At 44.3% G+C, this 509,077-nt stretch overlaps 4 protein-coding genes and 1 long non-coding RNA gene across 13 annotated transcripts in view; 2 read left to right on the top strand and 3 right to left on the bottom strand.

Annotated features, from left to right (window-relative positions):
- Nucleotides 1-30,273: 30,273 nt before the first annotated feature.
- HIPK2 (homeodomain interacting protein kinase 2) lies at nucleotides 30,274-162,560 on the bottom strand. Of its 4 annotated transcripts, none has more exons than XM_074582003.1 (15): nucleotides 162,293-162,560; nucleotides 118,391-119,489; nucleotides 65,193-65,316; nucleotides 62,955-63,074; nucleotides 62,159-62,245; nucleotides 60,904-61,088; nucleotides 56,919-57,081; nucleotides 54,083-54,302; nucleotides 52,366-52,487; nucleotides 47,566-47,708; nucleotides 47,011-47,190; nucleotides 44,118-44,399; nucleotides 33,871-34,118; nucleotides 32,700-32,860; nucleotides 30,274-30,927 (listed from the first exon to the last, which is right to left on the bottom strand). In XM_074582003.1, exons 1-15 carry the CDS (start codon nucleotides 162,309-162,311, stop codon nucleotides 30,460-30,462), a joined length of 3,621 nt encoding a protein of 1,206 aa, XP_074438104.1. In that variant the 5' UTR covers nucleotides 162,312-162,560; the 3' UTR covers nucleotides 30,274-30,459. The 4 variants fall into 4 exon arrangements, with proteins under 4 accessions (XP_074438104.1, XP_074438095.1, XP_074438123.1 ...); XM_074581994.1 differs by lacking the exon at nucleotides 162,293-162,560 and adding an exon at nucleotides 155,592-155,655; XM_074582022.1 differs by having other exon boundaries at nucleotides 30,275-30,927; nucleotides 54,083-54,209.
- Nucleotides 162,561-184,546: 21,986 nt separating this feature from the next.
- Nucleotides 184,547-429,823, top strand: TBXAS1 (thromboxane A synthase 1). 4 transcript variants are annotated; one of them, XM_074581949.1, is made up of 14 exons: nucleotides 184,547-184,746; nucleotides 197,354-197,552; nucleotides 250,289-250,382; nucleotides 276,975-277,027; nucleotides 300,100-300,196; nucleotides 326,789-326,905; nucleotides 334,947-335,035; nucleotides 337,475-337,623; nucleotides 339,324-339,454; nucleotides 360,201-360,515; nucleotides 422,234-422,322; nucleotides 424,761-424,898; nucleotides 427,744-427,906; nucleotides 428,526-429,823. In XM_074581949.1, exons 2-14 carry the CDS (start codon nucleotides 197,455-197,457, stop codon nucleotides 428,598-428,600), a joined length of 1,608 nt encoding a protein of 535 aa, XP_074438050.1. In that variant the 5' UTR covers nucleotides 184,547-184,746; nucleotides 197,354-197,454; the 3' UTR covers nucleotides 428,601-429,823. The 4 variants fall into 4 exon arrangements, with proteins under 4 accessions (XP_074438050.1, XP_074438061.1, XP_074438071.1 ...); XM_074581960.1 differs by lacking the exon at nucleotides 184,547-184,746 and having other exon boundaries at nucleotides 197,281-197,552; XM_074581970.1 differs by lacking the exons at nucleotides 184,547-184,746; nucleotides 197,354-197,552 and adding an exon at nucleotides 233,135-233,323.
- A 3,443-nt stretch (nucleotides 429,824-433,266) lies between these two features.
- LOC141741362 (protein mono-ADP-ribosyltransferase PARP12-like) lies at nucleotides 433,267-449,902 on the bottom strand. 2 transcript variants are annotated; one of them, XM_074581938.1, is made up of 12 exons: nucleotides 449,491-449,902; nucleotides 448,192-448,327; nucleotides 446,760-447,054; nucleotides 445,662-445,760; nucleotides 444,080-444,203; nucleotides 442,311-442,506; nucleotides 441,581-441,701; nucleotides 439,960-440,056; nucleotides 438,905-438,983; nucleotides 437,461-437,591; nucleotides 436,630-436,781; nucleotides 433,267-435,811 (listed from the first exon to the last, which is right to left on the bottom strand). In XM_074581938.1, the coding sequence occupies exons 1-12, from the start codon at nucleotides 449,790-449,792 to the stop codon at nucleotides 435,537-435,539; spliced, it is 2,007 nt and encodes a 668-aa protein (XP_074438039.1). In that variant the 5' UTR covers nucleotides 449,793-449,902; the 3' UTR covers nucleotides 433,267-435,536. The 2 variants fall into 2 exon arrangements, with proteins under 2 accessions (XP_074438039.1, XP_074438028.1); XM_074581927.1 differs by having other exon boundaries at nucleotides 433,443-435,811; nucleotides 448,192-448,269; nucleotides 449,491-449,694.
- A 25,715-nt stretch (nucleotides 449,903-475,617) lies between these two features.
- Nucleotides 475,618-484,522, top strand: SPIC (Spi-C transcription factor). Its single transcript, XM_074572737.1, has 4 exons — nucleotides 475,618-475,768; nucleotides 477,363-477,475; nucleotides 478,754-478,862; nucleotides 482,321-484,522. The coding sequence occupies exons 1-4, from the start codon at nucleotides 475,618-475,620 to the stop codon at nucleotides 482,746-482,748; spliced, it is 801 nt and encodes a 266-aa protein (XP_074428838.1). The 3' UTR covers nucleotides 482,749-484,522.
- A 7,573-nt stretch (nucleotides 484,523-492,095) lies between these two features.
- Nucleotides 492,096-509,077, bottom strand: part of LOC141741356 (uncharacterized) — a 40,247-nt gene continuing 23,265 nt past the window's right edge. The window contains exons 2-6 of one of the 2 annotated variants that reach the window (XR_012586352.1): nucleotides 503,925-504,052; nucleotides 503,152-503,285; nucleotides 502,728-502,924; nucleotides 501,300-501,400; nucleotides 492,096-493,724 (exon numbers count right to left, since the gene is read on the bottom strand). This is a non-coding gene — a long non-coding RNA (uncharacterized LOC141741356). Of the gene's footprint in view, nucleotides 494,494-501,299; nucleotides 501,401-502,727; nucleotides 502,925-503,151; nucleotides 503,286-503,924; nucleotides 504,053-509,077 lie in introns of both variants that reach the window. The other variant, XR_012586351.1, reaches the window with a different exon arrangement.

Here is a 509,077-nt window from a genome sequence, read left to right as displayed (position 1 = left end):
GAAGACCTTCAGACAGTTTGTTATGCTATTCCCAATGCTCTCAGACATCTAGTTTTCTTACCAACACTTGTGTCTAAGGGAGCAGAGAGTGCTTTTTTTCATCATGGTTTTTCTTTTACTTTCTGAAAGCTGTGTGCTACAGAAAATCGCATGGTATGTGACATAAAAAAAAAGACTCAAGCCATTTACAGATCAATACAGGCCAGTCTTATTGTGCACTTCCATTCTATTTCTGAACTCTCATCCTTTGCTTGATCCAAACTTGTGCACTAGGTTAATTCTGCCCTGCCCCTTTTAACTAGCTTATGAAGTACAGTAGCAACAGCTGCTGGCACCAGAAGAGAAAAGAGGCAACTTCAGAAGGCCAGACTAACAAAACAGATCGGTTTTGTTCCAGAAAGTATGAGAAAGGTAATAGGAAGTATGCTTTCTAGGTTAAAACATGAAAGAAAAAAAACCAAAAAAAACCCAAACAAGCTTCTTTAGGGTATAGATTTTTGTGCTTGTGTAGCTTAATAGGACAGTCCTGTATGGTCTCATGTTGTCACGGTGTAAAATGCAATATTGGGAACTGGCACCAGGAATGCCTACATAAATACCAGATTGTTCCCATGTGAAAAAGGCAGGAGATGCACGTATGCTGTGTTTTCAATTCTGAGCTTTAAAGCTGGAGAAATATTCAGAGGTAACTCAGAGAAGTAGCCTTTTGTGAAAAGAGTAGAGGTGTCTAATAAATTGCTTTCTTCTGCATTTTCCACTGCAGATTTCATTGAGACATTAGAGAGACTGGCCAAGTGCATCTGTATTCTTCTGAAAAGGTTGTCATCTTTTTGCAAATTCCTCAGGCTCTCTGTTTAATCCAGTTCCTGGATTTCTGGCATTGGGTCTGCAACAAATGTCTGTGCTAGACAGCTTCATACTACTCTTCCTAAGAATGGTTACTCTGATTGCCTCCTCTGACTCCTTCACTTTCACCACCTGCCAAAACCTTTTACCTCAAATTCCCATCTCTTCAGTTCTTCTGAGGCGACATGACAGAATAGATAGGCTCAGTGTTGCTCCTCCAGTGTAGAGGTATGTGGCGCTCTGAACCGGCGGTCTTTTTTCCTTCGTATCTTCAACCAATCCTGACCGTAACTATCCCATTTTCTTCATAAAATATCATTTTAGAGCACATAGGCATATCATATTCAGAAATTATTGCATCACAGACATATTTTGCTCTATCAAACTATCCTTCATCCTTATACACTGAGCAACTGAAAATAATTCCATCTATACTAAGCTAACTTACCATATTAAAAATAATGTGTTTCAAGCTACTATAGCATTGATCATGACAGCAATTAGATTATTTCTGTGCGTTATGGAATAACACACAAGAAATGAGCAAGCCAGATCTTGTCTGTTGTATTTTTGGAACTTAAGAGAATTAAATTTTGAAGTACAGTGAATTTACTATAAAACATCCTTGGTAATCCCATCTTAAACAGAGTGCTCCCTGAAAAGGTCGCTTACATATACGTCCGTTAAACTCCTCCCACAAAACAGAATTAACAAACCTTCCTACCACTTTAGGCAACGTCACTAAATACTTCCAAAAAATATCCAGACCTTGCAAAATCCTCCCCCACATCTGTTTCCAATCATCACTTCATAATTCAGGGTACATCTCCCATTCCGGAAACCATTTGGATTTCATATAAAAAGATAAGGCTTCCTCCTGTCTGGCCCAGATATAGTTTATACCAAAGATTAATCAAATGCTATCCTAATTTATATAATGAACAAGGGAGATCAGTAGGTTTTGCAGACTCAAGGATCAGTGTTTTTTTGGAAAGTAAGAGTAACTAAATCAGGCAAGATTTTTTGCCAGATTTTAGTAGGAGCAGCTGGAATGAACACTTTCAAAATCTTGCCCATGACATTCACCTCTAGTGAGCTTTTGCTCCTGCTGACAGACGATAGTAGCTTGATCTTCCTGAAAGAAATGTTCTAACAGCCCTTTTGCCTTCCCTCAAATCTACTTTGGTTTCCTACTGCTAATGGTTTCTGGTCCCTCTAGAAGTTCCAACCCCAGGCTCCCTCCCATTCAATACCTGTGACAAAATACCTTTACTTCTGCTCTCTACTCTTTCTTCTTCGTTGATATTTGTCTTCCTACAGTCTTCCTGCCTTTATGTCACCACAAAGACCTTTTCTCCCCATGTTGCTTCCCCATCTCTCAGTGAAATGTTTCACAGAGATCCAGATGGTGATAAGAAACATACTTTGACTCTATGGCTAAGAAACATACTGTGACTCTACTTGAGGCCCAAATTGCATTGTCCCCCACCAAACACCCTTGTTTAGCACTGAACACTACAGTCGGGGTGATGTCCTACTTTCCTTACTTTTTTCCTTTTCAGAAAGCAGAGCTTACAAACCCTGCCTGCAAACCAGGACCCCGTTGTATCAAACTCAACAGACACAGAACAAAGCAAGCCAGAAAAGATGGTCCTTGTCTCTCTCTACTAAATAGCCAAAGTACAAATCCTGGTTTTGGAGCCGGCTCATTCAGCTTTGCCTCAGGGATGTTTGCACCATGGTGTGTCACAGTGCAGCTGTGCCCTAAGTAAACTTTAAAAGACCATTGTACAGACCTGTGACAGGCAGACATAATAAAGAGACATCAAACACTTGAAAAGCTTTAATTGTCAAGAAAAAGAAGAGTTTGTTAAGGGTAATGTTTGAAAGAGAAATAATTTAATCCAAAAAAGGCAAACCTGAGTCGGAACCTCCGAATAAAATTTCTGGCAGTGGGATACACCATCATGGAAATCGCCCTTCAAGGAGAGCAGCAAAACCCTCCTCATTCAGGATTTTAAGGCTCACGTAGACTGAGCACAGAGGGAATCCAGGGAACAGCATTAGATGCCGTGAGAAGCTTACTCCACTGCTAAATTCAGTGACAGAGAAATGAGCTGAAAGCTCTGGTGTTACTAAGGTACCTCGTATTCACAGCTCAATTGTCTTTTACGTTTACATTCATTACAGGATGCTGATGTGGTGTCTTCTTTTGTATTCTGATAGGGATTTTAATCTGAAAAACACTAGGAAAGAGATTGAATTACTGACACAGATACATTAATTGGTTATTTGATATTATCATATTCTATGTTCATCACACAAATAATTAAAATTATTTCCCTTCCTTCAAAAATGGGAAAGAAGAGACAGGCAAATTGGAAAGTGCCTCCAAACCCCACAGAGACGTTAGTGACACAGACACTCACCTCAGCAGTCCGGCCAGTCACACGGCTGGCACATGGTCCTGAGCAGCCAAGTCTTCAATAAAGATAAAAGCATGACTAATTGCAGTCTTCCTTCTCAGGTGCCACAGCAGTAGGCATTAGCCAGACTGAGCTCAAAGCACTAGAATAATTAGCCCAAGTCGGTGGTGGACCAGCATTTGTCTGCTGTGATGACTTGACCAGGCTGGAGCTGCATGGTCAAAAGCCACCTCTAAAACCGTCCCCTAGAGATGCACATTCCAAATACTGAGGTTGAGTCCCATCGGTGAATGCAGGGTAAAAAGTAAGGACCAAGAAGTTAAAGGAGGATTTGGGACATCTCTCCTGATAACCTTTTTACTGAGAACCACAGGACAGAATAATCCTATCCCATGGCAGAAGTTAAAAAGGCACAAGCTGCAGCTACTGCTGATGTTCAGTCAGGAGAGCTACTGGAGCGAGCAGCTGCAATTTGAGCCGAAACTCTTTCCTTCTCCAGTTCTTTTTGGTGATATTTTATGCAACGTTAAATTAAGGTCAGATAAAGGACACGTTAGTAATGTCCTTGCCAGCGAAAACCACAAGTTAACTATTAGATTATGTTTATTTATTTACTGTTTTATAAAAAGAATTTCGCTTTGAAAGTCCATTTGAGGAACCTGTGAGACTGAGAGCAGTATTTGGATACATCTCTGAATAGTTAATGGAAGTTCTCTGTGCTCTGTCTGAAACCAGTTGTGGTTCCCTTTTAGCACATTAGCTGAATGTATACACTGGGAATATTTTACTTTGTTTTATGTTATTGCAATTTGCAAAAATTACACTAATAGCCCAATTTCATGCAATTATCTGAATGCAAAACATTGTTCGGTTGAATTCCCATAGCCTAATCCTACTGGTTCCCTTGGCTGTCTCATGTTCAATTATGAACCAAGGTCTGCACATCAGATGAAATGCTGCTATTGTAAAAATGGATCCTTTATTTAAAAGTTATTTTCAATGGTCTTCTGCCATACAGGCTGCTTTTATTGTCTGCAACCAAAAGCACTTTAAGGAAATCTGATTTTAACATCACAGGCCTGCAATACATATACTTTAGCTAGAGCGGTTTGTTGTGTTATTGTGGTAATAACCCAGTTATGTTTGCACCATAATTGTACCTCTAAAAGTCTCTTGAGCTGCACACATGGGGCAAAGCGTGGCTTTATGAATACACAGGGGAAGGGGAAGAAAAGAGGAAGGTCATACAGAGAATTACATCCTTTTTTCCTTCCACGTGTAACACAGCTAACACAGTTTTGGAAGGCAGGCAATGGATGATGTTAACACTACATTAATGCCAACTCAGCGGTCAAGTCTCAGTATTCAGAAATCATGAGGCTGGCTAGGGGATCATACATGTCTGGTTTCATATTTGCTTTTCTTTTTTGGAGCCTTTACAGTTTGTATCTCCAAGTTTTACTCCACAATCTAGGGAAAAAAAACCTGAGCTTTTTTCTTTTTAAGTAAAGTCCAAGTTTTTATTCAATCACTTGACTCCAGGATCTAGGACTTAAATTAAAATACCAAAGAAGTTGAGACTTATAAGAGTCTGTGACAATGTGCTAAGTTCCCCAAATCGAGTTGACGAATTAGCCTAGCCAACTGATCTGCCTCTCTGGAAGGAAGCACATTTTGTACATCTTGGAAAAAAAAGTGGATAGTGTCATACTCTGGAGCATACTTCCTTGAAGCCCCAGAAGGCTTGACTCCTGCTCTAATACATCCCTCTCTCTTTCTGTTCCTCTGAAATACTGATCCTGCATTTCCTCATTTGTGCTCAGTCTACTGCATCCTTGACTGCTTATAGACCTCTTCTTTCTGGTAGGAGGAAGCCATTCTTTGGAATGGCTTTACATCCACTTTGGAAAGAACTTGCATTCCTCGACTCAACCAGGACAAATGTAATAGATCCTTTCAACTGAAGTTACATGCATACATTTCTTTGAAACTCAGTCTCTAAGCCCCATTCCTTTGTTGTGAATGGAAAGAAATAATATGCATTTCGTGATAAGATAGGGCAGACATCAGCCTCTGGCCTCGTCTGTCTCTCTCCTTTGTCCATAGGTTTAGGCTTCAATAACTAGGTCCTTTCCTGTAGATGGATAACGTTAGATTAAATGAATCCCAAACTTGATGTCACATTTTGGGTACCCGTGAATCAAAATAATAAAATTAAATTCCTTTTTCATTTTCACTACCTGAAATATCTTCCATCTCTTTTTTCCCTAAAGGAACAGCTGCCTCTCCAGGCAGGGAAATTTCTGTTCCTCATAAAAGCTACGCTTTTATCTGACATCATTATGCAGGTTTCCAAATGACCTTCATCACAGAAAAGGAACTGGAGACATGATATTTTGGATTTTAAAGGGTGAAAAATAACAGAAAAAGAGGGAAAAAAAACAAGTAAGGTTTTTAAACAGGAGACTGATAATGAACAAACGCAACATTTTTAGCTTTGCATTTCACCTTTATATGCTAATTATATAGTTACACACCCAGATACACACACATAGATACCCTATTACTAATTACCTTGAAGGAATACTTCAGACAGTAAGGCAGGATTCTCCCATCTTATTTTGGCTGGTGTGCTCTACAGTAGCCCCTTCTCATTGCACCTGCAAACACGACCATTCTGGCACTTTACTTACACGGTACTTTGTTTGCGAATATTAGTGCTAGCCCAGAAGAAAGTCTCGGGGAACACAAATTTCATTTATGCCATTGCCAGCCGTCTCCACCACAGACACCAAGGAGTGAAAAATACATATTGGCTCCCCTAAGGTTCCTTTCATTTTCTTTGCCTGCTTTGTTAGAGCTGTTACAGTCGCTCGCTCCTTGCAGAGCATCAGACAGACACGTGTAACATCCCTACTCACTTGTACAGGGAATCACTCACAAAGCTGGTTTCCTGTCATTAAGCTACTTGGAGAAGTCACCGGTAGCAATGCAGGCCTCGGCAATTATTTAACGTCATGAACAGACAGAAATAAGTGGACCGGCTGCCTTGATGCCGCTGTAGTTCTTTCTCCCATGACTCCCTGGAAATTCTGCTGCCCTGAGTCTCTGGTTTGTAGTGAGTGTGTGGTAATGCACCAGCCTTTTTCTTTCTTCCTTGGGGATACCCTTCACAGGCATGGCATGGTGTATTATGCTCTCCAGCATTTATACATTATATGCATTGCTGACACAAAAGTTTACATCAGAACTGGCAAGGTTATTAATTCCGATCTAACCTTCCTATGTCTTTTATTTCTTTGCAACACCTGTGGTTATATATAAACATACATATATATGCACGCACACATACATTTATAAATACATAAGCATTTGATGCTCTATTTTTGGAGTAGAAATCAATACTAGCTGCCCACTGCCAAGAGGCTCCCCAGAATACGTGGCCATGAAATTCTGCATTAACAAACACCGATACAAGGGATATGGAGGAGAAAAAAGAAAAATGTTCAAATGAAGGCGTATTTGCATTTCACACTTGCAAAGCACTATACAAACAGAACATTAGAAGGGATCAAAATCCACATTCTTAGTTCTCTTAAAGTTGTGTATCTCATATTGTATTTCATTATGCATTTTTTTAAAAGGCTCCACCTACTCTCTGAGACTAGAAATCTTTTAATAGCATGAAGTTAGTCAATCTTTCTTTCATTAATATTCATATATATGCCCCAGTTCTTACATTTAAATCTGCTAATGAAGATTCACTGCTGCTGCAGCCAAACACTGTGCAGGACCAGGACCCTTTTGTGCCAGCAGCCCCCGTGGAGCACTGAATTGCACAGTGGGAAAATGGCTTTCGTTAAACAGCAGCCGCTTCACCTGCTTTCTGCTCCCTTAGCCCTTCTGCTAATTCCTTAAACAGCTTCAGCGCACCCTCAATTGAGGGGGCATGTGTTCCCGTTGCAGAGATGAGAGTGATAGGCAGGGACTTGTAACGTGCCTGCCCTCTGCGTTGCATAGATGTTTTAATAAGCTTTGCCAAGTTATTCGATCTTTTCATCTCTTGCATTATAAAATGTTCCCCATTTTATGAAAGGGAGACAATAGTGCTTCTCTTCTTCCCAAGGATTTCTTACAACTATACAGCTTCTGGTTTCCATTTAGCCCTAACTCGATCTCTTTATGCAGCACCACACTGTGATGTGTAAACTTAGCCTGAAACAGAGTCTGAAGGCAGAAGAGACCATTATGATCATCTAGTCTGCCTTCCTCTAGGATTTTTCTCAGGGATTCCTGCATGAGGCTCCACGGTTTCAGTTGCCAAGGAAACAATTCTCAATCTTTTCCATCTCTCACCATCCCTATCCCTCCTTTCCATTTTGTCATTTCTTGCTACAGTAAAAAATCTTGTCAAATGTCCTAGTCCTTAGCTCTAGCATCCTCACCTCCACCCCAAAGAAGGAATGGGAAACGGTGGTGAGGATCCTTGGCTGGGAGTGCAGCCCGAAGCTTACCTCGTATCCTTGGATTCTGTGCTGCAGGTGGATGACCCTTTGAAAATGATCCTCTCAGCTGCAGATAGCTTATAAAACGCTGTATTGTTTGGCTAACACAAGACATTATTTTTTAAATTACCCAGCAGTGTACCGCTTGATATATTTTTGGTATTTCTTTCACCACAGCTTTAGCTCCGCTACAGCCTCATGCAGAAATGCTTTGGAAAAACCATGCTTTATTGTAACATGCAGCTGAGAAGCAAAAGCAATAATGAGGAAAAGAAAGATGCAAAGAGATGGAAGACTGTGTAGGAGGAAGATAGAAGGCAAAATCCCTGCATCAACTAGAGAATAAATTAGATGTAGTCAGAGCCAGAGATAAACTTTTGGGTCTCAGGAGGTTAAACTTTGGTACCTTCAGGCAAGTTACAGGAGATCTACATGGTCCCCATGGTCTAATGAGTCCCACTTGTATAATTCATAGCTTCTGACAGCTGCAGTGATTTTATGCCCTTAAATACAACTTTGATCAGGCCAACTGTTTGAAGGACAGAAGGGTGTCTCACCAATGTCATTTGAAAGGTAATCCCCTCAAATTCAGTGGAATTGTATCAAGTGTAATCAGTTCCTCAGTGTGCACAGGAGGGAGGAGGAACACACCAACTGCTGGGAGGGAAAGAAGAGCCAAGGACTCACAAAAAGCTTATGGGGAAGAGGGCTGCCATTTGGCGGGTTTTGATAATTCACCACTTAGGGCAATTATCCCCCTGTTATAAGTAACCTAACAATAGCTCGCATAAAGGAAAGCAACTTAGCTTGCAAACATCAGGAATATCAGATGATCAAAGAAAAGTCACGGATATGTAGAAACTGAAACCCCTGTAAGCCCCTAGGGAGAGAGAAATAAGGTAGACTGCATTAATATGTCAATCTCTGTTCACGGTTGGGGAGTGATGCTTCAGCCCTTCCTCTTCTGGACACTCATTTTTGGAGCTTGCTGAAGTTTTTTTGCTCTGTGTATGTGTGTGAGACATTACAGGATGGTTCTGAGGATGGCCAAATCATGTATGTATACACAGAAGATGTTATGACATACATATACCACCATGGAAACAGCACATGTCCAGTACATCTGCGACCAGAGCCACTGTGTCACTGCTGGGACCTCCGTGGGCCCACGCCTCAGGACAGGCATGGGGCATTGCTCACTATAAGCCTGGGAAATCTGGATATTTTAGACATTTGGATCCGTTTCTTTAAGATGATGCATCTAAATGTAGCCTGGCAGGACAGATAGATACTGAAATCCCTGATATATTTTCCGCAGAAATCACTTGCTGATGGTTTAGACTGGTTGTAACAGAAGCAGTGAGACAATTCTATGCGTGAAAAACAATGGAGAAAACAAGTTATTTTTATGAATGACAACAATATCTCAGTTCTCCTGTTGGTTACTTTCCTGCCAGGCAGTACAGAAGAGTGTTAGAGGGAAGCAAAGAGGAAGAAAACAGTGACAACATACCAATACCATTTCAAATATCACAGAGCTGTTAAAGAAGTGGATCAGGGAATATCTACCCACATACCTTCAGGCGGGTGAGTGTTAATTTCTCCTAAGTCCAGGGAGAATAAAGAAGACACTGAACTGCTGAGAACCACAGCTAGACAAAGAGGAGTGGATGAAGAGCAGTGTTGGGATGAGTCAGAAAAAGCCAGCCTTTAAGAGACAGTTGGTTTTGGCACTTGACCTCTAACAGGTGTGTTTATGCTCAGTGGAAGCTGTTGAAACAACTGTGTTTTCTGGTAAGATTTATGTACAAATGCTCTTTCTTTGTTTCATCTCACATTTCACCTTCTGATTTTCTTCCTTTAGCTGCAGAAACGTCTTTTGTTTCGAAAAATGTATTCCTGAGCCCCCTGGATCAGCAGCTGGCCCAAAGATTGCTGGGTCAGTGCAGTGCGGAGCAGGGGCTGCTGGCTTCCCTATTCACATGTCGAGTGCTGGACTCAGCTGCCCTGGGGAAGACTACGTGGAGGGAAAAAACCATCCCTGGTTGGCAGTGACATGAGATGACTTAGTGTACCGGCTGCCTCACGAGCCTGTGCCTCCTCCCCTTGGCAGCAGCACACAGGTGTGAGAACTCATTATTCCCAGACAACAAAAGCTACAACTCCATAACAAAAAAAACCCCAAACAACAAAACAAAACAAAACAAAAAAACCACCCAACACCAACACCACCCCCAACAAACAGGTAAACCTGAGAAGGGTACTGTCACTTGACCCTACTGTTTCTCCCACCGTGGTGTGCGCTGCATAGTTCCCAGGCAACCGCTCCCCTGCTGCTGCCTGCCCCTGCCAGGCTGGTGGCAGGGGAGACGGTATCAGTTTGCAGAACGAGAGTGATCCCACCCTGTGCAGGAAGGGCACAATCTTCCCTTGTGGCAAACCCAAGCGCATTAATGGAACAAATGGCACCAGGAGGCAGAATATGAAAGTTATCTCTTTTGCTGTCCATATGGCCTTAAACTACTCAACTCCTGTTCGCACTATAGGATGGCTGGCAGCGGGGTGCAGGCAGCTGTGTCTTCTGCACAGCCCTGGCTGGAGACATACTGGGGGGGAAAAGGCTCTCCACTGCTCAGGGAGCCTGGGAGAGAGTCAGGAAGGGCTCTGGTCACGGAGATCTTGTGTCCTGCAAAGCCTCTAATGCTTGCTTCTGAATCCAAGACAGACTCTTTATGCCCTCAGAATAGAAAACAGCTCATTTTGCCAGATCTCATCGAAGCTCTTGGATGTTTCAGACCTGTCAATGCCATCCACTAGGCTAAAAATCCCAATCTACTCCTATTCACAGCTTCTATCTTTCCAAGGCTAATAGCCCTTTGTTATCAGAGCATGCCGGATCACTCTGCATGACTGTCTTCATCACTGTCTTCTGTCCTGCTAGTCATTGCCAGCCCCTGCTGTTGTCAATAGTGATTTCATACTCATTTAGATCACAGATTAAATTGTTACATTAATGGATTAAGCAGCTTCCAGCATTGCCCTAATCTCCATGAGCCTCTCCTGGACTCCTCGCTGGCTCTTTGAGGAGCTGTCAGTTGGCCTCTTCTCGGTGCTGTTCACACAAGCTGTATTGATATTGCACGGTGTTCATTTTTAGCAAAAAATGCAGCGCTCTAATGACTCATATGCCCAACACAGTTTCACATACATTATCACTATGCAATTACCTTTGTCAACCAAGTATATAGTCTCATCAAAGCACAAAAATCATGTTTGTTTAACAAGTTTTCTTATAGTTACCATAAAACTACGTCATATTCGTTCCCTTAATTCTTTCTCAACTTACTCCCATATAAGCTTTCCTTTATTTTCCCTGGAACTGAGCTAAGGCTAGCCAGCCTGCAATTACTGGGCTCATTCTTTGGGGCAAAATTAATACTAGTCCTTTGCTCTGCAGTACAACTGCCTTTCTTGTGTCCTGACCCCACTTTTCTCTGACTGTCGCTGCCCTGCCCTCCTTCACAGAAAAGCACATCCCCTTTTGCTCCTGGAGAGGCTTAGGGGAAGGGTTGAGGCTTCGTCCCCTCCCTTGCAGAGCACTGCAGAGCTACTGCTTTTATGAAACTCGGTTCTGGGAGGGCGGAGGGCAAGAGAGAGGGCTGTGAGGATCTGCATGCCCAGGGTACCACCTCAGTACCTCCACCGTGTGTTAGCCTGTCCCATAGTGACAGCCCCTGGACACCAGATAGACCAGACTGCCTGAGAAATGAGGGACAAGTGAGGAGGGCAGAGCTGGAGGGTTCTGCTGCCCCTGCTTACAATTCTCCTAGCCTTTGTCCAACAGGTTTAACAGTACTGCCATGACTGATAATACTATAATATCATTCTTTTGGTTGCTATCAGCAGCAAGGTTCAAATGATATTATTTCTCCTTACCTGCGGGCCTACTCTAAAGCTTGCTGGAGTCTTTGCATTAGCATCAATTAGCATGAGATCAGAGTTTATGATTGCATTTCCCTGGAGGTAGAAAAGATGCGTCACACTCATTCTCTTCCTTTTTTGGATTCTCAGCATGATCAGAAGGTCTCCTCTGCAGGAGAGCAGTAGCAGTTGCATTTGCATCTCCAGAGGAGTTACTGGGCTTGTCTCCACTTGCCAGGCCCCTTTCACACAGCGAGCACTTTCAGAGCCACCAGTGGGGCTCCTGCCCACCAAGCCAGATTCTCTGATTGCAGGATTTCCCAGAGGATTAAAATAGATTTTTTTTTCCCCCCACAAATCCTTAAAGAAATCAGTGTTTACTCACCAGGAAGCAGATTCAAGATCATACGGCTGTTCTGCCAGGGCAACCTGTCATATAAGCCTGTATGAAGATGATATGCCAGGCCATGGAGAGCACAGGAAAAACACATGTTGCCCTGTACAGAGGGTTGATGCAGCAGAATCAGTTTCAGATAGAATCATAGAATCATTTAGATTGGAAGAGACCTTTAAGATCATCAAGTCCAACTGTTAACCTAATGCTGCCAAGTCCACTACTAAACCATGTCCCTCAGCGCCACATCTATACGTCTTTTAAATACCTCCAGGGATGGCGACTCAACCATTTGCCTGGGAAGCCCGTTCCAATGCTTGACAACCCTTTCAGTGAAGAAATTTTTCCTAATATCCAATCTAAAGATGATCATTACTATATTCAGCAATGTACTTCAAGTACCCTTCGCTGAGGAGGCCTGTTAATAAATGGAAACAGAGGCCTTAATAAACTCCTTCACAGTTCAGAGAGTAATTATAGTGCCCTGGGCAAGCAGGTGAGATGGCTCAGTAACCGAGAGCTCAGCACAGACCAGTTGGGACCATTGATAATTCTGCTTATCGCAAAGAGGAAAATCAGGATGATGGGACAAAATAAAGAAGGAAGAAGAAAAGTGAGAGAGAAAGCAGTTACAGAAAGCAGAGCTTTATTTTAAGTGCGTGCATTGCCCTGTGACCCTGTCTGCCTATAGTTAGAGGGCAAGGAGGCACATAACCTATTAAAAATCTCTTGTAAAACCAGATCCTTTCTCTGTAACCTCTGCTTGTAGTGAAGTAAGGTCATAAATGACAAACCTGGTTCAGGAAAATTTTCTCAAAGTTTTCATTAAACATAAGGAGTAATAAAACATTATGAAAGGAACCCAAGCATTGTTTCTGTTGTAAACTGCAGGCAGTTTACTTCTCAGAGATTGCTTATCAGTTATTCTTTTTCTGCAAAGCAGGTCATGGGCTTCTCAAGTGCCTGCACATATCTCAAAACCTTGGAATATTTCTTGGTGAAAGCCCTGTCTTCTTTGAAAACTCTGAAAGTGGTAATGAGGAAAGACAAAACAGACACCCTTCTCCGCTCAGTTTTCTTCTCATGGGGATGAAATTAGGCTGCTGCCTTTGCAGCTGAGGTGAAATACCTTGTGTGTGAAAAAAACCCAATCCTAAGAGACCCTCACCTTCCTGAGAAGTGATACTCTTCATCTTCATTACTGTAGCAAAGAGCCTCTGGAGAGCAATGGATTTAAGAAGCCAGAGGACTCCCATTTTTGCTCAAAGGAAGGGCAACTGAGATGGATGAATGGGCCCCTGTGACCTTTCACCATCCAGATTTGCATTCAAGTAGTTCCATCAATTTGGTGGGAATCTGACAATCAGTGGTTCCAGCACTGGATGTGTCAGAGCTGTTAACATTTGATATCCAACTGAGGTATTATAAAATCCTCTGTGCAGGCACAGTGCTGTTCCCTGTGATCAAAGGCAAGCCCTGTGATCAAAGGTATGTGTTTGAGGATCTTTCACTCCTTCTAGAGAAAAGCACTAGTGATATCCTTACTTAAATGCCGAATGAATATTCCGCTTACTTTTGCTTTACCTATAGTACCAATTTTTTTTTTTTTAACTGAAATCTTTGAGTACTTTTTTGTAATTGTCTCTGTGTTCTCCTAATTCTTCTGCTCCCTCTGTTTCAAAGCATCTGAAATACAATGTCTCGCACAAGGTTTCACAGCTTTACCAGGTCTGGCTGGGATGGAGTTAATTTTGTTCACAGCAGCCCATATAGTGCTGTGTTTTGGATTTGTATCCAAAACAGTGCTGATAATGGCACCGGTGTTTCAGCTATTGCTGAGCAGTGCTTGCACAGGGTCAAGGCTTTCCCTATTTCCCACTTCCCCCCCCACCGAGCAGGCTGGGGGTGGGCAGGAGGCTGGGGTGGGCCAGCTGACCCAAACTGACCAAAAGGATATTCCATACCATATAACGTCATATCCAGCAATAAAAACTGAGGGAAAAGGGGAAGATTCCAAAGCTGCTGTTGCTGTTGGACTGGCTGAGCATCGGTCTGCTGGTGAGAGGCGGTGAGCAATTACCCTTGCATCACGTGTCGGTTTTCTTCTTATTAAGCTGTCTTAATCCCAACCCAACCTTCTTCCACACCAATATATGTGAATATTCCTCCCGTGCCCAGCACTTCGAAGTGTCCCCTGGCGCCCAGCCTGCCGCATTCCATGTGGACGTACGGCACCTCGTACAACACACCGGCCACGGCTAACTTCTCAGCGCTTGCCTAAAGTGCAGTTAAATAGCCGGAAGGCGGCAGGAATTTTAAATCCCTTCACCTCTTGATCCTGACCGTACGCCCACCGGTGGGACCGAGCGCGGCCCGGCGGAGGCTGCGGGCGCCGGGTGCCCTCTGCCGGCCGGCGGGTCCCGGCGCCTCGGCAGGGCCGGGTGACACACCGCCCGTCACCGGCCTGCTACTGTTAGAGCTGCTTAGAAAAAAATATTTCCTTCCTGCACCCCAACGCACTGCCTGGTGCGCGTCCCGCTTTGGAGACCTCACTGCTCCAGCGGCTGAGTGGAAAAATCCGACTGAGAGAGGAACTGATTTTTTTCAAGGGGTTGAGCACCCCCACCCAGTCTTCTGTATTTTGACTAAAGCAACGGAAACTCATCGCTTATGAAAATCCCTTCTTTTTTCTTTCATGTCTCCACTCCTATTTTCTTCTCCTCTTCGACTCACTGCCTGTTTTCCACTCAGCTCTCTCTCGTTTCCCCTCCTGTCTGGTCTCAGAACATTTCATCCCCTTTACCCACCTTTTCCAGTAATACCAAACCCTCTCCCGTCTTGTGGTGCCCTCCCCCTGCTTCACATGGTCTTTTTTACCTCCTTTGTTTCATCTCTTCATGTTTAAACTCTCCATGCACCACCATTTCCATATTTTTGCGGGCAGCATAAAGGGCAGGGGGTGGAGGGAAAAATAGATTGGGGCAAGCGACACAGCCAGGGGGATCGCATGGATGTGGGAAAAGGATTCCCAGTTGCTCTGGTTCTTCCCTGCCAGCATTTTAATGCCAGTGGGGCACACATGAAGGGTTAAAACAAACACGCTAAGAAAGAGGGTCTTATCACAAGGCTGAATGGTGAGCCATCACCATCAGGGTTTCAAAGCCTTGCCTCCATGCAAACACAGTCATTCCTGATATTATTTTAAAGCCTTAAAACAACCCCCACCCCAACTTAATGGGATTTGCTTTTCCCGTCACCCTCCACAACACACCGTTGCCTCTCGCTGGCTGCCCCAGCCCGCCCCACTGTATTATGCACACACATGCTGGGGTCAAACCAATACTGAGAGAAAATAAAGGAGGCGCGGGGAGAGGTGAGGAAACGGGGTCATGCAGGACAAGGGTCATTACAAAAAAAAAAAAAAAGAAGAGGGGGTATTCCGAGCCTGGGGAAGGCAGGGATAAAGAGATGTGACTAGCAAAGGAACGCTAACGCACTGTCACAGGGAGAGCAGAGCTCTGACATCTGGGGACTCCATGTCACATAATGTTTTTTAAGCACAGGGTAGGCAAATGTCTGGCACGTGCAGGTGAAGTGTGGCCGAACCTTCACTGATGCCTCCTGCGGTCTCCTTCCAAACCTGCCTTTATTATTCCTATCACTCCTATTCCATAAACTCCTGGGGAGGCCTGTTGCTGTCTGAAGGAAAGAGGCAGATCAAGGATATTTGTATGTGGAAGAAACACCCTCAGAGATCTGAAGTGAGTTTTTCTTCAGCAGCGCCGTGATGGAGCTATGACCCAAACCCCCGTCTGTGGGGGGGAATTCAGTAGCAGCCTCACTCTTCATTTGTTTGTGCATGAAATCCTTTGTGGTTTTCAGATTGTCCCTGCGTGTCTGGAGGGGATGGGAATTTCTGTCTCAGTGTCCAGTCACAGTATTGTGAACTACAGTAAGTCCTTTTTAATCATACTTTCCCCTCCTTTTTTTCCCCTGTGACATTACTACAAGTTTTAATTTATTTTTTTTTATGAGCTTGGAATGAAAAAAAAAGGGGATAAAGTGACTTTTTTGCATTTAATGAGTTTACACAGCAAAGGCAGGATGGTGTCCAAGTACAAACGGGAAGTGTTCCAGATGCCTGCTGGACTTGTGGCCTCCTGCATCCCAACACCAAGTGTCTGGACACGTCCAGAAAGGCCTGTGCCCAAATGCAGTCTGGAGTGAAGTGTAATTGAGCTACCTGGTGTGCCTTTTCATTGGACCTTGTGACAGGGTTAACACAGGGGTGACAAGTCCCTGTTGGACCGAGTGCTGCTCCCTGGCCCATGCTGGATCCCAGGGCTGTCATGGTGGTGGCAGCACTGTCTGGAGAAGCCTGCTCCTGTCCCAGCCTGCTTCTGTCCCTGCCTCAGCAACTGGGTTTTAGCACGGCTCAGGGTCTGCGTGTTGAGGATGATTCCATGGCTGCCTCCCTTGGAACAAAAGCCCCAAATAGCAGAGACTTAGAATCATAGAATTGCCTTGGTTGGAAGGGACCTTTCAGATCATCTAGCCCAACCATCAACCTAACTCTGACAAAAACCATCACTCAACCATATCTCTAAGCGCTATGTCTACCCGGCTTTTAAATACCTCCAGGGATGGTGCCTCAACCACTTCGCCGGGCAGCCAGTTCCAACGTTTGATAACCCTTCCAGTGTAAAAATTTTTCCTAATATCCATCCTAAACCTCCCCTGATGCAACTTGAGGCCGCTTCCTCTTGTCCTGTCGCCTGTTACTTGGGAGAAGAGACTGACCCCCACCTCTCTACAACCTCCTTTTTGGCATACAGCACAGTGCGGGGGGCCTTAAATAACAGCCTTTATTGCTCATGATTTGCCCAGCCACCTCGCAGGAGCAAACGTAAAGGGAAAGTGCGTTGCAGAAAACGCTGAGGCAGGCGTGTGTGCCCTGGCCTGGGGGGCATAGTAAGAAAGAGAAGACAGAAGAATTTACAAGAAGCAGGTTCACAGCTGCAGCAGGGGTTTGCTGTGGAGATCTGACACACGTGCACAGGTGACGAAAGGGCAACAGTCTGCATTTCATGGAGCAGGTCCGTTCCCCTCCTTCTCCCCTCCCCCTATCCAGTTTCATTTGAAGGGAGTAGCAACCAGGAGGGCAAAAGCAGCGTTGGGAGTCAGACAAGTTCTCCTCTTACGCATAAAGACAAATTTAGGTGCCAAACTTCAGATGCCAAAGAATTAAACCATAGCCACTGCATTGGAAAGCACAAGCAGCACATGTCAGGAACAGCACGTATGCCATGTTGGTGTGTCCACCCCCCTGCTCCCAATTGTAAGTAAGAATTATACCCACCTTGAAAAAAACGGTTTTGCCAACCGAAGGCTCTCAGAGGGGCAGCAGAAATTCCTTCTGGCCCAGAAAGAAGTGGACTAGCTTTCTGGTGGTAATTCGCACTAGCTGCTCAGGCTTTCCAGGTGCCAACATTACTGAAGCTCCAGCAGGTTTGTGCCACAGGGGGAGATGCAGCTGACCTCAGCTCCACGGTGGACTGGGCTCTCCAAGCCTTCCTGGGCAGTTTAAACCTCATGCGAGTTGCATTTAGTATCTTTTGAGTGAGCTCAGAGCAACAAGGGATGAATTCCTTGCACCAGCCATGCCAGTAGAAGATGCACGGACAATCCTGGCCCCCTGCTAGTCAGTAAGAGCTCGCTTGGGTTTCGGTAAAATGCCTACCAAGTTAGACTGAACTGAACTCAGGAGTATTTACAAGGGGATATGCGGATAAATGACTGATCTGAGGAGAAACCCGGGAAATGGCTGCACCTGCAGACCATTCCTTGGTGTTGGGCAATCTGGAGGCCAGGCTGGGCCACTGATGGTGTCGGATTCTCTAAGACCATTCTCTTCCTTTCATCTGGCGGATGAAAAGCCTCACCGTTCCCTCTCGCAAGGCATCGCAGGTTCCACTAGAAGCAGCCCTGCTTAAACTGAGAAACTATTTTCCCCTCCTGGGAAAAAATGGTCAGAAGGTACATTCTCCAACTACAACGCATTTTTAATCTGTTTTGGTCTCGGACAACAGAATGACAAATATTTTTTACAGTTTCATAGATAAGGTTTACAAAACAAAGAAACAAAAAAAGACGACACTGTAACATGATACAAACATGGAGAAGCTCTACGCTGGTTAATCTAGCTCTTCTGGATATACAGCTGCTTCTGAGATTAGATCATTTGCTAACGTCTCTTCCTTATATCATGACCCAGTAAACTCCCCATTTCCAGTGGAGCACCTAACCCTGCAATTACCTGTCAGCATATGTTTAAAAAGCTTGATTTTAAATAAAACACAGATTTAATTGGTTTGCTGAACGGGCCCAGGCATTCCAGCTTTAATTGCTTTTCCTGAGTTGGGGTCTCAGCCAGTATAAGGCAGCTCGGAGAAAGGTCCCGTGACCTCGTGCTACCGAAAGTTGCTCTATCTATCTACCTCGAAATTCATAGCACCAGTTTCCCCAATGCTCGCTGCTGGTTCCGGGGATTTGTGAGACAGAAGGCTGGAAAACCAACCCTGTGGAAAGGGGCCTTTGCCTCACCGCTGTCACTCACAGCTAAAACAAGGTTCCTGCTTGACCTAAGGGTTTGTGCCCCGGTGCGAGCTCATCGCTGGGAGGTGCTGGCCAATGCCATCGGGCAGCTGGCACATGTTTGCAGATGCCATTCGTCAGACTCCAAACGCACAGTGTGGCCCTGCCCTGTAGGCAGCCTGGTACGACGCATTGAATGTCCTTCTGCCCATCCCCAGGAACGGAGATCAGCTGAACTAACGAGATGGGTCCTGCAGGCCAGGAAACCTGGTAGCTTGCACAGGAGTCACTATGCTGGGAAAGGTAACAAAACCCAGGTAGGTCTTACCCTCCCTCCGTGAAGAGGAGTTGTTGAGGAACCGTTTGCCTCCTCTAAGGTGACACCGTGGTGTAATAGGGGACCCTTTGCAGTCATGCCACCAGCTCGTTCCTGAGAGAACCTCACGGTGAAAATCAGGCACAGCCCAAACGGCAGCTACTGCTGTTGGCAACAGGTGGTGCCTTGAGCATTTTAATGTCTATATAAACCTTTCAGGGGTCACCTGGGACTTGGCAAAAAAATGAAATGCAGCAAATGAAATGAGGGCTCAGGCACAATCAAAAGAGAAACCAGCCTGATAGCTGCCTCCAATCCCCACACGTCAGTCGGCACAGCGGAACGGAGCAGGGGGCTCTCCATGGAGCTGAACACGGCAGCTCCGAGCAGCCTCCTGTGCTTCAGTGAAGCCCAGATCCCAACATCTGAACGCAGATGCTCTTCTTCCCTGGGAAAAAAATAAATACATCTCACAAATCTAAACCTGTCACCTCAAAGGGAAAACTATTTATTATTAATGGTACTATTACTGCTGTTTTTCCAACAGACTGATAAATAATAGTAACTGAACACTAACCAAATGTTCAGACCAAACTTTACCTAGCGAGAAGACATACAGACACACAAACTTTGCAGTGACTTAAAACAGTTTAATGTAATTCCAAGACAAAGTGTGATTACATTTCTACACATATACAATATGCATATGTGAGTTTACAAATTCTGATTAATAACTCGTTTCACCTCAGAGACCGAAAAAATGATCAAAAAGAAACCGTGAATAACAAGCTATAACATAGTTCACCACAACGGGACCTCCTTTCTCACCCTACAGTTAGTAATATTACAATTAAAATAACTATATTCTTCTATAATGTATTTTCTGTTAAAATCATCTCATAAATTTACAATGCTATTATTAGTTTCCAAGACTAATATAAATTCACTCCATTTTTCTACAACGAAAATGATTATTAATTAGAAGCACACAACGTCATGATGAAAAACACAAGCATTTTTTTTTAGTAGCAAGAACTTGATTGGTTAAGAATTAGTTTTCTTGTAAAACATTCTAAAGCCAAGTAAAATACCCATTCTTATAACATACCTATAATATGAGACTAAGGAATAGGTTACATATAGGTCTACAACACATCAGTTTGTTTTTGTTTTTTCTTTTAAAAGAAGAAAGACATATTTACCAAAAGAAAAAAAAAAAAAGAAAAATAGGAAGGGGAAAAAAAAAAACCAAAAAGAAAAAAGAAAGGGACAATTCACATAGGAAAAAAGCAGTACACAAGAAAATACTGTTGCACACAATAATTTTCACAAAGATTAACATGGATTAACACTCTTATTACAGAAACCGTACAGTGAAGGAACACAACGGCTCAGGGCTTTCGTGGGGTTACTGGGCTGAGATGATACTGTAGAGAAAGAACCACTCGAGATCCAGAGCTGGGGCAGGGGCATCTTTTCCCTTGCGATTGTGACAGCGTTTCACAGCTTCCCCCCCCACCTCTTCCCCTTCATAATTTTGGTGCAGTGTATATTAACTTCCACTTTCCATCCAGAGTACGCTGGGCTTATGGGCAGTCGAAAGGCATAAAACATTCCCTCCGTTTCCCCCCTCCTGTTTTTAAAAGGATTTTACGGCTCGTAAAAAAAAAATGTTTCACCCGTTGGTTCGTTTTTAACTACTCGAAGTCTAGACTCTTCACCTTCCGAGATGCCCCTCTTTCTTCTCTCTTTCTCGCTCCCTCTCTTACTCTCTCTCTCTCTCACACACACTCCTTTAATAAAGCTATTAATGACACTTCCTCTCCTTTCAGAAATTCGATTTGGTATGAAAGATACAGGCTACATTCTGGTTCTGCCCAAGTAGAACATGGTACCCAAAAACGCCTCGATTGCTCTGTTGGTGAAACATGGGATGAGGAGATCCTTTTTTACACCTGAAATGGTTGTGCCCTGGAATATCCGTGGAAGTTTCGTTTTGAGAAGAATACAGAGCAAAAAAATCTAGAAGAAAATAAAATAATCAAACACATAAGGGATAAAGGGGGGAGAGGGGGAAAGAAAAGCCAGAAGTGTTGTACGTAACCACGTGAGGTGGGAGCGTTGCAGAAGCGCTGCTGAGGGCAGAGGTGCTGCTATATGTAACCATCCAGATCCTACGGGATGTGCGTTGCCGGTGTCGGAAACCCCTTCTTGCCTAACAAGCTGCAAGCCAAAGTATTCAACAAGACTCTGGTGGCTCCTTGGTTTGAGTGTGCTGGTGTTTGCGGGACTGTTCCCCCCCCGAGAACAGAAGAGCGGGCACGCGCTGGGGGCAGCAGAGCCTGTTGGTTGGGTGGCCGTGCCCGGTGAGCAAGGGTGGACGTTTTCCAGTTGGCCTGAGTGCTGCTGACAGTCCTGGCTTTGCCGTATGATACGTTATCGCTTCGGTAATGTGGATGCTGGGATGGGTATGGCAGCCCTGCAACGGTGCTGAGGGAGGAGGAGGAGGAGGCGGGTTGCACTCCTCCGGCCCCACCGCCGCCGACTGTACTGGGAGCAGCACTGGCGCCCAACTGCAAAGCATCGCCCCATCACTCCTTTCACTACCTCTGCTCTAAGGTGGCTGATGCAGCCCCGCCAGACATGACGGAAACACGGAAGGAGCCCTCCCGGGAGTACCCGAGCTCCAGGACCGAAGCTCGGCTCTTCAGATGTACACAAACGACATATTTTTAAATGCCAATTCCCATACTTTCATGACCTAAAAGTACCATTTTCGCCCAGCAGACATTTATACCATGTTCATTCATTACCCGAGTGAAAGAACACAAGAGACGAAACCAGACAGCTAAGCGAGAGCGGGGAGGGGGGACGAATGTGACATATCAAAAATGCAAAGTACCGGGGTAACGGCAGCGGGGAAACAGCACTGACGGGAACTGGCACGGGCTGAGAAAACAGAGCTGACAAGGAGATGGTCAGTGAACTTTGTATTGCGTTTACTGGTTCAGAACATTTCTGTGGTGGTAAGCATCGTTTGTAAGAAAGGGGTGAACAGATGAACGCCAAATTACAGCATTGCCTCTGAGTGGCTGTCACACACACACACACACACACACACACACACACACACACACAACCCCCCCACCCCGTCCAAATTCCCCAAAATAAAAACAGGCATTCGCTAACTCAGGAATTAATCGTTTGGCTAATGATTTATCAACAGTACAATACAATTCTTCCTTTGAATATCCTTCATTCTCCTGATGCGGGTATCTTCATCCAGATGAGGATTCTACATAGAACAGTGAATTTAGCATCTTGCTCCCTGCTTCAACCCGAGGAGCCTGATAAGGTATGTTATTAAAACAAGCGAACAAACAAATAGCTTATCTGTTGGACTAAAATCTTCAAAGTGGGTGGAGTGTTTTTTTGACCAGACTTTGGAATACAGTGGATTACTTGATCTCTGGACTGACTTTCCAACACTATGTTATATCTCAAAACAGAATATACATATTAAAGACACACTTGTACTTTTCCATTTTTAACGGGCAAAATTAAAAAGAGGCAGCTGTATTGAGATTTTGAAGGTGTCACTTATAAACACAAGATTTCCCTTAAAAAGTACCAGTTTAAATGTAAACTATAAAACACTGTAATAACTATAAAATGTAGCCAGAAAACTGTTTAAGTAGCCACAGTCTATTATTCAGTTCATATTGGTTTAAAATGTGACTCATTAAATATCTTCTAGAAGGCCAAAGCATTTTACAGTAGCTATAAACATATATACTTACATGTGCATTTTAACATCACAATTGATTAAAATACATAAAAGAGTAATCTATTCCTTGGTTTAATTTTTTTTTTCTTTTTTAAAGATTCACTGTCTTCAGAATTCACTCAAGCAACAATGACCAGGGTGGGCATTTATCGCTATTCCGCCCCTACGGAGTTCAGAGTCTTTGAATCGAAGTTCAAGCTGGCTACATGTTTTCAAAAAGGCTAAAACCAGGATGAATGCCCACATTTGAGGTAATTATTGCCATTAGGTCACAGTTTGCGTAATATAAGTGTATCTAAATCCTTCTTTAAAAAAAACGAAGGTATCCCGCGGTACTGGGGATACCCTTTGTAGCAATCAGAATCCAGAATCCTGATCAGTGGGTTTGCTTCCAAAGGAGCCGGCGGTCCCGGAGCACCAGGTGCCCCCGGGACAGGCGCCGACCAGCCTAGAGCTCAGGCGAGCAAGCCTGCAACAAGCCATTTTTTACTTTTTTTTTTTTTTTAAGGAAAAGAAAGCAAAAGAAAAATCGGAGGTGCCATAAAGTAGATGGGTAACATTTCTGATCAGAATTCCAGACCAAAGCTTTTCTATCTGTCTTATTCCTTTCCAAACAGTTTGCTGAAAAAAAAAAAAATTATAATAAAGTCAAAACACATCGGCATTAAATATTAACTCTATGCCAGCACTGCAGAAACTCCTTGGCTATGTTCTGAAAGTGGGATAAGCTTTGCTTTTGCTCTGAGCATTGTTGCCCCATTGCTTTCTGTTTCAAAGAGGAAACCTTGTTCAAAAGAAAGAAAGAATGAAAGAAGGAAGGAAGGAAGGAAGGAAGGAAGGAAGGAAGGAAGGAAGGAAGGAAGGAAAGAAAGAAATCCCTGGCTGTCAGAAGTACACGCAAGTATTTACAAGGTTCGTGTGAATCTGCACACAGTTCCCCTCACAGCGAAAGAGTTAAGAACAGAGATGTCACAATATTTATCAGTGCAGTAAAAAATATCATTTTTGGAAAAAAATATACCTTTAGTATTGCCTTTCTTAGATTAACTATGATAAGCAAAAGATTAAAAACAAAAACTTTATCTTCAAACACACATGAATAGTCTGTTATAGCAGCACTGCTAAAACTGGAAGGACAAAGCTAACCCGTAAATGAGAAACAGGAGTTTCAAACCATAAATGCCGAACGCAAAGCCTCCTAGTACACTTCCTAAGACTTCTGAAGAACCAAGCCAATCTACCATTCGAATTTCACACTTGGACACATGCAAATACTCTAAAATGTGTCTCCCCGCTGAAGGCGTTTGACACGCGCGGAGCTCAGCCCGGTTTCCCTCCAGTCCACTTCTCGCACCTCCGCCTGCATCAGCAGCTCTCCTCCGGTAACTACTGCCTCGGGGGGCACTCCCAGCGGTTACCTTTGTCACGGGGAGGGGGGAAAAAGACACCTTCGGCGTCAGAGCCCTGGGTTAGTGGTACTCCTCTGCACGCTGCCCGGGCTCACTGCAAGGGGCCGCTCCTGCGGTGGGTCCCGCTGCGTCGCTGGGGTGGGAGGTGAGCACGGTGGCATCACGGCGTCACTCGCAGGTAGTGGCGTTCCCGGGTGGTGGGAAGGATGGACCACAGCAGTGCGGACCAGCCCCATGAGCCCAACGCCTCCTGTCCACCGCAGCACTCCAGCAAGGAGCCCGCACACAGCCATTAACAACAGGACCGCCACCACGGCATCAAGCGCCACCATAAAACATTGTACCTCGCTCAGCGTCTGCATGAGGCTTCACCAGGGTGAAGTTCTCACCATCGTCAGAGGCAGCTTTGCTGGAGTACGGCAATGGGGGAACCCCAGCAGCGCAGACCCATCTTCTCCTCCCCGAGTGCGGAGGGAGCAAAATGATTTTTAGGCACAGGAGCAGGCCACAAGAAGTAAGTCGGGGACTCCACATACTTTGGACGCGGACCCTCCTCACAGGAGCACCGGCGAGACTTGGGGAAGGAGAGGGGGTGACATGGATGAGTGCCCAGGACCGCAGATCCACTGCTCTGAAGCTCCCATGGGAAATGGGACCACAGCAGGGGCCACTTTGTCAGCAGGAAGGGGGAAATCATTCCCTTCCCACATTTTTCCCTTCTGCGTTGCCTACCCTCAACAACAAAGATTATTTCTGCAGACCTTGCGTACAGGTATCCAGGATTTGGCCCACGGGTAGCACTGCCGATGGGCTGATTGCCAGGGAAAAACACACGCATAAGTCCAACGCCCTTGCCCAGCTGTGTGGAGACCTGACCACGGCAGCACTATGTGGGGTCTGACCCACGGAACAAAACCAGCATCCTAAATCCAGAGGAGACACTACAGAAGCAAGCAGAGCACCCAGAAGCTTATCCTCACTATGCAGCTCACCGTTTCCACACCGCAGTGTCACCACTGAAACACTTTAATTGATGAGAACAATAATGAGAGAAGAATAAAGTTTTCAACATCCCCTACAGTTTAGGATAGCAGCAATATTTAGTGTGAATTTATCTGCTTGTCAAGCTAACTACTCGAAATGATGACAGAAACTTGAGAGAGAAAAAGAAAAAGAAGAGAAAGGAAAGATGGAGTTCCACAGCTTATCCCCATTGACTGGCGGTCATGACTCATGGCTTCATGTCATTTCTGGAGTGGGTGGAGGTCTCTTTCTCTCTTTCTCGGGGAAAAAAAAAAAAGTATCTTTGGTTAAAGAAAAGAACAGGTTTATCGCCCTTCAATTTGCTAATGGAATTGCCTTCAAACAAAATTACAAGACATAATCCCTTGAAAGTACAAAAAAGGAAAAATCTCACAGTGTGAGTGAGTGTCCAAGTGTCCATTTCTTGGAATGTTCTACATATTATGACAAAACTATGACAGAGAGAGAGAGAAAGAGACCTGCCAAGGCCCAATTTGTTGGGTGCAAGCAGGTACAACTCTGCCAAGGAAGATGTAATTGTATTTGCCCTCTCAAACGACTGGATTTGGCCCAGTCTGCAGTGAGAAGTGCTTCCATTTAGGTTTTCCAATCTGCTTATGTTAGCGGTTCTCTTCGCTCCCTCCTGCGTTATGGTTTCACAGCAGGAATTTGAACATCCACCACTGAGGAGAGGCAATGTCCATCCTTCCTTCTGCTTCCCACATAAGAAGCAAGACGAGATGATGGGGAAAGGGACCACTTTTTCACTGTGCCAGCCATAAGCCACCCATAAGACTTCCAGTATCTAAACATTCACCTCCTCTCTCAAGTTCCCATGCCGTTTACCCCACGCACATGAAGGCCACCAACCCAACCCCAACCATGCCAACCCCGTTTCCTCTCCAAAGGACTCTGTGAGCAAAACAAGCTGGCTGTTATCACGCATGTGGCACCGACAGCATGGAAAGCTTTTGCTTGCTCTGCTAAAACGACCGGGTTTCCCCTGTGACTAACCGTACCACATTTTTTCCATACTATGCCTTTATACAGGCGGGAGGGAGGAGGTGTTGCTGTGTTGCTCTGCTCCCCCATAACCCACCAGAAAACACGCAGTGTTGCACCATCAAAGCAATTTGATGGCTGTGCCGTGCATCTCTTGCAATCACAGCGACCCATCACCATGATCATCTGACCACCTACGGCTGGCAGGTCAGCGACTGCAGCATGGACAACGTGAAAGGTGGCTCCTCCGGCATGCACTGCACCCCTTCTCACTGCCACCATCTGCCATTCTCATAGCCCTGCTGCCAAACACCCCCCAAAATCAGATTCGAGCCCGCGTGGGAGAGCAGGTCAGATGGGTACACAGGGAAAACGCAATTAATACAAGTAAAACATTACTGTGATTGAGATTGCAACCTTCCACGCTTCACCAGTCCTAGGCCAGAAGAGCGCGTAAACAAGTAATTAACTTGAAGGGTTTCAGTCTGTTCTTTAGCAAAGCACTCAAGTGCATGATTAACTTTAAGTCTCCGCTGAAGTCCTATCATTTTTTTATGGAGTCTGAGTTCAGTTACTGCTTCGCCCCATTCTAACAGAGTAGGCGATGCAAAGGAAAACATAAATACCTCAACTCTAGCAACCAGAATAGCTTAATAAAACTCCACAACAAATAATTATAAAAGAAGGGAAAATCTACATCAGGGACAAAAAAAAATGCAAGCCAAGCATCCTGGCCATGAGGACACCTGATCAACCTCCAGTGAGAGAGGAAGACCAGGTGAGGGACCCTGCCCTGTCTGCGGCCGTGCTTTACCCAGCTAACACCGTCCGTGCGTGCGTGCCAGTGTCCTTTATCCAGTGATGGGACTGAGAGCCGCGCTCACGCCTCCGCCGTGGCTTCTCCTATAGCCCTGTTTCTGGAGAGCCATCTACCTGCTTTCTCCTTTAGGAAAACCAAACCCTTAAGGTGTAGCGTGACCTTGGGTTCATCGAAAGGGCCCAATAATCACGGCCTGGAGCACAAATAGGTCTTCATCTCATATAAATTCCTATCAAACAAAGTGGTGGTGGGCTGGATCCTAGGGCACCAAGGTCCTTACCTGCCTTTGATCCAGCTCTCCTGACAGATCATTACGTTAGCTGCTGTTCGGTTTTGGCCTCTGCATGAATGTTTCTGGACTGATTCTGAAATGCAGATGTCACCCGGAGGATAACTCCTGTCCCTCAAGGCTATAACTGCTTCTAACAGAGCAGCTCCACTCCCCCTCGGTTAGAGGCAGAGTTTTCATCCTGGGGGCAATCTAGTTTCCCCTTCCTCCTGCAGTTTTCACAAACACAGCAACCCTTCTGATGCCACTGATGAAGAGAAATAAAATTAACAACAATAACAACAATACTACAAGAAAGAAAACCCCACAAAGATTAAGGAATGCGTGTGCAATTAAAACCCAGAGTGAAATATAATAATAATAAAATAATAATCATAACAACCATACAATAAAATAACATTATCTTTCTTTTTCATGACACAAGCAGCACGACGCCCTCGCTCCCGAACTGGTGGGAGAGGAGAGGAATGCAACAGAGAGAGCTGGGCTTTATTTTCCTGCCTCGGAGGAAAGGGGACGTGTTGCCTTTCGGAGCAGAGAGGGGGTAAGGTGCATAGGCTGCTGGGAGACCGCATCCTCATCTACAGTGTATTGAGCTGGAATGAAGGACAGGCAGGAGAAGAAAACTGTGTGAGGAGAGCCCAGGAACCAGAGCTGGCAACCAGGGAGGTTATTTGGTGGTTTGCCAGAAGACAACAGCCTCGTTGAACTGTCTATGCATAACGGGATCCCACCTTCTTCCAGGCCAGCCAAGCACTTACCACCCAACAATGTATTTTTCCTTGTCTTTCTGTCAACTTTTCCCGCCTGAGAGAGCCTCCTTCCTCACTGCCACCCAGGGAACCCATCCCTCGCCACCCCGCCGACGGACCTGCTATTTTCCAGCATCTTGTGAAATACCTGAATACTCCCTGCTCTAGTTACAGGGAAACGTAGAGCGGAACCGAGCAGCCACGTAGACTTCAGCTTTCACGGAAACACGGAAACATTCTATCAAACTCTCTTCTCTCCTTCCTCCCCAGGCCATCCACAGACATGGGTACCCCAGAGACACTTCCAAATATTGGTACACTGCCGTTACCAGCAAAACTCCCCTCCGAACCACACTCAACTGTGGAAGAGGATCTCTTTAGAAACCTGTTGGAAAACAAGACGACCACGTAGCGTTCCTCAGCATGGAGGGCCCACAGGATCACCGTGCTCTCCAGTTCGGGGGTCACTCTGCCCCTGCAGGCAATCTTTCAGGGGGCGGGTGAGAAGGGAGGAGGGAAGGCGCACACGGTCACAGCTACGTTAGAGTGGGTAAGGCCCGATGTATTACAATACTCTTTTCACTTAAGAAACCTGAGTTTGACTCTCTCGACTGGATTTTCTCGTGCTTCCTTTGGGACTCCAGCCCTTTCCCATCCCTCCTCCCATCGACAGACGTAGTGAGAGATGTCGGCAACAACTAGTGTTTCCCCCTTCATGGGCTAAAGTTTTGTTCCCATTTCAGACACACAACCGGGACAACCCGACCGACAACTTGGGAGGACGCTGCCCTCCCACTCCACCGAGAACGTCAGCAAACAGCAGAATGAGAATTCAGTTTCTGGGGAAGAAACCTGCTACTTCAACAGGATAGAAACAGACCAGTCCACAGACGAATCCCCCAACCCTCTGGGAGACACCCCGGGTCTCACAACCAACCTGGTTGCTTCCAGCCCATCCAGTGCTCGACAAAACACCCAGCTATACACACCTCCAACCCCGACGAGCCTCCCCAACGCCTCGCCAAGTGAGCTAAGATTGACGACGTGGTAAAAAAAACAACGAACCAACACCACCAGCAGAAGAAGAAGATCTGCAGTAACAACCCCCCCAAAAAAAAAAGAAAAAAAAAAGAAAAAGAGGTGAGAGTAAATTCCGACTAGCCTCAGTCAGTTCCTAGGAGTACCAGTGGAAGTAAACCCTTAAACCGCGTCTGTAGTTCGGTAAGGCACTACGAGGGAATGATGTAAAACTAAGACTGTGACAGTTGTAATGGCTGTGCCGAGGAACACACCACAGAGAGAAGGCAGCATCTGCACGCACACGCACGCACGCACACGCACACACACGCACGCACATACCCGGACAATCACATTTGTTACATGCCTATGTTATATCACTTTTCTTTGTGCAATCACATTGAGGAATAGTCTATTGGTATCGTTGAAGTTCAACACAAAATAGTAAAAAGGGCGTATGACCTGTATAGTGCTACATTCTACCGGGGCTGGGGGGAAGTGGGGCAGCTAAAATGTTTCCTCCTATACTAAAACGGCTAGGGATTGAAAAGGAAAATTTACGAATAAAATAAAATGAAACGCAACTGAAATCCAACATACATTATTAGAGATCTCGTTTAGGAATAGCATTTCTCAGGGATTTATCCAGTGTGTTCAAGGAAAGGGAAAAACATCCCCATTGCTTCTCCTCTCGACCAGTGCGGCGCGGCCTGTTTTGCCCGCCTGTGTTTAAGCGTAGCAGGGCTAGATCCGAATTTAGAGCACTGGGACAACATTTTCTCCTCCTCCCTCAGCCTCCCTTACCCACTTTCTATTTCCAGAAAAAAAACCCCAAACCTCATGTATGCTTTGGGATACGGACACCACTGCAAAGATGGGGCATAAACCCTTTGAAATGCTGGATAAATCCCTAATCCATATACCTACTGGATTAAAAACCTAATGGATTTCATTTTAGGTGTTCTGGACAACAAATTTCTAAATGTAGCTCACTATTGGATGAAAATAACCTTTAAAAGTCTATTGGTGAAGTTCTCCAAAAGACAGGACCCGCTGGAGGGTCCTTCTGCTTCTCTCTCTCTCTCTAGTTTGGTGCAGAATGGTTGGTTTTTGTGGTTTTGTTTTATTTTTTTTTTCTGTTCTTTTTTTCCATTTTCTTTTTTTTTTTTTTTTAAATAAAAAGTGTAGAATTGGTTCTCCCCCTTCTTTCCTCCTTCTCGTTTCTTCCTTAAAGTCTCCTTCGTTCAAGTTTCGCGCGAGCCTCCCCATTGCATTGTTAGTTTGCCATGTTCTTCAGTACAAAAGCGGCCGCCTCACTCCCCCGGGACGGGTGCGTCTCTCGCTCCTTATTCCAGTGTTTAGATGTAAGGGTACTGGTTGACCTTGGTGGGGCTCAGTGGGTATCCAGTGTAGACTGTGGAGGCTGGAGAAGCACTGATATAGGTCTGGTGGGCAAACTGAGCCTGGTACTGACTCGGGTGGATGGTGGGTGAGGGCAGAACCCGCGGGCCCATGCTGACAGGGACCTGGTGGACGATGCTGGCGGGGTAGGTGGTGTGCTGCACGGCGTGCCGCGCCGACCCTTGGGAGGCCACCAGGTGCGCGACGGTGCCCGTGGAGCCCAGGGCGGCAGGGGCGGTGTATGTGTAGAGGTGGGGCTGGGTGGGCAGGTGAGCAGCGGCAGCCGCGGCCAAGTGAGGATGAACTGTACCATGGCTGGGACTATTGTGCGGGAAAGAGTACGGGGCCTGAGCTATCGTTGGAGTGATGTAGGCTTGCTGTCTCCGGTGACTCCCTGTGCGATCGGTCGTGATGTGCTGCTGGGCCTGGATAAAGACAGCAACAGTGATAAGCGGTTACAAGACAAGAGACGGCTCTTTACCTCCTGAGTGGCGCCTGGGAGCCTCCCTATGACACCAGGACGGCCTCAGAAAAGTCCCTTGCGCTCCTCCTGGCACCCTCAGCATCACCACAGTCCTCCCTTGGAAACAGGTGACGGCAAAGGGTCCCTCCCAAGCCCAGGAAGACCCTGCAGTTTCACACATTCACCAAAATGGCCCCCCAAAGGACAACAGAGTCCCCCACTTTGAGCCACGACCTGCTGGCACAGCTACCACGAAGACCCAACCTTGGATGCCCGGCTCCTAAGAACATCTTCCACGAGTCCAGCCGCTCACACAACAAACGCACGGCTTTTGCTAGTGAATTCTCTGCTGACAAAATGTGGTGTGCTGACAGCTCAGGGGAATGGACTTGCCCAACTACGCCTGGAACAGGCAATTTATTTTTGCTCAGTTAGGGTCTTTGCGGTTATCATTTCCTCGGTTAGTAAAATAACTACTTTATTTTTAAAAGATAAAACCCTTGGCTTGATCAGATCCTGTTGGTGCCTGGTACCCTCATGTAATCACCTATAGTTACTTGAGTACAGGCAATTTCTTGCAGTGGGGCAGGAGCAATGTAGTTTTTCAGGGATTTTTCTAAGTTTTTTTTGGCATTGTACAATAATGTCAACGAGTTTTCCCGGTCATTTGTACTCACAGTATTACATAGCCAATAAAGTAGGAATTAGAAGGCAAGAAGGGCAATGCTCCACGTTATTTCCTTCTAGTCTTCCAAGCCTTCTCATCCTCTTTGTAAGCAGTCCCTGCGCTGTCATTGTGGTCTAAAATGCGGCAGCCACACGCCTCCCCCACTTTTGGAAACAGCACCTCGCCCACTTCCTCCATTTTCACTCACTTTTATTTCAAGTTTGCTTAAATTTTTAAATTTCCACTGCATTTTGAGGGGGAGGGGACATTCTTTTTATTTTTTTTTTTTTTAAAAAAACAAACAGTTCTGCTTATATCCCGATCTGGATGCAAACCAGCGCTGTCCTCTGAACTCTCCAGGCTTTTTCCTCTTGAAATGTTGGTAACTGTGCTGTAACTTCCCTACTCCCATTACCTCACCTCAGGGTAGAGCGAGGCCCCAGGTGCAGTACGTGAAGAGGGTGTTATTTACTGAAGCTCCTGGTGAGCCCCGGGTGTTTTGATCACAGACTATGAAACATCTTGAGAACTGCATGCTGCCAGGCAACGGGATTTGCCCAGATCTCAGCCCAGGTTTATCACGGGATGGATCAAACTCATTACATGAGGTCATGTATATGCAGAGAGGCTCTGCTTTGCCTTGTCACATCTGATGGGGACTTCTCTCCCAGTCCTGCAGCCAGGCTGATGCACTCCCTTCACTTGGAAGATACTCTCCCCTTGGTTACCTCTAGCTGAGGAGAATTCAGTCCTTACAACAAGGTCCTGCGTTACTTCTTTGTGCCTGAGCCACTGCACCTTCTCTCTCGCATTATTCCCACTTACAGTTAGATCGTCTGTCTTCAAAACACACGATTAAGAGTACTGCCAGCCCACTCGGGGGCGGGATCTGCACTACCTCCACTGCCCGAGCTGGAACATCAAAGAATGCAGTGAAGTTGAAACAAGTTGACCAAACTTGACAGGGGGCCCAACTATCATTAGGTCAGAACAGGACAGCCCATGCTGGAGGAGCGGTAGGTTACAGCTGGATGACGCACCACCAAAATTTGTCTCGGTTGACTTACCTGACTTAGATTAAGAGGCTGCTGCTGCTGGAAATGTGCTCCTGGTCGCTGCTGCCTATAGGCAACGGCTCCAGACGAGCTCCCTGAAGAGTGACCGCTGGTGGAGGTCACGGTGCTGGAGGACTTGGACTTGTAGGAGGATGAGTGGTGACTGGTGGTGACTGTGCCAGGAAAGGAAACACATTTGTAGCTTACATCACATTCTTTAATTGCTCACCCTACCTTTTCCTCACTGAATCTCCTCCTGAGTGGCTTTTGGGAGGAGACATACAACAGAAGCAGGATAAGAACATGGCTTCTCTTAATTAACAGAATACCTCAGCAGTGCTTCGTATACACGACCAGCCTGTTATTCTAGAGGCAGACAAGCAGACCCGATATCTGGACCCAAACCGGGCCCGGAGAAGGCTTTATAGATCCTTCAGAAGTGTGAGAAACCGTTCTGCCAGCAGAACTGTACGATGCAGGTACAAATCCCAAGGAGAGGAAGGAAAGTATAGTGTGCACAGCACAAAAAAGGCCTGGCTTGGCTGACCTCGCGGTGAGTAGGAAGGGAGGAAGAAGGAGCTAGTGGGGAGCTCACCCTCTGAGCCTTTGTGTTCACCAGCAGTGCGTCAAAAGAAAGGACTGCCAAGTAGCTCCAAGCCAATTGCTTTGGGCCAGACTTCCACCATAAGCCCCTTTTCAACACATCGTACTACCTAGCATCGCGGAGGCTCTGGGTGAGCAAACCTCATCAGTCCATAATGAAGATCCTGGGGGAATGTTCTTCCCAGAAACGTCAACAAGTTTGGATGAAAATGCACATGTGTTTTCAATCTCTTACCCGTTTTAAAGTAAACCTATGGAAAAGCAAGGCAGCAAAGGTTCACACTTGCATTTGGGAGCCTTTCATGTCAAATGTTGAGCTAAAGGCTGCATTCTGTTCTTGGGTTTGCACAGAAGTAACTGGGAACGACAGTTGCCCCCACGACTCCTGACTGTACCAGGGCACATAAATAATGCAATATGGCTCCCAAGAACAGATGTGTCACTTGAGAGAAGGGCAGGAGCACGGTTTCTTTGGAAAACAAAACAAACAAACAAACAAAATGAAACCGAACAATGAGATTCTTCCAAGATAAATCATTTATTTCTTACTAATTTTCTTGACGGAAGAGGTGCAATTTACCTGGTGCCAGGCTATCGCACTCTACCAACACCTCACTGGCCTGGGTTTTCAGTGGTGGCACGATGATCGTTCGGGGGTTCCCACTGCAGTGAGTCTCTGGAACCCCTTTGGTGTCGTAGGTGTTCCCGTTATTCTGCCCTGCGCGATGCTGCACGGCGTACGGGCTGTTGTTGCTGGAGGAATCGGAGTAGGGGGAGTCATGCACGGTGACACAGCTGATGACGTTCTTCCTTTGCTTGGACAAGGTGCTGAAACAGAAGCACACAAGTGGAAAGAGTGAATGGGCAACGGTCGACTCAGAAGCCACCAGAAAACTCTGCCTGCGGCAGACGAGCTCCGTAAAGGCAAAGCAAACTCTTCAGTCCTCTGCCAGAGAGGGGCTGCTTAAGCCAAATCCCAGGCTTCAAAACTCACTCGTTGCTATTCCAGGAAAACCTTCATGGAGGTCAAGGAGTGAGTAAGACATTGTGGATGGATCTTATATTCACACTGCCTAGAATAGCACTGAACCAGACTGCCAGATTTATTTTCAGACTGCTTTTTATATATGTGTGCAGTAGCAGCCCAGCAGTTATACTATGCTTTGTTGCAAGTCTCACCACCCACACAAAAACGCGGTGGTTTCTCCCAGCCTTCCAGCAATGATTTAATAATAGATGCTACGACTTTTCATGATTAAATCCCATGAATCTACAAAATACACTCCATTCTATTTACTAATATGGTACAATAGGCATATATTCTCAATAAGCATTTGAAACTGAGGAACGAATGAAGAAAAAAATGAGCAAAGTATGCAAAGCTTTTGGTTTTCTTTTCTTTCTCTGAATAAGCACTGGGTCTCCTGACTCTAGCGTGCATTATCAAGGTCCTGCTGCAGCTAATCCATCTATGACATCAAAAAAGTGATTAAAAAGGAACATCAACACTTCCAAGATTAGTGCTAGAAGTTCATTAGAGTAGACTGCATGAGTACGATTGGGATTTGCTCTGCTATTGTGTCTAATTATTCCTGATGGTTTCTCCTTCCTGTTATGAGCTTGTTTAGGGAGAAAAAGAGAGAGCGAGAAAGAGGAGGGAGGAAGGGGGATGGTGAAGATTTGCTTAAATGGCTCACATCCTTGACAGTGCACAGACCTTGACTACAGAAAATAGCTGCTATGTTTCACTGATTGCATTATGTTGTTATGGCAACTGAAGTTTTTAAAATGATGAAAAGAAATGGATAGCACATAAAAAGCTAAGTAATTAGGCTTAATGGTGGAAACAGCCCCAACAGGAACAGAAATACCATGGAGAAAAAGGAATCCATCTCTTAACTTCTTGAGCGTGCACTTTAAAAAGAGAGAGAACCCTTTCCCTCCTCTCTGTTCACTCTGGCTGGTGCAGCCCAGGAAACAGCTGATTAATGCCGTCTTAATCTGGGATGGAGCCCTTTGTTCCCTAGTCTCAGCATCGCTTCTTACCCAGGGAAAGCTGGAGCAGATCCTGAGAACAGTTTCCTTCCAAGGACATTGTTTGCCGCATTTATTTTTCACAGTGCACTGGTCCACAGGAGCACTGGTGGGTTCCCTTCAACTTGTCTGTCCCAAAGCCCCTCCGCCAGCGTTCACAAGCTGCAACTCACCACCTCGCTCCCAAGACTTGTAACTGAAAAGCCATCTCCTCTCCCATCAAGAACGCCTTGGGGTGCTGCACTCACAAACAAGTTACCGTCACACAGACTTTCTCTGGGCTATCATCACAGGATCCTGGCGTGCCCCGAAGAGGACATAGGACCATGTTGTTCTACGCACAGTGAAAAATATGTCTTGAGAGGTTCCTGATATCCTAAAGCACTGACACTTGAAACAGGGCAGATGACAGAGCAGGAGGGGAAGCAATTGCATAGCAACCTGGAAGCTGAAAGCAATCCTTGCGGGGACAGGTACCTTTTCGACAGGGAAGGTGTACCACAGCGAACCCTCGTATTCCAGCTTTCTGCAAGGAGCTGGAGAGCGTTGGGTTAGAAATGGAAAGGGCAACAGCCTATCTTAGATGGACAACCACTGTATGTGAAGAAAGATGTAGCAGTTTGGATATGGTGCTAAGAAAGAAGAATATTAAGCTAATAAAAATGACGAATATTGCATCAATATTCCCCTCTCCTTCAGTAGAAATGCCTGTAATCACACATTTATGAGTATCCAAACTGCTTGCCCTTTGCAGCTACCCTTGGCTGCCAGTTGGGAAGAGATATATATTCTCTACCTCTGACAGTTATTACATTTTATAAAGAAAAATCAAGTCACTAAAGAGTTTTCTGACAACTGATAAGGTCTAGCTATTCTTTTACAGTCCCTTCCTTACATGAGTGGCTGAGCTGCTGAACTGGAAATACTTGCTCTCGCCTGACACTTGACATGGGAAGGCTGAGCAGTAGAACTGGGAAGGTATTTTTCTGTGTAATTTGTGCTATTTATTGTTTTAGAATGGGCATATTTTTCAGCAATTTGATTGAGGGCTTGTCAAAGCGGGGACCATGAGAAGTCCCCTTCCAATATTATAGCTCCTTGGTTACAATAAGAAAATCAAGCAGATCTGTTTGGTTAAACAAATAAGTGACCCAAAACCCAAACCTTTCCAGAGAAAGGGACTGCAGCAGGATATTAAACTCATCCCATGGATGGGAAACTGAAAAGGACCAGAGTTACGGTCCTGCCGGGCCTTACACAAGTGCTCAGCAATACTAGAATGTGTCATCCACCGCAGTCAGCTGGACTATTCCAGTAACAGAGCTAAAGCACATGGGTAAATATTTGCGGGATTGTGGCCCAAGTGATTAGCCTCTCGATTCATCATGTTGCATCATTTCAAGCGCGCGAGGAGCCGCATCGAAAGCAGCTGGATTTTTGTCTTTAGGAAAGGTAACGACTGCGGTTAATGTCAGAGCAGGCAGTCGGGACTATCCACACGCCCAGCGCTTGGCACCTGCTGTGCCACAGCCTGCCCGGGAGACTAAGGGTGGGAATTTCAAAAGTATGAAATGCCCAACTCACGCTGAAAATCACCTGATTCACAGGCTTAGGGATACACGTTGAGCCAAAATGGGGGCTTTTGAAAATTCAACCCAGAAGAGCGAGCGCTCTCCCTTCTCAAAGCCTTCTTGCTAGCCAGCAACTGCCCTTCCAGCTCCCTCCGAGGACTCAGCTGCTCTCCCCACCTCGCAGTAACGCAGGAGTCATCTGTGTGAGGCCCAGGCTGATGTAGTGCCTTCCCTGCTCACAAACTATTGGGACTGAGAGCTTTTACCTGTTGACGCAGCACTTGCCTACTCAGCAAGCTTACTGTATTCCCATAACTCAGCCACAGCTTTTGGGGAAGTTTGTGCTTACACAGAAAAATAGTATTGAAAGTCTTGCCCCCTTCCTACTAAGCTGACTCCGAGCCTGGTAATTGCTTTCCCTCCCGCAAGCACAGCAGCAGCAGCTTACGTGATTTAGTAGTGTTGAGAGTCGGCATGTGTTCCTGGTCAGCTTGTGTGCCTGCCTGCATTATGTGGGCAGGTGTATTTTAATTCTCCAGAGAAGGAAGGGGGGAAGATTACCAAAGTGGCATCTACGCAGACTGAAAAGCAATAAGCCAGGAAGGCTTTTTAACCCTTACCGGCTGGAGCCGCATCCTCCCTTTCAGAACAGCAGTTGGAAAAATATACATTGCTTTGTAAGTTTATTATTAGTTTATGAGTGGTAGCCCATTCCCACCTGGTCCTGAAGGGCTTGTTCTCAAACTTGAAACAATTCATGTCTGTCCAACGTGCAGACACAGAGCACGACCGTGCCTTCGAACATGCAGAAGCAGCTCTCGGAGACAGCCCTCTAACATATACCACGCTGGCGAGCGCACAGCGGAGAGACAGACGTGGGTCTCTATTCCCCACAGCAAGGAAAGATCTCCAGGAAAAGTCCGATGGAGGAAAGAGAAGATAGTCCGTGCACAGGCACAGGGCAAGAAACTAAGGTGGGCATCTCAGATACTGTCAATGGAAAGGTGCCAAAGGCAGATGTTGAGAATGAAAAGTGAGCGGAAATTAAGGAAAAGAAGATTCTGAATTAGGTGTTAACAACAACAGCGGAACCCTCTAAATAGCCAAGGACAAGGACAGGGACAGCAGCTCTTGTAATAGTGCAACTTGAGATGATTTCTACTTGCTGAAGGCCCAGCCCAAAAGCTCAGTATGTGATAGCATTGCACGAGCAGGATCTTTTTTCCCTGAATACCTCAGAATATACCAGAATACCCTGAGTACCCCAGAATCCCAGAAAAAGCAAATGGAGTCAAGCAGGGGCAATTTTTCAGCGTTTGGTTCACCCACAGAGATACAAACCTTACAGTGTGGCTGACACTCCAGCAACAGAGGCTTTCAGCTCTCAAGGTCACCAAGGTGGCCTTCTAGTTTGGGGGAAGAAGGCACCCATCCCACAACTGTGCCTTTGAACTGGTGTGCATGTATACCATGGCACGTTAGCTTTACATCACATCACAAAAATTCTGTTCCAGGTCTCTCCAAACTTAATAACACGCAACCTTTTCAGTTTGCTGCTTCGGAATAATCCACCTATTCTAGGAAAGGATAGAGTCAGCCAACAAAAACTCCCACTACAACTGCAATCGCTCTCTTCACGTTGAAATAGTATGCCATGCATAGCTCAGGGTTGAGAACATGCCCCTCTCTCTTCAGCTCAGCCTCCATCCCGACCTGTTAATCTGCTCTCACCTTCTTTGTGAATTTGTGATGGTAAAAAATATTTCCCGAGTACTACACTGAGGCCATTTTATTAGGGCCATACAGCACGTGCTGGAGCTATTTAAGTCATATATACTGAATTGCTTAGCAGGTTGTAAAGGTTCTGCTGCTGAAGGTTTGATCAGAGAGCTACTGTCTATCTCTGTTATTTTAAGTACTAGCTGCATGTCGGTGTGTCTTCTGGAGATAGAAGGCAGCAATCTTTTTACCAGATGACTGTGGTTAGTCAACGTATTGCTATGCAGAGTCAGTTCATTACTCTGCACAGCATAACGTAGCCACAATAGGCCAGATGTCAAAGGAGAATTACAAACGGTATTTTGACCCTCACACATGCACATCAGCAAGTTGGCAAAACCACCTGGTTTTCGCCTGCCAGCGATTTCTGTGCATAAGGGGAATGAAAGACCTCTGAAGTAGACTCCACCACCGCTGCACTACAATGGGAATACGGCGAACAACTTGCATCAGCTCACGCTCAGTTATAAAGGTGAGACTCACACAGGGACTTCACTGTACAGTTTACGATTTTAAGAAAAAGCAAAAAAACACCTCAACCCTGCAAGAATTTTGTGCCAGTGAAGATGGCCAATGAGGCAGTTCCTCAGTACGTCCACATGACAGCTGTGGTCAGTCTTCCTTGCCCAGAAAGACAGCGATTACTGTGAGGATCCCACGGAAAGCCAAGCTGGAGAGGTGTTACTTATGACACGAGTCGGGAAGAATGAGGGGCTCTCCTGCCTCTTTGGGGTGGAAGCACCCTCAAAACCACCCACCTCAAGGCCATTATGATATTGGTGCAAGAAAAGAGTCAGGTTTTCCTTGGGTTCTGCACTCATTGCTTGGATGGGAAGTCATCTAGGCACATCACAATGGCCACCTCCACTGCCTTTCCTTCCACTCCTTCCTCCTGCGACGTGGCCCTTGGCAGGACGTGGAAATAGCCCTTGTTGCATCACCAGCACAGCCCGGCATGTCCCTCCCGCAGGACCGTGTGTGCCCTTCCTCCCTCCCATCACAATTCAGCCATCTCAGGGTGCAGTTGCGCCTCTCTGCTCTGCCTTTAGGTTGTTACTTTATTTTTCTCCGCTTCTAAGCTTCAGAAACATTTAATCAAGGGAGGATTTACATTTAAACCACTGCACCATGTGAAGTTGCGTACTGGGGAGTACTTAACCCCTACTACTTGCTACTTGCTGAACGGGTGCCCTGATTACTGCGACTGCAGTTGCACTGTTGGGCTGTCTGTCTGTCTCCTCGACTTTCTCGCTAGAGCAAGTAGAGAAACTTAAGAGGAATAAATTTGTAAGAAAAATATCAAGTCTATGATCTGTTTTCACTCTCTTCAGTGCTTTACAGGTCATGTTGAGACCTAAATTCTTCTTTCCAGAATAAGTAACAGTCAGGATATTATCTTACAGCACAACAGTAAATACCTCTCTGGCCTATAAAGTCTCTTTGTAAAGGAGGCTCAACTGAGAAGTCTAGAAATTCACTGATGACAAATAACCAGGGTCACAAAATTGTTTCCCATTCATGTAATGCTTTTTATATGCAAATTTTTTTTTCTGCAGTTCTACAGGACAAAATGTCACATGCAAAACCTTGTGGGCACGTGTTTTTACCAGGTAAAAACAATTTCATTCAGTAAAAATGCTCCCTCTTTATTTTGAACATTTCAATTTTTTTGCTATTATTTCCTTACATTTTGAAAGAAAAAAACCCTCCTCCATTAAATCAGAAAAGAGAAGTCTCCCCCTTAATTAGTTAATCCCCTAACACTTTCTCCCCTATAAATAAAAGTTAAAACTTCTTGTAGTTTTGAAGCTTCTCCAGATTTCACTGTGTTGGAGATATTACTAGAAAAATCTCAATGTAGCCTGCAAAAAGCCTTAGTTTTGCCAAACTGACTTTTTAAATCAGGAATTTGCCCCCTGAAAATCTCTGACCATTTCTCTTGAGGACTGCCCCTGCCGAACTGTACCTGAGGTCCCTCCTCTGTGATTTCACCCCAGGCGCGGGGCCGGGGCCCAGCAGATGGCCCCCTTTGACAAGGCTCCATCCAGCAGATCCTCCAGAGCCCACCTCGCACCACCTCCCCAGCACCTTTACCCAACAGGAGCCCAACATTTTCAGATGACTATTGATTTTAAAAAGATTACACCAAGCTACACTCATCAACAGTGCAAAACACATGCGAGCAAAGGAGGATCGTGCTGGCCTGCCTGCCTGGTCAGCTGCTATTTCATAAACATCCTACTCGAACATCTGTGCTTTTCATTAGGAAAAGGAAAATTCTGCCCATATCACACCGAATTCTTCAGATTTTTCTTTCACCAATAAAAAATTTGCATCCCCTGTACAAGAAAAACACTCTCTGCTGCTCTGGTATTACAGAGAGGCTTTTCTGTCGGAGTAAATCCCAGCTGTAGGGCTCCGTTACCGCATCAGCAATATCATAATTTATCAGCATTACCAGTCCTTCTTAAACTGAGACTTACGAACTCCTACATCCTCAAAGGATCTACCACTTCTCACAGCCACAGGTAGCTCTAATCTCTCTTTGCTGAGCAATCAATAAAATAAACATTTTTAGTCTCAGGGGTCAAAAAGACATTTCTAACCCCACAGGAAATAAGAGAAGGAAGTGCTGTCTCAAATTCAGGAGTTGATCCAACGTGAGTAAAGTTAATGCAAAGATACCACTGCTATCAATAAGATGGGATCAGGCAATTAACTTGGATCTGTCAAGTGCCATATGACTTCTGTATTCTAATCTAGAAGAAGCGAATATTGTTAGGATGTGACCAACAGCATGTTGCAAGTCATTCCTTATTTTTCACCCCCACACCACAGCTCTTGCCCAATAGAGTAATATTTGCATAAATATGGGTGAGACAACACATTCTTTGCACGGTTTCATTTTTGACTCAGATCTTGAACCTTTGGGCACCAATTATACTAAAGCACATACTTCACTGTCCCTCCCATTTTTCTTGGAGGAAAAAAAATAGACAAGTAAGAAAATTTGGAGGTACTTTCCCAAATGTGATGCGCTTTCAGTGAGAAAGACCTCAACTTTGGCAGGGGGAAAGTTCATTGGCATTAAATGCTGATTCAATTTCCTTGACTGGAAGCTACGTTGTTACTCCAGCTGAGAATCTGGTCTTAGAGACGCCCAGGTTGAAAAGCATTGAACGAGTTGATTTCACTCTCCTGGAGACTTTAACCAAAAATTCTCATTCTGGACGTGCTGTTTTCCATCTGTGTGTCTGCTCCTAATTCTCCACTTGCTCTGGTTACATCCGCACCGGCAATTTAACTCACTCTGGAATTCCAAAAGGTGCCTGAGAACAGCCTGTGTCCGCGCAAAATGTCTCTACATGGCTCAGAAATTAAATCTAGTTCTTAAGCTTTGGCCTTCCAGGAATGCTGTCGCCCTGGCACTCTGCATAGATATGCCATATGGATACAAAAAGTAGCCAGGGATCTGATCCCAGGCAGGAACGTGTCCTGAATATGCTCTAGTCATATCAAAGCCAGTTTGTTTATGTAAGTCTGGCTCCTGGGACTACTTTCCTAGCCCCTCGGCAGACCTTGCCTGAATATTTAAATACCCCAAATTCCCAACTTGATTTCCAGGTATTTTCCAGAACTTTGTTCTGTCTGTCCCCCTGGAGAGACGCCAAGTGAAGAAACTGGTCGGATGGCAGCAAAGTTGAAGCAGAGGAGACAACAATTAGCTGAAGTGGCTGTAGGATCCCAGCTCTTCTCTCCACCCAGCTCTGGACCCAAGATGATATCCAGGCGGTAAGTATAAGTATTTGCATATAATTTCCCAAAGCCTGGGATCAACAGCATGGGTAAACATGCTTGCACACAGCTCCTATGGCCCTTGAGATACCTGTCCTCTTCGTGCTGCCCAACCTCACACCCTTAGTTTTTAGCATCTCTTTTATCTTGCCCTTCCTTCCCCAGAAGAGCCCTGGAAGCGGGAACTCCTTATTTATAGTCCACCTGACTTCCACCCTGACCTTCAGCTCTGTCTGGAAAGACGCTTTCTTCTCCCTGTCACACTAAGGAATACTGTAGCAATTTTTTTTATTTTTAAAAAGCGAAATATTTTACGCTGCCCTGGGATCAATTCCCCACGATAACCATTGCATTCATGGCAAGCCTGAACGTGAGAGGCACTGAGCTCCCGCTGCCCGGTGGAGTTCGCTGGTAGGGAGAAGGGGAATGGGGAGCAACTGGCAGGAGGCAGGCTGAAATTGCAGCCCTTGGTGCCTGAACCGTGTGGCTCCTCTTTGCAGATTTTTAGCTCCTTGAGGCCAAATGCATCTCATCTGCTCTGTGCACATTTGCGGTGCTCTACTTATCACCGCAGTGCAGAGATGCAGAGATACAGATAGGTATCTCCACTGATTAAAGGAAAATCTGCCATAGAGCATGTCCTAAATAAATAAAAAAACTAATTCACTCTCGACAATACGGGAGGGATAAAGTTAAAAAATTCCGAGCTCAATTACCAACATAAAGATGGTATAATTATTCAGCTGTCCGCAAGGCTACTTCTCTACAACTTATAAAGCAGAGTGATGTCTTGTGACTGGCATCAGATGGGAAACCTATACCGCTTGCATGTGATGAAAGGTGCTGAAAAGCCAGTCCTGGAAAATTAAGTTCTCTTTCATCCACAGTAGATGATCAGCAGTGGCAGCGGTCCTGGGCCGCACTGTTCACTCAGGTGAGTTAATTGTCTGAGGAGCAAACTCGGTCACCACGGTCTTTACAGCCTCATCTCTGCCTCTGCAGCGTCAGTCGAAAAGCCATCAGTTTCTGCCACTTAAGACAATAGTTCGGGGATGTGTTGGCAACACAATCAGTACTGAGCAAACCTCCTGCAATGTATTTACCATTATTGAGTGTTTATGAAACAACCACTGACTGGTTTTCAGGACCTTTTTTTGGAAAATAGCACATATGGAAGGTGTCATTTAATGCTCTTTACAGATGCCTAGATCACTCAGAAAGAGAAAAGGGAATTTTAAGCTACCTTCCTTCCAAGCCCTTCTTTTTGTCATTGTTATAAACAGCTATCTGACTTAAAGAGGCTCATCACTACAGGATCTCTACAGTTTCCTTTCAACAGTCCTGAGAGATAGACAAAACTATTATTTCCTCTAACAGATGAAAGACTACGGCACAGGGAGACTACTACACTTCTCCAAGGTCACACAGAAAATGTATAGCATGGTAGGTAGCGTCACCTAAGTCTACGGAGTCACTAGCTAGTATTTTACCCTCCCCATCATCTTTCCTCTCAAATGAAAGACGACCCAGGTGCTGAGACCCAGCTGTAGCTCCTGGGACCCTACAGCAACTCCTGGGATGCTCCAGTACTTCTCCGCCCCTGCTTCTCCCTCCTGCACACAGAGAAGTGCAGAGAGCCGCTGCTCACCTGGTGGGTGCATGTTTCTGCTCCTCCTCTTCATCTGTGTCGCTGCTGATAGTGATGACACTCACTGCGGGGCTAGGGGTGTCGGGAATGATTATCGTCTGCCGCTGCCGCTCCCGCGTGGTGCTGGTCGCCACATCGCCCCAGCCGCAGGTGACGGAGGTGCTGCAGGCAGGGCTGTTGTGCACCATGGCACAGCGGGGAGGCGTGTTTTCCTTCACTCGTTTCGACCGCTGGGGCGAGCTGATGGATTGAGAGGATGAAACTTCATAGGTGGATGCATTTCTGGAAACGGGAAAGCTTGTTAGTTGGTTAAAACTCAGTTTGCTTAAGTTGCCTGTCACCGTGGCTTTTGATTCCTGGTCTCTGATTCAGTGGCACTGATTTATGGAGTCTAGGAAAACTGCAAAATTGGCATAGTCACCTCTTCAAAGGACAGAGTGCCTCACATGAATTATTCATATAATTGGCTGAAAAGTAGTTTCTCCTAGTAAAAAAATTCAATTTTGTTTTCCCCAGAAATTTCCAAATGAGCAATGCTGCCTCCCAGGAGTTTGCGCTGGGAAGCAGAGGCTAGTCACACAGGCCAGACATACAAAACACAGGCAGGCACAGTATGGCTGTCACAGAAGAAGGAAGAATCCAAATGATAATCTCTTTCTCCTGTATCCTGCATGGATGCATCGTGACCAGATATTTTTTGTCCAGAAAAAGCTAAAGGTAAAATTAGAATTTGTTGTGGAAAACAACAATCATTTATCAGGAAAACTGCTTTTCTTAGCTGAAAAGTTAATTTTCTGTTTAAGAATCTTTTCAATGAACATTTCCTTCCCAACGCTTCATCCTCTAGGACAGTGGAGTCCCATGGATGGGAGCACGCAGATGGGAGGACAGATACTGTTTCACTTCATTCCCACGTGAGGCAGCAGATACAGCATATATAAATCAGAAAGAAAAGAACAACCTTTTTATTATGCAGTAGAAAAACATTCTCAAGTCCTGTTTTTTTTTTCCCCAGTCTTCCTACTTCAGCTTGCGGGCCTGACAGTTGGAAAGGGCCCACTTGGATCAGGGATACAAACACAGAACCTGTCCACCAAACAGCGCACCACAGGTCTGCAGATGGGAATATTTACCAAAGCACACTGGCTAAGCCCATTTCACTCATTTCCCACCTTTTCTTTCTTCCCTTTGTTTTTTTAAACTTGTATTTCTTCTGCCTATTGCAGAACATTCGCAGGTTCCGAAAGGAAACAAACAAAGTTCTGGTTTTGTTCTACAGTGAGGCCTCGGCGGCTGCATGTTCAGCTTGGCCCAGAAGCTAACAAAAGGAATAGGTGGCATCCATCAAAAGGAAGTCATTATGGACGTATCACGCTATATCAACTTACACAGGCTCTTTTGCATAACAAATGGCTGCACAGTAGCATTTGCAGTGCTTTTTGAATACCAATGAGCGGCACGGAGTACCCTCCTCTCCAGAGGAGCACGTTCCTCATTTGGCTACAACAGCATCACAATTAATGAAGCTGTAGAAACACCGTTGCTCCGAAAGTGTCCAATTCCTCCTGGACACTGCCACCCTGCCCCTGGAGAGGGAAGGGAGAGGGGAGGTCCTGCGTGGGCACACTGGTTGCAAAAGCCTCTCTTGCTGGCTTGCTGGGGACGGAGCTGCCTCTGCTCTACATTACGAATGGACTAAGACAGCTGGAGCCCACCCAAAGTAAACGCAACACTAGAGAGCAGATAAATGGGAAGGATTTAAATAGTGGCCTCTTAACTAGAGTCAAATTGGTTGTGAACTCAGAGCTCCTCTGGCCCCAGTCCAGTCACCCAGGAAAACCACAAGCTCCTCTGTTTTTGCCACTGCACAAGTGGTGACCCATTTTGGTTCTCTCCCCTGCACTGTTTTGTTTTGGTTTGTTTTTTTTTAAAGAAATGTGCTAGTTTCGCAGCCCAGAGGACTTTCCCCAGAGCAGCTGCACATACATCTTAAACAGCCTTGTCCTCTAGGCAAGATCCCAGGGCTGCGACAGGCGCTGCAATAACCCTGCCGTTTGAGTTGTGCCACACAGCATAGCACGAACCAAAACCCAGTCTCCTCCTCCCAGAGTCAAATGGTCCTACTGAGAGTTGACAGATTTAGGTGTCTAGGGACACCCTGTATGAGATAGATACCCTTATAAAGTGCTCTCTGTTTTGAGCTGCCATAATAATAGGCCAGCGTGGGTATCTGTTGCTGGTGTGTACTGTTGAAGACAGGGGCCAAAACCCCACGTTAGGGGCTAGAGAGCTTGAAGATGGCCTAAAGCCACCCCAGTCCTCCACTCTGCACGGCATTAAAGCGCAGAAGGTGGCAGGTCATCATTCCATTGCTTTTGAAAGGGCAGATGTTGCGTGCACAGGAGGCAGGTGCTCCTGAAGATGCAGCCCCCGGGAGGTGCGCCACCCTGGGGAAATGCAGGCGCTGCACTCAGGAGCGCTTCTTCGAGATGATGTGGGAAGAAAAGGCGTGGCAACTGGGCATTGCGCCACGCTGACCTGAGAATACAGTTACTTTTCTAATTACGGTGACTACAAGGCCTCAGGTAATCAGAAGGGCATAACGAGCTGAACAGGGACTGTGTCTCCCACCCTGCATCCCCTCCAGCCATTGACTCCCCCACAAAATGATGCTCACTGGGTATAAAATGCGCCTGGCTACCTCTTACAAAAGGTAGCTCACAAAAAACGTGATCTTATCACTTGTGGGCCACAGAACAAACTGATTCTTGCCCCAGAGATGTCAGAGACGACCGCCCTCGTCAGCACACCTGCACTGCAGGGACTGCGTTCAGAACCACCCGCCTCCCCGACGCCACAACCGAGGCCATCGCCGGGAGCCGGGCACACTCACCGGGGCGCCGACTGGTGCTGCTTACTCTTCCTGGAGGAGGTGGTGGCGGCGGGCGGCTGTCGCATGACGTGGGCAACACCCACGTTGACGGGCTGGGCTGCGGGGAGAGTCACATGGCTAGCTAACAGCGCGGGCTGCTGCATGATGGGGTTATAATGGCTGCCGTGAGCGTGGGTGTTTCTGCAAAGGGGGGAGACAGGCACACGTTTAAAATGCAACCGGCGGCTCCTCGGCAGGCGCTTCCATGGGCTCCCACCACCTTCACCAAGGCACCCTCCTCTGGGGCCCGTTGGGCTCCCAGTCCCCCCAGGAAGGAGCGTTTCCCTCAGGGAATTGACCAAAGGGAGCAGCGTGGGCATGGCACTCCGCTTCAAGGACCGGGAATGGAGAAGCTGCCCATAGCTCCCAGACAGGATGGCTGTAGGCTGCAGCCTCCTACCCTTATACTCCCAGTCTGCAGCCTTGCAAGACCCCATCCCTCCCACCCCGGCTCTTCTCACGCCTCCTCCAGCATCAATGGGTACTTCAGGGAGCCTGCCAGCGCCTCCAGTTTACCTCCAGTCTGCCAGTGGTTGGGTGCCCGCCATGGACTCCGGGATGACGGTGGCATGCTGGACAGAAGTGTGGGTGGCCACCCCGGTCAGCTGCTGCCAGGCAGGAGGGAGCAGGATCTGCTGAGTGCCACTGGGCCATGCTTGCTGTGGGACAGAGGAAAACCATTTCTTAACAAGAGGCATCCTACACCGAGTGTGGTGGCGGCCCATGCTCAGCTGGGGGGCTCCTAATAATGATCGCGGTCATACTACCTAGCTCTTACCACTTTTCAGTCATAGATGACAAATACTTTTAGGAAACCACAGTAAAAGCAGTAAAAGTTATCAATATAGAGAGTGCAAAGGAGGGGAGAAAAAAAACCCTGCCATCCAAAGCAGCAACTGTGTTTCAGGTTAAACTGGGAATGGGAGGGATCGAAACTGATCGGCATTTCAACCCAAACATCAAACTCTCTAGCACCTGTCAAGTTTGACTCTCCAGATCAGTTGGGCTCTATGGTGCCATTGTTATTTTCCCCCTCCTACAGCAAAGTTCCCTTCCCACCCCAACAGGACCTAAAAGACTTCAGGAACCTAAAGGAACTTAAAGAAGAACCAACTTTTCAAGGATCAGGAAAGAGAAAAGGGGGCTGCAAGACTTCAGTGAGGAGTTACAAAAAGAGGAATTTGGGCATACCAAAAAGGAGTGCGTGTCGGTCACTGAGTGCTCCTCAGGAAGAACATCTTGCTACACAGGCCAAAGAGCCCAGTCACCTGCTTCCAGCTGACCAGGAGCCCCCCGGCCAAAGCAGAGTGGAGCCGTGCATAGCTACACATCACGTGCCTCTCCTCTCCGTGTGCTCTCCAGCTGTTTCTGAGTGGGCCCCCACGCTTGCAGGGGTGGAAATCTCTGCCCTGTGAGTTGAGCCATCGTTTTGCTATGCAACCATCCCTCCAGCTGCGCTGCCACAGGCATGACTCAGGTCATCCTGCTCCTGTGACTCCACACTGCGAGTCAGATGATTGGTTTTTTGACTTGGGAAACTTTCTTTGCTATGTGCTGCCTGAAGGTAGCTCTGGCAGCTTCTCACAGCCTGGGCTGGGGAATGCCAGGGTACTGGCTACGGCTGTCCTTAGTCCCAAACAGCACCCCTATATTGGACCCATGTTGTGTTATCTCACAGCTCTAAGGAGGCTAAATTTCAGAGGAGAGGCTTCTTCCAGACATGCATTTGTCCCCATCACCATCCTTCACAAGAATCCTGTTAACTATTCCTATATTCCCCTCCTATCCCCCAGTAAAAAAAAACAACCACCACATCACACCACTCCTCAACGCCCCCCTCCCCCTTTTCCCAGTTCTGCTCCAAAGTTTGACTGTCTTGTAATTTTCCCTGTTGCTGAGTTAGATGAAAAGGCTGCTACGACGAGGCCTCTCAGCACCATCTGCAAAGGATGGACAGTCACAGGGCTCCTGAAAGCTCTTCATCTAAGGAGCCACAACCACGGACTGGTGCTGCTTGGAGGAGGTAGGAGGAGGAGGCAAAGACACAAAAAGATCAGGGAGCAAAAAAGCTTTTTTTTTTTTTCCTTTTCTTTTTTTCACTTTTTTCCCCAGCTTTGATTTAAAAGAGGAGACTAAACTACTGTTGCAGTCAGTCCCAGGGGACTACCTGGATTTACTTGCAGAGCGAACTGCTTCCTCCCTTTTCAGGAAGAGAACTGAACAAATCTAAGCTCCCTTCCCGACTGCAGTGCATAAATTTAGATGCAGTATCAGGGTCCAGGCACAAATTCCTCACTTATTAGGTAAGGACCACTGAATCATTTAATCTGCAGATAAGACTTGTCTAGGCTGATGCACTAGCAGAGTGTGCTGTGCTTACACGCGGGAGGCTTGTGCCGGCAGCCACAGCCTGGTCTCAGTTATTGCATTACTGCGAAATTGTGCCACCGTGGCGCAGCACGGCACCGGCCCCTGCGCTCGGGAGGTGGTGGGTCCCCCAGCGGGACAGAGCTCCCGCTTCAGATGTACAGCAAGGATGACTAATGGAGTAAGCATGTTTGTTCTGAAAGCCGGTGGGCAGGACCTCCGTGGGAAGAAGTGGTGCTGGGAAGGCGTTAAAAGGAGAGAAAAATCAAGAATTCGGGGCATTATTCAAGGACAGGGGACAGTTCTGGGTCACGTTATGGAAGCCTGCCAGAAAACTGTACAGCTTTGTCTCTTTCGAGATCTGAAGCTGCAGAGAGCTATTTGTAACGACAGGATCAGTCTCCTTTGACTGGTCTCTGTGCATACAGTACGTGAACCACACTTGCTTGAGAGGGTGAAAATAGACGCAGGGAAGTTACAAATAAGTTACTTTCACCACTGGCTCTGCATCTTGCAGGCTGCTTGCTCTGTCTAGCTCCACGCCACAGGCTGTGGACACACAGGTGCCAGAGATGATGCTCCAAATCCATCACTGCCTCTGCCCTGGGTCCCTCCAGCTCCTGGAGCTCCTTCCCCTGTCCCTCCTCGGGGACTGCTGTTCTCATACAAAATGCGCAGGGAGAGCTGGACACCGGCTGCACTGGGATGCAGTAAGGCTTTGCCAGCCACGGCCACCCTGATGCGGGCAAGCACAGTGACCTGCACCGTGTGCTGGGCAGGGGAGAAAGCCCATGGCTACTCCACAGCGTTGGGAGCACAAGGAGCGGCATTGTGCCGCATCAGGGGAACAAGACAGGTCCCCCTGATGAGGCACAATGCAATAAGACAGGTGGAAAGACAGAAGTGGGCTCCGGAGGTGCTACGCTCTCTGCTGGGAACAGTCCCTCTAGTAGGTGCAGCAATCGCGCGGTCCGGTCTGAAGAGCTTTAGATAAGCAGCTGTGCATGAGAGGAATAGCTCTCTGCTGAGAGAGACACACGCAGCCGCTCAGAGATCAGATGTGACTACAATGCATTACAAAGAAGCTGTGTTTTTCCACTCAGGAAACTGGAATTGGGTACAGATTTGTTTATCAGACCAGCTGCTCAGCCCGAACCGAGCGAGGCCCGCGGACACCAGATGCCACCGGCATCAATCAGAGCGCCTTGCCATCAGAGCGGCAGCTAGCATTTCTCGTTGCGTGAGACAGACAGATATATCAACAGGCAGACTGCCTCTCTTTTATTAAATCAGAAATTAAAAATCTATGCAAGCGAGGAGTGTTTCTCAGAAACAGCTTAAATTCTCTTGTGGAAGTGACAGTGAATAAAACATCAGTAGAAAGTATGAGAGGGACAGCCCGTGAAATGGGAGTTCATGTAGCAGGGGCAGCACAGAAATTGGTAATAAAGCTCCTCCTGAGCACTCCCTCCCTCCCACTGACCGCGTGGTGAACCCAACAAGACCACCTCGAGAAGAATGGAGCTGGAGGTACCAAGATCTCTCAGGATACTGCCGCCTTTGGGATGCTTCAGACCCGACCCTCACTCCTTCAGGCCCCATGTAACAGCACACCTCGGGAGGCCTGGCAGAATGGCGGGGACTTGCAAAGCTCTGTCACCTCCTTCACCCACTGCCTTGGCTGGCTTCTTGCACAAGCACTAGGTGCCTGCAACGGTGCCGGCACAGACTGCTTCTTGCTTTGCCATTGTTTTTATTCCCCCTGCCTGTCAGGCTCTCCCTTCCTACCAAACAAGAGAGGTGGCCACACAGGTTGTTAAGACAGGCTACAAGAGAGGTAGTAGCTTTGATGTTTCAGACGGCCCTCTAACAAAGACTCTGCTATAGGGAAGGGGCAGGGCACGTTAGCTAATGGAAGTCACACAGGCTGCAAGTTGTGTTTTGATCCGTCTTCACCAGACAAGCGTGGTTGGCAGCTGGCAACGAAGGGCAACTGCACCAACAGTCTTACCCCAGCAATGCAACGCACAGGCATAAACCCTGAAGTCTGCTGGTACCTGATTACGTATGAAGGCACTGGCATTAATTAAGGTACAGATTAACCAATCCTGAGTCAGAGGCATGCATTTTTGACTTGTAGGTCACCTTTTCCAGTCTGTACAACTTAAAACTAACTATACTAGGTGCCTTTTTTTTTTTTTTCCTGCCAGCAACACGCCTGATACTGGCAGAGATACCATGGCATCAGCTGAAAACCAGTAGGGGCAGATTCACTGAAGCCAGCGTAAGCAGGAATGAACTTCTCCTCCTTCTTGAGGAGCTGGAGTTCCCCTTGAGGATGTGCATGTGATTGGTGGTACCCATTCCCGTTCGGGGCTTTTCTGGGAGGAACCATGCTTTTCCTGTGAGTGCATTTTGGACAATTGTGCCAGTAAGCGCTGCTGCCAAGGAGAGCTGCTGGGCTGTGGGGCCCTTGCCTCTGCCCCCTACATCTCCCTCACAACTTAAGAGCAGAGGGCAGCTCATAATACAGAAGGGCGCAAACTTAAAGCACAAAAGATATTTATCAGCAGCGTGCAACTCCCTAGCACAACCCCTGGCCACAAACTACCACTGAAACCGCGAGTTCAGGAGGATGCAGGAAGGTTATTACTGGTTCCTCCTCAGCAGAGGCCTGACACAGCTTCCCCTGAAGCTTCCCACTGATTCCAGTGGAGAAGCAGAAGGAAAGAAGGTCTTGCCAGAGACTTTTGCAACATTGTCTTTGAGCTGAACAATGAACTGGGGGAGGTTTGGACATTTTGGAGAAAGCTGGAGACCGTTATATGGCTGCCCAAGTCTCTGAGCTGCACCGTAGAAGACTCTCAGAGAAAGCTACTCTCATGAGCCTCCAAGAGCTAAACAATACAAAAAATACCCACCAAGCTCAGTGTGTTCAGAGCTACTTACCTGTGCGAGGAGTCCTGGCTGGATCTGAAGAGGCTGGGCCCCAGGAGCCTGAGTGACAATGGGAACGGCGTTCTCCATCCGAACTGAATACCCAGCATGCTTCGAAGGGGAAGCTTGTAACCCTGTTCCACCAATACAAAAGGTACAGCATTAGCCATCAACAACACTGCTAAGAACAGGGGTCTGGTTTTCAGAGGTGCCGAAGGGCATTTGCTGATGTCCACTTGAATGTGGACTTGCAGTGCTCAGTCCCTCAAAAAAAATCAGGTTCTCAGAGCCTCACCTATTTCACCCCAGCCCAAAGATGCCCATCAAATGTTGATAAACATGACACACGCGTAAGGGTAGAGCAAAGATATTTACAAAGATATTAAGGGATTAACTGAGTTTCTATTTTTAGGGTACCTCAAATCCGTGGGAAACATCTCAATACAATGTGCACAGGGAGAAAAGGAAGAGAGGGAATGGCTTCTCTTCCCCCATGTTCTCTGGTTTGACAACAGAAAATGGTCCTTTCCAGCCAAAAACCATTGGTATGTGAGAATGCTCTCTTGTGACCCAAGTGGGACAGCAGGATGGGAATCCAGAATTGCGCACTCACTCAGCCTTGATCGGAATAGGTGATTTTCTCTTGCACAGCTTCTCAGGACTCATATTAAAAAGGCTCTGATTTGACCGCATAATCTAGCGCACCCCAAACTCCAACCGTTGCTGACTCCGCCACGCGTTAGCCTAACTGAGCTGGAGGAAACTTCCCTCTTGACCACCTTAGCATGTGGCACAGCCTATGCTACCTCCTCTGCTTTAGAGCTTTCTCAAGACAGCAAGCGGAAGACGTTAGCTTACATGTTCTAGCAATACATTTCTGAAGTCAAACCCTTGAGATGCATTTTAACTATGTAGAAGAGGTCTAGCTAAACTCTCCTAGTTCAAAAGAGCTTTGATAATCTTGCAGAACATTTAACAAGTGTCTAGAGACTGATCCACAGACAGGCTTGTAGAAATGAAGAGCAGAAGTTGCACCAGCTGAACCAAGGTCTATTTAGACCACTTCCTACAGACACCTGGCTAGTTTTTCCAAATTGCTACAGCATGTAGAGTCAAGAGAAGGACAAGTGGCTGAATCCGATCATCACACAAGTTGTCTGACAATGGTACCTGCCACCGGTATACACAGGCAGAGCTGTTTGCAGCAGGGCTGGAGCTGAAGGAATGGTAATGATAAATTGTCACGAGTGTATGTTACCGGGGCAAACTCTCATCTCCACCAGCACCACAGTCGCTGCTGCGTTAACCTCCTGAGTTCCTCTTTTAACAACTAAATCACTGAGAAGTGATGAACCCGTTACTTATGTACTGATTTATCGTTGTTGTGGGGGAAAGTTTTCAAGTTTACCAAAGTGACGTAGATGAGCCTCACACTCTGTTCAGGGCAAAGGATGAAAACTATCACATATTCTCCCCCAAGCCCTTCTCAGTGCCTGCCCCATTGTTTTAGAGCAGCCACCTCCAACTCATGATGTTGGAGGTGCCTGCAAGATCCTCTGTTGTTGCAAACGTTTCCATCTGCAGCAATCTCATTGCGCTGATTTACTAGGCCAGCATTTTTCCTACCATACGATCTGCACTAAGGAAGCTTGTTTCCAACAAGAGCTCGCTGAAACAGCAGTGGGGAGGGAGCAGCAACTGGCCAAGACCTGGTGAGGCCGTTACTTACCTTGGAAGCCTGGTGGGCAGACGATGAGAGCTTGCTGGAAGGGGTCGGGCCGGGCACAGATCTGCGCTGTTCCTGTCTGCAGGGGCATGCTCCGCTGGGCCACCGCAGCCATGGACGCCGCTGAGGGCTGGTAGAGTGCAGATTGGTAATTTAGTATGGAGACCTCGGGGTTGGCTAAGGAAATAGTGGCACTGGAGGAGGTGGGAGCCAGGTTGGTGGTCTAAAGGAATGACGGGAATTAAACAAAAACAAACAAAAAAATGAGGGAGATGGGTACGTTGGAAGAAGCAAAACCCAAAAATAAAATAAAAAAGTAAAATAGAGTAAGATAAAGTAAAAAACAAACAAACAAACAAACAAAACCAACAAACAAAAAAACCAGCAAACCAAAACCAAAGAAGGGGGTAGAACAGGACACTGAGGAGTAGAGAGGCAAGGGCAGTGATGGGGAAAGGAGCACGATCTGCCTGAGTAACTGCAGCTGTACCACGCCACGGGACCTCCAGCCACGCAGCGCTGCTGTGTACCGCTCGGAGACACAGTGCCTTCTCCAAAGCAGAACTGTAGCCCCTTTTATCGCCCAACTGGCTCTGATTTGCAGCGTACAGAAGATGGGTTCACAAAATGCTACTATCCCCAAATCATGTTGTTCTCTCATCATGCACATAACTCTAGAAGAAGCGTACATTTCTTAGGTAAAAAAAACTCAGCACCTCCATGCCCTGTGGAGCCTCATCCTGCGAGAGGAGACTCATTCCAGCCTTTCCTCTACTAGCTATCTAAGATGGCACATGCCCCTTGAAATATGTTTTGAATTTGAAGGAATCAGAAGGCATGACGGTAGGTAACACTTTCAAAGTCCAAACTCCCCTTGGCTTGACTTTAAAACCTCTCAGAGCAGAAACTCCAGCGAGGGATGTTGCAAAGCCACAAAAATCAGCCCAGTGTACTGCAAAACATCTAGAAATCTGAGGGTGATTTCCTTTTCATTTGGATTGAGTTTGTAACAGCTGCAGACACTAACAACCCCTAAACAGATCTGCCACTGCTCTATAAAAATACACCCTTAGCATTCATGTCTAGGCAACTAGGCTCTACCAGACCAGAGCCCACCTTTCCCATCCAAACGTACCAGCATCACTGCTGGAGACAGGTGAGACAACACTTTTTCATGGTGAACATATGAACCCAGGATGAGGCTTTGATCAAGGCTGCAGGAGGCAGCAAGCTCAGTGTTTCGTGCTGCCCCAGTTGCCACTGGGCCTGGGAATGGTACCCATGCTGCACTGCCACAGCCACAACCACAGCCACGAGGGATGTGATGGTGAAACATTTCTTCCTCCTTCTCCTCTCCCTGTGCAGAGGCAGAGAAGGGCAATCTGTTCCCCTGTGCAACACACCGAGTAGCAACCATGACAGGTCCCAAACTCCTGATCTCAGGAGTTGTAACTGGAAGGAGGCAATCCCCAGATATTTCGCCAAGACAGGGAGCACCAGCGAGCCAAGATGAGCGGTATGTTGAAGAGAATGGTGAAAGGTTTAGAGCTGGTTCAAATTAAAACACCCTTCCTGGAAATGTTTCTACCACTTCTAGAAACACTGGAGATACCGGTTCTGCTCACAACACACACTGTTTATGAGAACTCAGAGATTTCCACGGACCTCCCCAGCCAACAGCCAATCTTAACATCAAGGGAGTTGTGAGGAAACGAAAGCAAGTCTGCATTTCCTACTAGTGGTACAAATGGTGTCTCTGCCCTGCAGCTGGGACCTAGGCGAGCATGTAGCATGCATTTCGTTAGTCAGCATCTTAGAAACAGCCAAGAAAGGGAACTGGTGTTTGTAACTAATACCCTATCACACCAAGCCATGACCTATCTCTGTCTGCATCTGCTTAATGAATTGTTCCAGAAGACCTTCTGTGATCACATGTATCGAGAAATGAGTCATGAAGTCTGGCTTTCTGAGTGACACAGGAACACACTGTACGTTTACACAGAATCCTTTAGCTCCCTTGCTTTTCCAAGCACCATTTCCGCAACGCCACCTGCAATCTCTGGAGTGAATCTTGAGCAGCCGGTTCCCAAAAGGCTTAAAAGACAGTAGCTATTTCTTGAGCTTCAGTCTCCTAGAGTGCTGTCCCTGGAGAGTTTCCTTTCACTGCTGTAATACAGTACCGCGGTAAACAACTTAGCCTGCTAGTCACATCAAATCTGTCAGCCCAGCACCCCCCAACACTGGGGCACGTAAAACTAATACAAGAGTCCAAAGCATGATTACAAAGCCAGAGCCCACCAATGTAGAGTGCAATTTAGTCAGAGCGGGGGTACGTGCACAGGGTTTCCACGTCAACTGTGGCACCTGGAGTAAAACCAATGAGACATAAGAAGAAACATAACCACTAAACTTTTCTTTCATGTTGATCGGTTACAGTGCTGTGTCTGTTACAGAAGGGTTTAAATTCTTTTGACTTCAATGCCAATTTGAAGAAGTGCTTTAAGACCACAAATACTGCTGCCTGACCCAGGGAGCGCAGTCCTGCTTGCTGCATTAAGGGACTAATGAGCTTTTCCCCATAGCAACTTCCCAAGTAAGCAGGATTTATCACTCCCAACAACAACATAAACAATGAGGGCAACATTTCACCGTCACACAAAATGTCAGAAGATTACCGCTTGCTTGAAGAAAAGAGAATGAGGAAGAGCGGAGGAAGGAGAGTAAAAAAGTACCATCTTTTTGCAGGCACGTTAAATGGGATGCTACTTCGCTTTTCATCATCTAGACCCTACTGACATAATCATTTCAAGCACTGGCTGCTTCTGATCGATGCCCTTACCTGGTTGTGGACTGTGTTCAGCTGGTTGTTAAAAGTCATGGTCAAGTTGGTCGATGTGCTTGGGGCTACATGGGTGATGAATGGCGTCTTGCTCTGGTTCACTGTGTCATACATATTCACCCGCCGCTTGCAAATCTCCATGTTCTGGAAGCAGGACTTGACACTGTGTAAAAGGGGGACAAGGAAGAAACAGAAAATCAACCAACCGACCAACACAGGCAACAGTTCATCATAGTGGCCCTGCATTAGGTCTCCACGGCAGGCTTGGCACTTTCTAGGCTCTTAAAGCCCTTTGCTATTTTTTTGTAGGTCTCTCTTAACCAGTGAGAGTCAGGTTAACCCTGTACTGAAGAGGGCCAAATGGGTGTCAAGATGAGAGTGGCTGCTCTGGGACTCCTCGGTGCCCCCATGGGTCTGAGCACTGCGACGTAAGTCACAGATAGCAAGCAAATCTGTCGGTCTTCAGGTGATGGCAAGAAATACAAAGTGGCTATTTTAAGAGAGTGAAAGAGACTGAGAGCAAGACAGAAAAATACTGGTTTCCCTGATGATTGAGCCTAAGAGGAAAAGACAGCTCATGCTTTCTGCCTTAGTGTAAGCCTGAAGGTAATTTTACAAGTCTTTTGCAAGGAAGAATTTTACTATTCTTGGTCACCAAGATCTCTGAAAAATCTTCGTTGTTCCTTTTAAAAAGTAGTTCACTGACATCTAAGTCCAGCCAAGTGGTTAAAGCATTGCCCCTGTCTGGCTAAACACTTCCGTAGATGCTTATCTTAAAGCACATGAGCTGTCCTCTGGCAGTCAACGGGACGATTCATATCGCAAAAGGTTATGCCAAATCAGATTCATCAACATCTCGAGGGAATCAGGTTCTGAGGTTATCTCAGACTGAGAACTGGATCTCTCGGGGGGGGGGGAAGATTACAGCTTCTTCCTCTACACAGATCTTCCTTTAAATGTTATTGATATAGCAATGGAAAAATTGAGAAGTATCATATTCTGTATCCCCAGTAAAGGAGATGAAATACTCTCTGCATTGCTAGAGCACTCTAGGTGTCTGGTACATGAAACTGCTGATATTTCATTTTTATAATTGGGATACCAAAGCATACAGAGTTTTAAGAGATAACAACATAGCAATCTTGAGCAAAACTGTATTTTTTATAAAATCTCATTTTCCAAGGACTGAAAACCAAGAGAGGTTTTCCACAATTCTTCCATAATAATTATTTTTACAACTGTGACCTCAGAGTCTGAAACACAACCCAAAAAAGTATGAAGGCATTTATTTTATTTCCGTTATCCCAATCCAGAAAAACAGAAAATCCAAGCAGTGAAAATCAGCTGTAGCTGTAAAAAATCAGCTGTATGCGTAATTTCTTTTGTAACGATCTAAGCTGTTAGAGGTAAGGGAGGTAAACACATCCTCACATAACTTTTAAGAAACAAAATATCCCTTCAAAAGGAAGACCCTTATATGATCCCTAAGGTTGGTCAGGAAGAGGACCTAGATCTTTTTATCCCTGTCTTGTCTCTTACTCACATGGTCATCTTTCTTCTCTTACAGGTAATATCTTGGTAACTGGATCTGTCCCATAAACACCTGCAGACAAGACAGGCTCAGGACACTGTGCATAGCGGTGCATTATGTGCATTCATTTACAGAACTATGAAATATCTGTAGGTCGCAGAACATTCAGAAAAATCAAACACTTATCAAACAAATATGGAAGACTAAAAATGAGCTGCATTTTTCCAGTTAAGTATGAATATAATTCTCCCTCCAAAAAGCAGAGAGCATTGGAAAGAGTATATTTTCTGTACATGGTAAACTGCGTGTTACCAAACGCTTTTATGTAACAAGGTATAATCTCTACTAATGTAATACTGTGTTCTCTGTCTCTACTTTAAAGCGAAAGAAAAAAAAAAAAGAAGGCAGTGACAGAGCAAAACGGACAGAAAGACTGAGGAGTACCCAACAATTTAAGAGCCAGGCAGTTAAATATGTGAAATGGGGAGCTTAACGCGCTTTGCTGTGTGCTCGGAAGTAAGCGGAACAGCCCCTCTCGGGCTGCTCAAACTTGCAGCCTCTCTGAAGCATGCCACAGCAGAGATTCCTTCCAGAAGCTACATTTTCCAAATATTCTCACTTTCTCTGCTGCCTGATTTACTTTCAAGAGAGATTACAACTCCCTGCATCTCTCGAGGCTTTGAAGTTTCTATTCACAGAACCACAGGCAGTCACAGACAAAATTTCCATCAGCTTGCCACGCTGGTTACGGCTTATTGCTCTCTTTACCAATCACCGCTTCCAACGCGGAGGGGCTGCGCAGGGTTACGCACCCGGCTGGCACAGCATTTAGTATTCAGAGATCTGATGCTAATTTTTTTTATTCAGGTAAAATTCTCACTGCTGTTGGCCCCAGTGATATTTTCAACCTTTCTGGGGCTTTGCCTGAGCAGCCACAAGTGAGCACTTCAAAAAAGAAGATGTGATTATGGTCTGCTGCGTTAGCGGAAAGATTTCTGATGGCAATGCATTATGCCACAAATCTCTCGTATCTTGCGCAATCAGTTGTTGCACAGTAAGAAGGACTGCTGCGAATTAAAAGACTTTTGTATATGATGCTAACTAACACTGTCAGAAAATACTGTCATTTTTTTTATTTATGAATGTTCTTACGTGAAACTTACTTTCTCTCTATTTAGCACAACAATCTCCCATCTTGTTTTCATTACATTTACCACTTACTATCTACTTATAGATAACAATGCTCAAAGATGTCTGTGCAGGGTAAGCCTGGGTGTATACAGACTGTGCACCCACTACCTTCTGGTAAGCAGCTGCTCTTATCTTGTGATAAATGTAACAAAAAGGCAGCTACAGCTCCTTCACAGAAGGAAAATTACCTTAAATGAACTTGAAAAGTAAAAGCACACATACGGACAGGAGAGGTGACTGACACCCAGTAACCTGTTGCTCTGCAGCATCCACACAAACATACTCTACGGCTTTTTAAGCAGTCCCCTTCCTTTTTGTACCTGAGCTCCTCACAGCCTTTAAACACGTGGTGCCCAATGAAGTATGGTGCTGTGCCAGTAACTGTTCTCTGCTGCCTGATTTACTTTTGCACAGCCTGCAAAAGCACCTTGAACTGCAGAGCTGGATGTAGAGCAGGATGTCCAAAGCTGGGTGTCCCTTGAAGACTTCGGAAAACTCCTGCTACATGTCTGCCTTCACTTGCACCCAAGAAGCCTGGCCCTACGTGAACTGCCCAGGGGACAAGAGCAATGTGCTGGGCGCGGGTTTCCTGCATTTCAGGCTGCTGCGCTCCATGACACAGCCTTAGGAGAAGGGGGAGTCAGGCTTGAAGGCACAACACTTTTTCATATCTCCACCGGGCAGAAGAGTCCACCTCCGTTCCACAAATGTGTCAGCTGAGGTCAAAGCATGGCATTTAAGGTCACATAAGCGGGCAACAACAAAGCTGAAAACTGAACCCCTTGTCCTGTTGCCTGCACCTGTAAACCAGCCTGCTGCAGAAAAAGCTCTTCCCTTAAAAAGCAAACAGCCCCAAACTGACCCTTGCAAGATGGGAAGGTTCTGGGAAGAAGGGTCGGCTCCCCACTGCAGATAAGGCTGATTACTGCAGTAACAATCAGGACTATATTACTCTGAGATATACTGATACTTTCAGCACTAATTGCATAATTTCTTCTGCATTTTAATGCAAACATATGTAATTATTGAGTATTTACATAATGAATGTAGCACACTCTGCGGTGTTTTAAATGCCAAGCACCTACAACACAACTCTTGCAACCTTAAGAATTGGCAATCCTCTTTTTCTTTTTAACCAGAAACAATTAAAACTTAGGGGTTAAGTATCTTAATAATGCCCCTCAGATACATTTGGTCTCCACCACAACCAGCTCTGCTCTTCATCCCTCAATTCAAAACCCAAGGGAAATGAAAGCCACGTACTGTGTGCTGTGAGGGAAATCGAGCAAGTGCGTCATGGTGACAAAAGGGTGGTTCAGAGTTTCAATGGGTGTTATTCTCTTATCTGCATCTATCGTCAGCATCTTCTTTAACAGATCTATAAACTCCCGCCGGTCCGCCTTTTCCACCAACATATCGCTTCCTTCCAAATCTGTTGTCATGTTCACCTAAAGGAGAAAGGACAAGGGTGAGCGCTAAAGGGAAAGAGCAGATGGTGAGGTCTCCAGCAAACCGTGTTTACTCCTCGCTGAAGCACATGCCCTGCAAGCCTCCCTGTCTAAAGGGGTAGTTGCTGAAGTCACACGGCAGACTCCGCGGTGGCTAGTCATCTGGCTTGTGCATGTCAGATCTCTAGGCAGACTGTTAAGTGTTCAGCTCGCTTGGGTCAATGGCTAATGAAACACTTAGTCACCCTCCACTGAAGATGAACAGCTTCCATGTGGTAGCAGGCAAGCTCTGATAATCAGTATATTTATCATATACAGGACTGTGTTATCAGACACTTAACTATGTGTCCTGTGAGCAAAAAAGACATCTAAAATAAATAAAAATTGTCAGTAGGTTTAGAGGAAACATCCCATTCATGTATCAGGTGCCAGGAAAACAAAACCCCTTTATGTTATTTCATCCATTTATACAGTCCTCTGTTTCTGCATGTTCGCTTGTGTATGCTACAACACCTAGACTTTGCTAGCACAAGCTCCAGTTTTGTGCTAGTGTTGTGCCAGTTTTGCACACTAGTTTGTTTGCTAGCACGAACTCCAGTCGCAGAAGTGGTTACGCTGGAATTAACTTTCACAACCCCATGGAACCGACACAATCAATTGGTACTCCCCGTTCCCCCAGATGGCCACGTTTTACAGGCAGCACACTCCTCTGCGGCCACCGTGATTATTTCCAATGTCACTGTTTTACAAATGGAAATCTTAAAGCACACAGAAGTAAGTGACTTGCCACTGGCTGCACGGAGGAGCACTGGAGAGACAAGAGAAAACACAGGATTTTGACAGTCAGAGATTGACTTCGCTGTTTTCCAAAGCTGCTTTACTACATGGAGCCCACATGCCCCTATGTGCAGCTTTCCCTACCAACAAGCTGATTTGGTAGACCGAATTCTGGTATGTCTCAGGAGCTGGCACAAGAATAGCACATACAGAAAAATCATGTAGTTCCCCTTGGTTAGTGTTGCCTGAAAGCATGTGAAGCAGTCTGGCTGGTTACTCAGCAATGCTCTTACCTGTGCCATATCATCCAAACAGTTGAAAATATACTTTCTTGCTTCCTTCGACTTAATCCCCGTCTCTGCCTCATGATCATCCGGTGTCTGCTCAAAACAGGAGACAGGCATTGACCAGAACTGCCCTGCAATCAGCTGTGGGTTTTATGCCACTTCCAGCTTCTGCCTTATCCTGCCCTCATCAGAGACCACCACGTCTCTCTTGCCTGACCAGATAACATTTACACTATCTCTGCTATAGATATAAGACATCTTTTGTGTTACAAGGTGATTCATCTCTTCTTTTTCAGAGGATCCTCCCAAGTACGGCGTGAGTCCCAGAGGTCTCTCGTGCTCACCCCATCCTTACAGCCAGAAGCCCACTGGCCTGTCCCCTTGGGACTGAATGCAGACAAAGACGCCGGTACAAGAGACTCAGGGCTCACTTGAATTACTAGCGGGTTTGATTGTCAGAGTTAAAATGCTTTCTGTCCCCCCCCCCCGCCCCCCAATGCATTAGATACTAGAGCAAAGTCTGCCCAGGCCTTGTTTCATTTAAACTACACATCAATTCATTGACGACTTAGAGGGAGATTTCCAGGTCAAACCCAGACTTACATTTCCCACAAAGCAGTGCCAAGCAGGTGGGCTGAGCGCCGCAGATTTTGGAGATGGCAGTTTTACCTCAGGCTGTACCCACCCCAACGCCTGGGCTGCATTGCAAAAAGCAGAGACCTAAGCTTTGAGGTGACCTGAATGTCTCCTTGCTTCTGACCAACAACCGCAAGGTAAAAGAAACAAGGGAACGTCTTCTTACCTTCAGCCTCCACAAAGGATATGGTGAGTCTGTATCCCTGTTGAAAAACCTTGTAGTCTTTGTCCCTGCACTTAACAAATACTCTGCTGGTAAGCCCTGCGTCTGTGAAATATAGCGAATCTGTAAGAGAAGGATGAGAGGTCACTGTTCATCCTGTGAAGATCTCTGGAGGTCTTCCTTAAAGGAGAGCAGGAGGCATTTAAAACAATAGAACAAAGAAAGAGAAAATGTAGCGCGTAGTTAGAATTCACCCAAAAAACCCCAGTGCAAGGAATGACAGGAAAGAGAATTCCCGTACGGCATCCCTCCATTTATCATGTACATCACTGGAAACTCACCCTTACGGTACGCTACCACAAAGCCTACGGATAAAGGGAGGAAAGTCCCTACATTTTAGAGGTCATAGAGGAAGACCCACACTCAGATTTCAATGGGGCGTTTCACCGCTTTGCACCTTTTTATGTCACGCTCTCCTCTCCAGGAGGTAATTTCAACAATTTGATATTTGTGCTCTAACTCTTACTGTTTTTTCCCCCAGCTGAGAGCACAGCCATAACAAGGAGCAGTTTGAAGTTCAAAACAGAGGACTATGAAGTGACTATCTTTGAACTGAGATGAAATATACACTCAAATGAACTGACACCCTCATGGTATGTAAAGTACTTCATCTCTACTGCCAACATGACTTCATTTGTTATTTGGGTTACTTCCATGAGTATGACCTCACTGTCACTCACACAGCTAAAAGATGCTACATGTGTGTTTCCAGGATCTCAGACTTTAATTTGTTTATTCAAAGGAGAAAGGGTCTGTGATTACACAATTAGAGTCTGATCTCACACACACCTGGGGTGCCACACGAAACCTTAACTTTGGCGTCTCCTGACTCCTGAATGTTTCGCTCTGTGAAATGGCTGCAAACTCAGCAAAACTACTAAAAATAGTCATCTGCTCAGAAAATTCTAGGGAAAACAATGAAAAGGCGTTTTTGAGAAAAGAGACGAGAGGGGTAAAAAAAAATTAAATAAATAAAGGCATAAAAAGCAGCCGTGGTTTCTTCCAAGCACTCAGGATCTGGTTCACTGAGCGTGGCTTGCTTGGCTCTGCAGCTCCTTATGTCCATCAGAGCTCGTGCACCTGAGAAGCACCAGGATCTTGCCCGCAGCCCAGCGCCAGCGCTGCAGGGCCACTCGAGCTGCAGCGAGGGGCCAGCATCAGCCCTGGCCCCTCTCCCAGCTCCTCAGGAGCCCTCACCGTATTTCAATGGAGGAAACTTTCTGCTGGGCAGTTCAGCTGGGCAGGTAGGTATCATGATTTCTTTTTCAGCTGCGTGTTTTATGGCTTTTCGGGTGAGGCAGGGAGGAGAAAGAAATCTACTCTTCATGCTTGGTCTGTGATTTTCAAACGCTTGTTAGTTTTTCAGCTACTTCTGATTTCCTCTGGAATTGCTAAGGGCCCTGCTCTTCACTGCGGGTTATTTACCGTGCCAAATCTCACCTTTAAAGCTCTGACTAAAAAAATACTAGTGACCAAAAAAAGTCAAAGAAACATTTTCATATATGAAAAAATTATTTATTACCCTGCTCTTTTCTTTTAATTTTCTAAAAGAAAACAGACCCTTTCCAGGCTGCATTTACAGACAGTTACTATCAGCCTGAAGAAGACCATGGGAATGGAATGTGTTCTGCAGCCCTGGCTCTAGCAGCCGCTGTGCTTTTAGAACTACAAAGGGAGCATAAAAGCCTATAGGGAGAGAAGTACGACAGGTTATATTAACTGGAAACCTACACCGCTGTGAATGTTCTCCTTCTTGTCATTGCTTTTAATATGCACCCTCATAAAAGGGGTTATGAAAGGCAGCAGAGTTCGTGCAGTTTCTTCTAACAAATAAACCTTTATTCAACACTTGCTGTTGCAGCAGAGAAAGGGTGCCTGCTCTGCTCAGTGAGGAGAGACACGTACAGAGCTCTCCAGTCAACAGCAGCATTGACTCTTGATTGAGATTTCACTTAGTCAGTTCTTAAAAGCCAGTGTACCAAAGAGCACACGGGTTACCAAGAGTAAACACCCTGGGTGGAGAACTAAAAATTTGACTTTGCGGGGGGTAAGCATCATGTATCCCCTATTAGCAAAACAGAAAAAGTTTGCATCTGTTCACTCTGACAAAAGATGGGAAAAAAACTCCAAACCATGAACATCCGTGCTCTTACCAGCATCCAGGGCAATGTCCGTACCCACCTGATCATACTCTGAAGCTCCCGGGTACAACGGCCAGCCCAAGAACAGCTCTGCAATGACACATCCCAATGACCACATATCGATTGCTTCACAAAATGGTAAACCGAGGATGATTTCAGGGGCTCTGCAAAGGAAGAGGTTAGAAAACATCAGCAATGGGAGCGGATCCTCTCGGCTGGCACAGGGAGGCCGGCGCGGAGTGCGACGCCCATGGAGCTGCCTGCTGCCAACAAGTGCCATGGCTCCTACGGAGCTGAGGGTCCCACTGGCCACCGGCAAAGCGTCTGCTAACCAAGCACTAGCCGGTGAATATCTATCCTTGCAGAAGTCCTCTGCCAGCGTTTCACCAAGAGACAGTCCTACGTATCGCAGCAGTTTGCAAAGGAGAGAACTACCATTATTTTAATTCGGCAAATTTAATTCGGTGGGCAAATAAAACACAAAATGAACACTGTGTGTTCAAGGCCACCCAATTAAGGTCCCCACTCGAGGCTCTCAGGCCCAGCTTGTTGGCCTGTGGAGGAACCGTGCGGACTCCCTGTGGTGAAGCATCCTCCCTTCACGCAGCTCGGCGGGCTTCACAAACAGCCAGACATTAAATAATCATTACAGGACTGGTATAAAAGGATTACTGACTTTTTAAACAAATGGATGCAACCATAAAACAGAGAAATAACGTAATTAGATCTATTAGACCTAAGCCTTTTCCTCAGGAGGAAGCAGCCAAGAAGCCTCCACTTCCCAGTCTGTCCCAGGCGCCTGATTAGATTTCCTCTTCCCTTACAGCCCAAACAGCCAAAATGTGGCAGCACTCCTGCTACGCATTTACTGCTGGCTTCAGGAGATGGCCTCTGAGGCACCTCTGCTCAGTGAGTTTCGGTGTTAGCCCTGCTGAGGAAGGAGAGGACAAGGTTGAAAAGGCTTTGCTTCAGTTCTCCAGGAGGAATCCCAGCCAGGACGTGGAGGAGGTGCCCAAATAAGCAAGACCAGTCTCAGCTCAGACTTCCACAGGACCTAATGGTGCGGGTCATGTCACCTTTCAGGCAGGTAGAAGTTGGTGCCGAATCTTAGCCACGTACCATGCAGACCATGCAGTCAATGGAGAGACACACACACACACACACACCCCCAAGAGGGATTTGTCCCATTGTCTTGGGACGGTTTGAATCTTTCTTCACTGAGGCTAGACAAGCTCCCTAAACTCCAGTGGCCAAGGTGAGAGAAGATGAATCCCCCTCCTAGTGCCACAAATGCTTTGCGTTTCAAAAGCAACTTCTATGTGGAAGAATCAAAAGTATCTTACAAATACTCAAAACCTTATACAAAACCCACCTCTACGTACAAACACCTTCCTTACTTTCCCTACCTCAGCCCAGACTTCCATATGCAGTTAAGTGCCACAGTTCCTATTTTTTACACAGAGATCACCTAAGGCTTCTCTCCTGCTCTTCTTGCAGATCTTGCAACACTTTCTTCTAAAGACCCAAGTTCTGGTGCCAGGTGATATACAACAGAAAAAACCCCTTACTTTCCCATGCTCCTCTAACTATTAAAAAAAAAAAAAGGGCGAAAAAAAGAGAAAGCAGAAAACAGATAAAAGAAATGAACATGCATTGCTTTAAAACTTTCATCATTTTAAAAACAGCCTTGGGATTTCTCGGGACATGAGGCATATTTTGGGAATGCCTGGGGTTGACTATTGAGCAAATCAAGTGCCACCATCAAGAGCTGGAAATAGGGCCCATGGTTCCCAGTTTCCCATCTGTCATCAGGATAAGATCTGACACTAGTGAGATCATACTAAGGATTACCAATTGCAGTGGAAAATATTATGTTTTAATCATGCCATTACATAGTCATGTGAAGACAAATCTTTAGCCAAGAAACCAAGCAAAATGGGTAATTTTTTCCAAGGAAACAAGCAAAGGCCCTGTAGCAAGAATCCATGCCCCATCTTCAGTCCACAAACCTCCCCAATTTTGGGTTGACCAGCAATGATAAAAGCCCCAAACTATCTGTTCTCAAACCAGCAACGCAAAACATAAAAATTACGGGAAATTCTGGTATTTTAAGGTTAGGATGCTTTGTGCCATTCCCACAGAAAACATGCCAGAAACTTAAAAAGCGGCTACCCTTAGCCCTTCTAGCTTCATCTGTGCTTGTTGTTCCCATACCCCACCGTTCTTTAGCCTTTCGTGACAAACTTTTTATTCTAACACCAATCTCTCCTTAGGAACAAGGGGTTAATTTTCCTCCCTTCTCCCCCATTCCGTCATCCCTGCACGCTACTCAACACCTAGACAAAATGCAGAGAGAAAAAGACAGCTATGGTGACCTGAATCTCATTACTATGTAAATCCTGCATTCAAAGCCATCTGCCTCTCCCTGTCTGCCTTCCACATTGTGAGCGAGATGTCCCTGGTCACTAATGAGAGCTCAGCCACGCATCGCCTGAACTTCAAATCCCTCCCACTAACTTAAGCGGAGGGGTGGACTATCTGTGGGATATTCCCAACGTGATTTTGTGTAGAAACCTCCCTGTTCATAAAAATCACTTGCACTGCTGTCACATGCAGCACACACCTCCTCCCTTCTCTCTCCACACTTGTGCTGCCAACACCTCCAGACCCCTGCAAAAAGGGATGACCTAGAATTTGAGATTCCAAAATTTCTAATTTTTTTTTCTCATGAGTCTTAGGCTGTCCAGAGGGTTTTCCTTAAAGCTCCAGCTTCTGGAATGCAGCAATTAGGAGAGAATTTCTTTTTCACACACAAAAGAAGTTTCGCACCTCCACTGTTGGGAAGAAAACACAAAAGCAGTGTCTGTACCACTTAGACATATAAAAGGCAACTAAACAGAATGTCATTCATTATATTAACCCAGACCTATCATTGTAAGGAGGGGAGGTGGTGAGATAGTTTTGTTTTATTTTACCTTTTTGAAAGCTGGTATTTGCATTACTCAATCAAGCCTAAATATTAGTTACGATTTTTGCCTGGTCAGCCCCTAACAGACGGTGAGAGTCTCTGCAAGAGCGGCGCCAGATCAGAGTGATACGGTGCCCTGTGCACACCACCGCCAGCGTTCGGTGCGGCTTTCTCCCAGCCCTGCCTTTGCGTCGTGACTGCAATTTTTCCACGGGGAGGGAGTGGCCCTAAGACAAAAAGACCTTGTTAACTTCATTAAACAATCATTAAGGCATCAAAAGAACAACAGGTATCGGACACCACACAGGCTTCCAGATTTTTCAGCTAGCAGACACCTCCCGTTTGCCGTGCGAAAGAGAGCTGGAGTCACCCCAGGAGGAGCAGTGGTCTGCCTGCCTGCTGGCACTCTCTGCTAATGGCCAACAGCAAGCGTTCTGGTGGAGGATACTACAAGTTCTGTAATGAAACAACTTGTCCACTGATAAAGTGCCTTCTGAACCTCTATCGGGTGGAAATTGTTCTGTATGGACAGCTATGGATCCTTCTGCACATAGACCTTTATCTAACACATGGAATTCCTCTCTTTCTTAACACAAACATGTCAATTTTTTATGACAAGGTGAGATCTTGACTTCAGTCACACACTGTGGCACGGAGTTCCACAGGCAACCTTCTGCTTTCAATAGCATCTTAACTCAGTTGTTTAAAGACTGATTTTCCTTCATCAGGTTTAAATTTGTCATCTCTCACTTCATGTTCACATGGATTGTCCTAGAGGTGAAGACAGAAGCACTTTAATCACCTTTCTTTTAGCACAAGGTATTTTTAATTCTCTGCCCTGTTCTCCCTTGTTTGCAGCAGCTTCTGGCATCTCAGTGGTCCATCCCATGGATGTTTCAATCCACTTCCACCGCCTGGCCCTGCAACTCCTCTTCCTGACGTGACTGGCTGGAGACAGGCTGAACAGACCCAGAAACAGTTAAACACGAGGATATTCCCCAGACTTATTTTACACTATTTGCAGAATGCTTTCGCATTCCAGTCTTCCCCGAGCCTAATATTTTGTTTGCTTTTGGAGTGACACGAGGCATTTCAGCAGACGTTTTATCTGGGAGATCCTCTGAGACACACAGTCCTTTCTCCAGAGGAGCTACAGTTAATTTAGGACATAGAATTATGTAGAAATTGTTCAGTTTTCCTCTTCCAGTGTTTACTGTCTTTCAGTACTGTGCTGATCTGGCATAACGTTGTCGGTAATCTAGATCAAGACCCTTAAATGTTCCTCTTTTCTCCAGGCTAACCTAAGCAAGTCTGTGGTACCTGCACACCTAAGCACTTCGCTGCCGGTCCACCACTTTTTACAGATAATTAATATATTCAATAACTCTGATCCTAAAATGTGCATGCAGGCCACTCCATAACAGACCCTTTTATTCCTAAAAGCACTCAGATTTAGCTCAGCTGCTAAAAATGGTGTAATTCTCTTTTCCAAAGGGAAAGAAAACATTTCCATGTCTTAGCCAGTTCTTATGTGGCGTTTCTCCAGTCTGCAGCTGCTACCACTATGTAACAGGGGAAAACACCCTATTAAAGGCTGCACATCAGAGTATTGTAATTATAAATCAGAAGAACCATTCACATGGCGGCAGGTCCTCCCAGAACAGCCCTGAGATCTTCAGCAGATCTCTCTCTCCATGGCTGTACAGGGAAGTGTTTTCTGCCCCGATAATCCTGCCTGTTTTAACACAGGCTCACCAAACCTTGTGGTGGGGATCTTGCTTGAAACCGCGCAAAGGCAGGCCGCTGCCAGATACCTTGGTACACGCAGGAACGTCCCCATTTAATGCTCTCTACCAGTTTTTTGGCTGTGCATCCACAGTGCCCTCAGCACAGTAATTCCAGCCTCCGGTACGAGACACACAGAGGGAAAACAGAAAACTTGGCCCTCCCGTCCTCCCTCTTCTGTGAGCTGCCTTCGACGTCTCCCAACGAAAGGCACTCCCCTTCTGTACACGCAGCCACAACCTGCTCTACAGCTCCCAGAGATCTCGCCAGCACAGACCAAAGATTTAGAAACCACTCACCATGAATCTGGGAGAGACCGAAGAGCCCCCCCACCACCAAGAGCCTGTATCTCCAGGAAAGAAGCAGCCAGCCTATGTCCACTCTACCCCTTTCCCAGACCAAATTAATCCCCTGGCCAGCAAAGAGCGACCTGCTCCTCAGCTCAGCACTGGGTCCAGCAAGTCTCCCGTCACCTTGGAGCCCAGCTTCAACGCGCACGTGTATACCAGAGAGACGCTGGTGCTGGATGCCAGGGACCCAGGACGCGCAGGTCCCCATGCTGGCAGCACCTGCAGGTCCCCGGAGGCAGAAGTGCCATCTCATCATTTGCTTGCACCTCACATATGACCCCATCCTGCTTTCAGGCCTGCCGCTGGCAGAGTATTTACTTTAGCAACCCTGCTTTGTGGCAGGGTAATTTCATTGTCTGGTGTTTCTGTCAGGAAAATTAATTACCAGTCTAGCTCTCTGGCTTTTTCACCCACACATCACAGGACATCATTAAAAACAAATGCCAAAAAAATTCATTTCCACAGACTTGGATTCGGAGAGCTGGGCTCTTTCTGAATTTTAAAACTACCCTGCAAATGGCCCTCCTCAGGGATAATATACCACCTCTGGTAGGGTCCCGTGGCCGAGCGTGATTGTCCCAGCAGAGTCCTTCATGGACAAGTACACGTATCAGACAAAAATATAACTCAAAACTTGATACTTGCTGGCACCTTGAGCTGAGAGCGTGCCTGCTCCTTGCCTTCTAGAAGAAGGTTGTGGGCAGCTGCCAGCAGCGCAGACAGACCTACAGTGATGCTGTCTGCTGAGTCGATATACACAGCCCCCATCTTCTTCTACCTGTTAGTCTCTCCTGCCAAAGCCTGAACTTCAGGAAGCCATAGCTTTCACATCTCCATCCAGAAAGCCCTGGGCAGAGGCAGGGAGGCAGGATCTGGACCCCTGGCCTAAGCAGGCACGCTCTGACCGGGTGCATGCCCAGGGCTTCACCCCTCACAGCGCTTGTGCTTTCCCGTGCACCAAGATACGTCCAGGAGGCAGAACTACATCCTTCACGTGCCTTACAAAGAGGCTTTTATTCAAACGATGTGCCTCCATCTTCCTCCCAGCGGAAGCCTTTCTTCAGCATCTTTATGGACTCTTTCTCATACCTGCTCACTTGACCCTTTTCTATTTTGTGGAGGTATCCACTTTTTATTGCTGTATACTGTAGCATGCAGAGTACCCTTAGCTCTTAGTTAATGGAGATAGAGAGCATATAGCACCTTTTTTTGTCCCTCTGTACCTCTCAGACCCCAAATCACTTCTTAAGTGCAAGGCTGTAAAAGGAGACAGGCTCATATTCTGGGAGTAAAAGGTTATAGTTGCTATTTCCCTCACCCCTCTACCTCTCCATTAGCACAGACACCAGGAAGGGATGCAGACATCTAATATGGATGACCCCCAGACTCAAGGCCTTCCTCCACTCCCAGGCTGGGCAGTTGCAGGCTTCCCACCTGTGAAAGAGCCAGCCATCAGGGCCAGAGATTAACACCTACAACCACCAACAGCTCCTGCTCGCTCGCTCACTCCCTGTCCCATGCAGCAGGCAGGAGAGCAGCTCCAGACCCCACCTGCGCTTCTCCCACCCAGGGACGGCCAAGCTCATCCTCACTGCTGGCCTGGCTGCGGGACCTCTGCACTCCCCCTGCATCCCCAAGTGCTAGAGTTTGCTTGGACGTTCAGCTGAAGTCCATACAGAAGTGGTGCAGCCCTGCAGACTGCTCGCTAAGGCCTCAAGGGCTGCCATGATCTCTGGTCTATGTTGGGAAGCACCAATCCAACAGAACTGCAGCAAGGGACAGCCCTGGGGGTCAGGACTCATCCCAGAACACACAGGCACACCATGCCTTTCAGATTCCAGAATAAACTTCAAATCCTGGAGAGTTCCGTCAACACAGGGATATTCATGAGGGAGGGAAAGGGCCATTGAGGAATGTCACCCAATCTATCAGAGCACACTGTTTACCCACAAAGATGTTTCAGTTTGAGTTGTAAGGAGGGAGGGTGCCTCTAAAGGGCCTACTACAACACTCCCTATTTCACAGGTCAAACACAGCAACACCCAGTTTCTGGAAAGGACTGTGGGTGTAGCCAGAGCCATTTACAGGGCTGTCAGACCACCAGGACAACCACCACTAGAGGGTAGCTCCACCACTGCATTGCTCGCATTGCCCTCACCCATCCCTCAAGATTAGTTTGCAACACATCAAAAAATATCTGTATCAGCTCAGAGGACTGGAAGCTGGATCCACTCAGCCTTCGGTGATGGTTTATGTTACAGGACATAAATATAAACTGGAGGTTGGTAACAAGTGAGGTACCGCAGGGGTTTATCCCAGGACCAGTTTTGTTTGACATCTTTATCACTGACCCAGGGGAGGAGGCAGAGTGTACTCTCATCCAGTTAACGGGTGACACCAAACTGGAGAGGTCTGGTGATGAGCTTGAGGGCAGGGCTGCCACCCAGAGGGACCTGGACAGGCAGGAGGCATGGGCCGATGAAGACTTTCTGAAATGCAGCCAGGACAAATGCCAAGTCCTGCCCACGGGATGGATGAGCCATGGTGACAATACCTGGGAACCACTAGGCAGAAAAGGCCATGAGCACCTTAACCTGGGGGGTAGTGGGCTGAAACAAGGACCCTGGTAGCAGCTGGACAAACAGCCTCCCTGGACCGGGGCCAGCAGATCAAGGAACATGATGACCTACCTCCAGCCACGCTTGTGAAACCACATCTGGATACCATGTTCGGCCTGGGGCCCCCAGTGCATGGGCAAACTGAAGCAACCTCAGCAGGGGGAAAGACAGCCATGGGGGACCTGACAGCAGCCTACCCCCTTCTCCTCTGCCACGTAGAGAAGATGGTGCCAGGCTCTTTGTTCAGGTGGGCAGCAGGATGTGGAGATGATAGACATAAACTGAACCAGGCAACGTTCCCACTGGGAACAGGGAAAACACCTCCACTGTGCAGATAATGAACCACTGTCACAGGCTGCTCTGAGAGGCTGTGCAGTCACCATCCTTGGAGGCTTTCAAGACCTGACAAGACAAAGCCCCAATCTTGATCTCATGGCTGGCCCTACCTTGAGCAACAGGCTGGGCTAAATGACCTCCTGAGGCCCCCTCCCACCCGAACTACTCTGACTCCATACGGTGCGGTAACTATACGGTTGTCAATAGGAAGGTCACCATGATCCTCCTACATCCAGGCAAAACACTACTTAGCTAGGAGTGTTTCAGGGGGTACAGGTGCAGGTCCCAGGGTGTTTTTAGCAAATATACACACACAGTTCTATCTGTCTTTTAAAAACAGAGAGCAAGTTACACAAGAATTACTTCTGGACTTGATTGGCATAATTATCAAACAAGCCTCGGAAGCCTATCATTACTAAGGGTATTTAATAGCAAATAAATCACAGAAGCAGACTAAACTACCCGCCCCTTGACACCGCTCATGTTCCACCAGGGTGCTGACTGGGAAGGGTGAAAATACTTCAGAGGACGGTGTCAGAGGCTGACAGGGCTAGCCCGGACCCCGGGAAGTCACACGCTCCCTCCCTGCCCTGATACCAGGCCATCCCATGCCTGTGTCACTCCTGGCAAGTGTTTAGCCAGCTTGTCTTACAGACCTCCCATGGTGGAGAGTCCATAAAACTTTGCTGTGCCCCAAAGGACCTCACCCCTTGTAATTTTAAGGAATAATACAGCTGTGCATAGCTGAGTTTACATCATGCTTAATTACAACTTGTTGTCAATCTGGCATCTATGTAATACATATGGAAAAACATAACTTTATACATCTCACTTGACTTTGCCTATACCCAGCCTTCTGCCAGGCTGCAGCTCCTCCCTATCTTCACCCTGCCTTGGCCTCATTGCATATTCAGTACCTATAACCTTGTTTCTTTTTCTCTCCTGCTTACCTCTGTCTCCTTTTTCTGTCTCACCTTTTCTGCTCTCTTCCTGCGCTTACTGTGGATGAATGGAGAGGTGGACATCACACACAAGGAGCACTGAAATGCCCGATGCCCATGGAGGTGGCGCAAACACAGCCCTATGCTGCTCTGGGGGCAAGCTGGGCAAGCACAGATCATGTGCACCCATCTTTAAAAATGGGGTTTCATGCAAACGCTTACACACCAGGCACCCCGATGGGATCCCGACGCTCGCTGTGACCATCAGCACGAGGCTCTTAGGAAAAGCAACTTCCATGGGTTAATCCTGGAAGAGTTTCAAGCAAAGCACTCTAGCATATCCCAAGCACTTGCCATCGGTACGCACCTTTCTTGGGATTAAGAAAGCCGGATTCAGCCACGAACAAAGCCTAGGTTTAAATGGGGAGGGAGGAGTCCCTGCCAGGAGGCTGTGCACCACTCTGTTCTCCTGTATACATTGCATGCATACATTCCTTTTAGGTTGGAGCCTGAAAGAAAACCTCCTGCTCTCTTCAGCGAGAGCATGCGAGCAAATGACTGAAGCCCTGAGCTGGAGAAAGCAGCGCAGCTGTTTGTGGAAACAAGACAAAAGATTTAGAAACAGTTGCTTTTTTCCCCCCTCTTCCGTGTCAGGCTGTTTACAGAAACCAAGGGATGAAATTTTGCAGACAAAAACACTGAGAGCAGCCTGTCAGTCTCAGAGGGAGGGCGGGAGAGGGAGAGGGAGGGGAGCGTAGGCTTCTTTCGGGATTATGGATCATTGCTAAATTGCTCTATCAATTATTAAACCCATCACTCAAAGCGCAGTAACCAAAATACAGCAGATAAAGCCTTTCTCATCCACTCTCTACCAGCTGCTCTTCTCCTCCTAAAGCCAGAGGGGAATGAAAATTCCCGTAGTTTATATTTTATAAACATCATTTTCCCTGTGCCTTGAAAATAAAAGCTTTTTCGGACAAGGTACAGTAGAGCCGAGCCTGTGGCAGGAAGATATGAAAGGCGGACTCGCCTTTTCGATTACCAGACCCAAGGAATAAAACAAGGTCTCTCCAATCAATATGATTTCTTAGCGCTGACAGGTTAAACATTTATTTGTGGATAAATGAAGAGGCAGGCCCCAGCCATCAATAGCCGTTAGCTGCCATTTGCCTTTGCCGCTGGGCGGATCAGCTAGCAACGTCAGGGTGGGTATGGTCCCAGGAAAGGATGCGACATGTCCGAATGGCACGTGGCATTTGGTCTGGCCAGTGACTCTGTGGAGGGAGAAGCTGCAAACACCCATCCAGGATGAGAGAGGAAGCCCCGGAGCGGGCAGTGATGACACTCAGCCATGCTGGGAGGAGGACCAGGACCTGACAGCCGGAAAGGCTTCCACGTGGCTGCCGATGTCTGAATGGACATGAGATTTTTAGCAGCTTGCTGAAGGCTGCGGCTCCAGTTCAGCGGAACCCTTCACCATATGCATCACCTGAAACAAACGCGTGCCTGAGTCCCAGTGAGGGCACTGGATGCAGCTAAAGTTAAGCCTACGTTTAAGTGCTTTGCTGAATCTGAATCCGCTAGCAAGTCCTCGTTGCGCTTGAGCTGGAAGTCTTAAGAGGCAAGAAAAGCTGTTAAGCCCAATAATGGAAAAGAAAGCCAGGTCCTGGGTCAGCCAACAGACATACTAAGCATGTCCCAGCCAGAAGTGCATCTTTGTACATCCCTGGAGGAAGCCCTACTGGACTGATCACAATCACGCTCGTCTCTTCGGACTCAGAAAAGCAGGACTCTGTAAACTTCCGAGGAGGTGCACCAGGCTGAGCACCACGACCATCGCCCCCGGGGGTCATCAGCTCCACGCTGACCCAGAAGTGCAGAAACAGGCACGGGGAAGGGGGGGGGGTGATGCAACAACAGCTACATTCAGCACGGCGTGACCTCTGGTTGTTCTCCGAAACAAAGAGTAATGCACAGGGGGGGAGGGCTGGGGCTTTCCCAGGTTATGGAAGAAATCAGAGAATAGAAAAATCATAATTTGAAAACAAAAGGCTTATCCATGCCAGGCGGTGAATGGATGAGCCCCAACGTATTGGGTGCAGAGATCCCCTGAAGGAGGCATCTGATCAAGAAGGGAAGAATGCCAATTATGTGCTCCCATTCATGCCACTGCAATGAAAGCATAATTCTGACTCCGCTTTCTGACCCGCAGTATGCAATTTATGCAAATCCAAGCTGTTATCGCTTCCCTCAGAGCCAAATGTCCACCAATGCCAGAGCTGGCTCTAACTTTTTGTTTTCCTTTTCAAATCTATTGTTTTCACTGTTGAATATTTAAGACCTTTTGTTGTTGCTGTTGCGTTTCTTTGGAAATGAAATACTAATTTTAAAAAAATCCCAAAGCACACAGAGACAGTCAAGAGTTTACTTCTCTCCGACAGCCTCCCATTCTGCCATGCTCAGCTCCATCCCAAACCCTTATCATTCCAGCCCAGAGCCCTGCCATGTACTGGCCAAGTGAAGCTCCTCGCGTCAGGTCTGTAATGTTCCCCAAGACTTTTGTTAACAGCAAATACTGAAAGTTGCACCAAGTCGCACGGTGGTTTTATGGGATTAGCCCCAACACCGAGCCAACTGCCAATGTAAGGCTCTGAAAGGATTTCTACCCCTGGATAGGAACCAGACTCAGGCCATGATCCTAAGATTGGCTTCACAGAGCAAGTAGCAGGTCTGAGGCTAAAAATATCAAATTACTGCAGCCTCCTTTATTATTTTTTTTTTCTTTTAATCATGTCTACTGGCTGCTTGGGTTTTTTAATTAGAAAAAGACAAAGACAAAAATAAAGTACTTATCCTGCCTGCTCCTCGGAGAAAGGAGCATTGCCCTTTACTTATCTCTGAAAAGCCACGCAGATTTAATATTATTATTAGCAGCAACTATTTGTATTTCTGTAGCCCACAGAAGTCCCGGTGGAGACTAGAGCCCCATAATGCTAGACGCTAAAAGACGACGTGCTAAGGGACTGCGTCTGCTCCGGAGAATTGATGATCTAAGGCGATGTGTGGTGACAGGGGAACAGATTGGTGGAGCAGTTCGCCCAAGATCATACGGAGAGAGCACAGCAAAGCCAAGAAAAGAAGCGGGGTCCTTGCGAACAGTGTGCTGTATCTGTTGGACCACAATGTCTTCTACTTATGATATTTGGGAACAGCAGTAATAATGCAGGGATTAGCAAGCTCTTTCAGAAGAGATGGGTATTAGTGAGGCAAGGCAGATTTTGAGGGAAAATGACCTGTAGATGTCACCCAGCAAGACAGTGTGTTGGGAACAGCTCACGAAATCCAAGGCCCGCTTTAATGCCCCGCTCGGTGAGTCGCAGCATCCCACCTATACTGTGAGGATCTGCCTGGTCTACAAACAAGTTTTAGGGAAAACCTGGGAATGCCTGCCCACCTGCACACAGAGGTATGCGTGGCTGGGAACAGCAGGGACGCCCCGGAGCCGCCCCACCTGGCTATTCCTGCTGCAAATTTCCACCTTTAACTCAAGCCCTGCTCGAATGAACACAGCTCGCAGAGCGACCTGCGGAGCAGGTGACAACAGCCCCCTGTACAAGCACAGCAGAAAAACATTCCTCTTCCACAGAATTGTCGAAACTCGAGCCCACTCCGAATTTAACTTATTTTTATTGTATTTATGCTAGGGCTAAAATCGGGAAGGTTTAAGCAGGGCCCTACTACACTAGATGCTGTAAACAAGAAAACAGTCCCTTCCCTAAAAGACTCACAACCTAATCAGGGATCCCTCATCACCCTGGAAATATAAACTATAGGGCTTGCTGGGGATCTGCAACCAAGCCTGCACAAAACACGGTCCCTGACCCACCAGGGTGACCACTGACAGCCTGGGTGCTGCAGCTGACGGGGACAAGAGCAAGCCCACGGATGCGAGCAGTCCCGCTGGGAAGCCACATCAGCCTGGGCTCCTGGTGTCCTGCTGTCGGTTACGTAAAGAGTATAGTAAAGTAAGGCTTAAGCAAATCTGCAGGAAGGACAAAGGATCAGCGCTAAAATCTCAGGCTGCTGCTAACACATGCCTGCCCTCAACAAGCCAGTGCACAAACACCCTTCCAGCACGCACCGCGTCAGCGTGGACCTGTGTGGACTCCTGCAAGGAGCAAGGAGTTGGACTCGATGATCCTTACGGGTCCCTTCCAACATGAGATATTCTGTGATTCTATGGTAAGTGCCCGAGGTTCTCAAGCACAAACCTGAGCACTGAGGGGTAACTGGGTACCCCCTGCTCCTCATGGAGCCCTGGGTACAGTGATAGTCACAAACAGCATCCGGAGGGCTCAGAGGGACCAGTGCCTTGACTGCAGCGAGTGGGGCCCTGCTCCCCCCATACCATATCTCCCATGCTAGCTCCTCTAGTCTCTGCCCTAAACTCCAACTCCTCTGCCAGCCCTTGCTCCACTTCGAAACTCCACTCATCTCACCTGCGCACTCCAAACAGCAGTTTATCTCCTCCTGAGATCCCCTCCTCCTAGGTTTCACCCTTCCTGGACTAAGTGCCTAGGGAGCAAAGGGATGGACAGGACAAGCCTGAAACACCATCTCTGAAATGGTGTTTTCTGTGAAATGTCCTCTGCTCCCACACACACCTTATCTCACATGGGGATGTAGGCTACCACATTTTAGGGCCAAAGACTGCAATTCCCCAATTGTCCAGATGTGGAAGAGAGCCTTTGCAGCTGTTAGCAGAGGAACAACTCTGACTTTAACCTTTAATGCCATGCATCTTACAGGAGCTGGACAGAAAACCAGAATACAAGCAAGAATGCATGGGTGGTGTGCAAACAGTCCTGAAGGAACCATGATGCTTGCAGGAAGAAAGGGAATGCTTCAGAAGGAAGACTTTTGAAATAGTCTTCCGCAAAGCTAAGTTCATTCTTTATTTAAAACCATCACATGGAAAATTCAATTGTTCTCCAATGCATCTCTGTACCAAATCAGGAGACTAAATTCAATCATTAAAGTGTGAAGCTGATGAATTTAAATCCATAGTAAGTGCAAATTTCAACACAATTTGAAGTAAGGAGTCGCTCCCAACACCTTCATAGCATGTCAACACATAGTCATATATTTGTTTCTAGGACTCTTCAAATGTCTCCTTTTACAGTTTCATTTTTTTCTTGCCAAAACAAATTCTTAAAGCTATCCTAATGTTCTGAAAAAAATATAAACATTTCCCGCATGTTAAAATTTTAGGTGGCCATGACAGAAACTTTGGAGAGACAAAACTTGTGGAAAAAAACATCATACAAAAGAAACTTTTCCTCCTCTTTGCCGTACATGAGGGGAATTTGGAATGATTCCCGTCTGATTAATTTTAATTTCTAATTCGTCCTTGGATTGCACTGCAGTACGGATGTCATTTCTTAATTTGACTGTTTTGCAAGTAGCCAGTGCCGTCCTTGTAAAGGGCGAAGAAATCCCCATCCATCAGGAATGCTTTTGGCTGAGGGGAAGTTCAGTAATTACTCCAGAGAAATAAATACAACAATCAAAAGTACTTCCCAGGACATGAAGGCAAAGATCCACCCTTTCTTGAAAGAAGGGGCTCTCTTATGTATACATTTGTATCTTCAATTATCGTGCCTGCCTGTAACCATTTTAGCCCTCTGCCTAAGTCAACTGCAGGGTTCAAGAACATTTCCTGGCATTCTTTACATTTTTTTACATGCTGCAATTTTATCTGGTGTATATCATATGTTTCCCTGCAAAATGCTTGAAGCAAACCATCTTCCTCCTGACGGAGGAGTTCAGGGTTCTCAAACTTGGCTGCAGCTCTCAGAAACCTCGTCACTCGAGGGCTGCGTTTGAAATTACTGAAAAGCAAGTAAGCTTGGTTTTGATAGGTAAAACCGGAGTATATTCATGCAGCAGGTGATGCAAATTGAACAACATTTCCCCTTAAAGACACTTTCACCCAGGCCTGTGCCACCATTTCTAAGCCCATGAATTTATCACCCCAACGTCTTGGAGCTTGCCCATCCCTCCACCAAAAATCTTAGGGTGCACCTTTGGTTTCTTCACCTCCTTCACTGCACCCTTCCCCACCTCTGTGCCCGCAGCTCCCCCAACACCTATTTTAGTTGTGGAGGGTGGTCTTTTTGGTTTAATCGAGACCGCGACGGAGTCGGTGCCATTGCCCGCACCACGATGGGTGGGCAGCCGCCAGCTGGGCAGAGGGAGGACCGAAAGGCCCCGGCATGAGGTGCAGCTCATTACACATCGTGTGATTTACTACCAACACACGGCAATATTTAGGGTGCAATAATAAGGCGGTACATGAGCGCTTTACCAACAAACATGATGGGGAAGGGAACAACTGTATTTCCCCTGTTATTCTAAGGGGAGGTTCACCAAAAGGTTAGCGAGAAAACAATGTAGGCCATCGATCACAGGGACAGCTAACCTAGAAAGGTTACCGCATGTTCCTGCCTCATTTTTCACATCTATAATTACCCCGCCACTTCCCCTCAGGTCCCACCCATCGCCAAGCACCAAATGCAAACCACCACTGCTTTATTAATTATGTATTTTGTTTACGCTCATTGTCACCGCCCTGCAACATGCCACGGCGGCTGAAGGATTAAGTGGCACAACTTCTGTGATCCCTGCAGGATGGCATGGCTAGGGGAAGGCAACTTGAGGGCTTGCCTGCCTTTCCTTCACCCAACGTGAGAAGCTGCCACCTCTCAGTGGAGGTTGAGGTGGGATGGAGGTAGGAGGGATGTGGGTCTTTACATCCACCACGTGAGATGGAGAAGCAAGGCAGGGGCACGCAAGGGAAGACTGTTTCCATTCATGAACAGCTCAGATTTGCTTTTGGATCTTCATCCAACTGAAACAAAATGCCAATATTGCTGAACATACTTACACCTCCTAAAGCGCAATCTTTCTCCGAACGGTGCCTGTCTAAAAATGGCAACGCCAGGCTCCTTGTTTACTGCGTCTCCCTGATGCCTGATCTGAATTTCCCAGTTTAAAAGAAGAATTACATTTTTTTTTTCTTTTTCCTATCTACCAGTCCAGCAAACCTAACCAAGGCTTCAGGAGCCACTGGGGACTCATTTCTTGCACATTTATGCACGCAGACGCGGGCAGCCGAATTAGAGTTATGCAGAGATGGGCAGGGGAAGCGCAAGGCAATGATTTGAAGACAATGAATTTGTAGGCAACTTGGTATGTTTCTACTCAAAGTACAGCATCACGTTTCTGACGCAGGGAAGCCTGAGGGTCTTTTTTCATTTTTTTTACTATTTTTTTTTTTGCTTTGGGGAAACCTAAAATAGCTTCCTTTGAGAACCTGTGCTCTCTAATCACCATTTCCTCGTTCTGCAGTATTTCTGGATCCAGGCTTTTGAGTGGTAGAATAATAGTAAATATGTATAAAATAAAGAAAACTGCTGCTGCAGCAACAATAGTGAGAAATACTTTAAGCCCTCGATCTGAGAACTATTTTCTGTTCTTGCCTTTTTCTGTTCTACCAGAAATTATAATTAATTTATGCTCCAACAATACTAAAATAATTATTTTCTATTTGTAACCATATCTGCAATAGAAATCCGTACTGATGCAAAGTGGAATAGAAAAAAAAAATTGCTGACAGGAGTGAAAAGCTTGCAGGACAAAAGTCATGTAATAATATGCAGTTGTATGCATGTCCTGTTTTGGACTCCAGAAAAGTTCACACCCATTGAATGCTAATAAAGAGAGAATCACTCTGAAAAAGCCAGCGCAAGTAGTCTCAAGAAGAAATTAAATACAGAATTTCTCTTGACAAAGAAACACAGAAAGGTGAGAGTTTTTGCAGTGCCTTTGAGGCTACTGAGCTCTGAGATGCTCATCCCAGGGTCCTGATAGAAAACAAGGCACAGGTGGGATCTAGAACAACCAAGGAGGTGTAGGTCTCCTTCACACTGACAGGGAAAACCAAAAGCATGGCACCTGCTGCCCTCCGAGGCTAACTCGCTGTATCGAATGCAACCATGCTCAACCACACCATAATACTCAAATGCGTTTCCAAATGTTTGTGAAGCGTCCAAAAAAAATTAAAAAAAAATAAATCACAGCGCGTCAGCCCATCCCTAAAGCTTTATTTCTGAGTTGGATCCACAATAGACAGTGAGGAGAGGATGCTGGAAAAAAACTACAATGGACCACAATGGGTCTGGTTGTGGTTCCCATGTCCCGGAGGTGCCATGCAAAACCTCTCCTTCTCCACACACTGCGAGAGCCAAACCCTTTCTCAGCCAAACTCCCCACTCCCAATGCCAACAAGCGCATACTGCATTCAGATGAGGCTTCCCTCAGCCAAACCCTCAGGAAAGAAGCATGGGGTGGCTGTAACAGCGACCTGCCATCTTCGGCATTGACCGTGGCACAGATGTTCTGGCTATAAGCACCTCCAGTTCAGCTTTCACCCCCTGTTTATAGTTTCCCTCTCCACTCAATGGGGTATCTCATTACTGAACCCTTGTGGTGCTCCACGCCGCATCCCTGTGACTAGAGGTGATCCTGGCACCTCTGCCAGGACCACTGGCTTTTTGCACTGATGCCCATTCTGCACACAACCAAGGCAGGGGTGGCTGCTACCACCAGTATAAAACCTGGATCCAGCTCAGGAAGGGCAGCCAGAGCTCATTTGAAGTCAACAGAGTAAAATCCACCTGCTCCTACTGTGCCCTCCTCCCATCCACACCCATTGTGCCGACTTCTCCACAGTCAGGCCTGGTTTATCGTTCTCATCTCTCACCCAACAGAGAGGAACAGTGTCAGCGCAATGCTCATCCTCCCCCAAATCCACGAGGCAATGTTGACTCATCACACCAGCAGCAGGACCGACACTGTACCCAAGTGCAGTTTGCTGGACCAAGGAGGAGGAGAACTGACGAGGAGATGTCTAAAGCTTCTAGTTTTGACAATGGCCACAAGATCCTCAGGGACATCAGGAGAAGAATAGGAAGTGCCCTTACTGTGTTTTCAAGGTAACTTCTGAGAAAATGCGAAGATCTCATATGTGATCAATTTTGAAGATCTAAAACTGAATGACGTGAATTTTCTTTCCCTCCTGATTAAGCCAATTTACAGTTTTTTTCAGGTTGATGGTTTGCCCATATGCTGGGGTATATATGTTGAGGAAAATGTCTTGGTTGTTTCTTTGAATTCTATTGTTTATTTATTTGCTAAAGAAACAAAGAACAAACAACAACATGGTACAGAGCTGCATGCTGTGGAGTGGAGCAACCGCCGCAGACCCTCCAAGACTGAGATGGGCCCTCTGAGGATCCATCTCACTCACTTTTAGAAAAATCCCTGCTTTTCCACTCTTCCTTGAAGCAGCAAACTAGATGGGGGAAGGATTAATTAGCTGATGTTTGTAAAGCCCTTTGAAGATGAAAAGTGTTATATTTATTTTCAAGTCTCACCAAAGGAAAAAAAAAAAAAGAAAAAAGAAAAGAAAATTAAAAAAGAAAAGGCCAGAGAAAGACTTCTGCTGTTTCCTACAGACAGGAGTCTCAGGACTGACCTCCTGTGTGGAGACACTCCTCCAAGAGTATATATTAACTGGTGAGCTGACGCTGCAGCCCTTCCCCCGGGGCATGCATTAACACGGTCTCTGCCCAGCTGCCTATTTTCATGAAACATGTAGCACTCAATACCACTGAGACCTCTCCCCCTGCATCAAATTTGCTTGAATTTGTCCACCAGATTCAAAAGTTAAGGGGAACACAGCGGCAGTGTGATCACACACATCTCATTTCCTTAGAAAAGCAGACTAAAAGCAAATGAGGAAGGCCCTTGAATACAGATGCGGAGTGCCTGGCTACCCAGAACCCAGGTGGGCTATTTTTTCCTGAAGTGTAAATTACAGAAGTGATTTATCTTTTTAAAACACTTTACACCTACTGTGAGAATTTCTGTGTGTCCCTTTTATTTTTTGCAGGGTTTTTTTTTTGTTGTTTGGGTTGTTTTCACTCCCTGTGTCCTTGGCATCAGGAGGATGCACGCGAGGCAGGGGCCTTGTGGGGCAGGACAAGGATCCCCTGGCAGCTGGAGAGCAACAAGCAGCTTACAGGTGGGTGCTCTGCTCTAGGAAGACAAAAATAGCAAGAACACAGACAGGACTGCAATGGATTAGCAGAGCTGTGCTTAACACCTACGACAAGGACGACAACACGCTGTTACAGGTCAGGCCTGAAGTGAGCTGGCAGCCCAGAAGGGGAAGACTTGACGGCCCCTAGCCCATTACAGCTCCTTCAACTCCACACTCTCATCAAAATCTCATGACCACCAAAAATAAACAGCACGCTAGCTCTGAGTTATCCCATTGGATAACATCCGAATATTCATCTTAATGATGATGCCTAATGTCCAGCTCCAGATATGTTTGATCCCCCATGACCAGGGCTAGCAGCACCTGTCCTGAGCCTGCTTTCACCTGAGTTCCTTTCCCTGCTCTCAGCTCAGCAAGGCACAATGCGCAAGAGCTGTGAGGTCCTGCATAAAAACAGCCATCTGGTGAAGGGGCAGGCAGAACCAGTTAAAAACAGAGTAGCTCCACCATATGGAGAAAATAATTCAGTTGGGCAGTGTAGGAAGAAGCAAACCCTATTATAATAATTGTGTTGCCAAGTGATGTTGCAGACTTGTTTTTCCCCTCACGGCTTCTGCACTGATTAAGAACAGAGCTTCCCCCATAATGTGGCACCATCCCCACAGCAAGATCAAACTGTTCCCCCAAGCGACTTGTGGGATTACCAGGTTACCACCAAAATGTCTACAGCGTGAACTGAGCACAGAGACAGGAACATTGCACACACCCCCACCACCACCACCTTGCTTATTCTTCCATTGTGAGCTGAAACACCAAGACATTGGGAAAAGGTCATCCAGTTCAGCTGGACGGCACCCCAAGGAAAACGGAGACCTCAGAATTAGCACAGGAGGCAATTACACTAGTGGCAAGCCTGGGTTTGCAAGATTCTAGTCCACCATTGCCAACAACAAGCAATGTAAACCTGCTTGGGGCTAAGGCACCTCTCTTCCTCAGCACAGGAATTCTGGCGCTCCTGTACTCCCCCATAGATCTGGGACAGAGCAACCTGATCAAACTCTGATTATAAACAGGTCCTTCTGGAACAGGTCCCCTTCTTCAGACATTTCTGGGCTGTTGATAAAAAGGTACCAGGTGTGCAAGCTCCAGAAGTACTCTGTACCCTGCAAAGTGAATGCAACCCCTCCCTGGAGATCATGTTAAATGGCTGCCCCTGCAGGAGCCATTACTACTTGGGCTCTGAGGGTCCTACAATCAGACTATCATCTCTAGGAGCTGAGGCGAGTCTCCCAAGTCCCACCCAGGCTCTGCTGGTCACAATGTGCGCCTCTCTTGGGAATTCAGCAGGCAACGGATCTGTCTCTCCTGCTGCTCCCTGCCCACTCGCCACGTAGACTAACAGGTAGCCCCCCAGACAGCAGCGTAAAATAAGATGCTAGCACCACAACCTGGGTTAGCACATGCTGCTGCTGAGCCCTGCACATGAGGTGGAACAGATGCCCAGGCTGGGCTAATTCTGGGCAAGTATGGATCTGGATGTTAAGTGCAGCCACCATGCTGAATGATGGCATGTAACCCCAACTCTCCGCCTCTGAGGGACTTACCCTTCTACCAAACCATTCGCTACAGGCGTGCTCTTTCAAGTAAGAGCAGCTCAGGTCCAAGTTCAAGGCTGTAGCTTTGTCTTGGTGAAGAACTTGCTCTTTCCCACTTTTTCCTTTGTTTCCTCCCACCCCCTTCTGCCTTTCTCTCTCTCATCCATTCCCATGCTGTGGCTTTCCACTGGGCTGCATTTATTTCCAGACATGAACGGTTGTAACCAGAGAGATTTCCTTGCACGAGCAGCCTTGCAGCTCCCAGCCGAAGTTGGACAAACCCACTAATGTCTCCGGAGGCGTGGAAGACAGAGCGGGAAGCACAGCCTCTTGCTGCAGACATCATTCCCAGGCAAGCAAAATCCCAGACCGAGGCCAGTTAACGTATTAGTCATTAATTCTGGATAAAAGGAAATTTATTTGCATGGCCCTGCTTAGACAAGACTGAAATCTTAACTTGCCCCTCCCCCTTCCCCTGCTCTCCTTTAAAACCTTATTAATATTGTACACCAGCACAAGCCAACATGCAAATAGAGCTCTATGCAAATACGGCTCAATGCAAAGACAGCTGCACTTAGCTCGGTGCGTTACTGCAACTCCAGAGGAACAGCCAGGGGAAAAATAAACCATATAGATGATAGAGAAAGCATGTCCTAACTTCCAAATTTCCATGGAGAAAGCCATGTGTGCGCATCTGTCAGAGTAGAGTTTACCAAGTTTCATCAAGGAGATAAGGTAGTTAATACTCTGCTTAATTAGAGGCTGCAGTGTTCTTTTTGGGACTCTGAGGGGATTGCCCTCCTAAGTGTCTAAGGCTCTGTCTTGCAAAACCTACTTCTAAAGTGGACTTAAAAGTGCAACTCTGCTCAGTAAAAGCAGTACTGTCAACTTTCCTGTTCATTGTTTCTCTGTAATTCCACATCAGATACGCTTAGTTTCTAGACAGAAACCTTTTTATGGGTTTTCCCCGAAGCACAGTCCTGCAAACAGCCCCGAATATGAAAGTCATCACTTCCACTCCTTCCCAAGCACTGCTACCAGCATTACATTAATTGCTGCTGGCAATCAACAGGTCCCCAGGTGTAATGCTGATGAGAGCCAGAGGTATTTCAACCAAGAGTTTTGAAGAGATAGCTAACAGAATGAAAATTTTACCTTGACTCGTATGCTGTCTGCCCCCTTGGAGCAGGGTCTAGGTCAAGGATGTTCCCAAGAGCTGCTGATAACTACCATACTTGCCTGCAAGCAGAATAAACTTCCATTCGACTCTAGCTGTGAGAAGCAAGCCAGCGGGTCAGCTGTTGGAGTGTGGGTGGTATCAGAAAGACCCAAGCACTTCGTATTTCCATAAAGACAGCTGTTGGACTTTCAGAAACTTTAATATACCCAGGTAAGGCAAGCACAGTTTACTAATCCCACTTTATAGCTGGGAATTCTAAGAGAGATAGAAGAAAAATAATTTCGACAAGTTCACACAAGCAAACGAGAAAATAACTTCCTTTGTCCCAACCTTGTACGTTAGCCACAAAACCATCTTTAGATCCCATTGCCAAGTTTATTAGTAATACATATCACTGCAATTGGTGACCTTGCATTTGGAAATATTTCTCGCCTGTAAAGGACAGCTGAGAACGCATTAAGGTCACTTGGAGCACTTTTTGAGAACAAGCAGTCCAAGGAATGTCATTTTTGTTGAAGAACTATTTGGAAACAAGGTTCCCATCTGGAAAGCTCATCTGCTAGAAGTGACAAAGGAACAAGGGCATCTGCCTTGCCCAATAAATACAGAAACAACATGTCCCTGCTCTTAGCATAGGAATCATGAGTCTCCAAGGAGCTGGAGTTTAGGAAAGAATTAAAGCCCAAGACAGAGCACGAGCACCTTGCACCCCTCACCAGCGCCTCTTCCAGCTGACACCGCTTCAGCAGTGAGCCCGGAGGAAGGAATAAGGCTTCTTTCTGGATTTAGCTAGGCAAAAGGTGACATCCAGGAAGAATGCAGGCAACCTCTCTTTTTCCTCAAACAAAGCTACTGGGCCATAGTTGTGGAAGTTATCTCTGCGTGCTTCCTCCACGCATTGGGGTTTAGATGTTATGCAAATATCAGCTTCGAAATGAGGGAGAGAGGAAGGCTACAAAACAACGTAACAACTGAAATCTTTACAAAGCAATGTCCTGTCATCAGTGATCTTTGATTCAGGCCCAAGATGCATTACTTTGCTCTTAACTGTACTCTGTACTATTATCCCATATACTGCTCTTTATTACAGATAACTCTATAGATCCACGCCTGCTGCCTGGCAGTGCTTTTATTTGGAAATAACCATAGGCAGACATCTGGCATGTAGCAACACACCAGAAAGGGCCTCAACGATTTTTTTTTATTTTATTTTATTTTTTTTTTAATTTCAGCACAGCCACTCTTTCAGCGCTCTTCCTTCTTTATGTAACTGGGAAAGGGCTGAGGTGAGAAGGATCCCACACAGAAAGAGAGCTGGCTTGCAATGCAGAAGAATGAAAGCACTGCTAGGAAAATGAGAAGACAGCTGGCTTCCACAAAGGGTGCCAGACCTCCCGTCTAAAATTAAAGAATCTCATGTTCTGAGGAAAGCACCTAGTCTCACCCTTAAGTAGAAAATTAAAAAGCAAGAACTGGAGCACACCACGCGATTATTAGTGCCCTATAAAAACCTTACACAGGTTGGGAGCAGATGAAATCCTATGCATGTTGGTAGCAGCTGCTGGACTTTATTTTTCAGTGGTTTGTTTCAAGGCCTGCATGAATGGAGTTCAAAAATGGTTGGTCATCAGCCAGGAGCTGGACCCACCTTACAAAATCAGTCACTTTGGTAGCACTGTTGCGCAGCCCTGGAGAGGCCAAAGACCAAAAGAGTCATGAGGTTGGCTTAGCCCTTTACCATCTCTCCAGACCATGCAAGAGGGAAAAGAAAAAGAGGAATGGGCATTTCACCCCTGCTTCAACACCAGCCATGTTACCACACTGCTCACCTTCCTCAGCACAAGCCTAACCATTCTTGATTGAAGGGAGGCACCCTGATTAACTGAGACAAGTAACAAAGCAGGTACCAATATGGGCAACTCCTGCAGAGCTCTAGGCCAACGTCAACAGCGTGCACCATCTGCAGACCTGGAGTCCCACCTCCACGGGAGGCATGGGGAAGCACACCCCTGGCTTGTCTTGGCTGTTTGTGGAGGCTGTGGTCTCCAAGTACATCTCCTGGTGGCACTGCTGGTTTAACCAGCCTCTGCCCCAAACCCCAGGTCCCACCCCTGCACTTCCCTTGGGACAAGCTGGTACAAATGCTCACCGGGTCACGCAGCTCCGATGCACTGTGGAGGTAAGACGGGGAGAGGGAGGCAGCACTGTCACCAAAGGGGACCTATGTGAGCATGCCCTGAGAAGACAACTGCTGCCTTGGTGAGCTCAGGACCAAGCTATCACACACAGGTATGTAAAAATCAAGCCAGAGAAATGAGCAGGGTGACAGAGATCAAAGTGGGGGAACACACCACCAGCCCACGACTCATTTCTCCTACGCTCCCGGCAGCGTGGTCTTTCAGGTGGTGCTCGGTGGTTTGGACATTAATCACAGATGAAGGGTATTTTCTCTCACGTGAAAGCAGAAACCCCCCCAGAAGGCAGCCTGCCGGTGCAGTCGCTGTGACTCACTGGGTGCCTAAAGGAGGGGCTGGCAGAGGCACGCACCTCTTAAAAGATCACGGACCTTACACTGTCCCCCGTCCTTACCTGCAGAGCTGCCAGGGAAACAAGCTTTGCTTTTCATATTAACACACAGTAAATTAATTGCTTTCTTTTAAGAAGGAAGGGGGAAATTGCATCACCTCCCCAGTTTCTCGGCACTTGAATCCTGAATGTATTTCTCACCAACACCACAAGCAAAGTGTCTCACATCCAGAAGGTGGAGAACAGCACAGAAAGGGAAATGTAGAACTTGTCACTCCCCGTCAGATAACAAATATGGGGGGAAAGCATCCCTGGTAAACAGTCAGAAGGACTTGGGAGAAAATCTCTTACGCTTTACCAACCTCTTCCCAGATCGCTTCTGTTTAGGAAAAAAAAAAAGTCCACTATCATTGAAGTAATTCTGAAAAATTAGTTTTGCACCAACCCTTCTTGCATTGCTTTTGCGGTGGCTGAGGAGACCACATACTACTTCAGTCTTCGTAGATTTTCTTTTAAGACATATTTTCTCCCTGGCTTTGGGCCAAGCCCTGGTATTCTTTTTACTTGGGGAAAGTCCTCACAGACTTGGGGAAGTCTGTCACAGATTTGTCTTGAATTATGGGTCTTTGCCTGGAAAGATTCATCTCTTCCCATTACTGACTAACACGTGAAAACAATCCAGATCTGGTTGTTGGGAATTCGGTAGGATCACAGAAATTTCCTAGCCGCGGCAACCTTGGAAGCAACAGGCTGTGGAAATAACCTTCGCACCCCATGGGTCAAACTACAAGAAGCCACCTGAGAATTAATGTATGCTATTGATATTAATATGAGGATGAACACTTATTTCCCCTGCTCCTACTTTCCTGGAAGCTACACTCCTACTTTCCTGGAAGCTAACTACAGAGACGAGGCCCCAGGCGGCTTCACCCGCTCATTTGGAGGGCAACCAGCAGAAGGTGGGTGCAGACGCTCTCCCTCGCTCCCCATCCCTCCGTGCCCCCCTGCCCAGCCATCCCCCAGTTCAAAGTCACTGGAGGCCTTGGTTCTTATCATGAAATGTTCTGCCAAATCAAATGTAAACAAATGACATGCACAGTTGACATGGCAACAAAGCAGCCCTGCACGCAAGGCGGCAGCGGCAGCATTTAACTCTGCCGGGCTGGGCACAAATTTGCAGGAAAGACCAGAACCATGGGGAAACTGCAGAGGTAGACGATAGTATCTCCTCTCCTTTCCCTAGGTGCCTGGAAAAACACACTGCTCAGCACCCAGGGGTTTGCAGAGAGAACGGCCGGGCCATCTTCTGTGAGATGTCTCCAAATTTCCAGGCAGTTTTGGGTGCCATGGAAGAGCTCACACCCACTTATACATCCCAAAGCCTCTCACAAAGGAGTTCAGCATCTCAGACTAATCTTTCCTACTTGGAGACGGACAGTATATCCCTTTTCCCACGTGGCTCACCCTCGTGTAAGGGTTATTTGCAGGAGCAGAGCCTGGGCATCCACCACAGATGCAAGAATGATAAAAAGCAGCAAAAAGAATGAAAGGGCTCAGGGAAGGGATACAGCAGCACACTGGAATGATCACCTGGTATACAATAACGCGCTATTCGTCCCCTTCGCAGATCTCCCACCAAAATACAGCCCTAGGCATATACATATTTAATAAAAGGAGTCAGAACAGGAGTCACCACTGCTCTTGGGCTCCCCTTGGATTGTGCAGTTTTGTCAGCTCCCTTATAGTAAGTCAGATTCAACGAAAGCTTGGGAGCCGCAGTGGGCGTCTAACTGGAAGCACATTGGGACAGGGACTGCAAGTGTGTGATTTGACACTGCATTTCCCTACAGACCTCATCATCTTCTAATTTTAGATGCCCAGGACAGTTTTCATGCTCTGACCTAATAAAAAATACCGCACACTGTCAAAGAGCATCTCACTTTTATTGTGGTGGCAGCACCGTTCCAGGGAGAGGTGCAGGAATCCCTGCAAAGCCTGCACAGGGCACAGGTAATTTGGGAGTGTCAGCACTGGGAAACATCCTTTTTGGAGCAAACTATTTTAGTTTCGCCTCTCTGAGGAAGGCGTGCAATCTCTGAGCGCCCTTCCAGAAGAGCCTAGCACCGAACGTCAAGTCTGCAAGGCAAAGTCCCTTTAAATAAAAGCGGCTGCTGATGTTAAGATAAGCATCCAAGCAGTAAAAATAATGAAGCTGGCTCTTAAATAATGAGTGCTGATGGCCCCCTCTGCTTGCATTCCTAGCCTAATTACTTACATGGTTAGCTCAGCCCTATATGCCTTTCAAATGCTGCCATTTAAAAATGAAAGTTAAATCCACTTGGAGCAGACAGGAACTAATGGGAACTACCGTGTGTGCACACAGCTGCCAGAGGTGAGGGTCCTGCCACAGGGGCCCTTCCCCTCAGTCTCTACTTTCAAGAGGAAAACCTGATTTAAAAATCAAACAAGTAGCCAGCTTACAGACGGAAGAATAGCTCTTTAAGATGGAGGAATCTGCAGCTTGGGAGCTTGGGAATTCAAATCGCTGCCTCGCGTGAGGCATTTAGAGGTTCAGGTTATGATGCTGATGCCAGGGAAGTCAGGGGGAGGAGGTCCTGACAAAGGAGCCCCGAGGTCGGGTCACAGCTCTGCTGCTGCCCTTTGCTGGGACCTCCTTCAGCTCTGTCCAGTTCCAGGGGAGCTCCTGCAGGTGTCTTCACACCATGTGGCACGTGCCCCACCATGTCGCTGCCACGCGGACAGGCCGTCCACTGCGTACATACACGTACATGAAGTCCCACCAACAAATCCATAGGGTTCCTCACACAACTTCTGAGACTGAATTAGAGGGTTAAGGGTTGCTCAAAAAAACAAAAAAAGAAAAAAAAGGAAACAACAAAACCCCAAGAATGAGACGGGACTGCACACACTTAACTGCTTCTAGAAACGGCAGGAAGGATGAGGGACAGATGATGGTTTTGGTGAAGAGGTCAGGGCCCAGAGTATTGCACCACCCCTCGCCCCATCTCTGCAAGAGGGGGGCCCACCAGAAGAAAGGCTGCAACCCCACAGGGTAGCACTCCGAAGGGTCTCTTGCACGTGCTCTTCCCATTTAGTTTGGCACCAACATTTTGGCTCCAGAAGCTATCCTGGCAACAAATTCTTTCCTGAAAATTTATCACATGCCTTTATACAAAGCTGCCAGAATCATTTATAGCCACTTATCTAACAATATCTGCTTTCACTTCAGTCATTAAGGAAATAAACAGAGGCTGGAAAGAGTCAGTATGGAAAACGGGCCTCTACTTTGGAGAAACAACAGCCTCGGACTACTGGAGAAGAGTAGATGCTGCCCTGCCTCAGGAACAGGCTAGCGTGACAACAGTGATGGATTACGGAGAGAGATTGCTTCTCAAAATGACGTCCAATTACTCTTCATGCCCAATCAAATTGGTTTTAAGTTATCCCTCAAGTGAAAGAAGCATTTCTGACCTGGAAGAGAAGGCAAGGGCTTTCCGTGTAAATAAATAATTAGAAATAACCATAGGCTGATGGTGCAGTTGCTGGGGTCTATCAGGGAAGAAACAAGAAAACGCAGCAGTAATGCATTGCTTTCTGTCTCACATCCGTAAGGATTTTTTTCAAGATCTGTAATTTATGACAGATTGTTTTTATGAGCCAGCAAACAATGATTTATAACATTAATAAGCCATGATAGGTAAGTTCCCCAAATACGATTCCCTTGTGTACTTCTCCATGACAAGGATGGAAAAGATTTTCCTTTTGAATAAAAAGACTGCATCTCACAAAAGCATTAGCGACATCCAATAACTATGAGAGCAGGTCCTGTGCCTGTCAGGGACACGAGCCCTGGTTGCAGCCTGCCTTTGTCCCCTTCCCCAAGCGCTCGCCCTGGAGCGAGGAGGAGGGAAACGATGGCTGGGCTCACTCACGCGTACAAGTCTGCAGAACTAGGGCTCCTGGATTGCGAGGTGCTTGGGGATGTGCTATGCCTTTTGTAAATAAAGCTCCAGCTATACATCCATGTCTCTGGATAAATAATGTATTCATTGCAAGCACTGCATATCTCTGGCGCCAGTTTTCCTGCATTTAACAACTCCAGAATGCCCCTGACCATTTCAAGAAGGGATACCGAGGCAGACCTGACAATTATTTTTCTTTTACAGCCTAGATTTGGAATAAATGGCTTGGAGGAATCCAGAATAACTCCCTTAGCCCTTTTCTCGCAAGTCCTCACAAATTTCATACCTGATAAAAGCCCCTGCGACCAGCTGAGAGCTCAGACATAAAATGTGGCCTTTAATGAAGATGTGCCTCTACTTCCAGAACGCAATTCGTTAGGAGAGGAGTGAAGGGGAGGGCAAAAAGAGGGAAATCAAAGGCAGCTCCCATAATGTTCACAATTACTCTATGAACCAGGAGTCCGGTTCTGGGGAATATGAGCAGTAAATTGCTGAGTGGCTTTCTAATCTAATTATTTCACTTGCAATTCAAATTATTTTCCAATTAAAACGAAGCTAATACATTCTGAAATGTAAATCAGACTCTATTACCTTTTTTTAATTGCAATGCCTACACTATTCCCCCTTTTCCCTTTAATTGATAAAAATCAGGGGGAGATTTCCATACGTTCTCCTGCAGTCCTGTAGGGTTATTTCATGCCAGCCTTGCTGGTCTCACCATCCTTCACCTCCGCCCTTGTTTCCACCACAGCGGAGGCCGACGCTCTCTGCTTAATGAAAGCAAAAAAGCTTCGAGAAGGAGGCAGAGGAACAGCTCTTTTCTCTTCATACGACAGCAAAGCCTTCCTGTTGCAGCAGCGCAAAGGTACGGACAAAAGATGCCCGTCAGGTGCCAGCTCTTGCCCTAGAAACAGGGTGTTTGTCCCCAGTCGGTGTGGACCAGCCAGCCCTGGTGCAGTTCTCCTGCACTCGACAGCTGCCTTCTTCCGAAAAAAGAAGAGGAAATAAGTACAGAACATTTTGTCCATCGAGCCAGCCAGGTCAGATATAAATACATAAAGAACAAGCAAGGAAGCCTCTTCCGCAAAGGGAAGCTATTTTCGATTTAGGCAGGGCCCTTTCCAGACTGACAATTTCTGAATAAACTTGCAACGTCTATATTACTTCCCTTTTCTATCTGATTGACAAAACTCAAGGGCAGAGGTAGTGTGCAGGGTTAGTTTCTCTTGCATCCTTTTCCCCCGAGTTTCTAGCAAGTACCGATATTAATTTTGAGCCCAGCAGTCACTCGTGAGCCCGTCCTGCTCCAGGGTGGGCATTCCCACTCTCCTCCAGGGCCACCAGTGACCTCCGCAGGAGCTGGGCCACCAGACCCCCGTGCAGGGCTGGCCAGCAAGGGGCTGATCACAGCATGCCCACCTTCCTGTAACACTGGCGGAGGGGCACAAGGCATTCGTTGTCGCCAGTGGTTTCATCCGCCCAGGATGGGAGCAGATATAATAGCAGGTAACTAACTGCCTGTTGACTCCGCAGTCCAGGTCTGCGTAGCCCCAGCCTTCGCTCCTGACCCCCACTGATCATAACGCGATGGATGGACCTGAGCAAGCCAAGGTGCCAGGCAGGGTGGGTGCCCATTCCAAAAGCGAGAGGCAGCTCCTACTGCCCACAGGAAAAGTGAGTGAAAACCAGTGGAACCAAGCAGGGTTTCATGCCCCCATCAGTGCGGGCAGCTGCTCCAGCCTCTTAAGTTTTTCCCTTCTTGAGTCAGAAACGTGAATCAAGGAGAAAAAAGAAAAAAAGACACAAGAATAAAGAGTGGGAGATGTTCAGCCTGGCAAATGGTAACTGTACTGACAATAGTGGCATGAACACTCACCTTTGTTCCACTGTTAATGGAATGAATTAATAGAGTCTGCAGACGTGGAAAGGCTTGCCCCGAAACCAGAAGGCGCCTAATCCAAAATCAGTGTGGATCTGTACTTCCCACAGCCACGCTGCCTTCAACAGGGCTAATGGAGATATAAGTCAAAGAGAACTACCCTCCTCTCTGCTGCAAATACGCTGTTTTCTGTTGTTTAACTTTTCAGCATTACTTCTAAAATGCTGTGAGAATTTTCAAAATTCAGCTCTACTACATTCGGCAAACATCCACACTCTACCTGTGCTTTTCCTACAGTTTGATATTAATGTTTGGATTGCTTTGTAGTTTATATCACTGCAACATACTAGAAACCATTCGGAGAATACAAATTATTAATTAATTGCCCTCACACATAAGACAGAAAAATCAATGGCATATGGTTATTTTTTTCAGGTTAGTCCTCAAATGAAGAGTTTAATCTGAAAAAAAAATTAATCAATATTCTCTAAATATTTGAAGTATTTAATATATACATATAAAATAAAATAATTGAACTATATATTATGTGTTTAGATTCCTAAGGCAGAGAACTAGACAGGTAGTTCGAAGGTGGGAAGCCTTTTGAGTCTGAGTTACCAGCATCCTTTAAAAATTATACGTGGAGATACTTAAAAAGACCTGTCCATAAGATACAGTTTTCTATAAATCATTTCAGCGGGTGGGTGTTGATCTTTTATTCCTACAGAAAGCTTTTCAGACTTCTATTTTATTTTATTGTTTAAGGAAGGTACAAAACAGACCCAAATCTTAGCTGTGGAAATCCCCATTTTCAAAGTACCGGGGGGAAAAGAAGAAGGAGGGAAAAAAAAGGAAAAAAAAGACAAGCATCCAACTGGAGGAAATTTTCTTCAAGTGTCAAACCTAACATTTTCTTTACATACAGATTCATCTTATTTGGGGCAAACTCATCTCCGGCAGAGCCCTGACGATTCTAGTAACCTGTCATACTTCAGGGACTAGCGGGATTTTTTATGTGTTTATTAACTCACTGGTAATCTCTTCATCATCCAGGTGACAGCAATCCAGCCTCTCTCCCTCTCTATGATTTCCAGTGGCTAGCTGCAGCCCTCCACACAGCGAAGACAATCCTCAAAGCCACTACACCCTGTTATGTTTTTGTCTTCTTGTTTTTAAGCCATGTGTTGCCTGCCACGGCCAGCCCGCAGATGCAATAACACTGCATGCATCCGAATCCCTCCTTCCCAACCGGTTTGCCGACCGCGGGGCGGTTTCGCACTTGCCGTCCCTCCCGGGTACCGGTGCATTCTGCGTTTTATTGCTTTGATCTCTTCAACACCCTCTTACTACAAACACATTTCTGAGAGAAGCAGCAAAGCATGGGGGCGAGCGTGTGGGGAGGCGGTGGCGGGTTTGGTACTCCGCGTTTGAAAACAAGGAGGTTTGAGGGAAAGATCAGAATGGGAATGACCCCACGCTTGCCTCCAGCTTCAGGGTTTTGTTTTGCACCCGGCAGCCCATCGTGAGGAGTTTCTGGCACAGGGCACATCACTTTCACCCTCTGGTTCTTCCCAATTTCTTCCCCCATGGGATGCTGAGGATTTCAAGGAGCCAAAAGGCTCTGGGGTGACTGTGCGTGGAGACAGGATTTCCGCCTGAGCATCTCTCCGCTCTCCAAGGCCAGGGCTCACACCTAACGCCAACGACCCCTTTGTGTAGGGGATGCCCCAGGGCCTGCTCAAAGCAAGAGATATAGAAAGAGCGCTGGCCCCAGAGAGGAAAGTGCAGGCTGGGCCTATAAGAAGTAGAAAAGCGTGGAAAAAAAATAAATAACATAGCCTAGACTTCCTCGGCAGCTCCTTGTCAGAATTCGGGGAAATTTTGGAAGAAGATTTTCCAAGAGCTGTCACTGCAGTGAACCTGAACCACAAATAACTCCACAGCTGCTGCACTGGAGATGCAAGGATTTAAATCAAGAGAGAAGCAGTTCCTCTGACTTCACTATCATGGAGAATCATAGAGGTATCCTTCTCCCACCTAGGCAGTTCCTGCAGGTTTTCTCCTGAGAAAGGACAACCTAAAAAGTCACCTGCCAACCTCCAAAATCACATGAGATTTTTTTTTTTTTCTTAAAAGAATGTATTCGGTCTCTGCTAAATTTAGCTTGTCTTGAAACTCTTTCTTGCAATAACACTGAGGTCTAGAAATGCCTCTCCCCTTTTTCTAAGTTAAAAAAACCCCAGATTCTCCCAGGTAGGTAGGATGTAAAAAAAAAAAAAAAAAAAAAAAATAGCATTATAAGACTTGATGAAAACATAAGGAACTAACAATACTGGGTGCATCTACACCAGTGTTTCAGCTGAGCCCTTTTGAGACAGACGTCCCAGTCACTCCCACTTGTTCTGTGCTCACATTAGAGAGTGGTCTCAGAGCACAAGAACAGGCATTCACCCACTGAACAAGACCTAGTCCAAAACGGCCACCCCCAAAAACGCCCTAAACGTGGCTGTCAGGTCCTTGGCACCAACTGATTTACTCTACTGCCCTGTTCCCACCAGGCCACGCTGCTTGCTAGGGCACACAGAGCCACCACCTCCCGGACTTCTGCATGGGAAGCTTGTTCTCTGCTGTCACCCATCAAGAGTCATTTTATGGTTTGCATCTCAGTGCCCATGCCTGGAACAGCCCAAGTTTCATTGTGCATCCCTCCACATGGGAGGACAAAAGCACTGGCCTGATTTATCACATGACCCTTCGTTAAACCCATTAAAGCAGTAAGAAAATTAACTGAAAGGGTTAACACACATCTGTAACAGGCTATCCTGGTTATGACATTTACCTTCCCCGCCACAAGCGAGTTATCCAGTCTCTTCTCTAGAGTAAAGATAAATGTCAGCAGAGATCAACAATCATGTATTATAAATATACAATGCATAATTTTTTTTCTCCTGCTGTTTTGAAGCACTGAAACTGCTTTAGATGACAGGCATGAAATATTTAGAAACCGTTGGAATAGGATGCTCTGAATCCTCCTAAACTTTTAATAACTTGCAAATTGTGCTGTCACCCACAGGACAGCACCGGGAAGGTGCCTGTGCCAAGCAGCAACAGCCGAAAACCAGCTCCACTTGCGCTGCACCGAGCAGGTACCGCTTCCCACAAAGCGGGCGTTGCGGCCCTTGGGTGTCACTTTGCTACACCCGGACGGTGGGGTATTAAATGCAAAAGAAAATTTGCAGAATAATTCATCCGAATTCAGCAAAATCTTACAGAGAGCTCTCAGTTCAAGCGACGTTAACTTCTCCCCGTCCGGAGAAGCACACACAGCCCGCACAGGCAGGATCTGCTTTACAGTAGGCACACATGTGCTAGATGATAGCTGTTGTTTACTAGGTCATGTTGATTTTTGCTTTCAGCTATGTTTTCTTAGGCACCCACGTCTCTTCATGTAGGAGTGCCTTCGAAATTACAAAATATTACTCCCACTCAACATGCACTCGTGTATGTATACATTGGGTCTGTGTGTATATAGCTATAGAGATGCCCGCCATAAACAAACATTTGCATCCATGAGCTTTCAGAAAAACAAAGGTATTTTCCCATCACAGGGAAGTACCGCACCCGAAGCGAGGACGAGCTACAGCCTCACCGCCCTCATCCATCCCCCTCATCCCAGCAGCGCTCTGGGATCCCAACTCCGCCGTGCCTCACTTCCGAAGGGACCACGCTCAGCACAGCCCTGTTGGCCACCTCCCTCCTGGGGCAGATGGAGGAGCAAAAGGGGACCCTGCCCAGCTGAAAGCCTTTCCCTGCAGTGGAACTCGCTTGCAACTCAGCATTTCCCCACAGAGGGGCCTCCAAATGCACGGATAATTTCACTCTTCTCCTTCCCTGCCTCTGAAGCATCCCTTCTGCTAGCTGTGGAAAAGCCCAGTTTCTTGGAAAGCAGCAGATTCTTGCTTAAGATAGGAATTCCTGTTAAGGAAGCTGATCCGGATCAAGCCCTTCCCTTCTGCCCTGACCTCCACCCCAGTTTAGGAAACTTACCTTCCTGGAAATGCCTTGGCTATAAATACAGCCCTAAGAACAGCTTGTGACATTTTTTTTTTTTCCCTTTACTACAGAAACTTTCCGCTTGCCGAAACCATCCCAACGAAAGGCACCGCAGAATATAAGCCGGGGAAAGCGGCGCTTGGCCAGAGAAGCAGGGCGGGTGGCAGCAGGCGATGCGCAGGCAGCCCATCGGCACACGCCTCGGCACGGAGCTGCCTCGCGTGGGGATGTGCCAGACCGTAATATAACCTATCCTAAGGATTCATCCCCTTCCCTGCCACCCCTTCTGCTCGGTACCCTTCCCCCCTCCGCGTTCCCTCCCTCGCTGTCACCCCAGGTTTGTTTCATTTTGTACGCAATGGCTTACAGAAGCCACTCGGCGGAAGTTATTAACGCCGCTTTGGTATGGGGGAAATCTCATTAACGTCAGCAAAAGGAGGAAGAGTTCTGAAAAGCTCCCAGCTAATTTGCTTTCTTTTAATTTTCTTGCAATTACAGTAAGCAGTGTAGCGCTCTCCCAATAAATGAGTCTTTAGCATTGTGGCAGCAGGCTTCTCCCCGAATCAATTCTCGCTCAAACTTTTAACCCTTCGCTACATTGCCGGAGAGGAGAAATGACTGTGCCGTGCACCTTCCCAGAACAAATGGATTTCAGACATTTCCAGTAATTTATCCACACGGTGGAAAATCCCTGTTTTGGCTGTGCTTTTTCATTTTTTATTTTAAATTTTTGCTTTGCAGTCATCACAGCAGTACCAAGCTGGTGCTTCCCACATCCTTTACTTGGTATAAATTCAGTTTCTCTTACAGTAAACACAGTTCCTAAAGGCTGCAATCCAGTTCTTTTCTGAAAAGAGGTTCAGTGTAGCATATCCCACACACTGGCTGATTTTTAAAACTCGCTGTGTGATCTATTTTCCCTTACTGCTTTGGAAAGTTGAAGAGCAACAATTCTATTTCAGACTGCAGCTTATTATTTTTACTCCACTGCAAAAAAATAAAATTAAGAAATAAAAAAAAAAAAGGAAGAATGTTGAAGAATGTTTAAGCAGACAGTCTGAAGGGTAGTAAGAGGACAGGGTTTCGGTTTGCATTGTTTAAAAAGAAAGAAAAAAAAAAGGAAGCAAAAATTGTCCTCTATATAAACTAAAACTGGATTGATTTTTCAACGACCAAAAATGTTATAATAAAGCCCAACACTAAAATTTCATGGTGGCAGGTTTCAATTAGAATGGAAAAAAGGTTGGGTTTTTTTTTTTTTTTTTGCTAAAAAATGTGGAGAAGTGGAATTGTAGAGGGAAGTCATGTTCTGATTAGCCCTAAATTAGATCACTTATCCACATCAAAACAAGTCAGGGAAGTCCAAATACCATTATTATTTGATGGCTTTTTTTTTTTTTAAATTCTCAGCTGTAGATTCATCCAAGAATGTTAGCTTTTCATTTTAATTAAGTTTCTAATCGTTAAGGCTCCAACCCAAAACTTTACAGTATCAAGCCTAAAATCTAAAAAAAATCCCAAACAAAAATAAAGAAGAATCTGTTATTTTTTTCTCCCGCAGTTTGACCAACACTTTTCCCCCGTTCCCATGACAGCACACAGGGGAAGCGGGGACAGCAGGAGCCCCTGGGAGGGAGCAGAACTCCTGCTTGGACATTTGGAAGTCTCTGCCCAGGTCCCACCAAACACCTCGAATGTCCAGCCCTATGTCAACACGCTGCCGACACTGGAGTGGAGAGAAGGGCTGGATCAAAGCGGGATGAGAAGTTTCTTGCCTTCACAGTTAACAGAGGCCTCTCCACAAAAAAAAACGACCTGCCTGTCCTGGGGACTTCAGAAAGCAAGAAGAAAAAGCCTGTCCTGCCGCATGCTACAGTACACTGATTTTTTTGCAGAGCTCTGATCAGCACACCAGAACGTACGATGAAAACATTGTATTGTTTAAAAATTATATGTGGAAATTAGGTGGTTAAAGAACGGGTGTTTGACTGGACCCTTTGCTGAACACATTTCAGCCAAGGGAAGCTTCTTGCACTGATTTGCAAGTTGCAGAAAACCCGACTGCTGCCAACATTTGAAAATAATTAAGTCGGACCTTTGTTGTCTGTGGAAAGAAAAGAAGCCAATAAAGACACATTTTTAGCTTCTTTTAAAGGATATTTGATGATCACAAGCTTCTTGCATGGATAAGACTGTGCCTGCACAATGAAAAAGGGTGTCCACCAGTACATACATACATGTACCAAGCTCTGCGCTGTGAAACGATTCCTGCATCATTTATAGCTACTCTATGTACTTCATAATGTATGCATGGATAAGCTATACCGAATGCAGGATACTGAAACTGTCTCATTTGTCCAGGCCAGTCGCAATCACATAATTAAATGACGGCCATAAAGAAATCCTTACTCAAACCAGGGACAGCGGAGAAGGCTAGTTTTCTTGTTTGTTAGAAACGTGCCCACCCCATTTACAAGTGAAACCCAGAGGCAATGGGGACTTTCAGCACTGCGAAATCAAGAAATCTGAAGTGGGTCAGGAAGAGCAAACTCAGAGGATTTCACTGAAAAGTCACGCACCAAAACCCAGGGTTGGCACCCCTGCAGAAGTCGCTGTCGGGAACCAAATGCCAGCTCATGTTTTCCTCTTGGCTATGGAGATATGAAACCACCGTAAACACAACTCTTCCTTTCCACGCATCAGTACTCCATCCTCAGAGCTGACAGCATTTCGAAATGAACCCCATCTAGCCACGAAAACATACGGCACCAAACAAGTACATCTTCTGGTGGTGCAGTCACTGGAGGAAGGGTCCCTTCTTGCCACCCCTTCCATCTCAGGACCTAGAGCTCCTCAGGAGGCATTAGAAAACCCCTGCTGACGCACAGCCAGAAATTTCTGCTTTCACTCAAAACACCGGGCTTGCTGTGCTCCTAACAAAGCGGTGTTCAAAACAAGCATTGGCATGTGCATTTATGTGAAACGACTGAACGGCTCTGCAGGTTGATAAAAGGTTCTGGAGTCTTTCACGTACAACTAAAGTCGTCGGTTTGAACCCAACCCGTATCAGTGGTGCCTGAAACTGGCTGCAGCTGGTGACCTATCTAATAGAGTTGGTAGTATCGCTCTAACTCCTGCAAGACAAATAGAAAAGCTGTTTGGGGTACTTTGCACAGAGAGGTCAAATCTTGGAAAGGAACAAATTTTGAACCTCCTTTTAGTGTATGCTGTTTGTCCCACCAACGCAGCCTGCGGTGGTAGCTGGCAGGCTCTTCAAGCACATACAAGGCTTTTCATGGATCATGATACAACCTCCACAGCTAACTTTTAATTGAAAATATCCTCCATGTTGCCATTTCATACACTCCCACAAACCATCTACCACAGCCTCGTGAAGTGGGGCTTACGGAAGGCACTGATGTCTCCAAGAGAAAATGCTGGAAGAGTCCATTCCTCCTGCACCACGCAATAAAATCCTGCTACTGTTAAAACTGAAGATCATCCCTGAAGACGTAATAAAAAAAACCCAAACAAACTAAAAACCCAACACCACCCATCTGTAATCTGCCCTTCCCTTCATCTCCCAAGGCCATGACCAATTCTGCCAGTCAAGTTTCCCACGACAGCTCAACATTAGTAAACTCATTCCCCCACGAAAGATAAACACAGATACATAAATTCCCCATCCTGTTTGTTTGCGTACAAACGCTTAGCCTTAACAAAGCAAAACTGCATCCCTGCTGCCATAGCCCCTCTGAAACTCCCTTCTGAAACTCCCTTCTGAAACTCCCTACCAGGCCACCGTGGGACTGCCTCGCAAAATGGGGCAAACCCAGTGGTAAAGTCATATCGAACTAAAACACAGTTCAGATTAAACCTCATTTTGCTGGGATCTTCAAACCTCCTACTTGCCTGGTCCGGTTTTAGCCCATTTTTACAGCCCCACGCTGACCACCTTAAAAATCTTACTAACCTGATGAAAAGTGCTCCCTAGGCCCTACTTTCTAAACAGTACCAAGCTGCTCGTCAGCCCTTACTAAAATGACAGAGAAATAGCGATCCTCCCTGTGTGAGTTACAGGCTTCGCCCCTGCCTCGCTGGGGCGGCAAACCCTGCTGGCTCGCTCCCGTTCACACAGCCCTGCACATGCTCAATAACACCATTGATTTTGTTTGTGCAGGCAGAGAGAATCCAATTTTAAAAAGCCACATTGATTCCCACCCATTAAAAACAGAGGAAGCTGCAGTATTTGCTAAATGGATAGAAAAAGACTGAGGTCAGGGTGGAGGGGTGGGAATAATGTCATTACGCCGAGCTCGTTCTGAAGGATGGAGAATTACAAAAAACCAGACAATAAAGTAGTAACCGTTTGACTTTACATTATTTGTCGTAGTTTCTAAATTGCAAAAATAGCAATTCAACAACAAGGGAGTGCCCGGGCGCAGAGACAAGGGATGCACAACGGAAGGCATCCAAGAGCATGTAGCTGTGATTAGTTGCATTTAGAGCATGAAGACACGCACGCAGCGAGCGAGGGCACAGACACAGGAACTGAGAGAGAAGCCCTGCGAGTATCTGCGAGGGCCCTGTCTGCTTTTCAGTTCTTTGTTTTAGCACATTAAACAAACAGAGCCATCACACAGGTCACCGAGGACCTTCCTTCTGCAACTGTGGCCCCAGCTGCACTGCACACAAAAACTATTATTATTCTCTAATGGCTGCACCTTTTGGACAATGATTCAGTGTTCTTTTTTTTTTATCTCCTTTTGTGCAGTGCCACTTAGTCTTTTGCTTCATTTTATGTTTTATTTGCACACTCTTGAAATCTTCATGTAGTGACTAAAAATTCATGAGGAAGCCATAAGTAGGAGCCACCCCCCCTCCCCCCCACCTCCCCGGCCTTTTCTAAGCATAGTGAGCAGCTAAGCAGGTACTGGGCATATACTGGTGCTGCCGCAGCAGCGAGGGGGTGGGAGAAGCTGCGGTCTGGGGAGGGAGATGGTGCTGCAGCCCTGGGGGTGCTTCCTCATCCCGCATCGGGGAGCACGAGCTACAGACGATGCCCATGTAGGGCACCGTGGCTCATCAGAGCCCAGCAAACGTATCCCAGAGCGCAGACGCCCCACGCTCGACGCGGTGGCTGGGCTTCAGCTCAACGCTGTGGCACCACCCCACCACGAGCCTGCCCGTGCACAGCAGTCACTCATCTCTTCAACTTCAATCCGGCGATGCGAACAGGCAAGTGCTTGCTAGCATTAGTGAGGCTTTCATAATTGGCCCCAGCTGGTTAGTTGTAACACGCCTTGTTGTTGAGCAACTACCTACTAACACTGTCAGACATCCCCTGGTTGCATAAGGAGGGTTAGTATCATTATTAACTAGGAGCTGCCAGCAGCCTGTGCCACGCTCTGCAGATAAGAAAGCCTTTAAGCTCCTGGTCAGTCAAGGCCTCGTTGGAAAATCTCGTGCCAGCTTCAAGGAAAGCAAGCTCAGACCGAAGCCACAGCAGCCTCCTGCCCTTTCTATCACACTACGCTTCCTGCAGTGCCCTGGTCCTCTCTCCCCTCTGGCTGCCGCGGGGTCTGCTGCCAAGGCCACCTAGCTGCCAGCCCTCCTGCCACCACGCCGGCCAGCGTGCAGAGACCCTGGCTCACCGGAGAGCTGCGTGTTTGTGCACATTGGTATGTGCAATGCAAGCATGGCAGACATTTCAAAGCTTCATGAAGAAATGTACCCCAGTGCCCAGCCATGCCACTGATGAAAACTGTGATGGCAGCAAATACGATAGTGCGGCACAGCTTCAAGCATGACCTAAAAGCTAAGCAAGGCAACGCAATATCAAGCAAATGCACTGTTCCTGGTGTGGAAAGGTGTCCTGGTTTGAGGAAACGCACAACAATTTGGATCTTTCTCAGGAGGCAAAAGCATGGGGGAAATATAATGGAAGTAGCTATTTTGCAAGCTGCTTGAGCATACCAATGGCTCCGATGACTTTAAGCCAAAATTTGCAACCATGCCCACTCCCCAGCCTTCACTCGCCATTCAATTTAATCTCTGCAATACAGAGTCAGGGGCATTTTCCACAGAAAAACAAGCAGCATCCCCTTACTTCTGCCCTCTCAGGGGGCTGCTGTGACACCCCTCTTACAAAACTAAGGGCTACAGTTATATTCTGCACATAGGATTCTTACAGGACTTAAAACACCATTTTGAGGCCAGTAAACAGATCCTGTAGCCCCAGCCTAATGTAAAAGCTGTTCGTGTGTCTAGGAGCTAGAGCTCCAGAGTTACTCAAAAGCACAGACCCTGAACTGGAAATGAGTCTCTTCAAATCCCACATAAGCCCACACTGCAGAATTGGGCTGAGAGGAGTGGTCCACATGGCTGTATCGGCTGTCTAGAGCAACTCTGGCCTTTCCCCTTCACGGCTTTCATCTGAACCAACCTCCCATGCTCTGGGTTTGCTCCTGCTTCTTCTCTCTCCAGCTTCTATTTTGACTGCCTTTAGGGCCGGAGAAGGGCATCAAGGCTGCTAGGAAAATGCCCCGGCAAACTTACAGGTGGGACAGGATCTGCTGTACTTCTTGAGCTGCCGCGGAGAAGCGGCTGGCAGTTCTCCACATCTCTGATGAGGAGGTTGAAGGCTTGGGCTCGATCAAGGTCCACATGACAGGACACTCCCCACCAAAGTGGGGACTGATCCTTTTTCTAAGGTGTAAGCTATCACCTCGTGGCATGCCCAATGTCTCCAAAAACCACACACGAACAGCAAATACACTGCAATGCTTCATGCACGTTACCACCATTCCTCATTTCAGTGTAGCAGTTCAACACGTGCTTTAATGTTACCCACGTCTCTGGAAGCCAAGACAGCCATTCACATAAGCTTAAGCTTAGTTTCTTTTGCTGGATCATAGCTACTGATGCTGGAAGGTAGTTCTCTAAATCCAGTGTAAATGTTTAAAGTTTATCCCCAAAGGATTTATGTAGACATAAATATACAGATTAAAAACAAGCAAGACTTTGGGGGCTTTTTATTACCTTCTGAAGTAGCCAGGCACATGGATATTTTATCTCTCTTTTCTATCTGCTTTCTTCCAACTGCACAGTTCAGAGACTTCATACAGATCAGAGGCAAAGTTCAGACTAGCACTGACAATTTCATTAAAAAAAAAAAAAAGGAGAGAGAATTGTGTTTTCTTATGTTCTCTGCTCTTTTATTGCTATTTTCAAAATGAAGAACAGTCCCTATCAAAGTGCTAAGGGCTGAAAACATAACTCTAAACGATACAGGAAACCCAACTTTGTGCCAGTCCATTTTTATCATCTCTTTGTGGCCATAACAAAGCTGGGAAGAAGAGCTAAACAATAGAGAAAAAAGAGTAATTTCAACATAATTTTTTTTGCTGAAAGTAACATTGGTGACAATAACAAGAATCCATTCAAAGGACAGAATGTTATCTTCCAACCCAGTTAACATGCCTTTCTTTCTCTTGCTCATTATATATCTTACACATCAAGCTGTATTTTGACCTCGCTTACAAAGGAATTTGTTTGGAACCACCACATCTCTATACACATATTGGCATTGCTAAGTAAAATCCATCCCATGCTACCTTTCCCTTCCCTGGTCCCTCATGCACCTGCCAAGAAGAGACAGGTTATCAAATTGAGCCTCTAGAAAAGCGATCCCAGAAATAACAACATGGATATCTTCTCTTTTGCTTGTGCTCATGCAACCTTCCAGAATCCAGTCCACTAATTTAAGTGGCTAACAATGGCAGGAGCTGTATTTTTGACAACTGTGGGGATGAGATTGCTTAGGTAGGCTTTTATTTTTGAAACAGACCTTCGCCATGACTTCCTTTTACCTGCTGAAATCAACTGGCAGTATTTCATCATTAACTTTTTAGCATAGTAACCAGTAAATTCAGCTAGCCTCAGCTGAACCTGTTTACCTTTTAGATTTCATCTGTCCCTCTTAATATTGTTGTGAGCATCCTCCATTTTCCTCTCGGATGATTACTCTCTGTTTGCAGTCTCCCACTGGCAAGTAAAACACTCAGATAAAATAAACTGAAACTTTTTTTAAGCCATCAGATACTCCTTCCACCTCACCACCCTTTCTTCCAAGTGCACAGCTCCGCATGGAAGCAACTAGTTGAAACACGAATTCTTACCATGGTGGATCTGAAAAAGGCCATCAGCTTTCCTTCTGCACACCAGCTGTCACATTAACGTGCGTGCTAGCCCTCACGGTCACGTGTACCATTATACTCTCTACTACCCTTTTGTTTAAGGGCCTCAGCCACAAAAATCTTTGTGCGTTGGGTGCTGTAAACACAGCCCCACTTCAGAAAACACGGCATCTGAGGAGCACGGCATAAGGTAAACGGTGACAGACACCTACACCTGGACTGGAGAGGACTGGGAGAAAACATGGTATTGCTCAGCAGTATCACCACAAATCATCTAATCGTACGATCAGCACACAGTTAAAACACAACTCATTATAGTACTGCTCCTCCTGTTGTCAAGTTAACTGAAACATCGCTAACTTTTCCTTGTCTGCCTCCACATGAGCGCGAGCATCAGCTGCTGGAAAAGACAATTCTCTTCCTTCTCTAAAGGCTTCAGCTAGTGAGCTTCTTGGGCTCAGGAGCTCCACAAGTCACCAGGGTTACCTGAAAACTGTCCCAAGCCTCCCACAAAAGTTCACTGATGACACTGTGAAACTTTCGGCACTTTTCATGTCTCCCCTGGCCCAGGGTACTACAGAACTGTTTCAAACCAGCTAGGAATGGCAGTGGTTGGCAAAATGAAAAATAACAACAGAGTCAGCCCAACTCCTTGTACCATGTACTTTGTAGAAGTCTGCTACTCCCTGGCTAACGTCAACTAGTGGGGACAGAACCTGAAGGTGCACCCAAGCACTGATCCCATGCAGTCGCAGCAAAATAAAGTCAAAACCTCTCTGCACAAAATAACTTGTGTCTGTGCAAGTAAAACAACAGCTGCAATTACTTCTGTCCTTCAAGAAGGGGAAGGCAGAGGTCAAGCTGCCACTTAGGGACTCACAGTTTACTTTCCAGCCCAGTGCAGGAGAAGCACATTTTCCTGTTTGGAAATCAGCTATCTCTGGTTTTGAAGTCTCTAGATAGCAAGAGTAGTGAAATCTCATCTTCCTTCCTCCCACATCTTTCCTTATATGGGGAAGAGTGACTTCCAGGTACCCATCACCTGTAAGAGGATTTCTCCTCTGCCCTTCCCCTCTCCAAATTCCTAGAGTCACTTCCCTTTTATTTATTCCTCTTAGAAGCAAAAATTTCCCTCAGTATACACAACGCATGCCTTTCTTCTGTCTTTTTTTTTCCCCCCTTGTAAAGCACCACAGAATAACCATTGTATAACCTTGCCTAAAAGGCAAAGGATGTTTCCTTCAATCCTTCCTCCTTAAACAGGTAACAGCTGTGGCTCTAACTCCGCTTAAGTCAGGCCACAAGATTAGTGTTTTTCAAGCAAGATAACCACTCTCAACTGCTTGAGAGTTGCTCTTTTTCCCCAGCGTGACCTAGAGAAGGAAGCAGCTACTGAGCCTTCACCTGAGAATTAGGTGCCTTTACATTAGCTTAGGCTAATCTGAAGCATCAGTGCAGCAAATGGCTTGAGAAGATAGAAGCTTTGGGGACTGAAATCACAGCATTCAAGGGGTCTGAAGCTGGGAAATGTATAACCCCACACTAATTGTAGCATCTTTAGGTAATTTCTCTCTGCTGGTAATGACTCATTCGTTTATAAACCAACGTCAGTCACTTTTCTAACCCCATTGCCTATAAGCAGCAGAGCAGAAACACTTCCCAGTCACAAAATGCTCTTCAGTGTAATACAGCTTTTCAGTCTCACTGTGCTGGGGCCTGAAACTTGTGAACCAAATGAATGCACAGACACACGCAGTAAGCTTCCTCCATGTTACATTTAAATCTCTTGCCTGCAGTGAGGAAATGTACAGGGGGAGGCAAAAAAACTGATAGGATTTAAATACGTGGTACTTGAGCAAAGCATCCCTGAAATCCTGTGCAAACTCTGTTGCTAATGCTGCTTTTTCATATTCAGAAGTGTGGATGATGAATCTCACTACTTGTAATTCTTCTTATTTTCACACTTGGAGCACCGCTCTCACGCCAACAGCCCCTCACCTCCTTCTGCTTCTCAACAGCCACTGCTGCCATTAGCCAGCTACTGCCCTCACCCAAACGAGTGTCGAAATAAGCGGAGAGGGATGTGGAAAATCAGAATCCAGTGTGCGACTGCAGTGCCTTCTCCTTCACTGACCACCTATTGCCGGAGTGACATCCGTGGGTCACCACACCGCTCTTCCTATGAGCGGCTGCTGCTGCTCTGTCATCAGAGCTGAAAAAAAGAGCACCCCTTCCCCGCTCTGTTTCCTTGCGCTTGGCAAGGAAGCGACTCGAGTGGGAGGAGAGAAAGGAGAGCAAACACAAAACCACAGAAGTAAGCAACCAGGAGCAGAGACCAAACTTTATGTCTCTCATATACATGCAAGCAGTGGACTCTGATTGCCCTGCTAATTGTACCGTCACTCAGAAGTATCACTGCAGAAGCAACTCCTTGTCACCGTACTGAGCTAGGTTATTTCCCAGACCGTGCTCTGAGCACAGGCATCTTTACCAAAAGACAGTATGTCTTTTATGTACTACAGAGACGGAGTCTCAAGCGCTACAGCCAATAGCTGCAATAGGAGGGTTTTGATTTCTCTTAGGTAAATAGCTCTTTTAAAGTAAAACAAGCTAGCCATTTGTAGCTGTTTCAGACCTGCCCTGGTACGGTAAATACAAGAGCGACCTTGATTTTTCACATCAGTTCACAGGGCTGCAGCCTTAAAGGGACTTACTGTGCTTATAAAGTTTGAGAGAAGAAAAATAGACAGCAGGAAATCCTGTGACAGGCTTGTTTTGCTGATCATATAGAGATAGTAGCAAGAGAAACAAAAAAATACACCAAAAAAACTCTAAACACAAGAACACCTGTGGCCAACCTGCAGGTGGGGAGACTGGGACTTCCGAGCCTCTCGCTGATCCTGCTGGCATTACCAAAATGACTCTGGCAGCAAGTGTAGACACGGTAGGGATTAGTTTAGGATTCGGCGCTGTGTTTAAAAAAACCCAAAGGTTCATAGTTGTTTGCGTCAGGCGTACCCAGGTGACTTCAGGTAGCAGTATGTGGACAGGTAATGGAGTGTATCTGCAAGCTACCTCCTCTCTGCAAGCCCTCTTGAAAGCATGCGGGAACTCCAGCTCAGCTGCATTTGAAGACTATTTGTTTCCAAACCAGAAAGTTTTGCTTTCGGGGAGGTCAGCCCCAGCCTGGGGCTGTGTGGCACTGGGTGGTGAGAATGCCCGTGGAAGAAAGGTGTGCTTAAACAGGAAAGTTATGGGGGAGAGGGAGCGGAGGGGAAGGGGGAAGAGGAGTGCTGTGCTCTAAAACCGTGTCCCTCCAGAGCTGATGTGGAGAAGGGTGAGGTGAGCTGCCCCAGCGTGGGCAGGACACCTGTGTCAGAGCTGATGGTCAACCACTGAGCTCTGCTCCTGCTCCCTGCCCACACAGCACTGCCCGGGCTGCGGGCAGCGCTACTGCAGGTGGATGGGGCTGCCTGCATCCAGAGGGCTGCTTTTGCCTCCGTGGGGATCACTGACACGCTTGAAAGCAGCAGCAACCTTGGGAAAACGCTCTTTTTTTTAAAAGAAAATTTGCATTTACCTTCTTTTCCCTATGTTTTCCTTGCTCTTTTGCACAACTGCCGTGTTCCTAAAAGAGGGATCTGTTTAGCCATTCACCTGCTCCTGGTGCTCGTCCCCTCACTTGAGACCATCATCATCCTGTCACGTGCATTGGTTCCACTGGCAATCCTATCCCCTTCCCAAATCTCCTGCTAATGGGAGATTGTAACTTCAGGTGGGGAAGAGCAGCAGCCGGAAATTAGGAACTCTGAAGAAACACTTTTTCATGCAAGGGTCTCTAGCAGTGACGAACAAGGGAAAAGCAACGTGGGAAGACAGGGTATGGTTAACAACAGGTGGCTCAAAGCCCAGATTTCAGGGTGCTTTTAGGGTCTCTGGTTGTTCCAACAATTAACAGTGAGTGTGGCAGCCAAAATCTTTTTATTTAATTTGTTGTTGTTGTTGTTAATCTGTGCTTAGTAGGACTTTGACAACCAGTTCCCTGTGGTGTTTCACCTTACTGGACCATGGCAGAGGTTTTGCAACTTCAGCTGACTGGTGAGCACCAGAGCCCCTCACCCGTGGGGTGGCACCAGCTGATGGTGGCCAAACAGTGGTCCCAACTCTGGTACCTGCCTCTGTCTGCCTTTCACGTACTTGTCTCTGACCTACAACACCCTTAATGGATTGAGCCCTGCCTGGATTGAGCCCTGCCTGTGGACACATAGGTTCCTTCCTTTCCAGCCACCAAGACAAAACTGCAGGAGGAATAATTAGTGTCAGTCCCCCTTCTTTGCCATATAGGAGCTGTTTTGGGAGAGGGGACAGAAGGGACTGGCCCAGCACTCAGTTGAGATATTTGATCTTCCGCCACTCAGACACGGATAAGTCAAAAAGGAGCAGCATAAGACTTCTCCCCCTCCTCAGGCCAACAGCAACTTCTCTTTGCTGGGGAAAGCCTCCCTGTTGGGTTTCTTGCAACCAGCCCTTTGTTACAAATAATCTTGGGCCACGAGGCATATAACTGAGCATATTTTATACACTTGGTTAATAAATAAACAAAGCCCTCCTGTGACGGCCTTTCCGATTCCACAGAGGGACATGGGGCTCCTCTCGGAGTGAGGCCAGCATCATGTGCTGGAGCCGGGCAGGGAGATGCTGCGGCATCACAGGGAAAGGGGCAGTTATTGCTAACTTTGACAAGATAAAGGAGGAGCTGGCATCTCTGCTCAGAGCAAAATAAAAAACATCGAAGGATACTAGGGAGACTCTGGTCTGAAGATTGTTTAGGCTGAAATACAAGCTCTTCTGTTTTAAATGAGACCCCAGAAAGGGAGTTATTTTGGAATATACAGTGTGTATCTTCTGTTGGATGCACCACGGGCACAACACCAGTTTACCATCCCTGCTCTGGGGTGATTTATACACAAAGGAATTTGGCGAAGAACTATCTTTGCTTGAGTTTTGTAAAACCAAAAGCTACCCTGGCCTGACTATCACACAGATGGGACAAAGCCAAAAGTTTTCAGCTGAATGTCTGTTCCCTTCCAAGATCGGTGGTCTGGATGCAATGAAACTGAGATTCAATAAATCCTGGTGTTAGTTTTGCAAAAAAGAATTCTGCTGAATTTTGGTTATGAAAAAAACAAGTCCAAACTCCAAATGTCCTTGGGAAAGAAACAAAGAACTGCTTAAAACAGTATAGCTTGAAGTCTGCTTTCCTCCACAAAGTCTTCTACAATGTATTGCCTGTTCCCCAAGCCTGCAGTCCTACCAGGCGTGATCATCACTAAGTGAAACTGAGCTTAGACTTCATCAATGAACTTGGTGGTTTCGCTCCAGTACCCAGAAGAAACATTCCTCCTCAAACCATCTAGCCATCCTCCTCTTTACCTTGGAGAGGCAGAGTCAGTAAAGCAGCGAATGTTGCAGGTAGGACTGAAGCAGACTGGCAGAGCAGTGAGGCTCCCACAGCTGCAACAGCAGTCAAGTCTGAGATAGAGATGTTTTTGCATGTCTGGAATGGCAGAAAATTTTGAAATGTAAGTGCACTAACACTGTTATACAAGGACATTAACAGATGCCAATTCACTGAGTAAACTTACAAGCACAGCCTATCCCTGCTGCCATTACTACTGCCTCATTTAAAGGGCAGTTTTGGCCAGAATGACGCGTGCTCTGAGTCACACAATTGGGAAGAGGTCGTGACGCTGCTCGGTAATCTACCTTGCTTTGGCTCCCTGTCAGCATAGCTAGGGGATTGATACCTGTCACGGCACCATGTCCACATGTGGCAGACGGATCCAGTTTAGTCCCCTGCATCCCTCAGGACCCACACTCACCCAGCTAAGCATGTACAGCCAGTTAAAAAACACACCTGCAACACAGCCTCATATATACTCTGTATGGGCAGCTGACGATGTGCACGTAGGCCTTTATGCCTGCATATTTTCTTGCAGTGTCTGAAATTAGACTGATAAACACCTCTTCAAACTGATACTCAGCTTCATTCTCTGTTATCCAAATATTTCATCAAAGGCCACTTACCTACAAAGCAGACATCTCAACCCATGGCCAGACATGGCACATACCAAAGCCTTTTGAAAACAAGGCACCAAAACTACATTTATCCCTTTACAGAGCAGGGGTGACAGCCATTATTTTATATCTGCAATATTTTGAAAATTCTGAAACACTTAAATCTTGTAAGATGATTATGCCATTAATAAGTGAAATGCACTCATCCCTGGGGTGCAACACAGCAGCTGTTTCAGCTGAGCAGCAAAGAAAAGCCACGAGGGCAAGGCAGCTTGGTGGTAGTGCCCCAAGGAGAAGCCCTCCTGCTCCAAGCATCCCAATGCTGCCACCCCACGCTAGGGAACCGCTCTGGTGCCAGCAAGGGAGGACCAAAGCTCTACCACCACCCCAACCACACCCTTTCCCAGAGGTTGCTACCCCCTCTTTCCACCTGAGCGTGGGCTCTAATGGAGGGCGTGTCTGCTGCAGCCTCAGCCCGGCATTTCTCAGGACACGCATTTCCCTGGGAAGCTGTTCATACATGGATTATCAACCCAGAAGGCATCTCTCTGGTCATTCACTCCTCTGACTGCCTACAAAATGGAGATCACAGGGACTACCTCAATGATATCCCCTTCAAAATGCAGCAGGAAAAAATAAAATCCCATGAAGATACTTTTTCATCAGTTGCTCTGTGAAGAGAGCTTCATTTCTAGCCTAAGCGCGTCTGGCTAAACTTGCCAGCTGCAAAGCCCGGCTCCTGCCCTGTGAGCTGGGCAGAGCAGCCCTCCATCAGCAGCTTCGGTTCCTCTGACAGGCACCTCCAAGACCATGGGTGTATCACCACATACTTCCATGAAAGGTCACCGATCAGGCCCAGGCTGACTTAGCTAGTGATAAGTGACAAGATGAAGGACTACGGTGACTGGGGGGCAGGCTGGGACCACTGTCCCAAGCAAGGGGAAACGCTTGGATGGCCACATGATCCTTTTGCACCACAGGCTGGAGATGGGTGGGAGGAAGGAGGCTGATCCTCTTCAAAGCACTCCCCCTTCAAGATGACAATTCTGACCATGGTGCTGAGAAAACCCCCGAGCTGGCCGGAGCAGCAGCCCGAGGAACTGCCGATGAAATTGGGATGGGGCAGGAGAGCCCCTGGCCTGGCAGGGAGTGAGGGGAGCGATGGAGTGTGACAGCCATCGGGGCCAGGAGACATGACGACGTGCCAGTGCAGGCCTGGTGGGCAAGAGGACTCTACCCTGGTTCCCAGCCTGCTCTGGGGTCATTCCCCTTTAGGAGTGGACACAGGACTGGGAGCTTTAAGCTCTCACAACAGCCACGTTGTCAATTCGGTGTGGAGCTGGTGGCAGGGCCCACTGTCCCTAGCCCTCCCACGCTCACCCTGTGCCCTTGGCACAGGCCTGGGGCAGGCACTGGGGATGCGGCCATGCTGCCCAACCAAAGGAGGACTCTGAGCCGCGAGGGGGAGTTCCTGCAAGGCCCACCTTAGCCTGGCATGTCCTGCCTCTCTCAGGCCCCTCCACAGTCAGGAGCAAGGGAGAAAAATCTCCAGAGTATCGATTATGGCAGCAGATACAGCCTGGAGGAGGCTGTCTCCTCTGACAGGGATGGGAGCTAAGTTTTTCTAGACTAAAGATATTTTGGTGACCATTTTTGATACCTTCTGTCCCACCCTGCCACCTCAACACCATTGTGATCCTTCTGGAGAGCACTGCCTTAATGAGAAATGGCCCTCGTGGGACAGAGACGTCCTGATGTTGGGGCGCCCAGTGAGGCCCCCGATACCAAGTCTGCCCACCATTCCTGTCCCAAGAAACTGGGGTGAGGGATCCGGTTTTTCTTCAGGGCCCGTTACAAGACAGCAGTGGTATATTGCTCACGTAAAGTCTGCAGGCAGCCCTGGGACTGTCTTAGCTTATGCTGGGCTATGCAGATTCGGGTCAAGAAAGAGCATGGAGTTTGTTTAAAGACACTCCTGTGTTCCACCTCCAGGAGAAAAAGACCGGCCTATCATTTTATATGAAGAGGAAAGGCCTTACATTGCTCTGAGAATGAGCAGGATCCCACGCAACTTTCCTCACTTGAAAGGATGTGGCCATCGCATTCTTTGAGAGTAGTGTTAAACAACAAAAAAAAACAAAACCCAAAACAAAAAACAAAAGAGGGAAAAGAAAAAGCAAGTTGCTAATAAAATACAAGGACGACCTGCGAATTTGCTCCCAAAAGCCCATGATAAAAAACCTCCAGCTGAGAGCTGACCTCTATGTTATATTCCCCAGCACTCTGCCTCATCTCTCCTCAAATGCATGGGGCACAGGGCTTCTGTCACTTCTTTGGCCTGCCTGCTTACAGTCTGAGAAGTTTTACTCTGAAGAAGCTTCTCCTTCACATTCAGCTTAAATGTGCCATTTCTTGAAGTCATCCCCATGTCTTTTATACTCTAGCAAGCAAAACAAGTGTAAATTAAATGGAAGACACATGAAATCTTTATAAAGCCCTGTGTTTCCTCTAGCATGAAAGTTCCTTCTCTTTGGAGTGGAATGGGTCTTTACTCTGTGCTGTATTTTTCCCCATCAGAAAATGAAGAAGAATATAAATTTTCCTCATGACTTGAATTTAGCTTCATCAGCAGCCCCCTGCTGATGTAATTCAACCCAACCAGATTTTTCTTTTTCTTATTTTTTTTTCCCGGTGAGCTGCTGCCCCTTTTTCCCTCCTTCCATCAATTCAGACATGGAAAACAAGGGAGGAATTAGACAGACAGAACTTATTATCTAACAAGCTACAACTTCAGACTGGGCAGGAATAACATTTAAAATATAAAAAGCAAATTTTATCAAGCCTTTTCCTCCCCAGAGACTGCCACAAAAATATTCCTTGTTTGTTGCTGAGAATGAACCTTTTTTCTCTTTCATTTCTGCTTTCTGTCACATATTTCATTTTGGCTGCCCCTTCTGTCTTTCAGCTAGGGACCTAGGCTGCTAATGCAGAATCACAGATAACTCAACAACAAAATGCCTGTATTATCTTTTTTTTTTTCTTCTACTCTGCTAGGTAATTGCAAACCTAAAAGCTTTTGCATATTTACCACAGAAACATGTCTCTCCTGGAGGATGGGACTGTCATCAGGTAAAATATTTCATTTAATAAGCCTCTTCTGAGGTATAAACTCAGGTTGGGGATTTTTTTCTGGCCTCCTTCAGAGCAAAGGACAAGCAGATAAAAATCAGCTGCTGCAGTGCTACACTGTCAAAGTTCCTGTTCCTGTGAAAGTTAACTCTTCCCAAGCTCAGAGCTCAGGTGGGCTTTGCCAGTGTGATGTTTATGAAGTAGGAAAAGGGTCTGTTATCAACTCATTGTTTTTCTGTCCCCAGTCCTCCCCACGTATAAAACAGATTTCTTTCCTATTTACAAACAGAGCAACCACCCTGCTTTTCTGTAACCCATCTGATGAGTTGTGGATGCTGCCAGGACTGATTTTCATTAAATCAGTCATCAAGAAGGATCACATTTTCCCTCTTTGCCCCTGTTTCACAGTATTACAACAACAAAAACATGGCTCGAACAGTCCTAAATTCAGCTGTCATCTAAAGACAAATTCCACACACCCTCCTCCCCCACCCCTGAGGTAGCAGAAGAATTGCTTTTCTTGGTCCTTGTTATGTTGAATCTAGCTCCCTGGTACTGAGCAGAGGGAGGGTCTGAGGACAGCAACTACAGAGAGACTTTGCGTCTTGGAGTCAAGACAGAGGGAGAGCATGACTTCCAGGGATTATGGAAAGAGGCTGCTTTGCTGAAACTGTTCAACAGGCTGAAGAGGGATATAGCCGGTTCACACGTTTTGCTTTGGTCCCCCCTACACAGAGGTCAGAACTCCAGTCTAGTACATAACATACCTGTAGTTAAAAGCACTGTGAGTGGGAATTGACTGTCTACGACAGGTCCTCGGTCCAACTCTCCAACACCAAATTACTGACAATGCTCATTCATCCCTGCCAACAGATTCCCACACGAAGAAAGGTGTCTCCAGCCTGGCCAGGCTGCCTGCTCACCTGGAGCAGAGCCAACAGGAGCCAGCCAGAATACTCTCATTGATTCTAGTGAGGTCCACAGCCTGTATGAAAACAACTCCTTGACAAAGCATCTTCTACATCCATACAGTTTTCCCGTGGGCCAACCTTACTCCTGTAACGTCCCTGGTTTTACATATAAATAAAGAGTGTAAGACACAGCTGATGCATGGATTGATTGTTTACTGAAACCAAGAACCTGCTTGCATTGACTTGGAAAGGAAATATGGACTCTCCAGATCCATGCCCTCTTCTGGAAACAGTCCCAGAGAGAACGAAGTTCTGACAGAGCTGAAAGGCTTTCTAAATTGTAACTGGTAAACGCTTGGGTTTTTACAACATTTTATGGTTATTTACAAATTTACCATGGTTTTCAATGCAAGTAAACTCCAAGAGGTTAGGATAACCATTTTTTCTGTCACCAACAAGGCATTTGAAGAGCCATCCCCGTTTAGGATTAAGGGATGACTCTCCTTCATTTACAGGAACACAGGAAAATTCCCATAGGTAAAATATTTATCCTAGTAACATTTCATGAGCCCAGTCTCTTACCTGTAATATCTGGATTGAAGGTAGGTAGAACACACAGCTTTAGACACGTGGCTAGCTGAACCAAAGTCTATGACCTTGACCCTATATGGCTGTCGGGATGGGTCTACCAACATGATGTTCTCTGGTTTGAGATCAGCATGAATCAGTCCCAGGCTTTTCAGCTTCATTAGGGCAGTTGCTACCTGCTGGAGAATTGGTCGAATGTACTTAAGGGGCAAGGGGCTGAATTTGTTTTGTTTTAGGAAATCATAGAGATTCTGCTCCAACATTTCAAAGACCAAACACGTGTGATTCTTGTGCTGGAAGCACTCGTACGCACGGACAAAGTTGTAGTCATCCGCACTTTCTGTGCTCAGCCGAGCCAGGATGCTCACTTCAATTTGGCCTTGCCGGGCATAGGAAGGATGGTTCTTCAGGATCTTGATAGCCACAATTTCATTAGTGCCACGTTTCCAGCATTTGACTACTTGTCCAAAGGTTCCACGGCCAAGAAACTCTAACACTTCGTACGTGTTGGTCATGGAACAGAGCACCTCATGTTGCACCAGCTGGTAATCCCCTTCGCTATTGGAGCCACTGTTTTTGGAGGTGGCCGTGGAGGTGGTGGCAGTGGCTACAGTGGCCCCACTGGCATTGTTCTGAATCATTGGTGGATGCTCTTCGATAATCTGCACGCTGCTTGTGTTCTCGATCTCCTCACTCTTGCGCTTAAGTCCACATTTTTGGTAGGTGTCCAGAAGGCTCACAGTGCTGCGACGCATCAGGTTGTGTGGCCCGCCCAGTGTTTGCCCAGACACTGCAACCACACCAGAAGTGCTGTTGGCGGATGTCACCACGATGTGCCCCGTGCTTGCTGGGAAGATGATGGTCTGTTCGTAAGGGATGCTTGGATTGGGGATCTGGAGGGAGGCGTTGACGGCTGCTGCGGCGGCTGCTTGGGAGGACTGCACGTTCTTGCTCTGGCTGTAGACTTTGCTGTGTGTGCCGTACCCAGTCATATCCCAGTTCGAACTCGGCTCCACTTTCAGTTTCTTCACGCTACAGAAGGCACTTGACTGAAGGGTGTGAGGAGAGAAAACTTGCACATGCGAGGCCATACCTGCAATACAACATCAGAGTGAATCCACAGTGTCAAGATGCCTTCCCCAGCTTTCTTCATTTGTTCAGTGGCAGGAAGGGAAAATGGGATACAGGCTTCAGATATAGCACGCGCACACATACAGAAAACCAAAGTTCTTCCAGAAATATGTATTCAACACAAATAAAATATTATTATAAAATAAATCATTACCCCTGACTGAACTATGCTAACAACAACCAAGATTCCTGCTCTCTTGCTCTCCCCATTCTCATTTTTCATAACAGGAATGTAAATGTTATTTTTACCTCCTCTGCTTAAAGAGACTCCTATTCCCATTGTCTCCAGGAATATATCTAGCTCTCAGGAAGAACTGATGTCAAATACTGCAAAGTATTCTGCCTGTGGAGGCCAAATCTCAAATCCTCGGGCTCATCTTATACTAAACAGTTTGGTGGAGCTGACTTAAGTGCTCTGATTATTCCCATAAAACCACCGTGTATCTTCTGGCCTGTAGAGAGTCAGGATGGGACCAGGAGATGGTACACCATGACAAAATGGAGGTGCGCAAACAAAGTTGAGGAGCCAGGACAGAAGCGGCAGATGATGTTTCAGGTTGCTTGCCAAGTCTGCGTGTGGGAATCGCGCACAATGCTGGTCTGTGCTCAGGGACACTGGAGATGGGAGTTACACAACATGAGCTTCACTGTGTGCTCTCAGTTCTCCCAGATTTATAAAATTGTGTTCATCTATTCACAGTGGCAATACCATCACTGGAAAGCAGATCCCCTGGAAATGAACGGCATTGTTAATGAAGCAACGTACACACTAGCATGGGGCCGAACTAGGTCTGAATATAACTTTACTTTTTAAGAAAAGACTAAAACCTATTTTACTGCAAGCTTCTTCGGTCCTACAAGAGTTAATGATCTTCTACATCTTTATTAAAAAAAAACCCCACCAAACAAACAAAGAAAGAAACCCACAACCTCATAACCAAAGTGAAAATAAAATATCACCGAGACAGACTTACTGAAGGATTCTGAGTAATATTCCACTGAAACAGAAAACGTTCCTATTCAGAAAAAAAGTCGTGGTCCACAGAGAAGAGGGCATCTAAGTCCTGACTTGCCGCCAGCTTTCCCTGCCCAGGGTAAGGATGGTACCGCTGGGACAAAGGTATTGTGAAGGGCACAAATCTATGGGGATTCCTGGGGAAGGAGTCAGCGCCAACGGGAGTTAAAGCAGAAAGGCACAGCCTCCTTCACCCTTCTATCTGTCATCAGTGTTTCTTTTTAATAAACCAGAATGACTAGGGAAGAAAAAGACAATATGCTGAGCTGGCACCGTTGCTGAATTATTAAGCACAAACATAACCTTGACTTGTTTTCAACTTTAAAAAGTTAAAAGCTGAATGAATGCTTCAGTGACAAAACCACAACAAACTCCGCAGTGCACATGGATGACTTCTTCATGTGGAGACCTGAGAGTATCTAACACTCAGCTCCCTTTCCTAAAAGAAACCCGTTCTCCACTAGTCCGTGTTGCTCTTTGGAAGATCTTCTGTAGCTCGGGTGTGCACATACACGCTCACACAGATGATGCATAAACATATACACCCAGATAGAGAAATACAAATGTTACTCCGCATAGCCAATGCTGAGTAGCGTGGTCAAGCAAACACACACAAAAACCATTTTCCACTTAATTCCCAGCAGCCCAAAGCCCAGGAACTGCTCATGAGAGGGGCATGCTGGCGAGCCAAAAACCACTGTATGAAGCTACACAGAAGTAACCAGCAAGGCAATCGCTCTGGTTTGCTTCAACACCCCCACCTTCATCCCTGACGCAGTGATGAATTTGTGAAGACAGGGCAGACGCAGAAGAAAACCCCTATCAGGACACGTGGGGAAACCCTCACCCCTGCTGGAAAACGCAACGCAAAACCCCACTAACCCCACTCTAGCAATGAAGCCCTGGGAAAACACAGCCCTGCGTGCCCCCCTTTGCAGACATGACCCCTGACTTTAATATGATTTCTGATGCTGTTTGCTGCAACTCGTATTAACACACCCCCACCAACCTCCTTGGCAGCAACTTCCAAGGTCCCTACGACTGGGTCCATGAACCCCCGCAGCTCCCTGCCCCTCTAAGTGCCTTCTCTCCTTTCCACGGGGCGATGATGTTGCCATGAATGCCGTAGCGTGTGGCACGCAGCGAGCTCAGAGAACCGCAGCGATATTACTCAACTTGTCATCCAGACACAAATATCGTATGCGAGTGAGCCGAAACTCTGTTTGTTTTTCCACTGATTAAGAAGAGTCACGGTGTTCCCTCCAGTACAGTACCGACCTGCCTGGAGAGTGGGGTTGGTTTGATGTACGTTTTCCCCCTGGACGCGAATAATAAAGCAGATGTAATTGGTAACATATTGTGGACCTAGCAGAGGTGTAATTTATAGTTTTATGGCTTTCATTCCATGGCGTGCTTGAGCAATATCTCTTCATACAAAATAAAACGGGAAAAAAAAACACAATTGATGCAGAACAAGGAGAGAAGTTCTTCTCACACACTCCTCTAAAGATAACATCAGAAGACCCAGGCATCCCAAATTAAAGTCAGGGATGTGAAGCACGGCAGCTGCAACTTCCTCAGCGCCGCTGTAAAAATCAGGATAATTGCCACCATTAAGAGACAGACTTTCAACTGGTGCAAACTGGCAGGGCTCCAGTTGATATCAGCTGACACTAGAAACAAGGTCAGCAGTCACTCAATGTTGTCAACGTCAGATGGTCGCCTGTGCCCCTTGGTGAAACGAGCTGTTGTTAGGGACTGGTTTCCACATCAACAACCAGCCCCTTGCTGTCCCTGCCACACTGCTGGCAGCCTCAGCAGGGGGACAGGAACAGGGGACAAACACTGACCCACCCTGGTACCCCAAAAACGGAGGCGGTGGAGGAAGCAGGCTGTCTTGTGGCTAAAGGGAGGCCTCTGGGCTCCTCGGCTGCCACTTCCACCCTCCTCAGAGTTTATGTCTCATCACATGAGAAATATTTTTTTTTCCCCTAAAAGAAGAAGTATGAAATCTTCTTCCTTCCATCCAAAATAATTTTCTCACATTTAAGGTTTTAGGGGCACGTTGTAAGGAGAATAACTCGACCAGCTCTTCAGCATAGTCCAATACCAAGAAATTACAGGCTGACTGACAGCTTGGTGATGGGAAAAGAAGGCTTCTGCAGCGAAGTCATTTTTATTGCAAATTTGCCTGTGCAGCTAATGTGAGAAAAACACAACCCTAAATATCCTGAGGACACTATCAAATTGTGCTGGTGGCGTGCTCTTTGTTTTTTTTTAAAAAAGGATCTTTACTCCACGGCAATAGCAGAAATAGTAATATATGTGAATAAAAGTTGGATGGTTTGTTACAGGGATCAAATTCCTCATTACAGCCTATAATATGATTTATAATTTCAGCCTTTTGATTACATAGGCTGACAATAGCTTGCCATGACGTCCATGAAGAAACAAGCTGGCAGTAACGGGGTGATCCATGCCAGCCAAGGCCTGTGACAGCGATGCCCCCCTGAGCATCCCCCAGGGCGAGTGGGGATGTTGCTGGGGAGCATCCTCACTCTTGGGGTCCTGGAAGGATGGAGGGGCCATAAACAGTGGAGGGACTGAAAATGGCCTGTTTCGCTTGAGAAAAGTCCTCTTAAACCCCCGCTCACAGGTCTGCCAAGAAACACCCTGTGGGAGGCTGGGCCTCTTTTGCTGCCTCCCTTTGCTGCAGGATGATCCTAGCAGACACCTTGCCACATCTTGCATGGGATGGCCCGAGGCTGTCCCCTAGCTTCTTGCCTTTTTGCCCTCCGCCAGAAACAGAGGGGGTGAAGATGCTCAGGATGAGCAGCCGTGCCCACTGAGCGCTCCCGCTTGCCCAAATCCTGGCTCAGCAGCCCCACCTGCACTAGCAAAAGCTTTGGCCGGACTAAAGGCAAGTGGTGACTCGGACTGAACTCGCCTGGGCTCAGGCTTGGTCCCCGCCTTGGCAGGGGTGCAGGGCAGCCTCCCGCAGCCCAGTTAGCCAGTCAGGCTGCAGACAGGACTCCGCAACAGCTAAATACAAGCCCTAAAGAGTGCAGGTCTAATTTTTATATCACCCTTGCACATGGCAAGTCTCTGGGCTGGGAGCAGAATCAAGGTTGGGCACCATGCATTAAATAAAATTGATAGTTCCTTTCTTTAATAATGAGTTTTAGTGTAGCCATTTAAAGCTGTCACACAATTGACAGTAACTGGATTTAATGGGGCCTCCCCGTCCTTGATACGACTCATGTAACTCCCCGTAGCATCCACATGAGCTGAAGTACGTAGTGTGCAGCCAGGGAAAAGTGTTAAAACAGCCTGAATGACTTTTAGTAAAAGACTTGACTTTTTTTCTTTTTTTTCCTGAGAACTCCTCCCACGTTAGCTTTCACTTAATAATAATTTAGCAGGTGCTATTTACAATTCAGATAGTCCTCTTCTGCATGCACACACAAATCACGCAGCCGCCTCACTTGTACTTCCAACAGGTTTCAGGAAAGCAAATGAGGTAAAGTTCCCTATCCACCCACCTCACCCCAAAGGGCAAAAAATACACTTGGGAGACTAAAGAAAGAACAGTTTGAAAGTCACTGATGTTTTCTTCTGCTTTACTCCTAGCACTTACTGCTGATTTATAAATGTGGCCTTTGCGGTGGCAAGAGACCAAGCCCCTGCCCTGTATTAAGTAGGCAGTAAGACCTTTTGCAGTACCTGCAGAGCTGCCAGTGCACTGTAACCAGAGGCTGCTTGCTGACTGCCGCCAGAACGACAGTGCCTGCTTGAAAAATACCGTCGAAAGCACATGGCATGTGTTCAGCATATAAATGATGCACACAAGACGCTCCTGAAATAAATATCTTCCACTCCTCCCCAGAGAGGCACAAGCCTGCAAACTCATATCCACGCCCAGGTTCAGAAGGCAATGTAAAGGGGATCTGCCAGGTATGGTTAACCTATTGCACCTTCAAAATAGCCGTGTCTCCAGCACAGCGCTCCTCTTCACGGTGGCCTCTCTGTGGCCCCTTTTGAGGCATTGTCCCCAGTACCACTGTGCTTTTGGAACCTCCTCAAAATTTATGTCCGTGGAGGCTACACAAATTCCTTCCCTTGTGCTACTGAATGTTTGGAGACAACCTCAAAGTGGAGTTCAGACCTCAACAGCCTCAGCTCCTTCCTGTTCCTGGTGAGCAGAAGATGTCAAGGGAGCCTTTGTTCCAGGTGAAAATCTCCGTGCCTTCCTGCTGTGCTTTTCCTGTCCTGCTAGTTAAACTGTCTCATCCTAATTAGTAGTTTCCTAAACACTTACGTAGCGGGTGCAGTTCTCAAAGATGTTACAGAGCCTGTTCCCCACACTGCTCCAGACCTGGCTTCACGTGGCTCCAAGCTGCCACATTTGATCCATGCCCCATAGCCAGATGAAAAAGCAAGACTTTCCAATGCACAGAGTAGCCATAGACAAAACCAACCAAAGCAAGCTAAGCATCCTTCTACACTTCCCCGCTCCTGAAAAGCACATCTCCTACTGCAGCGTGATGGTCAGGGAACTCTCATCACCATCACCTTCACACCCTGTATCCCCCTGACTATCCTCCTACTCATCCCTCTCCTGCATTTATAGCATCAGCAACCCTGCTTACTATTTCATTCTCCACACCATGACTTTCCTTTATAGGTAGGATAAAAGTTATCAACCAGGAGCTTAGTTAGTACTGATGGGCGTGGAGGGGGTGTAGGCAATTGCTCCCTATCATGGCTTGAGCAGGTTATTTTGGCATGTGGCTCAGGATACTGCTGTCTCCCCTCCAAAACCATCTTTATTGCTTTCTTCACTTTCCTTTTTGACTCTTTAAATCCAGGGCGACTTGCCTGCTGGGTATTGAAAGCTTTCTCAGCTGACCAGGGCAAAGAGGACGCAGCTAATAAAACACTGGGGAGACCTTCCTCTGAGCCAGCCCTGTCCCTCCTGCTCCCTCCCCTGAGACTTTAGCTCCACTGCACCCACCCGCGGACACAGGAGCTGCTGGGAGAGGTGGTAAGAGCTGGCCGGGGCTGCTAGTGCCTATGTACCAATGCAGGATGAAGGCTGGTGGGACGGCACACACCGGCTTTCCCCTCCAGGACATCTCTGGTGTTGGGGGTGGTGGGAGATGGGTGCTCTCCACTGCAGAGACCCCACAGGGCAGCACTGCTTTTCCCAGGGCTATGGCATGGAGACTTTGAGATAGGCACAGCTGGCCACACTGGGTCCATATGCTCAAGGAAGAACCCCTGCCACATCAAGTGAGAGCCCTCATGAGCAGCTCAGGGGCAAATGGGCTACCCAGAGCCCTGGCGCACCTCACACAGACCAAATGAGGCAACAGTACCCTGAGCCTGACCCTGCGCTGGAGTCTGGAAACATCTAGGCTGCTCCAGCCTCATCCGCCCGCACTCCCCACAGCTGGTGCATCACTGCACAATGCTGTGTGAGCTGGATTTGGACTGTGGGCAACCACTTAAATAAGCCTGCTACACATCTGAAACACCAAACTCTCAGGAATTAGCGAATACAAGCCACCAGCAGCCACAGAACGCCCTTTGAACCACGTATGCTGTCTTTATTTTGTCTCTATAGAACAAAGTCTGTTACAGAGTCCCTGCAATATCAAGCCTTTCCTTCAGTGCTCGGTGACCACAATTTCACATCTTACCACTACAAAACTCCACTCTTCCATATCCACTGCAAGCCACAAAGCCCTAATATCTTCTTTAATCTAGAAACATCACAATTCTTATTCATCCTTTTGATGTGGGTTCAGGTGCCCACGAGCCTGAGTAACAAGCTGCAGGCTCCTCTGACATATTCCTGGTTTTAGGGACATGAAACAAAATCTCAGGGACAAATATATACACTTACATTTAAATCCTTGATTACACCTCAGTGAAGGATTCTGTCGGGGTCACCTCCATCTCCCACTTTAATGAATTGCAGTAATGACAAGAGATGTTACAGATTTCCTCAGTTAATCATGTGACTAGTTTATGTTTCACATTACAGTTAATTAACAATGCAACACCTGAGAACGCAGGTTCAAATATTCCTCACCAGAGGCTTGGCTGCCTCAGTACTTCCCTGCGGATGCTGCAGCAACTGGACCTGACACCAATTTCTAGATCTTGGTGTAAGAAGGTCCAGCAGTCAAGTCCGTGCTCCCCTGAACTGGAAGGTAACCCCTAGATACCTTCCTAGGGGAAAACCCAGCGCAGTTGGAATAGTGCAAAACTTCCTCTCTCCAGGACACCTCAATGTCACTGAGTGGAACGCAAATGAAGGCAGTAAATGAATACCTTTGATAGGCTACAGCTTTGACAAAGCAGAACCAGACCCCTGTAAGTAAACCCCCTTCAGCATACCTGTCAAAGCTGACAGGAGGACTGTCACCTCTACAGAAATCATGAAATGATGCTGCAAATGCCAAGATGTCCAAGTGCTCTCCAGACGTAATGTAAGAAACCTGGGAGTTTGCTCTGCCCATGGCAGGTCTTGGCAGCTTGAGAAGGCAGATACGTAGCCCTGCTGGATATACCTCAGTGAACAAAAGTCCTCCCAAGCCAGGGAGAGAAGCCTCCAGCTCCTGTGATGACTTCTGAAGTGCCAAGAACAAAATGAGGCAATGAACGATAAAGACAGAGGCGGCAGCAGCACACGAAAGCCTTCAAGGTCTGGATGAGCATGCAAAGGAAGTTATGCACAATCTCAGTGCAAAGACGTTTTAGGAAAGTGGGTGTCAATGAAGTCAGGACCAAGTTTTCTACCAAACACTCAGTACTCCCAAGGGCCAAGGAGGAGAAGAAAGTCTTCTCTGGTGTCGGGATGAGAAAAAAAGAAGATGAAGTCAGACAGGCAGGATCGACAGAAGCCCTGCTTTGAAGCTTTATCTTTGGAGGACACTGAAGGTTATCTAATAAAATGCTCTGCTGAAGAAATCCCTCCTTCAGTTTTCTCAGAGAGGGGCCCAGCAGAGCTGAGACATGTGGTGGGTGATAGGGGGACCACGAGGTGCACTGCATCTCCTTAAAGAGCAGGAGAGCATGGTAACACCCGCGGCACCACTCAAGATGAGGCATGACACACTGAGGGTTATATAATACCATGGTTAAATGAGCTCCTGAAATGCTGGGAATGGTCAGAGGATATGGGGAAAGCAAGCTACTGAGGAATGTTTTGTGCCTTCCCCATCCTGAAGCTGAAATGGAGCCAGATGAGCCTAAAAGCAGTTACTCAGATCAATGTGCCAGGTAGGACTGTTTAGCAACAGCACACGTGTTCTGGCCACCCTCCTCCCTCCCATCGTATGTCCTCCACGGAGGGGAAGTGGAACAAACTTTAACTACGGCATTTCTACACCACCCAAAGTTCCCTTTGGAGACCTACACAAGATAGCCTGAGCAGTAAATATGAAACTGGCCAGGGCTTGCCTTGTAGGCCAGTTTAGCATGCGTGTGGGTCCGTAAGTTTAACCTCCAAACAGATCTGTAATGCAATAGCCTCTAGTTTCTTACAGGCTCCATCTCTGATTGCTACTTGCTGAGAGAGTTGCATCCTGAAAGCAGAACTGAAAAAAAGAAGGATCTCGGCACGGCTCTTCTTTCCAGGCAGCGTGCGTCAAGTCACTCAGCTGGGTCACTTCAGTTTCCATCTTCCAAACAGGGATTGACTACAGTATCCCCATCTTACAGGGGAAACCGAAGACTTCCCCAATTCCTGACCCCAGGTCCTACACCCTTCACTGACCACCCCACCTGGCCCTCTGTGATCTTAGTTCCCGCAAAAAGGTGCCAGGGCCTCTGGAAAAGGGACCAAAATGAATCAGTGTTTCCTTTTCCTGCCCTGGCTGTGCCCCCCTCACCCACGCAGCACTGGCACACTCGTGGCTTCCCACAACTGCCCCGTGGAAAGGATATTTTGGCTTTTCCCATCTACCACAGCTGCCTCCCCACCTGGATGACTTCCCACCTGTAAATATTAGCTTTGTAATGTCAATGACTCCAACTTGCCCACAAGTGTGGCGAAACCACAGGGAATGGCTGGCACCTCGCATACCTCACTTGTTAGAAGCAACCCTACTTGTGAAGGCAGGGCATGGGCAAGGCTTGCTGGAGTCCCAGGCTGAGCCTCTCCCTCCCACAGGATTTTTTCTTAAGTGTTTAATTTGCAAAGAGGCCATTGCATGACATTCAGCCCCTGCTTTGTTTACGAAATCTGAAACTCAGATCAAGCACTAGCTGGGCTGAAAAGGTCAGTTTGCCTGTTCGCAAAGTCCCTCCCTTCATTTCATTTCCATCAGGACACAGACCTGTTGGAGAGAAACAAGTCTCTGGTGAGGTCTGGATGAAACACACGCGATCTGGGCTGCAAAGAAAGACGAAGATGCAAGGGGAAAGGTGTGGAAGCTGGGCAGAGGGATCTGCCAAAGCAGAAAATTGAGATAGACTGATTTGATGACCTCCCAACTATCCCAAAGCCAGGGTTAACTACACCTCCTCGCTTCTGCGGCAACGTCTCCCTTTCAAATAAGAATGACCAAACACAGGGTTTACAGCACTCTCATACATTGAGGGCTATGGGGTGCTTTCAGAAATTAAGACAAAGAATACTGCAGGTTAATCACCTGACCTGCAGTTTTAGTAGTTAAAAATTCTGTAAATAACCTGCCCTCACACAGGCACACAAACACACACCCGCACATAGAAGAGCCCTTCAGTTCCTCAAGGAAACACATCTTGAGCATGAATTTTTGACCCTGTCTTCCAGACTTTACCTTCCTTGTCACTTAAGACCAAGAAAACATCCCCAACATGATGGCCAAACAGTCAGAAATCTTTTTTGCTGTCACTCATGGCTTTTGGTTTGCATTCCAAAGTAAGACTATAAACCCAGAAACATATGACATGAAATGGGCTGGGGCCATGAGCTAGAACCAGAAAGGGCACAGTGGGACTGAGCCACCTGCCCCACACCAAAGACCGTTGGGGAGACACAGGGTTTAGGGTTTGGGTGTGGACTCATTTCTCCCCAAAATAACCCTCTTTAATTCACAGGCTGTGCCTGAGAAAAGTAACCCTCTAGAAAAGCGCCACTTAACTGTTTCTCTTACGATCCCTTCTCCTTTGAGAGTTGTGAGTAGCTCGTAGGAGACCATAGCGAGAGAGAGCTGTAGCAGTCTCCATGAGTCTCCCCTAACACGGAATGTTTGGGAGCGTAACCTTGGGAACACTGGTAACTGCAAGCACGTGCACAGCCAGCGGATGACCCATGAAGGCAATGAATCTCTTCTCCAAAAGAGATGAGAGATGCTGCCCCAAGTGATCCCCCAGAAGTGCCGCTGGACACCTCCCTGCCCCACTGCTGGCTGGCTGCTGGGGTTGGGGGCTGGCGGTACCTGCCTGATCTCCCACACTGCCTGATCACAGCAACTTTCTTTTTAAGCAAGGTCTAATAGGACAGAGGCCACTTCAGCATGCAGAGAAGAAACTTGTCTGGCCAAGGAAGGGCACCCCAGGCGATGCAGGAACCTCTTGCTAACACAGAAAGAAAACTTGATTTAGGCATGAAGCTAAACTACATGAAGGATTTCAGAGTGTTGAAGAGTAAACAGGAGCTCAGGAAAGGATATCTACTTGAGAAAGAAGGATATAAGGCCCTTGTGTGCGATGAAGAAGCCCAGGGACACCAGTAAGTGCCTGCTTCCCCTCAAAGCTCTAAAAGAAAAGAAATCAGAGGAAGGGAAGTCATTAAGAGAAAGAAAACAATAAAATCCTCCACCTGTATCAGCAGAACTCCCTGCCTACCAGCAGTCTCTCCCCCAGGTTTCTCTTTTGTGCAGGATATGATTATTTATCGACATACTTATTTACTGAGCTCTACAGTGCTTAATGGCATGGCTGCTGGGCTTCTCGTGCTGGCAAGACTAGATCATGACAGAAGAGGACCAAAGCCGAACCTGGAGATCACATGCCAAACGCTTTCCACAGTGCAGCCTGAGGCATCCTACCGCTGTGATGGGCTAGAAAATGGGACCAAGCTTCAAAACCAGGCTCTAGGTGGAGACAGCCCCACAGCCAGACTGGGCGTACACGCTCCTCTTTGACCAAGAAAGTGCAAGCAGGTGATAACTTTGGTGGGGTGTACGGTGAAAGACAATCCTTGGTGTAACTTTGCTGCAGACCGCTCGGTGCTTTTGAGACCCGGAGGGGCACCCTGCAGAGACAGGGGCAGCTGAGCATGCCTCACGCTGTGTGCGACTGCGCTCACTCTTTGCTACCAGTACCTGCTGTGCGGCACTCACGGGTATGGCACAATTGCTGAAGCCAAACCCACAGAATCAAAAATCCACACTAGAAAGGACAGCTGGCTACAGATGACAAGGCTAGCTAAAGAGGCTGTCAGGCCTCCTTCTCATCCATGATCCTGCATTTGTGAACTGACGTGTCGCTATGCGCTTACCCCATCTCTTCTATAAGCATCTTTTTGGCACTATTACAGCTGTTTTGCAGCCATGTCCTTTCAATCCAGAACACTCAACTCCTTCCTTTTCCTACAGCAATGAAATTAGAGGACTCATCCTAGATGCAGTGGGACAATGAGTTCAGAATCATCGATGTGCCGGTGATATCGCAGCCAAGCTGTCCACAGTCACACCTACGGGTTTCAACTAACGATGAAAAGGAAGTCTGGCCAAACTGAGTCAACGGGGAAAGCAGAGTTTCTGGGAAAGTAAGCTCTGTATGATCTTCTCAGAAGGAGCAAATACACCGCTGTTTTCGCAGGATCCAGAAAAAACAAATTAGTAACATCTTGTGGTCAATCACAAGAGCTTTCAATAGGTCTGTGAGAATCTTGGGCGTCTTAGCTTTGTCTAACATAGGAACGACTAGGGAAAAAAACGGCCTGGGGTGGGCCTATGGTTGTTAGTAAAATGATTGTGAGAATTCCAGTAAATGATGAGAAGGGGGAACTGCCAAAAAACCAAAACCAGCTAGGGGAATTTAGTACCAAAAGTCCTGTGAACTTTCATCAGACCGTATGCTCTCACTGACAGAGAGCTTTCCAATATCCATATGGATGAAGAATAAGAAGAGACTGGAAACTAGATTCCACAGAAGTACAGTAACTGGGGAAAGAATTTCAGTGGGAAGGGGTGAGTTTACACTCTGTATAAATACCCAATTCATTCGATGTTTGCAGTACTCTTTTGTGGACATACTCCTTGGGTTTGGTCGTTTTTCGTATCTGAAAATAGCCATGCTTCCCTCTTTAGTCTTTCCTGGGCTCATGGAAGACTGAAATGAGTCACCAGAGGACCAGCTGAGTCATCCAGCCAAAGCTTGGAAAGCGATGCAGAATTGGTCATCACATCCACAACTAAAACGTGGATGACAGCAGCCCTCCTAGCAACCAACCATGCATTAGGCAGGAGGGGTTGGAGACCACTGCCACTATGAGCCATTATTTTAATCCAGACAGAAAGCGGTCTTAAATGAAACTAGTACAATGCAAAACACACGCTGACCCCTGGTTCTGCATCTGACACAAAGCCCTTCTCCATTCAGCATCACCATCCCAGTCACATTAAGGAAAAGGGAGTTCCTTATCTCAGAAATGGCCATTTCCATCTTCCAGATCACAGGCAATATCTAGGCAATTTTTCCAGCTTCTACAAACCAAAGCCCTAATTCATTCCATTTCTTTAGAGAATCATCAAATCTTAACCAAACCTGTTTCGATATGCAGTCTCCCTCAGGATCAAATAACTATGACCTTTTAAGAACACAGGTCTGTATTTCATTTTTACGTCTATTATCTTCAAAACAAAAAGAACTGGGGCAATTGCTTTTGGGCACAGAAAATGTATTTACCAAACAAGTTGTTTTTACGGTGATTACAAAAGTTTAGCGAGTGAATTCAGGAGAGCGGGGGACTGTTAGACCTGTCCCGAGGAGCTGGGCACACTGTGAGCAGATTCAGTGCAAGCTGCCTTGCCCCACACATCACTTGGACAGTGACAAGTGGGACCTCAGTCCCACAAATGTTAGTCACAGGTGTGAAGTTTAAAACAGACGTATTTATACCAGCACCTACAAAATCAGCATCCTGCCAACACAGAGCTCACCTTGATCTCTGTCCCCCTTTACAGAAATCTGGTAAAAATAGAAAACAGGATGTAGCTGAGTGACAAAACCACCGAGGGCCACAGAAAGCACTGGTATTAACTATTATGGAAATATTCACAAAGGAGATAAGTAAAAGGGAGAAGGTGTAACTTTAGAGCAAGATGAACAGTCGTTAGATCTCTAGGGTAAACGCCTGTTCTCCCTGTGCTGTCATGGAAGAGCAACACTGACTTGCAAGAGCTGGGGCACACTGCACAGCTCCTCGGGGAAACCCGTCTCAGCACAGCTCGCCATTGCCCTGCGAATCTCATGCCACAAGCTACCACCAAGCCAAGCGCGGAGGGCTCCAAAGCAGCGGGCAGTTATGGGGACAGCATGTGTGGCAGGTCAATAATGCAGGTCCCTCTGTAGCTCACCCAGAAAACCTGCTGGCTTGAGGCTCCCGACCACACTCCTCTCACCTGCCCCTGGCAGCGGCGAATGGCACTGAGGGACTGCACGGGAGATGGCACCAAACAGGTTTTCATGAAACTGCTCTAAATTTCCCAACTAATGATGTCACTCCTGTTTTGTCTCGGTCTTTCCCTCCAGCTCATCCCTGGGTTTCAGCAAGACCATGATGCATCTCCCTTGCTGTGCCTCTGCTCCCAGCATGCTGCACCTTCCCTCCTTTCTCCTTTACCCTACCCCCTCCAAAAAAAAAAAAAAAAAAAAAAAAAAAAAAAGAGCTGAGAGGTTCAGATTGGCATCAGTGAATGAAGGACCCAATAAGCCAGTATAACATTCAAGCCTTAGAGAAGACGGATGTCAAACAGAAGGAAGTGTAACTGAACATCTAGTCTTTTAAAGGCTTGGTGGTAGAGAGTCCAAGCTGTTCAAATGAAATGATAACCTACTCCACACTCTGCAGGGGCAGAAAACAAATATGAAACTGGATCCTGGCAGGATTCCAAATTGACCCTCCTGCTTTCTGCTCTGCCTGCTCCAAGGAACAGGCTATTCCTGGAGCAGTTCTAAAAAATAAAGCCCAAGCAAGTGTTCTCACATCCTCTCCACTTCCCAAAGCCAACGCAAGCAGCTCGCTTGAGTGGCCCTCCTACGCACGGCACCCTCTGGGTCCTGGCACTTGCTACCAACCCAGCACCAGCACCCTGGGCTGCCCTGGTACCAGCCACGAGCAGTGCAGCAACCGCAGCGTGCAGCTCAGCACACGCGAGCTCCAATAAACTTGTCAGACTGTGCAAGACATGAATCACATGGATTGCCACAACGGCAACACACAGCGTGTGCAGCCCTGCTAAAACAAACAAACAAACAAAAAAAATTCCTAAGACATCCCAAAACACAGATGTAGGTAAACAGCCACTCTCCTGAGGCTGCCAGCACAGGGCTTGCCTGAAAAATAGATACCCTCCTGATGTGCAACACTTCAGAAATGCTTCAGCATGGCTGTAGCGGGGAGCCAGGGGAAAACAAGAGTAACACTCAGCCTCTTCTCACCGGGAACCTGGACCCTGACCAAGCAGACGGCTGGGTTGCGCGGGATGCTGGAGGTGTGAGAAAACACTTGTGGCAAAGGCTGCTCATCAGTCACTGGGGGCTGTGGATGCAGAGGTTGCGCAGGGTCTTTTGGAAAACACATCTCCAAGTGTGCTTGGTCAGCTGGAGGTGCTGCCTGTCTTACACTGTCAGGGAACTTATGTTGGAGAAACAGCAATGCCTTTTCCTGCTCCAGGTCCTCTCGGAGTCCTTGGTGCAGCCACGAGACTGAAACATGGAAATAATGCTCCAAGTGCATCTGAGGACTTTCCAGGCTGCCTTTGCCCTTTGGGGCCACCTTCAGAGTGGATCAGATGACTACTCCATGGCATGTTTGCGGGCCACCAGGACATACCATTTCAACAATGAACCTGTCGCCAATAACTAGACTTTGGAGGTACATATATTTTTCACTTGTATCACTGCGATACGGTCAATGGGGACATTGACCATTTTACTATTCTGTTTTCCCCCCTGCTCTTTAATGATCTCACTGTGTCACCTCTTAAGCCACAGTCCTTCAAACACTCTCAGGCGTGCCTCACCTTCTAACCAGCAAACGCAAGCCTGTGACCCAAGAGATGAATCAGGCAAACGAAAGCAAAGAGGAAAGGTGTAAGGCCAGTTTGTTTGCTTTTCCTGGAAGATTCAGGCCAGAGACTTCAGCTTCTCCAGGTCAAGACAGTGTCTACATTAGAAAACATTCTATAAATTCTTTATTTAACTGTTCCCCTAGGGCAGCCGGCTAGACCCTCACACTACAAGCACGTGGGCCTGTGTCTGAGTTTAAGCACATGAATTGTCTTAACTGACTTCAGCAGGACAACTCACACATTGAAAGCTAACCACATGTGTAAGCATTAGCAGGATCGGGACATTAGTCATCTTCCCTTGTTTTCTGCAAGGGGGGTTGTGTATAAAAAAAAAAAGCAAAAAAACCCCCCGCAATACTTGTGGATACACTTAAAGTATCCTAGTCATACTTGGATCTAAATTAAACCCCTCTCTCCCACTCTCTCTTTTTTAAAAGTAAGTCATTTTCTAACAGTTAAGTATTTGGTCTGCTGTCAACTGATTTCAAAAGAAATCCTGCGAAAGGCAGAGTCTCCAGCACACCCATGCCCACCCTAGAAGCTGCACACTCTCCTAAGACCTACACAGGCATTCCACGAGTTTTCTTCTCCTGGGTTTTCTTGCAGATTTTTCCTTCCCTTCTTTCTTCATGACTAGCAATGTGTATAGTCAAACATGCTCTCTGCACTTGGTAGAGCTTGTCTGCGGCTGCTGCTGCACACTCTCCACCTGGAGTGAAAACTCCTCTTTGTGACACCACGTTGTCACTGCAGCCAGCGGTGATGTCACAGACCGAGTATTGTGACTTCAGCTGGAAAAGGAGCAGCGGGAGCAGATGAACTCTGAAAACAAAGATATTGTTTTGGTGTAAACAGTCTTCACAGAAAAGAGGGAACAAAATTTAAAAAAAGAAGAATATATTAATAGATAATAAATAAAGCTTTCTCAAAGAAGCATAAATAACTATATGATAAATAGAGTTTTCTCTAGGAGATCTCTCAAAATCCCAACTAGGTACTGAAAAGTTTGTCATTTTTTTTCTGTCCTATTAAGAAACGGGGCCCTTGTTAGCTTTTGAAAGAAACATTTTCTATCCTTTTTTTAAATTTTGTTTTTAGTACCTTCATGTTTCATCATTGTCCCAGAATAAGCAAACACCATTGCTGAGTAAAGAAACAGGTCTCAGGAAATAACGTACAGTGTGTTTCCACACGCTTCATAAATCCACAGGCAGCTTGCAAATACTGCCTGCATTCCTCTGTGAGGGTGGCTGATTGTCATATAAGTCACGTATTAATGCAATTCAAAAAAAACCCAACCTTAACCCCATTCAATCACATCCCCTTCCACCTTTACGCTGAAACCCAGAGGTTATAATTACACCCAGGAGCAGGAATAAACTAAAACAAGTGCTAGCGCTGCCTTGTACTCTTTTTCGGAAAGAAAGGTGATCCCGTCCACCCTGCCTCGTGTGCTCTGTCTAACTCAGAACAGGGCTGGCTGGCAGGCAAAGGGGCAAAGAGTAGGTTTTCATGAGGTCAGAAATGAAAATGAGGTCATTTTCAGAGGTCAGAAATGGAGTTAAGCATCCGGTGTCCTAACACGTACCAGATCTTCAGAGGGGGGCGTTACCTCCACTACCTCCCCTTCTGCCGCCCAGGACATCTTCAAGCTGTGGCACCCCAGGAGCTCTGCAGAGGGGAGCGGGAGGGAGGGCACAGGCTCTTCACGGGTTAGACACTGTCCACTCCTTAGTAAGGGTTATTTAAAAAGTAGCACACCGTGACAAAGTCAACAGCCGGCAGTTTGGGTGGGAAACATGGGAGGTTGGGGCAACCGAGTGATGCATTGCAGTGGACTCCCAGCTGGGCCGTGTCTGAGCCTTTCCCTTGCGCAACTTGATGCCATCTTTCAGAGGAAAAGAGCCTCTCCCATGGTAACAGCACCTTTTTACCAAAATCCCTGCTCCAGAGCAACTCTGCTTTCCCTTGCTAGGGTTACAGGAGATGGGACACTGGTGGTGATCCACACTGAGCATAGGTACAACCTGGAGGCATCCAAAGATGCCCACACCAGTGGCTGGCCTCGACACATGGGCACACGGTGCGTGAAGCAAGACCAAGGGAGTACAGCCCCCTCAATCCTCCCTCACAGGGCCCTTGACTGGAGCAGGACCACCCGCTCTACCCCAGCTTCTTCTCCAGGGTTTGGGCAGGGCTGAGAGATCTCAGCTCAGAGTTACACACTGAAAGCTGCCAGTTAAAAGGGGGAGACAACAGTAGGGAATGTGAAAGGCATTTGCTATTAAAAGAAACAAAAAAGAAAGAAAAAGAAAGAGAAACTATCATCTTGCTAAAACACAATTGCCTAATGCTTGAACAACTGCAATAACCAGCCAGTGCTGGCAAAGCAGCGTCTGTCTTGACAGACCTTTCTGAAAATTCACATGTAGAAGAAGGGGAAATATTGGTAGGACTTCAGTTATCAGCTTCTCAGGGGACACCACAAATAATAAGCAGTTCCCTCCCCAAAGTACCCTAACGGCATCCTAGCTTTCCAAAAAATGATGCTTGAATATTTTTTCTGAAATATAAACTTGCCACGCACAGTCAAAATTAAAAAGAAATATAGGGCATTTTTAAGAGAAACTCCATGGGGAAAAGCAACTGTGAAATAGCCAAACATCAATTATGAAAACCACATCAAGAAGAGGCTCTTGTGCACGGGCTTTAGAGTTTAGGGATTTGAAGAAAATGTGCATCCTGGTTTGACTCATAATGTAGGCAGAGAATGAGCAAGTTTCCTCAACTTGTGCAGCTCGGTGAGTATGCTCCTGTGCCAAACTGTAACCCTTTCAAGTCAGCATACCTATACAACTCTCCTGCATCTCATAGCTCCTGGTTCATGGCAATCTTTCCTCTCCACTCCCACCTCCTCTGCAGCATCCGAGCAACCAGCTCACTCCCATCCTAAGCTAGTGCAGAAGCAACAGCTGATACTACCGTGACATGGACAAACTTCTGCTGAAGTGTTCATCCCAGCCATCTAGTAGCTTGCTCATTGGTGGCATCATCATGATTTTTTTACTTCAAACCCTCAGAGCCACCTCCTCCTCCCCTGCTGCTGCCCACATATAACTCTCAAGCAGTAAGGGGCTGCAGGCAGCCCTGCTTCCTTCTACCTGATGAAACACATATGGCTAGAAAAGCAAATGATAAGAAAGTGAACAAAAGCAGAGGGATTTGGGCATGATTCTGCCTGTGAGTCAGGACTGGATCATTTTCCCAAGCTTGAAGATGACGGTCTCATGCATGTACCGCTTAGGATTTCCACAGGGCAGCAGCTGGGAAAGGGGGTGACCAGAACTGTGAGTAAAGCCAGGAAACACCTTCCCACAAGACCCACAGCAAAAAGCAACGTGAGATGATCTTGTCTTTCTTTAAAATAACTTGCAGGTCTGTTGGTTTGTGGCACTGCCGTTTAATGGTACGCAGCATTATTATAGAAAAACAGCATAAACTGAACAGTTGTCATAAGGGAAAAGAAGACATCTCTGTTTGTTTGCTTTTTTCCCCCCATCCCTGACTTCTCTCTATCTCGAGGGTCACACATGCTCCTATACGCAATGCCTGGATGCAAGGCTTCACCAAGAATTTTCCTCTCTGATGATGGATGGCACCAGGCGTTTCCCTGTCTCTTCTTCCAGGAGCAATGGCTGTTTATTATTCCTCATGCCCACTCCGCGTGATAGACAACTACACAGAAAACAGAAAAAAAGTGAAAGCAGGACTATTTAAAGCTGCAAATCAAGAACGCAAGGCTTAGGAAACCTCAGCTTCATGATTGCCTGTGTAACCTTCCTTTGCCCCCCCCCCTTCTTGCCTATGCTCGGTGGCAGAGCTGTTAATCACATAATCACAGGCTATTTTTCTACAGGACCGTGGCCTCACCCAGTACAGCAGGATACATGGTGCTCGCTTAGTGAGCAACTAGTCACTATTTCGTCTTCTCCGCACTGTTCAAGGTGTGGCCCCAAGCCTTGTTTACTAGGTACCAGCCACACTCTGCTTGGCAGACGGAATTAGCAATTTACTCACAGGCTTTCCTACAGTACGCGCCATTAGAGTAACTGAATGTTTCACAAACATAAAAGAATGTATTTTCACAATGCCCTCATAAAGCCAACACACTGTATTATCCATATGTCATGGGCAGGGAATTGAGGCACAGAGAGATTAACATGAAAAGCTTCCACTAATTTTAACTGCCTATTTGAAACTCTTAGGTCCAGATTCTTCAGGGATTTGTTTTGCCTGATGAGGATGTGAGGACAACCATATTTTAAGGCTTAAACCTTGGCCAAGTTTGGGCTGATGTTCTTGAAGACTGCAGAAGTGGTGCATCTGACATACACCACGTGAATTTTATTGGGTCGTTAAGGTGGGGGGTTCTTTTCTTACTTATTTGTACATTTATTATCTTTAGCCTCCATCAAAAATTTCAAAAAAGGTATAAAAGAGCTGTTTTCTAAATACACATTCTGAGGCAGGTAGCTGGGATGGAAAATTGTAGCCCAGAGAGCTTAAGTTTGGTAAAGCTGTGAACAACCAACAAGGGGGTCTTATAACGGGGAAGCTGTTGGATGGCCTCGACAGCAGGTCATTGCCATGACATACACTTTTCTTTCTCTTGGATTATATTACCCAGCTGTTGAAGAAACCATGCATGCCAGATGTTACGCTAATAGAATCATGTCAAACTTAAATGCAAACTGTAACTAAAGCTTTATTTCATATCCTGGTTCTGTTCAGATAAACAAGATTCATTTATTTTTAATCGTAATGCACAACACAGTCTTGTTACTCGGTTCCAAACAGCAACTTTTTGCACTGAGCCCCACCTTTCCTCCTGTTGTCTTGGAAAGAGAAAGCAAGTTAAGAATCAGGTATTGTTGGCAGCAGCGGTCATAAACTGGATATAGGACAGATGGAAAGTCCTCAGAGGTAGTGACTCTTACATTGTTATAAATGCATCCTTTCCCTGTTTATACAGAAGGAGATTCACAAAATCCTAAAAAAAGACCCACCTAAAAATTCCAGACGGTGATTTTTCTGTGTTAACACCAGGAAAGAAAGACTGACAGACAAAAAGACAGATGGGGGGCGGGGGTGTGGGGGGGAAATGAAAAAAAAATCAACCAATCCATGGTGCCAGCCTTCTTCAGAGCAATAAATTATTTTTAGAGACACTTTTGTAGAAGTGTAAAATCCAACCTTGCAACTGTCCACCACGCGCACGCAGGACCCGGGTGAAACAGAGTGCAACAATACGGGAGCTGGCAGGAGAATCGGTTCCTCTGCCACCTTGTGAACACGCAAGGACAACCCTGGGATAACTCCCGATGATTCCTCTTTCCCACCCAAGCTGTATTCCTGGCGAATGATGTTATAAACTGTCCCTCCCCTAGACACATACCACACGCATGCAGAGGTGAACACAGACCCACCTCCTCTGTCCTGCACTGAAAACTCTTGCCGTATATCCCTGCTTTTCAGCTAGCAATGTCTCCTGACTGCACTCACATCGACTAATTTAGTATTTTTAATCACAGAGGGATTTACAGCACTGCACTACAGCGCTCTTTTTTATTATAGCCACTGTTTCTACTAGATCTGGGCACACTCTACATACAAAGTTGCACATTAGACAAATTACACTGCACATTAAGTAAATCTCTCTCTAGAAACAGGATTAGATGAAGAGGCAAATCTTCCTCATTCCTAGTGTATAAATTAATATCTCCAAAATCAATATGAAGTAAGAGCGCCACATCAATTTACGAAAAAAAACCCAAAAAAATAGTTTAAACGTTTTCCACAATGAATCAAATTTATGTAGGAGATGCATTCTTTTTCTCCTATTTTGCTTAATAAATAAAACAGCTGGTCTGAGGAATCAGGTCAATCAGTGTCTGGAAAAAGCCCCATTAAAGCTGCTATATAACCTAGTTTCTCAAGCTGCATGAGGCATCCTAATATTGGAGAGGCAGAAGTCCATACAGAAACAGCCCGGATGGCTCAGCTTCTGGCCCTTCAGGGTTACCGAGGATATTAATCACAAAAGGTAGCTTTAAGTGAGGTATCTTGCAATCGTTCAAGGAGCAAGGCTCTGGAGGAGCACAACAAAGACAACATGATGCATCTAGACTTATACGTTAGATATGGCTAGTGATCTTGGGGATCTAAGTTGAGGTCATCCAACACGAGGGGATGGGAAAAGACCAGGTTTTCACATATGCTCAGATCCCCTCAAAGCTAACCTAGCCCTGCTGCCACGGTGGGTGACAGCACCTCTTCTCACGGCACTCGATGGCTATGCGGTCCCATCCCTTACATGACGTGTGGCAGGGTGAATCCAGCAGTGCCCAAAGCCTATTCCAGTGCAGGCAGAAACCCCCCCGCATGAGCCTTCCTCCTCCTGTACAGTACGTTGCTGTCGTTGCGATGGCCCAGACCTGGTCGCCTTGGAAAATGTAGCCCTTCCTTTCCTCTACAGGTTTGTAACTGCATTGCAAAGGGCACCACAGACCACAGCGTATAGAGACAAAGATGGAGCCAGAAGAAAGCAAAGTGACTTGCTCAAGCTTAAAGAGCGAAGCAGCAGCAGAACTGGTAAATGAAACCTCCTGACCCACAACCCTAGGTTTTCGCTTCTTAAATAAGGATTCTGTTTCCTCATTAAAAAACTAAAAATGAGAAGAGGGGGAGGAATATTCTGTAGACACAATGAACTTGGCCCTCAGAGGGCTTATGACCTGATATAGTTTTTTTTTTTAACTTTCACCTCCATTTCCCCTGATAAAGTTACCGTTAACTTCAAGGACTATCCTTCTTTACTGGTTTACTTTAACCTAGCACATTGACTCAACATACTTTTCCCAAACATCTGAAGCCCGAGACCGTCCTTCCCAGAGCAGAGATTACCTTCTTGCTTTCAGTCTCTCTGGATGTCCTCACAACGCCCTGGACTGAGACCACTCCGCTTTCTAGATCGTGCTGAGGGACACCAAAGTCCTATCTGCTGGTCTCAGCCTGCAGCACATGGCAGCCTAAAAGGGTACCCTGGAGGTAAAACCTGGTTCTTCTCTATTAATTTTTCATTTCAAGAATGGCTCCAGGGAAAGGAGGGAGATATAGGTCAGAGACTTTGGGGGCTGATTAGTAACTCTGTACATCTTTCTTTCTTTTTTTTTTCCCCTCTCTTTTTTTTTTTCCCTTCCAAATTCAGAAACAGAGGGTTTTCCCTCTGTATTTCTCATTTACTCCTTGAACATCATCAGCATTAGTCAGCAAACTCCTGCTGTTTCCTCCGCGAGCCCCTGACACTTGCAGAGTGACTAACCCTTCTCTCCACACACTTTGGCTCCAACAGTTGCATCTGTTTCCCCCCTGCAAAGAAAAACAGGTCTCCGCGCTGCACACGTGCAGTACTCCCCTATGGTCTCTGCCACATATGCTCCTGCTGCAAAAAATACAATTTTTTTTTATACAGAGAGCTGAAGAGCCAGGAGGGGATGGCAGGGCCTGCATTTGGGTCACTTCTTAAGTCAGCATCACGGTAGCAGCGTCCCTCAACGTGGGAAGAGGTTAGCTACTGCCCCGAGCAGGGGCATGTGAGGAACACAATGGAGGAAGACTCGACCGACCTAGCTGCTCTTTGTGGCCCTGCCAGTAAGCTGGTCTGTTGGGTCACGTTGCCTCCAAGTGCCTGTATTGGCCTTTCCTTCCCGGGACCAAGACTTTCTGCCCTCATCAAGGCACCGGGTGCCTGACAGCGTAGAAGGTCTCAGCCGGGCTTCTGAGGCATGAATGCAGGGTGAGTAAAACCACAGCTCCTCGTGACTCAAGGCTCATCAGAGCATGACAGAAGGCTCCTCCTGGCCAGGTGGGCTTGCACAAGATGTCCACCCACAGCCACGCGCACAGGGGACTTCGCATGCAACTCATGCTCACGGAGGCAATCCCACAGACCTGCCCACACTTTGCTCCCGGCGCCATGGCTCGAGCAGACAGCGAAGTTGTTGCGTTCATCTTTCCAAGGCGGTGCACAGACCACTCTCCCCTACGTCCAATATGCAAAGAGGACACCTTGCCCCCAGAGCAAGGCCATGCCCTCAGGCTACGGTAGGTAACTCCTGCCACCCTTAATGGGAATGACCCAGAGCAGAGCACGTCAGTAAGGATCAGTGGAAAGGCTTGCCAGCTTGGTGATGAAGAAGTCTGTTCCCTGTTTAACCCTGACACCCTGACCCCGGCACCGACCCTGCTCCCCCCGCTGTTACCTCCATCCCCATGGTAGGAGAGCCTTCTGCATCGCTGTGGAGGGAGGCATGAAAATAAACCACCGGCTCCAGTGCCACACTCCCTCCTGGCAGATCTGTTTCTCTCTTCTTAACTGTTTCCAAGTGCCTGGCTGTTTTATAATCCCCACTGAGCATTCCCTTAACTCCTTCCTCACTGAGCCCTTCCACCCTCCCTTGCCTGCTCTCTCTTAAAAGGCAGAAAAAGCCAAGGCGAGGTAGGGGGTACGGAGAGCGAAGGAGGGGGCCTGAATCAAAGAAGGAAAAACTGAATCAAACTGCACATATAACAGAACCAGCAAATTAGTCATTTCCCCAGCCTTCTCTTACGCAGACAACTGACTTTTCTATTAAGATATTTCTTTTTTTCCCCCGTGGACATTTGTGTACCTTAGAAGCTTACTTCTTTGCTAATCTCCTCCTTTTTCATACCGTGAGGTCACATCCTTCTGCTGGCAGCACAACTTTGAATCGCATAGCAGCTTGCGCTTTGAGGTCTGAATCGAAATCGCTTTCTGAGATCACAAGTAAATATGAGTCGATGGCTTCGCGCCCAGTGTCACCACCGCCACATTTGTGCATGTTCCAAAATCCAAGAAGAACCGGATGGAAAGGACCTTGGCAATCACCGCGAGGGCTGTGAGAGGGCTGCGTGGAGGAGCTTGGTCAGAGGGACACAGCCATCCCGGTTCTGAGATGTGGGACTTCGCAATTGTCCTGAAGAGAACTGGCGAGAGCCGCACGCACTGTCGGTGCTAAAGGCTGCGCATTGCACGTGTGTGCGCATGCCTGTAAACAAGAGCAGGTGGTGGGGAAGAGGGAGATACCTGGCCTGAGACATTTTAGGAGACCCATGGGTCAGATCTACACCAGGATAACCACGACGTACTGCAGGTCGCTGTGTGCCGAGGTACGCTGGCAGCATGGTGCGGGGCAGGACAAATACAGCGACCCAGCAGCTTTGGATTTCATAACCACGATTATGTGCAAAGCAACGTCACAGAACATTCCGGTCCATACGCTGCTCCTGCGAGAGGATGAATAAAGAACATGGGGGAAAAAGCAATGGCTTTCACACATCTCCTCTCAGGTGGGAACGCGACACCTGCAGCTGGCTGCTGCTCTTTCCTCAAAGCCTACGGCTGCTTCTTCCAGCGTCTTGAGGTTACCCCTGACAGCTTACACTCAAAAGTTTGCCAAGGTATCTTTTTCCCTGACAAAATGAGCTATTCTGTCACACAAGGCTGGGCCGCAGGGCTTTTAAAAGCGGTTCTGCTGATGTTCAAAGGGAGCAGCTTGCTGTGCAGAGGAGTGGTAGAGTTAATAGTAGTAGGATCAGCACAAGCTCCTACCCTGCCATCTGCCTTCAGCTCAGCCAGGCCTTCTGCTGAACAGCCAATGCGGGCTGGGGCCACTGGAGTGAGCAGCAACTCAATGACATGAAAGACTGCCTGGGTTAGTTGATTAAGAATAAGATTAGGAGCACGGGAATCCTGTATAGCGCTGGTACTGACTCAGTCTGGGGACTTCATGGGGATATTTAAGCCCGGTTTTCGAAAGAAGCCTTTTATGTTGCGCAGGTGGGTGTTTGCGTGCCTGCTTAAACCAGCTCCATGAACCGATGATCCCAGAAACCGGGGTCACCTCTGAAACTCTTACGCTTTTCTCTTTGGTCTCCCCCGCTAGAAAGTAGGGATAAATACTACTTAACTACCTCACTCCCCTGTGATGTTTAACTCCACATTTATAAAGCTCTGCAGGAAACGCAGGAAAGCCCACTGGAACGGACAGGGATGCCCCTCATCCACAACTGTGGGTCGCACATCCCCCTTGTTTCCCCTGTGGACTTCTAAGTGCTGGCCCCTGCCAGCAGAGACCGGCAGAAGCTGCTTGGCTCTGCTCCTGCACATACAGATGGACAGCTGCCTCAAAAGCTTTCCCTCTTCTTTTTTTTTTTTTTAAATAATAGAAGAGTCACTTAAGGCTTGCAGATGACCTCAAAGTACCAAACTGCTTGACCTGCCACCGAACTCTGAGCTTGCCAGTGCAACCATGAAGAGCAGGGCTTGGTCCCCTTGAGATGTGGTGAGTGCAAAATGGCTTTGTAGACCCACAACAAAATGCTGAGGTCCCCTCTGACGTCGCATCATTCTGTGATGATATCCTGCAGCACTTTAAAAGGACTGCTGTGGCTGGTCTCCAAACCCAGGAGGGGACAGGTGGAGGGACCAGCGGAAGGGTGCTGGTCTGGAAGGGGCACGGGGGAGCTGGGATGAGCGAGGGCACAACCTGCTTCTCCAAAAGCAAAAGGAATGGAGAGGCCCCTCCTTCCACAGACAGAGGAAGGGAAAAAGACAGAGAAGCGAAAAGCCTGGATTTAATAATGAAAAACAATAGCTCATCATTTATTTTCATATCCCCTCGCTAATGCTGGAATAATGCTAACAGTGGAATTCTTATGGCATGCATGTCATGCCTGCAAATACCAAGTGAATTACTTCTCAGCTAGGCTATGGGCTATGGCACTGAGCAGCACATTCGTTACAAGCGACTGGATGATGAACAACAGTTCCCAAATTCCTCCTTCACAATGCTACTTGCATTAGTTGTAATTTAATGAGAGAGAGAAAGAGAAAGAGAGAGAGAAAGTTTTGGCACAAACCACTGCAATAATACTGCCTGCCGCTGCTTCCCACTGGGCCTTGTATTAACTCACACCACCACCACCTCCACCTCCTCCTCCTCCTCCACCTCCTTCACCTCCTTCCTTTTCACACCTATCCTCAGGTGCTAAAAGTGGTGTCATGAAACCCATCAGCATGGCATGAGAGCATGGCAGGAAGCCCCCAGGCACATGCATTCCTTCTGGCTGAAAGGCAGGGGAGGACACAAACCTCTCCCTCTCCTCTGCCAAGGCATGGAGAGGCCTCCAGCTTTTCTTTGGTCACTTCCTCCTAGAAAGCTGATGCAGGTGAAAGACACTGCATTGTCAGCTCTGGAAACAGAGCACCAAGCATGCACAGCACGGCCCACGTTGGTGCGGAGCTCCCACCACACACCCTTGCCAGCGTGTTCCTCCTGCCTCCTTGATGGAGCCACAGCGGGGTAGCCCAGACCCGTCCCTGCCCTGCAGGCTGTCTTAGCTGGTTTGTCTCTCTTTGTAATGATTTTGAGATCTGGTAAGCAGCCAGTAAATGCAAACAAAAACTTTGCTACAGGTAAGGTGGTGTGTGTGCGTGTATATATATACACACACACACACACATATATATAAATAAAAAAAAGTGGTATAAATGTGCCATCACTGATGACCCCCAGGGAACCTGGGAATCACTGCCACGGCTGCCTCCTCATGAGCGCTCGGGTAGGTCTGTACCTCCCGCACCTCCAGGGCAGAAACCAAGTCACTTTTCTCTGCTCCACAGAGCCTGCTACAAAAGGGATGGCCTTTTTGGGGAGCCAGGGGCATCTTGCAGGTTTCTGCCCTGGAAGGAGCCAAACTGGCCAGCATCGCCTCCCACTCTTGTGGCAACCTTGCCACAGAGCCGGTCCCCCTCCACATGGCAGGACATTTATCCACCAGATGACCCTACACCTAAGGTTCACACCCGAAACATGGCCCAGTGCGTGGGGTCTCATATGCTGGGGCACAAGAAAGCTAAGAGGTCTGATCTGTGCAGCAGACCCACAAGTAAGAGGCTGCAAATATCATTGCTGCTCTCCTGGTGTATCCCGCCTCTTCAGTGTTCCCCTCCGACAGCGTATAAATGACAGACATCCACAGATTCCTGCCACAAGGAGCATCCAGAATCCTCCTTATCCCCTCTGTGCCAAATATAATTTAAAAGCCCCCCACCCTTAGCCACATTTTGTGGTGTTTTGAAAAAAAAAAACAAACGAACCCAAACTAAATTTACCTGTTTCTGAAAGGAAGGTATAGGCAGGGGAAGGTAAAATACCCTCAGGATTGGAAACAAATGTTTTTGTGCAAATGAGACCTAGGATTTACAGTTACCTTCCATCCTCCAGCATTTGCTACAATCTTAGCTTTGGCTTAAAAACCACCTGTTTCCTTGTAAAGGTTGACAAACACCAGTGATCCTTTCTCCAGTGCACCGGCCGAAGTCCCATGGACCTGACCAGGGGGAGGAAGATGGGCAGGATGCTCCCAGGGACATCTGTATGGGCACAGAGATGCACGTGTGTGCCTCCCAGCAATACAGCTGGCACGATGCTGGGAACCACCTTCAGGACCTACCCGACCCCCCCCACTCCCAAGCCCAGGCGTAACACGGCACACTCTGGGGCTTTCCTAAAACTACGACTGTGTTTTACGCGGTGACAGGGCTCTGAAGTAAATGAAAGCATCCAGCGCTGAGGTGACCCCAAGTGAACGCAACGGCAATTGTTGCAAATAAATAAACAAGGATCACAGTCGCAAAGAAAAGGAAGAAATGGTGAACCTCAGGCTGCTGCGGCTACCCGTGTGCTGGGCGGCTCACCCGCTCCCATGGCATCCCCCGAGGGGCACCAGGCGAAAGGGGTCCCTGTGCGGAGACCAAGCGTGGGAAGGAGGGGACACAGGCAGGAGAGGGAAGTGGGGGGCTCCCCCGACGGAGGCCCACCACAATGGCTACGTGGCCTTTAGGAACCCAGCACAGGGGTGGTGTTACCTGCTACCACCTGCAAGCTGAGCCCGCTGCCCACAAAGAGAAGCAGTGACCAGGCTGGGGAGATGGAGAGTGGTTATAAGGGGAAGAACTACAGGCACGAACATACGTAACCAGACGTATGGAGACCAGCTGGGCTGCAGGCAGAACAGGCCCATTACTGCAGCAACTTCTTTGGGCACACAGTGAAAACCGCAGAGGTCAGAACCTCCAGCCATGATTAATCACATTTACAGTTTAAAACCCGACCAAATCCAACGCTTCTGCTGGGACCAAGAAGTTCAGCTGGAGGTTCCTGGCCCTGCCGGGAAGGCAGAGGCTGTCCTGCCCCTCGGTTCCCCTCTTGGCATGCTGTCACGGCTCAGGAAGGCTGATGCTCAGCCACAGCACTCGGTGCCACACTTCAGTTCCCTTTAAGCCTTCAAATTAGGGCTTACACGGGGCTTAAGTGCAGCCCGGCCCAACACAGGGTTGGATTTCACAGTTCTCATGTTGCCACCTCCAAGCAAAAAGGGGATGAGCGCCCCACAGGCAGCCCATCTGCCTGGACACCCCAAACAGGGGATGGGGACCGCCTGCCCCTTGCAGCCCTCCCCACGTCCCCGGTGGGCAAGGCAGGAGGGCTGAGATGAGTCCCGCTTCCCTTGCCTCGTTTAGCCAAGTAACTCCCAATATCTGCCTTTTCAGCAAGCACTTCATGGTGACCACAGACTGTTTTACCCATGCGACTATGCCAGTGCCTCTCCTCCTACACACACCCACCAGCCCCCCGGGGCTCCCCCTGAGCCCCAGGGGTGACCACAGAGCCCCTGTGCTCACAGGCCCATGGCTCAGGCCATCTGACATGCAGCATTCAGCTTCCACAGGAAGTCAGCATGTTCTTGATAGGTGGCACGCTGTATCCATGGCCATGAACACCTCAGGGAAGAGGCTGGTGGGGACAGGAGGAAGGACAGGAGGACGGACACAAAATACACAAGCAAAGTAAAAGCCCCATCCCTTTCCACAAGCCCTACCATGACAACAGGCGAGATGGACAGGAGTACCAACCATAGTGAAACCCAAATGAGAAACTATCACCTGCAACTTGCTCCAGCGATGCCAAGTGACATGAGCGTGTTTCCTAGCTCACCCCCAGTGCTGCCACAAGCATCTGTTTTATTGCACCCAATATCAAAAGCATCAGGCATTCCACCTGAAACCCTGCCTTACCCTGCCATTCACTCATGTCCCAACTTCTTCCCTCGCACATTATCTTCTACAGGCAACGTCTTTTTGGCAGGAGTCTCTGTGTCTGTTCGCGACAGGGCATGGCAAGGGAACGCAGACGTCTCCTTGTAAAGCATCCTCTTCCTGAAACTCCTTCAACCCTTCCTGGCTGAGAGGAAATGCAGGGATTCATAACGACTCAAGTGCTCCTCTGGGAAACAGCGATGATTTTGGAGGGACAAGAAATAACTTTTAAGCCAAGCTCAGTCCTAAAGAGGGGAACTCCACAGTCTGCAGGTCAAGTTCGCAGCTGAGCAAGAACAAAACCAGGGCTCGGGCACCTACCTGCAGGGATGCTGAAAAAGATACAGCTACTTTACTGAAGTGGTCTCACCTACATTAGATACGGTATGAGTGACACGGTAAACACATCTAAATGGATACAGATTCTCCAGGAGATATTGCATTTGCATACAGATGCCAGCTACACCACAGGACCAGGTCAAGACTGAGATAACTGAGGATACAGCAGAACAGACCTGAAACACATTAGCAGAGCTGCAGAGATACCAAAGAACTGGTCCAGGAGGGCCACCAAAACCTGGCACTGGGAGAGATGCGTAAAAGACGCCAGCCACGTGGCTTTCCTGGGTCAGGATGGAGACGAGCTGGTGGATGTGGATTACAGATCACTCCCAGTCAAAATGTCTTGAATGATATTTTTCTCAAGCTTGGATTTCTAGTAACCCTTTTGTTCGGCCTGAAGAGAGTCACACATTGCTTCAAAAAAAAAAAATCTCTCCCTGGCTTTTGCAGGCAGAGTGGCAGTGTTCCCTCCTGAACACCCTGTGATTTACAGCCTTCCACACTCACACCGGCGACACAACCCCTTATGCAGAGACTGCAGACAGCACTCCTGCCAACACATACGCTGTCACAGCATCGCTCCACATAAACACCCTGCATTCACCTTGTTTATATTTCCTCCCGTACAGGCTGCGACAGCTCACAAACACACAGAAGGCCTAATTTATATTTATAATAAATCTCCCTTCTTCATTCCCCACAGTGGAAAAGAGCCCTGGTAGAAATGCAATTTGCTGAGAGAATGGCGTAATAGCTCTAAGGAGAATCAGGCCCACGTTACCTTCTGTAGACAAAGGGGATGAAGCCACACGAACACATGTGCATGCTGCTACACGTGCCTGCAAACATGGAAAGAGTCCCACATACACATACATACACACATATACTCCTCCATCTGTATTCTCACACAGACGGCTCAATAACAGTATCTGCCGTCCCTTCCGACTCACCCGTGCTTTCAGGCAGCACAGGCATTTGGAAGGTGCACTTCCATTACCCAGGTGCTCACGGCCTCAGATAAGCGAGGAGAAAAATGACACTACAAGAGAAGTATTGTCACCACCAATGGGACATGCTCGTGTCTAGGTCTCACACGCCCTTGTGAGGTAGTGCAGCTATTTTAAAATGGGGTTTACAACGTGTTTCCTATCCCCACTTGCTAAATACATACGTATTCTGCTGTTGAGAGAATGCAGAGGGGGAGTTTGATGGGAAGGCAGGTTTCTGGTGGTGCAAGTGATAGTGCTAGAAGAGATGAAGGGATTTATAATTGTACTTATGACTAAATGTGATCCCCACTTGCTTTGTAGGCACATGCCTTGGAAGAGTTATGAGGTCTTGGGTTTCTCCACGGTGTCCACAAACTCACTGTGGCCAAGAGTTGTCCTTTTGTTTCCCTATGGCTTCAGAGAAAAGGTTGTGATCTCCCTTCTCTCTGCAACGGACCTCGTTCCAGCTTCCCGTGCCCCCACCACCCTGAGGCCTGGCTGTGGAAGTGCATTCCCTGCAGGACAACGTCGTCAGCCTGCTCAGAAAGTGGGGCTAGCGCGCCGTGCTGGCGCCGTGCAGGGGAAGCACACCCAACCAGTCCTCTCTGGTCTCTACTGGCTCCCAATAAGCTTCCGTGAAGGTGACCTAACTATTAATTCCTGCCGAAGTGTTCTGTGCTCACACATCTTCTGAGGAACTTTAACCCCTGATGGCACTGCAGAGTTTGAGTGACTCATGCGATTCTTCCTACATGCCAGCTTCTCTCCATCCTGGCGGCACTAAGCTGGACCAAAAACTCTTTCATTCAACATGGCCACCAAGCTCACCCACTGCCAGCCCAGATGGCAGAAAGCTCCTATGCACTGACGTATTAGGAGCTGGAGGCTGGGCATCACCTAATCACAGTGCTGCTCCTCTGCTGACCCAGGGCTTGTCCTGCAGCACGTTGACGAATTCCATAATGGAAAGAGGCCCATTATGTGCTCCCCTACGCCATCACATTGCTAAAGCTAGCTGACACGTTACCTGTTACTGCTCTACTCACATCCCTCCTCTGCACTCCTCCCTGGGGCATCACAGTGCCTAAGTGTGGGATCAAAATTGTTTGTCAGTATTAAGGTTCTCAAGAGCATCACCAGAGATTTGCCATGTTAGAGATGACCCTACTCTGGGTATTTTAAAGACTAGCAATGGCCATTTAAGTCCCCAGAAATTTTGCCACAAGAGGAAGATTAAAGATTGCACACAAACACACAGAGTTATGAGGATACCTAAGAGGGTTTTCTCAGAATTTTTTCTCCAGGTTCTGGAGTCAATCATCTAAACAGGAAAGTAGCAACGAGGGCCAGAAATTACCGCTATTTAGAGGCAAAACAGAGACCTGCTGAAAATCCATGCCAAACTATTTGGAATTTGTCAACACTAAATGCTGCCTAGGAGAAAATAAAACCCCATGCATTTTAGCTGGACGTTCTTCACCTCCAGCCTCATGCTTTAAGCAAACAGATAGCCTTCCTACCAATGTAAGCACGAAGCAACGCGGATACTCATCCTTCTGCAATCCTGCTGCTGCCAGCTCCTGTTGGAGTGACAGCCTGAAGCCATGGAAGAACTATGCAGATGGTCACAAAACAGACTCCTGACCCACTACCGGCACAGCTCTTCCAGAAACACCACTGTGAAAAGCTAACACCCGGGTGAGGCTCAGACCACCTCCACCACGACCACTCTCTGGGCAGGCTGGAGCATTGTCTAGAGATCATTCTTCTGATAACACCCTTCTTTGGGGTACTTCCCTCTTCTCCCCATGACAGCTCTGGCTGATTTAAGCACCTGTCGCATCTTTTCTCAAGTACAGGTTGTGAGCTCTCTGGGGCAATGCCACACCACATTTGTCCATCTTTTGGAAAATCTGCAGCACAGAGATCCTTGACTTGAGATCCCAGCTGCTAGTAGCTACAAATAATTTGTAATTAAAATAAAAGTGAAGCTGCAGCAGGGGATTGCTGTGCCTCCAAGTTTTTTCCAGACTAGATTACCCTCAGGAGACACAGGAGAGCCACCACTGAGATAAAAAAAATAAATCTCAGCTTACTAGGTTTACACAGAGACCATCAAAAATACGCGTCGATATTGTTCTGACCTCCAGATCTTTTTTTTTTCCCCTTCGCTTTTTCCTAACCTTTAAAAAGCATGTAAGATAAACAGAGGAGAAACCAGGCAGACAACATCCTCGAAGAGATGTAGGAATATAATCAAGCCCTCAGACACACGCACACAAACACCATAATTTATCTCTTCCTCCTCCTGTTTGATATTATCCTCTGTTCTAGTATCATAATCTGTTGCTATGGAAACAGCTATGATGTCACTACGAGAGGTTTATGGATGCCTTGAACAGGAAGGAAAGGTACATGATGATGGGAGAGAAAAAAAAAACCACCTACAAACAGCTGCTGAGCAGGAGACGTTCCAGGAACGGCAAGTGTTAACAGGGAGAAGATAAATACATTGACGGTGCTGGCGCTGCTGCAGACAAGAGCAGAATATAAACCGTGTTTTAAAAATAAAGAACGCTTACAAATTTTGCCTACAAGTAAAAATATTCTGGGAAAGCTAAAGGAGCTTCCTGAAAAACTAAACTTTCTCTGAAATGTTCTGCAAGTTTTCTGGGACTGGATATTTTCTGAGCCTTGCTGCTGGAGTCCAAGTCTCCATCAACCCACTCCATCGTCTGCTGTAACATTCCCTCCAGCAGTGTTAGCGTAACACCCCACCAATGCAGCTAATAGTTAGGGAGCTTGCTGGCTACTCGCCATCCCGTGTGCCTTTACGATCTGTAACTAGAAAAAAAAAAAAGTCATGTCTTCAAGCGAAAATAAACAGAGACACGCTGAATCCACTGGATCACATCCAGTAGCAAATAAACACCCTGACCCCAAACTATAAGCAAAAAAAGAGCTTTTCTTGATCTCTCCACCCAAGAGAAAAACCATAATCTTATAGACTCGCTGCCAAACTTACTGACATACCTGACCTGCTACTAGAGAAAACAGTATGTTGAGCCTCATATGCTCCAAACGCACCCAGCCTTCCGGCCACACACATCTGTGTGCGGCACGACACACATGTCGTTCTCACCCATGAGCTCAGTCTCCGATGATTGCGCCTCTGCGCTCGTACCCGTTTCGGTCACCTGGACTGACGGTGAGAGTAGGGCAGACAGGGGAAAGAGGGTGGGACAGTCACACATGCCCTTAAAGACAGAAAGGCTGTGGGAAAATCTAGCACGCGGGACCTGCCGGGGAGGAGGAAGGAGGATGCCAGATCAAATTCGTCCCACGTAGCTGCCTTCATTAGGGGAAGGGTAATGGCAGCAAGGCAGGAAACCACAAGGATCTCAGATCAATGAAAAGTGACGGTGTTTCGGCTAATCTCTGCCCCGTCAGAATTTCCTGAGCATGGACAGCAGAATCAGAGATCTTACAGGAATGCTATAATATCAGTTTTGCCTCTGGTCTCAGCTCCAGCTGGGGAAGGCCCAGGCAGACTCTGTGTCCCACCTATGTGCATTACGATACAGGTGGTATCTCCCATCCTCACCCACCTTCCATTCCAAAGATGTTAGAGACAACTGCAGGGAGAAACCTGTGAGAGACGGAAGTCAGTAAGGACAGCCGCAAAAACAGTCCAAGCCGGGATCTCCAGCAATTCACCCAACTTTCTGTTCCTGCCGGCCTGGGCTGCCACAGCCTCAGGCCCTGTACTTTTGAGGGATCATCTCCCTCTCTCCTGTTACAGTCACTTGCCCTCATCTTCCGTCCCCACTTGTCTCTCTCACCCTCTTCTCTCCTGTTCCTGACCTATTTCCTTACTTCTTCTCAAGCTCCAGCCCACCCTTCCCTTCCCCCAAACAAAGTCCTGTCAAAAAACGTTTAAGGAAACCCACACATTGTGATTTCCTCTCCACGAAGAGCCCAGCCGGTTTGTATAATCCACCCTCCTGTGTCTTCATCTACATAAAATGCAAATCCTTTTGGCGTGGGAACTATCTACCCCTTCCTATCGATGTCATGGCTAGCGCAGTAAGGTACTGCTTTTGTTTGGCACTGGCGCTACTATAGCAAATACTACTGTTCTTAGGAATATTTCAAAAGCACCAAAGGAGAGTAAAAGTATAGGAGGCGTCAAAACAACGCCAAGTGTTTTTGTGGGTTTTTTCAGTTTCTTTTATATTTTGGGGGCAGGGTTCTGTTCCTATTTTTTAATGAAACAGTTTCTTCTCTTCTGTGCTTTCGACTTGGGACTGCGCAGTGGAAAACAAAACTGATCTTGGTGAAGAAACAGAGATTGTGCTTTTTTAAAATGGGCAGGTGACACCAAGCAGGAAGGGACTGCAAAGTCAAGGGAAATAAATTAGAATTCAAAACAATCCTGACAAATTGAAAGGTACAGGATGAAATTCAAACAGGACAGATATACAAAAATCGTATGCTTAGGTAGGAAAGGCTAGCTCTGCACATACAGGATAGAAAATGGCTCAGGAGGCATCACACCTCTTGGACAGAATCCGGGAGTCACGGCGCATCAGAAGCTACACACAGATGAACAACGTCACGGTGCAAAAGTTAAAGCAAACAGGAGCACTGCCTGTAAGAGACATGAAGGAATACTTCTGTAGATAGGACAAGGGATCGCAGCAAGCAAAGCAGAGTGGAGTTACAGAGGAGGTAAAATCTTTTTGATGGCAAAGACAGCTAAAGGCAGCGATGACAGCCTGGGCAGGCTATGGACCCTCCATACATGGGGAATATGTTGGACAAGCACATTAGGAAACACGCTGGACAAGCATACATTTGGTATAGTACATCCTGCTTTGAAAAACTCTTTCCTATGAAAAAGTTTTTTCTATGGCCAGTTCCTATGATTTCAATGATTTTGATGAGAGCTAAGTTTCTTCTGCATTTCAGCATAGCCCACTGACCAAGATAAACCTGTCAGTGTTGAGGATGAGGAGACATTAGTCTGCAGGGTAACGCTGTGTTAACACCGTTGTTCCAGGTCTTACTAATGCTTTTAAGGATTAAAGGTTATAACGAACAGGGAAGACAGCTGCCCTTCTGAGGTTCCCAAGTATCTCTGGCAAATACCCCTGCCTTGCGGGGTGACCTTTCCCACCTTTCAGCGTAGGAGCTGTAAGCGATTGCTCTTCCTTCATCCTTCCAGAGACGGATGCCAGCAGAAACCCTGAAAGGTGAGCAGGACAGAGAAGGAGGCATGAATAAAGAGTGAGCTTCAGCTTCTCCAAGCAAACGTCCCATTCAGTGGGAAGTGCTGAAGAAAACCAAGGGAGCAAACCACGCCATCCTTCACTCAGCATAAAACTCTCTCTCCCTCCAGAACGCGACGCAGACAGGCCAAGGCTCGTCGCATGGAGAGCAATGTGTAACTCCCTGGGTCTCAGTAGCACTGTTGCTGATCTACACTATGATCACGAGCCCTGAAATCAGAATCAAGCTCAGGAGCAGCTTGAGGGGCTCACACCTCGAGGACGCTTGCCTCCCACTGCCTATTTTGTACCCCCCACTGCAAATAAGTAAAAGACTCTGTTCCTTGGAATCATTCTGCCAGACAGCTTCTCTCCCTATAGCCCCTTGAACATGCACAGCACTGTATAAACACACAATTTTAGTTTATTATTACTTCCATTCAGTAAATAAATTCTAATGGCATGGCTTTTTAATTTTTTTAGCCCTGACTCTGGAATCTCCAAGGCATTTTGAGATGTGGCAATGCCTTTGCCAGCCTGCGGAGATGGGGGCTGCTCCTCCGCTCAGATGCATGGAGAAGTCTTAGAAGAATGATTTCTACCCTAGAAATTACCCAACTCGAAAGGCTACCTGAATTCAAGAGTGGTCCCAAGATACACGCACTCGTGCTTTCCAGAGGAAGGACCTCAGTTGCTGATGTGGCCCAATGAAGGAGGACTCAGGTGCGCTCTCTGGGCTGTAAATGGGTGGAAGCAGTAATGTGCCTCTTCTCTTCCCCCATGACAAACAGACAAATTGCTAAATGCCCTATCTGGAGTGAAATTATCACCTGGGTTTATTTTCAAAACAAAAGCTGAACTTTGCACTGCTAGGGGGAATAGTTTCAAAAGAGAAGGCCTCCTGTTAAGCACCTAGGTTCATGGTAGGATATGTAAATAGCTGAAGAAACAACCTTTTCTCTAAATAGCGTTTAATTCTCACTTCTTGTTATCCACCAGTTAACCTCCCAAAAGCAAGAAAAAGCCCTATAAATAATATTTCACACTCAGAGGGCAGAGATTTCCTAGTAAGGGTGAGGAAACAACCTCATTTTTATAAATGGACTGATTAAGCTATAGAGGCCATGAGTCAGAAAGGTACTTCAGCGTGTGGCCAGCTTTAAAGACATAAACAACTCTAATGAAGTCAGCAGCACTGCCTGCGAGCTTAAATTTAGGCACAGACCTTAAAATATCTTCTTAAATTGGGATCAGAGAGGAAAAGGGTGGAACTTTCTAAAATATCCAGTCTCAGCCTACCCATCCTCTACGGACACAGGGATGGGGACACCACAGCAGCTGTCCACCCAACATGGAATGCCTTTGCAAACTCCCCTTCTCAGGAGTCTTGCCCAAAGGTACACCCTATCCCAGTTATCTCAACTCCTGCACCTAAGAGAAGTGGTTTAATCTGCCTCATACTGGTGTCTCAGCCTAGTTCGAGCAGAAGGTGGCTGAACTTGCCCCTGACCTCGCCATCCAGCAAGGACTGCTCTCACACCATCACCTGGGACCCACTTGGTGAGGCCCACAATCAGGACAGGGATTTACCTCCACGCCCAGGTCACTAATCCTTCCATGATATGACTTCCTGGAACTTTCCTCCTGACCGAACATCCACATATTTTCACATGCCATTGCTGCGATGTGGCCAAAACTGAGGCTTATTTGTTTAGCCACCCAGGTATGTTATCCAGCTCTGAATAAATGGTATAACTTCCAGGGTTAGAACAGGAGTTCAAAACCCTCACATTCATCAAAGAGGTCTCCGGGCTGTCCCCCATCAGTAGAAGACCTACACCCATCAGGGTGTACAGCCAGCCCTTACCCAATCTGATGAAATCACATTCAGTGGTTTCAAAGCACCACGTGAAAGTGGGCGGTAAATAGCAACCCCTGGGTAAGCGGGGAAACCGAGGCACGGGAAAATGAAAATGACTTCATTTTCCAGGCCAGCAGAGGTGCCCAGCTGAAGCCAAGAGGGTTTTCCCCACCTGTTACAGCCACGCAGAAGAACACGCTGCATGGAGTCCAAGGGACAACGATGGTGGCCAGTAACTGTGCTCGCCTCTTTGTCCAAGGGCGTTGTTTGTCTGCTCGCCCCGGCCCCTGGTCCCGGCAGTGCTCTTTCCGCTTCCGAAAATAAAACAGCATTTTTCACCCATTACATCTCAAAACCATTTAATTGCTAGACGCAGCAGCATGATAAGAACAATAATTATAACTGGTGGGGGCTTCCTGTTGTCCTGGCTATAGCCATATCCTGAGCTAATGAAAACTCATGCTTTTGGTCCCAGCATTGACTTCACTTAAGTTCTGGTTATTAATTCATAAACAGGAAGCGCCTCCGAGTTATCATCTCCCTGCACGAACTTTGGGGTAAAGACCTTTACTCCGCCTCACTGGTGCCGCCTCCCCAGCGAGCAAATTTTGTGCGCTTTAACGAGATTTTGAGGCTGCATTCAAAACCCAGCAGGGCTGGCCTGTTCCTGGCGTTAAATGGGATCTGATCCACGACGCGTCTGGGGTCAGAGTTTCAGGCTTCCCAGCCCCTCGTGTGACAAGGACGGTGTGCAGGCAGGTCCCTGCCTGCGCCGAGCTCCAGCAGCGGCACCGGTGGCAAGGTGCAATTTACAAATATTACCGAGATTAATTCCATAAGCCACCCACATAGAAAACTACCGACGCGGCTGCTAAAAATACACCGTGGGTTGCAACAAAGTTGTCAGGAATAAGTAAGAAAGCAAAGCAAAGAGGAACAAAACCAAAACAGAGGTAATCGCTGTTTAGAAAATAAAGGTTAAAGCATATAAACACCTCTTTTTACCCAATTCTGAAGGATGCCAGGTATGAGGCACCCAGGAAATCAGTGTGGATGCTTCCCCAGGGCAGAAAGCTACCCACCGCCCAGGCACTGGTGGTGTCTAGCAGTAAACCCTCTTAAAACGGGGTTTCTCCTAGCCCACTGAGGCTGGCTCTGTTCTCTGCCCAGGAGGAAACGTCACACGACGAGCGCGCCGATGACGAACATCAAGGGCAACACCACCTACAGGAGAGTCCAAAGAACCAGATCCTTGCCTGCCTCAAGCCATTCGCCTCCTCTGAAACCGACACAGCCACCTCCGAGGAAGCCGCATCTCTGGTGCTGAGCGGGACGGTGGCCATTAGCGTGCCCCAACTCTGGGGCCGAGGCCATACAGGAAGACACCTGACGAGGCCCACTTCAAAGCCCAACGCATTTCCCCGCGTGGCTCTCAAATTGAAACGAAAATCCAGGTCAAACATTGCGCGGCGGTATTATTTCTGTTTTATTTCACTTGGTAGGTTTTTATGTCCTTCATTGTACTGCTCAGCTCTGCAACACTCGGGGAAAAAATGAATGAGAAAAACCCAGCACAGGAGAAGACGACAGCAAAAACTCCGAATTCCTTAAAATGAATGGGAAAATTCTCCTTGCACAGTGCATGGGGGGGAAGGATTTCACACCAGATATTCAGTTATTTATCATGCCTCACCTATTAAGATCAGGTGAGGCACCGTTCTGCTTCCCAGAACCGGTACTTAAGCCAGCTGCTCTGCACAGGCACACACCGCCCTCACCTCCACGTCGAGAATCGCGGGTGACTTTGTGCATGTGCTCTGTGTTATCACTCACTTAAATTTCTACTGGAACCATTTCATAAGGCCTCTGAGGTGTCACATTTCCTCCCCAGGGCGCCTTTTCTGTCAAAGAGCCTATGTTCTGAAATCCCTATGGTGGAGATACTGTTTCACCAACCCCTCTCCCGCCTTGCGGTGGTGGCGGTGGGCGTGCAGGTGTGCCACCACGGACCCGCTCAGTCAAGGGCAGGAGCAAAGGAGCCACTGCCGGCCGCGGCATGGATACAACCCCTCGGCTCCTGCGCTCTCCTCAGTGGCCTGGCTGTACCTGATGCTCCGGAGGAGGGATACAGCCCAGCCCGGTCACACACGTAACGCGAGGCTCGTCAGGGAGGATCACAGTCCTTGCCTCCTTCCAAGGAGGAAATCGCATCCCCTGCGATAAGTTAAGTTTTTATCTATGCACTGCGATATTGCAGGGAATTCTAAGGACCTCTTATGGCAACTAGGAGGCGAAAAACATTCATTAACCCCTCCTCCGCCTCCCTCGAAGCCAGCCAGCAGCAATTTAACCCGCAAACACATACTGCAACACAAAACAGAAAACTGATAACCCCTTATCAGCCTTTATGCTATCCACTGGCTCCTGCCATTTGGGATACGCACCTACTTCAAGGCTGGAGACACGCTGTAGAGCTTGGCCGCGGACGCTTCTGTACCAACGGTGGGGGCATTTGTTTTAAGGGCATTTTTCTTTGCAGGGCATTTTTTTCCTCCGCTCCCTCTTCCCCCCCCCCCCCCCCCACCTCCATTCAGGCAGGAGCACGGGCGCCGCTGAAGTTGGGATGCTCTAAGGAACCGCTAAACTTCCACCGCACGCTTCGGTGCGGCACCGCCGCCACCTCCTCCCCGGGAGGAAGCCGGCGCCCTGCCCGCCCCGGCTGCGGCCGAGGCCTCCTCCTCCTCCTCCTCTCCCTTCCCTTCCCCTGCCCGGCTCCGGGGAGGCGGCCGTGCCGGCGCTCGGCCGCGGCGCGCCGGGAAAGGGGGATCGCGGCCGGGTTGACCGCAGGCCCCGCGCCTCACTTCGCCACCCGCCCCCCGCTCCGCCCCGGCCGCTGCGGAGCCGCCGGGCGCCGCCGCGGGGGCACCGCACCGCCCCGCACCGGGGGATGCGGGCCCGGCGAGGAGCGAACTTCAGAGAGGAACCGCCGCATTACCCGCCCTGCCGGCGGCGCCCGCTCGGGAGGGGCTGGGCAGGCGCCGCGGCCGGCGGTGCGGTGCCGGGCAGGCCTCACCGGCCCCCCGGTGGGGCCGCGCCGGGGTGGGGGGCGGGTGGAGGACGGGCCCGGCCCGGCGGGGAGCCGCGGGAGGGGGCCGGGCATGTAGGCGAGCCCCCGCCGCGGCCGGAGAACGGGGGGCGGCGGCGGCCAGGCGGCGGCCTCCGCCCGCCCGTTGCCGGACCCCGCGGCCGCCCGCTGCCGGTGGAGGCGCCGGGGGCAGCCCGGGCGCGGAGCCGGGGCGAGGGGGGTGGGGGGGGCTGCCCGGGCCCGGGGGCCGAGGCCGCTCGGCGGCGCGGCCGGCAGAGGGCGCCGGCGGCGGGCCAGCCCCGACCCGGTAGTCCGGGCCCGCCGCGGCCCCTCCGCCGGCACCGGCCCGCCGCCGCGCAGGGCCCCGCCGCCGGCACCGCCGCCGCGGCCCCTCTGCGCCCGCCATCCCGGAGGCACCGCCTCCCCCGGGCTCCGGCAGCCCGGTGCCTCGGCGGCGGCGAGGGCGGGGAGGGCCGTCCATCCTCCCTCCACTGCCGAAAACGTTCCTCTTTGTCTGCCTGCCTCTCGCCGGGTCCCAACTCCGCACCGGCGGCCAGCCCGGGGCTGCCCAGAAATCAATCACCCGGCGGGCCGGTAACTTTACACCGCCCGCCCGAGCGCCCTCCTCTCGGGCGCTGCAGCCCGGGCTCGATTTTCTCCTCAGATAAGTTTTACCGGCCTCACCATAGGGAGAAAAGTACCGTGTCCCCCTGTGTGTGTGACCCCTCTCCAACCCCCACCCCCCCCCGCCCGCCCGCCTGCCCGCCGCCGGGCGCCCGGGTCTCCGCCGCCACCGACCGAGCGGTCGGTCGGTCCCCGGGCGGGATGGGTCTCCCGGCGGGTGGATGGATGTCCCCCCGGTTTATGTAACGCTCCCCGGCCAGCGCCGAGCCGGCAGGGGTGACGGGGGAAGATAAACGCATGGCGGGGGCATTTAAATTAACCCTGATATATATATATATATTTTTAATTGCTTTTTTTAAACAGCCACCCTGAAATACGCACCGATCTAACACACGCCACCACCACCTCCCCTATATATATATATTTATTTTTTTTTTCCAACCCGAAAAAACTAAGTTGGGGCACTCGGGCTTCTCGCCGCAGCCCGGTCTGGGATGAAGGAGAAGCCGGAGGAGCTGACAGGCGGCGGCGGCCGGCAGCCCCGGTGTCCCCCGGTTCCCGGGCGGAGAGCCCCGGCGGCTGGAGGGGGGGGAACTCTTGGGAAACCGGCGAACGGAGCCGGGGTGGCCGGTCCTAGGAATAGAAACTGCAGCGAGGGGCAGGGACACACACAGACACACACACACGGAGGCGCAGGGCAAGCTCCGTCCACCTCATTGTTCTGCTCGGCACCGGCACGGACTTCACCCACCGCCCCCCGACCGCCCGGGACCGCGGGGATGGGGGGGGGGGGGGGTAGGAGAACGGGGGGCAGAACCGGGGGGGGGCGACCCGCACCGCGCCCCGCTCCCCGCCGGGCAGGGCGGGGGTGCCCCGCCGCCGCCAGCGGTCCCCCCCCCCCCCCCCGCAACAACGCCGGGAAGGGGGACACGGCGAACCGCGGGCGGCCGGGGACCCCCGGTTCCCCCCCACCCCCCGTCGGCGGGGCGAGGGGTGCCGGCAGGGCGGGCCGTGCCGTGCCGTGCCGTGCCGGGGCTTACCTTCGTACATGGGGGCCATCGGTGCAAGGACGCCTGTTATTCATGGCAACGCCGCCACGAACGACGCGAGATCGCAGCCCCCCAAACTCAACACACATCTGCCATCTTGAGCGGGTGTCTCTCGGCGGAGGCGAAGCTGCCGCCTGCCTTCTGCATCGCTGCCCGCCTCAGCGCGGGGGGAGCCGGGCACATCCAGCCCCGCTGCCGGCCCTCCGACGCGGCCAGGGCGGGCGGGCGAGCGGGCGGGGGGCGGCGGCGCCGGGCCGGGCCGGGCCGGGGCCGGGGCCGGGGCGAGGCGCGGGGCCGGGCAGGGGCGGCGGGCGGCGGGGCCCCCCCGGCTCGGGACGGCGGCGCTGGGGAGGGAGGGAAGGAGGGAGGGGAGGGAGAGAGGGAGGGAAGGAGAGAGGGAGGGAGGGAGGAAAGGAGGGAGGGAGGGAAAGGAGGGGGGGCTGGCGCGGTGCCCCCGCTCTCAGCGCGGCATGGCTGCGTGTGCCGGGGCGCCTGCAAAAGTTGCACTGGGGGGGTGAGAGAAAGGAAAGCGAGAGAGACGGAGGGAGAGAGAGGGAGACGGAGACCGAGACGGAGAGGAGGGGAGAGAAAAAAAAAAAAAAAAAAAAAGGGGGGAAAAAAAAAAGCGAAGGGAGTTTGCAAATAATCAAGCGCCGATGGCACTGATCGCGGCTTCCCAGAAGGAGAGGGAGCGAGCGAGAGAAACCCTCTGCTGAGATTATGTGGGATCTTGTTTAACAACACATTTCAATCAGGAGAAAAAAGGAACAGTCAACAGAAGTTGGTGAAACACTTCTGTCTTTCCCCCCCCCACCCCCCTTTATAGAAAAGAGAGGAAAGGAAAAAAAAAATAAAAAAGGCAGCTGATTGAAGCTTTGCAATTCACTGGCTGAGGGGATCATATAATTTGAGCTCGTGTTTTACAATAGCATGGAAAATTCCTACCTCTCCCCCTCTCCCCAAATAAATCTTCTATTCCCTCAAGGCATTTCACAATCTGGTTCACTGACAAAAGTTCCAATTTATCCTTTTTTTTTTTTTCATTTAGCTTGCTTGCAGTGTAAATATTTAGCGGATGCATTTAAAATAAACATACGTTGTTGCTTTTAGGATTCGGGTTGTGTTTTTGTTGTTTGGTTTTTTTTTAAAAGGAACCACATCAAAGAAGTGTTTACTTACTGAGATTGACAGCCACTACTTCCTCCCCCCGCCCCCCCCCTTTTTTATTTTAAAAGATCCATCTCTCCGGTTGAGCTCTTGCTGTAAGAACACCAACCTGACCAGCATCATTTTTGTCGGTGCATACGAAAAATCTGTAGGTGAAGCCACGTTATCCGGAGCCCCCTTTGCCTGACAGGGGCTTTACAAAGGAAGGTCAGTCACCAGGTACCCATTACACAGACAAGGAAGCTGAGACTCGCGCAAAGCCTCTGGCAAAAGTGGAAACGAAACCTCGGGCTGTGATCCTGCATTAACTCCCTTCTGGATCTGCCTGCCTGGAGCTCCTTACAGGCGAGCAGGCTGGGACCAGACCGGTGAAGACGTACTCTCTTCGTGCTTGCTGATACGGCTGGTCCCCAAAAAAGCTGCTTCTCGCTGCTCCTGGCACCAGCCCAGACCTCTCCCACCGCAGGATTCGATTGTGGCAGGGCTCCGCACCCAGCTGCTGCTCTTCAGAGGTCTCGAGGAGGAGGAGAAGGCAAGAGGTAACTTTTATTTGGGGATTTCAGTGAGAGCCAAACGCTCTCATCAGCCTGGCCCCTAATCTCAGGGTGCTCAGAGGATGTCTACGCTGGCGGATGAAAGCCGTCCAGGGACTGACCCGTCCTGACCGGCTGATGGAGCAGGATGGCCGTGTCCGCACTGCGAAGGAGGTGATCCCCAGGCTCCTGCGGGCCCCCTTGTTTGCAAGGTATCTTCAGTGTTTTGCATGACTTTTTTCTCCCACTGAAAAATGCCTGAAATAACAGGAGGGCTGTCTCACGGCCCATTAGCATTCTGTTTACAACATGAAGCTGAGGAGACGTGTCGGGGAGTGGCAGGCAGGGCAGGTGGAGGTGGTTGAGGGCGCAAAGTCGGCTGGGACGGCACTGGAGGACTGTGTACAGCAGAGGGAGCAAAACCTGCTGCCGTCTCGTCTCTGCTTCATTTTGAGAGTGATCCCAAGACCAACCACCACCAAATCTTAGGAAGTAATGGAGCTGCCTCCAGCTGGACCACTGGGGAAGTCCAGGCCGGAGCTGAAGGGTAAGCGGTTCAGACAGCAGCGGGTGCAGTATTCAAACGTACTCCTTGCCCCTCTTTTATTTAGCCATGGAGACCCTCAGGGTTCAGCTCTAGGCACCAGGTCGACAACCTCATGTTTTCCTGAAGCACGTTTCCAGTCATTGTCATTCTGCACTGCTCTCTTCGTGTATGATGGAGGGAATTACCTGCTTTCTGAGGCTATGGATGCTTCTGATCCCAGCCTGCCTTCTTGCCCTTGATCAGTGGCAGTCATGGAGCCCTATTTCAGAGCCATGGAGGAGACATGGAAAAGCATGGGAGAAGAGCAGAGGACAAAGCCAGCGGGGAGCAGCAGGCTGCTAAAGGAACCGGCTTCGCTTCTTGTCATTGCATTTTGCTGCAGCATAGCTCCAGGTTAACCACGTCACCCCTGCTCTCCTCAGCTGTGAAGTGGGGGCAGCGGTACCAGCCTCTGCTGTGTGAGGCTGCGCTGGTGGGTTCTTCTCCCTCTCCGTTTCACCCTGAGCTATCCCATAGCCCTCAGGTCTGCGTTAACTCCACGTCCATCGAAGCTAGCATGATGCGTGAGCTTAAAGCATAAGCCAAACTCACTCCTCACCCCTTTTGCCAGAAGAAAAGAGGAAGGGGTCAGTAGAGGGGTCTGCAGGACTCCCTCTGTGTGGCCTGGGCATGGAAGTGGTGCCTCCTGGCCCGGTGGCTGGTGGGTGGAGCACGGAGGGGGACGCAGGAGCAGCCAAACCTGTGCTGACATACTTACGCAAATGCTAAAGCTGCTTGGCTCCAAAGCATGGGTTCTCCTGCCTCTTTTAGGGGCAAGGTGCTGAACTTGATGGACTACTTGGCTGGCCCAGGACAACAATTCCTGATTGCCTTTCAGGTTCAGTACTGCCAAGGACGTGACCGATTCTCATCTGCTGTTAATACATCCGAAGATAGGAAAATTAATGGCGATGTTTTCACCAACTAGGACCATTCTGGTCTTACATATTTTTAAATATTGTTGCCAAATGAGGTCAGAACACATTTGGTAAACAAAAACCAGCCGCAACAGGTCCTGACCTCGGCCCAGCTTGGCTGCTAAAACCCGGTGCACGGAGGAAGCTCACGGTGTGTGGGCAGGCAGAGGGAGCAGGGGTTCATCACCTTCCTCCTTGGCTCACATGGGGGCCTCCCTGATGGAGGGGACTTGGGGCATGGGATTGGAGCCAGGGGGGGGGAGGGTGCGGTACAACCCCTTGCTGTGTTTTCCGGCTGCTGCGCACAGACAGGGGTGGCCCAGCTCTGAGCCTACTACCTTCTTTCCATCATCCCCAAAATCGAGCATCCATGCAATGATGCTACACCCTTGGACATCTAGGCCCCCCTCCGTAGAGTGACCATACCGGCTGGCAGCATGGACGCAGCACCCCTGAGGCAAGACTGTTCTGCAGGAGAGATTGTGGTCCACTCCGTGCACACCTGAGACCACAGGACGTGTCACTAAAATTTTGAATCACAGAGACTTTCCCACCCCAACAGGCTATTTCTTCTCTTTGGACCCTTCCCTCGGGAGGGGATGGTGAGCCAGTGCTGGAAAAGCACCTTTTAATGTCTCCTCTTACGATTTTTCATTTCTCTATTTGCATATTTGGGTCTACCATAAACACACCCGTAGTCTGTGTGCAAGTACAGGGCGCGCCCAGCCTTGTCAGGGAACGACGTGTACCACGGAGGCAGGAGCATCCTCAGCTACATCCGCCGCGGCTCCCAGGTGATGGTGGCAGAGACTAAGCCAGAGAAAGGAGGGGTGGCCTTTTCACAGCGCTGGGCTGGCACTCAGGGGGGGCTCGTTTCCATTTCTGCCTCACATACATACACAAATCTCGGTGGTCTTGGGCACCAGAAAGGCACACGGTGTTTGACTGGTGTGTCTCAGGGGGCTGCTGGTAACAAGCCCAGCCTTATACCCAACTGCAGTAGGAGTAGCGGGAGTTACTGTTTCTTGATGGAAATGGTGAGGACTTGAGGTTCTTTTTCTTTTTTTTTTTTTTTTTAAAGTTAATACAGATTTTGGAGGTCAAGGTGCAAGAAAGAAGGCAGGTGAGTTTTAAAACGTAGTTGTTGGGCACCATTCCTATTTTAGGGGGATTGCGCGAAAGGACACAAGGTGCCCTTTGGTCTCTCCGAGCCAGAAACGCTACGGTGGCATCACCTCCTCCTCTCTGCTGCCTCTGCCAGGCCCCAGCTGTGCCAAGAGCATGCGAGGGGCAACGCCAGAGGTGCCTGCTACTGACGTGCGATTTCTTCCTCCTTCTCCCAAAGAAAGCCGAGGGGGTTTGTGGCTCCCAGCTTTCTCAGCTCATTGTCCATCCACTCCATTTTCTTCTTCAGAAAGACCGAGCCTAAAAAATGTACTAATAAAAGACTGTAAGGTACTTAAAAAAAAAAAACAAACAACAAAAAAATATTAAACCCGAAAAGACAAGCTGTAAGCACGCAGGGTGAGCACGTCGCCTTCAATGACAACCTTTAACACCTGTTTGCCTTCATGGAGGAGCTGGAAGGCAGCATGTTGTTAACAAGAATCAGGCCCCAAATCTTTCCCATTAAGCAAAGCAAAATATTTTTGTAAACACCAGGGGAAGGTTTCCCAGTGAAATACACACAGATGTTTTCTTTTTAAATGTAAATCAGTGCAGGAAAGGACAGTTTAATTAAAAGCAAAATTATTAGGTAAGTGCTGAGGGAATCTGCTTTATTTATTGGGTACACTCACATATTTTTACTGGTGAGTCAATTGCAATTTTTAATTTCTTTCCTCCTAATACGATCAGCTGCAAGACTAGCCACTGTGATGTGGAATATTTGGGGGAGGATTTTTCCATGGATAGCAGGAATGTCTGCTCTGTGTGCAAGTTGCGGGCACTCGGGCAGCCTGCTATGGTACACCCAGTCCCAGCCTTACGTCTCTGCTAATCGTTAGCAAACACTCGGCATGGGCATCCCCCGTGGCATCACCTGGAGAAAATCCTGTCCCTTGCGACCGGGATTTTGGGTTGCTGCTAGTGACTGAAACACCGGGGCTTACTGCTGGCTGGGATGCGAAGGGAAGAGGGCTACAATATTAACTGACTTTACACCCTGCTGCTGCTCCATCGCTAGATTAAGCTCCCTTCGGTACCTCCAGACGCAACCATTTTCGCAGGCAAATGTTTTGCAGGAGACCCCCCTGCCCCTTCCCTCCATCCTGCATCTCCCTCTTCATCATGACAAGTGATACAGACTGGCTCCTAAGCACGTCAGAAAACAGTCAGCATACTGGACTGGGACCATGACTGCTTATTTTTTAATGTTTTGGGTAAAAGCCCTTATCTTTGAATGCACATGGAAAATACGCTGCATACTCTAGTGGGGTTGAGGACTGATGGCCCTGTCATAGCTTAAGTTCAAAATAAAACCATAAAAACCCACAGCAAAATTATCCCCTGCACCAGCGAGTGGGACTCTGTAAGGACACAGATATTTTTACTCAGTCTGAACACCAGCGGCACCCGCAGTGCAGCTCATGTGATGCAAATGCCTCTTTCAGGGGGTAAAAACTGGATTTACGGTGCGGACATACAGAGGGATGAGGCTTAATTCCCGATATGAAACCAGATGATGCTGATATAACCTCAGTGGCGTCAGTACCCCGATACGGACGGGAGCGTGGCAATGAGAGACGGGACAGATGTTGGTAAAACGCTTTAGGTACCACGGATGGAAGAAAGGTGGGATGAAAGCGCACAGTCTGATGAGTGCCCCAGGGAAGGCAGAGATCTGGGTCAGCTCATCCATGCCTACCACCACATCTGATCACATTTCTGAACCTTGCTTCCCCATCAAGGGTATCGCTGAAATAAATGCCGTGAAAATGATGTGGCCTCTCCGTTTGAGGGGTTAAACACAATTTCCCATCATCAAGCTTTTGCAGTTGGCTCAGGTATTGTTGTCAGGGTCTTGGATCCTTTTCTTCTTATTATTAAAAAAGAAACTTTGAAATATGTAAAAAAAAAAAAAAGTGCTTATCAGATAATGAAATTCTAGCTGTGGTCAAGTCTTTCAAACAACCAGGGCCATGAATTAATTGGAAGTAATTATAGTCTTTTCTGAAGTATAATTTTTAGGGTATTTTTTCCCCTGACATTTGCAGTGTGGAAATTAAAAATAAAACGATGTCAGAATCACAAGATTTCAATCTGCCTTCAAACAATAATGTGGGCTAGTGTCAGAGGTTTGTCCTTGGCTGGAAGGAGGAAAAAATCACGGGAGAAGATCCTTTTGGTGAAAACTGCCAACAGCACCTAGTCGTGCATTTGCTGTGCTCAGAAATTCCTGGGAGACCCCTGCTTCCCAGAGCTTGCTAGAAACCCTCCTGCCTCTGCTGCAGTGGGAAAGGGCGCAGCAGTACCCAGCTCCTGAGAGCACCGCGTTTGCGATGCAGGCTTTGTTAATTATTCCACCAGTAAGGCTGTATTAAGAGACACGCTCACAGCAAGGAAAAAAAACCCCACACCATTCTACACAACAAAGATTAAATGCAGTCCTTATATCCTGATGAAAATAACCCAGAGCATAACAAAGTTATTTCTATATTTCCCCGCCCACCACTCCAATATTTTCCCAATTTTTAAAGGAGAAATTTTTCAAATGATCCTCTTCTAAATTTTGCCCTGATTTCGCTTCATAATTTCTCAGCTTCCTTTGGTGAAACCACCATGCCTCCCCTAAACTCCAGCTCAAACATTCCCTCTTACCCAAACTGCCATTCCCAAGGGAGGGACAGCCTCCACCAGCATAAACTCAACCTTTTTGGTGGCCAGTGGCATCAGCAGGGCCCCGTAGGCAGAGCCTCAGCTGCTACCAGCCAGCGCAGCTCTACTGGTACCAGTGACGCTGTTATGCCCGCGACAGATACGCATCTCCAAACATGGCCACTTGGAAGGACAGTTTGGCCCAGCCTTTTACATCAGCTGCTCCAGACTCTGAATTTTTCCTGAAGGGATGCATACGCGCACGCAAGGAATCAGCTTGCACTCCGAACCCCGTGCTTCTGGATCTGAAATTTCAGATTTAACACTCATTCTAAACCCGTTCCTGAACACCAGTCAAAGGGAAAGGAGGAAACTATTTCAGATGAAAGGGCCAACATACACAAAAAAAAATGTCACTTACGGTCAGGCTGTGATTATAGCACTGCCTAAAGTGCCTGTAGAGGATTGTCTGAGGGATGCTCTGTTCTGCAAAGCGTGTTGTATTTTTGATGAGGCATTAGGTGAGGTCCCCTATCATTATAGACTCTCTGGAGTTATTCACCAGCTGAGTTACAAGCCAAATTCCCACTGGGCAATGCCTGCCTGGCCTACGCATGTACCCCACCTTGCTGCTCAGCTTTATTTATCCCATTCTCCGCATTCCATCTTAAAAAGACCCACTGCATGGCCTCACTGGCACAGAGCAGATATGTTTGACCTCAGATGTGGCTTCAGCAACAAGGGAAGGGACTTCTCTCTGCCCTTCAGCCTCTGAAACAACCATTTCAAAGAAAGGTATCAGAGAGTAATGTTAATTATTTTATTATACTGGAAGTTATGATAAGGGAAAAAAATTATGCAGACTGAGGTAGAATTTTGGTCAGGCTGTACAAGACAAACTCAGTGACTTCAAAGTAACAAAACTTTCTGTGGGGCTTTGCCAAAGCTGATCTTCCATACTTCAGGGATAAGTACAGATGTGCTGACAGGAACCTCGTGGCTTCCAACCCATGTGCTGTGAAGAGCCTCATGGGATTTTCTGGAAAGCAACCACTTTTCCTAAATTAAACATTTTTATCCCCCCTCCCCAAATGGCCAGAAGACTATCAGTGTTTGAAAGACAAGCATGAGTGTTTACTTCCATGACTTTCACGCTGTCAACAGAAAATACTTGAAACTGGAAGCAAAGTTTCCAAGAAAGCAGAGATGGAGATTTTCTTTGCTTAGATTAAATTTCCCAGTACCTTCCAGCTGTCCTTTTCCTGCCTTTGCAGGGCTCTCTCGCTCAGCTGGGAACCTGGAGATTCAAGCCCATAACCTGACCACTGATTTACTCGGGGACTTTGTGCATGTAAGTACTGGGGGCCAAGGAGCACATTTGGTACACGTGGTGCCTGCCATGACACAGCCCTGAGCTTGGCGGCAGCCTCTTGGCCAGTGATGGGAAACCCTTGTAATGTTTACACTTACTTGATTATTTAATGGAGGTCATCTCCTTTTCCAGCCCAGATCTCCGTAAAAGCCAAACCTGGCCATGAGGTCCATCACTGTTAATGCTGTACTAATATTATTAGCTAAGCGATGGGTGATGGGTTCACACAACAGCGCCGTGCCTTGCTGGTTGGCCGCAGCTTGTGACTATGGCTTTAAAAATCGTGCTGATGAGGTCTTGTCTGGAGACCCCGCCACCCACCCACCTCCATGCTGAGAGCGCCAAATAAATATTTACTACTTCTCATAATAACACCCAGCCACACTCATCCTTACTGCTGCAGAGTAGTTCATCTAATTGAAATAAGAATATAAGTAAACTGTTTGTCAAGGCAGTTTATTAGGAAAAGCATTGCTGTGTCAGGAGCTCCCTCACTGTGAGAGATGCTGTGTTGTCTCTCTTAATATTTAATGCCATTTTAATAATATTTCCCAGTTAGGGGCGCAGGCTGATGGTACAGACTAAAGGCCAAGCCTGCCAAAGTGTGGAGGAAGGAAAGCTCAGGGACTGAGGTCAGCTCAACTCCATTGACTTGGAGGCTGGGCAAAGGGCAATCCTGCTCTTCTTACAGGGGACTCAGCCACTCCCGGGTCCCCCTCTGGGCAACTTTATCTCAGATTTGTAGATATTGCCTTTCCTCACTCAGAAGGACACTTCAAAAGTTTGGGGCCACCATGAGATACCCATGCTTTTCCCTTGGCAAACCCATTTCTCATTGTGATGCCGCTCCTGTTGGGCTCATTAATCAGATAAACCATAAACTACTGAATTTCTCTCAGGCTTGCGATTGCAGCCGCAGCCACAGCGCTCTTACCTGTCTTTGGGAACTCTTGTTTTGCAGACCTCTAAACCTCTGGGTTAAAGCCAGAGGTGTTTTTGCTGAAGGACTGGGGAGCAGCAGCTTAAGTAGCAAAGGTCCCTGCTAGTAAAGTGTCCACTGACGCTGCCCCCACGTCGCCCTCCAGCCCTCACAGACCTGCCTTGGCCACAAAGCTGCCGCTTAGGTGGCACCCCAGTCCCCGTGCCACCCCCCAGGTCTTCTCCCGGCAGCTGTGCCCAGCTCAGGCTCTTCCTTGTTGTGAAAGATTCCTGGCTGAGGGACCGGGGAGTCAGAGCCTTTTGAAGCTGCTGCATAATAAGCTGTATTTCCTTTTTTTTTTTTTCCCCCCAAACATCACCAGACAGCTCAATAATAATTACATGAAGTTTATAATCAGCCAAACCAGCGTAGGCATCCACCTGGCCTACACGTAGCATTCGTGAGTAATTTTACAGAAAGGGCAGGCACTTTTGAACTAAGTGCTCAGGACTTGCGCGCAAGCAGCTACGGGAGGAGGGCCCAATTATAAATAAACCGTCCTTAGTTGTCACTTTGCTGTCTCTGACTTCCCACGCATTCAAATGGTGAGACTGATTCATTTAATCTTACTCTAAAGCAGCAAGCCACAGAGGCAGTTTCCTGACAGTTGCTTAAAAAAGTGTGGCTGAGCTCTCTTAAAAATTGTCTTGCCTTGTATTATATTTAGACGTTGTGATTAGGGTATCTGCCACGATACGCTTTGACTTTAAGGCAGAAGTTAAAGCCACCCTCTGAAAGCAAACAGAGAGGCTCCCAGGAGCCAGAGGGGCACGAGCGCCGGCGTTGGGTGTTTGTAGGTGCAGACAGAGCTCTTCAGCGCCGCTTGCGCTGCCGGCTCCCCCGGCGCAGCCAGCCTTAGGAAACCTGAGTTTTCATATAAACGCAACATTATTTGCCGTAATGAGACTACGGGGAAGGGTGGAGGCAGACAGTGAAAGGCTTAGCGGCTGTTCCCGTGAGTCTCGGCAATATCAGCTGAGCAATTCTTACGGTCTTCCCTTCTCCCCTCCTTCCCTCTTCCCTCCTCCAACCTGGCTTTCCTTGGCGAAGGCTTGGATGCAAAATCTGGACGCTCCTGTCATACAAACAAGGCTTATATATGTTTGTGTTGCTGCAAAGCTGATTATAATGACTACACTTCATGCATTTTACTCTAATTAAGTCGGTGGAGGTTTCAACACAGATACAAACTCGATGTGCAGCTCTGCCCTTGACAATTACATACTGAAGAGAGTACCTGAAAGCTCTTGTTTTGATAAATATGCCATTTAATATTTTGTAATGCTCAGGTAAATACAGCCGGTGAACGCGAAGTCTTCCGCATTTCTATATTATTATGGAGGAGGTTATTACAGTTACGCTGAATGAGGTTTCCTCATTACGTGATTTGCTTTGCCAGAGTGCTTGTCAGATACTGAACTGCAGGTTCCAGTCCTACTGACCACCACCTGTGAGGAGAAGACCACCCAAATTCCAGCAGGCTCTCCGCCGCTGCTCTGGATGCAGGAGCTCTACAGCAGGGCAGCAAACGTGACAAAAAGCTGGCAGGCAGGACACGGTGAAAGACCCTCCGGGCTCTACGGTACACGGGGAGACGGGGAGGGCTCTGCGTAGAGGGGGAAGGGTAGGGAGCAGATGCCGTACCTCCAACGCCTTTTGTTAACCTGGGATAAATACTGCTGTGGAATTTAACGCAGTCAATTGAAAGGTGAGTTTCTCCCACGTGCCAAATGATGGTTTTTTAGGTTGGTGTAGGATGTCTGTCTTCCTCCTCTAGCTGCTCTACAGAGATCTGTAAATCTGTTATTGCTTCCAGATACCCTCATAGAAACTTGTGCTTTTAGTTTAGTATGTAGAAAACTTGAGGTCCCACATCCAGATCTTAATGTTGGTCCAAATGTGATTGGATTACCATTCTTTTAAGATCTGCTGTATTCCTTTTCTCTCAGATAAAAATGTCATGCTAGAAGCTTTCCACTATCCCCGTGTCTCTAGAGAGAGTCTTGGAGACGTGAAGGTGACTTTTCTGTGAAATGGTCTCAATAGAATTCCAAAAAAACTTCATAATTTGGAGCCTGCTCCTCAACCTCCATCAGAGATCAAAGGGATCCCAGAAAAAAATTAAGCACCATGCATTCCTAGGAGCTGAGCCTTTAGCTGTAATGAATCAACCAACTACCCTTTTATCAGCCAGATATAAATTGACTTGGGGCACTTTGGAGCTTAAGGCTAGTATAAGGCTGCTGGTTTAGGCTTTATTTCCATTAAAAAGTTTGACTCCAGAGGAAGACCTTGTTTTTCAAATGGTGTTTTTTTTCCATCTTCTTGTTATTTTCACCTCCAAGCTTGCTTGGCCAGTTGGGTATGAAAAGCTTGTTCTCACTTCCTAGCGGCAAGATTATCTGTTGATGGTATTTATGGGGTGCTAATTACTATCTGTCATTGGTATTTATGAGGTTCCAATTGCTACAGTACCTAGGCGCCAGGTACAATATTGAGATAAGCATAAATGTTATTGAATGTGGACTCTGCTCTTCCCATCCTTGCGCTTGGACCCTTTGACTTGAATACTTTTCTTTGTCCTCTCCCTCCTGCTCCTTTTTATATTTGTGAGGCATCTGAGAAAAGGTGAGTTTTGTGCTCTGCTATGAAACAACCCCGGTTCGTGAACTCACCCGGGGGGTACCCAGTGCCTGTGGCTCCATCTTGGAGCATATCGTGCTTCTGGCCCTCACACTGGTGGGCAAACCAAGGCACCGGTGCTGTGACCGGCGGCACCAGCAGCAGAGCCCGCAGCAGCCTGGGTCTGCTTTGCCTGTTGCCTCCATGCCAGCTGATGCCGAATTGTTTTCTGTAGGATGTTTTCCAAAATCCATCAGACTGCGGCATCTGGGAGAGCTGAAATCAAACCAGGCGCTGCTTCCCAGCTTGTGCACAGTCACAGAAGGTGTCCCGGTCAGAGAGCACGGAAGGCTTTGAACTCTTTGGACCGGGAGCTGCCTAGAAGCAAGTAGAGAGCCACTGGAGCCTGGCTGGCATTAATGTGAAGAATTTTTTCTGGCTAGTGGTGCTAAAGAGACAGTTTCCTGCTCAGACAAACTACAGTATTTGACCAACTTGACCACCTGCTGCGGCCAGAGACTGAGTCTCAGCCTGATTCTGAGACAAACACATGCCTGGGACTCTCTTTCTACCACTACAGAGAAATTAAAATGATCCCACAAGAAAGTAGAGATGAGATGAAAAAAATGCAGGTCACTGTAGCAGCCAGTTCCTTAGTGGGGCAGGCATAAACTTCTTTAAGGACATATGTTGTTTCTATTATTACCTGATTATGGGAGGGTAGAGGGAAATGTGCTCACAACCTCAAGAAAGAAGTGTTCAAAACAAGTTTTGAAAACATCTGAATTAAAAAAAAAAAGCTAGGAAGGAAATTGAAATGAAGTATCTGTGAACATTTTTTTTCCCCTGCTTTTTTGATCAGTTCTAACTCCTGTCCAAGGAGAAAGATGGAAATGACTTCAAAATGCAGAAGAAAGAGAGTGCACCTTTGCTAAGTGCTGCATGTGGGACAGCAACCCCGGGACACGATGGAAATGCATAAATAAGGAAGGTGCCACAAACTGAGATTTATCTCCTGCTTACCCTTACAGCTATTTCCTTACCCTCAAATTTTCTGGAATGAAAAGTTGTAAGGATCAGTAATTACACTAAGGCTTTTCCTTTATGTATCACCGCTCACTCAAGACTTTCAGCCCATTACACAAATAGCAGCGACGTGCTTGGCCAGGAGCCCTTTGAAGCAGGTAGTGCCATTGCTGCCAGCTTGGCTTCCCCAGCAGAAAAGCCGCGGCGGTGGGAGGTGGAGGGACGGCGCCTGCGACACCGGGATGCCCTCACCTTCCTCACCCCCGCGAGTCACTCGTGCCTCTCCTGATTTCCCCCCGCGCAGGTTTCTGGCCTCGTAACCCATCTGAGGGTCGGCTCCGTCAGGATGAAGGTGCATCGCCAGGTGCCGTGGTGCACCAGGAGGACAGCGAGTGGGTGCCCAGCACCCAGGGCCAAGCAAGCCGTCGATCCTGCCCCTTGATCGCCGAGGGCTGCTCCATGACGCCAGGAGGTTTGCAGAGGACAAGCCGGGCCGGAGTCAGGTTACACTGACTCCAAAGGACCAGGCAGCAGCTTCCCAGGGAAAACACATGCCCGCGTAAATAAAGAGGGAAATAATTATAAACGACTAATTAACTGAGCAGAAGTAAAAACGGATAGCAGAAGCAGGACTGAAAGACAGAAGGAAAAGAAACGCGCCTGTGATTTATTTATTTTTTTTTTTTTATACAGAGGTTTGCATTTTGCGTCTAAAGAAATAGGGAGAGAAATTTAAATACATATTTAGGAAAATAAATATCAAATGGGAAATGTGAAAGGAACCATGAGCTTTTGTGAGGAAGCCACCGAAGAGGCAGAATTATAAATGCATAAATCCAAATATCAACCTTTGTTCCTTCAACAGTAAAAAAAAAAATAAAATTCATTTAGTACAGAGTGAAAGTAAGCTTCTGGGAAAGCACCTGAGGACAGTGCTGAGCATTGCTTACCCTGTTATCTTTGCTCCAGTCACTGGGCAGCATAGTGAGGTATTTATTAGAAGTGTTATTTATTCTAAGAAAAAATGCATTCCTTTCTTCTCACCACTACCTTGCTTATAATCAATCAGGTGTATTTATTGAAATGTGCTCAAAGCCCTGAGCTGCACTACCACCAGTCTCCCAGCACTGTTGGCTCAGCCGGCCAGCAGAAGGATAAATGACCCCTACCTAGTGAGATACCCTTCTTCCCCATAGAATGGTTTGGGTTGGAAGGGACCTTAAAGGCCAGCTAGTCCAACCCCTCTGTAACGAGCAGGGACACCTTCAACTAGATCAGGCTGCTTCGGAGCCCCGTCCAACCTAACCTTGAATGTTTCCAGGGATGGGGCATCTACCACCCCCCTGGGCAACCTGTTCCCGTGTTTCACCACCTTTATCGTAAAAAATTTCTATTTATATCTAATCTAAATTTACTCTCCTTTACTTTAAAACTAGTACGCCTTGTCCTGTCGCTACAGGCCCTACTAAAAAGTTTGTCCCGTCTTTCTTATAAGCCTCCTTTAAGCACTGAAAGGCCGCTATAAGGTCTCCCTGGAGCCTTCTCTTCTCCAGGGTGAACAACCCCAGCTATCTCAACCTGTCTTCATAGGAGAGGTGCTCCAGCCCTCTGATCATCTTTGTGGCCCCCCTCTGGACCCGCTCCAATGGGTCCATGTCCTTCTTGTGCTGAAGGCTCCAGAGCTGGACACAGTACTCCAGGTGGGGTCTCACCAGAGCAGAGTAGAGGAGGAGAATCCCCTCTCTCAACCTGCTGGCCACGCTTTTTTTGATGCAGCCCAGGATACAGTTGGCCTTCTGGGCTGCAAGTGCACATTGCCGTCTCTTCATTCTTCTTCTTAAGGAAAATAATAACCCCAAAAGCTAATAGCTGCCAGTGACAAATCTCCCTTGGACTCAGATACAGAAGATCGTTCCTAGTCCCTTCCTAGAGGGACGTCCTACCCTGTTAAACAGCAAAGCTGGTGGGGGGTGAAAGTGGGGCAAGGAGGTAAGTAGAAAATGGCTTGTCAGGGAAGCAGGATCTCACTTACAGAACTCCTGAACTGAGAGCCCAGCCTTTAACTTTCTTCCAAAAGGCTAGATGGAAAACAAGTCTAAATATGCTTTCTTTGCTCAACATCACAAGGTACCTTCTGTACTCTACTCTCTTATGTTTCTGGATGAAAGAAAATTGAGCAGGCCATTTATCACCAAATTAAAGTCACCGCTATCAAAATCATTCTGTATCCAAAAGAGCCGAACAAATTTGATCTTACTTGTAGAAACATATTTTGGGCAATGATAAAGAGCCTAGACCAGCTGCTTCTCGCTTAGCTCTTATGTGGGCAACACCTGCACGGATTTCAGTCGCAGACCAGCTGAGTGAGGGCTGGCCAGGGGAACTGCACTGCAATGAGCTGAGCTGGAGATGGAGGGGCTGGCGCTTGGAGATCACACTATGTTCCTCAGCCTGGGATGCTCCCTGGAGACACGGCGGCCAGGTACGTGCTGCCTTTTTTCCAGCCCGGTTAGGAGATAAAGGGAGTGACCCTGTAGGGAGAAGATTCAGGCAATGTGATTTAAAAAAAAAAAAAAAAAAAAAGAGAAATAAAGAAAAAATCCCCTCCATGATTTTGTGGCTCTTTGAGCACGCTGGGTGGTGGGGCTGGAAGTAGAGGAGCACAGGCACAGACTTTATTAGTTTAATAAACTAGAATGACCAGCATATTTTGACACTCCATCACTGTAACTAGACTTCAGTGAGACAGGGTCTTCAGCCAGTGCTATTTCTGAGGATTTTCTTGTCCTTATGCTTGCCCTGCCTACCAGGCACGTGGGGGCTGTGCTGTTCAACCCTCCTTCCCCTCCTTTGTGTTCCCCATCCCCACACAACCCACAGGCAGAACTGCCCAGCAGAATTACTCCCCTCCCCCAAACTCTCCCTCTTTCAGTTGGTGTCACCACAAAGGAATAGATTATTACTGACACTGATCCAAATTTAATCCTTTCAATAATCTGATTTTTCCAAGCCTATTTATATCCTTGAAATGACAGTGGGGTTTAAAGTGATACAAATACCTGAGCCTAAGCACTGGTACTATCCGCACTAGCCTACTCCAGTTTTGACTCTCCACAATAAAGCGTAACCCCAAAGATTATGTGACAAATTCCTTCCCAAGTGATGGTAGTGCTAGACTGGTCCTTGGTCCCTCTTTTTGGTGAGCAATACTTTTCATGTATTTCATACAAGTTTACGCTGCGTTACACTGGTAACAAGCTGAGGTCCTGAAATAAGTTTTAAAGCTCATATAAATGTAGAATTTCTTTTCCCTTTGTGGATTTTTAATAACCTTCTGGTGTCTGGAAATGATCAAGAAGGAAAGCTTTCATAGCAATGTAAGAAGTATAAACCCATTCTAGTTTGTTATTTCATCCAGCAACTTGAGAACTTTTTTTATTTTCCTGGGCTTTAAGGTGATCAGCCAATGTTTTCTCCCATCCCCAATCTCCTTAAGAAGCTTATTAATGTTTTACATTCAAAATAAAGACAAACCAATCTGAAAACAAAGCCATCCTTAGGGCTGCATATTCTAAATTTGCTTGCTGGACTATTTCCACTATTTGTAACCAATTCATTTTAATATTGCTCCTGCTTTTTGCTAGATCTGCAGAACTTCAGTTCACACGTAGCCAAGGAGTAGTTCAACCAGCAGTCAGCAGGTTTTTGTTCTCTCTCCTCCCCACCCCCTTTTTATAATTCAACGCAGTGACTTGTTTATATAACCAAATCCTTTTGTTTCTCCAGAAGGGACTTGGATATTCCACTGAGTGATGACACCCATGGTAGGTGATGGTCTGGTCTTTCCAAAGCAAAGACCTCAGTTTTCAGCAGAATTTACATTCCCATAATAAATATTTAAAGGAATTATAATGGCACTGAAACAAAGAATGTCCCTCTGAAACACACACATGCGCGCACACACACACACACAAGTGTGTGCACACACACTCAGAGTCCATTAGTCTGGGGTCGCTTTCATGCAGATGGTACCTGTGCTCAAACCCTGAAATAATTTACTTTTCTCCATTAGAAAACTTGGCCACTTTGGATTTTTAATACCCCATAAAAAACTTATAAAGTGCTATTCCTTACTGTCTATGTAGCAGATCACTCAAACATCTATGTCAAAGGCATTTGTGCAGCAGGATCCCTTTTTGCCCCTAAAAAGGTATAAGACAGAATACAAATCGTGCTGATTTCTTTTTGTCAGGTATGAGCTTTAAGATTTTCAATCAATCATCTCTATTTTTTCTGCAATGGGCTAAAATAAATGACACCAGTATGGCAGTTTTGGAACATACCGGGGCTACACAACTACCGTTTGGCTTCGAATGTGTAGACTATTATTAAGCAAATGAGATACTGATGCACTTTTCCATTTACAAAGCTTGTATTTGCCCCTGTGGGCATAACACCAGGTGATGTCTTAATTAATGATGGTAAAGATCATGTGTACGACATAAACAAAAGAGCTGCTCTTTAAAAGTAAGGAAAAAGGAAATATTCCCACTCCCTTGAGGAAGAAGAATGAACCGATTCCAAAAAGCAGAATAACGAAAACCAAAAGGGAAAACAGGGAAGAATGCGGCATAAATATGGGAGTTACCCGCAAATGTCTCCCTCTGCAAACGAGATGGTATTTATTCTGTACAGTATGTTGCATCCTGCACAGCAGTTCACATTACTCATAGCATAACCTGTCCGACTTTAGCATTGACCCATGCCCGCATTAGCAGGACCGTGCCTGTATTATCCGCTGGTTGAGTATAGTGCCCACTGAGTGCTGCCCGCTGAGGAGGAGTCAGAGCTTGCTGTCCCTCCTCGTGCCGTGGACCCCCTGATTTCACGAGCAGCTTCACCATGAGGAGGCTGCTACCTGCGGAGGAGTTACTTTTGCAGAACCGACCCACTGAGACAACACGGCTTGATGGGGTCTGACATGTCCCTCTTCAGATTGGGAGGTGAAAATGCGGTGGTCAGTACTCGCCTTCACCCACTGTGTTATCCACATCTGCAGTGCTCATGTGATGGGAACAACAGTGATGCGTGCTTATCAGGGGAAAACTATTATCTCTGACTTTCAAAGCCTGAAACCTATAGGATGGGTGGGAGCTGCAGAAGGACCCGTGTCTCACAGTCTCACCAAAAAAGCAAGTGAAAGGGATGAAGAAATGGGTGTTCGGGGGGAATCAGTCTTGGAGAGGGGCCCAAAGGTAAAAGGGCAGGAGGGAGAAGGCTTCATGTTATTTTTCCATTCATTCCTGTGTCCAGGGCTAAGGTAGAAAAGAGTACTTTGTCTCCATTTCCACCCCTATCTCAGATTTTTCACCTTGGGAATCTGGTCATTCTTAGCTCAGTAGGTTTAATTTGCTGTCTGACGTGAACGTACCCATCTTTCATGTTGATCCTGGCTTAAACTCAGAAACAGAAGTAAGAGTGGAAAATAACCTACTTGGCCACTACAGACAATAACACCAAACCAGTTTAGGAGAAATGGAAGGTGAGCACAGGTATGTGGGAGGTCTCCAGCTAAAGGTAGTGCACAGCCAAACAGCAAAAGGGTGGATGTGTGTCTGTGGACATGTGAGCATGGATACGTGTGCGCCATCAGAGAAGCAGGGATAACTTCTTACATACTCATCAACCCTCCTTGATGCGTTCAGCTTTCTGCAGGCACCAGCACAAGGAGGCAGCCCTGGAAAAGGTTTACCTTCATCTCTAGAGAGCTTTGTGATAAATCCTCCAGCCAGAGGAGAGAAGGAGAAAGACCTCCTGCAAGAAAGGTGAGATGCCTCCAGGGCAGGGCAGGAGAAGTTCCTCCTGGGAGAGGGGCAGGTGTGCATGGAGGCAGGAGGACCTCCTGCTCCTGCAGCTGGCTCTTCCCATGCCATCCCTGCTCCATCTGCTGGCAGGAACAATACGGAGCCTCCCAACATTTGCCCACCGGGATCCATCTCCTCCTGTGGCTTCCCCAGCCCAGATTCCCTCCATGGCCTCAGTTCATCTGCCGCAAGGGCCAAGGGTGGGAAGAGCAGAGGCTTCCCCAGGAACAAGGAGGGAGAACAACCCTTTCTTTTGGGTCACAGGATGAGGAACTGCCCTCCCATGAGCTTCCCTCTACTTTTGCTTCTAACATATCGAGGTTACAAAGGAGCAAATTAGGTATTGTGCATGCTGCCTATTTGCCATCTTATCTGCTGGCTGGGAACCTGATTTCGCTGCTCACTTGTGGCCAGCCAAACCCCCGTGGATCAGCTCCTGTCTCAGCAAGTGCCCAGGAAACCAGGGTGCAGCTGTGGAAGGTATTCGGGGGAAGCAGGGGCACTTCGGCTTGCTGGTTTGCTGCTCAGCACTTTGCAAGGTTATTGTTTTGGCTTTACCCACATTTTTTTCCCATGCCTACTGGGTTTTTAAGAGAATGTGCTGAGGGTAGCTCTGGTCTTTTCAAAATACGGAAGCAACACGGAAAGCTTTTACCACGTACGAGGCTGAATGGCATTGCAAACTTGACTCACTCTTCCCTGTGCGAGGAGACGCAGGCTGGTTTAAGAAAGCTCCCCTGTGCAAGGCAGTGGGATTTTTTAGCTCTGGCACTGCTGGCATTAAATGGTTTTTCCTCTTGTCCTGCCTTGTGCTATTGGGAAATCATCTGCACCTGGATTTTGCTTCTCTTTTCCATATGGGAAAAGAATCGTGTTTATCCTCCTGTGGTGCTTGCAGATGGCATCTCTTTCAGCTCTGCATTGGAGGCGGTCAGGTGAATGGGGTGGGCTGAGGTTCCCCACATCAGCCGTTCCCTCGCAGAGGGAAGAAGGGAAGCCAGTGTCAGACCAATATTTACAGAAAGTTTACTCTCCAGTGGATTTCCCTACTCCAACAAAACAATAGGAGGGTCTGGTACTATATTATCCACGCTTCCTCTTTATTCTGATTTTATCTGTGAATTCTTGCAAATAATAGATGACTGAGACCATTATTGTTCTGGGAAATAGGAAGATGAAAACACTAGAGAGACCTTAGCAATTTCAATGGACTTATTCATGGTGTATTTAGTTATGCAAGTCTTTGCAGAGTCAGGAACTAAAAAAATACCTGTTGGAATAAGTGATAATTCTGTGTGTTCACAGTTCTCTTATGGCTCATTTTTAATAAGACATACTGCCCGAGTCAACCAAATGCTATGGAGTTCAGAACAAAAAAAGAAAACAAACATCGCTCCACTCTTAATGCCACAAGATCTTGGGAAGCAATCCATTCCAGCTCTTCTATGTCTCTGCTCTAATACAGGCATTCTTGATGTAAATTGCATGCTGGTGATTAATAGATCTTCTATCAATTGAACTTGAACTGAAGTCAAAAGAACATACTCTTTCTTTTTTTTTTTTTCTTTTCTAAACCTGCATTAAAAAAGATTATTCAGAAATCTTGGAATGAAAAGTGCTAGGTCAAAACTCACATTTTTCTAGCAAGCCTATGAAAACTTACTTTTAAAAGTCATATACTGTAGAATCTCAATTATCCTGGAAGGCTTATCCGGGTTATGGCTTAAGTATGCTATTCATGTGCTGCCAGCTTGTTCTAGAAGTACAAGACGAGCTGTAGCGCCTTCCAAAGCGGCAAAACCCTTCCCTGGGCCAGGCGGAGTCGTCCAGAAACAGCTGGATGGTTTGAATGGAGCGGAGGAGTCCTGCCGCCGCCCGATGGTCCTGCACGGAGCAGCGTGGGTCCTCCACAGTTCTGGCAGGACTCTGTGTCTGCCTCCGCACCAAGTCCAAGCTCTGGGAAGTCTTCTTCAATTGTGAACATACGGCTGCCCGGAGCCGGCTGTGGTGTGGTGCTGTGCAGAAGCTAAGAAGTCTTCATGGGTACCACCTGTCTGTGCACTAGAACCTGCTGCATCACTCATGTATTATTATTTTCCATTATCTAGGACCTTTCCTTCCTCTCCTGTTCACCTCAGGTAAAGGGGAGCTGTTTGTATATCCGTGGGCTTAATACCTACTGATCTCGGAAGAACTCCTCTGCCTTGTTGTACATTAACATTGTTCACATTTTTGATGCATATGCAGTTAATAAAATTTGGGCAAAACTTTCAAGCTTTGACTATACTCTGGACAGACGATGAATTTTATGTTCTCCATGAAGTATCATTAAAAATTGCTACCCACAAGGACTGATTACTAGGAGGAGATTTTATTCTGAAAGGAGAGCTTTCCCTCCTCTGCACAGCCTTCCTCTTGGTGGTAAGATAAACAAACATTCCCCTTTAGGCAAATCGGCCCATGCTCCCAAAGGTTTTTTTGTGGGTCTCATGGCATTTAGTGTTCCTATTGATCTCCCAAATTCAGGACAGCAGCGATTGTGTGAGAAACTTCACCTCTAGTTTTCAAAAGAAATGCCTAGCTTTTGGGAAGAGATGCCGAAATAAAGGCTAAAACCACAAGGTAAAGCCAGAACGTGCAGTTTAGGCTCACCTTGCACAAGTCCATCAATTCAGGTGAAGGTAGTTTGTGAAGTGAAAGCCCGAATGGTGCAAACTAATTCAGAATACAAGCAGTTTTGGTGTGAAATACATGTCCAGCACAGGGGAGGGGAGTTACGCAAGTGAAGCTAGTCTGCAGCAACTCCCACTGTGGATAAGCCCTTAATTACTTCTAAAATCTCACCATTACTAAGCCATGCTTATAATTTCTAGAGGCCTTGAGTTTCTGGAACAACTGGAGTATGAGATTCAATTGCATTCACTTCAGTGGACGATACAGTTAAGTATGGGCACGTTCGTAGGCTTGAGGCCAGTCATTAACTAATTAGTGTATGGGAACATTTAATTTTTTCCCATCTGATTTTGCAAAGTTATTTCGCAATACTTGTTTATGAGCCTTTTTTTTTTTTCCCCAGCTTTTTCCCCCCCCTCTTCCTTCCCAGCAAACCAAACCCCCAGCAGAATCAGAAAGAGCACTGCAAGCACTTCCCGTTTTCTCCTACTGTTTGCTGAGTTTTGCTTTTTTTATAAATACATATGTATATATAGCTTTTTTAAAAAATAATTACTGGGTTTCAGAGTGTTTGCTTCCTCTGCGGCCATGCAAAGCCTCTCTTCCCAGTACGGGCCTGTCATCGGGAGCGGCGGGGGTGTCCTGCCCCGGAGGAACTACAACCCCCGGCGTGCGTGGCGAGGGGCAGCCGGGGAGGGGAAGGGCAGGGAGGCGCGGGGCCTTCTGGGAGTTGTAGTGCCGGCGGGCCCTTCCCAAGGGCGGCTCTCCAAGCACCTGTTTGGTTTTGTGGGAGGCAGCGATGACTCGGCTCCCCACCGCTCCCCTCGGGCGGCTGCAGTGCTGGCAGCCCGACCAGGAACCGGTGGAGGAGGCAGGGGAGAAACTGAGAGGTAAGGATCTCCCAGCATCTGCCGCGGAGTCGGCGGGGAGGGGGCTGTAAATCCTATTGCCCCCCTCACCCCACCCCACCCCTGGTCCTACTCGCTCCCGTCCTTTTGGGCTGGGAGGTTTTGCCCTGTCGCATCGTTGGGCAAAGTCGTCTGGCTTTGGCTTGGCTCGCGGGACCGTCTGCAGCATTAGCACGTGGGACCGGCCGTGTAGGGCTGCGGCTCTCCCTCGCAGCTGGGGCTAGAAGTGTGGCCGTTGGCTCCTTCATGTACAGGTTAGCGGGAATAAACAATCATTCCATCTTAGAAGAAGGTGGGGGAGGGAATCCCGTTCCCCATAGGGACCGGAAATCTTTCTCCAGTGAGTAAGGGTCTTATAACATCCAGCTTCTTGCTGAATTTAAGCTTGCTTTTTAACCTCTTTTAAATTTCTTTTTTTCCTGTTAAGTTGACTTTCTAGCTCTTAGTAGAGAGAAATAACCACATACAAATTCTGTGTAAGTGGCTGCAGCAGCCCCTGCCTGCGTTCTTTTCCTTGTCGCCGCGTTTCTGCTGTTTGCTGAGCTGGAGGCGACTGAAAGTCTCAGGCTGTGCAGATCGCTACAGTGAAAATCCTTGGAAACGCTTCAGTTTCATCCTGCTGCTTCATAAAACAGCGCAAGCGGTCAGGGTAGCGCGGGGAGGAGAAACAGCTTTGTGTGCTTCGTGGGTCAGGTAAAACGCTCTCTGGAACATTTCGGCTGTGATCCTCTGACAAGTGGGTGCCTGGGAAACTGTTCCAGCCTTGCTGTTCGTCCTTACGCCTGAGCGTAAATTTGCCAGAGAGTTTTGGGAAATACTTTGCACGAGGATGCTCTGCTGGCCTTCCAGGGCTGAATGTACATCAGATGGTGATCCCCGAGGCATGGGGACTGGATTCGATGACACAGTTATACCCTGATGCTCCTTTCCTACAAATAGTTCACTAATCGTGCTGAAGACTGCAGATTTGCCGTATGCACTACTTATGGCGAGTTGAGGGTGGTTCTCAGCTACTGGTTCTGGGGTGGGACAGCAAGCAGCGGGCACGCTGAAGACCGCAGGAGCTGAGTAGAAGGTTTTCAGCTAAAGCTACCGATGCAAGACCCTGTTTAAATGAAAAAAAAAAGTGGAAGCAAAGACAGGAGTTAGTCCTATTAAAGGTCTCACCCAAGAGAAGCTGGGAAAGACATTTCTCAGTTCTGCTGGGAATTGCGTTGCCCTTTTAATGGTAATAAAGTAGCTTTGCCGTTAATCTCCCCAGAGGCTGCCAAATGCTGAACAGGTCTGGACAGTGAGGCAATTCCCTTCCTGCTGGCAGACTTGCTGCCTCTGGGTCAACGTGGGGGTAACAGCTTTTGGGCGTGTTGGGTTTGTGCACCGTGGGCAGCAGGGCTGCTGTCGTATGGAAAGGCGGAAAGGCGGAAAGCTAACGAGGAGGTGTCCTTCACGAACCAAACACGCAGAAATGCTAAACACGGTGCCCTCGAACAGTCACCCACAAGGAGGGAAAATACATCTAAAATGAGGATGCTATAGCTAACGTTAGAGGTGTTGGTAAGAAGTGCTAAACTTTCTGTCAACTAATCCATTACCTTAAAAAAAACCCAGCTGCTGTAATGGGGAGGGCTCGTGGGCTCCTTTTCACATGAAGTTTTTCATACACCTCATAGACTTTGGGCATAACTGATGCTTGCCCTGTTTACAGTGTTAGAGACGCTGCTAATGTGCAGGTAATAATAGAAAAATAATTTAGGGGGGCAGTGGCACCGAATCTGTAAACATTCCCTACACATTGAAGAAACTTTCCCAAATATGAGCAGCACTAATATCAAAAATGGGGGACTGTATCTGCGTGCAGCCTTGCTGAGCTCCGGGTATTTCCCTGTACAATGACACCACATAGCCCAGTTTAACCCAGGCGATGGGAGCCACCGCAGGGCTGGCAGCTCCATCTCCAGAGCAGGGACACGGCTGGGGCTGCCACTGCAACCCTGGGGCAGGTTCCTGAGAAGGAGGATGGTGGTGGTGGGACCTCCTGTTGCACCGAGCCCTGTGTGTGGGCAGCGGCAACGGCATGTGCCTCTCCCTGCTGGCGGCGAGGGCTGTGCCAGCAAAAACGCATGGACCTTCCTCCTCCACCTTCCCCTATCTGCCAGTCAGGCTGCAATGTCAAAAACTAGCATGGCTTTTCCTGTTTACCCAACGTCAGCGTACCTCCCAAAAAGCAATTGCATGGGGTTTGTTTTCCTTTCCTCGTACATATCACAAGTCAAACAGCGTGATGTGGCTAATGGGATTATATTGACCCACCTCTGCCGTTGCTATTAATATCTGAAGATATTCCCAAATGCCACAGCCCCAATGACAGTACAGTTGCCTGCCCGTCTTTCTTTTGCCAAACAGATCGGGGTCTTTTTACGTTAGCAAGTCCAATAATTGCTAGTCCAAATTTTGGTCCTTGCTAGTGTTAAGAAGCTAGGGACCAGATTCTATATAGAAGAGAATATACAGAGAATATTCATTTTTGCAATGGATAGGAAGTTGATTTGTAATGCCATTTGAACAGTATCCAAATAGTCAATTTTTTTAAAAAAAAAACCAAAACAGGAGGCTGAAGGGGTTTGGGAGGGTGGGTCGTATCTTCTTCTTGCTGACTGTAGAAACATAACCCACCGTTTTAAAAAAAGTGCATTCAGAATCCGACCCCGGTGCACAGGCTACTAAATTTCAGTTGCTGTTTTTATGTCATTATTGCAATTGCAGTAACTCTGTGAAAGACAAGACAAAAGGTTGCTCTTTCCACTTTGAGCTCTTTCCATCCTCCACTTTTACAGCAAAGGTTACCCTGAGCAATGTGTACATCTGTCTCTTCTAAGTGTAGAAATACATATTATTCATACCTTGTCAATGTATATGCTGGAAAACAGAAGCTGAATTTATAGCTATATTTCCTCTCTGCTGGGGCTTTTAGAGTTGAGTGTTTCAGTGTTTCCATTATAAACTCCTATTTTCCGAGGTTTATAACAGTCTTCAAGAGTGTAGCGGTCTTGAACCATAATAGGAAGCATGTAATGTTGCATTTACAATACAGCTGTAACAGCACATTAAGGAGTGTAATCTTCTCAGTGTACCCACAATGCTCCAATAAGGTTAATTGGACTTACATACACTAAGAGAAAAACAATATTTTACCCTTGGAGTTGGTGTTCTCCATCCAGAGAGCTGAGAGCATCACACAGGGACAGAGTGCACCTGCCTGCACCAGATGTACAAAAATGCTGTTCCATGCTACACCGCTAAAACACACGTGTGCATCTGCAAAGGCCCCTCTCAGCACCCACTTCCCTCATTTGATGCTTCACTTCTTTACGGACTTGGCCAAGGGAAACTAAGGCAAAGGTGACTGGAAGAAGCAATTATTTTATCGACTGTAGGGTGAGGCTTTCGTCCTGTGCGATGTCGCTGCTGTTCCTGCCCTCAGCTTCTAGTCTTGCATAAGTATAGGTTCCATCTGAAGCCCATCTTCTCCATTTCCAATCAGCTTACTCCATCTGGCGTCCTGCATTCATGTGTCACTTTGCTTACAAATGTACAGTAAAGGAGTCACACTTGAGCATAACATCCCAGTGACCTCGGGCCGCCTGAAGTGGTCCCAGCTCCTTTGCCACGCACCGGGGTAGTTGCTGGCTTCTCTAATTAGCCTGAACTGCCACAGACAGAGCAGGGGCTCTTAAGGAGAAAGCCACCCCACACATTGGGGTACCTGTCTGACAGGTCTGGCTCTCTAAGCTGCATCTGTTCCAATTCACCCACTTTAAATTTTTATTGATGGCTGTAGGACTCTGTGCTGGACCAGAGATCCCATCGCGACACTTGGGTTGCCGTGTGAGTTTAACCATCGCAGTCGGGCGAGGGGGAAGTGACTGCAGGTAGTGGTGTTCTGAGTTAAAGTGAATACTTTAAAATGGATGGCGAGGAGGAAGAGCTGAAGTTAAAAGTGGACAGTTGCCAGGGCTGCTGGTCGTGCTCATGCTAGAGCTGATGTATCATTGCAGTTGCTCACTTGAGCTTGTTGGACTTAATTGGCTGAAGGTAAAGAAAGCAGCAGCACGTTCACAGTAGAAAGAAGCTTCTAAGAATTGCTAAAAAAAACACCTTCCAAGACTCTTGGAGTTTGAAGACTTTGTTAGGCTCTGTGGCGAGTACAAAGCAGTCCTCTCAGATCGTCACAGAGCCATGGTTTTCCACGAACCTTAGCTCTGAGCAGTAGCCAATAAAAAGATAAAGTATGATCGCTAAAAGTTTTGTTCCATGAATTATTCTTTTTTATTTTTTTTTGTATTTCAGTGAAACTGAGAAGGATACATATTTCATTTTTGCACTACCCCAACTAAAGTCTAAAGTTGTGCTTATCTGCCACTTGGTAGAGGCAACAGAAGGTAGGAAGGAGGTAGGAGGCTGGACGCGCTGTGAACCTTAGGCTCAGATCCCATCTACAGTCTGAGAGGGCAAGTTAACATGAGTGTCAGCAGGGTTGAAATCTTGTTGAGACTAAGTTCTTTTTACTGTTTCAACTCATATGTCACATTATTTAGTCTTCCACTTAACCTCTCTTCCCATGGCTAACAGGTCAGCTTATTGGGTTCATGGCCTTTTGCAACTATTGCTAAACTCAAGCATTCAGAAATCACAAATTTACCCTCAGATTCATGAGACCACAGGAAAAACATGCATTTTTTTTTAACTGAGCAATTAAAATAGTTTAATTAGTATTTTATCCCTGATTCTTTTGAGTTTTACAGCTTTGGAACATTTTTTTCCTTGTTTTGAGGGCTTTACTGTCTTTGCCCCCAGTAGAATCGTATTTGTCACAATTGCACGAATGAAGAACTAGTGCTTTAGAAAAAACCTGAACTAAGCCAAGACTTGCAGTAAGAAGCTGAGATTTGGAAACGCTGGTTTTTGTGATTGTGTAAGTTCGCTTTTTCACTTTTTCTTTTTTTTTTTTTTTTCCCCCTCACCAGTTATGCCTGCCTCTGTTACAGCATATCTGCTGAGAATGAGGGAGCTGAAAGGATTTCTGATTTGCTGAACTAGTGTACAACGGGTCAGCAGAAAGGGCTGCAAAAAAAAGTTATGAATGGGAGAGCACAAAAGGCTGAACTAGAGTAAAGCCGTGGGTATGTTACCTGTGCTCTTCTCAGCACGTAAAGGGCTGCAATTTGCATGCTAGTTATCTGTACTCCCTTTCATATGGGTAAGAAGGTCTTTGGAATATTGGGCATGATCTACCAAGAGTTATTCATCATGCGATGCATAAGTTTAGGCAGTGAATATCCCGTGGATAGGGGCATGCGTGAAGATAAGGCTTTTCAATATACTTTTTATTGCTCCCACATTTGCCCCATAGTGTGAAGGTGTTATATGTCTTCCTGCCACAGCTCCGTGTGTTCCAGTGCCCCATACATTTTGTGTTCCTACTGCCATCTGAAAACATCCGGCATGATTGTTCACACTGTAGTTATTGTCATTTTGAAATATTTATCACGGGGAACGGTTTTAAAGGCAAGAGAGGGCAACAGGGCACCAGCCTCCCCCTGCCTGTCTGTAGGAGTCAGAGCAGCATCACCAAACCCTGCACCTGGTGTTCGCCAGCAGAACTTCCCACATCCCATGAAGGGATGTTTCTGCAGCCAAAAAGAGAGGCTCTGTGGATGCCACTAAAGAATTGCTGAAGAACTGGGACTAGTCCTCAGTGATTACTTTGAACTGCCAGGTTGAGTCTCTGTGCAGTCATACTGCCTTTCTACATGTGGATGTAGACTAATAGCTCCTGGGCTTCTTGAATTATGAAAACCATTACTGTGGCAATGGTATTAGTCTGACTTGGTGGCTTTTGACCTTTCTTTTTCCTTTGTGCCAGTTTACTGCCTCTTCTGTGCTTAGACTAGATGGTGGCAGTACCTGAGTTGTAATGCCTGTCCTGATTTTGGCATGTTTGTATTGTCTAATACGCTGCACATTCTTTTGCCATTTCTTTTTGCTGTCTTATTCATCTCAGAGGGATAATTGCATCCAATCCCTCTGATTTTAGACAATTAGAGATAAAGCATAAAGGCAGACCTGATACTGTCCACAGTTCCCAGATGGGACCTGACTGTACTATTCTTGTCAGCCTGAAGGCCATAACCCATGGGGATGTTCTTTCACATCTGTGGGGCTTCTTCTGGAAGCATGTGCTATTTAAAAAAACAGTGGTGGGCCTCAGGTGAAGAACGCTTCTTTACCTCATCTGAGGTTCAAGGTTTTTTGAGACTTTTGGCGACTTACCCCTTTTGTCATTTTGACAGGGAATTTATAAATGTGTTATGTTACTCTTTCAAATACCCTACTCCCATGTGTCTGTCATTATCTTTTTACCTGTTCCAGGCCTTATTACTGAGCCTGTGAGGTCCCTAAGAGCAGCAATAGATCTCAATTGTCCTGATTGGCCTCACCTGAGACCTCCCCCCTACACACCCTGCCCATGGGCCCAGGAGCCCCATTGGAAGTTGATTCTGGAGCTTCAGTTGTTGATTTGACCCCTTGGTGGTCCCTGGTCCAGGCTCACCCCTTGCTGTGCTGATGGACCCTGTTACCCGCCTCCTACGGTCATCCCGGTGGGCTTGCACCCCTTGGTGAGAGCTGGTCTGTGTCGGGGGCTCCTATCCCCGCTCCTGGCCCTGAGACCACATGTGCAAGCTATTGATGGTCTGTATCAGCAACCTGATACTTTTGAAATAGGTACTAAGCAGCATGTTCGTCTAACTTTTGGCTTATCCTTTGCACAAGCGAAATACAAAGCGGATAGTCATGGCGGTCCTCCCACGACAGGGTGGTCAGACCTACCTTTCCTTGGCTGCTATTCTCTCCTTTGTCCTTTCTGTTTGTTCCTTGACTCCCCTTCTCCAGTTAGGGAAACTTGAAGGATGCAATGGCCAGGGTTTCTCCAGCTGGCAATCCAGGAGCCGTCGCACTGCTCTGTGCAATGCCGGCTGCTGTGGCTAATTGCCTCTGCAGTCACTGCCCCGCTTTTAAAGGAGGCTGCGGGTAATCTTTCTCCAAAGAAATCTCTTTGTTTCATGTTGAAAGGATTCCACAATAAAATTACTGAACCGCAAACTGGAGAGGTAAGGTGGGCAATGTAGTAGCTAGAGATAGAACATTGAGCTCTCAAAATATTTCTGTTGGTTGGGGAAAACCAGTGTTCTACATTTTCCTATTTGCAAAGTGCGGAGGAGGACTGGGCTTTATATGTTTTGGTGTCAATCCCACGAGCTAATGGATGAAAGAGAAGTTGATAAGCACAGTTTAGTTAATTAAGTTATAGAACGAAGTGCTTCTGTGAAGTTTTTCGCAGTTCTTCTGACCTGTGGTCCAGCACTGAAACATGGTTTGGAGAATTCAAGCCTGGCGTTTGCTGTCTGGAGTAGCTTTTCAATCAAAGACGGTTAGGTATTTTTCATGGTGTTTAAAATCAGAACTTCGCAGAAGAAATTTCTTACCATGATATTGTTACAAAGGCAAACATTTATATGGCTCTCTGCAACTACAAGACTAGTCTAGGCAGGGTTCTTTGGCTTTTGCTGTCAATATGGAGCTATTGATCCACGAACATAAATCCTTACTTATCTCCAGTGAAGTTTATAGGACAATGAAATTATAGGATTGCTTGAATCAATCAATGTTTCTAAAGCAAGCTGTAGAAATATAAACAAGTTACCGATTATTTAATAAAGTCAATTTGCTTAGAAATGCTTGGGCATGGGCAGCAGATGTTACATTAATTTCTGCTTTCTCTGGAATTTCACTGGGGCTGCAAGATCTTAATGTCACTATTAGCAAAGGTAACTTTATTTTAGAAACTCATTGCAAGCTCTCACAGCAAGAGGAAGAAACTGTCATTCCTTTTGACCACAAAATCTGTGCTATTTCTAAGTGCAGTTCTTTGAAATAACTAGGATATCTCACAGCTTGTTGCTTTAGAGGGGACTTAGTACAGCAGCACTACATTTAGTTAGCATAATGAGTTTTTTAGCCCCTGTGATATTGACTGAGTTTGAAGTACCGTAACTTTCAGTCATCTAAGATTAAATTTGTTAGTGAAGTACAAGCTGGCATAATATTTTAGCTTTCCTAGAATTTTAAGCTGGGTGCCTGTTTTCTGAGAAGCATTTAGGTTAATATAATCAGGTTCTGACTTGGCAAAACAATTTGAGTATAAAAGTGTGTCTTTCTGTTTCTCAGTAGGAAGCGTCATGAAAGTGTCTTCCTCAGCGTGATTTCACAGTTACCATGTTTGCCTTTCGAGATCCTGTTCGCTGGAGTGATTTTACTCAAGGTGGTTCAAGAAGCTTTCATGAGCCGATGGTGTTCTTTTGGTGCTCCCATCCATTTTGAATGCAGAGCAGTGTCCTTGTAAATGGACTTCGATGCCTCGGTGGTCTGTCTGTTGAGTAGTTTGTCATAGTTTATTATGGAAGAGTACAAAATCATCTGATTAATCTGCTTGGTCAGTCCTTGAACAGGGATAGTAATAATGAAGTCGTAGATGGCCACTGTAAATCCCTCTGTTCCAATACATTAATATTCCCAGTACTTTGTCTATTAAGGTTGTTTTAAATATAAAAAATCTCTCTGTGAAATGTGCCTTTGATCTTTTTGATTGGTCTACCTTAAAGACGTTAAGAATTCATTTTGGCTTTGGAAAGGTTTTTGTCTTTAAGATAAATTAATATCATACATACTTACATAGTTTTGTACATGGGCTTTGTTAAAGCTTATTCATAAACTAGTCTCTGATTAATCTCATGGGTTTTTTTAAGCTGTTCTGTAGTATTTCATTTGCAGTATTTTGTGGCCAAGCTGTCTATAGAACAGAATTGTCTTGATATGAAGACTATACTAAAAATTTCTATAGAGAAGGACTGCTATAAAATTAAAAATTAACACCTATCTAGGTTTCCTTCATCTATCATAAAGTTGGCGTGGCTCAACCTTAATTAGATTATTATAGACCTAAAACATACGAGGTAGAATAGGGTGAGGGGAGTTGGATTTTGTCATTAGCAGGAGTTCGTGGTTAGTCCACCTGGTTAGTCATTAGCCTCTGAAATACATGAGACTGTTTTCCATTTGATATGCTTTGAAGACAGGTCAAAATCCTTAACATGATTTAGGTCTACTGAGAAGGTCTATAATCCTGCTTTTTAATAAGCTCTATAGTGCATGTCCAAATGATACTTGTGTATGTCAAGCATTGCTGAGGCTCACTGCCCCACTTGTATTCACTCTGAAGTTGAAATGCATTGTTTTGGGAGAGCATTTACAGAAAATATTCCTGGAGTTAGAGCAGACAGGGCTTTAAGGCATGAAGGCTTCCTGGAAAACCTGGATTGTCTGTGTGCTGGGTTTTCTTTCTTTTTTTTCAGTGGAAGAACACTTCAACTTCTCACACTTTGAATGCTGCAATGTACTTCCCTTTTTTTAATATTTACTGCTGCGAATATCCGTGCAAGCTGAAGCTCTGTCAGTTCGGGATTGAACTGCTTCTGTCTTGTAGGTCTGCCATTTGCTGGGGAGCTCCAGGGCTGCAGTTACAGCAGTGCTGGGGAATGAAGGATGAGATGTGTGTCTTGAGCGTAAGTTTGTGTTGAACACGGGGTTTTTTGTTGTTGTTGGAGTTAGTGTTGAACAAGTTGGTGATCTGCGGATTTTACTTGCTATGGAGGAGAAGAGCTCGGACGGCACCGCGTCAAGGAGCTGTGAACCTTGGTAGATGCAATCTTGAGTGAAGCCGTGTGGAGGCAAACGCAGACGGTGCTGCTGACTCATAGCAGACTGACAGGAAAAGGCTCCCTTGCACTTCTGCTTGTCTCTGGCTTCCTCCAGCATGTGATTAGTGAGAACTTCATATCTGCCTCTGGTAGTTCTTTGATACCCTTATCATCAGCAGCCTGACCCGCGTGGCTGCACAAAAAGAACGGGAAGGTTGGTGAAAAATATCTGTGCAATTAACTAGTTAATTAGGATGGCATTTCTCATGTAAAGGACCTGTAGAGAGAGATACAGGAGTGATAAATAATCTGTTTTCATTGCTGTCTGTATCCCTTACTCCTTTCCCGCTGCCCACAAAGCATCATGTGGATTTTTGTGACCCTTCAGGGAGCTGAGATCCTTAAGTCTGGGATGATAACTGTGAGCAGGCGGGTCTGTGGTGAGGAGTGCTCCAGGTGGGTTTTAGGGTCAATGCTGCGTGCCACCCATCCTAATGGTTGGAGGTGCTGAGTTAAAACCCTCCAGCAAGAAACAGGTGCTGAGGCTTAAAAAACGAAACAAAAAGAAAACCCCAACATCAACAACAGAGAAGGATAGTTGTTGTTGTTGGGAGCTTGATTATGTGTTCTCTTCCAAATTGGATGCTGATGTGAAAGCCTATTTTCTTTCATAATGTGTGTGTTTAAGAACTATTCATCCCACCTACCTCCCAGCGTGACTGGGAAAAGATTCCAGTACCTCTTAAAAAAATAAGTGAGGTCTGTAGTTGACTCTGTGTTTGCTGATAGGATTTTTGCCGTTGGCTTTAATAGGATCACATCAGTTCTCTCCATGCAGAAAAATATGTCCTTTAATTAAAAAGTCAAGTCAAGGAAAGCACAGTGAAATCGGAATATTATTTTTTACCTCCTACACTTGTGGTGATCGGTTTAGTTTTTTGAGGAGACTTTAGTGCATCTGGATATTTGACTTCCCGCCCCCCCCCCCCTTAAAGTCCCACGGGATCAGTTGCTGGTTGGGATTGGCCTGTGCCCACTGATTAAGTCCTTGCATCACTGGTCTTGAATCTTGTTGCAGTTGTTCCTGGAGAACTTGGCAGCGGCAGGAGCAAACCGGCAGAGCTGTTATTGACCCAGAATAGCAATAGCATTGTTAATACAATAAGCAAGGTTTTCTGTGAACTACTGTGCTGTTCTGCGGAGCTGATGAGCTGGTTAACACCTTTTACTTATTCTGCAAGGATCTGAGGCTGGAAGGGCATTAATGCAGCTGTGAAGCACGGAGAACCAAAATAGCGGTGATTCAGTTAGAGTGGAGCCAAATCTTCTTAAAATTAAACTCCATTGTGTTAGAGACTTTACTTTTTTGATACCTATATTATTAACTTCTCTGATAAGAGCAGGAAATGTAATACAGTGATATTGGAGAAGCCTTGCACATTAAATCTAAGCTATTATCTTGGGGTTGTATGAGAAGAAACCACTCTTCATCTGGTGTGTTATGGGAATCAGATGTTGCAGAATTTCTGTTTCTGAAGGTTACCATATAATTCACAAGCCTATTTTTTGGGGTAGTTTTGATTTCCTTAACTTTCAAATAGGTTGTATGGAATAGGTGGGAAGGTTGCAGTACATCTATGGCTATTTCTAGTTTCATAATTAAAAAACGATACTGGACAGTTTGGGGAATTTTGTCCCAGGCAAGAGTGTTTACTTGCAAGCTGCTGCTGCTGCTGTTGTAGTCCTGAAGATGTTTTTGATAATAGCATTCGGTAATTTTGAGTGTAACAGGTTGATGGCCTTCTCTCACATAAATGCTTCAGGGTCTGCTTTCAGTTGACCTTTCTTACTGGGCTGAATCAGATGCTTGAAACAGGATTGAGGTTTGCACGCAGGACAATACGGAAGAAAGCTGAGGAAACCATATATGATGGACAAACCATTTCCTGAACTGCAGTCAAAGCTTGACAGCTCGTGTGGAGGTTGTTCAAGGTAGTGTGACAGCTTGACTGTGCCACGATGCAGAGATGGTAGATGTTAACCCTGATACTAGAAGTACAACGCAGGGGTAGCCAAAGTAAGTATCTCGGAGAGGCCAGTTAATGGTACCTGGCACTGCATTGAGCCAGGAAAATTTGCTGTTATACTCATGAACCTGAGATGATACAAGCGAACAGTGCTGCGTGGACTAACCAGTGTGACAGATAGTGACTTACCGGTACTACAGTTGGGTTTTCCTGCTCATAGGTTTTTCTTTCTATATATGTCTTCTAGTAGTCACATTATAAGAGTTTTCCCCTAATTCCTCCATTTAGTTGTGATAATTTAAAGTTTACTTTGTTCCATTCTTTTAAAGTATAATGAGTTTGAAGATCAAGTGCTAATGAAGTTTGATGTTGCAGCAGTGCTCTATTTTTGTTACTTCAGAGAATGCCGCTGTTCGTATTCCAAGGTACCACCAAAGGGTCTTTAGATTATTCCATGACCTCTACCACGGTCAGGCTCTCTCCCCCTTTTTTCCTCCCCACTTTCCCGTTTCCCATCCTTGACATTTAAAAACCTATTCAACAGCACTGATGTCTCAAGCGGTGGGTATGTAAATATTTACTGCCATGACAGTCAACAACAGTAGGAGGGGGGAAATTGCTACATCCTACCATTCAGGGAACCTTCAAGTTCTCTCTCAGAGCGTGCAGTCGACGAGAACAGGAAAGGTTTGCAGTTTGTGCTTGACTTGATGTGTTTTTGGTGTCTTGGTTCCTGTTTTGTTGCAGATGTCATTCATATAGCTGTGGAAGGCTTTATCAGCTCTTGAGGAGACTTTCCCCTGCACACAAACTCTCACCACTCGAGGCTGGAGCTGCAGTGGAGGAAAATGGAGCCTGGAGATCTCCTGGCATTTGTCTCCACAGAAATGAATCGTACAACGGTCACCCTGGCTTTGCTGGTGGTCTTCCTGGTCCTGCTGTATTGGTAAGTGATGGTGATATGGGCTGCATATCAGACACAAAGCCTGCTGAAGCTCCCCCAACATCTATAGAGTCTTTTATTCTTAAAGTGAAACTGGAAGATAATTACCTACACGGGACATGAAGGGAGAGTTGGTTTGGATGCAGAGGTTGGAATAAATACTCACAAAACTGATGATGCATTTTAGAGAATTCTCTCCTTGCAATATTTTCTTCTAAGTCCTTTATCAACGAACTGAAAACAAAAATTGTCTTCAAAATTAAGAACTTATTATTGTTGGTTTCTTATTAATTTCTGTAGGCAGCAGGAACATTGGTGCCGGTTAGAAAGAAACAGAGTACTTGTTGCAGGGTCTTGTTGGACTTCTCTGGACTATGCTGCACACTTGTCCCTTGCTAGGTTTCTTAGCTTAAGTGTACAGACACTTTAACTGCTGCTTGAATTTCCTCTCTTGTTCTTTCCACACTGAGTAGTGGATACAAATCAGAATAACCGCAGCCCTAATGGTAAGCACAGCAGGCATTGCGGTGAGCTGTGCTGAAATTAAAAACAACATCGCCCTGTCCAGATAATTTATTTCATAAATTCAATAAGCTGAACTGGGAGTGCTTTTCTGTTTTTACTTGACTACCTCTTCAAGTCCTGCTTTCCAGTCAACCAATGTTTTTTCTGTGTGTTCAAGAAAATGTTTCAGGGACAGCAGTAGAAAAAGAACCTCTGACAAAAACCCAAAGCTAATGTGGAAGAGAATGGTGATGGCACCATGAGTTTAGCACAATTGTTGTGATAGTGTAAAAGATGGATCATTTCTGCACATTTCTTCATTCTTTGACCCTCTTGAGCTTTGTTCAACTTCCTTGTGTGTGAAGGGAGGGTCTAGAGAGGCTAAAAAAGACTCTTTTTTTAGTCCAACCCATATTTCATGTGCATTGCCATAACAAGTAGGTGGGTGAGCCCACTTTCTTAATAAGACCTGCCTGAATCATCACAAAGGTCCAAGTCCTACTTCCTTTGAACTTTTCTGGGAAAAAGAATGGCAGGACTAGATCTTTCAGTAAAACCATGCTGTTTAGCTGCTGACCTGTGGTTCTCTGTAAGCTTAAGGGGATGAGAGGGAGGGCAGAGGTGGCACATCCACAGTTCAGAAATGCAGCAGATCAGCTGGTGAGACAGCTGCAAGAGCCTGATGCTTCCACGAAGTACATGTCAAGATGTGCTGAGGTCTCTGAAGATGCAGAACTTCTCCGTGCAAATGTAGGGTACGTTCTGGTGGAGCCTTCTCCAGAGCCTCATTATCTGGTTAAATTTAAGGAAGGCTGTTCCTCCCCTTGAAGTAAACATGGCAGCTTAGTGCAGAATTTGGTCTTGTCATAAACAAACCTAGCTCTAATTGCAGGCTTAAGTCAAAGTTAAACGAGGTTCCCGGTTGTGGACGGTCAGCTGCTGAGTTGAGTGCTTACCATATAAGTTTCCAAAAGCCCAATTTGGGAGTGAGCTGGGAAATTGCCTTACAGTAGAGATGCTGTCTTTCTGCTTTTCTGTCTGAAGGTGAGTTCTGTGAAGGCATGAAGTAAAGGAAGCTGGAGTTTTATATGGGAAAGCGTTTTATACTTTTACCCACCAATGGTTATTACTAACCAATCTTGTTGATCTACAGATACAGGTTGATTTTAAGTAGTTTATTAAATACAGGTGCCTATATGTCACACTTCCAGTGAGAATCTGGTGTTTCTTAAACTTGCGATGAAATATACCGGGCAACATAGGTAGGTTTGCCTGCTGGCTAAGCTATTCAGATCCATTTATTTCAGTAAAATGCAGAGACTGAACCTGTAAGGTTAATGGCTTGAAGCATATCTGCAGGTGTGGTGGTTTTTGTTCAAACGTGCCAACCTATTCATTTGAGAGTCGTTTTTTCTAAAGTTTTTTATACTGCATGTCTATTTAAACAAATGAGTAAAAACCAGTGCATGCTCACGGCTTGCGTCATTCATGGCTGAAACCTTGGGTTCAAGGAATAATTTAAAGAGTACAGAAAGGGTTGCTAATAGAAATGCAGGTCCCTAATTCTAGAGAATGTTTTTATTACAATTATGTTGCATACACAATTGTCTGTCTCTTCTAGAAGTCAGAAAACACAAGTGTTATGTATGGCAAAAGTAATAATAAAGTAATAACATTTCAAGTTCCTTTGACGTTTTCATTCTAAGCCTTACTCTCATTTTTTAATAACTTCTGAATTCTTTTTCTAGTTTTTTCTGCCAGTGTTGTGTCTTTTCAGAAGGGCAGTCACGGAGGACGGGAGGAATGAATATTTGCTGTTGTAAATTTTGTTATGGTACTAGCTTATGATTGATCGGGGTCATATTGTGTCAACTGTTGTGTGAGTACAAAGGATAGGCAGTTTGTCCACCGCGTTGGCTGTAAAAGGCTTACAGGCTAAACAGAAGGCAGTTGCAGGTAGAGGAGAGAGTCGATAGATCTAATGCACACTAGAATAGTAACGTGGTGAGGGCAACCGTTGTGTTATTGAGCTATTTCCTTAGCGCGATTTTTGTGGATGGGGCTACTCTGTGGTTTAAATGACAGCCTTGAGCTGCTGCCCGTCAGCTCAGCCTTAGCCGCAGTTAGCATGTGTATTGTAAGGCCAGCCGTGATTTATCACAGTTCAGCTGGCAGGTGGTATCTTGCTACGTTGTGATAAGACCAATCTCTTCACATTTTTGGGTAAGGTGAGGTCATATGAAGCAGGGAGAGAAGGAAGGGTTGATTGGGAAAGGGAGGAGAGGCTGTAGCTGCATAAGAACAAACTTCTAGAGAAGATACAGGTCTTAAGAGGAAACTTGGATGATTTGATAATTTATTTTTTTTAGACTGTTATTTATGGTACAATGCAGATCATCAATAACTCTTTACAACAAATCCTCTAGTAGCACACCTCTGATTTCTCATGCATTGTCATCAGTGTAATATGAAGGTGATGCTTGTGGTGCATTGTGTCGATTTTAAGTCAGTGGAAAATTCAGCGACTACAATGTCTTGGTGTTTATCCTCCACATGACCTTAAATAAGCTATAAGGAGAGGCTTTTTAAGGTAGTCGGTTTAATGTTGGGAGTAGAAAGAACAGAGAAGCTTTTGTGTACATAGTCTCTTTAGATTTGAAATGGGAGGAACAAACCTGAAGTTGCGTTTTTGGTAATCTGTTAATTTAACTGATGTTAATGCTCATTGCAGGAGGGGCTGGATTTGATGACCTTTAAAGGTCCCTTCCAAACCAAACTATTCTATGATTCTGTGTGCTCAAGTCTGCTTGCCATCCCCCATTCCTGAAGGACTTAGTTTTCCGCTACCCTCTCCATCCTTATTACTTGCTCTCAGTAGGTCGAAATCTCTTCTTGCAGACCTCATATCATGGATTCTTCAGTGGCTCTTGCTACCTCATTGCTATTGTGATAGACAATGAAATTACTGCTTTACTGACCACAAAAAGGCATAACATGTCTAAATATATAAAGTTCAGTAATACCAGTGGCACTACACTGAGCATCTCTTGTCCACGTCCCTCCCACCCCCTGTGATTTCTGCTAGGCAATCTGATTATCCGAGCAGTTTCTTTTAAGAGCACTTTCTTTTGCAATTGCAAGTACTGCTGTCTCTATTCGCTTAATCTCCGTGAATCTCAGGGTTTTTTTTCAGGCATGAAATAAAAACAACCACTTAAGGGAGGAATGAGGTTAACATTTACAAATCCCAGTGATATTCTCTATTGAAAAATACAGTAGTTTATCTATGCAACGTATTGTTCATTTTCATTTCAAACATATGCAGAGTTGGGTATCCCATGCTTGGCTGTAGCTGCAAACATTGCTTTGTGTCTTTCTTTTTGCTGTCTGGGAAGATGTTTGATAAAATGAAAGCAGGAGTTTATCTTGCTTTAAAGTTTAATGTACCATAAGCTTAGCATTATGAAGAAGCTGTCACATCATTCAGATACCTGTGTTCAAACTGTATTATCAACTCCTTGTCTAAACAAACCTGGGTTTTTTTAGAAACATGGAGGTTGGATGGGAGGTGTTTGTTTATGTTTGTAAGATACGCGTCTAATTGCATGCTTTCAAACATAGCAAAACATACACTAGCTGCGTTCTTGACTGCTTCTGAAAAACTAAATCATTCAGAAAGATGCCACTTTTACGTTGAGGTAATATTGACGATCACTTGTGTTACAGAAATGTATGGAGAGATTGAGAGATTTGGGTTCCATTGGATCTAGATGCTGTCCACCCATTGCATAACAAGTCAGTCCTGACCCAAAGCATTTGCAATCTCTGGTCAAAAAGAATGAAAACTAAACTTAGTATTTTTTTTTTTTTTCTGGCCTTAAGCCTAGACAGTTGCATACATTTCGATGCAGGAGATACTTAGACATGGGGAACAGTGTGTTAGACTTCATCACTTGGTACCACACCTGTACTAGACCACATCAGAAGTTAATCTCAGGACAGGTAGTATTTTGATACAGGTGACTCCAAAACCACGGATGTAAAGTAATGCCAAACAAGCAATAGTATCGTAAAGTGCTCTGAAAGAGAAAGTTTTGAGATAATCTGTCTTCAAATAAAACTTCATTCTGGTTTTGCAGAACCTTGCTATTTGGGCTTGAGTTAGGCAAAACTGAGATCAAATAGATCTCGGGTGTTATTTTTTAATTCCAGCTAGATGCCACCTAAAACTAGGTCTTGCAGCATTTTTTGCTCCTTAAAAAAATTAGTATTTACAAGAGATACTTGATTGCTAGAGCTCTAGGCTTATGGTTTGAGTGCAGGTATAGGGTGAGCAGGTTATTCTACATAACGCATCCAAATAATGGATCAGTATCCAGTATCAGGCAGTACAAAACTTGGATCCTTTCTAAAAGTAGCACCAAGTGTGGGTGGGTAGTCCCAAACTTTTCCAGCTGTCCCTGCTGCCATGAAAGGCACAGGGCTGCAAGGATGGCTATGGCTGGAAACAGGCCTGGGTACGGAGCATCAGTGTATATCCATAAAGATGTACACAGCTCTGCACTCACGTCAGGCTCGTTGACTTGAGAGGTTCAGAGAGGCATCCTAATCCTCGGATGTCAAAGCATGCTAGTTTCTCCCGCTGGCAGAAGGCACAGCTCCGGAGATGGGGAGTGCTGGGCTCTGCCTGCTGAACGCTCCTCCTCCATCTTCTACATCCCTCCCGTAGCCGTGGCTGACCTCAGAGCTGGGCTCTAAGGTTACGGTCCCTAATGAGTCTTCCCTTATTACAACCTTGTAGCTTCTCAGTTTGCAGAGAACCCCACATCACGTTTACAGGGTCAGATGGCAGGGAAGCTTTATTTTTTTCATATTCTGTTAACCCCAGCTGTTTTTTTTCCTGAAATGGCTATTATGTCAGTGGAAGTCATTCTGCTTTCCTCCCCTTCATTCAAATGGCTTATGAAAGCTAGAAGGATCTGACTCAACAGGAAACATCAGCAAACTGCTGTTGATGACAGAAAAAAACCTAACATATTCGGAATTGTCTTTGTCACGCAGCTTTACATCAAGCAAATCTGGAATTCCCACTAACGTGTCAAACATAATGTGATCCCACAGCTGCGCAATATATGGCCTCCTCTTTGAGCTAAATCAAGCATCTCTAGGTGAGCCTAAGAAGGAGCAGAGTAAGCTACTGAATTAAAATTTGGAAAAGTGCCAGGCCACAAGTGACTAAATGCTTTCTTTCTCCGAAAACAAGGTAGATTTGATCATCCAGAATGAAGTTCATTCAGTGCCCTGATTATGCTGCTTTTAGGTAAACAAAATTCCCTTATTTTTTTGGGAGGAGTAGAACAGTTCTCCACCGTAACTTTTGCAGCTCCAGAGTTAAATTCTCTGGGTTGTCCTCAGAGGCTGTTATAACGCTTTGGTTATCCTGATAAATGTAGCTCAGCCTCTAGTGCTGTGCAGCTTTGGTTTTGCTTGCTTGCACTTCACTGCAAAACTCACAGGCCTCTTACGTTCAAGTTTGGTGTTTGGTTTTTTTTTTATTTTTTTTTTAAATTCAGAGATTACATGGCCAGCCATGTTTATTTGAAGACACTCAAGTGCTTCCTGATTTTTTTTTTTTTTTTCTTTTGCAAAGGTGCATTTTACCCTAACAACTCTGTGTAAAGGAGTAAATCCTTGGCCTATGCATTCCTCATCGTCTTTGTTTTTTTACCTAAACCTTCTCATGCCTCTCCCTGTAAAATCCCTCAAGCACAATTTGGTTTTAGTGCATGGAGATTATAGTGTTAATAGTATGTTAAAGTTAGGGATGGTTAGGGATAGGCTAGCTTCCTTTCACAAAACAAGTTTATTTGCCTATCTTCTGGCATCGTCTCCAGATCTAGTGTCCAATGGAGCACGCTGTGAAGCGGGCTAATGCTCACAAATGCTTCCAGGCCAACAGGAGCTGGCTGCAGCCCTTGAGCAACCCCACTTCTCCTTTCCCTTTCTCTAGGGCTTGGAATGGACTAGGTCTGGTCTGGACTGGGTTGCACAGGCAGGAGAGACTGGCAAGGGGGGCAATTACTCTGGTTTCTCCCTCAGGCACCTTCTGCCTGAGGGTCATCTTTGGAGCTTCATTTAGCTCTCACGGACTAATGCTTTGGTTTTAACTTCTGATCTGCTGCTTGCCTTGGGGCAGGTATTTTGTTTATCTTGGGTATTCAGGCACCTCGGAAACTAATGTTAGGTGCTCTGAATCAGCTTGTAGGAACTCCTGCCTCCATCTACTGACTGCATTAGGAACCTGACGAACTTAACGCACTGCTCTTGGTGCACTAAATGGAGTTGAAATTAGATGATGAAAGAAGGCAACGTAAACAACCTCCTTAAAGAAGACTCTGCCTCTGTGAGCAGTGGGGCACTCCATCCCACTGCACGGGGGCTCTCTCCTGCTCCGTCTGTGCATTTAATTGCCAGGCTCAGAGGGGCCTCTCAGGACGGCTGCAATTCCTCCAAACAGCACCATGAACTCTGCTCTCCCTGGAACCCCAAGGGAGCATATTGGCAGTTCCTGTGACCGCCCTGCACGGGGGGTGACTAGTTTTACGTCCTCATGTGCTCCGAGGGACGTGGACTTGTCACTTCACATCTTTCAGACAGTGGACCAAGTGTCCTGCCAGCCTGGCTGTGCTCCTCCTTAAATGGAAGTTAAATCAATGGGCAGTTTTGACAGGTTAGACTTCCTCAGAGTGCTGAAAAGTAAATCTGTGTTCTCCCTTCTCCTCTTTCCTTAAACACTGCTCCCATCATTAGAATAAGGTTGCCTGTATTCTTCTTCACTCCTCTTTGTCTTTGTATCAGGCTTGGTCAATAAGGGTGTTCAGTGTGTGTTGTCCTTATTGCTGGGGCACCGGTAATTAATGCCTGTGATTGCCATCCCTTGTTATTCTGTAAGGAAGTTTTATACAGTGTTTAATGGAGCTGTCTGAAAACTTTTTAAAAATAAAATATCGACATACTATTGAGAGATTGTCTTTTATCAGTTCCCCTTGACACACCCGAAACCTTTAGATGGATTTTTCTATCTGTTATGTCCCTAGGTTTGTTTTTGGCTTTTTTCCCCCATTGAAAACAAAGTTTACTGTTCCATGAGCTCATTGTGTGCTAACTGCTGAGAAACAGCCCGCAGAAAAACCTCAAAGTATTTTCTGGTTTGGGTCTGGAAATGCATTTATTTTTTTTTCACTTTCACAGGAATACTGGAGGAGCTTGAGAAAATGATGTTCAATGTCTGTGTCTCTATTCCCTCACTTTATGTGCCACTGCTTACACTGGTGGCAATTTCTTTTAAGTTCTGCGTATCTATTTTATGTGTATTTTCTATGGCTGGAGTGACTGTGCAGGTCAATAGGGATACAAGAGTTTTAATGCCAGGGTCATCTAGCATGTGGTAGATTCTTCATATCCATTCTTCTGAGAGTTTCTTCCCTGGCCAGTTGCTTCTTCCACGGTTCAGCAGAACCTGTGGGGTTGTTGGGGGAGCAAGGAAGCAACAAAAAAGGGAAAGGGCAAAACCTGTTTTATTGGTTTGTTTCTTGGCTAGGAAAAGGAGGATACCCAGCAATGGATGGAGAAGGGCTGGAAAGAATAGGTGGGAACAGAAGGATATGATTCCATATGAGTTTGAAGTGGGTTGTTACAGACTGAGGCCAAGTAGGTTTGGGAAAGTTGAGGCTGGAGGAAAGTAGCTGAATCGAGATGTATGTTGGGAGCAGGGCATGCGGCAGTGTTCACAAAGTGAAGTCTACTGCCTTGGAAAGAATAGTTCCTTTCAGCTAGTGGAAACCTTGTGATTACATGTTGTGAGTTGAGGGGTATGGGAAGGATGAAAAGGCAGTGGACTCTAGAGGAGATGGGTAACTGGTAACTGTATGATCACAAGCTCCTGCTGTATGAATGTTCTTGGATGAGAACCATTGGCAGAGTTTTGAACCTGTAACCCTAAGTATTCTTTTAACTTATTCAGTAGCAATAAATCTGATGTAATCTGTGCATGCATGTTTGTGGTTTCTCATCCAAAAAGCTCCAAAGAGCTTTTATGTAAACACCCTCTCAGTAGAGCTATAACAAGATGAAGAGGTCATGGAGGCACGTGGTTTGAAATGTGGGAAAGACGTGAAATATAGCTACTCTGGGAGAGGAAGGAGCAACTAAAGGATCTTCAATGTGTCACATGCTATTATGAGGGACAGAAAAGGATGGTGGTCAAGACTGCAAGGGCCTCCTTCTAACTCTCAAAATATCAATGTGATCTGTTTGCTCTCTGAAGACTTTAAAAAGATGGTGGAAGGACTGTAAGAATCTGTGCCTTCGCATGAATCTTGTAAGGATTGGTGTATTTACAGTCTAAGGATGTTCATCCTGCCAAGACTCAGGCTGGGATTTGAGACTTGGGAGTTGAGTAGTTTGTCCCTACCTGGTGCCTCAGCTTTAGTAGAAACTAGCTATTAACAAGCATGGGAAGGAGACCCTAATTTCTGTGATAGATGGTGGCTCAGTTCCTCTTTCAAGCCCTGACTGTATCGCTGATGGACATTTTTCTATTTAATTTTTGACACTGCTAGGGATTCTGTGCAGTAAAGCCTTTTTTCCCTCCTTCCCCCCCTTTTTATTTACGTTCCTGAGTGAGAGCATAGCCAAGCAGTGAGCTCAGTGCCATGGAAGCATTTTATATTTTGAGCAGAGATAAAAATCTCATTCCTTCTATAAACAAAACAAATCAACAGATGATGCCCAGGAGAACCATTTCTCTATAGCCATTTTCCTCCAGCTGCTTTCTATTCCGTGCAGCTTGCAATGCACCATATGAAATACGTGTGTGCTTTTCTGTGTGTGCAAAACACAGGTTTCCTCCAGACAGTGGCAGCTCCATCATAAAAAAAAAAACATAAACCAAAACCAACAAAAAACTCCACATTTTTTCTTTTACAATGCCGTAATAATAAGTTTGCTAATAAGGTTGAGATGTTTGGTTATTTAATAGTGTATATCTTAGCAAAGCACCAGGATATGTGGAGGAGCTCTGCAGTCACAGATGCTGTGTCTTCACTCTGAATAGGTTTGGACTATTGTCGTGGGAGGATGCGGGCCACATGAGTTTGAGTGCATCACAAGCATGGGGACATGAGGGTACAGCCAAAACGCCTTCTCGGAGTTTGCTGCCCTGTGTGTGCTTGCGTGTATCCCTGCGTCGGTGAGGAGTTCCTCTCTGGTGCTGCCACAGCTTTGTGGCCGGGAACAAGCCTGTCGCAGGAACGAGCCTGGTGGAAGGCAATGAGAAATGGCCCCTCCAGCCTGTTGGAGGCCCTTGGCTGATGCCACCTCTTGCTTTCCTGCTTTCATTTGGCCGTGGTGAACAGTTGAGAGGCTCAGGTGAATGGCCGAAAGCTGCAGAGGGTGAGACCCAGCAGGACCATGGAAGGAGATTGCACGTGGGAAAGAGCAGAGGGTGCTGGATGAGGAGCCGGTAGATAAAGTGCACGGTGAGGTCTCACGTGCTTGGGAACAGTTGCAGGTCAGGCCCTGGCAGAGATGCAGCTGCAGGTGTCTCTTATCTCAGCAGCATCTTTCTGCTCATCTCCCCCTCCTGAGATGTGCTTGTGTGCAGGAGAAGGGTGGCCAAGCCATATGTTCCTAAGGTGGGGCCCGGGGGAGTAGTATTTATCCTTGCAAGGGCAGGGAAAGCTGGTAAAAGTTTGAGCATTGCTAGGTTAATGGACTGTCTTTTTGCCATAAATAGTCAGTAGCCTCTGAGACGCTGAGGAACTTGGAGCTAGCAGGAGGGCAGTAAAATTTGGCAAGGCTGCTTCTGGTTGTCTTGATAAAGTGTGGTTTAGAACTGAAGGAAAATACTGTGGTTTCTCATCCAAAAAGCTCCCGAGAGCTTTTATGTAAATAGCCTGTATGTATACATGTATGTCTAAACATATGTATATGTTTATATTTATATCTATAAATACGTGGCAAGTGACTTGGAGCAAACAGCTTCTAAAAAAGCAGCAGAACAGAACTGATCTGATCCTTGGATAGATCGCACTCAGTGCCCAAAGCAACCCCCTTATCCCATCTCTAGCCAAATGACTTCTGGCAGCTAAGGAAATAACCTTGGGTAAAACCAATAGAACTTTTATAACAGGGACGTTAGCTATTGACCCTGAATGTATTTTACGACACCGCCTTGGTTTTGCCTTGTATATCTTCATTCTGTGGTTGATATGTTGTTCTGCGTTGTTGAAAAACTGCACTCTCCACGCAGCGCTCCAGTATCTGTCATTGCGGCACTCAGGCTGCGGGTTCACACATCAGCCCTGGATCATTCTCTAAGGCTGATCTGATCTGGACCAGGGTGGGCACATGAGACAATTTTAATTTAATTAATCGGAGCGCAAGGCAAGTGCTACTGGGAGACGATAGGCTGTAGCTGATCTGGTTCAAAATTCACTTTACGTATTAACAAATGTGAGTTAACAGAGCTTGTTTCTACCAGATTGATGCTTTGGGTGGTTTTGAGCAGAGGCTTCTTGCCCTAAACCTGGATTTACTGTATCATTAATAGAGGGTCTCAAACTCTCTTGAGAACTCGGGTCCTTTTACTTTGTTCAATTGCCCTGGTAAAGTTAGGGAGCAGCAACAAAAGGTCACTAGAAATTTCACCAACCGCCAAGTGCACATGAATCAATTTTTTAAAACTTGTATTTGGGAATGCGTTTCCCAAGGTGATTTGCTTATGCCTGAGCATTTAGGCTTGTAGCATCTACGGAGTTTGAACTCAGAGATTTAAGGAAATGAAAGGTAAACATTGTAACATAGCTGATTCCTTTTTTCTTTTTTTTTTTTTTTCTTTCCAAAGAAGCAAAATATTTTAGGTGCTCAGTTCTTTTGAAAATTTTTCTTTAAATGGGGGTGATTAACAGTCAGAAGTCTTGTCCCAGTTGTTGGTGGCAATGGCTGGTTGTTTTTCTGCGTGACACCATTTTGTGTCAAGTTATAGAGCTGACTGTAAAATTTAAAAATGTTTTGGTAAAGTTATATGGACAGCTTGTCTTATTCATTATCCAAGAAATTCTGAACTCTTAAATAACTGCTCTAAGCTGATTTACTAGTGCAAGCCCTTTAAATTCATAGCTTGAATTTGGCTTGTATTGCTTGGACCAGTGATAAAAATGTTGTTTGTTTTTTTTTTTTTCTTACCTGAGAACCATTAGAAATAATTATCTCACCTTGCAACTTTCACGTGGACCTTTTTCTGACTGAAAAATGCTGTTAAACATAATATTGATACAGTAAAAGAGCAACCCACACAGAAACCCAAGCTGCACCATAAATCCTTCTCTGAAGTTGCTCACACTGGTTATGTAAATAAAGGGAAATTGATGCTGTTTGCAGAATTGTAATGATACAGGGGAAATTGCTCTTACATGATAGAAATTGCGTGCGTGTATGTGTGTCCATCTATCTGCCCACCCGCCCACCTCCCCAACTCTTTGTTGTTCCATTTGGCTCTGTAGCTGGCGTACGTACCACGGAGCCGCTACCTGGGGCAGAAAATGTCCTTTTTCAAGGTTTCAGGGAGGATCATTACAGTGGTGGTTCTGTCTTTTCCTTGCTTGGCAAAGACCTTTTGCCTGAAAAATATATTGCTCAGTTCAGGAGGAATTACTGTATGTAGTCAGACACTAAAGACTTTCAGTTGAGTGTGGTGGTTTTGGTTCCCGTTCCAAATAGTTTGTAGAGATACAGTGCACTAAGGGACGTTTCAGCCCTGATGACTGTTGATCCCCAAGGATGCAGTTGATCTATCTATGTTTTTGTTTTGTTTTGTTTTGTTTTATTTGTAAATTGCATTGCATTTGTAAATACCTAATGGGCAAAATCATTATCAGTGTGTTCAATTTAAAGATCAGTCAGCATTTTCAAAGGCTGGACGGTTTCAAGAGCTTTCTCTGAGCAAGTTGGAGGCTTTGTCTTGTGGGCTGCGAGCAAATTGTTACAAAACACGAGAGAGTCGGTAGGAGTTTGTGGAATCATAATTAATTGACAATGGTTTTTCAAAAACCACATTTTCCAATTTAAAATAAACTGTTAAAATAATTTAGAACAGTGTTATGATAGTCCCTTGACACACGTGGGTAGCTTTGGGTTAAACATATAAATAAAGCTGAAAGGACTATATTTAGTTCCAGACTGAAAGAAGGACAACTGAAAAACTGAAGGTCAAATAACAAAACAAAGAAAAGAAAATTATAGCCCTCCTTGTTCTGTTCTGCAGCATGCTGCTTGGCAGCTGTGAAGGTTCAATACTGGGGAATTTGTCACATACAACTATTTATGATTTGTACTTTAAGTAAAGCAAGTAAGCATGAAGTGTGTGTACTTATTGACAATAGCACATCACTGAGTCTTGTCACACTGGATCTAGACAGCAGCTCCCGAGTATTACAGAATTTCTGAGGCCTGGATGTTAAAAGATCTGTGGAAGACCAATTAATCAACGGCTTTCCCTACACTCTGTCTTGGCTCTTGGGCTCTAGCAGTTTTTGTCTGGAACTGAGATAAAGCGTAACCAGGTGCTAAATGGAGAGCGAAGACCATTGCTTGATTTTTACTTTTATTTTTTTTGTACAAGCTATTAAAACTGTGGAGCAAGAGGAACTTCAGAACTTCAGGTCACTACTGACTTGAGAGAATAGGAGTCTGTGCTTGAGCAGGAGTTTGTTTAAACAGCCCAAGCGCAGAGCTCAACACTTCCATTTGCAGAGATACAGCAATGAGCTTCAACCCATCTAAGTCAACCCCCTGCTGGTGGTGTTTTTTTCTTCCCTGGCAGGGGAACCAATCCAGGCAGGATCCAAGGTAGGTGCTAAGCTGTATTCTCTTCCCCTAGGCAAAGCATTTCACTTATGTGGCTGCAGGTAACACAGTCACTGTTAGAGCCACAAGACCAGATCTCAGTGGGTCGTGCCTATATGTTCAGCTGAGGATGTGCACAAGGACGGTGAAACTCTGAATGCTCAGGCTGACGATAAATTCATGGAGATTGTCAGTGATGCAATTTGTGCAATCAGGTGTATGCGGTATTTCACTTGACCTAATCTTGCCAAGCCTGATCATGCCTGCCTGTCCTCTTGCGCAGCTCCCCAGCATGTCCAAAGCACTTGCCTGCTGGGCAACCAGGCCACGTTTCCTGGGGCCAGATCCCTTCCTTGGGGTATCCACTGGCCACTTTGCTCCAGCCAGTTGACACGTTCTGACTGCCATGCTTTTATTATGGGATTTTGGTAGTACACAGTGTAATTAACAGTTCTCAGGGCCTTTATTCCCTTTAAACTGCTTTCACACTAGCCTTCCTCTCCCTGAACTGCTTAAGAAACCTTATTTAGTTGAAACTGGAGGGTAGTATCTCACAGAATAATGGGGTTTTCAAATTGGGTAATATACTTTGTATCAAATGTGTGCGTTGTATGGACAATGCCTATTCAGAGAAAACACTGGCTACCAGTTGGGTTAATATCAAATTCATCCTCAGTGGTCCTCAAAAATGAATGGGAATACCTGTGGTCCAACTTGTCTAGCAACTTGTCTGGAGATGGATGCATTCAACTCTGAAACTGCAACATTCAGAGAAACTGCCTTCTTTTCTTAGATGGAAACCACGTCCATGTTCTTGTAATTTCACTTTAAATCTAGGATTTGCATGTCAGAAATAATAGGAAACCATGATTTCTTTCCAACTGTCAGCTGGCTATCATTTATATTTCCTATGTGCAAATCTCTCCCTCTCTCTTTTAAAAATATTTTTGTGGTGGTGCATGCCGTGTCTAGAAATAAATTGAATTAGAGGCCCAGTAATTAGGGCCATCCCTTCAGCAATGAGTTAATCTCTTTGAAGAAGTGAAGAACAAATTGGGATTTTCCTCAGCCAGAGTCCCAGCTGATGCATCATTTTTGGGTCTGGTTGTTTCTTCAGCTTCTGAATTTATGATGATAGATTTAATCTTGATTGTGTTTCAGAACAAGATGTAAACTCAGGTATGGTTTAGGAGATGGGTTGAAGTCTTATCCTGGTGAATGCCAGTGTAAACTGAAATACGAAATTTGGCCTTAGGAGGTTGTGTAAAACACTAACTCTTGCAAATGTGTGTCTTAACAGACAGTTTTCTAACAAATTGCTGTTCGCTCGCCTCTTTTTTCTTTCAATAGTAGAAGAAATACTTACATGAATGGTGTACCTTTTCATTAGTTTAGCTGTGCTGCTCATTTATAGCTTCATTTCCTTTACCTCAGAGTTTTACAGATTATTTACAGACTAATTCATTTCTGAGTTCATAAACTTAGATATGCAAACAGATGATTTTTTTTTTTTTTTTTTTAAACCACCAGATATTCATGATATGGGTGAGGAATCCCTGGGCAGAACAGGGAGCTCAGCAGTGCCACAAGTGAATGTTGGTACAGCTCTGGCTTTGCTTTGGTGTAAGGAGCGTGACACTTGCATGTGCGTGCACGAGAGGAGGAAGAGAAGATAAAGTCCCGAAACCTCCATTTCCCTTGCTGTTGACTACGAAAAAAAGGAATTAAAAAAGAACTCCCGGCCCTCACTATTTATGGTATGCCACCACAGCATGTTTTGGAGTTGTTTTTGAAGGGCCATTAACCTCACTATCTAAAAGCAAGCAAGCAACCAGCATGCTTCGAACTGCCAAATGCATGTTAAATGGATGCTTTTAAATTAGTTTTCATCTATGATGAACATTTTGTTGTTCATGTTTAGTCTGTAAGGGTGCTCAAATGCCCCAGTTAAAGTCAGAGCCAGCCGCATCAGGAGAAATAATCTTTACACAATGTCCTATCTAACTATGCATGCCTTTGTGATGAGAGGAATATACCTTTCCTAACAAAACCAAGTCAGAAATATCTTAGGAACATAGAAGGCTTGATTATGATCTTTATTACCTTGCGGTAAAGCGAGAGCAGCACCGCTGAACTCTGTGGAGTTGCTCTAAATTGAAGTGTGAGCTCTGAAATACAGAGAAGAATAAATTCATTTTATATACTTTAACTTGGAGAAGACAAGTCTCTGTGGCAGTCCCAGCAGGATTACCAGCGTTCAATCAATTCCGAGGCTTGTATATCCTGGCACTGTAGGTAGGCTTGAGAAGCTTATTTTGCGGTAGAAATGTTCCTGCTCTTCCACAGAATGCTCTGATAACAGCCAAACTTCCTAAATAATCGTCACCCCTACTGTTCAGTGTGTGAATGCTGGGAACAGAAGTGTTGGGGGAATCTTTCATAGTTTTGGCAGAAAACGTGTCTCTCGGAGAATAGGAGTCTTTCCACTGGCGCAAGTGCTTACTTTTAGAGACCTGTCTCTTTGCTGAGACAACCATCTGGCCATCTCTGAGGGACGGGTTGCTGCTGCGGGTGGGTGTTATCTTTCCAGGTGGCTAGGAAAGCCTCTTACGCTTGCATGCCATTGCCATGGGCAGAATCCACAACTGCAGGATTTCGAATGCTTATTCAAACTCCAAAATATTGTGCTGTTTTGTTTTGTTTTGTTTTTTTTGGGGGGGGGGGGGGGCGGGGAGGGGGTGGAAGCCTAACCCTGATGACTTTCACTGTTGCTATTTAAGCCGTAAACAAGTCTTTACTTGCTCATAGTTTTTGGGACTTTGAGATTGCTCTAGTTCTACCTAGCAACCACAAGCCTAGAAACAAGTTTTTGTTGGAGCACTTTATCCATGCCCAAACTCCACTTCCTTATGCAATCGTGCAGCTTTAATACTGGTGCTTTCAGAAAAATCCAAATAATGAGGGATTCATGATAAAGCTGTGAGATTTTGTTGCCACGTTTATTCTTGCAGAGCAGAACTAATAAAACTTTAAGGAAGAAGCCTTAGCCAAGTTTTTAAAAGTAGGCTATTTTTATTGTGAAAAACAAAATCGAAAAAAAAAAAACCCAACCAAACCCAAAGCTTGGAGATTGAAACTCAAGTTAATTTAATTCATATGGCCAGTGTAGGCTTTTTGCTGAGCTGGAACCAAACAGGTGTCAGGTGCGTAGAAAACAAAGTAGTATCAGTATGTTGGCTATGAACTGAGCCCTGCTTCCTCCTCCTTGCATGCATGATATTATGTTGAAAGTTGGCAAAAGGAAATACGATTGCACGTGATTAAATGCTGACAGCCGAGGAACTTGGCTTTCTGTTTACAGAGGTAAAAACGACAAAAAAGTTGGGGAGTAAAGCTTCCTATGTGTCTTTACACAGTCCTGGAAAATATGAGCTGAAAAAATGTACGAAAGGCTGTAATAGCAATCTGATCTTTTTAAAAAAATAAATGTTTAAGATCTCCAAAATATTCTAATGAAAAAAATACTCTGATACAAATTGCAAGGGAAAATCACTGCTCCCCCCCCAGGGTGTGTGTTGTTTTCCAGAGCAATTGAGAAATGCATGCTAACGGGAAAGGGGTGACAAGTTTTCCCCTTTCCTGGACTTTTGGTATAATTATTTAGCCAACACTGAGAGAATCTCTGCATACTCTAAAACTTCAGTCATTTCTGAAAAATTGATCTGGGAAGGTCACTAAATTCCGGAGCTGGTGAGGTCAGGGTAATGAGATCAAGTGACAGGCCCAGTGGTACCCACTGATTTAGTTGTTTAGACACTGTAACCAAACCATGACCTTCTTGTTCTGCAGCCTCTTTGATCTAACTATGTGAAAACACAGCTGCTTACTGGATATCGCATGTTAGTATGCATGTAGGCGTTAGGGTAACTTTTTTTGTGACATTTAATTCAATTATTCTGGGGTCAGATTATAAAAATTAGTATCGCCCACCTGCCCAGCCTTATCTGTTACTCAGAGCCCTGCTTTGCTCTCTGTTGGTATAATTAGAGAGAACACGACCATGCAGGGTCTGCAAGGTATTCCCCCATCTGTCGTGGGGGTGATGGGGGAAGGTAGAAATAAATCCTCCCGAGTGATGCAGGGAGCAAGACCTAATCTCCCCAGTCCTCTAGATAGGTGTTGGTGGGAGGCGGGTGGAAATTACTGCTATTTTCAATCCTGGCAGCTTTGCCTGAAGGCTAGCCCTGGATCGAAGTCTCTTCTAACAGAAGGATGGCTTCAGGTCGCTGTGACTTGTGCAGTGGGCGCTGGCAGAGGACCCTCTGGCTCACAGGCTTTGTGTGAAGAGACTCATGGATGCCCCGTTCCCATGCTCAGTGCCGATTCCTCGGTGTCTGCTTTCCCCTGCGATGCAGCCCGTGGTCCTGGTGTTCAGCAGGCAGGGTGAAGCCTCCAGCACAGGACCCGGGTCTGTTCTGGGCTCTGCCTCCATGTAAAACTGCCTGTAGTATGGGTCTGTCCAGGCATGAACCCGTGTTTTACCGTTCTTTGTCAGTCTTTGTATTTCTCTGGCTTTTGGATAGCTGTTCGGTTTTCAACATCTCTGCAACACAATGGTTCCCTCTGGAGATACTCTGCCATCAACTCTCTACTGCCTGTGCCAGAGTCCGCGTGGCATTTCCTTCCCCAGGCAGGAAAACACAGGTATGGAGCAGAAATTAAGCCCGCTAAAAGCTGCACCATGCTCCCGTGGAAATATCTACCCAGATCCATATGAGATCATACACTGGAGCCCAGCTGCTTCCTGCCCCAAGTTTAAACACCGTGAGCACAATAGTAAAGTTTCGTGATGTATGGATGTGACCTGGAATCACTTAGAGCACAGGAGCGGGATGGAGAATTTATGTCTAGCCCAGGGCAGAGCACATGGGCTCCTGGCTGTTGTGTACTGTTGCCTTTCCACTTGCACACAAGCTTATCAAAATGTTTTTGCAGGCTTGCTCCGACTTTCCCGCACAGCTTTTAACTCTTCATTTGAGGACCTTTGTGAACTAAGCAGTAGCAAAGAGGGTGCTCAAAGAGGGTGAGCAGGGAGAGGTCAGCCAGAGCCGGGCTAAAGAGCCAGGTTGCCGCTGAGCTCCGCAGGAGCTGGGACCCCGCAGCTATGTCTCTGCAGGCATGCTGACTGGTCTCCTCTCCCCACAGGCATAAGGGTAGATGGATTTAAAAAAAAAAAATAGGAAGGCAGCCTGGAGTGCCACTGTGTGTATCCCCCTGAGCATGGTTCAAAAGTATGCGCTGGGGGAGTTTAGAGACTATTAGATGTATGGACTGGCATCAGAAATACAAAGTGCATCCAGAGAGGCACCGCAACTCCCTGCAAGGTCAAGCAAAAATAGTCCCGTGATAATTTCTCTCCCCACACACACACATTTCCACAGAGACTGGTGTGGGGGCAATGTGGGGAATGCTGGGGGAAACCCAGCCCCTCAGTACTGCATGCTGAACAGAAGATGGTTGCTGGCCTAATAATCTCAAATACATGGGAGTCCAGTTTAGTTCATCTTCTCTTTCCTGTGTACGTGTACATAAGGTTCAGATCCGTATGTACTTAAGGTTCAGATCCTTAAAGCATGTTTTGTGTTTAGTAGGGAGATGGTTGTCTTTTGAGGAAGGCAGGCAATACTTCAAACTTTCATCCACACTGAAGTAAAGAACTGAAGCACACCTCCTTTATATGATTTTTTCTGTTTGGTTTTAAAAAAAAACCAACGCTGTCTCTCCCCCTTTGCATGTAACGTTTGCACAGTGCACACATAAAGGGTGAGCAGAACAGTCACTCTAGGCACTGGCAGATTTTTGCACAAAGGTTTGGAAGAAGCAGTTTTGGGAATGTCTTCCCTCCTACCACAAAATGTCTCTTAGCTGTAGAAAAATAAATTATTTTAAAGTGGGAGTTTTTTTTTTTTTGCATGAGAGTGTAGATATTTTATGGTAAAATTAAGTGATTGAAATGCTCTGGTCGTTTTCTTTTTTCTATTTGTGTTTGTTCCTTGCTGTGGTTACCCATCAAGCACCGAACAAAACTGTTAAACATAGTACAACACCAAAGCAAAACTGCCAAATGTGGCCCAACTTCATAGCAAGGCAGCGAGTATGTGTGTGTGTGTATATATATATATATTTTTTTTTTTTTAAAGTTGTGGATATCTGAGGAATCAGCTGGGCATTTGGGAAGTACCCATCTGAGCTTTTATCATGTTGATTTCTAATGTGGATTTATATCAGAATTTGTGTAATGAATGAGCGTGGAGGAATTATTTCTGCTGCTTAGCATTATCTGTATGAAATACTCACCTAGAACAGAAGACCTAGTTGAACATTTCAAAGAAAAATAGCTTTCAAAGCATGCATTTTCTCTCTGTTCTAGGTTACAAGTGGTATGCAGAGGCTTAAATAGCTAGCTGTATTCTGCCCTTTCATATAATGCGATAGGGAATGATAATTTACTTTTGTGTTTAATATTGTGCAGCTGTGAGTTGGCTGTAAAGACTGGAAGTGCGCTTACACCCATATGAGAGGCGGGTTCCAATTCCACTGTCTGTTGAAGAGATGGAAGAAATATTGCTAGAAAACTCCACAGAGTGCTATAAAACTGTGTCAGGAGCGTGTTGCTGCAGGGATCAAATAACTAAACCTGCAAAAAGCTGTTGTCTGTTCTTCTGATATGATGTGCGTAGATAATAGAGCACTTCTCAGAGAAAATTCTGAAATAGCCAAATTTGAAGGGACCGGAAAGTCACCTTGCAAAGCGGTGTGCAGTTCGTGTTTACTTGCTTTGTTACTTGTATGCAAATTGAAAACACATACACACACACATATATGTAGCTGGGAAGGTATGGCCAGAGCATTTTCACATGTGGCTCTTGAGGTGTTAAATCAGCCAGCACCTTGAATTGCTGCAGCGCAGGAAATTGGAGCTGGGTCCTGGTGCAGTTGAGGGTGAGGCGGCTCTGCCCAGGGGACCTCTCGCTGGAGTCAACGGGAGCTTTCATGGAGCGAGGTACCTGTCTGTAACGCGCCGTATTGTGGCCCAGTACACATCAAGGAAATGGATTTCAAAGATGGTGTAGTCAAAGGGAAAACTGGGAGAACGAAGAAAGAAAGTCAGTCAATACTGAGGTGCGCGAGCAAGTCACTGAAAAAACGCTGTTGCAGTAGAGGGGTAACAGTTTTAAACTGAAAGAGGGGAGATTTAAATTAGATGTTAGAAAGAAATTCTTTACTCTGAGGGTGGTGAGACACTGGCACAGGTTGCCCAGAGAAGCTGTGGGTGCCCCATCCCTGGAAGTGTTCAAGGCCAGGCTGGATGGGGCTTTGAGCAGCCTGGTCTAGTGGGAGGTGTCCCTGCCCATGGCAGGGGGGTTGGAACTAGATGATCTTTAAGGTCCCTTCCAACCCAAACCATTCTGTGATTCTATGAAACTCTGGGAAGTGCTGGTAGTATTTTCTGCTTTACTAAAGATGGAAACACTTTGTTAAATTTAAACTCTTCTCTAACTTTTAGCTATCCGGTTCTTATAGCAACCCCGTGAAGTGCGTATGTGATACTGAAATGGATGAGATGGGTTGTGATGGAGATTGCGGGATTAGAGTTCACTTTCCCACAGTGATCCTCTCGCTCTGGGCTGCCTTTTTGCCCCCTGTGCAACTGTACCTGGCTATGGGCATGCTCCTGCTCAAACCCACCCTGGAGTTCAAAATGCCACAGTCTTGCTGGCATAACACTGGTGCGTGTGTCACCCCAGCAGGCTGTCGGTACAGATTCTTTCTTGGGATCCTGGCATTAAGGCAAAGTGCAAAACACACGACGGGAAACCAGGCAGGAGAGGGGAGGGGATGCTCAGGAGGGAGAGGGTGCTGCCATGAGAGGTCACATTTCTGTAAGCTTTGCTCTTCCCCAGTTTACAGGCTGTGCTGGAGAGAAGGGCCTGATGTACAGAGATGTCAGACTGTGCCAGGGCAGAGTTGTGTTCTTACATAGCTCAATATTATGCCGTATCTGGGAAGAAAGCCTGAATTATTCAGTCACTTGCATAACTGCGCATAAGAGTGTTTATAATCAAGGACTTGGGTTCTGTCCATATTTATGAATGACCAGGGCTGAGTCTGGGCCTAATTCCAGCACTGATACTGTGTGTGAGTTGCACAACTGTTGTGGATACATGACATTGCTGCTCCGTGCTAGGCCACGGGACAGACGGGACATCTGGCAGAGGTTGTGCTCCCTGCTTTGAACAGCTCAGGCACAGTGGGGACGGCTACTGTACAAGCACGCAAGCCCGGCACACTTAAAAGTCCTTCTCTTGATTCTGCCACCGTCTCTGGTTAAATCAGAGATCCCTCTCCTTCAGATAATTTGTTACAAGCCACCTCAGGAGCCTATCTCCAGCAAAAATACTAATAACCGCCCCCCCCCCCCCAGCTATTAACTTCCTTAAGTACTAATTGTTGACTCTTTTTGCCTTTTATTAACAGCGTATGGATACAGGGTCTTTACTGTACTTGATGAAATATTGGGCAAAGTGTTGCAATTAGTTCCACAGCTGCTTTGGTCGTTGATGTTAAACACTCGTACTTCTCTAGAGGCCACTTTAAATGGGAACCTGATCCAGGCCATTATTACCAAAACCTTTTGCTTTCACCTTCAGCTGAAGGAGTGGAAGCCTCGATGTTGCCTGGGGGAGAAAAGCAGCAAAACTGCCGTGTCTCTCTCTCACTCACACCTCAAGGCTCTGCTCCGTAATGTGCTCTCCCTGCGCCACTACTGGGCTCCACCACGTCAGTGTATTGCTTCCATCCCCTCGTTACCACTTTGCAATGATCTAGTCATAGGCTATCTGTTTGTTAGTTGTGTTTTCCTTCTCTTCAAGGTCCCATGTGTCAGGTGGCCGGGTGAGAGCCACCGCTGACAGGACCAGCTCCCAGGGCTGGTCTTCAGCCCCTCCTGGAAGTAATAAGGATCCTCTCAGCCCCCTGTGCTGAGACCTTCTTGCTCTGCAGGTCCTACGGTCTAAAGGAGAGGACTGCTGGTAGTGCTGTATTCATTATCAGCTAATAGCTGTTGGCCAGTGTCCTGGATGAAGGCTTTGCCTGCTGTACTGACATCCATCCAATTTGGGTAAATACTGGATTAAGCAAGAGAGAGGCAGCGAGAAAATGTCACGCTGATCTCCCAGAAACAGCCTGTGATGTATGACTTCTTTGCCTCGTCCTAAATGAATTAACACTGCTGTAGAAGAAAATGGAAAAAACAAGGCTCTCTATGCTTTCCACTTGTATGTAATAAGAGAGGAAATTTTCCTTCCTGACCACACTTTGGCAGGTCAGTAGATCCCTTTTGAAATGACACAGAATTAAGGATATAGAGTCATATTCCTGTGGTAGCACAAGATACTCTAATTTCACTTCCTTACCCAAAGTAATCTCTTTTTTTCAAGAAATGCAATTCCAAGTAAGTGGGAAGTTGCCCTATGTATTTCTAGCAACTATGAGTAACTACTGACAACACAAGAGGAGTTTGTTTCACAATTCTAGCATGTTGAGGGTCATTTGGCCATAAAAATGTTCTGTTGTTTCTCTTCTGGAGATACAACGGAGCTCCCTCTCTTGCTTCTAGAAATGTGCATGTACAAAGCACACAGCAATGGAGCTCTGAAGGAGCTCATCTGTCAAAGTAGGTGCTTATCCAGCTCCTTTTCATGTGTATTTTTGTCCAAAGCCAGGATGTAGCATGTTGGTTGTGCACTCTGCTTGAGGAGTTTTAATTCTTGAGAGTTCTTCAACGCCTGGAGCAGGGCGGCATGGCATTGTTCCCGTCCGGTGGCAGGGACACAGTCCAGCCCTAAACGGTTAACTTCCTCGCGGTGGTCTGTCACCAGTTATCAGGAACGGCACTTCTCTTTGAAGACTAACTCTCTTTGGGAGGAAAATGGTGGCTGCTGTTTTTAGAAAGCAAAAAATGCAATTACCTTTGCCCAAGGAAGGGAGCAGCTCTAATAGGTTTTTTTTTATCAGACTATTTTTTTAGACTATTTGGGTAATTCAGTGATTATTACTGCACAGCTCTTTTTCCTCAGGGGATGCCAGACTGTTCCAAAAGCGTTTGTTAGTTTACTTAGACATTAAAGGGGTCCTTATGAATTTAGATTATGCTAAAGTACTTCAAAGTGTCCCTAGAGGTCCAAGCTGCTTTGAACTTAACCTTTTCTGCCCAGTCTTGTCATATGTGTGAGCCCAAAGACTGTAAGCAAGAGGTCGGTGATTCTCAGTCTTTTGAATACTTTGACCTATGTTACAACAGGAAAAAATAAACAAACCAGATTCTTTCTGATCTAGCCAGGAAGAAAGAGAAGATGGTTTCAGTGGGCCTCTTTGTAACCCTCTTCTTAACCTGCTAGCTCTCTTGACCCATTAAATAGGACAACCAGGAAAAAAAAACAAACAAAACCCAACTTTAAATACCCATTGCCTTACTTGTAACTGCTTTTCTTTAAAATGTGTTTGGTCCTCAGGGAACTTTGAGATCTTAATGGTTTTTGGGTTTTTGTAATGTATAAAATTTGAATAATGAAGCATGTGAGACACTTGCGACTGGAAAAATATGAACTTTTATAAAGCTGGTCACGCTGCTTGTGAGCTGTATATATCACACAAAAATGTGTGGCTAGATCCTCCGCTGGGGCTGTTCAAAATAACTGCAGTGACTCCAGTGGCGCTGTGCTGATTTACGTGAGGTGAGAATCTGGCTCGCATCCCGTATTATCTTGCAATGTGACCATGCAGCTGTAACGCAATCTTATTCAGCTCGTTGGGTTCAGGGGCAAAATAAGTGCCCATGGTTATTTTTAGAAAAGCACGTCATCAGAGGGGTTCATATGATTCTCTCTCATATATTTATTTTTTATTGCTGTTGACCTACCTGAGCTCTTTTGGAGACTTTAAAAAGAATAATTCAATATTCTTCTCCACTGAGGTAGCTGGATGGTTTGTTTTTTCCCCTTTCTATTGCTTCATGGTGTTGGAAGCTATACAGGCAAGGCATTATTTTGCACATGATGCAACACAGCTCTTGTTTTTCTTGAAAGATGGGTCCGACTGCACCTCTTTTGGTTTTCAGGTGTCTCTACACAGCCCATATTCTCCTTCACTCTTTAAAATAGAAATTGGACTGCTTGAGGGTTTTGTGGGTCATGTACTTCTCATTTTCCCATCTGAAATCTGAGCCCTCAGACCTTACAGTCATCCTGGCTACAGATAATCGTGATGGTTGTGTTTCCCATTTTGACCCTTTGCTTCAATCCCTGGGCTACAAAGGGAGCACGAGGGCTATCGGTGTCCTTGGGATCAGGGTCTGTTACCGATCAAGAAGCCTCTTGGACATGTGCATCCTGTTTATATGCCAATATCTCCCCTAATAGCATTAGGGAGGCGGAAATTTGGAGTGTCAGTTATTTTTGTAAGCAGAAAGTGCTGCCTGTTTCCCCGCGAGGCATGAGCAGCTCTTTAAGAACGTTTGGAAGCATGAAGCAACAAGGTACTACTGGGCATTATCACCAGCATTCTTCTTTAAACTATTTTTATTTGCACGTACTTTATCTCCAGCATTTCTTCAGTCTGAGACGATGAAGCAGACGCCACATGTACAGCGTAGCCCAGACAGCTAGATGACACAGTACTGTTTTGACTCGAAAGTCAGACTTCTGCTAAGCATCAAGGGGCAAACCTTTATCTCAGCACGTAGTGCTGAGGGGTGTAGGGAAGAATGCATTCCCTCAGTCAGTGGAGCTGATCTAGATTTTCCATTGCAGTCTTTGACTGCGAGCCTGCTAGCTACAAGGTTCTTTTCTCCAAAGTAGCTCTGGGACCCCCCACGAAACTTAGATCCACCAGCCCTGTACAGGTTCCTCTCCCTCATCTATTTCTCCTCTGAAATTCAGTTGCTGCAATGAAAGTGCAGAAGCCTCTGCCTGGTGCTCACATAAAGGTAAATGAAAAGTCTTTGCGTTCTCTTTCTGTCCCACCTCTTAATGAAGTGTAATCGCCACCTTGGTCCTGCTGGAATGAAGATTGCCAGCGGCCCGAAGGAGGTGACTGGCTTGCCCCCAAGAAATATGTAAATCATAAAGGTGGTTCTTGAAATGAAGAGCTTTGAAATCAGAATTTGTCAGTAGATTGTAATGTATTGAGTCATTTGGACTGACGTGGGTTCTGGGTTGCAGCTTGCTGTTGAGGGCAAAGTCTTGTCCCTTACAAAAACCCTTAAAAAAATATTTCTTTTTAAAAGCATGAGGTCATCTTGTTCTGTGGAAAGTGTAGTACATTTGTCTTCCCGGCTGCAAGGTAAGCATAAATCAGACTGTGTTATGATAGAGGTGCTCACTGAAACAAATTCCTAATAAAAGAATAAACACGGAAGCAATCCATCTGTACCCTCCGCATTCCTCAGTGAAGTCTTCCTAGAAGCAAGACTTGGAAGGGAACTGGTGGGGTGGACGGGCGATACCGCTTGCCAGTAAGGGCTGACAAATGAGGAGAGGTGTGTTAAAGTTAATTCTGTTTCTCAAAAAGTAAACCAGATTCCCGCTGTACTTTCATTTTGCCAGCCAAGGTAATCCAACCCCCACAAGCCTTTGCTTTCAAAAGCTAGGGTGCTAATGCAATGTGGAAAGCTCCTCCCATTAGCTCAGATGTGCGTCATCTGGACTTGCTGGTTGCAGTATTGTCCTGAATTTAGCTATCGAAGCTGGCAACCCTGCATATTTATAAATGCCTTTATTAACCTCCTTCCCTGCCTACCTTTTCTCCCCTTCCAAGAAAACCCCACCATCAGAAACAAACCGCCTTGTAACAGGTCCAAATTCAAGTACGCTATTCTATCTAGGTTAAATTTTGCATAGGCTTTGCCTGGGTTTGGTTTTGGCTTGTGGTCTGTCTTGTCCGACCAGAAGACTACATTTAAATAACGCCTGACAAGTGGATACTTATGACAAATGTCAAGAGCTGAAGAGGAGCATCCATGGAGGAAGCATGGAAGAGGCCTGACCAGTTTCATCCACAGTTTCAAGTTATCAATCCTAAAAACTAAATGGATTACTGAGCAGCGTTTAGATTTGAAAGTGTGGTCGTTGAGAATGAAGAGAGAAGTGGCTGTCTTTTGTGGAAGAGGAAGACACAACTTCAGCGCAGAGTTATACTTCTTATACTGGTTTCTGCAGCACCTTTTGCTTTAAGACTTCAACTGTTCCATAACAAACCTGGAATTCTTGCCAAGAGCATTCTTTTTCCCATCTAAAGGTGGGAGAGCTTGAACACAGAGAAATGATTTGCCACTGGTGCACAAGTCTATGGCAGAGCTGAGAGCGGACCTAAAATTTCAGGCTTTCTTGGCAGCGTACTAGCTCTTACGCATTACATTGTGCTTGTATGAAAAACGAGTGCCATGAAACTATCTCTCCTCCCCAGTGTAGCTGCAGTGTTTCCTGCATATTGATAACAAAGCAAAGCATCTATAATAAATTCCAGGAACCCTATTTCATTTGTTCTGCAGGCGGTGATTACAGAACAAGGGGAAAGTTGTGGTAGCAATGAATGCCTTGTCACTCTCTGAAAGCTGACTCGGCTTGTCTGCGCCTTTCCTGCCCTGCATCGTATGGACTGAGCCGAGTTCCTAGCACGTTTGATGCACGTGTGTTCTCCTACATAAATGACTTGGACTGCAAGGAAGAATACACAGCGTTCATCTCAACTCCATGCCCATCCTGGCCTGTTTTTGAAAAGACGGTCTGCAGTGTTAGGTGGCTGCTGTTATTCTGTATTGTTAGAGAAAACATAGCTTCTTCTCAACGTTTCATCGCCTGCCTACCTGTTGCTGCTTCGTGTAGTTTGTTTTACCATGAGGGCCCCCATGCTGGATGATTAGCGCAGTTATTTACCCTTGCAGACTGGGGCAGGTACCCAGAAGAGGTGGTCTGGAACCATGATGGGACTTTTCCCATCGGGAGGCAGTGGCCCGAGGTTTGCTGGTACACTTTGTGTTTCCTCACCTATGCGAGTGGTGAGGAGCCACCACAGACCCTCCAAGGTGTCCTTTGGGCCGTGCCCGTGTCCTCGCTGGCTCTTGCAGCTCTGGCACAGCAGCATCAGTCCCTCAGTACCGTGGTGTGACAGCCAGCTCTGCCTGAATCCTGCTTCACCTCTCCCTTTGTAGGATCTGGTGGTACCTTTCCAGCCATACCTCACAGTACTGAGAGACCTTTCAGAAACAGCGTGTGTATGGGGGGGATGGGATGGCGGGAGAGAGGGGGAGGGTTGTTTAAACTGCCTGCAAGTAAAGATTTGCTCCCGCTGTCTGTGGTTAATATTGATTTAACATATTTTTGCTACAACTCAATTTAGTCTTTACTCTCATCCAGCTGTGGGAGCTCTGGTTTGCAATTGCCTGCGCGATTAATCCTTTTGTGTGTTTCTTTCGTTGTATGCATAGTGTCAACTCTCACCTAGCACATCACATGCTGAAAAAATCCAGAAACCTGCCTTGTTTTCATTTGCTCTGTTGTACATACACATCAGTGTGGTTTTTTTTTTTTTTAAACAAAAATATCCGTGAAAACAATGCTGTAGTGTTAAACTTATATCCCTCCCTCCTTCCCCTTTTCCCACACCCTTCCATCCTTCCTAAACCCGTTAAAGGCATATATAATCATTTGGCTTTCCTGGCTTACTGCCATATTTATTACACGAACAGCAATGCACAACAGCACCTGTGAGCTTTATAAAGGTCTTATTCATCTGATGGGCTTGCACGGCATTCGGCATGGAGATGAGGAATACGTACACACGGAGCGGGAGGAAATACTGAACGCGTGCTTACGGGAGAAACTACGAGGAGCACGGGAGGTAGGGTGAGGGGTTTTCTGGAGTTGAGGCCTCTTTTGTGTACTTTCTACTGATTGATGAAGGCGAGCGCTCACCCCAGCCGCTGCCCGCAACTCACTCCCACATAGGCACACATTCTTGCCTAGAGATCATGCTCCCCTCTGGATGTAGGCGTAAAGGGAAAACGCAGCCGTCAGCTCTTACCCCTGTCCCCTTTGGGAAAGGCACTGTCGCCCTGCCGCCACACGTGCTTGGGAGAGGTGGCAGTGGGAAGCGACGTCTGGCTTTCTGTCCCCACTGTCACGCTTGTGCACCGGCAGTCAAACAGGACAGTAGTATTTGTTGTGTTTTGCTCTTTCTTTTTTTTTTGGCACATAAGCAGGGGCTCATATAAACAGGGAAAAGAGTTCATGGAAGCTTTCTGTTCCTGCAGGTATGCACACACACCTGCAGAGGTTTATCTGGAAGTTTGACATTCTTTGTACTGAATTAATAAAATTGTCACAAGGTTTTGTTGGTAATTTTGAGAAATAATCTTGCAATATTTTTTTTCAGTCCCTTTAAGGAAAGCCAAAGTGGTATAAATTAATTATGAACTGGTATAAAGGTGTCCACAGTGTTGTCTGCAATGAATTTAATCAGTGGAAGTTTTATTTGAAGGACAGGATCTACTGAAATTAAATGCTCAACATCCTCCTCCTGTATTCTGCTCTGTTCTCATAGTTTACATACAGGTAGCCCTTGTTTTAAGATCAGTGAGATTCTTTTGCTTGCAGACAATGCAGTTAATTAACTGAGGGGCAGTAATTCTGTAATCAGTAACCAGTGCAGAGTATTAGTAGCCCAGATGAAACAGCCTGCTTGTGTATCCTCCGGAGCAGCATCATGGGCATTTCTCCTTCTACAAAGAGAGCCTGCGCTGGTGCTGTTAGGCAGCAGAGTCCACTTCTGGAAGGGGTGGCGAGGGATCGTGGTAATGAAATTACCAAGACACAACCTAAAGGCAGATGTTGCCTTCACCGACTGGAAGCCGGGCACGAATCTGAAGCTCTGCAGTGATGTGCCACCCCTCTACTGCGAGTTCAAACTTTGATGGAGGAGTACTTTAATTTGAGGTGAAAAGATTAAAAGAGCTGCGGATTTTTCCTCCCCTCTGCCAGAAGAGAAGCATCATCTGGCCAGGATAGGATGCGTCCCACCTTTCCATAGCAATGCTCCTTCCTTGCTCTCGGGGAAATAAACTGGGCTTAATGTACGATTCTATACTACAAGATGCGATGTGCGGGGAGTATGAAGGAGTGTGGTCCTTGATGGATGCTGGCAGAGCCTTGAGTGCCCTGATTCCCCTGGTAGAGCTCCACTTGGTCCTGGGGATGGTGGCCTTGCTACTCTGCAGTGGAGCATGGCTTTGCTAGTGCATGGTGTGTGGTCGATGTGGTGCTCTGGTGATCAGTAAGGTCTTGTACTACAGTCATAGTTTTGCCATGGCTGTGTGAAGGAGAGCAGGAGGACAGCGTAGGTTCAGTCTTCCCGTTGCGACAGTTTTAAGAGCCCTGTGGTGCCTCTCCTCCGATCCCAGGTTCAGGCCTGATGCAGTTCTGGGTTAAATCCTCAACAGAAGAGGAGAGACTGCTCAGGAGAGCAAGTTAGATAATATGAGGGTTGTAGAGTTTCTCAAGAAGCAGTTATGGTTTTGTTTGCCCTTAAACACAAATTAAGTTTTGGGTTTTTTTTTTTTCTGTAGAAGTCAGTGGAACTACGTTGTTATAAAATCCTATTAAGAAAGATCATACTTGAACACCGGCTTCTGGTTTTACTGGGGTTTTCTGGGTCTTTCCTAAGATTGTTTTCCTGTTGGTATGTCAGTGACAAAGACATGCATTTGGAATCTCATGTAGTTTGAGAAGCTTTAAAGGTATTTTCCACTTGATAAGGTCTGGGTTTGGGACCATAATGTGTTTATTACAGGTTATCAGATCACATCACTTATAATTTTCTCAGAAAAGCGATCAATTTCTTAGAATAAAATGGTATTGAAAAAAAAAAAACATATTCAAGTGTTTCCTAATATAGTGCCCCTTAGCCTATCTGTCGAAGTTTTTTTTTTTTTGTCTTGTAATATCTATTTGCACAGTGCCTAAGTGGTGAAGTGCATTTTCCTAGTGTTATGGTTTGCATGAAGTGTAACTCAGAAAAAGTGCAGCACACCCTCTATGAAGGCTTAATATAAGATCTAAGCCCTACTTAGAGTTTAATGTAAGCCCTGTTTTGATGGGCTGAAGTAGGATACCTGCTGACTCTCTGCACAGTGATGAATTTCACCTCTACAGTTTGATTTGCAATTGACGTTAATAAGGGGATGGCTTACAGGGAAAGCAGTCAGCGTGAAGACAAGTGTGGAGGCCCTACCTTTGACTGGAAATGATAATAGGTGTGGTGCTTTAAATTTGACACGGCTTTTTTATAGCTTTTGAAATACAGGAATGGTTAGGCCTGTCAAAAAATAAGCGAAGGCATGTCTTCTGCTTTCCAGTGCTTATAGTGCAGCCCAGGAATAAACAGCAGGAAGCAAGGCAAAGGTGGGTGACAGGGTAAGTCTGGAAAGGGGGCCCTTGAGACGCTGAGCCCAGTGCCCTGCGATTGCAGGCACCTGTGTTATCCCCTAAGCCTTTTCATAAACTGATAAAGCTTTAAAGCTCTACCTTATTAGGTGATTTTGGCTCCCCTATGTGAATAAGCTCAAAAACACATGTCCTTGTCTCCATGCCTCAGAACTCATTAATTTGAGGAATTTTTTTTTTTAAGAGACCCGTGAGAGATATTGTTAGGAAAGTGGTAAAGGAGACAAAAAATCCAGCTTGGTGGCCAGATTTTGGGAAAACTTTTGCAGGGGGGCAGAGAGGCGGATGGCTTGCTCATATCTATGAAAACAGGAAAAAGAAAAGATGGGAAGACTAATGTCTTCAGTAGGACAGCAAGGAGGGGAGACATAAAAAGAGACTAAGCGAAAGGTGTAGGAAAGAGTTGTGTGATTTCCCAATCCATAAAAGCGAAGATGAGAAGACTTAAATTTTTAATTCTGTTTGCAGAATATAAACACTGTGTTAAAGGTGAGGGGTTTTTTGATTCACTGATTGCAACTGGAAATTCAGGGACAGTCTTATAAAAACTAAGCACTGAGCAGACGGCAGCAGTGCTGACCAGTTGTGTGATAACAGTGACAACCGGCAGATGCAGAATGCAAACATCTGCTGCGCTGCCCAGCACTCACGGGCCAGCTTCTTGCCTGAAGAACAGGCCGGGGTCTGCGTGTATATGGTTAAGACTTTGAAATGTCATTGGCAATGGGGAAGGAAGCATATCTGAGTCCTCTACGGCATCTCCATAGAGTGGACCTCTACGGCACCAAAGTGGGGTGCGTCCACCCTAAGGGATATGCAAGAAAATCCGTTCGAGTGCAGGGAAAAAATATTTTTTGTACCATTAATTAAAAAAAACCCCAACACTACTACATCTTTATCTCATCCTTTCTTAATTTCTACTTTTGTGTATGCTTTGTAATGTACATAATTTATTAATACAGTAGTACATGTATATAATCTATTAATAAGTACATATATATATTGGGGGTGTGTGCTCAAAAGTGTGTTAGTGTTAGGGTTGTACAATCAAAAAGGCTTGGAGATCGCTGTTCTATGGATGCCTTGGAAACAGCAAATGTAGTAAAATAATTGATAAAATATTGTATGACAACTTGGACAATGCATTTTTTAATGCAAATCCATAGCGTGCTGCAGACATTACTGCTCTGAAAGTCTTGCATAGCGATGTTCATCCATCAGAGAAGGCCAGAGGTAAAAGGGCTTCTTCATATTGATTTGGGATGTGTCTGAGCATGGCAGTGAAGCTGGAGTGTCGGTGTTGCCCATTTCTACATCTGGCTAAAGCCTTTACAAAGGAGGGGGTGTTGGGAACAGGATAACTGTTGTCATAGTAAATTTAAGAAGTGGGTAAATCACTTACTTGCTGGTGGAGAAGTAACCTTCCTGTTGCGCAGATTATTTACATGCTTCACCCTCGATCACACTAGTGCCTGCACAGCAAGGGCAAAATCCTCATATTGCCTTTATCATGCTCGAGCCTTGCTGCTGCTTTCCGTAAGTCAGATTTTGTCAGCCCTTCTCATGCTCTGCAATACTTTTTATTCCAGCAGCAGAGCCAATTAACACAACCATATCAAATGAGATTACTTGCAGAGTGCGTCTGATCCGAACCCCACTGAGGTCAGCTGAGGAACTCCCATGGTCTTCAGCACATTTGGGATAAAGAGCTTGTTGGAATAGAGCGGTTGAATGAGTCCCTAGCTCTTTTCAATAGATTTGATTGAGCTGTGCTAACAGTTTTTTTCCAACTGGAAAAAAAATAGATAACAGCATGTTTGCATACGGGCTTGTGCTCTCCTCCTTTCTCTCCCCCTCCTCCCCGCGAGCACATGTATTTAGCACAGAGGCAGACGCGTGGTTGTGTCAACTAACTGACATGAAGCAGCATCTCTCTGATAAAACTGGGACTCTGTTTGATGTAGCTGCAGTCAAATGTGCTTGATTTGAATAAGAGATTTTTTGAAATCTATTTTTATGCAGATTTTAAAACCTGTAAGGTAATGAGTCAATAAGACAGCTATTAACGCTTCAATCTTTCTGATACCCAGAATAAGAGAAAGAGATGGATGAGATCTGGCTGTTGTAGATTTATCCAGCCTTTTCATGCTTGGGTTAAGCTAACCCTGCTTTATATGCTGAGTTTCGTGTTTGACTAGTTCCAGGTTTTTGCAAATGTGAGGTTCCACTATATGAAAGACTGTTTAGGTGCGCTGAGATGTGCACAGTGATATTTCTTGACTGCATCCTTCTTCCACTTCCACATTTATATTTCTCTGATAATGTCCTTTTTTCAAGGTAGTCACACAGTAACTTAAACTGACCTTAAAAATTGTGTGCTAGGACTGCCTGCTCATGACTGTCCTCGTGCTTTCTCTATATTGATCACAGCAGGCTTGAATAATGAGCTTCAATTTCTGTCATTAGTGCGGGCTGTGGAAGCACTGTGTCCAATTATTTAAAAGATAAAACACAGAAACCACTTGTTTATATATTTTAGAAAGGAATTTTCTGTTTTCATGTAAGGTCCCGGGATAAATGACATATACACTAAATCTTTTTTATTTATTTTGCTTGCCCTATTCAGGGTATGATCTTACTTATACTTACAGAGAGTCGCCTGCGTACAAACGCAGGATGCTATTGAATGTATGAAGTATGCCTAACATTCACATATTTACGATTACTACATGTTCAGACTGAGTAATTATACATGACAGTGCAGATAATTAGGGGTTCGTGTAGGCACGCGCTTGGTAAAATTGTGCAGACAGTTGGGTGTCTCAGCTGTGTGAAAATTGTGTCTCTACTCTGCAAATTAAAGCTTTTGAGGGCCAAAGAAATGTTATACACAGAACAGGTAGGGCAAGCCCAACAGTTGGGTTGTTGCCTTGCAAGGCACACAGCAGACATGCAGCCGTCCGCTTCTTGCCGACTCGGCGTTTCTCGGGGCTGACCTATGGGTCTGTGTGTCGGTGAGATGGGGCACCCCGTCCCCTGGGCCCTCTCGAAGCTCTGGCCCCCTTTCTAAGACAGACACACTTAACAAATCCATCCTTGTTCTCCCCATCCTTCCTCTCTTCTCTTTTCCGCTCCTATATATTTTTATTTCTTCCTTGCATTACTGGTACAGCTGCAAACAGTTTCAGCTGGGCGTTTCTGTCGTCTTAACTCTTCTGATCATTGTGGTCACAACTCCTTTCCTCTGCTATCCTCAGGTGTCTGTGGTTGGACACTTACATGTACATAATGTGGTGATTTATTCTTTCCTTTAGAAAAAGTTGGGTGCTTGCAACTGCCCTTTGTTTCTGGAGAATTTGTGTGCAATGGCTAGCTAAGCCCCTTTATTGGCTAAATGGCTAGCCCCTTTATTTGAGTAGCCAAATATAGATTTAGGAGCTTTGTCTTTTGACACCCAAGTTAGTTTGAAAAACGTGGCTGCAGGCAGCGATGCAAACTACATAATCTCTCTCCTTTTTAATGAGGGAAACACTGAAATACGTTTCTAATAAGTGAGGATAATGTGATGTGGAATATGCAGCCTCTGGGTTACCTCTTGTTGTTCTTTAATTAAATCCAGGAAAGTTTGTTTTGTTTAAGAACTTTATGAGCTGAGAGGGTTGTGGAGTACCAATTGCACGCAAAACTGCTGTTTTGCTGCTTGAACAGAAACAAGACCACAGCCAATTCACTGGCAAGGTGGAGAAGCCCGAGCAGCTAACACGGATGCTGTAATTACTGCGTACTTGGGGTGCCTCGGCTGCCTGAGCTCACATAGCATCTTTCATAGGCACTAAAATATCTTAAAAACAAGGAAAGGCTAACACATGCTTGCACTGTCTGAGAGACGCGCAACCTATTTTATCACCAGCCGCAACTTGCTAATGGAACAATAGGAACCACCGTAGCCTCGGATGACTGGTCCGAGGATGTTTCATAAGGGCCTCTGAGTCATCTCCCATCTATTCGTTTCAGCGTTTCACCAACCAGGTGCAGGCAAGTAAGATACTCATCTGCCCTTTTGCCAACATGCCAGCAGCTATAACCGTAAAAACCTCTTTGGCTAAGCTCAGTCACAAGCACTCCAGATAACCCAGTCCCCAAATGTTGTCCCATCACCATGTACTGCAATCAAACTCTTGCTTTTTCTTTTCCTTTTTACTTCTCAATGCTGGTTTCTAACACCATAGGTCAGTCTTTCACTGCTTTGTTCCGTAGGAAGAAAAGCTATGATAGGGCACGTGTGGAAGCCTGTGCCAGTGGTCAAGCAACAGGAGGCAAATTGTGCACACACAAAAAAAGGGCTGTGCTCTGCTGTAAAATACAACTCTGCTCGAATAGACTTGTTTCCGAATCAAAAAACCAACTGTTATTCTGGCTCTCATTTGTCAGGAGAGACAAGTAATAGCACAACTTTAATTTTCATGAGGCTGATGCGCACAGGTCACCTGCCCATAGCAGTAAGTCTCAGGTGCTTTGTATGTTGCTAATGGAATAATTAATCCTGCCTAATAATTAATAATTAATCTCACAGGGTGGCAAACTAGTGTGGGCACGGCTGCTGAAGGATATGTGGTCTCTTCTGGATGCTTGTGTTTTGAAGTTGAGAGTATACCTTATGAGGTCTAGTACCTAGGAGTAGGTTAGAAGAATTAGTTGTTTCTCAGTTTGTGTTGATGAGGAGACTTGGTTAGTGGTTCATTATATCAATATGTCTTCTAGAAAGTTCTCTACTTATTGGAAAGTGTGTCTGGGTGCACTGAAATGGTAGGTTTTGCATCTTTTTTTTCTTCCTTCCTTAAAAGTTGCTTTAGGTTACTGGTACTTACTGTGAGTGGAAACCATTCTTTACAGCTGTTTATACACCTACGCATGCTCATCCCGCTGTACAACCAGAGGGTTGCATGAAATCCTCCAACGACGTTGTGCTGTAGTTGTCAGGTTCAATTGTTGTGGTCTTGCATCTCTGTGATTGTCCCCTTTAATAATAGACATTCCCAATGCACCTGTAGAAGTGTTTCTTTTGTTGTTTCCCCCTCTTTCCTTCAAAAAATCACTGTTCACAATAGCTGCTTGGGGTTTTTTTTAATTGTTATGATTTTTATTTTTTTTTTAAGTGGAAGTGGATGATTGGTTTCCCAAATAAGCTTTATTTGGTATGAGGAAGGGAGACTTGTCTTTCCTCACAGAGGTCTTTGTGGTGTCCTTAGATAGAAGGCTTCATGCTCTAGAACATGTTTAATGAAACTGCATGGTAGGATAAGGTGCTAAAATAAAAGCCAAGTGCTAGATTCTAATAAACCTTTCAGTATAGAAAAGCCTAAACATGTCTGGGACTGTTTGGCTAATTGTTAGCTGGGTTGGTATCTTTGCTTAAGCTCCCATTTAAAGGGGTGAAGTATTTGTCTTTGCAGATAAGCTGTGGACAACTTCCAGCCAAAGCCTTTTTGTTGCTGTCTTTAGCTGCGTGACTGTATTGGTGTGGAAGGGGCCAGTTCCGTGAATTTGTCACTGATTTGTATTGGTAGCAGAAATCCCTCCCTGATGGAAGAGGAGGAAAATAGTCCCTCTTCCATCGATAGCAAACAACAATTAGAGCAATAGTTAATTGCTTGTTTATTTATAGACCAGAATGAGCTATGCTTCCATCTACTTTGACTTCCTGTGTATTCAGGCTGTGTGTTTTCCTTTAAACTTTGTAAGGGGAAGTGCCGTGTGCTGTGGGTTTTTGTTTGGATGTCTCCCCCCCCCCCCCCCTTAAAAGAAACAAAAGGAGGGAGCTTTCTTCTAAAAGCTGAGTGCTGTACTGAGTCCACTAGCTTCCCTGGTAAGCTGTTTTAATCTTTATGTGCCCTCCACTCCAAGAAATGGCATCTGAATTCAAGGTTGAGTTTCCATAATGTCCATACCCAACTCTGTGAGTGTTTTGGCTTTGCCAGGGAGGGTGGAAAGCTGCTTGCTGTCAGAGCGTGTTCCTGCGTTAAGTATTTGCAGGCAGCAGTTAAGACACTTCAACTTTCTGTTCCCTGTGCGGCACTAACTGCGCTCCTTAGGCTTCCCATTTAAAAGTTGTTTTTTGTTTTTCTTCCCCATCCTTCGATCCCTTTCTTCAGGTGTCCTTTGAGCTCCCACGCCTTTCCTGAACAGGACTGTGTCTAACAGTTGATGGTTGTCTTACCTAAATGCTCTAAATGTTGTTTCCTTGCTTCTGCCTGGTAGCCCCTTTTTTTTATACCCCTGAGGATTACGTTGGTGCATCTAGCCCCACCAGCAATGCTTCCAGCTCCAATTGAAGCAGTGACCAAGGATGTATCCGTGACCTTTCCAAGCAGAGCCTTCCACCCTGGAGGTGTGGTCTGTGTTTCTGCTTCCTAGATGTATCATTATACTGCCAGATGACTTTTCTTCCCTGCTGCCTGTCCTTTTTGCTCTGTGCTATCCTACTCATCTTTGTGTCGGTGGGTAACTCTGCCAGGAAAGAGCTTTAGAGCCACTGTGTCTAAGGGAAACATTTCACATAGTGACTGAGCTGACCTAATCGCTTGCAGCTGCCAAAAGGGATATTCCCCTTCCCATCACCCACTTGCTGGTGCTGAGTCCAGCGCTCCTTTGGCCCCTCGGCAGACTTACCCAGCTAACTACACAGGCACCCCCCTCTCTCCTTCTAGATATAAAACCACCAGCAAAATAATTTCATTTCTCCTGGGCTGGTTTAGTGGCTGCATCAGCTCAGGCAGGGATCAGATGAACACAGGGAAAGCAGCAAGAGGGAATATGTGGAGGTGGGTGGCAGGGGGAAGGGAACAACTTTTTTCAGCGGCAGTGAGCTCTCAGATCGTCTCAGCTGCCTCCTGCAGCCCTACTTTAATAGATGACCTGCTGCCTGGGTTGTACCCGTATAAATGCCATGGTGAGGACGGCTGTGTCATCGTTCAGGTGAGTGGGACCATTGCTGGCGGTCTGATGCCCAAAAACTATCAAACAGCTACCGGGGCAGATTTTGAACTATCAAGTCCCATGGCCACTCCAAGGGCTCTGTGGCAGCAGGATGCTAGAGAGAGACCTGTGGACACATTCCTGAGCACAGAAAATCCGGGGTCAGTTATAAGTGGCTGTAACTCATGATTGCTTTTATTAGCGAGTAAGAAACTATACCTGTAAATCCTCCTAGTAAAAGTCCCACTGATTAATACCTCATGTTTATTGGCCGTGTTTTCTGGCGAAGATTTGAGCCAACTTTTAGCTTGTCTACTTTGGTATCGCATCAGTTCTCCGTGTCATGTGAGGTCTTTCAGGCAAGATGTTATGTGGTGTAGTGATTGTAGTGCATTGGACTAGGCCAAGTACATGCTATTGGAAGAGTTGTATTTAGCAACCATATCTATAACCCTGCCAAAAAAACCACCCTAGCCCAAAATGAAAGGCTCATTTGACAATACTGAAAGGCATTAATTACATTTTTAGCCTCTCTTCAAATTCCTTGTTGATGGCATCCCAAATTGATAGTTGTATTATTTTATGTAAGGATGATGTCAGGCTAATTGACTTATTACCTCTGCTTTCCTCTTGTCCCTTTACATTTCAGGATTATGCTGGCAGTCCTTCAAATGCTCTGAGTTGTATTAGTGTTCCAGGATTTGTTAGAAATCAGTATTGTTAGTACAGAGCATCTTAGCTATTTTGTTAGGCATATGTTATATGACGCTACATAATTTTGAAAATGTTCCCCTTCAACAGAATGCTGCCTCACTTTTTCTTTAGTTACCAATTGTACCTTTTCTATTGCATAAGTTTAAGAAATGGTTTTTGAAAGTATTGTTTGTCTAAATGCTGATACCTGTGGATGCAAAAGTGAAACCAATCAATCTTCTAAACCGCTTCAAGTTTGCAGCTACCCAATTCCTTCCTCACATGACTTCCATTTTCCGCTTTCCTCTTCCAAGAATCCATAAAGTTTGTTATCTTTTTCTGTTTTATCTTGAGGACAGGGAAATTACCACAGCAGAGAGCCTTTACACCAACTTGCAGGTCCCAAGGCTAATGTGGAAGTCATGGGCGGGTTCTGGCCCTTTGCACAGATTTGAAGTAAGAGGAGTTGAGGAGGGCCAGGTTCTCCAGTGGGCTGCCCAAAGAATACAATAGAACAAAACTAACTGTAGCTGGTGGGACTGTAGCATAGAAAATCTTCAGCCTTGCACATTAGGCTTTCCTTGAGCATTGTTCAGTAGGAGAGTTTCCCCAGGAGAAGGAAAACAGCCCTTTCTGAAGGGGGCTAATGAGAATGCTCTATAGCAGAGCGTCATCTTAACGCACCTCTGCTGCATGTGCTTCTTCAAGGGACAGATGCATGTTAAAGATGGATGCTTAGTGTGAATAAAAGCATGAATGTTGTACAGAACCACTTTTGGAAAATGAACAGTATCCAAAACATAACATTGTTAGGTGTTCATTTTGTTCTGTGGGGAAATGAACGGATTTAGTGTGTGTGTACGCATGCACATGAACGTACGCATATGGTTGTGTACATAAATATAGAAGTATGGTTTCCTAAAGGATTCGAAAGTCCCGTAGCTTGAGTTAGCTATTCCTAGTGTATTGACAGAGTAAGTAAATAAAGCAGCCTCTATGCAGTGCGATATGCCAGGATGGGAGTGCATCCCCTTACCTGGGCCTTTACAGTGCAACCACTGTTTTCACTCACCACTTGGGACAGACATTAAAATTAAAGTTTACCTTCAGACCTCTGGTAGGGGCCAGTGAGGGTCACCTTTTCCCAGGCTGCCGTGTTTGGCACGTGCTATATTAGATTTGTGTGCTACTACACTTTACGTGGTTCAAGTGGATTGTCCTAATGCTTTCCTGAGTGTCTTTTTCATATTCTTCCAATTCAAATATTTCTGTCCATTGGTTTTTTGCCATGACTGGATCTTCCAGTCTAGCTTCTCTTAGGACAGGCACTGAACTCAAACTCTCCAACGATAAACAAAAGTATTTGTCTTCAGGCCTCCAGCTTCATGTCTTATGGTTAGATCCTAGGAGACAAACTAAAGCTGGAAATAATGATACAGATCTGTAATGAGCCTTAAAAGAATTTATCGTTGTTTTAGTTAGCACAAGAAATACACAAATCCAACTGTAATCATTAACAAACCCGTTTCATTGCATCAGAGTCTCTTCCTTATATGTGGCTCAAGGTAGCGTTGCCATCCTGCATCCCCTCTCCAGTACATGACTTCTCTGAGACTTTGCCTGGCTGAGCGGCCCTTTCCTTTCTCTCGACAACCCTCTTTCTTCCTGCCAGGATTTCTGTAATTTGTCTCGTGTTGTGCTCTTATTCTCTTCTGCTCTCGATCCCAATTCTGTTGTCAGTCCTTTTGTTTTTATCAGCTTCTTAATCTCTTTTAAAGCCTCTGTGTATCAGCATCTAGTTTCTTTGTTCTGCCTCTGGAAAATATCACTGATCTGCATCCAGGCGCTTGCAGAGAGAGTGAAGAAAACTCTTCTCTGGGCTTCAGCTCTCCTCTTACCTCTCTTTGAAGGTGAATCGTTCATGGTAGTGACTTGCTATCATTACCTCCCTGGTGAATTTTAGTTCATTGTGGTAGTTAAAAAGTAATCGAACGACAGTGCGCAGACTTCCCTCCGCTTTAGTTTTCATTTCAGCAGGAGCTACGAACCCCTGTCAAAGATCAGGGCTCTGCTGTGCACATGAAGGCTGCGCGATGTAATGGTAAGATGGTCGCTGTCTCAGCGAATTTGCAGTTGAGGGCTTGAAGCGTTTTACTTTCATGTGCCAGGGGCGTTTGAGACGGTTTAACTGAAGGAGAGAGGGTGAGCTGGGACAGGGGTGCAGTAGCAGATCCTTTGAGGGACGCTGCAAAGGGGGTCTTTAACGGATTCGCATGGTACATTACTTGTGCAACAGTATGTCAGATGTTAAAAACCCCGGAGCCAAAGGAACGGGCCACAGTAATGGGCTTTCCTTTGCGAGCGGAGAGCAACGATTACAAATTGCATCCAGGGGCCTGCTAGATAAACAGCTCGAGAGAGCACACGACCGATCCGAGAGCAAAGACGCTTCATTAAGACGAGCTCTTCCTGTCATGTGCACAGCGGCTTCGTGGAGAAGGAGACTGCGGCTGTGTGGATTATGGACGATCCAGACAGGCAGGCTGCGGAGTAAGCTGTCATGTGCTATGACACGGGGTAATGCAAATCAACTCCTGTTCCGGGAAAGCCATTTCTGTGTCAGCCTTTACATGAAAATTATCTGACTTGAACAAGGGTTTCTTTATAAAGTTGAGAGAATTATTCTTAAGGGTTGGAATTTGTCTGTGTCATGGAGGAATGGCCAGAATGGACTTCAAAGTGCAGTCTGAAGATGAGATAATGTGCAACAAGCACTTTTTTTTTTTTTTTTTTTTTATAACTAGCAGCCCAGAGAGGAACATGTCAGCTTAAAAAGTATATTTCTGTCTGAACGGTCCAACCTGCTGTTTTACAAGTAATGCACGGTGTTACTGCATTTTTCAGTGATTAAAGAAGGAAAATACCTTTCAGTTCATTCTGCTCTGGATTTGACACTTCGTGCATACCCAGTGTTGCTATTCCCACGTGTAGTCAGTTGCTCAGTCCCCTTACAGCTTGAATGGGTGATTCAGTGCTCCAGGAAACCCCAGTTGCTTTTGTTTTGCTTTTAATCTGGATGGTACTTGGGAGCAACACTTGAGCCCACTTTTTTGAGGCAGTTTTTCAAGTCTCCTTGAAGTTTGCTTCCTGCGATCCTTTCATTCAGTCTGTTTGAAATTCTGCTTTTCCTTCGGCTTTGTTTGGCATCTATTCAACTACCTTCTGTTTTGTAGTAGGTATCAGCCTTTGTTAGTGGCCCACGATAACTTACTCAGGCTGGTGATGGTGACTGACTGCTCAAGCACACTGAAAGGTGATTGAAATAATTAATTTTGCTGCTCTTTCTGTCTCACACCTATGGTTGCTAAGGGGTATTCTGCTAGTGCTGGGAAAGGGAATAAAAGTTATGCATATTCCTTGCTCTATCTACTTTGTCTCTTACAAGATGAATTCACGTTACGAAAAGGACTGAGTTACTTGTCTTTCCTGTGGGCTCACTTCTTGTCAGTCCGTAGGTACTCAAGATGTCATGAATAAGGCGCAAGGGAAAAAAGGAGGCTGAGTTTATCTTCTGTATTTCCACAAGCCTTTGAATCCCACTTCTGTAGTTCCACTCACTGTCTCTGTGCAGGAGCCTTGAGGAGGGAAGGATTGTCTCTTCTTCCCTTCAGGAATTAGTGATATTCTTCCCTGGTGACCGCAGTGCTTTGCTGCTTTTCACAAAAGGGAGATCCGGACACCCTTCACTTTAATTCTAGTGGTATTAAATCATGCAGCAAAACACAGAGCTCTGGACGCGCACTGTTTAGATGCATGTATGGTAGCTTCTCTTGTTTAATTCTGGGGCTTTTCAGCCAGCGCTGGTGCTGTTTTGTGATGTAGCAGACTGCCATTTGTTCCCTAAAGCACTCTCGCTTCCAGTGGGTCCTTCTATGCTGCTTCATGTGTCTGGTTCGGCCACCTGCCAGGACATGGGATCACTTCTTCAGAGGTGTTTGTGCCTCCTTTGTACCTGAATGATGTGAAAATGAAATGTGCGTCAAATGTAATTTAATCATTTGCAGTGTTTTTTATTTGGTTTTGGGAATGATGGAAAATGAGGGAAACAGAGGAATGAAAAGATGAGCAAGAAAAGAAAAACAAAGAGGCATCCTCTCTCCTTGTGGCATCAGAGTACTCCCAGTTTTCAAGTCATGGGGAGCAGGCAGAGTCTCCAGTATTAATTTCAAGTTTGTCATAGGCTGTCTGGTATGTACAGTATTATAGCATCTTTCCTGTAATTAAGGGTCAGACAACGTTGTCATTGTCACCCCTCCACTACAATGGATTAGAACTTGCATAAAATAACTAGCTATGAGCTGAGATTTTTATGTGCACTCTCAGACTGAGAGCCAGCACTTCCTTTATTTTTAATCTGGCGTACTTAATTATAGGCGGGTCTGAGAGCACCACAAATTAAGGTTGTGTGATGCCCCCATTATACAACTCTATTTTCAATTACTTACTGTTTTATCAAACTCTAAGCAGCCGGGCTTGGAGTTTTCCAGGGCTAGTGTCTGCCTTACGTGAAATTATTTAAAAACTTCAGTTAAAATGATCTCCATCATTTCTGAGACAAAGGCTAAAAAAAAATGTTGGTTTGCTTGTTTTATTTTTGAGATCTTTCTGGTTTGTGGTGTTTCGTTGTTATGGTGTTTTTTTAATTATTATTATTACTCTTTAGAGGTGGTGTTTCATTTTTATATTAGCTTTGATGCAGGGATTCAATATTTGGTGAGAGGAGGCGTTTTTTTGTCACTGGATGTACTTTTTGCCTTTCTCATGCAAATTTGGGCAAATTGTCAGTCTTTGAAAAATTGCAGTTAGCACACATTCACTGGAGTCTCTTATGTTTATATATAACTTTAAGCAAATATTTCTGATTCTGTCTTTGCTAAACATATTCTCACCCTGTGTCTGTGCTGAGGGTTGACCAGGCAGCGAGTCCCTGAGAGCGGTTCAGCTTGCTCCAATTACAGGGACTGAGAAAAACACTTCTGTAATGGATCCCCCATGTGATAGCATCAGTGAGGCTTGAGCACAAGAACTGCAAGCGGAGAGCCTGTCTCACCCCCTCCACCAGCCCTTTTCCCCTCGACTCACCCACCACCTGTGTGCAGCGCTGCCGGGGAGGAGAGAAAGGTTGTGTGCTGTGGGTGTCGAAGCGATAAGAAAGGAGGGGATTTGTGCATGCGGTCCTGGGATGAATTGCTGCACGGAGGATGGCGAATGGCTGATATGAAACAGCATGGGTCTGTGTTGGGAAGGGATCGGTTGGGGAGCTCATGATGGGCGGGGAGGCAGAGGCTTGGCGAGGGCAGCAGTGCAGGTCTGCTCAAGTGAGAAGCAGAGATTGGGGCTGGGGTTGGTGGCGGGTCCATGGATGAGGAAGAGCGGGGAAGTGGCGGTGCTGCCAGAGGAGCAGATGGAGGCTCACTGGTAAGGTGTCAGCACCTAGCAAGGGACCTAGCATTTTGGTTTAGGAACTCTTCGACTCTACTGGTTTTTCTCTCTGAGGAAGTATTAGTAAGACCCTCTGTCAGGCTGTGTCTCGCAGCTCCCTTGCGTGAAAGACAACCTGCTGCTTCCGTCAGCTCCGCCATTAGCTCACTTGGCAAAGGTCTCTGCCATAGTCCTAGGGTCTTTTGATGACCCCTGGGGATGCAAAACGATGCAATGTGATGGATTTTTAATGAGCGTTAAAAAAAACTGAGAACTTGCACAGAAAATTGCATTAAAGGCACATTATTGAGGTTGTAAAGTCAAGCACACACAAGTTAGAAAATGCCAGAACAAAGTTGGACTCTGGACCATTAATTTAGGCTCTGCACACTATGAAATGATCTCTGGCGCTCTGATCACATCTGTTTCTGATCAGCAGGACCTCTGCCACGTTCAGTGCACTGGATGGATGGTGGCCCCTTGATACTAACTTAAAAATAAATACATAAAATAATTATTTCATGTGCTGTATAATTATGAGGTCTGTCTGCATTTATCCAGAACTGTTTAAAAGGAGGTGAATTGTCCCTGCAGTCTGTCAGAGCTGCTCATTTGAGACTATAAATGGGGAAGATGTGTGGAGGTTTGTTCCAGTAACTCTTTTTGTCTATGCTTTGGTGCCTGCCATATGTATGCTGACAGGCTGGTCTTAAAAATGGAGGAAGGACTGTGTTCCCCACCTCGCCTTCAGTCAAGGAAGATGTCTCAGGCCCAAAATCACTGGGAGGCATTAAGCCTCTTGAAGCAATTTTGTCTTTCCGGGGCTTTCCCTGGTACGGTGCAACTCCATGCAGCCCTTGTGCCAGTTGGTTCATAATAGCACTGAGTGGCTCTGAACCTACTGTTGCTGTTGAGGAATGTGGACTTGAACTCTAAAAACAGTTCCCTGATAGCAACAGACATCAAGCAAGTTGTCTGATAGGTCAGAACTGCATGGATTAAAAAATGAAAGGCAGCCGAGGTACATATGTGCTAGGGGGAATACAACTTGGCTTTGCCTGCACAGCACATCACTGCTTGATGTGCTTGCTAGATAAGGCTTCAGGAATGCAGCCACCATACCATTGCAACCCCTTTTTAACCCTATGAAGTAATGGGCCAGTGGCCTAGTCAGGACCTCCTTTATGGCAATGAAAAGCCAGAATGATCAGGCTCCCATGCAGACTTTCCTCCCTCAATTTAAACATGAAACTGCGTCCCTCGTCCATACCATTATTCCTGGTATGTAGGAATGGTTGAGATGCGTACAGAAACAGGTGCCATGTTTTCTGCAAATGGAGTTGCATCACTAGGATATGAACTTGTATCACAATTAGGAAGACTAATTAAGCTGAAACTTCATGTCCTTTTAATTATGCAATTAAGGTGTCCAACTACAAAATTAAGATATGTAATTATGTGGGGAGGAAGAAAAAAAACTTTATGAAATTTTACTGTGGTTTCTGAAAACTGTGTTTCTAGCAATGCACCTGTTTATGCAAATATCAGTCTTCCTGGCTGGAGCAAGAACGTTTATGGCCTTGAGGTGGTACCATTTCCTTCTGTGTGCCTCACAACATCTGTGTGAATTAAAGGTGGGAAGAGGAAGTTGCTCCTTAAGAAAGGTATGGTAGCAGTGGTCCTAGGGAGCAAAAGGAAGGCTCGGCCTGTGGTTAAGGCAGCGGAGCAGTGACATGGGAGCTGCACTTAGCTATCAGCTCTGACCCAGGCTTCCTGTGGGCGTCATGTATGGCCTCACATATGCACCAGACCTTGGATCTGCTGTGGGCACTCCTCCTGGTGAGGAGACCACCCTTTGCATCCCCAGGGTGTGGAGGTCCCACCTCCTTTCCTAAAGATATATGTTGCTATAAGGAACTAAGAGACTTTTCTGTGGTTGACCTCCATCATCTTGTTTAAAGGTGTTGAGCCAACAATGAAGGGCTGAAGCTGTGGATTTATGACTCTCGTTCGTTTGCTCTTTATTTGGAAAAGTCACCGCCCAGTGTGAAGGGGCTGCACTGTGAGAGAGGTGATGAAATATTGTCATTGGCCTGCTGTACGGACCATCTGTTTCTCCCAGGGCTACTCTGGAGCATGGTGAAGTGTGTTGCTTTTCTGTATAGGCTTTTGGACTTTTTCATTTAATTGGCTTTGATTCACTGCTTTTTTTTTTTTTTTTTAATCAAAGCAATGCCCGAAACTTTAAACACAGTGACAACCTGCATCCTTATTACAACCAGTCCCTTGAGCCTATCAGTTCTCTTGAGGTAACAGACACTAAAAAAATTGTTCAGCAGACCAGAACACTATGGATTAAAAAATTATTGTCAGCAGATAGATGATGTATAAATTTAATATTGGGCATATAATTTGGCCTTTTCTGCACGCTATTCCTGGTGCATTAGCAAGTGTTTCAATGAAATAATCATCCTATGGTCATTTAGCTTTTGCACCTGGAAAACATTTGCCCCTGTGGAGGCAGATGGTGCAAGTGTGTAATGTCTGTCTTTTTCTTGTGCAATTATGTCAAAATTAAAATACTGGGAGTGTATGCAAGTGATTAAGGAGAGCAAGCATTACACGGAAGTTCTCATTATCTCTGAAATTTGTATTGCAGCCCTACAAATTCATAGTTAAAAAGTATAGATTTGTTGGGCTTGAAAATGAAACTGCAGTACTCAAAATAGCCTTATCCCAAACCTGCTAAAGTCTCTTTTGAAGCTTACTTCTAGAATATACCGAAATTATACTTGTGGATATTCTGTATCTTGGGGTTTTTTTTGTTTTTTTTTTTTTTTTTCTTTTAGGAATAGTAATAATTCTTTGCTTTGAGCCTGGTATTTTACATGATGAAGTGTACTTCCTTTCAGCAAAAACCTCAATTACCATCAGTGGTACTGCTAGGTAACAGTAAAGGGCAATTTGATGACCCTTGTTGACCAAGGTTGGTAGAACAGGTTATGAGGGAGATTTACTTTCCCCATTTTTCTCTCTTTGGCTTTGTGAGAGAGTGCTTCAGGACCTACCTGTCTTTTGGGGATGGACAGCTGATATAATTTAGTGTTTTGTTTTTCTTTCAGTGAGTACGCTTTCTGGAGGTAATAACCAGAGGTGGTGGTATACATCTGGGGTGGCATCCACTTTCACTGCAATATTCACCCACTTGGAAGACCTGGGTTTTGCGTGTTCCTCTATCAGAATGGGACCAGATAATGATTTTCTATCTTAAATATTCTGAGCATCAGACAAGAGGAAAGACTTGTGTGATGGCAGCTCTCCAGTGACCCTGCTGCAGTATTTGTAAGGCAAAATTTCCCAGGGGGAGCCAAGAGCAAAAAGTCCAGAAAGCTCTAGCTAGCCCAGGGATGATATCAATGTTTTGGTGAGACTGTGCTTTCTAGGCAGTGCTCCCAGCAATGCTTGTATATTTTATATGAGCTATCATTGTACTGTTGGGGAGGCTACCATTATTTTGTGTATTATCACTACTTTGTGAGCAAAACAAATCCCAGTGTTTACTGGGAGCTGGTATGGGTATATGTAAATAGAAGCAAACAGGTGAAAATGCACGATGATTATCTCTTGTTTGGCAGGAATGATTTCCATTATCTCAGCAAAATACTTTGTTTTCCCACTCAGTCTTCCAAAATAATGCACCTCCCAGCTCCCAACAATGAGATTGAATAACATCACTTTTTAATCTCCGAGTGTCCTAGTTTATAGCTTTCAGATATTATTAGGTTGTACATTACTTAGATGTAGAAGGAATGACGCACTTTCTCTATTGAGAGAAATTTGGAGTAATTTCAATGGTATGTTGAACTCTGATGCAGAATTGGCAACTCTGTAATGTTATCTGCTACACAAATTGATTGCACTTAATGGTAGACTGTGTAATACTTTTTCTTGCAGTACTGATCAGTACTGACCTGGCTGGGCAGATGTCTAGTTGTGTTGATTATATATCCATCACAATTTATGTTAGTTATCTGTTGATTTTTAACTCTTTCTCCTTATTTTTTGCATGGTGCTTTGCGGTGAGGAGTTCGTATTTCTGAGAGCTTAAATCCGTCGTGCTGGCCTACAGGAATGTATTTGGCATGTTAACTTTCTTTTAACAGTCATGTTTAATATATACAGAGAGCATCTAGCTCTGAGAGGCCATTTGAACGTCTTCAAAGAGTTATTGAATTGTTTATTGATCTACTTCATTACTGCCTTTCCTCTGGTTCCTTTTGATGTCTTGTCACTTTGTTCAAAATATAATGCCAGGGTTTTAAATTAATAGTTGTGCAGGAAGCCCTACGTGTGTAAATATTAGGGTATGTTTCTCCTTTGAGTGAGAATGTGCTAGATTGTCCAGTAAATATTGCTGCCATCAGAATTTTATCCTCTTTCATGCTCCTCCCTGTGCACAAAGGCTCCTTCCTCTCTTCCTCTTAAGAAAACTGAAGTGTCTGAGGTTTTATCTTTTAGGTTTTATAACAGTCTAATCTCTTATTCTGCTATTGGAAGCTTACCAGACTAGCTCCCTGCTTAGGAAAATAAATTTGATTAATTTTCCCTCTTTCCCTTTAATCTTCCCATATGTCTCTCTTACATTTGTTAAATTCACGAATTAAAAGTGCCTACTGATTTTTTTCCTTTCATTAATTTATTTAATCACTTTTTGAAGCTTTTTAAGCTTCTGGAAGAGACAACATCCCATGGCAAGGAGTTCCATAGTTAGTATATTGGTTACTTGGAAAAGTGCTTCATTTTTAATCCTGCCACCTGAATATTCATTTGTGGGGTTTAATCATTTTTATTTAATAGTGAGTAATAATTCTTTACTTATTTTCTCTAAGCCATGCAGGATCTTAAACATATTTGTCATATCTTGCATCAGTTGCTTTTTTTTCCAGCACTAAGATTATTGCCTGTCTGATTATTCCTTGTACGGAAGTTGTTCCATATCTTTGGTCATCTTGGTCAACTCTCAATGTCTCTTGTATTTCCAGATTTTGCATTTGACTTTGGTCTTCCAGTCCATTGGCTGGTTGTCTACCCTTAGTGTGCACCCTCAGCAGCAGCAGGAGGTTGCCTGATATCAGATTAATTTTTTGTGATAAATTAACACAGAAGTGTGTTAAGTGGCAGAGTGAGAACTAAGACTTCCTGCTGGTTATAAGGCAGGCTCAGAACTGTTTCGTTCAGATGTGCGGCTTCTGCAGATGAACGCGTTGTGACTGCCTACAAGGCCACCCTGCCCGTTTGCCCTCTTCCAGCCTCTGTCCCACTCCCCTTCCTAGCAACAAAACCCGGCCACTGTTTTCCCCCCGCGCTTAGCACACAGCTCGGCGAGCCACTGGCCCAGTGTGTGTCATGGGTGTGCTGAGTAGCCCAATCACATAAATTAGCCTGTTAGAGTTAGCGGTTGCTTCTGGCTGAAAAGACAAAGGTTTGTGCCACGAAGCTGTCAGATTCACGTATTGCTGATGTTCATCGCGTGTTACACTGGTCAATTTTTATTTTCTTCTTTTTTAAAAGAAGCCCCAAGTGACTCCTTCCTCTCTCTTCCCCCATGCAAAATGGTGGGAATGAGATGAAATATTGCAGAGTTGGGAGAAAAGACTCTTAAAATACTATTTAAGGTTGTAGAACGTAAGCTGTTACGTTAGAAATGGCCAAAGTCGAGATTACCTGTGCAATGTTAGATCTTCCTTCTTTTGTGCATGCAGCACCATCAGTCTTTAAGCACTTGCATACTGTCATCTTTTCTGAAAAACTGCAGATATTTTGACAATACCAGAAATATTGTGAAATCATAGGGTAGAGCTAGGTGTGTTTATTGATGAGATTTCTTTTTTCCTGCTGGCCCTGCACTTTCGTTGTTGTATTTCAGTGTGTAGTTGACTACAGTGCTTCTGTTTCCCATCTCATTGTAAACCGTGTTTCCTTACCTTTTGAAAACCTACTTCAAATGTAACTGAATAAAAAACATCAGGGAAAACCACATTAGGAAGGGAAAAAGGAAAGCAACTCCTCAGCCGTATGGAGCTGCCAGTAATGTTCAGAAGCTGACAAAGATGGACTGCTCATCTAAGCATAAATTGTCTTCCGAATCTGGGTGTTTCTTGTCTTGTGAAACTGGGTGCACTGTACTCATTATTTTCTTTCTTTTTTAAATATTTGGCGATCATATAATTTACTTTGTGTAGCGTAAGGCTCTGTTACAGTCACATTTCACTTTGCAGGACATGAAGATGAGGAGTCTGTAGAGTGTCCAGTCTACATTGAAATGAGCAGTTAACTGTAGCCCGGCCTGGTGTTTTCTCGTCTGTGATGTATTTTACAGTGAAAACATCCAGGATCAAATGCTGCAAAATTGATGGGTTTCCACTGAGAGAGATTTTCATCTTTTCCACTGTTTACATACAGAAGATGAGGATTTTGCTATGACACAAAGACACTTTAGGAAGATTTTAAACAGCAGCAAAAGATCCTCTCTTTGGGGAAGAAAATGTATTGTGTAGGCTGTTTGTCGTTTTGAAGTTAAAACAGTTTTTCCCCCAGGAGTATTATCTGTTTCAATAAGGAAAAACTCTTATATTTTTTTAAAGCGGTTAAGTAGCCAAGAAGTCAATAATATGTATAAAATGTGTAATAAATGTCAACTTCTGTGCCTTTATTCCATAATACGCCGTCACACTGAAGTAGTGCCCTGGCATAGACTGAAGACACATCATTTCTATTGAAAGGGTTTGTGTTTTTGAAGTTTTGTACTGCCCCATAAAAAGAACATTGTTGCTATTTAAGAATCATCAAATCAGTATTATGTCAGTATGTTCAAGTCAAGCCTAGTATTTGGGCCAGATTATGATTTTTGTAAAATAGCTTCACAAAAGAAACCCCATTAAGAGAATCAGTACTGTGCTGCAAGAAATCTTCACAAGAAACAGAAGTAGAAAAAGCTACTAACTCAAGTCCCATTCTGCTTTGCTGGCCATATGAGATTTAATTCTTTTAATTTTATATATTTCATTTCAGAGCATCATTCTCTCCAGCTGGAGGAAAGGACCATTTTCTGACACCAACTGTTCTTTTCTCTCCCCCATCCTCCATGACCCCCAGGAATTGTGCACTGTTTGCCCGTTAGGTTAAACCAGAATATTCCTGCCTGCGTCATAAAGGGCATTGCAAATGGGGGATGTGTCGATTACGGGACCTGAAGGAGGAGAGATCCAAGTCATGGCAATGGGTTAGCATAGTCTTCAGAGTCCACAAGGCTGGACACTGGGATTAAGAGGGAGTCAGCCCATTGGGATATGAGGGTACAGCTTCTTCTGTCTCTCTATTATGGCATTCAGATGACTTGCAGACTTGACAGACTAAAGTCGTTGATATCGTGACCCCTACAGTATATGCAGTCCACAGTTTCCATTTTGGGCTAGATGTAATTTGCTCCCCAGGACTAAATGGTCTCTCTGCGCTTGGGGTTCAAAGCTGATGGACTGTTTATTAGTTCAGACCTGCCTGGCAGAGATATGGATTGGAGCAGAGCTTCAAGTTCAGTTTCCTCTCAAAAAAGTGTGGTTGCGTGTGCCAAAACTGCCCCAGACGTGGAATCATCATGCAGGGGGAGAGCTTTAAAACTATACTATTGCTCTGAGCTAAGGTGTTAATATAGACACAGCCTTTATTAATCTTAAAAATCTTTTGCCCTGATCCTCCTAGTGATAGTGTTCAGCATGATAGTATTCAGTATTATTGTGTCTTTGGCTAATCAAAGCTTCTGCTGTTAGCTCCTGCTCTTTCAGGTTTCATTAATTGAAGTCCACTGACGTAAATCCATTGTTTGTATTGAGAAAGGGGGAGGGGAGAAAAGAAAAAGACTTTGGGGTTGGGTTTTTCTTTTTTTCCTTTTTCACCACTATTGTCCCTGTCAACATGCCACAGTTTCATCTGAAACAAGGGATGCATGAAGCTTTTCAGTCTGGGTTTTGTTTCCCTGTATTTTTTATCTTTGTTTAATTTGCTGACTGGCAGCTGGAAAATCACTTAATCAGCATATCTGGCCCAAATACGAGGCTTGACTTGAACATACTGACAGTGTCTTGGCTCATGCACAACTGAGACTAGTTTGAATTCTTGTTCTGTGGTCCGTATAGGTGGAGGTGATAGAAGAAGACAATAATAGTCTGAAAATCTGTCTTGTTCCTTTCCCAGCTGCGCCATAGCAGTCAAACCCCAAATGCCTGTTTTGATCTTGTTTGTAACCTCACGTAGCTTTGGAGACTCACTTCTGACTTACAAGACCCTCTGTGGGAAGACGGGCAACTTGCTATTTCCACTGCTCAATTTTCAGGCCTGTGTTTGCATCCCTTCATTCTTTCGCTCCCTCTGAAGCACCCGTGTATTGCAGTTATTTCTGTGACCTGAGGAGCTGCTGAGCAATGTCACCACATTGGCAGTTCTGTGTGACCAACGCAGAAAGCATTTTCTACCTCTCTGAATCTAGGGAAGTCATCTGAACTAATTATTATGGCAAGTCCTATCCAGACAAGATCCAAAATTAACTTACTACCTTATTTTTTCCAGGTACTCCACATCTGCATTCTCCAAACTAAGCAAAGTAGGGATCCAACATCCTCCACCTCTTCCTTTCATTGGAAACCTGCTCTTTTTCCGTGAGGTAAGACATAATTTTCTTTGTGTCTGTGAAAGTCATGGGAAGAGTGCATAGGAGGTAGGAGGAATTGAAGGGAATCCTACACTTCAACAGTACCATCTCTTCAAGCATCTCCTTCTGGAAAGAACAAGCAAAACTCATCTTTTTGACTGAATATGTAGAAGAAGTTGTGTGTGAGCAGCTCTAATTTCAGGGTAAAATAAACTTGAGGGAAAGAAAATGTGTAAGCGCCTGCAGTTAATTACTTGAGCTTTTCCAAGAAAGTTCATGCCCTCAGTGAAACAAACTTAGTTATGTGAACAGAGCAGATTATGTTAACTAGCCCCAACTGGTTTGTTCTGAGTGGTTTTGGCTCCTGTGACCTTTCCGTTTGTTTGTGCTTTTGCTGATTGTACACATTTATTTTAAAGCTTGTAATGTTGCTTGCTTCTAAGCAGTAACTAGAATTAGGTACCACTGAATGCTGTTGCTCTGTGCACCCAGTGTTGCCATCCCAGACTGGAAGGAGGGAGGGAGGGGAAGTATTGGGATTCTGCCTCCAGATTTTGTTCCCTTGGGTTTTTTTTGCCCATCCCCTTTCATTAGTCTGCTGATGCTGTGGGTTTGTTCCTTGCACAATTTCAGTAATGCTTCCGAGGGTCCACAATCTCTTAATAACAAGGAGCTGCCATTTCTCTGGTCAGATCTTACAGTAAGATCTTTCTTGTGCGTTGCTCTTGCTTGCAGCAACTTTTCAGGAAATCTAGGCTAACTCCAGCTGCTGCCCAATTTCCTCTTTTAAGTGCCTGGTCATCAATATCCATGCTGAGATTTGAATTATTAATGAGAATATAGTGCCTCTTACCTTGGTCTTCATGGTGATTGTTCTGTCAATATCTGACTCGTTATTAGATAAAACGCATTTAAATACCAGTTTTACATGTACATCTGATTTCATTTAGAAAATAGCATAAAAGGTAGACTTGATCTGCTCTTTATTAATCTGAACTGGAATTGACAGGGTGGCTTTAACATACAGGGGATGCTGGTGGTATGGTACAGACCAGCTCACCCTTGCTGTTCTAGTTTAAATTCAGCTGGATGGCATGAAGTTACTTCTTCTGTAGCTCCTTGGTGACAAAATCCAGTTATCATTAGTCACCTGCTAACACTTGCTGTGGGAAAAGGTGTCTGGAGACTGTTATTTTGATATGTTGCAGATAGGCTTGCCCTGTACCAGCATAGAAGTGGAAAGTTTTTTGCGAACTCTTATCTATGATCTGTTAGGCAAATTTCATTACCAGAGCTGCATCCACTTAAAGCAAGCTAATGAATAAAAGATAAACTTGATTTTACTAACTTTTAGGAAAAAAAAAATATTGGAGGTAGCTGTGAAATTGTGTCTTGGAGTAGCAAGAAATGATTCCCGACAGGATTTTTAAATGTAGTTGAGCGATGCAAAACCACAAGCCCTACCAGGCTCTATGTCCAGCAGTACAACATTTCACCGTCTGTCATCTCTGTAGTCCTATCGCTGCCAGTAGGAAGAGGCAGGGATGAGTCCAGGCTCTCTGTAATTTTTCTTTCTTCCCTCATGTATTTTGCCATGTTTTCTGGATGTGATCCTATGGCTGATTTCTTGGAAATAGTGCCCATAGCAACACGCTGGTAATAGGAGGGCTGCTTTTATACTGCAGGCTGTACTCTATGAGAGCGTTTTCAGGGACACAAGTGCTCTTGCTGCACTCAGTACAGGACAGCTTCCACTTTCCCTTCCCCAGCAGGGGAGAAGCAGAGGCTGCCCATCACCTTCCTGGGGACGCGGATGGTTTTAGGGGCATAGCTGCGAGGGGCACCGCTGGGCACGAGCAGTGTTTTGTTGGGGCTGGGGTTACCCTTTTTATAGGAAGCAGCAAAACGCTGATCTGTCCTGTCGCTACATCTGTAATGTTACAAAGTTCTTGCAGTTGCGTGTTCACGCAACCATGGCTTTTCACTGAACTGGCTTTTTAGAGAGTCTTTTTTTAAGTAAGTTCCTTCTTGGCATCAGTAATGCTGTGCAGGGAAAATGCACAAGCTACACTCTGAAATCACACACATTAAATCATTAGACTAGCTGTTTTCAACCCATGAACCCTTTATTTCAGAGGAGTTCGTGAATGGTGACTAAGAGGAATGAATCGACATGTGCTGTATGGGAATCTGCATATGTGTAACTTATACGCTTCCAGTGCTGAATTTGGTCTCCAAATCAAGACGGGTTGAAAATCCCTGCACAACGATGAGATCTAGAAGAGAAAGCGAAATCAAAACACTTCAACGTATACAGCTTTCCTGTCCAAAAACTGTCCCGATATCAGGCTTTCCTCTTAGAATATGATTGCTAGAAACTTAAGGAAAAAATAAAGGAGGAGAGGGAGTCCCTTTGATATAATCAGGTAAATCTAGGAACTGGGGATTGAAGAAAAAACATTAGATATCAAAAGCTCTCAACAAAATTGTGGGAGTAAGCAGTATTTTTTCAATAAATTCAAGAATTTGCTTGTCTTCTCTCTTTCATGGGTGTAACTCTATTCTACTGAAGTGAACAGGGGTTCCTGTTTTGCTCAACTATATATGTGAACAGAGCATCAGGCTGTATCATCCTTTTTTTGCTATTCTTCTTCTGTAAGTTTGCCTGAAAACAAATGAACAATGCAAGCAGGATTTGACCAACAGTGCTGCGTTGTGAGGTTTTTAATAAACTTTCAAAGGTATTGTAAACAAGAAAATGATTTCTCCATGAGATTTTTTTTTTTGAAAGAGTTATTTCAGGGATTTCTCAAGTGGTGTATTTTCTTTGGGTAAAATAAGAGTTGCTGTTAATGTAGTGTCTCCGAGAGAGGAAAAGGAACTGCTGGAAAGTTAAGGGGCTAAGGGAAATGCAACAGGAAAGACCTGTCTCCATCAGAGAGAAGCAAACTTTAAGAGCTGACTTGGGGAAAACAAAGTTATTTTACTGTAAGTCACCCCTTCTCTCTCAAGTACAATAAAGGGAGGTAATCGCACCCTGAAACTAAAATGTATCCAAGTTAATCGCTTATCTCAAAAATTAGAAGATAGGAAATTATTGCAGTTCTGCAGCTGGGAAATTATCCGAGTCCAAGATATTAGATTAAAAATTCTTCTATTGCATGAGAACAATTTGTGGTGGGTAAGTCTGATGTAATAGTAAATATGATTAGGCTATTTTAAAAAAAAGCAGCATGTTCAATTTTCCCAATAACTGAGTGGACTTGCAGCAGACAGACCACTGTTTTGCTAGAAACTCCTGACTGTTCCCCCACCTCCCCACATACTGCGTTTTTCCTACCAATCTGTGGAAAAACATGAGGTTTGTTTGTGATAGCCACATTAAGAGGAGACAGAAGGGTATACACAGCATGGACTTTCACACATGGATCTGCATGGGCTTCAGAGCAGCAGGTTGAAGGGAAAAAAAACTAAACAAAACTCTCCTATTAATTCCCAGGCTAATGATTTTATTATGTGACAAATGCACTGAAAACCGAAAAGGCACACGCGCCGCATTACCCTTCCTCCCATAGAACCGCGGCAAACACTTGACCTGTTGCTATGGCTGTGTTGTGTTCCCCCCCCGCCCTGCTTTCCCATCCCATTTCTAAAAAGGCAGCGAGGCTGTTTTTAAATGTCATTGGCTCTGACATTTGCACGGTTCTGGTCGGTCGCCTGGTACTGTACCTGTGTGCACCGTTCCCTACTCAGCCTTCCGGAGAGCAGCGCTCTGCTGCTGCAGCCCTGGGGATGGCGTCTCTGGTGTTTTGGGGCGGTGGTAGGTGTGCGGTTGGCTGCCTTGTTTTGGTCCTTGGTAGGCGGGACATGCAGTCGCGCCCTGCGTACAGTTGGGTGCTGTGCTTTGGGTCCTTATAATGGCCCGATCATGTGTCGCTTTCCTCCTCTTACTCCTAGCAAGCTCCAGCGATGCTTTTGACTGTCTGTGTGCTTGTATCCCTGCCTTGCATTCTAATGAAAGACATCACTCCCTTTAGCCCCTCTCCGCTCGGACAGGATACTCTTTGTTTACTCTGTTTGTTTCTGTCTGACCTACTTGTAGAGCCTGGGCTACCCTGGAGCGGCCCATTTCTGCTGAATGGAAGTGGGGGCTGTGTGGGTGCTTTGTCTTGCCTTCACTTTGGGATCTGGCTGGGCTGTGTTGTTTTACGGCTGATGGGTGGGAGTGGAGAAAGGGGGGAGCGCAGGGAGGAAGCAGAGAGCAAACAAGATCTTTTTTTTCCACTACGCAGCTGCCAAGAGCATCCTTTGAGTTGGACGTAAAGAAAAATAAAAGGCAGAGTCCTTGCAGGAAAGAAAATTAACCCCATGTCTAATTGTCAGCCTAGCAGCGTGTCAGTGCTTAGAGAGCGAGGCTGCAGCGTTTACTGTTCTGGAATTTAATGACACAGCATGTAAACCCAAACAAGGTTGGAGAGAGGCAAATGGTGAGGGGAGCAAAGAGGGGAGGAAAGGGGGAAGGGAAGAAGAGGAGCTCTCAGATAGGCTGTGGACTGGATTTAATTACAAGAATAATACGGCTTACACTGACAGTGAAAGCCTGCGTGTGGTTTTGTGGTGCTTCGCATAGACACACAAGAGACGAATGAGGTAGGGAGCGTGTGTTTTGCCACTTGATAGCTATCGGCATGGAACCAGAAAGGGCAGCCATGGCATCACCAACCAACCTGGCTTTATCTCCCCCAGTCGGCTGTGCACATCTGCCGTGGGCTGCTGACTGCTCAAACAGACCCCACGGGGTACCTCAGGTCTTCTCTTACACCCTGGGGAACCCCACGTGAATGGGAGACCTGTGTGTGCATGCAATTCATGTGACACGAATACATGCGGTGCAGATCTAAACCTAGCCATGTCACAGCCTGCAACATGACAGAAAACCTGGGGTTAGACGTGTTTTTATGTGTGTATTCATACGTCTATAAAGCCAGTCTCTCTCTCCTTCAAATACGTGTATTTTCCTAGTTTCAGCTGATACTCTGTGCTACCTCCTTTGATCAGATGTTAGCGTTGTCAGATACCCTGACAAAGTCGGTGCAGTATCTGTTTGCGGGAACCTAACGCAAGGAATCAAGACATCGTAATTAGCTGTCTCCCACGTGACTAAAAGCTATGTGCACCCTTCAGCGAGAGCTGGACCTCTGGTTTCTCAGCAGGGTGTTGGACAAGGGTGTGCTGTGGCTCACCCCGGCTTCTCTCTGAGCTTGTGGGACCTGAGCAGGGTGAGCCTGCCTCTGGGGGAGCAGTGTGTACGCCTCAGGAACCCTTCTGTAGAGGCATGATGTTCACGGCTTTTTTTGCACTCAGTGTTTCTGGTAGCAAGGTATCCCTGAATGTGATGTCAACTTTAAATAACTTTTATGGAAGCTGGAGACAGCGTTAGGATACACAAAGCATCTGGCAGGTTTTACGTGACAGAAAAAGGGGGAGTGAGTCATTGCTGCTTTGCTGGTGAATAACGATGACCCAAGCGATGAAGGTGGTAGTGGACATGACAAATGCTTTTGCTCTTTCGGGTGATACTGTTTTTCCTTTGAGGGAAGAAACAGGTCCCCTTCATATTCCAAAGAATGCCATGTTGACTGTGTGGCTTCTGCCTAAAGCTGCTGCCACATCTATTTGTTGTGAAGGGCGGAGAGAGCGTTTCCTGTGGACCTCAGCAGTTGCCCCTAGAAGGAGATGCAGACTTTGTTGACGAGCAACATCATAGTTCTGGTATTCTTTAAGTATGTTTTGGTGGCTCCTTTTGGCATACTTTACGCTTGCTTTATTAAACATTGCATGAGGTGAAGAGGCAATGGCTGAGGCAATTGTTAGCTCTATGTGAAGGGCTTTACCTGTTAAGTGGAAAGGGGATGATGTTCTCCATGTCAGTACAGCAAGTGAGAAGAGACATCATGCTCCTGGCTTTCCAGCAGGATGGGATTGGACTAAATAAAATCTTTTAGTCCTTGAAATTAAAAAAGAAAGCAATAGACTCAGGGCTGCAATGAATAAGAGCAACCTCTGCTGTTTTAAAGGAAGTTGTAACTTGCTCACATTACCTGTAAATCTGGACTTCAGTGGCATCATATGCTGCTCACCTTCTTATTGTGTTGTGGAGAAATCCATAATCAGAAAAGCAGTTCTATGTCAGCAGGATCAGTACATATAATAATGGCCAGGTATCAGTTGTAATGCTAAAATTATAGCAGGCTCGCATTGGTTGTTGAGAACAGTTGTTATCCATGAGCCAACAAATTTAGCTGAGTCTTAACTTCATTAGCAGTGTCTAAATGCATTAGCCATATGCTCCTCAGCATATGGGTAAATACATAACAATTTATTTTCATTAAGGTTTTCTTACAAGTGCTGCTAACCCAAGCTCTGCTAGAAATGTTTACAACATGACACGTCTCTTCAGATAAGAAGCTGGCCTTCTGTACAGCAAGTCAGCCTGAAAGGGTGGCAAACAAGATACTTCCCCCGCCCTTTCTGAGAGTAGGAAGGTACAGCTGCTGTGGGTCTGATCCGCTGCAGCTAGCCAGGCTCAGTTTCTGCAAAGCTTTATATTAAAATGAGTAATAGAAGGCTTTGGAGAACTGCCTGTTCAAACGTGTGCCATTAAATCCCCGGTATTACAGAATCACCAAATGGTAGGGGTCAGAAAGGACCTTCGGAGATCATCTAGTCCAACCCCCCTGCCAAAGCACGTTCTCCTAGAGCAGGTTGGACAGGAACGCATTCAGTATTCACGTATTCATTGTGTGCTGTCTTCTGGACTGCCTACGGTGCACCTTGGGTGGCATCACCTCCTGCTAGCTTTATCTGGATGTAAGACTCATGACCCTCTGGGTTCTCCCCCCTTCCTCCCCTCCCAGTCAGGATGTAAAGATGAAATATAACTTTCCCTAAGAGGGGCTGAGTGTGAAATTGGGTCTTAGTCATGGCCTGTAGTCAAATGGATGCAGTGCTGGGAAAGGCAGGGTGGGTTTGCAGGAGGGGCACTGGGGCAGGGCTTTAAGGGCTTCAGTAGCTGTGGAGATGGGACAGATGCAAAGTAGCCATTGCGTGCTTGACCTTCTCTTAATTTTTCAGAAATATATGAAATATTATTTTCTGGAGCGCTCTTTTTTTGGTTAAATATTTATGCAATTTTATCCAGAAATGCAAGTTGCCTACAAAGGTGTGGAAGTGTAAGAAAGGCCCAATCTTGTTGAAGAGGTATAAAGATCTAAAGCTAATCTAATTCTCCACATCCTCAGAGGCGTCAGCGCATGTCTAAGTGTAGATGATAACATGAAACCAGAGTTGGATTCTAATCAGGTTTGTCTGAGAACCGACTGGGTTTTTTGTGTGGTTGGTTTTTGGTTTTGTTTTTGAAGAAAAAAAAAAAAAAGAAAAAAACCCCAAATTTTTCAACAGGAAGTCTAAACAAACCCTTGTGCTTTTAAACCAGGTATTTCAAATTGCTGGTTTTTCTTTCTGTTTTCACCATGCGATGCAGTGAAATGGATGATACAGTCTTGGGTTGTCCTTGTACTTTTTAACTTTTCATTTTGTTTCTTTGTTATTAACCTTTTTCTCCTGCTTCCATTTTGTAATTTTCAAATATTTCATGAATTTTAGATGATTTCTATTACGGCAGAAGGAAAAGTGAAATGTTCTTTGGACAGTTGCACTGGTGCAACTTTAAATATTCAGGTAGAAAAAACAACCCACTCACTGAACATTAGTGATTTTTATCTCACCCTCTGACAAGAAAAAAATAAAATTACAAGCAAGAGAAAAATAAACTGAAACCTCTATATATATGTTTAAAAATACTCCCAACTACATATTTTCATAATAAACTATGCAGAAAACCCATTAAAATAATTGCAAATTAGTCTTTACTATTTTATGAGCTTCCATAGCTTCTGTGCATTATATCTGATGGCTTTTTTCAATTCTGGGCATATGCAAAGCTGTTAACTTTTCATAGGTAGCATGGTGCCAGAGGTGATTTAGGTAGGGTTAGTGAAAGCTGGGCTACAGGAGCCATAAGAAGTCACATGTGATGCTAAGTTAAGGAGTTTAAGTATTCTCTGGGAATCTGAGTGGGAGATTAAACGTGGTGATTACATTCCACTCAAGGAAAGGGAAGAAGATACATGGCAAGAGCAGGGTTTGGAGGGAAACGTCCCTTTGGACACACAGGAAAAGGGGATAGGGAACCCCAAAATCTTAATTAATTTGCCTCTGTTTGCTTTTATGTCTATATATTGAGAGGAAAGAGCAAGCCCTGGATAGGATGAGGCACATTGTGGCTTTAGATGGTGGCCTAGAAAAGAAGTACAAAGAGGTATTAACAAGAAAAGTGTGATTGATATATGATTTTTACAAAGGTTACAGCTTGCAAAGGGGTGAACAAATCTACCTTGATCTGTTAATACCTGGCAACATATTATGTGTTGTGAAAAGAGTGTGGCAAGGCAGCCGGAGTAAGGGTGGCATTTGAGTTATCCTTCTTTGTGTTCCACATCTGAGGACAGTCTTGGACAGGAGCACCTTGCAGCCAAGGTGGGGTGGAAAAGGTTCTTGACCCGCACACAAAGGGGAAATGGGAGAGCTTTGGGGAAAAAAAAGCTACAGTTAATGACCTTATAGCAGGGGTCTCTATTTTAATAAAGAGTCTCATATAGTTCACGACAGATAGAATTAGGGACCATGCAAGTATCTTGTAGTTATATTTGTGTTTATATTTTTCACTACCTTTTTTTTTTTTTGCCCCAATGCCCCAGGGAGTCATCTCAAAGACCTCATAAACGCAAGATTTCATTTTCTAATGCTATTTCATTTCCTGGATGGAGGACCTGCCACGAGAAGACCAGACCTCAAATTATAATAGCCCTATAAATAACTCCCTAAGGCAAAGGGAAAAAAGAAAGCCTTTGAAAGACAACCACAAATGCAAAAATGGAGGTGTTTGGGTTCTTGCAGAACCAGACTAAGCAACTCTACTTAGGACATCATTAATTTAGTGTAAAGTTTTTTTGGGTTTCCCTGTTTCTCTCTGTGCGCTGTTTACTTATAAACCTATATCTAAAAAGTTCTGTGAGATCTTTTGCTTGAGTTTAATTTTCTACAGTGTTTTGTTGCCTCTTGGCTTGTCTTTAGAGCCTGCTAGAAAATGGAGTTTCCAGGTAAAATTGAAAACAATCCAACAAACTGACTAAAAGAAATACAATTGTGAATCGAGTAAAAATAGTCTGAAAACACAACTTTTTCTTCTTTCTGGGTGAAGTCGTTTTATTTCAGCAGACCCAGACTGTCTGCCTGCTTTCCAGTGGAAATCTGTGCAGAATTGGCACATCGACTAGAATAAAAACATTCCCGAGGAATCGGCATATTCTGTCAAAACATTTGAACAGCTCCCGTCTCCCGGCGCACAGTGCTGCTGCGGAGCCGGCAAAGGGAGCTCTGCAGTGCATGGTGCCGGCTTCCCCCCCAGCCTCCTGTGTCGAATCCACCTTTTTTGCGTAATTATGGGCAAAGTGCTTCAGGTTAAATTATGTTTAGCTGTGGTGGGAGTAGAGAAGGTTTGTGGGGTGGCCTATGTAAGGGCTGTCCTTTGTCTGTTCCCACTAAGGCTGTGTTGTATATGTGAGGAAAAGTCAGGAAGGTCAGGCTATAGGAGCCCAGTACCTTCCTGTAGAAGCCTGGGTCAATGTACTGGCCAGGGACAAGCCAGGCTGGCAAAGCTGAGCTCCAGGAGAAGTCCCACTGTGTAGGGACAGGGATCCTCCTTGACAGATGCCTCTGTGCCATGCTTCTCACCGCTCCATGACTCTCTGCTACATGTGAGTTCAGCCTCCAGCAGCAAAGTTCAATCTGTGTTGTGTAATAATGATAATTTATTTTTCGTTATGACTTGATTATTTAAAAAAAAATAAAAAAGGAAAGAAAGAAAATTGTAATCTTTGGCTAGAAGAAGATACACAGCAATTACAGAATGTAACTAAGGGAAGTGTGATTAGCCTCAACCTTTGCAGCAGGACACTGACTACTTTACTTTTGCTAAGTAGTGTCTTAGTCCTCTAGCACTGAGATGGAAGGGGTCTCGCCAATAGGCTCTACTCGATGTGAATGAGAGCAGTAAAATCAGGCCTGCAGCCAATTTACTGGAGGTGCTGTCTGCCTGTTATTGAGACCAATTGCTTAGGAATGTAATTGTATCATTCTTGTTACCAAAATTGATATCCCCCTGACTGACAGCAGCTAAATGAGTTTTTATTTTGCAGAATTTCTGGGCTGTTGCATGATAAGGCATTGTGGTGGACAGCGTGCAGTCAGTGGTTTGAAACAAATGAAGTTTTTCTTCATATTTGAAAATGGGATGTGTATTAAGCAATGTTTTACTGTGCTGATGAACTAGCAGATGGTGTCCTTTAAGGCTGCACATGGGAGAGTAGCCTGTTTGAATGAGCACTGTACCTACTTGTCTAAGCTCCATCCATCAGAAAAAAATCCGTTATAAAATAACATAGAAGTAAACAAGGTGGGAAGGCGAGCAACCCTACATATGTGCTTGTCTTATAGACCGTGGCACATGCCCACATAGCAATTCAGAGCCATTTTGATAAAAGTGGCATCACTGAGAAATGTGGTGGAAGAGAATTGTCCGTGCCCTACAGAGCAAGGAAGACTTAAAGGGGTGGCTCATAACCCAGCCCTAGCTCCGCTCGGGGTAGTGGCAGCGCAGCAGCCTTATAGCGGGTGGGTTGTGAATGTTACATTCCTAACTCTATTACTTATCCCCTGGGCCAGAGGGGCCAGATGTGTTGCATAGGCAACATATTTAATCATTGAATGATCATTCCTAATGGATCCCCTCCAGCCAGTCCAAAAGTTACATTACCGGGCCCCAGCCCACTTCAAGTAGAAAGACAAGACCACCCAATCCAGTGCCTTCAGGGAAGGGAGAAGGTGGAATTACTGTGATTACTATGATTAATAATTTCACATTTTATGCGAGCAGTTCTACACTCTCTGGCCAAAATGCTTATACACTGGTGCCTAACCCAAGGCAACTAAAGCCACCCTGTGGCACCTAAAAGCTTAATTAACCATATGATTCTTACAGGAATTAACAGGCATTCTTACTTTCAAATGTTGCTATAACTCCTTTTATTTAGTTACGCAAAGTCTAGCATGCTGCACATGTAAAATTTGGCCTAAGCATAAACCACGCTGACAAAATATGGTCACCTCTGGGGCTGAGGTGAAGGCAATTTACCACAGTATGGCTATGTTGGAGAGGAAAAACCTGTTAAAATCCTTCTACTGACAATTATGGCAAATATATGTTAAAAGGCTTTGAGACCTTGCACAATGACGAGTCCATCTTTTCCTAGGAGAGGGAACAGGCTGGAATGACATTGTCAGTATTTAAGGCTCTTAATATATTATATTACTGCCTCACAGAGGTCTAACTGAGACTCAGGTTTGTGCAGGCTTACTACTGTCCTAACACCAGAGCAGTCGCTTGATTTGTGAAAAGCTTATCCTCTACAGAGGCAGGTGTGGAAGAAAGGAAGAAAGGGCCGCCCTGGGCCTGGGCTGGCGCAAAGATGGCGGAGTTGCAGGGGGCCGAAGGCCTGCAGTGCCTCAGAGCCCCCAGCCCCGGTACAGCCAGCCAGCCCCAGCTGAAGCCGATCACCAGGAACCGGAGGGGCTGCATTGTTGGGGTTGAAGGTGGCTCCACAGGGGGAGGGAAACAGCAAAAGCGCCATAAATGCTGACCTGGATGCCTTTGTTTCACTGGAGCTGTCGGCCCAAACCGAGCTCCCCGCTGGGGCCAGTTGTGTGTCAAAGCTGAGGCATGTTTAGAGCACAAGTGTTATGAGGAGCGGCTGAGGGAACTGGGGTTGTGTAGGGTTGTGTGTGTCCTTTTCCTGGAGGAAAGGAGGCTGAGGGGAGACCTTATCACTCTCTACAACTCCCTGAAGGGAGGGTGCAGCGAGGTGGGGGTCAGTCTCTTCTCCCAAGTAACAGGCAATAGAACAAGAGGAAACAGCCTCAAGTTGTGCCAGAGGAGGTTTAGGATGGATATTAGGAAAAACTTAATCACTGAAAGGGTTGTCAAACATTGGAACAGGCTGCCCAGGAAGTGGTGGAATCGCCATCCCTGGAGGTATTTAAAAGATTTGTAGACGTGGTGCTGAGGGACACGGTTTAGTGGTGGTTTTGTCAGTGTTAGGTTGATGGTTGGGCTCGGTGATCTTAAAGGTCCCCTCCAACCTAGACGATTCTGTGATTCTATGAAGTGTTCTCGTGGTATTATGGTCAAGGAGATTAAGGGCTGTGGCTATAAGTTTTTCTTCACCACCCATTGAAACCACTGGCCAAGTGCCCGCTGTCTTCGCCGGGCACAGGAGCAGGTGGCCAGTGCCTCCTCCAAGCCTGCATAGAAAGAGGTGGTGGCAAGGCTGAGAAATGCATTTGCATCCAGTGGGCTCCAGCTCAGCGTCGCAATCACTGCCGCCTTCTCAGAGCCTCCTGTTGCTGCAGTAAAAGTTTATATTACATGGAGGAGGATAACACCTCAAAACATCCCTACTGGTATAAGCAGGCACCTTAAGTCGAGAATTCAAGCATAACTTGCTTTTCTACTACTTCTCTAGTCAGTCCGGTAATTTTTGTTTGGCTTAGGAAAAATAGGAATAAGTGTTAAATTAATGCTTAAAAGATTGCCTCTCTTCAGAGAAATTTGTTATCCTTTTTCTCATTTTCAACAAGGAAAACTTGCTTTTGCAGCAGAGATTTTGACATTAAGTGCCTTGATAGAATAATAGGCGTGAGATGGATTGCAATCTATTGCCTCCAGACTTTGCCAATCATAAACTAAAATCAGTTAATGCATTGAGTTAAACCTTGCTATATTGTACAATGTGCTAGTAGTATTAAAAAAATCAATCCAGAAAATATATTGATTATATTATCTCCATAGCAACAAACAATAATGGGATAATGTTAGCTTAATAATTGTGCTTTGTGAAAACCTTTCAGAATAATTACTGCATTGTGGTCTTTTCACAATGTGGAATGCAATAACGCTTCTTCCTTGACTGCAGTCACCATCAGCACTGCGTCAAGAGATGCTGTTTTTGTGTGCATGCATATGTATTCATGGGTAATTTTGCTCTGGGTGAAACAATTTAGCAGACTATTTTGGGATCCATTTTTAAATGGTCAAGACCACAAATTGGCAATTGTTTTCGGTGTGGTTTGTTTTCTCCCACCTCCTCTGACAACTGCCTACTGTAAAAAGAGGCTATTAATATTCTTTATCCTGTGTCTTTCTTTACATGGCACAAAGATTTTGGCGTGTCACAAAACTAAATGTCCAGCTTCAAAGCTGTTCCTTTAATTGAATTTCATCTGCCATCCTCTAGAAATGACCTGTTCTACAGGACCTGAGACATTTGCTTGTGTATTGGAGGACCTGATTCTCTTGTGCATCCTTCATTGTCACATAAATAACTTGAGGTTGTTATGAATAAATATATATATATATTCTTACATATAAGTAGGGGGGTGTGTGTATAACATTTTTAGCTTGAAATTTTAGCAGGAGAGTCAGAGGAAGAGACATATATGCTCTTCATCTGGGTCTTGCTTTAATTTTTACTTCCAGATCCACCCCATAATTTTGATCTTGAATGAAAAAGAGGCGCTGACCCAAGTCTACGATGTTTTTAGAGTGGTGAAAGAGAGGCCAAGTTTTTAAGAGTAGTGAAAAAATCCCCAGTTTAATCCCTGAAGTTTAACCAGCCCCTAAACTGTCCTGTCCCTGTGAAAGCTCTCATGGACCTGGCAGTGGTTCAGGAGTCATTTCACCTTCTGGTTGTGCCGCTGTTTCCTGATGTACCTGTTGCACAAGGGCTGGGTTTAGAGATCAGCCAGCAGACAGGAGGCTGCTGCCACATCTTGCACCAGCAGGAGATTCTCTGTGGCTTTTGTAGGGTGCCCTTCCACCCCCAGTGATATGATGGGATGCCCCTTTACTTCCCAGGGTATGAGTGGATGCCCTGTTCTCCAGCAGTCACTCCTTCAGCCCTTTTTCTGGGGGACAAATCAGGGACAAATTGATGTCTGATTAAATTTTTAGCATAACTTTTGAACAGTGCATCATATTATTTTGACTCTTATTTCTGGATGGAACTTGTCCTTCAAATGGACCATAATTTGATTTCTTACCATTTACCAGACAGGCGTCCCTTTTTCTTTCAGGACCCCCAGCAGAAAGCCCCTACCTTGGAACTACTAATTACAAGATGGGGCCATCTTGGAGCCAGGAATGTGCAAACCCTGAACTCTGTAGGTGGTGGCACTTTGGTACCATATACGTAAGAAATGCAGTACAGTGCAAGCGCTGACAGTTTTTCTCTCTGAGATGATGTCTTCATGAGGAGCTTGATTGTGCTGTTGTCCCCTGCTGTTGTTTTCCTCTACGCTCCCTCCAGATTGTTGCTTTATGGGGAGGGTGGGATGGAGGAGTTGCTTTCTGTCCCAGGCAGTGGTTACTTTCTGCCAGTGCCCTGGTCCCCTAGGAATGTGGTTAATTCAAAAGGAGAGAGAGGAGCAGTGGTTGCTCTTGACTTCGTGCCATGTGCCAAAGCATCTAGTTCTGTATAGCTGTTGTACTGGATGAGGGTGCCAAGCCTCTCTTTCCTTTCCTGGGTACAGATGAATGCAGTTGTGAAAGGGCAGCTAAATGTATCAGTTCCTCTGGAAAATATCTGATATTTGCAGGTGTGTAGCATCATTCATTAAAAAAGAAAAAAAGCTCAGATGGATTGACAAGGTGCTTTTTCTGATGCTGCTGCAGAATCCAGCCCTGTCTGGTGATCTAGAAACAGAACCGAATGGCTGACACGATACAATTAAATCCCCACCTCCAAAACCAAGCTCTTCTCTCTATGAAATTGTCTCAGTTGAAGCTATGGCTGCGCTTTTGCTTGGCAGCCCCCGTGCTCACCCTGGGTGCTGGCCAGTGGCCTTGCTGATTGCTAGAGCTGTCCCAAATTCTCATTCCATCATTCCACTGCAGCCTCCCGTTCAGTTTCCTTGTGCTATCTCAGCTCCTAGTGCTCTCTGCAGTCCTTCTCCAGCCCACACAGGGGTTGGCGCTGTGTGTTTCTGTCTGCCTTCTTCCTAATACCTTGTTCCAGGGAGGCCTGATAAGGCTTTCTAGTGCATCTGTTTTCCATGCTTGGATCCTACCAGCTGCCACATGGGTGGCTGGGTCTTAAATGGTGTTTGGCTTCAGGACAGAATATGAAGAGTAACTTACTGTATGAAAACAAGGAAATGTTGGAATAATTGTTTTAAGCTAGGCAAAGAGTCAACTGCCTGGTGTGATGTGGCTGTTAGGGCTGCAGCTGGTCTTACTCTCAAAGGGATAAAACTATTCTGTTCTGCGTAGGATCTCACAACGCATTTCTGTCCATAATGGTTTAGGGTAGGTCTGTCCTACCTGGCAGACTGTCAGTCTGGGAGCAGGATGAAGCACACCGAGTGTCTGTTTACATGGCTAGGGTGAAGATGCTTGTAGCTTAGCAGCCACGTGTCCCCTTGTGCCCTGCTGAATGTATGGACTCACCTCAAGGCTTGTGTGTGCATCAAGCTGACTTGTCTGCCCTTAACCTTGTGGCTTTTACAGAGGTGCCATGTGATAGACGGTAGTAAAAAGGGACCTGTCATGCCTATGCCTGGCCTGTCCATGCTACAGATAGCAGCATGCTCTGTTCTGCATCAGAGGCCAGTACAATCTATAGGGACACTTTTCTGCTTTCATGCTTGAGAGCCTGCATCCATACAAGGTGGGAATTAGACAAGAGGAAGCTGGGCTTGTCCAGCTATGTTAAAGTACAGAAATAGTCCTAGTATCTTTCAGTAATGCATTAAGTGGCACGATTAATGTCTGTCACGTGTAATGCACTTTCCAGGTCTCTTCCCTTCATGGGGTACTCTGCATGCAGCGTACTGCTTTGATTTCAGCACTGTTTTGTGTCTTAGTGTCATCATGATAAAAGATCGAAATTTGGGAGTTGAACACAGATGGAATTTGTGATAATCTTTAGTTCTTTCAGAATAAATGTTTCATAGTTTCAAACTCAGTGGTCACAGATAGTTAAGTGGCATTGATTCTATAATCAGTTCATAAACAATGGTAGAGACCCCTAGCACTATACAAGGGCAATGTCTCTAAGGAGGCCAAGCTATTATCACCCACTGAATGAGTAATGTTGCTTCCTAAAGCTGAGGTTTTCTTGAAACGCACCTGTCTAAATAGTATCTGCTTAGGCACTAGAGAGTTAAAGCAATATGAGATAGCCCAGAGTTTGCATCAGAAAAAAAAAAAAAGCTTAAACACTGCGATCCTAATTCTGTAGGCAAAGATGCAAGATTTGCATGTGGACATGTAATTTTTCCAGTACTTATTTCAAAGTCTGTTTGCACTCTATGGCACCTAAGAGACACTACTGCACAATGGGGTTGATTAATATTTTTTTATCCTTAGAAATGACATTTTCATAATCTGAAGGAATCTGCTATTAATGGATCTGAGAAGGACGGGGACACTCTTCAGAAGTGGAGAAACTCCTTGGAGAAAAAAAGAGACTCCCTGTCTCCCTTTCTTGGGAAATAAGTCAACTTTCATTTCTCCAGATGCCAATTTGTTGCCCCCTAAAACAGTGCTGTGTTGTCAGAGTACTCCCAAAATATTTGCTGTCCTTAGATTTAGCTAGCATGTCTGTCTGTCCTACAAGAAGTTGTTTCCATTTCTTTAAATTATGTAATTACTGTTTTGCTTCCCTTAAGGGAGGCCAACCAAGAAAACTAATAAAATTCATTCACCATTAGTAAGATGTGCTGAATGCTTATGCTAATTCATCTGAGAGACATTGAGCACACAGTGAAAATACACATTGCAATGGTCTTCTATTGCACAGTGAATTCCCTCCTATAGAGACCACTGCAATTCTCTGCTTTTCTGTTGTAATTTGAGGATGTGGTAATATTAAGAAAGGCAAAAAAGATGGTTAGCGATCCAGTGGAATTACATCCAAGAAGAGATTGTGTGGGACAGAATTACACTCAGTTTGGAAAGAAGACAACTTATAGAATCATAGAATAATTTGGGTTGGAAGGGACCTATAAAGGTCATCTAGTCCAAGCCTCCTGCAATGAGCCGGGACACCTTCAACTAGATCAGGCTGCTCAGAGCCCCGTCCAACCTGACCTTGAATGTTTCCAGGGATGGGGCATCTACCACTTTGGGCAACCTGTGCCAGTGTTCCACTACCCTCATTGTGAAAAAATTCTTCCTTATAGCTAGTCTGAATCTACCCTCTTTTAGTTTAAATCCATTACCCCTTGTCCTATTGCAACAGGCCCTGCTAAAAAGTCTGCTCCCATCTTTCTCATAAGCACCCTTTAAGTATTGAAAGGCTCCTGTAAGGTCTCCCCGGAGCCTTCTCTTCTCCAGGCTGAACAACCCCAACTCTCTCAGCCTGTCCTCATAAGGAGAGGTGCTCCAGCCCTCTGATCATTTTTGTGACCCTCCTTTGGACACGCTCTGACAGGTCTGTGTCTTTCCTGTGCTGAGCGCTCCAGAGCTGGACACAGTAACTCCGGGTGGGGTCTCACCAGAGTGCAGTAGAGGGACAGAATCCCCTCCCTCAGCCTGCTGGCCATGCTTCTTTTGATGCAGTCCTGGATACTTAGAAGGGATTTAGTGGAAATTACATAGTCTAGTAAAAAAAAAAAAAATAAAAAAAAATCCATCATTCCTTTCTCTTTTTTTCTAGGTTTTTTTGACTTATTATAAATATATGTTTATCACAGAATCAGAAATTGCAGTGAGCCTGTAAGACCTCATATAGAGTCTTTCATGAACACACATTGCACAAATTGTATTTCTCTTTGTAAATGTCTTCATAATGACATGTTTTCTGTTTTTGATAAAGGTTCCTAGAAGCCTGAATAGGTGTCTTCTGTGACATTTACTATTAAGTAAAATGAGGGCCTAGCAGGTTTAAGTGTTATCTAGACAATAGTCCTAATAAAAATAGTAAGGTTGCAATTATAGCTCTGCGGCAGATATAAACAAGGTCTAAGCTAATGTCATGCAACTTCCAAATAGATAAAAAGGAGTATTATTTTAGCCAGTGTAATCAGTCTGGAGAATTCATCATTGCGAGAATCAGGGAGTCAAACACAGCAACTGGAATAATTTGAGGGTCTGGATAATTTTATGACTAATTACATTTGTAGCTATGCATATTGTGATAAGAGTAATTGAATCTTAAGCTAACAGCTGGGTGAGGAAGAAACCTCCCTCTATTTAAAGCATTTCAGAGTTAACCGTGTACGTAGGGTTGTTTACCTCTTGCCTTTCTCCAAAGCCTCAGGCACGTGATATGTCTGAAAACTTGGAAATAGATCAAATTTGTTGATATTCCTATCTCATATGCTGTCTGTGTTTCTGTGGCAGAGAAGGAATGGTTTTGTAAGATACCAAGAAGGAGGACTGAGAAACCTGCAACTTGTCTCTGGCTCTGCCACTGACTTCTTGTGTGGCATTTGGCAAATTGCTTAATCTTGCATACTTCCAACTCCCCACCTGTGACAGAGGGGCAGTTACCATCCCAGAGATGTTGTGGAAGTGAAGTTTGTAAAGTGAAATGAGATTGAAAAGAGAAAGACAAAAAGAAAGCAAGAATCATTGCAGTATGCCAAATTAATGTCTGAAGCCATATTTATGTGAGAATGCTTTGTAAAGTTAAGGTGAATCAACTAGAAGTGTGAATGCAGCGTGCACATATGAAAGTGCAGTAAATCTTTTCCACAAGAAGAGTTTCTCTTATTCTGGAAGTGGCTGTGCATGTATCACCCTGAGGGGCTGGAGTAGATGGGCTAGGTTATTCATCCTACACTCCATTTTTTGTAAGTATCTACATCTTGTCTCCTGTGCCTCAAAACCCTCCTTGAGATTCTTGCCCCTACTATTCTGACTGGGAGGCTGTTCTAAAATCTCACTACTTTGATAGTCAATAACTTTCATCTAATTTCTAGCAACATTTATCCATGGCCAGTTTATAATCATTTGATCTTTTAGTAATGCGGATCTTTATATTAAATAGATATTTTTCCCTCCCTGATGATTACTCCCAGTACATTTATAGACAGCAAGCATGTCTCCTCCCTTTGGTCTTCTAAAATGAACCTTTGGTTTGCTAAAATGAACTCTCCTAATTACTACTTGTAAGACAGGCCTTCTGTTCCCTGAGGATCCCTGTAACCCTTTTCTCCACTCGTTCCATTTTTAATTCATTCCTTTTGAACGTTGCTCATCAGATTTGCATGCAGCATTCCAGAGAAAGCGTATCCCAGATATTCTACATCTGTAGTTTCCATCATACTTGTTGTTCATCACTGTCCTGTGGTTGATGTGTCCATCCAGGTTTTCCCTTCTCTGTCATTTTCAAACAATAATCTACTACTGCAGAAATTCTTGGAGTTAACATGGTCCCTCTGAGGGCATGATGCTTTGCTTTCAACTAAAGACTCTCCTCTGTTGCAGTTGTTCAAGTTCTTTAGGCCATCCAGTTCTTCTGATATGACAGTCTCAGTCTCTCTGCATGCTGAGGAAAGAATCCGTCCTTCAACCCATAACCATGAATGTACTTCACTAAAGTCTGTCTGCTTTTTGTGCCTAAGTCACTCCTCAAAACACTGAACAAGGTTTGTCCCAAGACTGACCCTTGAGAAATATGAGTTTCTTCTTTTCGTGCCTGTACTTTTTCTTTCAACTCAATCCATGCTTATTTCCCTACAGCTTGCATATTTACTGTCTCAATTTTTATCTTCATCCTTTTGGGTGTGATGACTGTTCGCCTGCCACCAGACCAAATGCATTACTTGAAGACTGAGTACGTCTTCCACTGCTCCCTCACCTTGAAGATGTGTTATCTTCCCAAAGAAAGATAATGTGCAGTGTGTCCCATTTCCCATTCCTCTGACCCTCTTTCCTTTAGGTATTTGCAGTGCAGCAAGGTGCCAGCTTGTTACCGGTGGGCCAGAAGTGGTGCCTGAGGGACTGTCAACTGGCTGCAGCTGCTCCGTCCAGCCATGCCGTTTATGCAGTGCTGGTGCTTACGACTCAAATGTTAAAAACATATGGTGGGGTTTGTGAGAAAATCTGAGGACTGTAGGACTGTGTGTGTTCCATGCACTGGGAAATCTTGCATGCTATTGAGGTCAGGCTCGCAATTGTGTATTTACTTGCTTGGCTTCCCCACCCTCCCGCCGTCTCTTCAGTTACCAGCCTATTAGAATCAGCCATTAACCTGGTTAATGGGGAGAGACAGCAAATACCAGAAAGGATGATGTGCTTTTCTTAATTCCCTCTTGGAAACCTGACTGTTTTAAACTGTAAATGTCTCAAGCAAAGGCTGAAAAGGGTCCAAAACATGTCTTGCTTTTGTAACGCAGGCACACCCAGGCAGAGGAGAATGAGATGAGGCTGTGTTCTCCTTAGGACTTCACTGGGAAGGTGAAGTCCCTTTGGGGGTGAAAGGGTAGTCCCCTGCCAAAACTGCCCAGGAGGCTTTGAGCTGTCTGCATGCAGGCTTTGGGGTGGTGAATTGGCATGACTGAATCGTATTGTGCTTTCTGACCCTTTTGGGTGATATGATAGGCTAAGGTGATACCTCGATGCCATCTGATCCTTTGGGTCGATCGCAAGAGCCTCTGCCCTCCTTGACCAGGCCAGGTGATGGACAGCAGAAGAGGACGATGAAAGGCATGGGGTCAGGGCAGAGTGAAAGGGAGAGCTCATGCAAGAGGGAAAACAGCCGTCTTTGTGGGAAGGACCAGTTTCTCCGAATGCTGATACGACAACTCCTCATTTCAGACAGCAAGGGCTAATACAGCACACAAAAATAAACCTGCCCACTTAGTTTTTATTAAAGATCTGAACAGGTAGAAGGAAAAAATTTACAATTTGTTTGGTATTTAGTTCAGGTAATTTTTTTTTAATTGTGTAATGAGAACACATTGTCCAAATTTTCATATGCAGATTCAATTAGTGTTCAGTTAATTAGCCTTTACAGATGAGGATTAACTTAATTACATAACACTAACCTCTCTTAATAACTATTAAGGGTAGGAAGGCTGCTTTTAATAAATTTGGAAGGGCTATATGTGTTTTTTAAAATCTGAAATGCCATACACATAAATTAAACCAAATTACACACAGAGGACAGCCATTAAGGGTAACGATCAAAGGAAACAAACTATGTACATGGCTTGAAATCAGGCTGGTTAGAAGTTCATGCTGTTTTCCTCCTCTTGTCTGCTGGCATCCTAGTGTTTTCACTCGGATTATTACTGGAGATGATGTACAGTCTGGGGTCATTCCTTCAAAGTGGGCTGCAGTCTGATACAAGGTTGCTTTAATTAAAGGTTAGCTTGTATTAAAAAAAATCAATTTGGGTACTAGGTTATTAGCCGTTGTGTTTTTTTTCCAGGTGGTCTAAGGAAAAAAGACATGTGAAGCCCATTGAATACTAAAAATCAGATCCATACATGTAATTCATTGTCATTATGTACCATAAATAACTGCATAGATTTTTGTCTTCTGATATGATGCGTGCACTCAAAGAATGATGCTTTGATTATTAATATCATAGTGAAATAGCACATCGTGTCTGACTTACAGGGTGGTGAGAGTGGAGCGTGTATGGGACTAGTGATGGAATGTGATGTCTTTGGCTTCTGAGTCACAGGTTTGAATCCAGGCTGTTTTGGTAAGTGTAACGTGTGATGCTCTTCAGAAAGGGGCAACAAAAGAAGCCTTTCTTTTTCCCTTGGCTGTTCTTCCATGGGTAATATTTTCTACTTGCAGTGGATTTTGATGGGCACACCACATCACTCTCCACATGGCTCAGTAGCTCTTGAAGCATTCATTACACTACAAAATTCAAGGGCAACCCTCATGCATTCTGGAAGTCACTTTTTTGTGGTCCAAATTTTGAGCTACTGTCAGGAGCATGCATCTGCTGGATCCCAACTGTGTCCCCTTTCAAACTGTTTTATCTAGTGACCCTTAAGGACTTAAGGACCCTTAAGGCCAAGTTCATAAACCACGTGATTTGTTTTCCAGCTGCAGCAAGCTGAAATGTTACAAAGCATCCTCCAATGCAGTCTGGGGCACTTTAAGCTTGAGCTTAAGCTTAAAGTCGCTTAAGTCCCCATTTGCAGCCGCGAGATCTGCAAGTATTGAGCAACAAATAAGAATAGGTTGGATATGCCTCATGTTAGACACCCCAAAAATTGAAATACGTGGTACAACTGCCTTGTTCTGAAAACTTTGGCTTAGTGCCTACACCCATTTTCAGCAAAGAGGGAGGATGACATTGCTGCAGATTTTTCCTTGCTGTGAGGAGCTAGCAAGGTGAATATGCAACAAGGAGGAAATTGCTGAAGGATCTGTCTTGCAGTGGCAGAATCTACTGAAAAAAAGAAAGGGGATACTTGAGCCAACAGAGGCCCTTCTGAAGCCCTTTCATGTATGTGCTGCTCAGGCTGGAGTCTCAGTGTTCGATATCTCAAGATAGATGGCTGGCAACGGCCAGGCTTGGCTCTGACTGATGCGGACCCAAATCTTGTTCCCTTCCATAGGGGTTGCACCTGTATCCCTGAGAGCAGGATTTGGCCTTGGGAATGGTTCTACCCACAGATGCAGCTGATGATACATGCTCAGAGGAAGGGGAGAATGCAAATTCCCTGTAGGGAGGCAACCGCCAGCCATGTAAACAAAGAAGCCTTCTGGGTGTGCAGCAGTCAGCCCACTTGAGCTGCTGTTTCCATGGTGTACCAGATGCTGTAAAATATGCTTTCTTCAGGGAAAGAAGCTTTTCATACTCCTGCATTATCTTGTTTGATAATGGGCTGTCATCAGGCGGGTACCTCACTGTAGGGGCCACACGCAGCAAGTCCCCCCTGCCCCAACCCTTTTCTGAGTTGTTGACAATTCATATTCTGCAGCTTCCGAACAAAGAAAAAGCTAAGTGATTTTTCTGACTTGGAACAGCATTACTGACTGTGTTTTTACATTTCATTGTTACGATTGACTGTTTAATGCACTACAGCTCCTCCTGATGCACATGGTGTCATCTCGTAATACCATGCATTGTTTTGCTTTTCAATTTTCTTCTGTTTTCCTAAAAAAATTAGAATAATGTTTCCATTTTTCCCTGTTTCCTCCCTTCCTAACCCCAGCATTGCTTCATTATAGCTCCTGCCATAAGACAGGCTGTTTAAGCCACTGGGTACATGTGGCCACTGGGTACATTTCTGAATTTCCTTCCTCTCCTTGCGTTCACCCTTTGGGTGGTCTTGAGTCAGAGAGGTCTCTATCTCCCTGTTCTTGTCGAACAGTTGCTGCTGGTGGGCGGGTACTTAGTTATCCTGTACGTATTAAGTACAATTGCAGTTATAAATCTGAAAAAACTTGCAATAATGAGCCTTGGAGCAGATCGACCTCAGCTAGTGTAAATAAGTTACCAAAAGCACTTAGGAGGCTTGCTGTGGTTCTAACATGACTCATAGGAGGAGAAGGACGTTTTGCAGCTACCTGTCTACTGGAAGGGATGTTCAGGGATGATGCTGCAAAACTGGCAGAGCTATGTGGACGTGGCATATCCCCTCACTGTGTACTGAGACCATCACAGGTTCATTGGCCTTCCTGATGGCTATTGAGGAGAAACTCAAGTGCCTTCATATGACCTCCAGCTGAAAGGCATGCCTTGGCTTGTAAAGGATGCACAAACATGTTCCCTCTGCATTGCCCGTGCTCCAGACACCGCAGCCTTGCAAGGCTCTGCGCCGGCTATTTGCTCATCTTTCCCAGGTGTCCCAATGAGACCTCCTCCCAGGTGCTCACCATGCCTGTGGAGAGGGCCAGGAAAGCAGTGGGTACTGGGGGTGGATGGCAGAGGCAGGTGGTGGTGTGTATGTGCATGCAGTCACGCAGGATGGGAGAAAAGTGTCCCAAAGTGTAGAGAACAGGGCTTTTTCTTACTCCTGAGGATGCTTTCTCACAATCTCTCCCAGATACTTTTCAACTCCTTCCCTCCCCCCATCCTGTAGGCTTGTACTTCTCACTTTAGGGAAGAAAAACTAAGTGTGGTTAATTTTAAGCCAGTGCAATCATTTAGGAGACCTGGAGGTGGAAAACCAGTTATTGGTTAACAGGTCTGATTTGAAATGTGTTCTGCCTGACCCCTCTACTGTAGTGAGCCAGGAGCAGCGTTTCCAAGAAGCTGGCTTTCTGGAAGCCTTTTTCACTGAATCATTTAAAGCCTAGGCTTCTTGTAAATGTTAATATCCCGCTGGCTTGCTGGAATGCAGCTAGTGGATAGAGCAAGTGCAATACCTATGCGCGTGCTCTCAACCAAAGCAAAATTTAGTAGGCGAGGTTTAGGCTGTCGTTGGGGGTGGCCTCACTGAAGGCTCAGGCTAGGAGGAAAGCAGGATGGAGGGCAGACCTGGTTCGGCATCGTCTCACAAGACTGGAGGTCCCTCTGCCCTGTACAGCCGGTGGCGTTGTGAAGCGTCAGTGCTTTGCACGCCCCGTGTGTGACTCTGCCCGGTAACCTCGAGCAGTGCCCTGGGTCGCACTGGTGCCTCAGGGGGGCTGTAAATCTGTCAGCGGGGTTTAGGCAGGTTGGAGTCCCTCTGCCAGGCAAAGCAGTCAGACGAGCAGTGATGAGCTGAGCCTGCTTCATGCAGTCTTAGATGGCCGCTTGGAGAATAGAGCTGGGATGGGGGGATTTGGCCCCAGGATTTCCCCTTGCACCAGCGGGGGAAGGCAGTAGGCAACCTCTGTAATGCTGAAGTCATAACAATTGCAAGCTGAAATCCTGCTACTGCTGAAGTATCGCTCTAGCAAAATGCAGATCGGTGTGAATGCATATGTACCTTTTCCCCTCCCTTGGCGTCTACAGATAAAAGCCTTTTTGAGTTAGCTGTATGTATTTTTGTGGTATCACAAAGGCTTTGTCCACCTTAGTTTTTGTGTGCTAATGGATGAGACCTTTCTGCTTACCTTAGTAGTAAAGTATTTTTCAGGTGAGAATATATTTTTTTTTTCAGGCAATCATCTAAAACACCTCTTTCGTTATTTTATCTTTAGTGTGTTTTCTTATATGCCATCCAGTGCTTTAGCTTTTTGTAGCTCAAGGAAAACATAAAGTTCTTGCCTTAACCTGGAGACATATTGTCCTGTAGAATAAACATATTGAAAGTGCAGGATTAAAAAAAATGAAAAAGCACAACTGTATTAAGAATAAAAAACAACTGAAGGGTTCTATAAGAGGAGGACTGTAGGTCGTGGCAAGTACTTTGTTAATTTGGGTGATAAGTTAGCACCCAAGGATGATAAGTAGGATAACTACTTTTGATCACCAGATTTTCTTCCGCTTAGTGTGGTAAAATGCTTCCAAAGCATACACACATTACAGGGTCTTGTTTATTTATGTCTATGGTTAATGCATTTACAATAGTTCATATTGTTCTAGCTAATGTTCTGCAGTATGTCATAAAAAATAAGAAAGATTCAATATGAGGCGTAAGTATTCTACTTTGTTAGTGAATTTTCTCTGAAGAATGAAGATAGATCACAATAGTCTTTCTTGAATTAATATAAATGCAGATTAATGCAGTCAAATGTGTTATTTTTCCATAGAGAAGTTACAAACACAATGCAGTATGATTCTCAAATATCGCAGTTTTGTTAAAACAGATTTTTTTAATATTCATTTTTTGGGGATACATTTTGCACGCCTTCTTTCGGATTAATCAATTTGTATTCATTTAGGACACCAACAATTTAGTATAGTGGCAGGTTTATTTATATAAATGGATACCAATTTTCATCAATTATGAAAATGAAACACACAGTAAAAATTCTAAAAGTTTGTTAAAATAAATCTGTTTACTATTCTGCGGAGTGTCCCAGGTGACTCCCTCATGCTAAACTCCAACTTTGCAGGTTTGGGTAGTTTTTTTTAAATAATATAACTAAAACAAGACAAACTCTCCACATTCTTTGTATTTTTCTTGTGTGTAGTTAAGTCATATACTTATTCTGTTATTAATTTCCCTGTCAGTTTTTCCGTCTGCACACATATCAGAAAAAAATTGTGAATCAGGACATCAATCATGGTATTAGTTTAAAAACAATAATCATTAAGTGGTAACACATTTTGGAGTGTAAAACCCTGATGAAAACATGGATTTCCACATCTTTTTTGGGGTTGGGATTTTTTTTCAGTCACCATTTCTATACTCTACTGTTACAGATGGACAACGAGAGAAAGTTGAGGTTATGAGTTAATACCGTGGTTCTCCTAGTTGAGGTTCAAAGCTTTGGTATGGGTGTTGGCAACACTGTGTAATAGAGTTTCTGTTAAGTACTGCTCTAAAATACTTTGTTATTTTTCTTTTATCCAGGGCTTTTGGGAAAATCACACAAAACTCATAACGGAGTATGGACCTGTTTGTGGGTAAGCTTACCTGTGCCATCAGCTTTCTTCTTTTCTGACTGTTGCTGTTTGGGTTTGTTGGGTGGGAGAGGAGAAAATGCCAAGATAAGATGTTCACCAAAATGCGGAGTGCGGTATTTCAGTCCAGGGGACAGAGGTGGAGGTCGTTTGATTACATGCAGAAAGTAACCGTGGCTTATTTTAGTTCAGCATTTGGTGTTGGACTTCATTCTTCTCTTTCTAATTTTAATTATGCACATAAAGTTTAGTCTTTTTCAGAGCTAGACAAAGCTGCCAGCCTTCAATATTCTCTTTTCATCTGCATATTCTTTCTACTTATGGTGAACAGTGGAAATAATAATTTAACATCTTAAAACCCCTCACCTAGTTTATGAAATAGTATGAATTTGGTTCAGCTGTTGTTATCTATATTTATGCAAAATTCCTAAACTTAAAATACAATGAAGTACAGATCAGAAATGAGGCATTCCTCTCTTTATAGCTCAGCTGTGCTATCTTAGCGGTTTATTGCGAATAAAGAAGGTTTCAGAAGTATATCCCTTCATACAAGCCCATCCACATTTCTGTGAATGTCATTTCTGTTCCAAGAACTACATTCCAGTTGTCATCGTTTTAAGCAGAAATGCAGTTATTTCATGGTAGCTTTTATTGTTGTGGTCAGTTGGTGTTTCTAGCATAACTGTTATTTCATTATAGAAGTACCGGGCAATATCCACAAAGTACAGACAATGTCAACGTTGTTTTCCTGTGTTCTGCAAGGGGTTTAAGGCACTTGTAAGAGAGTATATATGAATGTATGTGTGCATATCTGATCATAAATGATATAAATATGCTTTGTATGCTCTTCCAGCAAAAAAGCTCTATCAGAAAGAAGTCAGACTCAGGCATACGAGGCATTTGATGCTCCAGTCACAGCCGCCTTGTGGCATTTATGCTCAGCCCTAAGGACAAAGTGCTGTAAGAAGTGATGGAAATAATGAATTCCGAGGGTTAGGTACTTGTCTAAGAGCAAATAATACAGTGTCTTGACTGGCCAGGATTGGAGAAAGATATTAATTAACACTGTGGCAATTTGTATGTTGTGTAACAAATGGAAAATGACTGAGGCTTATTATCTTCGTGACCTTTGGTGTGATGCCCTTAAATGACAATAATGTAAGAACACTGGCATTCATTCCTCAGTATATTTCCCTCCTTATTAATATCAGGCCTATTTTTTTCGAAGCTGAATTCAAGACAAGTTGCTATTTAGTCGTCTGTCTGCTCACTCAGCCGGGCAGAGGCTATGTCATTGGGGAAAGAGATGTGTAATTACAGCCTGTGAGTGGATAGATAGAAAGTTTCATTTTTCCAACCTACCCACAGCTGTTAGGGAATGAGACCTCTGTGAGACTTGCATGGGCTGCAAAGCTGGATGACAGTGGTAGTGGTCACCCATGACAGTTCTGCCTCTTTGGGATCCTGTAGATAGGAAGAGTGAGCAGATTGAGCATAACTATGTCCCATTTATTGTGTCTATGAAAAACTCAATTTGTGAGGGATCTAGGAGGCTGGCAGAGAATAAATGCTGCTTTTTGATATCTCCCAGGAAAACAGAGCTGGCCTGAAACATTGCTGTACTCGAGGTCAGCTTTATTTATTGTTGAAGGAGGATGTTTTAAAACCTGGCTTGTGAGCTGCTGTTCAATAGGTGTGGTATTTGTTGGGGGGTATTTATCATGGTCCTGTCAATTAAAGAAATTCCTTCTCCTTGCCTATATGTCTTCTGTGTCCTTTGAAATAGGCAATAAATGGTAGGTGTGTTTATGTGTACAGTCTCAGCAAAGTATTGGATTTGGCAGTTGGAAGAAGATGTGGCATTTTGCTTTTTTCAGATTGAAAACTGCTTTCCAATAAGCATAAAGAGCAATGATCTTTATTTCTACAGTGGTGAAGTGAGTTGAATACAAATCTTTGGAACTGAAGCCTTTTTTTCTTTCTAAGGTCACTTGAATAGTCTGAATGATACCATCACAACTGTTTTCTTTTGTGTGTGAATTGGTTTCCTTGACAACAGGATGTCAAATCAACTTTTCAGCTTTAATCAAGTCAAAACAATATATCCCTTCCATTCCAAAAGGCCTCAAGTCGTAGAGAATTATTTCAAGTAAGGCTTTTGTAGGTCACAAAAGCATTTTTTTTTTCTTTGCTCCCGTGTGCGGATCCAAAGGAGAGGTGATGGTATTACTCTTTTATAGAGAGAGACAATGCAAATAGTCTTCAGTTGTGAGTGTGTGCTGTGAAAACTGTCTGTTTTCATACAGAGATGGCCCAAGATGGAGGCCAAGGCAGAAACAAGCAGCTCTGTTTTGGTGCAAAAGCAGAGCTGGAGCATTTCTGTTCAATGGGGATGTCCGAGCCACTGACATGACTTTTGAAGCAATCCTGCAACAGAGTGGTAGTTTTTGGTTCAGCTATAGTTTGACGTATCTTCTATAAAAATACCTCCTCTAAAATATGTGTTCTGATTATCTATACCAAAGAGAAACAAACAAACAAAAGTGAAAAATATCCTATTTGGAAAGCAATGTATTGATACATGTTAAGATTTGTGTTGAATGTTCTCCTTCTTATGGTAAGAGTTTTGCAGGAAAGTAGTCTTGGTTTCTGTGGAAATTAGTTACTTACGTCACTTATTTTTTTGGATGAACTTTGATGTTTTGACAGGTTATTTTCACCTATACCATGTCCAGTTGTTCGATTTCAATTTTAGCTTTTGGCTACTGATTGGAAATAGGTGGTAAGAAGAGACAGAGAAACAAAGAGCTTCTGGGTTGAAGAGGAGAAATAAAGGAGGACAGTATACTTTATGGAAGCAGAAAAGCAGCTGCTACAACATGAGCAGAGCTGTAGAGGCGCAGTGAGTTGATTTTCCTTTATAAACACACTTCATATGCGTTTGACCACTCTACTGTGATTGCATCATTATGACTTTACAGCATACAGTAAGCATGTATGGCTGATTTGGAGCTGGAGAATAGTGCCAAAATAAGTAATATATTCCTGGTCAAACAACACACCACGAGTGAAGGAACAGAAAATATGATACAGCCCCAAGCGGGCAGGTGATTGGATGAATGAAGCTGTTCTGCCTTCAACTGCAGGAATGCATTTGGATGTGGGGAAGAGTGTTAGAGTTTGTAACATAGACCTCAGTGTGTATAATCAAAGAGTAAGAGCAGAAGATTAAAATTCAGTGCAATTTGTTGGGTGACACTCTTTCTTCGCTTTCTTTTGCATCTGAAACAGCTTGTAGCTGGTCAAACCTTATTCTTACTCTTCCTTCACCTGAACTCTCAACTTCAACCTGCTGTGAGGAATCTGACCAACTATGTAGTAGAATAAGTGCTAGGAAGGACAAGAACAAAGTAAGGTAGAGATGAAGAGATGGATCTAGGACAAGCAAGACAATGGGGTTTGGATTAAACCACCTCTAGAAAGCAGATGACAATCACGTCATTTGAGCCCAGCGTTGTCAGGCTGTGAACTGGCAAGGAGAGTCAATGATCTCAAAATCTGCATTTTTTGATGGTGGGAGGAACTGATGAGAATGTTTCTGACAAGACCCAGTTCTTAGCCACTCCCAGTCCCTAATAAAATCACCAGCAGCAAATTGCATGTACCCAAATAGAGCCTCTGCAGGGCTCTAGCATAAGCATCCCAGGATCAGCACAGTGCCACAGAAGGAATGTCAAAACAGAAATGGGTGCATGCATGCACTGCTGAAGCATCTTGTGAAAATACAGATGTGAATGGAGCTCCATTTACATATAAAGAGTATCTTGTTTTGCAGTGGGTTACTTCAACACGTTTTTAAGTAATACGCAGAAAACAACTTAAAATAGGACAGGTGATTTTTCTTAGGGTGTCTATGGAATTACTCAATGTCTGATCTGCGGGTGGTGGTGTTTGTTTGGGTTTGTTTTTTTTTTTTTCTTAAAGACTTCCTGATATTCCTTAAATGATTTTCTAATAAGTCATTATTGGAACCAAGATCAAGCCTGGTCACTTAAATGGTTGAGTGGTTTAAAGGATTAGGCTAGATCACGGAGCCAGTCACTAACTTGAAATGTGTCCAGGGGTGAGTTGTGATTGTAAGCTACGCTGGCAGCTGACAGCTTTTCAGGAGTCTATGCAGCCAGAGTTGGTTCTGTCTTAACGCTTGACTTCTCCTCTCCCACAAAAATGTCGCTGCAGATGGCACTAGTTAGCATTTCTGCAGATGAGTCCATAATCAAACAGTTGTGAACAAGAAATAAGCTTTTCTCGCTGCTGCCCCTGGCCTCTGCATCAGGGCTGAGGCACACTGGTTAGTCACTACGGAGGTTTGAGGCTTTACCCTTTTGTGGACAGAAGAGGGACATGCGTTTCTGGGATTTGGGCATCTGGAACTTTTCTGAAAGCCTTATCCTTCCTTCTGCTTTCCTCAAGCACCCTGGGGCAAACCTGCTGTGGATAGGGGCAGGAAACAACTGATGTCTTCATCATACAGTTAACTTAACCTGAAGAAACAGTGTCTTTATTGCCCTTTTAATTTCAGAAACTTTTTTGTTTTTTAACCTCTCTGTTTCCAGCCAGAGTAATCCCAGGACAGGTATTCTCATCTTTGTCTCTGAAGGCTCATGTAAAGAAATAATTTGGTTTCATGAAACAATCTTATCCTGTTTGATTTCCTCTTTCACACTGGCGTTCTAATGGACTTACTCCCTCTCCTGTGGTCCTTCCTTCATTTTGATATTTTAAACAATTTACTTTTCATATTTCAGCTAGAGAAAATCATGCCTGGGCAAGGAATGGGGGAGAGAGAAGAAAAACAGGCTTCCTATTTCTGATCTATAGCTCTTCATAGTCTGTTTCACATTTAACCTGATAAAGATTTTTGGTAGCCTCATTTGCCTGGATTTTTGTTTTCTTAAAGAGCAATATACTTTTATGGCCAGAGTCAAGTCTTTCATATTCTCTTAAGACTTTTTTTCCCCTCACTGTGTTGCCTCATTTACGTGTTGTGATAAGGTTCTCTGACTCTATAGGATTGTTGATCATCCCAAGAATTGCTGTTGTGAATTACAGTTATCTTTTTCCTTTAAATACCTGCAGACTGTGGACACAGTACAACAGAACCCTTGAACGTGTGTCTAACTTCGAGCACATGAGTAACCCCATTAAAGTCAATGGTGTTACTCAACATGCTTCAAGTTAGGCAGAAGTTTATCTACCTTGCTGAATCAGAGCCATAAAAGAAACAATTGCATTTGTGCCTGAAAAATATTTTAACTGCTGTTGGTACACATAAACACCTAGGTTTATTGTAGCTGAAAGAAGTTAATGGGGAGAAAAATATTTCTTCCGCCTCCCCACCCTCTCTTTTGACAGCACTTTGCATGTAGGCAATTTTATTGCTCCTCTGTGTAATGTACTAGCCGTTCTCTCTGAAATAGAAATGATTACCTCAAAAACCGACTGAACAATAGGAGAATCTTTATATTCTGAAGGTAAACTTTCAGAGCCCTTCTTTCTGGTTTGCTTTTTTTTTTTTTAATTAACACTTCCAGAATTTGTTAATAGTAACCTATGTTTTAAAAACTCTCTTTTAAAAAAGAACCCAAACCCAACAGTATTCCTGGCTAAAATGTAATCTCACGGTACAATGCTACACCTCCATCTGACTCCCCACACTTAACCATAATTAGGTATTGGTTCTAGTTAGTTTAATGGTTAAATCAAGCTGTTGGAACAAGTCCTGTGAATTACTTGTGGGTATATCATCACCAGTTTCTCCTTTTCTCTCTAGAGCTAATTGGTCCTAAAAGCATAGCCTTTTATGGGACTGATGCCGAAAGATTACCCAAAAGGTGGCATACCACACTATTTTGAGAATTGGAGTCTAGTGTTATTGTTACAGTTGTAATAGTTTTTGTGGGTTGCCTGATCATTATGGAGCATTTTACATTCTGCATACGGAGTCCTGTGGGATGCAGTTTATAGGCAGAATTTATGGTAAATTAGTTGACTAGTTTAATTCTGGCATGTTTCAAATGCACTTAGGTCTCTGGAACATTGAGAATTGATGCTTAGTGTACTAGTAATGTTGAAGGCATTCATTAATGAGCTGCTCTCAGCCATGGACAAAATCTTATGTCTTTACTATGACCTCCCATGAGAACCATGTCTACTCTCTAACGGCTGTTGGTTTGTCACTGTGACTTGCTGTCCCAGTCAGGTCCAGGGACGCTCATGTTCTAGGTATTCACAAATAGAGACTCAAAGGCCCACCAAAATGGGACAGGCCCACCCCTCAGCACAGGCGAAGCCATTTGGGTGGAAAAGTTTGATGCAAGTGCTGAACTCTTCTTTGTGCAAAGCTCTTCATCTCCTCTCTGAGACTCCAGACGTTGTCCTGGAGTGGCGGAGGTGCAGGCGTGTGCTCCCTGCTGCGCTTTTTCCAAGTTTCTTTCCTCCATCCATGACTGCTCCATGACTCTACTGCAGCTGTTTAAGCCAACGTAAGTCAAAGACCTGATGTAATCTTTTACACCTCTGGAAAGAGTGTGCAAAATCCAACCAAATGTGACAGACAACACTTTATATGCAGTTGGCAAGGCAGCAAAGGACAGTGCCTGTCACTTGCGCCATGTTCCTGATGCTTGTTTCTGTACTAACAGCAGTTTAAATTAGTGTTTACATAGAGGGAAATCCCCTAGTCAGCGTGGCTCCACTGAGACAGTGTTGGCCGTATGCAAAAGGCTCTATGAGATTGGCCAGAACTGTGTCAGCTCTGAAGATTGACAAGGGAAGCAGCGGAGGGGGCCCATGTACTGAATCTTACCTAATTAAATCACAGAATATTGGATTGGAAGGAACCTCAAGGATCATCTGGTCCAACCTTTCTTGGCAAAAGCATGGCCTAGACAAGATGGCCCAGCACCCTGGTGTCCAGCTGAATCTTAGAAGTGTGTCCCATGATGGGAAATCTACCACTTCCCTGGGGAGATTCCTCCAATGGCTGATTGTTCTCGTTGTGAAAAATTTTCCTCGTGTCCAAACGTAATCTCCCAAGGAGTAACTTGTACCCACTACGCCTCATCTTTTTCATGTGACTCCTTGTAAAAACGGAGTCTCCATCGTCTTTGTAACCACCCTTTAAATACTGGAACATGGTGATAAGGTCTCCCCTAAGCCTTTTTTTCTCAAGGCTGAACAAAACGCAGATCCCTCAGCATTTCCTCACGTGGCAGGCTTCCCAGTCTTTTGTTTGTTTTTGTGGCCCTTCTCTGGACCCTCTCCAGTCTTGGTCTGCTCCTGCATGTGCAGGTAGCAGCTTTGGCTGAGAAGTGATTTCACCTCTGTTTGCTCCTGGGGAGGTGTTTCTTAGCTCCCCTGTTTCCTTGAATGTTGGTAACATAGCACTTAGCTGTTAAAGCATAGTCCTTGTGAGCTCCAGGTTGAGATTATTTGAAAACTGAAGTTTCTTTTGAAAACATGCTGCCCGAGGAGCATTTTACACCTAATGTATGACATGGGTGATCCTTGGTCTGTACTGCCTGCTTTTTAGCTAATTAATGCTTAAAATCATCATTTTAAGGGGCTTGGGTTGGGACTGCTAAACAGATTGCTTTTTCTTATCATGTAACACTTTTATCATCAGCACCTGCGTACCAGACTGTGTCATCCTAATTTAAGGCAATGGGGGGGAATATTCTGAGTGAACCCCACAGTTATAAAAACTAGTTTGCTAGGCTAAATTTCACCTTGATCTACCCTCTTCACCGTCTACCAGAGCCTGAATTTGTTAACCTTCTTAACAGGCTGTAAAGTCCATCTTGTATTTCTTTCCCCTCTTTCCACCAATTGGGAAGAAGCAAGCTGAGGGCTTTTAAAAGGCTGAAAAATCTGGCCATTATTTTAGTATACCAATTCTTTTTGAAAGATTTTGCTGTGCATATTAAATGCTTTCATTAGAATTGCCTACAGCACCCAGAAGTATTGATGCAAACCTGAAGTGGATACACACAATATGTAATGTCCAAGAGGTATTAATGCTGTCTGACTTCACCAGCTGTGTATATGATTATGAACTGGTGTTCCCAGTGTCATGCATGGCAATTTTTAAATAAAGTCCCCGAGACATTTCCCCCTGCTCTACACAGAGGGAGGAAAATGCATGATCTCCCAATGTCCCTTGCCCACCCCCTTCCCTTTCTTTGCATCCTTTGAAGCAGATAGATAAACTTTGAAGTAGTGCTGCAATTCAGGAGCTCCTGCTGCCCTCCTTGGTCACCCAGCTCTTCCCAGGAGAATCATCTTACTGCCTCTCTATGTTATTCCCTACTACTGGTTTACCCTTCTTTGTGGCAACTTGAAGAAATCCAAAAGCAGCTTGTGACTGCCTTCTCATGTGGCATGAGAAGCATCAAGCAAAAGGGATTTCCCTTCCCCACATATTCCCCACTGGGGGCTGGAGAAGAAGGATGCAGAGACGAAACTGCAAATCAGCAGCCTGTTGCATGTTCTGGTTCTCTGTAAGCCCCAGCACAGGCTGGAGCATTCATGGCTCTGTCCCATCCTCATGCCCACCTTGCTAGGAACATCAGGAAGAAGACTCAGATGCTGGTTAGAACCCATGCTGGGGAGTCCTTAGGCAAGACCTCGTGGGGCCTCTGCCCCTTAGGACACAGGAATGGATGGGGGATGCCTCTTATTTAGTTTCTTAGTCATATTTGCTGCTTTGCCCAATAAGTACAGAGGCACTTCCCATTCCATTGGTGTCTGTTGTCCTTTGATGGTGCCACCACTTTGTTGGCTCTAGGGTTTGTTCTGTTCTTTTTACTTTGACAACATTGTCTTGTGGGCTTTGTATTCATGCTTCTTGCAGGTTTTCCCCCTCTTAAATATTTGCCCTGGCTTTGTTTTCTTTCTCATGCTTCTCTCCGTCCTCTTCACCCCTATGCTATCTTTCCTCCATGCTCTAATTTTTATTCCTCCATGGTTTACTTACCCACGTTGAGCTGAAAACAGTAACATGACCTGACAATTTTTACGTCATTCCAAGGTTTTTATGTACCTCCGTAAATCTCTTCATTACTTTTTTATTGTTTTGTCATATATAGGTTTTAGTTTTTCCTCTACCTTATTAGTCTAGGGATCAATTTAAGTCTACTATGTTTTATTAGTAGTAAGGAGAACAAAATATCTCCTTTTTCTTTGTTGGTTTGGCACCATCTTCAAATTACCCTTTTTTCTCTGTTCGACTACCTCTCTTCTTTCCCTGGAGAGTCTGCTTTATGTCAGACCCTTCTGCCGATGAACTGGGTATGATTTCATCAGGCAATAGGCAAAAGTATACCCCGCTGCAGAGAAAGAAGTTGTTTTCAGCTGTTATTCTATTTATTTTTTTTTTTCTAGCTTGGGAAATGTGGAATGAGCTGAGCCACCATTACCCTGGGGATTGTGAATCTTTCTATCCTTCCATTAAATCTGGTGGCTAAACCTGAAGGCTTGTCTTGAAGGAGGATTTATTGTAGTCATACTGATAAAATTGTACTGGCATAATTAAACAACTATAGTAATGTCAAAAAAAACTCCCATGCACAGACACAGCAGTTCTGGAATGACACAAACATCAGGGAAAAAACTGACCATCTTACCCAGCAATTATCGAATCAATAGGGGTGTGCTCCCGTAGGAGATTTTGTAGTCTAACTTTATTAAGATTCAAACCACATCTTGTCCCAGAATCTCCTCTCTCCCCTATGTAAACAAGCCTGAAAATAGTGGTCTGGACCTTCAAGCTGTTGTTTACTTCAGTGTAGCTCCATTAAAGGCATAGAGCCGTGACTATTTGAGGATCTTGACCCAATGTTTCTAGGTCTCTCTCATGTTATATAACTTCGATTTTTGGATGATGGTGTCTATTGAATAAAATTAAGTTTTGTACAGCAAATTTTAAGATGTATCCAGACGTCTTAAAGTAGTTTACAGAAAAAGGAGTGAGTTGGGAGCAATGTTCTGACTCTGTAAGGGCTAGCAGTAGACATTTTATCACTCAGCAATAATCCAAGCTTTTCTGTCAATGTTGGAATCTATTTTATTGAAAAAAGAACTTGGCAAGGACACTGGGAATAGCTGCAGAGTCTTTCAAAGTGACATTATGAGAAGATCTTGGTTCTTTGGGACCTTTTATCGCATGGAACATCTTATGAAATACTCTGTGTGAAGGGCCAAAGTAAAATGTTATCAAAGTAGCCTAACAAATTTTATATGTCCACTGCCTGTCCATTTGGCCCAGTAGGAAATAAGCTACGCATGGGGCAGAAAAAAGAAAAAGTAGGTCTACAAGTGCAGCACAGAGGCAAATGTTAAAATAGGTCAGATGGTAAGATAATGTCACGTGGAAAGGCATTAGCTGTTAAATACGAAATTATTTTCTATTCAAATAATTTAAATTCTGATCTTTGAGGCAGAGAAGTGTGTTGCAAAATAGGAAGATTAATACTTGAAGTTCCTAAACTTATTCTTACATCAGACCCAACTTTGCTCCCACGTCAGTGGCATTTTATTTGCTTTTGCCCAGTAACTAACACAACTGGATTTTCTTGAACAGTGAAGAACAGGATTGAGTTTGTGAAATTTCCATAATTTTCCTCGTGTTCATTTTCTTAGCGAAATATTTAAACAAATACACAGTTTGTAAGCCCTCAAGTAGCCCCTCATACCCCTTTGATATGCCACTGTGTTAATACGTACTCACAGGACTGCTCTGGGTGTTGCATTCAGCGTATTTCCCCATCCCGTGCTTCTTTTGAATGCTATTTTGAATATTGGATTTATGCAGGCAGTTGTTTACATGATTTGCTCCAGCTCGCACCCCCAAAATTGGGAGGCTCTCCTTGTCGGAGGAGTTGAAGCAGTGGATGGTGCGCAGGTCGGAGGAGAAGCGGGTGTTTCTGGCAGCGCTAGAGCTGCCAAGCAGGCAGCGTTGCATATTTAACTGTAAGGTCTCTTCTGGATTAAACAGGCTCCAGGAGAGGAGAGCATGATCGATAATTGCAAATATTAAAAGTGGTGCCTTCTCTTGCTTTCCTACCTTTTTCTGCTCCCTTCTTTGCCTACAGGACACGAAGCATCTGAATCCCCTAGATGATTGCTCATGCATTTACATTTTCATTTGCTTGGTTTACAGCAAGATTGTTCCAGCTTTTGGGAGGGGCAGCTATCAAAGATGTACAGGCGCTGCCATTGTGTTTTACTGTTCCAGTCCATTTTTCCCTGTGAATGCAGGTGGGAGTTTTTCAGTGGGTTGGTTTTGTGTTTTTGCTTTCTCTTTCTTCTAAGCATTTATAACCCTTTTATTGTCAGTCTTCAATCATTTTTGATAGATCAATATATTTACTTCAGTGATGGTTCATCCTACAGTTGTGCTTGTGGGTTTTTTTGCTTTGTTTATAGGAGTTATGAATAGATTCAGTGGGTTGTATCTCTGCTATACCTCTATCGTTGCGTGAGGATCAAGTCGCTTGATCTCGCCCCAATACCTCTATATTTAGAAGGAATATGAAGTGTTTACATTGGTCTGGTTTCATATCTATTTGTTTTCCCTTTTTCCGAGGTAGACTTTGAGCAATTAAAAATGCAATTTTTTGTTCAGAAATTGCCTCCTCAGAAATCCTAAGTACCGCTGCTGGTGTTTTATGTGTGCCTTGAACTTTTGGAGGGAAGGGCTCTAGGAAACAGCTCCAGCAGACTCCAGAGATCCAGAGGGCTTGGGGAGTAACATAGCAAAGCAGTATTGGGTGATGACATTTACTCAGATGACTTAGAAATCAGGCTGGTCCACGGGAGTCCTGAGATCTTTAGCCACGCAGCTACGACCCAGACAAAGAGGAGATATTCTTGGGCCTACACCTCGCTCATGTCCCTGGGCAACCAGATGCAGGCCAGGGACAGATGTTCAGTGCAGCTGTGAAGAGAGCTCCAATGTGTGCAACGTACACATGGGAACTGGGTCCCAGCATTGGTGTGATATGCTGCGCCTCGGCTGGCCATCAGAAGAAGGAGGGGGGTGAACAGGACCTGCTGCACCTTGGTGAAAGGGTACGTCCGTGGAAGAGGAGAGGGATAAATGTGCTCCTCCATCCTCCGGGATCTGGGTTGTTTCAGAATGCGGTGATATATATACCATCTGTTATACAATTGCTCCCTTCTACCCCCCCCAATAAAAGGGACCAGCAAAAGAAGCGTGTTTGTAACAACTGATAATATGTACAAGGTGGTAAATGGAAAATAGGTCAACTAGGTAGTGCTCTTACTAATATTACTGTTTGAAACATGATCTATGTCTTATGACTGCGCATTAAATATTGTGAAAAATCCCTGAATGTGCATGGATTTCAGTGAGGTTTAATAATTTAAACCAGGTGAGCATATTAGCTGTTTGCAGGATGTTATCCCCGTAGTTGCCTTACCAGAGCTGTATACATCCTGTTTTTCAGTACATCCATTTTAAGGCTGAAATAATTTGCCATGTTATGAAAGTCGTGACTCAACTGCGTCTCAGCAGTGTGTTGTCCATTTGTAACAGCAGATTTTCCTGGAAGTTATTACTTTGGAGTGCCATTGTCAGCTGCACACATCACTCCTGCTCCTCTTGTCCTTTGTGGCGCAGATTTGTCCGTTGTTGTTAGCGAGGATGTTACCACTGATGCACAAGCTATCAGGTTTTTCCATTCTTTTCTTTCTTTTCTATCTCTCTTGAATTGCAGTTTCCTTTGTCTTCTGCGTGGTGCACTGAAAGAGGTTAGGAAATTTATCATGGTTATTTTTAATGGGTTTTTAAAGTCCGGCACAGCACAGATTGAATTGATTCAGGAAAATTTCCTGGAGCTGCAGCATTTTTTACTATTAAAAATATTTTTATCATTGCAATTTTTCTGTAAGAAAATACCTCTATTTTTTTCTTCTAGTCCTGTAACAAAGCCCTGCTTTCTAGCGTTTCCACATGGTCAGATATTAGCCATTTCCCAAGATAATTTAGTTTGGTCATGTGTACGGCTAGCATTTTTATTGTAAAGAATTCTGCTAGTGGTTTCATGATAAATGCATAAAGCTTTGGGAAATGACTTTTATTGGGCTTAGTATGCATTTAATAATGCATTAACAAAATTAAATGATTTTGTGTGTATGTGTGTAGATCTTAAGAATGTATAGAAAAAGTACACACTACCATAGGTATGCAAGGATTTTAAAAAATAAATCTCTCCTGTGTGCATCTTGTATGCTGTAGCATAAAAAAAGTACATTCCCAGGAGCTCAGTAGGTGGTTACTATCCTTTTTTGCTTTGTTTCAACATATATATTTTTTTTAAGGCAGATTGAGAAAGAAATGTTAGTCCCAATGCTGTCCCCCTCGTGGCCAGTCTGGCGAACCTTTACTTGCCCGAGTAAGGCTGCCCAATGTTGGCTGGGATCTGTGTCTTTATTGCACACAAACCAGACGAATGGGTTGCCTTGCTGGGGCAAGGCAATGGGAAGCCCATTGCTTCCCACTTATGGAGCCCTGCTTTCATTTCCTTAAACGTCAGCTGTCTTCAGGCTAGTAGCCATGACAGGGTCGAAGAGTCTTGTTTCTTATTCAACAAAACAGTGTATGCATGTGTAGTTACACAAAACTCAGTTGGGCGTACTCATTTCATCATGTTACGTTTATGATGCAAAAAATCAGTATATTGATCCCTATCTATCGTTGAGGAATTAAAATTTTCTAATATTAAAACAGTATTATTTCAGAAATGCATGCATCTGCATTAACATAAACAGAGCAAAGGAATAAAAAGGGAGGGTGTGCAATATATTGTAACTCTCTCATTGATTTAAGATCAAAATGTCAGCAAGGAGGAGTAGACTGAAAGAAAATTATGTATATGTTTATTTCAAACACACGCAAAAGTAAAATATTGTATCGTCCGCCACTGCTGATCATATTTACAGGAGGCAGATGAGCTGTCTTGCCTACAAAGAAATAAAAGATGAAGTGCAGAATTAAACCAAACAGAAACAGCCTACTAGTTTTGAATGCTTCTGTTTTGAATGCTTCTTTTGAAGATACGTATGAGGACATGACTTTTCAGCAGATAGAGATACTCAGTGTTTTTTGAAAGCCTTTTCTTTCCTTTAGGGTGAAAATGGCTAGCCAAAACTGGAGAGGCGAAAAACTCTGATCACACTTGAGTCCTGGCCATGACACGTAAAGTATATATGAGATGAAGGTTGCAGAAATACTGGCTTATGGATGGCTTTTCTTTATACCCTGATGTCGGGTCTCAGGAAGGAAAAATAATGAACCCCTCAATTTTCCCGTGGTCAGAAATGCTTTCTGAGAGGCAGAAATCAGATCACACAGGTTTTGTTTTAGTCATCTTGAAGTGCATTTGCTTATACAAAGTTTGGTGATGGGCGTGTAACTAGCAACTTTATTACACTTGTGGTTTTATTATAGTCAACCCATTTTATAGCTTGCTGTATCTTGTGATGTCGTAGTATCACAAATTATATTTAAATCCTTTGACCTCCTTCCTGTTTCATTTTCTCCGTATGGTGGTACATATGCTCTCCTCTTTTTGTCCCCTGTCCCCAAATTTTCCGTGGAGCCTGCACCATGGCATGTGCGTGCTCTCCGCCTTTCTGGGACACCGAGGATCCTCCCTGGCTTCATGGCCACCTGCTGGGATGGGTTGTCCCCCCCTGCTTTGCTAGAAAGCAGCCTGGCGCTTGCACGCCCCTCTTCTCCATGTTCTCTCAGCCATATTATTCGGTGTAACATCACAGTCCCGTCCCTCATCTTCTTCAAGTGCGCTGCTCTCTCTCCATTTATCTTGTCTGAAATGGCTGTAGCCCTGCCAGGGTAATACTGCCTGTTGTTTCCCAGAAATTGCTTACCTGTCTGTCAAGAGAAGCTGCTTAGAGCTTCTGACTAGAAATCAGGATAAGCGCTGAGCAGATCCCTCTCCCTCCTTTACGTGGAAAAAAAAAAGATGGAGAAAAGACTGCCTGTGTTTAGCCCGGGTAACATTGTCTGCTTATCCTCCTCAGCCATCTTGTAGCCTTTTTTCTTTCTTCACTGCGCTGATAAAAATAGGTAGCACTGTTGAATATAAATAATAGACTCATAAATCCATACAAATGAGCAGTGTGTAAATGGTAGCAAGCAAAATTGGGAGACACAGAAAGTTTGCCATCTCCCAGATGTAGCCTTCCCTAGAAATAGTAATCCCATGTTCTGGAAATAGTTTTTTCTCTCAGGGTATGGCAAAAAGTGTACTTTGATAGTGAATTAGGTGCAAAGAGCCCGAGATGAGACTGCTCTCACGCTGCCTGTCGCAAACCCACAGAAAGGCCGGGCACAGGAATATGCTGAAACCCACAGGAAACGCCTGCTGCACCATCACATGAGGTCAGTCAGGCATACCCTGCTTTAACCAGCGCAGACAAAACAAGCTTTGCTGAAAATGTTACAGTCTAAACACGGGTAACAAAACACAGACTAACACAGCCCAAGCCTGGTGGGAAACACCATGGGAAAAGATTTAGAAACCTTCTTCTGGCACTCGTGCCGAGGTGAAGAGCTATGAGCGCTTCCAGCGTCACCCAGTAGCAAACAGCACCGTGCGCCCAGGCAGGAGGAGCAACTGGTTTCGTATTAATATCGCAGTACTTCTCGTTTCCAGTAGCATCCTATAAAAGCAGTACCCTATTTACAGCTTTCATTTCGCATTAATGAAGTGGAATACTGATGTTAGCTAATCAGCGCTAGCGGTATGATGCAAGCATGCAGAGTGGTGGCGGTGGCAATCATCTTAGCCCAGGATAAAAATAACCCCTGCCAGCCCTGGGATGCGGCAGCTCCCCAGCTGTGGAGGAGCACAGCCCAGGACCCTATGGCTCCGTGCTGCCCCGGCACCCGGCTTCTCCCACAGCCCACCTGGAGCAAGAAAAGAAATTATTCTCTTATCCCCGTCCATCCCCTTTGCCGCTTCTCTTCCCAAACCCTAAACGTGGGCATGAGTTTTTGAGCTTGCAGTTGGGTCTGGATTCAGATTTTCTCAGAAAACCAAATGGACATAGGTTGCCAAATATGCTTGTATAATTCAGAGGGGCTGGTTTTTTACGGGTTTTGGTTTTTTTTTTTTTCCTCTTCATGGCACTTTGTGAGCTTAATTTAATCCCTGTCATTCCTTATATGTGGGTAAATGTCATCTACTTCATTTCATGAATGAATTAACACAGCCGTGCAGAGTCTGCATCTCCCGCACTGCCACCCTTGGAAGGGGGAAGGGATTAGTAAATGTGTGTGACACCCTCCAGTTGCTAAACCCCAGCCGGGGTTAGAGATGCCCAGAAATAGATCTCGTTTGCACCCTGGTGTAAGGTACTTGAAAGACTCTACCAGCTCTGTACCTTGTAATGGCCCCAAAGAACCCTCCTTCTCCTTATTGTCAGCCCTAAATATATTACTTTCGTACCACCAGTCTCTTACTGCACCTGACAAAGGAGGAGCTCCTTTAAAAGTAGCTGTGCTTTTGGTGGTGGAGAGAATATAAATAATCCCGGAATTTTCTTCCTTCTTTGATACTTCCTTAAGCATGTCAGAAAGCAGAGGTCTTTTGGCAAGGTGCAAGTTTGAGATAGCGCAGAGGTTCTTGGTATGTAGAAGATATAGCATTCTTAATCCCGGGTATGTGGACAAAGAGGTGGATGCATAGCAATACAGAGCGGCGCAGAAAGTGTGCGGGAGTGCCTGGGCATCTTGTTACATGATATTTTTAATACAGTCGGGAATTAAATTAATAGTTCTATGTGCTTATTTTAAAGCTTTCACGGCATGAAAAGAAGTGTAGTTCATCGAAAAAGGAAATGAGGAACAATTTATTCTTAAATAGAAATCACTGTGGCCATGTCTTCTTTTTCGTGAATTTACACAATGGGTTGGATTAGTCTCCGGCTGAGGCATCCATGTGTGTGTTGGCAGAGCTGTGCTTTGAAACTTTTCTCTGCACCTGAGACTGCTCAGTCCTACCAGGTCTTCAATAGGTGCAGTAAGTTCACCTGGTTTTAGGGTGTTGTGTTTGGTTTTTTTTTTTTTTAATTTTGATTTTTCTTAAGTGGTAATGTGCATTTCTCAGTTCTCTAATCCGGAGATACTCAGCTTGGCAATGCTTTATAACAATAGCCAGGAAGGCACCCTGCCACCTAGAGTCCCAGCCTGGGACGCAGGAGAAGTGGCACGGGAGTTAGCTCCCGACTTTCCTGCAGACTTCCCCCTGCCTGAAGAAAGCCGGCCTGGGATTTACAGTGTATACAGGGCAGCTGAGGAGCTTTGTTCCCACAGGGAGTCAAAAAAATAATAGGTGATTGCTGGCAATTCCAGGCTCCTCCATACCTGCCTGTGCCCTAGTCCCTCAGATGGAAAATGGAGGACATTGTTTATTTTCCCCTCTGTTTGTCACTCCTGTTTATTTTAATTGTGGACTCCACAGGCCTAGAATAAGCCTTCTACTTATGTACAACTCCTGCCTAATTAGGACCACGGGACCCTGGAGGCCTCTAGCTGCTAATATAACATAAATATTAGTATTGGGATATATGTATGTCGTAATCCCAAATACGTATAAATGTAAATGGGACTCACAGTACCTGACGGTTTTTTGTCCCCTCCTTTCCTTTCCTCTCAGCCCAAAGTAAATCTTCTGTAAAGATTGTGTTTGGGTTTTGCAGCTGTTTGTTACTTATCGCTTAGTCCTACAGAGAGTGAATCGCCTGACAGAGCTGGAAGGGGACAGGGCTCATGACAAATCAATTTGCTGACTTCTGAAACAGTTAAGCAAGTAACGCCAGGCTCGAGTCCTATTTTAAACAAGCAGTGCACTATTTGGTTTTCACATTTGTCTGCCTGCAGTGAATGGGTGTCTAAACAAAAGAGGCAGAGGGATCGAGGAACTTTTTTTTTAAGGAAATGTGTCCCAAGAAAATTAGCTTTTTCCCTTGTATCTCTGTGTCTTTGCATACCACTCCTTTTTTTCTTTTCTTTGCTCTTCCCTGAGGAAGACAGAGATAGTAAAATTTTCTGTTTTCATATAGCTTTCCAGATGATCTTTGCGTGCTTTACCAGACTGCGACATTGAAAACAAAGCCTTGTTTATTGCCTGGCAGCATATATGTGTTTTATGATTAATGCGATGTGTTTGTAATACGTGGGGACTGATAATAGATAGGGAGATCAAAGTCTTCTGTGAATTGACAGCAGTGCTATAAACAAGGTGAAAGGGTTGCAGGTGTTTCCCACACAGGTGTTATACAAAAACATATGGCCCTTTGCCATGATGTACTGCATGTGCACTCCATCTTTTCCTGCCCAACAAGGCAACGTTGCTGTGAGCTTTGCTTAGAGAGCACATCCGTGGCTCAGGACTTGGGGGATGCTGTTGGCAGCAGATGACTGTGCAGTGTGACCAGAGTGATCCTGGGGGCACAGAAAGGATAATTATAATAAATTGGTCCTTTAAATCAAAAGCAGTTGATTGATCCGCTACATCACCCAAGAAGAGACATCTGTGTTCCTGGGTGTCCCTGGCAATTGTGGGAAAGGGAGATCGTGTGCTTGGGTGTCGCAGGAGGGACTGGGCGCTCCAACGTGCCTCTCATCCCACTGCTCTTATCTGGGCTCATGGCTGGACCTGGCAGCTCATCTCTCAGGTGTCTCTTATCTCCATGGGGTAACTTCTGTGGCCATGGCCACAGCAGGCATTTAGTGCAGATTGCGACGCCTGGGCCACATCTCTGCAGAAAGCAATGGCGGGGCACATGCAAAACAGCAGAAATCATTGCTGGATTGCTGCTTATTCTTGACAACAAAAGAAAATACGCTTTTAGTAAATGACTAAATATTTGCAAAGAGGACCTCAACCTCCTGGATGAAACCTGAACATGCGTCCGAAGTCTCTGTCCCTTTCATTAATTGCCTTAAGAGTGGTGCTTGTCTGCTCTTACAGACCAGACTGCTGCAGCTGAGTGTGTGTGGTGTTTGTAGCCACTTCAGTTATTAAAACACTCCGAATGCGGATTAACTTCCTTTGCTCCATATACTATAACATAACCACCCCCTTGACCTGCGAGCCCTGTGGCAAACACACCGGAGGGCAGCCTGCCTTGCCCACAGCTCCTGTGAGTAGCTCCATCCCCTCCATTGAACACTTACAAGAAACTCTTTCCCTGGCCCTCCTGGGACGGTGCAGCACAGGGCTCCCCGCTTCTGCACCAGCAGACCACTGGGCCGAGGGCTCGTCATCTACCTTTTCATCCTCTGGAGGAAGCTGAGGCTGCCCTCATGCTGTCGATGTACGGATACCAGGTCTTTCTTGTCTCACCTTCCAATGGAGCTACAGCTGCTGGTCTAAAAATACGGATTTTTTTCTTCTGCATTTTAAACAGAAATTTAGTAGAAATTGCCCCAACAGCATAACTTGAATAACTGAGGCCTCATTTACACAGGAAAATTACACTCATGCACGGGTCATGAAATTTATTTTTACCAGTAAACCGCTGTTACAACAGATTCCCACGTGGACAGAGTTGCATTGCTCTGAAGACGCCATACCACGTTCACACATTTTTGTTTCTGTGCAGGAGTGAGCTAGATGGTCACGAGAGTGTGTATTACACCCTGAATGCCCTGCAAGAAAACGTTACAAAAGGTTGGGTCAAGCAGTATAATGGTACTGTATCGCTGTAGTTAAAGGTAGGACTTCTGTGTGTGGACAAGCCCTGTGGAAAAGATTAACCTAGAGAAAGTTAATAAAAAGTGCTGTCCTAAATTATTCATGAATCCATTTGTAATGCACTTGCCGGGAGGCTTTTGTTTTTCTCAAACTCTTATTTATTAAAATCTGACAAGAATATCGGGTTTTGTTCAATAATAAATCTAAGTCTATGTGAGGCTGGTGATATCCTCATGTAGTAATACAGAATCAAAATGAAGTTACATGGCAGGGGTGAATATGTTATTTACTTGGGAAGAATAGATTATTGTTCAGGAGGATTTTATCTTTTACTTGCCATTTCAGAACAAGTTAAAAAAAAAAATCTATTTGGGAGATATCCTGTTGGTTCGCGACCAAGGCCTCAATCCTGCAAAGGATTTTAAATACGTTAAAACTTAGTTAAGCATATTTCTGGTGGCTATGCAGATTCTGGACCTGTGTTTGCTAAATGAAATAGCTCAGATGATCTTGTTTCATACATAGCTGTTCTTGTCCTTTTTCCTTAACTTCAGGGGAAGATCCTGGAAGTCATGCTCTAGCCTGTGGATTTTGACTTCCAAAGCATGTCCACACACACCCTGTTCTTCTTGTGTCCTAGAAAAGGTTAGAAATATTATATACAGAAAGTTGAGGAATGGAAAAAAGCCAAGGAGAGAGCTTTTACTGTTTGCAATACAACAGGAGATGGTAGTCCGTGTGTGCTTTAAAGCAGTCATTCCTTAAAAGCAGTTAGAATTTTGCTTAAAAAGCAATTTAAAAATTTTTTTCAGTATTTTCAGTTTATTAAATTCAGGAGATTTTTTTCCCCTTCTATTCTTTCTCCTCCTTTGCCCTTATTTATAACTGGATTAGAAAAGGAAAAACAGGTGTCTGTAGATAGAAAGTTAGAGAAGAGTAAATAAAAAAGAAAGAGCTTAGTTGTGGAAGCAGAACTGGGAGTTCGGGTGACTGGTCTGAGTTGGAGGATGATGAATAGATTTGTTTGCATAAGCTTGGCTTGTGAGTCACTTTCTCATAAAAGCAGCTTGAGTAGGAGATGCTCCTGTCCCAAATTTTAGTCCTGAATGCTTTCAAGCACAAAGTGCACTGTGACATAAGGGCTCTCACTGAGAGTACTGTCCTGTTATTCCGGTGGACTGGAGCTGGAGCTCTGCAACTTCCCAAGTTTGAAATAAACTAGAATTGTCTCTCTCTCTCACACACACACATGTGCTTTGCATGATGTATCGTGCGGTGCCTCTTGGTGGTCAGGATTAAGCTGTCTGGGTAGACATAATCGGCTTCTGATTCAGATCTGGAATCTGGTGCTAGAAATTTGGTCCCTATGAAAAGCTGTGTGTTGGAGGACCATTGGTCACTAACCATTAAATGAGACAATGTGATGAACTTGGGGAGGGAAGAGAAAAGCAAGACGCGAGTGTGACAGGTCAGTGTTCATGGCTGATCATCCTGGGTAGGTTTGGAGCAGCACGGGTCTTCACCTTGGAAGCTTGCTTTTCCTCTCTAATGCCAGAGAAAAAGTACAAAGTACATCCAGAAGGGGCATGTAGGGCATTATCCTCTTTTGCCAAACACTGTGATCAAAGCACTCTTCAAAATGAGGCCTCAGCTCTTTGTTATGCACCTATTAGGATTCTGAAGAAAAGTTGGACCATTAACAGATAGCTGCTTTGCTGTTGGTTTAGCAAACTGGGAGAGGTGAAAAAGGTTTATTTTAATAGAACGTACAACCAGTATCTAAGGTTCAAGTGGACTGGATTTGGGAAATAACAGCTCCCTCTTGAAACCCAACAGAGAAGAAAATAAGATCTCTTCCTTCTTGAAGAAAATGATTTTCTTGTTCTTCTCTGCCTTTTGTTTATTATGAGTTTTGGTGGTACAGGGGTCAAGGTGGACTGTGAAACCCTGCTTTGGAATCAAGATATTTGTCTGACTTGTTTGCCCCCGGTGAAATCAGTGCTGCTGCAGCTTCATTGCCATGGGAACCTCCAGTTACTAAATTTAATTCAGCCCAGGGTTTGCTTGTCTGTTCTGTTGCTGAAATGTAGACAGGTGATAAGCAATATATTGGTACTAAGCTGTATCATACCAAAATGATTAGGCGTTGATATTACCACGGTACTGCAGCATCTGTGGCATTGCTCTTGTGTTCTGCCCTGAGCTGCCCGGCCCTTCTGTGCCTGCCTCCAGCCTCCTCTTCTTCTCTGCTGGCAGAGCAATGGCAGCACCACCTGCATAGACTTTCTGGTCCAGCAATCGGCAAAGGTAGGGACTGCAGGCAACCTCTGCTTGCTGGTGGTACTGCTTCCTCCCCCTGCAGAGCAGCCAAGCACGGAGCACCCGTGGGCCTTGGGGGGGAATGCTGCTGGAGAAGGGACCTCTGCACGCCTAGAAGTTGTGGGGGTGGGGTGGGTCCCGGTACCTCTGGGGCATCCACAGTGATGTAAAGTCCCCCAAGGACAGACCCTGACTCCAAAGATCATATTAAACTGGAAGCGGGAGGTAGAGGGTGTATGAGCAGAGAGTGAGAAACCCCTGTCTCACCCAGTCTTCTTCTAAAGTTTCTGAAGTTTTATTAATTTCTTTATACTTGGTGGACTTCTTTTTGGTTTATTTTTTGTTTCTTTTTTCCTCATTGGTGTCATGTAAGGTTCAGATGGTATCAGTTGGAGGGTTATGTTTGTGGTAATGCAGAGCCTGGGGTCTGACATAACGCTCAGTTCCAGTGCTAGTAGGAGCGGTGGAAGTGTGCCTTTACTGCAGCCATGCTGGAGGGACTTCTGGAATGGCTCATTGTAGACAGAGCTTTGCCATGGAAAGACATTTCATGCGGCTAACTGCAGGATAATCGATTTTGTAGGTCTTTCATGATTGTTTGTGTTGTTGGTTACTAATGTTTTGCCCCTCTGTAGTTTGTGTTTGTGATACTTTGTATGGAGTTCACAGTGCACGTAGAGCGTGTGAACCTGTATATTAAAACATTGTCTGAGCATTGATTAATCAGTAGAAGGTTTTTAACTGTTTCCTTTAAATTCCAGGACCATGCATCTTAATTTAAAAGTTGAGAGCGGTGGGGAAAGATATTTATTTACCCAGGGGAATATATTTTCTGTGATATTTGTTCATGGCAACTGTTTTCAAGGCGACAGAGGTATTTCAGGGAAGGTGACGGTTCTCCGGTTGACATTATCTGCTGACATGACCCTCTGCTTTCTTTCTTTGTAGGTACTACATTGGTCGCCAGATGTTTGTGGTGGTCTCCACACCAGAGATGATCAAGCAAATCTTAGTCACAGAATTCAGTAACTTCACCAATAGAACTGTAAGTAGATAGAAAGGTTGGCTTTGTGGACGAAGCAGGTAGTGCTGTTAATTTGAGCTCAGACCAAAATTAACTGCAAGGGAGCTGGAAGTAGAGAGGGGGGGAAAAGTACAACATGGTTCAATGAAATTTGAAGGTGTATAAATTCACTATATACATTTCAGTCAAAGACTCCTCTTACCAGGACACTCTGAGGATGAAAGAGAATGTCCTTAAAAGATCTACAATGCCCTTGTGACTGAGGCACCAGATGGACGCTGAAGAGAGAGGCTTTCAATACCCAGTTTTGCCACTGACCACCTGTGAAATCCTGGGAAAATCATTTACTAGCTCTCTTCCTTGTTCTTAGTCTGTAACGTGGGGACAGTGTTATTTGCTTTCTCCCAGCCGTGGTCTGTTTTGTGTTTTTAGACTTTCTAAGGCAGGAGCAGGCTGTTTGGGACAGGGACATGCCTCCTGCAGCTAACATGTGTTGCTTTGTCATACTTAGCACTCTGAAAATAACAAATGGCAAAGAATGAATTTGGGGTTAGCAAGGACTTATACGTATGCTGTTGGTTACTTATTTTACTTATCTATATGCACACATATATTAAAAAGCTCCTTTTCAAGTACTCATTAGAACAAATAATGAGAGGGGAATGACCAGAGGGATAGTAAAGATTTCCAGTAGTTCCTCTGCGTTTTACAAGGAATTACTGTCACTGTGACTGCATGCTGCCTCAGTGCCGTCCATTCCCTCCTTCCTTCTGGCCCCTTTGTATGCTCAAACCTGCTCAAATAAACTAACATGTATTCAGGAGGGTTGTTTGTGTCCTCAGGGAAAATTTCATCTCTGATCAGCTGTCTGTCTCCTCTGCCCCTCTGATCCTCTCTGCAACCAGACAGTCTCTTTGCAGACTGCTTGTCTCCTTTGCTTGCTTCTTTTGGTGCATGAGGTTCATCTTGTGACTACCTGTATCTTATTTAATGACCTCTTGTACCAGTCACCCTCCGTTCTGCCTATAACTCACATCTGAATGGAAGAATCTCAGTGTGCAAGCTTCTTAGGCTGAAGTTGTTGTGTGTGGCAAGGGTCTTTTCCCCATTTTCTCTACATTTGAAGGAATTTCCCACCCTTTCCCTTCTTGCACCCCCAAGCAGGAACCCTACTTCCTACTTTACTCCTGTATATTTGATAGGAACGCTATTCCTAGCAGTACCCACTATTCATAGCAGTAGCTGGTGCCCAAGTAACACCTCCCTGAAATTACAGATCATTCCTTTGAGGGCACATTCACATATTTGTTCTGCTCTTAATTTCAGTCAGTCTTGTCATTTGAATATATCTGTGCATTGTCACCCTTCTTATTTGGCAAAATTTTTCTTTCTCTCCAGGCATTTATGGTCAGAGGTTTATCTCTCTTTCTTGTGGTTATACATCTGTCTCTCATGGTCTGTAACATTTGTGTTCCTCTCTAAACTTCAGTGGGGTCAGGTCACTATAGCCACTCTCTCTCTCTCTCCCTTTTTTTCTTCATCAGAGAATCTGTTAGGTAGAGCTGTCTGTGTAGGTTCACATCTTGCCCTTATCACTTGACTGTCCCCTGAACCATTTGTGTCTTTTCTTCACAACATCCTGCTTTATAGGTGAGGAGCTGAGGCACAGGCTGACATCCCCGCCACTAATCAGAAAGCCTGTGGCAGATGAGAAAATTTAACTCCTAGACCTCTCTTTAACAAAATGAGCAGTATCCCCCCTGTGCAATGTTGCTATTTCTGGCTCGCTTAATGCCCATGAGTCTAATTCAAGTGAACTTGCTTCATCTTACATGCTTTTATCTGCTTGTTCCATGCTCTTCTCACACAGCTGCAATCTTTGAGTGTTGTTATTTCTCACTTGCCACTTTGTTCCCCCTGTTCCAGCCATTGCAGGTAGCCTTCTGTTTCTGGGTCCTTCCATATCTAACCTGGGGATCTTTTTCCCCGCTTGAATTTTCACACTGGAATCTGCCTCTCCTCTTTAATTCACAATCAGCTCTCCTGGTGAAGTGTTCAGCTATCCTGTACACTAACAATTCTATATGAAAATATATAATGCTGGATGATATGTAATGAAGGCGAGTGGAATTTATTCAGATGTGATTTTAGTTGTATGTGAATAATGGTTGAAAGGTGAGAGTGAGAAACACACTTTCCAAGTACTAGAATTCATTCTTCTCATATTGACTGAAGAAATGTCATTTTAAGACTTTTAATAGGGTTGCTTCTGTTTGTATATTTTAAAATTACTCAAAGCAAGCTCCTCTACTTTAAGTGAGGGTTTCTATTTGCCAGTGGAGAATTCAAAATGCAAAATAGATCCCCCTACCTTATTTTACCCGTTCCTTCCCAAGATGGTCTACTGGTGAGTGGTTATAGAAATGACTTTGGAGTCAGTGCTATTCACAAAGCTAGGCTAATATCTTTCATCCAGACATGGCACACGCTTCTTTCAACCCAAAGTCTTTTTTTTAGCTTGAGTGTCATTTTTTAAGGGTGAGAAGGATGGGAAAGAGGGTGAGACCACTGGGTTTGAACAGGCCTCGGGTTTTCTTTGCTTCCCCACCTCCTCAAATGCATTTCAAGATTGGGACCTCATCCACCAGAAGTGAAATGTAATGTGAGTTATCTAACCCAAAGTGCCATAAAGGCAGATTATTCACCAGACTCTGTAGCCGTTGTAGGGATTGTATGCTAACAAAGCGTCACTAAGTTGCAGGCTGTGCAGGACTAATTCTAAAAGTGAAGTGTATTAGAGGGTACAAGTTGTTTATATTCCATGTTTATTTTGCTGTTCTTTCAATTAATCTTAAAATATGTATATATTAGAGTAAGAGACAATGGGAAATAGGACTTGTGAAGAGTTGGAAACAGTGGATGATGCACTTGATAGACAGAAGTGGGTAAGATGATGACTCAGTGAACTCCGACCTTTTATTAAAGCTGTCTCTAACACTGTGTCACAGTTTTGAGGGCTCATAAGAAGAATGACCTTAATCTGGGATTGTGCACTTGCTGGCTGCTTGCTGGGAAGTCATCAGAAGAACTTTATGGAATCAGGCTGGTTTTAATCTACTGAGAGGACTCTTTTGGAAGCTTCTTGTGTCCTGCCTCCACATCCAGAGATGCCTGGACCAGTTGTACAGTTCTCTCACATTGAACCTATCTGCTCACTCCTTATGTGGACAAAGTGGATTTTGCGTGTGAACAGACGCCAAACTCCTGGTCATTTTATGCCATTATGTTTCCCTTTGGTATTACACATTTCACATCGTTACTAAGAATATCTTTTGAATATTGCTGTAAAAAACCTTTTAGGTTCCCTTGCCCTCTTCTGTTGTTTCTGAGTAACTGATTAGTAATTCTTGCAGCAGAAGTGTATGGTGACTGCAGATCAAATCTGCATTAAGGTTCACTTCCTTTTAGAACAAGCAACCAAGTCTAGTACGCAGGGTGTTATTCCCCTGTAGGCATGGGGTATATTTATTGTTAACTGTATAATCGCAAGAAGGCAATACCGACATTCTACTTTCCCACTTGATTAAGGTGAGCGTTGCAGCCATTTAAAAACAAAAATATCTACTGTAATGTACTTTCGTACTTGAGGCATGTGAAGCCTTTTCCCTGTGTTTTTAATTACAGTTGCAGAAGAAAAGATGAAAATTAGCTTATAGACCTTCAGCCAAAAAATATGGAGTTGATTTTAATTTAGGTTAACCATAGAAACCTCAGCCAGCATTCTAGGTGGGGCTGTGCTGCAATAAATGATACCTTTTTCTCCCAACTATGGTAAGTCGTCCCTTGAATAGAAGTTTTCTTTTAAGAGCATTAAGCCCATTTTTAGCTGCATTACTGTGCTATGAGTGAGATAGGTTTATGTTGTTTGTTGCATTCTGCCATGCGGGATAATGATACATAATCTGTTTTTGGATTGTTTTTAATTTCTGCATTCAAAATTTGTTTTTGAATTAGTACTTGAGAATCATTAAACTGTACTTTTAAAAATGTAGGAGCGGAATTTTAAGATGGAGCAGGGTGAAGAGAGATACTACCTGGTATGTAATTTAAATGATGCAGAAGTTGTAGGCCAAAGTATTTGCCAAAAATGTGGATCAATACTGGCTAGTCAAGGTTTGTCAGGCTGCTGGAGTCGGTGCTGAGCCAGGATCCATGTGGCTACCACAAGTGGAAACAAGTAGTTGATCCAGGCCAAATTCTTAAATCTGCTTGCCAACCAGCTGGAGGAGGGTGACATTTTAAAATACAAAAATCTACACCAATTCCAATAGCTGTAAGAAAATATCACTGTTTTCTCATCAGGAGCTTTGCTGCTACAGTGGGAAAAGTAACAAGGGATTAACAACAATTCATACTGAAATGGTAAAAGTAAGAACAAAATAGTAGCATGGAAGTTGATATAACACGGCAATACAAATTCCTTGTATCTCTCTTGAAGGAAAAGACAGTTGCCAGAACTGCTTTTCTTTTCACTTCTGTCTGTCCTTCCCTTTCCCCTCCTTCTACTTCATCTTTGTGGGACATTATTATTCTTTTCGCGTGTTGAATTTGCCTGTTACACTAAGCTGTTGGCCTCATCTTTATTTTTGCTAAATCTGTGAAGCTTCAGGCCTACCTGTGGCATTAAACAAATAAAACACAGCCACCAATTAGGAAGGAGCCTATTTTCTGCACCTTTACCAGCTGTGGTCCAGGACAGCTGCCATACCCCTGCACTGGCTATTCTTCCTGGTCTCTTGTTAGTGTCTGTGTATATTGCTCTGTCAAAAGGTCTATCCAAATTTGACAAAAGATGCCCTCCAGAGGTCCCTTCCAACCTCAACCATCCCGTAATTCTGTGAATTTTGGGTCAGGCCCTCAGCCAGCATAAATCGGCGTACTTCCATTAACTTCAGGCAACCCTACGCCAACTGATAGTGATTATTCATCTCCAGAGCAGGACAGGGATGCACAACTGGCTTCAAACAGCTCAGTTTGGTGCCTCAGGAGCTGACTCTGTGTGTGTGTGTGTTCTTGGCCTTTTGCAACTAAAGCGTCACTTGCGTGTCTTGTGCAAGATTTTACTTGATGCCTTCCGCCTTGATTTTTAGAGTGCAGGCACTGCCTGTACGCAGCAGCCCCGCAGATGTGCTGTCAGTCAGTAAACAGCGGTAATTCAGTTGTGTATCCAAACCCATAGTCCAACCCAGTTTATGGGCTGGGCTGTTTCTTCAGTGCCTCTCTCACAAATATGTTTTTTGTTTTGAAAAATAAAGCTCCAAACATATTCATTTGGAGACATGTCACGTAAAAATAGTTTAAGAGTGAAAAGTTGTGTACTGTTGCCAAAAAATGCATATACATGGTTGACCCTGTACCCTTGGTTGTTTGGTTTAGAAATGTTTCTTTTCTTCAGATTAAATGTCCTGTGATTATTTCCGGTTGTGTCAATGCCATCATCATCATCCTTTCATGTGAATTTCTTAGTTTATTTCCAAATTGTTGTTCAAAGTGCAATGAACTCAGTTTGGAAACAGATGAGTGTGCTTTGTTGGAGGCTCACCTTCTCGTGGGCGCGTGGTTTGGAGCACTAGTGATGCACAGTATGACGGCGGGCAAGTCAATATTTGGAAAATGATTCAAACAAATGGGAAAAAAAAGGTGACATATATATAACGAGATCTTCATTTTTCCACCCTTTAAAATGACTGTTCAGTGGGATGGTTTAGTACACGAGCGATGTTCCAGTGGGTGCTAATAATTTGATTGTGATATTTAGTTTTAAAAACAAGCTGGATTTTGTGGCAGCAGAGAGAAGGAACGTGCTTTAAATTTGTTCACTGCCTCAGTCTTTTTAGATATATTTTGTCATTTTCCCATTCCTTCATCTTGTTTCATCTTGGTTTTTGTTGGGTTCACATAGGACATGGAAGGTGACCAGCATAATGCTTCTGGAGCCAACATGTCCCACAATTGGTTATTACACCTGCATGTGTGTATTTTCATGTGTATTTATGGATGCATACAGATGCACACAGATTGATTTGGGGTGTCTCTGTGATTTGAGGAGATGCTGAATCTCCAGTCCTCACTAGAGACTTGCGGGCATCAATTGTGCCATATCTTATTATGGAAACTTGACAAAATGTGCCTCTTTGTACATGCCGTGGTGACATTTCAGTTCCTGATGCAGCACAGCCAGCACATCTGATGGCAGGCCGTGCCTTGAACATCCAGTTCTTTGTGGTACGGAGCTGCGATGTTCTTTCCTCCCTCCCTTTGTAGGACAAAATCTAGCAAGTGTCGATCCTGCCACGTGTACAATAAGGCTCAGTCTCATCGAGCTGAGAATATTCAGTGCTTCCAAAAATCATTCTGTGCCTTACGAGGATAAGTGAAAAGGTGTTCTAGCAGTGAATTTATTAAGATTTACTTTTTTGCCTCACAGTTTTCTACAGCTGCTAGATCATAGTTGGTTTGAAATCTTGGCTGGTACAGCATCATTATAGAACGGGAATTATGCTAGCAGGGAATGCGTTTGGCTGTGTAGCCCTTAACTGTTTAATATTAATTTGTTTGACTGCATATTTGTGGGTGCTATTGTACAGTCATGTGAGTCCAGATGCCTGAGTGATTTTCCAGTGCCAGTTCCTGCCAGGGAGCTGAGCAAGGGCTCTTATCTTTGGTTTGACCTGATGGTTCTCACTGGGCTGTGCCAGAGCAGGAGCTCCAAGGCTCAACTACCATAATGATGTATCTGCTTTCTTTCCCCAAGTGTGCCGCCGTGGCTGTCTTCTAGACATCCTGGGATACCTTTCTAGCTTGCCTGATGTATATGTAACTATTTTGCTGCCTTCTTTAGCTGGTAAAATAGCTTTTAATTCTGGATTTATTTTTTTCGTTCCTTTTTTTTCTTTCAGAGCTTGCCGCTTAATTTTTCTGAGCAATTAAATCCAGTTTTGTTTAAATGTTCTAAAGTAGCAGTGCATATGCTTGCAAAAGACGCTTTAAAATTAAAATAATAAATATTGAGAGGGTCATTTCTTTCAGACTGTGTATGTCTTTTTATGCATGCACAACAAATTACCCCTTATTCCCCATATCCTGAAGCTAATAGCACAAAACTAATGTTGTCAAATGATCACTGCTATTGACTGTAAAATTAATCAGACTTTGGCTTCAGTTAGCCTTAAAGAAAGACTTGACATATTAGTAGACTGTGTTCTGGAAACCACCTGATCCTCTGAATCCCAGTGAGATGAAGTCTGGTTTTGTGATTAGGGCTCTAGGTTGGGATTTAGGAGCTCTGAGCTTAGTTTTTGGCTTTGCTACAGAATTCCTGTGTCCACAAGGGCAAATCATTTGGGAAGTGCTTTGTCACCTTAACAAACGTAAAAAAGTACATTGGGAATTTCCAGCTGAACATTATCATTAGCGAATGTTAGTGCTTCAGAACTGATGGCAAAGGGTTGGGATTTGGTTTATCTGTTAATTCAAATAGTTGTGGTGGGAGGCTTTTGGGGTTTTTTGTTCTTAAAAGAAGCTTCAGAAATATAGAGGAAAAAGGTTTATTGAAAAGCTCTTTTTGTTCTTTTTTTTTTTTTTCCTTTTAAGGAACTTTCTATTTTGAAGTATTTAAAAAACCCCTGAAGTAGTAAAGTTAATATTAAAAGATTCAATTGAATGAATTTTGAGAATTATCTTTTCTTAAATTTGTCATTTTTATTTGTAATTCTAATTCAGAAAAGGAAATGAAGCGAAATCTGTCCTGCAAGGTGGAAAAGCGCATTTGTACCTATCTAGAACACCTGGCATGTGCCTCTGCTGACTACTATTCATAAAAAGATGTTAGCATTTACTTAACTTCTGTGCACATTCTTACGTCTCATTGAATTCAGTGGGCCTTGAGCTTGTATTTACCTATGTTTATTAATAGTCTGTCCACAATGGGAATGTTTCCTTGAATAGGAGCCTTTTTTCCCTTGCATGGTAAAGAGGGTGAACACGGTCTCTTCTCACACATTTAAGTATTTGATAAAGACTTCTGAACGTTTAGGAAGATATCGATAACAATAGTTTGGAGTGCCACAGAATGGCTTACAGGCAATCAATCTAAAAACGCTGACTGTAGTTAAGTCCAGTTAGTTTGAGGATGGTCTGGTTGACTGACTTGGAAAGACTCCGTTAAAGAAGAGAGCCTCTAACTGACATTTTTCTTTCCTTTGAGCGGTTACATAGATGGTTTGCTGTTTGGAGGAAGGTTTTCTGTGTTGTCATGGCTGGAGGGAGCTCTTCTGCAAGGGGTCAGCGTATCCCCAGCTGTGGTGGTCAGACCATGGTTGGGCTTGGAGAAGGCCATACTTGTAAGGGGGCTGTTTTAACCAGCTAATATATTGTTGTCCAGGTAGGTCATGTAAATTTGTTTGCTTGAGATTTATGAATCTCAAATTGAGTAAGCAAACACTAATAGTTGTCACATTTCCAGGTAAGGCAGCAAATAAAACTGGCTGATCCCTCCTGTATGAATGGCTAGCAGTGATGGCGGAAACAGATGGGTTACACACAGATGGAATACAAAATAAAAACTTTCCACTTTTTTCTCTTTTCCAGCCATGGGTTGTCTGTTTTCAGATGCTATGGGCCATAAACCTTGGCAATATAAAAGCAATGCAATTGACTGTAAGGAGGCTAGAAGGCTTAAAAACAAGTTTCCTCTTCCCTTGCCCCCCATCAAGACATGATGAATCAGTGGGTTGCGACCACAGCTGATGTTGAGATGCACAGTCATCTTATCTTTTACAGGATTTATTATGAAGTGAGTTATTTTTCAGCATGGGTCTAAGTATTTGAATCTATCCCTGACTCTTTCCCTGGTTTATTAATGGGCTGCAGTGCTGCCATCACCATGGTATCCTGCTACCTCTTCCCCTGTGAAGACTGCAAAACCGCATGTTGATGAAATTTACATTTTTAATTCTCCCCTCTCCACGCCTATATGTATAAAAATGGTTTGCAAAACCATGGGGGAACACAAACACAAGGACAATCTGGTGTTGAGAAATTACTAGGGTTGCTGGGTTGTTTTGTTTGTTTTTAATGCTCTTTCTTTATGTGATTATACTGCAGCCATCATTGGTTCAATACCTGCTCCTAGGTAGACACCAGAACACCAGATGGATTACGTACTTTACAGCACTAATGATAGTGGCTGATAATGTGTGCAAATCTCTTCTTTCACTGATTGTTCGAGGCAGTTAAGAAATACTGAATACAGCTGTACATAATTACGCTTCTTTTGAAACTAAACCAGCCTGTGAAATCCCTGTTCCTGGAAAATGGTCAAAATTAGTCAATAACAAAAACAAAACAAACAAACAACAAAACCCCAAACCCTTTGCATGTACTTAGTTAATGGTATATTGTGACATTCTCTTTCTTAGATGCAAGGCTTCCCTGCCAACTCTATTGAGACTTAAAGGAGGGGAAAAAAAGCTGCATAATGAAACTACAAAAAGGTGGTTTTGCTGCAGGTGTAGGAAGATGCTGATTTGACAATACTCTGCGCATATGCACTTGTCTATGTCAGAATGAGTTTGTGTAGGATTAAGTATGTAAGTATGCATGTTGCAGGTATGCGAAGGGACATTTCCTCTTTCTACCCACTCCCTGTTTCTTTCGTATGTTTCTTTGAGTTACTGTAAGATCAACTTCTGAAATGATCTTTTTTGACTTGTTTATCCTCACCTTTTTTCCTTTCTTCCATCATTCTGCAAAATTTCCCTCGCTAAACGACTGAAGAAAACAAGATCAGAGTTTTATTAGGTTTTGCCTTCCCTTCCCCCAGTTTTCTACCGTTGAAACTTGCCAATCACTGTTAAAGCCTACACTGGGCTTTTCTGCAGCACAGGAGATATCATTAAGGCTTTAAACCCACTAATGAGGGAAATGTGCGCTGCTTGAAGGCTCCTGCAATATTAACTACATCCAATTATGTTAGGTAAACGTATGAGTATAGTCAAAACAGGATGAAAGCGTATCTTTCTATTCAGGCCAAAAGCAGTCTTCTGAGCCAATCTTTCATCAAACTTACATTGGCTATTTATTTACGGGCTTTGCAGCACTGTTTTTTTAATGCTGCAGTGCTCAAGACAAACAACACTTACAGACGGGAAAGGACTATCTATTCCCAGGGCTCTGATCCTTATTTAAAGAACATGTTTTATTGCCGGGTAAAATATGTGAAATCTTAAGGGTGATAAATATTTTCTCCTGTTTAAATACAGTATTGCTTCCTTATCTAATCCTGTCCTTAGCTGACTGCGTTATGAGTAGGTGTGATACATGTGGAGTGGAGATGCAGTTTGTGCTGGTCTTTGCTGGTCCTGACCTTTGATTTCTGGTGGTTTGTTGTTCTTTAAAGGGAAGTTCAACTTTTCCTACTTCTTTGGGCATATGCTATGGGGATATTTTTTCCGAAGTTTACTCAGTCTGATAGCACAGGTTTTCAACAGTCCCTCATTTCTGACTTCTGAAACTGTTATTTGTCAATAGCAGATTAGTTGTTTTGTTTACAGTTTTCTCCCTTTTCCCCTATTCTTGATGTACAGTAGAGCGCCATGTCCTTTGATTCCTGCCTTTACCAGTCTGCTTTTGTTAGGAGAAGAGCCATTAGTTTGTCACTCGTTCCAAAATTGATATAGGCTCAGATCACAACATTCGAGTTGGCATTTTTACATACTTTGACAATCAGAGTTCAGACCCAGTGACATGCTTTGTGTCCATGTCTTTGTCCACATTTGGAGCTAACTATCTGCTTGTGAACGAAAAGTTCTTTTGAAGTATCTGATGATAGAGGAACCCGTTGAGGTCTGTACAAGTGATATTTCACAGCACAGAGAACTGATATACATGTCCCTGCCTAGAAGTTCAGCACTGAGCCTTGGAGCAGATGTGACACGGCAATATATGATACTTTGAATGGTTGTCATATACCATGCCTAAGATCTGCATAGTCTAGCTGAGTGTCCTCTTTCAAATGTGGCCGGCAGCAGAAGTCAAAAGACTAGCATGATAGCAAGACAGACAGTGAGAGTAATATTCCTTCTTGCTTATCCGCCCAGCCTCCAGCAACCAGTGCTGTGGCAGCTTCCAGGGCTAGAGGTTGCATCTGGGCATCATTTCTGCTAATGGCTCCATTGGCTCCAAATCAGTTTCCCCCCACCACTTCTGAATCCTTTCTATTAACTATTACGCAAGCAGGTGACTTTTTTTCATGGATGAGCTCTTTCTTTCAGATGCGATAGGAGTTATATTTGGGGACTTGTGTGTGAGCAAGTTCATTCCTCTTCAGTGAGAGTTAATGCGATACATGTGGGTATTATTATACTAATCCTTGCAAGCCTCTGCTCTTCATTTTAGGTCTTTTAAAAGTAATATTATCATCTCAAAAATAGTGGGAATAATTCTCTCTTTAGTCATTCATTCAGATAGCTTAATCCATTTACCTGCCTTTTATGTTTATATTTGAACTTAAACATGTGAAAGGTTTTTTCCTTTCCTTTTTTTTTTATATGTATATAATGATAATATTCTTATCTAGTACAATGCTAACAACCTTTTGTTAAGATGTCTTAGCTGAAGTTACCATTCTCACAGCAAGACCTACAAAATGGATCATGTGAGCATTGTTCATCTGGTTCAGCTCAGAAGCTAATCCATCTTAGTTTACGTATCAATGCGGACTTTTTCAAAACTATGCAGGCTGACTTGGCACTGAAGCAGATGGTGAGTGCTCGCACGGGCTCTCCACCAGCTCCATCTCAATGGTGGTAATCTCCGATAGATAGGGAGTGGCAAACAGCCGATGAGGTAGTAGCATCATAAATTGACGCAGCTGTTTTTGTAGTGGTTCTCTGACCAAAGCCTGGAAAGTTGTCTTCTGAACTTTACAAAATTACCTAGCGTTTAACTCCAGTAAACTTGTTCTGAGCAAAAAATTTTTGCTATCCTGCTTTTTCCGCTTGTGATCGTACACTATGTAATGTTCATCCTGCAAGAGTAAGAACTCTATGGGAAAGGGTTTAGAGACGATGCACTCCTTACCACTGACAGTGTGTTGCAGCTATAAATCTTATGGATCCTAAGTGAAAAATGAGTCGTCAGGTCTTATTTTTGTCTCTAGTGAGAATTCGTTTTTGTTTAAATAGCAACCACATACCTTGGCACCATTTGTTGTAAATAGTTGATAGCAAATAGTTGGCCGGCCGGAGCCTTTGGAAGGGAACGGGCTGTAGTGTGTCGTGCAGGTGCAGGAGAAACACCGGGCTGTGCATGCAGCGCTCCTGACCACCACCAAGGAAGTTGCAGAGCACTTGCCAATGCTGCTGACTTTTTGTCGGTGTTAAATTTACTACCCTTAGAAGAAGAAGGAAAGAGGAGGGGGCTGTGTATCAATTCAAGCCTTCACACTGCACAGCTCGCTCCCAGCTCTCCAGTGTAAGAAGTGCTCCCTGCTTTGAGCACCCTTGGCCACTGCTCATTTTCACGTTGATTCACCTGTTTCTGAAGGCTGGATGATGGCCGGAGGAGGCTTCATTTAGCCCCACAGACACATATGCAGCAGCAGATAGAGACACGGATCAGGAAACAGCTATCCTGCAGTAAAAGAAAAGGATTGTTGATCGTTGTTAATTATTTACTCCTGCCAGTCTCCTCTCACTGGTGTTAAGCAACAGAAACTAAAATAACTACATTCTTTACTGAAATAATGTCCCATTCTTCTTCTTTTCCTCCCACGCTTGCTCTTGCAGAAAAGGGTTTGGGGAAATAAGTAGTAAAAACAAAAACTCTCTTGCACTGTTCTCCTCTGCTAGATTAATTGTACGTTGAAGATACACAAGTTATTCTTTTTTTCCCTTTTCAAGGCAATTGCAAAGGACAGTTTCCCCATTTCCTTTTCCATTTTCATTATGCGCATTTAGATGAAGCTAAAACTGCACTCTTGCACTTTTTATGCAGCTTTCCTAAAATAATTCTGAATAATTTAACAATGGCTCAGAAACATTCCAGTTTAACCAGTCGTTGACCTTCAGTCACATTTTAATGTCATCAGGACTGTACTGGTATTTCATCAGTTCCAAGGAGGCTGTATTGTAGCAGAGGCAAAGGTGATATCTATAATTAAAGTTGCCCAATGTGTTCCATTACAATGTTTACCTTTCAGTAGATTATCAAACTTTAACTGCTTCAATTAATATTTTCCATTTAGAATTTTTCAGTCAAAATGGTCTTGCTATTTTGGAGAAGAAGCCTAGGGAAAAGATATCCATTGTGGGGAAAAATAAACCCAGAGTCTTTTTCTTTGACGTTGGCTTTGTTCCCTCTGAGTGTAAGGGCTGGAAATAAAAACCACTTTGAAAATCTGACCAAACTGCTTAAGTTTATAAGGCCCTGAAGAATCTCAGTAAACACAGACTCAACAAAAATTATGAAAGAACAAGGAAACTCACTCGCTAGTATCACTCTCTGGTGACAGGGCTCTACAGATCACTAACTTCTAGAAGTTGTCATGTGAGCATGTCTAAAGGTTGAGAATCCTGAGTTTGTGACTGATTCGTTTCACATGAAAGTTTTTTTTTTTTACATGTAATATTAAAACCTTTCAGGACATTGTTTTCTTTATAAATGTTACCTTTGCAAAATCAAAGCGAGATCCTGTGGGGAAAAAATAATATAGGATAACATAACTAAAGAATTGGACTCATTTTTGCATATATATTGCCAGCATCAAGAATTAAAAAAAATGTATACCTTACATGGCCCTTAATGTTCTCTGAGATTTGATTAGGAAATGTGTGGAAGATAGAAGTTTCATATTGTGGATGATTTTGAAGAGTCAAAAGCCAAAATAAAAATAAGAACTTGATTAGAATATTTTGTTTTGGTTACAGCTTCTAATGTAAAGTCAAAGTTGTTTCAGTTTGCAAAGTTATTTTGTTCCAAAAACATATATAACAAAGTATTTTGTTGGAACTTTTCTCCATTTTTTTTCCTGGAAAAACAAATTGATTTTGCCTGGAAAAACAAATTGATTTTGCAGTATTTCCAGTTTCTCTCATCCATGCGGTTTTATTTAAGTTTCTCTAACCAGCTCTGTTTTTATTTTGTTTAATGTTTGATTTGAGTTTTTAGGGGGAACGCCCCTTCTCTAATTGATGTTTGACCATGTCAGATTAGATGTTCTCTGGATGCCCCGCCGGCTGCTGGATGGCACAGCCTTGGTTTTTCCCCCCTCAGTGGTCAAGTGGGGCAGCTCTCATTTCCTCACTTCTTTCAGCTCTTCCCTTGGCGCTCGTGGTAGCTTTTATATTGTATTGGCAGTGCACGGTCAGTTCTGGCTGTAAGAACTTAGGCTGGCCCCAGGGTTAAGATTTATTCTAAGTAAAAATTTCAGCAAGGTTTTAGACATGCTGCAAAGGGTTATTTTTTTTCCATTTCAAGATCGCTTGTATTTATCAGGCTGTTGGATACTGGGGGAGGAGGGGATTCGGCACTGACTCCAGATGTGGGGGAAGCAGCTGTGCAGATGCAAAATGAGTTCTGGTGATGTGGGAGCTCGTGCTGCACTGGCCAGCACCGATGGCTGGAAATTAAAACCCCTTCCCCTTCTCCCACCCGCCAGTAAAGCTGTGCTTGGAAATGCAGGTACCGAACAAAATGGAAAAAAAACGAGGTGCATGCGATCAAGCGTGATGTGCGCGCTGAATAGGGGTGCAGCCGGGTAATTTCACTGGACGTGTGGTCTCCCATAGAGGAAGTCCTCTATGGGAAGTCCCAGCAGGCAGTACTCTGGCAACTCGAGTTCTTGTCATCTTTCCGTGTGTGGCTGGCTGTTGTGGGGTTAATACCTAGTGAAAGCCTGCAGGTCTTTCATTCTCACAGCTGGCACATGCTCCTTCCCTGGGCACTCGCTAAAAGGGAATCTAAATCCCAAATACTGCTCTGTCCTAGTGGGCATCTGCTGAGCTTCCAGCTTGTCTACAGCTGAAATGCTTTTGCTGACTTTTTGGGCAGCATAAGGGGGCAGAATTCAGGATCTGACCCATCCCGCTAGTTCCGTGTCACGGTGACAGCGCAGTAAAACTGAAGCAATGGGGTGGTGAAACAGCCCCTCCAAATGCTGCATCACCTGGAAGGGGGCCTGTTTTGCAAGGAAGAGATCGGTGAGCTTCGGGGCGTGGGCTCCGATCTGTGGGGTTTTTGGTTGTTTTTAATTTTTATCTTATCCTAGAACTCTTAAGATGACAAGATACGGCGGTGTGCTTCACGCTTCATAATCTGCACTGCTTGCTATTACAAGCCTAATACGTTTGAGAATGCAAAAGTAGCTAATACTGTTAATTTATTTTGAACAAGGTACTTGCTGATACTCAGAGGAGCATTTTAGCTGCTCTCCTGGAAGAAATCAAATAAGAGCGATGTGATGAACAGTCTGGTTACAGGTTGTTTGGGAAGTGAGGCTGTTTCACTGAAATTGCGAGCTCCAGGGAACTCATGATAAGTCCTGTAACATTATCTGTACGCAATAGGACTTTATTATTGTTGGAATTATCTTATGACAAACACTTAATTCTTGATGTGCTCAAATTAATTTGTGAGAGTCAAACGAACAAACGCTCTTTGGTATAAGCATGTTTTGACATACTTTGATAAATTAGGATTTATTTTTTTCACTTGAGTGAAACCAGACAAATAACCACAAATATGAAATCTTGGAAGATAAAATCCTGAAAGTGTATTATGCAACTACTTGCAAAGTTTTATAGCCTAGCTCTTCTTGAGGGACAAATAAATGAGAAATGAAAGCAGCTACTACTATCAGGAAAATGCATTAGTATTTTGACGGATAGATGTGGAGATCTTAATACATGAAGTTTGTTTTTTTTTCCCTGATGTGTAAATATACACTTAATGTAATTAGAAACAATTGTGAAATAGCAGGCAGGGAATTCAAATTCTTCAGTTAAGAGGATATTGCAAATGTGATTTGTTGACAGCTTGTCGTGCTGCCATTACAGCTGACCTGGAGTTTTCTTTCTGAACAACTTTTCAAAGGAAAGCTAACAGAAAAAGAGACATATTTGGCCAGGGAGTGCTCTTTCTCTGACTAGCAGCAGATGCTCAGAGAAAAGGGAGAAGAACAGGGCAAGTGCAGGGTGGTGTTGCCTGTGGAATAGCCCCCTAGCATCTGACTGTCCATGGCTGACTTCTTGAGCTGGAGGTTGCGTCCATGGTTTTAATTTTCAATAGCCCCTTTCTTCCAGTAGTTTGATTTAAATAACATCTTGAACCCATTTGTATTTTTGAAAACCACACGGAGTCTTCACAAGCAAACTTTTATTTGCTTTGTTTGACATTGTTTTCAAATTTTCATTTTGGCATTAGGGGGAAAAAAAGGTAAAATACTTTTTCCTTGAGTTGTTCCGCACATATTGGATGTCATTGGTCTGAAGTACTGATTCCAAATGCTCCGTTTCAAATTAGATAAATGAGAGTTTGAAGTGTATTTTGTATATCGGGATGTTGTCACACAGGAAGTGGTATATTAGGCATCAACTTTTAGGTGCTACATAGGAACTTGGAAGACAGATAGCAACACTTTGAAAAGACTCTCAGCTTTTGGCCATCGTTTACTACTTACTCACTTGTTTACTTTTAGTGTGTCTCAGGGCTTTGAGATTTTAAGCTAGATTGGCCTGTTTAGAATTTTATTTCTGTATTACAACATCTGAGTGAAAGAGATCAAACCAAAATTGTCAATAAAATATGAAATACATGAAAAAGGGCCTTTTTAACATATATACTCTGCTCTGAAGAAAAGTTTTGCATACAAGTAATATTTTTAAACTAAGCTATTGCTAAGCTTCCCCTTCGCATGGCTAGCTTGCCTCTGCCAATCATTAGGAAGTCCTAAGCATTTAACCCCCATTTGAGGAGCTTAGTTTGAAAATACAAAATGAAACCTCTTGCGCAGCCATACCTAGTACTTGGAAGTGCCCGATTCCCTTGGAGCTGGTGATTTTAACAGCGAGGTTTCTCAGGCACCTGCAATTCTTTTTCTAAGCATGATCAGAAGCACTTTGGTGCCAAAGCACTCAGCAGTTTTGAGACCTACCTCATGTCTGGCCTATGACCTATGAATATGACGTTTTAAGAGGAGAGGGACCTCACAGGTACCTTTGAAACTGGCTGGTGGTTCAGGCTCTGAAGAAAACGTAGCAGCAGCAAACACGTTACTTTGAGTCAACAAGAGAAGGTGATGGAACTGGGCCTCTTCAATACTGCCCACAGTGACAAGGGGAGTTGCCCAGAGTGCAAGGGAAAGGCTTCCATGCATTTTTCTCCTGGAAGTCATTCCAAGGTGCTCATCTTAGCTCTCTGGGAAGCGCCCTACCTAGCAACCTATAGGTGATTCTTGGGAAAGATGCACTTGCAGCCTTATGTGTTGAAGCCACTCCACGTTCCATGCAGTCCTTGGCATTCATGGTAGAGAAGTTAGTGAATCTCTGCAGCCTAATAGGGCAGTCACATGGATCACGGAGGCCAGAGTTTCAGATACTACTACAAAATATTGCTGATCATGGAGGCCAAGGTTTCAGACAGTACTGCAAAGTATTACTCATCTATCTTTATCTAAGGATAGTGTTGTATAAACAAACCTTGGAGAGGAACTGGGACTGAAGCCCTTTTTATGATGGGAATGAATGCTCGAAGTCCAGCCCCAGTCCCAGTTCACTCCTAAGTATTCCCTGGAAAGGACAGGAGGGTTTAGGACCATCCCTCCCTGCACCTTCCCCTAACCTGTACCGCTGCTGTGATAGTTCTTTCCTTCTTCACTATTCTTATTCCTTACTTTTCTTCCCATCCTTATCTACAGGAAGGAATTACAACTTTTTTCCCCCCGTATGTGAGTTCAGTTCCCTCTGTGACACTATGAAAGGGAATTACCACCATGACTTCCTTCACTGTTCAGTTGAAAGAAAGGGAGTAATCCCTGATCACAGCTGTAGTGGCCTCTCTTTCTGAAGCGCGTTGTGTTATGATGTCCATGAGAATGGAGGTGGCGAGGCCCTAGGGAGGTATGGGACTCTCCCTGAGTTGCTGTCATGGCAGCTTGGACTGCTCCGTGCTCAGCTTTGTTGAATTCTCTTCTGAGGTATCTAACTGCATACCCAAGGCATTTGGGTCAGGATTATGACAGGGGTCAGCAGCCTAAAGGACGGGCAGTGGGAGGCTGGGTAGTACTTACAAACTCCCTTGGTAGTCTCCAGAATCTCCAAGGGTATTGCAGAGAAGTCTCTGAATGAGCAGATTATGGAATATGATGTTCCTGCGTAACAGAATGGTAGAGCCCAAGTTCTTATGGACATTGCCTGCCATTCCTGTGTACACCAATGATTGAAAGAATGGGAATATATCTGTAGCAAAAGTTATTGAGGACTGTTTTTCTCCAAATTCTCCTTGCAATCTGTAAAAGGAAACTTCTGGTCCTCAACCTTTCCTCTAGGAAAATTGTGCATAAACAGAGAGGCTTGTAATAATCTTATGACTTTATCCAACATTAAAAAGTCCAGTTACGTCAGCTGAAAAGTAGATTTAAACATTGTGTTTAAAAACTGCTTCCCAGCACAGCAGAAACTGCGTATAGAGCACAGGTTCTCCAGTTCAACTTGAATTTGTTTGTAATACTAAAACTCCTAATTAATTAACAGTGAATACTTTTTTCTTTGGTTTGATTGTTTTGACCCCAAATACGCAAACTGACCGCCATATGCAAACTGATGAAGGCGGGGACTTAATTTTGATCTTGCTTACACCAACAAATGGAATGATGTGTGACTTGCATCAGTCTGGGTCAGACTGCAGGAGGCCATATGTGTTTATTTTAGCATTTATGAATGGTTATATTTACCTCATTGCAATGACTCGCTTTGGTTTCTATTGACAAACCCATGACTTAAGAGAATGTTTGCAAAGACAAGAACAGATGTTTCCAGGCTGCTTGCCACAGAGGAAAAAAGGCAGTATTTACTAGTAAGCTAGTGTCGGCTATGCCATTTTTCCAATGAGTAATGATGAACAGTAGCCATTAGTCAGCTGCTGAAGATCCTGACTTGACAACAAAGGAATGGGCTTGGAGATGCCTTTTTGTATAGTCTGATCTATTCAGTAGAGTGGAAGCCAATTGCTGTAATCACTGAAACCAATTCTACCTTGTAACACACTTTTGACATATCTGAATGACCAAGGGGAACCTGAAAGCTTAATGAAATAAATAATGCATGGATATTTTCTCCCCTCCTCTGCAAGCATGTTGGTTTCAAATTAAGCTAAAAACTTTTACTAGACAGTTTTATGATATTGCAAAGCAACATAAGCTTTTTGGAGTGAGCACGGTGATTTTCTTTTTCCCTCTGCAGCCGTAAGAACACCTCCTAAATCATAGATACTAAAATCAAACCTGTTTTAAATGGTCTTTATAGAGGGGAAATAAGGTGTAATAGACTATCAGCAGGGTTAATGGGAGGGTTTTGGGGAAAGTGTTTGTGAACAAATGTGCGTGCACAGTTTTAACGCTCATGGAAGGACTGAATTCAGTCACCTGGGAGCAGCAGTGTGGGGTGTGCGGCATCTGAGGATTTGGATAGGGAGTTTTGGAAAGGCAAATGAAGCGTGAGCCTACTTTGGGAGAGACAACACCTGCATGTAGTGATCGTCTCTGGGGTTATATGGGTGGGAGGCCCCTCACAGGCAGAGCAGAGAGGTGGGACAGACCCAGTGGTCTCCCACTGGGGCGTGGTGCTCAGTGGACAATGCCAGGCCTTTGCCCTCCATGAAGGCTGTGATCTTTGGGGAAGGAGTTGAGTCTTGCTCCAATACGATGATGATTTGTGAAGGGAAAATTGATACACGTTCTGAAGAGATGTGGCTATAATGTCTCTGTAAGCAAGAACCTGCTAGATGGAAATGATAAAGAACTACAGGGTATATTGCATAGACCAACTCTGTTTTGTTTATAACAACATGCAACACGGTGCTCTGCAGGTTCAACCAGAAGCCACTACACAATGTGTCTTTGAATGTCATGAATGCAGGGAGAGTGTGAGCATGACTCTTCCTCTTACAAAACACCAAGGAAGTTTGAAGGAATATACCATATCAGTTTACCAACGGGGAATTTTTAAAACTAATATATGGAGGCGTCTTCTGCTTTCCCACTTTCATGATCCACTTACTGCAGGCTTGGTGAGATGTATTCCAGGAGATACCTCAGGAGAGCTTTTCTGTTATTTTTTTTAATAGGAAGTTTTATGTTGATCTGTAAGTGTCATGCCACTGCCACTGGCTGAATGAAATACCATCTGAGCGGTTCATGGGTGTACTGGTTCCACCTGCTGGCTGAACTGGTGGTGATGACCTGTCAATCAAGTGGTACAAGTAGGGTTGAAGAAGTAATCTTATGGAAATGTTTTACGAATAATTCCTGTCTGAGGGATGGGGATAGAGTCTTTTCTCCGTACTACAAACTTTCTCTCTGGTTTTTCATTAAATTTCATGTCATTAAATTAAATTTAAAAATGCAGTTTCTTAAGCAGGATGGCAATACCTAATGAAAAGTGCACATTTAGAAAGACAAGGACAGCAACCCTCTTTGAAAATAAGAGAATGAACAAATTAACCCCCTGATGTGCCAGTGCTCTGCCTGCTCAATGCTGCTGCCTGCTCATCCCTTTTGGAGCTCACCCAGGGAGAGAAATTCCACACCTATTCCCTGTAGAGCTATCACACATACTGCATGGCATGCCCAAGGGCTGGGAGGATGATGACCCCGCATTGGGAACATACTCCAAAACTTTCCCCAAAGAGGGAAAAGGGTGGGGGTGGAGGGAACTCAGAGCTGGACTTAACTCTGGATGCTGTAACGTCCATGGATACAGAAGAAAGGCTGGATGTGAGAAGAGCAAATGGCTCTTGTTAGCATGGGTTAGCATTGTAGGGTTGAGACTAGCGCTAGAGTTCAGGGGAGCATGGACATTGGATTCCAGTTAAAGCTAGATCCTGCAAAGCCTTCAGGGCTAGTAGAAAGCTGAGGCTGTACATGAAGGCAAATAGTGTTTGCTAGGTATGAATAATGCCAGAATTAGTGTTGGAGTTACTGTTAGGGTTGGGATTTTGGGTACTCTAGAGCTTAGTTTCTTGTTTGAATCTCACCAGGCTTTCAGTGCTGGGGGTTGGCTCCAGCAGAAGTAAATCTTTTTTGATTGGTTTTGTTAGCACTAGGTTATGATTAAGTCTAAGTTTAAGATAACAAAGTTTCTGAGATCCTGTTTTATAGAGTTTAATTTCTTACTATGTTGTCAAAACACGTGGAGTAGATTAGCAGCTGGTTCTATGGAGGTAAGTGGTTTATATTATAGGTTTTAGAGCTAGTAGGTTTTTAAAGAATGCGTGACTGCATTAACTTTCTTCTGCTGGTTGCAAACTTTCATCCCTCATTTTTCTACCGAAGGAAGAAGAGAAGGCTTCTGAGGGAACATTGTGGTGCTGCTATCCTTCCTTCTGCTCCAGGCAGTCATTGCTGGCTGCCAGAGGTTCAGTCTAGCCTGCTGGTGACAAACTCATAAAAGGAGCAAATGATTTATGAATCACACAAGGCTACAGTTATACTTCAGAATAAAACAGATTATTAGTGCATGAGTTGGTCCTACAGATGTCCATATTGACATGCTGCTTAGCATGATTTTGTCCTGTATTGATTAGTTGTCCCCCAGGCATGGTCTGGGCACAGTTCAGGAGGTGAACATGCACAATGACCAGAAGTAGTTTGGATATGGCCATTCTCTTCGGGAAAGTGATTTAACCTCAGGGACAGGAGGTGTTCTGTACCACTTGGCCTCAAAGCCAGAGAAGAGTCACTTCCCTGAATTATTTAGTAATACACAGCAAGCCAAATTGACTCAGGGACAAACAAGCCAATAACTGGGTCTGAAGGGTCAGCCTAAGGAACAGCTTAATGGGGAGGGAATTCTTGCATCAATTGCAAATATGCTGCTCATCTGCAAACATGATTTTGTTTTCTGTTTTAAAAGCCCTGGTGTTTTAAAGGATTTGTTTGGAAGCAAATGCCTCCCGTTTTCTTTGTTGTTTCTGATGGCATGTCTGTGATTGTGAGAACTCAGTAGCACTTGCAGGTACGCTGCAGCAGATTACCGTGCTGCCAGTAATTTTCGTGCAGCATCACTGTACCGTGGTCAGAAATGGTTGATTGCACAGGAGAAGGAAGCGCAGAGCAGTTGTTGAGTATTTAGATAATGCTAGATGGAATATGAGTCTGATTGCATTTGACTTAAAAGCAACCTCCTTCCCCGCCTAAAAACCAAAATCCCACCCCTGAAAATATTACAGCTGCCTCCCATGGTAATTTTTTTAGTGATTTTTATAGGCTCGAGAATTCTCAGATACAGCTAGTACTTCGTCCGTTCGGAGTGAGGTGACACTTCATCTTTCACTAAGATACTTCAGGCTCATTCTCATACCAAATCCATTTTCATTCCTGCTATATGAACCTGTAATATAGGTTATGCAATTAGGAGGAAAGCGTTTGCAGAAATGATAAGGAAAACCTGATAAATGAAATCTGCTATACGCTGTCAGTCACGCTGATGCTATTCCAATAAACACAAACATGGTTTTGTGTAGCCGGTTTAAAGAGACAGAGTAAAATAATTTATGGCCAAAATTGTCTTTCCTTCCTTGCGGTGTTTATATGTATATAATGCTATACACACCAAAAATATGTCAAGGGAGCATTACTGACATAAAGTGGAGTGCTAAAAAGGCAATGCTATGGTTAGTGTCGTAGTTATAGCATTATAGTTAACAGGCTTTTTGTTCAGTAACTGGGCCCCTCTCTGTGAATGCGCTATGTACAGTCTTTATGCAATTAGGAGCATTTTTTAGGGTGAATGTTTGGGTTTAGGGGGCATTTTTTCTTTCAAGGCAAATGCAGTCAGATTTATATTGCATCTGTTATTATCTAAGTGGAGCCTTGTCTTCCAGAGCAGATTTGTCTTATAGAGTGCAAGATTGGGCAGCCTTCAATTTAGGAGTGGATGCAAAATACTTTCCGAAGTGTTGCCCTATAATTTCCCCCCCCCCTTTTTTTTTTTTCCCCCCTGTACTAAACCTCACTTGGAAGACAAAATCAGTCATTTCCTTGTGGGAATTGTTATTCTGCTCTTTCGCTGCAGTTTCTGAGTGCCTCACAAATGTTAATGTGTCATTAGCAGTTCTGAGGAGGTGATGTGGTATCTCCAATTTATAAATCAGGAGTGAAGGCTGGTGGTTGAAGTACAGGTCCAAGAGTGTTTGCTAATTTCGGGGCTCCATTCAGTGACCTGATTTCTTGGACTAACGCATTTCATGGGATGAAGGCACATTCCCTGTTGTTGATTTCAGTGACATTAGTGAGTGCTCAGGAGTTCTGTGATCTGGGCCTTAGGGCTTGAAACTGAAGACGAAAGGTATAACGAATACTTATTTGGTGACCAGCCGAGTCAAGATTTAGTGTAAAGGGCTTCCCTAGCAGCACATAGGAACTGTAGGGCAAAGGCTAGCGTACAGTACTTGCTCCAAGGATGATTCTCATTTCCAGTTGTCCAGGACCTCTTTCTTCTGATTTCTGCTGTGGCTTTGAGTATCTGTAACAAATGAGGCAGCGGTCCAGTGAGTGATGGTCTCTCTAGCTGCACTTCTGATCCTCAGAACAGATACCTACTGACAAGTTAGAAAATAGATAATTTATTTAAAGACGATACTTAGAGAAAGCAGTCCAAACCACTTCAGCTTTGCCAGCCTGTCCCAAGTTTTCCTTATTATTGGACAAAATAGGATAGTCTGTGTATACATTAAAAATGTGCCCATATTTTATCTTATAGTAGTCGTCTGATGAGAGTACCTGAGTTAGTCTCTTCCTTCAGATAAATATCCTGCTACGTACTCTTCTACTTGAAAACAGCTCATCTTTGCTCAAAACTGGTCTGTAGTGTCAGCTCAGTGACATTAGTTCACTGCACTGGGTGGTGTTGCTGAGAATGTAAAACTGTCCCATTAGCCTGTTTGCAATATAAAATAGGCTTCTGCATTTTACAAGCTTATGCAGTGTAGCGAGATTCTGGCATGTGTAAAGGAAAAAGGTGTTAAGGAGAGCTGGCAGCTCCTTAAAGAGAAGATATTAAGTGCAAACTCTTCCAATAAGGAGGAAAGTTAAGGAAGTGCAGCAGAAGACCAGTGTAGCTAAATTTTCAGCTCTTCATGGCCCCTGAAGAGAAGAAGATTTTTTTTACGGAGTAGGAAGTAGGTCAGATTTCCAAGAAGACAGATAAAAAAGAAGCATGCAGGGACAATAAAATCAGAAATCTTGAGGCACAAAATGAAATGAAAGTATCCAGGTGTGTAACAGGGGGTAAGAACTCATTTTTTGTGTACATTAGTAATGAAAGAAAGACTGAAATAAAATGTTGGAGGGTGAAAGGGACCAACAGATGACATTGGGAAGACCAAAGTGTCTTTTCTTTGTTTGGGTCTTTCCCAGTAAAGTGGATGCTGCTGCTACTGATAACGTGGGGGACTGTACTGCCACTGCTACCATGGGCAGGTAGGCAGGGGCCTCGGTGCCAGAAGATCTGACGTGCACAAATGACTGTCTCTGTACAGCCTGATATCTACAGAAGTGTACAGCTTCTACCCCAGCCCACCAATTTTAGGATGGTTTGTCTGGAGGCCATTACAGTACAATACCTGAAATACGGATTGAAGATGTCTTTGAAATTGTCTAGAAACAGTCCACTGTCAGAAGGGAAGTATGAGCTGGGAGGCTCCCAGAGGTGGCTTCTTTGCAAGTGCTATTCTGTACTTTTGTTAATGGGTTAGATGGTAGCACTGAGTATGATAACAATTTATACAGAAGGCACTAAGCTGGTAAGGATGAAAGATGCCATGAAAGATGCCATGAAAGAAAGGGCTACAATTCAAAGTGGTCTTGATCAGTTGGAGAAGTAATCATAAAAAGAATGGTCACAGTTCAACAAGGACGTGTTCTACATATGACTCTTAGGAGTAACCAACTTTATTGATAAAGGCTGGGGAATACAGTCCTAGGGAGTAATTATTCAGAAAAACATCTGAGAGTTGCAGGGAAACACAAGTCAGTACACGAGTCGACATTGTCATGCTGTGGTATGTAGTATTTTGGGGTGAATAGAGAGGAATATGGCCTGCAGAACACATGAAAAACCACCCTCCCTGGCTGGAGTACCGGGTCAAGTCACAGGGACTATATCTTGAGAAAGGTGTAAATCAGCAAGACTATGCAGAGAGACGGCGACAAGACTGAACAAACGGTCACAGATAACATGACTGAGAAATACGTTTTGAGCGAATTGGTGTTGTTTGGGGTAGATGGCAGCAATAAGATTAGTGATTACTATAGCCTTCTGTAGATATGGAGTGCTGCAAAGAGGGAAAGAATAACCTCTTTTCTATGCCTGTTGATAACACAAGGACTAAAGACTGTAAGTTCCATCAGGACAGATGGTGCTACCATGGTAAGAGTAGTCCAGCACTGGAAAAGTTTGAGTGGGGAGGCTATTGAATCTGCATTGTTGGAGGCCTTCAAGAACAATTCGGAAACATCCTCTGGCAATAATAAAAGTTGTAGGAGATTATACTGTGGGGCTGGACAACACCTGATACCTCTTCCGGGCATAATTGCATTATTTTCTGACACGCTTCCTCTTTCTTTTTTATCCTTTTACTCTTTGGTGAATATTGCTATTGTCTGGATAGGGATTTCTTAGTTGGCAGGGGGGATGAAAGTTTAGCAAATCCATAGCAGTCATCCTGGTACAGAACTTCATGGGGCAGTGCTTTAAGCTACTATGTTTGACTAACTGCAAATTGTAAGAGTACCAGGCCACAACTTCTTAGTGAGAGTGTTCCTTATAGACAAAGTAAGGACTTGCTTTCTAATCAACATATTTTCTGAAGACTTTTAAAATGCATGTAACAGTCTGACATACCAGCTGTCACCAGAAATCGTGTCCCCCACCAACACCCACGTGCAGTGCGTTGGCACTCATGTCACACAGAGAGGGAGTGTTGACAGGTCCTCTTGGTAGTCACCTTAGAAAGAGAAGAAAGAAGCCAGGGTTCAGCAAAGGAGAACTGGCAATTGCAGGAGAACACCAGGAATGGCAGAACTAGAATAGTGTGAGCAAGGAGTTACTGGACTGGTCCAGGGCTTTTTCACAAGTCCAAGGGGAAATGCGTGCAGCAAAAGGCAAATTTATCTCTGGCCTCGTCCATGTTTAGCTTGGTGTTTGGGACCTATTTGAACCTCTCTCATTGTGGGAAGCAGTGCAACACTATTCATGGCCAATCTTTCCAAGTTCCAGAGTCTCAAGTAGCTCTAGTTGCATTTGTGTGAAAACTAAATCATGTTTTCTTTTGATTTAGAAGCCGAACTTGATTTCGAAGCCAATGCTTGACAGCATCCTTTGTCTTCGTGATGAGAGATGGAAGTATGTCCGGAGTCTCCTGGCCCCAGCTTTCAGCGATAGCAAACTGAAAGAGGTAAGGTGTAGGCTATGTTGCTTTCCTAATTTAGAAGACATAATAGTTTTCTTCCATGTAAGCATCTACTTTATATAGCTCTAGATCAAGAACTGGTAAAAAACTGCTAATTTGTGCCAGTTTATTTAGACCTGAAGAGCACATGCAGTTAAGCATACATACAGTGTGATCCAGGGCAGAGACTGGTGAAAATCAGAATAGCTCATCTGAGAATATGATCCTCTGTCTTTATATAGACCAGTTTGTCCATAAAAGAGTAGCAAACTCAAAAAGGAGCCTTACACCTTCCTTCCCCCGCCCTGTTAGGAGTAAGCTAAAGTACGGGAAAGGTTATTGCTCCCAGTTGGAACATAGCTTTTCGTGATTTGCAGAGTCAGCAGCTCTCACGTTAGCACAGGAACTGCTGTCAGTCTATTTTCATTTCTCCATCTCCTTCCCCCCTCCTCCTTTTATTCTTTAATCCTTTCATATAATAAAATAAGTCACTGGAACAGAATGTCATTGCCAGATAAATACCTCTGACTGAAAATAAATGTCTCCGTGCTGACCTGCTGCTAATTTTCTATAAATGTCTCAGCATTTACTTAGCCATGGGAACCCATTACTGGGTAGCAAAGTCCTATTCCAGTGGCACGATATCTCTTAATTAAACGCAGATAAATGATTGACTGCTTAAAGTCTTCTTTCAAGGGGGGAAAAAAACCAACAAAAAAACCTCCAACACCTCTTCCTTTCTGTATTTTATTCTGAAAGGGAGCCATGCCTCACTCCGGTGCCCAGTCCTGGGTTGTAAAATTTTCCACTGGGCAGACGCTTGTGTTGTTTTGACATGCCGCTGTCGAAATCCACAGTAACATCTAAATGCATCTGGCTTTCCCAGCTCTATAGACAGCGGTCGCTTAGCAACGCCGGCTGTCACCTCCTTATTATGGTAAATTCTAATTGGCCGCCAGCCTGGAGGAGATGCTGATTAATCACGACTGACAACGCCATTGGTTATGCGCCCCGACATTTGCTCTGTCACCGGCTCCATCGTGAAATTTTAGCAAGGCTCAGGATGTTTAAATATGCAAGCGATTAGTTGCTCATGGCGTTGTGGGGAGAGGAGAGTTTTGCGTTTTCCTGACGGAAATTAATCTGCTTTACTGCAGGTCACCAGCTCTTTGCTGGTGGACTAACAAAAGATAAAGCCGCACTCCCCTCAATTTGTGGAGAGCCACCTCTGCCAGCGCTAGCCGGGTAGACCTGATGGAAAAGATCTGTGAGGGTGAGCAGGCGGAGGCCCTGGGTGTCGTGCTTTGGGGCCGGGCAGGCATGGGTCTGCAGGGTTTGACTAATTAAACCGGGGTGGGAGAAGTCACGGTGCTCACTGTGCACTGCTTGGTGATGGAGGTGCAACGCAGGAGGAGGATAATGGTAGGAAGTAAAATGAAGAGCTGGCTAGTGCCTGGTAGCTGTCTCACGTGCACAATTTGAGATCTTTGTTTTTAGCCTGAGAATGAGCTTTCCCTGTGCTGCCTCTTCCAAACTCTGTGGAAGGGGTGTGATTGTGCATGGTCTCAGTGTGACCTGGAAACGGTCACTTTCTCCTCCAGGAAATGGGAAAACGAGGAACAGGGAAGGTCTCTGAAAGGCCCAACTTTTTTCCTCTGTCCCATGTCTTCACCAGAAGACCATCCATCCCTATACAGACAGATGCTTGCAGTAAGTCCATGTGAGATTAAGAACCTCTTTTGAATGGATGCGCTCCTCAGCCTTTCATTTCATTTTCTAGCCAAATACATGAATGGTACTGGGATTTGAAGTTAATGCAACTTAAGTCCTCGCCCATGTGCTTCTCTTGCTGTTGCTTAATTTAGAAGCCATACCAACACTTCTCAAAGGAAATCAATGCTCATTAATTATGATCTCACTTTTTAACTCTCCCATATTTAGTACTCTCTCAGAACCTCTATAGCAGCATGAAAATAAAAATACCATGTTCTAGTATTGGCCATACTACAGAGTATTCAGAGTTACATAGAAGACATCCTGTTTTTTTAAATAAACTCTTCCTCTCTACCTCAAAGGAGTTACAAATAAGCTAGTTTTGGTATTAACTTATTGCATGAGAACGCGGATGTGTTGTTTTATACAGATTTATAAATACTGCTAGACACATTCCTCATTTCTTCTAATAAGACATTGATTCCTTTGCCACAGAGGTCTGAGCTCTGACAAAACCCAACACCGAAGTCTTCCTCTCTGTGTTCACTCTGGATGTCTGCCTTGCCTTTGTTCCCCTATGCAAACTCCCCAGTGACACTAGAGAGACTGCAGACCTCTCGAGTAGCTTTGGAGAGTGGTTCCCCTTGAGCACCGCAGTCCCTAGTGCCAGTCTAAACGTCGACTTGTCTGTCTGGATGCTCTGAGACAACTGGGAGCTATTAGCCTGTCACAGAGCAGTAAATGTTAACAATTCCCTGTGCTCCCCATAGCAATCACTTCAGATAAAAGATGCACGGAGGGCCGGAGAGTTGAGCGTAGGTTCCTGATATCTCCATTTCAGAAACACAAGAATCTACTACTAGGCTAAAGGACAGCTTCAGCCACAAGAAGCCACACTTTGACCTGGCTGCTGGAGGATAAAACCCAAAACAGACCTAATGTCTGTTGCTAAGGTTTGACCAGCAATGCCCCGCAGAGGCATCTAGCAGCTGTGGCTGGGGACAGAGGCATACTTTGCCCTTGTCTCTCCATGGAAGTGGTGTAGTGTCAATGAGAAGTTCACTACACTTGAGGAATTTCCGCTTAGTTTAGCAAAAAATCTCCAACAGCTGGTCACCAAATGAGGAAAAGTTGATCCCAGAAATTTTGAAGCTTGCAAAGTTATGAGCAATTAACTGAAACTAGAGGTTATAGAGCTGTTGGGTAGCCAGTGTTGTGATTGGTGAGTGTATGCAGAGAGTTGTTTTCCTAAGACTTCTCAAGATTTTCTAGCACCTTCTCCAGCTTTGTCTCTCTGTCTCCTCAACTTCGCTTTAACAGCTGTGCACCATTTCATTGTTGCTTTTATGGATTTCTACACATTGTGTGTTCACCCTTTTTAATTTTCTATTTCTAACGAGTATATAAAGATTAGTAAAGCAGTCCACTCCAACTGAAGGCAGGTTTGGCCTCAGATAACGTTGAATTAAAATACTCTAGGGGCGAGCATAGCATAAATGAATAGACTTGTAAGCTTGATCCGGCAGTAAGATTTGGTAGCGTCCCACATGAGATGCCACTTCAGTTGGTAGCTGATCTGATAATAAGCTCTTTCCAGTGACATCCCTGAGTGGACCTCGTAGTGCCCTTGCTATGGGAACACTAAGAACGAGAAATGAGAGATAGGAGGCAGGAGACCCAAGAAGTTTCACTTCCAGCTCTGCCATTGACTGCCTGTGGGTGACGTGGCAGAAACTACTTAAATTCTCTGTGCAGAAACTACTTTCTTCCATTAAATGGGAATAATACCGACCACTGAAAGTTGATCCAAGATGTAGTTCATTGGTGAAATGAAATACCTGGAGGCCCTTAAGTAAAAGGTGCATTTCCTGATGTTCCTGTCATGCTCTCCTCAGTTATTATGTATTGAAACAAGCTGATATGTTAGTGATCTTGCTGTACCAATCTTGATGCCCTATTTAGTATTTCTTATTTTGTTCCTCCTCTTTTTGCTGTGGTGCCTGTGATGATCCTGCAGTTCTGGACCCCTTGTCAGACTTGATAAATAGCTTTTGCTCTCTTTTACAGCCAACACCAGCAGAAAACCTATTGATTTTTATTTATTCTGATGGTGCTGCAGCGGTCTTGTCATCTCCTATCAGTATGTCGTTCATCCTCTCCTCCATTAACCAACCATTAAAACAAAACAGAGCACAAAAATTAAAGAAGAGAGCACAGCATAATGTAGCATTTTCCTAAATAACCTGCAAAGTGGAGTTTGTGTTGAGGCATTTTCTTTCAAATGAAGGGAGACACAAAGCAGAACTTGCGATAACATGGCAGAATAGTGCAGGAAAATCCTCCAGTGTCAGTCTCAGGCATGTAGATCTTCCAAGTCCCAGTAGGACATAAGATCTGACAGACCAACCATTGAGGTTTCCTTGATTTGCTCTTACTCTGCCTGTGCACCTTGGTCAGAGGCATTTTGGATGGGTCTCTGGAAATTGCTGTTGTTACTGAACAAAGCAAGTGGGCTCACTTGCGACAAAGCAAATCACTAATGTGATCGCTAAGCTGATATATGAAATGTGCATATCCTTGAGCCACAAGTCAGTGTCTGGTTGAGTTGCTCACTTTGGTTAAGTTATGCCCGTGAATAGCAGGGCCCCACTGTGAAGTGATGGAAACAAATCCTCTCCCAAGCATCTTCCTGATGCTCCACTCTCTTCTTGGTTTTAATTAGGGAATTGAAATCTGATACAGAAGCAATTCTTATGTCAGGGATGTATCCTTTTTTCCTTCTCCTTCCTGTATATTTCATCCCATTCGTGGCACAAGAGGCCCAACACGACTTCTGCATACTATGTGTGAACAGTAAAGTCTCCAGCGTGTCTGTCTACAGTGAGTATGATCCAGCCTTCTACTCTATAGTTTGGGTGCTAATAATAAGGCAAATAGTAATAGGGAATACTGAGGACCACATCTAACTAGAGGAACGTGACTCTGATGCCTTTGAAGAGTGCAAACATCCCCATGCACTGTGTGTACGCAGAATCAGAAACTAATTGTTGTTATGTGCCAAATAGCATATTGGCAGGATTTATACAGCAAAGCCCTTGGCATCATGAAAACCCTAACCCCAAATGCTCTTCTTTGGCAGAAAGCAAGAAATTTGGACTCTGGGCTACTCTTGCTATTAGATAACTGGCAGATCAAATATTTACAGGGACCATATTGTTTAGATTTTTCTTCATCCTGTTACTCTCAGCCAATCTGAACACAGAGCATCTGGGGTTTGTTTACCCACCAAGAACTGAATCTCAGGCAGGTTATGCAGCTTTTATGTTCTGACTGGCAAATGAAAATGTATAGGAAGTTGCTGATACCCAAGACGGTGCAGATCAACATGTCTGTTTCTGAGCTGGTTTTCAAAGTTTTGTATAGTTCACCTCCCCCAACCCAACTCTATTTTTCTTGACAATTGAACAAAGTGTTTAAAATGTTAAGGGACTTGAGAATGTTTCAGTCTGTGGTCTTTTTAGTTAGCAATCTTGGACTAATTTATGGCCCTCAGGGGAATAAAAACCCAAACCCAGGATTCCTGAGTAGATATCCCCCGTAGCTTTCATATGCAAATAATTGTCTCCTTGATACAACTCTGTCCTATCACACTAACGATAAATCAAATCCATGTGTTGCCCCTCCTCCTCCCCCCCCCCCCCCCCCCAATTTTCCTGGTTAGATTTACTAATAAAAATATCTTGTGGATAGAAATGAATTGCAATGGTATTTTGAAAGGCTGGTGGAATGGGGAAAGCTCAGAGGTGCTGTGAGATGCCCTGGCCAGGCATACGTGCCCCTGCCATCTCTGCCAGCTGTTGGAAAGCAATAGTAACCAGCTGGGTGGTTGCAGGTCTGGTGATGTGATGAAGAATAAAAGAGAAAATAAGGCAATAAAAGGAAAATCTGAAATGATCACCATCTGTTTAGGAAGCATCATACCTGTTAAAATATGGGTTTTCATTTTGTTCTCCTTAGCTAGTTCAGTTCATTGGAGGGGTTGGACCCAGAGTTTATAAAGCATTTCACCCTGATTCATTCTGTTGAACAGAAATGCGTTAATTTTGTTGAACCATTTGAGAAGAAGCTCACTGCAGGGGACCTTCTTTAGAAAGTCGAAAGGGGAAGAAAACTGCCACGTAACGTGGTGTTCACCTCCTAAACACATACCAGCTACTTTTACCGAATACTAATCTGGCTTCAGAATTGTCTTGTGAGACTGTGGCAAAGCCCAAATCAATCCGGCTTTGAACTGAAATAGCGACAACCTGCTCTGTCCCATGTAGGTACGGGACCTCGAGAGCAGCTAGACACATTCTTGACTCAGACTTCTGCCTTTGGAAAACATGTTGGATGCTCCCACGTTGGCCTTTTGACTGCGTATAGTCTTGCCCATGTGTTAGGATGGCAGTGTGCCTGTGCACAGAGTGTTATGCCAGTTTCACAGAGACAGAAGTGCCAAGCAAAATGGACTTGGCTGGGCAGGCTGCATAGCTTTCGGAGTGTGCTGAGAGGCTGCAGTAAGTCTTTTTTGGTAACAAGAGTGGCAGAGGAGTAGGACAAGTCTGTTCTCATGTTTGTTGACATCTGTATGCTGAAGGAGGTTGTTCAGGAAGGAAAGGCAGGTTTCTGTGTGTATGTCTGCTGATGCTTGGCATAATTGTTGAGGCAAAACTGTGGTATTAAATTGTAGGCTATAAGGATCTCTCCGCAGTCTATACTGAGAAAAAGCCATAGCAGATAATGCCTTTAGGGTCACGGCTGGATTGTTGCTACACCCTTCCTCTGCTGCCCTAGCAGGTGTGCAGGTGTAATCAAGGCAAGTGTCTGATGCCTCTCATATGTAAAAAGTTAAAGAGAAAGAGACTTTAATGAGTTCTTGATGGTTGCCTGTGTCATTCTTTCCATGAAGCACTAAAGAGGAGACTATTGCATTATTAGCTATAGCCAGGTTGTGGGTAAGTCTGCCTGACCATCAAGTGTCAGTGACTGGAAGAACCATTAGCTGAATAAATTCATGTGAATGTCCATTTAATGGCATCACCGCTCCAGAATCACCTTTCCTCAGGTAGCAATAGAAGTTTGCCCTCAGCAACTTGCAGTGGTATACATGGTGCTTTTCTAATGTACGTGTTTTTTATGGTTTGACGAACCCACAAAAATTTATTGTCATTTAGACAATTATTCTATCGCCTGATGACTCCTCCCCGCCCGGGAAGGGGAATCAGGGAAAAAACAAGGAAACCCAAGGACTGAAATATAAACAGATTTAATAGAATAAGACTAGATAACTAACATTAATAACACTAAAGAACCAATATTGATACCGATACCAATATAAAATATACAACAATTATACTCAGCCAACTCTATCAGCAGGAAGCTGTGCACTCCCAGCAGTGGGCAGCAAATGTCGGACACTGTGAGCGCTACGGCTTCGGGAGGAAGGGAAGGCCTCGGGGGTCCAGCACCGGGGCAAGAAGTTTTGAGTATTGCAGCTGTGATAGGAGAGAGAGAACTCCTCAGCAAGCTTTCTAATTTATATTGAATGTGACGTTCATGGTATGAAATAATCCTGTTGGGCAGCTTGAGTTGAGTGCCTGGATCTCGCTCCTCTTTGTCCCTGCACCTGTCCAGCTCAAAGACTATGAGTCCTTGAAACCCGCACACCATAGCTGGCTATAAAGTAAATATTTTCACAAATTCACACACTAGAGTCTTCTAAAAGTACAGTTTTCCCAAGCATTAGAAGAGACTTTACTGAAAAATAAAATTACTGAAAGAGAAAATAGTCCTGTGTCGCTCAAACCAGGACCATGTTAATCCCTCAGACTGAGGGACAGCAGGATGGAAACGCTGGGCCTCTGATGCTAATATCTTTACAGGACTTTGGGACTGTGGAAAATATTATTCCTTCTGCCCTGGAGTGTATGTAATCTAGATGTAATGTACTGTAAATATGGATAAATGATCAGTTGGAACAGGGAATGATTAAAAAGAGAGGGGGATGTCTTTGCTTGATAGCTCTTGCACAGGTGTGCAAGAAGAAAAGATCAGGTAAGTGACAGGGCCTCTCGTGTTTAAGCCCAGAGCTGGAGGAGGGCATCCCTGTAATGTGTAGGTTTGGTTTTAGCAGACATTTCATCTTAGCGGTGCAAAAGTGCCCAACCACACCTGCAGAGGATCCTGAGAGCTCCCTCCCATGTACTGGATAAAACTAATTTAGAATAATTGATTTTTATTTTTTTTTTTTAACATTTTAATGTTTTTCACAATACAATGTGTTCCTTTCTAGATGACACCGCTAATAAACCAGGCCTGTGACGTCCTGCTGTGTAACTTGAAAGTCTATGCAGATTCTGGCAAAGCTTTTGACATCCAGAGGTATGTTCAACATGCCAGAAATTAGTAGCAGATTTAAAAAAAAAAAAGTCAATAGCAGCAGTTATTCTAAATATGTGCTTACTGTATAAAAGAAGATTTTTTTTTCCTCCCTTGTTTTTATAAGTGGAGATCATAGTTTAATAGAGGATGTGTCTGATAGATGCCTTTTCTTCCTGGGGGCAGCCATTGCATACTTGAAAAGTAATTTTGGAAAACCATCTAATGTATTTCTAGCTGTTGTTTAATGAAGTTTTAACAGCTGGAAGCAGAAAGGAAAGCTGCATCGGTCCCTGTCCAGTCTGCTCTCTACAGTCTGCCAGTAATGTACAAATATGGGAACTGATCTAGTATCAAATCCCTCTAGCCCATCACCTTCTTGCTTTTTTTATATGAGGTTTTTTGAGCACTTAATCATTCTTACCACATTCCTCCTAACCCCCTCTAATGGCACGCTAGCCTCTTGTGAGACGATGGGATCAGTACTCCAGATGAGAACGCACCATTGATTTATAAAACGACACTAATATTTTCCATACTGTGCTTTCTCCCATTTGTTATGCATTTAGTACCCTATTATCTTTTTTTTTTTTTGTGTCGCTCTATCGTCAGAGGTCTTCACTGAACTGTTCACAACACTATCTAGCCCCTTCTTTGAGAAGATGCATTTCTTCTAGGACCCTGTATGGTATATGAGTAGTTCAAATGCATTCTTTCTAATAGGCGCTATTTTGCATAAACTTCATTTGCTAGGTTGGTCAGTGGCCTCTGAAGTTCTTCGTGATTTTCCTCAAACTGGAGCAGTGCAAATAATTTCATTTTATGTAAAGAAATAGATATTTAGCCACAATTCATCCATCTATTTTCAAGTACATATGTGTGTGCAAGCATATGTGTATGCACAGAGATCTCTTTATTAAATATCTGAAGAGATGCTATGAAACCTTGAGATACATTACACTTAGTCCAGTGCTCTGATGAAAATTGACCTTTTGAGTCCTTCCAGGCTTTTCCCTTTTTTCCATTAGTCCTTTTTCTTTGCCTGGTCTTTTAGCTATTGATCCGTGATAGGGTTTCACCTCTCAAGAGGCGCTTCGGAAAAGACCTTTTCAGAGTATAAATGGATGATGTTGACCATCTCAGAGTATGATCTTCCAGTTGTTTTATCATACCACCATTTCAGCAGGTTTGACATATGTAAGTGTGATTCTCATTGCACTGCAGAATTCCCAGAATTTGCTTGGGAGATGTTGTTTTTTTGGATGTAAATACCCTATCTGCAACCTCCTGTCGACTTCTACATTAGTTGTCTTTAGCCATTTTGTGTTTCACCAACAACTCAAAATTTAGTTTTTAATCTTTTTCAGTGCCTTGGAGAGGTAGATGACTGAGTGCTTCTGAAATTATTGTTTTATTGCAGTGCCCCCTCTTTTAACATTTCAACTTCTAATAAAGCTTTTTTTGTGTGTGTGTAAGAGTGGAAAACTCAAAGACATGACTTAGCTTTTCAGTACTGTTGTTATCTTCCAAATCTGCTCTGGTGTCATCAGAATGACAGTGCCCAGAGATCACAATATTTATACAGGTTGTACTGGGCCTTATCCTGTCGTTCTCTTTAATACATACTCACTCAGGTTAAAACACCAGAGAATTTGATATTAGCCTTTTGTAAGGGAACACAGAGAACAGTCATTGCAAACTTGACCACAGATCAGAAGAATCAAATTTCTAGGATATTTCACATTCTCAGTCCATTTATCTCAAAACTAAATATAGCTGCTAATGCCCAGTAGAAATAAAGATGGTGAGACAACTGGGTAGATGGTCAGATATGCAGGGAGAGATTCAGTAAGTTCTGAAGTTTCTATATCATGGTCCATGGATCATTTATAGTTCTCAAAGCATTTGCTGCTCCTCTGTGGAGATACAGATTTCACGTGGTGTCAGTTCCTCTTGTTTTTGACCATGATTTTACATTACAAAAGAAGACAAAGGAAATCCTTAATAGGAAATTTTACTTAAGCACTTCTTGTCACTGAGAGTTTAGACTAGGATGGTAGTAGATGTGGTTTCTGCAGTTTAAAGTGAGAAAGGAATGATCTCTTATTAGGTTGCATACTAAGAAAATGCTTGTGAATCTCTGACTTGTTGCATTTGATTTCTAGGTAATAACAAATGAAATTGTTTATTTTTTATAAATTTTTAGTGGAATTATTGAGCTATATGAAAATATATTCGCTTTGTAGACAAAGAGAAGGTGATCATTATTAAGCACCAGCATTTGTCAGAATGGTGTAAACATCTCTTATTGGCAAAGCTCAAATCTAAAAGCAAAAAGAAAATCAGAGGCAAAAATTAATGTTATGTGATGTTTGTAGAAGCAAGGTATTAATGGATATGTAATTTGTAGCTAATGATTTATCATTCTTCAACTCAATGCAGGTCTTACAACTGCTTTACCTTGGATGTCGTTGGTAGCGTAGCTTTTGGTACTGAGGTGGATTCTCAGAAGAATCCTGATGACCCCTTTGTTAAGAATTGCAGAACATTCTTTGAAATGTCTTTGTTTAAGCCCCTCCTCATTCTAATCCGTAAGTATAGTCTACCTTTGTCTATTTCTTTATGGTAATTTTCTGAAAGTCATTCTCAAATTGCAAAACATGCTGAAGCAGGAAGATGTATAGCAGACTTTACTTCAGAGGTGTTCAGAATGCAACCTACAGGCCAAGCATACCCTTGAGATTTCCACCATATGCTCTACAGCTCTTGTCACCATTAATGCAACTTTCTCCAGAAACTGAGAGTCTGGGAAGGCAATGCTCCAGGTTGATCTGAGGGGAAGGTTTCTGAGACTTGTAGTTTCTATGGTATCTCTTTTAATACACTTCTGCATTAAAACAGAGTAACTGCTCTTCAGAGCCTGAGAATAAAGTTTTTGTGCGCTTGGTTTCCTTGGTAGAGATTGAAATCCCATCCATAAACAACAGTGGGTTAGTAACCCACTAAAGGAAAGAGGTGAAGAAATAGAAGCAGATAGTATAAGTCCTCCAAATTTTTATTTGAATAGCAGCAGCAGCCTGGTTGATGGCTATAAAGGATAAAGATGTTAAATGCTAGCGAAGGCTGTTATTAATAGAACACATTTTTTTTTCTGGTGAATAGATAGGGAATGCAAGAATGGGGTGTAAAGCCATTTAGTTCTCAGGCATGAAAGCTAAGGCTTCACAGTGTCAGTGGCATTCTTAATGCAAGGGTAGTGAGAATTGTAGCTGAGGAAGCCACAGCGTAATCAAGGTTGTTGAGGTTTTACCGTCTTGCTATGTAGACCTGCTCACAGTCGTGTCAGGTGGCACAGTGGCAAAGTTTCCTGTGCCCATCTGATCCTGCTGGCATTACAGATTGCGCCTGTACTAGCAGTACATAAGCTGTTTCCTTCTGGAGTTGTGTATCCAAAATGTCCTGGGGTTAATGTTTAACCTGATTGCAAAGTGTGATTTGTGACTGATTTCTGAAGGGACAGAAATATGCTCCTATATGTCTAAAACCATGTCCTTCATTAAAGAAAGTTTCTGTAGGCGTTGGTTTCCTTGGTCAATCTCTTTCTACTGGTGCATTATGTGGTCTGAATTTCCACACCGTGTTGCCCTGTTGGCAGCACAGGGCTGATGTGACTAACAAATGACTGATTTGTTAGTCTTAAGCTCTTCATAAGTTAACCAGGGGTTTATTAAGATGCAAGACTTCACTCAGGTTTCTAGTTCCTGACTATAAAGGCCATGGGCTGGAGATCATCCTTGTGATAACATCCCACTTCCAGAATCTGTGGCCTGTTTAGAGATGCAAAATAAAATGGCAAACCAATATCCTAATATTGGAGAACTGACTACTACGCAATTTCATGGATCATTGCCATAAGCTGCCAGGCTAGTTCAAGATCCCCCACCTTCTGTATGTAAGTGTTTGAGCAGGCAGGGAAAATAATTCTCCCCTTTGTTGTGGTGGCTCTGTGACACCAAGAAGCTGAACTGAAATCCTGAAGCATTGTGGAAGCAAGCTTGGAGGGCATGTGTCTGGCAGGGAAGTCCCAGCAAACATGGAATTTCTAAAAGGAAATCCTTTATCAGCATATGGGTGTGGAAGTAGACGAAGAGGGAGAGAGAAAGAGGAAAAACCAGGTCTCACAGAAGTAATGCATCCTATTTGACGAGTTTTATAATATTAATGAAAGGAGGGGGATCTTATATGCTTTTACAGTCTGATTCTGTGTTTTCCTCTTTAAAATCTCTTACAGTTTCTTTCCCATTCATAATGATCCCATTGCTCCGGATTTTGCCCAACAAGAAACAAAAGGAATTGAATGGATTTTTTATCCAAACCATAAAAAATGCAATTGTCTTTAGAGACCAGCAAGATGCAGCTGAGGTAAGGCCATTTCTGTGATAAATATATGGATAATCAAATGTTTTGAGGAAGAAAAACTGTAAGTGGCATAAGCCTCAGTTGAAAAAGGTAACTCAGTCTGTTCAAACATTCAAAGCAATTTAGTGAAGATTTTATTCATTTTTAGCTTTAGGTACCATCGACCAGGGTTGGTGTTGATGCAGTATCGTTAACATATTACAAGAAAGACTGTTTCTCTTAGTGTTTCTGTTCAAATAAGGATGCAGAAAATGTTACATCTGGGATGACTTTCCAACCCAGTTTCTAGACGGAGAAGGAAGAATTCACCTTGTAGAATTTTTTCTCGTCTTAAAGTCAGGTGATTTGTCTATACTACTTTTCCTTAATGGCTGGAGAAAGGGGAGCCCCACTGAGTGTTTCAACCCAGTCATTACCTAGGAGCTGAGGTGGGTTTTGTGTAGTCCTGTGACGGTTCCTACTGCTTTGGAAAATGCAAAGAACCTGAGTGTCTGGTTAAGAGCAGACACTTGATATTGAGATGGCTAAAGAGAAAGGTACTAAATTCTACCTGAAGAATGCAAAATAATGGGTATGCATTATTAGCAAATCATTTGTTATCTATGTATTTCTCATCTGGACATAAAGCATTTCTGGGTTTTTTTATTTTGTTTCAATCACTGTTCTTTTATGAAGCATCTGAAAGCACACAAATTTTCATTAAAGTCTCTCTATTTTTGATATAAAAAGCATTTAGAACGTAGGCATGTGCTTCATTTCTGTGATGAAAAAGTTCTTTAGGTCTACTTGTCCTTTTGGACCATTGTTTGCTGCAGGCTGTACGTAGTATCCTTAAAAATAAGTTAACCACTTAATTATGGATGTGTAGTGAGAAACAAAGAACGTCCATGAGAATTCCATTTTAAAGGTAATTGTGACTAGTTTTGCATAGCAATTTACATTAAACACGCTACAACATACACATTAAGAAGCTGTTGATATTGTAAGGGATGTTTCTTACCACTTTGAGATGAAGAGCAATTCTGATGGTGTAACAGCACAGGTGAAAATGGACCTCCTCAGCTTTTTCTCACGCCTTAGCCCCAGAGCTGTCACCTTTCAGGAAAAAAAATGGATTTTAGTTTACCCTACTTTACATCCAGGACACATTTAAAAGTCAAATTGATTTTCAAAGATATTGATGCTCTTTGCTGGGTTGCGTGTTCTGCTCTTTTTCTTTGACTTTTTCTGCAGTGCAATCTCCTTCTTTACATCCAAAAGGCTGTAAGCCCCACTGACCGGCCACAAACAATTCATGATTCATAAACATGTTTCCTGCCCCAAGCGGAGCGCTGGAGGAATATTTTCTAACAGGGATGGTGTATACAAGCTGCTGCACAGATCCAGTGTGAGCTTTTAATGGCGTACTGGTGTGACTTTATGTATGGACACTTTTGAATCAAAGATTTATACTGAAGGGGTCTGCATGAAAAGTCTATTCTGCGTATCACTTATAAAAGGGTAAAAGGGATGATGAAACAATTTAATGTGGATTAAAAGTATGTATTAACTTTTGTTAATACATGTTAAAAATGTTATTAACTACTATATTAACTACTGACTAAGTTAAAAAAATGTATTAACTACTCTTAATAAAATGCAATGTATTTCTGTGTCAGTAGCACTGAGGGCATCAATCATGGGCTAAATCCTTCACTATAATTGAGACGGGCTCTCCCTCAAACTGCAGACTAAGATAAAGCACAGCAGGTGGGTATGGTTAGGAGAAAACACAAAGGAAAGCAAGGTGGTAGTGACAAGACCAAGAGGCAGCGTTCTCTGCATAGGCAGCCTGTTTGCAGGTTTCAGTGGTTGATGGAGCAGAGGTTATATTGGAACCTTAAAAGGTTATATTGGAAGGGATGTTGGGAGATGCTGTAAGAGATAACACATGGCAGTAGCTGCCCGGTATCAGGGCAGCGTGGAGGGAAGTACAAGGTCCATGTTTGCCTTAGCAGTGTATGCACAAGTCCATGACTGGCTGTGGTCCCGCCTGCTCCTGGACTTTTGCCTAGTTTGCAAAATTGGCATATGAGGGTGTATTAAGTCCCCTTTGCAGTTCAGAATCATTAGCATGGCTTTCAAAAGCAACTGGAAAGTTTGGAGTTTCTTTTTTCCCCCTTTTCGCTGCCTGTCTCTTTATGCACTCTTAGAATTTTGACTATTTTAGGTTGATGGCACACGAGTCTTGTTACAAGTATAGGCAACTTAATAATTTGACAGGAACATAAAAATGGTATGTGAAACAGATCAAAATGCAGCTGTGTCCAATTTAATGCAGAATTGTAATCTGTAGATATTAGGTATCCCAGATAGCCTTGCACTGAAGGAGAATTATGTCCTGTGTTCTAGGTCTTGAATGATGAAATGTACCCACTGAAGTCAGTCAGAGTTTTGGCTCTGAATTTTAATGGGGCCAAGATATACCCAGTAGCTACTGGTTCTTTGTGCTAATAATGGGAGCTATAAGCAAAGTCTTCTGGTCTCCCTTTGCTGCATTAGGCCAATGGGTATTCCTAAATTTGCCACATTCCTAGATGTTACATTGTGTGCATCTTTCACTCTTCATTGATTTTACCACCATTAAAAATGCCTTTGTTTTTTTTCTTTGGGGGGGGGGGGGGAAGGAAAAAAAAAAGCCTTTACAGCAAACTGTAAAACAATGAAAAGCTCCATGAAAGTGGTTCAGCTGAAGCTTGTCTTCCTCTCATCTGCAGCTAATGTGAACGAAGAATAAAGAAAGGCCAAAAAAACAATGTGACAAGCAAAGTCAGCCTGTTATCATCCCTGTTCTATCAGTAAATGAAACAATGGTTCTGAATGCCTAAAGATAATCCCACGGGCAGATAGTAATTTTACAGCCAGGTTTAGATCTAATAACACGCTTGCAGCTTATATGAGATCTGTGATGTCACTTTCTCTCATCGCATCGGTTGGTGCTGCAGATGTCATTTTAATTATATATTGTCTTTCTTTGGTCAGTCAAATAATTTCAGTCCTGGATATTCCACTCATTTGGCTTATGTACAAAAACATTTAGTGGTCATACTTTAGAAATTTTAATATATTACATTTATTCATGGATTCAAATTATCGTAAAATGCTTTCCCCACTATTTACAGAAGAGCAAATTCACCCTGCTCAGAAGAAACAGCACAAATTTAATGCACCACTTAACACCTACTTTGAAGACTCCAGCAGGATTTAAATGTTCAAATACCTTATCCTGATTATCTGCCCAGGTTTAAATTTTTCCCTTAGGCAAAATGTTTCCAGAATCAGGGCAGATAGACTGTTTGTTTACTTCAATAAATGATAGTTTGATAGATTTTCATTTAATAATCTGATATGCAAATCATTAGTCATGTAAGAGTTGTTTTTCTGGCATGTTATAGCTCAGTTCTTAACCTACCAGTCTGTTTTAAATGATGATATCTAGATGAAGGAGTCTTTCATGGTGCTCAACTAAACTAAGGGTTGAAACTAAGCCCCCTCAGCAGATGAAAGGCCAGAATTTCATTTGTAATCCATAGTAGTAGTAACAATTGGAATGTAACAATTTAAGGATATTGCAAAACATTATTTTTGGAAAATCACAACTGATCTGTGGGAAAATCCAGTTTTCAAAATATGCCCTTTAACAAGGAGAATTGGAGAGTTCATAGAGGCTGCAACATATTCTTCTGACGTCTCCTGATTTTTCCAGTCAGACTATCTGCTGTGAATGCATAATTCAACCCATCCATACCAGGCAGGTAGTGACCTGCTGATGTTTCTGATGATGCCCAGCTGTTTCTTGGTGGTGTCAAGCCAATTTGAAATGAGGGGGTGACAAAGCACAGAGAAGTATCACCAGAACTGTATTCATTGGCATCTCGGTTGGTAGTTTAGTCAATCTGGCTGGAGACCTATGGAATACCTGAATGCTTTTAGTGTAAGTGCAGAGCAGACGCAAGGAGCAATGGGAGAAGAGTGTGAAGGCTTTGCTGCTGAGAACCATGCTGCCCATGAGCCAGGTGGTGTAAAGCCACAAAGAAGCTGTACGGTGCTGTCAGTCCTGGTGATGATACGCCCTCCTGTGAATTGATAAGGCCCTGGGATGCTCTGTGGACCTTCTGTGCTGGGTCTAGATGAAACGAGGTTTTCCTCTGATCAGCAATGGCTGGTGAACAATTGCAACCCCCTCCAGTTTTCCCCACTTCTCGCCCTCATTCCTACCAGTCCTTTCCCTGATCCCTGGTAAGTACATTCACTGGCTCTGCTGACCGCTGGCTGCCTGCACGCCCAGGCAGTGATTTCTGGTGTGTGGAAATCCTTTGGTTTTCCAGCATCAGCCATAGGACCCTAAAAAGGTTGGGAAACTAAATTTTAAGGAAGTGTGAAACTAAGCTGTTTAGATGCTTGCAAAGGGGAGAGAGCTGCCCTTTCACTCCTGGGTAGCAAGAGTAATAGTACTATAAGGAAGCGGTATCTTTTAATATCTTTCTGGGAAATGATGGCCTGGTTAAAGCTTTAATCTCTGCAACACTGATTCCCAGGGAAAAACGTGCAATGAGCTCCCCTAAACGCTTTACCTAAGGGGAAGAGGGACATGTGTGTATGTACCTGCATTCTAGAGGATAAGGGACAATCTGAAAACCTAATTACTGTGGCACTCTGTTCTTCTCTCTTCCTTCCCCAGCAGTTCCCTGGAGTTTTTCCTTTTCATGAACTAATGAACTATTTTATTCAAGAGCTGCTTGAAATGAGTTGAGCAGAGGTAATCCTTCTGAAAAAGTCTGATCCTCTCCTTGTCAAGGGAAAACTATACAATTACTAAGAAAACTTAGTTAAAAATTTGCTAAATACTGTGTACATTCCAGGAGCTATGTGTGTGTTTGAACTGTGGAAATGCAGTACAGATGTTAAAAAGTAAATATTTTCCTAAGGAAACAGCAGATGGGGGGATTAGACATCTTCTAATAGTGTGCAGTTTTCCTGCCTTTGTAGAAAACCAAGCAAAACTTGTTTATATTTGAGAGAAGAAGGTGTCCATTTAAGGATACGTACTATATGGCAATATTAAATAATCAATTTTTATTGATTTATCAAGTCAGTAAAACAAAGGATCAGTCTGGTCCTTTTGTTTTTCTAAGTCTGTGGGAGGGATGCTACAATTCTGTTCCGCTGGGCTGTTCTTACAGTTTGATCATGTCATTATCCACTGCCTTTGTCGGGAGGAAATGTGAAGTGGGCTTTCCAGAAGGTTAAAGAGTGTCTTAAAGATATAGAGGGAATTTCTGCTAAATATGGGATTTGAACCCAAATAATAAACCTGTATCTCTGCTGTTTTAAGCAAAAGTTTATAATTTCTCTACTACACGTTAAAAATCTTAGGAACATTAAATCTGGTGTCTGTGCTTGGTCAGCACACAGTGATTCTAAGAGGAAAAGAAAGTGGCATTATGTTAAAAGGCATTTTAGTTATTCACCTTCTTTTAAAAATCAAGCCATGACTGCTTGCTTTAAAATTGTATTCCTTCCCACATTTGAAGAAAAATCCTTTTTTTTTTTCTTAAAGATTTAATGAATTTTATAACTTCCTCAGAATTTCTTAAATGGGTGTTTAAACATAGCAAGGCCTCAAAACCTCAAATGGAAATGAGCTCAAAATCCCTATTACTTTTGGTCACCAGTTGAAATTTCTTGATCAGTCTGTTGTTATCTTTCCAACGATGAATTGCAGGCCCAGGAAATGTGATCTTTTTGGTTTCAAGCCTGGGCTGAAATGTCTGGCTGAGTTGCTTTCATCATGAAATGCAGTTCTGCAGTCTCTCTGCTCAAAAGAGATCAAGGACAGAATAAGTAACGAGAGCAGTGACTTTCTCACCTCCCCGAGGCGTGTTGATGGAGAATCAGGGAGAGTTTTGCATTACTGCTGCATCTGTCCCAGTTTTGCAGCCCAGCACACCTGTGAGCCCAGTGCTTTAGGAGCACTGCAGTCGCAAGAAGATGGCAAATGTCTGCTTGGTTACCTGCTGCCAGCAAACACGTGCCAGGTCTGCTTGCTATCGCTCACCCTTTGCTCTTATCAAACAGTTTCTACTGCCTCCTCAGTTATGGATCAGAGTGCTTTATGGATCCTAGACAAGGAACAGGCAGATGTGTACCGTATCGTGTATATATATTCTTTGCCCCACTCCAGCAAACCTTGCAGCAACCGTAACAAAATAATCTTGGCATCTGGGACTCTTTATCCAGTGCCTCCATCTCTCCCCACTCCCTTTTAGTCTTTTTCAACCACCACTGTGTATCTTCATTTCTTCTTCAGGGGGTGACAGGAGCGGTGTCCCTGTCTCATATTTCACATTTCCCACCTCAGCTACGATCTGGGGTCCAAACTGCCATCATGCACCTGAGCAGTCTCATTGACTTCTTGGAGCACTGCTCACTTGCTGCAGTTTGCAAGAACATAGACTTGTACCAAAGGACAGAAATGAACTCAAAGGACCAGGGTGTTCATATTGATTAAGCTGGTGAAGTTTTTGGGTATCCAGAGTTGCCAAGAATGATCTTGCAGACAGTAACTGGGAAAATGTGAGTATCTATGCAGGAAAAAGCTAACCTCTCTTTCTAAGAGATGTCTGGTGGAGCTCCTTCAGAAGGCCTTCCAATGGTATTTTTACCCCTTTCTGGGCAGAACAGGGGAGGTTCAAATGCTCCCTGTAGCAGCATTAATCCGCAGGAAGTCATTAGGCCAACAGGATGCCTTCAGAGTTACAGGGAGGAAGGGCTTAAATGCCTCTGTCCATGAGGTCTTCATGTATTTTTCTCCTGTTTTCACCAGCCGGTGGGGGAACTGAAGATGGACATTTGGCTTTGCTGATCTACAGCGTATGAGAAACACCTTTGAATTGAGAAGGGTGGGATTTTTTAGTGTTGAAAAAAGGCTTTTTCATCCAGAGTAAAAATAAATAAACCCACATGCTCAGTTAGTAATGTCAAGGGTTTTAGTGACTTTTTAAAATTGTGTTTATATGGTAAAATCAGTCACTTAAAATATTGTTTATCAAAAATCCAGGCCAAAAGATAGCTTAAGGACTCTTTCAAATAATGTTTGCAGTAAAATTTCTCTGAAAAACTGGAGGAGGAAAGAATTAAAAGGCAAACCTGTCTTTTTCAAAGAAACTGCCCCATCCTTGAAGGGGAGATCAAAAGTCCTTTTTGGTTTGTGGTTTTTTTTTGGCCAGCTCTGTGTACACCTCCCTCTAGATGCTGGCTGTCGTGGTTATACCCTTTTTTTCCTGGGTTTGATACTGAAGGGGCAAGGGTGGTCACAGCTCTGTTTTATGCTTCCATAAGAATAAGAAGAGCAAGAGCTCATTGTGCGTTGAAGCTGGTATCCAGCAAACACTGGGTCTGTGCCGCTGAGCTTTGTGGTGGGTTGACCAGCACAGGTGGAAAAAGGGAGGATGAGGAAGCCAAAAAGAAGGTAGTTTTTCCTTATAAGAGCCTGGGGTCTCTTCCTTCTCCTCTGTAAACTAGACCTGGCCCACCCTGTAATGAATTTTTTGCTTTACCCTCCCTTGTGATGGCAAGGGGACCCTGTGCTTGTTATCCGGAGAGAAGTTCAAACATTGAAAATCCTGTTTATGCCTGTGGTAATTCCCTGTAGGCAATCACGTCAGTGCTGGCCACTTGTCCCAGCCTGATCCTGTGCTAGTAATGAGTATTCGCAGCATGCATTTCAATGTCTGATTAAATCTTTCTGAAAGGCCATCTGTTTGAGGAGGATGTGGCATAGGCTTTAATACTTTTTATACCTAGTACTCGATACTGCTGTTTCATGACCTTAGACGTAAAGTTTGTCCCCTGGTTAGTTAGCATCTCTCCTGATACTCCGATCAGAGAAAATAATTGGATCAAGGCTGTTGCAACCTGTTGGGTCACTGTGTGTCTTTGGGGAAATTTTCCCAGATATTGGGTCACAGAAGTTACACAGATCCAGCAAGACTTTGCTATGTCCAGGGCTGAGAAAACAGTATCTGTTTTCTGGGAAGGGAGTAAAGCATCTCCAGCTGCCTTTCTTTTATAGGACTCGGGGCAGAATCTGATGTAGTCATATATCTGTTGATATACGCCAAATCAGTAAGTAATCTGGCCTTTCTGTTGCATGTTCTCATCTGTGCAAAATACGCAGCCTAAGCAATGTTACATCTGTCTTGCAGGGTCATTTTCCTATAAGATTCGAAGCAGTTTCCCTTTACAATTCCCTCAGCATAAAGTAAATCTTCTCCAACGTGTCTTTTCCCGCTTCCTGTCATTTGTTTTTCCTCCATGGCACAGTCTCAGTATTCATCTCTTTGGCTGAAAGGAAAAAAAATGTCATCCTGAAGTTGTGCACATTCCCCTTCTTTTGTAACTTCTCTCTCTTACAGTTCCTCGTCTCTTCTGTACATTACCCTTGTGGTCTGTCCCTCCCAAGTTTCTCAGAAGATCCTACTTTAGATCACTGAAAGCCCTTCCTTTTTCCTGTTTAATCAGTGATCTGGTCTTCATCCAACGTGTGGGGTTTTCAAATCAGCAAATAAAGGGAATCTTGCCATAAAATGAAATCATCTGGAGATAAATTTTCTGCATAACAGGGTGGTGACCTTTAATGCCAAGGTGGGATATAAGGTTTACATAGCCTTATTTTTTTTCACTTACTCGTGATCTAAATCTGCAAGAGATCGGTTGACCGGGACCGGGATTTTATGTGTTTATTTTACCTTGCCATCGAGACCAATAGCATGTTTTGGGTACTTTCGCTCTACAAACAGGCTTTCTTCTGACATGTATAGCTAGAGCGTAGCTTCTAAATTCATAATTTAGAGAAAAAAATCACAGATTTACTGACCTAATTACAATAACAGAGCTTTCCCTTTCTCTGTCAGTTTTAATATTTTCAGTTTTGTCTTGTCTTTCATATTTCATCCTTTTTTTTTCCTTTTATCTGTTCACCGTCCTTCCTCACGGAGTCGCTCCCAGAACTAGGAGGGGAGTAGTCGTAGCACTTGTGGCATTAGTGGGTGATTTTCAAATTTTTCTCTGTTAGTCTCTCTGCGTCTCTATTTGCCTACAGTGACCTCTCTCAGCCCCACACACTGCCTTCTTTTAGCAATACAGTATGACCTTTTCTGAAGCAGTTATGAAAAAGCCGTTCCGTGATATTTCATTCTGGTTCAACCATCTTGTCCATCTGTTGGCATGTTTTGATCTCTGGAGGTTTTTCCCTTGATCTGTCTCAACTGTTGGTATCTACTTTGCGCTCCTTTGATATTTCTCCTTTTTCTCTTGTGTCTGCTTACCTTAGCAGATCCATACTCCTACTTAGAAGAGACACCGACAGCCCACCTTGCCAACAGGAGAACCATTTATGTGGCCAGCATTTGGATGCCAAGTGCATGAAGTTGCTTTTCTTTTGATTCCTGTGGCAAGTCAGTCTGACCATCTCAATGCACAGAGGTGACCAGCTTTCTTTGCCGGGGCAATTCTTTTCTTGCCACCATGCCCAGGCTGCCCTGGGGGTTGCCTCCACGCTGCCCCCAGCCTGGTGGAGACCCCATCCGCTTTACTAGACCCCATCCGCTCATGACTGTATCTGGATTTTGAGGATATTTTAACATTAGAGTAACTTATTATGGAAAACGACAGATTGTCTGTCACTGGAAACCTTGAGGAGAGGCTTTCTAAAACGTGCCCTTGATGTCAGCTGGCTGCGAGGCAGGAATCCCTGCATGGCGTTCCTCCGTCTGCCTTTTGCTAAAGAGCAGCCTGAACGATTGTCGCGATTCCTCTCCCTCCCTGAAAATCTGCCTAGGAAATCCTGCGTCTGCGGCAGTCAATGGCAGCTTTCATAACCCGTGACTGTGCAGGGCTTTCTCCACTTTCTTCGCAGCGACTACCCTTCGTTCTTCCTTCCCGCTGGGATAAGCAAGCTGTATCTAAGAGAGACAGAGAGCAGAGGGGAGCCAAGCACCTCCTTTCTCTCTTCAACAGAAATGTACACTTTTTAATAATGTAATCTCAATTAAAAACATACCAATTAAAATGGGCTTTTTAGTTGGTCTCTGGGGAGAGGGAACCATAATTCACATTAAAATGTAAAGCTTCAGAAGCAGGGAGAGCTAGGTGCATTGCAAGTGCCCAAATATTCAGCGATTTTAATTACAATGGAAACTTGATAAATTGCTTTGTGCTGCAATCCATTATTAACAGCTTAATGAATATCACTGCTGCCTGTTTTAAACTGCTCCACGGTGAAAATTGTTGTCAGTGTTTCAGTGGTGAACTCTAATTTTTAGCACATTTGCAACTTAGCCCCTTAAAAAGGGGAAGAGGGTGAAAGTCTGCAGGCTTTGGGTCTGGGTAAGTTCTGCTGGCTGCGGCATCCCGAGAGAGAGACGGGAGGAAAGATGGAGCTTTTGTGTTTCACCAGTACTGGGACTGGCCAGGGGTTCAATCCACTCCTTGCACAGTTTAAGGGCGATGTCCCAGCTGTTCTTTGGGCACGCAAAGGGCCGTTCTGCCAGCTGAGGGGTCACCGGAGCACGGGGCTACCTTTACACGAGCTCTGTCTCCTCACAGCACCCATTCGGCTGAAGGGGTGTTTGGGGCATCTGCTCAGGAGTAAAGGGGAGCAATAGTGTCATAGCCCACGATCAAGCATGCTGACAAGCTTATTTTAGGGTGAGCAAAGTGCAAGTTGGTTTGAATTTTCTAAGTTTTAGCTAGGAATGGAATTAGGCAAGTCCTTTTGGAGCTCTGAAATTTAAACTGTGATTGTGCTCGGCTTTGAACAGGGACAAAACATTTTTTTTTTTTCTTGACAGTTATTATGGCTGTAATTGTGCTAATGGCAAGATGCTGTATATTTATTTGTATATTTGTAGTAAACTGGTCCCTTTCTACCTTCCCCCCCCTCTTCAAAGCAGCTTAATATTTCAAGGATAAAGGTTATTAATAGGAATGTTATTATTTTAGATGCTAACAGCAGGTAAGGTGGGCTTATTGTTGTGCCCCACTGAAGTTTTAAGCTGTAGGAATTTAAATCGCCATGGTCTGGCTTCTATGAGATTTATTATTTAGTGTGGGTGTTCTGTTTTCACTTTTCACTTGATTGTGTGGTCTGACCGGAGGGTCGCAATCCCCAAAGTGGGGTTACTGCCAGGTGTTTGACAAGATCCGAGTGAGACGCAAGGTAGGTCTCAGGACAGAAATGACTGGGAACAGCTCTCTGATTCAGAGAAGTCACAAGCGTGTATATGGGATAAACATGATTTGTCTGAATGTAATTAATGTCTAGGGTTTTGCTATTATTATTCTGATTATGGTTTTCTGGAAAACAACAAAAGCGTATTCACTTTCCCCATCTCAGAAATGGCAGCATTACTCATAATGATGTTAACTTGCACCCTGCCAATTACATAGAGCTCTCCTGGTTCATTATATCAATAATTACACATAGGATTATTTTTTTTTTGGTGAAAAATCTTTCATTGACAGAGGAGTAATGATGCCTGTAAGTTGCTTAAGTATTGCTCAGTCAGGGATCTGGAAGATGTGGGAGATGTCCTCATATTTTCGGGGAGAAAGACAGCTGGCATTCTGGCATGCTGTTAATATTCATGTGTTTCTGAAGTTGTATTTTTTTTTTTTCAGTTTGACTTTAGGAAGCATTCCAGACCACAGGGCTGCCTGACTGTCATTTTTCATGCATCCCTGTACTGGCAGAGGACAAAGTGGCATGAAATGTATAAAATGCCATTTAATTTTTCTTTTGTTCTTTCATTCATGCACACACGCTGCTACTGTGTGTTTGTCAGTGTGCACAAAATGCCTATATTTGCAAGATAATGGCTGGGTAAATATTAGAAAGTCGCCCTGAAACTCTGTGAAGGAAAGGAGAGCAGTGGGAGAATCCTTCCTGCTACCGAGGAGCCATCTATTGGATAAAACCCATAACTGAACCCAGCATCCATGAAACTGCAGAGGATAACACAATTTGTTATTGGTCACTGGGTAACTGAAAATAATCCTTTCCTTTCCAATACTGCTTTTAACCACTGTGTTAGGAATCTGTACCCCTTCACGCACACAAGTGGAGGGTCAGACGTAGAGGCGATTTATGTGCTATAGGTAAAAGCCAGTTTAATATAGCTGAAGATCCAGGATAAATCCTAATGTAGGGTGCAGGTGTGATCATGAATGGATAAGCCAGCAGTAGGATTGCTCGCCAGCAGTGGAGAGCAGTTGCTCAGAGAAGTAGTAAAAAGATAAGTGTTTTTTCCATATCGTTAATAAAGAACATAAAGAGCACTAACTGTACTTTTTGTTGTAACAGTACATGTCATTTATTTCAGTCTCCCAGACATGATTGGTTTATTTAAAGAAAGGAAATATATTATTTTAGTTAACCAGAGTTACTTAAGGCCATCACAAAACCAAATAATGAGGTGTTCCTTCCCTCAAAACGTATGCAATCTATATGTAATATGATTGAGAAAGAGAGGATCTTGAACAAAGCACAGGGAGAGGTGAGGGAGGACAGGGTGCAAACAGGAGACACCCAGGATGGCCCCGAAACGTCCTGATGGCTCTTGGGAGTGAGTGGTGGGGCTTTGCAAGCACGTTAAAGAGAGCATATGGGGCAGGAAGAACAAAGGATAAAGAAGCAATAATGAGATTCCTGTGCATTTTCTTGAATTTCAGGCAATTGCTAAAAACATAACTGAGTATTAATCAGGAATTAAATTTAAGCAAATACGATTATAATCTATGGCAAATAGAAAAAGAACGGAGGGCTGCAGGCAGCAGCAGCCTTTAGTCAGCAATTTGAATCAGCAGAGGGTCAAGCTTCTGGGTGTCAGACACTTTGCCTAAAACACTCCCTTCCTGCATCCGCCCTTTCTCCTGCGAATAGTGGAGGGGAGGCCTGTTGAATGGTTTACTGGGAGGCCAGCTAAGCTTTGGGAGAGGATGGGTGCGTACAGCGTGCAGCAGGGTGGTCAGCTCGCTGCTGGCTTGTGAGTCAGAGCCCATTGCACGCACTGGCATGCGTGGCGTGGGGGGGGGCAGCCCAATCTGTTCTTCTTCCCCAGTGCCCGGTTATTTCTTTTCTTGCTGTATTTGCCCACTGTGTATTCTGATAACCCCACTCCTCCACCTCCAAGCAGCAAAACACGTGTGGGGCAGGAGAAGCTCAGCTACCGCACACACAAATCCAGTATTTATTGTTTGTACTCTGATAACGCCAGGAGTTGTCATCGGAGTGTTGTTATCCTAAATGTTTTGCAAATACAGAATGAGAAGGTTGGAATCCACTGTAATTTGCTACCATGATGCCAACTCTACTCATGAGACTCATGATGCCACTCTTGCTCACCACGATGCAGGGATTGGGAAAGAAGCTGGATGAGACTCGCTAGCCATTGCATTTTCAGCTGAAGTTTTCTGAGCCTTCCCCATGTGTGCATGCGATGGAGGGAGCTGTGGTGCTTGCACTGTTGTGCTGTGCTTTGGGCGGAGGCTGCCAGCCCAACGCGGCAGAGATGCCAACCAGCTGCCACAAAGTGCATGGCACTTGTTTACCTTAGACTGAATTTCATGGAGAATCTTAGTGCTTCTCTGAGGCACCCAGCTCATTTTGCTCAGCCTAATATTGGAAGGAAACTCTTCAGAGTCAGAGACAATGGTCAGTTCATTAAGGGTGTAAATGGACCAGACTGCAGACAATCCCTTGGTTTTACACTGAAGAACTACTGGAAGGGTGTCCAGCTCTCTAGGCAAGCCATAGGTTTCCCTGTGGGCCCGCGTAATTAATAAAACACTCAAATAGGTGTGTGCCTTATTTTCGCTCTCCCGTAATTGTAGTATCTTTTCATCCTACGTATTACTTCAGCCAAGTTAGGCCTCCAGCTAGGATCTCGCAGCTCACAGTCAACAGGTGCACACACTTAAGATTAAAAGCAGCCTCCTTCTACAAGAGCCATAAAGAGCTAGGTTAAGCTTGTCTCAACTATGGACAGTTCTTTGTTCTCTCTCCATTGAGTAACAATTAGATCTGGAATTCAAATTTATTTTCATCCCTGGACTGTGTGGGAACACCTCTAGAAGGAGGTTGATGTCTTTCAAGATATGAGTCCTCTACTGCCACTTCCAGCAGTTTAAGCTGAAGGGAGATAGGTCCCTAACAAAATCTTGTTTTTTAAGAATTCCCCCCAGCTTTATTATCAGGTTGAATTAGGCTTGCCCATGCCTTTATAGATTGCTAATGCTCTTACTTTAACTTTGCCTTTTGAAGGTCAGAAAGGTGCAAAATTTTTGAGGAAGAAACCAGCAGTACCTGAGCACTCCTCTCTCACCTCACGAATACTTTGTTAAAGACCTACTGAAGTAATATATATAGAGAGAGACACGTACAAAGTTCAGGTTGTGGAGCCTCAGAGTTTGTGGGTGTAGCTGGGTGAAATCTAATGATCTGCAATATCTGCAGTGACTCACCGGAGGAGGGGAGACCTCTCCAGTGACGAAAATGGTTTGGTGCTGGGGTGGACTGCCTGGGGAGGCTGTGGGAAGCAGGAGTTTGGCTGGGTTTTTAAGAACAGGTTAGACAAACAGCTGTCAGTGTTGGTTTGGCTGATGCTGCCTTGTGGCGAGGGGATGGAGTAGATAACTTGCTGAATTCCTTCCAGGCCTCTCTGCCCCATGTGACGGTGCTTATGCCTTAAACTCTGTGAGTCTGTGTAAATCTGTTTTCATCCTAGGTCTTAAAGCGTTTCCTGAGATCATCATTAGCATTTCCTCATGGGGTCTTATAAGATTTGATGCGTGTTGTACCGATTTTACAGATGGAGAAGCTGCACCAGTTATAACTGTGATTTAATGCCAAAAACGGGAGTGCTGCTTTGAGCATCCCAGCTTCTGTGGAGGTCAGTGCTTTAACCAGTAATTCGTATCGGCTACTCTGCAGATTTAGCAGCAAATTCAGCCAATAAAATCCATGTCATACTTGAATTTTCACTTACTCTTGGTTTTTTATTTTTATTTTTTAAAAGAACATTGGTCACATATAGAAGATACGTTTTGTGACCATGTTTCATACTTTCCACACTCAGGTGCTTTCATCCGTTTGCTGATGCACCTGCCCCTTCTGGGCCTGCTCAGCATTTCACGTAGCAATTTTGCAACATTATTGTAGGGACACTTTTTTCTTTCAAATAGGAAGCACAGGCATTGCTGTGGCTTCTGACATCAAGTGCGGTGTCATTGAATACTCACAGTGCTCCTTCATTGCGGTGAACTACTGCCAGAAACTTGCACAGGAGCTTATATATATATATATATATGTATATATATAAAAATAACAGAACAAGTCCAAAGTTATGCAAAATCTTCTCAGTCTGGAGTTTCGCTACAAATGTTAAGATCAGGCCAGGCTGGCAAAAGGCTGCTCCACTTTCTAAGTGGACACTCAGTGAATATATTTTTTTGCTTTAAATTTACTCAGGTTTTTAATGCAAGTTGTGTTGTTTTGTAAGACATGCCTGCCCGCAGACGTTTAGCCCATTTACAATAAAAACATTACAGTGGTTTCACCAGCTGATGTTAATGAATGTAAACAAAAGAGGTTTTTCTGCCCGACTGAAAGCCTCCCAGCCGCTCTCGAGCAAGGGCCGTACCCTGCAGTTCAACAGACTTCGGGTCCTTCCAGAGCTGAGCATCCCCCGTGAGAGCACCATGCCCTCAACCTTCAGACGCACAAATTTAAGGGCTGTCAGCTCTGGCATCCCAGTTAATTCCAGCTTCTGGTTCAAGCACAAGAGAAAAGGACCATCACTGGAATGTTTTGGGACTGGATGTTTTGGCAGAGAGACTGGCTTTTTTTTTTTTTTTTTTTTTGTTTCAGTGAGAAACCAAATTAAACCTGCAAGGGTTAGGGAGAGGTTGAATTTGATACTTTCGAAGAGGTTTGGCAGAAATGATAGTTCTAGTGGGACTGCATTTTGTGCTTCTTTTTCAAAAGGATCTGTGTGACTACTGCAGCGCTTTACTGGTAACTTCAGGGTGACATGGGTTTGTCTCACCTAAAAAGATGGTTGCTAAATCAAACTTACAAAAAATGACCTGGATATAAACTAATATAGCAGTGTTTGTACAAGTTTGTAGGAAATTGAAATAATACGAGATGTGAACTTTCTACCTGTTAGATAAGGATTCTGAAGCTTAGCTTCTGCTTTTTTGAGCTGCCATCAGAGCATTTGAGAAAGGCTAGGAGGGTCTGCACAGTTTATGTGAGTGGTATTATATTAGCAGCACCACATTTGTATGACTTTTGCTCCACAGCTAGTGCTTTACAGAATGCCAACCAATTATGTCTTCTAGTTTGGTTCCTTGCTTCAAGTTGCTTTTTGTAGTTCTGGGCTCTTTTGAACTCAAAATGGGGAACTGAACTATCAGAGTGGTGCAAAATTTGACTATAGTTTGCAGAAAACACAACCGAAATCACAGCATTAAGAACAAAAATTCCAACTGATACACATTTGGTAGTTTTCCTTAAGTAATTTTTGACTTCGCCTTGCAGAGAAGTTGCATGGCTCAATCTCTTTACTGAAAGCATAACCCAAGGGTTCCCTGGATCCCCGCAGCAGCGGCGAATTTGCCAAAAGGTCAGCGGGTATGTCAGTCTTAGATGTGAAAACACCCTTTCCTTTTTAGGATGGAAAGAGCTGGAGACATCCCCCTTACCCCAAGACCCTTGCCTCCCATGAGAAGAGTCATGATGCATCACGCATGTGAGCGATACATCTCTCTTCTTCTGACAGTTGCAAAACTTAAAAGCTGTGATTTGGGGAGGGATTGGCCTTCCCCAGTATAGCACATGTCTATTCTTCCAGTGTGCAGCACATAGCTCGTTACGGTTCTGTGCAGAATGATTTCTCTGCATGGCCAGGTGATGTTTAAGGAGACTAATGAGAGAAATGATACGGCCCAGAACACTGGTGTCAGGAAATATATTGCAAGGTGTCTATCTTGGGGAAGCTGAAAGCAGCGCTTGTCTTATTATATATTTCAAAGGGGATGTCTGTGTCACCACCAAGTTAGACATGCACCCTGTCCCATACTGCATTCAAATTAGATTTTTTCAAATAGTGGCTTTCCATTCAATTTTCATTGACTTAATGATAGGCTCTGTGTTGTGCGGGGGCAAAACAAGAGTCTGCCGCATTGGCACGCCGTTCTTTTGAAGCGAGAACTTGTTTCTGAGGCCATTGTAACATAACTATGCAAGTGTCAGAGGACAGGATAGAGGCTATTATGGGCTTCTGCTTTTTGTGAGGAAAATCAAACAAATGTCCCCGATGGAAAAAGGAAGCCAGCAGCTGTATGTGATGACCAGAGAATGGGTTTGTGCGGTTACACTGTCAGTATCTGGTCTGTTGTCAAACTGAAAAAACTGCCCTTTTTTTTTTTTTTTTTTTCTGCTGTCAACCTAAGTGAAGAAAAACCCTGTGAATTTTCATGAGATACCTTTTCCTCATTTCCAACACTTAACAATCCAATTACATTTGGCTTTATGCTAGTGTTTGCCTCTATTGCCATTGTTAGGTTTTTGAGTCAGAGTGATTTTTCCATCCTGATGGTGCGGAAGAAATATATGTTTCATTATGACTGGTTGTAACCCTGGAAATCTTTTCTCTCGCTTGGGTTGATGACAATTTTTTATGTTGCGTTCTATACTGATGCCTAAAGTGAAGTAGAATGAACCATAAAGAAGAGAAGCTTCGCTAAAATATAGCTCCTTCCAACGTGTGGAATTATCTTGAAAAAAAAGCTTGCATTTTTCTGATTTTGTGCTTTTTTCCCCCACTATTATTCAAGTAGTTTTTACAAATGAATGTTGTTTTTGTAAGGATTGTTTATGAAGCTGTTGCTTTTAGCAACCTCTGCTCACCTGTGAACAAATTACATGGCACAGATCGTTGTTTCTCAATAGGGTGACCTTATAAACAGATTCTGTAACAAGACAAGCTTTTAAATTCCTAACCAAATATATTATGTGAGTAATAAAAAGAGCTCCTCAAAATGGCCACAGAGGCATTTCAGAGCACGTTCTTGGGAATATTCACTTGTGCTAGCATTCATTAAGTTTGCTTTCAGCAAAAATTCTCATGAATGAAATTTTATTCAGTAGTCATTATGATTATTACTTTACTATCATAGCAATAAGAGGATGCTTTGTATAAGGCTGGGACCTGATTTTGTTTAAGGCTGGAGAAACATCTTATGTGGTCTCCAGAGAGCGTATTGCCTAAATATAAGACCAGGCCCAGCTAACAGCTCACGACGGGGGACTGCAAACCCTCAGAGGGCAATGGGTTTGCTTACAAGAAAATTCACAGCTAGAGAAGGATGAATGCAGAACCATAGCAAGTGTTATATCATTTGAACTATATTATGTTACAGTGTTACAACTCCACTGAATATGAATGTAATTATACATTTTTATGTTATAAAGGTAGTTTAGCTGATGATGACTAGTCTTATGGATAAACGGGACTATCTCTACAGGTGCAGTTCATTACTCTACTGGACTAGTTTATCCACACACTAATGAACACACTGGAACTAGACTGTTGAGGTTTTTTTTTAATTTAAAAAATGACCTAACACAAATATATGCACCAGGAAAATCCCTGAAGCACAGGCTATGCCGAAGACTTGGACACTCAGTTGTGCGATATGTGGACTCCCAGAATGTGAATAAAGCCCTTCCTGGAAAAGTTAAATGAGTTTTTTAGCTATGCACAGCTGAAGTACGTGTGAAGTCTTGTTTCCTCCAGTCTAGAGGAACATGAAAGAGCAGAGGTACATACCACACTGGAGGAGAATGACTGTGGCAGGGCAGTTGCAACTTTTGGCTTACTGTGTTAGAAATGAGAGACCAAGGAAGCATGGGCAATCTGAATATGGAAATTGTGCCTAAGTCTAGGCACAAGGAAGTATTTTCAGAGCTGGAGCTCATTTGCTGAACACAATGTGTATAATGCGGCTTTGTGTGCCTTCACTTGAGGGAAAAGCACGTATCCCGTGCCTTGGAGGTGATGCAGAGGTGATGGCCAGTTTGTAGAGTCCTTCAGTGTTCAGTGACCAGCAGTGGTACTGTCTGGAGCATTGCTTCTTGGGCGCACCAGGGTGCAGGATGCCCTGTGGTCATGGGGGTAGAAGGTGCCTAACGTACACATGGAAAATGAAACGTTTCTGTGGGGTGGAGGGAAGGAGCTGCTAAAGAGGCAGTGTGCTAATCCCCCTTGTGTTACTCAAACCTCAAAAGAACCATTCCTCTCTGCGTGTAGCTTGGTCAGAACAGTTTGTTGGCAGCAGAGCTGAGCACAGGATGCTAAGTATTTCTTCTCTTTTGTTGTCTCACTGCTCTCTCTTCCCATGTTGTGTGAAAAAAAAAACTGATTAAGTCCTTTGACATCTATAATTAATTAGTCCTTCCTTACACTTATCTTGTTTGCCTATCCTTTTCTTTGGCTTTTCCTTTTTCCACTTTATCTCTCAATCATCAGATCCAAGTAATCATTCAAATGGTTTATTTTTAACAGATAAATGCAGCTTTACAGCATTTTTTTTTCTTTTGAAGAAAGACTTGGCCCCTTCTTTTGTCCATCCCACTGCAGAAGTTGTCATGTTCTGGCACTGCAGTCACTTCTAAGTCCTTGAGCTATCATGTATTCTGTTGGTATTTGAGGAATTGAAAATCAATCACATAGCCTTATGGCTTAGGTTCAGCACAATTCTATTATGCCCGCTCCCAAAAGTCAATTCAAACCTTTTGGGTTATATTTCAAAGCCTAATCAAGCTTGCTGTCCAGACTGGTTTGGAGTCAACTCACTCTTGTCTGTAGGTCTGTTTATTAGAGTTTTTCTGACAGAAACTAGTGTGAAAGAAAGCAGTTTTCATAACAGCAGAACAATTCAGCGGGCATTTTGTGAAGACAAGCCACCCAAACAGGTTTTATGGTAGAGGAATGCTTAGAATTGTAATGTATTTCTGCAAATATGTTTAAAAAAAATAAATCCTATGTTAGACAAGTGTTCGTAACTCTACTTTCTCATATAAAGATGGTCCAGTTTACTGAGATTAGTTTATAGTCTTGTCTTGTTAAGCTGTCACAGAAATTATTGTAGGTGCAACCCTAAACCTAGGTGGTGACTTTCATGCTTTGGACCATGTGAACAAATGAGGAGGGTGCTTCCAAGCAAATGGGCCACCTCCTCCAAGCATGAGTTGTGCCACCTCCACTTGGCGGGTGCAGATGGGGCTGTGCATTGACTATGTCAATCCCCTTACCTCCAGCAAGTGCCAAGAACTCACCCTGAGGATGAAAGAAGCTCTGTATGGTGCTGACCATTAGCAGTCCTCTGTGAAAATATGAACCTGTTACGTACTGGGGGCAGATCAGTCTCAGCCCACTGGGAAGAAAGCAGTGACCGGCTCTTAGTGATGGCATTTCCAGCTAATTTATAGAAGTCCCCTTGTTTGGGGAAAGGCTGGTGGCCATTCTGTGGGAGCCAAGTGGGCAGTATAAATAGGAAACAGCTCTCTCCTTCCATCCCCCATGGGTAAAGGCATTGCTTTGTGACTGATTCTTCATGCTTCTTCTCATTCTGTATTCTGCAGAGGCGCAGAGATTTTCTCCAGTGGATGCTCGACTCCCGCGACTCAGCTGACTCCCTGGCAGCCGGGTGTTTTGATGTGATCAGTCCATCTGCCGCTTCCAGACAGAACAAGGCACCTCTTGCTGGCAGGGCCCCATCTGAAAAGGTTCAGAAGACGTTAACAGAGGATGAGATAGCAGGCCAAGCTTTCCTGTTCCTGATCGCTGGGTATGAGACCACCACTAGCACGCTGTCCTTTGCCACGTATTTGCTAGCCACCAACCCAGAGTGCCAGGAGAAGGTGCTTCAGGAGGTTGATGAGTTCTCAGCAAAACATGTGAGTATGATGTGCTGGTGCGGAGCTTCATGCAGGGAGGAAGGCAATGTAAGTGTCGTCATGCAACTGCGGCACCTGCATGACCCCAATTTGTCTCAGTTCTGTATGCATATGTTAACATTTTATTAAGATATTCATCAAAAAAAATCAAAACGAAGCTATATTGTTTGGGTTTTTTTGGAAACTGTTAAATAGTCTCACTTTACGACAACTGAAGAGATGGCCCAGAAACTTTGTGTCATAGTGAAAGCTTAACCTTTACAAAATGTTTTACATTATTGATATAAAACAGCTGTCACCAGACTCTAAAACTGCACATTTCTATTTTTTCCTCTTTTCCAGATACTTTTATTGGGTTTGAGGTCAATTTTATTTACTGATCTTTGTAAGGACATAAACAGTGTTCTTACAAACCATAAACTGCAGTTTTGCTTTAAATGTTCATACTTCATTTTTTTCTTCAGCAGCAGAATATATGTATATGCTTCAAAAAAAAAATCACAGTATTTAATTCTCTTATACCGTGTTTAAATTACATCTCCTTCAGTATCTGTACTTACCATGGGCATTTGTGTTTCCTTGATAACCATTGCCAATATTTTGTATATCTAGCAGACCGTGCGGCAGCCATTCTTTTACCTTACACTCTCTGCACAAGTTGTTAGTTATGAGAATTCAGACTGAGGGTCTTTCTCTTTTCATGAGTGCTTTTATAATGGATCACAAGGCTAACAGGAATAAAAGGGCACCAGGCATGGCTGTCTTGCAGGATTTTAACTGCTGGATTTGTATGCTGAAGTCCTTCACTATACAATTTTGGGAGTTTCATACTTTTTGTGCATTCCATGCTCTGTGTTGCACTTAAAGAACAAGAAAAGAGAGTTGTATAATTTTCTGCTTTGCTGGTAATACAAAATTCTCGACTGTGCAGAAGCATGCCCATTCAAAAGCTACCATTTCCCTCCTTTTGATTGTCCAAACATAAAAGCCAGGATTTGTGTACGCAGAAAATATCTTCTTTTGTCTTGCATGATGAGGTTCTGAGCATGGTAGTTCCCTGTCTGCGATTGCTTTTGCTCTGAGGGTGCAGAGGGATGACACCAGGGGAAGTTAGGACTGCACAATCTGATCCACAGAGCTTTTTCTCGGTGCGTGCTTCATACTTCTGGCGTGAGTTAACTCAATACAATGAAACCATTGATGTGTTATGTCCTAATTTATAGGGTTTGGATTATATTCTTAGGTTATTAGCTCTACAACACTCCAGCTGGAGCGTGTTTACTTGTTTCATTCAAATAACGGCAGATCTAATTGTGCCTTTGTGTCCAGTTAGTTCAACTGACTTCCTTCAGGCCTGCAAAGATGTGAAGGGGCAACTTGGCCTGGAGTATGTGCGGTTTACTGGTTCATACTGGTGGCAGAGTTGCACATAGAAACCCCTGTTATGCAGCCCCAGGGAAAACATGGTTCATCTCCTCATCAGTTACTGAAAACTGACAATCTAAGAAACCGAAGTGAAATTGCTGGGAGAGGTATCCAAAATGGCCGGTAAGCGATGTCATTCATATCTGTCTGTAGATGGGTATATGGATTAGTACACTTGCTCATGTAAGTGCACAGAAAGCCGACTGCAAGCAGTCATCCTTGCTCATTGTAGGGGGGTTGGACTAGATGACCTTTCAAGGTCCCTTCCCACCCAAACTGTTCTATGATTCTTTGATTAACCGGCCAGTTGCTTCCAGACATTTCACACAGGGAGACCATGTGTATGACTATGTCTACGCTAACAGGTATTGTGCTCCTGTAGATGCAGATTTGCCATCTTGCACAGTTGGTAGTGAGGACTGTCGAGTGCACACTGTACACACCTCAGGAGTTTATTTTGGGTTAGTTCGAGTCTGGCCCAGTGTACCAAATTCCCCTTAGCGGTTGGACATGGATCTTCTGGTTTGGTTCCAGTTAAAGGAACCCTTGCTGTGCACCTGGAGACTGCAGTGTGAACCAGTGCAAGACACTTGGATGTGAGTGTGCTCCTGATCCAAGCTAGAGAACAAAACGGACCCTATACTGTATAGGGTCTGTCTGAGCTGTCACTCACTATTAGTAGTGTTTCAATAATAAACCAATTCGAGTGCATAAAGCTTGACTCTCTTGGTTCTCTAACAGGAATATTTTGCTAATAATTTCAGCTCTTGCAGTGTCTAGGAGAGGTTGTGGAGCTAGGGACGCTTGCGGCAAAGAAGTTAAAACTTGGTGTGGAGAGATGGCACACAAATTAAATGAATGATTTTTGCAGGTCAGCACTGTACACAGTCCGTGTGGTGCCTCAAGCCAAACCAGCGGCCTCATCCCAAACCATGCTGTCCCATGTCATATATTGATTGGAAGTACCTTTCAAATCCCTTCCCCATACTTTACTAGTTTTCAGGTTGTCCTGGTTTCAGCTGGGATAGAGTTAATTTTCTAGTGGTTCCTGTGTTTTCAGATTTCATGTGGAAGGACTGTCAGTAGTGCATGTTGTTTTAGTTGTTGCCAGGCGATGCTTGTGTTTTTCAAGGACTTTTTTCAGCTGCCCATAGAATCTGAGAAGGAGCATAGACAGAAGAGTAGAATGGCCAATGGAATATTCCATACCATAAACGTCACGCTTGGTGTATAAATGGGGTTAGCCAGGGGAGGCTGTATTCACCATCACTGCTCAGGACGGTGGTAATTCATCAATTTACCGGGTGGTGAGAGTGACTTGTGTCTTGTGTATTCTTTTTCCATTATTATTATTATTGCTATTTTCCTTTTCCGTTATTGTTCTATTAAACTGTCTTTATCTCAGCCCATGAGGTTTTTTTCTTTTCCCTTTTCCCTCCTTTTCTCCCGCTTCTCCCCACCCTTCACGGGGGAGAGGGCGGTGAGCGAGCAGCTGTGTGGTCCGAGCTGCTGGCTGGGGTTAAACCATGACACGGGTTTAGCTTTACATGATGCATATATAGCTGTATGGCCAAGGAGAAGAGGGAGAGAAGGATAACTATTCATCTGCTGTCCTTGATACCAGGAAATTCATAGATCTAATCTGTGCAGCCCCATCCTTCAAAAGGTTTCGTATTATAAACAGTTCATGATTTGAACAGGGGGGACAATGCACTGCTCAAGGAGCCCATCCCAGAATAATGAAAAGGATGCAGTGGTTCAGTCCCCTTCGTGACTGTAATTAACTTCCTTGAGCCTAGAAAATAAGATCTATGCAAACGGGTTGCAAGTTACGGGAGCAGAGCTATTTTAGAACTGGGAATATATAGATGCTGTGTTCGGTTGTCATGCAAGGGAGAGGAAGGGAGGGGGCACAGCAGCTACAGGCTCGCAGTTAGTTATCAAGTCAGTTGCTAAGAAATTTGATTAGGTTGTTGCTTGTGCTCAGCATATCATCAGCTTTGGTCTTATCAAGGTGCTTTGCAATTTTCAGAAAGGGCTTTAGAAGGCCAAAACACAGAGAAATGGTACAGTCAGGTTGTTTTGACAGGTGGTGGAAGACCGCTTTGATTTGCAGATATGCAAGTGTTAAACACAGTACTCTCTTCAAGCAAATTTATACTCAGGTAATTATAACTACAAAATGCTCTCCACCATGTCCCCCTTCCTTCCTCCAACCATTTCAGTTGCCTCATGCAGCATGTTTTATTGCCCTGATGTGTGGTGTAGAGCTGCGGTCTGATTTTACAGCAGCTGCTGTGTATCATCCCAGAGATGGCTGCGCTTTGGTGGCGGACAGAGTGATTTATGTGTAGATAGCTCTAGTTTATACACTCATTTACCGAAGTTTATAAAGACACGTGAGAGCCATCTGAGAAAAGGTGCTATAAATGACAGGCCCGGTTCCAGGTTTTTTGGCACACCGGTCAAAAACTTAAAGCACAGTGACCTTGTGATAGGCAGTAAGGAGAGCAAGGTCAGTCCATCTGGGCGTACAGCAGTCTTTTGGTGGCTGCTGTGGGTCTTGTACTTGAGGATACCCCTGAGTTTGCTCTGATCTTCATCTGTCTTGCTTGCACAGGGTTACCTTAGCAGAATGGGGCAGCATGAAGGGGAAGGAGAAGGCCAAGGCACTGCTCTCTTACAGATCCCCGCGCTAGCTTGGTGCAAGCTGCTGTGGTGTGGTGCAGAAATACAAGATTAGGTGCTGGAAGTGGTGTAGCCCCAGCTCTGTGCTGGGAGTTGGGAGTCCAGAGAAGAGGCAGGTCTGATTGACCGTGTTGTACTGCTGTCTTGTGTCCGGCCAAGTTTGTTCCAGAGCTCTCTTGGGAGACCTCTCTGCCTCTCTCCACCACACTGCCTGAATACACTGTAGAGATGTCACTTCCAGGCAAGTGTCCTCAGAAGACAGTGCTTGGAACAGGTTATAGATTGTCAACTCTTTTTTTACCTCCAGAACCTTCCTCATCTGTTCACTGAAGGGCTTTTTGGGTCTTTTCTTGGCTGATAGCTCAGTGTAGGGGCTGGATGAGGTTTCTTTCCCTGGAAGTGGGAAGAGGCATCAGGCCCATTTCAGAGTCTGTGGACAGGCAAGCAGGAGAATCCTCTATCCTTGGTTATTGTATAGGCCAGGACACACAGGTTATTGCCTTCCTCTGCTCTATTCTGGATCTTTGGGGTGTCGGCAAAGGGAGCGCACAGCTTTTCATCGTCTGTGTGGAAGCAGAACGACAGGGTATTGACTGTGAGACTACTGGCACCACGCGTTGCATCTTCCCATTCTACCTGTGAATCCCTGTGTCTGCTCCAACTGCACGGGGAAAGGCAAGTTTGAGCGTAATTCCTTTAACAGATGGACTGAAATTAAAATCGTAGAAACTCTGACCTGGTCATCTTCATGAATGAATGCCTTGGGGATGTAGTACGTGCCCTGCAAAAGGCCATCCACTGAAAGATGGCCATCCACATAAGATGCACCTCTTTGCTGCAAGCTTGTTGCTGAGTCTGCAGCTTGCTTTAATACCGTGAAGACAAAATAAACAAGATGAAAAGAGAGTTAAATATGAGCTAGTGGGGGCAGGACGCCTACATCTGTGTGTGTATAAAAGAATATTATGTTCTGCAGGGACCATGGATCTGTTTCCAGGACAGCAGAGAGGGGTCAGATCTTTAGAAGGTTGTAAACTGGCACAACGTATTTGGTATAGTATGATATATTTGGTATGATGATACACATCAGCTGAGAAGCTAGCCTTTAATTTGTATATGCCAGTAAAAGAGGACAGGGAAAAAAAACTGGTTGCTATTTCAAGACCAGATTATTTTATGGGGTTTGTGGCTAAGCATCCCTAAACTCTTAGAGGCTATGCAGTTGTGAAAGAGACGTTTTAATCCACATTAACCAGGTGAGAAGGAATGCACCCATGGTCTTCACACTCTTCATTTCAGTCAAAAACGATCCCTGTGTGGAGCTCTTAAAGGGTCCTTCAGAAGGCATGTGCTTCATGAACCGTGTTTGCACTTCTGACTGGTTATTTTATGGTAAAAACAAGCTGCTTTTTAGATGTTTTTTGTGCGTGTGCTTAGCGAAAGCATAGTAAGCCTGCAGCACGCATCCTTTCTGAGCAGATGGACACTCGCCTTCAAGTCCCGCTGCACTCTGAGCTGCTCTGTGTGGTTTGTCCTAAGCTACGGCGCTTAGGGCATGCGAAATTGCGGCATCTTCCATGCTGGGGATTCCCTTAATATGAGGTCTCTCTTTCTTACCTCTCTTCCCGTGTTAGCATTTAAATGTCTCCGTCCCTCCCTTCTCCCTTCTCTCAAGCCCGAGTCATTCACAATTATAAATTATATGTATTTCTTTGTTGTTGTTTTGTTGGACTGCACAATTTCAGACAGGAAGAGTAGTGGCACAAAATAGCTTGCAAAAACATTAGGTGGTCAAGTTAACTTCTCTTAAGAAGTTATTTGTTGCCCTTCAGTGAAATTTGGTTAAGTGGCTACGTATGCATTCCTGATGTGTTGCAAAGTAAACAGATCAGGTTGAACCACTGAAATGAGGTCATTTTCTTGAGGGAGGCAAAGCAAGCATGCTTTGGGGCAGCTAAGGAGGGCAAAGGAGGTCTAAGAATGAACTGCTCTGCTTCCATGTGATAAATGCACACTTGAAGGTGCCAAGCGTAGAGAAATCTGGAACAAGGAGCACCCTGAATTCTAATCTCAGCTTCAGGAATAATTTACTGCACATCCTCAGTAATAGACAACATGCATTAACAAAGGGGAAAACTTGGTATTTAACAAGTTTGGGGTTTTATCTTATATCTACGTTAACCTTTTATTGCATAAAGCACCACGTGAACCAGTTGCATTGGAGGCCTACTGCTAATTACAGAACCTGAGAAGTGTGTTGCTGCGCTGATACGCAAGGCTGCAGCGGCTCCGTGCTAGCCAGCAGAGGTCTGGTGAAGCTCAGGTGGAGTAGCGGCTCGCTCCTCCTTGCTGCTAAAGCCTACAAATACTTTCAGGATCCCCAGCAGAGGTGAAGGAGAACACAGGAGTCAGGAGGAGTAGAAAAGTAAGTAAAAGTAAATAGATGAAAGGGCAACTATTACTGTTAAACGTTAGTTGGAGGCTGCGAGACCAACTGGGTTTTCCATTCTATTTTTATAATGCCATGTACAGCTTGTATTTATCACTGCTTGATATGAGACTTAGAAACGTCAGCGTGTAAAGGAATGAAGAATAGGCTAAGTCTCACCATGTCTCTTCTCCATCCCATTTCCTACCCACAGAAAGCACTTGCGTTAACTATCCAGTGCTGGTGTGACTTACCAATGTTTTCACCACTGCCTAGAGTCCATAAGGTTTAAAGAAACTTTGAAGTCCTGTCATACTCTCTCACTGTTTAAATGGAGGTTTCGAGGTTATTCTTTAATGGAAAGGAATCTTCCTGTTCCTATAAATATTTGCTTTTCTATTGCTCTGTGGCCCAGGAATATTTTCAGTATGTCTAATTGAAAATGTTGGCTGGACTATGTTTCAGCTGTATCCCTTCACATCAATAATATTGAATGATACCAGCCCAAAGTCATTACAATCCATAGATTCATTTATGAAAAGGTACAGTTTAATTCCATTTTAACTGCTGTGTGTGGTCAGTTGTGAATGGGCTGGGTTGAACTGGACTGATACGTAAGCCCCTCCTTTATGATTTATGACTTTGGCGCTGTAATTAATCAGAGAGACGGGGTGTGGCAGTTGTTTATCTGGGGTAACTTGGCACATCATCATTGGCTTCAGTGGAGTCGCAGCATTTTACACTGGTTTATGATTCTGTTCTTCACATTGAAGAGCTCTTTCACGAGTATCTCTGCAGTCTAACGGAGGTGTCTTATTGTAAAGGAGATTTTGCCGTTTCAGAATTGTCCCTTCCCATAAAATTCCCAGAGAGCAGTGAGAAGTAGGACCATTTTTATGGTGTCTCTGTGCCTGATCGAATACTTTAGATTTTTAAGCTGTTTATGCAGAGAATCTCCTTGGTAGCACAGACTGCTTTCTCTGAGCGTTAGTGAAAATGAGAGGTGAAAGTCAGAGAGATGGCACTGTCGGGGAATTACCACAACAATTTGCATGAGTTTGGCGCCTTTCATGCAATATCTCAAGGCGCTGTGCTCTCAGAAGCTTGCAACTACAGAGACTAAGCTTCACTAAGCAAATATTGCTGACGGTGGAGGCTTGCATTTATCAAGGGAGCCTGAATTGTAAATAGTTTGTAGAAAAAAGTCCACAGAAGAGGGTTGCTGTTATACATGCATACACATACACGCACAAAACATACAAAACCAGTAAGCACAAGCAATATTGTATGGTGTTGCTGTTTATTCTATTGACGGAAAAGACCCTCTTTGATTTCTTTATTTGTGTAAAAAGATGTAGTAGAGCCTCACATCTTTCACGAGTGTCAGCCGTTAGCAATCAGTTGTGTTGTTAACAAATAAAAAGATGCTTTTAAAGATGTAGAGACTGAATGCTGTTGGGTTATATTTGTGCAGTTCTTCATACAATTGCTCAGTGTCTGAAATCAGTTAATTAATTTTGTCTTATGTGCCTCTACATACAGGCTGAAGATTGATAAGTTAGAAGACAATAAGCCCTTCCCTGCATTTCACCCCTTCTCTTAGTACCTAGAACCCACTGATTTGAATGCCAGCTTTGGACTTGAGAGACCCACAGTCACTTTTTTTGGGCAGAGGTTATTTTGCTTCCTAACTCTTCCTAACTTTCAACCCCTTAAGGACTTCTGAGACTCGGGGCTTTGGGCTCTTCACCGACTTGTGTCTATACTGCATAAGGAGGGGTAGCTTGAGCAAGCTCCTGAGCCCAAGCCCGCCTCGTGTTTGCCCAGTTCGCCACAAGCCTGTTCCTAGACTCAAACGCTGAGGTGAAAGCAGCTCGGGGGGAAGGCCTGGGCTCGGTTTGCACACTCTACAAGCCTTAGCAGGTGCCTGTTTGCACGGGTTGCCTTCTGTCCCAGGCACCCTCACAGCGCCAGCCAGAGAAGTTGTCCTGGAGGCCTTTCTGGAAGATCCCCATTGCTTGCTCCCGCTTCGCAGAAGCTGTGGTTTGTAGGCAGCCACAGTCATCCTTTGGCAGAAGCATGGGCAAGCAGAAAGAGTGTGACCAGCCAGGAGCTACGTGAGCGTAATTCTTTTTGCTTACCATGTATTTGTACTTCTTACACTGTATCTATAGGTCTCTGCTCTCCACTGGTATCTCTTAAAAAGATAAGCGCTTCCTGGAGAGTCAGGTTATTTATAGTATGGAAAGAGTTGAGTCAATCAGCTGGTAAATCCAAGGTCTCTTTTAGAAATGTTTTGACTTTGCTTTTTTTGAAAAATCTACTGTTAGCTTATAGGAACAAAGTCAGGGTTTTAAACCCCAGTGATATCTTCAGGGAAGGGGTATTGTCCCCCTTCCTTGGCTTTTCCAAGAACCCAACCAAAAAGACAACCTGGGTATGAAAAAAGCTTCTTTCTTTCCTGGGGAAATCCTTTTGACAGCTGAGAACCAGTGCTTCTAAGTGCCCTGGAGTGAGGTGTGGTTGAAATGGTTAATGTGCCCATATTTCAAGGAACTTGCTGTTGTTGCTGTTGACATTGCAGGCTTCATTTACCCCTCTTCACTAAAGTTAAAAAAAAAAAAAAAAACAACAAAAAACTTTTATTTTTCCATTTGTTCAATTCAAGCTTATCAGTCTCTTGCTCGTGAAGACTAATTTATCTTTTGCCTGCAGTGTCACATGTTGCTCAGTGGCTCTGCCTTATTGCTATTCTTGAGCAAAACGGAGTCTCAGGTAATGTATGCTAGACAGATACTCATTTTCACCCCTGAATTTTCCTAGTATTTTGCCATCCTCATAATAATTGACCCACTATCACTGCTACAGGGTTCGTGCTAAAGAATAAATTTTTCTAGTGACATGGAACATTTAATGGTGAAGATCTTAATAACGCAGTACTATAAAAGCGATTAGACAGATTTATTTAAAGAGGAAGGAAAGGGAAGGATGCATCTTCACTGCCTTTCTATTCCTTCCCCCCCACCCTCCATCTGAAGCTTCTATGGAGGAAAGAGCATATTTGCTTTTAATCTAAGGAAAGATATAACTAAGTGCTGAGTAAAAAAACTGGTTACGGTTTTCTTCAGGATTTTTATTCCAGCTGTTCCTGTGTACCACTCTGGACATTATATGGCAATCAACATACTTCCTCCAGGGACAGAGAAAACCAAATTCATACCAATATCAATGTTTAATCAGTACTAACTACCAGTATGAGAAAGGTGCACATGGCATGACTTCTTCGGAATGGGAATGCCCTTCAGGGGGGTGTAAATGCCTGATCTTTAGATGGCAGTCTGTCTATCGCTCAGGAGTTTTTTTGTATGTGAAGTAGAGGTCAAGTCCAGAAAGGTATTATACTAATATATATATATATGTATGTATACTGAGTTTTTTTCACGGGAGTTAGGAACAAAAGGTTTCCTGTAAGGTATGTTCTGCTGAATTGTAAATACCTAGCAGCGAAAGGGAGGACAGCCAGCCTGTCTGAGGCACAACCTCAGATGCAAGAAATCAGAGCAACCAAACCATCCGGCCCTGAGAGAACTTACAAATGAGAGAGGGTGGCCTTGGACATCTGCGTCATGACCCCATACTGGGTCTCAGCATTAGCAGCCAATCACATTCACCAGGCAGGAACTTGTCTCCTGGGGAATATTAAACGCTAAACTAAGCAAAGAAGCATTTTCAAGCTCTATGTTAGTTAGCATCCATTTGGAATGAGATCCTGACGTGTCTCCAGCATAGAAGGCAGATTCTTCAGGGGATGAAGATGATGGTCAACCCTGGCATCCTCGACTGCTGTGGGGATCTCCACTGACCTCTCTACTTCTGAGATGCCTTCAAGACTCGGGGTTAAAAATCTTGCTTTAATAGCACTTTTCCTGGTCAGGACAATAGCGGCTCTTGAGATTTGTGGAAACAAGTGTTTCCACACTTTCTTGGTAAGGACTTTTCATGGGCAGAGGAAGAGAAGGAGAGGTACTGGGGAACAACTCATAAAACAAAAACAACTAACAAGTTGTGTGTGTGTGCACATGCCTGTATATGAGAGTGAAGAGGAGGGAGAGAATGAATCATGGCTGAAGAAAAGAAGGTCTTTTCATCTGAAAGTTCAACACAGACTCCTGAATTGCACATATTATATGCATAAGGTGCGAAAGCTGAGCTGAGGAGAACACATGCCTAATTTGTTAAGAAACGGCAAATCCCCAGCAGCAACCAAGATGAAATTAAACTTGTATTCAACATATTCATAGCTTAAAACTGATCTTAGCTTGTACGAATGTGAGGTCAAAATGGAATTTTTCCTCCAGGTATGTACATAAATTAGGTAGCATTAATAGGAAGTAACCAGTCCATTTATTTGTCAATAAGCATTCAAAGTGAAGGCTGAATGAGCCTGTGCCAGAAGGAATGGAAACTAGTTTGCATTTCATGATTATGTAAAGCAGTTCTTGGTAGAATGAACTTCTTGTGACCTCCTCCCCCCCTCCTTTTTTTTTTTTCTTTCTCTACCACCCTGGCAGCACGTACGTATTTAGATAATTTCCATTTCTAACAATGTGTTTGTGTGTTGCATTTAATCAGCATGAGATGGCTTTCGTATTGTTTGTCCTGCTTCAACTTATGCTTCCCTTTTAATATGGAAAGACAGAAAAACTGGTATTTCTGGGTGTGCCCTTGCTCTAGAAATGTGGTGGTCTTCCAGTGATAGGAGTGACCGTTTCCTTACTTAAGCAGATAGCAAGACTGGTGCAGAGGGAGTAGTCAGGAAGGTGCAAAGAAAAGTAGGAAATTAATGCTATTTAAGGGTTCTTCCATTTCACACCAGTTAATAGATTTTACTGTCTCAGAGAACTGGATGATACCTGTTTTTTAACTAGTATTGCCAGCTAATTTGATGCCTAATTTTCAGAAGACGCCTTGCAGATCTTTTCCAAAGTCAAATCCTTTAAAGCAACCAAAAACTTGTACCTCGGTGTAACTAGTCGCATTTTGAATGTTTTGGTCAGTGTCCCAGAATGCTTCCTATGGAAGTGGGCTGGACAGAAGTGGAATTTCACCGTTATAGCAGCTGCTGTGATGGGCATTCAGTACCTCGATCCGGGGAGACTGAGAACTTTGATACACTAGAAGCGCAGACAGCTCGTACGGACTGGACTGTCGGTTTCTAGCCCACACTGAGTGGATAAAGAGGTGCTTGAATGAAGACTCATTTAACAACTGGTACCAAATTCTGCAGGTTCCTTATTCAGGTCTCAGATGTAATGGCACTGAAAGCTCCGTTACTTTCTCACTCCTAGGAATTGTCCTTCCTGGCTGCCACCGAGGCACAGCGCATTAGGGCACATTGTGCAAGCGGAACAATTCATTCTTTGGCACTCTTGACTTAATACTTTCCACCTGTGCACCTGAAATCTGTGCTTTCAGAATTCAACAAAATATTCATGTTATTTTACGTGTAAGAAATTTAGATTTTACGTGCATCTTAAACAAAAAAAATTGAGTGTCAGAAAAGTTTCTGTTAATAAGTGTGAGGTAAAAAAATAGTGCTCTTTTTTTTTAATGCTTAACACACCCTCAGGTCAAAAGAAGGAATGCGTTAAAATGATTTTGACCTTCTGGTGCAATAGAAATTTTGAATAAACTTTAATATCTTTCTCAATAGTTCTAGTTACACTTCAAATTTAAAGGAGAAAATTGAGAAGAAGTGGAAAAGTTCTGAACATTGGGCAACTACCCACAGCCGCTTGCTGCTGTTGTTGATCTAAATGAAGGAACAAGGAAGTAACAAGATGTCAGAACGTCATTGTATTGTGAGCTGGAACAAAACACTTTAAGGGCTCTTGCTTTTTTGAATTTGTTTTCAAGATACGTCAAGTTTGTATGCGCTCAGGATACGATATGAAGAAGATTTTGTGCAGTCGGGAATGAAGATTTAATAGCCTGATAAGTAGAGAACCTTACAGATAATTTGAAGGTGTTAATCGAACCTTGCTGTGCCTTTAGTCTTTTGGCATTCTGGAGAATGTGAAAAACAAAAGCTGACTGTTTTAGTATCATACAATAGTCATGGAGAAAAAATTTCTTCCAGCAGAGCAGCTTTTAAATAAATTATTACTTTTTTTTTTTCCCATGGTGGGGAAAAAGAACTGTAAGATGGATTTAAAGGGAAGGGAATTTACTAAGTGTCCTGCATCTTTCTCTCTCGCTAATTAGTAACAGTCAAATGCTCTTGTTCTGCAGACAGTGACTACAAAGGAAAGGATAAAGAACTTGGGAAAGACTCTAGAGCCAAAATAATTAGGCAATTTATCATTTAGGGTAATTGGACTTGTGCAAAGCAGCATTATTTACCACAGGTTTCCATTTCTTCTAACCGGGTGTGAAAAATACGGCTACATTGATGGGGAAACACTCTTAGTGCTTTTTCCAATATGCATCGTGCCAGGGACGTTCAGTTCAAAGTGTGGTGTTCCTCCCAGTGATTTCTTTTCCCTCAGTGATCTTCAGAAGCAGCCTTCAGCTTCTAAAACCTCAAACCAAAATTAGATTAAAGTGCCCAATATGGGGTCAGAAATGGGAGGGAAAGAGAGAGGGGTTTCCACTGGGGAATTTTCACTTAACAAATGAAAGTCTTTGCTTTGTTTCAAAGGAAAAATTGCCAAGTGGAGGCACATCTTAATCACATCGGTAGCCAGCTGAGATGTTTATGCTAATTTCCAAAGGTATGTAAGTACGGGAATCAGGAGGTCCCAAACTCCTGCCTCTGTGATGTGAAAAACACAAGCATTTAAGCACCACCGGCAGATACCTCTGATGTTGTTTCAGTGTAAGGGGAGAGCAGGGGGAGTAGTCGCAAGGGGTTTACTTGAATTTCACTTCACAATTTGCCGGCAGTATGAATGCCCTTTCACCCAAAGGTGAGTTTTTCCATCGTTTTTCCAAGGAGGAGGGCCCAGTTACCTCTTTGTGGCTTGTCAAATTATGGCAGTCTCCAAGCTTTGTGCCGTTGCTCTCCACTCTTGGAGATTACGTCTTCACAAGCGGCTTCGCTTGTGATGGATGCTCCAGAAACATTCGAACTCCCCGGATTTCCCCACCTGAGTCTCCGGTACGAGGTGACCTCAGGGCTGACTTTCTGCCAGACCCCAGGGGTGGCCCGGGATGTCACATCCCGCTCCAGCATATTTAGCTTTGCACTGCAGGTGCTTCGTGGTGCTGGCACCCCAGTGCTCCGATACGTGTCCCCGAGCTTCGGGGAGTCGAAATCAAGTAGTGGAAGAAATTGTTATTTAAAAGTGATCTCACTCTACCTGCCTGGTAGAAACCAGCCATCAGAGACCCCCACTGGGAGGAGAAGTGGGGGGAAGAAGGTGATGTTTAAAAGCATTTTACTCCCTGCCTGTAAGAAATTCACAAATATGCACTGCCGGGCTGTCATAGGTGGGTGCCGCAGAAGTGCTTTTAAGTGGCACAGCTTGACACCAGTTGCATGCGTGACTTCAGATGGTGTCACAGGTTGTGGGTTTCTCCCCCAACGGCTTGTTATTTTAAGACATTTGTATGTGTTTGATACCTTCTTTAATGAGAAAGTCATGACTACCAGCAATTTCCCACGGAGATACAAGGAGCAAGTAGTAGTAGGTTGTTACCTAAACTGCTGCCTGTCGCCTGAGCAGGCTCAATGTGAGATAAAGCGCACAATTTGGATGCAATCTTGGAGTGCTTGATCCACTCACCAAAGGAGGGTCTGAGCTCCGGTACTGAAAGGCATACCTCTGTGGATGTGGCCACATTGTCAACCAAGAAAAATTCCAACATTTCTCAGTTATTGTGCCATATCGTAACTTGTTGGCTGTTTACATTGATTACCTGTGTTGAGCAAAGCAGCCAGCGGAAATTTCAGGGCCTTTGGGTTGTTTGGCTTAGAGCTAGGATCCAAATATCTTTGAATTGACCCTACTTATTTACAAGGAATGTGCAAACTGTCTTTTCACCCAGCCTGGCAGGAATCAAGCAGCAGGACATGGCTCCCGCGCTCACAACTCCATGGAGCGACACGGACGGTGGCGGTCCCTCGCCAAGCCGGGATTGACGTACTTCTGAGACAGCGCCTGGTGCTTCCTCATCTCCTTCTTTGTTTTCCTTTTCTGACCCTTTTCCTTCTTGCCTGAATACACAGGTCTGTGCAGAGAACTGCCCGGAGAAACCACTCTGCCCCCAGATGCCTTGCGCGTAACCTTGCTTGTCATTTTGCATGGCCGACAGTCGCCTCTGCGGCTTTGCACAGGGGCTGTAATCCTCCTTAGTCAATTCTGTAACGCAGCTTATCTGTTGCTTATATTTACCCAGAGAGGCAAGTGGTCGCTTTACCTGCAGGTTTGAACAATGTTTAACCCAAACTGTGAAACTGTTAGGCGAGCGACTTTCTTTTCTTTAGGTTTGGTACTCCGCCACTTTGGCACTGCAGACTTCTGCCAGTAGGAGCAAAATACTGTATCTTTTCCAAATATTTTAGGTTATTTTAGCACTTTTCATATGATAAGACCCAAATGATACATAAATACTGACCTCTAAATGTACCTACAACGCTTCTAATATTAATGGCCCTGCTTTTTCAGGGTGAGGCACAGAGAATTTAAAAGTTTTGGCATGGGAAATAAAGAACTCATCAAGCAATATTTTCACGTTAACTTGTATCCCACAAGGAATACTTTGTAAAATCATCTGGTGTTTCCCCTGTGGGCTGAAGTGAAAATACACTGATTTTCATCAGAGGTCTGAATCACTGAAGTCAGTAGGTCTACTGGTGTCCACAAATTAAAGGGTGCGCATGCATCACCCCGTGCAAGGACAGAAATGCAAATTGTGGTTTTGCCAGTGTTTTGGGTAGTCCCTACATAGCACACTCCTTTCCATTCTGTAGAGGGGAAAAAAAAGAGGTATTGTCTATGAAATTCATTAAACCATAGATTTTAAGTTCAGGAGTTTGTTGTTGTGCAGCCTAGTCTTGTGTACAACCAGGGGCATAGGACTTCACCGAATTAATTCTGTTTAAATTAGTACATCTGTTTAAAAAAAAAACCTCTCACAGTTGTTTTAATTAGCTGGCATAAAATGTCTTTCCTGACTTTGAAAATGAAGGATCCCAAGAAGAACAAGTGAAACAAAATGCTTTAGTAATCTTTTTAATTATCCTTGTTCCATTGTTGCAAGTTTTGCTGTTCTAGAAACATTGAGTGAAACTGTCTTTAACATGTTGTCTTTATAGGATTGTGGAACCTTCCACAATTTTGCGTTAATTAAACATATAAATCCTACAAACTGTATCCAGGGTAACTGCAAGCCAAGAGCCTGATTCTCAGTTTACATTTATGCCTTTTTTCACCGCTCCTGTAATGGGAATGGACTGTCAAGGTGTCTGTACATCATCCTCACACTTTATCTGCAGCAGTATTATTATCACCTCATTCCTGCGTGATACTCTCTTGTTAACATATAAGCAAGTGGTTGCAACTATGGTAAGGCCCGTTTGTGCTGCCATAGTAGGACCTTAGTGCGACTGAGAATCGGGCTCCAAAGACACGTCTCTTGTTCTTACAATCCAGTTATTTAAAGGAAAGGAGCAGTACTCATCTTGCTGGCAAGGAGCACAAAGCAAACCAGTAATTCAGAACATGATAAGAGAAAGAAAAGACAAAACACGACACACTCCATTAAGTTTTCCTTCTTTATTAGTGGGAAGAACATGGATGTTTTTGTCACGTGGCGCACTGACTTTGATCTAAGAAGTGTAAGCCCATGCAAAATAATAGATTTTCTTATAGAAGTTAAAGACGGAGTGGAAATTTTTTTTTTAATTCTTTTTTGTTCACACTACCTTCTTTTATATTCTCTGTTGGACTGAAGTATGAACCTTGATATAGGAATGCAGATAATTCGATTAAAGTTTGGATCTTACTGGAGATTTAAGTTCAGCTTGTAGAGTAGTGACATAGAGATGCCTGTCATTTAGGAAATCTGCAAAGACTTGACCCAAACCTTCGGGAGGGTGTTGCTTTGGTTCAGATCCTGAGTGAGGGCAGTGCTGTGCTTTTATAATCAAGAGGCTGCTGTTGTTGGGCTCAGGGTTGCAGTTGCGGACTCAGCCCCAAAGGACCAGCTGCTGTGCTGCAAATTGGGGCTGGTACTGAGGGGGAGTGAAAGACACAGTAAACACGCGGAGTAGCAGTAAATGACAAGAGGATATGATATGTAACATTAACCAGGCTCAGTGTTTGCTTAGGTTGTAGAATGGTCTTTTAAATCAATCTTTTATTATCAGTGGAGCCTTAGAAGCGCACTTAAATGGAGAACAATGCAAGGACACGGAGACTTGGTGCAAAGCGAACATCCTGCCTTCTTTTCCTAGCTCTGATTTTACAAGAAAACCATAGATAGATCCAGGTCATAACATTCAGATGCGAACTTTTTCCATGTTTGGCAACGTTTGGAATTGGGCTCTGATTTCACCCCCATTCCTGCCATAAGGATCTCAGTCACCAGTGCTGATAAACAGCATAAACAGGGCTGACAATGTCATACAAGGGGTCCTCCTGCTTCTACTCTAACCTTTCTGGCAAGAGTGAATTTGTCATGATTTAGTTTAATCTCTTCCAATAGTTAATTATCCTTCTCCTAAATAAAGATTAGGTTTGTTTCCATTTTCAATTTGTTGCCCTCGGATTCCCCTGAACTTCCATCATTCTTTGGCTGCTGTACAAAAGACCCTTTGCATAGGAAAGCTATTTTCTCCTTATTGAATGTCTATAATCAGAAACTGCAGTGATACCACCTGTTAGTGTTCTCCTGTGTTAAAATTGCAGGTTCCTAAGATTTTCTCTTTGTAGAATGGCTTTTTTTTTTTTTTTTTATTTAACAAGTTGGACAGTATAGAGGGTTTTTTTAACGTCCTTTGGAAATGTGGATATCAGAATTAGAGTATTCTAAAAGCAATCACCAGCAGTGTGAAACCTTACCAAATTTATCTCACAGATCTGGTTTTGCTGAGTGCGCCCTTATTTCGAGTATTGTAGTTCTTGGTGGAGCTAACTGTTTCTAAGTGTTGTTAGATCTTTTTGCCAATGTATTATTTTTGGGTCTCTATAGTTCTATAAACACACAAAGAGAAATCAGATGGAAAGTAACGTCACAAGTTGGGGGTTAAGGTTTTGTTTTGTTGGAAAACAATGTTACCAGATCTCTTAAACTCCCACTGAGTCAAAACTAATTGCTGGAATGCTTGTTTGAAACTGAATTCAAATCTGAATAATCTCTTCTATATTTTTATATGTGTTTCAGGTTAAGAAGTAATAATTTTAATCCCACTAATGCTCAGACTTTGCAGAGAAACGTGGTAGCATTGAGACACTTGGTGTGCATAGCCAGATATGCAAATTCTAAGCAGTGCATTGGCAAACACTACTAAGCGTTTCTAATGTGCATCTTGATGTATCTAAACATACGTACGCTTACATATCCTTCAATACTGGATTATGCTATGGGATGGTAATTATAGACCAGGTCATTCTTAGTAGTAGAATTTTTTTTCAAAAAGCTTTTGGGAGAACTTCCTTTTCCAAGTCAGCGATGGGGGAAAAAAGGATTTAATTTCAATGTGTTCTCCAAAGGGTGCAACTCTTTCGTGGTGCAGTCTGCCTCATCTCCTGGTCCAGCTCTGCATTACTGTCAGCCATGCAGTAATCAAACCAAGCTTATGGCATTTTAACCTCTTCACTTCTGGACTGAAAGAGGCCAAATGGAGAATCAAATGAGCCCACATTTCCAGCTGGCGCTAGGAGGTTTCCCCACTGAGCTGAGAGATACTGGGCTGGATGCCGGTCCATCCAGCGCACACAAGAGATGTTAACTGGAGCTGTTTGGGTTTGCCACAGAAGGGAAAGCTGTAGGAAATGGATTCACATTGTTCTTCCGAGTGAAGTAGGAAACAGATCTTGAAGTTAAAAATCCAGCGGTGCTCGTGGATTTATTCTGCCTGGATTCGGAGCAGGGGGAAGCAGAGCCACCAAAGGAACACTTGGAGATGTGATGTGCAGTTGAACCTGCAGCACTGGTAGGACTGGACAATCGCTAGTTAAAGCTAGTTAATTATTTAAGAAAAAAATTATGAAGTATAAAATATTCAAACTGTCTGTGCCTGACGCGTGCCATTGCCACAAAGGCACACACACCTGGGTTTTAAATTCTTGCCTGTTTGTTACATTTTTAAAAAAGTAAAGATATTTCAATACTAATGATGGAATAATATTTGTGAAACATTAACAATAAACAAAATATGGGGGAGAAACTTTGCTATTTGTTTCTCCTAAAGGGGGGATATGCCTGCTTTCTTTAAAATGAAAATCGTTTACAGCGTTTCTCAGCTCTCCCGGAAACGAATAACTTACTAAGTGTGGTGATAATTGTGCAGAGAACCCGCTACGGTAACACAGTGTAGCTACAAACTGACTGGGAAATTGGTGCCTTGAGTCTGAAATTACACGTTGCAGTTACCAGGCGTCATTTCAGATTAGCTGTACCTGTCTCGTGGGCAGCTCGTCGGGAGCCGCGCCGGTGAGTCAGAGACCTACCATTTTCCGCTCTTAGAAGCCGGCCTGGCGTGGAGGGCTTCACTTAGAAACAAAGACGAAATAAAAATCAGGCTGCACCGAGCTGTTCAGCCCGGAGACAGGGTCTGCTAGAGAAGCAGTTTGTTGGAAACCTCGGCAAAAAAGAAACCAAAAAAACCCAAAAAAACCCCACCACCCCGCCTCCTGCAAAAGCTTGGGGATGGTGTTAGGCAGCTTACATACCCAGTGACAACTCTCGAGTACCTGGCACTCGCCTGAACTCGCTGTCGACATCTGTACACCTGCTCTTAGCAGGCAGAAGGCAACATTTCTCCGACTGTATCTAAAAATGGCATTTCTCACAAAAAAAAAAAAAAGAAAAAAAAGGCTGTTAGTCGCGGTATCTTTGCCAAACTCCATTTACATGTTGGCTGCTTAAAGACCCATCTGCAGCGTCGATCGCCTGACACCGGTTCACTTCCTGTCCTAAATTGCTGTAAAATCCCAGGGCATAAAACGCTGGCGCCGCGGCTTTCAGTCAAACCCGTGACCTTCTCCCTCCCCGTGTCTGCTCTGCGTGCTCTCAGCTCACCTTCCCTTGGCCTGCCCTTCTCAGGTCTCCGTGATAAAGGTGGCTCCGTGATAAACCTCAGGACCTGGCCCCGCAGACGGCAAAGCTGGCACTTCCCAGCTTCTCTGCCTGTGATGCCCCATGTGCTTGTATTTCCGTAGCCGTGATCTGAAGTCCTGACCCCTAATCTGGAGACCCTTGCTGGGTGTGCACAAGTAGTTCGAGTCACCTTGGGGAGCAGGACTATCTGCATGTGGAAGCACACGTTTTGAAAGCACACTGAGATCCTTCAGGGTGTAAGTTTTATAAACGACAGATATTATAAATCCTGACTGCCTGATGGCAGGCACTGGAGTGGAACATTTTGTCATCAGTGCTTATTATCTCAAGATTCTTAATTAGTTTCATTGATAATTTTGTCACACTTGAATGTTTCAGATGATTAAATATTTCAGTGCTTGTTTGGTGGAAAGTCTCTCCGTTGTGTACAGCAGGACATAATACCGAGTCCAGATAGTTGGTGGAGAAGTGGTGTTCACCATCCCTTTTGGGACGTGAAGCTCCCTTAGTGGGAGCTGCTCTCTGAGCGCTAAGGTTGGGTCTCATCGTGCCCGGTTGCAGAACACCAAGGTGGCTGGTTCAGTAGTGCCAGAAGGGGGAATGGTAAAAAATCCCAGCTTTTCCTCTCAGCTTTGAATGCGGTATTTTTCCTCCGCTCTCTAGTCCGCCATTCAGGTGTCCCAGCTGAACGCACAGGAGTCATTCACCCGATTCCTGCAGAGACAGATATTTCAGCCAGATGGGTTTTCCAGATTTAAAGAATTATACCTGGAGGAGGCTGACTGCAGTTTTCTTTCCCTCTCCTTCACCCTTGTGCTGAGGGCAGCGGCTTCCCATGACACGGCTGCAGATCGGTGAGTCTCCATTTCGCGTTCAATGTGCACGTCTTCGACTCCTGCCCACCCTCCTGGCCGGGGTGAGACGTGACTCCAGCATCTGCTGGGGCCCCATCAGCCGGGGCACACACGCACCCCAGCCAGCAGAGCACAGGGCCCGTCTTAATCCCTTGAAACACTAACAATAGCTCGTGTCCAAGCTAAAACCTGTCCTGAGTCACAAGGATTTTCACCACAGCACGTGGTGTGTTAGTTTATGTAAAAGAAAAAAGGGAAAAAAAAAAAGAAATCAGCAAAATCCTTTAAAATGCCACTTCTCATAACTATTTACTCAAGCCATAGGCCTGAATGCTGAATGTCTGCTGTAAATTGATGGTATAAATTCCCTGTTTGCTTCAGCAGAGAATTTGGCTCTTTGCCTTGAGACTTGTAAGAAGAGAATGTTTTAAACCTATGGTTAGGAGACGCAGCACATTCATATCATTGCTTTAATCAGATTACTTTTTTCCTTTTTTTTATTTTTTATTTTATTATTTTTTTAGACCAAGTTGTGGTGTTTTTTTCAGAGCCCTGTTCTTTGAATGTTCCCCATAGGTGGAATGTAATTAAACTCCACTGGCATCTCCCCCTGCTGGGATTTAGACTGGGGACAGATCTTTAGGAAGCATAAAACAAATACTGTGAAAAAAGAAACCTTGTTAGAAGAGTTGCCAGAGAATTGGCTCTGCTCCATTTACAAGCTGATAGTTTTGAAAATCTGCCCCTTTCTCCTTTTGTGAATTGGTTTCTAGAAATTGTTGATTAATCATTTAAACACCGGGGGCAGGGGGGAACCCACGAATCTTTCGCAGCTCTTGCTCTGCTCGCAGGCCGAGAGTTCACATGTCGAGAAGCACTTTCTGCCTCAAACCCTGGTTTTTCCTTAAAATAATTTGGTGGTGAAGGCACTGCCCTGATGGTGCTGAGGAGGGAAAGCCTCTGACAGCAATGGCAAGCAGATGGATGCTTGAGCCCTCAGCACGCTGGCGTGACGGTGACCTGTTCCCTGGGAAGGACCCATCGCTGAGGATGGGGGGCAGCTTTTTCCCTGGCCAGGTTGGAGCTGGTTCCCCTCCGTGTGGTCCTGCGAGCATGGATGGGCTCGTGCTGCTCCTGTCCATGAGGGACTTCTCCCTCGCAGCTCCCGTGAGGCTGTTCCCACACTTCACCTCGGCCACCTCCAGCTGCAAAAAAAAAAAAAAAAAAAAAAAAAAAGAGAGAGAAAAGAGAGATGTGGCTCTCAGTTCTGGGGGTATAAATACAGAACAACCTAGTCCACTGGGGGGTTTACTGTGCTGGAACCAGGAAGAGAATCTGTCCCCAGATATTGCTTGACTAATGGCTATCAAAGGCGAAAGTGAAGCGACAATAGTTTGGGATCAGCTCCTAGTGAGCTAGTGTCTATATTGCAAAACAAACTGTACCATAACTGGGACTGCCTTTGATGGTTCTCCTGCCTCAGTATTTAAGTAAGATGTTCTCTTTGGAATGAGGAAAAGACCTAACGCTAGGAATTATGTATTTCTCACCTGCCTGATACAAGACTGCTTCCACTTTTCTACACACTCTTGCAACAATGACATGGGAGTCCTTTTTTCTTGGTGGGCGAAGCCTGTTGCTGTGGATGGTGGAGCAGAGCTCTCAGCCCGGTGGAGGAGAAGGGCGTTGTGCTGCTCTCCTCAAAGGGCAATGACTGCAGTTGCTGAGACCCAAGGTGGGTGCAGCTCCATCTCAGTTGGGAAGTACGTTGTCTTGTAATAGTCATTTGCTAGGTGCTGATAGAAGCAGTATTAAGAGATCTTTTAAAACCAGTTGGGGAAATGCATACCGTATGCAATGCAATGGCGGGGAACACTTATCGCTTGTAGTCTGGTCCAAAGCAGTTTTTAGCGGTTTATCTATTAACCCTATTGATACATTTCCCCCCCCCCCCATCTTTTTATCTATGCAAATTTGCTTTAGCGTCTGGGTGCCGGGTGTACAGGTGATCACCACACTGCTGGGGTGTAAACAGAGTGCAGGTCACCGTAAAGTCCTTGCTCCCCCCTTCTCCCCTCCATTACGTGTCCCCTCTTCCACGCTCTGTACCTCCTTCTTGCTCTCCTTTGCGGTCTTGGTCTCACCGTGGCCTCTCGTGCGTGAGGGTGCTGGGCTCGGCGCTGCCCCCTCTTTGGCGAGGGACCGTTCTTTGTGTCAGTCAGGTGTAGTGTTAGAGTGACCATACAGAAACAGGACATTCCTGTAAATGTTGTGATCTGAAATCGCGCTTGCTCCGGGGGCCACACATAATTTAAAAAAATAAATAGCCGAGTTCACTATGGAAAAACAATCCAATCTGTGCATCTGTTCACCGCTATTAGGAGTAGTAGTTTTCAAGAGCAATCCATTATTCTGTGAAGTACCTTACTTTGTTAGACAAACAAGAAACCCCACACTTTTAATCTCCTGAAGCTTTTAATGGCATCACAGGATGTAGGTACTTGAGACACTGATACCTACAGCAGAGGGATGAAATGGCGTTAGCTTCTCCGTACCATTGGCCTGAAACCAGCAGAAAACAGAGCTGTGCCATTTTAAGAGGATTTTGCCAGCAAGGACATTTTTTATAAGCACATCAGGTGCATGCACTTGGGCAATAAAGGCTATAGACGAGAGAGAGGTCTGTGCTTTGAGTGCTCTGAATTTTCTATAGCTGTATATTAAATTCTAAGTAGCAGTCTAAAAGCGTACCTTCATCGGCAGAGACTGCTGAAGGGGGGGAATAACGGCGGGGTGGGAATTAGCTGAGGCCCCGTCACCTCGTTGGTGCAGTGTTTTGGGGGGCCAGGGAGGCTTCAGCATCGGCTGCTAAAGTACGGCAGGAGGGAAAGCAGCAGCAAGCTGGGGAGCAGGCTGCTCACCTCTCTGTGTAGCCAGAGATAAATTGCTGCAGCAAAATTGCGAGCAGTGTCGTGTAAAGAAAAACGGAGGATCTGCACTGGGGGCTGAGGGAGACGAGCTGTTTTCGGGGGCTGTCAGCTTTTTGGGAGCAGAGTGAGTTCGGGGTGTTCTGACATGTGCTAGCCGCAGCAAAAGTACAAAATGGGGATGAGGAGGCTCACCCGCAGCCAGGCTTATTATTATATTATAATTGTATTATAACTAGCTATACTTCATGAATTGTCGCTTTGTGTTTGTTTGTGTGGCGTGTGCACGGTGTGCGGATGTTTCTGTGCGCACGAAGTGGTGAAGCTCATGTTTGCTGCCATGCTTCTGCATCTTCTCTAATGATCGTTGTAAATTTGCCTCTTCCCTTTTTGAACTACGCAGCCAGCACTGTAATAAAATGCTCTTTGTGAAGAGAATATTGAAGAGAAGAAGGGGAAAAAAGAGGGCACGGGTGTGCTTAATAAAAAAAGATTCTCTGCGCTATCGCAGGTGCAGTTGATGCTGTTTAGAGCAGTCACTCATCTTGCTCCAAATAAATAGTAATGACTGTTTCCTGTGACTGTGCTGTGAATCATATTCAGTCCATGCAGGGGAGTAGAAAATAAAGCTGCGTGCAACCCACACGAGATGATGGCTCTTGTAATATTCAGCAGTTGGGCCTGGTTAGAAGCGTTTCATTATCTCAGAATTAAGAGAGAGCTTCCTGCTGTCGCAAAAGCTTGTTTATTCTTCTGCCTTCCCTCCCCCTCCCTCCCTTCGTTCTTTCTCTCTTTAACATATATCCCCTCTGCCTTTCTCCTGTCTCTGAAATGTTGGCTTAATGTTTTTGAGCAGAACTGCAAGGTCAAATTAGGGACAGTGTCCCTGGAAGTACATTAGTAGTTTATTGCATGGCTTTTGGCTTAATAGGAGGGTGCCTGAATTTTCTTTTATCTTTTGCCCTCTGCTTCTTTTCTTAGCTTATACTCAAAATTTATCAGGAAGAAGCAGAAGAAGCTGACTTTCTTTCCCATTTCTGAGTGAACTTCAGAACTTTCCTCCTTATCTTTGTCTTGGTCCAAAGGTAATCAGTGGGAGTGTTTCAGTGAACTCCAGCTGGCTGTTGCCACCTTAAGTCACGACGCAGTCGCCTCTGTCAAACGGCTGCTCTGTGGGTGCAGATCCGCTTGCGCATAAGATGGATGTTAGATGTCACCTAGCAAACAGATAGTGAAACCAGTCAGATTCCCTCCTTGACTGGAGGGCTGGGCCAGAGTTTCTTGCCTAGACCCTTAAGGAGAAGGCCAAGAGCATTTATCTGGACCTGAGCAAAGCCTTTGACACTGTCCCACATGACATCCTGGTGTCCAAGCTGATAAAATATGTGTTTGATGGGCTGACAATTCAGTGGCTTGACAGCCGCACCCAAAGAGTGGCTGTCAATGGGTCCATGTCCAAGTGGAGGCCAGTGACAAGTGGAGTCCCTCAAGGATCAGTACTGGGACCGGTCTTGTTTAACATCTTCATCAGTGACATGGACAGTGGCACAGAGTGCACCCTCAGCAAGTTTGCCGACGACACCAAGCTGTGCGGGGCGGCTGACGCACTGGAGGGAAGGGATGCCATCCAGAGGGACCTCGACAGGCTGGAGAGGTGGACCCGTGCCAACCTCATGAAGTTCAACAAGACCAAGTGCAAGGTCCTCCATCTGGGTCGGGGCAATCCCAAGCACCGATATAGGCTGGGCAGCGACTGGCTTGAGAGCAGCCCTGAAGAAAAGGACTTGGGGGTGCTGGTGGACGAGAGGCTCAACAGGAGCCATCAGTGTGCCCAGAAAGCCAATTGTATCCTGGGCTGCATCAGGAGAAGCGTGTCCAGCAGGTCGAGGGAGGTGATTCTCCCCCTCTACTCCACTCTCGTGAGACCCCACCTGGAGTACTGCGTCCAGTTCTGGAGTCCCTACTACAAGAATAATATGGACATGCTGGAACATGTCCAGAGAAGGGCCATGAGGATGATCAGAGGGCTGGAGCACCTCTCCTGTGAGGACAGACTGAGAGAGTTGGGGTTGTTCAGTCTGGAGAAAAGAAGGCTCCGAGGAGACCTTATAGTGGCCTACCAGTATCTTAAGGGGGCCTACAAGAAAGCTGGTGAGGGACTTTTTAGGATGCCGGATAATGGTAGGACTAGAGGGTATGGATTAAAACTAGAGATGGGTCGATTCAGATTGGACATTAGGAAGAAGTTCTGCACCATGAGGGTGGTGAGGCACTGGCACAGGTTGCCCAGAGAGATGGTGGAAGCCCCATCCCTGGAAGTTTTTCGGGCCAGGCTGGATGGGGCTCTGAGCAACCTGATCTAGTGGGAGGTGTCCCTGCCCATGGCAGGGGGTTGGAACTAGATGATCTTTAAGGTCCCTTCCAACCCTAACAATTCTATGATTCTATGAGCCTGCTTTTCAGGCTCCACCATCTCTGCAGTGTGGTAGCATGAGGCAAATAAACCCATGTGAAGCTCACGTGAACCTACATGATGGGCTCCCTTAGCAGTTGGTGGGGAAGGGCACACGTAGAGGGAAATGTATCCTGTCCTAAGGTCCGAATGATCCCCTGTGGACTTCTCTTTCCCTGTGGGCTAGGGAAAAAAGGAGCCTAGGGTAGCTGTGTTTCTAATATATGTGACAAAATAAGATGGGGTGAAGCTGCATGTACCTTGCTACTTCAGAGACTGTGGAGGATGAGACACACACAAGTTCCCAATCTCATTGTTTGCCCTATTTAGAATAAGCATGGATAACACTGTGCCTCGCCAGTCAGGATTGCTGGGGTGTCCCACTTGCGTGCCAATCACAGTCAGCAGAAAGCACACAGCTGGAAAGCTGAAGGACCGTCTCAAGCCAGGTGTGATTCAGGAAACATCTCATCTCAAGAAGAGCTCTGATTCAGGTTTCCACAACTGGCTGATCACTTTGATTCCTTATGGGTGAAGGAGGACAAGCTGTGCCGCGCATCCCTTGAGCATGGCCCTGCTGCGTTTAGTGGCCAGCACATTTAATGCTAAATGGGTGGAAGCCAGGGCCTTTATGGGGTCTCCGATTTCAGCTCATGGGGTGATTTCAGCATCATGAGATGCAGGGACTTGTGTGATCCTTCCTGGCTCCTCTCCAGCAAGTTCTGCAACCAGAGGAAGAAGTGTACTGCCCTAAAGACACTGGCTTTACGTGGACGGTGCCCTCCTGGAGGGTGAATACGTGAATAGTAATGAATTCATTAAACCTCCTAAAGCATCCCTGTTTCAGTAGTGTTTGCCTCAGCAGCAGTCAAGATGGTTAAAAGGCAATTGCAGCCACTGAAATATGTAGCAAAACTATTATCAGAAGATGTCATTTTTCGTAAATGTCAGTACGTAGATTTTTTATGGGGATATGGTGACAGGTAGTGAATAATTTAACATAAATTTACATAATATAGTGCAGCTGTTAATTTATGGCCGTATTAGACTACAAGGTTATGTATCTAATGGCTTTTGGTCTCTTCTTTCTTTTTTTTTGAAAGTTAAAACTTTCCCTAAATTGTCCCACTTTACTCATAATTCATGAGACACCTGTCTTCCCTCCCTTGTGCCGTACAGAAGGCTGTGCATGTCATACCCTTTTTGTAGCCATATGATTCACAGCAAACTCATTCCCACCTCCAACCTCGATCATTTCAATTCAGTGTTTCCCTGTTTTTATTCAAAGCAGGCCTGTGAGGGGCAAGAAGTGCTCTTACTACTGGTTGACTTGTATTCCTCAAGGCTGAGCTCTTGGACACAGTGAGAGACGTGCATTGCTTCTCCCTTGATGGAAAAGCTGGAGACAGGCAGCTGAAGCTAACTGCTCTGTAATTCAAGGTCTCCACCTGCCTACCCTTTCCAAAATAGTCAGTGAAGGTGGCTTCAACTTGGTGCTTGGCATCTGCAATTGAGGAGAGATTTTTTTTCCAAACATTTGTTTGCTGACTTTCCATGGTACAAATACTTGCCTAAATGTTAAGAGAGAGGTGTCCATCAATTGATCCTTGCTGGACACTATTATAGAGGTGAGGCTTGAATCTAGAGGGACTTGTCAGGGCATAATTGGTGGCAGGGCCTCTCGGAGTACTTGATCTCTGGAGTAGAGATTACGGACCATTCTACTGCTTCCAGGCTAGCCTGAAGCTCCGTCCTCCTTCCGTTTTACCCAGCTGATGTCCAGCTTATGGGGAAGAGCAAGAAAGGCGCGTGCCAAACTGCATCTGATGCCTCTGAAAGTTTTTCCCATTTAGGTGCTTGAATAAGACTTTGGCTTTCAGGGTGGCTGTGTGCATTTAGCACATAGTGATACCAGTATGATACCAGTATGCCCAGCTGTTTGAATATCAGATGTTTGGCTGTCCCTTGCATGACATCTAGGTGGGAGGTGTGCTCTGCTTGGAAACCTACTGCGGAAATAAACCTTCTGAACATCCAAGACTCATTGTACAATGCAAAGCTCAGTAGTGAAGAATTATGATTAGAAGTCAGTGTTTCTAAGTTCTGATTTGTTGGGGATATTACTTGAAATATTTTAAAAATGCGCAACTGTAGCTTTCCTCCCCTCCATACACCTCCAGGTGGACATGAGAAAGCGTGATTCGCGTCCAGCAGGTAGGTTTGCACTAATGTATATTTGAATAGGTTTAAACTGCACGCAGTTTTTACACATAAGTTTTGGTAAAAGGGAGTTGGAGCAAAGGGTGAATATTTGTCCTTTTGTCCAGGGTGATGGAGTGAGATTTTTTTGTTCTCTGCAGAGAACAGTAATCATTAGCAGTTTTTATCAGATGATGTACAATGTGTACAGCCTCACACCTCCTTTAGGAGAGTGGCATATGCCCTTTCGTATTTGCAGGCCTGAATAATCCTGGGGGTGGGGAAAAAGAGTGGTTGTTCCATTTCAGCCTTGTCCCTGCCTTCATCATTGTGTCCCTCTCGAGGCTTTTGGGAACAAGAAAGTCCTGTGTGCCCTTGACCTCAGGGACTATGTCCTTCCTGCATGGAGTCACGGAAGAAGTCATCTCCTCTGCCAAGGCAGGTGAAGTCCTGAGAGCAGCGTGATCGCTGTTTGTTTATCTGTACAGCACTGTGGGAAATGATGGGTGTTTTAAAGAGCAAGTAAGAGATGTGTAATTATGCTTTACTGTCTCACACCAGAGGGGAGAGTGAAGGAAGCGTTAGGTTACACACAACAGGGTAGTTCACATTCCCTAAAATGAAATATTGTTCCGTTAGTTACAAAGTCTCCAGCAGACACTGACTTCTTGTCTCTCCTCTTGCAGCCAAGAAGCACGTTGCTTTGTTTTCCCGAGATGCTTCTCCGTATGCTTTGTTTCCTCATGAAACATGAAGCATCATGTGCTCTGTTACCCCTCTGAGGCCGAAATGTTACACCCGTGGCTGTACCCAAGGCTCAGTGCAGAGTTAAATCAGCACGATGGAGCCCTGAAGACCTCTTCTTGGAGCTCACCGTGGCGTAACGATGGCATGTGAATGCCTGTTTGCCTCTCTAGGGAAGGGTCTCTATTAAATACTCGGTATGTTCCTAATTTTTCCATCTTGCTACCCCACCTCCGGTTAAAGCTCCTCATCGTAGCCAGATAGCAGGGAGAGCTGTGGTTAAACACGATCTCCCTGCCCCCACCCCCCTCATGTCGGTTGTGTTTCCAAAACTGCCGATTCAATAATATATTAGGTTGATTCATACAAAAACAGTGGACCAAATGCCTACCTCTCTTCTCGTGTTTCTACAGGGCTTCCAGGAATGAAAAGAATTAGCGCACAGACAGCCAATTTCTCTAGCATACCACAGAGCTGTATTTAGTGTGGCCTCAAACCTAGACTGGATTCCCACTGGACACGATACAAATGTTTAATAATTAATGTCTCTTCTTAAAAAATCAAAGGGGGTGGAAAGAGGTTGATCTATCCCAGCAGTTCTTAACTGAGAGATGGTAATGGATTGAAGAAGTCTAAATTCTTACTACCCTCTAATATTTCTTGTCAGGAACAGTAAACAAGCCCCGCAGTTTTGGGACAGTGGTGTTCAGCGTTCCTGGAGCACTAATTGGAATATTAAGTACAAGACAGCTATGAGTCACTGTGGTTCTTATTCAAGTCAAAAGCATAAATAGCACTTCTCATATATCCACAGTGTGTCAGTCAAAGATACTGCATTTCCTTTCCCCTCTGCCTCTAATAAACATCCGCCGACCTTAAGCTGCTATATACAGGAAACAGCCTGTTGGTTATTGTGTAAAACTGATAAGGTCCCCTGGGATGCTTTATCTGTCTCTGTTGCGTGTATAAATTTAGCTTCAGTCATTGTAGGTTTTGTTCTTTTGCCCCTTTCCCTCTCCTCCTTTTTTAATGCCTGCTAAGTAAACATGGCATTGTGGAAAAGGGGATAAAGTAATTTTTTAGCATAATAAGATCAACATCCAGAGACTTAAGAATCCATCAGTACACTTTGCCTTTCAGTTCCTCTGCCTGCGTCTTCCTTACAAATAATGGGTTTCTCTGTTTTGAAATGTATACCTGTTATTTGTTACTGTACCCTACCCACACCCCTATTTCGTGCAATTGTAAACTGCAGCAGACCAGAGTGCCTGTCACTATGATTTTGCTCTGAGACATGATGGTATTTACAGCAATTCCGTATTCCTGTCTGTGTTTATGGCAGGTTACGGAGCTTTCCTGCTCAGCACAGTGCTGTGAGATGGCAGCCAGAATTATCTTTTAATGCGGCTCTCTCAGGAGGTTGAGTTCTTGAAGATGCGGAGCAATTAACACTCTTAGTACTTCCAGTATTGCTTAAGGGTTTGGTGTTGGGAGGGTGGAGCTGGGTTTTGGGTTTGCTGTTTTGTATGTAAGAGTCTCCTATCTCTCATTCTTAATTATTGGTACATGGGCCAAACACATGGACAGTGGTGTCTCAAAGGTGGCTCCAGCTTCTGGGTGGGATGTGTGTGGAGCAATAGCATTGTTCCTCACTTTTGCCTGTGGTGTGCTCCGTACTGAAAGCATGTTGGAGAGCTGAAGGATGTGGCTGGATGTAGCAATCCTTCCTTACTCTGCCGCTTCTCAGGGGCCATTCGAATTCAGTTGTCCTGAGGTGACTCGAGCTCTTTTTAAGGTTCACTTACTGCCTTCTGTTATCACCCATCTTCCATTCGGGAGTTGGTGAGCCTGATGCCCTGTGGTCTGTCTTTTGTGTAATTCCTTCTAACACAGCTCTGAGATAAGCATCTCGAGGTGTGCTTCATGGTCTGTTTTTAAAAGTAAGACTAATTCAGCAGGCTGCTGGACAGAGAAGATTCAGGCCAAACGTTTGACCAGCTACTTCTCAAAGGCTGAAGTGGTAGTTTGGCGAGCTAGCTGCCAGTTGTGCCTTGAAAAATCCCCAGCAATGTTCTAGGCTATTTCTCGCTGTCCTTTGGTGGAAACTGGGCACCTGCATACTGGGTTTGGCTTTCAAAATGTCCTCTTTGGTCTCTCTCTCTGAAGGTGGATGAGTGACTCCCTTTATTGCTGAACAAGCCAGCGGGGTCTTGCTGCTGCTCCTGTAAATACTCTTACAGCTGGTTATGGTATGTGTTGAGGGCCAGCAACGTACAGTACGACTACAGGGCAAAAAACCCAAGCGAGGAGCATTCAAAGGGCCATGCCTTTACCAGCTCCAGACACACAAAAGATGCTGGATGGGGCCAGCTATGTATACACTCTGTGTTCAATAGCGTGGCTGCTGCATAACCACGATAAAGGGTTTTCTTAGTTTTTGGTTAGCTTCGCCCAGACAACAAACAAGTTAATTATCTGAGCATTAACCTACTTACTCAGGTGAGTTCCAGCTCCCACTGACCTTTCTGCTTCTGGTGTGGTTTCCATTACTCTTAGCTGGCTCAAAGCTAGCTCAGCAGGTACGTCCACATTAGTGGCCTTAACTGCAGGATAGACTTATTCTAAGAAGCTTGGTGTGGTTTTCAGGACAAAGGAGAAGGGATCAAAAAGTCTTAAAAAATTGTAAGGTAAAAAAGATGGAGAACATCCTTTTGGCACCTTGTCCTTGTGTCAGCTCCCCTGGAGAAAGGGCTACACCTGCTTTAATACTGAGAGCCTTGGGAAATTTAAGTGAAAGCAGGATCTTCGGGGAAAGGCCAGATAAAATGTTCACAGCACTGATGCTTCCCAAATTTCCCCATCCCAAGGTAGTCCTTGCATTTAGGCTTGCAAGACAGTTGTTGGAGATCTTCCACAGTGTTTGGACAAGGAATTTGCCCAAGCCAGCCAGGGGTGAGGATCTCGTTCTGCTTTCTTCAAAGATGATTTTGTCATGAGTGGTGCATAAAAATGCATTAGCACTTTTTGTCAGTAATGAACTTCTTTGTTCATTAGGTTAACATTGGCTGCTGTCACTAGTAAGTACATTTTAATGAGGAAGAGAGCATTCTGAAATTGTGGAAACCTGGCACTCTTGGGTCTAATTCACAGCTCATTGAAGTCGGTGAACAGATAGACTCCCACTGAATTCAGGTCCCATTCAGAGCTAAGGCAATTTACCCTGGTTGAGGACCTGCCCCTGGTTTCCCCACGTGGCTACTCAAGTGCAAAGTGCAGCTGCCGCTGGCAGGTTTTTTCTTCCATTTAGAGTTCTGAATCCGTCCGGTATTATTTTCAAGGCAACAACACAGCAATTGAAGTTTTGTTCTACCTCCCCAAATTAAACATAATTCTCTTACATCATTTACTTCCACTTGCTGGTTTGCTTTCATTTGACCTGCTAACCATGTCACACAGCATTAGCTTTGTAAATGCTGTCACAAACTTGGTTTGAAGGTTTGTGCCAGGTCAGTTGTAATTCCCTGTTTTTTTCTTGTGTGCCAGAACAAGCAGAGAAATGTATATCATGGGTGTGAGCCCAAGTTTGCAAAGCTTTGGTTGTAAGTAAAATGAACTTTTAAAATTCAAAGAGTTTTTTGCTAGTAAAATAATTGAACAGGTTCTCGGTTACTGTCGTATTTTAAAGCTTCTATTTCTCTTGAACGTCAATCAAACTTGCTTTGTATCCCTGTTTCTGGTGTTTCTGATCGAAAAAAATTTTTTTTTTTAAAAACAGGCAAACCAGACTTTCACAGTAAATAATTCTGTGCCAAATGCCACTTGTTGTTTTGTGGAAAAATTACGGATGTGTTTAAAAAAGCTCCTTCTTCATTATTTCCTTCTCTTCTTAAATAACAATTGTACTTATTTTCATACAAGCTCTCTTTTCCTGCACGGTACATTTGAATAATTTACACATCCCTGCTGCATGGGAACCAGAGAGCAAAGCAGACTTCCTGAGGGAATGTTGCTGCAATCCGTATTCCTGTGATTATTGCTACAGTACCGCTGAGAATTTCCACCCTAGATCTGTGTTTTATGGGAGAAAACAATGTTCAAAACACCTAATAGAACATAGATTCTTAAAAGGTTGCGGTGCGGTCTTAAACTGACAAAAGAATGTGAATTCAAGGCTGTGTATCGCTGTTAGAGATGTTGACTCCTTTCCTAATACGGGAACTGTAGATGGGTATACCATTGCTCTTCAGTGAAGCACCACTGAACTGATTAGGATCCTGAATAAGTACTCAGGTTCCCATCGTCCCCTCTGTGGTACTAGAGCCTGGATGGTTCCCAAGGTCACCGTCAAAGCTTCTGACTATGGTCACATAGTCCTCCAGATGCGCTTGAGCTGGATGCAGGACAGCAAGAGTTGGTCAACCAATTTTTTGCCTGCACCACAACTTATATTGCTTTCAAACGTGCAGGCATGAGTTGTTGCCCGTCCCCCCCACCCCCACCCCCACCCCGCCGCAGTCAAAATGCCCCTATTTAGCGTGAAGAAATTTTAATTTAGTGTAAGACTTTATGATGAAGTAGTAGGGATTTTGCACTGTGAGAGTGGACAGCAATTACCTGAGCTTGCAGTTGAGAGTGGTGATGAGCAGTGGAAGCAGTAACTTTGTCCAGCTCAGGTGCGCGCACAACGCACAGTGTGCCTACGAGACAGCCATATGCTGACCTGCCCGATTTACTACCACAAGGCAGCACTGTCTCATAAAGCTGCTGCCAGTGGTTTCTGTGGTGCATTCACATGAGGGCGGATTGCTGAAATGAGTCCACTGCCCATTCCGAGTAAAATTCAGGAAGTTAAAGAAATAGCATGCAGGGAAAATTCAATCTTAGATTTTTGCACTGCTTTCTTAAGAACCCAGGGAGACCACACGGGTCATCGCAGCACGTGCCTTCATGTGGAAGTAGGTGCTCAGAGTCTCATTTGAAAGGGCCCACAAAACTCCTTCTCCACACACTACCAAGACATCATGGATCATGGAACGTGTCCCAGGCCTTCAAAGCCATCTTGAAACCTCTATTAAAACATCACTAGCTGCAATTATAATGTACCACAGGAAGGAAGAAAGAGAGATCAAGATCTTAAGTCCTGGCAGTAACAGGGCATTTGTTAAATAAAACTCATCTTTAATGATCAAAGCTGTTATTAGTACATGGGTGAGCACAGATATCTTTTTAATGGCTTTCATTTTAACATTAACCTTTTAATAGTGAGTGAAATCTTTATAAACTATAGAAAGAAATTATATTTTCACAGCTTACCGTGTAAGAGGAAGTAATAAAAAAGGGGCCTTTTCCAAGTGCTAATTTTTCTGAAAATTGAATTTCTCAGGATGCTCCCATTAGGCAACGGTTGAGTCTGCCATCACACAATCCAGGGTCACTTCCCCAAAGCCATCAGTTTACACAAGGGTTCCCTCAGATTCCCATAGACAGCTGCTGCAAAGGATTCTTGCTTAACTTCTCCAGGCTCATGTGTTGTTTGGTTGCTCTTTTAGTACAGCCTTGACCTCCAAGGTCTTCAGATAGGAAGAGTGTGCATCACAGATGGGATATGTTTTCCTTAAGGGTATTGTATTGTGGCCCTTTCGTATGAGTGGATTGAACTTGAATTAGGGGGAGCAGGAGTGGAATGAAAGGGATGTTTCAGTTTCCTAAGGGAAAATGAAGTGAGCTGTGTAATCCTAACTGTTTGTTTTAACGCTTGCTGCAGTCTCTGGCTTTCTCTAAAGAAAGTCCTTTGTCTGCTGGCAGTGACTGCAGAGTAGTTTATAGCTTCCCATGCTTTAGCTTTGCGTTGTAAGAGAAGTGGTACATATAGGCAGCGCTGTAGGCGAAGCCTTTTATGTTTTAGTGGGGAGGGTTTTTTCCTTTAAAAATGTCAAGCTTAATACTGTGATGCAAAGGAGCAGGGCCTTCATTAACCCTCCCCAACAAGGAACAATCCCAAGATCCTACTAGTTCTTTATTAGAGCAGTGGGGTTTCCCCATAAGGCATCATTTGTTATATTACTTCCACCTTGTAAATTACGTTTTCTTTTTTTTTCTTTCTTTTTTTTCTTTTTTAAATTATACTCTGGGGAGGAGAGTGGAGGGAAAGGCAGGGTACGCCTCTGAATTAGGGTTTAGGGGGTGAGGTGAAGAAAGGAGCACCCTACATTTCCACCCAAATGTAGGGAATAGAGCAGGCTCAGTAAGGAGAAAGTGCCTTGCAGAGACGTGCAGAACAAAAGAATTTTAGGAGACATCTCGGATCAGCTTCACTGGGATTGTTTTTGTCAGACGGGTTAGGTGGTTTTGGAAACATACAGTGTTCGCACCTTTATTTTCCATGTAGTCGATCCTTTCTTCTATTCTTGGGAGGGATCCCATCACGCTTAGCATTCTTGAATGCAGCCAGAAAACCGGAGATGCTTTGTGCTAAAATGATTTGATCCACCTTGGAACTGCTTTGCTGTCAGTGGTTGATGAATCTGTCATTCCTCCTCCCCTCCCCTGAAAACACACTGAGGTCTTTGAGCTGGTCGACGACTACTAAGACTGGGGATACTGATTGTTAAGCCAAAATGAAGGAATGAATGCCTCAAGAAAGAAAATGCGTATAGCATCTGTAAGCCTGAAAGCACTTCTTAACAGCTTCTTTGGCCAGTATTGGAGTCCCTTCATTCTCCCTTTTGCAAGCAGAAATGAAAGCAACAGGGCTAAAACCTAGTCAGGGTTTTAGCAACATCTGTCTCCATGAGGTGTTTTCTTGCATAAACACGTTCGCTTCCTTATGTTCTTCCTGGATGCTATTAACTTAGCTGTGATACTGTGATGTCATGTCATGTAAATCAATCCTTACGCATACCATCGTTGATCGATTACACAATGACTGTTAAATATTTATCTGGTATTTTTCAATTGATCCCACAATTTCAGCGTCCAGGTTCCTTGCAAAGAGTAAATAATCTCGGTGACCTTTGAAAATACCCAATTAAATTCAGTTCTTTACTATTCGTGTTACTGGCTTCAAAGGAGCTATGCTGATTTGCGCCAGTTGACACTCCGGCCCAAAGCCTCACGCTCAAATCCAGAGGGTTCACAATGGAGAGGGACGTGTAGCCCAGAGGCAGAGGACAACCATCTCTGCTGAGGCAGGCTTTGATTTTAATGTATTAGGAAGGTTTTTCAGATCCTTTAACTACTTTTAATAATCATAGTCTTGAAATCGTGACGTTTAACAGTTGCGACTTCTCCGTATCTATTTCTTCATTGTCATTGAAAATAATGAATACCGGATCTTTAAAATCCCGCTAAGGCAGGTAAATTGTAATTAATCATGAGCCCTTCATCAATAACTAATTATTCAATTACATTAAAGGTAATCTTGTTTTCAGAGAATATCAATCATTAAATGAACTATTGTTTATTTCTAATTCCTAACATCAACACTATTAATTCTGTAATTGCAAGTGTCATGAAATGGTCAGAGCATAATAAAACATACATGCCCTATAACCTCCATATTAAATCAGAATGTCCTTCTGACAGATACTGTAGCGTTGCAGATAAGTCACCCTCTTTGCAGCCACCTTTTTCCAGTTGAAATAGCTGGGATTAAATGAGGAATAAATGCTGCCTGTGTCATAGTTAAGCCCATTTGAAAAGGTCTAAAGAAGCAAACTAATAGTTAGCAGACTAATAATTACATACGTTTAAAAATAGATATGTAGCTATTTGTGTCTGGAGTATTAATAACTTTATTTACAACTGGAATACAGCTCAGCTGGGAGTGCCAACCCCTATATGACATTTCCTTCCTCCATGTGGGTGTAGAGGTGGCTCTAATAACTGGTGGAAATTTCACCAGAAAATTTTGCAGCAGATGTTGTGTCTGTATGCATGCACAAATAAAGTGATGGAGGTTTGAGAGGGCATTATTGTACAAAACAAAAACGGTACAGGTTATTCATTATCCAAACAGTGCAAACAAGATGAGAATATTTTTTTGTAATACACTGGCAAGCTGCGGAAAAAAAAAGCCCATTGCCTTGTAAAGGACCTTGTAACTTTTTGCAACATGCCATGTTTACACCTACCCCATGTTGCCATATGCTTGTCTTTATGAGCTTGGAAATGGCCAGGGAAATCCTTGCTGCAGGCTGCTGTACAGGTCCTGCATCCTTCCCGCTCCAGCGTGTTGTGGTGCCGGCTGGGTGCCTACCACGGACATTGTCCCCACTCAGCACAAGGGGGAAAATGGGGCTTGCAGAGATTCTACTGAAGGTTGTGAAGTTCTGGTGGGGCTGGAGGTAAGAGCCACTTCAGGGTGGGAGTAAGAAACAGGATGCATTCACGCAGGATTAGGGGGCTTGCATCAAAAGAAGCGTGGCCAGCAGGTTGAGGGAGGTGATTCTGTCCCTCTACTTTGCCCTGGTTGAGACCCCACCTGGAGTACTGTGTCCAGCTCCGAGGCGCCCAACATAAGAAGGACACGGATGTGTTGGAGTGAGTCCAGAGGAGGACCACGAAGATGACCAGAGGGCTGGAGCATCTCTCCTGTGAAAACAGGCTGAGAGAGTTGGGGTTGTTCAGCCTGGAGAAGAGAAGGCTCCAGGGAGACCTTATAGCGGCCTTCCAGTACCTGAAGGGGGCCTACAGGAAAGATGGGGAGGGACTCTTTATCAGGGAGGGTAGTGATAGGACACAGGGTAAGTAATCATGTTAAACTGAAAGAGGGTAGATTTACATTAGATATTAGGAAGAAATTCTTTACTGTGAGGGTGGTGAGGCACTGGAACAGGTTGCCCAGGGAGGCGGTGGATGCCCTATCGCTGGAAGTGTTCAAGGCCAGGCTGGATGGGGCTTTGAGCAACCTGGTCTAGTGGGAGGTGTCCCTGCCCATGGCAGGGGGGTTGGAACCAATTGGTCTTCAAGGTCCCTTCTAATGCTAACCGTTCTATAATTCTATGATTATCATCGTTTAATAATTTGGGGGCTCAGGGGGTGATTCAGGTGAGGTGATCTTGCAGGTTGAGCACTGGTTGCCCAGGTCCAAGCCCCCAGAGCTCAGTGCCAGCTGCTCGGTGCCCACAATGCCAGCCCCAGCAGCGCAGGTGAGGAGGCGGTTGTCCATTCAAAGGCTGGTGCCGGTGATCTTTTAATTCCCGTCAACGCCTGGCTTTGCTGCTTCAGCAAGGCAAGCTGTTTATATTATTAGAAGATGGGTATTTGAATTTGCAAAAGCAGTTTTTCCCTGTCTCATTCAATCTTTCTGCTGTGGCAGCTTTGGTCACAGAGCAGGGTTTGTGTGTGTTGTTAACAGGCAGTCACGGAGGAGGCTGGGGGAGCAGAAGGGAGAGGAGGGAAAAGGAAAGGCTGACCCTTTTCCATCCACAATCCCCATCACCCCAAACTGCCTCGCTTTTAACGCAGGCAGCCAGCTGCCGCGTGGAGCAGCCCTGTGCTCACCGAGAGCCATCCAGGGCTGGTGGGCAGCCCGGCTCCCTGTGCTGCTTGAGGGCATCTGCAGGGCTGGTGGAGTTCAAACCCTCCATTTCTATCAGAGGCGGTGGGCCTGCTCAGCAGCAACGTAACTACCAGCAAAGCCAGGGGTGTGAGGCAGTAGCTTCTTGTGTCTCCTAGGTGAGATGGTATTCATCGCTCTGTTAATGAGGGCTTAACGCTTTCTCTGGCCTGTGCTGCTGTCGTGGCAGGTGTTGGTCCTGGCCCCAGGGTGCAGAGGGTGCGTTGCCTCTCCAGCATCGGGTTTGTATCTGCTCAGGTCCTCTGCCAGTGAACGGGCTGAATTAAACTCACAGGTCTACTTTCTCACTCCCTGAACTAGCCAGGGCTAAAGCCTCCACAGGAAGAGCCCAGGTAGTTTGCGATGAAGAAAGGCTGCCTGGCGGGGCCGCAGCTATCCCCAGGTTGACCTAGGGACAGTCCCAGAGACCTCAGGCAGGAGACTCATCACACCCAGCCCTTCGTCCTGGCCAGAGGAAGGTGCCAGCAATGACTTGCTGAGCAGGAGCCTGCGTGCAGCTTTGGCTGCTGGCTCCTGGCAGTCAAACTGTGGTCAATACAGCTCCAAGGGGGAGAGGGTAAGAGTTCAAGGGGTATAACCCCCTCCATCTCAGGTTTCTGGAGTATGTTAGAAGTTGTGTAGCTGTTAAAGTTAATGATTGCTGAGACTTCCTTTATCTCTTTTCTCTCCCTGATGCGTGCCACTTTGGTACTGTTGGTATATCAATGAACAACAAAGGCTTTGTTTATTAGATTGATAAAGCAGCATGTAGTTTAACTGCTTAATAAACAGTACTGCTCATGAAGCTCTAACAAGCTTCTCCTAATGGCCGCACCCTGCTAGAAGCTAAACGGTTAATCCCGAGGAAGAGAGATGGCTGCACAGCAGAGTGGCGAGTCAAAGGGCAGACCCACCGTGCCACAGGCTTAGTTGCAGGATGTAAGAGCTGGAGTGGGTGACAGAGATAAGAGCATCTTCCGAGTCAGAAGAAGATGTGGGCCAGCCTTTTTGTGCATGAGTGCCCCTCCTACCCTGTGCCAGCTGGCACTCGGATCATCTGCAGAAGCATATGTTTGACCAGCCCTCCTGCCAGGGGAAGGTGGTAGCTTGGGCTGATTCAAGGAGAACAAATCAGTAAAGAGCACAGTGAGCAACACAATTGTTTCCTTTATCAGTATGGGGTTTGTTTTTTTTAGTAAGCTCTAAGCTGAAAATATTGTTCCCTTTTGATTCAACTTTGGCGTGCATTCAGACCTGACCTGTGGCATAGTAGTCAACATCCAAGGTGTTGGACTTCTCAGAAGGACCACAGCTAACGTGCTGAGAGATGTGCTGTTCGTCCTCCTCTGCGCAGAGAGGGGAAGGCTGGTTTCTTGTTTGGGGAGTGGATGCTGGCTAGCATTACTTGAACTCCTTGTTTCTGACTTTTCTTAACTTCTGACTTGCTCTAAGACCACGGCCTCTTCATGTGGTAAATGGAGCATGCTTATATTTCTCTTAATGGACGTTTGAGATTCTCGGCTGAAGGGCGTTAGGGAAGAGAACATATTATTATCATTTTATTATATCTCCTGCTTTTTCATGACATGATGGAAAGTTCATAGTAGGATTTCAGCATCAGCCTACACAAATAGTATTTAGCAGTGGTATTTTCAGTCATGGGTGCCTGAAGTTAGGCCCCTAACTCTATATTTAAGCACCTAAATAGGTGCCCGAGTTCGTTAGAAAGACTAACCACCGGCAATCTCCACCAACATGAATGAGAGCTTTCAGTGCCCTTTAAGACCAAAACATTTATTTGTGAGGGTTGTCCTAATCTGGCATCTCATTTTAAGCATCCAAGTTTCACTATGGTATGTCATCGCTGATTTTGTCATCCCGATTTTGCCATCAGCATCTACCTGCAAAGAAGCAATAACTAAGTGTCAGTGCAGTTTATACAGTTATCAAAGACAGTTGGTGTCTCTTTGGGGCTTGTGCTTAAATCATCCACTCCAGGAAACACAATTCACACGTTTAGCAGTGCTAATGTAAAAAATACTGTGTATTTTTGAATTAAACCAGGCCCTGAAGTGTTTTCTGGATCTAGAATCACTTATCTTCCCCATCAAGGTGCACAGCAGTGAGCGCAGCCAGGCTGTTATTGCTTTTACTGTATTCTAAACACGCACACGCATACACACACATCTGTATCATCAAAATCTGGCAAAAGTATTTGTTGTTGTCTCGAAGAAGGAGTAATAGTCTCCTACATTGTGCAATTTATAGGCACTAGTTTTTGCTGCCTCTTATTATAAAAACAATTCATCTCACCGCAGAATGTGTGCTTAATTATAATTTGCTAATGCCCTTGAGTTTTTTAAAGTCTAATTTATTGCTCAAGTGTACTGTAGCCGATATTATCTGGTGACAAAGCAAGGGAATTAGCTTAAGGAACTCTGATTTTTCTAGCGCTGAATTTGTGATCTGTGACCTTACGCAGAACATTTTCCCTTTTTCATGAGTCAGCTTCCCCATCTGTTTTTTAAAAAACGGCTGGAGATTACCAGGTGAAAGGTGCCATATTTTTATTTTGTTAAGTGTCACGGCACTGGATACAATCGGCGCGTTATTTATAATAACACAGTAGCTCTGCATTTGAAACACCTCACCATATTTATACTTTTAATTTAGCGTTACTTTTGCTATTGTTGCTAAACACAAACAACCCGCAGATTAAGGGCATGGATGTTCGTAGTAGTCTAAGTCGTACCAGTGATTCAACCTGAAATGAGTGGTATAACTAGGCGGCACTGCCAGTGGTCTTAGGGCTCGATGACAACAAAGCAGCGTGAGGAGTGAAACCCATTTTTCTCTTGGCATCTGGTTCGGACCAAACCAACATCAGCCTGTTTGGGCAGGGGCTGAGGCACATGGGCCGCATCCACGTGGTGTGTGGATCTCGTCTGTGCTCTTCATCAGCTCCAAAGACCCTTTATCGGCTGTGCTGAGGGAGAAGAAAAGATGAGGATGTCGTGTGTGATGGGAAGGAGAGAGAGGGAGAGGTCAGCTTTTTTCTCCAAAGACATGAGCTTCCTCTAGTTTGTGGCAACTTGAAGTAGCCTGCTAACAAATCTGCGCTGCTGCTTCTGTTGCAGAAGGCTGTGGATGTCAAGTCTGTGACTGCTTTCGGAGCAACCCCAGGGGCATTTGAGTGAACGTTTCCTCCAACTGTTGACATCTTGGTGGCCTCAGAAAGCTGGCCCCCTGTGGCTCATAATGGGATGTTGGCTGGATGAGATGAAACAGGGCGTTTAGACAAACCACTGTTGTTTTTCAGTTAAGCATTCCTGCTTAGCTGTGTATACACATTATATCACATAATGCATGTACATCCTGTGAGGCACATGTAATTGATAGAAAAATGTCTTTGATGGGAGTATGCAAAGAGGTTCCACTATTTTTTAAGCAAAATTGCCCCGAAATCTTTGCCTTGCTGCTGACAGCGCTGAGATGTTTTTTTCTTTCACAGCTACAACGTGAGTACCATTGGGGGAGCACTGTGTGCCCCGGGGGTACGCATAAACTCCTGACCCTGCTTAAACTGTGCGGCGCATGACACTGGGCACATGTCAGCAACATTTGTGTGTTCGGCACCCCCGTACCAAACCATGTGTTGTAACACATCATTCATACCCAGCCGACTACGGGTCCGGCAATAATGTCGCAATTGCTGGTCCTGATCGCTTCCTGCCAAATAACAAACACAGCCTGTCCTCCCTAAAAATAGAGATCTTTCTTACTGCGCAGTAATCCCAGCGCCAGCACCAGAACCGTACCTCTCCACAGTCTGCATCAAGCCTTAAAATATTTTTCTCCTACTTTCTTTCTGGCATAAAGCACAGTTTGGGAAATCTATTAGAGCTATTCATTTTGTTTCGGGGAGCGCAGGGGTGCTAGTGTTTTATTAACACAGTAGCTCTGCTCAATGGCAACATCTGGTTTTCAGCGAGGTTTCGGGGTTATTTTTTTTACTCCATTTTCCAGCTGTGTTGACTCAAGTCAGAAGGCAGTCAGCCACTTGTGAGAGTGAAGTCTCCAAACACTTAAAGAGCTGAGATATTCTTTGAAACTCCTGAATCTTGGAAAATTAGGGCAGAATCTGACAATACCAATTTTTCCTCCGGAGGCTTCCAGCACTCACAGTTCTGGTTCCAGCCAGGACCAGGAAATTAAAAATCACATGGAAACTTTTGCAGCGCTTTCAGGATGGCTGCAGGTTAGATCTGCACGGAGGCAGAAAGTGCAAGAGGGAGACTTAAGTTTTCCCAGGTCCTCTGTGTTGTGTTGTTCATGTATCCTGAAAGACGATTCACCCTGCTCAAGAAAACATGTAAGTCAAAAGAATAAAATCTAGGTTGTCTGGAGCAAAGAATGAAAATGCAGCTTCGGTGTCGAGGCATTAACAATTCCTGTGTCCCAGCAGTGGGGCCAGCCAAGAGGCAGATACTCTTATGGCTAACGCCGGCTGCGTGTCTGATGTACGTTATAAAGCCCATCCCTTTGGGACTTTCCTCAGCCGGGTGTGGGTACGTGCCTGTGCCTTGAGCTCATGAGTGGCGAGAAGGACTCATAAAATGTGCTCCTCCACGCGGCTCACTGGCCCTCCCGCCCTCTGCCCCCCAGCACAGCCTGGCCACCAGCACGGCCCTGGCCCCAGCCCTGTGGCACCCTGCTGCATCTCAGGGAAAGGCTGAGGTACCTGAAAGGCTGTGACCGCCGGCGGGGTAGCTCCCCTGCCACCTCATCCACCATTGCTTCTGTCCTTGTTTCCTTCTCTCCATCCCCTGGCACCCGCTTTTTCTTCATCTCCCCTGTTTTCTCTCCTTTTGTGTTATCGAGCTCTCCTTCTCTGGCGGTGGTTTTGCCTCCTCTTTTTCACCTCTCAGCTCACCACGCTCCTCGTACAGGAGGAGAGCGGCAAGCCATGCAGTACGGCCTCGTAAGCCACAACTAATGGCAGAATGGAAGGCAGAGGAGGGAGGGCAGCTTTAATGCTCACCATCCGAAAATTAAATGTTTTTGTTTTCTGCGGTCAGTTCTGTTAGAGGAGCTCTGGGGTTCTTGTTCCTGTCCCAGTTACCTGATTGAAGCAGGGGGCTGTGCCAGCTTATGATGTGGACTTCAAGTCCAGGCTCTGCCTCTGTGGTGCTGCCCAAGCCCAGAGGAACTTCACTGATGCAGCAGAAACTTGCCCAGACTTAAGCTGGTGTAGGCAGCATCCACTGGCCATGACGCCTGAAGTACTTGGTTTTAGTTATATTGCCCCAACTTTTGCCCTACTCTCAACCCTCATTTTTTTTCCTGAAAAAAAAAAAAGCCTAGCCGAACCTAGGAAAATGAGTCTGCAGTACAGGAACTGCTGTTGAGTTGTTTTAGGGTTAAGTTACGACCGTGTTGGTTTTTTCCATGCATGTATTTTTTTTTTTTTCCTTTCCCAGACTGCTTGAGTCCTAAATTCCCCCTGTAAATCTGCTTTCTGTACCATCAGTTCTCAGAACAATGAACCACTTGATATACCTGATAAGAGTTAACATGAAAAATGAATAAATCATTTGCTACTCCCTTTTCTTTTTTGCTGTAACTGGGTGTTGGTCTATAAAATGAAGGAAGTTACATTGAGCAGGAAGTTTAAAAATGCTTAGACAGATGTCATTAAAAAAAAAAAAGCAAAATTGGCTTCCTGCCAAGTGACTGTAATTAAAATTATTCTTCTTAGTGAGAAAAAAGCAGATGCAAAGGGAGGTTTCCTGTCTCTCAAAGTAGGAAATATAAATAACTGTTAGTCTCTCCTTTGTGTGTGCATGTGTGCACGCATGTACGTTTGTGTGAGTGTGAGTCTTAACGTAGGACTCTTGCTTATTTCTGAAGTGGCTTGTGATTGAAAACTTTAGTCAATACCATGTGGATGGGTGCTTTATTAATCTATCCTCATTTTTTTGGTCTTGTTTTTAAATTAGATCTTTGTTGAAAAATAATATATATAAATTGCAGTATATAAATTTCCCTTTCTGTATTACAGATTACTCAAATGGCTGCTCTTACAGAAAAGAACAGTAAATTTCTGTGTACAGTGTTGAAGGAAGAACAGGATGTGGGTGGGTGTTCACATGTGTGTATAGCTATACACATCTATACACATCGTATAGCTATAGCTGAGAGCTATATTAATTTAGAAACCAACGCAGTTAATGCCATGCCATTTCCTAGCATACATGGAAGTATACAAGTATAAAACTGCTGCTATCAGCATAACTTCTTTTTTCCTGTACAAGCATCTTTAGTTTGATATAATGCCTTTACATTATACTTTAATTTCATTTTAACTACAAAGGTTTCTCATCTGATATAATTATACAAATTCTAAAACAGTCTATTAGCCAAATTAGGCAAGCCTACCATCAGGGGATGTGCTCTATGGCTCCTTTCTGTCACCACCGTTTAAAAGGGGGCTGATTCCTCGTCCTTCCTCTGCAGAGATAGGCTAACGGCTTACACAGGCTGAAGAAATTCTATCAATCTGTTTACTGTGTTTCTTTCAGATGTCGCACTGAAGTTTGTGGGTTTGTTTTTGTTTTTGTTTTGTTTTGTTTTTTAAAAGAAGTTCCCTTTGAGGAATTTCAGACAAGACACGGGCATGTGTTTCAGTGTTGGTCCATGAGAGCTGGTAGACGTTGGTGAAGCAATCCCCCTCGACAGTTGCTAAGGCACCAGTTGCACATTAGTTTGTGTAGGGTGTGTTCCATGTATGGATCTGGATGGGACAGCGTTCACCGGTTTCAGCAGCCTCATGTTTACGCAGGTCAGACGAACCATGTGGTTATTGCACCAACTCTCATTTATGAGCCTTATTATTGCATACGTGCATTGAGATGTATCACAGCATAAAGACAGTTCCCTGGCAAAAGTGTCCTGGTAATACTGTTTCTTCTCCTCACTGCATTGGGATAAATGGGTCCAGTGAAAGGAGTCGGTAAAAGTGCACTTGTGTTGACATGGGTTTTCCTGATGTATTATGCTATCTAACATTTTTAAGTAGACTATGTGTGAATTTACCTGCACCTGTGAAAGTAAGGTTTATCCCAGCACCATTCTACCAATCAGTACATACCGCTCTAACGTATATCAAGTAGCGTATCGATACGATATGCTGTATGCTATACAAATACACGTGCGGGTGCAGTGTTTGATATTAAGCGCATGAAATGAGGAGTAGGCTGCAGCAGATAAGTCCCCCAATGTAGTTTGGGGGCGATGAACACAAGCAGGCGTATCTCTCCTTTCCCATGGGTGCACGACAATACAGAGGAATAGATTAATTTTCCTGCTATTTTCTTCAGGACTCCACAACTGCTCAGCTTCTCTTTGTGGGCAATAAGATATCTGCAACAAGAACCACTGCTTATATTGATAAACCCTGATTGACCTGAATATCAGCAGCTGGATGGCATGCTTGTGCAGTGTGTAGTGACCTTTGTAAACAATTCCTCCCTGATTTTGGCATCTTTGAGTGGTCCTGGAAAAACTTTCCTTGGAACAGATAGCAGAACTCGCTTCTGTATTTTGAGTTGCCAGATTCTCTGGCAAGAGAGCTGCTAAAAAGAGGGTACGAGAACAGCTGAAAAAGAGCAAGTACACGCCTGCTGCGAGCAATAGAGCAACTGGCACCCACTGAGCAGGAATAGCGGTGATGTGAAAGCATGCAAGAGGAATATGGGCACGTACATCCGATGGCTGTTGCAGTGCTGCGAGAGCTGAAGAAAGGCCTTAATTGCTTGGAGAAATACAGAGGGACTAGCCCGAATGGACGAGGAACGTAGGCTTGGAGGTGAGATCAGGTTACAAAAATCTATCCCCAAGAACGCTGTTGGAAACTTTAGCAACAGCTAAGCTTGTAGCTGTTTCAGAAAATGAAACAGAAACATTTTAAACTCACAATCCACTTTACAGCACAGCCCAAGGCCATAGGTAATCCATCTCTGCCAATCCTAGGATGTCCTCAGTAAGCACATGCTTAAGAACTGCATTGCAACAAACCTCCTTGTGTCCTGAAAAGAGATTCCCTTCTCTGTTGAAATCCAGAGGCCCTAAGAAAAGGTAAGGAAGGTCAAATGTACAGCACAAACCACGAGAAATCCCTTGTTGTTCCTCCAGTCCTGACTCCATGCTCTTCTGGAGGGCAGTTTGCCTAAATCTAATCCAGTTGGGTTTGCAGTGATGTCTGCTACTGCTAGAAGTCTACCAAACGCACCTTTCAGAGGCGTCCCAGGCTGTCTGCTGGAGAGGTTTTGTTGCTGCTTCCCAAGAGGGAAGAGGAGCTGCGGCGAGAGTAAATAGCCGCCTCTGTGGCAGCACCTGCAGCTGGCAAAGTCTCGTCTGATGCCCTAGGCTCTGAATCAGCAAACGCTTAAACTCCTGCCTTACTTTAAGCTGCTGAGCCGTTACATGGAAAAGATTAGACGGTGTCTGCTGCTGGCAGTGATGCCCTCCTCGCACGCTTCCCCAGCATTTGGGGAGACGAGCTGTGAGGGGAAGGGAATGGGGCACTTTTATTTGGGGCAGGTAGGGGCAAGACTGACGCTTCTTCTACTACAAGTGTCAGAAAACAGACAGATGTTTTTCACTCTTGTGCTGCTGCGATGCAGACATTTTGTGAGCAGGAAAGGAAAGCGAAGGAGGTTTTTTGTTGGTATTTTGGCAAAGCATTTTCATGAGAACGGCTGCCCATTGGAGGCATCTGTTTAAGCTCCCAACCCAGGATAACAAGGAGATCTGGGCAAACATTTGGGGCTGCTTTTTTCCAGCAGGTTCGCTTACGTTTCGTACATGTGGTTCCAGGGACGAGTAACACATGCCCTGAGCAGGGATGGCCACTGCTTTCAGCTGAAACACGTGTTTTGTGTCTGGCACATGGGAAGGAGATTGCATTCCTGAGAAGCTCTTTTGAGGAGTGCTAAGTAAACAATAAATCTCTCCACAATGGAATTTATTCTGAGTGAATTATCAGGGTTAAAAAAATACTCTGTTGCTTTCAGCTCTTATCTTTGTTTACCATATCACCAAGGACAGTGACCCACGTTTGTGCCCTAATACTGAACTGTCAGCAAGAGGGACAGGAAACGCTGCCTTCTCTATAGGCTCAGCATATAGGCTTAGTGAGAAGAATAACATCTTAGCAGCGGTTGTTGGTTTTGCTCAGTTTGGTTTATTCTCTTTTGTTGTCTTCCTTCAGCAAACCTAGATAATCTTAGAGGGAGGCCATTGTGCCAAATTTCTGCACTCTGTAATTTAGTGACCTTCAGATATTTAAACGTTATTAAAACCAAGTCGAGCTGACAAAAGAGCCTATATCCTTTTAATTTCCCATCGAGGCAAGCATGCCGCGTCCTGTCTGGAGCCCAGCCGCAGGCAGCGCTCTCTGAAGACGAGCCGTCTTTCAGCTCAAGCAAGGAGGGAGCGCGCCGACGCCGAGCAGAGCACTGGTAACCCTGGGTTCACGGGATGCCCCATTACTCCTGGGACACCCGATTAATAGCTCCCCTTAATGAAATAAGAAATGCGTGATGGAAAAAATAATCAAATAGGGAAGTGCCGTCCAGGCTGGAGCAGAGATGCGCTGGTAGTGCCGCACGCGGTGGAGTGGCATTGCCTTGTCCTGACAGCATCCCCTCTGGGTTTTGGGGAGCGTGGGACCTAAGAGTGGCACGAGCCTGACTTCTGCACCCTGACGCTGGCTGCAGGAGCCCATACTGGTGTCTGCTCGGGGAGCACTTTGGATGTGGCTCCTCTCCCAGGGTTCCCATAGCAGCAGCCGTTTCCCTGCACGGTTCCCTTCTCATAATTCGAGAGGACAGAGGTGCGGGGAGCAGGGAGGATCCCCACGGATCCTAACCTCTGCTTGGGACCCAAGGGCATCATAGATAGATAAACCTTGAAAGCAGATCCCTTAAACTTCAAATTACAACTACTTTTTTTCCATGCAAAGGTAGGCAAACAGTGAGTTTCTTTGCCTGTTTGTTGCTGGTGTGTGGGTGAGTGTGTAACACCCATTGCAACATTTTTCCCCCAGCCATTGCACATCGTAAAGTGAAGCTTTAATGGTGGGTTAAGTTCACTTCTTTATTTACACAGAAGGAATGTGTAAAATTTCTGTTCCGGTAGTCTGTCCACAATTTTGTTGTCCATTCAAGATTTACCTTTATTTCATGTAATATTGGTATTAACTGCCAGGACTTACCTTACCCATGACTTAAATTTTTTTTTTTTAAAAAAAGGAGTGTAGTTACCATTAGTACTGTGTAACGATTGGGCTTTGAACAGGACCATCACATGTTGCCTGCCTCTGAGCATGCCAGCAGTATCCACACAATCCCATGATTAAGGTTTACTGGTCTTATTAAAAGTGCTGGAGGAGAGGAAGACACGTTCCCAAATTTGCTTAGAAAGCTGCGTCAGGACTTGACCTCCTGACTGCGAGCCCCATGGCTTTGCCACACAAGGGCTACTCCCCGCGCTCCTCCTGCCCTCGCAATAATGCGTCTGGAATCTGACCCCGCGTTTCCCGCTGTCACGTTGGTATCAGCTGGAGATAAATGAAGCCTTTTGTTAACTTGTTCCTTGCTTTGCAGGCAGCTTTTCTCTTCTGGTTTAAAGAAGAGGCAGTGGTAATGTGGCACTGAGGCAGAGCTACGTACACGCACCGACTGCCAGCACGGTATTTGTAATGTGCTGGCCGAAGCGTCTCTTATGGTAGAGATGAGACAAGACTCCATTATAAGGAACACGAAAGGGATTTTTCTGTCAAGGCCACTGGAAGCAGGGAGCAAGCCGTCACCTTCCCTGGCTCTTCAGCTCCCAGCCTGTGTAGTACCAAGGAGCAAAAGTGGTGATGTGCATATGCAGAACACAAAAAAAAAAAAAAAGCCTTCCCACACCCTGACCTAGATAAATAGGACTTGGAATGAATTTTCTGACTTCGCAGCACTGACACTTCGAATGTTCTGAAATTTAAAGACTGGAATTTTTTTTTAGTCATTTTTATACCGCTTCAAATTGATGAATGTGTTACAGAAAATACACATGCATACATGTGTGCACCCGTGAAGAGAGGCCAAAAGTACTAATACCAATCTCTCTTACTGTGCCATAATGTGAAAGGCATGAGAAGCCAATGTGTTAGGAAAAGCAGTGGGTATGGACAAAAGTGCAAGATGTTCTGGCTCTTCTGAGCCGCATCACAAATGCCTTGGGAGCTAAGGCAGGGAAAAACACGAGGTTGCTCTAAGTTACGCTGGCAGAAGGCAGGGCCAAGTATGCAAGAAGTGCAAAAGGGAATCGCATCCACTCGCAGTTTTTCCCAACATCTTTCTTACAAGAGGTGTAATTCAGGCAGAATATGACCCCAAGTAACCTGCTTTCCAGAATCTTTTCCTTCATAATTCATCCAAACTCCATTTTTTTTTTAGTGCCTCATAGGTATTGCATGACTGGGACTACCAAGATGTTGCATGGTGTTATTTAAACTAGAGCAGCAAAGTCTGAAGAGCAGCAATGTGCCATTGGCTTTGTGATTATCCTGCTTGCTCACCGGAAAGAATTGTAGGTTTCTTTACACACATGGAAGTCAAAGAAATAATAAGCACCCTTTATCAGACAGATAGTCTCTATTTAGACGTCAGGGTAGGTGTGGGAAGCATGAAGTCCTATTTTTTCTCTGTTTTTTTTTCATGCTGATTTTCATTTTTTACTTTTTAATTAAATTTCTTCATTTAGGGTCACATAGCTGTCTGGGCTTTAGCCATAGATAAGTGGATCTGCGTATGACAGCAGCAACCAAAATTTATCTTTCTTTTCCCCTCTCTCCCCCTCACTTCCTTCCTTCCCCTCACCCCCCCGCCCCCCCAGTACCCAGCAGAAACAAAATGCTATTTATAGACTCAGCACAGTTGTTCCCCCCCCCAAAAAAAAATTACTTTGTCTGCATGTTTCAATTCTGTTCTCTGTCAAGCTTTGCCAAGGTACCAAGTTTGGCATTTTCAGAGGAGGTTGGATGCTTAATCCCTGAGGCGCCTCTTGCAGTAACACCCCTCTGCCCCCCAAAAAACCCCATCTGCTCCAAAACCGTGGGCACTCTGAGGGGCAGCGTACCACAGGGATCAGCTCATGCTTATGTGGTGTTTATTCACGTGAAGTTGCCAGTCCTGTAGACTTCTTTTTTTTATTGTCTTTTTTAAAAAGGTCCGTGTGATTCAAGCCGAGTGCTAGCAGCAGATGGCCAAAGGGCAGGCAGGGGGATGGCCCATGGTGCTCTGTAAATGGAATATTACCAGCATCCTGCCTTCGCGCTGCGAGTCTCTGGGTATTTGTTTTGTATTCTCTCAAATCACTCGACACTGAAGTCAGGTGTATAACCAGAGTCTCATCTTTCATTATTAAAACAAAAAACAAGCAATAAAAAAAAAAAAAAAAAAAAAAAAAAGGGAAGGAAAAAGGTTTCCAGTTGAAAAGGTAATACTGAAAACATGAATCCCAGTTCAGAAGCCAGAAGGCAAATGAAGTTCAAAATATTATTATTTGTCATAAATCTCATGTGTTTTCCAGCCAATTTCTAAGTATGCTGGGGCCTCGCTCATAAAGTTTGAGCGATCAGGGTTGGTAATATTCTAAGTATGCCTCTTGTGCGTGTGACAAGGCCTTTAAAGGAAAAGCCTACAGCTGTGCTCCATCTTTGTACTCTCGAAAATCCTCCTGCCCCCCAAATTAGCCCATCTATAGGTATCCACAGATCCTTGTGCCATGGCTCACGGTAAAAAGGGCAAAGGATACCATATCTTATTAGGTATTTTATATGGGTGAAATTGCTAGTGAACGCCCTGCAGACCACTACGGCTCATGCACTTTTCTGGCTTAAAAGTGCTCTTTCGTGCTAAATGATCCAACAAATGCGTCCCTTTGTGGGTGCCACCTTCGTGTCTCAGTGGCATCTGGGTCAAGTGGCCTCCGCGCCAGGGCTGGCTCAAATCCATGTGGGTACCACCATGTTCGGCAGGTTCTCCTCTGTCTCCATGCTGCACCCCAGAGCTTTTGTGACTGGATAGAGCAGGACAGAATTTTGAAAATTAAGAAGAAAGGATGAAATACTGGGTATCAAAGTAGTGTGGCCGTAAGTGAAATGACAGCACAGAGGTGAGGTGTGGGGAATTGTAAAAATAAGGGTCTCCTTGGGAATATGGAGAGGTAAATGAGCGAGGTGGCCAGAAACTGGGACAGGAAAGGGTCAGGTTCAAGAAGCAAAAATATACTTGAGAAGTAAGAGGGAAAGAACAGCAAATTGGTCTTCACACCAGGATCATAGTGGGACTGTGAGGTAATAAATAAATAAAGGCCAAAGCAGCTTATTCATAAAGCAGAAGAAATCGTGAGCAATACTTTCCATTTGCCTTCCCTGTAAAGTCTTATATCATTCTAAAACATGCTAGAAATGACCTTGTTCAGATTACAAATGAATTCTGTATTTTCTCACTGCTGACCCTGTGACTTCATCCTGCAGCTTTTCGAGTTGTGGGTTTTTTTCCTCTCGCCCCCGAGTGCTCACCGGGGCGAGTGATTCCATACGAGCAGAGGGGCTTCCTACCCATGGCAATATGAAATGCCCCCCAAAACGGCTGCACCTCCCGGGTCCGTCCTCAGCTGGTGCAGACTGGTACAGTTCCTCTGACTCTGTGATTCGGGTCCGTGCCAAAGGAGACCACGAAAGATGTGGCCTCCTGAACTGCACGTTGTTCTTTATAATCTCTTCTCCAATACGCGCCTTTGAACATCAGAAAGACCCAGGACTCGGTTTCCCTTCTTGTCTTCTCTTCAGTTTTTGTGGATCACTTGGACAGTGATAATTGCAGAAGAATCCCAGATAAAAAATTAAAGTTTTGTCTTTCCTTCCTGGGATTAAGGACAGGAAGGCTCTCCTGGGGGAGGCCCTGCTGGAGTTTTTCCACTGGCCTTTTTTGATTGGAAACGTTCCCATGATTTGGATACAGTTTGAGTGTCATTACAGAGGTCCAGTTGGCCCTCAAATAACCTACTGTGCCTATCAGTGTTATTGGGACCAAGTCATTGTGTGAAGTAAATCATAAACAGATGGACAGCCGTGCCATGCTGCTCTACAAAGGGTAGAGGAAAGCGAAGACACAAAGCAGCGCCAGAACATGACACCATGATGGCTTCACTAAATCTAAGCGTGAACAGGCTTAGGGAAATCTCTGTGTTCCCAGATGGAGAAGAGATAGAGCAAGGGAAGAAAGGGAAAGAAATCCTTGAATAGGCGCCTGCCAGGATTCGTCGCAGACAGCTTTATCTGAATATCTAGAGAGGTTTGTCATAGGATAGTGTCATGGTAGCAGACACCCCTGATCACAGACAGCTCCCCACGGAGCTTCGGGTAGTGGGTTTTGGACTGGCATGTAGTTTTTTTTTTAAACATCCTCTTCATGCATTGGAGGGAGAAAACACAAAAGCTGTTTCAAGTGCTATCAAGTTTTTTTTTCGCATACCAATTGTAAATTGCTTTGTGGTACCCAAGGCAGTCAGCGCTTTCCAGACCGAGCAGAAGAGGAAGAAGCATTGAATAGCTTTGGTCAGAAAAGAAAATTTTCCCCTTTCTTTCTCAATTTTTCATATTTTCAGCTAAAATGTGACAATTTTTGACAGGAACAAACTTTTCCCTCGTGCCTTTTAGGAAGGCCATATGCTAAAATTTGGAGCTAGGACTGGACGTGGCTTTTACCTGTAGATTTTACCTGTATGAGGTAGGAGGTGCAGAAGTCTACTGCAAGGAATTGAAGCTTTGACACCAGAAAAGCTTCTTCACTTTCTGTACTTTTAGTACCATCGGCGTCTCAAGGACAGGCTGAGCCCTGAGTTACGATCTTGGCAGCTAAAAATAAACAAAGCTCCTTTTTGTTTAAGACATATTTGAATGCCTTGCAACGGATTTCTTTCTTTTTTGGTCATTTTCCGTCTGTGCATCCAGAGCAGTATTTGCCTGCTTGCTCACAGGAGTCATGCTGAGGCTTAAAAGTGAAAAATCAGTCTACTTACGAAGGCTCAAGTTGGTGGGTGCTCGACTCTTAAAGTTGTGAATTGTTGGTCTCAGTCTCCAGCACCTCTGCTGGCCCTGCGTGTACAGGGAGGGAGTATTTACCAGGAGCACCTCACACATACATTTGGAAGATGACCAACTAATTAATGTTTGCTAAACACTTCGCGAGCCTCAGGGGAAAAGCAACTATGGAAAGGGAAAGTTTTATTATTGTTGTACTGCACCTAATGTACATAAAATGTTTTCAAGGCATCAGGCACTACATAAATGTTGTATGGTATTAAAACTGACCTGCCCTTGTCGGAGCAAATAATAATTACGCTGAGTGATGGAAGAATCTTGCAGTTTCTTTGCTGTGAATGTTTGCCTGTTTACTAATTCAGAAAAGGTCTCATCCAGCGACTGCTGAAGCCAATGACTTAAGCAGCCACTGGCTCAAGCCCATATTTAAGTATCTGCAGAAGGGCGAATTACCGAAGTAATTTATTTTGTGTAAAGCTCTGCTCTCCTCATAGGTTGGACCGTGTTCTCTGGGGCATATTCCCTCAAACTGCAGGCCTGGGGCTGAGCCGCCTCAGTCTGTAAGGCTGCCAAGCGTACAAGGCCATAGAGATGAAGAACGACCGGAGAGGACCTCACTACGTAGCCCATATGATAGCCTCTATTTGCAGCATGAAAATTCATGCTGATGCCTTGTAATATAAACATAACGTGAGGAAATGAACATTTGATTAAACTAAACACGCGGGCCTTTTATATGCAAGGCCCTAATTTAAAGCACTGTCACCTCCATACAGAAAATACCAGCTGGAGCAGGAATGATTAAATTAAATCATCTGGTGCTTATGTGATACCATGAATGTCTGCTGAGAGGGGAAAAAAATCCCTCCTCTTTATTCCCGTAGATCTGCAGCAACCACCAAGGGACACTTCTATAGCAGGAAGGATTAAGTCTTGCACGAACTTCAGTGCTTAATGTGCTTTGGACTGGTGACATGCCCTTCGGACAGACCTACCCCAGTTTTATAATTCTCTTTCTCAGCCTGTTGGGCCTCTGGCAGTCCTTTCTCCTGTTTAATTTCCTCCTTGCCTCCCTCCCACTGGGATCCTTCACCATTCAGCATTTCTGCCACCCAAGTAGAAATTTTGATTGTGTCAGACAAGTGTAGAAAAAGAGACTTTCGAGCCTCGGTGGGCTGAGGAGAGGACCCGGGGTGGGGGCGGGGGGTGGGGGGCGAGTGGGATTTCCTGGGAGCTGAGTGGTTTTTAAGGAGGCAAGAAATGGGCAGTGTCTGTGCCTCTGATGGGTTTAGCCTGCTACAATGCCTGGCCAGGGATTATATCAAATCCACGAATAGCTGGAGCGAGGCATGCGTTGCATACAGGTAGGGAGCCACTTCTGCAGAGGGGCTACTCGTCCCCACCAAACCTAAGTTTAAAAAAAAGTAATAAGAATAGTATAGTGAGGGTACCTGTGTACCAAAAGCTACCTGGCCGGGCGGGCACTATCAGCACACTGGGGACCTGCCCCCACACTTCGTGACAGCGGAACGCCCCGGGGGCCCAGTCTCGCTCCCAGTTATTTATTCGCTCTTCATTCAAGGGCACCCACTTCTCTTGGCATGGGAATCTGGAGGATTCAGGTGGAGCTGACAAATTTACAAAACCAAGATTGAAACAGAATTGTTTTTTTTCCTTTCTTTTCATTTGTAGCTTGCCTTATAAAGGATTTCCTTAGTGATTTTATTCTCTTTCCCTGCCTTTTTTTCCCCAGATCTTCTACCTGATGGCACTCATTCTGTTCTTGCTGATCACCATGTGTCAGTAGTAATGTAGGTGGAAGAGAATTTCTGACTGTTTTGGTTGCAGCTTTTGTGTTTATCTGTTTGGGTTTGGGACACTGTTCAGTTTCAGGAAGTATTTTTATCTCACACAAGTTTCCTTGTGAACAACGATGCTACAAAGACCTTGTTTTAGCACTGCGAAAGCTACTGGAGGTAGTGCAGGTCTGTCTTCTGTCAGGAGCTAAAGTCTTTGATTCGAAAAGCGAAGTAACATTAAAGAGTGTCGACATTGGTGTAACGTTATACTTTCTGGCTCTTTCCCCAGCGCTATTGGGTACATACTTAGAACCACATTTTCCTCTTCCCTTACACTGATCCAACCCCGGGGAGCTGCGTGGATTTGCACCAAAGTCACGGAGGGAATTTGGCTGCAAGGCCTGCGTGTAATGTGGTTATCAGTGCGTAACTGGTGTGCTGGCCTTTCCCACCGCCTCTGAACTTGGCCTGTGAATCGGCACCTGCCTCCGCCTGCACTCACGTGACTTGCGGGGCCATGGACCAGGCGAGAGGGGAGCGGGAAGAGCGGAGTTAGAGGAGGTGTGAGGGTCCGTGGCAGGTGACTGGAACAAAAAGCTGTAGTACTAAATTTATTTGGCACGCACGGTCCTTAGGAGGAGCCGGGAGGAGTTTGTGGGAGCTGTCTGAAGCACTGAGGGCTCTTGCAGCTTGGGAAGGGCCTCAATGAGCAAAGTATCCCCCGTGAGCATCCATCAAAGGTGGAGGTGAGAGCCTTCGTGCTGCATTTCCATTTGAATGACAACCCAAGCAGATGGGAGATGTGGCAGGCAACCCAGGTGGAATAAAGTAATAAAGGGAAAGTTTGGGAGTACATGTTTTGGATAGCCTTTGCTTGCTTCTGGGGAAAGAGACATGAGGAGATGGAGCCGAGGACTTACTTTAATGTTCATTTCTGAGAGGATTCGAGAGGAAAGGCACTAGGCAGCTCAGGGAGCTTCTTGCTGTTTCATCTTAATCTGGAAATCAGGCTGCTTGCCCTATTTTTCGTTCCTGAACCTTGTTCTCAATTCTATAGTCGAGAACTTAATATTTTGCTAGAAGCAGCTCTTCTGTAGGCCCCTGTCACTAGAAATGGCCAACCGACACTTGGTTGTTTTACATAGGCTCTTCTCTGTCTTAAAGCACTGTCTCTTAAAGCAACACCTCCCGCCCTGCCTTGCCTCCTGGGATGAGCAGGGCTCAGGAGCTTCGGGGTCCCATTTCCCCAGCGGCAAGACTCGTTCTGCCTGGTGCTGTGCCTCAGAGAGACACCTCACTTGGCAGGTGCAGGCTGGACTGCAGACAGCCGAGAGGGAGATTTTGCAGTAAGTATCGCATGAGGACTGCCGTAGGCATTTTTTTTAGTATTTGTTCTACATTCTGAGGATAAAGTAAAGAAATTTTACTTTGTCAACTTAGTCCCTATTTTGCCGCCTGAAAGTGTAGGGAGGTTTTAGTTTGGCGCTTTGCAGGTATTCCAGCATGTTGATGTGCAAGTGATAAAACATGAGGCAATCTTTCTTTAAGCAAATTGAAGATAGGTGCCTGTTGAACTACTCCACTGCTTTTTTTCATTGATCCGCATTTTGATCTCTCTGTAACCTTTCATTTCGTTATATGGTTGTTAGCAACGATGTCATGGGACAACCCCAACTTAACATCGTATTCTTGAATTTCTTACCCCTCTCTTAGGCTGAGCGTGACACGTCTAGTTCTGTTAGGGCATGAGCAGCTCCTAGAAGTGACCAAAGAGAGGTCAAAACCCCAGGCAGATTCTTTGATCTGTCAGCAGCTTTTGATCCATTTGATAAGAAACATTATTGACCTGTTTGTGAATCCTAGACATGGCTGTGGTCTAAATAGCTCTTTTGGCAATTTGAAAGGGGGTGTTGGTGAGAGTCACTGGGGACGATGCTGGCTTGTTTTTGACTCACCACCTCCTATCCCATTGCTATCCAAAGTCTACATTTTGGGGGAGAGCTGATGTGGGCTGTGTAGCCATGGCTACACAGATCACTCATGGAGCTGCATCTGCACTTAAGCAGGTCTGCACGTCATCTCTCTGAAACGGACTTTGTCACAGTCACACCTGCCCATGAGGCATTTGATTTGGATTGCAATTTCTCAGAAACCGCAGCCGGTTCAGTCTCAGGCCATGACTCAGCAGTGCTAGTTATGAGGAATGTGGTCTCTGCAGCCTTTGCTGCTTCCAAATTGATTTCAGGTGCACGTCACACTCTGTCAGCTACACAAAATTTTCTCTTGATTTTTTTTTTTTTTTTCCTTTCTGGTTACTGAGCACTACCAGACCATGACCAAGAGGATAAGTGGAAATCTCTTATTCACTGATGTGTACTTGGATTACCATTCCCAAAACAGAGGTGTTAGGGGAGGATCTGTGCCTTACTCGACAGCTACTTTGGGGAAAAGTTAGTATCTCGTCTTAAACTGTCGCTGAAGATGGGTTCATGCTGGACGTTGTATGGAAGCAACGGAGGTGCAGGCATATGTTCCCTTCTGCTGACTTGGCTGTGGTGACGCTAACCACAGCCAGCAAAGAGGAGCGAGCAACTGGGAACAGTAACATCTCAAACTGCAGCAGAAAGATTGGCCAGACCTCTCCTGTCAGCACTTGGATTCCCTTGGTGTTCATTGAGGAATTAAAAGTTAACTGAGGGTGGTGGCAAAAAATAGATTTTCCTGCCTAGAAAATGCTAAAGCCAACATACTGAAAAGCAGAGGTGGATCTGAAGGCAGTTATCTGTCTTGGAATTTATATGGGGATTAACACACGCATCTTCCTTGTAGCACATAGGCAATTTTATAATCACTGCTGGTATTTCACCTCAGGGTACTCCGTGGGGTGAAGAATTAATTTCCCACCTTTTCCTAAGGAATCGAGGGCTGGGATTTGCTGTCAGTCACAAAGAAGAGTTTGCGTCCAAAGTGGATGCTTTCTGGACCCCAGAAGCGATTGAACAGTCTGGGATGGGTGAGAGTGTACCACCACACCTCTAGAAATGAAACCAGGGAAATATGCACGCAGAGAATTGCCACAAGATGTTACATGGCCATTTCACTTCCATGTCAACAGAAAAAGATACTACAGGGCTGTGCAAAGCATAAGACAAACTGCCGTGCAAAGCGGTGGCCACAAGATTAAAATATAGAATATTTTATTACAGGCAACGTGGTTCCTCCTTTCACCCCCCACACCTCTACTTGTTACAGAAAGGAATCTCTTTCTTAATGAAAAAAACCAAAACAACAAACAAACCAGACCAGTCTTCAGTAAGAGGCAATGTAGACATGTTTTTTTGCAGGGGGTTAAAGTGGCATCTTTGCACAACACCACCCCCTACCCAGCAAACCTGCCAACAGTTGTAAGATATAAATAGGGACACTTAGGGAGAAAAGCATGTTTAAGTTCCTTTGAAATGTGCTTGGCTAAAGGAATATTTTGATGAGAGGGAGTGGAAAAACAAATGGAAAATATTTTCTTTGAAAGGAAAAAAAAAGCAGCAAACTGTCCTTCCTAAATAGAGATACTTGGCTGGTGTGTACTTTACGCAGCCCTGGGTCAGACCTTGTAAACAACTACTAAATTAGGTCCAGCTACTTTGATGCTAAAAGCATGGAAGTGCCAATAATTAAGTTGCATTAGATGTAGGAAATGACTGATGTGTCTGCCACGCTCACGATAGCAGAGTTCACCGTGCTGCCATTTGACCGACCCCTTTTTCTTTATGTAAGCAAAAGGAATTTTCTTCTAAGGAAAATCAGCTGGTTTTGCACCTTGGTTTTGTTTTCTGAACTGCTAATCCCCTGAAGGTATAGAAGCTATTTGAAAGAGCAAATCAAAGCTCCCATAATTTAGTGTTATATTATTTGTTGATGTATGGTTTGATTTAGTGGCTACTTATTATATCAGGTTACCATATAATTACCTTAATTATTGACTCCAGAAGTAAGTAGAGGGATTATGAGAGAGACAGGAAGGCCCAGTGGAAAGAGCAGGGCTCAGAGAATCGAACACATCACCATGTGCTCTTGGCTCCGTCACTCATTTAGTCGGAGCCTGAACTCTTCCCTCAGCCAGCCCAGCCGTGAAATCAGGGAGGAACGCAAGGACAGGACTCAGATGCTGACCCAGGAGTCAAAAAGGTGCAGGAGAGCAAGTATAAAAAGGACGGAGGAAAGTTCTGAAGGAGAGGTGTAAAATGAGCAGAAAAAAAAATTTATGCAGACCACAGTGTGCATTAGCATCAAAGCACAGAGCAGCTATGCGGGCATGGAGAAGGGTCGTTTTGCCACAAAGGCCTGAAACTGGAGTCTGATCACAGTTCATTTCCAGCCTCTGCTACTGATTTCCCATGCAAAATCAGGTAGCCCTCGAATCCCTTTCTGCAAAACGCGGGTACTAAAAATCATTCTCCCGTCTTTGGTTTTAGCTATTCAGATTACTGGAGCACAGCTCCTTGCGCAGCCTTCAGCCATGGTTCTCATGACATTGCTGCCATTTGTGTCTGTTTTAGTCTCCTTTGTCTCATAATCATCGACCAAAGCCAAAGGTTTGAGTTAGTAGGCACTACTGCAGTATGAAAGGCTGTCAGTGCAGTCTGTATTTCCTGCATTGGTAATATTTGGCATGCACTGACAAAATACTTCATCTATTGACAAGCTGAGTTGCATCTTTTTTCCCTAAGAGGGGAGCAGACACACTGGTTCTGCTCAGCCTGTGCAAATTACTTTCTCTGCTTTTGTTTTTCTTTCCTGAGCCAAAAAATGGAGATAATAGAATGTATCTATTTCCTTCCTAGAAAAGATCAGTTAATGTGAAATGGTGCATGGTGGCTTAGTGCTGAATAAGTGGGATACCCTAATCCAGCAAGGTATCCTGATTCTATTGTACGCCTTTTCTGCATACCATCTGGAGTTGTTCTCTGCTTAGTATTTTCAGTATGTACCATATGTTTTTGCATGAAAATTCAATAAAATATGCATTATACATGAAAAGTGCTGTAGTAAATAAAGGAAGGGTGGAATCCAGTCCCCTTTGTGAACGGCAGGGGCCCCAAATCTTCATAAAAGGTTTAGTCTACTCTGACGTCTGTGCTTTCCTCCAGTTTACTCCGTGTCAGTCTTTCGGAGATGCTCTAATTTAAAACAAAACTCTGCTTTCCTGACGAGGTTATTAGATGTACTTTGGCTGCCCTCTGCTGAGAGTCCTGAATAAGACAAGGAAAATGTCGTTTTTCCAAGGAAGGTAAGAGTGGGAGAAATTCTCCGTTCGTCCATGCTCTGAGTCGTGTCACTGCTGCTGCTGGTCGTCCATGGTTTGGTGTCTCTCGCTGTCTGTTTGCCACTTGTCAGAGGGCAAAGTCTGCTGAGATACAGTCCGGTTTGGATTTTAGCACCCACCATTCATTGTCAAGGGGCAGGTGGTTCTGTAGACTTCGGAAAATGGGCTCGGGTATTGCCCGCCATGCAAAAGTAAGCAGCGTTGCACAAGGGATGGCCAGGGGAGGAAAGAGGTTTCTCTCCTCAGGTGCTATTGCAATCCTGCCGGGTGGGATGTGAGCTGTACCTCAGCCCCCTCTGCTCGACAGAGCAATTCGCAGCTGTGTGCCATTCCTCATCAGCGTGCCAGTTTCTTCCAGTGCCGCCTCCCACCCCTCCACAGACTTCACAGCACTAGCACTTTGCTTTATTTCTATCGCTGGGAAGGGGCAAAAGGGTTTGCTCCAACAAGAATAACTGAAGGACTTGCTGTTTCTTGTGAACGTAATGCTCCTGGTCTGCCACGCTCTTGTCTTTGGGAAGAAACAAGGGTCCTGTGCAGATTTTAGTGCATGTATAAAACAATAGCTCTGTTGTAGCTATTAATGCTCTCTGTAATGCCCTGTTTTTAATACTTCCTAGCAAGTTGATTTATTATTGTATCTTCAAGCTGGGCTGTGGACCAAAGTGTTTTGATGATGAAAGGAATGTTATACACACATTTAATTACTGCCCACATTTTTGTATAATTTTATCATTTACTGTTTTAGATGAGACATCGAGTTCTTCTACAGGAAAAAAGCCCAGTAAAAAATAGATGATTTAAAAGGCAATCTGAGATGAGTTTGGCACTTAAATGTGAGAAAATGTAATTGTTCCTTTCTTCCTGCCTTTTCAGATGGTCCCTGATTATCAAAATGTACAAGAACTTCCTTATCTGGACATGGTGATTGCAGAGACGTTGCGCATGTACCCACCTGCATTCAGGTATCTTCCCCCCCGCCTTCTTATTCTATAGGGTATATCCCTGGCACTATAAAATGGAAATCTGCTGTTGTAAGACCAATGTGCCCTTGGTCTCTGTGCCAACATCAATACTGCTTGTGCATTTGAAAGATATTATGTGGCCTTTTTCAGGAAAATTGGCTAATGCTGGTATTTCTAAAGCAGTTTTTTATAACAGCTTGGCCAATATTGCTTCTTCACCATTCTTCACATCCTCCAAGGTTAGAGGATGGAGTCATTTTGCAGCAGAAGTGGCCTTAGAAAGCCAGACGATGATGCTTCTGTATGTCTCGGGCTTCAGGGATACAGAGCAAAGACCTACCCTAGCCTGCTGGCTGGCGGAGGAGTTACCCTGATGGTCATCACGGCTCTGATCTGTGGAAGGGTTGCACATTCAGAAGGCTGTATTTTACACGTGTTTTTAACTTGGATCCCTACCGTTTTGCACTTAGTACTGTGTTATACTAATATAGCTAAGCTAATGGCTACATCCATTCAATTTTGAAAGTTTGGCCCCAATTCACACAAGACTAATTTTACTAAAAGTTATACTGAAGAACTGAAAACAAGGGGAAAAGAAATTAGAAAACTGTGTGATTGTCAAATTTCCAAGTTACCACAAGCAAAAATGCAAATGCTAAGAATGGAACTTTTCAAAGCAGTCAGCCAGTTGCACTGCTTCTCGTGAGGCCGGGGGAAACACTCAGATGACTGGAAAGGAGCCAAAGCTGAACTTGCTGTAAGAGCCTTTGAAAAATTTACCCCATGATTGCAAGCACCTTGAAAAACAAAAGCTTAAAGTCATATTCCCTTTTATATGTTCACAAAGATCGGGAGTCAAGATTTTTCCATGGACTTCTGCAGGACTGTTCAGAGAGTAAATGTCAAGGATCCTTGCTCCTGGATGAGATGACTGGGCTTTACTGTGTTATACATGGTATACAAGCAGAAATTGTTTTGCCAGTTAAAGCGTCAGGGATCTTTGAGTTTCAGCTGGGAAACAATCAGTGTTTGTCAGATGGGAAACAGAATGAGAATGGAGAAAAGTTGTTCTGAAGTTTCAGCTGGCATTGTCGGTGGTGTTTATTGATCTGGCTTTTACTCTGATGGATGTGGAATGGATAGGACAGCCCAGTGCCTCGGAAAGATGCTAATTGCCTATGACAAGGATCATGCTGAGTTAGGGGAAAATTCAGTAGCAGCCAAGCTTGTTATAAAATGAGTTGGGTTTTTTTTTAGAAAAATGAACTTACTAGCCAGAGAACTTTCTTTCCCAGAACGTATTTCCACTATCACCAAATTCATGTAAGGATGAGAAAGATGCCTTGTCAATATGTTTTTTAGCATGCCAGTGTTTTGTTCCAGGTTTGGAGCCTCTGTTATTTCTTTGTCTGCGAGAGAGAGAGATATGGGTGACAGCGAGGAAAGAATGTGTTCCTGGAATGATACCAGACAGACAGCCCTGAAACTGAAATCTTTGTTCAGTATTTTAGGCACGGGGCAGGGAGCAGCAAAGGGAGCTCCCACACGTTGTCTCACCCCTGTGCTCCCAGCTGGTGCCGGGGAATATTTCCTAGGCTGAGATAGTAGGACACATACCTGGGCCTGGGCTGGTTTGGGGTCTGTAGCGACCACCAAAAGATCTAGATCAGGATCTGCCACCACACATGCACACCCACACACCAATTTTTTTCAAGGTCTACAGACCCAAGCTCGACTTTGGCAGGTGGCTTTTCCCAGTCTTCTTGTCACGATGAGGTTTCTAAGGACAGTCCTGTTCTGTCACCTGTCACCACAGGGTGGGAGGAAACTGGGAAAGTTTTGCTTCTAAAATCATGTCTATCTTTGATAAGTGTATGTGAAATGCAGTTTTCCAAGGTTTGTGAATTAGTTGTATTTTTGTAGCAGTAGCAGAACACTTGGCCCTATTATTCAAACCATCCCTTGCCAAGTTTCAGGTGCTGTCCCAACATGGGGGAGCTTCTCAAATAAACAAACTCAAAACTATATTTGATGTAATTTTTTCCTGAAAGCAAACCAGCATACTCTTTCTGCCTGTTATTAGAGATGACTGACACATTTTTTCTGCAGTTTTCATAAAAAATAAGTCTGAACCCAACATTAGCAGCAAAAGTGCAGTTTAACAGTTAACGTTTTGGAAAACCGTAAGCAACCAGAAATGCTTTACTGTGAAAAGGGCAAAAGTTAGCCAGCTGGGTTGGAGCAATGTGCTTCTAGGTGGAGATGATTGTAACCTGAGAAGACACTAGCATCAGCAACGGTTGCTGTATTTATCTACTGGGAAAATGTTACTCCCAAATTACAGGGAGTCCAGCTGAAGAGACTGACTTTTATGGTTCCCTTCTGCTGTGTTTTTACCTTTATTAATCATCAGGGATACATGACACTTACTGTTGCAGGTTCACTCGGGAAGCAGCTAAAGACTGTGTGGTGCTGGGGCAGCGTATTCCAGCCGGGGCTGTCATTGAAACCGCCGTTGGACATCTCCACCACAACCCTGAGCTCTGGCCAGAGCCTGAGAAGTTCATTCCTGAGAGGTACGTGAAGTAGTGCTTTTCATTCCTAGGTTGAAGCCCTTATTTGGGCCTGTTTGGATCAAAGCCCTGCCTTAAATGTGGTTTCACGCATTAGGGTGGGCACAGGACTCCAGCCTGTCCAGTGAAGATACCAGATCCTGCTGCTCCTTCACAGCCACAGTCACCCACTGTTCACCAGAAGCAGTATTTCCACCAAAAGGAGTACAGTTTAATTTAGATCATAAAAATGTGTTACTTCTTCCACATTAGACAAGTGGTGAAAGTGGCACATCCCACAGAAGGTGCGAGGTTTGGTCAAGGTGGAAATGTGGCACAGGTTTTCAGACCTGTTTCCAAATCAGATGCTGCAAATAGTGTCACCTCTGGATGCAGAAATTCTGAAGTGAGATGGCATATTCAGTGGCATGGAGGTACCCAGCAAACTCCTCCAGCTCCTGCTGGTTTAGAGCAGCCTTTTCACCTGAGATCTTGTAACGGTGTGGGTACACTGTGAGTGGGGAACCTATCCCATCTCCCACTGGGAATTTGCTCTCCATCCGTACGGTGGGATCCTGGGTTCTTAGCTCTGCTTGGCAAGACATATTTTCACGTGGAGCATTTATTCTCTTCAGCTGCGGGGGGCACTGTCAGGTTGTGTTTGTGTACCCTGCCCTGTCTTGCAGATGCTGAGTTGAGCTGACAGGGAGAGTTTCAGCTGTTGTGGTGCTGTGTGGAAGCACAATTGAGTTTTGTGAGCAGCTATATTTGAAGCTGTTCAGTGGGCAGCTGCATTTTAAGCTACCACCACGTTGAAAAGTCTACTAAGAAAAAAAGTGCGTGCTCCACGAACAACTGGGTGCGATACAGGCAGCCCAGAACCATCTTTGCCAGTAGGATAACACGTGTGGTGTAGGTGGGTTTGCCCAATGCTCCTCCTGGGGCAAATCTTGGCATATGGTCTATCAGGCACCTCCGGCCCTGAAGAAGAGAAATGCCAGGGTTGGAGAAGCCCAGAGCTTTTGTTGGGGAGGAATCTTAGCAATAACTGGGCATCTAGGGTGATTTTTTTAGCAACGCTTATCTAGAAATGCTGTCTTAATTGTTTATTCACCCCTTTAACAGTAGTACAAAAGCACATAACAGGGTAAAATGGATAGTGGGGGCTGCAGTCCCCTAGACTCATACGGTGCTGTTTGTTCTGAATCCGAGATGAATTCCCTTTTAAAATTTCCCTGAGGAATAAAGCATAACACTCTCCTCAGCTTGCGTCAGTTGGTAGCGTTAGTAAGAATTATAAAATAAGAGCTTAACAATAAATAAATTAATTCCGCTACAGCCTTTTATCCCCTAATATTTCATTTTGAAATCTGCCTCAGGAATAATACAAGGAAGACTTTAAATGTACCAGAATGGTATATGAGGGTGAGCAAGGCAAGAATTGCATTAACCTGTTTTGCGAGGGATATGCAACAGTGCTCGGTACATGAGTTAATGGTCCTTTAGTCCCAAATTATGGGCTTCTATAGTACTATCTGCAGTACTGTCCCGATCTTATTTACGATATCTAAGCATGGGGGTGGGGTTAGCAGAAATACAAAATATTATTTTTTTTTTCAAACCTCAAAATAGCCTGTATTACCTCTCATCTCTTTCTACCCTGCATGAGTTCTCTGGACCTTAGTGGTCTAAAGTTCTTGCAGACCGTATCCAAGCAGATGAGAGATTTTCAGGAATGATCCTACACATGAAGGACAGAAGCTTTATCCACATACAGAATTGGAAAAGTAGTTCTGTACTACCAGAACAGCTCCAGATACCTTACAACATGGGAGGATTGTGTAGGTTTCCAGGGTAATGCCATTGCTGTGAAGGTTTGTTTGTTTTAAGGAACCACCCTGATCAGTGACTCAGCACAGGCCGTGGTGAGCCTCAGCTCGTTGATTATGCATTGTCCCTAATAACTGGTACTGACTCAGAGTCTGCACTCTTGTCTGTACATATTCTGTCTAGTATACATCCATCCTTGCAGATTTGGGCAAACAGATTTTACTTTTTTTTTTTTTTTCCTTTGGACTGCTATTCAAATAGGAATTTTGTTTCCTTGGGGAAAAAAAAAAAAGAGGAAAAAAAAAGAAAGAAGGAAAAAAAAGGCTCATTTTTAATAGGTTGATCAAGTATTTTAAAGCCAGCTAGTTGATTTGCGTACAGACTGCCACATTAATCAACCTTTCCGATTGGACTGAGGTACTTCAGCTCTAAGAACAGAACTGTCTGCAATTTCAGTGCTTCCCAACTGGGAACCCGGTCTCTTTGGGCCAAGAGCAGAAAGCAGGGCTGTACTGAATTGTAGTAACTGTGTTCCATGGCCTGTCCAATCCCATGAGATTTCATCTCCTCTTGCAGACTTCAAAGAGAAATTCCCATTGATCTGCACCTGTGGTGCACAGCAGGGAAGCCCTGTTGCTAATTTTAGCTAGTTCACATTGCAGCCCGTTAGTTTCCTCTTAGCTGTAATCGCTCCCTCATATATGCAAAGGTCTACACAGCTAGCATGTCTGCACCTGAAGTTATCGTTCTTCACAACGTGGTCATCAAATGAAGGCAATTCATTAAAGATAGACTGGTAGTAATACTAGTGTCTGTCTGTCCTCTCCTGGAATCACCAGCTGACAAAGGCTGATGGCCATAAATCAATAATCTGTTTACTTAAGGGTGTCAGCCCCATCAGGACATAATCTGTCAGTAGTACCCCTGACCCGTCCATTAAGACCAATTGAAATAACCACCTTTTGAGATGTAAATGAAAAACATGGAATCAGGAGCAAAAAGCATTTCCTGACCCACTTTCCATCTCTGCACCTTCTAGGTTTACAGAGGAAGCCAAGAAGGAGCGACATCCCTTTGCATACCTGCCCTTTGGGGCAGGACCCCGTGGCTGCATTGGCATGAAAATGGGTTTGCTGGAGACAAAAATTACTCTGCTGAGGATTTTGCAGAAGTTTCGATTTAAGACCTGCCCAGAGACTGAGGTTTGTCCATGCAGAGGCTTAAAGGCCACACTTGTTAACCTCAGGGAGTTGACAGTGTGTCCTAGACAGGATGACTTTGTGACTTTCTCTTCGTTTGAGAAAACTGCTAGAGCCACTTCCATAATAAGGAGGGACTAGAGGCCTGGACTGCATGTTTTAATCAAAACGTGGTTTAACCTTTATGATTTTTTCCAACAAAACAAAGAGTTACACAGCCCTGCCTTAGCGGAGAGCAGTGTAGCATCACCGCAGTCAAAATACCGTGATTTATACAGGGTGAGAATGGGTGTACGTCTTTCCTGGGATCTCAGCACTTTAATATATGCCTATAGCTACATACATTGCACCTGGCACTTACTCAGCAGCTCTAGAGTTTACAGAGTTAATTTCTTTCTGTTCACACCTACAGTATACCTGGGTAACCACTGCCTCAGCCTCTGGCTCTAAATTCTATTTAATGTTATACTACCACCGCTGACTGTAAAACAAGTGCTTTACAGCTCCCACAGTAATCCTGATATGAGCTGTTCCCCCCAGCAAAAACGTCTGTATGTGGTGGTGTTGTACACACATAAACAAATACATACAGCTGTATGTAAGATGCTCTTTTTATTTTCAGATCCCTTTGCAGCTGAAATCAAAAGCCACACTTGGACCAAAAAATGGAGTCTACATTACGCTAGAATCTCGCTAAAAGAAAATATACATCCTGAAGCCTCCTGGGATGGGACCGCTTGTTCAGTGACTCACTGGGTGTAATTATTTTTCAAAACCCCAAAGACAGGTAGGAGCCTAAGTCCCACTGATGGTCAGTAGGTGCTGCCTCACTGCCCTCCTGTGGGAGAGCCTCCAGTCACTTTTTCAAATGAGATGTGGGCTCCACAGTCTTTTTGGTGGTTTTCAAATTGCTGTGAATAGTATCTGTAAAGAAGCATCCCACTTTCACTTTCTTTTCTACATTACACTTCCTTTCACTCATCTTTGAGAATGTTTTCTTCATGTTTAAGTTCAGTAAACGGAGCAGGTGTTAAGCGTACACACAATTTACAACAGATTTTAATTACAATTCATTATCTCACGCATCCTTCTCGTGCACTTAGAAGTCTCTACTCTAGAAAAAGCCCAAGAGGCACCACAGTTATAGCAGAAGACCTGGGATCCAGTGCATTAGATTTTAGCATGAACTCTGCTAAAAAATCAAAGCTGAGTGTCCTGCACAATGTTTAATCTCTCCCTGTGTCCGTAAATTGGAAGGACTTGCACCTTCTTCATGCTTTTGAAGTAATTTGAAATACACTTAAATGAACAGTTTGCACCTGACACATTGCATCTACACGACTGAAGGGTAAAGGCTTCTCCTGCTTACCAGATAAGTAGCTAAGACCAAAGAAATGTGGTGACAGCCATTTTTCTGTCTACCAAACTGCTGTTGGAAAGGTGGAGAAAGAGAAGATAGGAATTTAAAGAAAGCAGGAGGACCGGAGGAAATTTAAGGATACTCAGAAGGTGTTGGTACAACACCTGCTTCACGCTGAGGCCTTTCGTCTCCAAGCACTGCAGTTGGCACCATCCTTGTCTAGCTCAAGGAAATTAAGAGCGCTGCATGCACTAAAGCCAACGGCAGGGGAGTGGAATCCAGGATCATCAGTCGCAGCAGCTCTCTTGATTCCTTATGTGACGCTGCAGCAGGTCACATCCCAAAGTGCCTCACTTCACTCAGGAAAGAACTTGTCTGATTGCCAACTGCAGCAGCACCTTGGAGCCATTTGTATGACTGTGAACATGCATTTTCACAGACAAAGCAGCAGTACGCTTCCACTCGTCACATTCCCTCCATGCTCTTTCCTGCTCCTCTACAAAGCCCTTCAATCACCACACAGCTAGTGGAGCATCACACAGCAATGATCAACTGACCAGAAAAAAAAAACCAACAAAAAACATTTCCTCCAGTGGGCACCGCAAACTGGTTGGCTGCACAACAAAACCATGAGAGGAGACGGTCTCAGGCTCAGGGTCCTTTTTTTTCTTTTTTTAAGTTTTTATAAACAGCAAGAATTCTTAGAGCATCATAAAAATAAGGAGGCACCTTTTGGTTCTTTCCAAGCGTTGACCTTCTGCCTGCCGACATACTCTGCTTCAGGTTTCTTTAGGTACAGCATCTCTCTGGGTGGTGTGCACAGAGACGTGTCACAGCAGCAGGAGGAAGAGGCTGACTGCTCAGCTTCACGGCAAGGATTGCTGGAGGGAGCCATCTGCTCACTGATCCCTAGCTAGTTCCCGAGTTTCTCTCCAGCAGGCACCTTTTGCTGCCTTCTTCCCACATGCTGCCTTAACACTGATCATATTGCTGTATTTTGCTCCTGGAAGATTTTTGTCTTTCTCTTTCATGGGATTATTTCTTTTTTAAAACCAGAACTGTACAGGTAGTAGTAGTAAAGTACCAACCTGGCAGTCTCGGAATTGTTTGTATTTCCGTGGAGCATCTCTGGCATGCTAAAAAGTGCCCTGTTACAGATACACTGATTATATAAATTACTGATGGAGTGATCGTTATTTATTTGAAAAGCAACAAACTGTATATACCCTCATTTTTACACATTATCCGTAATTTTTCCCTCTTGAAAATAGTGTGCTAGCAGCTGATTTACTGCACAACTTATACATACAACTGGCAAAAAGTTGGATGGGCCTTGCCTAAAAACTCTCACCTACCTGAATGAGCAGGAAGCTCATGCCAGCCTGAAGTCAGCTGTCGAAGGCTTGTTTGTCCCTTCAAAATTTTTTTACTGTTTTTCTTCCTTATGTGAATCAGCAGGTCATTGTGTGCTTCATTTTTGACCAGATGCTCCAAGCCTAAATCAAGCTTGTGCCTTTCTTCCATATGGACATGTATGGACTGTTCTACAGTGTGTCTGAATGCTGTTTATATCCTCAATATTTATCCAAGAAAGTGCCACTAACATGTAGAGTAGCTGAACAACTGATATTTCTGTGTCCAAACAGAGCATTATTGTCTTGCATACCGTGTTAACTCCACTGGAATAAAGCAGTACTGCAGTGGCTGCAACTGGGCATCACATTTTAAAGGCTTGGAAAGTGCACCAAGAGTCTTTCCCAGCCACTTATAAGTTGAACACGGACGGTATGTGTGCCAGTAAACTCACTTGACTCTGCACTGACATTTTTTCAACTGTCCTGCGAAGTTTTCCGGTTAGGAAGTATTATCTGTTTCCACCTGTCAGTTTGTAGTGGTATGGAATAGAGGAATTATTTTTGCAAGTTGACTTGATTTCCAGAAATCAAGTCAGATTTCTGGAAGTGCATCATCCCTTGTTCTACGTGCAGGCCTAGCGAGACAGCTCAAGAAGCGAGACGGAGAAAAGGCTGCCAACTTCCTAGTAATATAGGAAGAGCCCGAGCCATCTCCTTTTAAACAACGGCTGCTGATACAGTCACAAGACACTGCACGGACATTTTACCAGGACACTTAATGATGCTGGCCCTCGCCCTGGCTGTGTGGGCTCAGCAACATACCTAAAGAAAGAGCCACGCTGAGGGACCGGCGCTGCTTTAGCCCCTCTAGAAAAACACATTGTCAAAAACACACGATGCGAGACTGACAGCAGCTCTCCAAAACAGAAACTGGTAATATCGTGTTAATCACAGTGTGTCTGCGCATCCAAATGACGCAGTCCCAAACTGATCCTGAGCAGAGTTGCTTTCAGGAGTCATAAAAAAAGAAACCCTACCAAAAAAAAAAAAAAAAGAAAGCATTATGTTTATAGTCGCAACCTCAAAACTTAACTTTATATCCTTAAGTTACGGTGACGTAGCATTTGTGGTGCAGCACGCTTCAGTCAACAGCAGTTGAGTCTAGGGAGGAACAAGGAAGCTGATTTAAAATAATTTCTCTCCTCAGAAACAGTAAGTGTGTTGTCTCGCATTGCTGCGCTGTGGGTTTGTTTGAAATCGGGCACGTCTGTTTTACAAAAGGGACTTAGTCACTCTCTGACAGCTGACACGAAGCAAAGGCTGCTTGGAAAAGGAAAGCTTCTGTTAAAAACATCTGGGACTCCGCAAAGATTACAGAAAGCTATCAGTATAAAATGGTATTTTTAATGAGACTGCTGATATAGAAAACCTTTAGTTTTGTACTTTATAAATAGTCTGTCTAGAATAACAGAGCTAGGTGTTTGACATTATTACGCTTCACTGATTGCAAATTTGAACTATCTATTCTTACCTGGCATTAAACTGCAGAATTTCCTCTCCGTGTGTGATACTTTCTGAAATGACCACCTTCTCGTTTCCCTTTCGTTAAATGATATTTCCATCTTGGACACAGCATCACCTAATACCGGACTCTTCTGTGCATTTACAGTAGTAAATATGCTAAAAGAATCTAAAGCTGACTTATAAACTGTTCATTTCATTGCTTGGTTGGCACTGGCCCCACTGTCTTTCTTCTGACAGAGACTGAGCAGACTTTTTGGAAAGATGCTTGCTCCCTGCACTGCTGGGTGCTATGGCTGCTTTCAAGGCAGGGGCAGGAGTCCCTCAATTGCTAGGATTTTTGCAAGTAGAGAGGAGTTCGTGACCAGGCCTCAAACAAGAAGTATGGGGAGCTATTCTAGCCCACGAAGCCTATCCTCGGGTAAAAGAGGTGAGCACCAGTAACTCTGGCCATGTAACAGCCATCCCTCCTGGATTTTGTGCTGGAAGTGCTCCAAGTAAAGCAGCATTTCTACAACTCCCACTTGCCCGTTGGCTGAAAGGCAGCTCTGAGCAATGGCTTCTAAGAAGCAAAGTGTTTTCCAAGCCAAGCAGCACTGAGCACACCCCCATAGCCGGTACATGCCATCCACCTAAGTTCCTCTTATCTACCACCCGTACTTCACCAGGCTGCAGGTATCCGAACTGGGTAGCGCGCTGCCACTCCCTTGCTGCTGCTGTTGCTTATAGACAGAATTTTTGATACCCACATCTTATGAGACCTAGGCAGAACATCATGATGAACCTGACTACAGGTGAAACTCATTAAATGGTGTGGTGGGTTGACCTTGGCTGGCTGCCAGACCCCTACGCAGCCCAGTGGGTGGGGGTGGTGGGAGTGTCAGGGGCTCATAAACAACCAAGCTCCACTGCTGGTGAAGCAAAGTTGCTTGGCTTCTGCTGGCTTGCCGTCTGTCTTGCCAGGATGGATCTGTTACCAAAAACGGAAACAACCTTCACAGCTTATCTTTCTTCTCATGTGGTGTAGGAGTGAGGGAGAGATTACTACACTGTTCCTGATTAGCTTCTTGTCTTAAGCAGCCAGGAGATATCCTCCTGACTCAGAAAAGAGGTTCAATATCAATTTTCGTCTAAAGTTTAGATTTAATGCAAACAACTCTTTAATGTGTTCATTTCCAAATGCAAGCCAAGCAGCTGTACAGGGACTCCATTAATAAACAGCAGCATCTTTAAGACAGTCTCCAAGAACTCAGAAACATGGTGCTTTTAGTATTGAGAGAGAGAAAACCATTACAAGGAATTTAGTGGTTTGAATACCTCTTTATTTACCACACACAAGAAAGTTACCAGTACAGTTTCAAAAGTGAAAAACATGGTAACTTTTCTGTGTGTTAATGGCGAAACAACAGATGACAAAGTATCACAACCAGCCATTTTACTCCAGTTATTACTTACACACATACACACACCCTTACGCATCCCCTCCAAGAATGAAGTTAGAGGTTTCAAAAATATTACTAGCCATCAAAAATGTTATTAAAAAATATCCCAACTCTTTGCATTAAAAAAAAATGTTTGTTTCAATTTTCTGGCAAAAGATTAACATGACTTTAGCTATTCCAGTTTTTAGCTGAAATGCTGGTTATGTTCAGAGGAAGAAAAGCATAGTAGCATTATTCTCATTTGCCATGAACGTGTAGATGAACACGTTTTTTGTTTTGCCAGAAAAATCTGCACAGATATAAAAGCTTTCATACATAATGTTATCGTCCTCAATGAATGTAAGATTTGCTTACGTGAGATTTATCATGTATGTTCTATTAAAAATCTTCCAAAAGAAAGAATACAGTCAACTCACTTTTCCACATTCCATGTTTTACTGGGTTTAAACACGAATAGGAGTATTTTCCTTTAGATAGCACGCTGCCAATTTTACATATAAAACAGAGTTCTGCACAACCTTACTCCAGCTAATCATGGCTAAGCTCCTGCTTCACAGTGATGAAGTAATAGTTACCCAGTGTACACCTGTCAATCCTCATCCAGATGAATTAAAAAGAAGTGCTTCTACAATACAAGTAGAGATGAGCTTTTTTTTTGTCCTATACAAAGTATATCTTAAGGCTTTTGCGTACTCTGTAGCTAACATAGTCATTTAAGAGCATTAAAGCTGTGGTAAAGTATCTGTCTATGCATCAGCAACTTTAATCATAAGAAATGCTTGACAGTTCAAATTTTTTTATTATCTGCATGCATGTATGCTGACAGCTCAACACTAGTAACATCTTTTGCTGGGAACGATTAAATATTCAACTTAGTCTTCAGATTTTTAAAGGTTTCAGCTCTGTGGCTGAAGACCGCGCCCAGGTAAGCACGTTTTTCCTGCAAGAAAGTCCAAAGACACCTTGATTACACAGGTAACCAGTGTATCTCCTGCAACCAAAAGGGCAATGCACCTAACGAGAGACACTCACTCAGAGAAACATAAAGTTGCTCCACAGAAACCGAGTACTGCTAATCAAGCAGTGAAAGCAGTGTATTTCACTCCTAAGTATTATATTCTTAAATGACAGGGTGAGTTGCCTGCTTGTCTTCCCCCTGGCACCTGCCAGCACGCTCTCATTTGTAGGCACAGTGAAAGTCATGAAAAACTTGTGTTATCACAGACCTAAAACACATCATTTATTTAATAGAGTAAGTCAACTGAGTAGGGCACACCAAGAAACCCCTGCTATGCTTCATGTTTTTGATACTTGTTTTAAATGAGAAAATTAACAAATATAAATAAGTCTCTGTTCCTTTTCAACAAGTAAGTTTAATTTTTGAGGCTTTGTTGGTGAAGATTAAGTAGGGACCAAAAAAACAGTGCTGCTAAGAATTTATGCGATGAGTAGAGCATAGAGACAAGGACTGTACAGTCTCATTTGCAAACACTTGGATGTCTACTGTTACAGGAAACAGATTATTAAAAAAAAGTGGGTTTTATCAAATTTTGAGTTAAAAAGATAAACAGGTAGAAGGAGACAACCTCTGACCAACAAGAACATGTAAAGATCTATCCTGAAACAATTATAACTAAATATTGTCTAAACTTGGCAGTCATAACCTGTGCTCATGTTACAACCATCAGTGAATTCAACAAATAAAAGTCACTAGTAATGCAGGGAAACATGATATCTGCTAAAGAACAGCAGACAGACATTAGGATTTTAAGAGTTCTAAGACATCCTGTGTGTCTTTTTACCCCTTGTTTTCTATTGCGCAGGAAGGCCAGAGCATGTTTCTGAACACTCACCTACTAATTACACAGCTTCTAAAAATCACTTGTTCTCCCCTTAAGCCAACACTAAAAAAAAATGTTTATACCAGCTAAACATAATGATAAGAGGTTTTGCTGCTATAGCATTTTTGCGAATGCCTGGTCAGTGTATTCTATGAGATATTCTGGGTAAATCTGCTGCTTCTCAAAGATGACAAAGATAGAAGGGTTTGAAGAGCAATTCACACAACTGTCATAAAAGTTTTGGTTGTCCTTCAAGGGAGGCCGAATATAAGAAGAAGTACCAGGAGTGAACTCTCCCACCAGCACCCGTGCCAGAAACATGGTTTTGGTGTGTAAGTCTTCCGTGCAGTAGTTGTCAGAATAAGATGCATCCCTTGCAAAATAGCTTCCTGCAGAAGAGACACCAAAACAGAGTTGATAAGACACCAAAATTGCATGGAAGGGAGTGATACAGTGTGAGCAAACTCATAAAATCTAGTTCATTAACAGCCTTTCCAAAGACTTCACTTATCCTGTATGTCCTTCTTAGTGAAAATGACCACGCTTTCATTTTTCACAGCACACGTATTTAAAAGCCACACAAGTAATGTTTTAAATGTTATCATACTCCTCAAAAAGATTTCTTCCTGATCCTAGACGTCCACCTTCCCCAATCTCACCCCACTTCCTTTCCTGACAAAGGCTACTAAAATTCATTAGAACATTTCTGAGAGTTACAAAGTATTCAATCAGATGGGTGGGTAGTCAGTCAGTGAGCCTGTCTCTTGGCTAATTCCACCTGGTATGTTGATCCTTTCCTGTACGCAGAACTATGTAAAGGCATATAATTTGCTAACAAGGCAAAAAGTCTGTAACCAGGATAGCATTTACGTTCCTGGAAAAAAAAACAAAACCACAAATAATGCCACACTGCCTTCTTGTAGGAGCTTGGAGAAACTGGAACAGAAATAAGGCTCAACTCTAGGAAAAAGCAGCCCTAGAACTGGCCTCTCCTAAGCTTGTCTTTTCTTGCAAGGACAGAGTGGAGCATAGAGGCCATGGCCTTTCAGTATGCCTTAGCTCCAAGTGATCTTTGCCAAAGTCACTTATGTTGTCCACATGATCACAGAGATAAGCCCTAGATTGGCTGAATACCCTCTTTCTAATGTTACACCTCTGCAGTAAAGAGAATTTTTTAGCAAGTCTAGCATTAATGAAAGAGACAAACCTTTGCCGTAGACTGTCCCATGAAGGCCACAGATCCTCCAGTCAAAGTTTTGCTGACAGATGGCATGAATGTATTTTTTACTTGTCCCATGAAATAAAAATCGCTCATCCACGGCCTTTCCACCATTTGTCTTCTGCATTTGTTCCTTCTGCCTGCAATGAGAAGCAGTATCTTTGCAGCTCCACGGTGGCTATACCCAGACAGGTTCCAGCCATACTCAGAGACAATTTTACACAAGGAGTACATTCTGAAAATGTATCTTGCAGGGTATCTTGCTATATAGGTGTGTACAAACATGCTTTCTTTATACAAAAATGCCTCCAGATATTTAATAATAAAAACATTCTGTTCCATTCACTGCCTGTTGGGAGACGGGGAGGAATCTTAACATTTATATTTTTTCTAAACACAGGAGTTCAGGTTAAGGCTTTCCCTCGGTGAGTTTTGCATTTAATTTTGAAGGGTGTTTCAGTTTTGACCAGCTACAGACTAGTATTTGTGCCAGATAACACTCATTACTGGCTTCAAGGCTTTAGTGGAAGGCAGCTGTTCTGGATACAGGCCTGGCAGAAGTCAGACCCACTTACTCAGGCGCAAGGATTCCTCCCACAGAGCTCATCTCACTATTCGAAGCTCTTTGTCTTGACTGAGTTTTGGTTTTGTTGGTACCTCTTTTATCTACGTGTTGATCCTGGATAGGTATTTCAGCGGGGGAGTGGAAGTTGATTCTTAAATGCATTTCAGGAATGCGCTTGTCTGTCTTTAGCATACAGCTAACTGCAGAAACAACAAACTTTATGCACACATACCAGAGCAGTATTTTACACATACCATTGATACAGTTCCCAGAGAGATGGGTTCTGAACTCTACAAATCCTTTTAATAACTTTTTTGGGCATTGTGCGTTGAAAGTCCCCCTTGACTTTCTTGTATTCTTCAGAAGAACTGTCAAGCTCAACCAGCTGTAAGGAAAAGATTAAAAAGCTACTCTCATCTTTTACTAAACGATAACAAAGCCACCCTACCTAGTGCACCACTCAGACCTTTACAGTATTTTCTGTGAAGCAGAGGCACGAGCAGCAAAAATACTCTTGGAAAAAAGGCAGATTAGAGATCCCCACCCTGTAAAAGTAAGCTCTTAATGCAGGGAACATTAACTCCTGCGATTTAAGACACATAGGTTGCACTCTCACAAGACATTAAAGGAGCTGCAAGCTTTTGTGCAGCCACCTAGCCCCTTTTAATATTTGGGCCAAGATACATTTGCATGCATATGTCAAACAGTACCTAAATACATAGAAGTGAGCACATAAATAAAAAAAGAATGGAGAATTTATTTTGCAGCAAATCAAAGAGTACCTCCACACCCATGCTTTTTAAATCTTCATAGTTTATACTCCCTGCAGCCAGTCAACACAAACTGCGCTGTTATGTTTTTAAATAAATTGAAAAGGCTTTATTTGATCAACCATTTTAGGGAAGAGTAGGGACACACTGCCAAAAATCAGTTCATTACATGATATGAAAGCAAGCAAAGTTTTCTACTTGCATGTTTTCCCTCGGAACATCAAGAATGTCAATGTTAGCCTTTCCTACTTTTTATTGACGATTTCTTGAGGATTTGAATTTTGCAAGTTCGTAATTTTGAAGCTTCATATAAGAAGATCTTTTCTGCAGGCATAGTTACTAGAGTTGACAGAGGTGGTGGTGGAGGCATGTAGGAAGTCAGCAAAGGTAAACAATGCAGATATTAACTGGGTGTGTTACAAAGGTAAACAAGTTCACTTCATTGGAGTTATGGTGTATTTTAATAAATGATCCCAGCCTGAACCCCACTGATTTCAGCATTGCTCCATAGATATACAACAGTCTACTTGTATACAACTCAGGGAACGGCTACCCTGAAGTTTAGAGGCATCAGATTTCTCTCTGATGCTTCAGCACATGTTGGACTTCAAAGCTATGTATCTTGGGCATCAGTCTTGCTAATACAGCACAAGCTTCAGGCAAATTTGCCAAGGAAAGGGATAAATAGTAGCAGTGAAAGCCAATGTTGCCATGGTTATACTGCCGCCATTTGTTAGTTTAAATTTGGATGTAGTTTCACCTCTAGGTCTGCCCAGTGTGATAGCAGGCTCAAATTTACCAACACCTCTGCATTGTTACAAAAGAAACAGGCATCTACAAAGGCATAAGAAAAACTGAACTGGTGAAGTAACAAACCTGTATACGACAAAACTGATGGAGAGAAAAAATAAAACAAAAAGCTCCAAACCTTGAATCCCAGTTCAGGCAGGGCAGATTTGTCCCAGTGAGCTGGAATGCCCCTAAACTCTTCTGTATGTTTAAAGCCCCTGTACATTACAAGACATTACAAATAGGTAATTAAGACAAAACAAATCCCTACATTTTACATCCATATGATACTAACCATTTTTGCCAAGTTTAGGGAGAATATAGGCAACTGAACAACATGAAAATACTTATTCCAAATCATCATGTCAATACTTATGGCAGGAAGCAGAACGCCAAATGAGAAAAAACAAAGTTAGATATACACTGAACTAAACGTGAAAGTAGTTCTCTTAGTTGCAGAGAGTTGAATGTATACATAAAAGCTCTGCTACACTGGGGTAGATAAATAAAAATTCATCCAGTATCATAACTGTATGACAGAAACAGGATAGATACAGCCCTCCCCTCTACTTCCATCCCGATTTTATTTAGTGTTTAACTGTTCTATTCTGTGTTGCTTAAGCAAGCACTGTGTGCTGCAAAGGAATGCATAAAAAAAGTTGGCTGTTACATGCAATTATTTAAAACGTCTCCCTTTGCAGAATCCCACCTTTTCCTCCACCTGTAACAAGTACTACTTTCCTCTCAGATTATCAGATTGTTCTCAAAAGAATTGTTTCTAAACTTCTACTTAGCTTTGAAAATTACTGATCTCAGATGTCAGAAAGGGCTAGTGCTCATAAACATTATTGCTTACAACTGTATAAGCTCCTCTAATAAGATAGCTGCCTCTAATAATCAGCAGCTCCCTGCTACATTGCTACAAGTTGAATTATTTTCTATGCTTCCACACTTTCTGTGGCCAAGCCCAAACTTCCTTCATCCCCCAAGGCTCTTGAGCTGCTTGAAAACTGTTGGCCAGGCTGCAATACTATCCTGGCTAGACACTGTTGTAGGAAAGGTATGTCCCTTCCCCTCTGAATTTCTTTTACAATTGCCTTAAAAGCTACCCCTTCACCTTATTAACACCCTTGGAAGTTACTGCATTCACAGTGCACTAGATCCATCACCTCAGAATGAGCAGTTGCAGTTTACCTTGCTCTTGTCATTTCTACTTCTGCCTGTGAGACAAATTTAGGTCTTCTGCAAATCTCTCTCTCTGTTGTGTAGTGAAGGTTTTTCTGAATCATGGCTGGGAAAAAAAGACAACACACAACAAAAACCCGAACAATCAGAAAGATGTTTCACAAAGCCTTCAGACTGCAGCAAAACTTGCCACTAAGTTGTTTTGTCAAAAATGTCGACAAAAAGTCACAGGGCTTTTTTCTTGCTACACAGAGGGAAGTCAGAGCAGGATGTGGAACCCACGGTCTATTTGTGTAAATCACTGAGCAGGATTTCAGTTTCAGTTTTGCTCTTAACTTTAGAAGGAATGATAAGACATTGGTAGCTATTTTCCCTTCATTGTTCCATCAACCACACTTAACCAAAAAGGATCATTGTAAAATAAGTATCTACTTTTGCTCTATGGATTGCATCTCTTGCTTCTCAATTTGCAATCACGATACTGTCTTCCTACATTTCTTTGTAGATTTCAAACCCTATAAATGCAACCTAACAGCTACCACAGGCCACTCATTTTTATTGACCACCAACAGAAACAAGTCACAGCAAACTGTATTTTAGAGTCATTCTGTCTGGATGTTGGAAACTCTGTAGCTACTGCCATATCATACTGGCAACTAAGAGTCAACAGCAGCCAGCAGAATGAGGCCTGATCTTCAGAGGGAGATGCACAGGAAGAAAACAAACAAAGAAAAAGCCTCTTGGTACCACCAAGCCTAGAAACTAAGTTTTGGAAGACGTCTGCATTGCACGTGTTTGCCTAAGTTACTAAAAAAGCCCAAACCTTAGAAAAGGGATTGATCTACTATGCAATTTCCTCTTTTAAGCCAGACAAGTTTCCCCAGCCTATAGAGAAGACTACAGAATTGCTTTCAATTAAATCACAAACAATGTATCACATAAGACCGTAATGGAGAGTTGGATCAAAGGCAACTATACCAAAATGACGGTCTAGGCAGGTTGATTCCCACCACCACTGTTCCCCATGATTTTGGAAGAGGATACCTGGAAAGGCAACAGCTCAGAGAGGAGAGTGCCATCACAAGTGTCTTAAATTTCCTGAACTCTTGGAACATCTTCCTACTTTGACAAAGTCAAGCTATTTCCTCAGCCTTTCCAGACAGGCAGAGCTACGAAAAGAAAACAGCTACATAAATATTGCAATGCTAAGGACTGTCTGGACCCCACACCTTGCCCAAGTATTCATTTTTCTGCAAGCCAGTGATTAACACAGACTGGAAGCTGCCTTGCCAAGTCTTCCAGAAGCTTCTCACCATTTGTGTTGGTGCCAGCATCAATGACAATGTCACACTTTGACTTGCTGACATACATTTTGAAACCTAGCATAAGAACTTCTCAAAAATAAAAGGTTTGGAGGAATAGGAATGCCACTTTGCTTATGTGAACAGCTCTTATCCTGAGAACTTTGATAGAAGCTCTGACTCTGTAAGCATTGCACTTCAAAGTTCAAATTCCTCTCTCCTATCTCCTGTACTAATGTAGTTTAAAATCACAAAAGACCTGGGAGGAAGGGAGGGAGGGAAAGGGAGAGAAACAAAACAAAAATACCCGCAAAGCAAATGGAACATACCTCCAAAATCAACTTCATATTCATGTCTTCCAGCTTTGAAGTTCAGCTTTGGAGAACTTTCGGCTATATAAACTTTCTCCAGGTCTTCACTGGAGATGGTGGCAGCTGCATGATCATCATCCTGTCAGGTCAAAACCAGATCAAAAAAAGTTATTCTCCTGGTCTGTTATACACAAGCAAGTTTGAAAACCCACAACTGTCATACAGTATGGTGGCTGCGGTCTCAACCTTTGTGCATGATAGTGTCTATCAGGCAAAAGCTATGTATTAAGCAATTGAAACTGCCCCTAAAACAAACCAAGCAGTGCTATGAAGCCTAAATTTACATTGCAAAGTGCATGCGATGAACACTACTACTGAGTCTGCACATTCACCAACCAGACCTTAGCAAAGACACACAAAGTACTATGGGAACCTCAGAAAAGAAAGTTTTAGTCAGGAGCAGTGAAAAGAATGTGTTAATGTGATCCTATCTGACATGACTCACTGAAGAATTATCTGTTGATAATTTTTGTGACTCACCAGTGAGCACTTTCCTACATGAACCAGTCAAATTCTCAGAGAAAAGATCCCATTAGGCCTCTAAAGTCCATCTGTACAGTATGAGTGAGAGGGAGGAATGGGACAGTGTGGAGGGTGACAAAAGAGGGGAGAATATAAACACTGTGTACTTTTCAGTAGTTCTGCGCTTTTAATAGAGTTGAGAGTCTCCCCATTTCTCCACACTTACTTTTTTTCCATACTCCTTCCACCGGCTGTATTCATCTTTCCAGTACCAGATCCATTCTGTTGTAAGAATGAAGTGAGAGGGTTTGGTCACAGAGGAGGGTGTAGAAAGACGTCTAACCTTTGCAAACCCACAGCACATATTCACAAAACAGATACGTGACAACACAGAGCCGCTTTCAGTAACACCATTATTAAATCTGTAAAAAAAGGGAGAAAAAAAGAATAGCAGAACTGTTTGGGAAGCTTTATACATAGGTTCAGAAGTCCACCACAAATCTGCAAATTAAGTCAACATCACTCAAAAGCAGAACACAAACCTGCAGTTTCCACAACAATCCCAATTCTGTTTTGTTTTACATATTCTGCATTACAGTATTACGTCTCAGTAACTGTTATCAACTCATAAATTAGTGAGTTACATAAGATGAACAGAAACAGTGGAAAGTGTACACTGCCTTCTTCTTGCTAACCAACTATATTCTAAACAGAACACATAACTTAAGGGCAGCTTGAAAGAGCCTCTGATGTAACATAGGAAGGCTAGGTAACTTTTCCACTACAGGACACGGCACACTGGTATGAGCCTCTTCCAATAGCCTCTTCATCCTACATAACCAGTTCCAAACTCTTACAGGTATTTCCATATTCTTAATGGTCCTCTGCACCCAAGAGTATTTCTCTCTCCTAGTAGTTCCACAATATAGACTGGGGGGAGGGGAAAGCGGTGAGAGGGGCAAATCTCATGCTACCTTTCCATCCTCCATCTCAAAAGGTGAAAGAGAACATTACTTCTGACCACGGGGTAGGAGCTGCATATTGACAAGCTGCGTATTGACAAGCTCTAACCAAAGACAGATTCCCACAAGTATTTGTGATAAAAACACCATTCTCTGAAGTTTTCCAGCCATTCTTTGTGAGGATTAAGACTTCCTATGGTAGCAGCAGTAGGAAGTGTTTATACATTTTTTCACAACCAAGAATACTAAGAGCGTACAGGTCAATCACATAAAATAATTGTGGTGGAATGACCCTGGCCAGCAACCAAGCATCCACACAGATGCTCACTCACTCCCCTTCCCCTCCCCTGTACAACAGAGGGCAGAAAATAAGGGCAAAAGCTAGAAAAGTTATGGGTCAATATAAAGGCAGTTCAATAGCTGAAGAAGGGGCAGGGGGAGTGTAAACAAACAAACAAACAAAAAAATAAAGCAAAACAAATTGCTCACCACCAGCCACCTTGGAAACCAAAAACCCAACCCTCTTCTTCCTCTGCTCCAGGTTTTATTGCCGAGCATGGTGTTATATGATATGGGAGATCCCTTTGGTCAGTTCAGGTCAGGTGTCCCGGCTGATCCTCTCCCAGCCCCTTGCCCATCCTTAGCCTACCCACTGGGGAGGAGCAGAGAAAGGGAAAGAGAAGAAGCCCTGACATTTGGGCAAGCAACATTTAGAACATCGGTGCATTATCTGCACTTTTAGTCACAAATCCAGAACAAAGTACTATGCGCGCTGCTATGAAGAAAGTTAACTCCGTTCCAGCCAAACCCAGTACAGTAACCCAGAGGGCCACAGACAGACTCCAGGCGCAAGTCAGTCACACGGGATCAGATCTCCAGCAACAGCAGATCAGCAAAGTGAGGTCAGTAGAAGAATACCGAATGAAGCTACTTATGTAATGACTGCAATAGAACCATAGCAATTTACAGCCACTAAGAGGCTGGTCCAATATAGCAAAGTCCAAACATTATTAAATTTTTTAAGAGTTTATACCTGGTGTTATGGGGATCACAATATGCTTTTTCTATTTCTTCCATATTCTTGAAGTCCTTCCAGGTATTACCATCAGAGATCTGCCATCTATATGGCAAGTGAAAATGAGTTCTGATACACTTGTCTATAAAAATTTGAAAATAAAAAAAGAGATGCATTATTTTTAGAGGCTATGATAAAATCTCCAACATCTCAGGGCTGCACACCTAGCTGGTGAAAGTATCAAATGCGTAGCTATAGAAAGTGGTCACCTACAGAATCGTTACATGCGATAGTTCAGAATTTTTCAGTGTGAGCAAGCAAAACTTAATTTTTGAGCTTAGGCAGATGTTCAGTTCCTGTACCTACTAGCTGCTCTTTGTACGTCAAAATTGATAGCAGGAGCTTAACGGTGAAGAACTGTTTTGTCTTCTCAGTTTCAGAGACAAAAATTTACAATTAATCAAGATCACAAACTTACACAAAGCTATTATTTTATATATAGAATAACAGTGTAGACTCAAATATCTATGCTTAACCACTCAGTCCCAAAGTGGTATAACTCAGGAAATCAACAACTGCAAAACACACCAAATCAACAACTGCAAAACACACCAAATCAACAACTGCAAAACACACCAAATCAACAACTGCAAAACACACCAAATCAACAACTGCAAAACACACCAAATCAACAACTGCAAAACACACCAAATCAACAACTGCAAAACACACAAAAGACCCCACCAAAACAAAAAAAACACAAAAAAAACCCCAAAAGTCCCACAAACAAACCCCCAAAAAACCCACAAATAAAAAAAACCAACACAAAAAAACACCAAACAAAAAACCACCAGTGCTTAGTTTTAGGATAGGAGGTAGCTCATTTAGAGACTTCAAGAAGTCTCTAAGGATCCAGGCCTCACCAGGAAAAAGAGTGGTAGCAGTGGCCCAGGTATCACAATTGTTACTCAGAAGTCATTCAAAGAGACAGTATGCAGTCACTGCTCAATAGGAGCGAAGATCACATCACCAGTACACATAAACTCAAGGCTAGCTTTCATAGTAGCACAACAGGCAACTTAACTACAAGGAAAGTCAAGGAGACCAAACCACACAGTTCATATGAGAAGGTGGGCAATACATCAGGGAGCTACTACAGGTCAAGAACATCAAGAAGGAAAAGGATGACAAAAGATCAAGAAGCAAGCTGGCACAGCAGCCTTTTTCCTGGACAAGTTGGAACATTTTGAAAGGGAGACAGACGGAAGAGAAGAAACAAGGAAGAATGTAGAATTCAGAGTATCTTCTGTAGCTATTTGGAAATAGGACTCCTATCATTCAGCAACAATCCCTAAGGTGCACACAGGTGGAGTAGCCAATCTCCAACACAGGCTGATACGATACATTTCAGAGTAAAACAAAACAGCTCCTTTGTTTGGTATACGAGGTTGGTCAGTTTCCTACTAGCACTCAAGAGTACAATGAGATTTAACTAAAGATAAGCGTAAGCTCTGAAGTTTCCCTTTCTGTGAAAGATGTCTATCACTTCCTCTTTATGAGAAAAGGAAAACAGACTAGACTTGCTACAGTCACAACCTACCTTTAAAGCCACAACTTCGGTACAGGTGATATAAACAGATCTGTTCCAATCCATCACCATCTGTAGTTGAGGACTCTCGGCTAGAACTGTGTTTTCTCTCTACAGGAGGGAATTATAAGCCTTATTAAAACTCTTGTTTCAACAAGCCCTCTCAAAAGTACACCTATTGGTAGAGAAGATGCCAAAAAAGCAGTGTTTATAACTATGTAACTGCATTCAGCTCCAGAAAGACACTGAAGTCTTTGGCAACCTTGTATACTCAAAAGTCTTGTCCCTTTATCCATCCTTTCTGAATTTGACTTTCCTGTAACTGCAAAATTCCTCAGATGCAGTTTTTAGCTATCACCGCAAAGAAAGAATAGAATCCAATGCCTTTACATTTCTAGATGGACTTGAGTTAACCATGCATTCCACATAGCTGTTCGCATTGGCAGCTATAAAATCTGAAGTCTCAAAATCTGATACTTCTGTAAATTAATGTACACCTAAAGAAACAAAGAAGGGAAGAAGGAAACGCAGGGAGAACAGCAGAGATGAACACACACACACACTTGGATTTTCCATTCTGCTATCCTTTTCTTCCCTGCTAAACTATACTTAACTTACAATTTTAGGGAACTTCAAAAGAAAAGAACAAACAAAATATTACACCTCTGAGAAGTATCTAGGATACTGCTACCTGTGAATTCTTCTGCTAGACAATCACTACATTAAAGAAAAAAAAGGATAAAGTAGTTTATAATCACACAAGTAAATGCCACCCCTTTTCTTAAATAGTTCTTGACACTTGTTTGTGTTTTTTTAACAAGAAAAAAATTATAGAGCTCCATATTTCCAGTTCCTGTTATGCGTTTCTAACTCCAAATTTAAGATTTTTATAAACGCCAAGCACTTTACTTCTCAGGAACCATTAATGTCTTGAAATCTACTTCACTTGTCAAGACACAAATCTCTGTCAAAGGGATAGGTGCAAGGTCCCTCCTAAAAGACACGTCAAAATGTGAATTCAGTTTTCTATTTCCTAGTGACATCTGTGAGAACGTTATATTCACTATACTAACCCTTCTTCTGGTATTTTCAAAAGATGGTATCATTTACCTTTGCATGGAGAAGACTTGGCATCTTCTACGTCACACGTGTTCCTGTTGCCATTTTTTATGTCATACATATTCCTATAAATGGAGGGTAGTTTCTCAATAATGTTTGAGCTCATTCCCTGTCTCTCCAGTTTCTCATAACATTCTGATTTAAATAAGTCATGGGATCGCTTGCAGCTGCTGCCAAATCTGCACTGTCCCTGCAAAAAGTACTGGCAAACATGCAGTTTGGTGCAGATCTTCTTATAGGTACAAGATCCAGAAGGTCCATCACCTTTGTTATAATGCAAGCACACCTTGGGTAGAGGAAAAAAAAAACAACAAACAAACAATTTAAAAATTAAAGTATAATGTGCTCATACAGACTGTTTGAAATTATGATTTTTTAATTTTTACAGCTACATATTTACATTTGCATTTAAGACTTATACAAGTTTCTTCTTTCCTCTTGTTTTCCAAATGATTACTTGATAGTTTTTCCTTTACCTTGCTAAAGTCTAGAAAGATGTTTTGGCAGACAACAACCTGCTGACAATGAAAATGTCAGCATTGACATTTTCATTGTCAGCAGGTTGTTGTCTGCTGAAACGTCCATGACAGACATTTTCAAGCAGATGGGATTTTGTTCTGTCACGTAAATATAGGATAGTGGATTTTACTGTGTCACTACCCAATCTGTTTTGTTTTCCAGTTTTGGAATAGTGAACTTTTTTGTCCTGAATTTGATGGTAAGAGGTATTGGATCTGGCTAGGATGGAGTTAACTTTCTTCATATCAGAACAAACCATGCTACGTTTTGGATTTGAGACCAAAACACTGCTGATAACACACCAGTGTTTCAGCTACTGCTGAACAGTGCTTGCACAGTGTCAAGGCTTTCTCTTTTTCACCACTTGGGCCCCCGCAACCCTGGGTAGGCTGGAGGTGGTCAAGAAACTGAGAGAGGACACAGCTGGGACAGCTAGCCCAAACTGTCCAAAGAGATATTCCATGCCATATAATGTCAAGCTCAGCAACAAGAAAAGTCGGGGAGTAGGGGAGCCGGGTCCTTCCTACAAGGTGGCCCTTGCTCAGAGACTTGCTGGGCATCGGTCTGCTTGTGGGAGATGGTGACTAACTTCCTTTGCAACACTTGTTTTCTCCCTTCTTTCGTCCACTTCCTAAACTATTTTTATCTCCATCCACAAGTTTTGTCACTTTTGTTCTTCTTGTTTTCTCTCACCTGTCCTGCTGTGGGCAGGGGAGGGGGAAGTGAGTGAGGGTCTGTGCGAGTGCCTAGCTGCCAGTGAGAACAGAGGATGCAGATTTAAAGGCTTAGATTTGCATTACGCTAACTAAACTGACACCTAGCATCTCCATCTAATATCAAGCATCTTCCACTTTGTGATGCTCACTGAAACACAAAGCTAAGGAAGTGTCACAGTACTACTCACCTCTGGTAAGAGGGAAGGGTCATTTTGAAGTAAAAGCTGGCGAAGTTCATCACTGTTTAAACACTCAAGTCCATATTCCTTTAGAACACAGAGATTGTGGTCTGAGTGGAAGTTGTGAACAAACCTGCATTCCTTCCTACAAGTCACGAAACCAAAGTGCAAAATGAGCGCAACGGACTAGCAGTATTTTGCTACCCCTTCGGTATTACACTAAACAATTTAAAAAGCACACCAAATTAGCTAGTTTCAGAAAATTCTGTAGCACTCCTTCATAAAGTAATTATGTGATTTGCTAAGCAAATTACATAATTACTCTGCAGATAATTGCCATGCTATTTCTGATTTACAGTCATTATAGCATTAGCATAGTCTGCCAACATGGGCAGTTTTTGACCGGCAGCTCACAACCACGACGACAACACCGAAATCACCAGGGTACCGTTCCCTCCCATACAAATCGATAAACACATTCCCCAACTTTGCCCAGCAGAAAGCAACACGATTTTTTTGTGGGGGCTGGGGGAGGGGTGAGCTGGGGGAGGGGGGTGCTTGGGGGTCAAAGCTTTCACTCTCGCGGGGTCCCTATGTGACGGTGAGAGGAAGCGACGGCGGCTGTGTGTTGAGCTGGGGAGGAAGTGGTGCAACCCAAAGTCTGCCAAACGACCCCTTGTGCCTCTCTCTTTTGGGGAAAAAAAAAAACAACCAACCCACACAAAAAAAAAAACGGAGCGGGAGGGGAATAAGGTGGGAAAAGCAGCATTTTCCGACTCGGAAAAGGGCAGCAAGGCTTTTACTGAACCCTCCTTCTTCTGAAGGAGTCACGCCGAGCGCTGGGCCGAGCCCCCCGGCCCCAGGACCAAGCTCGCAGCCGCCACCCGCCCGCACCGGGACAGGCGGCCCCCCAAACACACACCCCCGGCCCCGGCACCACGGCACCCCGCCTCGCCAAAGTAACACGACTTTTCTCTACAAAACACCTAAACGCGTTCGGGGAACGCTACCAACAGCAACAGGCCGCAGCAGCGCCCAGCCCCAGCTCCATCCCCACCGGCGGCTTCGCTTCGCGGCCCCCGCGAGGCCGGGAGAGGCCCCGGCCCCCGTGGGGAGGGAGGGGAGGCCGCCGAGGCCCGGAGGGGAAAGGGGGCTCCGCGGAGGGCAACCGCGCCCGGGGGGCAAGGAGCAGCACAGGAGCCCCGGGCAAACGGCCCCTCGCAGTGCCGGGCCCCGGCCCGGGCAGCACTGTGGGGGTCCCCGCCGTGGGGGTCCCCGCCGGCAGCGCCGGCGGCCCCCACCCCTCACCTGGCCCGCTGGTTGCGGCAGAGTCCCTTCAGGTGGTACTTGCAGAGGTGCAGCCGCCCGCATTGCCCCTCGCAGCCCACGCCGTGCTCCTGGCACAGCCGAACGGGGCTAGTGGCCACCACCACCGTCGCCGCCCCCGCCTCGCCGGTCCGCCGCACCAGCGTGAACCGCTGCGCGTCCCGCAGCACCAGCGCCATCTGCTCCGCCGTGGGCCGGCCCGGCAGCCGCCGCTGGAGCTCGCCTTGCTCCAGGCAGCCGCCGCTGTCGCACAGCAGCCGCAGAACTTGGACGGCCAACGCCATAGCCGCTGCCTCCCCGGGCCGGAGCTGTGCTAAGCGGGACGGTCCCGAACAGCCCCGCCCCGGGACGCTCCGCTCGCCAGGACGAGGAAACGAAAACGAAAGTGGCGACGCGGGGCTTGGGTGGGGGCAGTGGGCGGGTGGCGGGGCCGGGCCGCCCCCGGGAGGAGCCGCGGGGTGGAGCGGGGTGCGCTGCCCTCCTGCGCCGTCTCGGTGCCGTGGCTTGTTCCTGGCCCCCGTGGGGCTGTCCCTCACGCCCCAGGGCTGGGTCGCCCTGAGGGGGCAAGCCTGAGGGGGGACGGCCCTGAGGGAGGCCCCAGCTCCGGGCACTCGAGGTGCCCTGGCTGCCCACAAGGCCAGCGGCTCCCCTGGCCTGCTGAGATGCTCCCGGATGCGCAAGGTCACCCAAAAGGCTTTTATATCTCTTCCGTGTGGCCTGGGGTGTGGTTTGTTTGGTTTTAGTTTAACCAGACCGCAGGCGGTGAGACCCATGCAGTGGTGCTGCGTGAGAGCCTGTCGCCTCCCGCCTCCTGCTGATTTTGTGGATGTTTTTAACCAAATTCGACCACAAAAGGGTGGCAGCTGCAAACTCACACATCTCCTAAAGGAATAAGTCATCCAGGGGAGAAGAGAGGCCACAGCCAAATCTCCTTCACCACCTTCAATGACAGTAAGAAGGCTTGTGTGTGAATTCAACCGCTGTTAGGCACTAGAAAAACTTCTCAGTTAAGGTTTCTGACCTGTGTCTGTTTTCTAATGATACATCATGAAGGCCACTCTCACACTCCTTTGCTTTCAATATCTAAATTAAAAGCTCAGTCGTGGGCACGCATCTGCTGGACATGTAACTGCCCTGGTTGCAATGCCTGTAGTACCACCTGCGACACAGTGACACAGTGTCACTCTTGCGCTGCAGCCATGGCAGCAGACCCTGGGCAAGCGGTGAGCTCACCCGCTGGGACCTCACAAACTCCTTAGAAGGGGGATCATCTTTTTAGTTGTTGAAGTGCCTTCCTCTTTGGGTCATTTCATCACTCCTGGTGCTGCATCACATTCACACAGAGGCATGCTTTAAATGATGGTGAAACAATAATGTAAATAGCGTTATCTAGGTCAGACTGGCAGCTGTAGGTATGGGCACTGTTACAGTGGATGGTGATTCTCACTGAACAAGAGTCCTGCCTGCTTCCTTCTTTTGCCAGTCAGGTTCTGTTGCGCCTTTCCCCTTGTCTCGTCCTATTTCCTGCTTGCCCTGTGAGATCAGGAAGGGAGTGACAAAATGAGAAGCTAGACAAGTACATTGAGCAGAACAGCAGCTATATTAGGTCAGCTAGAGGTTCATATAGATCTGTAGCCTGCCTCTGACAGGCTGTCGATAGATGCCTAGGAGGCAACATGAGAGGCTGTAGCTTTACTGTCCTTCATCCCTCCCTTCTAGGGTCCACTGATTAGATTTCCTGAAACACAGGAAAAATGCTATTCACTTTCTTGGTTCAATTTTTGATTTTCTATCCACTGATTATATACCCCTTTCTTGTCTCCTTTCCAAATGGAGAAGTTTTGGTCTATTTTCGTCTTTTATTGTATGGAAGTAATTCTATATTTTGGTCTGTCTTTGTCTTCCTTTCTTCCTTAAGACAGTCTTTCCTAAAGCGGCAGACCTATAGATGGTATGCAAGATGTGAGTGTGTGAAATGTGCACAGTGGCTTTTCAGTGTTTTTTGTTTTGTCTTCCATTGCTTTCCTACTAATCCCTACTGTTTGATTTTGTTGATTACTTTTGAAGCTGGAGTGTCACAGTTCATTTAGATATCTCAAATTTTACAGGACAGCATACTCTGTAAATTGAACTTTACTTCATAAGCTCATTAGGTAAGAAGACAAATAAGCATGTCACACAAGGGCTCAATCCCCTTTTGTACACACTTGTCTAAAATGTGAATTCACTAACTCATTGCTTCATTAATTTATGAAGTTTCTAACTCACAGGTTCTCTAATTCATAACTTGTAACTCATGCACCTATGAACAAAATGGTTACCTAGCTGGAGTGAGAGTGTTCATCCTTCCTCCTTCGTCATGATGCGGGTGTCCCCTGTATCACACCAGGAAGCACAAAAGCCTCAGCAGTCCAGCTGCTGTTGGATCAGCTTCAAAAGCCTTTCAGGTAAGCTGATGGTATTTATACCTTCCAGCTTGGATGTTTGGTCCTTGCCATTTCCATAAGTTAGTGGGTTCTGAAGAGACTTCCAGATGAAGAATATGCAAGAATGTGGGAGATGATGTCTGCAGGAGACAGCGAGCTCCAGGTGGTAATGGCTGCGTAATGACTTTTAGCCCTTCCTGTCCATCCTGCCCTGCTGATGCGTTGCTCTTTCTTTGACCTGATGGCGCTGATCCCAGGATGAACAAGAGGACACTGGTGTTTTCGTAGAATTATCCCATTATCCCTAGATCTCTTTCCTGACTGGTAATAGTTCAGAAGCCGTCACTATCTATATGAAGATAGGATAGTTTCTGCCTTCTTGTCTAAATCTACATTGAATTTCAGCTGCCATTTTGTCATCCGGTGATGACTATAGGGTCTTTCAGCAATTCTTCATAGTTTTCCATAATCACTGTTTTCCTGAATAATATAGCATTCTCAGTACATCCTGCTGCCTTATCCTCTTTTCCTGATGATTTATGAGTGTGTTGACTAGTGCAGGGCTGAGCAGGCCCGTACTGGGGGACTGCCCTCTGCTGGGAAAAGCTTTTGGAAGTCTTCTGACACTTGCCTACATACTTGTTCATGCCCTCAAATAGTTCCAGTATGTTTCTTAGGTATAAATTTAAAAAGGCCTTGCTGGCTTTTCCATAGTATTTTCTATTTCCAACACCTTCTGTTCCAAATTGTAGGTTTCAGTGATCTGGCTTCCTGCTCTGCAATTCTCTGGATTCCCGCTGTGATCCAGGTGCCACATTTACTATGTTCAAGTCCTCTAGTGCCTATGCATTTCTGAGTGAGAGATCACACACCACAAACAGTAATTGGCAAAATCACAGAGGAGTTGATGTTGGAAGGGGTCACAGGAGGTCATTTGGTCCAACCCCAAATTCGGCTATTTCATCCCTGGGTTGTTCAAACAGGCATGGCAGCTTCTTAATTTTGGTGTGTTGCCTAATGTTTTCATATTGTTGGGTAGACGTGTATACTGCCACATTGGTAGTAGATATCTTGACTGAACCAAGACTCAGGGAACATTTAGAGTGTAAGAAAGGCAGGTATTGCTTTTGCAGAGGAGAAAAGCTGTTTCCATCAGAGGTGACATGATAAGGGAATGACTAAGACAAAGAGGCTCCAGCGAAGGCTTGTAGAACATCTCTTATCACACAGACAAAAGGACAAACTGATTCCTACTGGATTAGTGTCAAGAAGGGTAGTCAAACATTTAACCAGGGCTAATGACATTGAGCAAACTTTTACCAAAAAGGAAAGAAATAAACTAGTCAGATAATCCCTTTAGGTGTAGCATAAAGAGAAGTAAACAGAGGCAGGACATGCGGGAAGAATTTTAGGTGCCTCGGGCAGACTGTGAACCATGGAGTACCTAACCAATGGGAAACAGGGGAGGGAAAAATTCATCTGGGATTAGGGAATAAAAAGGTGTGTTTCAAGAACTGAAAGTGTGCCTACTTGCTAGGTCACCCGCTCTTGCAAGAATGTGAATAAAAATGTGCTTCACAGAGGATTCTGCCTGAGCCTGTTTCATTCGGACCGGAACTTATTTCTCACAAGAGTAAAAAGCATTGAAGCCAGCATGGTACTAGACAACTCCTGTTCTCCCCAGTAGGCCTCCATTTACTTTTGCTGTCCAGTGCCCTAAATCCATCCTATCTAACTGCCTCCAAACCTTTTGTATCTTAAAGACCTGTCCCAGCATCACTGTGCAGTCCGTGTAGATGTTTCAACTACATCTCCCCTCCACACTTCCCTTCCTCATGCATCTGAAAAAAACCCACTCATTTGGCAGAAAGAGGGCATTTTTTCCATCATAAAATTTATATGAATGACTATGCCAATGCAGATGGCAACATTATAGAAGGAGAAGTACAAAAGGGAGCAATGTAAGGTCGGGGTAGGAGGAGTGTTTGCAGGTAGCTTTACACCATTGCAATTCATTCCAATGTGCTGGTCTGTGTATCACAAGGAAGTTCACATTGCTGTTCCTGCTTTGCAGCCAGAATGAGTTTTTCGAGCTCTGGAGCAGAGCTATCGTTCTATCTCTTTTCATGAGAACAAAAGTAAAACTAGGAAAACAGTCAATGATTGATGCCGAGAGAAGATTTGCAGAGCTGCCTTTGAATTTAAGTACCTTCCCATCCCTGAATGCGTACTTGAAGTAAATCATAGCTTATTCCCTCTCACACAAGTTTCTTGTACTTTGTTTTGTGGCATGTTCCTCAGGAAGAAAAAAAGTACCTCTTTGATTTGATAGAACTTCCCCACCTATGAATTATATATAAGCAAAATTGTATTTTCTCCTTCAGAAGAATTTTCTGCTAATGGAAAAGTCAGTTTTCATTTGTAAAATTAAGTACCTCCAATGTAAGAAAAAATGTGCCCCTCAGGGGCACGTAAGGCAAGTGGCTCCTCTTCACCACTCAGATATCCTAATTAAAGGTAAGGCTGGAACTGTTTTCTTAAATGCCATTGTAGCATAATTGTGTATGAGCTATTCAACCTACAGTTTATGACTGTCTTGTGCATTGGCCTTGTAATAAGCTCCCTTTAAACAGTTCTTATGGTTTCTGAACAGCTGCTGGACTCCAAGCACATGGATTTTTAGTAATTGTGGGACTTCAGGTAATGCAGTTTCAGTGAGCCACCTTTGCTAACATCTGGTGTGTTCTGCTATGAAAACTTTAGAATTTTTCAAGTGTCAATCATTAGACTAATATCTTTATTTTTAGGAGTAGTTGATGTATAATTGTGTTTATTTGAATTGTGACATCATTTCATAATTTTGCATGCATCGGTCTTCAAAATGTAGTAATTTAATGATTTTCCCATGAATTTTTGTAAGCAACTTTAGAATATCCATTATTGTAATAGTGCATGGTGTCCCCACTTCCCACCCTGTACACCTGGTTTATCCCTTCTCCTAGCTAACATGGTGAAGCTCCTAGCTTTGTGTTGTCTCTTCTGGTAGATGATGTAATGAAAACAGGCAGAACAAGGCAGATTTTAGACACAATTGTGAGTTCTCTGGTGAAACATCACCTTCTGTTTGATAAAGCAGCATTGCTGATTCTCAGTGGTTCAGAAGCCTAGAAGTGTGATGTTTGCTTGTGAGTGTTTTTGATTGCGTCTTAATGTACATTTAAACACACATTTTCCCAGTGAAGGTCTGACAGCATGGTTACTTTTAAACACTTGGCTAAACCTTCAGTAATTTTGTCGGCAACTGGTTCTGTTTGTAACAGCTTGTATTTGCTATATATTATTTCTATATACTACTCCAATTTCTTCACTTGTTACTTGTATTTCTGAAATCTGGACGAATTGACGACATCTCTGCATACCAATCTTACAGCTACAATCCCAAGAGCTTCCCGGTGGCACACTAAAAATCAACCAGCCAACAGGTGACACACGCACCCACAACCGGAAAGCGAGAAACTGGAAACCCGGTTCTGGTGCAGTACATGAGTAGCACCAGACTGTGGGGCTGTTGGCTGTCCTAGAGATCTTGCAACCTCTGCAAAGAGCAGGATAAATCCTCATTTTCTACTGCTACCTCAGGAATGAGTTTATTTTCAGATACAAGCAGTATAGTCTGGAGAGAATACAGGAAAAACTGTCTATTTTATAAGAATAGGCCAGCCTAATGGTACGTGCAAGAATTTGTATTGTGTACAGTTTGCCTTGTTGCACAAATATGTTTCAAGTGGCTTTGCTGCTGAAAATAAAAATATTTTCAGGCCGAAAATTCACGGTATAGTTAGTGATGCTGTTATTTTCATTGGCATACCTCTAGTTTTATTCTGTTAAATTTTTGTTACTTGGTGCAGGTGCAAATGTCTGTTTATTGTGTGAGCCATAGGTTTTTGTTCCTCCTGGATTCATACCTTCAAAAAGGTATTATATTCACACAGACCCATTACCTTCTATGTTACCTTCCTCCATCCTTCATATGGAGGTTCAGAAACCTCCTATAAACCTTTATTCTAGACTCTTCTTTCCTCTGCAGATCACGCGCCTCCCCTACTTTATTCTTGTAAGGAGTTGTGCACTCCAAGGTCTGATCCTAAACACATGGGGGTTAATGTGGGAGGGAATCTTTCCATTACTTTTGAGGCCACAGGTCTCAATCCTGGTGGCTGTTTCTCTGATTCAGTATTTCAAGAGGTTCGTCTCTTGCTAGAAGAGCAATGTAGAGCCCTGTCAGCTCACATGTAGGCATGCCCCTAAAACTTGTGTGTTTGCATCTTGAAGCACAACTCTCTTCCAGGAGTTCTTAACAGGGTTAGTGACTCCTTTAATACTACAATGATCATCATATGAGCAGTTAAGTGAGCCATACCCTGAGCAGCAGTATTTTGATTCACCTATTCGGAGACGCTGTGTGAGTGGTAGTATATATGTTGGCTACAGCTATACAGGATGTCCTTAACAGATGGCTCTGAGTGGTTTTGTCCAAATTTCTTGCCATGACCATTTTGATACCTGTTAAAATGCCTTAATACACGAAGTCACTTTAAAGGACAGGGAAGGCATCACAATTATGATGGGGGGGGGGGAGGGGGGAAATTCCATTGATTTCATCTAAGTTTTTATGTTTCTGTTTCTCTTCACTTAGAATAGAAATTCAGGGTGAAACTTGTGCACGGTGTGTGGGGAAGCATGGGAATGAACCAAACAAAAAAAAGTTTATTGAAACATGCAAATAGAGAGGGCCAAAGTCTAGAAGCCTTTTGTCGTCTCACAACAGTTTTGCCTGTGTTTGTCACCACATTATCCATCAATGACGTCTACTGTCCTAATATATGGAATCTGAATATGCCTGTTAATTCCTCCTTTAAGCCTTCACCTTTCTGATGGGAGGGAGCTCCCTGTTGACAGCTAGGGAAGAGCAATTCTATTTTCATTAAGGTATGAGTTGCCACCAAGCCATTTATCTATGTATCACAAATCTTTGCTCAATGTGCATGCATTTAAATCAGCAGTTCCAACAGTTCAGACAGTTCTTTTAAAGTTCAATACCTTTTCAGAGTTTCTTATGATTAAAAAAACATAATTTGTCAGGAACCAGAACAGTTATTGAAGCGTATGTCATGTTTCATTTTGCACTGCAATTAGCAACAGTGCAGAAGTTGGCCTCATCATATGGTGTTTCATCCTGTCTTAGACAAAATATGAAATTCCATTGATAAGGACTTACCTCTGACTCTGATCAGTCTCCACCAGCAGTATGAAAAGCGATGTAATAGGTGTGAGTGAAAAATTCTATGTCTGCACATACTAGTGCAAAAAAGCCTTGCTAGATTATTGGTATTTTTGTAACACCAAACTGATTTGGAACATGGGACAGAAAGGGTCAATTACATTATCAATTCTTGTCCCTCACAATCACAAGAAACTAGTTTTTCAGATGTCCAATTCAGAAAATTCCTCATCATAATCAACAGACACCCTGAGCCCCAGAAAGCTCTTTAGCATTTTGCAACAAATTTAAGACCTGTAGCCTCTGAACACACCAAGGAAAAAGCAGGACCATCGTAGCCATAGGAGGGGGCAATAGATTTCAAAAGGAGTTGATATGTTTCTCAGGCATTCTGCCCAAAACTGTTGAAGACAGCAGTCAACTGTGTATTGGAAACACCCCAAGCAAATTTTAAAAACCCTTAAAACTATCTTTGCAAGACATCAGAAACTTTTATTTACCAGCTGCTAGACCCTACTTTCCATTGAAGCATCCTAGTTTCAGTGAAAACTTTCTGAAGTTTTCCTGTGACCTTTTCTTCTGATAGTTCATCAGCTAAATGCACAATTGTTCATGTGGTAGGTGACACATCACTTGGAATGTCACAGGGAAATTATTTGGAGATCAGTGGCAGCTACTTATGGTAACAGGTTGAACAGAAGGAGTAAAGGATCTCATCAAAAGCAAGCAACATTCTGTGCTTTCAAATGCTTCTGGCAATAGGATACTAAGGTATATAACTAGCATATTCATACTACCTTAAAATGCTATCTAGAATCCAAACTAAAACAGATCCTTCATAAAGGGAGACCTAAATTATACATAATATTTAAGTGTGTATACTTTAACGGGAACTGAAGCAGTGAAATGGAAATGTGTTCAGAGATATTCACTATATACAGGACATTCTGCAGAAAAGTACTTCCAGTAGGACCAAAGACAATATGCTGTACAATACCATTTACTATGGCTGCAGAAAAAAGCATAATTTCAGAGGCGTCTGGTGCATCTTCTGTTCTTTAGTCAGATGAGCCGCCAGGGAGGTTTTTTGGCCAGGTACCCATTCCAGCTGGCAAAATAGGCTGGCTAATCCAGATTATCTGTTGTTGATCTGTGCAAGGCAAACATTCTACATTGACACAGAACAAGCATGTGTATCAGCTGAACTGATATTCCCTTGTTAGCCTTGTATTCCCTCTTGCCACACTCCTCTGTCCGTATCAAACTATTTATTGGGCTATGCAATACCTTATAATTTCTGTATAAAAATACATCCTGTGTATTTTTTGTGTAATGATTGCTTTTACTTCTTCAAAAGAATCTTAGAATAAAGCTAATATGTCTGCTGAAATGTAGGATGTGGAAATACTCATTTTGTTCTGCGAGAATGGTGCTACTATATGTTAGCAAGTTTCAAGTTCTATTAAAAAAGGAGGAACTTATTTGTAATAAACATTATGCTGAGTCATATAAATCTTCTAAAAGTAGATTTTCAATTGTTTCCTAGCATTGTCTTGGGAATTCCATACTTGCAACAGAGATTATTTCAATCAAAGCTGATGACAATTTTTTTTTTGTCATTTTCCTTTCACTTGGTACCTTTCAGTTCCCCAGTTATTGCTGGCCTATGCCATTTTCAGAAGCAAATGTTTTTTCATCAGTCTTTGTACTCTGGAATAGCAAAGAAAGAACTCTAAAAGGCCACTTGTGGTATTTATTATCACTGATGCTTAATATTTAACCGTAGGCAAATAGTACTGAATAAGAGACAATCTGATTACTTTGAAATGATATGCAGAGGAAAATATTGCCATGTTCTTTTTCTGTTTTGAATTTTGTTTATTAAAAAAAAGACCTGACGTCTGTTTCCTCATCAGTATCTAAATGGAATGCTTTTGCACTACACCTATCAAGATCTTCATGTCGTGTTTGTCTTAGAAGACCGTGGACAGCTAGAAAACAAATGAAACCATTAAATGAGGATAGCAGATGTGCCAAAACTGTGGCTTCTTAGCCACAGGCACAACTCAAACTGCATTTCATAACTAGCTGGAGGCTGTACGAAAACAGAGGCTGATTAGTAATCCTAATTCCTCACATGGTGCTGCTGAGGTTGACGTTGCTTGGAAATTTATTTGCAAGCTCAGCCCAGACACTTTCCCAAATGTAGCACTAGCAATGTCATTGTCATCTCTGACCTGTAAACACGCCCAGAGATTCCCCTTCCTACAACTTTCTGAAGTATAATTTATGTGTTTCGTGCCTGTAATTCATCTGGTATTTTGTTGTTTTGATAATTTATCAAAATAGACATGAACACTGGGAATCTGAGAATTGAGGGGAAGGCATTTTTAGCCAGTTACATTTTTTTTAATGTTGCTTTATATGAATATCTCTATCTATCTGAGTCAAAAGCCTTCAAAACATTTTGGAAAAAATTTCGTTATTGCTGTTAAAGACTTTCATATTTGCATCTTCTGGTAAGGATCAAGAAGTCACTTCAAAAGTCCATCATTTTCTTAAAAAAGGAAGATGTGAGACTATATTCTGAAGTCAGAAATTAGTAAACACACAACCCTCTTGTCTGTGCACACAGTGAAATCTCCTTTAAAAGGATATTAAGATTACAAATTAAGTAATCAAAAGTTAGTTACAACATGGCAAAATTAAGTTGACTGGTACAACTTTAATTTGCCCTCACTGTGTATCTGTGTTATGGTACTATTTTGACATAATCACCACCTGTTTCTGCTACAAGATCAGACCTTCATTCAGTGCATGTATGGGATAGTGCTCTTTTAGTGACTAATTAGCCAGTGGGATTTCTTTACTGATTGCATCCCCAAGCCTTATTTGCTACACAGTCAGATGTTGCTTTCCAGGGAGAATTGCTAACCCCTTTATAGACTTTTTTATGCTTCCCCCATTACAGCATATGAATGCTATATAAGCATTAAGACATTTATACTCATAAGAACGTAGTGATGTGAAGATAATTTTATTATCCCTGCTTTACAGATGAACGCACAAAGAGATTAAATTAGAGAATACCCACTAATTTTGTGTATTCCAGATAAGATACCTAAGAACTCATGCTTTAGAGAGCTCAGCATTTGTGGGTAGTTTGTGGGCTCAGGCCAGTGCTCAGTGACTTGCAGCTGGTACTGCTCAGCATTTCTGCAAATCTGATACTGGGGTCTCAAGTCAGAAATCCCAATAATGAGGAACATACAGTAAGTGACCACCTGTGAAAGTTTGTTCAAAGGGACTTGCCTAGCATCATTTGGGAACTCTGTGGTAGAGACAGGGTCAGAACCCACTTCTCCAGGGTAGCATTCAGCTGCTTTAATTTTGAGAGCATCCTCTCTCTTCCTTATTCACTAGACAATTTATAACTTCTGCAGCAGATGCAGCAGGGTTTCTGCAAATTACAGTCTCATTACTAAACAGTCCCAGTTCACCATTAAAGCAAGACTTATTCCATGCACAGAAAAAAGTAGGGTCCTTCATTGGAAAATGGTAAAGTATACACCCAGGGAGGAGGGAAGGGAGATAACTATGATTTTATTTGGTATTTTCTGTCTTTGGAGTGCTTCTGGATTGTCCTCGACGAGGCTCCTACAAGCCCTGCTTTCAGATTCCTCAGTTAACAACAATAACATTTGGAAAAAGGCTGGCATAAAAAAGTCCCTTCAGTCTGCCACCTGCATTTCCACCATTTGAGTGAACTGTTCATCCGATAGCAATAGCAGGTTCCTATCTCCCTATTTCACAATAGAATTTCACAGATCTTTGCTGCAGCAGGGAAGCATTAAGTGTCCAGGTGAAATCTTTGTCTCTACTGTAGTCTTGGGAGTTTGGGAGTGGGAAGAGGACATTGGTCCTTCCCCTTCCATTCCTCAGGTTTGTCTCCTCCTTCCCTTATCTTTCAAAAGCTGGTCTTCCCTCTCCGCTATCTTTGGCTTCTATTCTTTTTGCCCCTCTCCTCAACCCAAAACATGTTAGCCCAGGCTTCTTATCCCCAATCCTACTCTCTTCATCCAGGTCCCACAAAATTAGTCCAGATTCTCTTATGAATCTTAGCCTTCCCTTTATCTTCTTGGGAAATCAGTCCCAACCCTCTCTTCTCAAATCCTGGTCAAATCTCCTTCTGGCACCTCTCCCCACAACTCCACAGAGCACACTGGAGTTCAGAGCCAGTGTCTCCGATGACCTCCATCTCCCAGTCTTACTTCCCAGCATCTTTTGCTCTTCTAATTACCATTTCATGGTTTCTTTCTTACGTCTCCCCTGGAGTCCTACATAGCAGTCTCTGGTACTGCTTCCTCCCAAATTCAGCCTGTCCTGTGCCTGTATTCCAGTCAAGCCGCTACTTGTCCCATGGAGCTCCAGTGCTGTTCAGGTGGCAGTAGAAGAAAAAGTTGATCTGAAAGAGCAGGGAAAAGACAGCTCTCGCACTGCTAGTGCTCAACTGTGTCCTGGTACAAAGCTTCAGTTACAGGGCAAGTCCTGATTTGCCCCTGCAGCACTTGTTCACAGCGTGTGCTGGTGGAAGAGAACATGCACAGTCCTGGGCCTGGGAAGAAGCTGGGAAGGAACAAAGCACACTCTGCTGCCCAGGGTCCTCCAGCTTCCGATGCTGAAGTATAAAAGTTCATTGAGTATGGGCAAAGAATTGCAGTGGCTTGCAATGTAATCTAAATTCAAATGAGTTTCTGTGGAACAGAAAAAAGCATGTCCCCAACACAAACCATACCACATGTGTGAGATTTTGTGTGTCTGATCAATAGCATAATTAAACAGTCCTGAAGATGTTTTTTACGGACGATGCAGTTCTGCTTGCTGTGAATTTCAGCTAGCACTGTTGAACATGTTCAACATGAGGCACACAGTGACATAAAAACATAACATCTAGCCAGTTATTTCTGTCACGATTTGCATTTGCTGACCTTTATCAACATGTATTTATAATCAACCTTGAAAGCAGGTGAGAGTTACAGGTCATCCCCCACGTTGTTTTAACTCCCTGACATGAGATGGAAAAAGGCTTGATCTCTTTGACTGTGTGTATGAAATACGTAATGTTTCTGTTGTGCTTAATTTAAATGAACAGGTTCTATATTCCCTGAATCAAAAGTTATTCAAGACACAAACATATCTTTTGCACAGATAATGTTAAGAGCTTGGCTTAAAATGAGAAAAATATGGCAGATGCAGGTCAAAAATACTATTTAATTTGAAGATTGTTGTAGAATATTTCTCATTTTCCCTTTCTGCATCATGTTAATGTTGTAACTTGAAGGGTGCCTTCTCTAGAATCCTATTTATATTTGTTTCTGTAAAGTGTCTGACGTCTTTTTGGGGACCTATTAAAATACAAGACATTACCTCTTACCATGCAGTAATCAGGAGCTCAACTTATCTGGGCACGTTAAGCACATACTTAGTTTTAAGTTAAAATGTGCTTCTGATTAGGCATGAGTTTAAGACAACATCCGAATGTTTTCTAGAACTGGGTCCCTAGCTCTGAATGTGTTTGAATTGATCTTTAAAGATGTTACGTTAAATTAAACCTCTCATATCTTTACTCTAGACTCCTGTATATGACTGAATTAAGCAGTTAGCTGGCCAACATCTTCGTAACAATTTCATAAAACAGGCAGCCAGAAGCCTTAGCTTATAAACTCATGATTCCATTTCTCAATTCACTTCATGTTTTTTCATGTTTCTTTTGTACCTACGTTTGCCAGATACATCCTAGAAAACTTGAGTGAGCTAGACTCGCTGAGATCCTGTTGTAGGTGTGGGTTGGGGGAATTCCATGGGAGACATTTACAGGACATATGTAAGGCTAAGGTGTGGTATAACTGTCAGGTCTCTTGCTTCTGTGTTGAATTCAATAATAATTCAAAATGCAGTCACCTAACCTTCTTCTGCTGTAGGCCTCTCTCAAAGGAATTAGATTTTAATGTGTTTTTTTGATTCTGTGGGCTTCTGAGGCTGATGAGTGGAAGTCGGAATGGCAAGGTGGCCAAAAAAACCATCCCTATTATTTTTATCTTAACTGATAACTTTTCCTCTTATATTTCACTTTTCTAGCCATTTCCCCAATGGAATGTAGGAAAAGACCCTCACAGACAAGTTCATTGTTAGATTTTTTCATTTCTTTTACCTCAAAAAGAAATTGAAGAGTGTGTCCGTATAGAAGCCATTGCAAAAAGACGTCTCATTTGAAATTTTAAAAAAACACTCAGCTTTAAAAATTCTCTTTCAAAAAAGATTCCAAGTCAAGAAACAATTTTACCAACTTGCCTCCTACCCTACCAGCAAGATACAGGATTTCTTTAACACCAGTTTGTAAAAATCCCCAAAGCCTAAGTGCTTCTTCAGCACTTCCCTGGTAATATAGGAAGCATTTATTTGCTAGTCATAGCATTTTATGCCCACATAACTGTTTGTCTCATCAAAGCATAAAACCCCATTATTTGTGACAGCTGTTTTTCAGTCACCTTCAGAGTATAGTAGAGAGAGGAATTCTATTTTTAAAGAATTTCTTTTACCACTCTGCAGTTCCTTAAAATGTATTTCTTTTATCTAGAACTGTGTCAGAAATCTGACCTCACTCTACTCCTTCAATAAAGACAGAAAGTGCTGGGGTTTCTTGTAATATGACAATTATAACACCAAGAATGGATTTAAATAGTTATTGTATTTTAACTACTTTTATTCAGGGCATTTGATTGTAAGGTCAGACATGTTTTCATGTCTCCAACTGAACTAGATCTACTGGGTAACTCTCGCAACTATTTATTATTATGTTCCTCCCAACCATACAGCTTCCTTCGTTTCAGATGACCTGTTTTCAAGTCTCTACTACTCAGCCCTGTGTAGGAAATATCTGTTCCACTCCTTGGTGGGACTTAATGTAGACATCTGTCCCTGAAAATGGACATTTTGTCAGAGGCTCAAACTGCTGTGCTTTTGGTGGTTGCATGCTTAAACCTCTTCTTAACTTTTTGGTACCAATCGTGCAGCATGGTAATAACTTTCATGAGAATCATGTCAAAATGTGATCCCACATTTTGCCTTAATAGAAAAAAACAGGAGCATATTCACTTTGCAATGCATCTGCCTGGGAAGGGCAGTTTGCCTACCTGTTGCACATTGCAGGATTTGGGCCAGCCTGTCAGGGTACCCTATTTATAATTATTTAAGAGAAAAGTACCTGCAGCAGAAACAGCTAGAGGAAAATCCCTATGGAACATTTCATCTTTCCGTTGAAAGCCCAAACTGATTTCTCTTTTTGGTTTTCAGGTGGTTAATGCCAAGAGTAACATAACTGTTACAGTTTACTTCTCTTGGCCTTGTGATGAAATTGCACATTTTCCATGAAAAAGATGTGCAGAAACCCTCATATTTGTGTTAAAAACATTTTACTCCCATTTTAATTGGACATTTATTTCTTTTGTAGTGTCTCCATACTATTTCTGCCCATTTTGAAGTTATAAATGAAATACATACACTTCGTAGGCCTTATACTAATATCCTCTAGAGTATTCCATTTCATTTAAAGTAAAGGTCAGCTTGTATTCTTGTAATGAAAAAAACCCTTGTATTCTTATAATGATTAAAACGGATACTTTCATTAACATGGCACTAATTATTTCTATTCCCAAGCACAACAGACTAGACTGGCCCCATGATTTTCTTCCACCACTTTCTGTATTAGGCATATTTTTCCACTGCTGGTAATTTACAGAGGATTTAAAGGTATTTTAGAGCTTGCTTCATAATAGGTGCTGTTTTTTTTCTTGTCCAACACCTAAAGATGTTGTCCTTCAAGAGATGCTTTTGTGCCTGCCTTAACCTGGTATGTGTCTTGTCTTAAAAATGTTAGGATTACATTACATTTATATTGTTTGCTTCTGTATGTCTGCTATAGGTCTTTTAGGGTTTTGGTTTTTTTTTTCATCTGCTACAGAATTTCTAGGACCACCTTCTCCTTTTTCTTTAAATCCCTGTCCTTTTTATCCAGTTATGTCTGTTTTGTGATAACTGTCATCATCGTATCCAAAGCTTTGGTGCAGATCCTTTAAATTCAACCTATTCTGAGACTTGATAATAGTTATCAGTGATTATTCTGCTTTTTTCATATGAATGTTAGAATAAGAGATTCATGGAAACAAATACGTTAGCCACAAGGAGGTCTGTGTGCAACTGATTGCTGGAAACTAGGTCTCCATGCTTCTCCTGTTCTTACACCCTTCCTTACGCATCCAGTGTGAGCAACAATCAGTGATGGGATACTGAGCTGGACGCACTTTTGGTCAGAGTCATTTCAGCCATTCTTGACTTCTTAAGCCTTGTTCTTAAATGCTGCCCCCCCCATCTCACAGCTAAAGTGGAACACATTTTGCATTTCCTACATACTCTGCTTTTTGAACTACAAAACGAGTCCCACCAACAATTCCAAATTTTTGCGCTGCAGCCAGCAACCGTACTATTACAGGTTTTTATTGGTTTTCTTAGAGGGCATGTATATATTCTGAGAATGTTTCCTTTTCTTAAATAGTCACCCCCTCAGATTTGTTTCTAGGCTTTACCTGGACATATTATCATCAGGAATTAGTCCTGCACTCTTACCCAAACCGAGCTAGAAAGCGCTGTTGTGCAGTTGCCTAACTCTGTAAGCATTTAATTTGATCAACACCTCTCCAGATCCTTTTGAGTTTTCTAGATGATTAGATATCTGAATGTAACAGAAAAATGCCATAGGGGTCACCATGTGCAGACATCTTGGCATTCCCCACAGATTTATAGCTTAAAGAATTAAATGATACCTCCATATTTAATAGCCCTGAGTAGATTTTCCTCCAATTTCTTTTTGAAAACATATTATTGATTAGTTTCTGCAACATCCTGCAGATAACTGGTATCTTCTGTAAATTAACCATTTGTTGTGTGAAGTACGGTATCCTTTGCTGGTTGTTTACTTACCTCCTGTGGTGTCCTTTAGTGATCCTTCTAATATAAGGACTGTATTAGAACTGTAATGTATCTTTTTCATATTCTCTAAGTTAATACTGATTATATAGATTTCTGCCACTCCTCCTCTATTTTTTTCCAGGGTGAAGAAGCAATGCTGCTTTTATGAATATCTAGAAATTACCCAGTCTGACTAGATCAGTGCCTTCCTTCTCCCTAATGCTACGCAGGATCCATCCAGATGCTACACTTTTTCTTGTCTGAGGTCCCCTGCATGGTCCCAGTTGGTAGCTGTTAACGCTAATGATAATAACGATAATTTCTAACGCTGATGAACAGGCCTTTCACCTAAGGTGATTTCAGACACTTTGTTTTAAAAGGTGGGTGAGAGCAGCCTATTTTTAGTGCTGTGGTTCAGTGGTGAGAATGCTTGCTATGGAAATAAGAGCTTTGGAAACAGTCTTTTCAATGGTTAATGGAGATTCGAACTTAGATGTCTCACCAAGGCACAGCTGCAAGAGGAAGAAGTGCTGTAGCCTCGATTTAACATACAGGTCTACTGTTCAGGGCATTCTCCTGAATGGTGGGGAACGTGAGGTTAAACTCCTGAAATGAACCCACATCCCTAGTGTCCGGGGCAGCACTGCAATCAGTGCTGTAGCTGTTGATTCAATTTTGAGGTACAAAACTGCCTCCAAAAGCTTCAGAGGGAGCATAAGGAGAGTAACATATTGCATTCTGGAGGCAAGGCACCAAAACCATATGTATTTCATTACCTTAATTGTAAAGTCTGCTTTTTATTGACCTGGCCATAAGTCTGTGCAGTGGAAAGGCAGGGTTTGGAGGTTGTAGTACGATTGCAGATGCTACAGCAGCTATTGTATGCCTGTCTCGTCAGCTTTTCCAAAATAGACACCATTTCTTCCTTCTGTTCTTTGGAGTTCAAAAGTCTCTGTCACCTAGTCTTAACATTTGTAAAATCTCAGCTATATAATTTAGGGGGAATGCGGTTGAAATGGGGTTTTGAATTAATCGCGAATGGTCTAGATGCCAGTTGAATCTGAAGGTGTGTTTCTTTCACAAATAGCTCAGTTACTTGGAAAATGATTAGTTCTTATTTGGCTTCCCCAGTTTCATCATTAAGAAGGTTATTAAAATACTGTGTTCTTTTTTCTATAGGCTTTCTCTTTAAGTAAAAGACTTCCACTTTTACCCTTTATCAGGCTCACCTACTATTGATAGTCTTTCGTTTATCCATAGATATTTTTATAAAACACTCTCATATTATTATTCCTGCTTATTATTATTGCTCTGACAGTTTTCCATGGAAGTATTATTGGCTTGTAGGTGTTTTAACTACCTGAATACTTAAGAGAGTACTCATTATACCTGTACATTAATTAAAGTAAATATTTCATACTTCACTTCAAAATCTTCTTTTAGTTAGGGTTGGTTGGTTTGGGTTTTTTTCCCAATGCCCTTTTTGTTATTAGTTCCCTGTGCTTCTGTTGTGGTTTCTGGTTTTCTATCTTCATGGGACTTCCCAGCAGAAAGTCACTTCCTTTGGTTATATGGAGCCAAAGAAGAAGCTTCCTGAGAAGGCCTGCTGACACGGATAACTGGACCAATATACTGGGTCTAGTTGTAAAGTGGGGGCTTTAGATGTGGGTTTTCCATTGAAGAGCTGATCTGCCCTCTTTCACAGCTTCAGCCTTCGTGCCGCACTTCTCTTTTTTAGGCCCCAGAAGAGGTAATTCAATGTTTAGACCTAACCTCTGCAATGATTTATCCAGATGCCTAATTTTGTGACTGTAATTACTTGATGGTTCTAAGTGAAATATGTTAACGATGTAAATTTAGCCAAGTAGATATATCTTTTAAGATTGGATCTTAAGTTCTTAAAGGAGAAAAACATTACGTTTCAAACATATCAGTGGTTCCATTTATATCCTTTACATTAAGATAATCATATGTTATTCTGAAACAGTCTAAAAGTAGAGAGTATCTTCTTAAGAAATAGCAAGACATATTTTCTTTGGAACTATAAAGTCCAGAAAATTATTAACTCTAAAAGGATTAAAGCATTTTTAAAGCAAAATACTTTAAAGCAATATTAAAATTTAAAACATGATTCTGAGATCAGAATCCCAATGTGACATGCAGAAGTTTCATATTCAAAAGTAAGGAAATGAGTCTGACTGAGATAATCTCTCATTTTAGGCTTAAAATTCAATTTGTAAAGCATTTTCAATATCTTTTTTCTTCCTTGAGAAGAGAAAAAGCTTCATATATAAGATTTACTTGGAGATAATGGTTGGACAAAGCTCTTTTAAAAAATATTGCCCTGTAAGTAACTATAAAGAGCTTTTACAAGGATTAAAATGCAAAAATGCCACTCTTTCTGTTTAACCAACTGTAGTGCTTTATAAGGTAGCCAAAGAACTAAAACAAATCAGGAAGTCAGGGAAGAATGTGCAACATTAGTGCTGGCATAGCAAGTTTCCCTTTACTGTACTGAAAATAATACTAGTGTCAACTATGAGCCAGAACCTCTGTTTGTACAAATCATCAACGATCCTTTGGCTTTGGTGGCTCTATACCAATTTCTGCGAGGTAGCGAACCGATACTATAACTCCAAACTCCACCAATTACAAGAAAATTTATATTTTGCATTGCAGAGAGTTATGCCATTTGTAGAATGACTTGTAAGGCAAGTGAGGAGTTTAAACTCATGATAGATCCTCATCTTCTGGTTTTGAATAAATGATTGATGGGCCCCTCACCACAAAAAAGACATTGAGGTGCTGGAGCAGGTCCAGAGAAGGGCAATGAAGCTGGTGAGGGATCTGGAGAGTAAGTCTTATGAGGAGCAGCTGAGGGAGCTGGGATTGTTTATCCTGGAGAAAAGGAGGCTGAGGAGAGACCTTATCACTCTCTACAGCTACCTGAAAGGAGGCTGTAGAGAGGTGGGTGTTGGTCTCTTCTCACTAGTAACAGGCCATAGGACAAGAGGAAACGGACTCAAGTTGCACCAAGCGGGGTTTAGACTGGATATTAGGAAAAATTTGTACACTGGAAGGGTTATTAAGCATTGGAACGGGCTGCCCAGGAAAGTGATTGAGGCACCACCCTTGGAGGTATTTAAACATGGGTAGACGTAGTGCTTAGAGATATGGTTGAGTGATGGTTTTTGTCAGAGTTAGGTTGATGGTTGGGCTAGATGATCTGAAACGTGCCTTCCATCCAAGGCAATTCTATGATTTATGATTCTATGATTGTGTTTATTGAAATGCATAGACTAAAGTCTCCCAACACAAATGAAATCATTAGAGACCCAGTTTCATCATCTGATTTGCTTACACAATATGATGCCATAATTGTGTTTCTGTTTTTTCTGTTCCCTTTCAGTTTTTTTTTCTGTATGTATTCTACACTAAATTATCTCACCAAAATCATGGCACAATACACAATAGTACTTTGGCTGATACTAAGGAGCATTTATTTCCTTTTTGTGTTTGCTTGGTGTTTTTTTGTTTTGTTTTGCTTTTAAGGAGAGTTTTCACTGTATTCCAGGGGTTTGAATGTGAATTCAGGCATTTTCTGAGCCTGCTAATTTGAAGTTCAGATTGCAGACTGATTCACTCTGAAACACACCGGATTACCACTGCACTCTACTGTAAAAGAACAGAGCTCTCCATGTGTTGATCCATGTTCTTGCTATGTAGAGGAAAGGCTGCATCCTTGCTGCAAGAAACTTGCCAGTTTATTTTGAACTTGAATGGAGTGGACCCAAAGGAGCATAATGGCAGAGATATGAAAGTTTGCTGTTCAACATGGTTAGACTCAGGAGGTGAGCACAGGCTTGGAATCTCTCAACCCTTCCACTTTCAGGGAGACAGCATCTCTGGTTGTGTAATTATTGTGAACCTACACCCATGAGGATTCATGACAAAGATTTCTACAGAGCTGCATGGATAGAGGAGGAGTGGCAAAGGGGTCTGCCAAGGGCCGGAACAAGTGTGTAATCACAGAAGCTCTCTCTGGCTGTCACATCCACCAATTTCTGATTTTTGGAGATTGTTGAGTTGGTAAGCAGTCTGTTCTGTATGGGCAAATGACTCCCTGGAACAGAGTCATTTCTACAACCAATTTGGGGTTTTTTTCTATAAAATGCTTCCTATCTTCAGTGGTATATCTGTGTTATTTGGGCAATTACAAATTGCCTGACATTAAAAAAAAATCTGAGAAAGCTACAAATGCCTGGTGAGAAACCTTGCCGTTTCAAGTTTTACGTTCCTTTAGGAAGGGAGAGACTGTTTCTTATTCTACATTTGAACAATGCCTCACACGAGAGTCTATGCTTTCTCAAGCCCTCCAACAAGTGCTATAATACATTATTTAGTTCTGTCTTTTATTCAAAGAGAGGTGAAAATGCTTCTTGTGTACTATTACCATAAACTAGCTTTATGTGCCAAGCAAGGATGAAAGTTATGAAACTTAAAATATCATTCTGTTGTTGGAAGTTTATTTTTATAACATGGAGGAAAGAGAAGAGCTTGATATTCAAATTTTGATATCAGGCACATCAATTGTTTGAGACATTAAAATGTGAATACAAAATTCTCTTTCTCAGGCTTGTCTCTGGAATCCATCTTCTCATGCAATGGAAAAATCAAAGCAGGCTTTCTTCTGTAATTACATTTCTTGGTAGAAGCCAACCTGCTGCCTGCCTTGGCTGTACTGTGATTTGTTGAGGAGTGAGCAGTCAGTGTTTGCTGACACTCAGTCCTGAGCTGTGCCTTACTCTGCCTCTTCCAAACTCTTACAGGCTTCCTGGGGAGGTAGCCTGAGCCCTTGCTCTGAGCTTGTGACGGGCCAAAGATGCAGTGTACAAAATGTGTTACGGAGTTTAAATCTACCTTGTTGAGACGGTGTTCACTCTCGTTTTTATGCTGTGTGTTTGTGCTATGTATGGCACCTTCCCATTTCCTCTGAAAACAAACCTTTTGCTGGCCCGCCTTATGGTGTGGCCTCTTACTCGAAATAAGAACATTCTCATAGAGCAATTTGATTTAGGAAGATTGATTGTTTTAATGGTGTTAAAACCATCAGCTTTAATCTCTCAGCCTTCACCCTCTTTTACTACCAGGGTGTGTTGGCCCCGGCCAGCAGCCACACACCCACACAGCTGCTTGCTCACTTTGGGAATTTAACTTAATTTATTGCCGTAATATATTCAGTTGCTGATTTTGATATTGGGAAGCAAAGAAGACAAACATTAAAACATCTTTCCTTCCCCTTTCCCAGGCTCAGCTGCACTCCAGACACATCTCCTCCCTCTTGTTATCTCCCCAGGTTACACTCAGTGCCTTTGGTGAAGCAATGGGTGGCACGGGGGACTGAGGTCAGGACATAGTGGTTTCTCTCTGCCTCTCCTTGTTTATCACCCTTTTCTTCTGCTGCTGCATCCTTCTTACTTGTTTTCTCTGCTCCAGCGTGGGCCCTCCACGGGTCACAGTCCCTTTTGAGACATGCCTGCTCAGTCATGGAACACCTCCAACTCCTCTGACCTTGTTTTCCCTTCATTCCCTTGTTTTCTCTCCTTGTCCCCTTGTCCCCTTGTTCCCTCCTCGTCCCCTCTGGTGTTACCTCCCAGGTTTGCCTCATCACCTTTGGCATTTTCTGCCCTGTCCTCAGTAGGTTTTCACAGAGGTGCCGCACACATGGCTGATGGGCTCTGCTTCGGCATATGGTGGTTTTGTTGCAGAGCCAGCTGGAATTGGCTGTGACCAGCACAGGACAGCCCTAACCTCCTCCACAGGTGCCACCCCTGCAGTTTCATGGCCAGCATAAACGAGGAGCACAGGAGGGTCGAACAGTAACTGCCCAGCTTCAGGTAGGGATGTAGAAGTACGCAGGTCAGATTGCACCATCAGAGGGCCCATTAGCATCATTTATCATTTATTGGAAGGAACCCAGGATGGATCTCGAAGCTCATTCATAATTTTAAATCCAATACACGCTTCTTCAGGAAAGAACTGAACCATGAAATCTGTCCTTTTCTATGTTCAAAGTAAAGTTAGCTGTATGTGGAAAGGAAGTCACTTGTGTAATCGTATTTTGGCCTGAAATTCAGTGCTGAGTCACATTTTGATGTTTTAAGAGCAGAGTTGCTGATTAATTTTCCTTCGTAAGCCCAAGTCACGCCAGAGAACTTCTAAAAAATGGAACTTGTAGTTCAAAAAACCACATACACATATTGATGTATTTCACTAAAATAAAAAATCTTCTGGAAATTTGTGTGCAAATTTTGAAAAGGCAGTTTGCATCCGAAACCAGCAGATAATGGTTGATGCTAACATTGGCTTCAAATTGCTTCCACTCAGCACTCCTAGCCAGGCTAGTTCTTCACTGTGGTTATGGGTTGAGGGAATACAGATAAATATTGTAAGAGGTGATTACTACTTTACAGCAGTTTCATGGCAAATGCTGAGGAAATTTTGTAAAATGTGCCTCTGAAAGACTTGGCTGCAAAGAGATGCAGCTCAGGATAGATTATGTCAGCAATAAGAAGTTTTCTACTGAAAAACATAGAATTCTCATCCTGTAGGATGCGACATCAGGGGTTGTAGCTGCTCAGAATGTCTGTGGCATTTCAGGAACTACAGCTTGTCTGAATCTGTCCTGAATGCCATAGTAAATGCTTTAGAGCTGGGCCCGGGCTACAAACATGAGCGTTGAAGCAGAGTTACGAAATTTCCTCAAACTCTTATTTCGGGGTCTAGTTTGGTCTGATACTTACACTGAGCTAAGCAAGAGGTTTCAGATAAAACCACAAGGTCTACTGCAGTGTATACAGGACAGATGAGGGGTATAGGTTTGAGCCCTAGACATACTGTATCAGTGACAGATTTGTTAGGATGTGCCATAGCCAAAAGGAATCTCTCCCAGTGCCTAGAACCTGCATGTCTTGGACAAAACTTAAAACATTTAATTTTATTTTATATCAATATAAACGACCCTTCTTTTGCGTAGAATGAAGGGCCATGCTAGCAGTGTACTGTACCTTTTCTCTCAAAAAAAATCCCTAGCCAAAACACTTCCCTAAAATCAGCTATTTAATGCAGCCCCTTTGCCAGCCCATTGCTGTGGGAACTCAGTCCTTCATTTATTTATGAAACCAGACAGATTCTTGTGTTGCGTGTGGAATTGAAATTCTAGGTAAGTGTTCAGACACTTTTTTTTAAACTAACTTAAGGTGAGACTTTTTCTTTTTTGGCATGAATTCAGCTGTGTAAATGGTATGACCATTCAACAGTACCTTGCTGATACTTCTACCTTTTTAGGCTTTGAGAGGCATCAACAGTGACTGCAGATGTTCTGTGAAGGTTAGCAAGTAACAGTTTGGAGTCTGAGTTAGACAAAAACAATTTAAGGAAAGTGAATTACTTAAAATTAGGGGAACACTATGTGAGGGTCTTTACAAAGCAGATTCATGTCTTTAATTTCTACAGCTCTATTCCCCAAGAATCTGTGGCCATTACTGCAGCTAAAGGATTAATATGGCCTGTTCTGGTTTTAAAATAAATGGAAATCATGGAAATACTTGCTACACTGAAGTCAAAGAAAAAAATCCGATTGACTTCAGTGAGGTCAATTTACTGGATCGCCAGGATTTGACCATATATGCTTGTTCATCAAGACTTAAAAAAATTTTTACAAATTTTGACAGTACTTTATAACATACTTATAAATAAATTAACTGAGTCATAATTACCACGTTAGAACATTCATGGCGAGTACTGGATAAAATTCTATCATCTCATTTATATTTAAGTATCTTGTCTCTTCTTTGCCTTTTAAAACATCACACAGACACCAATATTTCATCTGCTGAAATCACTGAAAAGAATTCTAGTATTTTCAGTAGATTATAGTCAAACCTTTAATGAGTAAAGTACTGATGAATACATTATTATTATTACAATTATTATTATATTTACAATTTTGAAATAATAATGTAAATGAGAACAGGAAAAAAAGCTGCAAGGCAGCAAAACCTGATCATTATAGTCTGTAACAAATATCTGTTACAAATAAAAAAGAAGTAGTAAGGAATTGTTTCTGAGTAATGTTGTATATAAAATATACTCCATGTTAAACTGACTGAAAATGTGTCTATTTTCACTTTTGTTTATTAAGCAATAATTAAACAACAAACAATTAAACATTTATTAAACAATATTGCAATATTGTTTATTAAATAATCAAATTTGGTACTGGAACTCACAATTAGTCTGACAGTTTATGTATATTCATATGCAGTCATACGCTAGTCTTCATTATGGAAAAAAACTAATGTCAGAAAACCAAAAAGACTTAAACACTTGCATTTGTTCAGGTTAGTATTTTCTTTCGGAAATTAGCAGTTGTGATAACTAAGACTGCCAGCAATAACACATTTTCACTTCATAATGTCTTTAAAAGATGTGTTTACAATGATGGGTATAGTAATCTAAAAGTTACAGTATTAATGTAACTGGAAACCTTATTAACAAAAAATAATATAAAATAAAAAAACGCAAATACATTGTTACAATTATTTAATTTTATTAAAATACCACTTTCTAATCCTAAATTACTTTTATCTGTATTATTAGGTATATTTTATTCCATCACTGGAAATAATGTATAATTATTTAATTTCATTCATTTTATTTATACTGAGAGAATTACTGTTTATTTTGAAATATACAATTTTAAACTATTTTTTATTTTAAACAGGATTCAAGTTTTGAGATCTAAATAATGGTAAGTTTAGAATGCCTTTATTGTCTTTCATTACGAGTGCTTCAAATATATTACAGAAAACTCTTAGGCAAACTCAGATTTGGGGGGATGTTTTTAGCCTTCTCAAACAAGTTGTTCTAAAATGACAATAAGCAGTTTTCTGGAAATCCACACTTGGTTTCTTATACTGGCATAGTACAGCATTTTGCATAACTACTTCATAACTTGTGCATAATATTTTTTGTCATGTCAATGTTATTGAATGATAACTTTGGCTTCGTAAATCATGCTACACAAGTGATACATATGTCTGTATTACACACTATAAAACACTTCAATAGCAGTAACACCCTTTATGTAAACTTCTGCTGCAAATTAAGGAAATGAACCTTGAAACATTTGCACAAGTGAGTAATGTTACCCGTGTGAGTTGTCCCACTGACCTCAAAGAGGCTTCTCAAAGGAGTGAGAACTTTCTCATAATAGTAAATGTTTATGGTAATGCTTTGGTGCCTGCAAAATACATATTCCAGGAGGATGTATATTCTGCATAATCACTGTGTTGATTTGGGATTTTCCAACTGACAATGTGGAAAGAACCAGCCTGGTCTTCCCTGGCTCCTGACGGAAAAATGTTCTTGCAGAGTTTTGCTGACCAAGACTTACTGGGCCAGGCTTTTGAAGACGCGCTAGAAGTACTGCAGGAGCACTCTGACAGAGAAATGCCCTATTCACCAGGTAAAAAAGACCATTATTCCATTCCGTTTATCACCTTGTATTTTTACAGGAAAGTACATCTTGAAGCACATAGGTGGGAGAGTAATTTCCCAGCGGTGGTTTAATGGACAGCAGAGGGGTATGTTGGGAGGATGGAAAGGGGGAAGAATATTTGGTGGGTTTCCGCCCCTCCATTAGCACTGCCCAGCGTGGCGTGCATCTTCCGTGTCACAGCACAGGGAAGCAGTTGGACAGTCCCCCTCTAGCTTCCCCCTCAGCACTAGCCTAGGTGCACTGAGCTCACATTTCCTGTAATCGGAGGGTATATGAGGATGATATATATGGCAACAGCCATTTTCCAATTTTAATGTTTTCATTGAAAGATGCCCTTCTGTTATGCTGTGAATAAACTCATATAACTATGAATTCCAGTGCAAAAAAAAAAAGACCAAGAATTCAACAGGTGAAATTAATTACTTTTTTTTACATTAAAATATAAATTTTAGATATTTTGATACATAAATGATAGTTTGGGTCTGGAGAATTAATAGAAAAGTGGGGTTTTTTGGCTTCAAGAGTTTTCTACTTTACAAAACTTAAAATACAGGCAAGCTGTAAATTGTCCCAGTTCAGGCGAGGTTTCAGCAATCAAATTACTATAAAATTCAAAATCTGGTTTTGGTGGTTTTACATTGTAAATGGAAATGGTAGGAAAGGAAAATAGGAGGCTATATCCCCTCTAAGTCCAGAACAAAATATCTACTGTCTTCTGTGTGGAATGCATTTCATATGAGGAAGTTTTTTTACATACTATCTATTATATACTGAAATGTAAATAAGACCAATTGGGCCATATCTTCAGCTGTTGTTAATAAATTTTTGGCTGCACTGCATTGGTAATTTACACATGCTGAAAGACCTACTATATATAATTTCTTGCAATGTTCTTGCCCGTATCTGTTGTTAGGGCCAATGGAGAGAGTTTTAAACACTTGCAACTCAGTGTTTAGTATGTCCCACAGCTGCACCCACACTTCCACTTGCAATAGATGTACCCTCCAAAATCTTCTTCTGACCACCTGCAGTGCATAATTTATTCCAAGTGCCTCAGTCCAGTGTTCTTTTAAACATCCTAAGGTCTTGGGTTCCTTCCGTGTCATTCTTTCAGGCACTGCGGGTGCTCGGGTGCTCCTTCACAACTGGGGACTCTGACTCCCGTTGTACTAATGGCCTGCAGAACTGCGTGACCCTTTTCCCTTTTCCTTTCTAATACATGTATTATCGTAGTCTATGATTATCCTGTCCATTATGTTTGGTGATCTGTTTGGCCCTCCTTTTTCTATTAACCAAACTATTTTTATGATACTCTGAAATATCTGAAATTTTATCTTAACAAATATTGCTTTTCATCGTGAAGGCAAACAAAACCAGCCTAAGGGTGCGATTAGCAGTAACAGTACAGATTATGCTGAATAACCTGTTGATATGAAAGATCGTGGATCTGGAGACTTTATTATCTAGAAGGCAGCCATAAGACTGTTTGCCACAGTGGGGTTTTTTGCTTCTTCTCTCCCTTTTACTCACTCAGTTTTTGCTCCATTCTCCTAATTCTCAGGTTATAAAAATTGCCTGACTGTGATCAACCATCACCACCACCTCCGAGCAAGTCCCAGCTACTCTGCAGCACCATCTACAGAAGACCAAGGGTATAGCTGGAGAAATGTGGTTGTAAGTGAATGCATCATAGACTCATAGATTCATAGAATTATAGAATGTGTTGGGTTGGAAGGGACCTTTAAAGGTCATCTAGTCCAACCCCCCTGCAGTAAGCAAGGACATCTTTAACTAGATCAGGTTGCTCAGAGCTTCATCAAGCCTGGCCTTGAATGTCTCCAGGGATGGGACTTCCGGCCTTGAATGTCTCCAGGGATGGGGCCTCCACCACCTCTCTGGGCAACATGTTCCAGTGTCTCACCACCCTCATTGTAAAGAACTTCTTCCTAATGTCTAATCTAAACCTACCCTGCTCTAGTTTAAAACCATTGCCCCTTGTCCTAACGCTACATACCCTTAATAATTACTAATACCGAGAGTCAGACATAAATGGAACAGTGGCTGCCCATTTTCTGTGATTTCTAAGACAAATCATTTTACTAACTCTAACAGAAATTCAGTCTGGACGGGCATGATTCAGATGAAACTTCCTTGGGAAATATTTGCAAAACATGTTTAACCGTCTTTTTCTAGGATTCATCTTAGCTGTTTGCCTCTCATGCTCCTCTGTAGTTCACCATGTAACATGACAACTAACAAAACAACCTACATCGTAGAGTAGGGAAAAGGGCTTCTATTACCTGGGAACAGGCAGAGAACAACTTTCAGCCTCCACATAGTTTCTGCTGCTGTGAGAAATTACCACACCTTTGATTTTTTCTCCAGCAGTTTGCTTTAAGAGTTCTGGAAAGTCCAGCATTATCTGGACTCTGAGCTCTGCTTCAGCCTGCAGAGTGCATATTCATTCTTAAAAACACCGGGGCTGTGGCCTCCAGGAGTGATGGAAAATGACTATTGCAGGGGAGATAAATTCAGGTGAACAGCAACAAAAGCACATTTCAACGAGCAGATTAGTGACAACGTGACAAACAAACTACAGAGTCTGTAAAGGCCACTGTCCAGGTGTCCCTTGTCTTTTACTAACTCTGGAAACAGCGTCCGCTGTTCCTCCTCTGCTTCCAGCAGAAGGGCTTGAAGGTCCAGGGTGAGGCAATTACTCTGTTTTCCCTTTTAATTTCTTCCCTGGTGGGCAGTCCTTCTCACTGGCCATAAACTGGTGCTGCTTGTTACTGGTTCAGTACACTGCACGCCTTTGTGGCTGAGAAAAGTCTTCCATGGGTCAGGTGATGAAAAGCTGCATTTTGAAAGCTTCAGGCAATTAATTACTACAAGTTTCTTTTTCCTCAGAGAATGTACTCTATTAGTAACTCTTTGTTGTCTTAATTCTTGAAGAACAGTGCAGGGGATTTTTACACAGATGAGACTGTCTACCATACGCTGCAGAATACTCCAGAAAGCCAAGTGATGCATGCTGCTGCTGGCCAGCCAAAAGCAGGGAAAGGTGTGTAGAAAGAGCGTGTCTTGATATGTACATTATATTACTTTTAAAAATCTCAGCAAATCATGCTTTCCCTTCTTCCTAATTTTTTTACTCTTCACAGGATAAAAAGTAAGTTAACATTTAATAGTAACTAGAATACAACTGCTAGTGTTCAATTCCTATCTGCCAAATCTCATAAGGTAAGATAAATCTGTTATCTTATTTGGTCGTCATGTTTAGTACATGGAAAACCAAACCAGAGGTGTATTTCACTCCAAATCTCATCTGGGATGAAGTCTGATGCACAGAAGTCTAGCTATCTAGCTATCAATAACATCTTTATCCACTTTAATAGCTTATTTTATTTCATGTGGTCCAACAAGGACTGGTTTTCTTGAAGGTTTTTCATGTACATTAATATTTTTGCATCTGATTTTGCGCCTTTCTTTGTTTACTATTCAAATTACCTCTTAGCTTTTGTCACTTCCACTGTGTATTTTCATAGCTATTTTTGTGCTCCTTTTGGTTGACTTTATTTGAGTGGATATCTATTTTGCAAAGAATAGATGCGGTGACATTGGTCCGTAAAGTATTTCATTTGTTTATTGCATTCATTCTTTGGTTTTCGTTTGGGACTCAGCATGCTTTCTATGAGTCTGCTAGATGAGATTTTCGCAGCTTCCACTCTGAGCTGTTGCACCTACTTTTGACTATCGGGTCTTTTTGAGTAGCTTCCTGGATTTGCTGCTTTTCGAAATCCCCTTCTCTCAGCTTTAACCACTTGGTGTCAGTTTTTGGTATTGTCTCTTCCCATTGATGCTGAACACTGCGGTTTCTGTTGCTTAATAGCTACTACTACTACTACAAATTCCTTGGGACCATGGGAAGAGTAGCCTCTCCTTTCAAGTTCTGTACTTCTAGTGCTTGAAATGAACCATTGCAAATGAAAACCTTTCAATCCAGAAATGTCGCTTTTCTAAATCTTACCCAGTGTTGCACTGGGGAATTTGACATGTCAGTGTCTGAATTCACCTTCAGTCATTACTGCTCTGTTAAACATAATTTCCTATTTCATATTTCTTTTACATTATTATCAGTGTTCTTTTCCTGAAGGCCATACTGCATAAATTTTCAAAATGACTGACTATTCTTATGGGGGTTTTTTGTGTCCTCTTAAGGGTTTCTTTGTGCCCATGGCCACAGAAACTGTGATTTGGGGGACTACTTGCACTCTATCTAAATAAATTTAGTCCTCTTGGCTTCTTATTGAGACATGAGACTTTTTCTCTAAGTCTACAGAAAGTAGTGTGGCCCTTTAGGGATAGATCTGTAGATGAAACAATCAGTACTGAGGACCCAAAGTATGTGTTTAAACTGTTTCACAAGGGTTTATTTAGGACAATCTCTAGGCTGTCTGCAAGTTCTGAAAGCTGCAGTGATTCAGATATGCTTCTGGAAAGCATCTTTGAGTTCCATTTCTTCTGAAAGGAGTCCAGTTCACGCACATCAAGCCATTCCATGATCTGAACTAAAGCTCTGTGAGTGGAGACAACCAAGCGAGGTACTTAAAAATGCACCTGAATTAGACACACCCAGAGAGAATTAGGCTGCTTCAGGGAAAATCAGCACAGAAATCTAAAGCAGACACTCTGAAACACCTTCTGAAGGACCCCGCCTCTCTCCAGTGACCACATAAGAAACCTGCAGACTGTAGACACATAAGGAAGACTGCTAGCTTAGACTGATGTTTAGGGCCTGGTAACAAACACCACTAGTTTATGCAACCAGGTGCAGTACAAAGATCTGTGAACTAACCCCAGCTCAAACTGGTGCATCCGCATTGTGTAGCACTTTGGGGATAACAGCTGAGCTCTAGAAACATAGCTGCATTAACACATAAGAGCAAATAAGCCCTCTCGAACCAAGATATCAGCTAGAGACGATGTGTCTAGAAATAAAAGCTTGGGCAGAAATGACAGCTGAACTAAGAGGACAGACAGCATGAAATCAGATGCGGCTGCAGCCATGGCTACACTATCATTTTCCAGCGAAGACTCAGTCCGCAGCAGTCTGCAGATTTTCCCCTGATCTTATTTGTTCTGCCATAGATTCATAGGTTTATAGGATAATTCAGGTTGGAGGGGGCCTAAGGAGGCCACCTACTAAGAAGTCTTTACCGTGACTAGGCAGTGTCCTTCAGCGGTTTGCTTTTAAGTTTCTCATATTGGTAATACTATATGTGTTTCCAGTAGAATATGTACTTCTAGTCACAGGGCAATTTTTATTTAGATAATGAAACTTATTAATTTTTTGGAAAGTACCTCTGATTTCAGGCTCTTCTTCTTCCCAGTCTGACTGTCACTTCTCTCCTCTTTCCTTACCACCAGATGCAGAATTACTGTCATCCCTAACAGATGTCTTGGCTTGACCTCAGTGTTCCTTAGCAACTGTCACTTTTCCCCTGTTCCTATTTTAAAATAGCCACACAAGACAAGACTTTATGAACTTTAGGTGCAGCTGCTTGTTTCCACTTTGGTTAAAGTGGAAGCCGTTCTTCTGCATGCACTCCCCTTTCTGCAAAGTGTTCCTCTTTGTCTCATAATCTTCAATTCTTCCTTCTTATGGCAACTTCTCGATCACCCTTGGCTTTGTGAAGGGAACTAGAAGTACTTCAGTGGGAGGGATCCACAAGACCTAAGTGAAACTAAGTAAGCCTCACTAGTGAACTTAAGTTTGAGAGCTCAGCCTGTGGGGAGAAGCACTGAGTTAACCGAGAGATATTGCAGTACTGAACTTGCTTTATTCTGCATGGGAATGCAAGTTGACACTTCTGTAAGTTTTTAGAAAACTGCAGCACACCAGAAGGTCTAACTCCTTATTGACTAGGTGAGGTTTATGGTTCAAAACTAGCTTGCTCTTCCTGCTCGCTCACTCACCCTTTCTTATATCAGAGACTACCTTGCATCCCCAAAACATTCCTGAAATAGACCTGACAAAAATCGAGTCATCTCGAAATCTTTGAGTTTTTATTTAGCAGGGAAAACATTTATTCAAAAACATTCAAACTGGCTTTCCAGAACCTCTTTCCTGCATTGTCTGAGGATGTAATTTCCTGCAGTGGGTTCCTTGACCGTGCACCTGCACAGCATGTGCCTGAAGACTGCTGAAAGTGGCTTCTGAGACCTACCACACAGTGAAGTTGCCAGATATTTGTCATGATCCCCAAATAACCTGCTCTTGAGATTCTAATGAACAAATCCCTTTCTGTCACCACAGATCTGCACATTCCAGAGCTATCATCCCATTGGCTGTTGCTGGTCTTCCATTGAATAGTTTCTGCTGATCTTTTAATTTGTGATGGGGTATTAGGTTTACCTATGCTTTTGCCTGTAAGATTCTTTTCAGGAAAAAGACAACTGTTCATCTTTTTAAACAAGTATGAGCTCTGTTCCGACCTTTTGTACTTTATTTCTTCATAGGTAGAAAAAAACTTCGACTGTTTGAGTACCTCCACGAGTCTCTGTATGATCCAGCTATGGCAAACTGCATCCAATGGGTGGATAAGCCCAATGGTGTCTTTCAGTTTGTCTCCAAAAACAAGGAGAAACTTGCAGAGCTGTGGGGAGAAAGAAAGGGAAACCGCAAGATCATGACATATCAGAAAATGGCCAGAGCATTGAGGAATTATGGAAGAACGGGTGAAATCATTAAAATTCGAAGGAAGCTGACATACCAGTTCAGTGCTGTTGTTTTACAGAGACTTGCTCCATCTTACTTCTTGGGAAAAGAAACAGTTTATCATCCGTACATTCAGTCTAACCAAGAATATCAGTGTGCAGATGACTGGATCAGTTACAACAACTACATGTATAACAATGGTTATGCATTACAGCATGCTAACAGCTAGGCACGTCCTTCACATAAACAGGCCTTTGTCAGCTAGTAATACTTTCCAGCACAGGAACTCTTTTCTGTACATAGCTTTTCCTTTAAGGTACCATACAAACACATGAAGAGGAGGGTTTTAAAAATGATGTTGGCCTAGTTTTGCTCCTTTGAAGTTAATGATAAATGGTCATTGACTATTGAAGAAAACCAGCAGCTGTAGGGGACGTTCTATTCTCCATGACATTAATCAGAGGAATTACTTCAGATTCAAGCTGGTATATCCAAGATCAGGATCAAGACTTTTGTCTGTTAGTGGACATCAAAGACCCCACCCTGATAATACTCATTGGAAGTTTTATGCATATCCCAAACTTTTCCAATCAGAATTTAGTGCGTGCATTCTCTATCCATTGGGTGCATGTGAACTAGAAAGAGAAGAGATTTGCCAACTGCATGAAGCTACTGTCTGCTTTTTCATCAATGTTCTTTATTAAGAGACATTTTCTGAATGAATGCCTGGCTGAACAATAGAGTCCACATGAAGGCGCACCTGTTGGCTAAGTTGTTAATCCTTGATCACTTAAATTAACATATCTTAGCACAGATCCTGACATATGGTATTAGGATTGCCAGGTGCACATTTCACTGCTGGCAGTGGATTCACTGGGCAAGTGACCATACCATGAGAGGGTTAGTAAAGGATTATGCTTTTCATGAAGTTATTTACAGTTCTTCTCCCACTAATATGAGAAGCTGCACTTTCACCCACAAGTTCTGTACTCACCTAACAAACATAGCTTTGTTATTTATAACCTCTTTTGGAGTTATAACATACATATAAATACAATTGCACTTCTCCAGCTCTTTCCCTACATAGGAAAGTAGCTGAAAGGCTCAGTGATTTTATACTCTCTTCATGGGGAAGAAGGACTAAATTTAGGTAAAAAGAGAGTACTTGCCCGTTACGCCAGGATGATACCTATAAATCTACTTTTTCTCATACTTCTGTTGCCTGATCAACTTGTATCATCATATGAATTGTCAGTTGTGCCAAAATACTTCCACTCAACTGCATTCAACTCCAAGTCCTCCATTTTCCTTCAAGTGAGTGCAGGTCCAGATATTAATAAAGACAAAATTAATTTCTGTGGAGAGGTATAAATGGTAGCCTGATATGTTTGATGAAATTTGCTGACTTTGACAGTTACCCCTTGCTCTAAATCCTGCTGACTTGTACAGGGATATCATTTTATGTAATAGACACAATGCAACACTCCCTGAAGCAAAATTCAAGGTTTTGAGTTAGCACTTTGGTAAGACAAGTGACGTAGACTCTTAGAAATCTGAAGCATGTTATATAGCACTAAAAACAGACCCACATTTTAAGTCAGTAAACATCTGCCAAAATAAGAAGGTCATAACTGTGTTGTTAATATTTCGAGTGTAGTGTCTTGTAAAATGTAAACATTACTACAAAACAGTCCCAAGAATGCTGCTGGATTTATGGAACTGAATCTGGATCCTGCTGTAGCACTGAACACAGTCGGAGTCTAAGTCTTACAAAGGACTGAGAACTTTCAGTTGGGATGCCTTCACTGTGTGAGCAGAAATGTAAATACAACATTTCAAATGTCAAAATGTACATAAATTTGCCAAGAATCTGCACAGTTTAGTTACTCCGTATCTGTCACCCGTTGCACACTAACTTTATGTCATTTACAAAGCTGGTAAGAGACACTGGGTTAAGAGTCTGCTTTGTGTGAAATGCTTACTTTATTAAAATGTTTAGATTCACTTGCCTCAGCCTCATCTACTTGCTAAGCAAATAAATACTTATTCAGATTCTGTGCTACCTTTTTAACTTAGGAATAAACATCAGCATTTACTTCCTATAGAACTCGTAACCAGGTGTAATGTTATAGATTCAGCTGGGACAACAGTATAGGGCTGAAAGAGAAGAGCATAAGGGGTAAGAAGAACTGAAGGAAATTCAGACAGAGCAGAAACGAGGGAATCGTAATATTTGTGGATAGGAAGAGACAGATTTCAGCTGCTGGAGTAACCATGGGGACTGATACCATTAGAAAGAGATTCCCTTGAAAATAGGTAGCCCCCTTCCTTCTGCTCCCTCCAATCAAATGTACCTGGAAAGATTTTAGAAACTCCTACTGTAGTTCTGTGGCTGTACAGAAGGATATTTAACTGTGCAATGCACTGATATTGGGCTTACATACAGAAAATATTCTTGACTGTTAGCCGTGCTTCAACCCAGCAAAGACAGGTTAAATCATAAGCAAAAGCACAGGGTTACCAAATATCTGAAGCACGGGCTTAGACTTACTGAAATAAGTCTGAAATAAGTTGTAGCTGTTTTTAACTGTGCAAGTGTTTAACCACCGAAACAACACACCAAGGGTTGTGGTGGATTCATTGTTTCTCAACGTCTTTAACCCAAGACCATATCCATTTCTGAGCTGTGCAATACTTCAATAAAGTCATGGTAAATTAATAGCCATACCACAAGACACAAGACCAAATGTAGGAAATCAGACTACTGCTAGTCTCAGTATTTGCAGGATCCTGTCGTGTAACTCCATGTAGGAAAATTCCAGGCTATGTGTGGAGATCCAAACAGAACTGAGGTGGGTGCTTGTAAGGCATTTTGATTCCCAATGCAATCCCCTGTGCACCTAACCCTCCATCGCTGTCTTCCCACCTTCAGCCACTGCATTGCATCTCCTCCCTTCCATCTGCACAGGCTTGGAGGTGTGATGGTGCCAAGCACCCAGAGGAAACATGAAAAGCGGCTTCCAAGACAGCAGCTTTATGCCATCTGTGTAACTCTTGGTAACTGGCCCATTGCTGCCATTGCTGACTTCGCCTCTGTAGCTCTCCTGTCTCCTTTCCCCTCACCCCCATTAGCCAAATTGGGCCAGAAAGCAGTCTGCCTGCCCACCCATCTTCCTATATTTCATACTCACCTCTGACTTAGAGGCTGTATCTTGCCTCAGAAGAGTCTGGGACAGGGCCTAGGGGTGGGGAAAGAAGTTGGGCTCCTCTCAGCTCCCACTCTCAGTACCCTGCTTTAAAGGATACCCCAGTCTGATCAAGGTGCCCCATACTGAAGTTCTGCATGTAACTAATACTGTGCCTCATGATGCTTCAGGCACTTAATGAGGGCACAAGCCCTTCAGAGTGAAGTATGCCTCTGAAGGGACGGCAGAAATCGTCTTGCATAGGAGTAGCTAGACATCTGGGCAGTCTCCTTGCTCACCCCTTGTCCTGACTTTGCAGCCTGGTCCCTGTTCGGACATGGCAGACAAGATCAGAGAGTCCCGGGTGAGTGCTGGGCTGGTGCCTCTCCCCAGCACACAGGTCTCCTTTGCTCAAGTGACTACAGGTCATCAAGCCTTGTGTATCTGCTGCAGCTCCGGTGTTGCCTTCTGATGGAATGTCCCTGTGCTTCAAGCCAGGATGGCATGAGGTGGGGTTGCACCTTGGTGGGAAGAGCATTGCCTCTTGGGCATGGGGGTGGCTCCGGGCCCACAAGATGGCACTAACAGACAGCTTTTCACACTGCATTTGTGATGCTTGCAGGCCTCCTGGTCATCTACTCTCTACACATCCTTTTTCTTTTTTTTTCCCCATGTTTAATTTTTTTCATCTTGGTGCACAGCGCTGCTGCAGATGTGGCAGAAGCAACACCTTTCCTTTTGAAGTTATTACCAGGAGAGCTCCAGCTGTGGCAGATACAGAAAATGTTGTGACTGAGATGATGGTATGAAAGCCACAAATTAAAGCAGGTACATTACATCAGCAGATCCACAACTCTGTGTGAACTACCTTGGACAACAGTCAGTTTTACAGCTGTAGCTCAGTGCCTTCTCCCAAATAAATATGGCTGCAGTGGCTTCCAACACTGCTGAGGGTGACACACAAAGAAGAAACAAAGCTGATCTTTCAGATTTAGACTTCTGAATTCCTGTATGCAGGGATTACATTGACAACCTTACAGGCTTTGTGGAGGAGACGGAACCAGAGCACTTTTGTAATGTATTTTATCTACTCCATTTTGCCCAGCCTATGCCATACTTATATATAACCTGTGCCATACTTACGTATATATATCCTGTTCAGCAGACCAAAAGCAAGTGCGATTCTTAGCTTCCAGTGGGGCAACTGTTTGATTTGATTTGATTTGATTTGATTTCATTTCATTTCATTTCATTTCATTTGATTCCAGTGAAACTTTTCCCTCTGGTGGCACTTTGAGCAGATATCAAGAACATGCCTCCACCTTGTCAGACGCTTACTAGACGTGTCTTCTGGTGGCAGATGGGTCAGATGGCCCCATTGTCCCAAGTGCAGATGGATGCTCTCTCATGGAGAGCGTTGGGTTGCCAATTCCTACTTTTTACAAGGTGAGATCTCCTGTCATATCACGGAGCTGCACGTGCTGGTTTAACACCAGTACACTGCATAGTGAGTGTAAAAAGGATGGAAAATAGTACAAACAGTGGTGGGGTTTTTGCAAGAAGCTGCCCCGTGGACTCTTTCCTGAAAAGTATCCTGAGTGCCAGATGTAAACAAAATGTGTAATCTTCTTTTTTAGTTAATGAGAGCTGCCCCTGCATTCTTGGCAACCTCTAAACAACCATAGCTAATTGCCAAATAGATGAGTGACCACAAACACTCACGGGTGTATCAGGGTAACACTGGAGATCAAGTTGTGTGTTCAGGCTCTCTTCTAGTTAGGTTTCATTGACCTTGGCAATTTTCATAGTTTCCGAACTTTCTTTTACAATGAAGCTGAAGGCAAGCTCCCAGACTCTCTCTAAACTGCAGGAGCAGATTCCTACATCTGTGCACAAGCTCAGGATGATGACATTGCATGTGCCTGCTGCTGTCTGCATGGACAGATTCACTGGAGGGAGTTTAAGACTATACAAAAAATATTTGTATTTTAAATCTTTTTTGGACAATGGTTTTCAGTTCTGCATTCGGTCAGGTTTACAGAGATGCTGAATTTCAAACTGAAACATTTCCTGTAGTATTTCGTTAGACAATATGATTAAGGCCTCACACTTATTACAGAAGACCTGGAAAACTGAGTAGTCGGTTATCTACGTAGGGAAATCCATTGTTGATAGTGACAGCAGAGGGCGTTTGACAAAATGCATTGTTTTCTTTGGGTTTTTAGGTTCAGCAGAGGCCTCTGAGAGTTACCAACTGGCCTCCTGCAAGTGGCGCTTCACAGGCAGTTACTATCTACCTGTGTAAGGACCTCTGTTGAGATCTGCCACTGTTATAGGGCCTTATTTCATCCAACTTCTAGTTGTCTTACTTGCTGACATGCTGTGAGTTTCATGTGGTGTATTTTGGACCAAAAACTGGCAGCAGTACCTATGAACTCACCATTGGTTTATTCAAAAGAAGTGTGGACCTCTAACACCAAAGTGCACCACTAGCAACACAATGTCTATCTTCTAATATGGCTGTCTTACCATGTCTTTTATTATATCACCTTCACCAGCATATTTCAAGGGACTCTGTAAAAATACCATTGTATCAGCCGGTAGAGCAGAGCACGCATGAAACACAATCAGATGTTCTTGGACTCACGGCAGGCGAGTGACAGGGCTGGGAGGAGAACACCGGCTCCCTGAGCCTGCCCTGCAGCCAACAGCCAGACCCACCTTGTGCTGGTCCAGCTTCCTGCTGTTTCCGAGGCATCAAAAGAAATAAGTGAAATAATTAGCAGAATCCTATCCATGCATTGCAAGTGCCCAAAAGAGAAGAAAGGAGTGCTCCGCTGACACACGCGGCAGCCCTGGAGGCACCACGAGCTTTTCCTGTTACTCAATCGCACACCTGGGATTTGGAATGTGGGATGCGCTAGAGCAGAAGGGCAGTCCTGAAGCAGATGGGCACCTTTTTGCCTGAGCAGAGTATTTATTTTGCCGTTTTCCAGTGTAGGAAGTTATATCTAATTATGACAGTCAGGAGCTTCAAGCCAGACAGCCTCGGTCTTGGGCACAGATTTTAAAATACCAGTCTCCCAAGGCAATACGGTGCCTAAGAGGCGCTGGCCACCTTGTTAGGAAGTTGCACATTGAACAGTCAGTGTTGATACAATGGATTATAAGGTGAATTACAGTGCAACCAGGCTGTATTAGCAAGATGCCATCAAACTGCATGCAGGGTGTAAACTGATGGATGGAAAAGTAAATTCCTTATTTGACATTCCAGAGACACATAACCTGAGCCAAGGGTTCAAGAACCACAATGAAATAAAAAGAAAGACAGGTGGTTGTTTGTCATGATATCTCTGTGTAGAATTAGAGGCATTAATTACATATGGGGAATATTAATGACACTTTAAAGTGGAATGTAGCTAATCATTACTCTATCTCCAAGCAGAGCACTGGTGAAGCCATGTAATACTTTCTTTCAGAGGAAATGAAAACTCAGCAATTCTATTCGGAGTATTAGCAACATGGAGTAGTCTGAGGGTCTAGGTTGACTCTTCTGCCTCGTTAGAGCAAAATTCAATCACAATAAGAAGACACAAATCTTTGCAGGTCTGTCTAAGCCCATTGGTCTTGCAGAGATCCAGAAAGCCCAGGTGATGGCTTAAAAATCATGAGATTTGCTTAAAAATATTAATATTTGAATGATTTTATTTATATTCCAATTTTTAAGCTCCTTAATTTCAGGTTTCCAGCCTGCATCCAGCAATGTTGAGGCTAACACTCTAAAAAAAAAAAAAAAAAAGCCAAAGACTAAGAGAGCTGAGGTTGCTGGAAAAGAAGCACTGTTGGAGAATAGTGAGGAAGAACAGTGAGGAAGACACCATCTTCTGTACAAATAGCAATGTGCTTCATAATGGAGGCAAACCCACACATTACAAGGGGTCAGGGACTTGCAGTCAGAGATGAAGGGAAAAAGATGCAGCAGCCAGGTTCTCCCTGGCCGCTGGAAGTCTGTGCAATCACCCAGCTCCTGCTGCCCTGTTTCCTCTTGGCTGGTTTTCGGCAACTGGATTACTTTGGACCTCTGAGGTCTGCCGAGCCTCTCAGTCTTCATAGGCTAAGGCAAAGGATTTAGATGGCATTTCGGCATGCTGGGACAAAATCCAGAGAGTTTAATTGTCCATTCTACCAGTTTAACAGTCTGCAGTATTTAACGCAGATGAGAATCAGGCTTAAACATCTCAAAAGGCCTTGGAAGGTCTGAGAATCTCACCAAGAGCAGGAAAACTGCAGTTTTCACTTGGTGCCACTGTGAGGTTATGCTGTGTCCTGTGAAAAGCGCACTAGGAATGGAAAGTGCTTGGTTGGCTGCAGAGCATCAGGGCCCTGAGTGCACGTCCCCTTCTCCCGTGGGTTTGGCTGCCCGGGCTCAGGGCCAGGTTCGATAAACAGCTGTCCGGCCTTGAAAACGTTGTGAAGAAAGAGCTGTTTGACGAGAAGCTGAAAAAAGCCTCAGCAGGAGCTCCCCCCTCCTCTGCTTGGGAGCTGCATTTAGGATGACTTGGACTCCGCCTGAGCTGTGCTGCACCCATGCCCTGCCTGGCCACGCACCTTGTTAATCCAGACCCTCACCCTGACCCACAGACAGGCTTCGTCACATTACCTCAGACCTTCCTCATCGCTGTGGATTTGTCTGGCAATCACTGGACTGTGTCTGACCTGGTTACCACCACCAACTCTGCCCTGCTCACCTCGGTTGGGTGCTGTGGGACAGTGCCCTTGTCAGCAAGGTCTCTGCCTGGTCCACCTTGTTCTGCTCAGCATCCTGCCCCCCTTCCCTTGCAGAGCAGCTTGCCCTTGCTGCTCACAGACACAATGGCAGCCAAGGTGCAAGTCGTTAAAATTTTCAGTCCAAAAAAATGAATGACACTACCGCATCCTGGGAAGCGTAACGCAACACAGTCTCAAATGGAATTACCTGGAAATAGTGTCTAATTGGTCCTTCAGAGTACTGTTTGGCACAAGGGAAACATCTAATTCTCTCTCTGAACTCTGGCAAAAAAAAGCGTCACCTCTGATGTAGCTCCTGTCTACAGAGGGAAGTTCTCTTATCATGTGCTAAACCCAGAATTTAAACCAAACTTGTTACACCAGTGTTCCCCTCTCCTCGTGTGAATTCTTATTCCTCGTGGGTCTCTGCCAAATCCACTCTTACTCTGGAATAAGCATTACACAAGTAATGTCAGTGGTATAAGTGGGAGCACTTCCTCGTCTGGACTAAGCAAAGCGAAGTTTTAATGAAACGGCTCTTGTAGGAGTTGGCCTGTTGCAGGCTGCAAGTGACTGGAAACATAAGTCTTTTTGCTTTCTCTCAGAGACAGCATGCTTTAATTTCCAGTGTGTGTCCATCGGTTTGATTTCTTCTCGTGTTTTGGAGTCCCTGGGTGGTTGTAATTCACCCCTTGACTTGCCCTCTGGCGTGGTGAGGACAGCAGCACGTAATCAATGGCAGGCTCCCTCCTATTAATCTTGTTCAGCGAGGGCCTGATCCTCTTTCTGCGAAGGGCAAGAGGACAGTTCACACCGACTTCAGGGTAGGCAGGAGAGTGCCCCAAACACTTCAGCTTCAGCAGCAGGTGTTCCAGGGCACCCACATCAATCTTCCCTTTTGTTGAGATTAAGACTTTTGCCACCACCCTGGGCTGGGCTGGAAGTCAAGTACCCATATGCAACCTGACTCTCCAGCAGTAGGTGTGAAAGGTGTTGCCACGCAAAGCTCTCCACTCATTTTAACTGAAAGAAAAATTAAGAGCTAGCCCACTTGAAAAATGCACGCCTCTAAAAGTACTCACAACTACCTTAAACTCTCATATTTAATGATCTTCCGAGATTGGAAGGAAGAAGCACTATATCCCATGAGGAAGCTGATATTTATTACTTTCCAGTGGCAAAAAATCTCCCTTTCTTATGTTTCTTAGGCCTGGAACTAGGTACAGATGTGTGTTTGGGGTCAGAGAAATGGCTGTTTTTTCAGCCTGAGAGTTGGGCGGCAGTCATTTGGAAGCAGAGGAGCCCTCATTTCACAGTCTCAGTCTGCCAAGACTGTGAACTACCTGCACTGGGGCTGGATATGAACAAAGGACCTTGTACTACTGGGTCGTAGCTATTTTTTTAACAACAGCTGTTCAAAGATACTCAAAGGCCTGGAATAGTGCAGTAATTCCCGAGAAGGTAGATTAAGCTCCAGTTGTACACGGATTTCAGCCTGTAAGTCTTATTTTTGTATCGTGTAAAACATGTAAGTTCTTCTAGACACGGGCTTGTACAAAGGACACCCACGGAGTGGGCTAAACGCAGTCCAGCTGGTCAGGAGCTGAAGAAATGCACAAGTTATACGATTACACAACCAAATGTGCCATTTATTGCATGTAGGTTTCCGAACAGCTAGAAGCATATGTATGTGCATAACTCAATCATTCAGTGTCTAGCGCTTAAGGGTTTATATATTTGCATTGTTTATCTTACATAATGCAGAACATAAACATGCACATAAAAGTTCATATATGCAAATGGGCACAAAAATAATAAATATTTAGATTTTCTGTATAGATTGAAACAGAAAGAGAGAAAGGCATGGGCTATTTGAACTCCTACATTTAATACAATATATGATTGCTGCTGTTCGATTGTTGATGTGAGTGGTTCAGCAGAACTGTATCTCATGAAAATACTTTTCATATCATGCTGCCCTTTGAAAATGAGTCTATTTTGAAACATTTGTATGATTTATGCCTGTTTGACAGAATCTATTTTTCATTTCAAGGTAGTGAGAGGTGTGAGTGGCTGTAGATACACAGCAATTTGCTTACCGTAATTCATTACAACTTCTAGTAGTACTCAGAGCTGTTACTTTCTTTTCATTGTTTTGAGGGGCTTTGTATTATAAAATGGAAAGAGTTAAGCAACTGAACTTTATTTTTGTAACTGTACTGTTACAACTGTACTGGTGGAAATACTTGATAACAGATGAATAAAAACTTTGTGGAGCAGTTTGAAATAAAGTGATGTGTAATTAGATGTTTGCCTAGAAGTGGAAGAGAGTGCTGCTTTGTATTGGTTGGAAATAATTTTACTCAAATGCGGGATATAAGGGATATTCTTCATGAATACATATAAAGGAACCACATACATTTATAAACTTTACATACACACTCACATCATCTTGTAGATAAAATATCTGAATAAAATTTGTGTTCTCGTGTTTATTTCCTGATTCCACCATGGGTAAATAGTTAAATTGTTCAGAGTGACTTCATGTCCCTTTGGGAAACCCAGTTTAATTCCTGTTCCACCGTGTGGACCTGAAGCTCTGAGTAGTGCTGAGATACCATGCTGGGGACAAGGTGAGCTGAACCCCAAAATGCCTCCTAATGGCTTTTGTTCAGACACTAGAAGTTAAAATAGAAGTGGGAGTTTGCTCCAGTTAATTGTTTTGTAGGCACCAGATTCACCTGGGGCATGTTTCAGGAAAAAATACCTGGGGTGGTATTTTTTAATCCTCTTGTGTTTCATGCATCTGCCTGTGAAGGTAAAGTCCCCCCCACCCTGAGCCACCACGTAGCAGCTGCAGAAAAGGGAGCAGGGAAGGACGCTGGGGTCCCCAGCAGCACCATCAGGGCTCCCAGGGCAGCCTGGTGGGGTCAGTCCCTGCTGTTTAGAGGTGCACGGGTACAGGCATTTTTTAGGTTTGTTTTTTTACTTTTTTTTTCTGTGTCAGCAGCTGTGACTGCCTCTTCATGTTGCAACCGACTCTCATGACAGGTGCGGCAAGGACTGCCGGGCTGGGCTGCTTCAGTTTCTTGTTTCCAGCGATGTCCCGTGCCACATGCCTGGGGGAAGGTGCAGGGAAGGCTGGCAGTGGTGGCTGGTGAGGACAGCCCGCGTCTCTGCATCATGGGCATCTCTTCTTTGGTGCTATTTGGTAGGTGCGGCATTGCAGGAGGTTTTAAATTCTTTCCCAATCCTGGAGGAGTTACAACTATTTCACCAGAGTATTTCATAAAGAGGCACGCAAAGGCTTCATATACTGCTTTGATCATGATATGAATACTCCCAGTTAATTAATTCTCTTGTTATGACTAGTCTGGCCTAGGAGTCACAAAATCAGCATTTCAAATTCCAGAAAGCAGTGTTGCTTGGTGTTCTCCATTTAGGGACGAGCACACTGGGAAGTTTGTATTTGGACCCACCTCCCTCGCACCGAGAGTGAGGAGTATTAAAAATCAGCATTTGCATTTGATCCTCTCTTCAGCTTAATGTTGCCATGGAGCACTCTTTTGGATGGGGGTATTTATTCCTGTTTGCTTTTCAACCTTTTTCTCTCTTGCCCTGTACTGACACGTGTCCTGTTCCTAATACCTTGCAAATATACTCACGAGGTAACAGAGAAACAATGCAGGCTCTTGCCAGTTGTCAATCATATGATCAAAGAGCACAGCACTGTATGTCCCAGGTCAGCGATGAATTTACATCCAGTCTTGCCTAGCACTTTCTTACTCTGCATATTAAAGAGAGTATTTAGATGTGGAAAACTGGAACCAGAGACTCTTTGCCACAAACTTATGAGTTTAATTCCTTCACAGCTTGCTGCAGAGATCATTACTTTTTTTTTTCCTGAGCCAGGTAGGAGAAGAAATGTCACCTTCACCACTTTACCCTGCATGTGACTTCAGTTGATCTTGAGCCACAGCCAAGATGCTGAGTGCTAGCTTTATGATTCAAGCTATGGCATGCTGAGGATGGGAACAAAAATGTAAGACTTCAGATTACACTTTGGCAAGGTCCGTAAAATTCAACACTAAACCCCTTTAAATCCTTTTGGTTAAAGCTTTATTTTTTAAAGGTTAGTGAACATTTAATCATCAGAATGAGTTGCTGCTGCAAATAAGGAGCATAAATTAGACCACAAAAGAGCTACTAATTTTTCTTTCGTGCTCTTTATGCAATTTAAGCTTTAGCTTTAAAAGATTGTTTTACTCACATTGACAGAATACTTGCCCTGTTTTCCTTTTTAGGAACAGAGTTGAAATGCCAGCTAATGGACAACTCCTGCTTGTAGTGAGTTGAGAGCTCCATTACAAACTGTTGTCCATTGACCTTGGTTTTAATGTATTTCCAGCATGTAGGAAAGATAGGATGCAAATAATGCTCCCTAATTTTGCTAAAGATTTATTTCAGAAGCTTTGGGACATGAATATCTATGGGAAGGAAAGATTACCCTTTCAGTATAAAGCGATCGTTGCAGTGTTGTCCATGAGCTCATGTCTGTAGTATTTCTATAAGGAACGTTAGGCTAACGTGCCCAGCTCACTGTGCTGTTAACATTATTCCTAACAGCATTCCCTCCATCCTTTTCCCTCCTCTCTGGTCATCCTCCCATGCTTCGACCCTTTCTGATCCCATGTTCCCCTCCCCCAACACTTGCTAAAGTTGTCTCTCTGCAGTGCTCCCAAAAGCTCCTAGTCTCTCTGTCTACCAGCCTTCAATAGTATCGGTTCATGTTTGACATTGGATGGACCTAGACAAAGTTTTAGTATGCCTTTTATCCAGGACAACTCAGTGTTCAGTGTACTAGCAGTGCCAACAGAGCAGCTTTTCACTTTTCCAGTAACTGCATCACGTATCTGTGTGTAAGGTACACCTCATCTGTTTCCTCTTGCTAGACATGAATGTTTTATGGCTTTGTATAGAATTTTTTCAGCAATAGAAATAGAAACACCGATGTCAGTTCTTGATAAGTAACTCATATCAAATCACATCCCACTCGTAATCTGGCATAGCTCTTTCTTACAAAAGTATTAAATGAATGGATGCCCAAAATAACTTTTGGTGTTATTAGGAGTATCAAGGTCTCATCTGTAATAACAATAACTACTGAAAATCCTGCAGGAATAAAACAGATGATGGTTCTTATATAAAAAAAAAAAACAAACAAAAAACAACCCAAACTTGTGAGTTGCTTTTTAATTTCCTTGTGTGACACAATTTATGGAGATTATTCCAACCTCATCATTAAATGTCATCAATGATGATATAAACTTCAGAAAAAATAATCTTCGTGAGGGTTTTCAGGTCTTTTCTCAGTTATAAAAATTATATAAAATTCATTTCATAAATGCTGAGATAAAGTAAAAATTGCATTACTTTCTCTCATAGCTCCTCTGAAAATTTTCCCTGAAACCATTACATCTGCCACTTAATAGTCAGCATTTACCAATATGGTACCAGATACGTTAGCACAGAAGATTCAATTTAGCTGTTAGGAAAAATTTTGGGAGTGTGGGGGCAATGAAGCAATGCAATACATCTCTAGGGAAGGTACACATTCTTCAGCCCTGGAGGTGGTTTTGGTGAGGTTAGAAAAAAAAAACCCAGGAGTCATACTGTGATAGGCGATCTTGCCTTAGCATAGGGGCTGCATGAAACAATCTTTTCAGATTTCATTTAGCCCAATTTTCTTATAATTTTATGTTTCAGCATTTCCTATTTTAAATATTTTGTAGAAGTAATAAGTAATAGTAAATAAGAATTGCAGGATAGGAGCTGCCAATAACCATTGAAACCTCTAGGTACAAGAGAAAATAGTGTCAGAACATATGAAAAGACCGAAACAAATTACTAGTGTAGCTGACTTAATTGAAATGAAACTAAATGCAGCCAAAGGAAGCTGAAATAAAATTCTGAGGCCACCATTAGAAACCTAGTGGTGCTTTTTTTCATGTCTAAATGCCCATTGATATATATGTTTATATATACACACACAACATAGGTACATATAGCTAGGGATTTTTATTTGGGATGGATGTTTGGGCATAATTATATGAACATAAGTCCTGTAAGTCACCTTTGAGATTAACTTGACTGTCAGATCGTAGGATGGAGAAATGAAAATTTGGGTAATGTTGGTTCTGTTCTCAAAATACGCAAAGGCCCTCCTCTACGTAGTTGTGCAATATGTGTAAGAGAAAGCTGTGTTAAGTCTGACAGGGCTCTAACTGCTTAGGCACAGTTGGGAATCGGTTGGGGATGAAGAATCAATCATTTGCCCAGGGAAGTGCTGGATGCCCAGGGAAGTGGTTGTCACCATCCCTGGAGGTATTTAAAAGATGTGCTGAGGGACATGGTTCAGTGGTAACTTGGCAGTGCTAGGTTAATGATTGGACTTGATGATCTTCCAGGTCTTTTCCAACCTATGATTTTATGATTCTATGATTTGGGAAGGCATTGCTAGGCCGAAGCTAAGAAAGCAACCTGATCCTACGTGATTTTGACAATTTAATTTTCATCATTGGTCTCTGGAAAGGAGGATGTGCTGAGAATGAAGGATTCTGCTGCTCAGAAATTACTAAGTAATCCTTGGTATACAGGTGAAATGCAACATACCTGTGGGATTCACAAGTCTTTCTTAATCAAGTGCTTGCAAGGTTTCCTAGAAGGGGGAAAAACTGTACGTTTTTTGCCAGCTTACTGTTGTTTTGGCTTCGCTCCCAATTTCAGCAATAAAATCTCCATCCAGGCAGAATTATTCGGTGCTCACCACAGCCTCTCGCCTGAACTATTGCTCGCAATTTTGATTAAGTTGCAATTCCTGCTCTAAAACCACTACGCAAAGAAGGCAATTGTATGTTCACACCAGAGCAGAGCGCGTGAACTTTCCCTTCGCGTATCGCTACATATGTCACAGCTGTGACAGCTACTCACACTGTGGTTCTGCGTTAAACGTAAGACAGAGGGCAGTATCCTGCAAACGGTTGGTCTGGTCAACATACTCATTCCCTTGGAGAGTCATTAAAGCCGATTCTGTGGAAGATTGTCCGCAAGGGAGTAAAACTGGTGGGTGAGGCAACCCAGGTGGAAGGGCTTCCGAGAGGACTCATTCTCAGAGCTTTCTGCAGCTCTGCACAGTGCTCACAGAAGTCACTGCATAAAATTTGCAGTGCTAGCAGGGACTAAATCCTCTGTGCCAGACACAGCCATTTTTAGAAGCTTATCCTTTGATTTCTTTTCTTTCTTTTTTTTTTTTTTTCAATCATAAAGGGCAAAGAAATTGATAGGCAGCGGTTAGGCACAGAACTATGACTAATCGGCAGTCTCTATGTATTAGATTTCTGTATACAAATTCATAAGCAATGATGACATTTCAAGGGGTTTTCTAGAATTTCCATAACCTTTCTTTCTGGATCTGCTGTGTATGCTAACCGAGACATGAGTACATACACTATAACACCAGCATGGCTGTTCTCCTGAAATTTTGCCCATGATCTCTTCCATCTAGCCCTTAGAGGTATCCAGAAATCCTAGAGAAATTTATAAAGCTCTCAGAATCTACCTGGGCAAAATTATTAGAGCAAATAGGTTGTGTCAGAGAAACCATAGATATATGAGAAGCTCGGTTGCTGAGGAAGTCGTATTAAAATGTATCGGATCTTGATCACGCACATGCAATTACCTTGCATTGCTAGTGGGTAGAGAGAAAAGCAGAGCACAGCAGAGAGAATGGCAACCTCCCGGCGGCCTGCTGTCCGCATTGCTTTGTGCGAGGCATGAAGCTGCACCACAGCAAATAGATAAAGCTTTGTTTGAGGAGAGTGGGGAGGGGAAAATTAGCCAGCCCATGGGTGAGCTATGGCGGCAGCTGAGGCCAGAACATTCCTTTTCAATTGAATTTTCCTGGCATGCAGCTTCTAATGTGTTCTCCCCTAGAACTGCAAGAAAAATCAAAGTGGTTTTAATATCTTCCAACATGAAAAAAAGAGGAGGCATTACCATGCCATTCCATTGCTTTATTGGCTTATGGAAAGAAAGAAAGAAGAATTTCTTTTGATCCCACACAAGAAGAACCATGTCTGTTTCTCATTTTGAATTCAAACCCCACAGACAAGGAAAAGGAAACTAAACTTGCCATAGCTCTGTCCAAGGACGTGTAAGGGCACACATATAATGCCTGATTTTACCAAGAAATGCTTCCCACTGAGCCCATCCCATATAGAGTGGAGTGGAGGTGGTCTGTTCTGACTTAATTTTGAGTGACTTCAGTAATGCCATGGGTTTATTGCAATAAAAAAGTTTGGTGTGAGCATTGTACCCCATGGGTGTAATTCATTAGTAAATTACACACTGATTTCATCTCTTGAGACAGTGAATGTTGAGTTTGTCTTTCTTTTGAGTCCTTCTAAGTGTGCCCCTTCAACGTAGGTCATCTCAACAGCCTGCAGTCGGCACCTCAAACAAACCAGTACGCATGAAGGTGTGTGTTTTTATGCAAGAGCATCTATGAGAGTGGGAAAACAGGGGAGAGAGAAGGGAAGGGAGAAAGCAAGAGAAAAATAAGAGGGGAGAGAGAGATATATAAGGAAAAGGGGAGAGAGAGAGACAGAGAGAGAGAGGGGGTGAAAGAGAAATAGAGAGCAAGAAAGGGAGACACAGGAAAAAAAGAAAGAAAGAGAAGGAAGGAAGGAAGGAAGGAAGGAAGGAAGGAAGGAAGGAAGGAAGGAAGGAAGGAAGGAAGGAAGGAAGGAAGGAAGGAAGGAAGGAAGGAAGGAAGGAAGGAAGGAAGGAAGGAAGGAAGGAAGGAAGGAAGGAAGGAAGGAAGGAAAGGAAGGAAGGAAAGAGAGAAAGAGATAGAAATGTCAAGTTGGAGACTCTGCTATCTTTTACCAGGCCTGTCCTGTGTTTATTTTCTGAATTATGTTGAGCAAAACTCATTTTGCCTTATTGTAGAGAAAGCACCTGGGTAAAAGGATACCCTTTAAAAAAGTGCAAGGACTTTCTGTACGGACACAGTATTCATGTAAAGTGCTTGCTCGTCACTTTATTGAATTCTTATCCAGGCATTATTTAATCTGTTTCCATATGGCACAGGTCTTTTTTATAAAAACCCACCCACTCAGATACCATATTAAAAAAGGCTATCAGATTTCTTTGGCATTGTCTGATTCACAAATCCCTCTTGGCTTTAAGCCAATAGGTTTGTCTGCTCTATCCACCTAAAAATAAATGCTCCTCTCAGGTTTTGCTAATATTTTACCTGGAACAGAAGTCAGGCTGACAGAGCTAGAGTTACCGGGTTTTCTGTCTAGTCTTTTTAAGGATCGCAACATTTCTGTTCTTTCACTTTGTCTCTTCTAACTTTTGACATTTACAGAAACTTAAGCATTCTTCTGAACATGTGTAGAAGTGCTAGCGTTGCTAGAACAATTGTCTGCTACCAGCTCTTGAATCAGAGCTTTGGCTTCTTTTTCCATTATTGTACCCTTGTAAGAATTAGAGTTGATGAATTCTAAATCTCTTGTTGCTGTTATCCTCTTGCATCAGCACAGTGCTGTCCTCCTCTACAGATCAGCAAGAAGCTTCTCCTATTTCCCGGCTCCTGTGTAATGTAAGAGGTTCCATCTTTTTTCTCCCTTTCTCTTTTTTTGATGTAACTGGACTTGACTGTAACTTTCGGGCACAGCTCTGAGGAACAGGTGGTGGATAAGCTGGGCTAGGACAGGAGCGAGCTGGCGGTCTGAGCTGGAGGAAAACCTCTGAGCAGGAGGATCCTTCTTGCATCATCCTTGCTTCCAGGAGTTACGGAGAAGAGGAGAGTAATTTGTTACTAATCTTCTTTCTCACGCTAGCTTAACCACTCTGCACGGCAGATAGTGGTGAGGGGACGGAGCCAACCATTGCCTGTCTCTTACTCACCAGCTCCAAGTTGGCTCTATTGAAGTCTGCTATCTGAATCCACAGCCCCAACTGCCCCTGCTGGGTGGAAAAGGTTTCTCATTTCTCTGTGCAGACATTTAATCTGAATTAGACAGTCAGAGAAGTGTCTAGTTTAGATAAGCACCAAACCTGCAGTGATTATTCAAATCTTGTCAGAGTCTCCTGGCAGGAGTTATCATGAAACCTCTCATGAAACAGTCAGTCTTGAGTTTTTGGCATGGTATGTGCTTACAGCTTCTAGCAGGGAGAACAGAAACAGCTACTCTTCCTCCAGAGTTCTGGCCATAGCCAGCAGTGAGGAATACAGGGATAAATAAAAATTAAAAAGACCTTTAAAACAGAATGCAGGAAAGCCAAGGGGTGTTGCAAAAGTTTGAACCCATTCCTATTTTATCTGACTGCAGATATATCCCCTCTGATTTCTCCACTTCCAAGAGCACAGTGGCTACTATGCAAAGTAGCCCTTGCCTACGGCTGCCCAGACAGCAAGTGTCTCCTGTCTTGCAATTCCAGGGATAGTACGAAGACTTCCATCGTGCCATCAGCTTGACATCATCAGGAACAGCAACTGCTTGTTTTCTTTGTGATATATTACTCTGAAACAACATAAATGTCAACTGGCTGCCTGCACATATTACACTGGGAGGGAGAAAACAGCATTGCTCCGAACCTCTAACTTAGCTTGTGGGCAAACTGAAATTCTTATACCTTTAAAAAATTAGACAGAGGTAGAATATTGCCACCTAAGAAATCATTAAAATCAAATTTGCTTCTTATTTCTTGCGCCACCTCCCTTTTCACACTGCTGGGACAATTCTCCATACATTCTTACCTCTTGGTCCCAGCCAGTTTCACCCCATTTGTGCTGGTCTTGGCCATTGTCATCAGGCTGTGTTCATTTTTCTCAGAACTCTGTTTAGTGATAAAATGATCCTAGACAAAAAATGCTAAATGTTGTTATCACCCTCACTGCAACAGATGTCTTGACACCCCATTTGGTTTTGATGAAAATGGTTTAGAAAAAAAAGTGAAAGCCAGTCTCTGTAACATCATCAAACTTCAGAAAGGGAACAAAGGGCTTGGCTTGAATGACGGGATTCTCCTTGGCAGGAAAATGTATCAAATCACGGAAATTAAATAGGAATCTTTTTATGCTCCATCAAAGACTTGTTATGTTGCTGTAATGTCTTTGACAATTTTGTACAATATGGGTTCTTTTTATGGAAAAGTGTGTTTGATCCAGCATTGTTATCTTAGTTTGAAATCACATAAATCATTGCACACGATAAACCCAGTTAATTTTGAAGAGTGCACTTGGGAAAACACAAGTTTAAAAATTGTCTCTTAAATAGGCTTCCAGCTTCGACAGTGAACCTATGCCTTTTTTTTTCAGTTCCTGGCTGGGATGGTGGAAAGAGATTCATGACAGTTCTCAGGACGGTTCAGAAGCAGTAGGTTAGAGTTGAACCACCAGATACTCAGAGATTAAGTCTGCCCTGGCATGGCCGCAGTTTTAAGAATCATGGCTGCAGTTTTAAGAAAACTATTTCAAGGGCTGATTGTAGTATAAGTCACAGTATCATGGAGCTCTGCTCAGCCTGCAAAGCCCCTCTAAATATCTGTCCAACCTCTTGCATGGGTTTTGCAGCCTGTGCTGTATTCCTGGCTGCCACAGCTAAATCTGCTACCACTACCCAGTTTAAATACCGGGTAGGTATCCTTTAAATGGGTAGGTTTACATGGCAGGACCTACAGCCCTGCCATCACTGGAGTGCAAATTTTTGTATTTAAGTTAGCGGAGCTATTCTTGCAAGCCAAGTTACTCATATGCTTATATGTTTGCTAGGTGATGCTATTATGCATGGGCCTCTTCTCAATAAACGGAGAGAGTCAGCAAGCTGGAGTGCAGTTTGCATGTACATATCTGTAAATTAGAGGCACATGAAAAATTGTACTCACCATACATGCAAGAAAGATATTAAGGCTTCCAGGAATTATGCAGAAAGTAAGAAGCCTGTTACTGTCTCCTTAAGAAGACCTGATAAATTAATGGAAAAAATACTACAGTCCTGAAACACTCCCAGTGCACAGTAAAAATAAATTCAAGTAACAGCAAAAGATTCCATTGTAAAGATGGCTACATTACATTATGTGTTATATTATGCTATACTATATTTTGCAGCTCTACTATTATATTTTCTGTCTTAGTTGTTTTTATCTTCACCCTGCAACAGGCTGTTAGCTTTTGTTTTGCACTTACTGGTAACCGTGCAATTGGTCAAAGTCGAGGAAGTCAGATGAGCCGTGACCGTAATGCATTGCAAGAGACTTGGTTTTTTGGACTTTTCTTCTGATGCCATGGAGGCTGTATTTACCAGGATAATTTAGCAAGTATAGTTTTGTCATAATGCTTCAAAGTAACTGCAAACCTCGGACAGCTGCAGCTGTTTTCAGAGCCTGTAATGAAATGGAAGATGAGTCGAGGAAAGCAATGTCAGTGAAGAGGAGGTGTCTAGAAAGGTTGAGCCAAAATATGTCTCAGTGACATATCTCAAGAAAGGAGCTACATCCCCTAGAAGGGAAGTTAGTAGATTTAAACCTGTTCATCTGGGTTTGACACTGTCAGCCTTATCAGCTGAATGGGCAGACCATGTCTGCTCCACAGTGCTCACTGGAGAACATACCTGAAGGTGTGCACCTCTGCAGGTAGCAGGAACCACGAGTTTGAAGGGCCACACTGACTCACAGATGTGTCCTCCAGTGCCTTCTTCCAGAAGCTTCAATGGGTACAACGCCATAAAAGAAAAATGTGGGTAGACTGGGAAAATAAGACAAATGAACAGCATTAGAATGGTGGGCTGGACATATGAGGTAGCAAATTCCAAAATGAAGATTTTTTTGGATGGGGGAGGGAAGGGAGGAGGGAAAGTGTAAAAAGTGACTGTGGTAGATTCCGTCAATAACAGAACAGCATATAGGGAATTAAAGCCAGGGAAATATAAAGCCACAACCCTATAATATTTGCTATGTAAAAAATATTAGAAAACTATGAGGCTTTGGAAAATTATTGCTCAGTTCTCAGCATTATGAGCTTTTATCATAAGAAACCAGCGTGATAAGAACACAAGAACTCTCTGGATCCTGTCAGAGGCTATTTAGTCTGCAGCATTTGCCAACATGAGATCCTAGAGATAGAAGGTTAAAATCTTGTTTACGTCAATGTCTGTCTGACTGTGGGCAGTTGGATGTTCCTTTACACCTTGAAACACAATGGTTGGTATATCCTCATTTTTTTTAGCTTGTCTAACCGTGGATGAAGTTATTTAGACTTCAGAGAAAAGGGCAGCTTCAGGGACAGCTGAATTTGTTCTGCCAAAACCTTTTCTTCCTGTGTAGGAATCAAGACCTGGCCACCCTTGCCTTTCTTTCTGCAAGTGCAAGGAAATGACACCCTTACCTGGAGTGTGGCAGAGTTTCTTCAGGGAATGATGGATTTTCACTTTTCCTTGAATTCCCAGGGGCCTCTTCATACATTCCCACCAGCACCTGCATTGAGAACACTGCTAGGTTCACTGGGACAAGTACCTGGGGAGAAGCATACCTTTGTGTAAATATGTTTCTTCACCAAAACTGTATGAATGAGTACGGCTAATCTGACCTGTTGGTTGGCATTATTGTGGCTTCCACTAGAGCTATTTCAGTTATTCAGTTATTCATATCATCTTCAGACTAAATATCCCTTTGTGCTTTAACCTCACTTTATAACCCAAGAGAGGCTGAAGTTATCAATAAAATCACTCAACTCTTAGGTAATTTGCATCACTTTGAATCTTTTTACTCCTTTTCACTCCTCCTTCTTCATCATGCCGAATTGCATTTCATGTTCTCACTCTCCTAAATCCTGAAGATTCCGTAATCTAGCCTTAACTTTATTCGTTTGCATCTCTTTCATCCTTACCTATCATAACACACAAGCATTGTCTTTCACAACTCTCTCTTTCTCTAAGGCCTCTTGTAGAAGTGGAATTACCTCTTAGTTCTAGTTTATAACTCTTTCACCTTCTTGTTTAAATTCTTCCTTAAGTTCTTATTGTCCTGAAAACCCTAAATCCCTCTGAATTAAGACTATGAGTGTGTCAGTAGCCTTCTTACAGGTGTCTGACTATCAGGACAAAGAAAGACTGTCTTATCCTGAGATTTACACAACTCCCAAATCAGGATACAAGTTGACCTTTGTGGTGTGCCACAGACCTGCATGGTGACAGGGAGAAGGATTTTAACTTTCTTATTCATTGTATAACTTGCTCAGTTCCTGAGGATGCCTTAGCCATTACAGTTGGTGTGCTTGGCAGCTTTAAGTGACCAGGAAGCCAGAGGTGGGCTTCTCTCACTCAGTTAAACAATTTTCATTATCACTGGCAATGGGAAATGGAGATTTTTCATCCAATTTCCTCAGTTCTTTAGGTATGAGAACTACAGCAAAGACTGGCTTGCTCAGGGTGACAGTGGTAGAGGGTGGGATTAGAAATTCTGGTCTGCATATTTATTAGTAAGCAGTGTAAACTCCACTGTGTGTATCTGCTCATTTTTATTAAAATAAGACTAGGATTTTAAAAACTGGGAGCCTGAACTTGGCTCAGTAGTTCAGATTACTGTGACTAACTTTGACATTGCGGCATAGATTGCAGCTCTGTGTGGCAATTTAGGGCTCCTGAAAACTAGACTGAAAATGTAATATTGGGTTTGGTACCCACCTTTAAATTCTGTCCTTTTTTTATTTTGTTTTAAACCAGGCACAAGCATATTCAGGAAATTATGTGACATTCACTAATGTGACATTTATCCCTATTCATAACGTTTAATGCCAAGGAAAAATGATAGTGCTACACAAAACCTACTGGCTGATCCTTTTGACATTGCAGAAATCTGATAGTTTGTTTTTTCCCTCTATTTTTATAGTTCTCTGCAGCTTGATCCTTGGCAAAAGCACGTAACAGACAATAACTGCAGAGCACTAACAAAAGAAACAAGAGAGGCTGAGAGATTTGAGACAGGAGATAGGAATGAGCAAGAATATGAAGGAAAGACTTAATAGTCTCTCCTGGAATATACTGGAAGTCCCTGGACACCTTACCTAGGTGGCTGCTGGTGAAACTAGCAGGAGGGTTTAAGTGACCATTTGGAGGTAGTCCCAAACACCCGACAGCCTGAGAATACGCAACAGAACCTGAGAGTGTCCCTGGTCCACTCCAGTGTGCAGTTAGTGACGCCACCTGAGAGATCAGTGCTGAAGCTACCTGTAACTGCCAGAGGAGGGTGAGAACAAACTAGCTGAAATTATAGTAACTCTTTAAACTGCTACCCCATACCTGCAAGAAGGCAGTAGTAGAGGGAGTGCTGAGTACCATCCAGGTGACTTGGCCAAAATGCCTATAGGAATGATTTGCTGTGTGACTCACAAGGGTTACAGTGTTGGTGGATAGTGGAAGAGCAACTGATGTCATCTACCTGGACTTACGGAAAGTGTTTGACGCTTTCCCACACGACATCCTGGTCTCTAAATTGGAGAGAAACATATCTGATGGATGGACCACTCACTGGATAAGGAACTGGCTGGATGGTTGCACTCAAAGAGTCAACGGCTCAATGTCCAAGTGGAAACCAGTGACAAGTGGTGTTCCTCAGGGGTCGGTATTGGGACTGGTGCTGTTCAACATCTTTGTCAGCGACATGGACAGTGGGATTGAGTGCACCTTCAGCAAGTTTGGTGATGACACCAAGCTGTGCTGGAGGGGAAGGATGCCATCCAGAGGGACCTTGACAGGCTTGAACAGTTGTGGGTGCCCCATCCCTGAAGGTGTTCAAGGCCAGGCTGGATGGGGCTTTGAGAAACCTGGTCTAGTGGGAGGTGTCCCTGCCCATGGCAGGGGGATTGGAACAAGGTGATCTTTAAGGTCCCTTCCAACCTAAACCATTCTATGATTCTATAAGTGTTGTGACTGACAGTCTGGGACTGTGACTGTGACTGTGGTCGGTTCCTGCTGGGCAGGGCAAGAGATGCACTGCCACTGCCTGCCTGAGAAGTTTATGCAAAAAAGCATTTTCAGCCATATAAATTATCATTTTACTGCAGATATATTTCAAGCCACAGAACATTTTTTGAATTTAGCACTTGAAATGAAACTTTGTCATGTTTGTTTAGGTGCCAGTAGATGGCACACAGTCTTCCTGTTTATGCGGTTAATATGCAGGGAAAAAGTCCTGCAGAAGCAATCCCAAGAGGGTTATTGAACTGGTGATAAGAAAGCAGTGACAGCATAGTGCACAAACGCTGTTCAGCCCCATTTGGGCTTCTCATATGTTTGTATTGTTACGGTTCCAGATTGCTAATACCTTAAGCCTCAGGCTCTAACTTGAGCAGGAAGGGTTTATTTTTGGAAGAAGAATTTTTCCCATAGATGAGTGCCTGCAATACCAAGTTTTTTTTTTCTTTTTTTTAATAAACCATACAGTAAAACTTAGGCTAATCTGAAAAGATTTGGGACAAAACATCATTGTACCACTGAGAAAGGAATAGTCAGAAACCAGACTGTAAAGTCTGTACACTGAGATGCACTGCTCTGCCAACAGTGTGTCTAGGATGCAGCGGTGGAGAAGAGATGGAGTTGAGTGGCTCATATAAGCATTTTGGCTGACATGCAATTCTGTGGGTGCACAGCCACGGTGAGGGTGAAAAGCCAAACTGGGCTGATCTGCTGCAGCCACTCAGGGAGAAGCTGCACAAGCCCTGGGGCTTGGTACACATGAGGTAGCAGCTCGGAGGAGGCTGTGGAAGAGGTGGGGAGCACATGAGAGGGCTCAGTTTTGAGCATCCAATGTATTGTTGTAGTTATGAGCCTAACAATCTCTCATAATCATTAATCTCTGTGAAAGACGCATTGGGCTGGGCTCTCTGGAGATTTACACTGGAGCACTGACATGTGGGCTGGTCACTGTTGAAGTCCAAGGTATGAGACATCTTATCCTAAAATTCACTTCTGCATTGCTCTCTAAAATCCATTCGATAAGGACTTAGTTCAGATTCCTAAACATATGTGTGTAGTGCCATTAGGGGTGCCTGAAATTACGTAATCATATGGAAGAGAGATAGATTTGACACCAGACTTACTGATGACCTACATGCTGTGCAGGGGCAACAGGAGGCCATGACGGAGACGAGAGAGCACTCTCAGATGGCTGCATGTGATCATGTTTAAGTAACTGAACTGAGCCCGATGACTAGATCTCCGCTGACTGGACAGCTGGGAAAGATGAGTTCAGATGCAGAAGCTGTCACTGCACTCACTAAAACTTAAACGCAAAGGATCTCACCCAAAAGGTCAAAACAAGTGTCTGTTCTGAACTTCATATGTATAGTCCGTGGCAAAAGTGAAATATGTCCCCTCGGGATTTGTCTTCCAGGGTTCACAGATCCAGAAAACAGCATATACCTTACACTAGGAGCCAAGGGCAAAGACTGAGAGCCATATCTCTGGGGTCCTGCCCTTTGACCCAATACCTTACATGGATCTTCAAATCCCGTGACTTGTCCCCGTTTATTCCTTTATATATAAAATATTCTTTCTAGCCTACTTTCACCAGGCTGTTTGTGAAGCTTAATTAATGCAGTAAGTCGTTAACTGATTCTAACAGTCTTTTTTAATGTTTAAACTTATCACTTCATGTAACTTTTCGAATTACAGCCTATCTTTAAAATTCATGCTGAATGTTCTCCAAAAGCTTCACATCAGAATCTTCCACATACAGGACTTTCCCCAAGAAAATCTCCTCAACACTCATTTAAAAGACATAACTAATTTCCAGCCCTGTGCTGACTCAGAGTGAATAGAGGTTACAAAGACTTGGAAATACTAGTGGAAACCAGCACTGTATTCCTTTTAAAGCCAATAGCTGTTCATAAAGGAAGCTACGGCGGTGCTACTATCGAGTTTGAGGGGAACCACAAAGTTATGAGGATTGGTCAGGCTCATAGAACAAATGATGAAAACTAAATAACCCTCGTTTCTTAGTGAGAAGGTGAAGGTCTCCACCAAAGTGGAGATTCATGGCTAATTATTGCAGGATTTCTTTGTGCTCCCAGTGGATGGTGCTGCCTTTTGACTTATGTCCCCTGCAGACCCTGTTCACTCTCCTCTGTGAATCAGTGGGAGTCCCCAGTGGTTCATGGAGGGTTGAAAGGAATTTGATTTTTTTCATCCAATACAAAGGAGGAAAGATTTGGGTAAATTAAAGAAAAATCTACCTCCATGCAACAGACGTTTTTGGAATTAAGAGATCAATATGCTTCACACGTATCTCAATTATCTTCCAGAATAGGAAGCGGATGTTTATAAACTGGACCTCTGACACAACGAGGGTATAATTTCCCGTTAAACTTAACACTATGTGTGTGTAGGTTGCAGCTAAGAGGGACGGTCCCACTCCCCTGCCTGCTGCTGTGCGCTCCCGTTGCCTCCTATCTAGCGATCACAGGGCTGCTCGAGAGTATTGCTTCAGCTAGCCAAGCCAGCAGAAATAAAGTACCTCCTGCTCCAAACGTGTAGGATTTCA

This window comes from Larus michahellis, chromosome 1, assembly GCF_964199755.1.
Source record: "Larus michahellis chromosome 1, bLarMic1.1, whole genome shotgun sequence".
NCBI lineage: Eukaryota > Metazoa > Chordata > Aves > Charadriiformes > Laridae > Larus > Larus michahellis.
The sequence above is the reverse complement of the archived record's forward strand: the minus strand, read 5'-3'. Positions and strand labels throughout refer to the sequence as shown.

Coding starts and splice junctions, on each gene's coding strand:
- SPIC (XM_074572737.1), top strand. CDS start 475,618: ATGTGGAAAGAACCAGCCTGGTCTTCCCTGGCTCCTGACGGAAAAATG. Junction 475,769..477,362: donor AGAAATGCCCTATTCACCAG/GTAAAAAAGACC, acceptor CCTAATTCTCAG/GTTATAAAAATTGCCTGACT. Junction 477,476..478,753: donor ATAGCTGGAGAAATGTGGTT/GTAAGTGAATGC, acceptor TAATTCTTGAAG/AACAGTGCAGGGGATTTTTA.
- HIPK2 (XM_074581994.1), bottom strand. CDS start 155,631: ATGAAGGAAGAGCAATCGCTTACAGCTCCTACGCTGAAAG. Junction 119,490..155,591: donor TACAGCTCCTACGCTGAAAG/GTGGGAAAGGTC, acceptor GTTGTATTGCAG/GTATGGCCTCGCATGTGCAA. Junction 54,303..56,918: donor TGAACACAGTCCACAACCAG/GTAAGGGCATCG, acceptor TCATTCCTTTAG/ACCACCAACCTGGCTCCCAC.
- LOC141741362 (XM_074581938.1), bottom strand. CDS start 449,792: ATGGCGTTGGCCGTCCAAGTTCTGCGGCTGCTGTGCGACAGCGGCGGC. Junction 444,204..445,661: donor CCGAAGTTGTGGCTTTAAAG/GTAGGTTGTGAC, acceptor AAATTTTTATAG/ACAAGTGTATCAGAACTCAT. Junction 436,782..437,460: donor CTCTGGGAACTGTATCAATG/GTATGTGTAAAA, acceptor TTCTCATTGCAG/GCAGAAGGAACAAATGCAGA.
- TBXAS1 (XM_074581949.1), top strand. CDS start 197,455: ATGGAGCCTGGAGATCTCCTGGCATTTGTCTCCACAGAAATGAATCGT. Junction 197,553..250,288: donor TTCCTGGTCCTGCTGTATTG/GTAAGTGATGGT, acceptor TATTTTTTCCAG/GTACTCCACATCTGCATTCT. Junction 360,516..422,233: donor ATGAGTTCTCAGCAAAACAT/GTGAGTATGATG, acceptor CTGCCTTTTCAG/ATGGTCCCTGATTATCAAAA.